Below are 576716 nucleotides of genomic sequence, written 5' to 3' on the forward strand. Positions count from 1 at the left end.
TAGGCCAAGGGGACTGCAGGTGGTGGGACCTGAGGTGGGCCACACCCAGGGAGGCCAAGTGAAGAGTTGCGTAAGGAGGCCAGTGTTGCCAAAAGACAGAGAAAGAGGGGGACAGTTGTCTGAGATGAGATCAGAGAGTAAGTGTCTTAGTCATCTAGAGCTGCTATAAGAGAAATACCACAAGTGGATGGCTTTAACAAAGAGAAATTTATTCTCTCACAGTCCGGTAGGCTAGAAGTCTGAAATAAGGCTCCAGCTCCAGGGCAAGGCTTTCTCTTTCTGTCAGCTCCAGAGGAAGGTCCTTGTCATTAGTCTTCACCTGGTCTGGGAGCTTCTCAGCACAGGAACCTCAGGTCCAAAGGATGCACTCTGCTCCCAGCACTGCTTTCTTAGTGGTATGAGGTCCCCATGTCTCTCTGCTTGCTTCTCTCTTTTATATCTCAGAAGAGATTGGTTTAAGACACCACCTAATCTTGTAGACATCATCAGTATAATTGCCGCTAATCCATCTTATTATATCATAGTGATAGGATTTACAACATAAGGGAAATCACATTAGAAGATAAAATGGTAGACAGTCATACAAGGGAATCATGACCTCGCCAAGTTGACAGGTATTTTGGGGGGGCACAATTCAATGCATGACAGTAATGACTAGACCAACTCATAACGACCCTAGAAGACAGAATAGAACTGCCCTATAGGGTTTCCAAGGAGTAGATGGTGGACTCGAACTGCCAACATTTTGGTTAGTAGCCTGAGCTCTTAATCACTGTGCCACCAGGGCTCCAAAAGTAGCCGTAGAAATAAGTAAGCAAATGGGCGAGGAAGTGTTCCAATAAAACTTTACTGTGGACACTGAAATTTAAACTTCATATAATTTACGTCTCACAGATTATATTTATTTTTGTTTTGTTTTTCCCCGCAACCTTAAAAAAATGTATAAAAACCAGAAAAAAAAACCTGTTGCTGTCGAGTTAATTCTGACTCCTAGTGACCCTATAGGACAGAGTAGAACTGCCCCATAGTTTCCAAGGAGCACCTGGTGGATTTGAACTGCCGACCCTTTAGTTAGCAGCTGTAGCACTTAACCACTATGCCACCAGGGTTTCCTTAAAAACGAGGGCCAGACAAAAACAGGTGATGGGCTGGGTTTGGCCTGTGTGCTGTGATCTGCCCACCCGTGTTCTAAAGCCATGAGGAGCCATTGGAGGATCTGGGGCAGTGGAATGAAAGGATGTGATTTAGGCTGGGAAGATGGGAGGACATGGCGTGATGCTAGGAAGTGGACAGAACCAGTGATCCTTCCGTTATTCAACAAACACTGAAGTCCTGCAATATTCATAGTGCTGCTGGAGGGGACCAATGTCTATCAGGCATGGAGAGCTTATGATATAACAGGGAAGGTTCAAGAAGGAGGTACAAATACCTATAACTTCAAGGTTAAGAGACAGTTACAAAAAAGCAAAAGTGGACTGAGGAATGGTGGCAGAGGTGGCTGGAGTGGAGTGAGCCAGGGGAAATTGGTAGGAATTGAAGGTTGAAGGGCTGGGTGGGGGCCGCATTAGTAGGGCCTGTGAGGCCACATGGAGCAGTTGGGGGGCTTTTGTCCTAAGCGGAATGAGAGGCCTGAGGAAGGCTTTCTTTTTTTGTCTTTTTAATCGTGGTAAAACACACATAACATAGAATTCAGCGTTTTAAAGTGTACGATTTCAGTGGCATTAAGTACTTTCATAGTATTGGGCAATCATCACCACTATCTAGTTCCAGAATTTTTTCACCCATTCCAAAAACTTCAGCATTCGTCATTCTTGGAGCTTATTCGTAAGAGGTAGTCGCTCCTCAGTCCTCCTCCTCCCAGCCGCTGGTAACCATCAATCTGCTGTCTCAATGGATTTGCCTATTCTGGGCATTTCGTATAAATGGAATTATACGATATGTGGCCTTTTCCGTCTACCTTCTTTCACTTGTCATGTTGTCGAAGTTCATACATGTTGTAGCACGCGTCAGTACTTATTCTTTTTTATGGTTGAATACTATTCCGTTGTATAAACTACATGTGTTTATCCATTCATGTGTTGATGGACATTTGGGTTGTTTCCACCTTTTGGCTGTTGTGAATAGAGCTGCCCCTGCGAAGTTTATATATAGCAGGGAGGTGACATTTCATTGTTAACAGGATCCTGCTGCTTGGGGATGAGGTTGCAGAGGGAAAGGGGGGAGGGGAAGGTCAGTTAGGGTTCTCAGCCTTGATGACCCAGTGGGATCCCCTGGCGGGTAAAATATACACCTCAGTGCGGTCAGAGCAGAATGAATGCCCAGGTGATTCTAGAGTAGACCGAGGGTTGAGAACCATTGGGCAGAAGGTTGTATCCACCCTCAGGGTGGGCAGTGGTGCTGGTGATGAAGGGATGGGGGGTGAAGGGAAAGAAGAGTCTCATTAAGTGTACACTTGGGGCAGAGCCCCAGTTTGCAGATCGTTTGGATGAGGGTTCTGAGCCAGAGGGAGGAGTCAAGGGTGGAGATTTGAAGCAACCGGTTAAAGGTGATTTCATTGACCTAGATGGACAGCACTGCGGGAGGAGCAGGTTTGGACAAGGCAAGAAGTTGGGGTTGCCTTGCTAAGGGTGAGGTCCCAAGAGCCATCCCTGCTGAGAAGTCACATAGGCAGGGGCTAGCTATGTGCTCAGGTGGTGTAGGGGTTCGGAAGCCAAGAAGCCTTCCAGAGAATCAGGATAGCTGGTAACTGGGTTGGGATTTGAAGGTGGGTGTTATTTCAACAGGCAGAGACCTGGAGGGAGCAGTGAGAATGAGCAGGTGGGTCATACTGGGGGAACAGGTGAGCCATATGGCTTTGCTGAAAAATAGAGGGATGAGGCTGGAAATTCAGGTATGGCATCAGCTAGAGGCGGCCTGATGAGGAAGTCAGGGGTTCATTTAATAAGTTGTGGAGAATCACTGGAGGTTTTTTGAAAAGGAGCGGTGAAAATGGTTGTAGCCAACATTTGTTTTGAATGCTTTGTTTATGGCAGGTGTTTCACATCCATTATGTAATTAATTTAATCTTCAGTACAGCCCTCTGAGTTAGGAACTCTCACTAGCCCTGGTGGCCAGGTGGAGAACAGGTGTAGAGAGTTAAGTCAGCTATCTGGGGTTCAGCTAGGATGTGACAGAACCATAGTCACTGCCAAGCAGCTTGGGCCCACACGCATGTGCTTAATTACCTCTTTATGAGGCTCTCTTTTGGGGTAGAAAGGACAAAATATGAGATGGAGTGGACTAGATATGGAGGAGGGGGGGATGGGAAGATAAAGAAGGTTCTGGAATATTTTGATTCTGAGTAATGGTGGAGGAAATAGTCACCTAGCCTCTGACCTTAGCTCCATGCTCAGGCTCTCTGCACCTCATTCACTCTAAGCACTTTTGGCCTTTTTTTCCTCCTCAGAAACATCCAGCTGCCAAGCTCAGGCCTGCTTCAGGGCCTTTGTACTTGCTGTTCCCTCCACCTGGAAGCCTCTGTCCCCTTCAGCTCAAATGTCACTGCCTCATTGGACCTTTTCCCATCCTGCCACTCTCCTGTCCCCTTATCCTGCTTTGTTTTCTTCATAGCACTGGTCTTCTTTTCAAAATTTATCCAATTCATGTATTTGTGTAATTGCTTATTGCTTCCTCTGCTTAGCTGTAAGCTCCTGGAAAGCAGGAGCAAACGACAGTTAAGTCTGGAGCTTAGAGGGAGAGAAGGTACTCTGTGCGTGTTTGTGGATTGACTGATCAACCCAAAACCCAGTGCCATCGAGTTGATTCCGACTCATAGCGACTCTGTAGGACAGAGTAGAACTGCCCCATAGAGTTTTCAAGGAGCACCTGGAGGATTCGAACTGCCAACCCTTTGTTTAGCAGCTGTGGCACTTAACCACTACACCACCAGGATTTCCATGTCTGGATCAATGGCAAGAAGAAAATGCATGCTTACTGATTAGAGATATATGTCTGAATTTCAAGTAAGAGGGTAAACCTGGGTATTTATATTTGGAATCTGCTACAGCAGTGGGTGAAATTATTGCATGACAATATTTTAAGGAGAGGAAAAATATTTAATATCTCCTGAACATTTACTGTATGTCTATGTTAAATAATCCTCAAAATCACTCAGAGGTAGACACTGTAATCTCCATTTTATAGATAGGGTGACCAAGGCACAAAAAGGTTAATAAATAACTGGGCCAAGTTCCCATGTAGTAATGGAGGGAGCTTGGAATGGATCCCCTCCTCCCCAAAGAGGTGGCTCCTGAGCCCACCTGTAAGCTCACAGCATCACTCTGTGCCCAGATGAGGTGGTAAGGAAGGACCAGTTAGAGCTGGAGTTGGTAGGCTGAGCAGTGGTGTGGAAACTCAGCAGTGTTGGAAATCAAAGGTCAGCAAGAGGTCAAGGAAGGGAGAATCAAAGACTACCCTGTTGAGGCTGATTCCTGGAGATCAGCTGGTGACATTTTCTCACTAAAAATTTAGTGTTCGAGAGCAATTTCTTTTAAAAAGGTACCTACAAATATAAAATGAACACATGTCAGAGATTTTATTTATCTGTGTTATCACTGGAGCCCTGGTGGCACAGTGGTTAAGACCTCAGCTGCTAACCAAAAGGTCTGCAGTTCAAATCTACCAGCTGCTCCTTGGAAAACCTGTGAGGCAGTTCTACTCTGTCCTAGAGGGTCGCTATGGGTCAGAATCGACTGGGCGGCAATGAGTTTGGTCTGGTTTTATCTTTCTATTAAGGAGAGGACCAGCGAGATATTACCGTGCATTCAGAGGAAAATTCAAAGTACCGTACACATAAAGAATGATAAAATGAAATTTACAAATAGTTGCAAAAACTGGTGAAACTTGTCCATATCTTCAAGGCAGTAATCATTTGCTTTCTAGAAGACTAAATTTGCATCATAGACAAGAATCATCTGCAGTACTATTACTTTTGTACAATTTACAAAGCTGTAAGGTAGCTTCAAAGACAATGAAAAGCACAGCTAAAAATATGGGCGGGCTAGTCAGGATACCCAGTAATCTTTTTCCGCTCATTTCACAGTCTTCCATGATTTTTTCCCCAATATTATATTTATTTGTTTATTTTTGAAGAGGCAATATTTATTCTGAGTGGTTGAAATTCAAAAGATATGGAAGAGTATAACAGGGAAGTCTCCTTTCCACCTGACGCCTAGCTACCCAGCACCCCTTGGATGCAACCATTGGTAGCAGTTTTTTAAGTTTGCTTCCCTGGGATTCTCTGTACACTTGTAGTAAGGAAACATTAAGAAAATAACCAACCAACAAACAGAAAAATAACAACAAATGGCACTATGTTCCACATATTGTCCTTGCTTTTTTTTTTCCAAGTCAATAATGCATTTTAGAGATTGTTCCAATCAGTGCATAAGAGTTGCTAGATTCTTTTTCATGGTTGCATAGTATTCTATTGCATGGCTGGGCCATATTTATTTAACCGGGCTCTTACTAATGGCATTGGTGACTTCTGAGTAAACAATTGATTGATTTCATTGGAAGGGATTAGGAGCGGGTGGGTGGGGAGGCAGAGGAGATCTCAGTTTTGTTATCAGTAAAATGGGTTGATGATTATAATGGTGCCCACCTCACAGAGTTGTTGTGAGATTAGATGGGTTCGTTTATGTGGATTACTTAGAACAGTACCTAGCATGGTATAAGTGCTGGTAACATGTTAGCTAAACCCATCAGTATTTATTATTTCCCTCCTTTGGAAAGTTCGATGGTAAAAGAAGAAAACTGAATTGAAAGGACCCAGAAAATACTTTTTTTTAAGACAGAAAAGCCCTAACTTAGTGGGCAGAGAGGGAAATAGTAACGGCAGCTTGACTGAGTGTTGAGTCTGTGCTTTATAGGACTAATTTGTCAAATGCTTCTAGTTGGTATTATTATTGTTTCCGTTGTACAGACAAGAAACTCAAGGCACAGAGAACTGAGTAACTTGAACCAGGTACACAGCTGGGAAGTGGAAAACCTGGTATTCAAACCCAGGCAGTCTGTAGCCAGCAGTCACACGCTTAACCACTGCAGGGTTCTTTCTGGCCCTTGATGTGGGGAAGAAAGGAAAAAGGTTAAAAGTACGAGAAACGGCGAGCTGTCGAGTTAAGGCTCAGATGAGAAGGTGTCCCATAGAAGGCGCAGGGGGAGGAGATGCGGGTGCTGGGTGTGGGAGCCCTTTCTCCCAGGCAGATGAGAAGCAGAAGGAAGATGCCAAGGCCCAGAAGAGGGAAATGGCATGTGTGTGGTGGGTTTGGGGAAGTGGGAGATTTACTGACAGAAGAGGGGGCAGAGTGGAAAGCAAGTGCCAAGGCCCTGAAGGAGGAGAGAAAGGCAGGTGGAAAGACAGACGGACAATCGCAGTGGTCTGAGCAGAGTGAGCCACAGCAGATGAAGAGATGACGTCAGAGATCCAGGAGGAGGGCACTGACTCTCTAAGGAGGCCTGTGCTTTTTTTTTTTTACTCCGCTTGCAGGGAGGATTTGAGCTTCTCCTCTGAGCGAGATGGGAGCTATTGATGGATTTTAAGCAGAGGAGGAAAAAGATCTGACTTAGGTTTTACAAGGCTCTCTGGCTGCCTGTGGAGATTGGACTGTGTGTGTCTGTGCACAAGCATTTGTGAGGGCAGAAGCAGAAGGCTCAGGTAGGAGGTTATTGCAGCCCTCCAGGTGGGAGAGGAGGTATAATTGAGCAGTAATACAAGTTTCCACCACCTGTCAGTGTGTCAGACTCTGGGGATTTGTGTGTTGCTATGATGCTGGAGGAAACCCTGGTTGTGTAGTGGTTAGGTGCGCCGGCTGCTAACCTGAAGGTCAGCAGTTTGAATCCACCAGGTGCTCCTTGGAAAGTCTATGGGGCAGTTCTACTCTGTTCTGTAGGGTCACTATAAGTTGGAATTAACTTGACAGCATTGGCTTTGGTTTGGGTTTATGATGCTGGAGGAAACCCTGGTGGCATAGTGGTTAAGAGCTACGGCTGCTAACCAAAAGGGTTGGCAGTTCAAATCCACGAGGCGCTTCTTGGAAACCCTATGGGGCAGTTCTACTATGTCCTATAGGGTCGCCATGAGTTGGAGCCAACTCGATGGCAGTGGGTTTAGTTTTTGACTTTTTGAATAATACTAGAGAGGGAGCCCTGGTGGCACAGTGGTTAAGTGCTCAGCTCCCAAATGAAAGGCTGGCAGTTTGAACCTACCAGCCACTCCTTGGGAGAAAGATTTGGCAGTCTGCTTCTGTAAAGATTACAGCTTTGGAAACCCTATGGGGCAGTTCTACTCTGTCCTATAGGGTTGCTTGCAGTTGGAAGTGACTTGATGGCAATGGGTATGATGCTGGAAGCTATATATTTCAAACACCAGCAGAGTCATCCACAGTAGATAGGTTTTAGTGGAACTTCCAGACTAAGGTGAACTAGGAAGAAAGGTCTAGCGACCTACTTTTGAAATTTAGCCAATGAAAACCTTATGAATCACAACAGAATATTGTCTGATATAGTGCTAGAAGATGAGCCCCTACGATGGAAGGCACTCAAAATACACAGCGGCCACAACAATGGCTCCAGTACACCAGTGATCATGAACACAGCAGAAGACCAGGCAACGTTTTATTCTGTTATACATGGGGTCGCCATGAGTCAGAGCTGGCTGAACAGAAACTAACAATACATGCTGGCACTGTATTAGGCTCTGAGGACTCCTTGGTGAAGAATTCAGATAAGGTCTTCAAATTCTTAGTCTACTGCAGGGTTTCTCAACTTTGCCACTACCAACATGTGGGATCAGCCAATTCTTTGTTGAGGAGCCTTGGTGGTACACTGGTTAAGCTCTCAGCTGCTAACTGACAGGTTGGCGGTTCGAACTTCCCAGCTGCTCTGCAGGAGAAAGATGTGGCAGCCTGCTCCCATAAAGATTGTAGCCTTGAAAAGTATATGGGAATAGTTCTACTCTGCCACTGTGAGTCAGGACCGACTTGACAGCAATAGGCTTGGTTTCTGGTTCTGAAGTTCTTTGTTGTAGAGGGCTGTCCATGATGTTTAGCAGCATCCTTGGTCCACTGTATGCTGATAGCACCTGTCCCCCCACTCCCTCACCGTGATGACAAAAACAGGTCTTCAGACAGGCTAGGGATTGTGCCAAACTGCCCTGGTTGAGAGCCACTGGCCTAGTGGGAGACAGAAACAGGAAATAAATATGATCAGTGATAGGAAGGAAAAAAAAAAAAGAAGAAGAAAAAGCAGGGAGAGGTCCCCAATCATTTTCATTTTGTTCCTGCATCCATCACCTCTCCTCTCCTCTCCCCACCCACGTTGTGGCCACCTGCCCGATGGGTCACACACCACCCACCCCTGCCCTCTCCACCAGCTGTTTTTGTTTTTCTTCATCCTGCCATTTGCTTAACCCTACTAAACCCAAACCAAACCCATTGCCATCGAGTGGATTCTGATTTATAATGACCTACCAGTCCCTTCTAAACCCAAAATCAAACCCATTGCCATCGAATTGACCCAATTCCTAGCGGCCCTATAGACAGAGTAGAGTTTTCCTTAGCGTTTCTAAGGCGGTAATCTTTACGGAAGCAGCCTGTCACATCTTTCTCCCAAGCAGCGGCTGGTAGGTTTGAACTGCTAATCTTTAGGTTCACAGTTGAGAACTTAACCACTGTGCCACCAAGGTTTCTCTGCAGCTCCTCCTAGAAAGAATTAAAAAAAAAAAAAAAACTCTCCCGGAGTAGACCTTTCTTCCGAGGTAGCTAATTGCCTCACTGTGGCTGTAAGGGGGCCCTGTGCTGAATTTGCCTCAGTTTCAATCGGCCAAAAAGGAACAAAACAAAACAAGATATTTAAAACACTTCCCTGTCTCAGTCCTGTCCTTACCCGCCTAACGGGCAGGGAGGCCTGCTGTGAGCTTGAGGCAGATAACTCCCAGTGTGCTTATTTTCATAGTCAGCAAACAGGCTATCTCGGGATGCAGCTTGCTGAGGCCTCTCCTGCTGCTAGCTGCCTGGCTGTAGGCCAGCGGGACTAGAGAGCCATTTCCGGGAGGCCAGGCCTCAGCTAGTAAGGTGCCGGGGAAGGGAGCTGGGGCCAGCCCTTTCCCTCCTGAGAGACCAGCTTATCGCCATGACACTCTGCTTCCTACAGCCTGATTCTATCCCCTGATTCTCTGTGTCTCTCGGGAATATTAAGAGAGACATGGTTTAATCTATTTTTATTAGCTCATTGCTTATTAATACCACCACAAAACCTGCTTGTTTAGGCCTGTGCTGGCTTTTCTACCCAGAGGCACGATGGTTGCACTTTTTTCCTTCCGTTTCATTTAAATCAAGGTTTCTCACCCTTTGCATGGTGGGTATTTGGGACTGGATTATTCTTTGTGATGGTGGGCTGTCCTGTGCATTGTAGGATGTAGCAGCATCCCTGGTCGCTACCCACTAGATGCCAGTACCCCCATAACCCCTAAGTTGTGACAGTCAAAAATGTCTCCAGACTTTGCCAAATGTCCCCTGGAGGGTGAAACTGCCCCTGGTTGAGAGCCAGTGATTTCAGGGACTATAAAAGCCTAATTTTAGAGATGGCAAAGTGTACCCCTTGACATCTCCCTGGAGGTTTGTAGGGACCAGGGACCTCTCTCTGGATCTCAGTCTGTACTGAGAGGGTTCGAATCAGTCTATTGTAAAGGTGTTTTCCAGCACTTAAAACACATTCAAAACAGCTTAGATGGTGCAGTTGCTGTTTGTGGATTTTAGCCTCGTTGTTCCTGCTGTGCTTGGGTTGGCTTATCTTGTTTCTCTCTTTAGAGGTGGGCAGAGAAAGTGCAAGGTTTAGGGCTCTAGAGTCAAAACTAAGTTGGAAATCTGGCCCTCACCTGCTGTGTGACCTTGGGCAATTTACTTCACTTCTCTGGGCCTAATCTCTAAGGATCAATAGTCCCTACCTCATCACCTGGTATGAGTCAATCTCTGTAAAGCACTGATTTAGCAAGGCGCTGGGCCCAGGGCAAGCATGCAGTACCTGCTGGGGATTACTCAGTGCAGTAGGGGTTTAAGAAGGGCCCCTGAATGGATCTCTAGGTGGAGGCCCCTAACATTTGGTTTTCTTTTTTTTTTTTTCTGTTTATCAGCCACATTCCATCAAGCCCAGGAGTGGTCTTTAGGAGGCTTGCCTCAGGCTGCCTTTTCAATCCTATCCCTCCCAGGATTCCATCTGCCACCATACCTTTGTCTCCGTCCCAATTGCCGTTTCCCAGATAACCTCAGACCTACCCGGATGCCAGCAGCATTCCTCAAACAGAGCAGGGCTGCCAGAATAAGCCAGCAGCTTCCTGCTCTTTGCCCCAGAAAACATTTCAAGTGATCAAGTGATCAGAGGGAGGGAGGGAGGGGGAGGATGCTGCAGCTGCTTAGGCAACAAGCTTAATCCCTGGGTTAAAATCTACCGCGGGCACCAGCCGCGTATTCCATTTCCTGATAGGGCCGTGGAGTTGCACACAAAATCTGCCACGATCTCACAGTCCTGTACCTTCCCCCACAAGCAGCGCCCGCAGAGACAAACAGTATCCAATATGGGATGGTGGTGGTATGCCCACACAGGAGAGAGCACAGGCTCATTAGCTCTGGCCTCCGCCTCTCAGCACTCCCCCCATTTGATTTCTTTATGCACGTGCCCATCCCCAGGAAGAGTAGGCTCCCCGCCTTGTGGTGAGGCCTGGCCTGTTGTCTGGAGTGCTAGACCTTTGTCAGGCCAGGTCTTGGTGGAGCTGTCCCTCCCTGCATCTTGGTCTTTGCAGCCTAAAATCCAACAAAACCCTGTCCCCTTTCACAAAGCCTGGTTCCTGCCCTGCGGTTGTGTGTTTCAATTCCTGGCATGTCCCTAAGTCTGCTGGATATAATTCCCAGCTAGCAAGAATTTATGTGCATGCGGTGAGCTTCTGTTGTCCATGGGGTCGGGGGTGGGGGGCAACAGGGAGAACAAGAGATGAGCTGTTCTCTTTCTTTGTGGGAACAGTGTGGGGCTAGGAAGCCCACAGGTGCTAATTTTAGGACAGAGGAGACTTTTTTGCTCTGTAGCTTTACCTCGTGGCATATGGCTGCGTCACCTCTGTTGTTCCAGCTTCCTGTTTTAAAAAATCTTGTTAGTTAAGCACCTTGTCGTTAAAAAAAAAAAAAAAAAGAGGAAAGATAGGGTGGACATTTTAAGGTCCTTTTGGATTTGCCTTTTCTTTCTCAGGCTACAGCCTAACTACAAAGGGAGCTTTAGGGAGGAAACTGCCAAAGACCTTCTAATACTATTGAAATCGGTAGAGTTATAAGCAGCTCTGAGAAAGTAGTTAATATTTTACTGGGGAGCAGTGCCAGAGATGGGGGGGCTGCCAAGTGTGGGGCCGTGTGTGAAATAGCTGTTCCATCTGCCTTAGGGGACGAAAAGAAGCCGTTCTCTGTGGAAATAAATTGAAGCAAGAATCCTTATAAAGCTCATGGGATTTGGCTGCCCACCGTGGGCTCAGTTCCCCAAGAACATACATACAGGGGTGATTGTGCCAGAAAGGGCGAACCTGAGGGTGTAGGCCTGATGTATAATGGGGTTTCTTGTTCCCTCGCTGAGTTTGACATCTCTCTTTCTCCCTGTGGATTTAAATGGCTTCTCAGACCGAGAGGCACTGCCTGTGCCCTGGATTCAGAAGGTACACGCCTCCTTGGGAAGCAAAGGCAAGAGACACCACTCTCTCTCTCTCTTTCTGCATCTGCCGGGAGAGCTGCAGCTGGTATTTTTCCACAGGCCTTCTCTGCTATCTCAGGGCCTAGTTTTTCCCAGCCAGGCCCAGAGTCTGAGAGAGGGTTAATAGGCAGGAAGCTGAAGGCATCGCAGACTAATACGGAAGTCAGATTTTTGTTTAACTGACAGGTTTAGCAGGCCTCAGCGGTGGGGGAGGGGGCCGGGAGGGGAAGGGAAGTTTGTAGACTAGGCATGTGGCCTGCTAGGAGCGCGTTTGGCTTTTCTTAGGGTAAGGACTGAGAGGCGGCCCCCTCTTGGCAGCTTGGCAGGGAGGCAGGAACCCATTTTGGTTTTCCTTTTTGTACTGGCTGAGGGGGTGAGATGTTAGATTCCCCGCCGGGAAAATGGCTCTCTGGCCTGCTTTTCCAGGAGGCGTTTTGACCATGACTGTGCAAACTTGACCACTCTCTTCCCTTCCTTCTCTCACCAGCAGAATCCTCTTTCCTCTGAGAAGCCATGGCTGCTTTTTAATGATTTCTTGGGGTTTGCCTGTCTGTTTTCCCTCAGCTCCTCAGAGGCCTGCCTCAAGCCTTGCTTTCTTGCCCCCTTGGGTTGTTTCCTGGAGCTCCCCCCTCCTCAGCTTCCCCCTTGGAGAACCATTCTGCTGCATTGTTCTAGAAAAAGACCAGCCTTCCTCCCAGAAAAGGGCCGTTTCTGTGGAGGCAGGTGAGGATGAGCCCTTCAGCTCACCCCAAAAACTCTCTTTCCAGTGGCATCCGGGCCTCAGGCTTTGCTGGAGCAGGTCAGGCTGGCTGCACTGGCTTGCCCGTGCCGGGAAATCTAGCCAGGGTGTGGGAGAAGTGCGTCTGGGGGCCCCTTTCCCAAGTTTTTCTTGCTGCAAAAGGCCTAGCTTAGCCTGTCTTTTTCTATGCACAGGATGGCTCTTGCTCACCAGAGCCTCACAAAGATAATCGCTCAGGAAGTGTTTCAGCCAATCCGGGGCGGCTTTACACTCCGATTTGCCCGGGCAGCCAATCGGGGATGAGCTTTTATTAGGCGGCCAGATCATCAAGCCGAAGTGCCAAACCCTTTTTCTGTGTGAGAACTAGGAGCCTGTCCTCCATGTTTTATAAGTATTGACATTACACAGTGTTAACAATGCATCCACAGAGGTAAGCTCGACTTTTTAACCATCTTTTTTCCCCCTCCCTCTGAGACATCCGAATTGTGGGCGAGCAGTGTGATTTCTCTGTGGCTGGCCGTGCCACACTCCCCCCTGAGCACTTAGGTTAACTTGGAACTGTTTAGAGAGATTTTTTTTTTTTTTTTTTTTAATGTTGCCTTGGGTCACATGGCTCAGTAGCCATTAGCCATAGCTTGATTTTGCAAACTGGCAAGGGCCTGGCACACCTTGCCTTTCACTAGGGCAAGGTGTTTTGGGAATAGTTTGAAGCTAGATCCTGGTATGTCAAAAAAGAAGCTTTTTTCCCCCCTCTTCTCTCTCTTTCTCTCTCTCAGCAGTTTCTCTCCCTGTATTATTGTCTCTTGTGTCACATGCCTGCTGGGGGAAGAATATGGAAGGTAAGCAAGCAGGCTTCCCTCCAAGGGGAGCTCATGGCAGACAGCAAAGCAGGCAAGTTTACCTCTCCAAAGAGGTTCTGGGAAGGCTTGACTGAAGTTCTGACAAGCCAGGATGTGTGTTTTTAAAAGAACCAAACCCTCAGCAGAGCATGCTAAGGCGAGATGGGAGCCCTCCTGGGGCCTAGGTGGGTGGTGGTGTCTGCAGTATGGTCTTTTCATTCAGGGCTTCTTCCCTTGAAACTACCTTGTTCAGCCTTTTTTCCTGACTTAGGTTAGTTCAGAGTGTTCTTCTGCAAGCCAGCCTACAGCCAGCAAATGTTTCTTAAAGTGTTTTCTAGGCGTTGGAGGAAGTTTTTGGAGTAGGGATGGGGGAGTGGTGGTGGTGGTGGGGTGTTGGACAACATCCTGCAATAAATCTGTGAGGACTCTTTTTGAATCCCTTGGCTTTCTACTCTTGCATGGTTTTCAATGAACTAATGTATCTTTTGTCCTTGTATTCATTTTTCCTTTCCCTTTTTTTTTTTTTTTACATTGTATCATCCTCTGCCCTCCCCTGTGACAGAGTGCAGAGGAAATAAAATCATGTCTGTGGCTCATGACAGCATTCCATATTCAGTTGTTGTGTTGTGTGTGTGTGTGTGTGTTTAATAATACCATGTAACTGTTTAAAAAAATTTCCTTTTTGATCAAGTCCCAAATCTGCCAGCCTGTTCTCTTCTTCCTAACTGTGGAAAAATGAGACGGTTGCTTGAACATTTGTTGGGTAAGTAAAGCAATCCATTTCCTCTGTGACCATGGATAAAGAGTTTTGGAAACATTGGGGGTCTGCTTGCAATCAGGGGGCCTTGGCTCCAGCAACTGGGGGCTTTATTCCCACGAACAAAATGAGGACTTTTTATTAATAGTGTCTTGGATTTTAGGTGACTGTTTGAATCCACTGTTTTTCCAGATAACCTACAGATAGGACTGAAGATTACACTTCCTGTTTACCCTTAGCCAGGGGAGAAATGTTCAGTTCATTGTGACTTGATTCTAGACCTTTAATTGGGGTTGTTTGGATATGAGAACTGTGGGTAGGTGATCTGCTTGTGAAATGTAAATAAATGTGTTTGTTCTTATAGTCACAGAGCCCTAAACATTGGTGGGGCAGGAGTTGGAGGTGGTGGTGTCAGTACTTAGGTTTTAGGATACTTACGTGTAGTGCAGAAATGCCCCCCAGGACCAAACTCAGTTTGATTCAGGACTCTCCTTAGACTCCGGCCCTTTGCCAAGCCTGACCCACACATCAGTATGCAAGCTTGGCTTTACTTATTATTTCTCACTTTTCACATTTCTCCTCATTGCTTAATGCTGTAGCTAGAACTTAGAGTGAAAAAAGTAGACTCTTGTTTAGCGTTATCTTCAGAATTTCCCTAGAAGCTCACTCCATAAAATTTCCAGCTTGGCCACCAATCCAGTGTGACTGTAAATGCTGGAAATATATTTAGTTGCTGTGTTACACCAACTTTATGGAGACAATACTCCTTTTCTTTTAAGTTAGTGTCCACCAGCCCACCTTTTAGCACCAGTTGGAAATAAGGAGAAATGTACCAAATTCTAAGCTGAGAAAAGACTGTGTGAGGCAGGCCAGCTTCTTGAAATAAAAATGCAGGCAGTTCATGATGTTCAATACTTGAAATTGAACAGACCCCCGTACAAGTAAGTTGAGACACTTAGCTTTTTTCCTTTGTTCTTATCTTCTGTAAATGGAAATTATGTATCGAGGTTCTTGTGGCCTCCTTAGAAGCAATATCTAATCACAAGACTTCTGGTTTGGTGCCTTCAACGTTTGCGTAATATTGTTGGGCTGGAAGGCAACTTAAGGACAAGGCATTTGTCCTCTAAAAGCTTGCATTAAAATGGCTCCCACAGGTTTGGAAAGCAAAGATTTGTTTTCAGAAGTCCAGGGTCCCAGCAAGTTCTCAGCCCTGGACCAAGCTAGCCACTTTCCTCTGGTACTGTGGCTACCACCAAGTATGAGTCTGTAAAAAAAAAAAAAAATGTTAATTGCCTTCAAAGTAGCATTGTTTTCCATTTGCACTAAAGGGGGAAAAAAAAAAAAATGTCTGCATTGCAGCAGGGCTAGGTAGGGGCAGCAAGGCCGGCTCCCAGAGAGCAGCCCAATGGGGTTCCTCTCTCTAGCTTTTGAACCAATAGACTTGGAGGAAAGGTTAAAGATTGACAATTGCAGTGGCTGAACTGAGAATGGGCCTTCTGGAAGTTTCTACCGTCTTTGTTCCTTTTAGGAAAAGCAGATCCAAACTCAAGAGAGTCTCCCTGATTCCTAGGGCACCCCTCCCCTTTCCTTTTTACATCCAGGTAGAATGGTCTCTCCGCCACGTTTGTAAGTTGCAGACGGAGGAACAATGCTGGGCTGTTTTTCTTTCTTTCCCTTCTGCCTCCTCAGTCCCCAAAGAGGATGCACAGCTGCAAGGAACAAACGCAGACACACTGGAGCTTTTGATTCCTCTCTCTCTTTTTTTTTTTCTCCTTCAAGACCCTCCTGGATGGATTCACTTTTCTGCTTTGGGAAATTAAGTGGCGTTCACGTGGGGGAGGGGAAGCAATTGCTCTTATTAGCTCCAGAAAATGGTCAGCGTTCAGTCTGTAACTAGGAATTAATTATATATAATCACTCAGTAAACTTTCTGCAGAGTTTTTCTAATTGCTGAGCATGAACATAGCCCACTGGAGCCAAGTCCAGTTACTTTTATAATTAACAGTTCAAAGATTTGAGTCAGAAAGAGAAAAACAATGGAGCCTCTTGGATTATAAATTAGGGATGAAAACAATAGCTTTTTTTTCTCTCTTCTCTCTTGTATCCCGTTTTTCTTTTAAACAAGACATTCCCCCTTTCTTTCCCTTGGAGAACAGTGGGGAAACTGCTTCAGTTCTTAAAGAGGAGAGGGGGAAAATAAATCATTTTTTAAAAAGCGGGATGACAATAACCCAGAAAACCCTGAAGGCAAAGGTAGGTTTTTAAAGTCCAGCCACTTTACTTGTGTGCTGTCTTTGTTTCTCTTGCCTTCTTTCCTCTTCTCTCCTGGGGGAGAGGCAGCAATCATTTGTCAGCATAGGAACCCTAGATCCAGTTTTGCCTCTGGTTGACCGTGGGAATTAAAAAAAAAAAAAATGCAAAGGTGCCTTCGGTCTCCCCCAGCGGAGATTTATTAAGGGAATATGTTTAGAATCCCTTTGGTTGCCCATAAAATACAACACCCAGTGAGGATTCACCCTTGGCTTCAGGTTGCTAAGGCTGCAATTGCCCTTCCCCCTCCTCCCCACTTTCCTTCCAGACAAACAAGCCTGCAGGAGCCATGTCAGCCTCTGCAGCTAGCAGCGCTGCCAGGCTGTCTGTCCCCATCAAGATTACCTACCTACCGGCCGGCGCGACGCCAGGATCCCGTCCTGGCTCTGGCACAGCGGTGGGCACCATGCCCTCCTTTCACCCCTGGAGCTAAAAAAGCAGTCACCTTGAAACTCTCCACTCATGCCGGCAGAAAAGTCCTGAGGCCAGTCCTCAGACCTGTGTTCTCCTTAACATAAATGATATTATCCACTCTTAGGCTCTTAGTTCGGGCCCGGAAAGTGAGTTTTGCAAAACCCCTTTGTTCCTTCTCAGGGCCCTGTTGGGGTGGACAGAAATCTAATTTGTGAGTATCCTGTGCATTGGTTAAATGAGTGTTTTCCTTGTGTTTCTCCTCTGCAGACTCGGATTGTCCTCCCTTGGTGTTAACTGTCTTAGGACTGGCGGCTTTGGAGGGCTGGGTGTTTGGTGGCCGTTCTCAGACATATAAACAAGCCTTTTTAGTTTGGACTGAGAGCCAGGTGCAGCCCTTAGCTTGGCTTTTCAGATGCCTGCTGTCCTTGAAGCACTTTCGGGATGGACGCAAAGCTGGTTTCTAAAATCCCAAGAAAGGGGACTGGGCTTCCTCCCCACCCCAGCCCGTTCTTCCTTAACATTTTGTGTTTGCACAGACACCTGTCCATCTGCCGTTTATGCCACAGGGCTGCCTGATTCCTAACCTTTCACTCACCTGATTCAGGGGCCTTGGGGGCCTCCTCACAGAGCCTCATGTTGAAGGCTCAGGATCTAAAAGGGAAAGGGCTTTCCTTAGGAACCTGTGACTTCACAAACTCCCCGTCATTGCAGTTTTTTTTTTTAAACCTTCTAAACGTTGGGTTGTTGGTGTCCTTTGACTGAGCTTCTTCCTAGTTCTGATATTTAGGAAGGTGGCTTTGAAACTAGCAGGGCTGCTCAAACAACAGCCAGAGCTATTGAACAAACTGCTACCATTTTAGCTTCAATACAGGAATGAGGCAGTGTTGCCAGACGCCATTTTAAGAATCCTGCATAAATAGCTTAGCTACCGATGGCTCTGCCTGTTTTAGGTGAGTGCTTATATAAAGCTGCTCTGCTAACCATTCCCTCCCCCCCCATTTTTTTTTTAAATTAATTGCAGATTTATGGAAGCATGGTTTTGAAAATTTTTAAAGAAAAATGTTGATGTTCACTGTTTTGTGATTTAGAAGAGGAAGATGTTGTGTCTTGGGGATTAAATATTTCTTATAGCCTGGACCAGTTTGGTATTTTGAATGAAAGTAAAAACCAGAAGGAAAAGTCCTCTGGAATGATGCATGATTCTTGAATTGCTGTGCGATGATCTTCACCTGTAGAACCAGAGTCTTGTGCATGCTGGCTGTGTATTCTAGATGGGTTAGATATTCTTGGTTAAAAATCAAGATTGTAGGGGCACCTGGGGAAAAGAAATATCTGGGCATTGTGTATTTAGGCATTTTTCTGTCGAAACTAGATGCTTTTACTCCCCCCCCCTTTTTTTTCCTCTCTCCCTTGGAAGTGTTGGGACGGAATTCCTGGGAATGACGGACCAGGCTTGAGTCCTCAGAATTAATAATCAGAAGGCTTAAAACATCTTGGAGGTGCAGCAGTTCATCTGCAACTTTTAATTGCTCTTTTTCAGCGCATGCAGATTGAGAAGTAAGCCTAGGTTTCCCTGCTCAGGCATGCGGGGAGAAATCTTTTATTCTTTCTGAGACTAGATGGGCTTCAGTGTGTTTGCGGAGGCTGATGCTTCTTCTTTGAATTGCTTGCAATGTATCCAGTTTGTACCATCCATAGGCAAGTTACTTAGGGTAAATGTAAGTGCAGGAGGTGATGTGGTGGTGGCGGGGGGTGGGGGGAGACATACAATGTGTACAACTAGTTGATGCTGCATTTTCCTGTGGGGTGAGAGGCTGTTGTTTGGTATTCAGCTAACTTCACCCATTTCTTCAGCGGGCCCCCAGTCTCCCCAGTAGATATAATTAAAAAAAAAAAAGTAATGTCAGTTTGAAACAAGGACTTGTTGTTCTATTGCTTTTCATTTTAAATAATCATCTGGATTGCTGGAGGCTAGCAGATAATGGAAGGAAGGATGCTGTATGTTTTCTAGGACTTGAATGTGTTAATGACAGGAGTTGCAAGCCAGATGCTGCTGCCATTGCTTTTAACAATTACTGTTATTTGACTGTTGTTACCCCCAGATGACTGAACAGTTCTTAAACTAAATTGACCAAGATCTGTGTGGCATTCAGACAGGTACAAGGCTTTTCTTCCTACCACTCTTGATGTAATATTCATAGGGTTTTTTTTTTTTCCTAATAACATACTAGTACTTAACACTAAACCAAAAAAAAAAAAAAAAACAAAAACCGAGATCAGTGGTGTAGAAAAAGGAAGTATCTTTAGATGTGGCTATTCAAAATGACTAATTTTTCGTTCTGGTCTTTGCTTTTGTAAATGAAGTTTTTCCCTCCCCTTCTAATGCATAAAACCAAAAACCAAACCCCTTGCCTTCGAGTCAGTGGACAATGCGGACTCATAGCGACACGATAGGACAGAGTAGAGCTGCCCCACAGGGTTTCCAAGGTTGCATAGATGGTGCACTTTCCTTTAGCCAAATACAAGTTATTGTGCTATTGTGTGTGTGTGTGCGTGCGCGCGCGCTCTTTCCCTTTGAAAGGATGGCTTGCTGATCTGTGATAAAGGTGGTTTTCTTAAATGGTGCTTGAAATCCTCAGCTAAAGCTGGTGGTGCTATTGCTAAAGTTAGGTGATGATGGTACTCACTTGTAATACTTGGAAAGATAAAACAGCTGAACTTTTTTTTTCCCTCTTTCTGCTGCTCCAGAATAGGTAATCTTAAACTCTGCAGCAAATAGCCACCCCATAACTAGTTTGCATTTTCTTAGCCTCTCAGCAGCTTCCTCCCTGAAGCATTCAGCCCCTCTAGGCCATTAGCCAAATAATTGTTCTCTTGAATACAGCCCCCTCCATGGTTAATACACCTTTGAATGTTTTCATCGCTGCCTAAATCCTTCAAGTGGGTCTTTGGTTCTGTTGTGCATAATTGTTTCTCTCACCAGCATTTGGGCTGGATCACAGATTAGTGTTTTCTCCATCACTCAGAATATGGGATTGGTTTCAAGAAGGTTAGTATTTCACATCATGCTAGAGGGGGAAACCATTCTAGTTGCTGGAAAGATCAAGGTAGCTGTTTGTTCTTTTGAAATTAACCATCTACCCTTCTCTGAGGGCTGCATGGGACCTTTTGTTAAAATTTATTTCCAGTCACTCCAAGCAGGAAACCATCAGCAGCATCCAGTTGGACAACCTGTGTATGTTCCAGGAAGGACGTTTTTCTTAATAGAGAATGGTTGCCTCTTAACTTGGAGGAGAAGGTATTCATGCTAAAATCACTTACCAAGTCGCCGTTGTCTTACTGCATGTGAGCGATGTGTTTAAATTTAGCAGGCTGCTTATTTCTGATGAAGACCATTTCTGACAACATTGTCAGTTGTTTCTTTGGGGATTTGTATCTCTGGCTTTCTTTACAGATGCAATGTAAATGAAATTGTTAACAGGGATCAATAACAGAGAACTAAAGGTGTTAATGTTCAGATTTAAACCAAAACTACCTTCTTTTCTCTGCTGGTACTAGTTAGGTCAGAGGGCCTCCAAGCTGCTGTAATTTAATTCTGAGCTATAGTCCTTTTCTTTCTATATAGCTGCCATCCTGAATCCTCTTCCTCCCGTGAACAGCCAACACGAACTCTCTTAAACGCCTCTCCGTTGTACCCTGGAGTTCCAGGCCTGAGGGTTGCCATTTTGGACTCCTCTTTTGCCTTGTCATAGTCCCAGACCACGGAACACAGACAGGACATTCTAATCCTTCGTCTGCTCCCCCGCCTCCTTCCTGTCCTGGCTTTGCGTCTTCCAAATGGAAAATTCCAGGCATATCGAGTGATGATGCACCCATTTCTTGTGGAACCACAGTCCGATGGAATTGCATCTAGAGTAATTGCTCAGATTCTTATCACTTCAGTGTGAGTCTGAGTGTTTGGAAAGTTCTAGCACCTCAGACAATTGGCACCTTCATTTCTTCCTTTGGTTTGGCTTGTGTGTGGGGGGAAAGAGCTGAAATGGCCTGCTCTCTGCTTAACTGGAGTTCCAGCAGAGGGAGGGAGAGAAAGAAGATTCTGGATGCATGACCTTCCCAGCGAAGGGGCCTGCTTTCTCTGCTTCTCTCCCCAGCCCCCAACTCTCCGCCAGTTTCTTTTAAATGATCCTTCCGGAATCCACTTCTGTGGTGGGGGGCAATTAGTCCCAGCTAAAAGAGTGCTCTAAGCAAGGCTGCTACAGAGAGACCTGGGCAAGGGGTGTGTCGGGGGGATGGAGACCCTGGTCCTAGGCCCCGGGTTAAATGCTGGTTGTTTGAATGTTTTTAAGACTAGGCCTTTTGCTTTCAGTCTGGGCATATTTTTCTATTTAGTCATTTAGCCTACATATATTTTTTCATATTCCTGCCTCATTGGTAGGTTGTAAGATTTAGGGGGGAGGCCTGGAAGACACTCTTTGTCTTTCGGAATTCAGCCATCAGAAATCTGGGTGCATCCTACAAAACACCTCCAAGCTGCCTGTCTTTGAACCGGTGTTAACAATTAGAAACTTGTTTACTCAAAGGCTGGGTTCTCATTGGCCCATGGCAGGAGATTGTAATTGTGTATCTAAAAAATGCTTTTTTTTTTTTTTTTGCACGACAACTGGAATAGTAATTTGACTTGAAAAAGAGAACAACCTGGTGTTTATAAAAATCTCTGTTAGGAGTCTTAACACTTGGTGGAAGTCAAGTTTGTTAACACTTGGTGGAAGTCAAGTTTGGGTTTCTTTGCCCCACCCCTGCATAAAGATGGGGGATTGTCTGCAAGGTGGGTTTGCTGTTAGAACTTCTAAATAGCTGCCCCATGGGGCAAGTCCTTCGCCCCCCTAAACATGAACATCATTTGCTCTGTTTCAGCTTGGCTGAAGAGGAAATAAAAACAGAACAGGAGGCGGGAGAGGGCATGGATATCTCTACTCGCTCCAAAGGTGAGTAAAAGCTGTGTATTGTCTATTTCAGAGCAGAGAAGGAAGTCGGAGTTTCTTTTTGTTGTAGCAGAGCTGTGAAGTGTAGGCCTAGGAGCCGGCATTGCCACGCGTGTCCGATTTTGACAGAAGGAACCTCTGATGGATGGACCTCATTTATGGAGATATCACCTCCTTTTTGAGTTTCTCTTCCTTGCCTATTTTTGTAGGTGCACCGGCCTGTCGGTCATTCTCCCAACAGTAGATTTTATGTGCCTGTCGTGACTCAGGGTGCTGGCTGCCTCTTCACGGTGTGACGTTGACGAATGAGACTTTTAATAAAACATGTTCTAGAAGCGACTGGAGTCTCCAGCTGCTGCTGGTTTCCTGATTTTAATAACAGGCCTCTTTGGAATCGCAGAAGTGTGGGGAAGGTGGCCTACTTCGTTAGAAAATGGGGATCTTGGATTAGAGGTAAAAAGGGAATGTAGGACTTTCTGGAATGCTGAGGCCAAAGCTTGCGTTTAGGAGACACTTGAGCAAATGAGGGCAAATGGAGCTTATGTTTTATTCAGAATCCTGGGTTAGACTCCCAGAATTTTCGAATTGCAGGATTGCTACTTTTCATCTGGTCTGTGTGAGAGAGATTTTTAGGTTTCCCAAAAGGAAGCAGTTGTTCCTCCTTTTCTTTCAGGTTGCTTTTAAAACTGAGTGACTGGGACCATTGTTCATATCTTTGGTGGATGAAAATGCTCATCGCCAGGCTTAGTGGTTGTACCAAGGTGTTTTTATTCCTTAAACAAGTTATTGAGTGCCTGCTCTGAGCCTACAGCCCTGTGCTGTGGGTTATGGGGGTTCGGGGGGCGGGGAAGCAGCAAGGGAGGACCAGAGAGAGAGGTTTATTACCCACTCTACCCAGGAGGAGATTCCAGCCTAGCTAGCAGGTGTCACAAACAGTGACTCCCTAGGCGTCGGAAACAGAGATGCTTTTTGAGGATTTTTATAAAACAGCATGTCATTGGGGCAGAGGTGAGGGTCAGATAATCCAGACTGTACCCACGGATGGGGAAGCTGGCAGCTGCTGTGGTTGAGCTGGCAGATGGGGGATGGTCAGGGTTCAGGGGGAGACATGCCGAAGCAGAGGTGGGGAGAGTTCTGGAGGTGAGACTGGCTGGGTGCTTGGGCTGTGCTTGGCGAGCAGGGAGAGGAGTTGGGAGGGTGGGCTGAGTCAGAGCCACTACCCTGCTGTCAGCCACCAGGTGGTCAAGGTTCGAATGCCTCAGTTGTGAAGAGAGCTGTGCCGGAAGTTTTAAGCAAGGAGATATCCTGCCTGAAGAGGTGTTTGGAGTCACTGATAACGAGAGAGACCCTGCCTGTTGTGATCAGAACTGGATGTGGTCTGGCAGGAAATGTGGCAAGGTGGAGAGTGGGGGTTTGGAGAAGCACTCCTTGTCCTTGCTCTGCTGCACACTTTCCCTTGGGCGCTTGGACAAGTGACCCTTTCTGTTGCTGTCTCTCTGTTTTTCTGTTTGTAAAATGGGCTGCTTGATTAGATCATCCCTCCACCTTGGCTTCTCTTGTAACAATAACACTCGTTGAAAGTGTTTTCGAGGCTTGTGCTTGAATGACGAGGCAGTGGTGGCCGAGCGCCTTCCATGTGGGAGACTCAGGTTTGATTCCAGGCCAGTGCATCTCGTGCACAGCCACCACCCGTCTATCGGTGGGGACTTGTGTGTTGCCATGATGTTGAACAGGTTTCAGCGGAGCTTCCAGCCTAAGATGGACTAGGAAGAGAGGCCTGGTGATCTACTTCCAAAGATCAGTCCATGAAAACCCTATGGATCACAACAGCCTGATTGGCGACCCGTCCTAGGGATGGCAGAGGACCACACAGCATTTTGTTCTTTTGTGCAGGGGGTCAGCACGAGTTGGGGGCCGACTCAGTGGAAGCCTACAACAAGAACAATCCTGTGATGAGCGGGAGGTAGCCTTCCTGCTTCACAGATGAGGAAACTACTGAGGCTCCAAGTGGTAGCATCTCAGGGTTAGTAGGAGGCTCTTCCTCCAAGGAGGTGCCTCCTTCCTGAGTGCCCCGGTGCCTGTCATGCCCCTGAGGCCGAATGGTGAGTCTTTTCCAAAAGGGTCAAGGTCACCCAAGGTAGAAGACTTGCCTTGCTTCGCCCGCATCTATGCGTAAGACCCCTTGTCTCATCTTCCTTCATACCCACTCGGTGCTCTCAGCTCTTCACAGGTGGCTTTTACCTCTACCTGTGCCGCTGGGAATGTGCATACCCTGGGGAGCCATCTGCCCGCTCTGGTCCTCTCCCCACAGCAACCAGGGCAATCTTTAAAAACATCAGTCAGATCCTGCCTGTCTTGCTAATGCCCTCTACTGACCTTCCAGTGCCCTTGGGTTCAAATCTGAACTCACCATGACCTGTTTCTGGGGCTGAGGTTCATCTGTGTCGGGAGGTTTTGTTCCACCCCTATAATTTCCGTCTGTGACTCCACCCTCTCTGTTGCCTCCTTGGAGCCCCTGCCTGTCCTGTGCCCTTTGCTGGATCCTAGCTGCTTATTTCTCCTCTCTCAGATCTCATCTCTGACATTCCTTCCTTGGAGAGGCCTTTGGTGGCCTCCCCCATCCAAAGGAGCCATTCTGTCATTTTGTTGCCTTCCCTAAAACATGTTTTCTATTTTAGAATAGCTTTTTAGATACACAGAAAAGTTGTGAAGAAAGTACAGAGAGTTCCCGTATACCCCCCAGAGTGCCCCTGTTATGAACATCTTGCGTTAGTAGGATACATTTGTCACTTAATGAACCAGTGTGAATATGTTACCATTAACCAAAATCCATACTTTGTTCAGATTTCCTTGGTTTTTACCTACTGTTCTTTTTCTGTTCCAATCTTCTGTATCCAGCCAGGACACACATTACATTTATTTATGTCTCCTTAGGCTGCTCTGGGCTGTGACAGTTTCCTCTGTCTTCCTTGTTTTTCATGACCTTGATGATTTTGAAGAGTATTGGTCAGATATTTTGTAGAATATCCCTCAGTTGGAATTTGTCTGTCTTTCTCATGATGAGACTGGGGTTGTGGGTTTTTGGGGAGGAAGGCCTCAGAGGTAAAGTGCCTTTTCATCACATCATGTCAAGGGTACATACTGTCAACGTGACTTACCACTGTTGATGTTGACCTTGGTCACTTGGCTGAGGCAGTTTGTCAGGTTTGTCCACTGCGAAATTATTCTTTTTTTTACCCCATTTCCATGCTATACTTTTTGGAAGGAAGTCACATATGCAGCCGATACTTAAGGAATTGAGAGTTAGACTCCATTTCCTTGAGGGAGGAATAACTACATAAATTACTTGGAATTTTTCTGCAAGGGAGATTTGTCTATTTTCTCCCGTTTATTTACTTATTCATTGAGTTATATCAGTATGGACTCGTGGATCGTTATTTTTATATTTTGGGTTATAATCCAATACTACTGTATTTTGCTGCTTAAATTGTTCTAGGTTTGGCCATAGGGAGCGCTTTCGGTTGGCTCCTCTGTCCCTTTAACATGCCCCCATCAAATTGTGGGGTTTTAGTGACTGATTTTTTTGAGCACTTTCTTACCATGTAACACTGCAAGATGCTGCAGGTTTATTCTGTGTTTTTCCTGGTTCACTCCTAGAATCAGCCCTTTCTGCAAGGGGTTCTGGCTCCTTTTGTTGGAGAAAGATATTAGAAACCAAGAACTGGATGCTAAGTATGCTTGTTGCTACTGGGTGTGTGTTTCCAGGCCCCACTCAGTTGATAGATCAAGGAAATACGTGTATACACATATACCAACCTTGGAAACCCTGGTGGCATAGTGGTTAAGTGCTGTGGCTGCCAACCTTCTCCTTGGAAACCGTGTGAGGCAATTCTACTCTCTCCTATGGGGTCGCTGTGAACCGGAAATTGGCTCAGTGGCAACGGGTTTTTTTTTTTTTTGGTTAATACTAACCTTTATGCACGTTCACCCATTGCTGTCAAGTTGATTCTGACTCACGGCGACCCCATATGTGCTTCTATAAACCTTGGAAACCCTGTGGGCAGCTCTGCTTTGTCCTATATGGTCTCTGTGAATTGGAATGGACTCGATGGCAACGAGTTTGGTCTGGTTTCAGGAATCTTTATAGAAGCGCATCGACAGCCTTTCTTCCTCCGAGTCCCTGGATGGGTGTGAACTGCCAACCTTTCCATTAGTAGTTGAGTGGAAACCGTTGGCTCTATCCAGGGAGCCTTTGTGTAAATACACATATCAATAACTTCTGTGTGTATCCACCTGTATCTGCATTAAGCTAAATGTGAGTTTATACACTTGTCCCAACTCTAATCTATTACCACATGGATCATTTTAATTTTCTCCCTTTGCTTATTTGTAACCTCACTCCCAGTGAGAGACCCGGCTCCCCATCGTCTGTTTACTATTTCCTGATTCATTTTTAATCTCAGATGTAACATAAGAGAGCTACGTGTATAGAGTGTACTTGTCCACAGTGTCCAGATTGATGACCTCTAACCCACGTATACACTCATGCAGCCAGCAGCCAGATCGAGATAGTTAACATGCCAGCGCTCCAGAAGCTCCCTCGATCACTCCTTCGTTTCTTCATAGTTCTTGTCCATGACCTTGTATTATTTGTTGGTTGGCTGTCTCCCCTGCTAGAATGCAAGCACCTTCTCTCCCAGCACGTAGACCACTTTGTCTGCCTCTCCTCGACAGGATGGCATATAGAGGTTTAAAAAAATCCCAGTTTCTAGAGCCAGAATCCCTGGGCTCAACTCTGGCTTTCCTCTTGCCTAGCTGGGTGACCTCAGGCAAGTTACTCAACCTCTCTGTAGCTCAGTTCACCCCTTGCAAATGGAGATAAAAGAGGGTTATGGTGAAAACTAGATGAGCTTATTCATACAGGGTGCTCAGAGGTGCCTGGGACATGGTGAGTGCTTGAAACTGTTAACTGTGATTAAAATTGGGGTGAAGAGGGACAAGGAGCCCTTGTTGATAAGCCCATAAAGTGGAGGCCCTACTACTTTACACCCTCCAGGAGGGAGCCACTGAGGTAGATATGCAAACCATTCCCAGATAGACTCCCTGCTCAGCAGAGGCACAGCGAAGAAGATAGGGTCACCCAGCAGGCAAGCTTGGGACTGGAGAGAAATTTGCTTCTCTGAGTCTAGGGTTTTGGTGCTTTGTACTTCCCTGCCAGCGTCCTGTCCTATTGGCCTCTGTGATATTTGAACAGAGCTGTTCTGCAGCTGTTGGACTAATTTTCTTAGAGACTTTGGAGCCTCTAGTTTATGTAGGAGTGGTGGAGATTGCAGGGGTCCCCCAGCTTCTGAGAAGAACTTTCCTTCTCCCCAAGGACTGCCTTGGGTGGCTTTGTGTGGGTTGAGCTCCCATCTGTCCCAGTCGGGTAGCCATGTGAGCGTGGCTGCTTCTGTCCCCAGAGCCCCTTTCTAACAGAGGGGCCCACAGCTTGTTATGACAGAGCCTTTTGGGTCAGGTGAGGAAATGGCATGTGCAAAGACCCGGAGTTAGGATCTTGGATTGCTGAGGTTCCAAGAGCTGAAAACAGCAAGGTCAAAAAATGTGACACTTAAGAAGGATGATTGGGAGAAAGGCTTTTCTCTCTTTCAGCCCGAATGATCTCAAAGTCCATACATGGTGTGATGATCAGGACTCAGTGAATACATGCTTATCCTTCCAGCCTGCTTTTCTTGTGGTTTGGGAGGATCAATGCTTCAGTACTCAGGAAACACCTCCTCACTCAGGCTTCTTGGTAATGGGCAATATAGAAGCCAGCCTGGCTGATTTTGGACAGGAAGGATATGCTGGAAGGTTGCTCCTGACATTGATGGGAAGGCTGGAGAACCAGGGTACTCTGGAGGATGGGGCTTGTCCACATCTTCTCATGACAACAGGGCAGAGTCCCTAGGATGCTTGTCACATGTCATGTGTCTGCCCTTTGGCTAGGGAAGGGCTGCTGTCTGGACACCTGGACCCACCAACACTGCCCTCACTGGGAAAGACATAGTTCCTTAAAAGGAGACCAAGTGACCACTCAGGTATCTTGGGAAATGGGCAACATTATTCCTCACTTGGAGCTATGGTGGCGTAGCGATTAAGAGCTCATCTGCTAACCAAAGGCCGGCAGTTTGACTCCACCAGCCACTCCTTGGAAACTGTCTGGAACGGTTCTACTCTGTCATAGAGGGTTGCTGTGAGCTGTATTTGACCCCATGGCAACTTTTTTTTTTTTTTATTTTGAGCTATACGCATGGGTTGCCATGAGTCAGAATCAACTGAATGGCAACTGGTTGGTTGGTTGAGCTATACTGTACTTGGGAAACTTAGAAACTGACAATAATTGGCTCAGAATTCTTTAGTCCTGTACCTACATCTAGTCCATATGACCTTTCAGGTTTTGTAGCTGACACGTACTTACTTATTAACTGAGTAATTCCCAAGTCAGTCATTGCCATTCCACCAGCTTTGGCATTTACCGGAGCGTTTTAGTTCTCAGGAGACAAAGCTTTCAAGCTTTCAAGATGTCAGGTTGACATTTGTGTCCGAGGGTAATGGCTCAAAGATGCTCAAGCATAAATTGGAAGTGCCATCGAGATGCCAGGTATATCTGTGTAGCTAATACTGGTGCGAGGTATTGTAGGCAGACTATTTCATCTGACGCTCATATAGGTATCTGGTTATTCCCATTTTATAGAGGAGGAAACTGAGGCTCAGAGAGATTCATGACGTGGTGTAAAGTGGAGAACTGGGGTCAAGGTTTATCTTTGATTTTAAACATTTGCTCCTAAGCATGAATTGTATCCCATGGCCTCCAACCCAAATGTGTGTAGGGCCTAACAGGTAAGAGGAGTGAGTATAGCTGGCATCTCGAGGTGCTGGGGGCTTTGCTGAATGGGAGAGCGCTGCAGCAAGGGTAGGCGTGCCTCCGTCTGATCCCTGTCCTGCTGGAAGGTGGCTCACCCCATGTTTGCCATGTCAAATTTTTTTTTTCTGTAAAACTGCCTAATTTGGAATTGTGGCCTGTGCAGTTCCATTCATGCACCCAACAAAGCTCACGGCCAGGTCAGTGTGGTGGAGGGCTGTCAGTTTGCATTCTTTGCAATAGATTGGTCACAGCACAGCTCCTTGCAGGGTTTTGGCTGTACCACGCCTGCATCAGAACAAGCGCCTCCAAGGCCAGGGGCTTGAAGTCTTGAAAAATGATGGGTTCCCCGAGTTCACCTTTCCATACAAAGATGCCCCTGTCTGGGCTGCTTGTCTCTTGCTCTGCCGTGGGTGCAGTTTGCAGTAACGATCCTGGTGTGCAAGTACTAGGCTGCCAAAGCCGAAACCATTTTTAAAAATGTTTATGTAATGTCACCCACGCAGGGGAACCAGCCGCTTGGAGACACTTGGAAACCCTGCACAGATGCAGCGGAAGCCCAAGATATTAAAACCTTGAACAGTATCATTCTCGCTGAGATTTGCCCAGCTATGGATATGTTTTGAGAGACAGGATGCTGGAGAGTATACAATTACAGCAATTTGCTAACTAGCCCCAGACCTTAATTAGTACAGGATCCTCATTCTCACTGTTGTATGTAAATTAGAACTGTTTCACAAAGGGATTGTTTATGAGGACGGCTGTGAGATAGAAACCTTCTGTCATTTTTCAAGGGAACTCTTTAAGAATATATAACCATACACACTCTGCAATCAGTGTGATGCAGAAGTGCTGAGAATTTTTCTTTTGGAAAAATGAGCGTCAGTATTTTTAACTCTAATTTGCCATCCACGTACTAGGCAATGGGAAGAATTTGCCAGTTAGGTAACGAAGAGCCTTGTTCCCCTCCTAACAAGATCTAAAATGTTTTGGAATGCTGAAGGTGTTCGATAATGGATTTCCAAACCACAGAGCTCCCTTCTCTTGGCCAGTGTAGTATCTTCTGGGGAGCTGTTCATGGAATCCTATAGGCGACATCTGTACAGTTTAGCTTTGTGGTTTATGTGTTGAAAACCGTATGCTTTCTCCATTTTTGAAGCTTGTCCCATGTATGTCCCTTTATGTAGCTATTCTTAGTATTCTAGAAGACTGTGACCAAAGCTTTTCAACCTTTATTTTAAAATAACTGTGCACTTTTTCTCTCCTCTAAATGCCGGTAGAAAAAAACATAACCAGGTCTGTTGTACGCTGTGGAACCGATTCTGACTCATTGCAACCCTGTAGGGCAGAGTAGAACTGCCCCATTGGGTTTCCTAGGCTGTAATCTTTATGGGGGGAGATCACCAGGTCTTTTCTCCTGTGGAGTTGCCAGTGGTTTCCAACTGCTGACCTTTGAGTTAGCAGCTGAGTGGTTAACCATTGCACCAGCAGGGTCTGAGTCCTCTTGAGGATTTCGATTCCCCCGCCCCCCGCCCCGAAGGTTTCAGTAATACTTCCATTTTGTCTTGTTGGTGGTGGATCCTTCTTGTGGTGGGAATGTGTGATGTTACAGGGTCCCGTTTCCCAGCCTCCTAGAGATCCTGCCTTTCCTAGGCTTTTTTTTTTTTTTTAAAAGCTTTTGAGATATAATTCATGTGCCATACGATTCACTCAAAGTGTTTAATTCAGTGGTTTTTAATATGTACCCAGAGTTATGAAACTCACCACAGTCAATTTTAGAACATCTTCATCACCCCAAGAAGAAGCCCTGTGCGCGTTAGCTTTCACTCCACCTCAGCCCCTGGCAACCACCAATCTGCTTTCTGTCTGTGGATTTGCCTGTTCTGGACGTTTCATGTAAATGGAATCATACGTTACATGGCCTTTTGTGTCTTGCTTCTTTGACTTAGCACAATGTTTTCAAGGTTTATTCATGTTGTAGCATGTATCAAGCTTCATTCCTTTTTGTGTCTGGACAACTTTCTGTTGTATAGGTGTACTACATTTGTTTATCCTTTCATCAGTTGATGGGCGTTTGGGTTGTTTCCACATATCGGCTATTGGAGACCATGCTGCTATGAACATTCGTGTACTGGCTTTTGTGTGGATGATGTATGTTTTCATTTTTCTCGGGTATAGACTGAGGAGTAGAACTGCAGAGTCATGGGGTATCTATGTTTAACCTTTTGAGGAATGTCTGCCACCAGCTGCTGTCTAGTGGATCCTGACTCATAACGACGCCAGGCGTGTCAGGAGTAGAACTGTGCTCCACAAGATTTTCAGTGGCTGATTTTTCAGAAGTAGATCACTAGGCCTTTCTTACGAGGTACCTCTGAGTAAACACGACTCTCCAACCTTTCAATTAGCAGCCTAGCACATTAACCCTTTGTATCACCCAGCGATTCCTTTGAGGAATGTTTAGACTTTTAAACATGCTCAGGTCTCTCCCACATCTATTGTCTTGACATCCCATTTTTCCTACTAGAGACTTCTCTGCCTGTGGTCTCTTCTTCAAAGCCAGACTTCTTAGGAGAAGTGTCTATACTCAGGTCTTGGTTTCTTCACCTTCTACTTGGTCCTCTGCCAGTTCCGTCTTTGTGTCTACCATTGTCCCTTCACATTAACCGTTCTTCTTGGGTTCCTGAAGACTTCCATGTTGGTTTCTTCCATGAGGTTTTCAGTCCTCATCTCACTTGATCGCTCAGCAGTATTGGACTTTGTTGACCATTCTTCAGCTGGACACTGTCTCTTCCTTTGGCATTTTTGTCACCACACTCTTGGTTTTCCTTCTACTTGCCTGTCACTTCCTTCTCCTTTTCTCTCCAACCATTAAGTATTGGAGTCACTGAAAGCTTGGTCAAAGGCCCTATGTTTCCTTCGTCCAGCATTTTCTTTCCCTGGGTGATCTCACCCACATCTGTACCTTTATGACTCACAATTTTATATTTCCCACCCCCATTTCTTCTGAGTCACGATGCAGATAGTCAGCTGCTGCCTGACCTCACTACCTATTGACCATGGCCATCTCAAACTCAACATGTCCAAAGCCAACTTTACATTTCAACCCCCTCTTTCACCCAAGAAATAAAACACCTGCTTCTCTGTGACAGATGAGCCCAATATTCTGCCATTGTCTAAGAATCATTCTTGATTCTTCCATCCTTTGCCTCCCCAGATCATTTTTTTTTGAAACATAGATCAGTTTTATTTTCTGTAGTTCCCTGGTGCCATAGTGGCTAAGCACTTGGCTGCTAACCAAAAGGTCGGTAGTTCGTATCCACCAGCTGCTGCTTGGAAACTCTATGGGGCAGCTCTGCTCTGTCCTGTGGGGTCACTTTGAGTCAGAATCGACTTGACAGGTAATGGTTATAGTTGTATTAACTTTTTTTTTTTTTTTTAAATCTGTAGGTGGAAGTTTACAGAGCAAATTAGTTTCTCATTTAACGGTTAATACACAAATTGTTTTGTGACATTGGTTGCCAATCCCACGATGTGTCAACACTCTCCCTTTCTTCACCCTGGGTTTCCTGTTTCCATTTGTCCAGTTTTCCTGTCCCTTCCTACCTTCTCATCTTTGCCTTTGGGCTGGTGTGCACATTTAGTCTGGTGTACATGATTGAACTACAAAGCATGTTCCTCACATGTGCTATCGTTTGCTCCATGGACCTGTCTAATGTTTGGCTGGAGAGTGAACCTCAGGAGTGACCTCAGTACTGAGTTAAAAGGGTGTCTGGGGGTCGTACTGTCAGAGTTTCTGCAGTCTCTGACAGACCAGCACCAAATCATTAAAAAAAAAAAAAAATTATATCCTCAATATCTCCAAACTATCACCATTGAACTGCAGTAGTATTTTAGTTGGTCTCACCATCTCTCCCTATACCTGCACTCCCAATCTTTCTGAAAGACACGTCAGCTGAGGCCACTGTGTTACTTTAAAGTCCTAAGTGCTTTCTCACTGGTTTTAGAATGAAGACTAAAATCCTGTAATCATCGTGGGCGGTGGCCCCTGCCTGCCTCCACAGCTTCCATTCTTGCCATGTTCCCTCTCTCTCTGTTCTAGCTACGCTGACCTTCCAGATCCTGGTAGAACTGTCTGTGGCCACAGGGCCTTTGCTCATACCTGAAATGCGCTCTCCTTCCTCTCCTCATTCCCACCTCATCAGTTTTAAGGCTCCAAATGAGTGGGAGGCCCACCTTTTGTTTTTGCTCATCCTTTCCTCTCTGTGCCGGTCAGTGAGCAATAAATAAATACCTTTGAAAGAATGAATGACTTGACTTTGTAGAGCTGATGGATAGAACTTTTATCCTGGAGATTGAAGTAAAAGCCGGCTTTCGGCTAGAGAGGATGGCTTTGTTTCCAGCATAATCCAGTGCCTGGAAATAATTATCCAAGCTCAAATTTCTGCTGTCTGTGAAGCGATTGGTGGCCTGTCTTTCTTTTTCTCCAGGGGACATGGTACTCTTTGAAACAGTTCCCTTCCCTCCGACTTCTTTCCTTCCCAACATATTAATACCGCTTCCAGTGGGATCTTTCAGAAACACAGGCCTGATTGTCCCATTCCCCTGCTTTCAGTTTCCAGCGGCTCCTCAAGACTACAGTCTTCAGTGGAGCTCCAAGGCGTTGTTCCACTTGTCCTTTCCATTCCTGGGGTCAGCCCTGCTGGGTCCCTGCAGAGCCTGACCCTCTGTGCAGCCTGCCAGGCCACGTGCTGTTCCTGCAACATGCGCCCTCCCACTTGCTCCTGGCAGAGTCACACCTTTGCTGACCGGCCTCCCTGAGGACTCTCCTCTTCTCCCCTCTGCACCTTGGAGACCCAGGAGACCCAGCCTCTCATTTTTGCCTCACCTACACTGGAGCTTTTAGGTTCCAAGGTCAAGATCACCCTTGAAAAAAACCAGTTGTCTTTAAGTTGATTCCAATTCATGATAACCTGACAAGTGTCAGAGTAGACCTGTGCCCCATAGGGTTTTCAATGGCTGATTTTTTCCAGTAGTAGATTGCCAGGCCTTTCATCTGAGGCACCTCTGAGTACATTTAAACAGCCAACTTTTCTGTTAGTAACTGAGTGGATTAACCATTTGCACCAACCAGGAGTCCAGGTTCCAAAGTCAAAATCACCCTTGAAAGTCCCTGAAATTGCCCATGAAAGTACAGTGATCAGCCTTGATCAGGAATTCTTATGCATACTAAAAGTTCGAGAATTTCCAAGCTAGACTAGAATCAAAGGCAAGTTCATGTATGCATTTCTCGGTATCGAATTATTCTGCTTTTAAGACCAACTACCAGATCCCTAGAGGCAAGTTAGGGGGCGGTGGGTGGAGGATTCTGAAGTATTCTTGCTTGCTTACCTGGCTTACTCTCTTGTCTGTTAATACTAAGGTTCTACCGCAAACTTGGTAGCCACTAGCTAGCTGTGTGTGTATGATAAGATTTTCATTAATTAAAATAATAAAACAAAAGATTCAGTTCCTGAGTCGAGCTAGCCACATTTTAAGTGCTCAGTAGCCACACGTGGTGCTGTATTGGAAAGCACAGATGTAGAACACTGCTCTTATCATAGATAGTTTTATTGTGCAGTGTTGCTCTATAGCCTTAGTAGATTCACTGGGTAATGGTGAGTGCTGTGCTTGATGTGGTAGGTAAAAATGTCTGCCAAGAACTAGTACAGTATGGGGACCTGCTCAATAAATGACTCTTGTATTGGAACCTGACTTTTGCTTGATCAGACCCTCCTGGGCCTGCTCCTCTGCATAATTCTGCAGAGAATATGGCCATCTTTCTGGCTTCTCCAGTTGGCATTTCTTATCCAGGCCCACTGAACTGCCTCTGCTCCAGGCCTCTTGACATCTTGGTACTGGCTGGGGCAAAGTTCCATAGGATACCCCAGTGAAATGGGCTGCTCCTCTCTCCTGGCATCAACGTGCTAAAAAAACCATTGTCATTGAGTTGATCTGACTCATAGCGACCCTATAGGACAGAGTAAACTGCCCCTTAGGGTTTCCAAGGAGCGGCTGGTGAATTCGAACTACTGACCTTTTGGTTAGCAGCTAAACTCTTAACCACTAAGCCACCAGGGCTCCTTTAGCATGCCGCAGTAATAATTCATTTACCTGTGTGTTGCATCTAGTAGACTGATGTGGGGACCAGTCAGTCTCTCCTCCCTCTTTGACTAACACGGCTTGGTCATGAATACTAAGTGCTCAATACATATTTTTTGTGTGAAGGATATCTTCTAAGAACTATAAAATAATTAACGTTAAGAGAAAAAAAAATGGCTTATTTCCTTTCAAGTTCTAAAATCAGTGCGTATCTTGCAATAAATCAAAGTACACAAAGAAAAAGCCAAAAGTTCTCTCAGCAGTTCGATGTGTTTTCATTTACAGCCCCCCACTCTGCTTATAAAAATATATACAAACCTATACTATACATGTAATGGAATTGAACTTTCTAGAACTTGGCCATCGTAATAAAGCATCCCCCAGCTCTGATCCCTCTATTTATCTTATTGCCCTTCTCTGCTTTCCCTGCCCTATGACAGCCTTGAAGGGACGTTCATGGTTCCATCTAATTACCTAAAAGTTAAGAGTAATGATGACCTTGGCAAATGGAACATCTTGAGTTCTATCCCAAGGAAGCAGCCCGAAGGATTGTTGCCATGTATGGCCGGATCTTCTGATTTTTTTTTTAAAGAGAAGCTAGAAATATGGATTTTTTAAAGTGCTCTTCCCCCTAATTCTTAAATATTGGCAACTTCTTCAAAATTTAAAAGTAACACTCAGCTGTGAGTGGGCTGCATGAGACTGTGATCCTTTAGTTGGCCACCCCCAGCCCAGGCCATGGCTGTTGGGTCTCCCAGACTGAGCTTCCTGCCACCGATTGCTTCCCTTCTACGTCACTGGTTCATCTCATCTACGGGCACTAGGGCTCTCTTCCTTGGGACTTTGACCTGGTTATGCCCCCCACCTCCTTGAAGGCCCTCTACTACCCATCTCCAAGCTTCAGTTTGGGGATCAGGCTGTTGATTCTCGGGTTGGTACCAGCTGCAGTAATAGTTGGTGAGAACTGAGGGGCTGTATTGTGTGACAAATATATGTCTTAAAATCTAGATTCATCTCAGACTTGGCCGGATGCTGACATTATGAGAGGCCTGAGGGAACCAAGACAGAGAGAGGAAAGAGTGGATTTAATTTCTCGAATCTCATGCCCATTGAATGGAGTGGAGGGAATATCAACTTGAAAAATAATTTTTTACATTCTCCTTTTGAGGCTCAGCCCACATTGTAGCATGCGTAGATGTAACATACCTGTGGGAGGGGACCTTGCTTTACCTGGCTCTGGCAGAATTGCAGAAACTGGTGGAGTATCAAGGAGGTGTTAGAAAAGAGAGCCTCAGACTTAAAAGGGTCTGAAAAGAAAAGCCAAGAACCATGACTAAAAAAATTTGGCAGTATAGTAACATGTGGGAAGTCTCTTAGCAGGGAGTATATTTTCTAAGGTGAAGTCACTCTTTTCACGCCTAAGATAATTCTGAAAAAATAGCTCTCCACATGGAGAATGGGGGAACCTTTGGGATGGGTGGCTCGAGAAAACCTCTTGTGTTTCCCATCTTTGGTTTTGCAGTTATTACGTTCTGGATATAAATCCTTATTTAGGGAACACTGTTAGGGAAACAAGAGGCCCTGGTGGCTTAGTGGCTAAGTGCTTAGCTACTAACTGAAAGGTTTGCCATTCGAACCCACCAGCTGCTCTAAGGGAGAAAGATATGACAGCCTGCTTCTGTAAAGATTACAGCCTTGGGAACCCTATGGGCAGTTCTGCCCTGTCCTATAGGGTTGCTATGAGGTGGAATCAACTTGATGGCAATTGGGCTTGGTGTTTTTTTTTTTTAGGGAAATCAGGAACCCTGGTGGCTCCATGGTTAAGCACTCAGCTGCTAACCGAAATATCAGTGGTTTGAACCCACCAGCGGCTCTGTGGGAGAAAAGCCCTGGCAATCTGCTCCCGTAAAGATTACAGCCTTAGAAACCCTATGGGGCAGTTCTACTCTATCTTAGAGGGTCGCCATGAGTCGGAATCAACTGATGGCAATGGTTTTTTCTTTTTGAGGGAAATGGGCTCGCTGGGCAGGAAACTAGAATGGATTAGTACCTGCTGAAAAGGGAATTTTCTTCTGTGGTTTCTCTTCTTCAGACTGAAATGACCAGGCTTCCTTTTGTGTAATCTTCTTCCCTGTTGACATCATAGCCTTCCTGCCCTCTTGGTTTGCTAGGAGGAATTCTTAGAATGGGGAAGAAAAACTGGAGTTTCCTGTGAGTCAGGCACACCTTGGAGTCTTGTTAACTCTCTCCTGTTGCTCATGCCATCGTCAGGTGTTTGCTATGGGACGCTTCTGAGCCAGGCCGTGTGCCAGACGTTGGGGCACAGCAAAGGACAGACAAGCCCAGATGGAGCCACTTTCTGAGAGAGACATAAACAAGTAAACTAGCAAAGAAAGAAAATAATTTTTTTTGATGGTATATAAATGTATTTTATTTAACAGTTCGGGGAGAATAAACTACAGTATTTTAAAAGGTTGCCCAATAAAGTGATTTTTGATAATTTTCAGCTAGAGATGACCCATGAAGAAGAAAGTTTCTGGACAGTGTAATAAGGGGATGGGAGGCTGGAGTAGTCAGGGAAGGCCTCTGGGGAGGTGACATTTGAGGCAAGAGCTGAAGTTGCTAGCTATGGGATGTTAGGAGAAAGAATATTCTAGATGGAGGGGCCAGCAAGTAAAAATGAGGCTGGCTTGTTTGAGAAGCAGAAAGAACCATTGTGGTTGAGGTTGAGTGAATGGAAGAGAAAGGTAAGCAGAACCAGATAACTTGGGGCATTTGATAAAACGTTAGGTGTTTGTTCTAAGAACTGTGGTAACCCTTTGGAGGGGTTTAAGCAATGTCTTATATAGGTTTTAAGAAGGCTGCTGTAGATGGGATGAGGCATTGGTGGGGGTTCAGTGGGAGAATTCTTACCTATGCGAGAGCTCTGGCTTCGATTCCTGGCCATGCACTGCATGTACGGCCACAGCACTCATCTGCCAGCAATGAATTGCACGTTGTCATTGTGCTGGAAACCCTGGTGGCACAGTGGTTAAGAGCTGTGGCTGCTAACTAAAAGGTTGGCAGTTCAAATCCACAAGGCGCTCCTTGGAAACCCTATGGGGCAGTTCTCCTCTATCCTGTGGGGTCTCTAGGAGTTGGAATTGACGGCGGTGAGTTTGTTTTGTGATGCTGAATGAGCCCTGATGGCGCAGTGTTTAAATGCTTGGCTGCTAACCGAAAAGTCAGTGATTCGAACTCACCACCGGCTTTGTGGGAGAAAGATGTGGCAGTCTTCTTCTGGAAAGATCACAGCCTACAAAACCCTATGGGGCAGTTCTAATCTGTTCTGTAGGGCCATTATGAGTGAGACTCCACTCAACGGCAGTGGGTTTTGATGCTGAATAGGTTCAGTGGCGCTTCTAGACTAAGATGGCCTAGGAAGAAAGCTCTGGGGATTAGCTTCCGAAAATCAGCCAGCGAAAACCCTATGGATCGCAATGGTCTGACCCATAACCGATCATGGGGATGACCCCAAACCAGGCAGCATTTTCTTGAGTTGTATGTGAGGTTGCCGTGAGTTGGGGGCTGACTTGATGGCAGCTAGCAACAACTATAGTTGGGCAAGTGAGGAAGCAGGCCAAAACCCAAAACCAAAGCCGTTGCCATCAAGTCGATTCTGAGCGATAGCGACCCTATAGGACAAAGTAGAACTGCCCTATAGGGTTTCCAAGGCTGTAATCTATGAAGCCAACTGCCATATCTTTCTCCCACGGAGTGGCTGGTGAGTTCAAACTGCCAACCATTCAGTTAGCAGCGAGCATTTAACCAGTGTGCCACAAGGGCTCCTTGGAAACAGGCCAGCCAGTGAATAATCAACAGGGCTTGGACCAGGGTGGCAACTGGGAAGGTCAGAGTCGATATTTAATACCAGTGAGCGTCTGGCTTGAGGCAGGCTTTGAGTGAGACCTTGAAGGCTGGCCTAAAGTTGAACAGGCAGAAGTGGGGTGGGTGGGGCAGGGATACACCCTGTAGAGCACCTGGGGTGTGTCAGGTCCCTCAGAGGTGCTTTCATCAGACCTTGCAAGGTTTGGCACTCTTAATGCGTTTATAGATAATTAGAACTCAGTGAGGTGAAGTGATCTGCCCAAGGCCACCGAGCTGCTTGAGCCAGGAATTCTCTCTGGCCAGCTCTCTCCCAGGCTCAATGAGTCTCATTGGAGCAGGGAGGAAAGTGCATTGGAGGAGTCTTGGGGAAGAAGTTCAGTCAGGGAGGGTGGGGCTGGGATTGTGGGCTACCTGGAGAGCCCTGCCTTGATCTTCCAGGAAATCCTGATATCACCTGGGGAGAGTTTGAGCCTGGCTTGTTGAACTAGTGCACCTGAGAGAACGTTTTGTGTTTCACCTGGGGAACCCTTTTCACAAACAGTCTGGGAAGAGCTAGTCTGGTGCAAACCATGGTGAAGGTACAAAAGATTTGGGGGAAACTTGTTTGAGATTTCTGGGTTTATGCCTCTTTGCTCTGGCACCTTCTCCCACTGGGTAATAACAACAGTAATGGGTAATTGTTCTCTCACGTGCCAGGTGCCGTTCATTTTACATGCATCATCTCCTGTAACCCTAACAGCCCTTTTAGGAAGGTACTATATTATACCCATTTTACAGCTGAATTGACTGAGGCACATAGAGGTGACTTGCACATAGATACACAGTTGGCAGGTGGCAGTGTTTGAATTCAGATCTGGTGGTTTGACACCAGAGCCTACACTGAATAAGCTGTGTTGACATGACATTGGCCAGTGCTAAGCTTGTCCTTTGTGATGGAGAATTACTGGATTGCTCTCAATCCTAGAGTAGACAGTTGATCAGTGCAGTTAAGGACTTTGGAGTTGGACCCTGCCAAGGTAGAGTTCTGAGCACAGTAATATCCCTGTGTGGCTTTGAGCACATAAATGACTGCCTTTCTGAGCCTTACCTAAAAAATGGGGACAAAAGCACCATCTGGATCTCATGGGATTGTTGGGAAATACATAAAGTAACTTCTCAATAAACAGTAGCTTTGAATCACTTGAACCCAGTTTGAGAAGGAAATACGTATGTATTTCCCTGGCTGCCCTTTATCCCCCAGTGTGTATTCATGTGTATTTCTCCTGCCAAGCTTTCTATTTGCAGTTTCTTGGTTATTCTGTATTTACTAGCCACGTCAGGGTACCTGGGTGGCGAAAGCAGTCTGCACTTGGCTGCTGACCTAAAGTTTGACAGTTCAAACACAGCCAATGGCACTGTGGAAGAAAGGCTCGGGAATCTCCTTCCAAAATGATTAAAACCAAGAAAACCCTATGGGGAAGTTCAACGGTGTAGCACAGGGGGCCCCCATGAGTCAGCATCGACTCGATTAATGGCAACAGGTTTTTTTTTTTTTTTCTCTAGCTACAACATCTTGGGCCTGTTTCACTCTGGGCCTCAGTTTCCTCCTCAATAAAGTGGGGATACTGACAGTACCTACCTCCTTGTAGAAGTGTGGTGAGGAGTAATTAAATTGGTAAATGTATTTAGAACAGTGCTTCACAGTGATAAGTGCTCAACAGCAGGTAGCCATTTTTACGATTATTTGATTCTGGCCACCTTCCCATGAGGGCAGGGCCTTATCTAGCAGATTTGCCCTGGTAGGCCAGATGTCTAGTAGTTGCTCAGGTACTGTTTGTTGACACGTTGGACTCATTGTTTTCCTGCCTTTGAAAATCTGATGTCAGGGCTGCCAAGTGAAACACTGGGCATCGTTCTCCTTCTTACTGGGTGCAGATGCCGCCGTGGGTGGTGTATTTACACAAGGTTGGACTTGCCTGGCAACTCTCTGGAAGTTTCTTTACACCAGGATTTCTCAACCTAGGCACTATTGTTATCTGGGCTAGTTAATTCTTTGTTGTGGGGGGCTGCCTCTGCCGATTAGAGGCCGGAAGCACCTTCTCTCTCGTCAAGTTGTGACAAGCACAAGTGTCTCCAGACTTTGTGAAGTGTTCCCTGGGGGACCGCCGGTGAGAACCACTCCCTTACACTGCTCTGAACACCCTAACGCTTTAAAAGTGTGGTACCTGATGCAGGAAGCATATACCGACCTTTCACAGGGATGCAGATGTGGTCCCTGGCCAGTGCAGTACCTGGTATGTAGTGAAAACTTCCTAAGTATTAGTTATCAACCTATAGCCATTTAAAAACACCTTAAATAGGTACATGTGAGCATGATTAAAAGAATTCAAAGAGGAGTCAAATGTGTGTTGCAGGTACTGGTTTTCTGTGTGTTCTTCCAGGCCTTTGCAAACCCAGGGCCCCACTCTCCCAGCCCATATTTCTTTCACACAGGTTATGTTTCTGGCCCATTTTTCTTTTGTATTTCGTTCCATGCCAGTCCATAAAGACCTAGTTCCTTCTTTACTCCATTACATGACTCAACACGATTTATTGCATCTCAGTACCCTGCTGATGGACTCTGATGTTGCGTCCAGCCCTTGGCTTCTGCAGGCCAGATTGCAGCGGTGCCCCCTGCCCACCTTTCTGTGTGCACTCATGAACCTGTAGGCTACAGGACACATTCTTAGAATCCCCCTACTGGTAGCTGAATAATCGTGAGTGTTTTTTTGACCAGTGGGATTTAAGCAGTTTTCTGGGCCTGTCAGTTTCTCATACTGTGTGGGCTTCCATGTTGTTGTGATCCTGGAAGCTATGCCACCAGTATTTCAAATACCAGCAGGGTCACCCATGGTGGACAGGTTTTAGTTGTGCTTTCAGATGAAGACAGACTAGGAAGGTCGGTCTGGTGATTTACTTCTGAAGATTAGCCAATGGAAACCCTACGGATCACAATAGAGTACTATCTGAGACAGTACTGGAAGATGAGCCCTCTAGGTTGGACGACACTGCACAGCAATTCCGACAACGGGCTTTAGCGTACTCTAGATCGTGAAGACGGTGCAGGGCTGGCAGCGTCTTGTTCTGCCGTATGTGGCGTTGCCGTGAGTCAAAGCTGACTCAACAGCAGCTAACAACTGGGCCTGAAATCTTTGACCGTCTTCCAAAGGGACGTGATGAGGTGACCCGGAGGCCTGTCCCTTCTTCCATGTTGCCTTAGTAGAGAATTTCTTGTTGTCATTAAGATGACTTTTGGAGAGGCCAGACCCCCTCGCCCAGGGTGTGTGGGGAACGTTGCTTGGTTACCAGCGGTACCTCTTCCTTCATCTGCCCACTTCTGAAGCCTCTTTATTTTCCCTTTTTCTCTCAGCCCACTTCTGTGCTTCAGCCGCTGCAGGCACAGAATCGTCTTTTTTTTTCTGAATTGACCCTCTGGTGCTGTAATTCCCTGTTGTAGTTTGAAAGCCACCAGCCCCTGAGTTTCCAGAAGAACCTGAGCCTTGCTGTGGGGTGGGGCCAGCCACAGCATTGCCCTGCAGCCTGGATAAAAAATGCAGTTGTGTCGTGGGCGCCAGAACCAGCTCCTCCAGCAAAGGCTGTCCTGAGCCAGCTACTCTCTAAGGGCCACGGCAACCAGTTACTCCACATTCTCTTTGTGGAGAGTTTTAAAGGCCTCAAATATGTACATACGTTGGTAGTTGGTCCTGGGGGTTTGGCTGCTGAGGGGGTGGGTCAGAGCCAGTGGTGTCTTATAGGGAGTTGGTGCCTGCCTCCCCAGCTGGATAAAATTTCACTTAGCTTGGCATTCTTGAACCAGGAAATTCCTGTTGAGATGTTGTCCTTTTTCCAAAAGGCCTCATCCCAGCCGAGAAGGAGAAAGGGCGGCTGTGATGGCAATTGCCTGTGTGATTGTTGAAGGCTAAACATGGAATTCATTTGTAAATCAGCCTCTTCTCCCTGGATTGAAGCAATTTCTGTCCTGCCAGGAGAGTTCGGCAGTTTACCTTTTACATATGAATGTGCCCTTTAATCACCACTTCTGCGTTATTGAGAAAGCCTGTAGAGTGGGAACGGATTATACCTCGAGTATACAAGATGGTTTTCTCATTTCTAGGAGAGCCACATCAGAATGAAAGGTAATTCGAAATAATTATTGAAAAATTAAAAAAGCCTTCAAAATATAAACCACAATCCCCCACCTCATCTTCTCTCCCGATAGTCTCGCTTCCATCAGCAGAACCACTGCGATTTGTTTATTTTCATCCCGTGAGATAAATGGCTCTTTGGTGTAATGTGCTGAAGACTTTCATCTTAGCCGAGCTGCTGTCTGTCGAGGGTGATAAATTAGAGGCAAAAGCCCAGGGACATGCAGGCACGTCAGGGAGGTGACAGTGTCCTTGCCCCGATCTAATGTGTACAAGACCAGGGCTGGCCTGGTAAGTGGTGACTCCTAGCCTATCCTCTTTGCGTCTTCCTCCTCCCTGTGGGAGAGGCCGAGGAGGATCCGGAAGCAGGAATGCCTGCCATGTGGGAGCCTCTGTTGTCTTAAAAAAGAGAGGCTAGGGCCTCTGAACAGCTGAGCTTTCTCAATGGCAGGTAAGCGTCCCTTCGCAGGGTTCAGAGCCTCAGCCCTGGTCCCCTGTCCCTTGCTTTCTTTGCCTTCCTGGTACCCGAGATTCCCGGTGAAATGGCTTTTTTTTCTCCCAAGTTGAGGATGACCCTTTCGGTATACAGTCTCATTTCCACTCCCACCCTGCCTTCCTGGTTCTGAATGAGATGTTCCCACTCACATGTATCAGGCCTTTTAGAAGCACCCCTTGGCCTAGTGCAGCCTATCTGGAGGAGATGGCACGGCCTGTAGCTGTGGCAGGCCCAGCCCTGTCCCCACGACTCTGGGTCTAGATGTTTGCCCTATGAACACGTGATTGATAATTTGCTCCCGGGTTGTCTTCACTCCCATGTTCCTGTTCAGCTTAAGCCTTCTGTGTTCTAAGGAAAAATTCTCTCCCCTCCCCTCCTTCATCCTTTTCTTGGGATTTCTCATCTCTGCTCCCGTCCAGGAGGAAATTCCAGGCTTTTGTTTCATTATTATGTAATTGCTGGCTGGGGCCGGCCCTGAGATTCCTGGGGAGGGAGGACTGTTTGGGTACCTGCTCTGTGTCTTTGCAGAACCCTTGGAAATGATTAACCATTCTCTGCTTTGCTGCTTCTGGAAGAGCAGTGTGTGGTCATGTTTGAAGTAGGCCGTGGAGAGGGTTGGTGATTACCGGGAGTGCCGCCTGCCATTGCACTCAATGCCTGCGCCTCTGCTTCTGACCCTGCCTGCCTGCGCAGTTACTGAGGAAACCTGACTGAAATGGAGAAACAGTGTTCTGGGCTGATTACAGCCTCCAGCCTAGATAGGCTGGCGTTTCTGTATCTTTGAACCTGGGGCGTTGATTTAACATGCTCCTCTGAAAAATCAAGTTCTTTTTTGGGGGGAGCAGAGTGGTGGTGCTGGGGGTGAGGAGGAGGAGGAGATCCTTGCTTTCGAAAAGCAGTTTACTTGTATAAAGTACTGCTCTGAGAGCTTTACGTGAGTTAACCTGTTTAATCCTTCAGGTCCCATTCTCTCCACCTTAAGAACTGAGGCACAGAGAGGTTAAGTACATTTCTTAAAGTCATACTGCTGGGAAGCAGCGGAACTAGATTCGGCAGCTCGACTCTGGATTCGAATACTGACCACTGTGTACTGTCTCTATCATCTCTGACCTGGTCCAGCAGAGCATTCACTCCTGACATCTGTGTAGGGTGACCAACTCGTTCTGGGTTGCCTGGACTGTCCAGGAAACTCCCTTTGTCCCCGGCAAACCGGACAGTTGGTGGCTCTACTTCTGTGGTGTAAGACTTTGCCTTGCCTATTAACCAAATTTCTTTTTTCTTGGCTGTGGGCATTATTAAGGAAATTTAACACCCACGAAAACACCACAGGGGTGGTCCTCATGGGGAAGCGCACGGCCTTTCAGCTGTGGCCCTTTCCCTCCAGGGAGGAGACAGTTCCCTGTAATGGTGTGTCATTTCCTGGACCCTGGAGAATGCAGAGTGCTGTGACTCAGGCTCCGGATGTGGGAGGAGTGGGTGCCTGGTGAGGCTTGTCAGAGAAGGCCCGGATAGAGGTGGGAAGGAGTTGAGTGTGGGGGAGAGGGGGGCTGGGGAGCCCCCAGGCCTATTTCGTGGTGTTGGGCAGGTTCTAGAGCCACAGTTTGAAGAATGGGAGGTAAACCAGCTTCCTGGGCACTGCCTTTGAGAGAATGATGTCCTTAGCGGGCGACACAAACACCATTTCCTGCCTTCCTCCAGTTCCTGAAGCTCCTGTTGGAAACCCTGTCCCCCACCCCCAATACCCCCAACTGCAGTTGAGAAAAAAAGGCAAAATGAGACTGTATCAGGGCTTTTAACCAGTTCGGTCTGGTTTGAACCCCTGCTAAGAATTTGCATTTCTAATGTGTTCCAGGGGATGCTAATTCTGCTGGTTAGGGACCAGTTTTGAGAACCACTAATAGAGCAGTGGTTCTCAAAATTTATTATACATAAGAATCACCTGGGGGATCTTGTTAAACTGTAGATTCTGATTCAGTGTATCTGGGGTGGAAATGCAAATTCTCAGCAGGGGTTTGAACCAAAACAACCAGTTTGAAGCCCTACAATGTACTGTTAACACACAGGCCCTAAATCAGAAGTCCATTAGCTACAGAGCTGAAGAAAAGGCTCTTCCCAACGTGAGGCTGTATGGTGTTATGGTTACGAGTTTAGGCCTCTGGGTCAGACTAGAAACAAAACCAAACTCATTGTTAATGAGTCGGTTCTGACTTACGGCGACCCCATGTGTTTGAGTATAGAACTGCTCCGTGGTTTTTTTTTTTTTTTTGCCTATAATCTTTTTGGAAGCAGATTGCCAGGCCTTTCTGCCATGGTGCCGCTGGGTTATGTTTGAATTGCTAACCTTTAGATGAGTTGAGCACCAGCTGTTTGTGCCACCCATGGACCTTGGGTCAAACTGCCTGGGTTCAAATCCCAGCCATGCCACTTAGTAGCTATGTGACCTTGGACAAGCGAATTAGAGAGAAGTACTTGTAAAGCATTTTGAGAAGTGCCTAGTACATTGTAAATACTGAAAGAAACTCTTCGCTGTTAATACCCATGGTCCAGGAAAGCTGAGAGGCCAGGTTATTTTGAAAGAAGGCATCCCTTAAGTCAAAGAATGTTTAGGAAGTACTGAGTGGGGTTATTTCTGGCCGTTCATACCTCCTCAGCAAGACACAGGTTTGGGAGAGATTGCCTCACCAGCTGGGTGCCTCATACCCAGTAGACCTTCCCGTGTTACTAAGAATTCATTGAAATGTGGCAAGGAGGGGGAACATTCTGCTGCTCTCTGCTCCATGCCAAGCTGCTTTCCTGAGTCATTGCTGTGTCCTCTCTCCCTGTGACAGCCCTCCTCCCGCGCCCACATTAACTCATTCAAAACCAGACTTATTTTTATTAGAGGGGTGGGCGGTGGGTTGCTGTCTTTCTACAGTAAAGAGAAGCCAGCAGAAGGGTCCTTTCAGATCAAGGGTGAACCATCTCTCTGGTGATTCAGTCTCTGATGGCTCTTTGTCACCATTCCAAGTCTGTAGATGAAATGTGTTTAGCAATAGATCCTCGTCAGAATTAAATCGTTAAAGAAGAAGAGAAAAAAAACAAAAAAAACCTTTGACTCAGCTTTCTGGAAAGGACCCTAAGATTGGCTTCATTGACACGGCCCCAGCCAAAAAAACCCACCTTTCTGTCATCAACAGAGACTGAGCCCCCATGGGAGCTGGTCAGCTTTTCAGTCCAAATGCTGACCTGCCGTCTTCTACCTCCGAAGGACGCTGAATCCAGCAGGTATTTCCCAATTTTTCTCCTTAAGAGCCTTCACTGAAAGCCTCTGTTGTTGACAGATGTGTCTGTTGTTTGGAACCTATTAAATGTCTACACGGTGAATATAGCTGCCGAACTCATGAAAATTCTAGGGGGAATCGGTGTGTTTGTCACAGGGAGCAGAATAGGGCTTTTAAAAAAATGTTTTGTTGAGCTAGAAAATTAGCAATCCTCTTAGGTTTGTGCAGCCTTGGGCCAGTACCCTTTCTTGCTGAGCAAGACCTTAGCTCACCCCTTATGTTTGCTGGTGGGTTTGGTTGAAACTCCCTGTCCAGCTCTAAATAGCTTCTGATTGATTGCATTAATTTCTAGTGATTTTTTCCCCCCCATAGAATTGAAGAATTTTAAAGTTCATCAGGGACCTTAAGGTCCTTGGGCCCTGTCGTTTTTTATCTTCAGAGTTGAGGACACCTTTGAGAAGGTGAAGTGGGCTATGTGATCCCTCTTTCTAGGGCATTGCATCCACGTACAGAATGGTGGTGTGTGGGTCACGGGTCTTTGAAGCACTTTCATGGACTCCAGGTCTGGTCCATTTCATGGACTTCTGGTCTGGTCCATTTTTCTGCCCTCCTCCCATTTTCTCTGAGAAGGAAGCAGACTTGTCTAGGTTGATTTCCTGTTTAGCTTCTGTCCTCGTTCTCCAGCCTTGGCTCCTTGTTTGGCTTACATTTCCTGAGAAACAAACCAGCCCCACACATAGTCTTGAGAGAAGTCGAGGGGATTAGCTGACCAATGTGGGACACTATTCTCTCGTCAGTCCCTGTCTCCCAAACATACACTCTAGAGCAGTAGATCTTAAACTGAATCCCCAGAAGGGCTTGGTAAAACCAATTGCTGGAGTCGAGTGGGGCCTGAGAAGAGATCTGGTGGCACAGTGGTTAAATGCTTGGCTGCTAACGGAAAGGTTGGTGGTTCAAGTCCACCCACCGGCTCTGCAGAAGATAGACCTGGTGACCTGGTCCCGTTAAGACTACAGTCCAGAAAACCCTATGGGGCAGTTCTGCTGTGTCACATGGGGTCACTGTAAGTCGGACTTGAGTCAACAGCACCCAACAACAACAAAAGCCAATTCCCAGGTGACATTGGTCTGAGGACCACACTTTGGGAACCACCACCCCAGGGGATCTCAGCCGTAAGGGGATAACTTGAGTTGGCCAAGGTGGGCTTGGTAACTAACTGCCCTTTCTACCTCTAAATGTCAACTAAGTGTTGGCTGGGCTGTGTGACCCCTTGTGCCCCATGTTCTAGCTTGGTGGTTCTGGAAGAAGGTAGCACCACTCCATTGAGCGTGTTTGGGAAATTAGGTGGGGATGCGGTTTGTTGTGATTCAGTGGTAGAATTCCTGCCTTCCGTACAGGAGACCCAGGTTCTGTTCTCAGCCAGTGCACCCCAGACACAGCCACCACTTGTCTGTTGTTGGAGGCTTACATTTTGCTCTGATGCTGAACAGGTTTAAGTGGAGCTTCCAGACTAAGATAGACTAGGAAGAAGGGCTTGATGATCTACTTGTAAAAAATCAGCCAATGAAAATTTTATGGCTCTGATCTGCAACCGATTATGGGGGCAGTGTAGGACCAGGCAGTGCTGCCTTTTGTTGCCATGAGTCCGGCAATTTGACAACGATAGCAGCTAACAATAGTGGCATCTAGTGGGAGGGGACCAAGGTTGTTTTTGCTGTGAGGAAGAGCTGTTCCTTCCAAAATCCCGTGGTGATCCCTTGAGAAACATGGAAGCATGCTACTTATTCTTTCCTGAGCCTGCCCCTAACTTTCCCACTGGTGTGTCTTTGTTCATGTACTTCTCTCAAAATCTACCCACACACAAGCCGGAACATACAAAACCGAAACCTTGTGCAGGATTGTTTTCAATTTTTTGCCTGGTGGGAATGCCATTGCTTCCAGGACATGCCTCTTCTAAGCCCCCAAAGCACCTCTCTCAAATACCTGTACTCTGACACCCAGCAGACTTTCCTATGGGTTATTCAGATCCGTGTAGAACAAAACCCAAACTCCCTACTGTGGACCACAAGCCAAGGGTGATCCACCCCAACTCTGTCCATCTGGTGTCATTTTTTTTATCCTGAACCAGGCCTCTCTCGTCCTCTCATTACTGGCTTCGGTTTGCACCTACTGTATGTTTTTTTAATGTGAAATTGAACCTTCTAAATACCTAATTTTTTTATTTTCTTTATTTTGATAAACTACTCCCCCCCAAAAAAAACAAAAACCCTAACCAAAACCAATTGCCGTTGGGTTGATTCTGACTCATAGCGACCCTATAGGACAGAGGAGAACTGCCCTGTAGGGTTTCTAAGGAGCAACTGGCGGATTTGAATTGCCAGCGTTTTTTGATTAGCAGCCAAACGCTTAGCCACTGCTCTACCAGGGCCCCAAAGCATTCCAGGCACGTGATGAATACAGTACACCAGGTATACAGTGAAAAATAATTTCCCCACCCTCACTTCATGTAGGTTCTCCTTCCCAGAGGCAACCACCATCGCCAGTTTTAGAGTTGTATCATATTGTTGTGTTCTTCGGGAATATTTTTGACTTATGCAAACATTTATGTATATATTACATCTTTTAGGGGGCTTCATCAATGGTACTAGACACAGTGCTTTTCTAGCCTGATATAGTAGATTGGAGATAGTTATATATCAGTTTGTGCAGAGGTGTCTCTTTATTCGTAATGGGTGTAGAATATTCTGTTGTTAGGTGTAAGGAAAAAATATCAAACCAGTCCTGTATTATGGACCTTTAAGTTGTTTCCACAGTCCCTGGAGCCCTGTGGCGTAGTGGTGAAAGAGCTCAGCTGCTAACCAAAAGGTTGGCAGTTTGAATCCACCGGCTGCCCTTTGGAAACCCTATGAGGCAGTTCTATTCTGACTCGTGGGGCCACTATGAGTTGGAATCGATTTGGCAGCGGTGGTGGCGCAACAGGTTAACATACTTGGCTGCTAATTGACAGGTTGGAGGCTCAGGTTAACCCAGAGGTGCCTTGGAAAGGCCTAGTGATCTAATTCTGAAAAATCAGCCATTGAAAACCCTAGGGAGCAAGCTTAGTTATTTTCTGACACACATGAGGTCTCCATGAGTTGGGATTGGCTCGACAGCAAATGGTTATGTGATTTCCAGTCCTAGGCACCACACACAGTGCTAGAGTTGAATATTCTTGCACGGCTTTGCTCACCTGTAACTGTGTCTATAGAATGTGTTTCTAGGAGGAGATTGTTGGGTCCCAGGCTATATGGAGCAAATGAGAGTTTTCATATATGATGGTGGAGTGAAATGAGGACCCTGGCAGGAATGAGAGGTGTTCTCTGAGGGAGTGCACTGATCCCAGGCTTCATCTTTCTAGTGAGTTTTTTCACTCACTAGCTGCAGTGTGCCTTTGTGCCACCCATCTCAGCTCTTTGGGCCTCCATTTTCATGTCTGCGGGATCCTCCAGAACTCTGGGGATCTGTTCACTCTCAAGATGCCTGCGGTTAGCATTTAATTTCCCCCCTGGACTGTGTCTCAGCATGTCTGTCGGCGAGTTGATTCTGACTCAGTAGCAACCCAGTGTTACAGTAGAACTGCCTCATAGGGTTTCCAAGGCTGTAATCTTTATGGGAGCAGATCGTCAGCTCTTTTTCCCTGTGGAGTGGCTAGTAGATTCGAACCGCCGACTTTTCAGTTAGCAGCTGAGTGCTTAACCATGGTGCCGCTGGGGTGCCAGTGTCTCAGCATAGAACTCTGAAAATTATTCAGGGTTTTTCTGAAGCCTGACTGGTAAGTCTGGAGTGTTCCATTGCGTGGATTGGGTGACAAAGCAGTGATTTTTCTGGAAAGTAGTTCATTGCCTTCCTTTGTGAGTCTGCTGGAAGATGTCTCCCCTCTCAACCCAAAGGAAAACACTTGGTGGCCTGTTAGTTTTCCTGGGTGGTACGAATGGTTTTCGCTGGATTGCTAACCTAAAAAGTTCAAACCCACACAGCGGTGCTGTAGGAGAACAACCTGGCAATCTGCTTCTGTAAAGATTACAGCCATGAAAACCCTGTGGAGCAATTCTATTTTGTAACACATGAGTGGACCATGCGTTGTAATCAACTTGACAATAGTGGGTTTGGCTTTCGGTCAGGAAGCCTGTTGAACCACCCTGGTGTGGCCATATGGAACCCCGTTAGTCTGCCATCAGTGACTCCTCTCCACACACTAAGGACTGTGATGCCTATCACATCCTGCCTGCGGGGACTTGCCCTGAGTGTTTAAACTGGAGGAAGAACTTTGTCAGGCTGCCTGTGAGGATGATGGTCAACGTTCCAGATTTCACATCGCATCCTGTCACCTTGCTAACTCCTGGCATAGTTCTCCCCTCTTCTTGGAACTGTAGCAGTTGTTCTTCAGGATGTAAGGTGCACCAAGCTGTGCCATTGTATCATTTCCCCCTAAGCGAGCAAAGCCGCCATCTGGCATGGAATGGATTCATGTGCTTGCAGGTGAGGGTTGGATGGTTATGGGAGTTTTTATACGTTGACATGAGATACTGGGAGAATGAAAGATGAGAGAGGGGAGAATGACATAGATGGGGTTAGCATTTTCAGGAGGGAATTAGTGGGGACGTACTTTACGTTGACTTCTTTGGAAGAGAGTCTCAAATGCAATGTCTGTTGTTGACGGGGCTGTGAGAACTTTCGGCAGGTGGGGTGTATTCTTCTCGTGCAGTTATTCTTTGTTAGCCTACAAAACACGAATAGATATGTTCTCATCCGCAAAGTACATTTGCGTTCTTTTCCTTGAAATCTGTCTTTCACGGTTTTCTTCTTTTGCCATCAGATATGTATGGGAAGAAATACTTCTGTGAGATAAGAAAAACACCGGTGCCTATGTAACAACTCATGGTAGCTCATCGGCAAGGACAATAGAGAAGGGTGGGGATTTTGGCAAAATGGAGAGCACATTCTCATCAAAAAGTAGGTGGCTGTTACTCAGCTGTATGGGTGCCAAGAGGGCATGTGGCCCTGGAATTATTTATTTATTTTTTTTAAGAGAAGTTGGAAATCCAGATTATTATGTGAAGTCTCCCAACTTTTACATTTTGGCAGCTAATTACAACTTTACAAAAAATGTTAACATGCGCCAAAGAACAACTGTTTGATATCTGAGACAGGTGACGAAGAGGGTGTATTCTAGGAGGAGGGACACTAAAATGGCATTGGGAGTTTGAGGACCAAAATGTGCAGTGTCTCACACCCCCTCCTCCCACAGAGCCCAGGGCTCCCCAACTGCTTTAAAATGTGTGGTCCTGTGTGTCTCTTCCAGATCCCGGCTCTACAGAGAGAACAGCCCAGAAAAGAAAGTTCCCCAGCCCTCCGCATTCCTCCAATGGCCACTCGCCACAGGACACCTCAACAAGCCCCATTAAAAAGAAAAAGAAACCCGGCTTACTGAACAATAACAATAAGGAGCAGGTAAAGGAACCCACTGGGAATTGTGACCGCACAGGTGGGACAGAGGCACAGGTGGGACAGAGGCGCTAGTGAGCACTGAAGCTCTCCAGGCTTTTCTGAGAGCCGGTGTTCCTGGCAGTCAGCTAGCTGCTTTGTGCCCTGTGTCATTTGCATAGGACAAAAAGGGCAGCTTAGATTGTGCCCATGTAAGAATTTCCAGCGGGTTTTCAGATCTGTTTTGAGGGCAGGTCACTGACTCAAATGAGGTGACGATGATGGGCTTTAAGGGTTTGGGGCTTTTTCCGGGAATTTATGTTTTCATGCTTTTAGATCTCTCTCCCCCGCGTGGCCTGAGGACTGGTTTTCCCTCCTGGGCCATGCCAGTTGGTAGGACTAATTCTGAGCTCTGTCGGGAGGTGATTGCTGACTGAGGTCAAGTCATGCTCTCTCCCACTCTCAGTTTTCTCATCTGTAAAATGAGGGGTTCAACTCTGGGTCAGGAGGTAGTCACCTTCCCTGTGCGTCACCTGAGGTAGACATTGATAGTTGATCATTGATCATGTTTCCTTCTCATTGCACGCAGACCCCCCTCGGCAGCCAGGACCAATCAACCAGATTAACGGAGAATCTATTCGCCATGTTGGATCTTGTCTAAGGAACTTCCTAGTTTTAAAATGTTCTGATGCAATCTAGATATTCCTCTGATTAGAGAGAGAGGTGCTTTGGTGGACGTATTGGTGGAATTTGCCCTCCCCATACTGGTCGGCTCTCCTGGCGTTTGCGAACAGTGACCCCAGTGGCTCTGCTATCTCTCGCCTCTCTAGCAGGGATTCTTAGGGATTTATCCGTTTGTCCATTTTGTGTATTATTGAGCACTGAAGCAGGCCCAGGGGATTTAAGGTTGAATAAAACAAGGTTGTTGCTTTCACAGAGAGAAACCTAGCAATGATTAAATGCCTGGAACTGTGAGAGGCGTACCTTCCTGTGTGCTACTCCATTTTCATTCTCAAAATTATATAGGAAAATAGCAATTCTGCTTTGTGGCTGTGGGTAAGTTAGCTCTTCATGCCTTGTTTTCTCATCTTACAGAAAGGACATGATAATAATTCCACTGCTGACTTTACAGGGCCGTTGTGAAGATTAAAACCTCATTGCCATCGAGTCGATTCTGACTCATTGTGACCCTGTAAGACAGAGTGGATTTGCCCCATGGGGTTTCCAAGGCTGTTGTCTTTACAGAAGCAGAGTGCCACATCTTTCTCCCTTGGAGTGGTTGGTGGGTTTGAACTATTGACCTTTCAGTGCGCAACTGAGCACTTAACCACTGTGCCACCAGGGCTCTGTTGTGAAGATAATTGAGCTAAATGATTTTAATAGCAAGAATAACTTAAAAAATAAGCCATGGTATGTGCTAAGAGAAATAGTTACATAAGTAATAAATTAAATCATAGGTCTAGAAGTACTCTGTCTGCACTGTTCAGTATGGTGGCCACAAGCCACATGTTGCCATTGAACACTTGAAAGGGGCAAGTGTGACTGAGGAACTGAGTTTTTAATTTTATTTGATTTGAATTTAAGTAGCTGCATGTAACTTGGCTACCGTGTTGGATGGTGCAGGCCCAGTGAGTTGGAAATCCCATTCTAGGAGAAGCAGCTGGTGGTGGGTTATAATAAATATATGGGGGTATTGCAGTTTGGAAAGAAAACATATAATGTCATTGATGATCACAGTACTAAGAGCAGTGCTTACTGTGTACCTGGTACTGTCATAAGTACCTTTTCTGTGTTACCTTAATGCTCATAACGACCCTGTGAAGAAGGGGTTATAGTCATCTCCATTTTGCAGATGAAAATACAAAGGTTCAGAGAGGTTACTTTTGTCTCTCGAAGGACTCAGAGTGAGTAAGCTGCATTTGAACTTAGATCCGCCTGTCTGGCTTGAAGCTACCCATAGCTGTCAAGACTGAAGACTAAGAAAGAAACGGGAAAGCCACAGATAATCCCCAAACCTTAATTTAGTCTGTAATTCTACTTCCTGGGCTACCAGTGTCTTACCAGAATTTCCAGTACAGGCAGTCCTTGGGTTATGAACTTCCAACTTGCAGACAACTCTTTAGGAAAACGGACAGCTTGTACTTAAGAACAGACTGCCATAAAGCCTATTATATTAAAAATTTGAGTTAAATACAATAGTTGGTAATAGTGAATGCACGCACTACTTTGTGATGTTCATGACAACATTGCACGATTTGGAAGTGCTTCTTAAGTGTCTTATACGCGTAGAACTTTAAAAAATAAGACAAACATATTTGACTGACGGTAAATAAGAACCGTATACACCCTTTCTGATTTAGCTACAAATTTGACTTAAAGACAGACTTAGGAACAGATGTTGTTTGTAACCTAGGGACTGCCTGTAACTCCTAAAGGATGTTGTCCCCTCTGTATGGAAGTAGTCTACTTTTAATGCCTCCTTTGTGGTGTGTATACCTGCGTACACACCTTATGAATCCCTGCCTGTCCTTTAAGAGCTTGCTTGCGTCTCTTCCTGGAGGCTGGTCTTCCCAGGCAGTTCAGGCATTTTCTTCCAGGGTTAGCCATGAACGTGTTTGTTTTATTTCTCTAACACTTGAGCCACGTGACCACAATGATGTGTTTGTAAGTCTGTATTTGCCTCTGGACTTGCAGCCTCAGAAAAGCAGGGCCGATATCCACTCAATTGCTGTAGCCCCAGAGTTTGGCACAGTTGGGAGCTCAGGTAGACCTTGCAGAATGACTACAGAAAGCACTCAGAATGTAGCAAGTAGCAGAGCCTGGCAGAACGGACACAGGCCTGAACAATCCCTTGTCTTTACTATGGATAGAACTGTTTACAGACCTGTGATGCTGGAAGGGAACGTTCCAGACCTACCTGGAGACCTGGCTCTTCTTACATCCATTGTAGCTGGAAAACTTGCTGTGTGACCTTGTCAGTTACTTTCCCATCTCTGAGCTTCAGTTAAATCTATAAAATAGGGGTTTGGACTAGAAACATTGCAGGATTGATCATAGATTTTGTTTTTCTAATGTAAAACTCCTGGGCAGAATGGTCAGGAGACATTTGTTGGCAAAAAACAGTGTTAACTGCCTTAGCTGTAAAGAGAAGTTCCTGACCCTTGACCCCATAATTCATTCTAGCACTTAACTGTCTTTATAGTAGGGGTAATCTCCCTGGTGCAGAATCTGTTTACCTTATGGGGAACTTAAATCCATTGTCTTTTGTTGTTCTGGGCCATTTTTTTTTTTTTTTTTAAGAACTATGGAATTAAGAGCAAATTGTAGGACTGGAAATGCTATGTTTGATCAACATGATTTCTTTTAGTCTCCCGACATTAAGGATCATGAGATTTCAGATAAAAATCTGCCTTTCTGGGCTCTCATTATAAACTCAGAAAATCCAGGAATAGCTGGAGTTGAGAAGAGCCCACCCCTTTAGCTACAGGGCCCCTCATTTCTAGTTTTCTACACTCCCTCCCTGCCCCCCATTGTCTCACATCCACCCCACTTCAGTCCCCTTCTGCCTTCGGGGTCCCTGTAGGCACTGGATTTTTTTGGACTTCTGATGTCTATCAAACTTCTCTGCTTCCTCTTCCTTTTTCTTTATTCTAATTTCTCTTCTAGGTTCTAGTGTTCAAAGAAAGACGGTCACTCTGCCTTTATTTAAAACAAAACAACACATTTTTACATCTCTGGTTAAGGAGATTTTTTATTACCCAATGATGATATCACTTGAGTTTTAAATTTGTACCCTGTTTCCCCGATTTTTCATAGATTGGAAATTAGTACTTTCAGTGGAGTTTTAAGAAGAGCTTTAAAACAAGCACTTTATTTTTTAAGAGGAAAAATATTCTAAGGTTTATAATTAGTTTCTTAAAGTCCCTTGGCCCAGGGGTTTCACTTTCTAGGGAGGGTTTGAAAACCTGTGGGTGTTCTCAGGCAAGGGGTGTCCCAAAGCCTGGGAGGATGCTCCCAACTTTATTATGGAGAAGGGGCAGGTTGCTGAACTACCTGCAGTTGATGGGACAGTCCCTTAAAACAAAGAGCCATTACTGAAAAGTACCACTCTAATCTTTAGTTCTCAGAATATTTGAATTTAAAGAGTCCTTTTGGAAATTTTTTTTTTTTTGGAGAGGGGCTAATAAAAGGATTGAGAAAAAATCTTTTAGCAGATTTGTGCAAAGTGACTCAAGTATACCTTTGATCAGATGTGTCCAAGTCATGAGAAATACAGGGTAGAGAGAAAGAGTGTGCTGTCACATTGAAGGGAGGGCAGCTAGGGTCATGTGACTGTGTGTGTGTGGGTTTTTGTATGAGAAACTGACTTGAGTTGTAAACTTTCACTTAAAGCACACACACAAAAGAAAAGCATCCAGGAAGTGAAGGGGCCTATCCTCACCTTCTCTGTAGATACAGATACATAAAAAAATATATATATATAGATACAGATACATAGGTCTACAGATATATAGATATACATAGGAGTATAAGGAGTCTGGGTGGCACAGCAATTAAGTGTTTGGCTGCTAACCGAAAGGTTGGTGGTTTGAACCCACCCAGTGGCTCTGAGGGAGAAAGACCTGGCAAATCTCCTGTAGAGATTAAAAAAATGAAAATAAAACCAATCCTATTGCCAGCGAGTCAATTGTGACTCATAGTGAGCCTGCAGGACAGAGTAGAACTACCCCATAAGGTTCCCTAGGCTATAATCTTTATAGAAGCAGATCTTTTGGTTAGCAACTGAATGCTTAACCATGGCACTACCAGAACTCCTTCCTGCAATCCTATACAGTAATACCTACAAAAGCCAGAACCTGTGTAAGGTGGAAATCTGTCAGAGAAGGAAAATTCACTGGGCGTTTTTGAGGTAGGATTCTTAATAGAGAGTGATAGAAAAGTGATAAGCACCTTGTCAAAGGTGGAAGACAGAAGACGCGGGAAAACAAGGTAATCCTGTCGAGTTCACAGGTTTCACTGTATACACACACTCATAAATACATATTATACATGGGTGGTCTAGGTCTTATTTTATGGGTCTGTGCATTGTGTTGGAGCCCTGGTGGCGCAGTGGTTAAGAGTCTGGCTGCTAATCATAAAGGTTGGCATTTTGAATCCACCAGCCACTCCTTGGAAACCCTGTGGGGCAGTTCTACTCTGTCCTGTAGGGTGGCTGTGAGTCAAAATCAACTTGATGGCAGCAGGTATGCACTGTCTTACAAGCTAGGGGATTTCACAAAGTCCCTTATTGGCCTGGGGTAGTGTACTAACAGTTGAGAAAGTCTGAGTGACAGTAGGGATCGTAGCTGAGTGGGGGCTGCCCTTTAGGACAGCCATGAACTCACCAGTTAGCCCCAGAGTCCCCCACTCCCTGCTGTCTCGTCCATTTCCAGGCTGAGTGCCAGTTCCCATTCCTCACACGCCAAGGCTGGACAGTTTTTCTTAAGAGTAGAGACATATTTCAGGAATCTTGTTCCTATCAAATGCAGGAGAATGAAAGCTCGAGCAAGGAGGGATATGTTTTTCCTTCACTCATTTATGTTAACTACGTGGCCCCTATAGGAACACGCGTCTGTGCTCCCTTTTTCTGCTCCTCTTCCTGCACATGCATTCTGTATTCACACCCAGCTAGAATAGCCAGTCCTTGGTTTACATAGACCAGGTGTTGGCAAACTCTGGCCTGGTGCTTGTTTTTGTAAATGAAGTTTTATTGGCATACAACCACATGCATTCATTTATGTATTATCTATGGCTGCATTGGTGCTACAACAGCAGAGTTGAGTAGCTTCGGTAGAGACATATGGCCTGCAAAACCTCAGCTGTCTACTATCTGGTCATTTATAGAAGGGTGTGGACTGAGGTATTCCAGAAGTTAACAAACAGGCGTTCCCCGTTTCCTTGTTAAGCCAACCCATGGAAGGAGCAGAGAAAGGAGAACGTTTGCTCTTATAACCTGCAAGTATCCTATAGTTACTCAGGTTGCAACCTGTTCACCGTATTATCAGGTTTGTAACACTGCTCTATACATGTGGAGAAGAAAAATCGTAACTCATTTTACCTGAAATGATTGACTTTTCCTTTTTTTAATGTTCAATATTTCTTATCAGATTATTTTTATGGAATAAGAAACATTTACAAGCAGCAGATAAGGAAGGTATTTGATTGACAAGGGATTAACCAGGCAGCTCATTCTTAGCACCAACTGCTGCTTAAGGGAAGGATGAGATAGTCTGGAAAGAGCATGGAATAGCCTGGCACTTCTGATGATCCTCCCAGGAACACCCATCCTAGGGCAGCTGGGGGACAGCAGCCAGGGCAGTCGGGGGAAACGTAATTTCTGAAATATGAGTATCCTGGCTTCTGTTAGGTAGAAGGGACTTGAGTAGCCTGTTAGGGAGATGAGCTGTCATATTTGATTCTTCCAGTTTCATTTAGATCTTGAATCTTCGTGTTCCATTATTAACTCGTTGGAATGAAGTTGGGCACTGAAAATAAGGCTTACGGCCATCTTCCAAAATCCACAAAAGCATCCAGGAAGACCTCACTCAGGTTAGAAATAGTTTCTACTTACTTGATATATGTACAGTTATTTTCCATGGAAATTTCTCTTTTTCCAAACTCCCTTTCCCAAAGAAACTCAAACTAGGCAGACTGCAGACCTTCTACCTTAGTGGTCCTCAGCCAGGGGGCAGTATTGTCTCCCAAGGGATATTTGCAATATTGGGAGACATTTTTGGTTGTCACACCTTGGAGTGGGTGCTATTGGCATCTAGTGGGCGGAGGCCAAGAATGTTGCTGAGTATCCTGCAAAGCACAGGACAGGCCCCACAACAAAGAATTAACCAGCCCCAAATGCTAAGGTTGAGAAACTCTGTTCTAGATGCTGTTATCTTTTCATGTCCCCTTCTACTTGTATTTCTGGTAGTCTTCCTACTTTTCAGATGTTTTTCCCCCCTCCAGCTTTTTGCATTAAGCAGAACTTACTTTGAACTACAGTGAATGTTCTCTGAGGAGGTCACCAAGTTACCAGAATCCCCTCTGCATCAAGCATCATTTTGTATGGAGTGTAGGGAAGAGAGTGTGTGGGAAGACTCAGGTTCAAGTCATTGCCCAGATCCTTCTCTGGACTTAGGGGTCAGATAAGTCTTTTTTTTAACATGGTTTTCCTATCTGTCAAGTAAGACTAGTGGTATTTATCCTGATGACCTCTCTGGGTCGTTGTGAGGGTAAAACGAAATGGTGTTTGTGACAGAATCTTGAAAAATCTAAGGGCTCTGTACACATGTAACAGGGAAATAATATTGTAATGTTATTTCGTAGAAACCAAATAGACTGCCACTCTGTCAGAAAAGCTGAACCTAAACAGGAAAGTAATTGGGTTAAGGAATGAACACGGTCACGCTTTGGAGTCTCAGCTGTTTACTTAGTAAAAATGAGAGTAGGAAGGCTTAGCAGATTGCTTAGCAAGGATCTGCCAAATCACCGTTAATGAGGCTCTTCATCAAGGAGTGTGGGAATAGCAGGGATTTTTAGAACATTAAAACTTAATCCTAAAAGCCAGGAACTAGACATGGGGGCGTGCAATCATAGCGACTCTTTCCTCTTATCCTGGGGCTCCTAGTCATTGAAATAAGGAAAAAAGAAAAGTATAGGAAATCAGAGACAAAATGGACGTTACTTAGAGATGATATGATTTTCAATTGATAAATCTTTAGAACTGTTTATGTATGAGGTCAATATTAAAAAAACCAACAGCTCTTCCATGTACCAACAATAACCATTTAGAAAATATCATAGAAAAAGATCCCCATTTACAGTATTGACAAAAATTGTGCCATGTCTAACCAGTATATGAGATCTTTATGGAGAAAATCAATGTTTTACTGAAGGACAGAAAAGAAGCTTGTTATACAAGGAGGTTTATTCAGAGGTAGGTACTGTGATTGTGGCTAAATATTATCCCCGCTCTTATTACCAAGGAACCAAGGTTCAGAGAGGGTTGAGTAGCTTCTCAAGGTCACACAGCTAGTTACCAGATCTTTTTCATATTTACCACTGGACTATTTCATTCTTCTTCCGTACAAGGGGTTCCTAGTAGTTTCCGATAAGACATTTTAGAAGTGAGTTTCTGTAGAATGATTTTTTATGATTTGAGTGTGGTTTTGCTGGATTTCTACAGTAAATCATTCGGGAAACATTTCTCCTTACAATTTGGGGCAGGAAGACTTCTGGCTCCCCTGAGTTGGCCATCCATCTCATTTTCCTGTTGTTGTGTTAGTTCTAAATAGAAACTGGCTCATCAGCAAAGACGAGGGAGGACCTAGCATATTCACAGTCATGCTGATGGCAAATTATGTGTCGGGAGTAGACTTACAAAACGGACGATCGTGCTTTTGAGACTCAGATCCAATTGATCTGTCCCCCAGACAACTCCAAGGGAATTTGCCATAATTGTATCGGCTTTGTGAATTTGAACTTTCATATATTGGCCTCTTAACCGTATTAGCAGTTTTAGTAAAGGCAGCACCAGGGCTTCGAACTGGTTCATTCCAGTTTGAACCCCTGTTGATAATTTGCATTTCCACCCCAGATGTTGTTGTTAGGTGCTGTTGAGTTGGTTCCGACTCATAGCAACCTGATGTACAACAGAATGAAACACTGCCCAGCCCTGTGCCATCTTTACAATCGTTGCTACGCTTGAGCCCATCATTGTAGCTATGGGGTCAGTCCATCTTGTTGAGGGTCTTCCTCTCTTTCGCTGACCCTCAGCTTTAGCAAGCATGATGTCCTTCTCCAGGGACTGGGGTCTCCTGATAACATGTCCAAAGTACGTGAAATGGAGTCTTGCCATCCTTGCTTCTAAGGAGAGCTTGTAGTATATCTTCCAAGATAGACTTTTCTTTTTCCTGGCAGTCCATGGTATATTCAGTGTTCACGGTGTATTCAATATTCAACACCATAATATATTTTAACAAGATCCCCAGGTGATTCTTAAGGAGATTCTTTGTTAAAAATGCAAATTCTCTGCTGGGAACTTGTTAGAAATGCAAATTTCTAGCAGGGATTTGAGCTTCCAAGCCCTAGGCTGCACTGTGTTAAATACATACGTTACATCATTCTGTTTAATCCCAGCCACCATACCACAAAGTCAGGTGTTATTATCCCCATTTTACAGATGAGAAAACTGAAGCTGAGAGGCTAAGAGATTTGCCCAAGGTCATGTTGCTGGTTAATCAGGTGAAGCTAAAATGTGAACCCAGCTGTGTCTTATGCCAGAGCCCTGGGTAGTAACTTGTGATAGCTAGGGCTGCCTGGTGACTCCTAGATACCAGCTGTCCATCCATAGCCTCTTAAAATAGAAGAAGAAGAGAAAAAAAATTATTATTATCCAAAGATCTGCGAATTCTGTTTTTAGTAGAGTAACCCAAGCTAGCTTGGCTTTTTAATAAACTTGTGAAATGCTGTCATTTTCTTGTGTTGTTATTGCTGTATTTGTTCAAATTCCTTTTGAGAATGCACACTTGTTTTGAAACCAAACCTGTCTTTCTTGCCTACATTTCAGTCAGAACTAAGACATGGTCCGTTTTACTATATGAAGCAGCCACTCACCACAGACCCTGTTGATGTTGTACCGCAGGATGGACGGAATGATTTCTACTGCTGGGTTTGTCACCGGGAAGGCCAAGTCCTTTGCTGTGAGCTCTGTCCCCGGGTTTATCACGCTAAGTGTCTGAGACTGACATCGGAACCAGAGGGGGACTGGTTTTGTCCTGAATGTGAGGTTAGTTCCTGATGAATGAATGCATTCCCTGCTACGCTTCCTCTCCTTTCTCTTCCTTCATTCTATTTGCGATTTCCCAAATAATCCAGATGCAGGGAAAAGAGAAGTGTCTTGCCTTCTACCCACTATATCCTGGGTACTCCCTTTTTGGACTGATAGCAGCAGTGGTCAGTCACAGCACTGCATCTCTGGGAAAGACAATCTGATTGAATGTTGTTTTCTGATCTACGTGGGCCTTTGAATCGCTTTGAGATCTGCACCTGTCTCCGACTCACCTGTATCAGATGTTTCAGAAGTCAACTTTGACAGCTTACATACTTTGACAAGATCTCTTGCTACTTCACCGCTTTGTGGCTCTGTCTCTAGCTGCACAGCAGCAGCCAAGCTGGGAAGACTGATTCTGGTGGATGTGGTTGCCATCTGGTGCTTTCTTTCATGCAACAAGTATTTATCAAGTGCCTGTTATCATAGGTGCTGGGAATGCTGCAAAGAATAAAAACAGGCACAAATTATATATATATATATTTTTTTTTTTTTTTTAGGAGAAAATGACAAAAACCAAAATAAATTTGTATATAGTATGTTAGAAGATGAGCGCTCTAGAGAAAATAAATCAAGGATGGGGAGTCAGGAATGCAAGGGGGTGCAGGGTATTTCCATTTTAAATGGGGAGGTCAAGGAAAGCCTCACTGAGATTTGTGAAAGACCAGAAGGAGCTGAGATGTGAACCGTGCAGCCATCCTGGGGCAGAGGGACCTGCAGGTGGAGAGCCCGAGTCAGCAGCACACCCGGCATAGTTAAGGGAACATATATATCTCATTTGCAGCAAAGTCTAAAAACTTACCATTCAAGCAACTACTAGGGGTTTCTACTCTTCTGAGGTGGCTTCTGTTCTTGGCAACTTCCAAGTTACGGTATTCTTTCAAAATCTGAAAAGAAGAATGTTATCTACAAAATCATTTAATATGGACTATCACTTGGATTCAAAGATAAATTGGAATTAAATCTCAAATGAAGATGCTTCCAACATGTGGGATGGAAAGATCTCCCTGATGTATTTAGTGAGATAAAGGCAAGCTGTATAAACAGTGTGTCTGATACAGCTTTTGTGTAGGAAAAGGAGAAAAATAAATGCGTGAAAAGAAACTAGTTGGTAGATCAATATGATGATGGCGTTTTAATGGTGTTCTTGGAAATTCTCTGCCTCTGAAATTGCAAAAGATGGCTGCTGGTTGTCTCGGTTACTCAGGATGGAGACCATGAAGAAGGACGTGCTTTGCTCAGTGATGTCCTCTGTGTTGGGAACCCAGCTTCATTCTGCTGTGTGTAGAACTGAAGTCTCCAGGAATTTTCTTTCATCTTGACCAAACCTTCCAAATTGGTTAATATTATGGGAAAAAACAAAAAAACAACAGTGGTTCATATAGGATACATTTGCTGCAAGTAATAGTTCCTGGTGAAAGGCAGCTTAAAAAATAGGGATTTATTATCATCACTTGTAGAAAGAACCCAGAGGCAGTGCAGGGTTTGTTCAGAGCCTGAACTCTTTCATCTCTTCCTTTGTTCTCACTGTTAAGGCAGTGTGCTCTCCCATCGTTATGAGATGGTTGCTGTGGGTGGGTTCAGGTATCTCATCTGGATAGAAAACAAGAGGCCTGGTATCTCTCCTCCTATCTCTTTTCATCAAGGGGAAGGACTTTCCCCATCAGGCCCAAGCTGCCTTGCCTTTGGGCTCATTGGTCAAGACTGGATCACAAGTCCCCATGCAAAAAAGGCTTGAAATTTTGCTTATCTGGCACTTTTAATCTTTGTAGTGGGAACCAGGCACTGCTGGCCAGGAGGAAGGGTGGGGCTGCGAATGACAGTTGAGCAGCCAACTCAAGTGTTTGCCATGGATAGTTACCTGGGAACTAACTGGAACTCAAACAAGCAGGTGTTCTCTGGCTATGAGTCAGGGCTCTGAATTTCTTCCAGGGATGAATTGCTACGGCAGTCAGCTGGGAAAATGAGCTATTTAAGGCTTTGGTAGCTAAGCAGTTAAATTCGTGCGTCCCGCTCTTTTTTTCAGCTTCTCTTTTTTTCAGCTTCTGAGCGACTCTTGTGTTGCCCTTTTCCTCAACAACCAACCAGACACATCTGAAAGTTCCTTTTGGAAGCCCCAGAGAGATTAAGAATTTGGATCCAGATTAATTGGAGAAAACTTTTCTTAGCTCTCCCTACACAGATGGCTAAAGACTGTTTCCTGATATCATCAGAACTGACTATTTTTGTTGGTGCTGCTCCATGAGGAATCGAAAGCCCTGAGATGCAATACCAGATTTATGTAACAGAATCCAATTCTAGACATTTCAGCCCTCTTTTTTGATGGAAATTTCCCGTACAAAATGACATTTTGCCTATGGAGAAAGATAGCTAAGTGCCCCTTGCACAGTTTGCCGGAATGTCCCGGATGGCTTCATGTAAATGGTGACAGAGAATGAAATCATATTTATTATTAGCCCACTACCATCCTTTGGATTCTTTCTACAGGGAGACTGGCCCTTCCGTCAGTGATGTCATTGAGCTAATGTCTTGTCAGTTTCCTGAAAGATAGCCCAGAACCTTAAGAGGATCAAGTTAAGTGGTTGCTAAGAATTCACTCTGTGAGGAGATCACCCTGAAACCATCAATGGCTTTTCCTGTCAAAATCCCTTTCTTGAAACTTGAAACCCAAGGTGGTAATGACAGTTTTTTTAGGTCCCTGCTTAACACACAACTTTCTCAGATCATGTCCTCTTCATGAGCTAAATACACTTCCTAATGTAATCAACGGGTTGACGTGCCTCTTAATTTTCACCCACTAACTGGGGCGAATTATCCAATAGGCAAGTTAAGCACAGTTTTACCTTGCCTACCAGGTCATCTGTAGTGATTAGTAAATAAGTAAGCACAGCTTAGCCCGTGCTTACCTTGTTTACTGGGTCATCTGTCCCTGTCAGGGACTATAAATTTGAAAAGAGGCTTTGATTCAATAGGAAGGTGCTGTGGGATTGGGAGAGAGACAGATGCCAGCCGTGCCGAGAAGCAGAATCTTTGATGCGGTAAAAAAAAAAAAAAAAAAAAGGGAAATTATTCACTACTGATGATCTGGTAAGTAAGGTAAGCACGGTGCTTACTTTGCCTATGGGATAATCCGCTGCGGCCCACTGATCCAGTACACTTTGGCTAAGTAGGTTGGAGTCCTTGCCAAGTGAAACAATCTCACTTAGATGGAAATTGTTTTTTTATGTGTGAGCTTACTGGAAATACAGAATGAAAGGGAAATAAGTACACGGATAGTGATTTAAATTTATTTTTTCTAACTGGACATTTGTGTAATTTTGACTCGTAGAAAATTACAGTAGCAGAATGCATCGAGACCCAGAGTAAAGCCATGACAATGCTCACCATCGAACAGTTATCATACCTGCTCAAGTTTGCCATTCAGAAAATGAAACAGCCAGGGGTAAGAAGAAAGTTCCTCTTGGTACAAGCGTAAATGGAAGTAGTGACTTTTGTTTTGTTCAGTTTACATTCCTATTCTTTGTAGGCTGAGTTTTCTAGGCCTTTGCACACATGCTTTTGGCCTTCTTGTATACCCAAATTCAAATATTTGAAAATTAAGCCTAAGGGGCTTTGGCGGTCAGTTAATTTTTCTTTCTTTCCACCTCCAGTTAATTTTTTAAAGTAAGCAGTCTGTGTCTTGAAGGGCCACAAATGGCAACCCACTCAGTCAGGAAATGATGTATAGTAGAAAGTTGGTGGGGATTTAAAATTCTGACTGGTTGTGAAGTGGAACTTCATATCCCATTGGGTAAGAGGGAGCTTTGTGTCCCTCCCCATGGGAGCTGGTAGAATTCCATTTCAAGGGAAGCTAAGCACAACCCAGTTTCTTCATAGCCATGGTCTGATGATAGAACCTATAAGTAAAAATCAAGCCGTGAACGTCCCAGAGAGGGTGGGAATTTCCTTTGTTTGTTTAGTTTTGAAATGAGACCTCATGTGCAGCCTGTGCCCCTTAAAATTCATATGTGAACGAGGGCTGCTGTGTTCTTCTGGCACGTTGTACGTTTTATAGCCGTGCCCCATTGCAGGGCTCCGGCCACATCATAGTCATTGTGGTTTGTATATTTAACGTGACAGTTTTCAGGAAGATGGTAGTGAAATACATTGTTTTAAAAGGTAAATCAGTATATTAGGACAATATAGTCAATATATTATGACATGTTTCCTATCGGTAAATCTAAAGAAACTTGAGGGTAGGGAGCCCTTTTCCTTTTTGTACAAAGACACTTTCATGTTTGTGAAACTTAATGCAGAGGTGTAGAACCTCAAAACTTGAGTTAAATAATAAGCTTTTGTTTTGAGACAATGCTCTGAAAGTTGATATTATGATAAAAAAAATTCAAAGCACGCCAGTGGGTTGTTGCTGAGTTGGGAACCTGAGGGTCTCTTTAACAAAACAGTCTCAATCGTCGAAAGCCCAAGTGTATAGCCTCTCAGTTTGGCAAGTTTTTTTTTTTTTTGCTATGAGTAGTTTTTATGCTGAGTTTCACAGACTAAACTATATCTTTTTAAGACTGTTCACAAAAAGAAGGGATCGTGTAGACCTGTCACCACTGTAGAATTAGAAGCCCGAAAAGAAAAATGGAAGAAGACATAAACTTCCTACGTTTAATTGTTTGATGTAAAATTGGGCAGAAAGTTGCTGATTTTTGTTGAAGCATCTTTTTAACTTAATAGCGACCAAACTTTAATTCTGGATACAAAAGGGCTCAGATGACTACAAGCGGGCAACCCATTCAGATGCCTTGCTTGAGTATAATTTGGTATTTAATTAAATCTTGTGGATTTTTTCATTGATAAGTTAACATCACCCATCCACAAACTGGGCCTTTCTTTTTAAGCTGATCAAGTAGGGCTTAAGAAAGCGATAAAAAAACAAGATGAAAAACTTTTACACAGCCCCTGTTTTGAAGTTAATTTTGCTTTTCAAAGGAAGAGCAAAATCTTCCTGTCTGAATTTTTTTCCCTATCTGTAAAATGTCTGTCGGCACTCAAAAAACCCAATTCTGGCTCATAGCGACCCTATAGTACAGAGTAGAACTGACCCATAGGGTTTCCAAGGCTGTAGTCTTTACAGAAGCAGACTGCCACGTTTTGCCTCTGTGGAGCGGCTGGTGGGTTTGAACCGTTAGCAGCTAAGCGCTTTACCTCTGCGTCACCAGAGCTTCTTCATTGACACTCACGGGAACTTTATTTGGTGTTTCATCTCTAACCCTAGCCACACCTCTAACCTTAGCCACACCTCACCTGTGGTCAGTTTTGATTATGGACAGTTGAAGCTCACCCCAAGCCTCGTTCAGAGTTTAGGTCTAAAGTGGCGGAGAGTGTGCTGTTCTGGGCATTCTTAATACAAAAAGCGGCAGGACCTGTTACTTGGGTATATACTGAAAACAAAACAAAAAAGATCAAACACATCTGGTCCCATGTTTATCCATGACCAGGCAGAATTAGAAGGCCGACCAGTTTGGAGTTCCCCAAGGATATCTTCTGTGGAGCCCTTCGTTGTTGTTTGGAAACCCTGGTGGTGTAGTGGTTAAGTGCTACAGCTGCTAACCAAAAGGTCGGCAGTTCGAATCCACCAGGCGCTCCTTGGAAGTCCTGTGAGGCAGTTCTACTCTGTCCTATAGGGTCGCTATGAGTCGAAATCGACTCGACGGCAGTGGGCTTTTTTGGTTTGTTGTTGTTAGGTGCCGTCAAGTTGTTTTGCGTCTCTTAGTGACCCCATGTGACTGAGTAGAACTGCCCAATAGGGTTTTCAAGGCTGTGATCTTTATGGGAGCAGATCTCCAGGTCTTTCTCCCCCAGAGCGGCTGTTAGGTTTCAACTGCTAAGCTTTCGGTTAGCAGCCAAGCGCTTAGCCCTTGAGCCACCAAGACTTCTTAGGGAACCCATTAGAAGAACGGTATCTTAAGGCCTTTTGGTGGTATTAAGAGCTTGGTCTTCCCCTGCCATGATGCGTTTGTGTTTGTGTTTGTACATCTTTTATAGACAGATGCATTCCAGAAGCCCGTTCCGTTGGAACAGCATCCTGACTACGCAGAATACATCTTCCATCCCATGGACCTTTGTACATTGGAAAAGGTTGGCCTTTATCAGAGAACCACAGCACTGTAGCCCACTGTTGTCTAGTTGACTAAGGATCCTACCTCGCTTTCTATGCCCCATCTCAAGTTAGGTTATTTCTCTGCACGTTCCCTGTTCCATTTGTATTTGGATGGAAGAACTCGTGATCTGCTTCACCTCTCCTCTATAACAAGGATTGCAGTGGAGTGTTGAAATCCACTGATTAGCTCCAAGTACTGCTTCTGCAAGTCATTCCAGCTTTTTCACCTGAAAAAGTCAGAGCTTTTAAAAATTAATGATTTGATTGATTTGAGCCTTCCCTCCGCTTCTCTTTCTCTTGGAGGTGTTAATGAGAGCAGCAGGAAGGAAGAAGAGAAAATTAAGCATCTGGGAAACCTCCAGATTGGCAATAAAGATGTGGCTTCCTAGAACTTGACTTATTTACTCTACCGATAAGGGTACTTTTTTTAATGCCTGAGGTGTTTTTAAAAGTTTATGCTAAAATTCCGTGCTTCAGATTACCCTTGTAAGACTTTAGATGATGCACGTGATCCTGCTGCTAATTTCCGAACTGTTAGCTCCAAAATATGAGTAATGAAAAAGCACCGATGAGGAAACGTTACTTCATATTGTCTGCGCTGACGTTGCTCCGCAAACAGTACTTCCCACGTGCATTGGAAAATTGCACGCGCCCTTGTGGTATGGGGGAAAGAAGAGGGTATTTGAATGAGAAAACAGGGTTGGAATCCTCGCTTTGTATAAGCTCCATAACATTTCCTTATTTCAGGTTCCCCATCTGTAGAGTGGGGATGATAAATAACTACTTCATGGAGTTATCCCAAGGCTTATGTGATAGAGTACAGATAATAAATAATACATAAATATATAAAATATCTTGATTCATTGGAAGAGCTGCTTGATAAATGATAGCTCCTGAAAGATGAGAAAATTCAGGTTACTGTGATGAATTCAGTGAACGCATCTTTATAGGGTTATAGATTTCAAAAATAATAACATCTTGGGAAACGAGGAAAAGAGCATTAATTAATTTGGCAAATGCCTGCTGAGAAAATTATGTGGGGATGCAGGTGTTATTGACTGTGGGGTATATAGACTCACTGATGATTATGCTGTGTGGTTTTTCTCCCCAGAACGCTAAAAAGAAAATGTATGGCTGCACAGAAGCCTTCCTGGCTGACGCAAAGTGGATTTTGCACAACTGCATCATTTATAATGGGGGTGAGTAGCTTTGCTGATTCCCAGGAGAGAAAGCATGTTGCCTGTTCTCCTGCTCTTCCTCAAAAACCAGGGCCAGTAACTAGGATACTTGTGTAGAGATTGCTGGTGGGTGTGAATAGGGAGTGTTTCCTGCGTGCTTCTTAAGGTGTGAGCTGATGTCCAGGGTGACTTGTACTTCTCTATGGTGCTGCCACTTCCTACTGTCATTAAAAAAAAAAAACTTAAAAAACGGACAAATAATTACATATGATAAAGTGCACAGATTTTAAGCGTATATTCGACGACTTTGACGAACATGGAACCACCTGTGTCATCACCACCCCAAATAAGATATGGAGCATTTCCATCACCCCCATTACATTTCTGCATGCCCCTTTCCAGAAAATTCTTCAAAAGCAATTACTGTTCTATTCTCTGTCCCTATAGATGAGCTTTGCCTGCTCTAGAATTTCTTGTAGAGTCATAGGGAGTGCGTTCTTTTGTGTCTGACTGCTTTTGCTTAGTGTAGGATCTTGGGGATTCATCCATGGTGTTGTGTGTATCAGTGGTTCTTTCCCTTTTATTGCTCAGTGGCTTTTAGTCTATGAATATACCGTAAAATTTATCTTCTCATCTGTTGGTGGACATTGGCCTTGTTTCCAGCATTTGGCCACTATGGAATGAAGGTGCTATGAACATTCTTGTACTAATGGTTAAATGGTTAAAAAGTCTTTGTGGAAATATGTTTTTATTTCTTTTGGACCAATACCTAGGAGTGGAATTGCTGAATAGTAGGGTCAGGTGTATGTTTAACTTTATAAGAAATTTTTCCAAAGTAGTTACACCATTTTAGTTGTTCTGCATCCTTGTCAACACTTGGTATTATAGGTCTTTTTAATTTTAACCATTCTCGAAGGTGTGAAATAGTATGTCATAGTGGTTTTAATTTGCATTTCCCTAATGACTAATGAGGAAACCCTGATGGCATAGTGGTTAAGTGCTACAGCTGCTCACCGAAAGGTCGGCAGTTCAAATCCACCAGGAGCTCCTTGGAAACTCTATGGGGCAGTTCTGCTCTGTCCTGTAGGGTCGCTATGAGTCGGAATTGACTTGATGAGCATGGATTTTTGGTAATGACTAATGATGTTGAGTGTCTTTTCATGTATTTATCGACTATATTTCTTCTTTGGTGTAGTGTCTGTTGAACCTTTTTTCCTGATTCAAAAATTGCATTGCTTATATTTTTATTATTAGAGTTGTTAGGAGAGTTATTTACATTCTGGATAAAAGTTTTGTCAGTTGTGTTTTTGTGGACTTAGAGATTGAGCCTTGTAGATAGAAGGGAGGAGATCTTCCATTCTAATCTCACCCTTGGCATATTCCTCACTGCTGCCTGCCCCCGCCTCAGCCCTCAGTGTCTACCTCTGGCCAGGTGGATCTTTAGGGGTCCTGTCCCACCCTGTTTCCCTGGCCCCAGATCCTCTCATATGCAGTTCCAACTGCTAGAAAACTCTTCATCTCTTTGCCTTGATAATTACCCTTATCATTTAGTCTCAGTCTCTTTGTTCTCTGAGAAGGCTTCCCTGACCTCCCTAGACCATGCAAAGTGTTCTCGTCAGGGTCTCTCACAGCCCTGTACCTTCTCAGGGCAGCCTTTAAGATACTTGCAGGATGGTGCTGTTTTTATTTTTATGCATTGTTCACCAGGATGTAAGCTCTTTAAGGGTAGGCTCCCTGTCTTGCTCTCTGTGTATCCAGAACCTAGCAAAGATGAAGGAGCCTGGTGGCTCAGGTTAAGCACTCGGCAACTAACTGAAAGGTCAGCAGTTTGAATCCACCAGTCGCTCCTCTGGAGAAAGATGTGGCAGCCTGCTTCTGTAAAGATTACAGCCTTGGAAGCTCTATAGGGTAGTTCTACTCTGTCCTCTAGGGTCACTATGAGTCAGAATCAACTCAACGGCAGTGGCTAATGGTTAAAAAAAAAAACCCTTGCATAGATAAATGGTGGACGGATGTCTGCTTAAAGCGTATCTTTTACGTTGTTAACTCAGTAGCAGGGCTGGGGTGGGAAGAGGGGAGAAGGAAAGGTGCTAGGCAGCAAGCCAGGTCTTTATGCCTGTGGAGTGGCTGGTGGGCTCCAACTGTTGACCTTTCTGTTAGCAGCCGAGTGCTTAACCATTGTACCACCAGGGCTCCTTATGAATTTGTGTAGAGATTGTAAACTCATATATAGAAAGGTTTACATAGATCATATAAACCAAGTGAATCAGGAAGAAAAACAGCAGCATACGCCAGCATGGCTGCAGGCTTGGGGACTGCTGGGAACTTCAGAGAACCAGGGGCTCCTGCCAGGCCCAGAGGGGCAGCTACTGCAGCTCTGGGTCTCCGGTGGATAGAGTCAGTGGATCTTCTGAGTTTTCAAAGCAAACCAGAAACATAGGTTTCTTTTGTTTTTGTTTTTTTTAAGTGTGAAATCCTTTTGTCAGTATTTCTGAAAATACCATCAAGTTCAAAGGAAACATCTTGTCTTCTTGTTGAGTGCAAAGGTGAGGGATTTAGAGTTTGACCTGGAGCCACATCCTCAGCTCATTAACCAAGTGGTGTCATGAAGCAGTGACTCCTTTCAGCCTTGGCTTATTCACCGATTAAGTGGGAACATTCATGCCTGTTACCTAATACGACTTCATGAGCCATTAACATGAAAATATTTTGAAGCACGGGGCACATGAGAGGTACTCAGTTAAATGTCTTCTTTCCCTCATACCCTTCTTGAATTGTTCTTTGGGACAACGGGTAAGAATAAGGTTGCTTTAGGATATAAAAGCATTTTTCAAGTACTAATCTGTGAACTCTTGGTTAATAATGGGAAACCCACATAAATTGTTCCATTTCAGTGAAGACAACATTGAGACGCCCAAGACTGACTTTCATGGGAGAAGAGTAATACAATTTGAACTGGTATTAAAAGCCAGCAAGTTCTGGTTTTTAGCCTTTAAAATCTTAATCCTGGGGGAAAGCAACTTCAACGGTTGTTAGTGGAAGTGCAACCCCAAGGCCAGTGTTACAGTGCTTCCATTTGAACTAATCCTATTTTCTTATTTCCTCAGGAAATCACAAATTGACGCAAATCGCGAAAGTGGTCATCAAAATCTGTGAACATGAGGTATGATCTTCCCACTGAGCTCCGTTCCTTTTAGATGACCCCGGAGTGGTGGTTTGGGGTGGCTGAACTTCCATTTGAAGAGTCATCCAGTGGGTGGCTGTGAGGATCTGGAAACCTTTGTGGTATAGACAGCACCCCTTTTCTTCTAGGAGAGTTAAAGCATCAAACAGGGGGCCCACAGTATGTTATAAAGCACACGGGCCTTAGCGGTGAGCTAAAGGAGATGCAAGCAGTGAACGATTCTTATTCTTGGTCTTCTGTCTTTGCCATTGTAAGTTCCTAATTTCTGACCTTTGCCCTATAATCTCTGGCATTGAGCCAGGCCCCTTTCAATCCACTTATCAAAGAGGTTCGGATTTTGACATTATTTTGGGGTAGAGGGCTCAGCTGCTTCTTAGAGAGCAGACCAATTTATTTCTGTCCCTGAGAGTCTGACCATCTCACAAACCCCCACAGTTTTAATGGTGTGGTTAGAAGGAACCTCCTGGATGTGGGAGCCTTGGGGCTCTAGTGGTGTGGGACAGGGCTGGAGGCAGAAATGGCACGAGGGAGGCCTTCTTTATAAGAACCACACTGTAATGGTAAGAAACCGAGGCACAATGGTCTTCACCCTGTTGACGCATTTCCTTTCATTTCTTCATTCACTCATGGATAGGTAAAGAAAACATTTGAATATTACTGGGGTATGTCCATCTGTCTATCTCATATATGTATAAAAACCCAGTGCCATTGAGTCAATTCCGACTCACAGCGACCCTTTAGGACAGAGTAAAACTGCCCCATAGAGTTTCTAAGGAGCACCTGGCGGATTCGAATTGCCAACCCTTTGGTTAGCAGCCATAGCACTTAACCACTATGCCACCAGGGTTTCCATATATATATATGACATGTATACATGGTTTTATAATATGCTTATTCACTTAATTTATTTTGCGTACTTGAATAGTTAGACAAGAATAACTATTTCAGGACTGCATAGCATTCCTTTGTACAATATATGAACATTTATTTAATTAACCTGTTGTCATTTAGACAATATTAAGTTTTGTCAACATTTTGAACCGTACCTCTGTCTCGGTGGGGACTGCTGATATCCTTAGTGTAATTTTTAGAGATGGAATTACCAGGTCAGGGGCTATAAACTTCGAAGAGGTAGATGCAGGTAGATAGCGCCTGATGATTTCTAGAAGATCTGTAGCAATTCATACACCAGCCTAGGGTGGACGCATGTGGTCGTTTCTCCGTGCCTTTTCTGATATTGGAAGCACATTTATGTATTAATTTGTTGAGGCACGGTCAGACTTATAAACAATTACTGAGCACCTACCGGATATCTGGCACATTGAATGATGAGAGGAGAAAAAAGACTGATGACAGTGGGAAGAGAATAACAACTAACTGTAGTAGTGAAGCTTGTGGGCTTTGGAGCCCAGTTGCCTGGGTTCAGATCCTGGCCCTACCATTTAGCTGCTGTGTGACCTTGGGCAGGTCACTTGACTTCTTAGGGCCTCGTTTTATTTCTCTGTAAAATGGGAATAACAACAGTCCCACCTCACAGGGTGGTTATGAACTTTAAATGAGTTAATACGCGTAATAGTTAGAATGATACCAGCACACACTAAGTCTTCAATAAATGTTAATACAATGATTATCGTGTCCCCATTTGAAGCACTTTATATTTATTATCTTATTTAATTTTTATAATAGTAGTAGGTACTGCTACCGATGCTATAGATGAGAAAATGGAGACCCAGAGAAGAGAAACAACTTTTCCTAAAGTTATAGAGCTAGTAAATGGTAGAGTCTGAATTCAGATCTAAGAAGGGAGCTTCTAAGGCCCTTGGCTGGAATGTACCATCTGCAAAAGGGAAGAGGACAACAAGCAAGTCTACATATAGAAAAGTTACGGAGTTTTCAGAGAGTCATCAGTGGAAATAATATAAGGCGACATGGTATTAATTAACTATTCTAGATGATACGATTAGAGATATATATGGAAATGGACAAGTGGAGGCCAAAATGGATTGAGGGCGGTGGCGCTTACACAAGATGAGGTCAGATAAGTGGGCAGAGGCCAGATCATATGTAGCCTTGAGAACTCTGATCAGGTGTTTAGATTTTATTGTTAGTATAATGCAGGATTTCTCAACCTCAGCACTATTGACTTTATGGGCTGGATAATTCTTTGTTGTGGGGTGGAGAGGCTATCTTGTGCATTACAAGCTGTTGAGCAGCATCCCTGGCCTCTACCCACGAGATGCCATTAGCACACCCTCCCTTCCCCAGTTGTGACAACCAAAAATGTCTCCAGATGTTGCCAAGTGTCCCCTGGGGTGCGGGGGAGGGGGGTGCAAAACTGCCCCAGTAGAGAACCACTGGTATGATGGGAAGTTACTGAAAGCTCTTAACCAAGAGAGGGACAAGCTCAGATTTATGTGTGTAAAGATGGCTCTGGTTGTTGCGTGGAGAGTGAGCCACCATGGGGGCAAGAGTAGAAGCTGGGCGCCCTGTTGAGTAGTCAGCTGGTACGTTGGTCCAGGGGAGAAATGAGTGCAGCTTGGACTAGGCTGGAAACTGGTGGGAGTAGTTGGAGTCATCTCCTAGATGTTTCACCACCAAGGAACTTTGCTTAGCTAATTTTTATCAGTCAAAATCATACGGTATTTATTGAAGGCCTCCAGCAGGTAAGGCCCCTAGGGATGACACATTCTAATGTCTTTTTGCTTTACAGATGAATGAAATTGAAGTGTGTCCAGAATGTTATCTAGCTGCTTGCCAAAAACGAGATAACTGGTTTTGTGAGCCTTGTGTAAGTTGGACTTCCTTTCTTGACCTCATTTTCTGAACTCTCTGTGCCTTTGATGACTACCCTGTGGCAACTTTTGCCAGGTGGCTGATTAGACAAAAGTTTGGGTGAGGTTTTTAAATAATTTTTTTGCCTAATACAATTATGGAGAAATGAAAGTAATCCAGATAGGCTAAAGCTCTTGGGCTGGAAGTGCACATGCCAGAGGTAGGATCATGCCTTACTGGCTGATGAGCCTGAGCGGGCTGCAGGATGCAAGAGACAGGGGCCTGGGATGAGACGAAGCAAGACGGATAATGAGATGCAGATTAAATGAGCATGCCATTTAAAAACCGTGTTAGGCCTGTTGTAAGGGGCTTGGAAATGCATCCCTGGATTAACTCTGTGGCTTCTCCAAGCCATCATTCTTGGGAGCCAGAAGGCCCCCCATGGATCTGCATTTTCCAAACGGGTGTACTGCAGAGAGAAGTACATTATTGGGGTAGGCTGGTGTATGTGTATATGGGTTTGGGGAGTGGGAAGGGAAGATAAGGCAAAGAAAGGAGAGAATTAAAACGTATTCTGCCTTTGGAGATTAACACTAGAATAGTAAAGGCTCTTGAGTAGCCTTTGATCAAGAATAAAACCACTTGCCGTCGAGTTGATGGCGCCCCCGTGCGTGTCAAAGTCAAACTGGGCTCCACAGGGTTTTCAGTGGCTGATTTTTTGGAAGTAGGTTGTCAGGCCTTTCTCCAGGGCACCTCTGGGTAGACCAGGCCCTCCAACCTTTTGGTTAGCAGCTGAGTACATTAACCGTTGTTAACAGTTGCTGATAAAGAATAAGGGTAGCTAATACTGGCCCTTGTTATTATGCCTGGCACAGCGCACATTGAATCCTCAAACTTAACAGCGTAGTTGTAATTGTGTCCATGTCGCACAGAAAGGCGATGTCTCTTGCCTGTGGTCACCCAGGTTAACAAGTGGCAGAGCGGAGGCAGGATTCAAGCCTGGTATTGTCTGGGCTCATTCCTTCTTGATCTGACTGTTTAATCCCACGGTTATTGGCCCCCATACCTTCTAGGGGACACCACTTTGGGAGACCCTGCTTGAAACTGTTGCCTTCCACTTGTGGTCTGTATCGTGTCTACACACGTTATCTTCACAGACTGGGCTTTCAGTATGTATCTTGCTGTCAAAATATATATAAACCCTGGATTTTGTTTTTCTTTTCCTAGAGCAATCCACATCCTTTGGTCTGGGCAAAACTGAAGGGCTTTCCATTCTGGCCGGCAAAAGCTCTGAGAGATAAAGATGGGCAGGTCGATGCTCGTTTCTTTGGACAACATGACAGGTGGGAGTTGGAAGCAGCCTTTGAATGGGTAGCTTTAAAGGAAACCTTTGATACTGTTGTTGGGTAGGAGAAGGGGCAGGGAGTATGGTTATTATTTTGTTCATTGTCATGGGACCCACCATTAATCTTCAGTAGCTTAAAAATACTTTCCTGTGTTAAGCCTGATAATGTGTGGGCTTTGGTTTGTTCAGGTAGATAAGAAAAGAACCTTACTTCCGTGGTTTTGTTGATGACACAGCGTCGCAGTGGGTTCACTGGCTGTATGAAGTGCTGCTGTACCTTTTTGGATTTTCTGGAGTAAATTAAACCGCCATACAAATTGCCTTCCAAAATAACGCTATCAGGGATCAGAAGTATTTCCCCAGCTTGCCAGTAAATGAATCTATTATCATCGTGCTGGGTCCTTCCCTCCTGTTCCCTCTTCCCTGAAGCTAAAATGGGAAATTATAAGGGGATGCTGTTTTGACAGGTGGGAACCCTCCCTCCCTGTCTTTCTGCCCTCCCCTTCCCCTCTGCACACGGCAAAGTGAATTATTCGAGCTCATAGTAGCTCCCCGTAGAGTGGAGCCTCCTTCGTGATTGAGAATAACAGATAGACAGAGATGAGCAGCGGATAATATCTTAGTTCTCTTCTGGCATGTTTAGATTATATGAGGCAAAAACCATTTCGAAGCCCTACCAAGCAGTGTGAGAAAGTGTGTGAGTGTGTAGGGGAGAATTTTTTGGTATGCTAAAAATTACACACACACACACACACACACACACACACACAAATTACACACACACACACACACACACACACACACACAGTCATTTATAGTTTTAAGCAGCACCAGAATCTGAAACACTGCTCTCTTTGTTAAGTTCTGTTTGCTGTCTTGCAAATTAAAGAAAAGCATGAATTCCAAAGTATCCTGCAAAATTATTTACTAGGAATCCGTTGTCAGGAGACAGAAGAGAAATTTGTTGAGATGGTCGTGGGTTTGGCAGGAAGTATCGCACTTTATTTGATTGCAACTACTCTTGTTGGAAATCTTTCTAAAATTAATTTATTCCTTCGTTGACAGAAATATGTATCCACAGTGGCTGCCGTGTGCCAGGCTGTGTGCTAGATTCTGGGGATACAGGAGGGAGCTAGGCAGACACCGTCCCTACCTGCTTGACAGCTGCATCCTAGAGGAGAAGGAGGATAATAAATAAGTCAACAAGCAGGCAAGATATTTAGAGATCAGGAGATAATGATGGGCCAGGTGTGAAGATCAGGAACCAGCAAGAGCAGAGACTTGGGCAGGGAAGGGCTGAGTGTGCTGAGGAAAAGCAAGGGGGACAGTTTGGGTCAGATGGGGTGAGAGGAGGAAAGGACGGTAGGAGATGGAGCTAGATGGGTGAGCAGGGCCGGGTCACAGGGGCTCTATAGGACAGAGTAGAACTGCCCCATAGGGTTTCCAAGGAGCGCCTAGTTGATTCGAACTGCCGACCTTTTGGTTAGCAGCTGTAGCTGTTAACCACTACGCCACCAGGTTTCCTCACGAGAGCGTAGCAAGTGTTTATCGCACTCTGTGTCATACTGGAGAGTGAGAATAATCCTAAACCTTCAAGATAATAAACACGAGAGCATAGCGAGTGTTTATTATCTTGAAGGTTTAGGATTATTCTCACTCTCTAGTATGACACAGTGTTTGTACACTTAGGAAATAGCTGGGTGGGGAACAGCAAGGCTTGGCCCCATGCACTACCTATTCCCAGGTCCTCTCACAGCCCTCACCCCTCTGGTGGGGGGTGGCTTAGGGGGCATGAAGAAGAACAGTGCCTGAGCTTTGCTGGTGCTGTCCCAGGGGCCCTGGACCCCACCTTGCAGGTCGAGGACTTGGTTCTGGATTGGAGCTTTTGTGGAAGCCAGAGCGCTTCTGTGTGTTTGTGGAAAAGAAAGCAGCATGAGTGTCATGATCTCGCTACCTCCCATGGCAAATTTGTGGCAACCCACCAAATTTTCCAGGTCCTTCTTGGAGTCTGTGGTGTCTTTGATCCCCTGCGGGAAAGCTCCAAGTTGTTGGGTTTGTTTTGGGTGAGGGAGCACACTAAGGGACTCGTGAAGGGCATTCCGCAGCGGTGGAGTAACGACACGTTGCAGTTCTAAGAATGTTTTAGTTGGCATTGGGTCGGGAGTCACTGACAGCTGTGGGCGAGGCAACGCCTAAAGGAAGTTCTTCATTCTGGGGTTGGGGGGTGGTCCCCTTCATCTGCAGAGGATCTCGGGTTTCCCATAGATGTTCTTTAAGAAAGCAGAGTGCGGCAGGGTGTGTTGACTCGTGTGCTCTGGCTAAGGCCAGGGAACCAAGTGGAGGCTGCAGGAGGTGTGATAAACTGCTCCCTGTTTCAGGGGCACTCCCACCTTTGGGTCGCAGAGCGAAACGTGTGTCAGTGACATAGGACAGGACAGCAGACCAAGAACTATCCTAGACCGCTGCATGCTTAGTTGTCCAGCAAATCAAATTGTAGTGAGAGGCTGGGGAGGCTCCTGCACGTGTCAGCATGTGTCCTGAGTGGCCTCACTGCATGCTCTCTCCTTTAAGAGATTTCTTCTTTTTTTTTTTTTTGCTATATTTCGTAGACACAGGCACGTAATATTGCATGAGAATATAGAATGTGTTTCCTTAAGTGCCTGTATATCTAAAAAAAAACAACATCAACAAGTAGCAGACATGGAATGCGTACTGTTTACCAGGCCCTGTTTTTGAAGGCCTTTTGGTGTGTTTGTTCAGTTCTAACAATAACCATGTGAAAGAGAAACTGATTTTATCTCCATTTTACTGATAAGAAAATTGAAGCACAGAGAGGCTAAGACCTTGATGAAGGCCACACAGCCAGGAAGTAGCCAGGCTGGGATTAGAACCCAGACAGTGTAAGTCCAGAGCTCAGGCTTTTAAATGAGGTGCTGCTCTTGTGACATTGCCCTCTAGAAACTTCATATTGTGACCCAGACCACAAGCAAGTATCATTTCCATTTAAGTGTTTCCTGGGCCTGCTTTCCCAACCAAAAAAAAAAACTAAACTGGTTGCCGTTGCGTTAATTCTGACTCATAGCAACCCTATAGGACAGAGTAGAACTGCCCTGTAGGGTTTTCCAAGGAGCAGCTGGTTGACTTGACCTGCTGATGTTTTGGTTAGCAGCCTAGCTCTTAACCACAGCACCACCAGGGCTCCAGGCCAACTTTAAAGGAAAAGAAACATTTTACTTTCCAGAAATTGCTTAGCAATGAACTCCACTGACTGCATCTGAGAACCAGGGAAGAAACAGGTTAAGGCCCTGGTACAGACACTGGTGGAGAGGGGTGTGGGGGGGGAACATGGTCGAATGCTAATGACCGACTGGTGGTGCTGGACACTGGCTTGAGTGCCTTTCATTTGATCCCCTCGATGCCCACCCCCTCCCCGACTCCCTCCCAGGAGGGCAGGGGCCCATCCCCTGCTTCACTGGTGACACAGCTGAGGCTGGCTCAGGGGAGTGAAGTCACATGTCCAAGGGCAGTCCTGGGGTTCCTATGCTTCTCAGACCTGTCTTGTCTAGTCTGGACTTGTGTCCACCAGCCTCACACATGAAGTCTTGTGCAGACTCAACCTGGAAGGCATCTGGCTCCCGTTCAGCCCCCATTCTGTCTGCCTGGAGCTGTGGTTCTTCAGGCCTCAGCAGAATGGTAGCAGCCAGTCGGAATGCATGAGAAGCTGGTGATTTTAAGCACACTGAGTTGAGTTAGCTATTTTGGGGGTGTTTTTTTTAGTTTTAGTTTAAGGACCCCTGGTGGTACAACCGTTAATGCTTGGCTGCTAACCAAAAGGTTGGCTGTTGGAACCCACCCAGTGGCTCCGTGGGAGAAAAGATTTGGTGATCTGCTCCCATAAAGGCTACGGCCTAGAAAACCTTGTGGGGCAGTTCTGTTCTGTCACCGGGGGTGCGATGAGTCAAAATTGACTTGATGACGTCTCACAACGACAGTTTTAGTTTGTGTCATGATCTAGTTATCGTCAAGGGTTGCAAAGAATCAGCCTGTGTTCTGAATTCTGCTCCAAGGACACGCTTTATTTCCCCCAAACCATTTTCTTTTAAAAATGTGAATCCGATGCCAGCTGTTAGAATTGGGGTAAAATTTCACAAAAGGACAAATCCTGTACCATCTCATATATATGAAATGCCTAGAACAGACAAATGTATAGAGACTGAACTTTATCAGTAGTGATTACCCGGGGTGGGTGGGAGGGAGTGGAAGAAGGGAACTCACTGCTTAGGGGACCCTGAGCCTCTGTTAAGGATGACGGAAAATCTGGACACGCTAGCAGTGATGGTTGAACAAGATGAACACGATGAGTGTCACTGAATTGTACATGTCAAAAAACATTGAAATGGCAAATGTTTTGTTACATATGTATTTACCACAATAAAAAAAAAGTGGGCTAAATTTAATATAAAAAAAAATCCTTTTTTTTTTTTTCTTTTGAAAAATTGGAGGACATGGCCATGCCGGCCTAGATCCTAAATAGCCACTTTGGTAGCAACAAGGATGTTACTGCCTTTACCCTGTGTGTGGATTTTCTCGCTCACTTTGCTGCCACCATCTTGCGTTTATGGCCTGTAAAATCCAGGCAGCCTCCTTGGAAAAACACATCTCCCTCAATTCCCAGCTGCAAACTGGGTTGAGGCAGTGGAAATGTATGTGGTGACAGAGTTACGTCCTGGGGACTCCTGTGTCGGCATTGCCGCACCCGCAGCAGTTGTACCCACATTCCTTTCTGTCTCCTACCCACAGCTGCTGGGCTGCTAGTTCCAGAGAATCAGGCAGTGCCATTTTTACATTCTTGGGCCTCTGCAGAGAGCCTGTTGGGATATGGGGGTTGAAGGTAGGAAAATTGAACCGATTGGGAGTGGGAGGTGGGAGATGGGAGGTGCATACCCAGAGGCTGAAGGGCTGTTCCCCGCCCCACACCTAGTTTGATAGGTGAGAGTGCCATCCTGTTTTATTTTGCATTGTTGTTAGCCGACCCCCTACTCGTGGCGACCCCATACATAATGGAACGAAATGATGCCTGGTCCTGTGCTGTCTGCATGACTGGTTCTGGATTGGACCATTGTGATCCATAGAGTTGTCATTGACTGATTTCTGGATGTAGATTGCCAGGCCTTTTTTCCTAGTCTGTCTTCATCTGGAAGCGCCGCTGAAACCTGTTCAGCGTCATATCAGCATGCAAGCCTCCCCTGACAGATGAGTGCTGGCTGCACGTGAGGTGTGTTGGCTGGGAATTCAGGCCGAGAACCCTACCCCTGAGCCACCACTGCTTCCTATTCTGCATTAGAAAACATGTTTGTTTATTTATTGGCCAGTTAAAATCAGAAAGGCTGGTTTTGTTTTTGGTTACTTTCCACGTGAATTATCTCACATTCAAAAACAAGCACCTCTTTTTAGGCTGACGGTTTTTCAGGGTTTGTTTCTAGTCCCCTCTAGAATCCCAATGAGAAGAGAGGCTCTTCATGTATGTTAGTCACCTAGTGCTGCTGTAAGAGAAATAGCACAAGTGGATGGCTCTAACAAAGAGAAATTTACTCTCTCACAGTCGAGTAGGCTAGGAGTCCAAATTCAGGGTGTTACCTCCAGGGGAAGGCTTTCTCTCTCTGTCGGCTCTGGAGGAAAGTCCTCGTCATCAGTCTTCCCTCGGTCTGGAAACAGCACAGAAACCTCAGGTCCAAAGGATTCGCTCTGCTCCTGGCACTGCTTTCTTGGTGGTATGAGGCTCCCATGTCTCTCTGCTTGCTTTTCTCTTTTATATCTCAAAAGAGATTGGCTTAAGATACTACCTAATCTTGTAGACCTCATCAGTATAACTGCTGTTAATCCATTTTATTACATCATAGTGGTAGGATTTAAAACCCTTAGAGAAATCACTTCAGAAGGTAAAATGGTAGACAATCATACAGTGGAATCATGACTTAGCCAAGGTGGCAGATATTTTTTGGGAACACAGTTCAATCCATGAGACTTGGCTGATGTGTGAGATGTAGTCTAGGCTACAGTGACATTGGTATTTGTTTTCCTCATCTCACCAGCCCAAAGCCAAAAAACAAAAAACCCCAAAAACCAAACCCTCTGCCATCGAGCCGATTCTGACTCATAGCGACCCTGTAGATCAGAGTAGAATTGCCCCATAGGGTTTCCCAGGAGTGGCTGGTGGATTTGATCTGCTGACCTTTTGGTCAGCAGCTGAGCTCTTAACCACTGCACCACCAAGTCTCCATTGTTACTTTTTTCTTTATGGATTAAAATGAGTAAGTCATAGAGCCTTTGAAAGTTCTAGCTAAATTCTGTTGTTCGTGTTCTGTCATCATAACAGAATATGTCTGTTATACGGATCATTTAGTAAGCATTCAAACCAAGTCATTAAAAAAAAAAAAAGTTAAGTATTTAAGAATCTTGGCAAAAATACGAAGCTAATTTGGTTTGCATGAAGAAAAAACAGTCTTGGAAATTACCAAAGTTGACTTAAACTCTTTCCCTTTTGCACTTCTAGGGCCTGGGTTCCAATAAATAATTGCTACCTCATGTCTAAAGAAATTCCTTTTTCTGTGAAAAAGACTAAAAGCATCTTCAACAGTGCAATGCAAGAGATGGAGGTTTACGTGGAGAACATCCGTAGGAAGTTTGGAGTTTTTAATTATTCTCCGTTCCGGACACCCTACACGCCCAACAGCCAGTACCAAATGCTGCTTGATCCCTCCAACCCCAGTGCTGGCACTGCCAAGATAGACAAGCAGGAAAAGGTCAAGCTCAACTTTGACATGACAGCATCTCCCAAGATCCTGATGAGCAAGCCCATGCTGAGTGGGGGCACGGGCCGCAGGATTTCCTTGTCGGATATGCCTCGCTCCCCCATGAGTACAAACTCTTCTGTGCACACGGGTTCTGACGTGGAGCAGGATGCTGAGAAGAAGGCGACTTCCAGCCATTTCAGCGCGAGCGAAGAGTCCATGGACTTCCTTGATAAGAGTACAGGTCAGCCCTGGGCAGGGGAGGGTGGAGGAAGTCATTCAGACATGGGCGGTGTCTGTTGCGTTGATCCCAAGTGGGTGATCATAACAGCAGTCAAAGGTGCTTCACAGGTGGGGTTAGGCTCCAGTGGGGCAAATTCTCAATGAATAATCAGACAGGATTCTTGTGTTTCAAACCCAAAACCATTTCTGTTGAGTCGGTTCTGTCTCAGCAAACATGTAGGATAGAGTAGAACTTTGCCTGACCTATGGAGTTTCCAAGGCTGTATATCTTTATGGAAGCAGGCTGCCAAATCTTTCTCCTACAGAGTGGCTGGTGGGTTTGAACCAGTGACCTTTTGGTTAGCAGCCGAGTGCTTAACCACTGCACCACCAGGGCTCCACTTCTTGCTGTTAGGGGAACAAAAAATGAGAAAAATGTTCCCAAACGGCAACCTGGAGGTCATTCCTGGACGTGGACAGAGATGGCCAGAAATCCTTTAGGCCTTTTGGGTTCATACCCACTTCCCATAGCGCTGGTTTTTCTCTCCCAAGAATTCGTTTTCATTGAAAGATAGCTTTTCTATCAGAGCCATCCATTCTTTTTTAACATGCAAGTACTAGAGAAACATATGAGATAAAAAAAAAAAGCTCTCTCTCCCAAAAGCAATTCCACTCCTTAAAGGTGACCCTTTAACAGTTGTGTTGCAGTTTTGAGACTTGGTTCAGCAGAGTAGTTAGGAACGAGGATGCTGGGGCCCCATTCTGGTTCTGCCATTCTCTGTGTGCCTTTGAGCAGGGTGCTTACCCACTTGGTGCCTTAGTTTTCTGATCTGTAACATGAGGACAATAATCAGACCTACCTCTTAGGTTTTTGTAAGGATTAAATCCATCAACATACAAAAAGGGCTTAGAAAAGTACCTGGCATTTGAAGTGGTTGCTATATTATTTCTCATGGGCTCATCAGTTACATGCCTGCGTAGATCACGGAGAGGGTGCAGATGAGGAATGCTGGCTGAGTGTAAGGGAAGTAATGGTGACTTATGTTGACTTTTTTTTTTCCTCACTCAAACATAATTTGCTGCATGTTAAATACGTAAGAAGCTTTTTGCTTCTCTAATAAAGTAGCCCTGGTGGTGCAATGGCTAAGCACTCGCTGCTAACCAAAAGGTCAGTGGTTGGAACTCACCAGTCTGCTTCATGGAAGAAAGGTGTGGAGTCTGCTTCCACAAAGATTACAGCTGTAGAAGCCTCGTGGGGCATTTCTATTCTGTCCTATAAGTTGCTATAAGTCAGAATCAACTCGATGGCAGTTACAAGGAAGTAGGTTACTCTCACTTTTCTTCAAACATACGGCCTTCGCAGTTAGTTCCCTGTTTTTCAGCCTTTGAGAGACATGGGCACAGAGAAGTTTCCACACTAAGAAAGGCAGGCATGAGCAAAAGGGGCAGCCAGCCTCAGGCTCTGGGCTGGGGAGACAGCTGAGAGGGGTAGGGACTGGTGAGCCAGGGCCACATGCCCCATGGCAAGGGCTCCAGACCGTGGTTGCCATTCAGGAACGTGGACTTCTGGTTTCAGATCTTAACATTCTTCCAGAGAAATGGGAAATCTGGATTTTGATGTAGAATTTCCATTATTAAACGTCATCGTAGAATGTCAGGATGTTCTGCAGGATGAATAAAGCACTTCTGCAGATCGTACCACTAGTTGTAGACTTCTCAACAGAGCATATTAACTGTGGATGACAGCCTTTTAGGTTTCGGTTCCTTCCTCCTTCCCTCCCTCTTTCCCTTCCTTCCTTCTTCCTCCCTCCATCTTTCTCTTTCTTCTATCCTTTTCTCTCTCCCTCCCTCCATTTTTCGTTCCTCCTTCTCTACTTCCCTTCCTCCTTTCTTTTCTTCCTTCTTTCAGTTCTTCAGGGACAAAACATCAGTTCTTTAAGGACCACAGATGCTGCAGGAAGATAAAAGCAATGGGGACTTAGTCCATTATTACCTTAAAGAGTTCCATCCATTTTGGTTGTGTTGTTCGTTTGGTTATCTTCAAGCACTGCTTCCAGCTGCTTCAAAGATGGCTCTGGGTGGGGCATAGAGAATTGGTGAAGTATAAATGACTTTTGATCTTTCAAAACGAGGGCTGTATGTGGTTGGTTCTGGATGTTCACATTTGAGTTTTAAAGCTTCGTTCTAGAATTGACATGATTTATGATGACATAGTTTCAGAAAAAAACGTTCCTCTTGCTCCCGTTTTCTAACCGGAGTTCTAAAAGATTTTTGTATCTCATTGTACGATCCTGTTTTAGCCAACTTGCCAAAACATGGTACATAATCACACAGGCTCCTCACGGAGTTCAGCTCGTTGCTTCCCATATAGAGCACGCTGCTGAGTGTTTTACGCACGACAGCAACCCTGTAACTCACTGCTGTCTGAACTTCCATTGCCATGGTTTTTGCCATATTCTTAGTACCAGCTATTTTATGACATACTTAAATATTAAGTCTACAGCTTAGCTCCATCCTAAGCAATAAAATTGCTTGTTGTGTTTTTTCCTAATACACATGAAAGTAATATAAATAGTAAAATAAAACATGGTTTGTGAACCCCCATTGGTTCTCCTGTGTCACATTTCAGAGTATATCGTTTTATAGGAGTATGAGAACTTGACTCATGTGTTTAATTCAGCTTCTCTCTGCCCCCCTGGAAGTACAAAGGGAGAGGGAGAAATGACATCAGAATGCCTGAGAAAATCCCTTATCACTTTTGATGGGCTTTTTATATCATAGGTTAGTGGATCCCTGACTTCAGTGAATTTGAAAAGTGCCTGTCCCAAAATATAATCATCTGTTCTAAGTGTGCATGGGGTCATTTTGTTAATCATGTGTTAGACAGCCATCGAGTAGAAAAGGAGGAGAAGCGAAATTCCAAAACAATGTAATCTTGTAAATTGCTCCTTTTTCTATAAGGGGCCAAGGAGCCCTCGTGGCGCAATGGTTAAAGCTTTCGACTGCTAACAGAAAAGGGTAGTAGTTTGAAACTACCAGTGGCTCTGTGGGAGAAAGATGTGGCAATCTGCTACTGTAAAGGTTTACAGTCTTGAAAACCCTGTGGGGTCGCTATGAGTCAGAAGCAACTCGACAGCAGTGGGTTTGGTTGGTTTTGGGCTGTAAGGGGAGCCCTGGTGGTGCAGTGGTTAAGAACTCAGCTGCTAACCAAAAGGTCAGCAGTTCAAATCCAGCAGCCGCTCTTTAGAAACACTATGGGGCATTTCTACTCTGTCCTATAGGGTCTACTCTGTCCTACCGGGCCTCTTGACAGCAACGAGTCAGTCTCTGAGGGGCCAGATAGTAAATATTTTAGGCTTTGTGGTTCTGTCTATTGAACTATTCAGTGCTGTGCTTGTAGCTCAAAAGCAGCTGTAGACGTTATGTTAGCAAATGAGCATGGCTGTGTTCTAATAAAACTTTACTGATAAGACTCCGAAATGTAAATTTTATGTAATTTGCACATTTCATGAACATTAATTCTTCCTTTGATTTTTCTCAATCATTTAAAAATGTTAAGAACATTTTTAGCTTGCAGGCCGTATAAGAATAGAAGAAATTCTCAGCCAGCCCCCCCATTTTACAGAAGGCAAGTTGAGGTCGCTGCCGGGAGTGTCAGGGAGGTGGCTAGGTCCCTGAACCAGACTCTGAATCTAGGCCTGTATTCTTTACACTGCGCCCTTCTGCCCTCTGCTGTTAGCGTTGATAATGACATCCACTGGAGGGAGTGGTGGAACACAGTGAAATAACCCATAATCAGGGATACTACGGATGAGACTAATTTTTCCACAATCATGTGGGCAAGATTGCCATTTGATGGAAAAACCATATAAGTAGTTTAATCAGTGAAAATTTTGTAACCAGCAACACAAAGCTACAAATTGAAATGAGCAAACTATTAAAATAAAACTTTTACGAGTATTTAGAAACCTTCCTCTTACTTGGGGATTGAGGAGCTCGGAGCCATGTGTTTTGTAATCCTTAGAGCTGGATTCAGCTTTCGGAGACGCACTTTGCTCAGCCAGGAGCCTTTCCCTCCTGGTATCCTGGAATCCTGCCGTCTAAATGGCCAAAGTAGTGGTTTGTATTCTTGGTGATTTTTCTGGTTCCCCTTCTGTATTGGCTTCCTGGCCAGAACTGATGCCTCCACCAGTATTCGCTTGCGGGATCCTGATTTAAGTCATTAATATGTATTAACTCAGAGGCTTTCACCACCCTCTGAGTTAACGTTTTTTTGATCTTGTACCTCCATTATGTGTTGCTGTTTAAGGAGAAAATACTCTTTAATACATGCTTTTATTATTGCGAAATCAATACCTATTTGTCATAAAACAGTTGTTAACTAGAAAAACTAGAGTCACAGGTAACCCCACCTTCCATAGGTTACCACGGTTAACCCTTAGACAATATTTCCAGCATTTTTTCTATTTTGGTTTATAAATCATACTATTAAGTTGAAACTCATACTTGCAGGCATCGGGCAGATATGGAAGTGAGTGAGGTTGGGAAGCGGGCCCGCGTAAGAAAACTCGCTTTCCAGAAATGAGGTGAGACGTTCCTGAAATACCATAGGGAGCGGTAATGACTGGGGTGAACTAAATCAGAAATAGGTTTTTCATCATGATGTACTACACACATACCTGAGCGTGTGTGCATGTGTTTGTGTGTTTGTAAAACTTCTGCAACGATATACTTATCCTTCTGATATAAAACCCAGACCCAGGTACATGCTGGTATTTACACTCTATTGCATTGCAAATGGTTGGCATGCCCAGCTGCTAGCTGAAAGGTTGGTGGTTCGAGACCACCCGGAGGCATCTAGGAAGAAAGGCCTGGTGTCATGCTTCTGGAAAAAAAAAAATCAGCTGTTGAAAACCCTTCGGAACATAGTTCTACTCTGAGCCATGTGAGGTTACCGTGAGTCTGAATCAACTTAAGGACTGTGTGTTTTGTTTTGTTTTTGTCTTTCATTACAAAAAATGTTGCTTATGATCCACTAATGGGTCATAACCCGTCAGTCTCAAGTAAACTTGCCTACTTCATCCCAGTGTTTAGATGGGAGTTTTTTCAGCCTCAGCACTATTGATACTATGGGCTGGATAATTCTTTCTTGTGAGGGACAATCCTGTGCATTGTAGGCTCTTTAGCAGCATCTCTGGGGTCTACCCACTGGATGCCAGTAGCATCCCACCCCAGTTATGACAATCAAAAAATGCCTCTAGACATTGCAAATGTGTCGGGGTTGGGGGTAAGACCCAACCACCTGTTGAGAACCATTGGTTTAGATGATGGAATCAAAGCTCTCGAGCTCTATTTAATCGAGGTAAAAGTCACTTCCCACAAAATTAACCATTTTAAAGGATACAGTTCAGTGGCATTTAGTACCTTCTAAAAGTACTTTTCCTCCTGCCGCTTCTTGGCCAAGTGGGAAGGTGGGCTCAGTGTAGCCAGATTGTTGATTTTGCAAGAGAAGTCTCAAATCTATATTCTTTTAAGTGGGAATGACTCCAACTTTTACATATTGGCTCAAATAGAATAAAAAATCTCTATGCTGCGTAAAACACAGCTGCGAACTGTGTGGTTCATGGATCACCTATTTGTAACGGCTGATGTAGGTGGTTTAGATTTTTTTTTAACTTGACCTTGAATTGTGAATACTTTCCACGTTAGTACATAGCCCTTTGGCATATCACTTAGATAGATGCCTCCCTCGCTATATGAATGCTTTGCATTCTGTCACAGCCATGCAGTGCCGCCCTGCCGCCCAGCCCCTCCGTGCATGGTGCCACTAGGAATTGTGCAAAACCGCAGCCCTTTGAACGTACAGGTTGTTTCCAAGCTTTCATAAATAGAGGAAAATTCACGTGAGTCATTAACTCCTCACCCCCACCTCACCCAGAGTGCTGGGTGCGTGGGAGCAAAGGGGTGTTTTTTCTAATTCGGTTCCAAGACTCGTGCTTCATGTGGTCAGAGGAGCACTTCGCACAGGCTGTTAGGATTTCGTAGATAATAAATGGTGTGTTTTAGCCCACACTTGTGAACTGCACATCAAAGTATAAAATCTGATTAAATTATTTGTGACTTCAGAGGCAATTAGTTCTTTCTTTGGCAGGATTTATGGCTTTGTAAAAGGATTGGCATCCATTTCAAAGTTTAATTGAATTGAGAGTTTCCAAAAGTCTTCTTGCTTTTGCACATGTCTAGAGTGATTTAAAGCAGGGTTTCCCAAGCTCAACACTATTGACATTCTGGGCCTGATAATTCTTGCTGGGGGGGCTGGTCCTGTGCTTTGTACGATGTTTAGCATCCCTGGCCTCTATCCAAGAGATACCAGTAGGGCCCCTTACCCCAGTTGTGACAGCCAAAAATGTCTCCAGACATCGCCAGATATCCCCTGGAGGAACAAATCTGTACCCCCCCCACCAGTTGAAAACCATTGATTTAAAGTATCACGATTTTGAATTTTACCAAAACTGTTTGCTTAACGCTGTTCTTTAAAGTTCAATATTTCATTTCATTTTCATCATTTTTCCCCCAGACATAAAATTGTCCTTTCAAAATTTTTTAATATCATAGAACAAATAGCATTTAATTTCACCCCAGGAGGTGACACCTATTACGAATTGGGTGTTCTTTCAGATTTTTTAATGTGTATAATTACATTAATAAAAATGTAAAAAATACAGTACTAATGACTTTGGTGGCAGAATGGGATCAAACTAGGCTTTCTGTTTCTTCTCATGCAGTGTGTGCAGAGAGTGTCCGCTGTAGCAGCATTTCTGTGTTTTTGAAATCTTTATGTCGGTATATACGCTTCTAATTGTCAGCTATATGGATAGTACATGAATACCTGTTGCCTTCAAGTTGATTCCGACTCATAGCGACCCTAAAGGACAGAGTAGAACTGCTCCATAGGGTTTCTTTCCAAGGAGCGACTGGTGGATTCGAACTGCTGAGCTTTTGGTTAGCAGCCGTAGCTCTTAACCACTGCGCAGGCAGGATTCCAGGCATGAATAGGACAGAACTCATGGTGGTACGTGAGTGACTGAATCTAAGAAAACATTTCTTGGAGAAAAACGTGGCTTCAGTGAAGTAACATTTTAAACATAAACGTTGATTTGTTTTCTTAGTGTAAATTATATATTCTCGTACGTGTGCTGTATTCACGGCATGTTTCTAACTTTCTAACCCCATATGATATAAGCAGTTTGGCTCTCCTAGTATTTTTCTTGAGGTGGAAGCCACATAAGAAAATGAACCATTTAAAGCATGTAGTTCAGTGGCATTTAGGACTTTCAGTTTGTGCAGCCACCTCTCTTCAATCCTCACGTTGTAATCACCCCAATTGGCTAGCATGTTACACGCTTCTCTAGGTGGCCACCTGCAAAGCCAGGATAAAAGTTTTTAAGAACGTATCTATCAAACTTCACTGGAGTCATGTAATGATGGAATTCCTCTCCCTTCGTTCATGTTTTTCCATGTTAGCAAATACATTTTGTACTTGTTTTAAAAGATCTTCCTCTCCAAAAAAACCACAGGAAAAATAACAGAGACTGGTAATCTACACACCTTGGTTGCCATTGTTGGTGGGTGCCATCAAATAGGTGTCAGCTCTTAGCAACCCCGTTTGACAGAATAGAGCTGCCCCATATGTTTTCTAGGCTGTGATCTTCACAGGAGCAAATAGCCAGCTTTTTCTGTCTGGGAGCCACTGGGTAGGTTCAGACTACCAACTTTTTGGTTAGCAGCTGAGCGTTTAACTGTCGTGCCACCAGGGCTCCTTAAACGCCTCTAGTTGACTCTCTTTTAAGACAGGAGTACTGCATGCACGTGGTTAAAATGAAAAGGAAAAACACAGCAGTACAGAGTATATAACATAAAAAGTGCCTTTCTTCCCACCACCTAGAGCTCCTGTTTTTCTCAAAAGTTTACCCCTGTCGACAGTTTATAAGAAACAGTATGTGTCTGTGCACTTAAATATGTACATATGCTTCTAAAAAATATTTACACACATAGGGACATTCTGTCCGGAATTCATTTTACTTTTCTCTTTTTTCACGTGTGTTTTTTGTGGAGGCCGTTCTGTGTCGGATCCTACAGTCAGCTTCATCCTGTTTAAGGGTTGCATGGTATTTATAGCAGAATTTGTTTAGCCAGTTTCCAATTAATTGGCTTTTATAAGCTGTCTCCTATTCTTTTGCTGTTATAAAATACTATTGAAGCAAGCACTCTTCTGCACATACTGTATTCTGGGGCACTTCTTACAATTTAAAGCCAGGAGTGAATTCCTAGCAGTGGAACTTGTGGACCGGGGTGTTTTATACATTTTAATTTTGGATAATATCACCCAGTGGTCTCCTAAATGGTTTTATGATTTATATTAGTGTTCTTCTTTCTTTATCTGCCATCAACCCTAGATATTAATTTTTGAAACATGTTACCATAGAGATAAAAAGGAAAAGGGGTATATGTATAATATATATATAGCATTTGTTTATGTTGAGCTCAGTGATCATGTTTATTGACCAGTTATTGACTATATTTAAATTTTTTTTTAATTTAGAGAATGTGTTTTTTAAATCTCAATACTTAAGTTCATTAACAAAAGAAATTTTATGTGTCTATGAAATTAAAGGTTTGTGTTGTACTTATTCTTTTCCCTAGTACTCTTGAGCCCTGGTGGCGCACTAGTTAAGAGTTCGGCTGCTAACCACAAGACTGGCAGTTTGAATCCACCAGCTGCTACTTGGAAATCCTATGAGGAAGTTGTGCCCTGTCCTAAAGGGTCGATATGAGTTGGAATTGACTCGATGGCAGTCGATTAGGTTTTTTAATACTCATGAACACACACACATACACACTAAACATGACTTTTATCTGTGTTTTTGCTAAAATTTCTCGAAGGACCATGAGTGGGCAGGACTGTGCTAGACTGCTTGCCAGCCTCTCCTTATTGCTTTTGTAACTTGACCTCTTAGCGAGGGAAATGCCTACTCACTTCTTGAGTTCTGGGTGCAACAGCATCTTTGCCTTTTTTTTGGTTGTTGTTGCTGTTCCTATTACCACTTAGAGTTAGGCATCCTTGTCAAAATTCCCTGCAAGTCTCAAGTAGTGCTCTAGATACTATGATAAGGCCTCTGCTGCTAAACTTGCTTGCTGGTTTCCTTAAGAAAATATAATCCAAAAAGTCTTGGTCTATGATCTTCATGAGAAATACATTACGTGGATATTTTGAGCCACTGCAAATTCCTTTTGGAAGAATTAGGAACATAAATAAGTGGGTTTTAAATAATCCTGATACTAAAGATTTCTATTTGTAGTATTGAAATCTTTTTAAATGCCTTTATCTTTATTCTTGTCTCTTAGTATAACAAACATTTCAGTTCTCCTTGTTGTTTTAATACCAGCAATACCAGTGGTAATAATTGTAATGTTGGCTGCCATCGAGTTGACTTTAACTCATGGCAACCTTATGTACAGCAGAATGAAACATTGCCTCTTTGCAGCTGTTATGCCAGTCCATCTTATTGAGGGTCTTCCTTGCCCTCTCTGGTGCTCACCAAACATGATGTCCTGTACAGTGATTGATCCCTCCTGATGACATGTCCAAAGCATGCGAATTCGACAGTGTTCTGTTTTGATCCATAAGGTTTTCATTGGCTAATTTTTGGAAGTAGATTGCCAGGCCTTTCTTCCTAGACCATCTTAGTCTGGAAGCTGCATTGAAACCTGTCCCCTGTGGGTGACACTGCTGGTATTCGAGATGCTGGTGGCATAGCTTCCATCATCATAGCAACATGCAAGCCACCATAGTACAACAAACCGACAGGTGGTGGAGTAATGGTAATAACAACCCAAACTGAGAGTACGTGGTATTCCAGGTCCTGGGCCAGGCATTCTATTAATCCTAACAGGAACTGTGTTTTAATTTAGTATTTTAGCTGAATTCTGAAAATAATTTCCAATGTTTATCGAGTGCTTGCCAAGCACCAGTCGATGTGGATTAGCTAACCTAACCCTCACCTCTCCTGATTTCCAGATGAGGAAAAGGAATCCTTGAGACATGTGTGCTTCATCCCCATGTGTAGAGTTTTTCAACCTAGGCACTGTTGGTATTATGGGCCACATAATTCTTTCTGGGGAGCACAATCCTATGCATTGTAGGCTTTCTAGCAGCATCTCTGGGACCTACCTACTGGATGCCAGTAGGATCCCTCCCCAGCTGTGACAATCAGAAATGTCTCCAGGTGTTGTCAATTGTGCCCCGGGGGCAGGATCACCTCCATTTTAGAACCATTGGTTTAGATGATGGACCCAAAGCTCTAGAGGTTAATGGGAAACACTACAGTGAGAGCAAACAATAGCGCAGTAGTTAATAGATGCCAGGGCACCGTTCAGCTGATGGGCCGGTTATCCACCCAAATGACCTCATTAAGTAGGTGCTATTATTATCTCTTTCTATGGATGTCAGGAAGAAGCCCTGATGGTACAGTGGTTAAGTGCTTGGCTGCTAACCGAAACATTGGCAGTTTGAACCCATCAGCCGCTCTGTGGGAGAAAGATGTGGCAGTCTGCTTCCATAAAAATTAAAGCCTTGGAAACCCTATGGGGCAGTGCTTTTCTGTCCTGTAGGGTTGCTATGAGTTGAAATTGACTTGTTGGCAATGGGTTTGGGTTTTTTTTTTTTTTAACGGATGTCAGGAAAGGGAGGTGCGGAACCTCTGGTAGCTCGCCCAAGGTTACACAGCAGGGCAGCAGCAGAGTGGGAACTTGAACCCAAAGTGTCTGGCTCGCAAATCCTTGCTTGAATCCGGGCCTATGTCTAGACATACATAAAAAACCTTTCAATTAGCAGCTGAGTGCTTAACTGCTGCGCCACCAGGGCGCCTTTTGTATTTGTTTCCTAGGGCTGCCACAACAAATTACCACAAACTGGGTCGCTTAAAAAAACCAGAAATTTATTCTCTTATGGTTCTGGAGTCTAGAAGTCTGAATTGAAGGTGTCAGCTAGGTTGGTTTATTCTGGGGACTCTGAGGGAAAATGCTCTACCTCCATCTTCACATAGCTGTTTTCCCTCCATGTCTCTCTCTCTCTCCAATTTTCTCTCTTTTTATAAAGGACACCAGTCATACTGCAGTTTAGAGGGCACTCTAATTCAATATGACTCATCTTAACTGTATTATGCCTGCAAAGACCCTATTTCCAAATCAGGTCACATTCACAGGTTCTGGATGGACTTCAATTCTGGGGGGACACAAACTGTTCAACCCAAAACACTCACTGTATTACATTGCAAATACTGGCAATTAAAAAAAATTTTTTTTATTGTGCTTTAAGTGAAAGATTACAAATCAACTCAGCTTCACATATAAAAATTTACATATACCCTGCTATATACTCCCCCCGTAATGAGACAGCACACTCCTTCCTTCCACTCTCTATTTCCATGTCCATTCGGCCAGCTCCTGATCCCCTCTGCCCTTTCATCTCCTCTCCAGACAGGAGCTGCCCACATAGTCTCATGTGTCTGCTTGATCCAAGAAGCTCCCTCTTGACCAGTATCATTTTCTGTCTCATAAAATCCAACCCACCGCTGTCGAGTTGATTCCAACTCATAGCGATCCTATAGGACAGAGTAGAACTGCCCCATAGCGTTTCCAAGGAGTGCCTTGTGGATTAGAACTGCTGACCTTTTGGTTGCCAGCTGTAGCTCTTAACCACTATGCCACCAGGGTTTCCTTCTGTCTCATAGTCCAGTCCAATCCCTGTCTGAAGAGTTGGCTTTGGGAATGGTTCTTGTCTTGAGCTAACAGAAGGTCTGGGGACCATGACTTCCAGGGTCCTTCTAGTCTCAGTCAGACCATTAAGTCTGGTCTTTTTATGAGAATTTGAGGTCTGCATCTCATTGCTCTCCTGTTCCTTCAGGGGTTCTCTGTTGTGATCCCTGTCAGGGTAGTCATTGGTTGTAGCTGGGCACCATCTAGTTCTTCTGGTCTCAGGCTGATGTAGTCTCTGGTTTATGTGTCCCTTTCTGTCTCTTGGGCTCATAATTACCTTGTGTCTTTCATCCTCCTTTGCTCCGGGTGGATTGAGACCAATTGATGCATCTTAGATGGCCACTTCCTAGTGTTTAAGACCCCAGACACCACTCTGCAAAGTGGAATGCAGAGTGTTTTCTTAATAGATTTTATGATGCCAGTTGACTTAGATGTCCCCTGAAACCATGGTCCCCAAACCCACTCCCCTGCTACGCTGGCCTTTGAAGGTTCAGTTTATTCAGGAAACTTCTTAGCTTTTGGTTTAGTCCAGTTGTGCTGACTTCTTCTGTATTGTGTGTTGTCTTTCCCTTCATCTGAAATAGTTCTTATTCACTAATAAGTGAAAACCTCTCCCCCGCCCCCATCCCTACTCTCGTAACCATCAAAGAATATTTTCTTCTCTGTTTAAACAATTTCTGGAGTTCTTATAATAGTGGTCTCATACGATATTTGTCCTTTTGCAGCTGACTAATTTCAGTCAGCATAATGCCTTCCGGATTTCCTCCATGTTGTGAAATGTTTCACAGATTCATCATTGTTCTTTATGGATGCAAAATATTCCATTGTGTGAATATACCATAATTTATTTATCCATTCATCCGTTGATGGGCACTGTGGTTGCTTCCACCTTTTTGGTCTTGAAAACAGTGCTGCAGTGAACATGGGTGTGCATATATCTGTTCATGTAAAGGCTCTTATTTCTCTAGGATATATTCCAAGGAGTGGGATTGCTGGATCGTGTGGTAGTTCTATTTCTAGCTTTTTAAGGAAGTACCAAATCGATTTCCAAAGTGGTTGTACCATTTAACATTCCCATCAGCAGTGTATAAGTGTTCCAGTCTCTCCACAACCTCTCCAGCATTTCAAATACTGGTATATCTTCGCATGGACCTAAAACTAGCCTGTTTATATTGATTAGGTGAGCTAGTGTACAGGTTTTAACCCATTGAATATTTACTCTTGAGTATCCTCACTTGACAGGTGAGGAAACTGAGGCAGTTACCCTCCACAGTGTTTGAGCACTTTTGAAGTCACATCTGTGGGGGTCGAGATTCCTATCTCCATGTCCCACTTCAGAGATCTTGATTCCTAACCCCTTTGCCATCAATAGCTTTCTCTTAACAACCTGATAGCCTCAGAGTAAATGTTGCTCGCCTGAGGAAAGTCAGCCATTTTGTTGCCTTTTAGGTTTCCAGGGCCAGCTGTTGTTACTTGGGCTCGGGAGGAGTTAACCAGAAAGTCCTGGTAATGCAGAGCTGTGAGGGCAAAGGTGCAGGATATCAAGGCTCTTTAGGAGGCCCTCATGGGCTCATATTAATGCTGCATCTTGTTAAAATGCATGGTTTGGTTTTCTACTCTCCCTCCCCACACCCCAGTAAAATGAGGCTGAGGAAAACCAAACAAAATCTTGTTGCTGGCAAGTCAGTTTCGACTTAAGGTGATCCTGTAGGACAGAGTAGAACTGCCCCATAGGTTTTCCAAGGCTGTCATCTTTGTGGAAGCCGACTGCCACATCTTTTGCTTGCGGTGTGGTTGGTTGTTTCGAACTGCCGACCTTTCAGTTAGCAGCTGAATGCTTTAACCACTGTGCCACCAGGGCTCCCTAAGGCTGAGAAGGAGCTGTATATAGGTGAGTTTTAAGAGACTTTTAAAAACCTCAGGCATAGGCGTAACTCCCTTTACTCACATAAAAGTTAGAAACACAGTAAGGAGGGAGATAGTTTACCGACTTCTCCCTCACTCCCATCTGCTGCTGAGTTTGGCTTCATTCAGCACTAAAGAACATGAAACGATGGGTCTTTGAAATGGGAAGTTGGGGCTTTCCCAAGGGGCCTGGCTGGTCACAAGCAGGTGCAAGTGGCTGGGTGTGACCTAGCCTCTGTCTTCCCACAAACGGATGAGATACCATTTGTAAGTCTGGCTCCCAGTCTGGCATCTGGACCGTGGTGGGGCTGGTTGAATTTGCTATTTGAGATACACACCATGAAAGGGCCAAACCAATTTCAGAGGCAGCTTAGCTGATTTGTCTTAGAGCTTTGTGTTCACTAGAATAACTGGGGAGGTCTCCTTCCTTCGTGGCTTTAATGGTTTAAGTTTGGATTAAGGCCCTTTGCTTAAAATAAATGGTTAACTCTCCCCTTCCCACCCTGTGCCATGGTGCTGTGTTGGCCTTGTGGAAATCAAATACAATTTTCCAACTTTTCCACTCTTCTCTTACCCTACACGTAAAAGTTTTGTTTATTTGTAAATCTGTCTTTTTAACAATTACATATTTTTTCAGCTTCACCAGCCTCCACCAAGACAGGCCAAGCAGGGAGTTTATCTGGCAGCCCGAAACCTTTCTCTCCCCAAGCGTCAACGCCTGTCACGACGAAAGCGGAGAAAACGTCCACCACTGGAAGCATCCTGAATCTTAACCTTGGTCAGTTGAATTTTTGGAAGTATCTTTCTGTGGTAACGTGAATATTTTGGTGAGCTGCGATGCCCTCTTTTTTGGGATGGTTCTTGAACTTTGAACTGTTTCCTCTGTGCAAAAAATTTTAAAAGTACAGTGGGTAAAGGTGAAGAGAGATCAATATTAGGGACAAGTAAGAGATTTTTGGGGGGGCTCCTTGACATGCAAAGTTGTTTTATCTTGATGTACCTTAGGCCAGTGTTTGCAGCCTTAACTGCCCTTGACCACAGTAACCTGGTTCTCGTATGTGTAAATATAACACACATAGGTAACAGAAACAAGTTTCATGAATTCAGCATTTTCCTTTCTGTGTGCAGCGTACTCTGGTGCACTGTTTTCTTAATTCTCTTTTTTTTAAACGCTGGACTTCAGCCCCTGAATTTATTTTTTTTTAACCTATTGGGTTTTACTTGGTAGTTTGAAAAACTACTGCCTTAGGCCAAAGTCTCCAGCAAGAGTTGGCAGTGGAAATGTTAAGTAACCAAGTGTGCAGTTAGTATTTGGAGATGCATTCTGTGACCCCCACTTTTTATTGAGCATCTGTTATGTGCTGTGCACTGTTTTGGCCTGCGGGGGCGGGGCGTAGAGTGACCAGCAGCTCACCTAAGAACCTTGCTCTTCTGGAGCTTGGGTTCTAGAGAGGGAGAGACAGTGATCATGTTAATTAACTAGGCAGTTCACACAGTGGTGTATGCTGTGAAGGCAAAAGGCGTTGGTGTAATACGTGGAGAGAGGAGGACGGGATGGGGGTGGACACTGATTCGTGTGGATGGAGGGGTCAGGGAAGGCCTCTTTGAAGATGCGGTATTTGAGCAGAGATTTGCATGATACCAAGAAACCAGCCATGCCAGTATCTGGAGGAAGATCATCCTAGAAGGAAGGACCAAGAGGTCGAAAGACCGTAGGGTAAGAATTAACTTGGTGTATTACAGAGGTAGAAGGAAGCTCCAGTGCTTGAGGGGTGGGGGAGAGGTCAGGAGAGCAGGGACCCTCAGACCATGCTGCGGAGGAGTTTGAATGGAGGGGATATGAACTGATTTAATAGGACGCCCATGCTGGCTGTCGTGTTGAGAATAGTCTATATCGGTGGTTATCAACCTGGGATGATTTTGCCCCCCAGGGGACATTTGTCACTGTTGGCAGACATTTGCGTTCATCATAATGGGGGTTGGGGGGACTACAAATGGCATCTAGTGGATGGAGGAAACCCTGGTGGCATAGTGATTAAGAACTACAGCTGCTGACCAGAAGGTGGGCAGTTCAAATCCACCAGGCACTCCTTGGAATCCCTATGGGGCAGTTCTGCTCTGTCCTGTAGGGTCACTATGAGTCAGAATCGAACTCGACGTTAACAGGTTTTTTTTTTTAAGTGGGTAGAGGCCAGGGATGCTGCTAACAATCCTCCAGTGCACAGCAGAACAGTCCCCCGCTAAAAAGAATTACCCAGCCCCAAACATCAGGGTTGAGAAACCCTGGTCTGTATAGAGTGAGAAAGGTAGAAGCAGGAAGAGCAGTTGGGAGACTGTTGGAATAATTCAGCTGAGAGCCGAGGGTGGCCCGGACTGTGGTGGGAGCTGGGTGGTGGTGATAAGTGGTTGGCTTCTGGATATGTTTTGAAGGTGGAGCAGACAGGCTTTGTTGAGGATTGGACATGGGCTGTGAGAGAAAGGAAGGGGCCAGGGATAACCAGGGCTTTGAACTGGTTCATTTGTTCCGGTTTGAACTGCTGCTGATAGTTTGCATTTTCACCCCTGATATACTGAATTAGAATCTACATTTTAAAATACTCCAGGTGATGCTTATTTGTAATGAATTGTGAGACCCACTGCTCTCCTAGTGGTTCTCAGAATTGGTCCCTAACCAGCAGTGTTAGCATCACTGGGAACTTATTAGAAATACAAAAATATTTACAAACAGGTTTGAAGCCCTGGGGATAATGTCAAGGTTTTGTGGCTTTAGTTACCAGGGGAGTGGTTGTACCAGTAATTGTGCTGGCACATTTGTGTGTGGTGGGAGTCAAGGAGTCAGATTCTACAAGTTTGGGAACTGTGGGAGACCGTAGGTGGAGAGGCTGAGTGGACAAAGCATTACCTGGCCCAGGTTGTCAGTAGTGCCAAGGTTGAGAGACCCTGGTCTAGGGTAGTGAAAGATTGAGGGCCCTGAAACCCTTAGAAAAAACCCATTGCCGTCGAGTCAATTCAGACTCATAGCAACCTTATAAGACAGAGTAGAACTGCCCCATAGAGTTTCCAAGGAGTGCCTGGCGGATTCAAACTGCTGACCTTTGGTTAGCAGCTGTAGCACTTAACCACTAAGCCTGGAAGCCTTAGGTGTGTTGTAGAAATCATAAAGAGGAAAAGAAGCCAGCGAAGGAGACTGAAAAGACAATGGATTCAAGGTGAAAGAAACCCCAGGGGGGACTGTGTTGCCCTGGGAGCCTGGAATATAGAGGGTTTCAGGAAAGGAGGGGCGGCCACCTGTGTGGACTGACACCCATTCCTTTGCGGGTCAGTGCCCACAGAGTTCATCTTGTGTGCAATGCCATTTCTAGATGGAGAAACTGATTTGGAGAGGAGGACCAAGGTGCCCAAGATCACAGAGCCAGAGGTGACAGGGCTCAATTTCCCACGGAGGGCGGTGGGTCAAGGGCTCACCTATTAGTGCTGCTCGATTGGGCAGTCAGTGTGATTTGGACTCCAATTCCGATGGACTGGCAGCAGTTCCCCCCTTGAATGAAAGGAGACAGGTTGGCTGGCCTGGGGAACATTCATTGTTCTCCACAGTGTGGTGTACTTTCTCACACTCTCCTACCACCTCTCTACCCCCAAAAGAACTGCCATATGGAAGCGTTCTCACGGTGACGTTTCTCTCTGTTGGTCATGCTTGGTGAGAAACGAGCTCCTTTCCCCAGCCAGGTGGTCACTAGGAATCCTCACGGCCTGTGGATCATACTTTTTTGGCTTGGCACGTTGCGGGGGTGAAGAGGTCTTCCTGCCGTGTGTTTCAGTAGGCGGGCGTGATGGAATCCAAGCTCCCCTGGTTGCTCTTCATTTCCCTGCACAGACTCCTCATTTTTAGTCGGTGGGAACAAAAGCACTAGGAGCGTGGGCATATTCTGGGCAGGGATTTCAGTTACCTAATGGGGGATCAGTTAGTGATTGATAGAAGTATCACACGTGGGTAGAAAAGCCTGAAACGTGGAGGGGAATGCTAAATCTCTAACAATTGCCCAGGAACTGAGCAAATGTATCCTAGGGCTCGGTCAGGTCTGTTGTCCACGCGGCTCCTTGCAGAAAGACACAGAGTGCCGGGATAATGATAAAATTATTATCACTGACAAAACACTATTTCACTAAACAAACAAAAAAACTGGAAAAGGCGATATCAGAGGCAGGAAACAGATCCATGACTCCCAGGGGTTGGAATGAGGGAGGTGTGATACAAAGTATGAGGGGAATTCTGTAGGGGATGTAATTGTTCTGTGTTGTTTGTGGGGGTAGTTAGATGAATCTGTGCATGTGTAGAACTCAGAACTGTACACCCAAAAAAGTGAATTTTACTGTCTATAAATCAAAACAATCTTTAAAAAAAAAAAAAAATTCAAGGTAGGTAATAGCCCCATTTTACAGATATGGGGTCTGAGGTACTGAGAAGCAAGGTTACCTTCCCAAGATGACATATGGTTTGTGGTAGTTTGGCCTTTAGACTCTGACCTGATTGTGAAGCTTGGCTCTTAACCAGGAGACATGACCTGAAATGCTTGCAGGAAGGCCTTGTTATGACTTCTGAAAGCCCTGGGCCTCCCAATGGATAAGTTGGGCCAGAGGGGTAAGATGAATGCTGATTCGGAATGGGTGATAATAGGGAGGACAGAGTGGGCTTTCTAAAGGAAGTGGCTCCCTCCAGTTAAGCCTTGTTGTCAGACCCTTTGAATTCTCAAGAAAGACAGAAATCCAGATTTTTATGCAAAATATTCTAGTTTTTAAAAGTTGGCAGTTAGATTCATTTAAAGAAACAAACAAACCAAAAAACCCCAATTTTTGGGCCAAAACAAAACAAAAAATATAAAAACAAGTCGACTGGTTGTCAATTGGTCACTTAATGACTCTTAAATAATGACATGGGGTCACATGAGTTGCGGTCACCACGAGTCAGAATCGACTCAACGGCTGTTAGCAACAACAGCAGTACCATGATACAGGAAGGTTTGTGAGGAGACCTGGTTCTTGCCCTGCCCACTGACTCACCAGGCCACCCATTCACTCTGTGGGCCTCTTCACTCCTCTAAAACAAGGAGCTGAGCCCTGGTGGTTGTTACGGGGGCTTCCTCTGTGACTCTCATTCTAAATAAGTCATAAAAAAGAAGGAGTTCATGAGACTAGGAGAGGACGGATTCCTTTTCTTCTTCAAGACTCCTGTTTGCTTTCTCTGGTAATCCTGTCTCTTATCTATCAGGGGATGTTTGCCTTGGGCTGAACAAACTGAGCAGTTCAGCGTAGTAGTCCTGTTAGTGACAAAAAGTGCCTCGATGCTCTGTCGAAGATGCCGACAGCAATGGAAAGTTGTCAAACCCGGCGCTTTTCTGCTTGTTTATTTCTTCATGAGAGGCCTCCTTTCTCTGCATAAAGGATGTCTTGGAAGTCTGCGTTCTTTGAGAGTGCAGATGTGGACCTGGGGGCCCAGATTTCCCAGATATTATCTTGATGTTCTTTAGAGAGCAGGTGAATGACATTGGAAAGAGCTCTGCTTGGTTTTGATTGATAAGATCTTTTCTACGTGATACTGTTCCCTAGAAGGAGCCACCATTTTGTGGTTCCTAGAAGTCCATCCATTACAATTTTGCCTGCAGCTTCAGAACAAAGGAGTTCTCTCTCTTTTAACAAAAAACCAAGTGCTTATACTTTTCTTTAAGATTTATTTTGTTTTTTGTGGGTAATGACCTAGATCACTGCTGGCAGAGTGGTTTAGAGCTTGACTGCTGATCTAAAAGGTCAGCAGTTCAAATCCACCAGCTGCTCCTTGGAAACCCTGTGGGACAGTTCTACTCTGTTCTGTAGGGCTGCTATGAGTTGGAATTGACTCGATGGCAACGGTTTTGGTGTAGATAATGAAAGTATATCATATATTCCAAAGCACAGAGGATATAACACAATCGCTGATCCTCTGTCCGTCTACCTCCTCCCCAGAGTTGAACACTGTTCCTTTTTACTCTTCTTGGAGAGATCTTTGAGATAAATACCAGTGGTTCTCAACCCTGGGGATTTTGCCCTCTGGGGGGACATTTGGCAATATCTAGAGACATTTTTAATGTCATGCCTGGTATGTGGGTGCCACTGGCATCTGTGGGTGGAGGCCAGGGACGCTGCTTAAATATCCTCCAATGCATTGAACAGCCCCCCACAGCAGAGAATTACCTGACCCCAAATGTACAGTAGTGCTGATGTAGAGAAACTCCTGAGATGCATATATATATGCATCTGTATTCCACTTCCTTCTTTTCTCCCTGCACTAATGCAAGTGTGTTTTATCCTTATTTTTCGGTCAACAGGCTGCCTTTCCATATCACAAAGATACCTACCCCTGTTTTCTTTTAGCAGCTGCTGTGTACTCCATTTAAAGGTGAGCTGTAACTTAGTTATCCTGGCCCCTTATTTCTTGACTCTAGATTGTTTTCCATTACTTGCCATTGAAAACATAGCTGCAGTGAAGTGGCTTTGTACACAGACCATTTTGCACGCGTGGGAGTGTAGCCGTAGGATAAATTCCTCCAAGTGGAATTGCTGGGTCAGAAGCCACGTGCGGTTGACCTTCTGAGAGAGAGTGCCAGATTGCCCTCTAAAGAGGTGGTTCTGATTTATGCTCCCTCCAGAAATGTAAGATCGTGCTTTTTTCTCTAGCGTGGGTATTTTTTATCCCCAGTTTCCATTTATAGCTTAAGCTGTCTTCCTATCAGCTGAAAAGTTCAAAATGTTGGCAGCAAATGTGGATTCTGAAGATACTCCCGTTATAGAAGGGCAAGAGTGGAAGAAGTCCTGATAAGCTCCTATGAGAATGTGAAGCCCTTTTCTCCTCACAGAGGAAAGTCAAAATGCAGCTGCAAGTTTGAGGAAGAGACTTATATTTGACGGAACTCCTGAAGGTCTGCTCCCAGGGACCTGGTCACAGCCCACCCACCGCCTTTTGTTGGTTTCTTGTTAGAATAAACCTAATGGAGTCTTAGTGACCAGAGAAATCTTATTGTGTAAAGTGAGATGCTTTACCCTCTTTTCATTCTCTTAATAATGCATGTCACAGAGTTCAGTCTTCTTAGGCTGCAGTGAAATGGCTGTACTTGCTTAGACGTACAGACAGAGACACACACATGTCTAGGTTGTTTTGGCAAGAGGTATGTCTTTGTTATGAACACCAAGGTTTAGAAGAGTAATGCCGTTTTAACACAGATACCCAGCAGTGTAGGGAAATGATGAGGCTTTTTTTTAACAGTAAGTCTTCAGGTTTCGAAGATCCTTAACAGCTTGTAGGTGCTCTGAAATGTTACGTAAATTTGCCCTAGCTTTGAAAGTGTGGAACCAACCCCGACTCAAAACAAATTCTTTGTCACAATCACTTCATTTGCTGCACATGCAGCTTTTAAATCATTGAAAAGGCTTCAAGCCTTTTCTTGCACGAAAGTCAGGGTAAATAAGAACCATCTGTACCTTTTCCGACTTACCTACAAATTCTTAAAGACACACTTAGGAAGGATCTTGTTTGTAACCCAGGGCTGCCTGAACTTACGTAGAAGATTGGTTTAATGTATAGAGGTTCTCAACCTCAGCTGCTAAATTTTAGAATCACTTGAGGAGACTTTAAAAGGCCTGATGGCCAAGCCTCTCCTGAGGCCAGTTAGAATCTCTGGGGATGGAGCCCAGGCATCGGTATTTCTTAAGGCTCTACAGGTGAGTTCCGGGTACCTGGTTGGCTTAGCGGTTAAGTGCTTGACTGCTAACAGAAAGGTTGGTGGTTCTAACTCACCAGCTACTCAGCAGGAGAAAGATATGGCAGTCTGCTTCTGTAAAGATTACAGCCTTGAAAACCCTATGGAGCAGCTCTAACTCCTATAGGGTCACTATGAGTAGGAATCGACTTGATGGCAATGGATTTGGTTTGGTACAGATGACTTCAGTGTGTAGCAAGGTTAGGAATCACCGGACCAGTTACGGGGCTGTCAGCTATATCCTGTGGGCCAAATATATGGTACCTCACCTGTTTTTGTAAATAGTTTTATCGGAACACAGCCACACCCGTTCGTTTACATATCCCTTCTGACTGCCTTTGCAGCAGAGCCCTTGTGGTCTACAGAAAAAGTTTGTGAACACGTGGTCTAGTAGGTTGAATTTTTTACTAGCTGCTGTGTAGAAAATAGTAATCATATGTTGGTGAGGGCATTGATGAACATATCCCTTGGCAGCCTCCCCTTACGGAGAGTGTTTTTGTGAGATACTTCTTTTGCAATTTCACGCTTGAAAAGTGCCTTTTTCTTCTAGAATCTGGGATGCATCCTCATTTCAGAAAGCGGAAATTACAAGACAGGCCTCATATCCTTTCCCTTTTGACGTTACGCTTGCAGCTCAGCTGTGTAAGTCTTTACATCCTACATCTTCGGCCTGCTCTTCAGCCTGGTCTTTCTCTTTTCTTTGTATGCTTCCCTGGTCCTTCTTCTTCTTTTCCCCTTGCTGTTTTATCACTGTTTTCACTCTTTGTAAGGTGCTTAGAGTTGCTTGCATTCAGAGGTGGGTATAGATTTGTAGTTCTTTCTACAGTAGTTTTTTTTTTTAAAGTCTTCTAATGGTTTATTAGAAAGAATATAGATATTAAAAAAATCCCCACTGTCACACACATTGAGGCTTTCAGCCCTGGTAAAAGCTGAATCAAATAATAATAATAATAAATCCAATAAAGTATTAACATGTTTCACTGATTTGCCATACAGACAGTGCAAATACAAATTTGGTCTAAATGTGCAGACTCTCAGGCAACGACGTACGGTCTCTCTCCTCCGTGCTAAGAGATGTAAAAGCTTGGAGTCAAACAACACCAGACGTACAGGCTTCAAAAACCATCTCAATTAGGACATTCACTGGCTTTAGCTAAGATAACATTCGGAACCCTGAGAAGTGATTACAATAAAGTAAAGTAAATTTCTTGAAAAATAAATTTTAGTAGAACAGTCAGAGGACCAGCAGGCTACCAGTTTAAGGCGTTGGCCAATTTGTTTCAGTCACTGTGAGCCCAGGTTCTAAAATCTAAAATTTAGTTATCTTTCCCGAAGCTGAGAACTTCCTATCACGTCAGTGTCTGTGTTATAAAGTAAAGGAGGCTCTGGCGAAATATTTATTACAACTGCTGTGTTAATTGCCTGAGACTTCTGCAGCTTCGTGGAAGTCTGGGCAATGTCCGTGCCTTAGCTGACTTAAAATTGCTCCAATACAGTGGTACTTTTATCAGGCCTTAGTGAAACCTTTTAAAAAACAAACAGGTTGAGAAATGGGATAAAGAAGGCAAATACAGCATATGCCTTTTTAAAGCTATCAACTCAGGAATTCTGATGATGAAATCTTGCAGAGAAGTTATTTTTCTTTAGCAAAATCCTGGCTGCTGGCCGTGCTCTGTATTCCAGATCTGGGATATTTTCATCATCACTGTCTTGTGAGTCATCATCTGCTCCATCTATTTCTGGTAAACCTGCATCCTCATCACCACCCTTGTCGTTCACCATCTCAGAGATACGGTTAGACTTAGACATGTCTTTGTGTGAATCATCTTCGCGGGTCTTTCCAGTTGCTGAAGTCCATGCCAAGCCAATGAAGCTTTGCTCTTTCTTTTGTTAACCTTGGCCATGACTGGCCAGATTCTTCTTTTCGTAGACAACGTAAGATGGATCTGTCTGCTTTTTTATGCTTGGAATCATTTGGGTCAATCCAGTGAAAAAGATCAATTTCATTTACATGTTTAAAATTGCCACTTCCTTCAAGGCAACTGAATGTAAGTTTGAATTTCTCAAAATTTATGTGAATGTCTTAACCACAAAATTCAATAAAGAGACAGTCCCTTCCGTCATACCACTTTGCAGAAGCAGGCTGCGTTACGAACGGAGCAGGGGGACAGGTGGGTGGGTGGTCATGTCCTGCAGTAGCTGGGGGAATTGCCTCTCTAGGGTTTTCTCCCTCTTATTGTGGCCTTTCTCTAGTGAATTTGAACGTACATTCTTCTCCCTCTAAGAGGTGGGCGTGCATTCACGCTGCCATCTTTGTGAAGATCAGCAGTCCTGTCCTCTGACCTCTCCAGAGTCTGATCAACACACGAATGTGTGTTTTTTTGGGGGGGTCCTTTTCCTGAATTGAAAGGATGAGTGCATCTGCTTGCTTTGAGCACTCAGTTCTGGAATCTTTCTGTGGGAAGGGTCCTTCCTAGCCTTACCTTGGCCGGGGGTGTTGTTAGATTAAGTTGGAGCAATTTCGCTGCTGGTCACGTGTGACTGGGTTGGGTGGGGCTTTAGGGGTCTGCTTCTAGTCACTTTAAAGGAACTGATCTATGGCTGCATAATGGAAGAGAATGTGCCCTTACAGGGTGAAGAGGAGGTGTGTGGGAGTATGTTTAAAAACAAAGCAAATCCAAAAGACGGGGGGACGAGTGAAGGCTTTGGATGGCTCTTCCAGTCTAGCTCTTGGACTATGTCCTGTGGCCTCTGTAACAGTATAATGAAAGGAGGTGGGTGTTTGGGGTAGGGTCGCAGGGAGATAAACAGGAAGGCTGGGGGGAACCAGTTCCCAGCTGATGGGAACAGGCTTAGGGATGGCTTCTCCTCTTTGTCCACTGGTCAGGATGCCACATGCTTTCTGACCTCTCTTCTGGGATTGGCTGGTTAGGACAGGTGCCGCACGTTCTCTGCTTTGGGTCACACCAGAGGGTGGAAGGCAAGGTGAAAGATGGTATTCCTTACCTGGAAAGTCTCATCACTTTCTGTGCCTTTGCAATCACCTTAATTTTAGGGACACCTGATGTTGATGGGAAGGCTTGAGAACCTGGGAATTCTGGGGGAGGGCACTTGTCCATGTTTCCCCAGGACAACAGGGCAGAGTCCCCAGGATGCTTGTCAAGTGTCACGTGTCTGCCCTTTGGCCGGGAAAGGGCTGGTGTCCGGACACCTAGACCCACCAACACTACCCCCACTGGGGAAAACGTCGTTTCCCAAAAGGAGACCAAGTGACCACTAGGGCATCTTGGGAAGTGGGCAACATTATTCCCTACTTCGAACCCTGGTGGCACAGTGATTAACAGCTCAGGTGCTAATCAAAAGGTCGGCAATTCTACTCTGATCTATGGGCCAGAGTTGACTTGATGACAATGGGTTTGGGTTTTTTTTTTTCAGAGGAGGCAAGAAGAGCCCTGGTGGTGCAGTGGTTAAAGCACTCAGCTGGTAACCAAGAGGTCGGTGGTTTAAATCCAGCAGCCTCTCTGCAGGAGAAAGATATGGCAGTCTGCGCCCATAAGGATTACAGCCTTGGAAATCCTGTGGGACAGTTCTGCTCTGTCCTATGTGGTCACTATGAGTCGGAATCAACTTGACTGCAGTGGGTGTTGGTTTGGTGGATTAAAGGAGGTAGGAAGAGCCCTGGTGGCGCAGTGGGTCACAGAAAGATTGGGGGTTCAACCCCATCAGCCACTCTGCGTGAGAAAGATGTGGCAGTCTGCTTCCATAAAGATTTACAGCCTCGGAAACCCTATGGGGCAGTTCTCCTCTGTCCTGTACGGTTGTTGTAAGCCAGAAACAACTCAAGGGCAATGGGTTTTAGAGGAGGCAGCAGAGGATTTGGGAGGGGAATCCAGGAAATGCAAACTCATCGCCCCTTTTGCAATCTGGTCCATTGGATGTACAAAGAGCCCTCAGCAGGATGGTAGGGGTAGGACCTTGAGGCTAAATTATCATTCAGAGGCCTTTGCTTGGATATCATGGTGAACTTGGATTCTTGGTCCAGGGTGAGATGACCTACATCAGACCCAGGTTTAATAGTAAGGACTAATTCTACTCACTTTTCCTCAAATAGATGCTATCAGCCAAAGGGAAGTATAGCAGCCTGGAAGGTTTGCCTCCCTGATGTTTTCCCATCCCCTTCTAATCTGAGCCCCAAGACTAGGTTAAGTTAAGAATGAAAAATGAAGCCTGCAAAGTGAATGGTGAGCTGCTATCCTTCTTACCAGTGAGGGGCTAAATGAATAATTTCTTTTAAAAGGATCAGCACAAAGCTGGCTCCTCTGAAGCCGAGGTTAAAGATGTCCCAAATGTCTAACTTTTCCAAGCTGCTGTACCACTCTGTTGTCTCAATATCAACTGATCCCCCTCCTCGCAGGACTTCCCCTCCCGTTTTTGGGTTCTGAAATTTGTGCAGTGACTCACAGAACTCATGAACCATACTTGGTTAAGTGGTTTATTAGGGAAGTAACAGGGTACAACTCGGGTTTGGGATAACTTGGAAGGAACAGGAACAGCAACTAAGGATGTAATTCCTCGTTCAGGACAGCTTTCTGCCCTGTCCCTTGGCCCCGCTGGGGGTCTTCTGCCACTGGGGCCTGCTGGGCCTATCCTACTGCCAGGCCCTGTTAGGTGCCTTCTCAGGGAAGTATTAATACCTCTAAGCTCCATGGGCCAGCAAGCCCCACCACAGCTGTGCCCATCTCCCGATTCCTGCTATCTTGTGCTGCCATCTCTCGCTGTCTTCCGTGTTACAGCCCCTCTCTTTCTCTCTCTCTCCCTTTAAGCCTAGTGGGATGGCAGAACTGGCCAATCCCCTCATAAATGTTCCATATACCTTTTTGCATGGTCCCACCCCCACAAGGGTGCTGTGTACCTTATTTACATTATTAGCAAGCTGTCCAATCCCCTTGGTGTTCCACAAGCACCTCATTTGCATAGCCCAACCTAGTCATTTGGTGGGAGTTACAAAACCGTGGCTGTATAAAATTAACCCATCTCACCAAAGGGCTCATCGTCTCTCGGGTACAAACAAGCCCTCTCTATCTGGGCCTGGAGTTAAAGGCACACTTTGGCCAGGCTCGATGTGACTTTATCTTCCAATACTGAGATTGAACACTATCTTAGTTAGCTACTGTATTTTCACAAATAATGCGCTCACATAGATAATGCTCATGCACACATACAATACGCATAGCACGCCTAGAAAAATGCATGAGGGGGTTGCATGGTTGGCTCCCCACTGCAAAAAAAGTATAACATGCACACTGTTACAGTAAAAACATGGTAGTGCTGGTCTAACAGAAATACCACAAGTGGACAGTTTTCACAAACAAATAAATCTATTTTCTCAGAGTTTAGAGGCTGGGAGTCCAAATTCAGGGTGATGGTTCTAGGGGAAGGCTTTCTCTCTTCTGTTGACTCTGGTGAAAGGTCCTTGTCTCTTCTGAGCTTCTGTTCCTGAAAGACCTTCGTGTGGATTGGCACGTCTCTGCCCAGTCAGTTTTTGCTCACTTGCTTAATCCTTTTGTATCTCAAAAGATATTAACTCAAGATAGACCCTATACTAATCCTGCCTCATTAATGTAACAAAGACAACCCTTTCCCAGATGGGATTATAAGCACAGGCATAGAGATGAGGATTTACAACACATATTCTTGGGGGCACAATTCAATCCATAACAGACATGTCACAGTAACCTTCGGGTTTCCGGGATCACTGATGATGCTGAGGTTGACACGTGGAGCCTTCTGGCTGAGATTGTACACTTTAAGTATCGAAAGCAACCCAGATGATTGTTGGGTAGACTGAGTCAATCTGCCAAATAAGTTTATTTATTCAAGTCACCCCATGTTGAACAGATGATATTGCTGGGACAGACAGATGACAAGAAACTTTTAATCACTGTGTCCTAAAGTATATGTTTGGCTCTGGCTTGACGAGGAGGAAGCTGAATGATGACAGTTATTTGTGAATCCCCTGAGTGCCTTGTCTTACAAGGGTGGCATGATGTCTTCCAGACCGCAGCAAAGCCGAGATGGATTTGAAGGAGCTGAGCGAGTCAGTCCAGCAGCAGTCCACCCCCGTCCCGCTCATCTCCCCCAAACGACAGATTCGCAGCAGGTTCCAGCTCAATCTCGACAAGACGATAGAGAGTTGCAAAGCACAATTAGGTATGTCTTTTGGTTTGCTTGCTTTTAATGTTGTTGTTCTTTGTAGGAATACTACTGGGATGAAATAAGGATTGGATCCTGGCTGCTCATAGCATCTTCCTTAACCTTGTCATGTTTGTTCAATTAAAACATATTTCCACTTGTGGCAAACTGTTTCAGGTTTTCTAGCTAGTTATTCAGAAAGGCCCTTTGAATTCATCAGAGTTTGTTAGTAGAAGCAGTCTGAGAACTAGAGGTGCAGGTGGTAAGAAGGCTTCAAAGCGTAAAGAGCCTCCCTAGTTTGCCTCTCTTCTCCCTCTCTGCACACATCAGTGTCTGAACATCAGTATGTGTATGTGTGTCCCACGAGGACCCAACACGAAACCCTGCCCCTCCAGACTGGGCCAGTCCCACCTGGCAGGCCTTCCTGCATCTGTACCTGTTGCTCCCTTCTCTTCCCTGTGCTGCCTGCGTTCATACTGCCTACCTGAATCCTGCCCCTCCTTCAGGCTGAGCTCAGGCCTTGCCCCTCCAGGAAGTCTGCCCTGACTGCTTTTCCCACCTGCCTGCCTCCTGTGGTACCTATTGTTCAGAAGCATCAGTGGTCCCTTTGGCTGGGGGTGTCCATCCCAATCTAGACTGGAAGCTCTTTGAGGACAAGGACTTTGTTGTATAAGGATTTGCCTTCTTCAGGGTACTAGGTGTTGTGCACATAGCAGATGCTCTGGAATATTTGTTGAATAATTAAAGAGATTAAAAAAAAAGAGATAGGGAGTATTTATTAAGATGTGGGGAACAGCTGGGCCTCAGGAGATAGAGCCATTCTGAGGTGGTGTTTACTGTAGGTCTGCAGGTGTTCTGGACCTTCCAGTGAGAAAGGAGCTGTAGTTAGGGGTCACTTGGGGTTGTACAGAGGAGCTCCTTCCTTGTTGGATGTCCTGTTTAGTGAGAACATTGAGTGGCCTGGATGAAATTTGTCAGGTTGTTGAAATACCCCTCTTGGGTCATTTCATGCAGCTGGCTAACTCCTTGATTTATTGTTGTTAATAAGAATTTTAATATTACCAGTTACTGAGTGGTTCCAGTGCACCCTGCTCTATGCTAAGCACTGTGTGTATATTGTTCCATCCATCCCATTTTGCAGATGGAGACACTGAGACTCAGAGAGGTAGGTCACTCATTTAGGGCCATATAGCTTATTAAAAAAGAGGAGCTGGGGTTTTGAACTTCACGCTTTCCTAGCACATGTGTGGTCATACTTGTCTTTATTGTGTCTGACCCTTAGGTACCGGTAGCATAAGCCTTAGGACCCAGATATTATACCAGATTTTTATATTTTGATTTTTCGTACCTTTGGGCCCTGGCAGAGGCAGATATAATTGACTGATAATTTGGCTGGTCTCCAGTGCAGCTGGGCTACTCATGGCTCTTGCCCTTTTGCGAGTTGTCTCTTCAGTGAATCCGGGTCTGGGCAGTGACCCCCGCTCCTAGGCCATGTGGTGATGACTTCTCTGGAACAAAGACTGTACGAAGAGTGGATTGGATCTTCCTGCTCTCAAAATTTTAGGATACAGTATTATTTACCTATAGCCTGGTGACTCTTGACACATTACTGGGAATAGGAAACATAAATGGGTTAAATGGACCTATTGTTAGAAATAATGCTTTGACCCATTTGTATGTATGTGGGGGGTGTGAAACACCTGCCTCTTGTAGTTTCCCGTTTTGGTAGAGACAGAGCCTTGCCTCTTGACTCCACTCTAAGTGGAAGAGCAGTGCAGATGCAATGGCAGTTGCCTGCAGGGAGTAGGAGGGAGGGCTGGGCATCCGACTCACCTGCAGAGTACGTGCCTTCCTACAGGGGGCAGCAGCTTCTCGGCTTCCGCCAGCTCTTGGCTTGCAGGAATGTGACCCATGTGGCCAGATCTGCTCTTTGAAGAGAAGCACACCGTCTTGATTCCTGTGTGAATTGTCCTGATTTGTGAATGCGGGCAAAATTTAAAATGGATTTTTGAATTAAATTCAAAATTAAAAAGCAAAACAAAAAAATACTCTGTGGACCAAACCACTGCTTCCCAAATAAAACATGTCTGCTGGCCAGATGCGGCTTGTGGGTTGACTTTGCAAACTCTGCTTTAAGGCTTTGCCTTAGTTCTTTAAGCCCTAGACACGTGACTAAAGTAACTTCACCACATTGGGAGCAAGTGGGGAGAGCACTGGGTAGGGGGCAGGAGCCCAGGGTTCTGGTCTTGCCTCTGTCTGGGTTTTCTTTGTGTCTTAGGACAACTAATTTCTCAGGGTCTCCATTTTCTAATCTGTAAGATGGATCGGTTTTAACGGCTCATCTCTGGTGCTCCCTTCTAGCCCTTCCATTTTCTGTATCAGAATTATTACCAACATTGCAAAGGTTTAGTGCTGTGTAAATTTAATGTTGCCAGTTTCCACGTCTTATCTGAATGTTAATAACTGAAATCTTCTCCAAATACAAGTTCATTCATCAGCTGTAGTCAGTTGCAGCTTCAGTTCATGCTAACCTCACCAGGCCAGTGTGATGTGATATGAAATGTTTTTTATTCCGGCATTTGGCGTGGAAAATGTTTGCGTTTTGGGTCCTGCTTTTTATTTTGTGAGTACGCCACATGCTGGGTTTTCTCTTTGAATTTAGGCATAAATGAAATCTCAGAAGATGTTTATACGGCCGTAGAGCACAGCGATTCAGAGGATTCCGAGAAGTCAGATAGTAGCGATAGTGAATATGTCAGTGATGAGGATCAGAAGTCCAAGAATGAGCCAGAAGATGCAGAAGACAAAGAGGGGAGTCAGATGGACAAAGAGCCATCTGCTGTCAAAAAAAAGCCCAAAGTGACAAACCCAGTGGAGTTGAAGGAGGAGCTGAAAAGCACATCACCAACCAGCGAAAAGGCGGACCCAGCAGCAGCCAAGGAAAAGACAAGTCCTGAGCCTGAGAAGGATTTTCCAGAAAAAGCAAAACCTTCACCTCACCCCACGAAGGATAAACTCAAGGGAAAAGATGAGACGGATTCCCCAACAGTGCATTTGGGCCTGGACTCCGATTCAGAGAGCGAACTTGTCATAGATTTAGGAGAAGACCATTCTGGGCGGGAGGGTCGAAAAAATAAGAAGGAACCCAAAGAGCCATCTCCCAAGCAGGATGGTAAGTTACTATATCAGTTTGCAGTTTCTTAATTTGGCTTAGAATTCCACCTTGCGTCTGTGTCATCAGTGGTTATGGGACCCTCTAACCCCATTGAGGGCTAGTGCAATGCTGTAATGGGTTTAAGGTCAATTTGCTAGTTCCTGAAGAGGACCAGGATTTAAACCTGGCCCTACCCACCTTTTACCTGTTCAGTAGTCACCCAGCAAGATTGCTTTTAAACTCATAAAAAGAAGTCTTAGAAAACGCTAGTTGCTTTTAATGGTTATTTTTTTCGCCTAAGCAACTTCGTTTCCAATATGTTCACACAATTCTCTAAGTGACTGTCAACGTGTAGACAGTTGACAAGGCTCAAATTGTTACAAGTGCTCAGATCAAAGTGTTCATGAGTTCAGCATCCCTTTTCTCTGTGCGACCCAGACATGTCTATGTGCATTTTCTTAGTGGAACGTGAAACCATTTGAGTAGGTGGTACCAGAATCGGGTGCTGAATGGCAGGTTCCTGAGCACTGTAGACTGGAGGGCTATTGTATGGTAGGTACCGGGATTGGTCTCCCACCATGCAGGCTGACCTGAGTCCAGGCTTTCTTAACTCCAGCACTATAGACATTTGGCACCAGATAATTCTTTGTTGTGGGATGCCGTCGTGTGCGTTAGATGATGTTTAGTGGCATCTCTGGCCTCTACCCCCTAAATGCCAGTAACACCTGCCAAATCGTGACTTAGTAACGTCTCTACATTACCAAACGTCCTCTCCAGGACAAAATCTTCCCCAATTGAGACCTGCTGCCTGAGTCTCAGAATTCCCCCCATTGCTTGTTATATTGAGCCAGCAGTGGCTGCCCTCAAGCCTAACATAGCCCAGGCATGTTGGCAAACTCTTCAGAATGTGCGAGTAAATTGAAAGGGTATCCTTCCAATTGACAAAGTAGTAAACAAATTTTTCAGTTGGCAGGTGGGTGGTGAGGATATTCCAACATGCCCAGGAAAGGTATTGAAGAATTGAGGGCCCAAGAAAAAATGTTGCATAATGACAAATTAGATGTTATAGCCATAAAATGTTATGTTCTTATAATAATGAAAGGGATAACCACGTTTAATTTTTGACTCTGCCTAACTTCTGACAGGTGCCAACTTTTCAACCAAACACTTGAGTAAGGCGCGGTCTGTGTGCTTTGGGGACTCCCTAGCCTAGTGGCTAAAGCGAGTCAGGGATGGGCCTTGAGAATTGTTTCAGCTGTGGCTGTTTCCTACCTGGGCAGCTCTGGAACCTGAATTGTACTGGAGAGAGGATTCCTTCAGTTTTGCAAAAGAGAATGGAGTGTCTTCTGGATGATGGGTTGGAGAGAGAGAGAGGCTAATGAAGTGGGGCAAGGAGGAGTAGAGCACCCATTTCATTGTCCCTGAGCCCACCTCTCAGATTTATGGGCGGCCTCTGGAGACGCAGATTATGTTGTGGATTGGGGTTTGGAGGGGGACGCCTCTGATGTTACAGAGAACGACAGAACTAGTATTTATGCCATGATCGTGAGAATTTTGGGGTATAGATGACAGGGCTCCTGTGAATGACATATTCATACTGTTCTTTCTTTCTGGAACAGATCTTTAGATTAATTGATTTTTTTTTTTATGCTTCGTCCTCTTCCAGGAGATTTGCAACAGATGAATAAGAGTACGTAACCATGAAATAAGATGTAAATGAGTAAGTCAGCATAAAAGGAAAGTGAAGGTAGAATAGTGAGCGGTCTTAGGAAAGCTTCTATGCATAAGTGTATACCGTTACGGTCTCAGACTTGTCAAACTTCTAATATGGCTCTGAGCTTCCTAGCAAAGTAAAAAGGGAAACATAGTCCTTTAAAAGAGCTCATATTTTCCAAAAAAAAGGAATTCCAGTTGATTAAAAGAAGTAGAGCTCTTTCTCTTGTTGATGTCTAAAGGAAATTTCTCCAGGAGGCCCTCGTGAAAGAGAGACCTTGAGTGAATGAGCGGAAGATCTGATTCTGAAACAATTTGGTTAGGGCAGCTTCCCCAGGGGTTGGGGCAAGATGGAATAATCTTAAATCCAGAGCTCCCTGATGGTGGTTTGGGTCTTGAAGAAGTGGCTTTGTGTCTGACTCTGCAGTTGAACATGTCTTCAATGATGGGAAGGACATTTTGGAGTTGTGTGAGGTGACCTCAGACTTCCCTTCAACTAGGGATGCAGCTTCTGCATACCATGTGAAGTCTCAGTTGTTGTTAAATGCCGTTGAGTCGCTTTTGACTCATAGTGACCCCATATGACAGAGTAGAACCGCCCCATAGGATTTTCTTGGCTGTAATCTTTATGGGAGCAGATAGCCAGCTCTTTCTCCTGCAGAGCTGCTGGGTGGGTTTGAATTGCCAACCTTTCAGTTAGTAGCTGAGCACTTAAGCATTGTATCACCAGGGTCCCTTCCTCGGTACAACACTTTTTATAGGTGATGATCTCAGAACAGAGGTGAAGGGACTGTTTTCAGAGGCTTTTTTGCTATGCTTACTTCGTAATGTCAGTAATTTCCATTCTTTTCCAAAGAGTAGCTGAATTCTTTTCTTGAAAAGTGTTTTATTTGTATACAAGACAGTGACAAACTCCAGAACAATTATTAAGTTCATTTGATGGGGTGGCTTCTGGGGTGCTGACCCTTTAAGAAATTCACCTTTTATTTCTGTTAGAGGTGACTAATTATATACTTGAAATTTCTAGGACAGTTAGAATTTCCCATAGCCTGTTTTTGCTCCAAAAATGATCAGAATACCCTAGAAATTAAAATCTTGTAGTGTCTAAATGATATCCCCAAAGACTGTACTTCAAGTCTGGAATCTTTTCCGATTGCACAGCCCAGTTTTTCATTGGGAAAATGGAGCCACCCAGACTGCCGCCAAGCAGTAGCCCATTTGCATAGCTGGCTGTTTGTTTTTGTAAATCAGCAAACAGATAACGATCTTCTTGGCATTGCCCTTTGCCCAAACCTGTTACCTTCAGGTCGATTCTGACTCACAGTGACCCTACAGGACAGAGTAGAACTGCCCCATAGGGTTTCCAAGGCTGTAATCTTTACGGAAGCAGACTGCCTTATCTCCTTCCCATGGAGCTGTTGGTGGGTTAGAACCACTGAGCCAAGCGCTTAACCTAGGCTAAAAAAAAAAAAAAACCCCAAAACCCGTTGCCATTGAGTAGGTTCTGACTCATAGGGACCCTGTAGGACAGAGTAGAACTGTCCCATAGGGTTTCCAAGGAGCGCCTGGTGGATTTGAACTGCTGACCTTTTGGTTAGCAACCGTAGCTCTTAACCACTGCACCACCAGAGTTACCTAACCTAGGCTAGCTAATGTTAGTTAACGACAACCACACAATAACAATATATATATGTTTTGCAGAGAAGGGAGGCATTGAAGGGAGCATCTGTAGGTTAGAAACCCTACTGGGGGACTTCCGTTTGCCCAGCCATTAGAAGAACCAAATTTAAGGCCTCCTTCTGCACCTGGAAGGGGCAGGGACTACACCCAGTACTAGGCAGGGCCCCCTAGGAAGGACGGGGGCTTCTCACCGCAGGACGAACTCCCGTTCAGTCCTCAGCGCTCTTGCCTACAAGCTTGGCTGAACTCTCCTCGGGAAGACCATCAGGGTCAGCCAGAACCACCGAGAAAGCTTTTTAACACCCTGAGACAGTACAGTCAGCTTATCTGCTCCTCTCCCCTGGCTTCCCAGAACTGTTAAAACTTACTGAAAATGTTCCCTGGAGTAATCAAGTTTATCTTTTCTGGGTGATAGAAGTCTAAAAAGACAGGCAATAGTCTTTTCATAAAGCAAATGATGTCAGGGGGTAACCTCTAAAACCAGGGGTGCTGACTTGCACAGGTATTTTGTGTGTGTTCCTGGGCATCCTCTCTGGGGGAAGTGATAACAGGACCCCCCTTTTACAAACCATCACTCACGTGGTCATCCGTCCAAGCTGCTCAGTGCTTCCGGCTCTAACCTGCCTTCCGGCCACTCCTCACTGCCTGCCCTAACTTGCCTGAACATGTCTTGGCTCATGCTGTTTGTTCCCTTCCAGATTCTCTGCCTATTGAAATCCCCTTCCCTCCCTTCATAGCCTAGCTCCTCCAAGAAGACATAGTCCATATGGAAGTGGTTTTCAAACTTGAGTCCTTCACATTTGTTAGTTTTGTCATTTCCAAGTCCTGTTTTGTGTAACTACTGACTTTTATTTTATTTTTTAAATCAGCTCACTCTTTAAAAAAAAATTTACACTGATTTTAGATATTAACTTGATTACCATAAAATAGAAAAACCAGTGTTGTGTGCTATCCATAGAAGATGGTGGCAGGAATAAATTAAAAAACAAAACAGAACAGAACACCAGTGTGACTAAATTCTGGATAAGTGCCATGTGTTGCAGAAAATTCTGGCTTGGGGCCCACTCCCTTTGTTGAAAAGGAGGAAACTCTAGTGTTAGTCTATGAGGCTACATCAACACCACCCTGAGACTTCGTCCCCAAGGGAATCGGGAGGCAGAAAAAGGATACTTCTTTTTAGGGGTGATTCAGTGTTATTCCGTCCTTTGGCCATTTTCTCCTTGAACTATCTTGGGAATTCTAGTTCTTTGGGATATGCGGTTTACAGGGTTCCTAGCCAAATGGTTTCTCTTAATCTCTGGTTGATTCGCCCAGGCCTTTCTCAAGGTACTTTTACCAAATTCTAACTTGTTGCGCTTGAAGCGATTCTGCTTATCTATCTGCCTTGTCCACTAGTTAGTGGGATCCTTGAGGGTAGGGTCTAGGCCTTGTCCACCTCACCCCCGACAGCCTTGAGCTGTGCCTCAGAGGTGAGGACATCTCAATAAAGGGAGGGGCAGAGGTGCTGCCAAAGGGAGAAGGCGCTTCCCCATCAGGGGGGCTCTGAGTTTGTTCCATCTTCCTGGCCTTGGTTGGCTTCACCCAGAATTTGCTGGTGTAGACTCTGCAGTTGAACCTGAGTCAAATCCATCTTTTGTTTGTTTCTCTTACGCGTTGGCTTTAGTTGTAGGTAAAGCTCCACCATCCACTACGGCAGCAGGCAGCCAGTCTCCCCCTGAGACGCCGGTCCTCACCCGCTCTTCCTCCCAAACCCCCACGGCTGGTGTCACAGCCACCACCAGCACGACGTCCACAGTCACAGCCCCAGCCGCCACCGCCGCCGCCACGGGAAGCCCAGTGAAAAAGCAGAGGCCGCTCTTACCGAAGGAGACTGCCCCGGCTGTGCAGCGGGTCGTGTGGAACTCATCAAGTAAGTTTCAAACGTCCTCCCAAAAGTGGCACATGCAGAAGATGCAGCGTCAGCAGCAGCAACAGCAGCAGCAAAACCAGCAGCAGCAGCCTCAGTCTTCCCAGGGGACGAGATATCAGACCAGACAGGCTGTGAAAGGTACCGAGCCTCCCCTTCTCTTCTCCGTGGGCCTGCTTCCTTTTTGCCACATCCACAGGAGAAAAATCGTTGTTGCATTTTTTTTCTTTCTTTTTTTTTTTTTTTTTAAAAGTTCCCGTTTGTTTCTTGGCCATTGAATTCTGAAAGCCCTAAACATTCCATGTGGCATGGCTTTTAAAAATTATTTTTGTAACTTTTTTTTTTATTCTTTTTTTCATTTTATAAATAATACATGCGTATATTCTCCTTTAAATGGGATGAACTAGTGACATAAAAGTCTGTTGTCCCTATTGAACAACCATCTCATTCTTCTCCCTATGTCAGAGGCCCCTATTATCAGTTTGTTGTACACTCTTAAAAACTCTACTATGCATGTATGCATATATATTTATATATATGTGACCCCATAAAATACTATTTTTCTTCCTTTTTCTTTTTAAAAAACATTAAAATGGTACCATACCTGTTTTTTCATTCATCAGCATGTTTTGGAGGTCTGTCCATGTCAGTGCATACAGCTGTACCTTGTTCTTTTGAACTGCTGCCTAGTATTTCAGAGTTATTTAATAAAGCATTTCCCTACTGATGGGCATTGAGTTTTCTTGCAGATTTTTCCTGTTGTAGACAGAGCTGCAGTGAACATCTTTGTATAACCTTCCTTGTGCACATGAGTGAACCTCTTGAGATTCTTTTGGAAAGGGTACAGGGTGAAAAGATGGTAGTGAAGGGTCACCTTAGTAACCAAGGATTAGCCACATACAGAAGATGAACCAGCACCAAGAACCAGTTGGTGAAGTTGTGGAACCAAAATTCCTCCCAGCCATGCTGTAGGCTCCATCTGGAGCTGATGTAAGGCCAAACAAAGTACTGATCTGGACCAGTTTGTCCAGTTTTTGTGAGCATTGATCTTGGTCATTCTATGACGAAGCCTGCATCAAGATCCTTGGAGGTTGGGCTTCATGATGGCAGCTCTTGAGTGTGATGCAGAAGGACTCTTAAGAGTAGAAGGAGGATATGAGATTGAAAGGTAGCAAGATCTTGGAACGGCCCCCACTGAAACTCTTTAGAGATTTGGGAGAGGGAAGACTCTTTGAAAGATTGTAGAGGCAATGTTGAAGTACAGGCGGTCCCCAGGTTATGAATGTCCTCCTTATAGTCAATTTGGCCTTGCCCTTTTAAATGTTACGTAAATTTGCCCTCACTTTGAAACGATTGAACAAACTCCTACTATCGAACCAACCCCCAGCCCAATGGCCATCGAGTCAATTCCGACTCATAGCAACCCTATAGGACAGAGTAGAACTGTCCCATACGGTTTCCAAGGAGTGGCTGGTGGATTTGGACTGCCGACCTTTTGGTTAGCAGCTGTAGCTCTTAAACCACTGTGCCACCGGGGCTCCCAGCCAACCCGTACTCAAAACAAATTCTTGATCACAGTCACCCTTACTTGCTGCACGTGCAGCTCAGATCATTGAAAAGGCTCTGAGCCTTTTCTTGTGCTAAAGTAAAGCTAAAGAAGAACCAAATGCATGTGTTAACTAAGTTACAAATTTGATTTAAAGGCACAGTTGGGAATAGATCTCGTTTGTGACCCAGGGAATGCCTGTACAGTTGAATTGACCTTTCCATTTAAAGGTTGTTGGGGCCAGAGATGAATCCAGGATACTTGAAATTGGGATGCCCAATTCCAATTTCAGGTCTCCATGCCCTATATGCATTCTGAGGCTTCCCCAGTGGAATTCAGGTATTAGCAAGAAAGAGGTCATTGATGGTACATTTCTCAATTGCCAGGATGTCTTGAAAGTAGAGAAGCTCACAGGATCTGTATTAGTGGCTTTGCTTCCTCACTACAGCTTTGTGCTGGGACAAGCGTGTCCCACAATGGCGGGGTAACCAGAATCCTTTGCTTTTTAGCTGTCCAGCAGAAGGAGATCACACAGAGCCCATCCACGTCTACCATCACCCTGGTGACCAGCACACAGTCATCGCCACTGGTCACCAGCTCGGGGTCCACAAGTACCCTTGCATCTTCAATCAATGCCGACCTACCCATTGCCACTGCCTCAGCCGATGTTGCCGCAGATATCGCCAAGTACACTAGCAAAGTGAGTGGAAAGGAGCAAGTGCTACCATGGAGACAGGCAGGTGCCCAGCAGGAAGTCGAAGGATCAGCTTCCTGATGGGAACCATTAATGCTGTAACTTTGCAGGTTTTTAGGGTACTTCATGGGGAGGGGCAGCCCTGTTCTTACAGAGGATCTTTAAGACAGGATTCTTCGATTTGGGTCCAAGTTGGATAAACAGAGAAGTGTAGAATGGACTGAATCTTAGTCTGAGTGGGTTTAGATTCTAAAGTCAGTACATAAATTGAAATAATGTGTAATCAGAAGTACCTTCCAGAATTGAAGTCAAATTCATTAAGGACAGGTTTTCCTTAAGTAAAAGAGTCCTGGTGGCACAGTGGTTAAGTGTGCTTGGCTGCTAACCGAAAGGTTATCGTTTTGAACCCACCGGCCACTCTGTGGGAGAAGGAGTGTGGCAGTCTGCTTCTGTAAAGATTTACAGCCCTGGAAACCCTGTAGGGGGCAGTTTTGCTCTGTCCTGTAGGATAGCTGTGAGTTGGAATTGATTCAGTAACAACGGGTTTTTGTTTTCCCTAACCACTGAAATTAAATTGCCACTTCCTCGGTTGACAGCCTACCAGGAGGGTTGGTTTGTATTTAGGGGCCATATGGAACAAAAGCTATAAATCTTTGTGTATGAGACTTGCAGGGTAAGGTACGCATATTGATTGCCCAGGAGCCAAGATGGTCTGTGGGCCACTAGTGGACCCATCCTTTCACCCAACTTGTCTGCTTTCTGGGCATGCTCCTCATTGACCTACTGAATTAGCATTGACTTAATATTTTATTTAAATGGACTCAGCTAAAGAACTTAAATAAATGAAGCTAACCTAATTGGATGCTGTTTCTTGTCGAGGCTTGTGGCCTAAGTCCCATTTCCTTTTGTTAAAAAGGTAGATTGGCATGAAGGTGTTGAAGACAGTAGCACCAAACTGAGACTTTCTTCCTAACATGATCTGCAGGATGAAAAGAGAGTTGAAAGGGGGTAGTTTTTTCATGACTGATCTAAGGAGGTTTCTAGTATTGCCTTAAATTATCTCTTTTTCTACTTGAAATCACCTCTTGTATCACCCTCCAGTGACTTAGGCCAAGCTCTTTATTTATAGATGGAAGTACTGAGGCCTGCTGAGTGGACTTGGCCCGTGGTATGCACTGAGCCATTTCCCTCAGCTCATGCAGCCATTTTTATTCCATTACCTTCTGCCGACCCCTTTATTCTTCCAGCAAAATCGAGGAGAGAGACCTTTTTGAAAGACTTTTCTTTGCAGTTAAGAAAATGCACATGGCGACATTTTGGGGGGCTGATGGAACCTTCCTAACTCTGAGGTGACCTGGAATTGAAGACCCAGATTTGTGTGTTTTGACAGAAGGCTGCTCCTTAATAATGTTGAGTTCTTTGCTATATTTGGATGTAAAAGGAAAAGCCAGTCCAGAGATTCATGATTTCTTTAAAATGGAATGTAACCATTGCATTAGTAACATATTGAATTTCATCTCCTTTCTAAAGTTTTCTTATAAAACACTTGAGCTTTAGGTTTTTCAATTGACATGGTGGTATGGTTGGATAAGGAGGCCCAAAAAGAAGGACCGATGATGGTGAAGCCTTATAAAGCACAGTGGATTTTTGCTGGAAGTGTCTCATGTTGCCCTCACAGCGAGCTGGGAGCGGAAATTTCAACAGATTCTTTATTCCCTTTGCTCCCATTTTGGGCTAGTTTTTTTTTTTTTTTAGGAGGAATTTGACAGCAGGCAATTACAAGCGCGTGTGGATTTTTTTTTCCTTGAAAAATAAGAACAGGTATTTCTTGTATGAACACCCACTCAGTGGCAGATACTGAACCAAAGTCTTAACATGATTTTCTCATTTAATCGGGGGCCTATAGTTATAATCTCCATTTCCTAAGTGGGGAAACTGAGGCTTGGAACATTTGAATCAGAGGAGGTAACAGTGGGAACAGGATTTATCCCACCTTCTTACTGTTAGGAGCAGACCAGAAAACATAGTCCATGCCAAGATCTGGATTGGTCTCTTGTCACCTCTTTCTCTTGTGATAGAGCAAAGGGGAGGGGAAGAAAATTCATCTGACAAATACATTCAGTAACTGAATATATGGGTGTGTGTTGTGTGGACTTCAGCTGATTTCACAAACTCAGTCATGCATTCAGGGGCCAGATAGTTAGAGAAGGAAGATGGGGAACCAACTAGGAAGGGCAGTGCCCTGACTAAAGGCATTAAAATAACAAACCAACTATATCCATACAAGGAAATAGTATTTACCAATAAAAAGGAATGAAGTACTGATACATATAACATGAATGGGCCTTGAGAAGGAAGCCAGCCACAAAGAACTGCATATTGTATGATCCCATTTATGTAAATGTTTAAAACAGGCAAACGTATAGAGACAGAAAGTAGGTTAGTTGTTGGCTAGGGGATGCGAAGATTGCGGAGTGAGGACTAAGGGGGAGCGAAACTTGTTATAGATGCACAACTCTGAATATAGTAACAACCACTGAGTTGAACTCTTCAAATGGGTGAATTATATAATACATGAATTATATCTCAAAACATTTTTTGTTTTTAAGGGAAAGGAAAAATAACAAATCAAGAAAATAATCCCTCCCTCGAATCACAACACATGGGGTCAAATTCTGACTCTCTAGTTTGAGCTTGTGACTGGAGAAATCAGCTTCAAGGGTGTCAAATGTTCCCCCAACGTAAGACAGGGCATTTGTGACTGATTCCTACACTGTTTTGTACCAGAGTTTCTCAGCCCTTGGCACTGTTGACATTTTGGACCATGTAATTCTTTGTCGTGGGGCTGTCCTGTGTATTGCAAGATGTTAAGCAACACCGCTATCCTCTACTGACTAGATGTGTCTGCAGGATACCCCCCTGTGACCCAGTTGTGACAACCAAAAGTGTCTTGGACACTTGCCAAATGTCCCATGGAAGCACAGTCACCCCCAATTGAGATTTTAGTGTCTGCCACCCAGAAAAGCCTTGGGAAAGTGATCACCTGAATTCTCTGTTTTTATCTTTCAGATGATGGATGCGATAAAAGGAACAATGACAGAAATATATAACGACCTTTCAAAAAACACTACTGGAAGCACAATAGCTGAGGTCAGAGTTTACACAGTGTTTCCTTATTTGCTAAGGGTATTTCAGGGGCTGCTGTAAAGATGGCACCATGTAGAGCTGTTCTGGAAGTCCTCCTAGCTCCTGGCTCGAGTCACTGGAGTGGCTCTGTGGATCTCAGTGGTTGGGGAAGGTATTTTTTCATTTAGCCAGATAGCTGGGGCTGTGGAGATAGATGCACCTTGCTTTATGTGATAATTTCAATTCTAATAGGACAAACCAAGAGCCACGTCAGACCCAGAGTTAACTCACTGGTGACCCTGGAAACCAATTCTTTTTGCTTCATATAAAACTGGCTCCTTAATCTTTTCTACGAATTTGGACTTTTTATACAAGTGATCCTTGTTGCCAGAGCATTTGTGTACTGGTTCTCCACAAGAAGGTGACTGCCCAGGAAAGAAAATGGTTCAGACGTTAAACCCTGTTGACACTCAGTAGACGTGAAGTATGAGCAAGAAGGAAATCTTTGTTGTTTAAACAAAACACATTAAAATAATCTACTCACGAATGAACCACTTATAAAAGTATACGTCACGAATGTCCCTCTTAGGCTAATTCACTACAGAGACGTAGTAGGTAGCTTGTCTGCTGGTTGCCTGTGTAGACTGTACAATATAAGCCAGGTGGGAATGGTTTGCCAGGTGCAAATACCAAGTGGCAGAATTTCTTGGCATCATTGAAAGTGATGTTGTAGAACTGGGAAAACTATGGAAAGCCATCGACCAGTTCAGACCTGGCAGGGTTAGAGCTGCACTCAGAAGAAGCAGAGAAAATTTTCAGGAAGGTTTTCTTCTATCAGGAAGAGAACCTGAAAGAAGGCTGTCTCTATTCAAAGAGGATACTTTGAATATAAAGAATTCAGAGAGCCTCTGAGAGAAACTGATGAATCCACTCTGTTGTGGAGTGAATTGTGTTCCCCCAAAATGTGTGTTGTAAATCCTAACCCCTCTACCTGTGGTTGTTGTCCCATTTGGGAGTGTTTTTTTTCATTGTTATAAGGAGGCAGTATTCGTTTAGGCTTGAGTCAGTCTCTTTTGAGATATAAAAAGAGCAGATTAAGTAAGCAGAGATGAGGGAAGATAGATGCCATGCCACGTGGAGATCACCAAGGAGCCAGAGGGGAGCGAGAGCCTTCCCCTGCAGCTGGTGCCCTGAATGTGGACTTCTAGTCCTCTAAACTGTCAGAAAATAACTTTGTATTGTTGAAGTCCACTCACTGTATTTCTGTTACAGCAGCACTTAGATAAACTAAGACACTCTAGAATCTATTTGCAAATATGACCCTTTTAATGATTATACTGGGGACGTCAAACAAGGAGGGAAACACGTTGCTTCAGGAAAATCTCTACCACCTTCCACCGTACTTCATTCCTTTTTGTTCATTTTAAGAGTTGGCGTGTGGTTGAAAGTACAAGGTCCATAGTGCAGCACCCGAAACCCTTGAGCCCACAGGGATGCCAGAACTGATTTTTAGAGAATATGCAGTCAGCCCCCCACAGTTTAAGATAGCATGTCCACAGAGTAACACAGGTTCTCTGTTTTGGCACTGTAGGCGTTCTGGATCGGAGAAATGTTTGTTGTGGAGGGCTGTCCTGTGCATTGTAGGATGTTTAGCAGTACCCTAGGCCTCTACCTGCTAGATGTCTATAGCACTTGCCAGTTATGACAACCTAAAATGTCTCCAGACATTGCCAGCGTTCCCTGTGAGGAGGGTGCAAAACTGCCCCAGTTGAGAACCACTGTGATAAACACTGTAGAGAGCTTCACATCAGCTCAGGTTGAGTTCATGTTCTTTCCCATTCATATGAGTTTAGCCCCACATTTATCCCTGCCGCCCCCACAATACCCTTTGGCTTTCAGAAGTGCTGGGCTTTCCGAACTTCAGGTGAATGGTAGGGAGCCCACCTATGTGTTAAAGGAAGAGGTAAAATAAAGCCAATCTTTGGTTTACTTTTTTCTTTTTAAACCAAAATTTCTAATCACATGTTATATTTATTATGAAAATTTGGTCTTTGTTTTCACCTTAAGTGGCTTTTCCTGTTGACAGTACTTCTTGGAAAAGATGGACTCTTTGTACTTTGTGTTCTGAGACAATGTCTTCTAGGAATTTGGGATAAACCACGGGCACCGACCTCTCAACTGTGGGAAGATGAGCCCAGACCTGTGCCGAGTGCATCTTTGCTTAGTGATATGACATTAACAACCCTTACAGCCGCAGGCTCTGAGTCTTGCTGGGAAACTGCTCCCAGACTAGCTTTGTGAGAGTCTTGCTGTCCCTTGTTTTAGATCCGAAGGCTGAGGATCGAGATAGAGAAGCTCCAGTGGCTGCACCAGCAAGAGCTCTCGGAGATGAAACACAACCTAGGTAAGGCCCACCTGGGTGGACCATCCAGCTGAAGGTTTTCGTGTGGACTTGGCGCCTCTGGAGTCAGGCCCAGATATGGATGGAGTCGCAGTGAGGCTAACGGGGTGTTCTTGTGAGGATGACACAGACTCCTGCAGAGGCTTATCTGGAGAAGCCAGTTGTCAGAGCAGGCACTGGTGGGAGCCCTCATTTCCTCTCTCCAAAATACCAGCGTCAGAACAACCAGAACACAGTCATGGAGAATGCTGACACATTGTAAACAAACAAACAAAAAGGGTAAACTAACGTCACTGAACGATTTGTGTGGAAATTGTCAAATGGGAACCTAAGTTACTGTGTAAATGTTCACCAAAACACAATAAAACATTAAAAAAAAAAAACACCAACGTGAAACCAAAATAATAACAGTAGCCGCTGCTCCTGCTTACTGAGCTGTTACTGTGTACCAGGAACTATTCTAAGTATTTTTTTGATAAATTAACTAATTTCATTCTTACAGAAACTTTATGTTAAAGGAGTCCATTATTCCAAGTTTCCAAGTGATGAAACTGAGGCACAGACAGGTTGAGGAAGTTGTTCAGGGTCATAGAGCTGTGGTTCAAGTACAGGCACCGTGCCTCCCTCACTTTGCCTCTTAAGCACGGCATGTTGAATATTTTAACAAATACTTGAGCAGTTCCTGTGTCCCCTGCACTGTGGAGAAAGCACCTCAGTGTCTACTTTGTCCGTCTTTGGGTTAGATTGACTGATTGAAGCTTTGGCCCACCATTCTGTGTAGATGTCTTTAAAGGCTTTTCCCCACAGGAAACCCTGGTGGCTTAGTGGTTAAGTGCTACGGCTGCGAACCAAAGGGTCTGCAGTTCAGATCCACTAGGCGCTCCTTGGAAACTCTATGGGGCAGTTCTACTCTGTCCTATAGGGTCGCTATGAGTCAGAATTGACTCGACAGCACTGGGTTTGGTTTGTTCCCCCCCCGCCCCGCAGAATCAGTTTTTTTCAGACCCTCATTTAGGCTCAGCTGTGGAGTTAGGATGCTGGAAACCATCAGACAGCTTTTGTTAGGGACAGTACTCAGGTGTACTTGCTCACCTGTGACATGTGTTTAAATCACACCTGCAGATTCAAACCCTTAAGGAGCCTATGGGTGGAGGGACTGAGTGGTCTGCTGCACCTTCGGTTGTGCTCTGCAGGAAGTGTGGGTGTTGATGCTGCTTCTTGGTTTTCTTAAAAAAGTCAGGGAATCTAGTTTTTACAGAATCTCCCCATTTTTAAATATTGGCTGCACATTTTAAAAAACAAAGCACATTCTCCCAGGTAAATTGCCAAGTCTTACTGTTCAGAGTAAAATTAGAGAAATCTCAACGGACCAAGCAGTTTGATGTCTCATTAACATACTGATCAACCACAAGGCCCTCTCTGGTCCTCTCATGGCAGGTCTGATGCATCGCCATGAGCTCTAGCCCCAGCTGTGCCCTTACTAGCTGTGTGCCTCATTTTCTTCACCTGGGAAAGGGGTATAGTAGCAGCACTTAACCTCATAGGATTATAGGATTAAATGAGTTAATATTTATAAATTACTTAAAACCCTCAAACCCGTTGCCGTCAAGTCAATCCTGACACCTGGTGACCCTGTGGGACAAAGTAGAACTGCCCTACAGGGTTTCCGAGGCTGTAACCTCCATAGAAGCAGACTGCTACATCTTTCTCCCACAGAGTGGCTGGTGGGTTCAAACTGCCAGCCCGTCAGTTTGCAGCTGAGCGCTGAACCACTGTGCCACCAGGGCTCCACTAAGGATCCACAGTTACTTCAAAATGACTTGGAGTTCTCCTTGGCAAAATGGCTTCCCAGTTGCCCACGCACGTAGTAGCCATAAGAATTCAATTGATAGGGAAAAGTGGCTTATGTTAGTGATAAAAATCAAGGTGAGATTTAGTGAAAATCGTTCTGAGGGTTTGAGGAATTACCACAATGTATCTTTGGATTCGGAATCACCAGTTGTATTCATACCAGACACCTCATGTATTATCATAAGCCGCTCAGCCAGGTAAGTGTGAATGCCCATTTTACAGATGAATACAGTGGGGCTCGGGAAGATAATCACCAGGCTATTCACCCAGGCTCCACAGCCAAGGCATCTCCAAGCCGAGATTCACACCTGCGTCAATGTGAGCTGCATCTGTGCTTTCTGTCTTGTCTGGTGTGAATAACCCCACGCCCTGGGCTGGGGGGCAGGTGAGAAAGTCAGTGTCCCCTCCTCCCCCGGCAGAGCTGACCATGGCGGAGATGCGGCAGAGCCTGGAGCAGGAGCGCGACCGGCTCATTGCCGAGGTGAAGAAGCAGCTGGAGCTGGAGAAGCAGCAGGCAGTGGATGAGACCAAGAAGAAGCAGTGGTGCGCCAACTGCAAGAAGGAAGCCATCTTCTACTGCTGTTGGAACACCAGCTACTGTGACTACCCCTGCCAGCAGGCCCACTGGCCCGAGCACATGAAGTCCTGTACCCAGTCAGGTAACGCCTCCAGGGCTGCTTCCTGCCCCAGGCTGCAGCCGGGCCAGCCTGCGCCCCACCCTCCCACGGACCACAGGGGCTGCAGAGGGGGCCGACACGACAGGGGTGCTGTGCCCAGTCCCTGGTCACTCGCTGGTGAATAGTGGTGTCCCATGCAAGAGAGCAGTGTGAAAGACACAGGACACAGGCGCTTTGAACCTCTTCTCTTTGCATTGTTGGCCAAAGCGTGGGGCGTGCAGTGGCAGCTGGGATGGTGTCAGATCTCATGCGAGTTGCTGTTAGGCAGCAGTCATCAATTGGGGCGGTTTTGCTCTTCAGGGGATATTTGCAATGTTTTTTTGGTAGACATCTGTGGTCGTCACACCTGGGGTGTGAGGGGAGTGTGCTACTGGCCTCTAGTGGATAGAGATCAGGGATGCTGCTGTGTAGCCTCCAGTGCACAGGACTACCCCCTACAACCAAGGATGACCCAGCCCCAAATGCCAGAAGTGCCACGGTTGAGAAATCCTGCTTTTTAGATAGTAATGGACACGTGGCTTTAAATACTACAGATTTCCAACTCTTATGTCAAGGAGAAAGTCTTGGTTTGGAACTAGTGTGTTTTGGACACCACTTTAATATTTGTAATCTATCTTTTCACCAGAGAGCAAATAGGCCTTAGGCCCTGTGCCTCCAGCAGGCAGCACTGTCCAGTTAGAATTTATTATTAATAATTTCTCTTTTTATTAAACTTTCCATTAGCTTCTATTCGCAGCAAATGATGATGTTGGTAGATGTGGTCAAGTTGATGTCAATTCATAGTGACCCTATATGACAGAGGGTTTTCTAGGCTGTCATCTTTATGGAGGCAGATTACCAGGTTTTTCTCCCATGGTGCTGTTCGGTGGGTTCGAACTGCCAACCTTTCAGTTCGCAGCCTAGTGCTCAACCATTGTGCCACCAGGGCTTCTACAGCAAATGATAAACTGGCTTTATATACTGAGAATTAGAGGTTCCATTTAAATAATCTATTTAAATAAGAGCATTACGTAAATAACACGACAGGTAGAGTGTGTGTGGACTAGTGGTATTTGAAGAGGTGATGTGTGAATGGCAAGTTGGAGAAACACTGCTTTAGACCAGGGGCTGGCAAGCCTTTTCTGTGAAGGGCTGGGGAGCAAGTACTCCTGGTTTTGTGAACCATGTGGTCTCTGTCATGATAGCCCAGCTCTGCTGCTGTATTCAAAAGCAGCCACAGGTGATACGTGAATGTGTTCCAATAAAACTTTATTTCCAGAACAGATGGCAGGTAGCTTTCCATCCCTGCTCTAGACAGACCTTTTGTTATTTTTAAGGCAGTATTGGAACGTGCATTGGACATTCTTTAATCTTCTTTGGGGAGACACCTTCTTTGTAGTGAGTTTAAATAATCTTTCCTTCTGGAATATAAGATAGAAAATGATACTGGTGAGGGGTGAGCTTCTTGGCTCAAGTGGACACATGAGACTATGTGGGCAGGGGAGATGAGAAGGCTGAGGGAGACAGAAGCTGTCTGAGTGGACACAGAAACACAGGGTGGAGAGAAGGAGTGTGGTGTCTCATTAGGCGGAGAGCAGCTAGGAGTATATAGCAAGGTGTATATAAATTTTATATGAGAGACTGACTTGATTTGTAAACTTTCACTTAAAGCACAATAAAAAAAAAAAAAATCTCCTTTCAGGACAGTTACATTCCTCTTGTGTCTCCCTAAGTTCTGGAATACATCTAATAACCCTTTAGCTGACATTCCAAGATGGTCAGAGCGTCTCTCAGCCTTCCTTTCTTTGAGGCACAATGACATTTGTCCTTAAATTCCTTCCAGCACTGTTTTCCAATTTGTTCAGTGTCCAGCGTCTCCAGGCGCTCCATGACTTTTCCAGCCCCACCTCAGGAGGAAGGAAGTCCACGGCGTGCTCCCATAACATCTGAGATTAGAAACCCTGAAATGGCGTAATTCTCATCCTGAAGTTACAGGCTAGCTTTTGCTGATGGGTTTCATTTGTTTGAAAACATGCTTTGCTCTCCAGAGGGATTTAATAAAACTTGAATTCAAAAAAAAAAAAAAAAAAAAAAAACTCAGTGCCGTGGAGTCGATTCCGACTCATAGCGAATTGCCAGCTATTAAAAGTTAGCGTATTTTCACATACAGTCTGGAATTCCAGTTTCTAGAAAACTCCTGTGATCTCTCCACGTTGGGCCTGCACAGTGCCCTGGGTGGGGCGGAGTGGCAGCCCCTCTTTACCGCTCCTGGTTGGGTCAGGGCTGGTTCAGAGCGGGGCTGCGTGCAGGACCAGAAACCATGGGACTCGGCTTACCTGGGGCTTCTCTCCTCTGTTTGCCCCCAGCTACCGCCCCTCAGCAGGAAGCAGATGCTGAGGTGAACCCAGAAACACTAAACAAGTCGTCCCAGGGCAGCTCCTCCAGCACGCAGTCAGCCCCTTCAGAAACAGCCAGCGCCTCGAAAGAGAAGGAGACGGCAGCTGAGAAGAGCAAGGACAGTAGCTCCGTGAGTATCGTGATGCTTTGGGTCAGTAACGTTATCCCTTCATGCCAAGCAGAGTCTCAGAGCCCTTCCCCGTACCTGCCACCTTCAAAAATCCCATGTTGTAGAGGTTTGTGTATCTTCAAGACGGGACAGTCGGGCTGCAGGTGGGACCACAGAGTCTTCCTCGGGCTCCTTCTTACCAGCGTGCCGGGATTTCAGTGGGGGTGTGGGCCAGGCAGAGGAACATGAAACCGGAGTTGGCATTGGTGCAACTGATCCCCAGGACCTTCTCTGGGGACACGCAAAGGTTAGGACATTGTTGTCCAGGGGAACTTTCCGTGATGGTGGAAATGATCTATGTCTGCTCTGTCCACTTTTGTAGCCAACGGCTAGTGTGACCAAAGAAAAGAATTAAAAAATTTTTAATTAAGTAGCCGCAGGTAGCTAGCAGCTGCCACATTGAAGAGCAAAGGTAGAAGGAGGGAAAGCTGCACCTCTTAGTTTCCCAGTATGTGGTACATGTAACATTGTGTGGAGGCAAAAGTGACTTTTTTTTAGGTGGCATGTTGATAATCTTTTACAGTTTTACCATTATGTATGTGTATGTGTGTATTTCTGCGTATTAGGAGAACTATAAATCACTAGCTCGTCAAGCCCTTGAGTTGACTGATATTATTACCTAGGAAGAGGCTAACGTGAAATAAAGTGAATTGGTATAATTTTAAATATACTTCATTCTGACAGGAGCTCTGGTGGTGCAGTGGTTAAGTGCTCGGCTGCTAACCGAAAGGTTGGTGGTTCGAACCTACCAGCTGTTCCTCGGGAGAAAGATACGGCAGTCTGCTTCCGAACAGGTCTATAGCCTTGGAAACCCTGTAGGGCAGTTCTACTCCGTCCTCTAGGGTTGATACGAGTTGGCATCGACTTGACGGCAGTCGGTTTAGTTTTTTGTTTGTTCATACTGCATTCTAAGGAGCCCTGGTGGTGGAGTAGTTAATTGTTCAGCTGCTAACTGGAAGGATGGGGGTTCGAACCCACCAGCTGCTCTGCAGGAGAAGGATGTGTCCATCTGCTCCATAAAGTCTACAGCCTTGGGGACCCTATGGGGCAGTTCTGTTCTGTCCTATAGGGTCCTATTGACTTGACAGCAACGGCTTTGGTTTAGTTTACTTTCATTTTTGGATATGGTGAACATCTGGAGAGTTGGTAGATCAGTGAATGAAGTTTAGTAAACAGTGAATGTTCTAGAAGCTAAGACTGTAGCATTGAGTTGGGGCCACCCCAGTGGTTTGTTCCACCTGTTCAGTCTGGGAGACTGAGCACAAGGTGTAGGGCCACCCTAGCTGACTGGACCACCCTTGCCTGACCCTGCCATGTGGAGGACACTAAGATGCTTTGGGGGCAGTGATGAGCACTCCATGGATCCTGAGGCTCCTCCAGGGGGCTACATTGGCCCCAGTGCCTTGAGTCTATCTCTTCCTCTCTTTTGTGTTTCTAGACCCTCGACCTTTCTGGCTCCAGGGAGACGCCCTCCTCCATTCTCTTAGGCTCCAACCAAGGATCCGGTATGTTGCCCCCTTGTGGATGAAGGACACTTTAACGTTGCATATGGGCAGGTGGGAAGCCATTTTGCCAGGGAGAACGCCAGGTCGCTTTCAAGCTGCTGTGGATCCTGGATCCTTAGTTGAGCCCTGGTGGCATGGTGGTTAAGTACTCGGCTGCTAACCATAAGGTAGATGATTTGAACTCACCAACCGCTTCCTGGGAGAAAGACCTGGGGATCTACTCCCGTAAAGATGTACAGCCTTGAAAACCCTGTGGGGCAGTTCTACTCTGCCCTATAGAATTGCGAGGAGTTGGAATCGACTGGACAGCAGTGGGTTTGGTATGAATCCTTAGGGATTCTTGGAGGTGCCTTCGTGGGTCAGTGAGAGGGCTGAGGGAGTGGCCGGGCAAGTCGGCTTTTAGGACTTCTCCAAATGAATTAGCGTTTACTTTTATTTCATATATTGGGGTTCCACATAAAATTTCATGTGGACAAACAATTCTTTTGCTGACCTGGGTTGAGTAGAGGACGCCCCTTTGGGCCAGGTTGTCCTGCCTTCAGGAAATGACCACAGTCGATAAAACCGTATAGAACTTGAGATCCTAACCCTCCTGTTTGGTGGATGCGGACCCTTGAGCTTTTTGATAAATAAAATTTTGAGGTGGGTGCTTTATCTGTAAAACCCTTGTTCTCTTAGGGAATAACCTTGTATGCTGTTCTGGGGGATTTTCTGAGGCTAAGTTCTGGGTTTTTCTCTACTGTGGGATTTGAGCTGTTCTTTTCTAGCCCACAGGGTCTTTTTCTGCACCTTCTGAAGGCAATTTTGGGCTGTTCCAAAAGGGTTCAGAGAAGCTGCCTTCCCTATTGAGGAAAAGTGCATTCATTCAAGGTTTATGTCTGGCACCTCAGGTCCGGCATCTGTCTACCAGATAATTCGCTTTGGTAGATAACCAAAACTTTAATTTTTTTTCTGCATATTGAGTGGTTTCCATTGTTAGGGTGGCTGGGGAAGGTTTCTTGAATAGGGTAGGCCTGAAAGAGTGGCCAGGATTCAGATGGGGAGGGGTACAATGGAGTGGCATGCCTTGCTTTTAGGGAGGGTGTAAACTTGGCACTAAATTCCACTGAACCACCTATTGACAGCGTTAAGTCCCTTCTGGCTTCACCGTCCGCTGGTTCAGTCTCTGAGAAAAAGCTCAGTATGGTGCTAATGTCTTCAAAGCATCTCATATTTGTCCAACTTCTTTTTTAATCAACAACCGAGCAGGCTGCAGCCCTTTAGCGGGCATGGTACCGAGGTAGAATTTGATGCTACAGCTTGGTTTTTATTATGTTTACTGTGTGGAGTTACCTTTTATTTGTGGCGGGTCTTTTTTATGAGTCCGTTTTTTGGTTGTGATGTAATTTTCTTTTTTTAAGTCTAAAAATGAGTTTACAATAAAAAAAAACATGATTTAAGTACAGTAAAACTTGTGAAAGCCAGGACCTATATAAGGCAGAAACCTGTCAGAAAAGGAAAACTCAAGTATTTTCCACTGAAACGAGTGGTAGAAAAGCGTAAGACTGCATCCTGTCAAAGGCGGAAGACTTTCAAGATCTGAAAAAAACAAGGCAGTCCCATTGAGTCCCACACCTCACAGGTTTCACTGTCATATGTAGGGTGGTGGTGGATATGTCATAAATTCCTAAGGTGGTGTTAGAGAGAGGTCCAAGTTTGGGGAAGCTCTGCTTCAGACTAGGAGGTGCTGGTGAGGTTTCGCAGCAGCAGGGTAACAACCTGGCATGTGGGAAGATGCATAATTCCATGGCGTGTGGACTGTGCCAGAATCAGGAGGGTGGCTGCTAACCAGATGTCAGAAAGGTTGGAGGTTCAAACCCCCCAGCGGCTCCATGGGGATCTGCTCCGGTAAAGATTATAGCCTCAGAAACCTCATGGGGCAATTCTACTCGGTCTTTATAGCGTTGCTATGAGTGGGAATCAACTAGATGGCATACAGCACTACCACCACTCAGGAAGGTGGTTGGGAAATGCTCCGTAATTCAGCTCTGAGGCCAATGAGGTATTACCTGGACCGGGGGTCAGCAGATTGTTTCTGCAGCCTGCCAGATAGTGAATGTTTTACAGTTTGTAGGCCACGCCACCTGACAAAACTAAACTCTGTCCTCTTGGAGAGGTACAAAAAAAAGAGGTAGCCATCTATAATATGTCAATGTGGGTGTGGCTGTGTCCCTGTAAATCTTGATTTATAAGAGAGGCATTGGGCTTTTTTGTCCCATGGGCTGTAGTCAGGAAGGATCTCCCTGCTTGCTTCTCCTTCTGCTCCCACTCTGGGATATCACTGCAGCACCGACCGAGAAATGGTCTTTTTCCTCCATTTTCCAACAGTGAGGTCCACAGGGTTCCCACTTTCCTGACATGCTTTTTCTCTGGCCTCTTTCCCAGCCCTACGTGTCAGTAGTGGACACCCTTAATGTAGTTCTGGGTCGGCTTCTTTGTTTACCCAATACTTGTACAGAAGATCCTTTCTGAGATGGAAATTCTATGATTCTGGCCAACATGGACTTGTCGGCAGTGATCTAGGTCTCAAAACAACATTTAGAATTAAAAACGTCCATGCTTGGTAATTTTTTCCCCTATCTTCTCACCTAAGCGGTTGGCGCTGATGGTTGTGTCAAAGTAGAAAGACGTACTCTTTTTCAGACCCTTTCTAATTGATTGTATGTCTAACTTAACTTCTGCTAGCTCTTGCTTTTTGTGACAAGGCAGATGAAATACACTAGAGGAAGGCGGGCTTTAAAAACACTCAGGTTTGTGAGTTGTATATAAGCATCTGGTATCAGGATGGTAAAGTCAGGAGTCTAGTTGAGAGGGAGACACTTTTCATAGGGAAATGAGCTTCCTTGTTGTGTGGGTGTGATAAGTCCCCCCCCCTTTTTTTTTTAGTGTCAAGACTTTAATCAAACAATACATGCATATAGTTAGGGGAGATAAAATTGTACAGAAAACCAAACAATTCCTAATCCCAGGCTGTTTTTTGGTTCTGGTGTTTCCCCCTTTGTTTCTAAAGTTTGTACTTTCCTGTACCTCTGTTTTTGGCTTATTACCTTTAAATGTTATTTGCCGACTCCAGCTTCAAAGGGTGAACATTGACTTCACTGAGATGACCTCTCTTCTCAAACTGCTTATGTCACTATTTTAAGTGCTCTGTGGAGTCCCTGAAAACCTTGGTGGCATAGTGGTTAAGACCTACTAGCTGCTGACCAAAGGTCGGGAGTTCTAATCCACCAGGTGCTCCTTGGAAACCCTATGGGGCAGTTCTACTCTGTCTTTTAGGGTCGCTGTGAGTTGGAATTGACTCAACGGCAACGGGGTTTTTTTTTTTTTTTGGTATGGAGTCCCTTGGGTGGTGCACACGGCTAACACACTTGACTGCTAACCAAAAGGTTGGAGGTTCGAGTCTACCCAGAGGTACCTCAGAAGAAAGGCCTGGAGATCTGCCTCTGGAAAATCAGCCACTGAAAACCTCATGGAGTGCAGTTCTAGTCTGACACACTTGGGGTCGCCATGAGTTGGGGTTGACTTGATGGCAGCTGGTTTTTAGATTACTTTGGTTTAATAAACAGCTTTTTTTTTTTTTTTGGTCAAATAAACAGCTACCTCTTTAGTTCTTGTTGCATCAACTAGAGTTATCTCTTGACCCCTCTTTGGCAGCCATCTCTTCCCTCACTCGCCTCCCATTGTAATTTTCCATCATCTCCTCCGTTCCTTTCCCACCCTCAAGACTGAGATATGTGCACGCTGCTTGGTAATTGCAATGACGTCTTCTCACTGAGTCTAAAAAGTTGAAATGCAGTAATCCCTGTTTGCGCTGTGATCATGTGGTTTGTTGCAGAGTCGAACAGTATACTGTGATTACACATTTCCATGCCTGTACAGCCAGACTTTTTCCTGGAGTTTCTCTTTCTTCCTCCTTTATCATATCTTCAGTTATTTCCGTATCAAGCTCTTAACCATATCAAGTACTTTTTTTTTTTTAACTTTTATTGTGTTTTAAGTGAAAGTTTACAAATCCAGTCAGCCTCTCATACAAATATTTGTATATACCTTGCTGTGTACTCCTGGAAACCCTGCTGGTGTAGTGGTTAAGTGCTACAACTGCTAACCAAAAGGTCAGCAGTTTGAATCCTGCCAGGTGCTCCTTGGAAACTCTATGGAGCAGCTCTACCCTGTCCTATAGGGTCGCTACGAGGCGGAATTGACTCGACTGCAGTGGGTTTGGTTTTTGGTATATACTGCTAGTTGCTGTCACCCTAATGAGACAGCACACTTCTTCCCTCCACTCTCTATTTTCACATCTATTCGGCCAGCTTCTGACCCCCTCTGCTCTCTAATCTCCGCTCCAGACAGGAGATGCCAACATAGTCTCATGTGTCTACCAGTACCATTTTCTGTCCCTTAAGTACTCTCTTGAGACTCCTTTGGTAGTGTGGTTGCTTTGACTCTTTAGATTCAGGTTGACCTACTAGTGTCCTGCTGTCACAGATGAGGGTTTAGCTCTCTTGACACCTTGCCTGTAGCCCCTTCCTCAATCCACAGGCACCGTTTCCACCCTCCCCTCCCCACACTGGCATCACCTTGGCGGGGGATTAGTTATGTACTTAGTAGATGTTCTCTGGATCACTTGGGTAGCACCCTGAACCTTAGCGTGATTCTGGCTGCTCTGTTTTTCCTGACTCAATTAAGCTATTGGCAGAGCTTTTGAAATCCTGGGAATTTGTGGCTTACAGAGTGCTGAGTTGCTTTTATGTCATCAAAGTTCGTATTCCCTACCTGTAACTCCATGCTGTGTTCAGTGATCCTGTTTCATGGTTTGATGTGTATTTTTTGAAAAGTCATTTGTCTCCTGTGAATGCATTAAGTTGAAGAATGTCTAACAACAGTAGCCTGTTAAGGAGCCCTGGTAGTGCCATGGTTAAGTGCTTGGCCGCTAACCGAGAGGTCAGTGGTTTGAACCCGCCAGCTGCTCCACTGGAGAAAGATGTGGTAGTCTGCTCCCCTGAAGATTTCAGTCTTGGAAATTCTATGGGGCAGTTCCACTCTGTCCTGTAGGGTTGCTCTGAGTTGGAATGATTTGGTGGTAATGGGTTTGGTTGTTTTGGCTGATGAACAGAAGTAGTGAGCACGTGGGATTTGTGGAATTTGAGCTCACCACAGACTCTGAGGCTCCCTGTGCTATCTCTGCAGTTAGCAACAGGTGTGACAAGCAACCCGTCTATGCCCCAACTACCACAGACCACCAGCCGCACCCCAGCTACCCAGCCCAGAAGTGTAAGTATGACCCTGTTTCACAGACGCTGCCGGGGACTTTTTCCAGGCATGCAAAAGGCGCGTGTGTGTGTGTATGTTGTTTCTTCGTGTGTCCTCTGTTCTTTGGAGTGGTGGGTCTTGCTTTGTCTTGCTGCCTCTCTTCTCTGCTATGCCTCTGGTGGCCGCCAGGAACTGCAGCAGGAAAGAAAAAGAGCATATGGTTTGGCTTTTGGGGAGGATCATGCTTGCCCTTTTCCTAAAGGGACCTAGGTCAACCCCAGTTATCCCCTTCAGGGGTTTGACCTGCCCTGTCCCCTGTCCATCTGAGCTGCAAGGCCTGCAGGTCACTGCTGGCCAGCCTGACTGTGATGCAGGTAGACTAGGCTCTGCCCTGCTCCCATTCCTCCTAGTGCCCCCAGCACAGGCCTTCTTTCCTAACTTGTCTGAACTTGGCAAGTGATCTGTGATGGGGTCTTTGTGGTTTGCTGGTAGGTCTCTGAGTCAGCTTCCCTGCTGAGCCCTTGGGCCCAGGCCTTCAGTAGTTGATGTGCTCTTTACAGACACCTCAATGGCTCTTCTTCAACTTCCTATTTCTTACTCAGCTGTTGTTTTGCTCCTTGAGGTACATACGTCCTTGAAGCTATCTTGGGTCTTTCTCTGCTTCTGCATCTTTCAGTGACCTTAAGCTTTTCTTTACTAGGAATCAGTCTGTGTCCCCAGGTGGGCTTCCCTACCCAGGTCCACATGCCTTTTATGACCGTCTCCCTTGATTGGACAAGTGGGATTTGGACAAAAGTCCATTGTATGAGTCGCCAATAAATTACCAGAGATACTCCATTAATGTAAACAAGTAGATTGAATGCCAAATTTTGGTGCCTTTGTCCAGCAGTCAAGGTTGGACACAAGTCCCTGGGAGGACACTGCTTGGTGTTGTTCAGTCATGTAACACGGATACACGGTTCAAAGTAGTGCACAAGAAAGGCCTTGTATCTGGTACCTATCTCTTCCGTTCTTTGTGAGCATGACATTCTGCTGGTTTTCCAACCAGCTCTTATTAAATCCTGAGGAAATTAATTTGTTACTACCCAGTACTCTGCAGAACCACACATCTAGGCAAGTAAATGGTGGCATTTAGTAGTTTGGCCATCAGTGTTGTTTGGAGCTGGGCGGGGAAGGTGGCCTCCCAGAGAGGGGGTTTAGATGGAGCTGAGGGCAGGTTACGCTTCAGTGGAGGTGGGCAGGAACACTAAATGTCCTCTCTGTTGGCTCTCATCTACAGACCATTCCCGGAGTAGCAAGTCCAGTTGCTGGAGCAGCAGCGAGGAGAAGCGGGGGTCAGCACGTTCCGAGCACAACACCAGCACCAGCACGAAGAGCCTCATCCCGAAAGAGTCTCGGCTGGACACCTTCTGGGACTAGGGACAAATTGACAAGCCATTCAAAATAAAACCTAACAGACTCCAGAGTGAAACAGGAAACAAAAGCTATGTGAGACATGAGAACAACCCCCTTCAGACTTGAGAATTCCCAACGTTCTGACTTTGCCCATGCTGCCGGCGCGGATGGCAGCCCACACTACAGTGTCCAGCATTAGCTTTGAGCGAGGACTGTTCGATCCACATGAAACCTATGCTTTAGATGTAAATAATGTACAATTTGTGGATGTCATTGAACCTAGAGGACCTTCCCCTTTTTATATTTGTATTGACTTTAACTTATAAAAAAAGAAAAACAATTAAAAAAAAAAATCCAACAACAAATAGAATGTTTTGATGTTGGAGAAGGGATGGTCAGTCTGTCCATCTGTCGCGACGTATATGGAACACTGGGCTGGGGAATTGCTGTGGCCCACAGCTCATCTTCCTTGGGGGCTCAGAGGAAGTGACGTTTTCATTCATATTTCTGTACGCAGCACACTGGGATCAGGAGTTCAGCACAGACTGTGCTCTTGCGGGTACATTACATCCAACCATCGGCCCCTTTCAAATCCTGCGTTACTATGTTCCAGAATGGGAGTTCTCCGGACCAGAAGGACATGTGAAGAAGTTAGTTCCTTTGGTGTGATTTAAACAATGGCTCCTAAAAGGGAAAAAAAAAAAAAAAAATCCTTGTTTACAGCAGAGATGCAGATAGACAAGCTCTGCTCAGCTCAGTTGCAGAGGAGAAGATAATAGCAAGTGTTAGTTAGGGTCATAAGCTCCAAAATAAAGAGAAACCTTTGCTTTGCTTTGTGGTTCCTTTCAGCTCACTCACACACACTTCACAAGAGATGCTGTGCTTCTTAGAAGCAAGAACTCGCAGGCAAGGCACGCGCAGAGGGCATATGAGCCTGGGATGAAGCATGTCTGTATTATTTATGTGATGGAATTTTACGTTTTTATGTAAGCATGAAATCAAGGCAGTATGAGAGAAAGCAAGATGCCCGCCATGCTGTCCGTGACACTACGTATATGCTGTAGTATCATTTTGTATGTTGTGTAAAACAAAGCATTGAACAAAGCAAGAGGTGATGTGTGTATATGAGAAAATTAATTGTACGATATCATTCCAGTACATTTTGTTGTACATTTTAGTCTCGTTTACTTTTCATTGTTGCTAAGAGGATGAGAACTGTACAGTTTCCAGCTAGTTACCCATATTAGAGAAGAAATAAAAAGAGTATTAGAAGAAAATGAGAAAAAGAACATCTGTGAATTACAGTTGTCAAAAAAAAAAAAAAAATAGCCTAGCTGGCCTTATTTGTGAAGCATAATTGCTTTTAGCATATCGAAGTATTTTTTCACATTTTCTTTGTATAAAATTTGTATTAAACTTAAATATCTTTTTTGATGACGGTGTTTCTTTGTGACTGAGGGAGTGGCCCCCCCGCCCCGGGTCTGCCCTTTTGGGTTCCACCTGGTTTTTTCAGATCCTTCACTTTTTTTTAATTAAACTGTTTTTGGAAAAATGGCTTGGTCTTCCTCGAATTTGCAGTTTTCCATTGGGCCGGGATGGCCATGTAAGGTTAGCACCATCAAACATAGGGAAGGGGCCGAGAAAGGCCAGGGCCCCCTTCCCTACAGCTGGGTGCATTTTGCAGATCAGGCCCCCAGGGGTGCTGTCCTGGGCAGTCCAGTTCCTGAAGTTATTTTTTTTTTATTCAAAAATGATTTAAGTACCTGCCACATGCCAGGTACTGTTCTAGTCCCTTCTGTTGCCCTGTATGAAAACACTTTTTTTTTTTCAATTGTGGTAAAATATGTATCACAAGAAATTTGCTGTTTCACCCAGTCTTAAGTTACAGTTCAGTGACGTTAATCACACTCGTGCTCTGCAACTGTCACTACTGTCCGTTTCCAGAAAAAGTCATCACCCCAAACAGAAACCTAGTACTTCTTAATCAGCGAGTCCTCCCTCCAGCCCCTGGTCATCACTAGTAAACTTTTTGTCTCTGCATTTCCTGTTCAAGAAAGTTGATATAAGTGGACTCAAAGTGTCTGTCCTTTTGAGTCTGACTCAGTGTCATTCAGCACATTTTCAAGGTCCCTCCACATCATCATATGTAACAAATTCATTTCTTTATGGCTAAATCCTTGGAATTCATTGACGGGTGAAATGGAAGGGAAATTCTGTGTCAGTCTCTGGGAGGGAAGGGAATTGTCCATCCAGGACCAAGAGGGAGGCATGAGTTGGCGGGAATTGAGCGGGCAGCCTGAGGCTGTGGCTCTGCCCAAGCATGCCCGGGTCCCACGGCTTGGCCTGGCTGAAGGGGACAGGGCAAGAGGAGAAGGAAGCTGTCTCAAGTGGGTGAGGATGCTGGATTTGGTTTATTGGGTAGCAGGGTCCTCTCTCTCTGGAATCTGCTGGATCCCCAGAAAAGATCTGCCCCATGAGCACCTTCCTGCCAAGTACTGAAACTGGATGCGGTCTGCAAGGGAACTCGGAAGAATGGGGATGAATTCACTGACATGACTGGCAAATTCTCATTAAGCACCTGCTACTTAGCACTGCATGAAAGGAGCCCAGGAGGCACAATGGTTAACTCGGGGCTGCTAGCCGAAAGGTTGGCAGTTCCAACTCACCAGCTGCTCTCTGGGAGAAAGACCTGGTAATCTGTTCCCTGTAAAGATTACAGCCTAGAGGACCCTAGGGGCAGTTCTATACTGTCACATGGGGTTGCTATGAGTTGAAAATCAACTCTACACAATCTAACAACTGCTATGTATGTGTTGGGCACTGTCTTGGCACGGAGAATACCATGGTGCACTGGAGGTCCCATATTTGCTCTGGTGGAGCTGGGATTCTACTGGAGGTAGCAATCAGTCACTCAAGTATTTCTAGAGGGCCTACTATGTGCCAGAGGGCAGTGGGGGTCTAGTAATAGAATTTTCACCTCCCGCGCAGTAGACCCGGCCCCAGTTCCCGGCCAATGCACCTCAAGCACGGCCACCACCTGTCTGTCAGTGGAGGCGTATGTGTTGCTGTGATGCTGAACAGGTTTCAGCAGAGCTTCCAAACTAAGACTGGGAAGAAAGGCCTGGTGATCTTCTGAAAATCAACTGGTGAAAATCCTATGGATCACAATGATCTGATATTTAACCGATCACGAGGATGACGCAGGTCTGGGCAATGTTTTCCTCCTTTGTGCATGGAGTCGCCATGAATTGTGGGCCGACTCAATGGCAGCTCCTAGTGGGATTTTAACTCCTGGGGATACAGTGGTGAGCAAGGGGGCTATGATCCCTGCCATACTGGACAAGTTCTTTTTTTTTTTTTTATCGTGCATTAGATGAAAGTTTACAGAGCAGATAAGTTTCCCATTGGATAGTTTGTACATAGTGTTCCATGACGTTGGCATCGTTCCCCACGATGTGCCTGCACTCCCCCCATTTCCATCCTAGATTCCCTGTTTCCTTTCGTCCTGAATTGCTACCCTTTCCTGACTTCATATGTTTGCCCTTGTACAGATGTTGCCCTTTTGATCTCGTATAATTGCTCGTCCTAAGGAGCACGTTCCTCTCGGGTGTTTTTGTTTATTTTATATGCCTGTCAGTGGTTTGGTTGAAGGGTGGGTCTCCTGGAATGGCGTCAGTTCCAGCTCAGAAGGGTGTGGTAGGGCCATAGTCTTGGGGGCTCCGCCGGTCTCCCTCAGACCAGTAAGTCTGGTCTTAGTTGTGAACTGGACTTATCGTTTTACAACTTTTCTCCCACTGTATCTGGGACCCTCTGTTGTGATCCAAGTCAGAGAAGCTGGTAGTGATAGCTAGGCACCATCTAGTTCTTCTGGTCTCGGGGTTGGGTAGGCTGTGCTTCATGTGGTCCATGGTTCCCTGGGCCAATTGCTCCCTTGGGTCTTGATTCTGTTTTGCTCTGGGTACTAAGGGACCAATAGTTATACCTTAAATGCTGCTCTCAAGCTTTTAATGAACATGACATTCTTTATGGAAAGACAGGCCATGTGTAAGATTTAAAAATTATGTAAACGAGATTATTTAACACAGTACTAAGCTCTGTGAAGGCAGAGGTTGGCAAACTTTTTCTGTAAAGGGCCAGACAGTAAATATTTGAGGCTTTATGAGCCACGTGGGCTCAGCGATTTGCCTCTGACACGCAGCTCAAAAGCAGCCATAAATACACGAACAAATGTGAATTTGAATTTCATTTAATTTTCATATGTCACAAAATAGTCTTGATTTTTTTTTTCAACCATTAGAAAATGTATATACCATTTTTAGTTCACGGGCCGTATAAAAAGAAGCAGTGGGCTAGGCCTGTGGGCTGTAGTTTGCTAATCTGTGTGCTACGATGGAAATAAAATGGGGATGGTTTGGTATGTGACCAAGGGGTAGAGGTGGCTGCTCTAACTGGGACCATGTAGAAGGTCTCTCTTGAGAGGGGACGTTTGAGAAGAGACCTAAATGAGAAAGAGCCAGCTGTGGGCAGATACAGTGGGTGGGCATGCCAGACAGAGGGGCTGGCAAGTGCAAAGGCCCTGGGATACTGTGAGCTGGACACGCTTGATGAGGTCGAAGGCTGGTGTGGCCTGAAGGAGTGAGCGGCAGAGAGGGCACCGATTGTTCCGGGGTCAGCACTGTGACGTTTGCATGTGGATTTTGAACTTCCCCTCGGTCCTTGGAGGTGAGCCAAGCTAAAAAGACCCATTCACCATGCTGAGAGGAGGCCGGTTGATATGGTCTCTACCTGGCTGCCACAGAAACAGGCCCGGAGGAGGGTCTCAAGGCTACGGAGCTGGTGAAAGATTTTAAGCAGACTCCCATTTAAGTGCCCTTTCCAGTCGATAGGGCGTTATTTGTAACTTAATTTTTTTTTTGGAACCTTCCTTTTATCAGGCCTGCATGTGTGTCTTCTGTCAGTTACCTCCTTCATCGTGAAGCCCAGGAGAGGGTGAGGCGGACGCAGCCCCATCTTACAGGGAAGACGCCGAGGCAGTGTGAGGGGAAGCCCAGTCTCCCTCTGTCTTCTCTTAGCTCCAGCAGCCAGGCCCCTCCTCATCTCTGGGTCATTGCACTTGCTGGTCCCTCGCAGCCAGGCATACCCTTTCCCGCCAGGCCCTTCACCCTTCAGGTCTCAGCTGTCCTCCCATGTTACCTGTGAAGTGGGGCCCTCCCACCCCGTGTTATTTGTTGTCTTGACTTCTCATTAGGTTTTTCCTATCTGAGCAAATTTTAATAGCATTTATGACTGTTTATGTTGTGTGTGAGGAGCCCTGGTGACGCAGTGGTTAAAGCGCTTGGCTACTAATTGAAAGGTCAGCTGTTCGACCCCACCAGCCGCTCCACTGGAGAAGGATGTGGGAGTCTGCTTCCGTAAAGATTTACAGCCTTGGAAACCCTATAGGGCATTTCTACCCTGTTCTATAGGGTTGCTGGTCGCTATGAATCAGAATCGACTTGGTGGCAATGGTTTTTTTTTTTTTTGGTATCTTGTGTGTAGTGATGTGAATTTGATTTTCTAACAAGTTTCCTGCTTAGTAGTTACATTTTCACCTCAGATAAACTGACTCAGAATCTACATTTTAACAAGATCTTCCGGTGGTTCTTATGTATAACTTTGGGTCCTTGTTAGAAACCAATTTGAAGCCCGGAACCATTTTCACCCTCCTTTTCCAAGTTGTTCCTCCCCCACTAACAAACTCACTACCCCCTAAGGTTCCTGTCTAATCTTTTGAGTTGCTGTTGTCAATTTGATCCCATATAGATAGATCTTAAGAGAGCACAGTGCTCAGGGCAGACATTCTTTACCAGTTAAATTAAGCTAAAAAACTGTTTGGTTTTAAGATCTGTCCCTTTTTTAAACTTAATCTGAAGTCTTGGTTGGATATTATTCCTTATTGGTACAATTTGTGTGCTGCTTCCTTCCCTTTTATGGGGATGTAATACCCCATTAAGGAGCCTTGGTGACAAAATGGTTAAGTGCTCTGCTGCTAACCAAAATGTTGGCAGTTCAAACGCACTCAGTGGCTCTGGGGTGGAGATCTGTTCCCATAAAGATTACAGCCTAGAAAACTCTATGGGACAGTTCTACTCTGGCCTGTAGGGTTGCTATGAGTCAGAATTGACTTGATGGCACACAACAACAATATACTGTTATGTGGACAGATGATAATGTATTTAACCAGTCTCCAATTGATGAATCTTCAGACTGTCGCCAAGCAGACCTGCAGCGTGCCTCATTGTACCCGTGTGTGGGCCGTGAGTGGATCTGTGTGTGGACCCGTGAGTTGACCCAGGAGTGTACCTATGTGTGTACCCATGAGTAGACCTGTGAGTGCACCCGGGAGTGTACTGGAGTATACCCATGAGTGCTCCAATGTGTGTACCCAGGAGTGGACCTGTGTGTGGATTCTTGAGTGGATCCATGGGCGTATCTGTGAGTGGACCCGTGTGTAGACCCGTGAGTGGACCCATGTGTGTACCCATGAGTGGACCTGTAAGTGGACCCTGAGTGGACCTGTAGGAGTCATGCCCTTAGTGGCTGCACTGGAGAGTCCTTGAGTGCTCAGATTGGACTGGCTGTTTTTTTTGTGTCAGTTCTCAGAAAGGGAGAGGAGGTGGAGGTTCCTGACAGGGCCTCACAAAATTTTCCCTCTGACATTCCTCTGGATCAAGTGTTTTCAGGTGTCCAGTGACTCTGACTCTGTGAATGGGGAGAATGAGGGGGAGGCCTGAGGAGGTCTGGTGGACCCACAGAAGCAGCCATGCTCCTTGCCCCTTTCTCTTGGCAACAGCTCGGTATGGGGCAGGACCAGGCTGGGACTGCAGGTCAGACTCCTAGGAGTGGCCTCTGCTAAAATCTGGCACTCTCTCCCCCTGGTGGCCCTGGGGCAGAACTGCAGCCCACAGAGCCGGCGCTGTTAAATGGTTCCTTGGTGTGACTGCTGTTTGCTGAGCGCTCTGTGTGAGCCAAGCACTGAGGATGCAGCAGTGAGCAAAACAGGCGTGCCCTCATCAATCTACATTCTCACTGGGAAGTCACCAAATATATACCAAAAAGACAAACTCATTGCCATTGAGTTGATTCCAACTCATAGGGACCCTAAGGGACAAAGTAGAACTACCCCACAGGGTTTCCAAGGAGTGGCTGATGGATCCAAACTGCAGACCTTTTGGTTAGCAGCCAAGCACTTAACTGCTGCGCCACCAGGGATCCTAGATAAATATTTAATATAGTTTTATTAATATCATCTGGACAGGATAGATGCATTGAGGTAAACACAGCAGGGTCAGGTGGGTAGGTCAAGGGTGTGATGGGGCAGCCCCTCTGTGAGCAGACTTTGGAGTAGAAACCTGGAGGAGGTGGAGGACTGAGCCATGAGACCCAGAGTGGTGGTTCTTAACTGAAGGAATAATACTTACCTCTGAATTAGCTGAGTACTAGAAGCACCTAGGGAGTTGTAAAAAACAAACCAATAAATGCCCAGACACCACCTGCCCTCCCCCCAATAGTGACATCAGCCTTTCTAGTATTTTTTCTTTCTTTTTTTTTATTGTCCTTTAAGTGAAAGCTTAGAATTCAAGTCAGTTTCTCATACAAAAACTTAGACGTACATTGTTATGGGACCCTAGTTGCTATCCCTCAGCACACCTTCTATTCTCCGTGTCCATTCAGCCAGCTCCTGTCCCCCTCTGCCTTCTCATCTTGCCTCCAGACAGGAGCTGCCCACGTAGCCTCATGTGTCTACTTGAGCTAAGAAGCACGCTCCTCACCAGTATCATTTTATGTCTTACAGTCCAGTCCTCTAGTACTTTCTAAAGATCCTCGGGTGGCCCTAAGGGACAGCCAGGGTGGAGAGCCACTGACTTGGTTAGAAGAACATTCCAGGTAGAAGGAAGAGCAAAGATACGAGCCCTGAGGTGGGAACTTTGGCACCTCTCAGGAGGACAAGGCGGGTCAGTGAGGCCAGACTGGAGGTCAGGCAGATGGCTGAGGTGGGGTGTGACGATGAAGACAGGGAGAGGTGGAGGCCGGAGGTGACAGGATGTGGATCATGCGCCTTGTGGGCGGTGGCGAGAACGCTGGATTGAGCTCTGAAGATGGGAAGCAGAGGAGCGTTCTGAACATACCACCTTCGTGGTTTTGACTGTATGCACCACCTATATTATTACATATTTTCCTTAATCCAGTGACACAAGGGTCACCCATATCCCTCCAAGTGTCACTGGTCTGGGCACATCCCCATGCTCAGCCCAGTACTGAAGGCTTTCCATGCCTTAATCTTTTGGTCTTCATGATAACTCCATGAGGCAGACACTATCTGCAGTCCCATTTTCCAGATGAGGAAACTGAGGTTCAGAAGAAAAGCAGCAGCTTGCCCAAGGTCACGTACAGATCAGTGTCAGAACCAGAATTTGAAGCCAGACCGCCTGACTCCCAAGCTAGGGCAGTTAGCCACCAGACTGACGGCTCTGGTCACAGCTAACCCTGCATCTGTGGCATCGTCCTATGTCTTCCTGACTTCTTCTCAACTGCTCACCAGGCTGGGTGTGGATCTGGTCTTCATACAGCTTGGGAAACTGAGACGCAGGAGTTAAATGAATTTGGAGGGGTCCAGTTTTTAACTGCAGATAACAGAAAATGCTCTAGCTAATTTCATCAGGAAAGCAATTTATTAAAGGGTTTTGGGTGGCTCACAGACCTCTAGGAGGGCGGAGGAGGTGGGCTAGGAGACTGTACAGCCAAGAACAGTGTCCAAATTATATTGCAGGACCTTCCTGTGAAGATGTCCCCCATCACTGGCACTGGGCCCAGGCACTGCAACTCTCCCCAGTGACACTGGGCATGGCCCTCTGCCTCCTTGCTAGATTGGATTCCAGGCATCAGAATCCACTTCCATTGCTTTCACATGTGGGTGTATCGGGACTGGCTGAGCATTGGTCGTTGGGTGTATGTGACTGGCTGAGCCTAGGTCGTATTAAGTGTATTTGATTTGCTGAGCCTAGATTCCATTGGGTGTATCTGATTGGCTGAGCCTAGGTCCCATGTGGATGTATCAATTGGTTGGGAAGGTGACATTCAGGCTTCTTCTGGTGCAGACTCCGAGGTGGGAAATTGTCCAAACACGCAGCCTTGGGTTGACAAAAATGATGATAGCACCCCCTGTCCGAGTTCTCTGTCAGGTCAGTTGTAGAGAGCAAGTTCACCTGACTAGTTTAAGTCAATGAGGTTGGTAATTGTGCAAGTCTGGAACCCCCTTCCTTGTATGGTTCTGAGTTTGAGGTGACCAAGGCAGAAGGCAAGTAGCAGCCTCTACTCTGGGCAGGTCGCTGTGGCTTGATGTGGTGACTTACAGCTGCAGAGGTGCCCCCAGTTTCCAGCAGGTTCCAGCTTGCCCTTGCTATGCTCTGTTCTGCATCCAGCTCTTCTTTCTGAATCCTGGACATCAGCCCCAGACCCATCACCAGAGGCCTGGCTGCAGAAATGACAGCTGGACACCTGGCTTCTCAGATTGCCCAGATGGTGACTCCAGCTCCCCCTTCCAGACCTTCTCGGCCCCAGCTTCCTCCCCCAATTGTGTTAAGGTCTAATTCCCATAATCAAGTTCTATCCAAACTTAGGGGCCCCATGCAGCTTGCTTCCCTGACTGGGCTTTCACTGTTCTGTTAATCGGATTTACAGAATCACCACCAGGCGGCCTGCCTGATCCAAGGGCTGAGAGGGAGGTGGGCTGGGTCTTGTGGGCCCCAATAATCGTGGCTGGGGTGAGGGTTGGAAGGGCAAAGAGACACCCACTTCATCTATAACAAGAGTTCACGAAATAGTCATTTTTGGCCAAATACCTAACAGTTGAATTTTAAAGTCAGTATTTGGCCAGACCTGGAATGACCTTCTGGATATAAGAATAAACCCCATCATCTTTTCAAACAATTTAGCTGCTATTACAATTATATTATTAAAGGTTAGAACAGTCAGCGTTTAACAGCTGGGGCAAAGGCGGGAAGAAGCAGTTCCCTGCTGTGCAGTTGGCTGGCCCTCCTAATAGCTATAGTGTCTATTTGCCTTGCTGCATGGACGCCTTCTCTGCTGAGGTTTGGGGGAGGAACAGCAGCTTTTCTGGCTGCATGGCCAGGGTAGCGAGGGCCCAGCTGATGGTGACGCAGCCCCTAAGTGGTAGGCTTCTTTCCCTTCTGATAACTGCCAGTGGTGCACTCTCGGGCCTGGACACATTGTTGATGGGGCTGCAATTTCCTCGAAGCAATCCCTGAAGCTTGGGCATAGCTTGAAGAAGATGTTTCCGGAATCTTTTCAAGGGCATTGTTGCTCGTTTCCACACCCGACTTCAGGCGACACCTGTGGGGAGCGTGGCTTGTGCGAGCTGTGGGGTCGCACTGCCCTCTGGTGGTTACTGGTAGGCACTGCTTCACCAGCCCTAGACTTGCATCAAAGGGAGCTCCAAGTGCCATGTGGAAGCTTGAGGGTTTTCTGCCAGGGCTTCAAACCATTAGTTTGTTAGAAATGGATGTTCTCAGCAGGGGTTCAAACCAGAACGAACCGGTTCGAAGCCCCGTTTTCTGCAACTCAGTTTCCCCTTTACACTGAATGAATGACAGATCCACACAACAACATGGGTGGCTTCCCCAAATGTTATCAGTAAAGGGAGCCAGGCACAAGAATATGTCTGTTTATGTGACGCTCTAGAACCGGCCAAACTATCTCTGGGGTTAGAAATCAGAACAGTGGTGGAACGTAGAGATAGACTGGGGAGAGACAGGAGGAGGACTTTTCAGTGGCCTGGAAACGTTTTCCATCTTGATCTGGGAGGTGGTTATTGGATTATGACATGAAAAAATACATCAAGGTGTACGCTTGAGATTTGTGCAATAAACTGGATGTAGATTATAAAATAATAATAAAAAACTCTCTTTAAGTTCATAAAGGAATCCCATGAACACTTATTTTGATTGGATGCCCTGTTTCCACCATCTCCCCATCCCAACCGCCCCCAAACCATTCTCCCTGTAACAGCCAGGGTGATTTTTAAAAACGTAAATCAGCTGTAATGTAAACTATGGACTTATTAAAAAAAAAAAACCAACCCAGTGCCGTTGAGTCAATTTTGACTAATAGCGACCCTATAGGACAGAGTAGAACTGCCCCATAGAGTTTCCAAGGAGCGCCTGGCAGATTCAAACTGCTGACCCTTTGGTTAAGTGGTGGTAGCACTTCACCACTACGCCACCAGGGTTTCCACTATGGCCTTTAGTTAATAATATTTGGTTCAATTATAACAAATATAACACACAGAAAATCAAAGAATTGATGCATTTGAATTATGGTGCTGGTGATGAACATTGAATATACATACCATGGACTGCCAGAACGAACACATCTGTCTTGGAAGAAGTACAGCCAGAATGCTGCTTAGAAGCAAGGATGGTGAGACTTCGTCTCACATACTTTGGACACGTTATCAGGAGGGACCAGTCCCTGGAGAAGGACATCATGCTTGGTAAAGTAGTCAGTGAAAAAGAGCAAGACCCTCAACGAGATGGGCTGACACATAGGTTACAACAATGGGCTCAAACGTAGCAACGATTGTGAGGACGGCGCATGACTGGGCAGTGTTTGGTTCTGTTGTATATAGGGTCGCTATGAGTGGAAACTGACTTGACCGCACCTGACAACAATGACAACACACAGATGCGAGGCTTAATGAGAGAAATGACGGGCCAAGGGAAGGGGCATGTCTGTACTTTCTGCACAATTTTTCTGTAAACCTAAAAACTCTAAAAATTAGTCTTAAAAATTGTAAAGCAATCCAGACTTACTGGACCCACTGAGACTGGAGGAAATCCCGAGACTGTTGCCCTGAGATCCTCTTTAAGCCCGGAAGTGGCACTATCCCAGGAGGTCACTTTTTAACTAAACAGGAAGTTAGCTCAGAAAGTAAAGAATATCACCCTTGAGTACCGCACTCTTTTAAAAATTATCTATATGAGACCGAAGGACAACAGTTACCCTAAACATAGATAAGAAATTTGGGGGGCAGTCAGATGAAGTAAATGGGCGTGGAACAACTGGAAGGGACATAATGAGAGTGTTGACACAGTGTGAAGAGTGTAACCAATGTCACTGAATGTTTTGTGGAGAAACTGCTGAATGGGAACGTGTTTCGCTATATATACTTTCATAAAAAGTATAATAAAATATTAAAAAAGAAAAAAAAAAAAAGTAAAGCAGATCATGTCTTACTCCTTAAAGCCCTCTGATGTTTTCTTCTTCGATTTAGGATAAAATCCAAACTTGAATAAAATCCAATATCCAAGACCAGCAAGGTCCACTCAGATTGGCCCCGGCTTTGCCCTGTGACCCATTGCCTCCGGCCCCATCATCGACTTTATCTCTGGGCTCCAGCCACACTGGTCCCCTTTCTTTCCCCCCAGTTCACAAGCCCTATCCCAGGAGGTCTCTGTACGTCCTTTCCCTGGGACACTTCCCAGCTTTTCTCATTACTCACGTCTGCGCTCAAATGTCGCCCCCTTCCAAGTGCAAGCCAGTGTGTGGTGCCCCCATGCCGCTACAGCTAGTCCACCTAGAGGCACCCAGTACTCCCCTCAGGCTTCCAGCCTGCAGCCCAGCGCCCAGGCTCTGCAGGTTCAGGCCTCTACAGCGAGCGGTGTGTGAGTCAGATCTCCATAAACCAGGGCTGGCAAGGCTGTGAGCCTGCAGGAATGAGCCATGCTGTTCTACTCAGACACACTCTCCCCTTTCCCACTTTTCTCCTTCTTCTCTTTCTAACCCCTTATTTTATTTTTTTACCATTTTTCTTTTTTTTATTGTAAAAATATATGTAACAACACATTTGCAAAAAAAAAAAAAAAAAAAAACTCAACCAGCAAAAAGAGCCTGACTGCCTAATGCCCTGGAAATGTACCGTGATCCCTTTATGGACCCTCAATGTTCCACTGGGCGGTACTGTGGTGGCTCTGGAAATCCCCTTCTCAGGACCCCTTCAAGGTCGTTGTGAAGGTGGTGACTCCCAGATCTACCTTCTCCTGTGACCACCAGGCAGTTCTTGAAAGGGGACCTAGGTTGTAGCTCAGGTAGGAAAGAAAGCTGGAAAGTGGGGTGTGTAAAGAAACTGGGGGTGGAGCTTTCCTGCTTCTGGCTGGTCAGCACCGCCCACCTTCTTTCAGGACAGCCCTGCTGATCTAGATGCTGCGAAGTCTAATAAGATTAATTTGCTTACCTTCTTGCCACACTCCCTCCACAGGAAGGTCAGGGCCTCCTCTGTCTTTCGTACGTTTGCACCTAGAAGGGCCCCTGGTAAATGGTGGACCCTCACATAACCTCAGTTCCTGGGTGGCGCAAATTTTTAATGTGCTCGGCCGCTAGCCATAAGGAAGTTCAAGTCCACCCAGATGCACCTTCGAAGAAGGCCCGGCGATCTAATTCTGAAAAATCAGCCATGAAAACCCTACAGACCACAGTTCTACTCTGACACACATGGGCTTGCCATGAGTCGAGGTCGATTGGACGGCAACTTGTTTTGGTTCTCTGAGGTCAGCACACTCCCGAAACTTTCAGTTAAGTAACAATGAATCCTGTTTTTTTGTTTAAGTCACTTTGCAACTAAAAAAAGCCTAACTGTAGCTCTGGGTCTCTGGCTTCTGTATCCCTTGGATAGGCAATTTCCTTCAGCCCCAGAGGTAATACCCGGGACTTCCTGCAGGTCCCCATCCTTCTGCAGGGCTGGTCAGGAAGTTCTGGAGTCACGCTCAGACTTCTGGGAGGCTAAGGGCTTTTGTTTTGAGCGTTGAATAGTCTGGTTACTCTAAGAGTGTTTGGAGAGCTGCAAGACACTGCCAGGGACACAGTGAAGACAGGCAGCCTGGGACCACTGAATCCTATCCACCCACCCATCTGTCCATCCATGACTTAGCCAACCATCCATCTAATAATACCAACATTGTTGTCCATTCTTCTATCTGTTCGTCCTCCAACACCTAGCCATTTATCCATCTGCCAATCACTCATTCATCGTATCATCTAACCAACCATTCATCCATCCATCCACCCAACTAACTGTCTAACCATTTATTCATTTAGCTACCCAAATGTTCATTTACTCATTCAGTTATCCATTTGACTTTATGATTCCAATTATACATCCATCCTTCCTTCCATCCCATTTATAATGGGATTCCACTTTGGGTCAGACTCTGTGCTTGATTCTGGGGATAAAGAGATGAAACCAACAGTACCTGCCCCTGGGGGGCTCAGAGTCTATTGGTGGGAGTCTATCTCATCCTTGGTGATGGCTTTCTATTCATCAGAGATGATAACTCTAAGACTCCCATGTCCACTGACATGGCCACCAACCAGATGGTAACTTTGGGTTTCACCAACATGGATAGAGGGAGGAGCCTTTATTTCTGTTTAGCATTCAAATCAGATAGATTCACTCCCTGTTTAGTCCTCTATGGGCAGCAACAGTGCAAGATCTCCTCAGAACTTCTCCGGATGTCCCTCCCTGCCCCCTACACTGGATCCTGGACCCACCTACCAGAAAACAAAATCTCGTCATTGGAAAGGAAGTCTACTATATGTTCCAACCCAAGTCCCATTTTTCCTTCTTTCAGTGACAGCTTGCTAGTTTTTCCTTTGGGGGACCCAATTTTCTGTTTATGAGGGATCCAACCCTAAACCCAGCTCCATGGGAAGCCCATGACCCAAGAAGGCCAATGAGACACAATCCTGGGGCTTTTGCCAGAACTATTATGAAAGTGGTACTCTCTTTCTGCTAGTTTGGTTTTGCTGAAAGATTCTGGGTGCCACCTTTGCTACAACATGGAAGAACCTGCCTGAGAATCAAGGCACACAGGACAAAAGTCATTTGATCACCTGGACCCAGCTATGCCTGAAGCACATATCATCTAAAGGTCCTGGAGACAGTTTTCTTTCTTTTTTGGCCTAAGCCACTTTGAGTTGGAATTTTTATTCTTTTGCAAATGAAAGAGTCCTGAAAAAGACTAACACATTTGGAAGCATCAAGAGTAGTAATGAAGTAGCCATGCTCTACTGGCTTTCAAAATGTAAACGCAGTTTTATTTAATGCCTTTTATCCATCACAGAGTACTGCATCCTTCCCGGTGTTTCCCTCTCCCTAGAAAACAAGATGGCAGCATAAGGCACGTGCACTGTCCACATGACGTCAGGTAAGGTCTCTGGAAACAAAAATAAGCAATAGTCTCCCCGACAGCCCCAAATCTCCTCCCTCTCTAATGGTCAAAGAATGATTGTCCCCCCAAAGCACAACTTGGAGAAGAGAGTGCTTAAATTAGAACCGTGAACCACCCCACATGCCAGTTGAAAAAACCAAACCAAACCAACGACTAAGAAAACCAACACAGGTACAAGAGCATAATACCGGAGTAATGCGATTAGTCCATAAATTAAAAAGAAAAAGAAAAAAAAAAATCCTGCACCCCCCCTTACCACCAGTCCTCCCCCAAATCAGCAATTCCTGGCTTTTGTTCTGTAAGTCTTGTAGAAAAGTCTGGACTTTGAGCCAGCCCTTTTCCCCGGAGTCAAATATTTCCAAAGCCAATGTTGGGTGCCTTGCCTCTCAGGACCCTTGTCTGGCGGAAAGCGCGGCTTCTGAGATGGTCAGCGGATGCGTCTGCTTGCCTGGTGTCAAGGGTCTGTGTGCTCGGTGGAGGGCGGGGAAGGCGCGGGGCCTGGGGGGGCGCGATGCATCTGTGATGCCGGTGGAGATGCCGCTGGCTCTGCTATAAATACTCCAGCTCCAGGGCGTGCCTCAGTGCCTCCAGGTCCGCGTGGCAGGATATCCGCCAGAAAGGCATGTTGTGCTGGAACACAAGACACCCCCCACCAGGTTATGTCCTGCTCTGTGCCTCCCGCAGCCCCTGCACCCTCGCCCAAGGCTTAGGGCGCCTTCTGAGAAGTCACCCACATCAGGCTAGTGTGTAGGTGTCTACCGATCCGTGAGACATCTAATGTTTCTGGCAGGCCTGTATCTAGCCAGGACCACTAGTAGGGCCACGCCACTTCTTTTCACCCAGGGCTAGCTCAACAGCCATCTTCTTCCTTGCTTATGTTGTTATTGTTAGTTGTTTTTGAGTCAATTCCAGCTCATGATGACCACATGTATGCAGAATAGAACTGCTCCATAGGGTTTTCAAGGCTGTGACCTTTTGGAAGCAGATCACCAGGCCTGTCTTCTGAAGTGCCTCTGGGTGGGTTTGAACCATCAACCTTTTGACTAACAGTCCAGTGCTTAACCATTGGTGGCACCCAGGGACTTCCTTGTTATAAAAATCAAACCCAAACTCGTGCTGTTGAGTTGATTCCAACTCATAGCAACCCTACAGGACGGAGTAGAACTGCCCCATAGGTTTTCCGAGGAGCAGCTGGTGGATTTGAACTGGTGACCTTTTAGTTAGCAATAGTAGCTCTTAAACACTGTGTCACCAGGGCTCCCACCTCCTTGCTATAGAACCCTGAATTTCACAGCATCATGACTAGATACAGGTGATGAGCCATGATTGTTCTAAACATGACAATTCCAGCCCTGTTTGCCAGGGGTTGGTCTGGAGGTGGTCATGTGACCTGTTTAAGCCAACGAGGAAGCTGGCTGGGGCTTCTGGGAAGGTTTTCCTCCATGAATAGAGAAAGAGGAGCCTGAGGAGAATCCCTTCCCTCCCCTCCTTCCCTGCCATATATTACTTCCGGTCCTCACTGGCTAACGGATGATCCTTCCAGGCAACAGTGCATATAAACTCGGTTCCTGTGGAGGACCCTGTTCCCTTCGCAGCCTTCCTCGTGTCTGCGGAGGCACATGGGGTCTGATTCCTCCCCAAGAACATGTGCACCAGAGGACAGTGACTCAGCCTGACTGGTGACAGCTGTGTCCCCAGGGGCCTTCCAATGGGTGGCACACACTCATAGGGCTTCCATTAAAGGCACAGATAATGAACCCATCGATAAGATGATTTCATCTTGTGGTAAGTGCTGAGAATTTGCATTCCCACCCCACTTATACTGAATCGGAAACCCTGGTGGTGCAGTGGTTAAGAGCTATGGCTGCTAACCAAAAGGTCAGCAGTTCGAATCCACCAGGCGCTCCTTGGAAACCCTATGGGGCAGTTCTACTCTGTCCTATAGGGTTGCAATGAGCTGGAATCGACTCAACGGCAATGTTTTTTTTTTTTTAATACTGAATCAGAATCTACATTTTAACAAGATATCCAAGTGATTCTTATGTATAATTTCTGGGACCTCGTTAGAAATGCAAATTCACAGCAGGGGTTTGAACGTGAACAAACTGGTTTGAAGCCCTGAATGGAACAGAGGAAGAGAGCAGAAAGCAGCTGGGTGTGTATTTAGTTTTCATAAGTGGGTCCAGAAGCCCTCTCTGTTGTTGTGTGCTGTTGAGTGGATTCTGAGTCATAGCGACCTCAAGTGACAGAGTAGGACTGTCCCATAGGGCTAAGTGACAGAGTAGGACTGCCCCGTAGGGCTTTCTTGGCTGTAATCGTTACAGGAGCAGATTACCACGTCTCTCCTGTGGAGCCGCTGAGTAGGTTTGAACTGCTGACCTTTTGGTTAGCAGCTGAGTGCTTAACCATTGCTCCACCAGGGCTCCTAGGGGGGTGATATTTAAGCAGGACCTGAAGGACAAGAAAGAGGGAGCCATGTAGAGATCTGGGGGAAGAGCAGTCCTGGCCCAGAAGACACAGCAAGTGCAAGGGCCCTGAGGAGGGTTCGTTCTTGGAGTGTAATGTTCATGGCTGCATCACATGGCATCCAGCACAGAGTAAATGCTCAAGAAAGATTTGCAGAAGGAATGAAAGAGGGAGAAAAAATGGGAAGGTGAGTTTCTCAAGCAAAGCCCCCCATGGACAGTTCTTCTATTTTGTTCTGTTGCTTCTAAACAACCCCCAGCTGAAAAAACCCCCCAAAACCCACTGCCATCGAGTCGATTCCAACTTATAGCGACCCTACAGGACAGAGGAGAACTGCCCCATAGAGTTTCCAAGGAGCGCCTGGCGGATTTGAACTGCGGACCTCTTGGTTAGCAGCTGAAGGGAAGCTGAAAACCACCAATTATGGACAACTCATACAGTCTCTCCAATGCCTTCTAGCTGTCCCAAGCTCCACCCACCCTCTTCTCTCCCACCCAAGCCTGCCTTCCCCTGCACCAACTTCAAGTGCAGGGCGGGTTCTGGTGGCCGCCCAGCCAATCCCGGCCCTTTTAAAGTTCATTTTTCTGTGAGAAACTGAGCAAAGGAGGAAAGAAATGCCTAGGCCTCCTCGTCCTGGCCTGGTGGCTCCGGAGCGCCAGTGGATTTATCGCTTGTGGCAAGGCGGAGACAAATGGCCCACTAAAGTGGAGATATTAACAACACTGTCAGCAGGAACCACCCAAGCCCTTTGTCCAGTCACCATATTTCACGCTGCTCAGGTGTCGGCGGCCTGGGCTAATGATTCCCATCCATCAGGCTGGAGAGCTGCTGGGACAGCCCGATTAACAGCGGGTGGGCCTCTGCTTCAGACGCCCTGGCAGAGTGACTTTTAGGGGAACTTGGTGGGGGTGCCCTCGTCTTCTTTGGTGGGTTCAGAGGTATGGGTGGACTATGTTTGAGACCCCTGGCTCCCTCTTCCTCTCCCTGCCTGGCATTTGGAGCAAGCCACAGGAAAGTTTGCATGTATCAGCTGTGTGACTTTAGGCAAGCCATTTAACCTCTCTGAGCCTCAAATCCACCCTCTGTAAGATGGGATGTGACGAGACCCACCTTGCAGAGGACATTTGAGGATTAAATACAATGATGATGATGTCAGTGATGAAGAGTAATGATTAAGGGCCTGGGGTTAGGTTGGACACCCCCGGATGCCAGTCCCAGCCCTGCCATTTGCCAGCTTCGACTCAGACTGCCAGCCGCTCCCACCAACCGCTCTCTCCTCTCCCAGAGGGAACCCCCAATTTTTAGCTGGATGCATGGCTGCTAACAATAAAGGCTGCATCTCCCAGCCTCACTTAGAGTGAGGCAGGATCCTGGGATTATCATCTGGTCAGTGGACCTTAAGGTGCAGTGCCATCTACTAGATCTGGCCGTGCCTTAAAAGGAGGGGTGAGTTCTCCCCTCACCCGCCCTCCTTCCCTCTGGCTGGAATGAGGATGTGGGGAGCTGGGGGCCATCTTGGGCCTCGTGGTAAGAGCAGTGTCCAGGGCTGATGGAGCCACGGGAGAGAATGAGCCTGGACGCCTCCATGCCCCACGCTGCCTTAGCGGCCCTGGGCGGCTTACATTCCTGCTGTCCCAGGGGAGAGAGAAACTTCTTTTGTGTTTAAGATGCCGCCTGGCATCTCTGGCCCCCGCCCAGAATCAATGTGACAGCCCCCACCACGCTCCACAGCACCTGTGGATAATGAACCCAGAGATGAGAAATAAACTGAAGGCGCCCACCTGCCACTCCCCACTCACCTGACCCTCCCCCGGCAGCCAACCCGGCCCTCTGCAGACATTCACATGTCCTGGTTCCTGTCTCAGACCAACGCCCTTCCCCTGACGCCCGTTCCCTCTCCTTCTGGTCTTTGTTCAGATGTCACTTTGCGGAGAGGCCAGCCTTGGCCACCACTTACACTTGCAACCTGCCCCTACCCCTGGGCCCCTCTTTGCTCCTTATACTTATTTTCCTCCAAAGCACTTATCACCTGTGACACACGTGTTATAAAAATTCATGTTTATTGCCTGTCCCCAGCCTGTCCCCTGTGAGGGCAGGGCTTGCCCTGTCCACTGCAGGATCCCTAGTGCCCAGAACAGTGCCAGGCACACGGTAGGTGCTCTGCTAAAGGAGATGACACATTAGCTGAAGAATCGGTGAGAAAGCACCGACCACACAGATAACTGTTTCATGACAAGAGGGGACAGTGGCCTGACGGAAGAATAGGGCAGGCTGGGGAGGGAGTCCTAGGCAGGCCGGCCTGGCTGGGCAGGGAATTTCCCCCTCGGGAAGTGGTGCTGAAAGTGAGGTGAAGGAGGAAGCACTACGAGCTGGGAGGGGTGGGGGGCCTCCCAGGCTGAGGGAACAGAACCTGCAAAGGCCTCTCACCTCCCCTCTCTGAGCCCCTCTCTTAGGACCTTCAGGCCTCCCCTCTCCTTGTGAGTTTTCATTGCTGAGACCCTTAACATTTTTGCATTTCCTTGGGATTTGCTGCTGAGTAGGGAAAGGGGAAACCAGGTCCCCCAAATTAAGCTCTGTGACATTAACAATCCACTTCCCAGGCCCCTCGGTGGGGGTGGCAGGGTCTCTGGGATGCCGTTGACAGCCCCAGACCCAGGACCTTAGCAGCTGTTTCTTTTCCAAGAATAGAGCTGCAGCCACCAGAGCCCTGGCCCTCTCCTCACAAGCCCGCCATCACAAATACGGGATTTTCTTTTTCATTAGCTTAATGCTGTCTTTATTAACTGGGAAGGGTTCCTGGAACATATGAGCAGCAAGAATGAAATAAAACACACACACGTGCACCCACCCCTGGCCCGCCCGCCCTGACGAGCGTCCCTGGGCTCTGAGGAGCCGTCCCAGAAACAATCCAGGGCTACCAGGGGCGGCGGCCAGAGGCCCAGAGTGGGATTTGTGGGAGGAAATTACTCAGGATGCTTCTGCGATTTGCAAATGGGAATGGACTGGCCAGCAAAGAGCCTGGGAAAGAGAGGACCAGGGGCAGAGAGCTGGGCAAATCCGCATGGAAAGCTTTAAAGAATCATGAGGCTGGCTCAAAAAGCTGGAGAGACAGACGGAAGTACCTTCTTTGCCCCTTGCTCCTCTTCCGCACCATCACCAATTACGATGTACACGGCTTTGCGGCCAAATCTCTGCATTATGCGCTCAAAGCAGCTTTCTTTCCCTGCGTACACGGAAGATGAAAAGAGAAAAAGAAGCTCCGTGAGGGCCAAAGAGGGCAGTGAACAGCCGGTGCCGTTGAGTTGACCCTGCCTCATGACGGCCCCATGTGTGTCAGAGTACAACTGTGCTCCATAGGGTTTTCAGTAGCGGATTTTTCAGAATTAGATCACCAGGCCTTTCTTCCAAGGTGCCTCTGGGTAGACTCGAACCTCCAACCTTTAGGTAGCAACTGAGCATGTTACTGTTTGTACCACCCAGGGACTCCCCTACTAGAGTAGACAGAGTTTATTTCCTCATCCCGTTGATGTTGGGTTTGGCCATGTGAATAGCCTTGACCAATGGAATGTTAGGGACCTGGTATGAGAAATGTGTGGGTGTTTGGCTTGACCTCCTTCACTTTTGCCCTCTGCCATGAGAAGAATGTGCCCTGGATGGCCACTGGCCCATGATGAGTTGATATGTGGAGCAGAGCAGAACCTGCAGTCAAGCCCAGCAGACCCACAGCTGGTCCACAGACCCATGAGTGAGAAATAAAAAGCTTGCTGTTGTAAGCCACGGAGTGTTGGGGATGTTTGTTATGTAGCATTATCAGAGCAGAAACTGACTTTTGAAAAAATATACAATCTTTTAGTTAAACTAGGGAGCTGGAGACCAAATTCTTGTTCTGTCTCAACTTTGACTACTTTTAGCTCTCTGATCCTCAGGCTTGTTGTTAGGTGCTGTCAAGTTGACAGTGACCCTTCACGGACAGGGTAGAACTGCCCCATAGGGTTTTCTTGGCTTAAATTTTTATGGGAGCAGATCACCAAGGCTTTCTCCTGCAGGGCCACTGGTAGGTCCTAACCATCAAGCTTTCAGTTAGCAGCTGAGCTTTTAACCATTGCACCGCCAGGGCTCTCTTCATCCTCAGGCTACCCAAGTGGAGATGAAGGGGTACTTTACTACTTCCCTGACGGGATCTGACTCCTCTGACATTGAAACTGAGTCAGTGGGTTAAAGGAAAATTTTAGATGTCCCTGGGTGAAAGATTCCTTTCTTGAAAAATCTAAGGAAAGAAGGTTCTGTGGTCAAATGAAACTTTGGGTTACAACCTTTCTTTATTACAGGACTTAATTGAGCCTCTGATATGCTCAAAGTCCCTGGGTACTGCAAACAATAAATATACTCACTGTTAACTGGAAGGTTGGAGGTTTGAATCTACCCAGAGACACCTTGGAAGAAAGGACTGGCAGTCTATTTCTGAAAAATCAGCCATTGAAAACCTTAAGGAGCAGATCTACTCTGACACACATGGGGTCACTATGAGTCAGAGTTGACTCAATGGCATTTTTTTCCCCAATATGTTCATGTTCATTATGATTAACAATGCTGTTAATTTCTAGTTATTAAATTTTTCTGCCTGACTAAGGCTCCGGGCTTGAAGCTTGTTCTCTGATTAACAAGTATTAGAGAGGTATCAACAGCAGCCTAGCACTAAACCGAGACTCTGTCCTTGAAAGAGCCTTAAAAAGAGAATAATTTTCTATGTGGTTCAAGAACACGTTCAAGGTTATTTGATGATCTGTACCACCTAAATTAAAATCACCTAATGTACCAGGATGTGGGGGGAGCTGCTCTCCTCTTTTTCTTTAGTAACAGAATTCCATGAATTTTTGCTGGGCACACAGCCACTCAGCTATGGACCACATTTTCCAGCTTTTTTTTTTCTTGCAGCTAGCTGAGGTCATGTGACTTAGCCAGGGCCAATAGGAGGTGAGTAGAATTGATGTGCTCCCCTTCTTGAGTCTTGGCCTTAAGATAACCAGGCCAAGACTGGTATCTATTCTTTCTTCTTTTACTGCTTCCCACAAGCTGGGATGACAATGTTGTAGAGACTCAGGTTTGACCATGTGGATGAGAATAAAACCATTAGGGATGATGGACAAATAAAACAGGAAGAGTTGGGTTCCTGGGTCACTCCACCAACCTGGATCACTCACCTCAGTTCTGTTACATGGGAGAGGAATAACCTTTGGATATTATTTAAGCCCTTGTATTCTGGGGTATGTTTGTTATAGCAGCTTCACATGTAGCCTAACACACTTTTGAAAACAATTAAAAAAAAAACAAACCCACTGCTGTTGAGTTGATTCTGACTCATAGCAACCCTATAGGACAGAGTAGAACTGCCCCATAGGGTCTTCAAGGGGCTGCTGGTGGATCTGAACTGCCAACATTTTGGTTAGCAGCAGAGCTCTTAACCGCTGTGCCACTAGGGTAAAAGCTCAGTTGCTAACCAAAATGTCACAGTTCAAATCCACCAGCTACTCCCTGGAAATCCTATAGGGTCCATATAAGTTGGAATCGACTCGAAGGCAATGGGTTCGAAGCTATGATCCTAATATACTTTTCTAGAAGCAGAAGGAAGGCAAATGGGTTGAGAGGGCTGTTTTGGGGATCTGAGTCATGCCTGTGGACAAGTTTGTTAAACTTCCCATATCCAGAATGGAAAGCTAATCCCACCCTCTCTTCCTGCATCATCCCAAGGTCTGGCTTCTCCCTACCTGTCTTGGTTGCACTGTAGATGTTCTCAATAGGAAACACGGAGCCCAGTCCATATAGCAGGACTTTGGCCAGGGCAGGAATTAGTTGAGTAGTGGTGACCAGCACATTGACACAGTTGGGCCTGAGGACAAAGGAGACTGTGGATCAGAACTCTAAAGTACAAAGTCAGGCCTCCTGACCCTGCACCATGAGCCTGGAGTGGGTGGGAATTCTGGTGCTGGCTACGTCATCTCCATATGTTCAGCACAGTGTCAAGCACATAGTAGGCACTCCTGAATTCTTTGTTGGATGGGTAGATGTCTGGATGAATTGATGGATAGATAAAGGCAGGAAGGGAAAGGACGGTGGGGGATGGGTGGCTAAATGAATGGATGGAGGGATGGGTGGATGGATAGCAGGGTGGTCAGTACACTCTGGAGGTCAGCTCCAGGCCAGGGCAGGGCCCAAGGATCCTTGAACTGTTTCTCTCTTTTAAGCCAGTAGCTGCCTGACACATTGAAATGTAATATGGGTGCAAGTCTTTTCTTATTTAAAAAACAAATGTTTACTGCAAGGGCGGTACACACACACAGCTGCAGGGTCCACACAGATAATGTAAAGGAGTGCTATAGGACAAGCATAGGACATCAGGGAGGGGTGGGGACTGGAGTAAACTGGAACGCATATGCCAGTTTGGATCTTTTGAGAATCCAGAAACCTGGAGTTACGTGTGAACTTCCTCAGTGTTTGGGACATGGTGTGGGTCAAATAAAACATATAAATTGTATGGATTCAGCCTGTGGGCTGCCATTTTGTAATCATTCATTTACTGAATCACAAGATTTTTTCATGCTAGCACAGGGGAGTAATTTGTTCTCTGTCCCAGAAGATCTTATTTAAGAATGGGAGGCAATTTACTGGAATGAAAAGAATGAAAGTTGACCCTCTTCTACTCATGACAGCCCATCGGATTACTTGAGATGTCCTATAAAACCGTTAATAGAGGATGGTGCTGTGATTGGTGGGTATATCAGGCAAGAGTGGATGGGACAAGGTGGACTTACGTACAAATATGCCTGGCCTTGATAAATTTCTGCAGCTATCTGCTTGGCTGTGTTCTGAGGTGGCTACTATGCCTTGCCCACCTCTGCTTTATCAAATGTCTGCAAAGTGTTGAAAGTGAGAATTGGGGAGTTCCAGCCCTCTGGCTGTGGAAATGGAGGGGCCACCACCCTAGCCTGGGAGAAAGCTCAGTGGCATGAAGGAAAATGGGGCCTCCGGCTTACCGGGAATTGATGAGGTTTAGTGCCTTCAGGGAGTGGGTCAGCCAGAGGTCGGTCAGTGCTTCCAGTTCGGCTCTGAGCTGTAGCCAGGTCTCTCTTTTGGGAGCACCTATCAAGCCTGTGGAAAAAGGAAATAAAGATGTGGTAGCCTATTTTAGGGGTAGGGAAGGGGAGTCTGGCCACTGCACCCTGAGGGTTAAAATCATATAACACAGAAGGTCAACTTCAATCCAGTGGCTTCTCTTAACCTTAACCTGGGATCAATTCACATAGATCCATCCATCAATCTACCCATCATCCATCCATCCACTGACTCACCCACCTACCCACCCACTCATTCTTCCACTGACCCACCCACCTACCAGTCCACTCATCCATCCACTGACCCACCCACCTACCAGTCCACTCATCCATCCACTGACTCACCCACCTACTCATTCATCCACTGACCCACTCACCTATCCACCCACCCATCCCTCCGTCCATCTACCCATCCACCCACCATCCATTTTTCCCTCCCTCCCTCCATCCATCTACTCATCTATCCATTCATTCACCCACCCACCTACCACCCAGTCCCCACCCCCCCCACCACCTCCATCCATCCAACAAAGAATTTGGGAGTGCCTACTCTGCTTCACAAAGGCAGGGATGCATTTATGTTTATTGTTGTATCTCAGTTTCATCATTCTTTCTTTCTCACCTGTTGTTATTGTTAGGTGCCGTGGAAATTGACTCGACTCATATCGACCCCTTGTGACAAAGTAGAACTGCCTCGTAGGGTTTTTTAGGCCGTAATCTTTTCGGGGGCAGATTGCTAGGTTTATCTCCCGACGAGCTGCTGGGTGGGTTGGAACCACCTATCTTTTGGTTAGCAGATGAAATGCTTAACCGGTGCGCTAGTGGCGCAGTGGTTAAGAGACTGGCCACTAACCAAAAGGTCGGCAGTTCAAATCCACTGGCCACTCTTTGGAAACCCTATGGGACAGTTCTACTCTGTCCTATAGGGTTGCTATAAGTCATAATTGACTCGATGGCAATGGGTTTGGTTTGGATTGGACTATGTGCCTGACGCTGTGCTGAACATAAGGAGATGAAGCAACCCTGCAGACTGTAGAGCTTACACTGTCATGGTGGAGACAGAATTAATAATACAATTAAAAATGCTGATGACTAACATTTATTGGGCACTTATTATGTGTAGGTTCCTGCGCTTTTAATATGATTTATTTCATTTCACTTTTTAAAAATTCTATTTATTTTGTTGTCGTCATTGCTGTTGAGAATATACACAGAAAGACATGGAATAGTTCACAAATTTGCACATCGCCTTTGCACATGGCTCATGCTAATCTCTGCATCATTCCAACTTTAGTATACGTGCTGTCTAAGCATGCACTATTTTATTTTATTCTTACAGCGACCCTAGAGGTAGATATTATTTTTATTTCCATTTTACAGGTGAAGAAACTGAGGCTTTTGAGGTCAACTGACTGGCTCACAATAGGTTAGGGAGGAAATAGCGGATACACGTTTGGCACCCAGGCAGCTATCCTCCAGAGCTTACTCTGTGTCTGTTTCCAGACCTGGCAGTCATTCCCTCAGCCTTCAGGGCCCTTACGATCAAGTGTAGGCTTCATAGCATGACCCCGCCAACTCTTAGCTTATCAATCTCATCTCCTGCATTCCAACCCTGGGGGCCTCCTCTTTGTTCCTTGAAACACCAAGTGTGTTCCTGACTCAGGACCTTTGCACACCCCATTTCAGATCCTCAACCAGTCTCATCTCACCTCTCCTTTTTGCCTCGCTAAATCTTCCACGATCCCCACACAGGCCTCATCTTAAATGCCATTTGTCCTGGAAGGCCTATTCTAGTTCCCCCCAGCCTGAGTCAGGTCCCCCATCTTACCTTCTCCCAATACACTGCACCCCTTCTTCAGAGCACTTCTCACAACTATAATTGAAAACTTCTGTGTGTGATTATGTGGTTGCTGTCTGCCTCTACCATTAGACCGTAAGCTCTATGAGGGCAGAGGCCCAGTCGTCTTGTTCACCACCACGGTCCCAGCCTCTGGAGCAAAGGCCAGGAACATGCTTGGTGCTGAACTGATATTGGCTGAAGGAAAATGAATTCGTTGGGACAAAATGCTGTTCTATGCCTCTGCTACTTAGGGATCTTCTTGACATTAAAGATGCCAGCTGTTCAAAGTCCTCGCCATGTCCTGCTGGCCCTGTATGATTTGAGCCCTGTTGCCACTCTCAACATGCCACTCCCAGCAAGGTCCACCACGGGTCAGCCACTCCCACTTCCTCCCATGCCAGGGCCACTGTCTGCTGGCACAACCCCTCAGCCTTCCCATCCAGGCTTGGCCTCCTTCCCACCTTCCCCAGGTGACAACAGCAGCATTCAGGAGCACTTATCCTGTACCAGGCTCTGTTCCAAGTGTCTTCCATGTGTTAATTCATTTACATAATCCTGACATTAATCTTATGAGCTGGGCAGGATCATTATCCCCATTTTACACATGAGGAAACTGAGGTACAGAGGGGTCAAATAACCTGCTCAGGGTTACACTGGAAGGAGGGCTAGGAAATCAGGCAAAGACAGCCTCTGAACCCATCACTGCCTACCAGATGTTGGCTTAAGCATTTTCTTCTTTTAGCCTATATTTTGCCAATGCCTCTCTACCCAGCACACCCACTAGGGCCCCTCGGTTTGGAATCCTGGCTCTGAGTACACGCCAGACTGGAGGCCTCAGCCCTGCACCTAGCCGGCCTTACGGTGCAGAAGCAGCTCCTGCACAGCCTGAGCCTGCTGGTACCCCACACCTGTGAGCTTTACCACCTGCAGACACCTCAGGTCATTTCCCCCCAGCTTAGGGGAGAATACAGCAGCCCAAAAGCAGCCCTGAGCATTTCCTGGGGCTTCACCTGGATGGGGGCCCGCGTGGCACAGTGGCCAAGAGCTTGGCTGTTAATCAGAAAGTCAGCAGTTCCTTGGAAACCCTCTGGGGGCAGTTCTACTCTGTCCTACGGGGGCACTGTGAGTCGAATTGACTCTATGGCAATGGGTTTGGTTTTGGTTTATGGAACTTGGATGGGGCGCAGATGGCTGCTGGTGGCAGACTCCACCCTGCCTCCCCCGCCCCAAACACACCCTGCTCCTGAGAAATTCCGAGGTGAGCAGGCTGGGCCACCCTGACCAGAGCTCAGCATGTCACTCCTGCAGTCCACAGACTTGGATGTGAGCAGTTGAAGAGACTGGCGTGATGGGCAGAACTGTGGCCTGGCTCTGTGATGCTGGGCAGGTTACTTAACCTCTCTGATCTTGGTTTCTGCCTTCATACACCATGGATTTTAAAAGCACTCACCTATTAGGGATGTTGTGAAAAGCAAGTGAACTATTACATTGAAAAAATCTTAGCATGAAAAATCTTGGCACAGAGTAAGTGCTTAATTAATGTTTGCTGATGTCAGAATGGTACTCAGCACCTGGGCTGAGCATTAGCGCTGCAGGGATGATTAAGACAGAAAATCTGTCCCGAAGGAGCCAATGCAGAAGCAGAAGACACAGGGAACCGAAAGGACTCCCAAGTACAACTGATAGGAACCAGTGATCACAACTGCTACCATGTATTGAGCAGCGCTCACTAGATACCAGGCACGGTGACATGCCTTTTGTATGCATTAACAATAAACCTCCCAGTAACCCAGAGAAGCAGAATTATTTTTATCCCCATTTCACACACTTAGAAATCGAGGCCCAGAGAGATTACGTATCTTGCTTAAGGTCTCATAGCTAGAAAGCAGCAGAGCCGGCAACGACAGTGATTCTGTCCTGTTCGAGACTCTGGATTCTGCCTGTGGCTCTGCTCTTTCTGGGGATGGGGGAGGGAGCCCCAGGAGCTTTTGGGGCCAAGGTGCATATGGCAGACACTATTAGCTGCCTGTTGTTGTTGGGTGCTGTCGATTTTGACTCACAGTGACCCCGTGTGACAGAGAGGAATGGCCACACAGGGTTTTCCAGGCTGTAATCTTTACGAGAGCGGATTGCCAGGTCTTTTCTCTGGCAGAGCCGCCTACCTTTTGGTTAGCAGCTGAGCATTAACTGTTGCGCCACCAAGGCTCCTTGTATAATCTTGAGTAAGATGCTTCATCCAATCCTCAGCTTCCTTACTCTCAGATGGGGACACGAATACTAGAGCCCTCTCTAGTGCGTAGCATGAGGATTAAATGCAGTGAACTGGTATTTACAAAGCTTGTAGAACAGTGCCTGGCAGGGACACCACTCACGCCAGGTGTCACAGTCACAGCACCTGTCCTGGCTGATTTTCCCTTCATCCGAGAGTGTGGCCCAAGCATCGGAGACCCCTGAAAGTGCTGTGTGGAGGCCAAGGACCACGGGAGACAGCCCTTCCTGGCCCACTCACCACCCACGTTGTTCTTATAGGTGTTGTACATCTCCTTCACCCGCCGGTAGCGAAAGGCCAGCTTCCTCATCCAGTCCACGCCGCCATGGACACCGGAGCCCAGGCAGAGATTGGCTCCTGGGGCCGAACTGTGGAAGCCGTCTGCGGAGAAGTTATACGTGCTGGAGAGAAGGAAAAGGGCAGAGGGTGGGAGAAGAGACAGTGTTAAAAAACAAATAAACAACAAAAAAGAGACCACAGACCTGTGGGATCCATGGATGGGGCATAAGGCGTCCACGAACCCTTGGAACATGGCTCAGGATGCTGGAGGTATGAGCTTCCAGGGAGGAGGAGGATCACAGCTTTCATTATTATATAAAAAAAAGACCCATAGAAAATACAATACGATTGTTCTAATAACTTGTTTGCACAGAAACTTACTCTTTCCCACCAAAGATGTCAATGGGTTTATTACACAGTCTCATTGTGATTCTTCCTTCTCAGCCCCCACTCGCCGCCATGGGTGGTGGTGAGCAGGGACTAAAGATACGTGAAATATACTCACCTAGTTAACAGGGAGCAGAACCGTGTCTAACCACAGGGGCAGATAACCATTTCCCAAAGAAGGCAGCATCTATATTTTTTGATGGTTCAAAAGACTTTGATGAAAGGATTATTTAGGAAGTGTAGGCAGGGTTCAGGGCAAGAGGGGATTTTGAATCACCCAGAAACTAAATAAGAAAGAGTCCTTATTAGTGCTAGGTCAGAGGGAACGAAGAGAAGAGATAGTGTTACTAGAGTCCAGAGGGTGAGCTGGAGCCATGGAGGGAGCAGGTAAGCAGTACTCGTGCCCACCCCCATCTTTCTTTCCCCCCTTTTTGTTCTCCTTCCAGAGCCTCCCATTGGCCAAACCCACTGGAAGCCCATTAAGGCATCTTTTGCTCTTGCCCTATAAACATGTATTTTCCTTTCTTTCATATCAAATAGCATATCTGTTTTCTTTTGGGGACCATTTCCGTCACCTGCACAGAGGCCAGGCCAGGCAAAGCCTCTCTCCCTCTCCCTTTAATTTGAAGCTCAAAGGAATTTAAAAAATGGTCAGAGTTGGTTTATCCTGATAGAAGAGTCCAGAAGAAACGTCAATGACTTCCTGCTACTCTGATCCCCAGATGTGCTCTGGTTCACGTCCCTTCTAAGGCCTGACTGCCCACTCTTCCCTCCATTCCATGAGCAACTCCATATCCTTCCATGAAGAGTCCTTATTTCATTTTTTTATTTGTTAAAAGAGGTAGAGTGAATTTCTGTTGCTTTGCAGATCTGTGATCCTTGACCCAGGAAGAAGAGTGTTAGTATAAGAAATTCTGCACGTGGATGGGGACACTTCAGAGCACCACACAAAGCTAATGGCAAATATGGCAGCAGGGAACCAGATGGGGAAAGTGTAGGTGGCTGGTCACTTACAGTAAATTGTGTGTCTGCCGCAGGCCCTCTCACCAGCAGCAATGCTCCAAGCAGGGAGAATGAAAAGAAGAAAACCCAAGTCTCTGGAGAACACCTTTTGTTTCCCTTTACCAGGAAGCTTTGCTATAGGTTTGCAAAATTATGGGAGTATGCTTATAATATTAGTAGTCCCCAGTTACGACGTATTTAAGATGAACCGCACTTACATCTTATCATCAGTAATATGTACTAAATACGGTGTTGTAGCAAGTAATTTGCTAATGTTATCATTCTCAGATGTTTACATGCAGATGTTCAATTTTATTGTTCAAAACGCTGCCGTATAGATTTAGTTTTCTAAACTAAATCAAGGGCTTCAGCTGTTTGAAAACACGTACCCGTGCTTTGCTAAAGTTGATAGGCAGGTTCAGGAAGCAGAGACATGTTACTGCGAAATATATGAAGAAAGAAAGAAAAGGACCATACAAATAACTGTCACTAATTTTCCAACTAGAAACACCATCCTCATTCCCAGGGAGAATACAGATGATCCAGAACCTTCCACAAGTGGAGTTACTCCCACAAATGACAAAATGCCAATGTTGTACAACTCTTCTTCATTGTCAGAGTAACTTTTTATCATTTGTGTATTTTTTTTTGTATGTATTAAAATATATCTGTAAGTTTATATGTAATGTTTCCAACCCCCAAAGATAAAGACCAGATTTATAAAGATACTGATAATAGATTCTGGGAAGATGGTGACATAAACAAATCATCGTCCTGACTCTCCCCCCAAAATACAAGAAATACAACAAGCAAATAGTGCTTTGAGGGACTCTGAATCAGGGAGCAGAGGCAAGCAGCGGGAAACTGCAGACAGGTAAGAATCAACAAATCAATGAGTCCCATATTGCAGGAAAATCATTTCTTCCACTGTCCCTGCCCCTCCCCCAGCCACACAGGCCGCTGGCGGCTGTGAACTGGGGTAATGGCTTAAGAAAAAGAGTCTGCTTCCTTAACCACCATAGCTCCTGCCTGTACGAAGAGAGCACCCGAAGCTTCTGCCCTAAAATCAACAAGGCAGATCTTCCTGGGGCTCCATTTGGAGTATGCCAGTACCTCCCCTACCCAGACACTTTCAGTTGCAAACCTACTGAGAATTGCTACAGAGTGCCCGTGCAGTGGAGTCTGCTTTCATGGTCTCACAGTCTCTACCTGCCTCCCTGCACACCCCATATCGCACGCCTCTGAAACCAACAGGGCAGACCTCCGGGAGAGTCAGTTCTGGTATGTCTGCTCTCCCTTTCACTCAGTGCTGAGGACTGCTGACTGAGGCTGCCGTGTGTTAGGAAGCAGAAGTCTTCTGTGGAGGCTGCACTCACAGCCAATAATCTACTGGGGGGACTCTGATACCAACAAGCAGACCTCTGTGGGGATCTGACCAGAGTGTGACACCACCTCCCCTACCTGGTAATTGTTGGTTGCCAGGCTGTTGCAAACTGCTACAGAAGTCCATTTCAGTGGAGTCTGCTCCCATAGTGAGCACTCTAGCCTCCCTGTGCACCCCATAGCTTAGACCTCTGAAACCAACAGGACAGACCACCCTTGAGATCAGTTTGGGTCTGTCTGCTTCCCAGTACAGTTGGCTCTGAGGACTGCTGACTGAGGCTGCTGTGTGCTAGGAAGCAGGCATTTTGAGTGGAGGCTATACCCACAGTCAATGTACTACAGAATGGGCTCTCGTACCAACAAAGCAGACCTCCCTGGGGGTCCATTCAGAGTGTGACTACCCCTTCTCCCCAACCGGTAACTGCTGGCTGCTGGACTGATACTAACTCCTACAGACGGTTTCCTACAGTGGAGTCAGGAGGTGGGTCACCTAAGTGGAGACTGCTTCCCCAACTACTGCAGGGCCACTGAGGCTCTGAAACCAACAACACAGATCTCTCAGAGGTCCTTCTGGAGAGTGCCAGCCCCTCCTCCTCCTGAAATGGAGGAAAGTCTGCCTGTGCTTCCCCTGAGTGCCAGCTCAGACATAAGCAGCCTCCACAGAGTAGGGAAGGAAAACTTGGGGAAAACTGGAGGGCAGCACCCAGCCCCAAAGGAGGCTTGCTGGGTGTAGGATTTCTGACTAAAAATTTGACTGCAGAAACAGAGAAGGGAAGGAATAACCAGAGAAAGGGGACTGTACCCCCTAGCAGACAGATTGATAAGTACATGATACATCACCTTAGTGGAGTGTCCACTGGTGGTAAAGTTGTTGTTGTTAGGTGGTGTCGAGTTGGTTCCAACTCATAGTGACCCTATGCACAACAGAACGAAGCACTGCCCGATCCTGTGCCTTCCTTACAATCATTGTTATGCTTGAGCCCGTTGTGGTAGCCACTGTATCAATCTACCTCGTTAACAGTCTTCCTCTTTTTCGCTGACCCTGTGCTTTACCAAGCATGATGTCCTTCTCTAAGGACTGATCCCTCCTGACAAAACGTCTGAAGTATGTAAGATGCAGTCTCGCCATCCTTGCTTCTAAGGAGCATTCTGGTTGTACTTATTCCAAGACAGATTTGTTTGTTCTTTTGGCAGTCCATGGTATATTCAATATTCTTTGCCAACACCACAATTCAAAGGCATCAGTTCTTCTTCAGTCTTTCTTATTCATTGTTCAGCTTTCGCATGCATATGATGTGATTGAAAATACCATGGCTTGGGTCAGGCTCACCTTAGTCTTCAGGGTGACATCTTTGCTTGTCGACACTTTAAAGAGGTCCTTTGCAGCAGATTTGCCCAATGCAATGCATCATTTGATTTCTTGACTGCTGCTGCTGTGGGTGTTGATTGTGGATCCAAGTAAAATGAAATCCTTGACAACTTCAGTTTTTTCTCCGTTTATCATGATATTGCTTATTGGTCCAGTTGTGAGGATTTTTGTTTTCTTTATGTTGAGGTGTAATCCATACTGAAGGATGTGGTCTTTGATTTTCATTAGTAAGTGCTTCAAGTCCTCTTCACTTTCAGCAAGCAAGGTTGTGTTATCTGCATAACGCAGGTTGTTAATGAGTCTTCCTCCAATGCTGATGCTCTGTTCTTCTTCATATAGTCCAGCTTCTCATACTATTTGCTCAGCATTCAGATTGAATAGATATGGTGAAAGGACACCACCCTGATGCACACCTTTCCTGACTTTAAGCCACTTAGTATGCCCTTGTTCTGTCTGAACAACTGCCTCTTGATCTATATACAGGTTCCTCATGAGCACAATTAAGTGTTCTGGAATTCCCATTCTTCCTAATGTTGTCCATAATTTGTTATGATCTACACAGTCGAATCCCTTTGTATAGTCAATAAAACACAGGTAAACATTCTTCTGGTATTCTCTGCTTTCAGCCAGGATCCATCTGACATCCGCAATGATATCCCTGGTTCCACATCCTCTTCTGAATCCAGCCTGAATTTCTGGTAGTTCCCTGTTGGTATACTGCAGCAGCCACTTTTGAATGATTTTCAGCAAAATTTTGCTTGTGTGTGATGTTAATGATATTGTTCTATAATTTCCGCATTTGGTTGGATCACCTTTCTTGGGAACAGGCATAAATATGGATCTCTTCCAGTCACTTGGCCAGGAAGCTGTCTTCTGTATTCCTTGGCATAGATGAGTGAGCACCTCCAGCGCTGCATCTCTTTGTTGAAACATCTCAATTGATATTCTGTCAATTCCTGGAGCCTTGTTTTCGCCAATGCCTTCGGAGCAGCTTGGACTTCTTCCTTCAGTACCATTGGTTCCTGATCATATGCCACCTCTTGAAATGGTTGAACATCGACTATTCTTTTTGGTATAATGACTCTGTGTATTCCTTCCATCTTCTTTTGATGTTTCCTGTGTAGTTTAGTATTTTCCCCATAGAACCTTTCACTATTGCAACTCGGGGCTCGAATTTTTTCTTCAGTTCTTTCAGCTTGAGAAATGCCAAGTATGTTCTTCCCTTTTGGTTTTCTATCTCCAGTTCTTTGCACATGTCATTATAATACTTTACTTTGTCTTCTCGAGCTGCCCTTTGAAATCTTCTGCTCAGTCCTTTTACTTCATTTCTTTTGCTTTAGCTGCTCAACATTCAAGAGCAAGTTTCAGAGTCTCCTCTGGCATCCATTTTGGCCTTTTCTTTCCTTCCTGTCTTTTCAATGACCTCTTGCTTTCTTCAGGTATGATGTCCTTCCACAACTCGCCTGGTCTTCGGTCAAAAGTGTTCAACGCATTAAATCTATTCTTGAGATGGTCTCTAAATTCAGGTGGGATATACTTAAGGTCATATTTTGGCTCTCGTGGACTTGCTCTGATTCTCTTCAGTTTCACCCTGAACTTGCATAGGAGCAATTGATGGTCTGTTCCACAGTCAGCCCCTGGCCTTGTTCTGACTGATGATATTGAACTTTTCCATCATCTCTTTCCACAGATGTAGTCGATTTGATTCCTGTGTATTCCATCTGGCAAGGTCCACGTGTAGAGTCGCTGTTTATGTAGGTTAAAAAAGGCATTTGCAATGATGAAGTTGTGGGTCTTGAAAATTCTATCATTCCATCTCCAGCATTGTTTCTATCACCAACGCCATATTTTCCAACTACTGATGCTTCTTCTTTGTTTCCAACTTTCACATTCCAATCACCAGTAATTATCAATGCCATCCTGATTGCATGTTCGATCAATTTCAGACTTCAGAAGCTGATAAAAATCTTCAATTTCTTCATCTTGGCCCACTCTCAGCCCCCCACCATGGGTGATAGTGAGCGGGGAATAAAGATATGTAAAATATACTCAACTAGTAAAAAGGGAGCAGAACCTCATCTAACCACAGGAGCAGGTATCATTGATCAAGAACTCATTCTGGGCACTTTTCCAGAACGTAAGCCACTCAACTGATGACAAAGGGGCTATAATTTTATCCCCTTCATGGCTGCTTGGGAGTCCTGGTGGTGTAGTGGTTAAGCATGAGGACTATTCACCAAAAGGTTGGCAGTTCAAATCCACCAGCTGCTCCTTGGAAACCCTATGGGGCAGTTCTACTCTGTCCTATAGGGTCACTAGGAGTGAGAATTGATTTGACACCAGTGCGTTTTTGGTTTGGTTTATAGTTTTTCGGCTCTAGAATCCCATTTAAACCACCACGCAGTTCTCCCTCTCCATGGTAAAGGTTCCCATCTTGCTAGATAATTTATTCCTGGAAAAGTGAACACTGACTATAAACTTGGCAGATAGCCTGGAGGAGATGCCGAGAAATTCTATCAAGAGAGAGGCCTGTTATGGAGGGCAAGGCAAGGCACCTGGGATGGACAGTGGAGCGGTTAAGAGCTTGGAATTAGGCTGTGGATTCAAATGCTGCCTCCCCACTTACCAGGTGTGGGCAGCGTACCTCACCTCTCTGTGTCTCACATTCCCCAACTGGACAATGGGATGATGATAAAAGCATCTACCTCCTAAGGTTACTGCAAAGGTGCAGGCAGTTAACCCATGCAAAGGATTCACAAGAGGATGTGGCCCCAAATAAGGGACCAGGAAAGGCTGGTTCTTAACTGCTCAGTGAAAAATCAAAGCAAGGAGCATTTGACATGTGGTTTCTGTTGTTGGGAAACCCTGGTGGTGTAGCGGTTAAGTGCTACAGCTGCTAACCAAAAGGTCGGCAGTTCGAATCCGCCAGGCGCTCCTTGGAAACTCTATGGGGCAGTTCTACTCTGTCCTATAGGGTCGCTATGAGTCGGAATCGACTCGATGGCATTGGGTTTTAGGGTTTCTTTTCCTGTTGTTGTGTGCTGTTCAGTTGATTCCAACTCATAGCGACCCTACCAGACAGAGAAGAACTGCCCCATAGGGTTTCCTAGGCTTTAATTTTTATGGGAGCAAACTGCCAGGTCTTTTCTTCTGGGAAGCTGTTGGATTTGAACCTCTGACCTTTTGCTTAGCATCCAAGTGCTTAACCATGGTGCCACTTGGGCTCATTTACTTGGTTCCTAGCACGTAGTAAAAGATCAATAGCTGTCAAGTCGATTCCAATTCACAGTGACCCCATGTGTGTCAGAGTAGAACTGTGATCCACGGGGTTTTCAATGACTGATGTTTTGGACATAGATTGCCAGGCCTTTCTTCCGAGGTGCCTCTGGGTGGACTGGACTCTCTAGCCTTTTGGTTAGCAGTTGAGTGTGTGAACCATTTGCACACCCAGGGGAAAGAACACATTTGGATTATGGATTCTCTCAGCACGAGACAAGAATATTGCTCTAAAGTTCCAAGCCAGCTACTGGGGAAACAATAAAAACGAAGCCCTGGTCACTCACAGCAGTTCCCAATGATGGCTTCCTGGAAAGGACATAATTAACTGTGACCTGAGGTTTATTTACCCCATAAATTGAGGAGTCCTGGCTGGTGGCGAGCCTTGCTCCTTGCCAGTTCTGATTGCAGAAAGGGATTTTCGGAACGGCTAATTAAAATGAAGCAGGCACCTGTCCGCCTATCACTTCTAATTGTGCTGGGTGTTGGAAAGACTCGTAGGGTTCGGCATCAGGAAGTTTTGATTTTTTTTTTTGGAGTAAACTGGGAGACACACCTTGGCAGCAAAGGCTAAGTGAAGTTACAGCGACTGGTCCCATGAATGAAACACTGTTTGGCCTGACAATATTTCTGTGGGCCTAGCGGCGCTGAAAGGAGCCCTGGTGGAGCAGTGGTTAAGCGCTTAGCTGCTAACCAAAAGGTCGGCGGTTTGAACCTGCCGCTCCGCGGGAGAAAGATGTGGCGGTCTGCATCCATGGAAACCCTGTGGGGCAATTCTACTCTGTCCTATAAGGTCGCTATGAGTTGGAATCCACCCGACAGCAATGGGTTTGGTTTGGTTTTAGAGGCGCAGAATTGTGGTAAGTTTGGATCAGCACAGATTAACTGTGGTTCTGTGTTTCTAAAGTTTCTCCAGGGGCAGGCTTGAACCATTTCAGCTGCATTCTTCGGAACGTAATGTTTTGAGCGTTTGAGTACCGTATTTCTGAAATCCATGTCCCAGGAGTATTTTCCCCTAGAACTCAGATGCACCACTTATTAAAGAAAACGTTTTTGAGTATGGGCTGTATCAGTTTCTGTGCTAAATTTTTTTAATAAATGTATCAAAACCTTTGGAGAATGTATACCAAACTCTCAGGAGTCCCTGGGTTGTGCAAACTGTTAAGCGTTCAACTACTAACCAAAAGAAAGGTTGGTGGTTCGAACCCACCCAGAGATGCCTCAGAAGACAGGCCTGGCAATTTGCTTCTGAAAGGTCACACCTTGAAAACCTTATGGAGTAGTTCCACTCTGCACACATAGGGTCGCCACGAGTCAGAATCGACTTGATGGAACTAACAATAACCTCTTAACCAACGATTACCAGATTCATCTGAGAATGTATACCAACTTCTTAATGGTGGTGATCTTGGGATACATGTCAGGAGTGGTGGTTGAAGTTTTTACAAGATGCATGTATTACTTTTGTAAGCAGGGGGAAATATTCTGTGTACAAAGAGTCACACAGAATGTGCAAGACCTCAGCTTCAATGATTTGAGGCGATGCTGAAGAAGGGGGCGGGGTTGTGATTTTTCAGTTCAGTGAAACACAAGTCCCAGTTCCGGCTGGTGCAAGAACATGGCAGCGGAATCACGTCTCTGGATATAACCATTCCTCTCATCCTGACCACCCCCCTACCCCCTCCACCACTTCCTAGTGAAAGACAAGCTTGATAACCAATCAAAAGGGGCATTTTTTGACTCCCCAAATTCCCACCTTAAATCTTGGCCATTGTCATCTGATGAGACGTCGTCGACGTGGATCTGGTCACAGTCCTGTGGGGAATTTAGCAAGAAGAGAAGAGAGAGAGAGACACACAATTTGTTAATCTGATGTAGTTTATAAGAATTGGTTTCATAAGCTGAGGGTGGAATGAGCACTGGACCAGGAGTCAGAAGTCCTGAGTTCTAGTCTGGGCTTTGCTTCTGTAGGTTAGGTACCCTGGGTTAAGTCTCATTCCTTCTTTTGCCTTTGGTTTCCTTACAAACGAGCAGGCTGGCTATAAGGAGAGTGACCATATAATTTATTATCCAAACCGAGACACCTGTGCAAGTGAAAGGAGCTGCTATTAATATTATATTGGGAGGTCAGGTGTAAACAGGGCTGTAGAACCTTTGCTTGCTCATGGTGTTTTCTTGGAATGCTCTTCCACCTTCCTCTTCTTACTGAACCTTGTATTCTCAGACACTGGCTTCTGGAGGTACATCTTTCCCAAGTCCCCCTCTGTGTCCCACAATCTAAGATACTAGCCATCTCTCACTGAGCACTTCCTCTGTGCCAGGCACCACCTCAAAAGCCTGCCACTTAATGAACTCTGATGACATGTTGTTTTCCATCCCATCTCAGTTTTCTTTAGGGAAACACCCCTTCATGTAGTTTAGGGCCATAGGGTGGTGATGACAAAGTTGTGCATATGACTCAGGCTTGACCAATTAGAGGGACCCAGGAGCCCTCTGGCCACAGTGATTCCTTCAGGGGTGAGCATGTGGTCTAAGCCCTACCAATGAGAACCGGCTCTGGGACTTTGGCTAGAACTTTTGGGCAAGAGACTCTCCTTTCACTGGGTTGCTAAATGGTAGAACTAAGCCTGGAGCTGCTGAAGGAAAGCAGATGTGAGAGCTGACGAGAGAGAGGAATGAGGGCCTGATCATGTTATTTGATCCTCTGGATCCAGCAACAACTGTGGCTAGACCACCCCTGACTGTGGTAGGCTGGATAATGGCCCCCAAAGATATCCAGGTCCTAATCCCCAGAATCTACGAATGTTACCTTAGATGGCAAAAAGGACTTTGTAGTTAAGGATCTTGAGATGGGGAGATTATTCTGGATTATCTGAGTGGGCCTTAAACATAATCACACATGTCCTTATAAGACGGAAGCAGAGACAAATTTGAGAAGGCAATGTGATGATGCAAGGACAGATTGGAGTGATGTGCCATAAAGACGGAGGAAGGGGCCACAAGCCAAGAAAAACAGATGGCCATTATAAGCTGAAAAAAAAAAAAGAAATGGATTCTTTCCTGAAGCTTCCAGAAGAAACTGGCCCTGCTGACACCTTGACTTTGTTGTTGTTTGCTGTCAAGTTGATTTTGACTCATAGCAATCTTATATGACAGAGCAGAACTGCCCCATAGGGTTTTCTAGGCTGTAATCTTTAGAGGAGCAGATCACCAGGTCTTTTCTCCCATGGAGCCACTGGTAGGTTCAAACTACCGACCTCCTGGTTAGCAGCCGAGTGCTTAGCCGTTGAGCCACCAAGGCTCCTTAGGCCAGTGAAATTGATTTCAAACTTCTGACCTCCAGAACTGTAAGAGAATAAATTTGTGTTGTTTTAAGCCATTGAGTTTGTAGCAATTTGTTATAGCACCAATAGGAAACTAATACATTGACTCTTGAGTGTCAGCTAGCTTGATCTGGATTTCTGTCACTTGAAACCAAGTGTCAAGAGTGATGCAGTGCCCACTATGGGAACGCCACATGACATACACCAATCCAAGCAGTTCTACCTCCATCATAAAGTACATTCGGTTGATATGGTGATAAGGCAAAAAATAGGACCGAGGCAGGCCAGCCTCTGCGGTACTGGTTAAGAGCTGAGGCTCCAGAATCTGACCTCCTGGGTTTGGGTCCTGAATCCAACCATTTCCCAGGTGTGTGAGGTACACGTGTGTAAGCAAGGTACAGAACCACCCTGAACCTCAGTGGTCTGATTGATAAATGGAGATAATAAGTGAACTTAGTTTATAAGTTGAAGGCTGAGGTGCAGAGAAGGAGATGCTGCTTTTAAAGTGTCTGGTACAGTGCTTAGCACACGTGTTAGTTTTTAATTATTGTGTTAAGACTCATAAATGTCAACATTTTGGATGCAAGGTAATTTCAGTGGGGCAGAGAAAGGGCAGATACCTCCCTGCAAAGATTACTACGGTGAGGAGAAGCACTTGGAGCTTGAGCTTGACTTTTGAGAACAAAATTGGTTGTGACATCTCTGGATCCTTGATGGGAAGATAGAAACTAGAAAAAATTGTATTTCCAATGTTTTGAGCAGATTTCTTTTTACACAAGGAATAGTCTTGCATGTTTCTTTGAGAATAGGTTTTTTGCTGGGGGTTAGGGGAAACCCGTGCCCTTATTAATTTTTTAAAGACATGTAAATAAAGGTAACCTGGTTGATATCGGAGATGTTTGGAGACTGGCTGGAAGGAGTTGAAAGAGACTGCTTTGGGGATGGAGGGAGTGGTATCAGAGCAGGCTGGGTGCTCTTCGGGGAGCTGGGCTAGGACCCAGGAGAAGGGGTTGGCGGCAGGAATAGTGTGGCCACTGTTCCCTCTCTGGTCCCCTGAATGGGCTTTGGATTGGAAAGGAGTTTACTGGAAGATGATAGGTTTGTCCCCAGAGTCCTTGGCATACTCTGGCCCAGGCACAGCTGCTTTGCACCAGGTGACAAAGTGTGACTCAGGGGTCCAGGAGCTGCTGTTCTGGTCTCTGGGTGGGACCTTGGATCTCTGCGGTGCCCAGAGCCTGAGAACTCTGGAGGACCCAGTGACAGTACCCTGGGCAGAGCCATGGTGCTCTGATGGGCCTGGACAATAGCGGCAGCAGGAAAGTCCATTGAGTGGCTATGGGCAATGGGAGTTGGAGCAGATGATGAAGAACATGGCGGATGCTAAATGGTGACCCCAGTGGAGAAACTCTTCAGGTGGTCCTAGAAAAATAACCGGCCAGAGTCTTCAGACATTTCTGTATCAACCAGGTTACATTTACATATCTTTAAAAAAATTAATGAGGGCGGGGATTTCCCATAACTCCCCAGCAAAGAACCTATTCTCAAAGACATTGAGTGACCTACCACTCTAGAACGAGCAGATTTCTTACACGTAAACCTTTCCCATTCATTATTTCATGTTTCCTTTCTCTTTATGTACCTAATTGATGTTTGGTGGCCTCAGATATAATTTATCCCTTCACTCCCCAAGAGGGAGTGTCCCTTCCTAAAGCTGTTGAGCATTATGGGACTCCCCAAATTTAGAGAATCTAGAGCTGTGCTCCCCAAGACAGTAGCAATCAGCTACATGTGGTTGTTTATATTTAAATTAATTAAAATTAAATAAAATTGGACACTCAGTTCCTTAGTCTTATTTTAAATGCTTAATAGCCACATGTGGCAAGTGACTAAGGAGCCCTGGTGGGACAAATGGTTATGTGCTCAGCTGCTAACCAAAAGGTTGGCAGTTCAAACCTACCCAGTGGCTCTGAGAGAGAAAGACCTGGCAATCTGCTTCCATAAACGTTGTTGTTGTTAAGTGCCGTCAAGTCTGTTCCAACCCATAGCGATCCTATGTACAATAGAACGAAACATTGCCTGGTCCTGTGCCATCCTCACAATCATTGTTATGCTTGAGCCCATTGTTGCAGCACTGTATCAGTCCATCTCGTTGAGTGTCTTCCTCTTTTTCACTGATCCTCTACTTTGCCAAGCATGATGTCCTTCTCCAGGGACTGATCCTTCTTGATAAGATGTCCAAAGCAGCTGAGACTAAGTGTCGCCATCTTTGCTTCTAAGGAGCATTCTGGATGTACTTCTTCCAAGACAGATTTGTTCATTCTTTTGGCAGTACATGGTATATTCAATATTCTTCACCAACACCATAATTCAAGGGTGTCAATTCTTCAATCTTCCTTATTCATTGTCCAACTTTCGCATGCTACGAGGTGATTGAAAACACCATGGCTTGGGACAGGTGCATCTTAATCTTCAAGGTGACGTGTTTGCTTTTTAATACTTTAAAGAGGTCTTTTGCAGCAGATTTGCCTAATGCAATGTGTCTTTTGGTTTCTTGACTGCTGCTTCTATAGGTGTTGATTGTGGATCCAAGTAAAATGAAATCCTCGACAACTTCCACTTTTTCTCCATTTATCATGATGTTGCTTATTGGTCTAGTTGTGAGGATTTTTGTTTATTTTGTTTAGGTGCATCCTGAAGTATTTGATCTTCATCAGTAAGTGCTTCAAGTCCTCTTCATTTTCAGCAAGCAAGGTTATGTCATCTGCGTAACTCAGGTTGTTAATGAGTCTTCCTTCAATCCTGAGGCCACATTCTTCTTCATATAGTCCATTTTCTCGGATTATTTGCTCAGCATACAGACTGAATAAGTATGGTGAAAGGATACAACTCTGATGAACACCTTTCCTGACTTTAACCATGAAGTATCCCTTGTTCTGTTCTAACGGTTACCTCTTGATCTAATAGGATCCCTATAAGCACAATTAAGTGTTCTGGAATTCCCATTCTTTGCAATGTTATCCATAATTTGTTAGGATCTACACAGTCGAATGACTGCATAGTCAATAAAACACAGGCAAACATCTTTCTGGTATTCTCTGCTTTCAGCCAGAATCCATCTCACTTCAGCAGTGATATCCTTCGTTCCACATCTCCGTAAAGATTACAGCCTAGGAAACCCTATGGGGCAGTTCTACTCTGTCACGTGGGGTCACTATGAGTCATAATCGATTCAGCAGCACACAACAACAGCAACCACAGCAATTGACTACCATCTTGGACAGCACAGATGTAGAACATTTCGATCATTCCAGAAAGTTCTATTGGACAGCGCTGCTCTAGAGGGATAAAGAGACTAGGCTGATAGCTTCTCTTCTGTGTTGCTAAATTCAATTAGGGAAACATTTGCAAACTGGCCTGAAGATATATTTAGTCCGCTCAGTGGTTAACAATTTTTTTTTGAAACAATATGGCCAAGATGTAAAACTTAGAGGCTGTCCCCTCTCCCTTCTCTCTCTTGGATTTTCAGGTACTCTTGAGAATCCATTCGCTCTGGCTGGAAGTCCTATACCCCAACCATCTTCAGGACTGAGCTGCAGCTGCCTCCTTTAGCCTGGGCATCCCTTTCCAGCTCCCCACAGTCTCCACTGGGTCTGTGTCACTTTACATTATCTAGTTACTTGGCCCCTGCAGGCATCTGAGTTTGAGACCTCTGATCCATAGCTATCTTATGTATACAGAAGCATCCCAGGACGAGCCAATCCTGATATGCTAATAAAAACTGTATTTAAAAACCAATGCTGGCTTTATAGACCTAGACACAGAGAAAAAATTAGTAGCATCTCACCATCAACCCCGTGTGTTGGCCTGTCTGAAAACGGAAACACAGCCCCTTGCCCTCAGTCCTTCCCCCAAGCTTGACAGGCGCTGGGGGTCATGGGCCCAGGCCCCTGGGCAGGGCTCCATGTGCTTTCCCTGACGTTAGCGGACAGGCATTTGAGAGGCTCTGCTTTTCTCATTTGCAAGGGGATTGTTGGGGGTGCTAAAGTGTGACAACGGTAGCGATCACATTTCGGACTTAATAAAATACCATGACGCTCAGCTAGACGCTACCTCATACTCCACCAGCTGACCTGGATCGAGTTACAGCTGAGCTGGCAACGACAACGAGGCATCCGGACAGGGCACAGGACACAGGGATGGGGCTGGAGATTTTGAGGCAGAGAATCCTATGCCACTCAAGTCCGCAACCTTCCTCCCCTGCCCAGGTATGGAGGCAGGCTTCTGGGACACAGGGAAGACCTGTCCTCTTGCACCCAGTTTTTCGCAGTCAAGGTGCGTTTGCCTTTCTCCTGGGCCCAAGCTTGAGCGTCCTGGGGCATCTGGGCTGGGCCAGCTGGCAAAGAAAGACAAAGGGGCAGGGACCTCAATGGCTTTGATGCAGTGTAAGGCGCAGCGGGGCCCAGGCCCAGGCACCGTGCAGCCCCTTCCTCAAGGAGTTGACACTTTCTGACCTGGAAGAATACCTGACACAGGTGTAGGGATGTCCTTCAGCCCACTGAACAACTGGAACACCTAAAGTTCCTTGACCGGGGCAGAGCGAAATAAAAACTCATGTATCGATTCAGTGGAACTCCACCCAGCAGGTCAAAAGAATGAGGTTGATTTGTATGTGAGCACATGGAAATTTACCTAAGACATACTGTAGCATGGAAAAAGCAGACTAAAGAACAATACGCCTGGTATGATATCATGTATGTATTTATAGAAACCCATTCAAGTGTGAGATATTTCATATGGATAACCAATTGCTGTTGGGTCAACTCTGACTCATGGTAAAAAAAAAAAACAAAAACATGTATTTCAGAGTAGAACTGTGCTCCACAGGGTTTTCAATGGCCGGTTTTTGGGAAGTAGATTGCTAGGCCTTTCTTTCCAGGCACCTCTGGGTGGACCAGATCTTCCAACCTTTCAGTTAGTAGCTAAGTGGATTAACTGTTTGCCCCGCTCGAGGACTCCTTCATATGGGTATAAACGAACAATGTTGTAAGGTGCCATTGAGTTGATTTTTGACTCAGAGCAACATGTGACAAAGTAGAACTGCCCCATAGGATTTTCTAGCCTGCAACTGGTTTGGGAGCAGATTGCTAGGTCTTTCTCCCGTGGAGCCATTGGGTGGGATCGAACTGCCAACCTTTAATATACATATGTAAAAAAAAAAAAACAAAAAAAGATCTGGGGGCACACACTCCTGAGCCAGAAGTTACATCTGGGAGGTCACTGAGGTGGGTTGGTGGTCAAAAGCGGCTTTTGCCTTATTGAAATTCTTTCATATTTTTTCATCAAGGATAATGCATATCTGCATTGCTTTTGCAAAAAAATTAGGTAATTAATTAAAAATTTCTCTCTGGGGAGGAGACAAGATCTAGAGTTGGACAGAAGATAATATTTATAAAAGGCTCCAACATGCCAGGAGCTGTGCTCACATGTGCCATGCATTAAGGGGGAAACCACTGAAGGAGCCCTGGGGGTGTAACAGTTAAGCGTGGCTGCTAACCAAAAGGTTGGTGGTTCGAACCCACACAGCAGCTCCACAGGAGAAAGACCTGGTGATCTGCTCCTGTAATGATTAAAGCCAAAAAGAAAACCCATTGCCACTGAGTTGATTTAGACTCATAGCAACCCTATACGACAGAGGAGAACTGCCCCATAGGGCTTCTAAGGCTGTAACCTTCACAGAAGCAGACCGCCACGTCTTTCTCCCACGGAACGGCTGGTGGGTTTGAACTGCTGACCTTTTGGTTAGCAGCTGAGTTTTAACCACTTCGCCACCAGAGCTCCCCTGTAAAGATTAAAAAAAAAATTTTTTTGGATTACAGACTAGGAAATTCTTTGGGGAAATTCTGCTCTGTTACATGGGGTCACTATGAGTCGGAATCAACTCAGCAGCACCCATTAACGACTGTCATCTCATCTTACGGAGGAGAAAGCGGGGCAGAAAGAAGTACAGGGACATGCCTGCCCGCGGCCACTCACCGAGGGTAAAGGAGCAGTCCCCGCACCCAGGAGGCAATCTGCCTCCAGAGGCTGTGCTTGCAGACTATCAAAAACACATACCTACTATGCACCCCGCACTGTTAGATGATAAATGGGGTCAAGAGAAGGGAGGTTTTAGAACTAAATCTGGCCTTTGCCCTCAAGATACTTATCACATCACTGGAAAAGACAAGGCAGACATACATGAGACACCTAACTACTGATTCAATGCATGCTAGTACTGAGTACCTACTATGTGCCCAACACTGGGTTGGGTGCTGTATATGTCTTGGAGTCATCTTTGACTCCTTGCTTTCTCTTACACCCCAAAACTAAGCCATCAGCAAATCCTCCTGGGTCCACCTTCAATATATACCCCGAATCTGACCACTTCGCCCCTCCACGATCATCTCCTGCCTAGGACGGGGGTTGGGAAATTACGACCCATGGGCCAGATCTGGCCTACCGCTTGATTGTTTAAATAAAGTTTTATTGGAACACGACCACGATAATTCATTTAGGTATTGCCTATGGCCGCTTTTGTGCTAGAGAGTTGAATAGTTGAGACAGAGATGGTAAAAATGTTCACAAGACCTAGAATATTTACTATCGGCCCTTTGCAGGAGAAGTTTGCTGACCCCTGGCCTATACTATTGCAGTCACCTCTTCACTCTCTTTGCTTCCACCCTTGCTTATCCCCCACCCTCCCAGTCTAGTCTCCACCCAGCAGCCAGAGAGATCCTGTTAAACCTTAAATCAGATCATACTCCTCTCCTGCTCAAAGCCCTGCTATGGCTCCCACCTGCCTCCAATTAAAAGCGCAGTCTGGGCCCTGCATGATCTCCACACATTCCAGCTCAGCACCTCCCTTATCTCATTTTTTACCCCTCTATCCCAGAGTCTCCAGACACAGTATCCTCCTTTCTTTTCCTTCAGCAACCAGGCACACTTCTGCCACAGGACCTTTGCGCTTCCTTGTCTTTCTGCATTGAATGCCTTTCCCCTGTCTCTCCATCTCTCTAAAGACTGCAAAAGGCTCTGTTGATGTCATCCCCTCTGTGAAATCCACCCCAAGTCAGAATGAATGACTTCTGTCTCTGTTTCCCCAGAACACAGGGCCTCTAGGACTAACCTAGGCCTGACTTCATAGACAATTTCTTCCTTCATCCGCTAAATTGGGAAGCTCCGAAAGCAGTGACCATTTTCCACCGATTTTTGCAAGGCTGTGGAGTACGGCAGCTAATAGCACAGACTCTGGGCCTGGATTCAAATTCTGGCTTTGCTACTTACTAGATGAATGACCTTGGACAACATATTGACTCTCTCTGAGCCTCAGCTTCCTCATCTACAACTGAGCTAATTTTTTTTTTTTTACTAGGAAGAAAGGCCTGGTAATCTACTTCTGAAAATCAGCCAGTGAAAACCTCATTAGTCACCACAGTCTGATCTGCAACCGATCATGGGGGTGGCACAGGACCGGGCAGTATTTCGTTCCATTGTGTGCGGGGTTGCTACGAATCGGGGGCTGACTTGATGGCAGGTAACAACAACACACACACCAAGTGAATTAATGCAGGTAAAGCACTTTGAAGAGTGCCTGACCTGTAGAAAATGCCACGTAGGGTACACGTTTGCCATTACTATTGCTATTATTACTCTTTGGCGTTCTGTAGGCCCAAACTCTCTGCCTGTAACACTAATGGCCAAGCTGAATGGAGTTTATCACTGAGAGCCTCGTGGAGGTCAACTCTGCTGACAAGGCCATAAAGAAGCAAAGCAGAAAAGTACATTCTTCAGTCCAAATTTGGAGACATTTCAGGAAGCCGTGTGTTAATGCAGCTCAGGGAATGAGGGAAGAGGAGAAGCCTTGGGGTACAGACACTCAGATTCACACATTCTAGACATCAGAGTTGGCATCTGAATGTCCATTCCTGGGCTCCAATCCCAGCCCTGCCATTTTCTAGGTTTGTGACCTTGGGGCAAGTCACTTAACATCTTTGAGTCTTCATCTTTTTGAAAATACACTTTTTATCTTGGAATAGTTTTTGATTTATAGAAAAGTTGTGAAGATACAGAGTTCCCATGTACCTCACACGTGGTTTATCCTATTGTTAACATCTTACATTAGTACAGGAAATTTATACAACTAATAAAACCAATAGCGATATATTATTATTAGCTAAAAACCAAAAAAACAAACCCACTGCTGTTCAGTTGATTCCAACTCATGGTGATGCCATGTGTTACAGGGTAGAGCTGAGCTCCATAGGGTTTTCTTGTCTGTAATCTTTACGGAAGCTGATCGCTAGGCCTTTCTTCTGCGGTGCCGCTGGGTAGATTCAAATTGTCAATCTTTCTATTAGCAGCTAGATTCATCAGCCTCTGCAAGCCGTGTGCCAGCAGCCTGCCATCTGACCTGCCAATCTTGGTTTTATCAGCCTCTGCAGCTATGTGAGTCAGGAGATGCCTCTAGTCCGAGGCCTTACCCACGGACTTGGAACTTGCCAGCCTCTACAGCCATGTGAGCTATTTCCTTGAGATAAATCTCTCTCTCTCTCTCTATATATATGCTTCAGTAGCTTTCCTTCTCTAGACAACCTAGCCTAAGACATTTGGTTCTAAGAGTGGATCCAGAGAAACAAAATCATAAGGAGGAGTTTTCTAAATTGGTTCTCAAGTCTGACAAATCTTCATGGTACTGATGACGCTGCCTCCCATGGTAAAAAGCGTGCTGCTTATTCATGGTGTTAGCTGGCAATATTAATACGAAAAATATCACTGCAAATAGATAAAATATTAGTGAAAAGCAGGGCTCTGGGTGACTGCATGTTGGATATGCTTTAACAATTTTGTCAGAATGAGAAGTATAGGAAAGCTGGTTGGTGGGCCCTACATTTGCTAGACAAAGTAGTGAAAGAGAGATAAGCTCAGGGTTTCAGAGTCACAGCTCAAGTGCTGCATAAAAGACCTCAAAGTTGCCACTTGTGCCCTGAAAGAAAGCCTTATTCCTTACAGTAACAGAGCTGATATTGCTGAAAACCAAACCCAGAGCCTTACTGTAAGAGTGGCTGAATTACAATGCCAATTGAATTCCCATCATCGAATGGTGTCTGAGTTAAAGTGAAGGCACTGATTGGAAGGAAATGGGATCCTGCAACTTCGGATGGGGACATATAGGCAAATAATCAGGAAGCTAGGGACAATGAGCCCCTAAATTCCATTGAATTACTCCTGCCAACAGAGCCAGCCGTCTTACTCCTAGCTGAAGAGATCACTTCATTTTGTCAGCTAAGTCACCCTCCCCAGTAAAACCATTATCCCTTTCACCTCCATCTGATGAGATTAATCCAGCAGTGCCTGAAGAGTCTTTGTCTGAGATATTGCCTGAGGTGGTACCTGGGGCATTGCCCGGGGATGCTTTATAAGACATTGCTGAATGTCCCCAGGATCCACCCCCACCTCCCATTTTTACTTTTAGACTTATAACTAGCCTTAAGTCCCAGTGAGCCCCAAAAGGTGAAGTACAAAGTGTGACCCAGGAGGAGGTATGTTACACTCCAAATGAACTGCTTGAGTTTTCTAATATGTACAAACAGAAACCTGGGGAATATGTGTCGGCATGGTTATCAGGGTGTGGGATAATGCTGCAAGGAATATAAAGTTGGATCAGCCTGAGTTGATTGATATGGGCTCACTAAGCTCAGATGCTTATTCAATGTTTCAGCTTTAAAGATTAGGAAAGGATCTAATAGTTTATTTGGTTGGTTCGCCGAAGCAGGGATTATGTGGTGATCTACACTAAAACAAGTTGAAGTACCAGACCTGCTTGTTATATTGTAGAAGAAGGTATCCAAAGGCTTCGGAAAACTGGCATGCTAGAGTGGATTTATCAGGTTAGACTCACAGACTCACATATGGAGTGCACAGAGGACACACCTTTTACACCATGGTGAGGAACAAGTTTGTGAAGGGAGCCTCAGCATCCTCGAAGACTGCTGTGATTGCTATTTTATGTCAGTCAGATTTGACAGTGTAAACTGCCCTAATTGAATTAAGACATGTAACTACAATGGGGCTGACTGGACCCTGTGGTGGTAGGAGCGAAGTGGTGGCACTCAGTTGACAAAGACAAGGTGGGCATGGCTATCGTAACGGACAGCAGAGTCAAAGCAGTAATAATAATAGTCTGACTCATATGGACTTATGGCATTGGCTACTTAGTCATGGTATCCCTAGGAATGAAAGAGATGGAAAATCTACTAAATATTTACTTGATCTGTACAAGCAGAAGAACTCTAGGTCAAGCGAATGACAGTCTAACTCGAATTGCCAGAACAGAGAATCACGGCCCCTTCAATCAATTCCCAGACTTGAGTGTGTTTATAGACCCATAACCCCTTGAATAAAGGAGAGGCTGGGTCCTCTTGAGGAAGGACCCCACCGCACTGCCAAAAATTTATACTGTTAATCTTTCTCCCAGCCTTCCCCAAAGGGATATACAGCCTCTTACAAGAGTAACTATTTACTGGGGAAAAGGAAATAATCAGAATTTTGGGGGATTACTGAATAGTGGGTCTGAAGTGACACTAATTCCAGGAGAACCAAAACATCACTGTAGCCCACCAGTTACAGTGGGGGTGTATGGAGGTCAGGTTATTAATAGAGTCTTAGCTTAGGTTCGCCTCACAGTGGGTCCAGTGTGTCCCCCAAACCCATCCTATAGTGATTTTCCCAGTTTCAGAATGCAAAATTGGAAGAAGTATACCCAGCAACTGACAGAACCTCCACACTGGATCACTGACAAGTAGAGTAAGGGCTATTATCGTAGGAAAAGCCAGGCGGAAGCTATGAGAGCTGCCCCTACCAAGGAAAATAGTAAACCAAAAGCAATACCGCATTCTTGGAGGGATTGTAGAGATTACTGCCACCATCAAGGGCTTGAAGGATGCAAGGGTAGTGATTCCCACCACATCCCCATTCAACTTGCCAATTTGGCCTGTGGAAAAAACAGATGGATCTTGCAGAGTGACAATGAATTATCCTAAACTTAACCAGGTGGTGACTCCAATTGCAGCTGCTGCTCCAGATGTGGTTTCATTGCTTGAGCAAATTAATACACCTCCTGGTATCTGGTGTGCAGCTACTGAGCTAGCCAATGCTTTTTTCTTGATTCCAGTTTGAAAGGAATACCAAAAGCAGTTTGCCTTCAGCTGGAAAGGCTAGCATTACACCTTCATTGTCCTACCTCAGGGGTATATCAACTCTCCAGCCCTATGTCATAATTTAGTCTGCAGGTACCTTGATTGCCTTTCCCTTCTACAAGACATCACACTGGTCCATTTACATTGATGACATTATGCTGATTGGACCTAGTAAGGAAGAAGTGTCAATGACTCTGGACTTATAGGTAAAATATTTGCATGCTAGAGGGTAGGATATTAAACTGGGGAAAATTCAGGCACCTTCCACCTCAGTGAAATCTGTAGGAGTCTAGTGGTATTTTTTTTTTTTTTTTAGTGGTATGGGGCATGTTGAGGTATTCCTTCTAACGTGAACGACAAGTTGTTACATCTGGCTGCTTCTACAACTAAAAAGGAGGCATAACACCTCGTGGGCCTCTTTGGATTTTGGAAGCAACATATTCCTCATTTGGGTGTGATACTCCAGCCTATTTATCAAGTGACTTGAAAAGTTGCTAGTTTTGAGAGGGGCCCAGAGTAACAGAAGGCTCTGCAACAAGTTCCGGCTGCCGTGCAAGTCGCTCTGCCACTTGGGCCATATGATCAGGCTGATCTAATAGTGCTTGAAGTGTCAGAGGCAGATACAGATGCTGTCTGCAGTCCTTGGCAGGCCCCTATTGGTGAATCACATTGCAGACCCTTAGGATTTTGGAGCAAAGCCCTGTCATCCTCTGCAGGTAACTACTCTCCTTCTGAGAAACAAATCTGGCTTGTTACTGGGCCTTAGTCAAGAACGAATGCTTAACCATGGGCCAGCAAGTCACCACACAGCCTGAGCTGTCCACCACGAACCAGTTGTTGTCTAACAGAGTCATGAAGTCGGACGTGCACAGAAGCACTCATCATTAAATGGAAGTGGTATATATGAGATTGGTCTCAAGCAGGACCTGAAGACACAACTAAGTTGCATGAGGAACTGGCCCAAATATCCATGATCTCCACTCCTGTTACATTACCTGCCGTCTCCCAGTCTGCACCTACGGCCTCAGGGGAGTTCCTTATGATCAATTGACTGAGGAAGGGAAAACTTCTGCCTGGTTTACAGATGGTTCTGTGAGAAATGCAGGCACCGCTCAAAAGTGGACAGCAGCAGCTCTGCAGCCCCTTTTTGGGACCTCCCTGAAGGACAGTGGTGAAGGGAAATCCGCCCAACGGGCAGAACTTTGAGCAGTGCACCTGGTTGTTCACTTTGCTTGGAAGGAGAAATGGCCAGATGTGTGACTGTATACTGATTCATGGGCTGTGGCCAACGGTTTGGCTGGATGGTCAGGGACTTGGAAGGAACTTGATTGGAAAATTGGTGACAAGGAAGTATGGGGAAGAGATATGTGAACTGACCTCTCTGAATGTGCCAAAGAAGTGAAGATATTTGTGCCTCGTGTGAACACCCACGAAACGGTGACCTCAGCAGGGGAAAATTTTAACAATCAAGCGGATAGGATGACACGTTCTGTGGAAACCAGTCATCTTCTTTCCCCAGCCACTGCCATCATCACCCAACGGGCTCGTGAACAAAGTGGCCATTGGCAAGGATGGAGGTTATGCATGGGCTCAGCAACATGGACTTCTTCTCACCAAGGCTGACTTGGCTACAGCCACTGCTGAATGCCCAAGCTGCTAGCTGCAGAGACCAACACTGAGTCCCCGATACCGCATAATTCCTCAAGATGATCAGCCAGCAACCTAGTAGCAGGTTGATTACACTGGACTGCTTCCATCATGGAAAGGGCAGTGTTTCATTCTTACTGGGATAGACACCCAAGATACGAATTTGCCTTCCTACACCCAATGCCTCTGCCAAAACTACAATCCATGGACTCACGGAATGCCTTATTCACCATCATGGTATCCCCCACAGCATTGCCTCGAATCAAGGGACTTACTTCACAGCAAATGAAGTACAGCAATGAGCCCATGCTCGTGGAATTCACTGGTCTGACCATGTTCCCCATTATCCTTAAGCAGCTGGCTTGATAGAATGATTGTGTCTAAAGATACAGTTTGGCTCCAGCTAGGTGTCAACACTTTGTAGGATTGTGGGAATGTTCTCCAAGAGGCTGTATAGTCTCTAAACCAGTGTCCAATATATGGTTCTGTTTCTCACATAGCCAAGATTCACAGTTCCAGGAATCGGGGGATGGAGATTGGAGTGGCACCATTCACTATTATCCTAATGACCCACTTGGAAATTTTTTGCTCCCTGTCTGTGTAACCCTACGCTCTAGGAGTCTAGAGGTCTTAGTCCCAAAGGGAGGAATGCTCCCACCTAGAGGCACAACACTGATTTCACTGAACTGGATGTTAAGAATGCCACCCGGCCACTTTGGGCTCCTCATGCCTCTGGATCAACAGGCAAAGAAGGGAGCTACCATATTGGCTGGTGTGATTGACCCTGACTACCAAGGAGAAATCAGATTGATGTTGTCTTTGGTGGTGTGGTTGAGTTGGTTCCGACTCATGTAAAACAGAATGAAACACACCTGGTCCAGCATCATTCTCACAATTGTTGCTATGTTTGAGCCCATTGTTGCAGCCATGGTGTCAATCCATCTCGTTGAAGGTCTTCCTCTTTTTTGCTGACCTTCTGCTTTACCAAGCATGATGTCCTTTTCCAGGGACTAGGCCCTCCTGATAACATGCCCAAAGTATATGAGAGGAAGTCTTGCCATCCTCACTGCTAAAAAGCATTCTGGCTGTACTTCCACCAAAACAGATCTGTTCATTTTTCTGGCAGTCCGTGGAATATTCAATACTCTTTGCCAACACCATAATTCAAAGTCATACAATTCTTCTTCGGTCTTCCTTATTTCATTGTCCAGCTTTTGCATGGATATGAGACCACTGAAAATGCCATGGCTTGGGTCAGACCCACCTTAGTCCTCGAAGTGACATCTTTACTCTTTAACACTTTAAAGAAGTCTTTTGCAGCAGATTTGCCCAATGCAATACATCATTTGATTTCTTGACTGCTGCTTCCATAGGCGTTGACTGGGGATCCAAGCAAAATGAAATCCTTGACAGCCCCAATCTTTTATCTGTTTATCGTGATGTTACTTATTGGTCAAATTGTGAGGATTTTTGTTTTGTTTATGCTGAGGCATAATCCATACTGAAGGTTGTAGTCTTTGATCTTCATCAGTATGTGCTTCAAGTCCTCTTTGCTTTGTCATCTGCATGAGGCAGGTTGTTAGTGAGTCTTCCTCTAATCCTGAAGCCGTCTTCTTCATATAGTCCGGTTTCTCAGATTATTTGCTCAGCACACAGATTGAAAAAGCATGGTGAAAGGATACAACTCTGATGCACTCCTTTCCTGATTTTAAACCATGCAGTATCCCCTTGTTCTGTTTGAATGACTGCCTCTTGGTCTATGTACAGGTTCCGCATAAGCACAATTAAGTGTTCTGGAATTCCCATTCTTTGCAATGTTATCCGTAATATGCTATGATCCACATAGTCAAATGCCTTTGCATAGTCAGTAAAACACAGGTAAACATCTTTCTGGTATTCTCTGTTTTCAGACAAGATCCATTTGACATCAGCAACGATATCTCTCATTCCACATCCTCTTCTGAATCTGGCTTGAATTTCTGGCAGTTCTGTCACCTAGTTAGTGAATTCCCCTCTCCCTACCTCCCCACCCTAGTAACCATTGAAGAATGCTCTCTTCTGTGTTCTTCAGTTCTTTAATAGTGGTCTCATACAATATTTGTCCTTTTGTGACTGACTAATTTCACTCAGTATAATGCCCTTCAGATTCATCCATGTTGTAAGATGTTTCACAGATTCATTACTGTTCTTTATCATTGCACAGTATTCCATTGTGTGTGTACCATAATTTGTTTATCCGTTTGTTGATGGGCATCTAGGTTGTTTCCATCTTTTGGCTATTGTGAACGATGCTGCAATGAACATGGGTGTGCATATACCTATTCATGTGACAGCTTTTATTTCTCTATGGTATATTCCAAGAAGTGGGATTGCTGGATCGTATGGTCATTCTATTTCTAGCTTTTTAGGGAAGTACCAAATCGATTTCAAAAGTGGTGGTACCATTTTACATTCACACCAGCAGTGCGTAAGTGTTCCAGTCTCTCCACAGCCTCTCCAACATTTATTTATTTGTATTATTTTATATTTCATGTACATTTATATTTTACCCCATTGGTGATATATATTTTTGTGAAAAAGTGTCAACCTCAACTAGGTTTTCAAATTCACTGGTATAATATTGTACATGGCATTCTCATAATTAAAAAAATACACCTTCTCTGAATCTGTAATAACGTCAACCTTTCATTCTGGGTGTTTTCTATTCTTTTTTTTGGTCTCTTTTTTTTTATTGTGCTTTAAATGAAAGTTTACAATTCAAGTCTGTTTCTCATACAAAAACTTGTACACACTTTGTTATGTGACCCTAGCTGCTCTCCCTATAATGTGACAGCACACTCCTTCTCTTCACCCTGTATTTCCCACGTCCACTCAACCAGTTCCTGTCCCCCTCTGCCTTCTCATCTCACCTCCAGACGGGAGCTGCCCACGTAGTCTCATGTGTCTACTTGAGCTAAGAAGCACACTCCTCACCAGGATCATTTTATGTCTCATAGTCCCATCTAACCTTTGTTTGAAGAGTTGGCTTTGGGAACGGTTTTAGTTTTGGGCTAACAGAGAGTTCAGGGGCCATGTCCTCTGGAGTCCCTTCAGTCTCAGTTAGGCCATTAAGTCTGGTCTTTTTACTAGAATTTGAGTTCTGCTTCCCACTTTTTTTCTGCTCCATCAGGGATTCTTTCTATTCTTTCTTTCCCTCCTTGATTGTGTTTGCCAAAGGCTTATCTACTTTACTGGTCTTTTCAATGACCTGAACCGGTTGCCGTAGAGTTGATTCCAATTCATGGTGACCCTATAGGACAGAGTAGGCCTGCCCCATTGGTTTCCAAGGCTGTAATCTTTAAGGAAGTAGATTTCCGTATCTTTCTCCTGTGGAGCAGCTGGTGGGTTTGAACCGCTGACCTTTTGGTTGGCAGCTGAGTACTTAACCACTGTGCCACCAGGCCTCCTTTTCAATAACCAGTTCTTATTAATTTTCCTGTTCTTCTAACAAATGTATTTTAAGGCTATAAATGTCCATCTGAATCATGTTTCCGCTGCATGAAACCAGAGGTTTTGGTGCTTTGTATTCTCACCATTGCTCATCTCCAAACAGTAAGCTCCGGGTACTGATGAGTCTGGTGACAGCTGGGGTTTCCCTAACTGCCCGGCTGTGGTCTGTCCTCATTACTTTTTGTCTTTGTCTGCCTGGAGACACAGATTCAGTAAGGAAATTGTTGACAAATTTGCTTTAGAAAAACGAGTCTCTTCAGAGCCCAGCTGAACTCCCCAGCTCTCATTCTCCTGTGAGGCAGGAATGTTATTTAAGTGAGGTCGTTTAATCCTGCCTCTAGACCAGCCAGAGAGGGGTCTGCTCCCTGGGAGGGAAGCTCAGCCATCTTTCTTGTGCCGTCTAAATGTTTAACTTATCTAAAGAGCACTAAAGAGGCCGTGGCCCGCATTGTATTAATAGCTGGCTGGGCAGGACGCCTTGGAGAGCAGCTCGGCGCTGACACAGTGAAATATTATTCTCCCTGATAGCTCCTGCAGAGCCATAAATCAGATGTTAGCAATCAGGCCCCAGTGTCAGGCCAGCAGCCACGGTCTACCCTGACTGCTGATTCAGCCAGCGACTTCTGGGTCCCTCCAGTGAGGTCCTTCCCAGGATTCTGGCAACACTGTCTTGAATTGCTACCCCCGAAACCCTGGTGGCACAGTGGTTAAGTGCTACGGCTGCTAACCAAAAGGTCAGCCATTTGAATCTACCAGGTGCTCCTCGGAAACTCTATGGGGAGTTCTGCTCTGTCCTATAGGGTTACTATGAGTTGGAATCGACTCGACGGCTAAGGGTTTGTTTTTTTTTCTCTCTCTCCAGGAGCCCTGGTGGCACAATGGTTAAGAGCTTAGCCATTAACCAAAAAGTCAGCAGTTCAAATCCACCAGCTGCTCCTTGGAAACCCTATGGGGCAGTTCTACTCTGTCCTACAGGGTCACCATGAGCCAGAATTGCTCGACGGCAGCAGGTTTGGTTTTTTGTGGGTTCTGAACCATGCCAGGGATGCCTTCTGCCCACACCTTTGAGTCTAGAAGACAGCTTGCCCTGGATTCAGATCCCCACATGACTCTTACTAGCTGTGTGACCTTGGGAATGTAACTTCTCTGGGCCTCAGTTTCCTCATCTGTAAAATGGGGATAAAAAATATCTCCCTGCAGTGTTGTTGTAAGGATTCAATGAGATAATGCATGTGAGATGCCTGGCACAGGGTAAGAACTTAATTGGTGTGAGCTGTGGGCAAGTTAACCTCTTGGTGCTGTGGTTTTGTGAGGTCAAATGAATTAATGTACACAGGCCTTAACTCAATGCCTGGCACACAGTAAGCATGCACTACTTGACTGGTATTAAAAAAAATTATTTTATATGCAGATAATAATAAAGAAAATTATTAATAAGAAAATAATACTAATAACAACCAATTATATAATACTTATGATCTAAGTGCTTTATATACATTAACACATTTAAATCTCACAGTAATCTTATGAGGCAGGTAGTATTACTACTTCCATTTTGCAGATGAGGACAATTAGGCACAGAGAAGTTAAGTAACTTACCTGAGGTCACATAGCCTCTAAGTGCAGAACTGGGATCTGAACCCAGGCCATCTGGCCCCAGAGTCTGTGCTCTTAACTATCACCCCCTATTGGCTCTGAGGAAGGCCCACTGTGGGGGAGAGTTTACAGCTCATCCTTTGTTTTCTTGCACACATCAAGTCATTCCAGAGAGCATCTCATGCCCGCTCTGGGCCAGACATTCAGGTAGGACTGTGCCACACTCCCTGTAAAGCTGGCTACACTAGGCTGCAAGGTTTCCCCAGGGAAGGTTTTACTCACCCACAGGTAAGGACTGAGACCAAATGGGCGCATGCAGAGGCCCAGGGGCCCAGGCAGAGATGCCCAGTGAAGTCTATCTCAGATCTGGATTCTAGACTTGGTTTCCAGTGACTCCCACTCCTCAGGGTGTTTCTGAGGCTTGATGGAGAAGACCTTTCACTGCTCTGGGGTGTAGGACCAACTACTGTCAACCTTGCAGGTCTAGTTACAAATGGCAGACATGGTCTTAGCTGCTGTTATTGAGTGCTGACTGTGTACCAGGTGCTCTGCATGCATCAGCATAAAAAAAACCGTTGCCAGGTAGTCCTTTTGTAGCACAGGGGCCAAGCACCAGGTAAGGGCTTTACATACTTAGTATATAGAAGGTGCTTAACCTCTCTGTGCCTCAGTTTCTTTTATTTCTGCCAAACCCTAACCCTAAACCATACCTTAAGTTTAACACTAACCCTAACCCTAAACACAACCCTAACTCTAACCTTGACACTATAAGAGTAACCCCTCACATGTAATCGTAACCTTAAATGCAGTCGAAACGCTATCTCTAATGCTTAAAACCATAAAACCAAACCCTTTGCGTTCGTTGAGTAGATTCTGACTCATAGAGACGCTACAGGATAGAGTAGAACTGCCCTGTAGGGTTTCCAAGGAGCGGCTGGTGAATTCAAACTGCTGACCTTTTGGTAAGCATCTGAACTCTTAACCATTGTGCCACCAGGACTTGTATTCAATGTTTAATACTAATCATATCGCTACCCCAGTCCTACCACTACCATACCACTGACCCTAAAAATGACACTAACTTAAACTATAATACTAACCCTAGACCTAACACTAACCACTGACCCCTAACTCTTACCATAATTCTAATCCTAACCATAACCCAGCTCTAACCCTATTCTAAGCCTAAACCTAGCCCTAACACTAACTCTAAACCAAGCCCTAACCTTATCTTTAAACCTAATCCTAGGCCAAACCCTAGACCTGTGACCCATGAACTAATGCTAACCATAACACTAACCCTAAACCTTACCCTAACCCTAACCTGAGTTCAAACCCTAACCCTAACACTAATCCTAAATCTAACCCTAACCCAAACACCTAAAATAACCTGACCCCTCTTAAACACTAGCAAGCGGCCCTCTAAGACGCATCATTTGGTCTCAATCCACCTGGAGCAAAGGAGAATGAAGAACACCAAAGACATATGGTAAAGATGAGCCCAAGACAGAAACGGCCACATAAACCAGAGACTACATCAACCTGAGACCTGGAGAACTAGATGGTGTCCGGATATCACCGATGACTGCCCTGACAGGGAACACAACGGAGAATCCCTGATGGTGCAGGAGAACAGTGGGATGCAGATTTCAAATTCTTGTAAAAAGACCAGACTTAATGGTCTGACTGAGACTAGAGGGGTCTTGGAGGTCATGGTCCCCAGACCCTTTGTTAGCTCAAGACTGGTACCATTCCCAAAGCCAACTCTTCAGACAGGGATTGGACAGGACTATTTATAAGATAGAAAATGATACTGGTGAGAAGTGAGCTTCTTGGCTCAAGTAGACACGTGAGACTATGTGGGCAACTCTTGTCTGGAGGCAAGATGGGAAGCCAGAGGTGGACAGGAGCTGGCTGAATGGACATGGGGAATATAGGGTGGAGAGGAGGAGTGTGCTGTCTCATTAGGGGAAGAGAAGCTAGGAGTACGTAGCAAGGTGTGTATAACTTTCTGTGAAAGAGACTGACTTGATTTGTAAACTTGCACTTAAATCACGATTAAAAAAAAAAAAACAACTAACCCAACCCCTAAGGATAACTATAACACTAACCCTAACCACATTATGCCTCAGTTTCTTTATCTATAAAACGAGTTTTGAGATGATTGATATATGTGAAGAGCTTAAAATGATGATACCTGCTCATTGAGCTCTATGTAACAGAGCTAGTATAACTGCTAAATTATTATCTCATTCTTTAATATACTCCTTGAGGTTGATACTGTTATTGCTCCCACATTACAGATGAGAAAACTGAGGCACAGCAATGCCATTTAAAAGGGTATCTTTAAGGATGAGATGATATCCTTCTAGTGTATGTGAGTGTTTTTTAAAAAAATCATGAGAATAATTTTTCTTTTATGAATTGATGGTGCCTATTTATAAAAAAAAAAATTTTTTTTTTTAATTTATAGATGGGAGCCTTGGTGGCGCAGTGGTTAAGCTCTTGGCTGGTAACCAAAACATCAGTAGTTCGAACCTGCCAGCCACCCTGCAGAAGAAAGATGTGGCACTCTGCTTCCATAAAGATTAAACAAACAAACAAAAAAACAGCCTTGGAAATCATGTGGGGCAGTTATACCCCGTCCTATAGGGTTGCTATGAGTTGGAATTGACTTGACGGCAACAGGTTTGGTTTTTGGTTTGGTAAATGATAAAAGGAGCCCTGGTGATGCGGTGGTTAAGCACTTGGCTGCTAACTGAAAGGTTGGTGCTTTGACCTACCAGTTGTTCTGCGGGAAAAAGATGTGGCAGCCTGTTTCCGTAAAGATTACAGCCTTAGAAGCCCTATGGGGCAGTTCTACTCTGTGCTGAAGAGTTGCTATGAGTCGGAATCAACTTGATGGCAACGGGTTTGGTTTGATTTTTGGTACATGGTAGGTTTAATTTTTCTTATAATTTCCACTGACCTTACTAATGAAAATAAAAGTAATGGCAACTCTAAATTCATCTCCAGAATTTTTTAACGGGAAATGTTACTGGTTTTCAAAACTGAACAGTCTGGGAAACACCGATCTAATGCAGATTCCTGCTTCCACCCTTGCCCTTTTGGTCTGTTCTCCAATCAGCAGCCAGAGGGCGCCTCTGAGACCCTTAGTCAGATCATGTCACTCCGCTGCTCAAAACCCTCCAATAGCTTCTTGTCACTTTTAGAACATTATCTAAAGCCCTTACAATGGCCCAATGTCCCCCTGCCCCCGCAAGCTGCCCTCACGCCCTCACTGACCACCACATTCTTCCTGCTTCCTCTGCTCTAGCCACACTGGCCTCTTGTTCCTGGAACAGGACCTGCCACCCACCAACCGTGGCCATGCCTCAGGGCCTTTGCTGTTACTCCCTCTTCTGGACCATACTTCAGATGCCCACCTGGTCCTCTCCCTCACCTCACCTCTGTCAGGTGTCTGGTTCAGATGTCAGAGGGGCTTCACCTGGTAATACCAAGTAAAATAAGAGCCCCTGTGACAGTTTCCCACTGACTGTGTCTCTCAGCATTTTATCTGACATTGTATTATCTATTCAGTTGTTTATGGCCTGCCTCTCCCACTGGAGGGTCTTGGGTGTCTTGTTCACTACTGAATCCCTAGCATGCATACTGTTGTAGCTCTTGGGTGTCACTGAGTTGATTCCGGCTCATAGTGATCCCATGTAACAGAGTAGAACTGCTCCATAGGGTTTTCTAGGCTGCCATCTTTTTGGGGCCAGATTACCAGGTTTTCCTCCCACAGAGTTACTGGTGGGTTTGAACCATCAACCTTTTGGTTAGCAGCTGAGCACTTACCTGTTTGTGCCACCAAGGCCTGGCAAAGGGTAGTACCTTATTTTATGCAAATAACGTGCACCTTCTATGTTCGTTTGCCAACCTTGCTCTCCTCCTGCAAGGTATTTTCATACGGGTTGCTATGCCAATTTTTTTTTTTACATGTCGCTATAAAAAAAATTAGCATAGCGCTTATGAAATACCTGAGGGGAACGGGGAGGGTGTCCCTGGCAACCAAACGTTCGAAGGTGCAAGTTATTTGCGTAAAATACAGTAGTACACAAAGCTGTTGAATGTGAGAATGAGCCCCTTTATATAAAGACAAGCACTGCTGGCTCAGAGAAGGAAGGGGCCTGACCGTGTGCTGGAGCTGAGTCTCGGACTCCCGACCCTACGTTGCGCTGACCTTTCCCTAGTTCCAAACCACTTGAATATAACTATGATTTATGCCCCCACCCCATCCTGAACGGCCTCTCTGGGGGTGGTAACAGAAGGCTGCTCCTGAAATTTTCACAGGGGCTGCCTTGCACCCACAAACAATGTGTTTTCAGTTGTGTGAGTTTTAACTTCGCCGTCTTGAAGCATGGTTTCCATTCTGCCGACGTGCCCTGGGGGCTTCTGGCACTGGGGATATTTTTGAAAAAAATTTAGAGAACAAAAACAAAAAACAAACTGGCTTCCCTGAGTAGCTCCAGCTGGTAATTAAGACCCTGCTCCGGGAGGTGCGACTTCAGGGCAGCGAAAAACAGCAGAGGGGGTGAGATTCTGAAGACATCTGCTTGAAATATACACATCCTACAAATGCCTGGCTCTGAGCCTGGGTTCAACCCAGATCGACAGAGTGCCTCCTATGCGTCTGGTATGTTTACTGCGTATTAGCTTCCACCTCATATCTGCTGCCCATGTGGCATTTCCCAGGGGCGGGGGGCCTCAAACACCTCCAAACCAGTACACCCCAGAGAGAAAGATCGTGTCCCTCATTGCATGCCTGCTTGTCTTAGCTTCTTAGTGCTGCTGAAACAGAAATACCACAAGTGGGTGGCTCTAAAGGACAGAAAGTTACTTCCTGACAGTGCAGGAGGCTAGAAGTCCGAATTCAGGGCATCAGCTCTAGGGGAAGGTTCTCTCTCTGTTGGCTGGGGCGGGCAGGGGTGGAAGAAGTCCTTGTCTCCGCTTCTCTGGCCCTAGCATCCTCCATTCCTTGGTGTTCTCTGTGGCATCTTTCTCCCACTTGTGCTTTCTTGCTCCTGTACCTAATCCGCTCTTTTCATATCTCAAAAGTGATTAGGTTTAGGATACACCTTACACCGATATAGCCTCATTAACCTAACAAAGAAAACTCTATTTCCAAATGGGATTGCATTCACAGGCATAGGGGTTAGGACTCCAAGACAGGTTTTCGGGGGACACAGTTTAATCCACAATACTGCTCCTCCCCTAGATGGTACCACATTCTGGTCAGGCCAAACCTCGTGGTCATCCTGGACTCCCCTCTTTCCCTCACCCCGAACATCCAGTCCACCAGCAAGTCCTTTACCTCCATCCCAATTCCCACACCTTCTTGCCACCTGCATCCAACCCACTTTTCTTCTCTTGCTTGGACAGTTGCAGTAATCTCTTCTCCACTCTCCCTGCTTCCACCTGTCCCCTCCGACTGCCCAGTCTCCACGCAGTAGCCAGGTCTTTATAAAACATAACCAGATCATGTAGCTTTTCCTGTTAAACGCGCCCTCATCGCACGCCTGTCTATGCATGTAGAATCAACTCTGGTTTCTAGACCAGCGTCTGGCCCCTGTCTGCCTCTCCAGGCTCACGTCTTCTGCCTGCCCTGGTCTTTACTCATTCCCTCCAGCCACCCTGGCCTCCTCTCTGATCCTTGGTCACATTACACTTGTTCTCACTGCAGGGCCTTTGCACTTGCTGATCCCTCCTCCCTAGATCTCCACCTGGCAGGACCCTTGTCATTCAGGCCTCAGTTCAAATGTCACCTCCTCAAGAGGCCTTCCCTGGCCATCCTCGAGAATGCTGTTCCCTCCCTCCTCAACTGCCCCAATACCTGCTCTAGCTTCTGATTCCTTCTCACTAACACAAACTCTCATTTATGGATTTGTCTGGTTGTTTGCTGCCTGGACCCTGGGATTCAGGGTGAATTAAGCAGACCCGGTCCCTGCTCTCATGGAACTGACATGCTATGGGGAGACAGGAAAATCTAAATCTACCTTGGACTTTTCAACTTCAACACTTTCATTTTTTGCTAAAGCATCTTTGAGTTGAGATTTGATATTTGCAATCAACAGAGTCTTGACTACTATATTAAACGACAACAACAAAAAACCCAGCTGCCATTGACTCAAGTCAGACTCATAATGCCCCCACGTGTATCAGAGTAGAACTGTGGTCCACAGGGTTTTCAATGGCTGGTTTCCAGAAACAGATCACCAAGTCTTTTTTCTAAGGTGCCTCAGGTTGGACTCAAACAACCAGCCTTTCAGTTAGCAGCCGAGTGTGCTAGCCATTTGTACCACCGAGGGACCCCGGGCTACTACATTAGACTCCGTAAACACTTGCTGAGTTCAACAGCCATGACTTTAACCAAAACAAACTCATGAGTTCTCTCTTTCTCTTTTCCCCAGGCCTTTAGAGGTCACTGAGATGAGTGCCTGCAGATGGCTTTTGGTTAAAGAGACAGACCTTGGCTTTGATGCTAGGGGTATTTTCCACCACTCCAAAGCTTTCTTCCTTCCTCAACAAGTTTCTACCTAGATCCTCTCTTTGAAACAGATGTTAGTCAGAGAACAACAATTACATTTCATAAATGAGAGGACTAAGGCCCAACTGCTTGCCTGGACTGGACAGAACACAAGATTGATTCTTTCAGCGAGGATTTCCCTTTCTGGAAATCAAAACCAGCAGATTAGAAAGAAAAACCTGTCATCCTTTCCTGATGGTACATATTACCAATGCCTTGGACTAGGCAGGACAGAATTAGGATTCATAGTATTTATATTTCTCCTTCACAGTTTAGTCCCTGGAATTTTTCTAGATTTTAGAAAAAAAAATTCCCTGTTAGTAGAAACAGTTTTGCTTTCACATAGAGTTCTATTTTAGGATGCCTTTGTTTTTCAATCTGTTATCAACTCGGTAAGGGAAATATCATTTACAACTCCAGAAGATCCCCACTCGAATGCTCTTATCAGCCTGAAAGTCTTCACCTTGGAGAAAGCTGCTCGCTCTTTCATAAGAAGCATCTCATCATCTTTCCCTCCTGGCTTTGGCTACCAGGAGTCCCTGGGTGGTGCAAATGATTAATCTGCTCGGCTGCTAACCCAAACGTTGTAGGTCCCAGTCCACTCAAAGCAGCTTAGGAAGAAAGGCCTGGCGACCTACGTCCAGAAAACAAATCAGCCTTTTCAAACCCTACGGAGCACAGTCCTCTCTGACGTACGTAGGGCTGCCATGAGTTGGAATTGCCTGGATGTCAACTGGTTTTTACTGACTTCTGGCTACCAGGAAGCATAAACATTGACTCTGGACTTGACTGCAGTAGTTGTTAGCCTGAGCGCAGGTTTTTTGGTGTAACTCTTTATTCATTACACAGTTTTTTTTATTTGTTTACCTTTGCTGTGAGAGTCCTATTTTATCTACGCTTTCCATTCGAAATCTTTCCCAAACCTTTCCAACAGAGGCTGGCGATAAACAATTGAATTAAATTTATTTCCAAAGCTGCTCTTCCCCTATTCCTACCTCCCTTGTAGCTTGCTTAGGGGCAGAGGCACAGATACTTTCAATAAGCACAGCCCCTCTGCTTGGCTCTTGCTCTCTCTCTTTGTAAGATGTGCTTTCAGGGAAATGTAAATTGTTTTTAAAAGCTTCCATCCCTGCCCACTGCTAATTATTCCTGACCCAGGAGGATCTGCACTAATTTACCTTAATAAACTTATTAAATAGCAAATTTCGGGAGGAAGAAACTACAGAGCCCTTATTGGATTAGCAGTCAAATCGCCAGTGGACATCCCCACTACAGCAGAGAGAAAAGCCCATTAGTTGCGAGGAAGCCGGGGAGACAAGCCGACCAAGTGTGTTTCCAATAAGTCGTCTCTGGCCACAGTTTCAGGCCTTCTTGGGGGTTGCCAGCAAAAGTTTCAAGCCACCAAAAGGAAAAAAAAAAAGGGGGGGGTAGAAGAAAAGGCAGGATCTTTTTCCCCCAAACCAGCTGCAGGTGATTAAGCACTGAAAACACAAAATGAAGCGAGCGATTCCAAACCTCCAGGTCATTAAAGAACAGATGGGTATCCGCCAGGTTGAAGATCATTTCTTCCATCATCAGGCCGATGCGCACGGATGTCGTAGTGTCCTGTCAGAAAGAAAGGGAACAATAGACTCAAGTGGGAGCTTCCGCCAGCTCAGCCTCGGTGGCCTCCCGCCCCACCTCTCAAGGACAGGTGTGGTCTGTCTTTCCGCGTGGCTCAGGCTGGCCTACGCTCTGTCTTGGTGTGGGATCTGGGTGATAAAGCTGTCCAGCTTCCGCAACGCCACGTCTAGTTTTTCACCTTTTATATTTACCCTTGTCGGTCTTTAAATCTGCCCTTAACTGCCCCTGGAATTCCAGCTGTGTTCGGTGTTGCAATCAATGACCAGAAATGGCCGCAATAAAGGAAGGCCCCTTGGAAAATCTGTTTCCAGGGGCTCCCTCCAACCCTTTTTGACTTCAGAGAGGACTGAAGGATTTTGGGCAAAACAGTACAAACTGTGTATAAATTACTGGGAGATCTGGTGTATTGGTTCTCTACAGTGATCTCTCTCTGTCTGTCAGTGCTGCCTTATGGCTGTTGTTAGCTGCCAAGGAGTCAGCCTCCAACTCACGGCAGCCCCATGCACATCAGGATCAGACCGTTGTGATCCACAGGGTTTTCACTGGCTGATTTTTTGGGAAGTAGATCGCCAGGCCTTTCTTCCTAGTCTTAGTCTGTAGACTCTGCAGAAACCTGTTCAGCATCATATCGATATGTAAGTCACTGCTGGCAGAGGGGCAGTGTCTGCATGAGCTGCATTGGCCAGAAACTGAACCTAGGTCTCACACACAGAAGGCGAGAGAGAATTCTACCACTGACCCACTGATGCTCCTTACATGCTATCTGACTCCACCTGATATTAAAAAATCACTTATCTAACAATAGAGGATTAGTTACCCACACAAACACACAAACAAAAATCCTCTCTGGTACATTTATCCCATGGAAAACTGGGCTGCCATTGCAAAAATTAAGTCACGCTAGATCTATTGACATGAAACTATCATCAAGAAAGAGTATTAACAAAAGCAAGTTACATCGCACGTTAAACACAACTGTCCAATAAAAGGGTCCATGGACACACACACATACACACACCTACCTATGGTATTTTTACTCAAATAACGCACATGTTGTAAGTTTTTTGCCAACCGTGCCTTACCCCTCCCCACCACCCGGTATTTTTGTAAGGGTGCTATGCTAATTTTTTTACATGTTGCTATAAAAAAGAATTGTATAGCGTGCTTATGAGAAACATGGGTGGGGGGTAAGGTGCAGTTGGAAAAAAAAAGTATAACAAGAGCGTTATTTGTGTAAGAGAGTGTACACATGTAGTGTGGTAGCCTACATTGCCGTTCACCCATACTTTGGGTCATTCTTTAGGTGCCTCTCCCTGTAGGAGGATGACATATACCAGGAGTTGGCACACTACGGACCCCGGGCCAATCTGGCCCATTGCCGCGCTTTATGTAACTTGCTAGCTAAGAATGGTTTTTACATTTTCAAATGGTGTACGAAGTCAGAGGTGAGTAGTTGCAACAGAAGCCATATGCCCTGCAAAGCTTAAATATTTACTACCTGGTCATTTAATGAAAAAGCTTGCTGGTCCCTGATACATATACCCTTGCTCCTGAACTCAGGTATGACCACGTGATTTGCTTTGGCCAATGGAATATGAGCAGAAGTTATGTGTCTCTTATGGTCAGAAGCTTTAAGAGACAGAGTACAGTTTACCATGTTGTTTTTTCCAACTTCCCGAGACTGTAAATGTTCTGATAATAGCTATTTAGTCAGCCTGCATTCTGGGATAAAGATGACGTGGACTGGAATTGCAGCTGACTGTAATGAACCAAAAAAAAACCCCAAATCTGTTGCTGTGGAGTTGATTCTGATTCATAGCGACCTGTAGGACAGAGTAACACTGACCCACAGGGTTTCCAAGGCTGTAATTTTTACAGAAGCAGGTCTCCAGGTCTTTTCTCCCACGAGCTGCTGGTGGGTTTGAACTGTCAATCTTTCTGTTAGCAGTTGAGGTCTTAACCACTGTGGTACGGGGGTTCCTTATTGGACATGCGCCACAAATGAGAAATAAGTCTTTCTTGTTATATGTCCCCAAGATTTTTTCCCTATATTTTATTGTTTTTGGTGAGGGTTTACAAAGCCAATTAGGTTCTTATTCAACAATTCTGACACAAGTTGTTCAGTGACATTGGTTATGTTCTTCACAATTCCCGAATATTCTTTTTATTTCCATTCTGGTTGTTCTGTTGACCCTTAAGATTTGGGGGATGTCTGTTATTATAGCACAACCCCGCCTATGCCAACTGATATGCATGGAAAATATGTAATACAATGATTCTCAACCTTTGCTGCCCACTGTCATGCTCTGGGGAGCTTTTTAAATATCCTGATGCCCAGGCTGCACCCCAGACAACAAAGTCAGAATTGCTGAGGTGGAGTCCAGGCATCAGTATGTTTAAGCTCCTCAGGTGTTTCCAACATGCAGATGTTAAGAACCACTGGTCTAAAATATATATATAACACATTGTTAATAATACAAGGCTCCCTGGATGGTGTAAATGGTTTGTTCTCTGTTATTAACCGAAAGGTTGCCAGTTCGAATCCACCCAGTGCCACGGAAGAAAGGCCTGGTGATCTACTTCTGTAAGATTAACCCATTGTTGTCCGGTCAATTCCAATTTAATGGCAACAAGTTTGTTTTTTTTGGGTTTGGTTAATAATATTCTTGGCTAACACCTGTTAAGTGCTTTCTCAGTACCACATTACAAGTATTAATTTGTTTAATCCCCTCAGAGCTCTATGAGGTAAGTACTAGTATCTTCCCATTTTACAGATGAGGAAACTGAGACCCACAAAGATTAGGTAATGTGCCCAAGGTCACACAGTTGCAACTTGTTGGTATTTGAAGCCAGGTAATCTGGTTCTGAAGGAGTCTTCGTGCTTCAATGGTTAAGCACTCAGCTGCTGACCGAAAGGTGGGCTGTTGGAACGCACTCAGTGGCTCTGTGGGAGAAAGACCTGGCCATCTGCTTCTGTAGAGATTACAGCCTAGGAAACACTATGGGGGCAGTTCCACTCTGTCACATGAGGTCGCTCTGAGTCAGAATAGACTCGACAGTGCCTAACAAAGCAACATCAGCTGTAACAATCTTGTTTTAGTCGTCAGGATTCTGGACAGGTTTTGGCAGAGCTTCCAGACTACAATGGACTAGGAAGAAAGGCCTGGCAATCCACTTGCAAAAATTAGCCAGTGAAAACTTTACGGATCACAGTGATTCAAGCCACAACTGATCATGGGGATGGCACAGGACTAGGCAGCGTTTTGTTCTGTTCAGTTGTGCCCGGGGCCGCCGTGAATCGGGGGCCGGCTCAGTGGCAGCTAACCACTATGACGATCTGGTTCCAGGGCAGCACTGCTTCTAGGGTGAGTTTGGGTGGGCTGGGGTTGGGAGAGGAGAGGGGGGCCTTGTACGGTTCATGCCATGTACTTCTTTTCCTGTTAAACAATTTTCCACCAGGAGGCTGTATTACTTCTATTATAAAAATAAATAATTAACGACGTAAACCCTTCTTGACCCTCAAAAAAAGAAATAAAGAAAAAAAATGTAGCCGGTGATCTCAGCTTCACACACACAACTGTGAAGAATCAGGAACTAAGCCATAGGCGGAACACTTCATTAGAGCCCGAGAGCCAGAGCTTAGCACTCTGGTCCTGGCCAGAATTGTCAGGGCAAGAAGTACTCTGTGAAAAATGAAAAGAAATGAGGAAAACAAATTTCTCGGGGCCTAGGAAGGAAATCAGCGTGCGACCTGGGAAAAGGCTTTAGGGGGTGTTTGCACGCATTACTCACACCCAAACCATGTCACCTTTGTGTGACTGCACATTCCTTTCTGGTGTGACTATTTGTGCACCTAACCAAGGACCAGCCCTGGACTGTGCATGGAGCAAGACAGAGCTGCCATCCAAACACACTGGCAGAGAGGACTTATTCAGAAAAATGTCAGCTCCAGGGCCAGCACACAGAAAAGGAAAAGTAATTATTGTATGGTAAATGGTTTATCTGTGAAAACTATTTACATAGATATAAGAAGGCAAATATCTCTGGGCGGTATGAACAGTTAAGCGCTTGGCTGCTAACTGAAAGGTTAGTGACTCCAGCCCACTCAGAGGCACTTTGGAAGAAAGGCCTGGCGTTCTACTTCTGAAAAACGAGCCATTGAAAACCCTGTGGAGCAAAGTTCTACCGTGACACACACGGGGAGGGGGGGTCCCCGTAATTCAGAATCGACTTGACGGCAACTGGTTTAAGATGGCAAATGCTGTATAAAGCTGAAAGTATGATCTGTCCTGAATGGGAGGAGGTGAAGAGGAAGTTTAGATGTGAGATGGGGGGCAAAGGAGAAAAAAGAGAGCTAGCTAAATTCTTATCTTCTATTTTGGGAAGCCAGGGATCATGCCTAAAGCTAAAAAAAATCAAGATGTAGCAACTTAAAAGCATGTTACTTAGAAATTTGGAGGTCAACTACCAAAAGAATCAGCAGGAGTTGAAAGTCATTGCCTCTGGTCAGAAAGAAAGGGCGGGGAGGTCATTTGGGGACTGCTGTTTTTCATAGTACTTTCCTTTGTTGAATTATAAGAATTTTCAACTATGTGCATATAGCTCTTGGATTAAAAAAAAAAGAAATTAAAGATAAAAGGCAATATACTCAGTAATTCCACTTCTCACTGTCTGCCCTAGAGGGAAAAAAAAAAAAAAAAACTCATGCACGTGAATAAGGAGGTATGCCAAAGATGTTCACTGCAGAATTGTTTGTGAATAACAGAGAAAGATGAGAAACGGTGTAACTGTCCAGCCCACGAGACTAGAGAAATAAAATGTAGTATATTTATTCAATGTAAAACTAAATTGCAGTGGAAAGCTAAACCAGATCTCTAGGCATTAACATGGAGACATCAAAAAAAAATGTTGAGTGAAAAAAAATTGCTGAAAGTTATATAATGAGTATTATTGTCGCCGGGTACCATCAAGTTGATTTTCAACTCATATTGACCCCATGTGACACAGCAGAACCGCCCCATAGGGTTTTCTAGGCTATAATCTTTACAGGAGCATATCACCAGGTCTTCCTTCTGCAGGGTGGCTGGTGGGTTTGAACCGCCAAACTTTAGGTTAGCCGCTGAGTGCTTAACTGTTGTGCCTCCAAGGCTTGTTTAAGTATTATTATTACCATTAATTAAAAACTACATAGGATGTTTTACGGGCACTTATGCATTTGTAAATATCTGAAAGGTTATGCTCAGAGCCAGACCAGTCGTCACCTCTGAAGACAGACGGGAGGAAATAGGAATTAGAGGCAAGGGTCAAAGTGCACTTCAGCTTTATCAAGAATATTCTAAAAAATTTAAAGGAGAAGAGACTCAAGTATTCATCATATACTTAAAAAAAAAATTTTTTTTTTTTAAAGATACCCAAATGTTTCTGTGGAGAGCCTTTAGGATAGCCACATCCTCCTTAAGCATTCTGTTATTTCAGGGTTTCCTGAAATCGGCTTGCTTGTTGCCCATGAGATTGTTTTAAGCTGCATACATGGGGACCTCTTTCAATGAACTTGATAAAAACTAGCTGTGCAGAGGTGAGCAAACCTGGACTAGCCCCAGAAAAGTCCCTCCGTCCTAAGAGTTAAGTAATACAAACTGTGATCCGGGGCCAGACCACTTTACCCAAGCAGAAAATGTTTTTCCAGGGTTGCAAAGACTGAGAAACAAATAAAAAATACAATAAATTGGTGGAGACTCAGCGTGAATTAACATGAAATACATCCGGAGTGAGAACAACATGACAGTCTTTAGCTTCATTTCAGGCTGAGCGCTAGGCGCGTCCCCGATATACTCCATAAACACCCAGACCTGTTGCTGTTGAAGCGCCCGGACTCACGGAGACCACATGTGTGTCAGAGTAGAACTGTGCTCCACAGGGTCTCAATAGCTGAGGTATCTCTGGGTGGACTCCAACCTTCAACCTTTCAGTGAGCAGCCAAGTGTGTTAACGGTTTGCAGCTCCCAGGGATTCCCACCACTCTATTATGTTGGCTTCAATCACCCTGTGCTGCTTGGAAGGGGTGTACCTTCTGTCTAACCCAGCCTGTCTCTCAAACAAACCTGAAATATGGCAGCCTCCACATCCCGCTCTTCAGCCAATAAAAGGCCACTGACCCCTTTAAGTCCACTCTGATCCCTCTACCACCTAAGGTTGCAGAGGGGCTTAAAGGAGATAGCACGTGTGTAAACACCTGGCCCAGGGCCTGGTATGCAGCAGGCACTCCACAAGCCTTGGTTATTGTCAAAATCTCCAATCCACTTCCTTATACCCTCAAAGCAAGGAACCTGTTTCTGTAAACCCAGCAGGATCATCCGAAATCAGATGCTACAAAAAGCCCTTGAGATGCCACTCACATGAAAATCATTTTCTTAATCATTGCATACTCTTTGGATTAAAAAAGAAAAAAAAAAAAATCAGTGGTTAATCTCCTCAACAAGTAACTGCAAAAATGGATTGATTTAAAAAAAAAAAAAAAAATTATCAATTAAAACCAGAACACAAAACCAAGGAAATTTTTCCCCAAACAGGGTTCAATTTGTAACTCATCCTTCGAAGGACTCTCTGTGTGTGTGTGTGTGTGTGTGTGTGTGTGTTGGGGGGTGACGTGGGTTGGGGTGGATGGAATGCCATCTTTGTTTGTGGGTGGTTCCCTTCCAGGGAAGGTATAAATCAGACTAAGGCACCACACATTTTTTCAACATGCCCTAAATTAGTGCTGTGCAGATTTCTCGGGGTTCGGTTTTGACGATGGTGTGGTGGCCCGCGCACGTGTCCATTTAGGAAGCTGTGAGGTGGCTACATTCAAGGGAACCGCCCCTCTAGGCAGATGCTGTGGGCCTGGACGGCAGCTCTGTAACCTAATTATTACATTCTTGGTGAAGTTCTCTTAATTGGAGGAGGATGGCTGGAGCGTTCACTGTAGGCACGATCACTAAAACATGCCCCTCAAAGATTAGTGATCAATGATTTTGTGACATATGGTTGTATCTCTGGAATGGAAGAGAGGGAGAAAAGCATAGGAAAAAAAAAATCTTGCCTAAAACGAAATCAACCTGATATAAAACAAAGATGAGAAGAAACAGCTGCAAACATCCATTAATAATCGGAACCTGGAATGTATGAAGTATGAATCTAGGAAAACTGGAAATTGTCAAAAATGAAATGGAATGCATAAACATCGATATCCTAGGCATTAGTGAGCTGAAACGGACTGGTATTGGCCATTTTGAATCGGACAATCATACAGTCTACTATGCTGGGAATGACAACTTGAAGGGGAATGGTGGTGCATTCATCGTCAAAAAGAACGTTTCAAGATGTATCCTGAAGTATAACGCTGTCAGTGATAGGATAATATCCATACGCCTACAAGGAAGACCAGTTAATACGACTATTACTCCAATTTACGCACCAACCACTACAGCTAAAGATGAAGAAATAGAAGATTTTTTATCAGCTGCTGCAGTCTGAAATTGATCGAACATCCAATCAAGACACATTGATAATTACTGGCAATTGGAACGCGAAAGTTGGAAACAAAGAACAAGGATCAGTAGTTGGAAAATACAGCCTTGGTGATAGAAACAATGCCAGAGATGGAATGATAGAATTTTGCAAGACCAACGACTTATTCATTGCAAATACCTTCTTTCACCAACATAAACGGCGACTATATACATTTTTTTTTTTTTATATACATGGACCTTGCCAGATGGGACACACAGAAATCAAATCGACTATATCTGTGGAAAGAGACAATGGAAAAGCTCAATATCATCAGTCAAAAAAAGGCCAGGGGCCGACTGTGGAACAGACCATCAATTGCTCATATGAAAGTTCAAGCTGAAACTGAAGAAAATCAGAGCAAGTCCATGAGAGCCAAAATATGACCTTGAGTATATCCCACCTGAATTTAGAGACCATCTGAAGAGCAGATTTGACACATTGAACACTAGTGACCAAAGACCGGACGAGTTGTGGAATGACATCAAGGACATCATCCATGAAGAAAGCAAGAGGCCATTGAAAAGACAGGAAAGAAAGACCAAGGTGAATGTCAGAGGAGGCTCTGAAACTTACTCTTGAATGTCGAACAGCTAAAGCAAAAGGAAGAATTGATGAAGTAAAAGAACTGAACAGAAAATTTCAAAGGGCATCTCGAGAAGACAAAGTATTATAATGACATGTGCAAAGAGCTGGAGATGGAAAACCAAGAGGGAAGAACACACTCGGCGTTTCTCAAGCTGAAAGAATTGAAGAAAAAATTCAAGCCTCGAGTTGCGATAGTGAAGGATTCTATGGGGAAAATATTAAACGATGCAGGAAGCATCAAGAGAAGATGGACGGAATACACAGAGTCATTATGCCAAAAAGAATTACTTGATGTTCAACCATTTCAAGAGGTGGCATATGATCAGGAACTGATGGTACTGAAGGAAGAAGTCCAAGCTGCTTTGAAGGGATTGGTGAAAAATAAGGCTCCAGGAATTGATGGAATATCAATTGAGATGTTTCAACAAACAGATGTAGCGCTGGACGTGCTCAATTGTCTATGCCAAGAAATATGGAAGACAGCTTCCTGGCCAACTGACTGGAAGATATCCATATTTATCCCTATTCCAAAGAAAGGTAATCCAACCGAATGTGGGAATTGTAGAACAATATCATTAATACCACATGCAAGCAAGATTTTGCTGAAGATCATTCAAAAATGGCTGCAGCAGGTTATCGACAGGGAACTGCCAGAAATTTAGGCCGGTTTCAAAAGAGGACGTGGAACCAGGGATATCATTGCTGATGTCAGATGGATCCTGGCTGAAAGCAGAGAATACCAGAAGGATGTTTACCTGTGTTTTATTGACTATGCAAAGGCATTTGACTGTGTAGATCATAACAAACTATGGATAACGTTGTGAAGAATGTAAATTCCAGAACACTTAATTGTGCTCATGAGGAACCCTTACATAGATCAAGAGGTGGTTGTTTGGACAGAACAAGGGGATACTGATTGGTTTAAAGTCAGGAAAGGTGTGCGTCACGGTTGTATCCTTTCACCATACCTATTTAATCTGTATGCTGAGCAAATAATCCGAGAAGCTGGACTATATGAAGAAGAACAGGGCATCAGGATTGGAGGAAGACTCATTAACAACCTGCGTTATGCAGATGACACAACCTTGCCTGCTGAAAGTGAAGAGGACTTGAAGCACTTACTAATGAAGATCAAAGCCTTCAGTTTGGATTGCGCCTCAACATAAAGAAAACAAAAATCCTCACAACTGGACCAATAAGCAACATCAGGATAAACGGAGAAAAGACTGAAGTTGTGAAGGATTTCATTTTACTTGGATCCACAATCAACAGCCGTGGAAGCAGCAGTCAAGAAATCAAAAGACGCATTGCATTGGGTAAATCTGCTGCAAAGGGCCTCTTTAAAGTTTTGAAAAGCAAAGATGTCACCTTGAAGACTAAGGTGCACCAGACCCAAGCCATGGTATTTTCAGTTGCATCATATGCATGTGAAAGCTGGACAATGAATAAGGAAGACCGAAGAAGACTTGACGCCTTTGAATTGTGTTGGCGAAGGATATTGAATATAGCAGGGACTGCCAAAAGAACGAACAAATCTGTCTTAGAAGAAGTACAACCAGAATGCTCCTTAGAAGCAAGGATGGTGAGACTGCATCTTACATGCTTTGGACATGTTGTCAGGAGGGATCAGTCCCTGGAGAAGGACATCATGCTTGGCAGAGTACAGGGCCAGCGGAAAAGAGCAAGACCCTCGACGAGGTGGATTGACACAGTGGCTGCAACAATGAGCTCAAGCATAGCAACAATTGTAAGGATGGCTCAGGACCGGGCAGTGTTTCGTTCTGTTGTGCATAGGGTCGCTATGAGTCAGAACCGACTCGATGGCACCTAACAACATAAAGCGGCATGTGGATTCTTGGAGCCTTCGCATTTTGCCTGACAAAGTTATTCGGAACCAACTTAGCCAACAGCAGTTGTTTTCTATGTCAGCGTCTCCGCCATGCCAATTTTACTAGCTCGCCAACTTATGCTATATTAGATGTCTACTTCCCTAACTCATACAGATTACGAGGCAAACATTTTCATTTCACAAGGACTCCCAGTTTTTACAAAGGAGGTGGTTTTAATGAATTGGAACTCTATTTGTCCACTAGGAAAAAGCTCCCCGTCTGTGTTTTCCAAGTTTTTCTGTTTTGAGCATGAAGCGCTTTTGCAAAAGATGGTTCTAAAAGTTGTTCAGTTTAAAGGAAGTGAGATTCACACCCTGCTTATACAGCATCACAGTCCTTTGGGCAAAGCAAGGCACACCCCAATTTCATCCTGAAAACCACAGAAAATGGTTTAGCTTATGTTCCTGACCGGTTTACGCGACTGTGGTCTTGTGTTATTTCAACGTCTTAATAATGGCAGTAGTAGCAGTAATAATAATAATAGGCAATCTTTATTGAGTGCTTTGGAAATAGGGGTTAAGAGGGTGGGCTTTTAGCCAGACTGCCCGTGATCAATGCCAGCTCCACCTCTTACTAGCTGGATGACCTTGTGTGAGTTACTTAACCTCTGTGTGCCTCAGTTTCTCTTCTGTAAAATGGGGTTAATAATACTTCATAGGGTTGTTAGGAGGATAATGATTTTTTCAAAGTGCGAGGTTACAATCCTTTTAGTGAGAGTTTAGTTTAATGATCAGCATTAAAAAAAAAAAAAAAGAAAGAAATCAAGTAGAATCCAGGAGTCAGCAAACTATGGCCTACTGCTTGTTTTTGTAAAGCTTTATTGAAATACAGTATTTGTTTACTTTTTGTTTATGGCCATGTCATGGTTTGAATTGTGTCCCCCCAAAATATGTGTATCAATTAGGCTGGGCCACATTGCTCAGTATCGTGTGATTGTTCACCATTTTGTCATCTGATGTGATTTTCTTATGTATTGTAAATCCTATCACTATGATGTTAATGAGATGGATTATAAGACAAAGTAGAACTGCCCCATAGATTTTCCAAGGAGCGCCTGGTGGATTCCAACTGCTGACTTTTGGTTAGCAGCTGTAGTACTTAACCACTACACCACCAGGTTTTCCAATGAGATGGATTAGCAGCAGTTCTATTCATGAGATCTACAAGATTAGATAGTGTGTTAAGCCAATCTCTTTTGGTATATAAAAGAGAGAAGTGAGCAGAGAAACATGGGGACCTCATACCACCAAGAAAGCAGCACCGGGGAGCAGAGTGCGTTCTTTGGAGCAAAGGTTCCTGTGCTAAGATGCTTCAATTTTTTCTTCAGTTCTTTCAGCTTGAGAAATGCTGAACACGTCCTTCCCTTTTGGTTTTCTAACTTCATGTCTTTGCACATTTCATTATAATGTTTTACATTTAGTCTTCTTGAGGCACCCTTGGAAATCTGTTCACCTCTTTTACTTCATCATTTCTTCCATTGGCTTTAGCTACTCTGTGTTCAAGAACAAGTTTCAGAGTCTCTTCTGACATCCATTTTGGTCTTTTCTTTCTCTCTTGTCTTTCAAATGACCTTTTGCTTTCCTCATGTATGTCCTTGGTGTCATCCCACAACTCGTCTAGTCCTTAGTCATTAGTGTTCAATGCGTCAAATCTATTTACTTATGTTTTTTGATATGTCTGCCCCAAACAAACGGCAAGCTCTATGAGAGTTGTAACCTCGCCTGGTTTGTCCACTGCTAGGTCCCTGGTACCTGTAACATAGCCTGCTACACAACAGCTGTTCAGTATTTGTTAAGTGAATATACAAGTGTGTGTGAGCTTCATGAACACTACTACGTTTCATCCTCAAAATAGCTTTTCCCTCTTCTGCAGATAAATCAAGGCTCAGGGTGATTAAGTGACCTGCCAAGGTTACACTGCTAGTAAGTGGCAGAGCTAGGATTCAAAACGAGGACTGTCTGACTCAAGAACTCAAAATCTTAACGATTTTACTCATTGAGTATGTTTCTGCAGGAACTAATAACATAAAATAAAATACTTTCTTACAGAAAAGAAGCTTAAAGCATATTACAATCAGACTTTTTTTTTTTTGCAAATGCCCAATTTAAAACTGTTGATGTTGTTGTGTGCTGTTGAGTCAATTCTGACTCATAGTGACCCCTATATAGCAGAGTAGAACTACCCCATAGGGCTTCCTAGGCTGTACTTTGCGTGGGAGCAGATTGCCAGGTCTTTTCTTCTCCGGAGCTGCTGAACCAACCTTTTAGTTAGCAGCTGTGGGCTTAACCGTTGTGCCACCAGGGCTCCTTAAAACTGTTGCTGCCAACTCTTTTTCTATTGTGCTAAAAAGATATATGACACCTGAAAAATGTTCAATTGGTGAATGTTGTGTTACACAGCTTTTTACAACAATAAAAAAAATAGACAACACAATGTTTGCCAAGTCAACATTTTTAACATGTACAATTCAGTGACACTGAGGACATAAATTATGTTGTGCAACTGTCGATGTCAACTCGTAATGAAATAATGGTTTATCTCATTAAATTCCATTTCCAAAGGTGGGCGAACTGACAGGCAAGCTTCATTTAAACATCAGCTTTGATTCTTTTCTCGGGTCTCAGGCTGGCTTTCTTCCTAATAACTGCTATGCGTCAGAAGGCACAAAAGGGGGCCTCGGGGTGGGCAAGGTTCTCTTATTGCTTCTAAGCGTTTGTGCCTTTAATTTCCTGGACTTGATATGGAAAAGCAAAGTTAAGCGGTGAACCCCTCCCCTCCCAGCTGCCCCAGAGACCACTCTGTGAAACCCTGGACGGCTCTGCAGCAACCAGACACCTCGGCCGGGTTGCAAATCAGCTCATTTTAGTCGGCGCCGGAGGACTCAGAACCCTTTCTTTGTTCCCTGGCCTTTCCTCCACTTATTCGTGGTCCATAACTTTCTAGAATGGTGTCACGGCAGTCAGAAAGAGGCGTGTTGTCAACCTGAAGAATGTAATCAGTGACACTGAATTCTACACGTAGGAATTGTTGAATTGGTGTACGTTCTGTGTATCCTCCACAACAGAAACAAAAATAAATTATTAAAAAAAGAAGAGACGTGGTGTTTGTGGGAAGGCTCCCTTTGGTAAGCAACCTTAGGGCATCTTTAGGGCCATTACTGTTATCAAAATGCAATGTTACCAGAAGTAATTTTCAGGAAAAAAAAAATCTGAACAACATCTTGGTTTCACAGCAATCAGAGGTCAGGCTGCTACCAGGTGCTATTTCCCTCTTATCACAGGTTTCGTGGGTGAAATGCTGCCAACTGTCCTCAGAGACGAGGAATGGAAAGTCCACAGCCTTTACTTCAAGATGCTTGAGTTCTGATGGCCTAAGACAGAGCAGGAAGAAAGGCCTGGTGACCTACTTCTGAATATCAGCAATGAAAACCCAGAGGTTCACAAGGCTCCACTCATAACTGAGTCACGGAGATGGCACAGGACCAGGCAGCATTTCGTGTCACTGTGCTTGGGGTCACCAGGAGTTAGGGGCTGACTCGACAGCAGCTAACAGGAACAATAAGCTTTAGACTCAGTCCAATCCCAGGATGAGCCTTCCTGGGCTGCTTGCTCAGGAGTCCCTGGGTGATACAAATGGTTAAGTGTTCAACTACTAATCGCAGAGGTTGTTGGTTTGAACTCACCCAGAGGCTCCTTGGAAGAAAGGCCTGGAGATCTGCTTCCAAAAGGTCACAACCTTGAAAACCCTATGGAGCGCAGTTCTACTCTGCAACACGCAGGGTCGTCACGAGTCCAATTTGAGGGCATCAGGTTCTTTTTTTACTGTTTGCTTAACTTTGTATCTCAGAGCGCTCCCAGGGGAGGAAAGTGTTGTTGGATCCAAAGAGGTGTCTGGAGATCTCTTTTGGACACCTCTCTCAGCATGAAGTGCTTGGATGATGAGATTAATTAATCCAGCTTTGTGTTCCTCATGATATATTTTCTTAAGGAAACCTGTATAATATGGAGAGGTGGCTGTTTGGGAATTTGGGAAGACCTCTTCAAATAGTCTTGCTTTAGCAATTTCACAAGGAGCCCTGACGGTGCACAGGGTTAAGCACTTGGCTGCTAACCGAAAGGTTTGAACCTACCTAGCAGCTCCGCAAGAGAAAGACCTGGCGATCTGATTCTGTAAAGATTACAGCCTAGAAAACCCTATGGGGCAGTTCTGCTGTGTCACATGGACTCACTGTGAGTCGAAAATTGACTGGACGGCTCCCAACAAAAGCAGCAATTTCATCAGTAACTCATATTTAGATGAGGAACGCTAGCCCTTTTGATGTGTTTCTGGGAAACACCTGGTGACATGGTTAACACCCAAATTCACTATATATATTTCTTCTTTTTTTTTTTTTTAAAGAAATAAAAATTGGCCCAAGTGTGTGTGTGTGGGGGTGGATGGCTGCACTAACATTACTTTTGCATGTTTACAAAAGGGCTCGAAAAAACTATACTTTTGAACATTCTAAATCAGGGGTTCTCCACGTAGGCACTATTAATATTTGGGGCTGGATACATCAGGGTTGTATCCTTTCACCATGCCTATTCAATCTATATGCTGAGCAAATAATCTGAGAAGCTGGACTCTAAAAAGAACGGGCATCAGGATTGGAGGGAGACTCATTAACAACCTGCGTTATGCAGATGACACAACCTTGCTTGCTGAAAGTGAAGAGGACTTGAAGCACTTAATGAAGATCGAAGACCACGGCCTTCAGTATGGATTATACACCTCAACATAAAGAAAACAAAAATCCTCACAACTGGACCAATAAGCAACATCATGATAAATGGAGAAAAGATTGAAGTTGTCAAGGATTTCGTTTTACTTCAATCCACAATCAACACCCATGGAAGCAGCAGTCAAGAAATGAAAAGATGCCTTGCATTGGGCAGATTTGCTGCAAAGGACCTCTTTAAAGTGTTGAAAAGCAAAGATGTCACCTTGAAGACAAAGGTGCACCTGACCCAAGCCATGGTGTTTTCAATCGCCTCATACGCATGTGAAAGCTGGACGATGAATAAGGAAGACTGAAGAAAAATTGGTGCCTTTGAATTGTGGACTCGCAAAAGAACAAAGAAATCTGTCTTGGAAGAAGTATAACCAGAATGTTCCTTAGATGCAAGGGTGGCAAGACTATGTCTCACATACTTTGGACATGTTATCAGGAAGGATCAGTCCCTGGAGAAGGACATCATGCTTGGTAAAGTAGAGGGTCAGCGAAAAAGAGGAAGACTCTCAGTGAGATGGATTGACACAGTGGCTGCAACAATGGGCTCAAGCATAACAATGTTGTACACAAGGTAGCTATGAGTCGGAACTGACTTGATGGGACCTAACAACAATTCTTTGTTGTAGGGACTGTCCTACACATTATAGGATGTTTAGCAGCATCCCTGACTTCTACCCACTAGATGCCAGTAGCACCCACCTCCCCTCAGTATGAAAACTCCAAATGTCTCCAGGTATTGCTAATGTCCCCTGGGAAGCAAAACCACCCCCAGTTGAGGATCATTGTTGGAAATAATTTAAAAATAATCAAAAGTGTTGGTCCTCAGTGTTGTAACTATAGAGTGGGCAACCTTATTAATGAAACGAGCTTTCTAACTAGGTGATGAATTAAATATTCCTAAACCTCCCAACCAGTTGAGTGGGAGTGTGACCCTTTCCTGTTTCAAAGGGCATATGACCCAGTGGTTAAGAACCCACACTGGAGCCAGCTTAAACAAAACAGTCGCCATCGACTCCATGTGTGTCAGAGTAGAATTGTGCTCCACAGGGTTTTCAATGGCATATTTTTCAGAAGTATATCATTAGGTGTCTCTGGGTGTACTAGAACCTCCAACCATTTGGTTAGCAGCCAAGCAAGTTACCCGTTTGTACCACCTAGGAACTCTGGAGCTAGACTACCTGGCTGCAAACCCAGGCTCTGCTACTTACTTCTAGAAGACGTGTGACATGGGGCAAGTTTTGTAACGTCTCTGTGCCTGTTTCCTCATCTGTACCATGTGGATAACCACTGTCCCTGCCTCCTAGAAGAGGGTGAGTGTGAAAAAACCAAAGCAAACCCCTTGCCATCGAGTCAATTCCGACTCACAGTGACCCTATAGGACAGAGTAGAACTGCCCCATAGGGTTTCCAAGGCTGTAAATCTTTACTGCCACATCCTTCTCCTGTGGGGCGGCTCTTGGGTTCAAACTACCGACTTTGCGGTTAGCAGCTGAGCACTTACGAGAGCACTTTAGATCAGTGACTGACTCCTAACAAGCACTCAACTGTTGCTGTTGTTGGTGCGATAGAGTTGATTTCAGCTCAAGCAACTCCACGTGACAGAGCGGAATTGCTCCATAGGGTTTTCTTGGCTGCAATCTTTACGAAAGAAGAGGGCCAGGTCTTTCTTCCGTGGAGCCACTGAGTGGGTTTGAACCACTAGCTTTTTGGTTAGCAGTCGAGCACTTAATTGCTGTACCACCAGGGCTCCTACTCAAGGTTAGCCATTCTTATTCACAGACTGACTTCTCTGGGCCTCATCCGCCACACTGTGCACTTGCACTTGGCCAGCCCTCTCTCGGTTGGTAGCTGCCACCTGGAAGGTCAGAGGGAGACACGGAGTTGGAGCTTGGCTCTGCACTTTGCAACTCCAGATCCTTTTCTCCTCAAGTCAGCACCCAGACTGCCCACCAGCCAGGCTGTGTCTCGGTGGGGACCCTGTCTGGGCTTGCAGCTTGGCCACTCTGGAGACACTGAACAAATACAGGCAGCTTGCCGTCTGCATTCGCTTTGCTTTTCTTCTGTGTCAACTCCCCTGACGCTGCAAACTTCAGGACAACGCACTTCTCCACCTATTCTGGAACGGAAACCCCCTTCTCTCTCTTTTAAAGAAAAAACACACAAAACCCATCAAAGCCATCACACCACCAAGCCAGCTAGGCCTTTAAAAAATCACTGCCAAGTAGCTGTTTACAAGCTGAACAAATAATTACTCTGCCACAAGGAAGAAAAGTATTAATTAAAGCTATTTATGAAGCCAGCCTCCCTATTCTGTGGGACTTATCTCTTGGAAGTGTCAGCCAGAGTTTAGGGACGGATTAACAGACAATGGAGGCTTTGCCAGTTCAGTCTCCTCCTTGTGGTTAGGTTTTAATAATGAAGTTGTCATTAAAAGAAAGAATTTAATGGTTTTAATTGGGTTTAATTACTTGGAAACTCCTGGAAAACAGATCAGCTTTTTTTTTTTATGTTAGGGGAAGACAAGAAAATGAGGGTTGCAAAAGAAAAAAATAGGTTGATTCGCATGTTTAAACAGTGAAGTTACACACACACGCACACACACACACACAAACAACCCAACTTGGATTCTTTGGCAGTTTCTTAGAGGAAAACAGAAATAGAACAGATCTTCTTAGCTCAGCAACTGGGTCTGCTTGTGCTAACAAGAGCTTTACCAAAAGACCATAGGATGCACCCTGTCATCACCCAATCACAAAACAGTCCAGCGGACGACAAATGATAAAATCATGGTCAAATTTAAGGGAACGAGCAAAGATGTCTAAACCGGTTCCTTCTCTGAGGTTTTGTACAACTATCTAGGCTCTCAGATTTCCCATCCTTTGAAAAAATGTTCTTTCAGCTGGGAGCTTATGATTTTTTACAGTTATTTATTTTTATTGTGGTAAAAATACACACCACAAAACATCTGCCAATTCAACAATTTTTATGTGTGTTGCTCAGTGACATTGATGACACTCTTCACACATCACGCTGTCCTTTTCTAAGTTACTCTGCCACCATTATAAGAAACCCAGTGCCCCTGAGCCGGGAGACTTTGAAAGCACTTTACTTGGACATAAACTTAAAGGCAAAAAGTAACGAATAAATAAACAGAGCTGTGAGCTTGGAGCACGTCAATGGGCCGTCCTGATTTGAGGGACTGAAGGGTTTCTGGGGTGTGGACTTTGAGCGCTAATACTGAGAAAGTTCTGGGCAAACCAGGAGGAGATGCCACCCTAACGTGAGCCACTGTCCAGGACTGGGGGGCATTTGATGACACAGGAGACCAGTGCAGTTATGGGGACTCACACCAAGGGCTTAGAACAGTGCCCAGCACAGCAAGTGCCTACTGAGTGCTTCCGCCCAGCACGGAAACCGTCCTCGTCACCGCTGTTCTGCTTCCACTTATTACTGTCTTTAGTAACACCTCAGCACGCCTTCCACAGATTGCACATTCTCACATTGCCAGCAACACGCTTCTAAGGACGTGGTTCCTTCAGAGACGCTGTCATTCATTTACCCTGTAAAAACCATTTCCTGCACACACCTGAGCACTTCACACCTATTGACTCATTTAATCCCATTCCAGTAATCCCGTGGGATAAGTGCTGTTGCTATTACCACCATAGTACAGGTGTGGAAACTGAGGCACAGGGAGGCAAAGCAACGTGTCTGAGGTCACATGACTGGGGAATGGCACTGGCTTTGAACCTGAGCAGTCTCTAGACCAGAAGTCTAGCCCATGCTCTAGACCAGAAGTCTAGAACTTTTTCTACAAAGGGCCAGCTGGTAAATACCTAAGGAGCCCTGGTGGCACAGTGATTGAGCCCTTGGCTGTGAGCAGAAAGGCTGGTGGTTCGAACCCACCAACCATCTTTCTCATGGGAGAAAGATCTGACAGTCTACTCTGTCAGATAGGGTTGCTATGGGTCGGAATCGACTTGACGGCACCCAACAACCACAGTAAATATTTTAGGCTTTTTGGTCCCTGTGGTCTGTGTTGCAACAACTCAACTTTGCTGCTGTAGCTTGAAGGTACCAAAGACACTACCTAGTATAATGAACGTGGATGAGTTCCAATAAAACTTTATTTACAAAAAACAGTGGACCGGATTTTGGCCAATGGAACATAGTTTCCCAACCCCTGCTCTAGACCACTACACTGTACTGTTTCCTTGCTCTCAGACACGGAAAGTCCTTTGTTGCATGGAGTTTACATTCTAGATGAGGAAAAGGGAAGAGACAAACTATGGGACATTGAATTGCACATGACCAATGCTATAAAGAAAATGAAACAAGATGATGTGACAAAACAAATGTGTCTGCATGTATGGGTTTTGGGGAGGGCTACCAGAGATGGCTCCTGTGCTTCCATAAAGATTACAGCCTTGGAAACCTTATGGGGGCATCTCTACTCTGTCCTACAGGGTCGCTGTGATTCAGAATTGACTCACCAGCAACTGGTTTGGTTGGACCAGAGATGGGGTGGTCAGGGAAGGCCTCTCTGAAGAGGTGATATTTGAGTGAAGACCTAAATGATACAAAAGAGCCAGCCAGCTGTAGGATGATTTGAGGGAAGAGCCTTCCAGGCAGAAGGTACAACCAGTGCAAAGGCCCTGAGGCAGAACAAGCTTGGTGCGTTTGAGAAGCAGAAAGAAGGCCAGTATGGGGTGAGTATAATAAGTAAGTAGGACAGGGAGGAGAGCACCAGACAAGAGAAGCCAATAATTCAGGGGCTTCTAGGCCATAGTGGGAAACCCTGGTGGCACAGTGGTTAAGAGCTACGTCTGCTAGCCAAAAGGTCGGCAGTTCCAGTCCACCAGGCTCTCTTTGGAAACTCTATGGGGGCAGTTCTACTCTGTCCTAGAGGGTTGCTGTGAGTTGGAATCAACTCAATGGCAATACTTTTTTTTTTTTTTTTTGGTTTAGGCCATGGTGAGAAGTTAGAACTTTATTCAATGTGCAACTGGAAACCAGGGAATGGCTGCAAGCAGGGAGAATATAAAGATCCCTTGGACTGCCTTCATAGCACTGCCTCATCTTGCCCAACCCAAAACCCAGTGAAGTAGGTATTATTATATTATACCCATTTTACAGATGAGGGTCTGAAGCTCGGTGAATCCCCAGCCTATTAAGTAACAGCACTGGGACTGAGCTCAGGGCAGTCTGGCTGCAATCTCATTCTTTCCTCTCTGTGCCACTCAGCCCGAGAGGATGAGACTTTGGCTGCCTGGGTTGCTATCAAAGGTTTCTTTTTCTCGATGATCAGAAAAGCAAGGGCTTCTGGCAGGAGCCAGTACGGGCATGACTTCAGCCTGCAGAGAAGTTAAACGATTTTCAACGCCTTGACTATGTCATGGTGTGATGGAACAGTGACAAGTGTCCCATCATCTCACAGCTGGGAACCTAGAGAATGGGAGGAGGGTAGGGTGAGGGAGGGGAGGAGTGCTAGGAGGTGAGGGCAGAGAGGTAACAGGGGCCAGATCTTAGAGGGCCACGTCTAAGTGCACAGACCTTGGTAATTGGTCCACAAGATTACACTTCAACTTCAAATGTTTTCTGAGGCCCTGCCATGTGCTGAGTGAGAACATGTAGGTTGTTGGCCCCCATATGGCTTATATTATACGCGATGCAGTGGGCGTGGCTGTTCTTGCCCACCCGGCATCCATCTCACCTTCTTCTGATAACAACATCCTGACTGTTTTTTGAGGAACCAGAATTTATCACTCCCCACCCGTGTGGTTCACAGGAGGCTGATCCTGCCGCCTCCGAACTCCAGGACAGCATGTGACCCATGGCTGGCCAGAGTGACTGGTTCAAGCCAGGCCAAGGAAAGCATCACTTTCGAAAGTGCAAAAGAGGTATTGGGAAAGAGGGACCTTCTTTTCACTGGGGTCACCAAGCTGGCAGGATGTTGGTTTGGGGTTCCTTGAGGTATCTTTGCCATTTATAAATGAAAAGAAAGAAGCCAACACAGAAGAAAGCAGAACAAAGAGATGGAGAAAGGCTGCATTCTGTTGACTTCATTTGAGCTCCTGGATCTAGCCATGCCTCATGCCAAAAACTCCTGGATTTTGGGATTGTATGAGCCAATAAATTTGCTTGTCTGTTTAAGCCAACTTGAGTTGAGTTTTTGTTACCTATAACTGAAAGAAAATTAATTTGACAACTAATCATGGGACACAAAGAATGTGCTGTGTTGGAAAGTAGGGATATAGAGAGAATGAAGACATGGTTGGAGTCCCTGGGTGATGTGAATGATTAATGTGCTGTGCTATTAACCAAATGGTTGGAGGTTCGAGTCCACCCACAGGCACCTAAAAAGAAAGGCCTGGTGATCTACTTCTGAAAAATAAGCTACTGAAAACCCAAAAGAGCACAGTTCTACTCTGAAACATACAGAGTCACCACAGGTCAGAATAGCAACTTTTTTTTTCTTTTAAAGGTATGGTCATGATCTCTATACTTAAGGATCTCAAAAGTGGAGTGGGGGAGACAGACAAGTAAGCAGGTGATAAAATACTTGGTGATAAATGCTGCAACCAGTCAAGTACAGACTGCTTAAACAGATACACAAGAGGGGTACCTAACTCACCCTTGGAATAGTCAAGGAGAGCTTCCTGGAGGCAGAGACAACTAAGAGAGGCTTAGAATGACCTTTAGAGTCACCAGCCCTGGGTTCTGATCCCTTCTCTTCCACTTACTATCATGGTGGTCCTCAGCAGGGTCTCAGTGTCCTTCCTGGCAGAATGGGGATCACCACGTCTACCTTGTTGGGGTATCTTGAGGATGAAGGAGACAACCCATGTAACAAATCTGTCCAAGTGGCATACATGTGGAGAGAGCTTAATATATTTTTTTATCCCTGTAATTGAAGGCTTCTGGGTATGGCGTATACTTTAGTGCAAACTAAAAGTTACCATAGAAGTATATACCTTGTTTGTCAGCTCTACACACATACATCCAACAATGAATGAAATAGACCTATTCCTTGAAAACCACAAACCAGCCAAATTCACCCAAGATGAAACAGCTGCAACTGTCACAGAAACGAAACCGAATTCATAGTTTAAAAAGCTCCTGAAAAAGCAACGTCCAGGACCACATGGTTTCACGGGAGAATTCTACCCAACGTTTTAAGAAGGACTAATACCACCTCTCCACCATCTCTTCCAGAAAATAAAAGAGGAAGGAACACCTCTCGACTCATTTTATGAGACCAGTATTATCCTAACACCAAAAATCAGATGAAGACAGTCCAAAAAAAAAAAGAAGAAAAACCACAAACAAAACAAAAAAAACTCAGAAAACAAACAACTAGATTTTTCAAGTGGAAAATGTTCGTCTTCATACTCTCTCTAGTCAAGCTGTGTCCCATCAAGCTGTGTGTACGCACCCACAAACACAGTGCCCTTTGGGAAACATACTGCGATTCTTAGGCTGGTCCTATCAGGTCAGTGGGCTAGGCACTGTTATTCTGATTTTACAGATGAGCAAACTGAGACCCCAAAAGACAAATGACAGCAGGATTCCAATCAGAAGTAGCAAAATGGACACACACGTTGGGTATGCCAACACCCACTGAGACGAGCCTGAGCTAAGTGTTCTAACAAAATGCTGATACCCAAAGTGATTTTAGCTGTTCTTGGGAGACTTGCCTCTGACTTTCCCTCTGCTATCAGGGGGCCCTGCAAGTTCATGAATTCGCAGAAGAAGTGTGGGAAGTGGGTGGGGGTGAGGAGGGAACCTCCTATTTCCTTGTCAAAGTCAACCCCAACTACAACAGCGTTGACACCTTCCTGCCATTCAGCTCTGACGCCCTCATCACCAAAGGCTCATGGGAATCCCAACAATCTTTAGAGGAACTTAGGAACTCTATTGTTCAGAGATAAGTACCGTAAAAAGTGCAGGTGGGGAGTTGGGGGGAGAAGCTTCTCAACCTGCCAGTTAAGTGTAAAGGAAAATTGGTCCCATTATTTAGGTTTGTAGGGTGCCTGAGATTTTTTTCATCACTTATCGTTGTGAGCAGCAACCCCATATTTACAGAAGACAAAAGAGCTTCTCACTCTAACACAACCGACAATTTGTTGCAGGTTTTGCATGGGAGATTTAAATCCTTCCTTTTTTTTTTTTTGGATGTCCTTTATAGTTCATTGAAAGGTGGGGTAGAAAAAGGAAAGAAGAGTTGGCAAAAAAAAAAAAAAAAAAGTCTAGGGAAGCAGTCAGCATTTATTAAATTTGTGGGCGGAAAATCAGGAGTAATCGGGAGTCTTAACTAGCTCTAAAAAACTCAACCCCAAGTTGAGTGAGTCTACCAGGAAATGGTCTCTTGCGGCGGCAAAGTGCAAAAGGCGTCAAAAGAAAGTCTCGGCTAATGAGCACCTTTCTGACAACCCAGAACCACCTCGAAAATATATTTTATGTTGGAAATAATCCTTTAATGCTCTAAAATACTTAAGCATATACACTTGGCATGGAGAGCCACTGGCTCAGGGAAGCTCTATTATAAGAGATTAAATCTAGAAAGGGCACCTCCCCCCTGCCCACCACCCCTGAAACTATGTCATTCACCTCCACAAAATCTTTCCAAGTTCTTCCAAATTCTTCCCCATCCACCTCCGCAAAAATGACAACTGCAGATGTTAGCCTCTCCTGCTTACTGGATGGAATGAAATGCCCAGTTAAACCACCATCCCCCTAGTCCTGCAAAGAAAATAATTCTTTGGTCAAGAAGCCCAATCAAAGTCATCACTGCTTTATTAGCCACAAGGACCAAATACCTTTTACTTCACTGAAAAGAGGGCTGTGGGGGGGGGGGGGGCGGGGGGGTGGGTGGAGATTTAAATACAAAGTTTAACCCCCAGTGGGGGAAAGAAATCTCCAACTTCCTCAGAAAATCCTTTCCAAATTGTATTCATCTTGACTGAATCCACATCTACCGAGTGAATTAGGCAGTATTTATTTTGAAAATCTATTTTATAGAGTCCCAAGGACTCTGTTTTCCTTGGGCAGGGCTGATTCTCCATTTCAGAGCTGGGGGCCGGCCGGGGACCAAGTCTTTCAAGTCCCAAGGTGCTTAGCGCACATGACTAACAAAATGTAAATAAACACAGCTGAGTCCGGGAGAAACTGGACGGTTTTCTCATTAAAGAAATAAAATAAACAGATGTCCTTAAGCACTTTGGCCTGTGTTTGTCCAAGGGTGGGAAGCCTGAGATGTCTGAACTGCCGACGTGAATTAGACCTACATCTCAAGGTAGAAGGGGAAAAAGAAGGGCAAGGAAAGAATCCTGGTCCCCTGAATTAACTAATGGGCCCCCAGGGAGGGCACTTTCGATTTGAACCTTAGCAACTTCTACAAATAGTTTTTAACTGCTGGGTCATAAAATTTTTTTTTTTTTTTTTTTTAATTTCTTCTCAGTTTATAAAGCAGTAAAGGACAGGCCAAGCCATATATCCCTAATGGGGTCTGATTGAATCCTGATGGCACTGTGCGGGGTACTGGATTCCGGAATCCAAGCCAGGATCACAGAATACCACTCACTGAAGAATGGCTGGTCAGAGGGGGCGAAGTAGCTATGTGAGGGTGGGTAGGTGAGGTATTGGTGGTACGGAGCCAAGATATGGCCAGACTTGCTCTACCCGGGCCCCTTCTAGACACACAAAGAGGCAGGCAGGCAGGCAGGCAGGCTTCCTGTGAAAGGCAATCACCAGGTGAACTCACGGCTGACACCTCACTCCACAGACTATAATGTGTGAAGGAATCACCTGGAAATCTAGGTAAAGTGCAGATTCTGATGCAGAAATTTGGGACTCGCCCAGATTCTGGTGATGCCAATGCTGCTGGTCCCTGGACCACCACACTTAGGGTATAGAGGGGTGACGCTACAGCAGGGCTCTGATCATCAGGAGTTTCAATACCCTATAAAAATCTAAGGAATCATGAAGAATTCCAAACACTTGGTTTGGGTTTCCCCAGAAGAGACCTAGAAACCAAGTACAGGCACTTTACTTGGGAGGTGATTCCAGGAGCTACGGGTAGTACAGTGGGGAGGTGATGGGGGAGGCTAGGAAGTCAACCAACGTGGGTGTGAGCAGGCCACTGTGGTGGGCAACTGGGACTCAGGCGCTCTGGGGTCATCTGGGAGGCTGCGAAGAACATGCCCTCAGAGTGTCAGGCCGGCATCACAGGTCCTTGCATAAGGAAGCCATCTGTGCCTACAGGAATGGGGAGAGCTGCAGGATAAGAGTCCCCAGGTGGTGCAAACGGTGAACACACTTGGGTACTAACCAAAAGGTCGGTGGTTCAAGTCCACCAGAAATGCCTTGGAAGAAGGGCCTGGTGATCTACTTCTGAAAAATCAGCCATTGAAAACACTATGGAGCACAAGGAGTTAGAGCCGACTTGATGGCGACTGTGTCCCCTCACCCACTGGGGATAACAATGGGGCATCAACAGTGCCTGCTATAATGAAAATGCAATTCTAGCCATTTAATGACGATGATGATTATAGGCTACTCTATAAAAAAAAATTTTTTTTTTTTTATAATACAAATAATCACAGTGAAAAATGAATAACTGCAACTGTCTTATGGCGAGCCCTATGGTTCTTACTGTTGTTGGGTACCACTGAGTCAATTTTGACTCATAGTGGCCCCATGTGACAGAGTAGAGCTGCCCCATAAGGTTTTCTAGGCCGTAATCTTTATGGAAGCAGATTGCCAGGTCTTTTCTCCCAAGGAGTCACTGGGTGGGTTCGAACTGCCCACCTTTGGGTTAGCAGCCAAGTGCTTAACCGTTACGCCATCAGGGCTCCTTCTTATGGTGCTAGGAGCCAGTAACAGGGGTTTGACCTGATCAGGAAGGTTAGGAGGCTTCCCTAAGCATATGACACTGGATAAGTAGCATTAGCTAGGTGAAGAGAGGTTAGAAAGATTCTTCTAAGCAGAGGCTTCCAGTTCTGGTACTTAAACCTGGTGAGCCACAAGGTTCTCATCTGTAAAATGGGCATAATAGAGCACCTCCTCGTGTTCCCATCATCCAGGGGCTGAAAGGATTGGATTGTGTGTGATGACGCACGGGTCTGCTCAGCAGTGTGGTCCAGAGCATCAAACTGGCCCGGATCTTCCCCGCCAGCCTGACTGGCTCCCTGTGAGTTCCGCTCAGTTCTCCACCCAGCAGAAGAGCTGACTGGTGCTCATGTCTCCAAAGAAAACAACAACAAAAACCCCCCAAAAAGAAAAAAACTTCGGAGGAATGAACGTCTCTGTGGATATTCGTTAAAGTCAATAGGCCGGGAACATTGACCTGCCGCAGGACCGTTACCCTGGACAACGTGCAGCTCCTTAAAGTAGGAAACCCCGTGAGGACCTCCCCATCCTGAAACAACAGCGCACCCACAAAAACACTGTCCAGGGGTCAGTGCGGGGCCAAGCTGTTACCGAGGGGGCGGATTACATCCTGCAAAGCTGCAGCATTATCGTCTGTGTTTCTCAAGGTGATGGGTCTCTCCCAGGGAGACAGGCTGGTGGATGCCAGATTTCTCTCCCTTAAGGAATCTCAGCCTGGCAACTGCCCCTGAAATCAGGAATGTCAAGTGTGTGACTTGGACTCATCTCCAAGCCCCAGGCCACAGTACCCCCCACACATGGTGCCCAGAGTGGACGCAGAGGCTGGCTCACTCCTGGAGGGGCATATGTGGTTTCTGCCTCCCATTCTTTCCTGTTCTTTCTTCCAACAGCACTGTGGTTTTCTTTTGGGGAACTACTTTCCCCACTGCAGGTGGTCTTGGGGAACTGTCCTTCAGTGGGGCCCAGTCTGGACCAATCAGCCTCTTTTGCCTGGAGAGGTCCAGGGAGGAGACACTCGGCCAGCCCCCTCCCCTTGGGAGCCCTGGTCTCTCTCCTTTCCAAGCCCAACTCTCCCTCCAACCCTCCCCTTGATCCTAAAAACTCCCTGGGACCCTCCCAACAAACTGGGGCTAAGTTAGTCACAGCTGGTTTCAGTTGCATTCAACCATGAAATCTTCCCTTTTATACCCACTGCCTGGTTCTGTGGCTTAGGGAAAGTCTCTGAACTTTCCTGAGACTCAGTTTCCTCATTTGCAAAATGAGAAGGGTAACAGTAATTCCTGACTTATCTACTTCAAGGAGGTGGTTATGGGGATTAAATCCAACATTTTATCGTTGTTGGGTGTGACTGTTGGTGAATGCGACTCACAGTGACCCCATGTGACAGGGAAGAACTGCTGCACGGGGTTTTCTTGGCTGTGATCTTTACAGGAGCAGATCACCAGGTCTTTCTCCCGTGGAGCTGCTGGGTGGGTTTGAACTGCCAACCTTTCAGTTATGAGCAGAGCACTTAATCTTTGCACTCCCAGGGCTCAACATTGTATTAGTGAGCTGTAAAGCCCCAAAGAAGTCTAAGTGCTTTTTTCTTTGCCTATCCTGGAAGGTTCAGCTGATACCTCTTCTTACAGGAAGTCTTCCTTAACCATTTCATGGATACCTTTCTTCTCCAATCTGTAAAAAAAAAATACCTAACCTATATTCTCAGCACTGATCTGATCCTATGTATTCTTGTATAACTCATTCTTCAATGTGCATATATATGAGATTTTTTCTAGTTTAAAAAAATTTTTTTAATCAAAGATAAACATGCATACCATTTACAGAGCCAAATAGTTCAACAAAGCTTGTTATAAAATTGCAACTTCTCTGCATGCCCTTTCACTTCTCCTTCATCAGAGGCTTCCACCTTCAACTGTTTCAGCTCATTATTTTGGTATTCACTATCATGTCTTTAAATTAAAAAAAAAAAAAAGTTGCCATTGAGTCGATTCCAACTCATGGTGACCCCACGTGTGCTAGAGTACAGCTGTGCTCCACAGGGTTTTCAACTGCTGATTTTTCAGAAATAGATCACTAGGACTTTCTTCCAAGGCAACTCTGGGTGGATTCAAACCACGAATCTTTCGGTTAACAGCCGATCGCATTAACTGTTTACACCACCCAGGTACTCCTATCTGTAAATTACACGGCTTCTTGATTTTTCAGTTTTAGGCATTATTTATTGATCCCACTACAAATGATGCAGATTAAGCTCTAATTAATGTCCTTTATATATCCTCACCATTTGGAGTGTGACTTTATAGTTTCTCTTATCAAGAGATGGGAATTATCGCCCCATTCTTTAAATCTGGCTGGCTTGTGTTTGCTTTGGTGGACAGAATACAGTGGAAAACATTGGTGTGCCAGTTCTCAAGAGGTCTTGTGTGCTTACATTCTCTTTCCTTGAAAGGACCCTTGCTTCTGCCACTGGAACAAACCTGGATTTACCTACTGGAGGATGACAGACCCCATGGAGCAGAGACAAGTCATTCCAGCTGAGACCATCTGGGACCACCTGATCTGCCTTCCGACTACAGACACAGAAGTGAGCCCAACCCAGATCAGTAGAACCTCCCTGCTGAACCACAGTCTAAGAAGCTCAGTAAATGCTTATTGCTCTGTGCCACTACGTTTTGGGGTGGTTTGTTATGCAGCTAATGGATAAAACAGCTCTACCACTACAATTTTTTTTTTTGTTTCACAGCTTTTTGTTTTCCCTGGAGTTAATAGTGGCCTTTTTTTTTTTTTGCTTAGTTTTCTATGTACTTAATTCTATTTCAACCCAAAATACTCTTCTAATTGTTGAAACATCCTCTCCATACATTCAGGCACACCAGATATTTTATCAATTTCTTCTTCCTGAAGAAGTCTCTCTCAGAACCTTCTGACTTGCCTACAATCAGGACCGATTTCAGCTGCCACCTGGTCTCACACTGAGACATATTTTCCCTATGCAATGATTCCCTTGGTCTTGTGCCTGTGTTGGATTCCTTGTTTCCTGAATCTCACGTCTTTCTCTTAATTTTTCTCCCATGTTGAGGTGGAGCATATTCTTTTCCTGAGAAAGGGTATGTGGCAGTAATTTTTTTTGAGACACTGCATCATCCACTTCCTGAAAATGTCTTTATTCTACTCTCTTTCTTGACTGGTGGTTTGGTTGGGTATGGAATTCTAACTTGGAAACAACTTTCCTTCATAATCTTAAGGCATTTCTTCATTGATTCTAGCTTCTGGCTTACCTACTGAGAACTCCAAAGCCCGTCTATTCTTTCTACATCTTTCTACATTCTTTCTCTTCTCTTTGTTGGAGGATGGGTAGGTAATGGTGGTAGTGGTGGATTTAAGCCATAACTGAGTGGCCATGATAATGAGTTCCCAAAAGAGATGATCTTGGGGAAGTAAGTAGTCTGCCTCTTCAGTTTGGAACCACCTGACAAAGCTTGGAATTGAGTTGGGGAAGCCAGGGAGTCTGTGTCTCAGAGTTGACACAGTGGGCAGTGGACCCTGCCTTTACATATCTCACATATCCTGGGCATAACTTAGCACTGGGTCACAAGCTTAAATGACTTTGGGGACCAAAGAGGCACCGCACATGAGCAAAACTGCTCCAAAAAACACAGCTTAGTTGGGACACAACTCCTCTCCACCCAGAGAGTGGGGGGACTTGGGTACCCTGGTGGCACATGCCTTGTCTGAGGGTTCCTCACCCATCACTCTCAATAGTTGCTTTTTGAAAATCCAGGCCTGGTGTTTCCAGACGTCCCAATTTTTCAAGAGAAGTCAGGCATCCAGATTTTTATTGTAAAACTTCCAGATTTTAAAATATCAGCAATGAATTTAGAATGTACAGAAATGCCAGGAGATCAAATCAAGTCTGTTTTCAGGCCAGACTCAGCCCAGAGATTGCCAGTTTGAGGCCTCTAATCCAAAGACCTGAGCAGGGACTGGCCCTTTAAGGAGAGGACATGGAAAGACACTCTGGATGGGATTCTGCTCAGACAGACCTCAAGGGCCACCTGACCCTGCAACCTAGCTTCAGAGCTGCACCACCTGGCCCCATCCCAGGTCCTTCACCTGCCCTAACCCTGCCTGGAGTGGCTACTTGCTCAACATTCCACAGCATCTGCTGAGCCCCTACTGTAAGCCAAGTTCTGGGTGGGGCCTGGGCCAGGCTGGCATCTGCTTCTCAGCCCTGGAGAGTTGCTGACAGGCCCTGACTCATCACACATGTGGACATTTTTTCCCTCAAGGGTTGGAGTCCTGGCATCTGATTTCTGCTGCATTTGCAATTGCTTGCACCGGGAACTCCCTGCCCTCGAGCTATTTATTTATTTGTTTGTTCAACAAATATTTGTCAAGTATATGCGCCAGGCACTGCCAGGTGCCAGGGGTAAAGCTGTGAGCAAATCAGACCCAATCTTCATGCTCCCGGAGCTTACGGGGCAGTGGATGGCGTTGGATTTTCGGCCTGGTTTACTGAGAGCTGAAGTCCACGGAGGGGAAGGAGATTTTCAGAGATCATGCACCTCACACCTGTGTAAGGAAGCAAAACCTAAAAGACTGCCTGGCTTGGGGAGGTGGGCAAGGCAGACAGGACCACAGGCAGCCTCCCCGAGATTCTAGACGCCACCAGACGGGAACCAGCACACCTCAGCAGTGTCCTAAGTGGACAGAAGACATGAGGGCCAAGGGCTCCCACTCAATTCCTTGGTGCTGCATAAGCCCCCGGGAATTTTAATACAATCCAGGGAAGAAGGAAGAGAAACCCAGAAGAGAGAAGGATTGACTAGAAATGAAACTGCATTGCAGAAAAAGAAAATTCTATTTCATGGACTCTGATTGTGTGGGCTACTGCACCTGCTACAAACATTTAACTCATTCATCTGGTAACACTTATGAAATAAACAAACATTCACTGAGCTCCTGCTATATGTCAGGCACTGTTCTAGGCTCTGGGGACACAGTGTAAACTCGACGGCCTTGGGGTTTGCCATAGAGATTGAGGCAGGAGGGAAAATGTGGCCCTCCACTTATCAAAATATCCTCCCGCATTTTGAACCAAGGAGAAAAAGTTAACAGAAGGTCTATAAAAACAAAACAAAACAGAACAAAACAAAACAATACAATGGTGTAGCTGCTATGGAAAACAGTTTGGTATCTCCTCAAAAAATCAAGCACAGAATTACCATGTTGTTCCTGTGGGCCAGCGAGTCGGTTCCGACTCATAGGGGCCCTACAGGACAAAGCAGAACTATCCCATAGGGTTTTGTAGGCTGTAATCTTTATGGGCTTGAACTGCCAACCTTTTGGTTAGCAGTAGAGTGTTTAATCATTGTGCTACCAGGGCGCCTTAGAATTACCATACCTGTTGCCGTTGAGTCGATTCCAACTACTGGCAACCCTATAGGACAGAGTAGAACTGCTCCATAGGGTTTCCAAGGAGTGGCTGGTGGATTCAAACTGCTGACCTTTTGGTTAGGCGCCAAGCTCTTAATCACTGCACCACCAGGGCTTCAGCGATTCCCGTCTCAGACGTATACCCAAAAGATGTGAAAGCAGGAGTGTAGATACTTGTATACCAGCTCTCCTGGCAGCACTATTCACAACAGCCAAAGGGTAGAAACAACCCAAGTGTCCATCAACAGATGAATGGATAAACAAAACGTGGACCATATATACAAAGCAGTATTATTCAGCCATAAACAGAAACGAAGTTCTGATCTGTGCAGTGACATGGACGAACCTTGAAAACATTATGCTATGTAAAATAAGTCACACAAAAGCACAAATATTGTATGATTCCACTGCTATGACGTAGTATAATATTTTCCTTAAATGCTGTCTTGACACAGTTTTGAGGCTCTAGCTAGAGACTGGTCAGTGTCCTTCCTTGAACAGCTGATTAAGTCTATACTCCACCTCCCTCATCTGGTTCTCATACTCCTGGGCCACCGTGGACCTACTCCAAGTGCCCTGGGGCCAGGTACCAAACAACTAGGGAGAGCATCTGTATCCCAGCCCCACTGCCACTGTGACCCTATAGGACAGGGTAAAACTGCCCTGTAGGGTTTCCAAGGACCTTTTGGTTAGCAGCTGAGCTCTTAACCACTGTTTACCACCTGAGCACCCTATGTCCCAGAGTCGGTGGATTTATTCAGAATACCCAGTCTCCAGGAGCTAACTCCACCTTGCTTGCCATACATAAGCCGTCTTCCACAATTCCAGCTTGTTGCCACCCTGTACCCAGGTGGAACCTTGTGAGCAGCCTGGTGTGGTGGTGTCCAGTGTTCTTCCCCAGGTATCTGTGAGCATAGTAAAACCAAAAACCAAACCCGTTGCCATCGAGTCGATTCTGGCTCATGGCAACCCTATAGGACAGGGAAGAACTGCTCCATAGGGTTTCCAAGGAGAGGCTAGTGGATTCGAACTGCTGACCTTTTGGTTAACAGCCTGAGCTCTTAAGCACTGCTCCACCAGGGCCCCTGTACTAAGAAAAAAAAAAAAAAAACCAAACCCATTGCCATTGTGTCGATTTTGAGTATAGTACAACGTTTAAGACGTTCATGGTCTCTCTCTCTTGATCTGCGTCTGGCCTTACCATACTTCATCCAAGGTGCGATAATTAAAACCTTTGAGGTATCTTACCGGTACCTGTCAGAATCTACTTGATGGCAACTTTTTTTTTTTTAATAACGCAACTCTATGAATATACTAAAAGCCACTGAAATATACAGTTTAAAGGGGCAATTTATGGTACATGAATATCTTAATAAAGCTGTTATTAAAAAGACAAAAAACAAAAACTAGTTCTAGAGTTGAGCTTCAGATTGATACTGAGCTGTCTGAAAGGCCTGGTACAAAAGGAGGAATCAGGGCCTACTCACAGGGAACCCCCGGAGGACAGCTGACTAATCCCTCTTAGGATTCCTTCCTGGCCACAGACAAAGGCTACTGACCACCTTGCATTTGCCTAACCCCAGCTGGAAAAAAAATGTAGTTCAGGGAATGGAGGAGTGGAGGAAGATAGGCGAGGTAGGAGGCAGCAACCGCTGGCAACAAGCCACTCCCACTCTCTGGGGGGATTTCTAATGGATCCACAAGACGCAGAGGCTTCCACAGGGATGCTCTGGCTCTGAGCACTGGGGGAAGAGATGGAAAGGAAGTGGAGAGATGACAGCCTCAAGCAGCACTCCCCTGATTGGGAGCAGGAAGACAGCCCAGCTTCTGTTTTAACATTCCAACACCCTGTTTTGAATCACGTCTTAATCATTTTAGCTCTGTTGGTCTCATTTCCCTAAGTAAACAGCAAGTTTCTCCCTTGGCCAGGACCACAAATGATATGACGTCTCCTTCCTGAACAGTGCTCAACTTAATGGCCACAAGTAAAGAGCTGCTGGTCATTGGCATGGACGTGCAGGGGGCCTCAGCCTTCAGAGCCCATTCACTGGAGCCCATTCATGACCATGGTTCTCATCCTCTCTGTAAATAGCACTTTGGTTTCCTTTAAGGGGAAACATCCTTCCCTCACACAGTCTATTTGCTTGGGCTGGAGCTAACCTGCTTCTCCACTCCTGCCATGCCAGGAGTGGGTCCTTGATCTACGTTAGCCAATCAGAGCTACAGAGGTGGGTGTATGGATGGGCATGTGACCCAGTTTGAGCCCATGAGATTCAAACCTGCAAGTTGTGCTGGAATTTGGGGAAAAGAAGGCCCCTTTTTTTTCAGCTGGGATTGCTAAGCAGGAGTAGTTACGGGGAGAAAGTCTGCTGAGGGATGCAGAAAGACAAAACCCTGAGAACCCTGCTTGAGCTCCTGGATCCAGCCAGACCTGAATCCCACCTATTCCTGGGTTTTTCAATTATTGTGATCCGATAAATTTCCTTTGTAGCTTAAGCACTCTGTGCTTCAAACTGAGAGTCCTGCTAATATAAGCTATTAATAATCTTCGGCTGTTGGAGAAGCACAGAGATTCAAAAAGAGCCATGGGCCTGCAGCCAGAGGCCACGCATTTTTGTTCTGATGAATACCTAGACTACACAACCTCCCCATGCCTCAGTTACTCTGTCTGTAAAATAAGCACACAGTCCTGCTCCGCTAGACCCCCTCTATTTCTCTGACTTCTAAATTTATAGCTGTAACCCAGACCTCTCTCTGGAGCTTCAGATCCACAAATCCAGCTGTCCTCTAGGCCTCTCCAATGGAGCTCATTTTCTTCTTCCTAAGCCTTTATGTCTTTCATTGTTCTTCCTCTTACTACATGGTACTTTGTGCTAGAAATTGTTAGTTGTCCTTCAATATCCACTCTTCCGTTCTTCCTCTCAGAGTAATCAAACAAAAAAAAAGCAAACCTGTTGCTGTCGAGTGTATTCCAACTCATGGCAACCCTATAGGACAGAGTAGAACTGCTCCATAGGGTTTCCAAGGGTGTAATCTTTACAGAAGGAGCCCTGGTAGCACAGTGCTTAAGTGCTCAGGTGCTAATTAAAAGGTCAGTGGTTTGAACCCACCAGCTGCTGTGCAGGAGAAAAGGCCTGGTGATCTGCTCCTGTAAAGATTACGACCTTGGAAACCCTATGGGGCAGTTCTACTCTGTCCTACAGGGTCACTACAAGTCGGAATCTACTTGACAGCAACGGGTTTAATCTTTACGAAAGCAAACTGTCACATCTTTCTTCCCTCGAGTGGCTGGTGGGTTTGAACCACCAACCTTTCAGTTAGCAGCCGAGCACTTAAACACTATGCAACATCAGTGCTCCTTCCACATGTACAATGGAGGCTAATTGGGCATCATGATCTCCTAGGTCCTTTAAATTCTGACCTTCTTGGTTCTGTAATTCTAGGAGAAGTGTTGAAACTCAGATGCCAACTGGGCCAGAAAGGTCGTGTAAATGGGTAAAACAGGCCAGGTAGGGGCTGTGATGGGTGAGAGAGGGTGAACCTCTTCTAATGACAGCTGTTGCTACTCAGCTCTGGTTGATTGTTGCCACCTGTGAATGCAGGGTTGCCAAATTTCCTAATTTTTCAAGAAGAGCTGGAAATCTTGATTGTTTTGGTCTGTGCAATCTCCTGATTTTTAAATGTTGGCGACAAATTCACATTTTTTCAAATACTCTGGGGCCAAACAAAAAATGTCTGTAGGCTAAATTTGGCCTGTGGCTGCCAGTAAGGAATTTCTGTTTTGATATTATTTTCCTTCCTTCCTTCATTTAACAAATATTTACTTGACACTCACTAAGCTGGAGGCACTGTTCTGTGCACTGGGGATAAAGCAATGAACAAAACAAGAAAAAGAAAATCCTTGTCTTCATGCTACTTACATTCTGGAGAACTGTCCCAATTCATTCATGCAACAAATATTTACTGAGCAATTCTGTCCCATGCACTGTGCTGGGTTGGGTAGATAAAAAATGCTCATGACCTCTGCCCTCATGGCACTTAAAGTCTAGAAGGGCCACACAATCAGTGCAAATTATAATATAAATGAAAAATAGAGTTATGGGAAGAGATGTAATGTAGATAGGGGTGGTGGTTAGGGAAGTCCTCATGGAGGAAGTTACATGACAACTGAAAAATAAGTAGGACTTGGTCTAGTAAAAGAACATTCTAGGTAACGACAGAAGCTTCCATTGCCTCCCACTCCATGTTTTACTAGGTGTCACCATTTTGTACGTGCTGAGGCTTTCTACTGTTAGCACTTGCGATTCTCTACCCTAGGGGTTTCTTGGAGCAGGTCAGAAATGCAGGGAAATAACACTCCTATAAGAAGCCCTCAATCTATGATGGAAAAAAACCTGTCGATAAATATTCCAGCTCCCTCACCCCTTGGGTGGGTCAACGTTGACTGTGTCCTACACAGTCTTCCAGAGGTTCCCACTGGGACTGAGCCCCACATGCTCATAGTAGTAATTGTTTATGCAACTTGTACTGGCTTCCTTCCCTTCCCTGTCTCACCTTCCACCTCTGCACCTGGTGCTTCCTGGGATCACCTCCCACATAAACTACCTGCACTTACTCCTTGTCCCAGGGTCTGCTTCTGGGAGAAACCCAGCAAAGAGAATAGTATGAACAAATACCCTGAGCTGGGAGAGAATATGGCAAGGTTCATGGACAGAAAGACTCAGGATGAACAGCAGGAGATGAGGCAGGGAGTGGGGCAGGAGCCAGCCCATGTAGGGCTTTGGGGGCTGAGGTTAGGGTTTGTCCATGTGGAAGCCACTGCTGATGTTTCAGCTGGAATGTAATAGGATTGGGCTTGTATTTTTGGATGACCCCTCTGGCTGCCGTTGGGGAGAATGGACTGTAGGAACAAGAGTGAAAGATGGGAGACCAGGTGGGAGGTTACAGAAGAGTTAAAGTGAAGATGGCTGGGATTAGGTGGCTGGGTTGGAGAGAGGTGAGTAGCAATTTGGAATGTCATGGGCCAGGTGACATAGGGCCCAGAGAGGTCCTCTGGGCTTTGTCCCTGTCTTGAGCTGTTGGGTACTGTTGAGTTGATTCCGACTCATAGTGACCCTATGTGGCTGAGTAGAACTGTCCTACAGGGTTTTCTAGGTACGGAAGCAGATCACCAGGTCTTTCTCTCATGGAGCCACTGGGTAGGTTTGAACCGCCAACCGTTTGGTTAGCAGTTGAGCACCTACCTGTTGCAGCACTAGGTGTCCTTCCTCATCTTGAAGGAGTTCACAATTTGGTTTAGGGGGTGGTGGTGAGACACTGATGCAAAAGTCATAACCAAGATTACTGGGCCCTACATGATCCATAAGAAGTCAGCTGTTGAACGGAGCTATAGAACATCAGAGTGGGATATCTCTAAGAAGAAGGAGAGTGAAGCGAAGCTTCTCAGGGGAGGTGACTTTACCAGGGTATTTAGGAGACCCACAAAACACAGTGGGCACCTTACTACCACAGTCCCTTTGGGACAGCCCAACTTTTTGCGGTGGCTGCCAAGCCCACTCTTGGGTGTTTTCAGCAGCCTGGCTTAAGCTGCGCACAGTCCAAAATCGCATGCTGGATTTCCCGCAGGCCCTGCTAGACATATTAACGGCATTCCTACATGGCGAGAGATTTCTACACTACCAACACCATTTTTATATTCTTTACAACATAATGGCAGACAATAAATCTATCTTGCTAATTACACACGCAGCTTGTTACAACCCCCATAAAAACACGAACAGCTGGAAAAGCCATGAGGTGATGTCAAATCATATTCCTGGTCTCCAAACAGAAACAGAAATATTTTCCAGTCACTGACGAGTCTCAAGGCTCCTACCCATGGGTAGAAGCGGCTGCCAGAAAGTCACCCTCCTTAATTCTTGAGATGACAATAGATTATCCTCTAAAGCACTGTCCCTCCATTCCCAGGTGTCTCCCCTAAAGAGATGGCCGATGTCTAGAGCATCCTTATGTGGTTGGTTGAGAAGCCCACAGGATGAATTCAAAGAATTGGTGAGGTTAGGGTTCTTAACTGTTGGACTCATTTTGGCATTATTAAGGCAGTTAAACATTTCTTCCATTTACCACTAATCAGCCGATAGCATACGCCCAGCATCCTAACTAGATGGCTCCTCGACTTAATCTGCTGATGCGTCTGCAAAGCTGTTGTTAAGATCAACCCTGGAGCTGACAAAGCCTCCCCCCGTCTTGGAAAAACGGAAGGAAAATTACATTCAGATGCCGGACACACTAAGATAAACAACAGGGAAGAAGAAAAGCACTTTACCTTGTTTTAAAGCTAGGATTACTGTTTTTGGCTGCAGTGTATTCTAGCCCTCTTAGCAGCGAAACAGCCGACTACGAGCTATGTCCTATCAGGTAGACATTGAACGCTTCATGTGTTGGAAGAAAAGGCATGGGAGACAATAGAAGGGGAGCTAATTAAATTTTCACATGTCAAAGGAACATTCCACCGGCGTCTTCAAACCCAGGCTGACCCAAAGGGGCAGTTTTTGTTGTATGAGCTACCTCATCCACTGCCCCCACAATCCTCAGAACAAGCTGGCTGGACTGACAAGCATGTTGGAAAAAAAAAAAAAAAAAGACAAAATAAATCCTTACCTTCCCATATCTGGATGCGAATGTCCCCGTGAGTAAGGAGTGAAAAATAATTATCGTTTCATCCAAGTCCCACACGAACACACGCTGTGACGAAAGAGAGGAAGAGGATGGAGACAAATGGGCTCACTCGCGTCTGACTTAACGTCTGCAGAAATTAATTCCCTTGGAGAAGAAAGAGGCCTTGAAAAACGCTATCTTTAAGCTGTTAAACACACAGCTCACTGACGTGTTGTTGAGTCCCCATCCAACCTCATCTGTGTAAAGCCTATCCTGATGGCCAATTTTGGGGCTCCTACCAACCACGTGGATGCCAAAACCAAGAAGCTGGCTCTTGCCTTATGCATAAAAGCTTCGAAATGGAGCTCAGTCCAAAAACAACCGTAAAAATCATAAAATTCATTTGACAAAATGAAATACTATCATTTCACACTTAGCCCACCCCTAGCCCAACTCTTTTTAACCATTTCTGTTTGAGGTGATTCAAGTGGTTACTTCCATAGCTCGTACTTTTACATGTCTACCTTTACTTCTTGATTTGCCAACTTTAGACGGTATTTTTTGACTGGGTGCTCTGAACGATGGGGATTTAGCTCATGGGAACCTCCTTCCAGTTTTCACATCTGTGAACTCCTCTGTTTCCAATTCCCTCACCTTAGGGCATTAGCTCTTGGCTAAAACAGTAAACCCGCTATGGGTTTTACTTTCCCCACTTGCTCCAGTATCTACCAGCTTTAGCTTTACTTTTCCATCACTAACATGGATAAACTTTGGTTTGTACGTTTGGTTTTGTAGCTCTAATTAAGTCTTCCATGCCCTCCATGTGTTCATTTAAAAGTTGATAAACAGTGAGGGGTATTTACATCTTGTGATTATTGTTCACTGCAGAGCCAAGAAACGTGCTAGGATTTCACTTCCTTCTCTGTGTGTCCAATGTCACACAGGGCTACTTTAAAGAGAATGTTCCTACCATCAAAGCCGCACGTATTTCCTTTCTTAACACTGATTATGATCATGCCATATTGGAGTTCATTCATATTTAAACCATGCCTTTCTGGCATAACTTTTTGTTTTTTGATGGAGTTCATTTGTTGCTTTTACCTTTTCTTGTTTGCAGTAACATATTTTTGCTAGAATCTCAAATTCAGCCACACCTTCTGTAGCATGGACTCTCTATTAGAGATGACCATCCTTGGTTACAAAACGCTCCAAAGTGGACTGATCTTTAGGCTTGCTGAATAGCTAGCATCCCAAGACTTCCTTTCACTACATTTCTGGGTTAGATCCACTGTTTCCTGGGACTCAACTCTGTCTCTTGGTTTTCTTCCTTGTTTTGCTTGAGTACATTCTTAAATTACTTCTTCTGAAAGGGTGCATGGAAAGTAATCTTTCTGAAAACTTGCACAGCTGATATCTTTATTTTGCTCTATAGTTTCTTCAGGTACAGAATTACAACTTCAAAATTATGTCTTCTAGATCTTTAGAAGAATTCATCCCCTATCTTCCAGTGTTCAGTGTCGCTGATGTGAAGTGTGATGCTTTGCTAGTCCTCAGTCCTCTGCAGGGTTTTTTTCCTTTCTCTAGGATCTTTTCTTTATACTTGGTATCCACAGTACCATGAGTATATATTTAGGTATGGTCTTTTTTTTTTTTTTTTTCATTTATACTGTTCAGTACTTGAGCATTTTCAATCCAATAACTTGTACCTTTCTATAGCTCTGAACACTTTTATTTTCTTATTTCTTTAAATAATTTCCTCTCATATTTTCCACTGTTCTTTCTTTCTAGAATTCCCAATTGCCAAATATTAGACCTTTTGGATTGATACACTGTCTCTCATCCTTAAAAAAAAAAAAAATTACCTATATTTTTGTCTTCCTGATCTATGTTCTGGGAGTTTTCTTAAACTTTCTCTTCCAACCCTTCTATTAAAGTTGTGACTCTTGCAGTCATTTAAAAATTTCCAGTAACTCCTTCTTTTTCTCTGAGTGTTCCTTTCTCAATAGTCTCTACTTCCTATTTTCCGGAATCAATATCTCCTTGAGTCTCTATGAGAAAACCAATAAGAATTTTTCTAAGTTCTGTTTCTTAAATTACCTCTCTCATCTATTCTATTTACTTACTTTGACTTTTATCCTTCATACGACTGGTTTTCCTGGTGATTATTTTTTTTTATTTCATTTTGTTGTTGAGAATATACTCGTAAGAGCATAGCCAACTCAACAATTTCTACATGTACAAGTCAGTGACATTGATTACGTTCTTCAAGTTGTATAGCCATTCTCACTCTGCTGAGCTGTTCCTCCTCCATTAACATAAACTCACTGCCCCCTCAGGTTCCTATCTAATCTTTACAGTTGCTGTTGTCACTTTGATCCCATAGAGATAGTTCTTAAAAGAGCATAATGCTCAAGGTGGATATTCTTTACTAAAACACCAAGCTAAATTATTGTTTGGTTTTAGGAAGACCTCAGGGGATATTTTTGGTTTAAGCTTTAAAGTGGTGATGATTGTTTTTAAGAACAAAGAACCTGATTTATTATATGTGTAGCTGGTGTGAGGAGGGGAGGCAAAGGCATCTGCTCAGTCTGCCATTTTGAATGGGCCACCTTTTTACACTTTCTGGAAGTCAATGACTATATTTACACTGGCATTTGCCATGCCTTTAAAAGTAAATTGCTGGGTGCTATCTAGAAGGAAAAAGTCAATTAGTATCCTAGGTCCTTTGTTGTTGTTGTTGGTTGCTGTCCAGTTGGCTCCGACTCATGGTGATCTTGTATATATCAGAAAGAAATGTTGCCTCGTTCCGTGCCATCTCAGTGATTGTTGTTATGTTTGAGTCCATTATTGTAGCTATTGTGTTAATCCATCTCATTGTGGGTTTTCCTCATTTTACCAAACATGATGTCCTTTTCTAGTGGCCGGTTTTTCCTGATGATGTGTCCAAAGTAAGTGAGTTGAAATTTTGCCATCCTTGCTTCTAAGGAACATTCTGGATGCATTTCTTCTCAGGCTGATTTGTTCATTCTTTTGGCAGTCCATGGTATATGCAATGAAGTCCTTGTGGTGCAATGGTTAAGAGCTTGGCTGCTAACCAAAAGGTCGGCAATTCGAATCCACCAGCTGCTCCTTGGAAACCCTATGGGGCAGTTGTACTCTGTCCTACACGGTTACTTTGAGTCAGAATCAACTCAATGGCAATGAGTTTGGTTTTTTGGTTTGGTATGTGCAATATTCTTTGTCAATACCACAGTTTGAACACATCAGTTCTTCTGGCTTCCTTTTTCATTATCAACTTTCACATGCATATGAGATAACTGAAAAAACTATGGCTTGGGTAAGATGCACCTTAGTCATCAAAGTGATATTTTTGCTTTTTAAAACTTTAAAGAAGTCTTTTGCAGCAGATTTGCCCAATGCAATACATCATTGGATTTCTTGATTGCTGCTTCCACGGACATTGATTGTTGATCTACAATCCTGTTGATTCAAAATTCTACTTGAATCAATGATCATGATTTTTTTTTGTTTAGTTATATTTATGTGTATGTACGTGCTGCATCATAACATTAGACATATTTCTTATTATGGGTTGTGGCCAAAAAAGTTTGGAAACTACTGCTTTCACATGACTGGCTTTCAGGCTTCAAATATTCTGAGTCCTAACTTATCTGAACTGACTGGGTTGGATCAGTTAAACTTAGAAATTTCAGTAATATACATACATATATTTTAAAATCAGCAAATAGTTTCAAATTTAGTGCAGGTTCCATTTATCTATTATATCCCCATCTGAAGAAGAGTATCTGCTCCCCTTTCCCACTTCCCACCACTTTGTCCCCTACCCTAGTCCTTAGTCTACAGGTGACCCTTCTTCCTAGCCCATGATGGTTTGGGCTAGGGTGAGCTTCCAAACCCAGTTGGGTCAGATGTATTTCCCAGGGAACTTAAAACTGGAAGCCTAGAAAGAAGTTCATTGTCTTTGGGTGGTTGTTGGTGGCCAAGTTTGGCCAGCTGATGTAAAGAACTGAGAAAGCCAGTCCACAGACAGAACGGGGGTGGGGATGGGGGGGGGGCGGGATGGAGATGGATAGAAAGAGAAGCCAACACTTTTCCAGGTCTTGGTTTCAAGTGGGGGCAAAGTTTAAGGCGGGGCTCAGGGGACAAGAGCTATGCCCAGTCACCAGGGAATGGGGGCACTGCAGACACTGCGATTTGGACATTCTAGCACCTTCACTGTGGCGTGGAGGGAGAGAAGGCATAAACACATTCCCTTGCCCCTGTCTACTTGCTGGTCCCGGGACCTTTCCAGCATACTGGGGTACCCCTGCCCTTGAGTTCTAAGGGAGTCCCTGTATCCTTAAAATAACTTCTGCTATTTCACTTAAGCTAGCTCATGTGGCTTCTGGCACCTGCAGTCAAAGGATTTTAACTAATACATGCTCAGAATTTTCCTCCTTTCCATTTTCCTACATAATTTCTCTCTCATGAGCTTCAGTCATTAGCAAAACTGCCAAAGACTTAAGAGGTGCGACCCTTGCAAGCCCTTTATGCTGACATTAAGCACAGAAGTGAAACACGGCTCACACCTTTTCAACGGTTCTTGCCCAGTGGTACTTACTCTGGAATTGAGAAGCAGATGTTTCCAGAATAATACCACCCCATAATCCCCAACTTCCATGCCACAAGCCCCCCTCTCATTCACAGCTTTATGGAAAAATGTCTTTCTGCCCCTACTGTCCTCTAGTATGGGTAGAAACTGTATTAGTTGACTTTAATTGTTCCTGAAATATTAATGTATGTGTTGCCTTCTCTGTTTTCCATAGCTCTGCAACCTCAAGCTGCTAGAAAAGCCTCAGGAATATGGCAGAGCAGAAAGCAAACCCAACCTGAGGCCAATCAATTTTCGTCCAGACTTTTGCAAAGGCCTAGACCAAGGCTTCGAACTGGTTCATTCCAAGATATTTCATACCTGCTAGGAAAACGGGAGCAGATAACAACCATAAACAATTGGTCTCACTGTACTGGTAATACTGGCTAAATATCAAATGCCCTGGTAGTGGGCCTTTGTTGTTTGGGCCCCTCTAGTATCCATCCCCAGGTCTTCTGCTAGAGCACCCAGGTTTTCTTTTCCCATTGCTTGCTGTCTTGGTGGGAATGTCAGTCAAAGGCAAGCAGAAGACTCAAGTCATGCCAACAGGATGTTCTCTCCTTGGTGCTAGAATCAAAAATGGTTCATTTGGCACCCTGAATTCCTCAGCACTGCCTTTGTTCCTATTCTTGCTAACCTGGTTTTATGACCTCCTCTCTATGTCCTTTCTTTCCAGTAAATTCCTTTTTGCTTGCTGTTGTTAGGTGCCGTGGAGTTGACTCCAACCCCTAGTGACCCTATGTATAGCAGAACAAAACACTCCCCGGCCCTGCGCCATCCTCACAATCGTTGCTATATTTGAGCAGCCATTGTGTCAATCCATCTTGTTGAGGGTTTTCCTATTTTTTGCTGACTCTTTCTTTTATCAAGCATGATGTCCTTCTCCAAGGACTGGTCCCTACTGATAACATGTCCAAAGAGCCTGAGACAAAGTCTTGCCATCCTTGCTTCTAAGGAGCATTCTGGCTGTACTTCTAAGACAGATTTGTTCATTTTTCTTGCAGTCCATGGTATACTCAATATTCTTTGCCAACAACATAATTCAAAGCCATCAATTCTTCTTCAGTGTTCTTTACTCATTGTCCGGCTTTCACATGCATATGTGGTGATTGAAAATACCATGGCACGGGTCACCTTAGTCCTCAAAGTGGCATCTTTGCCCAATGTAATATGTCGTTTGATTTCTGGCCTGCTGCTTCCATGGGTGTTGACTGCGGATCTAAGTAAAATGAAATCCCTGACAACTTCAATATTTTCTTCATTTATCATGAAGTTGCTTATTGGTCCAGTTGTGAGGATTTTTGTTTTTTTTGTGCTTGAGTAACCAGAATTGGTTTCTGTTGCTTGCAACCAAAGGACTGCAGCTAATATTCCAAGGTTCTCAGCTTCAACAAGGATTTTTACACCCAATGCATGGCATAGAAACCCCAGAACCTGGCCAGATTTTAACTGACCATCATAGGCTGTGACAATGAGGCAGGCAGCTGTGACTCGGAGAGACTGCAAATTAGAAGCTGTTTGTCTGTGACACCTGGATTCTCATGCAATTGTAGGAGGTGAGGGGCCCCTATAATGAGATGGGATTTCTTGATGGGACGGGGACTCACAGTAAAAATTATGCTAATTTTACAGAAATGATAAAAATTATATTTCTTAGCATATCTGAGCTTGTGGGCTGAGCTTTGTAGCTGCTACTTGAACTATAGAGGATTATGAATTAGGACGTGAAGAGGGTGCATTTGAATTTCCTGGCCCTGACCCAGGCTTTGTCAACACTAATCCATATACCCATGACCCACTTAAGCCAACAAATGACTGCCTTTTACAAAGAAGCACAAACTGATGGATTTGCCCATTCTTCTCCCCCCTCCCCCACCTGCCCCAATAGATAACAGTAGCATATATTGGTTTTTTGGCCATCCATCTTGCCTGTGGCCCCTCTGGCAGCTTCTCTCTTCCTCCGCCCATGTTGGCTTTTTTCTTTGTGTGTTTGTTTGGGAAAATGTTAGTGCCTGAAAAATAATCCTATGCTTGCTTTATTATGGAGCCCTGGTGGCACAATGGTTAAAAGCTCAGCTGCTAACCAAAAGGTCAGCAGTTTGAATCTACCAGCTGCTCCTTGGAAATCCTATGGGGCAGTTCTACTCTCCTATAAGGTCACTATGAGTTGGAACCAACTTGAAGGCAACAGGTTTGGTCTGGTTTTTGGTTACTTTGTTATAAACAGTAGAGCATCCCTTGAGAACAGTTCTCAGCCTAGGCTGCCCACGGGCTCAGCTGGGAGCTTTCACAGGACTGATGCCTGAGTCTCACCCTCTGATTTCATTTGCCTGGAGTGCAGCTTGAGAGCGAAGGCTTTTTAAAGCTCCCAGGAGATTCTAAGGTTTGGCCAGGTCTGAGAAACTCAGAATCATAGGAAAGCATGAAAACTCATTTGAGCTAGCCTCTTGCCTCCAGGTGGATAAATATCTAAGCCATATTAGAATTTCCAGGGAAACTTTTAAGACTATCTCTCCTTTCCTCCAAATGTATGTTCAATGGGTGGAGATGGGGCCTGAGCATCTGTGTTTTTAAAAAGCAGCCCGGGTGGTTGTAATATGTAGCCAGGGTTAAGCATCACTCTTGACCAATAGAAAAGTCACTGGCCTGTTATCTTCTTTACCAGGGGCTCTCAGTGTGAGGTCCCCAACCCAACAGCATCACCTGGGAACTTGCTAGAAATGCAAATTCTCAGGCCCCACCCCAGACCTACTGAATCAGAAACCCTGGGGGTGAGTCCCAGCCATCTGTGGTTTTCACAAGCCCTCCAGGTGATTCTGAGGCTGTTCACATTTGAGAACTACTGTTTTTCACTACCTCTGGGGGTCATCTTTTCCTGGCCTGGTCAGTCCACACTGCTTCCTGAAGTCCGACCTAATTCTCCCCTACTTCACCTTCAGGCACTCTTGTCTCTGGTACTGCGCTTTGTGAACCCAAAGGACAACTCTCCCCGTGTGTTTGGAGATCACTCTGTCCCTCCACCTCCTGTTCAGACCACAGATGGACACTACACTGACCAAGTAAAAAAGAGGCTGCTGGGAGTTACCTCGATCTCGTTGTCCCCAGCAGGGGAGGGGTCGCTGTTCCGCTTGGAGCGGCCTCGGAGCTTCCCGTCAGAGGCCCGGTGGGGCCTGTCTGCGTCTCCCTCTTTTGCCGGCGTGGACGGTCCATTATGTGTGCTATATTCACCTGGTGTAAGAAAGGGGATGGTGGACATATCAGAAGCTTGCTGGTGTCTCCTCCCAGGAAACACCACAGCAACACCATCTAATTCCAACGTGGTACTGTTGTTAGCTGCCGTTGAGTTGATTCCAACTCACGGCAACCCCATGTGTGCAGAGCGGAACTACTCCATAGGGTTTTCATTTCAAGGCTGTGACCTTTGGAAGCAGACTGCCAAGACTTTCTTCCAAGGCACCTCTGGGTAGGTTTGAACCACCAACCTTTCAGTTAGTAGTCGAGTGCATAACCATTTGCACCACCCAGGGACTCCAAAGTAGGTCCCAAAGGCAGTACTTACAGATCCAGCACCTTGGACATCCCTTAAATTTCACATTCATAATCATTCATTCATTCAACAGGTATTTATTGAGTAGGTGCCGTTCCAGGTGCTGAGAATATGTCCTGGTCTATGAAGCACTTAAATTCTAGCAAGAAGAGTGACACGAAACAAATAAACAAGCAAATACATAGTATTGTCAGGTGGGGACATGGGTTACAGGGAAATAAGAAATCAGAGTGAGGGGAAGCAGGGAGCGCTGGGACTGCTAATATATATGGGGGTGGTCAGGGAAGGCCTTGTGAGTCAGAGGACATTGGAGCAGAGATCCGAAGGAAGTGAGAGAGGAGCTGTGTGGGGATCTAGATTACAGTGAATATAGCTTTGTGTTTACAATTCTATACACATCTTAAAACCTGAGAACCCCTAGACTAACAGAAGGAAGAAAATAGATATCTATAGGTAACTCAAACTCTCCTATCTTTTAAGAGACCCTGTGGTATGGATTGAACTGTGTCTGCTAAAAAGATATACTGAAATTCTAATCCCAGGTACCATTTTTTTTTTTCAGTTATGGTAAATGTGTATGTAACAAAACATGTGCCATTTCACCATTCTTTAATTGTACAATTTAGGGCCATATGTTCATCATGTTGTGCCCAGGTACTTGGTTTGGAAATAGGGTCTGTCTTAGGCTGGGTTCTCTAGAGAAGCAAAACCAGTAAGCATATATATATGTATATGTGTATATATATATGCATTTACATATATATATACACATATGTATATATTTATCTCAAGATAATATATTTTATATATTTATCTCAAGGAAGTAGCTCTTGCAGTTGTAGAGGCTGGAAAGTCCCAAGTCTGTGGGTCAGACCTCAGGCTGGAGGCTTCTCTTGACTCATGTAGCTGCGGAGGCTGACGAACCCAAGATTGGCAGGTCAGACAGCGGGCTGATGGCTCACAGGCTGCAAAGCTGGTGAGTCCCAAGACTGGCAGGCAATGCAGCAGGCAGCTGGCTCAAGTCTCAAGAACCGTAAGTCAGATGATGATGACCCGGATGCAGGATCCAGAGCAAGCAAGCTTTGCCAGGACACCCATATATATATATATATTGGATGCAGGCCACACCCCTAAGGAAATGCTCCTTACAACTGACTAGCTGATCACATCAGATCAAATCATGGAGGATGACTACATCATTACACAACTGGCAAATTACATCATTACATAACTGCCAAACCACATCACTACATGACTGCCAATCCACTGAGACTATGTCTCAGCCAAGTTGACACACAACTTTTAACCATCACAGAGTCTTTGAAGATGTTATTAGTTAAGTCAATATGAGGACGTACAGAGTGGGGACTAGTGTCTTTACAAAAGAGGAGAAGAGGCACAGACAGGGACTCAGAGGGAAAAAGACTATGCGACGACAGGGGCGGAGATTGAAGTGATCCATCTACAAGCAAGGAACACCAAAGAATGCCAGAAACCACCAGAAGCTGGAAGAAGCAAGGGAAGATCTTCCCCTACAGCCTTCAGATAGAACACAGACCTGCTGACATCTTGATTTCAGGCTTCTAAGCCTTCCGAACTGTGAGACAATAAAAAAAAAAAAAAATTTTTTTTTTTTTTAAGCCACTCAAGAGTTCCTTCTGACATCATTTTGGTCTTTTCTTTCTTTCCTGTCTTTATAAATGGCCTCTTGCTTTCTTTATGTATGATATCCTTGATGTCATTTCACAACTCATCCAGTTTTCAGTCAGTTGTATTCAATGGGTCAAATCTATTCTTGAGATGGTCTCTAAATTCAGGTGGGATATACTCAAGGGCATACTTTGGCTCTTGTGGGCTTGTTCTCATTTTCTTCAGTTTCATCCTGAACTTGCATATGAGCAACTGATGGTCTGTCTATTCTGTAGTTAGCCCCTGGCCTTGTTCTGAGTGATGATGTTGAGCTTCTCCATTGTCTCTTTCCACAGATCTAGTCGATTTGATTTCTGTGTATTCCATCTGGTGAGGTCCACGTATACAGTCACCATTTGTTTTGGTGAAAAAGGTATTTGCAATGAAGAAGTTGTCGGTCTTGCAAAATTCTCTCATGGGATCGTGGTGTCGTTTCTATCACCAAGGCCATATTTTCCAACTACCAATCCTTCTCCTTTGTTTCCAACTTTTGCATTCTAGTCACCAGTAATTATCAGTGCATCTTGACTGCATGTTTGATCAATTTCAGACTGCAGAAATTGGTAAAAATCTTCAATTTCTTCATCTTTGGCCTTATTGGTTGGAACATAAATTTGAATAATAATCATACTAACTGGTCTTCCTTGTAGTTGTATGGATATTATCCTATCATTGACAGTGTTTAACTTCAGGATAGATCTTGAAATGTTCATTTCGACGATGAATTCGACCCCATTCCCCTTCAATTTGTCATTCCTGGGATAGCAGACTGTATGATTCTCTGATTCAAAATGGCCAATACCAGTCCATTTCAGCTCACTAATGTCTAGGATATAGATCTTTATGTGTTCCATTTAATTTTTGATGTCTTCCAATTTTCCTAGATTCATACTTTGTACATCCCACATTCTGATTATTAATGGATGTTTGCAGCTGTTTCTTCTCATTTTGAGTCATGCCACATCAGCAAATGAAGGTTCCAAAAGTTTGACTCCATCCACATCATTACGGTTGACTCTTCTTTGAAGAGGTGGCTCTTCCCTAGTCATATTTTGAGTGCCTTCCAGCTAAGGGGCTCTTCTTCTGGCACTATACCATACAGTGTTCCACTGCTATTCATAAGGTTTTCACTGGCCAATTTTTTTCAGAAGTACACCACTAGGTCCTTCTTCCTAGTCTGTCTCGGTCTGGAAGCTCCACTGAAACCTGTCCACCATAGGTCACCCTGTGGGTATTTGAAATACCGGTAGCATAGCTTCCAGCATCACAGCCACATGCAAGCCACCACAGTGCAACAAACTGACAGACAAGTGGGGACGCTGAAACTTGCTCTTGAACGTAGAGTAGTTAAAGTGAACAGAAGAAGTAGTGAAGTAAAAGAGCTGAATAGAAAGTTTCAAAGGGCAGCTTGAGAAGACAAAGTAAGGCATTATAATGAAATGTGCAAAGACCTGAAGTTAGAAATCCAAAAGGGAAGAACACACTCAGCATTCCTCAAGTTGAAAGAACTGAAGAAAAAATTCAAGCCTCAAGTTGTAATTTTGAGGGATTTTATGGGGAAACTATTAAATGACTCAGGAAGCATCAAAAGAAGATGGAAGGAATACATAGAGTCACTATACCAAAAACAATTGATCAACATTCAACCATTTCATGAGGTAGCATATGATCAAGAACCAACAGTACTGAAGGAAGAAGTCCAAACTTCAATGAAGGCATTGGCAAAAAACAAGGTTCCAGGAATTGACGGAATACCAATTGAGATGTTTCAACAAACAGATGCAGTGCTGGAGGTGCTCACTCATCTATGAAAAGGAATTTGGAAGATAACTACCTGGCCAACGGAGTAGAGAGATCCATATTTGTGTCCATTCCAAAGAAAGGTGATTCAACAGAATACAGCAATTATCGAACAATATCATTAATATCATACAGAAATAAAATTTTATTGAAGATCATTCAAAAATGGTTACAGCAATACATTAACAGGGTACTGCCAGAAATTCAAGCTGGATTCAGAAGATGAGGTGGAATGAGGGATATCATTGCTGATGTTAGATGGATCCTGGCTAAAAACAGAGAATACCAGAAAGATGTCTACCTGTGTTTTATTGGCTATGCAAAGGCATTCGACTGTGTGGGTCATAACAAATTATGGATAACATTGCAGAGAATGGGAATTCCAGAACACTTAATTGTTCTCATGAGGATCCTGTACTAGACCATGAGACAGTTGCTCAAACAGAAAAAGGGGATACTTCGTGCCCTAAAGTCAGGAAGGGTATGAATCAGAGTTGCATCCTTTCACCATACTTCTTCAATCTGTATGCTGAGCAAATAATCCAAAAAGCTGGACTCTATGAAGAAAGATGGGACATCAGGATTGGAGGAAGACTCATTAACAACCTTGTGTTATGCAGATGACACAATCTTGCTTGCTGAAAGTGAAGAGGACTTGAACCATTCACTGATGAAGATCAAAGACCACAGCCTTCAGTATGGATTGCGCCTCAACATAAAGAAAACAAAAATTCTCACAATTGGACCAATAAGCAATATAATGATAAACGGAGAAAAGATCGAAGTTGTCAAGGATTTCATTTTACTTGGATCCACAGTCAACACCCATGGAACCAGCAGTCAAGAAATCCAACGACGTATTGCATTGGGCAAATCTGCTGCAAAAGACCTCTCTAAAGTGTTAAAAAGCAAAGATGCCACTCTGAGGACTAAGGTGAGTCTGACCCAAGCCATGGTATTTTCAATTGCCTCATATGCATGGGAAAGCTGGACAATGAAGAAGGAAGACTGGAGAAGAGTTGATGCCTTTGAATTATGGTGTTGGCAAAGAGTACTGAATATACCATGGACTGCCAGAAGAATGAACAAATCTGTCTTGGAAGAAGGACAGCCAAAATGCCCCTTTAGAGGCAAGAGTGGTAAGACTTCATCTCCCATATTTTGGACATGTTATCAGGAGGGATCAGTCCCTGGAGAAGGGCATCATGCTTGGTAAAGTAGAGGGTCACCAAAAAAGAGGAAGACCCTCAGTGTCAATGAGATGGACTGACAGTGGCTTCAACAGTGGGCTCACACATAACAACAATTGTGAGGATGGCACAGGACCGGAGGAGTTCCGTTCTGTTGCGCTATGAGTCGGAACCTACTGGATGGCACCTAAGAACAACAAAGCCACTCGATTTGTGGCATGTTTTTACAGCTGACCTAATACACCCCCATAGGGGTAAATTAAGGAGACCTGGCGGTGTGGTGGTTAAGCGTTCAGCTGCTAACTGAAAGGTCAGTGGTTTGAACCCACCAGCTGCTTTGCTGAAATATTTCGTGAAATATGTCTGCTTCTTCAAAGATTTAAAGACTTGGAAGCCCTAGGGAGCAGTTCTGCCCTGTCCTATACGGCTGCTATGAATTGGAATGGACTTGATGGCAACAGTGGCATCACTAGGGTTGGTGTCACCCAGTGCAGTAAATAATGGTGTCACCCCTCCGCCCATGGACTTCCTTCTGTACCAGAACACACAAAATCCTTACTAATGGTTTTTGTACTAATGTTACTTGCAAATCATAAATGCCAGCAACAACAAAAACAACAGCACGTGCTTGTAGTGCCGTGCACATGAAACCATAGGATTCGAAGCGTCACTGTAACTGAGTAATAATACGCTGACTGGAGCACATTAGAAGGTCCAAAAAGTGAATGAGCATCAAGTTGTAGCCTTGAAGGTACACTGATATGAGGAAGCTGAGCTTACAAAAAATGTTTTTGTTGTTGTAACTAACTACAGAGATACTTTTATACAAAACAATAAATTTCCGCTGAAACACTGCACAAAAACTTTATAGACAGTCATTTTGGTGTCACGCCTCTGACAGTGTCAACCAGTGCGGTCCGCATTCCGTACGCCCCCTAGTGACAACACTGGATGGCCGTGAGTTTGGTTTTAGCTTTTGGAGGCACCCTGGTTAAGCACTATGCTAACTTCAAGGTTGGCACCTGGTCTCTGTGGGAGAAAGACCTGGCAATCTGCCCATGTAAAGATTAAACCAATCAATCTAATGAATGAGAAAACTGAGGCTCAGTGAGCGGATGTAATTTGCCCACTACCAGTTACCACTGAGTCGATTCCTACTCATGAGGACCCCATGAGTATTAGATTAGGACTATGTTCCACTGAGTTTTCAATGGCTGCGTTTTTTGCAAGTAGATCACCAGGCCTTTCTTCTGAGGTACTTCTAGGTAGACTCAAACCTCCAACCTTTCGATTAGCACCTAGGCAAGTTAACCATTTGCACTACCCAGGCACACTTGCCCATTAAGAAAAAAAAAAATCAAACCTGTTGCCGTCAAGTCAATTCCAACTGATAGCGACCCTACAGGACAGAGTAGAACTGCCCCATAGAGTTTCCAAGGAGTGCCTGGTGGATTCAAACTGCTGGCCTTTTGGTTAGCAGCTGTAGCTCTTAGCCACTACACCACCTGGGTTTTCCCATTATTACCCTGTATATTAGTGGCAGAGCCTGGACGAAAATTTGGGCCTGTCCTCCTCACCAGAGAAACCCTGGTGGTGTGGTAGTTAAGAGCTATGGCTATTAACTAAAAGGTCAGCAGTTTGAATCCCCCAGGCACTCCTTGGAAACTCTATGGCGCAGTTCTGCTCTGTCCTATAGGGTTGCTATCAGTTGGAATTGACTTGATGGCAATGGGTTTGGCTTGGTTTTTTGGTTTCCTCACCAGAGAGTGACAGGATTGTAAACCAGCATGGAGCCTTAGAGAACATGCCATCCCATGTTCTCGTCTTACAGCTTGTTTTAGCTCCCAAATGTATCCTGCTGCCTCCCCTCTCCTCTTCCTCCCAAATTTCCAGTTCTTGGATCACCAGGGAAAATGCCTTTGTCTCAAAGTACTTGGCAAAGGACTGATTTTTTTTTTTCTACGCTGAAAGGACTATTTCCCTCCCAAACCCAAGGGACTGGACAATGTTTATTTGATGTTTATAAAACCTCTTAGCAGATGAAGGACGTAACAGGAAAAGACCAGATTTTGAGTTGTCAGGACTGCTGGGATTTCTCCAACTCCACAGCATTTTCAGGACACAGCACTTTCAGGATACAGAATTTTCAGGATACAGCATTAGAGATTCCCAAACATCAGGGGAGCAAAGACTTTTTTCTGGAGGCTGAGGAGTAGGCAGTGAATAAACTCACAGGTGCTTCGGTGCAATGTAAACAGGGTATATCCTGACTCACTTGGTAGTTCTAAGGTTATTGTTGTGTGCTATTGAGTGGATTCCGACTCATGGTGACCCTATATGACAAAGTAGAACTGCCCCGTAGGGTTTCCTAAACTGTAATCTTTATGGGAGGAGCCCTGGCAGCAAAGTGGTTAAACATTTGGCTGCTAACCAGAAGGTCAGCAGTTTAAATCCACCAGCTGACCTGCAGGAGAAAGATGTGATGGTCTGCTTTCGTAAAGATTACCAAAAACCAAAACCCACTGCTGTTGAGTTGATTCTGACTCATAGTGACCCTACAGGACAGGACAGAACTGCCCCATAGGGTTTCCAAAGAGTGGCTGGTGGATTCGAACTGCTGACTTTTTGGTTAGCGGCTAAGCTCTAACCAACAGGGCTCTGCACCACCAGGGCTTCTCTGTAAAGATTACAGCCTTGGAAACCCTGTGGGGCAGTTCTACCCCGTCCTATAGGGTCTCTGTGAGTCCCAGTCGACTTGGTGGCAATGGGTTTGGTTTTCGTTTTAATCTTTACAGTAGCAGATCAGCAGGTATTTGCTCCTACAGAACCGCTTGGTGGGTTTGAACCGCCGACACTTCAGTTAGCAGCCTAGTTCTTAACCACTGCGCCGTCAGGGCTCCCATTCTAAGTGTATTAGGGCTGAGAAAACTTTTGATGCCCCCATTAAAATCCAAGCAAATCTTATCAAAAAGAGGAAATGCCAGCCACCTACGAAATATCTAATATGAGGTATATGTGAAGCCAATGTGTAAAAGAAAAGAAAAAACCCCAGCCCTTTCCCCACACTTACACAGTCCTGAGAATGAAGGGTCAAAGTTCTAGGCCACAGTCAGGTTCACAGGCTAGAGCAATTTATGTAAAGGTTTTTTGAAGTCACTTAACGCTTTTTCTTTCTCCCTTTTTATGTATTTATTTTAACAGCTTTACTGAGGCACAATTGACATACAACAAACTGCCCATATTTAAATTATACAACGTGATAAGTTTCTATGTTGATTTATATATACACCTGTGAAACCATCGCCCCTACCAAGATAATAAACACATGCCTTACCCCGCAAAAGTTCCCTTGTTCCCCTTGGCAATCCCTCCCTTCCCAGGCAACCACTAATGCATTGGGCAGATGTACCATAATTTCTTTCTTTTTTTTTTAAATAATTTTATGTTCCACGGAAATATACATAGCAAAACCTGCTAGCATTCCACAGTTTCTAGACACAACGACATTGGTTACATTCTTCACATTGTGTCAACATGCTGCTTATTTCTGTTCTAGATGTTTCACTCCCATTGATTTAATCTCCCTGTCCCCAGCCTTATCATCTACATTTTAAAATAACTGTTTTCTCTATGGTCTTACGTAGATTTTTTTTTTTTTTAAGTAATGCTATATTCAAGGGTGACAATCTTCACTCTTTGGGCTAAAGTGTCACTTAACTTAAAGGTGATTTCAGGGGATAGTTTCAATTCAAGGACTGAAAAGCAACGCAGAGCCATAGTTTCGGTGACTCCTCCAGCCTCAATAGGTCCAGTAAGTGTGGATTCTTTAAGAATTTGAAGTTCTGTTCCACATTTTTCTTCCTTTTAAAAGTTTTTTTATTATCATTTTTTTAATTTTAATTTTATTGTGTTTCAGGTGAAAGTTGACAGGGCACATTAGTTTTTCATTAAAAAATTTTATACACAAATGCTTTTGTGATATGAGGTCCCCACAGTGTGTCAGCACTCTCCCCCTTTCTCTTTCCACCTCGGGTTCCCCGTGTCCATTCATCCAGTTTTCCTGTCCCTTCCTGCCTCTGGTCTTTGCTTTTGGGCAGGGGTCGCCCATTTGGTCCCGTGTACTTGATTGACCTAAGAAGCATGTTCCTCACGTGTGTTATTGTTTTATAGGCCCGTCTAATCTTTGGCCGAAACGTGGATTTCAGGAGTGGCTTCAGTTCTGAGTTACCAGGGTGTCCTCGGGCAAGTAAGACCAGTAATTCCGGTCTTTTTTGTGTGTTTTTCTCTCTTTTTATCAGGATTTCTTTATTATGTTCCTGATGAGAACATTCAGTGGTGGTAGCCGGGCACTATCTAGTTCTTCTGGTGCACCCTAATTTCTTTACCTTGTCCCCTGTTGATGGACATGTTTCTAGTCTTTTGCAATGACAATAAGTATTCTTTTTGCTAAAGTCTTTGTATCCATGTAGGAGTATATCTTTTGGATGAATTCCTAGAAGTAGAGTAGTTGGGCTAAAGGGTACATGCACTTTTAATTTTGTTAGATGTTGCCAAGTTGCATGGAAGACCTTGGAGTTTCTCCTTCAGAGATTTTTTTTTCTTAAAATTTCTCCTTCTAGTGGCTGCGGGAAATGCTCTAAGAAGGTTAAAAAAAAAAAAAAAATTCCTCCGACTTCTTTTTAGATAATTTGGGTCCTTACTTAAAAATTTAAAAAGAAGGAAAAATCCTTAAGCAATCACTACTGATTTGTTTTTCCTCTTCAGTAGCATCAGATGTTCTGATTTTGCCCTCGACATCAGCCAATTGCCTGTAATCATCTGCAAATGGGTGGTGCTTGGGCTGCCATGGGGACGGGGGTGCAGGGGTGGGGAAGAACGTCAGACTACTAAATCCAGGCGATGCAAAGACTGATCTGTCTGTAACGTACAAACCTTTTGAGCCTCTGGAGTTTGAAACCAACCACTCAAAGAGATCCTGGATAATTTCAAAAGTGGAGTTTTTATGGGAAATTTTAAGAGAGCGCGTGTGTGTGTATGTGTGTGTGCGTGCGTGTGTGTGTGTGCGTGCGTGTGTGTGTGCGTGCGTGTGTGTGTGTGCGCAAAAGCACGCCTCCCCGCTCTTCCTTTATAACAGACACTGGGGAAAAGAGGCAAGAGACCTTGGTTATAGCTGACAATTATTTATGCCATTAGATTTTATGTGCACTTGTTAGACACACAGTAAAAACCATCTCAACCACTTATTGTTGAACCTTAGACCAAGGGATAAATGAAGAACAGGGGGCAACAATAAAGAAAAATTTCAAAGAGACACAACGAGCCTTTATGTTTGCTCCTGATTGGAAACAAAGATGATCTTCCCACATAACCTAAATTCTTGGGAAGTAAGTCTTTGGGACCTAGCTCACCATGGCAATGTAGATACGTAGGGGCATCTAGTGAAGATTTCCTGTTTATATTTCCTCTCTGCCCTAATTTCTCATCAGCTTTTTGTGTTTCTCTTTTGCCAAAACCAGTCTGGAGAGGCCACATTCTGAAAAGCAGGATGGCCAGAAATAACTCAAGGCATGACAAAGAAAAAAAAAAAAAGAAAAGTTGGTTAAATTTCCTACTCTTCAAAGAAAACAATTTGGAAGTTGTTAACTAGGTACTGTGTATTCACTGGAGCCCTGGGGGCAGAGTAGTTAAGAGCTCAGCTGCTAACCAAAAGGTGAGCAGTTCAAATCCACTAGCTGCTCCTTAGAAACCCTATTGGGCAGTTCTACTCTGTCCCATAGGGTCATTATAGGGTCGCTATGAGTCGGAATTGACTTGACAGCAACAGGTTTGGTTTTTTGGTAAGTATTCACTAAATACTGTAGGATGAGGTCAAGTCCAAGTCCAAGTTCATTGCTGTTGAGTCATTCTGACTCATAGTGACCCTATAGGGCAGGATAGAACTGCCCCATAGTGTTTCCAAGGAGTGTCTGGTGGATTCGAACTACGGACCTTTTGGTAAGCAGCCCTAGCTCTTAACCATTGCGCCACTGTTTCCGTGATGAGATCAGTAGGAGCGAAATCAGTGCTCAGGCCCTAAACTTCCCCAAAAGTTGACTTAAAAATGCTTGGCCATGTTGTCTCCATTTGTCCAATAAGGGTAACTAACTCTCCTCCCAGGGGCAGAAAATACAAGGGCTAAAATAAATAGCTCAGGATCACCAAGAACTGCGGGGTTGGAGGCGAAAGAGGTAAGTCTTCCTTATTGTTCCTTTTCTAGCTCATCCACCCGCTCACCCACCCACCAACCCACCAACCAACCAATTAATATTTACTGAATAAATGTTCATTCGCCACCATGCCAGCTTGGCTTATGCAAAACCCCAGAACATCAGTAAGTTTCAAAAGAAAAAAAAAGAATAAAATTCAATTTGGGCATTCTAATCTACTGTCGGGGAAACCCTGGTGGCGTAGTGGTTAAGTGCTATGGCTGCTAACCAAAGGGTCGGCAGTTCGAATTTGCCAGGTGCTCCTTGGAAACTCTATGGGGCAGTTTCACTCTGTCCTATAGGGTTGCTATGAGTCGGAATCGACTCGACGGCACTAGGTTTGGTTTGGTTTCGTTTGGTTGAATCTACTGTCGGCCATGTTATTTAGGTTGGATAAGCCCAAATGATCTCATAAAAGAGAAGATATGTGAATAGCAGGTTTATGGAATGAATGAATCCATAGGCTGGCAAGTTAGTTACAAAGAGATGTACATGCCAAGTTCCATGAACACAAAGGGGCCCACATGTGGACCCTGTCACATTTTGCTCATAATCTAGGTGGGATCTATATTGAGGCTGTAGACATCTGTCGTTTTTGTCCATCCAGTATCTCTGCTATCTTCTTCTAGTTACTGTGGTCTGGATTTCTTTGGGAAACTACCTCTCTTCACCTCTAGTCCATATGGTTTGGGTGAGGATGACCCCAACTCCAGCTTCCATTGTGGGCACGAGACGGAGGTCTTTGGCTCTATCACAGCGTTCTACCCCACTGGCCACAGAGATTGGTTCAGAGATGGGCATGTGACCTAAGCTGGGCCAATGAGAGCTTTTACTGGGACTTTTGCAGAAGCTGTTAGGAAGGAGGAGCTCTCTCTGCTGGGGCAGATAAGCAGGCAGCACGCAATCCTGGAGTGGCTGGTGGCCTTCTTTGCCACCACAGGGGGAGAGCTTGCTGGAGAGCTAAATGAATCCAAGAAAATGCAGTCAGGTGGAAAAGGGAGACAGAGTGCCCACATTATCATCTCAACCCCTGGGCCCAATCATGGACTCCTGGACTTCTTCGTTGCATATATCCAAAAATTCCTTTTTTTTTTTTTTTTTTACTGAAACCAGTTTAAATTAGATTTTCTGTTTTGAAGTAAAAAAGTCCTGACTAAAAACAAAATGAAACAGTTGCCATTGAGTGGTTCTGACTCAAGGTGACCCACGAGTGTCAGAGTAGAACTGTGCTCCACAGGATTGTCAGCGGCTGATTGTTCTGGAAGTAGACGACCAGGTCCTTCTTCCGAGGCACCTCTGGGTGGTCTTGAACCTCCAACCTTTCAGTTAGCAGCCAAGTGCATTATCCGTTCATAGCACCCAGGGACGTTTCCTAAAACTGTCATGCCATTTGAAAGGAACACTCTTAAGGATTTTTGAAGGGTTCTAGAATTCGCTGTATTTGAATACCTGTTAGAGAGTGATCCAAGGCTTGAAGGCCCTTCTGCTCTCAAGTGGATTTTCGATAACATATTCTCAGCTACGTATGGTTTAGGGAGTAGCAGGGGCACTTGCTGTGCAGTCCAAGAGGCCTGGGTTTGGAATCCCAGCTCCACCGATTACTAGCAAGCTACTTATCACTTTGTTCTTCATTTTTCTCATCTGGATGAAGGAGGGGGACAATACAAAAGCCGCCTTTGTGAGGATGATGGCAGTTCCTTATCACAGTTTGTAATTACATATTTTTGTGATTGTTTGCTGACTGCAGAGACCAAGTCTACACTGCACTTTTATTTCTAAACACTAAGGAGAGTGCCTGGGATGCAGTAGGTGCTTAATCAATATTTGTTGACTAAATATATAAATAAGTGATTAGAGAAGGCTACACAGTTATGTGCTTGGCACACAGTGGGTCAGCCATCAATAGTAGTCCTTTTGGACTCTCATTACCCATTGCCGTCAAGTGGATTGAGACTCACAGCGACCCTGTAGGACAGAGTAGAACTGTCCCACAGGGTTTCTAAGGCTATAATCTTTACGGAAGCAGACTGCCACATCTTTCTCCCTAGGAGCAGCTGGTGGGTTCAAACCACTGACCTTTTGGTTAGCAGCTGAGTGCTTAACCACTGCACCACCAGGGCTCCTTCCTTTTAGACTAGGAGGTCCCAAGCTCTAGTGCCCACATGGGCCAGGCAGGTAATGAACTTGAGTTAAGCTGGCTAGATGTGGAATTGTGTCTTTTGTCTAAAAAGGGCAGACATTACTCAGCCCTGGCGGAGCGTTGCCACTTGGGAATGTGGACTTAATTTGGCTAGACTGTCTCTCAGGAGAAGCTGTTGTTGTTAGTTGCTGTCAAGTCAATTCCGACTCACAGCAATCCCATGGGTGTAGAATTGCTTCATAGGATTTTCAAGATTGTGACCTTTTGCAGACAGACCACCAGACCTCATATCTAGGGAACCCCGGGGTGGGTTTGAATTGCCAAACTTTTGGTTAGTAGTCCAGCTCTTAAACTAGAAATTAGAATTTTTAGGTAAAAATTTCTGACTTTTAAACATGGGTACAATTAAACACACACACACACACACACACAGGCAAACAAAACAAGTCTGAGGCCGGATTTAGCCCTTGGCAACCTGTTCACCACAATGGGGACCCAGGCCTTGGTGTGCCCTCAGACCAGAGCCATGAATGACCACGCAACAGTGACAGTACGTACCAGCAAGTGACTCGGGACTCTGGTTGGGGACATTGTGAGATGCCTCCTGGAGGACGTAGGTAGACGTGGAGAGGGGGGAAGGGCAGATGCTGCTGGCCGGGACATAAGGAGGGTTGTAGGATGAGCTGTAATACTGGGAGTACTGGCTCTGAGGGAAGCCGGCGTAGGAAGTATAGTCCTGGGAAGGGAAAAAACAAGGATGTGAGCGAGGAAGCCTACACGGGTAGGTTTGGGTTTGGGCCCCCAGTCAGCCCATCACAACTGATGTGGGGAAGAGGCCTTGTGGCTCCAGTCTACTGTCTCTCTCTCTCTCTCTCCCCTCCTGATGTTGTTACCAAAAAACAAAACCAAACCTGTTGCCATCGAGTCGATTCCGACTGATAGCGACCCTGTAGGACAGAGTAGAACTGCCCCATAGAGTCTCCAACGAGCAGCTGGTGGATTCAAACTGCCAATCTATTGGTTAACAGGTGTAGCACTTAACCACTATGCCACCAGGCTTTCCGTTGTTGTTGCTAGATGTAGATAATTTATAAAAACCTCACCAAAAAAAAAAACCAAACCTGTTCCTGTAGAGTTGATTCTGACTCACAGTGACCCTATAGGACAGAGTAGAGCTGCCCCACAGGGTTTCCAAAGCTGTAATCTTTATGGAAGCAGACTGCCACATCTTTCTCCCACAGAGAGGAGTGGCTGGTCAGTTCGAACCGCTGACCTTTTGGTTAGCAGCTGAGTGTTTAACCACTGCACCACCAGGGGTCCTTCCAAAAACCTCATAAAACCAAAAAACCAAACTTGTTGCCTTCGAGTCAATTCCAACTCATAGCGACCCTATAGGACAGAGAAGAACTGTTCCATAGGGTTTCCAAGGAGCAGCTGGTGGATTTGAAATGCTGGCCTTTCGATTAGCAGCCGAGCTCTTAACCACTGTGACACCAGGGCTCCTCAAAAACCTCACACAGGGTTTTAATTCCCTGGCACTTCCTGCCTGTCTTATTCACTGGCTCTAGAAAAGCCCCCTGGCCCAGGGATGCAGACACTGGCTGCTGGAGGTCAGGAGGTGCACCTTGAGGGATATGGGTGTGGCATCGACAGGGTCTGTCTCGGTCTCTGTTGTATCCCCAGAACCGGGAAGCACTCCTGGCACGTAGGGTGCTCAACGCATATTGTTTAAATTGATAAAAAATGAACGAACAATAAAGAGCACATACCTATACAAACATACCCAGGAGGTAAGGTGATATTTTGGGTTCACGGGGACACAAGTACAGTGGCATCTGTACAGCTTTAGGGAATGTATAATATCCTATTAGGGCATCTAGGAGATTAAGACAGTGGAAGCCATTTCTCTTTTATCAAGCTTTGTTTACATGGACTAGATATTCCAGCTCTCATCCCACAACAGTCATCATTTCAAATATTCTCCCCCACCATGACCGTGGTTCATGACCATGAACCAGTGTTTCGCAACCCTGCAAGGGAACTCTTGCAAAGTTCAGCTTCCCAGGCCCAGCCCTAGACCTACTGCATCAGAATTTCTGGGGGTGGCGTCTAGGGAGTCTGCGTTTTCGATAAGCTCCTAGGGTGAAATGGACAAACACCCAGAGTTAACAACCAAACCTGTCTTATTTACAAGTATTTTATCTATGTTTATAAAACCCGTTGCTGTCGAGTCTATTCCGACTCATAGTGATCCTACAGGACCAAGTAGAACTGCCTCATAGGGTTTCGAAGGAACGACTGGTGGATTTGAACAGCTGACCTCTTGGTTAGCAGCCAAGCTCTTAACTAACCGCTGCACGATCAGGACTCCATGTCTATAATGTTTTGTATTTTTCCACTCTATGTTTACAATAGAATGGAAAAAAAAAGATAAGTTTTTCCCTGTATCTCAAGGTTGAAATCATTCACATTCTTTAGCTCCCTAAACAACAGCTTGGGCATTCTGAGTATTTATACGTGTTAAATACTCCTAAAGTCTACCTAGGTGGAGCAGTTTTGTTTTAACGCTAGCCTGAAAGCTTGTTAACTTTTTCTTCTGAGATAATTTAAGACTTACAGAGAAGGTGCAGAGTTCTCATACACTTTTATTAAATTAATTCTATTTTTTTCGATCTGATATAGACATTTTTATTAAGCGGAAGTAAGGTTATATTGTATTACATGGTTATCTTTACTTTGAATATATTTTATATACCATTACCTAATTCCTATTATACTCGTAATCAAAGCTATTAGAGTTTGATGTTTATAAGAGCTTTATAAAGACTCTGTCAAAAAAAAAAAAAAAAGGTCCATACAATTAGGAAACAAAAACAGATTCAAACAGAGTCAACTGCATTCTAAAACAAATATCACCAAATCATATATTTCCTCAAAGAGAACTCTCTCCGAAGGAAACGTGAAGATAGAATCTTTTGTTTACCAGAGATCTGTTCCTAATTCTAGGCTGTGGAGCGTTGCCCAGTCAACGTTTGTTACATGCACGGTTCAGTGACAGGGATGACGTTCATCACATTGCTCAACCACCGCCCCTCAAGGCTAAGGAGTTGTAGCACTTCTGTGAGACTGCTGCCTCCCAGGCATTTGAGAGAGTCCCCAGGAGACCCTCCATCAGGAGGTGGGGCAACAAGAACAAAATATAACTAATAATGTGATGCCAACTCTTCTCAAAGATCAGTGAAGTGTGGGGAGAAGAAAATTATAGGACAAGTAAAGTAAGTTGTTGTTAGGTGCCATTGAGTCGATTCCAATTCAGAGCGGCCCCATGTGACAGAGTAGAACTGCCATATAGGGTTTTCTTGGCTGTAAGCTTTACAGAAGCAGATTGCCAGGTCTTTCTCCCGCAGAGCTGCTGGGTGGGTTCAAACTGCCAACCTTTCCGTCAGCGGTTGGGTGCTTAACCATCGCACCACCAGGGCTCCTTAAGTATACTCTCAAATACAACGAAGATCTAAGTTCCCAATATAAAGAAAATACTGACTCAAAATAAAGTACTAAAACCAAGAGTCATTCTTTCCCACCACATATCACATCTAAGTCTTGTGGGCTGTACCTTCAAATGTCTCTCGAACCTGTCCATTTCTATCTCTAGTGCCTGAAAGTAGGCAAATTCTTCATTTGCTCTTTAAGTGAAACCAAGAGAATCAAAATATTAGTCCTTCTTCATCCTTCTAGTATTGACTTAGTTTGATTTACCAAGCATCTACAGAGCACCCAGTGTGCACAAGGCACTATGGCACTAGATGCTGGGAAGCCGGGAGTGAACAAACCACAGTCTCACAAAAGAGCACACACATTTGCATTTTTATGGGTGTCTTGGGATCATGTCGAGACTGAACATTTAAGATTGCCATGACCTTACATCTTTAGAAAATCTAGTAATTCCAGTGTTTCCGCCTCTATACCACACCTTCCCAATGGCCTTTTGCGCATCTGTTCCCTGCAGTCTCCAAACCCAGGGGATAAGAGGCCAGGTTTCTGGTGGTGGGGGAGGAGGCAGATCCTGATATAAGGAAAGAACCAAAAAAAAAGCCTGGTGGGGAGATAAGGCTACCTGGTGCACACTCCCGAATCCAGCCGCGTTGGTCAGTCCATTTGCTCCTTGATAGATTCCGGCTGTGCCTGTGGGAAGGAAGAACAGGGATACAGATTAAGTCTCTCGCAGTTGGGGAGGGGTGTGAAGGAGAAGGACGCATCAGACAAGCGAGGTCTTTGAGGTCTGAAGGCTTGGATAGAACCTGTGACCTTGGCAAGTTACCAACTATCTCTGAACCTCAGTTTCCTTGACAAACAAAGACTATAAATAACAGCACCTTCTTCACAGGGTTGTGGTGAGAAAAAAAACACTGATTCTAGTCCTCCTAATTATGTTTTGAATAAATGAACAAAATATCTTCACCTCGCTGAGATTTTGCTTCCCCATCTATAAAACAGGAATGGAAATGAGAATACTCCTCTGGTGATCTGCTCCCTGTAAAGATTACAGCCAAGAAAGCCCTTTGGGACATCTAGGTCAATTGGCATAACAAAGAGTATTAAGAAAATGATCTGCATGCCACTTTGGTAAGTGGCACCTGGGGTCTTAGAAGCTAGCAGGTGGCCATTTAAGATGCATCAATTGGTCTCAACCCACCTGGAGCAGAGGAGAATGAAGAACACCAAAGACACAAGGAAAACATGAGCCACAGAGACAGAAAGGGCCACATAAACCAGAGACTCCATCAGCCGAGACCAGAAGAACTAGATGGTGCCCAGCTACCACCAACGACTGCCCTGACAGGGAACACAACAGAGACTCCCTGATGGAGCAGGAGAAAAGTCAGATGCAGACCTCAAATTCTAGTAAAAGGACCAGACTTAATGGTCTGACTGAGACTCTGTTAGCCCAAAACTAAAACCATTCCCAAAGCCAACCCTTTAGACAAAGATTAGACTGGACTATAAAACATAAAATGATATTGGTGAGGAGTGTGCTTCTTAGCTCAAGTAGACACATGAGACTATGTGGGCAGCTCCCATCTGGAGGCGAGATGAGAAGGCAGAGGGGGACAGAAGCTGGTTGAACAGACAATGGAAATACAGGGTGGAGAGAAAGACTGCTGTCACATTGTAGGGAGAGCAACTAGGATCATATAACAATGTGTGTATATGTTTTTGTACGAGAAACTGACTTGAATTATAAACTTTCACTTAAAGCACAATTAAAAAAAAAAAAAAGAGATAAAAGCCAAAAACAGAGAGCAAGACTGGGAATCCAAAAATAAAGGGAAAAATAAAACAGAGTACAATGTAAGCAATGATAGAGTGCCTCAGCGAAATTTATAAGAATGGGAACTGGTAGACCTTGGTGTACTCTACATTCTGAGCGTATAAAATGATCCCATTGTTGCAAAAGAACAAGCTTATACACAGACACATATACATATAAACATTTGTGTCTGACCCCACTACAAGGAAAACTGAGGTATATGATGTTGTTCCAAATTTCAGAGGCAGTTCATTTATTTCAAACAAGATTCATTTGATTCACAGCATTTACTACTGTATCACTCGCTAATGGACTAAAAAAGGGGGGAAAATGCTACCAAATGTCACACTACAGCAATGTGCAGCACCAATAATTAACCTTGAGCAGAAGTTTTATTAACATATGTCCTTCATGAAAAACAGAAACATTAAATTGCCTTAGTGATTTAAAAATTAAAAAAAAAAAAAAGCCCTATGGGACAGTTCTACTCTGTCACATGGGGTCGCTGTGTGTTGAAATCGACTTGAGGACACTTAACAACGACTACTAGAAAATGCTATTTAGTGAGTGAATTAATAAATGAATGAATGGGTGTCATTTTAGATAGGGTGGTCAGGGGTGGCATTTGAGCTGAGGCTTGAATGACAAGAAGAGGCCAGTGATGGGAACATCCTGAGGGGAAGAATATTTCCCTTGGACAAAAGTGAGAGCAAAGATTCTAAGACAAAGATTAGCTTGGCAGATTCAAGAAACAGAAAAAGGACCAATGGGGTAGCAGCCCAGAGAAAGAAGAGGCTGGCTACGGCAACAGTAGCAACTGGTATGTCAGGTGCTGTTCTGAGCTCTCCGTGTGCATTCGCCCATTTAATCTTTGTAATAACCCTATGGTAGCCGCAATGATTATCCCTACTCTACATGAGGAAAGTGAGGCATGGGGGAAGACAGCAGGGACCAGGAACTTGGGTGCACCCAGCCCTTTGTTCCTAATCTCTATCACATGAGGGCTCATTGAAGACCCACCCACAAACCACAGAATTTGTCTACCAGTGTGGCATGCTGGGGCCCCCCTCTGCCATCCATGGCCTGCCCAGACACATCTGGCAGAAGGTCTAGGCCAATCTATTCAAGATCAGATGGTTTGGCCCTAGTTACCATGGCAACCCTACCTGCTGAAGCTTAGGAACCCATCTTGCCGCTGTGCAGCGTTTTCTCTTTTCTTTACTGTCAACCTTCTGAATGACGACTTAGGGCAGGTTTGTAAACACACAGCCCACAGTCTTGTCCCTTGGCATTCTTTCCCCCAAATAGCCTCTGGTTTGCTTTCATTTTGTAACCCAGGGTCGCCTGAGGAATGAACATCTGAACAAACTGCTATGTACCGAGAGCAGTGACAAAGCCCCTGTGGTGAGAAATCCACCCTGTGCCAAAGAAGACCCAGAAGGAAGGGGCAGGTGGACCCAGAAGTCTTGTGTCACAGTACACTGCAGGAATGCCAAACACCCACTTTTGCCTCCCTTCTGGCTGTTGGTATGTCCAGTGAGGTCCAGGGAAGGCAACATAAGGCAAGGAAAAATTCTCTCTTAAAGTGATGGTAGCAGGTCTTGCTAAGGGTCCCCCAATATCCATTCACCCCTCCTCTCTCATTGTAATAGAATTCCTGCTTTTAAGCTGGCCACATGACTGCTTAGAACAAATACTACATTTCCCGTCCTCCCTTGTGACTAAGTGTGGCCATCTGGTGAGTTCTAGATGAAGGAATGGGAGTAGAATTAATGTGGGCAACTTCCTGGTTGTGCCCTCCAAGGTCAAGAACGGGTCCTCCCTTGCCCCTTTTTTGCTGGCTGGACTGGAATGGAACCATCTTGGATCACACGGCCCAGCAACAGGAAGAAAGGAGCCTGGACTTTTAGGTGAGATAGAAATATGCTTCTTTCGTGTTGAAGACATTGCTATTTTGAGTCTCTGTCAATTGACTGGTTTTCAGAAAAGCAAATTTTAAGCGGACATTCATTCATTCAACAATTCATTTGCTAGTGAGGTACCAAATACCACCGTGTGACAGGTGCTGCTCTAGATATGGCGGTAAGCAAGGGGTTGTCATTTACAGTCAGAGGGGAAAGACAAACAACTGAGTGAACAGATTCATAAGGAGTTACACTGATTTCAGACAGTGGTGCATAAACACAGCACTGCTGCCATGTGGGCTGTGGATCGGAGTCTGCCCACAGGCTGTTTATTACCCGTCTGCGATGAGATACACATGGAAGTGAAGAGTCGGTGTCTGGGAACATCTAGAGCTATTTAACAGAATAATTTTATGTCTGCTAAATCTAACAATAAAAAATCAAGGCTTATAATGTGTATGATTTTGTAAAAATTTCATTTTTTCATTATTGTCTCTAAAAGTTTTTCCCCCTAATCGCTTCACCCTCCATGAAATTTTAATATCACAGATATATTGTTTATCTGTTTAGGTTCATATAATTGTTTCATACATAAAAAGAGGTAAGATTTTTTTTTTGCACCACCCCTCCCAACCATTTTTGTCCCTTTGGGGGCTATGCTGACCCAACTGAGAATGTATGTCCTAGTCATTCATCTTTATTGTATTTTACACCAAGAAAACAAAACCCCTGGCCCTTCATCACAGTGAGTTTGAGAAGCACTGGGTGCTACAGCACCTGGAGGCGGGACTTCCATCCCAAGGAAAGAGCGTTCCCTACCCACGCATCTGACACGGAGACCGCTGAGACCGTTACACACAGTGAATTGTTTGATGCCGCCGCCCACCCTCCAAGGTAAACACTGGTATTCCATCCACAGAAATTCAGTTTCGGCAAGGCTCTGTGACTCGTCCAGGAGTGTCTGAGCTGGAATTCAAAACTGCTGCTTCTCACTACCTCCCAGTATTGCTTCCTGCTTCCTGTCTCCCAGGCCTCAGCAGCAGCAAAGGAAGGATGTAGAAAAGCCCAGAAAGATCCAGACTCTGCCACGCTCCTGGATGTTCTATGCTTTGAGCCCTGATTTTTTTTTTTTGAGCCCTGATAGAAGAGATTATATCTGAGTCTCAAGGACCCTTTCAGTCTAGCCTGGAGTTTAATCCCGTCCTTACCCCTTCAGCGGAATTCCTGAGTAATGCAAATAGTTAGTGTGTTCGGCTGCTAACCGAAAGGTTGGAGGTTTAAGTCTACCCAGAGGTGCCTTGGAAGAAAGGCCTGGTGAACTAATTCCAAAAGATCAGCTCGCTCCTTGAAAACCTTACGGAGCACAGTTGGTCACCATGAGTCAGAGGCCACTGGTTTTTTGGAAGCCCCTTCAGCACCAACCTCGTGTTCTTTTTCCATCTTCTTCTTTCCCTTTGGCAACCTATTGGCTTAATACTAACCAGGCTGCTGAGATTCCCTGGAGAAGGCTTTTGCAAACAGAGGGAAGACAACTGGGGCCCAGCCTTCCAGGCACCATGAACCACTTTCTGAGATCACAAAACAGTCCTTGTACATGGGACTGATTTACAATAAGGGGAGGTTCTGGATCCTTCCAAGGTTGTCAGTGTGGAAAGATCCATTATCTTTTATTACAGCCGTCTGGAGCAGGGCGGGGGTCCCCCGTGGGGTCACACTGCATGTAATTTGGGAAGTGAACATGCTTACTGCATTGATCTGAGCAGACGATACCGTACCTTCCTGTCTTCCCAAAGATGGGAGATAATTCCATAAAGAGCCGTGGCACCCGCCTGTGACATGGGGGTGAACTCCCTGCGAACTCTGCCCCAGCTGTGCAAAGAGGGCACTTCAGGACGGCCTGTTAAATTCCAGGTCAGATTTTACACGGTGGAATTGACACCTAAAAAATCATATATGGATATGATAATGGAGAAATAATGAAGACAGTGCAGAGGAATTGCGAGCTTTTGGGATACTTCTCTTCAGCTTCGCTGCTGAGAAAATGCTCCTATGATGGTCCTCGGTCCGAGGCAGATGATTGGATTTCATTCTTCCTTCACCAGGACTCCTCACTTAGTCATCACAAGCGAGAGGCTGCAGGTGAGCTAGGGATTAGGACAGGAAGGCAAGCATGTCAGGGTCATGTCCTGAGATACTGCCTTAGGACACGTCCTCCCAGACTGTCACCTCCTGGGTCACGGACCCTGAGATGGAATGTGCCAGAAGAAATAGCAGAAATAACTTATCCTGGCTCTTCTGTTCCAAAGTTTAGGTCATAGAGTCTGGTAGGATGCAAGGTATAGGACAATGCTTCTCAAACTATCTGTGGTAAAGGAGCTCAGTTTCAAATGTCTAATCCTTAGAGGACCAAGATGTGGTTCCACCGCACGTGACTGGCAGGCAGCTCATGCCACAGGCAACTCACCATGTGATTTCAACAACTCCCGGACTGGTCCACGCCCTGTGCAATGAGATGAGTCTATGTTCATGTGCTGGGATGCAGAGACTGTATCTAATTGTTCTAAGAGTTTCTCACTCTTGCTCTTAGTTTCCATATTTAAGCTGTTGCAGACCAGTAAGTCTGCGGACTGACCCTGATCGGTGGATCATACAATGAATTAGACTGATGTAGGCAAAAAGGCTTAGTAAGAATATGAATGAAGAGGATTTTCCCAAAGGGGGGAGAGTGATCTTCTGGATTAGAGAAAGGGGAAAGAGAAGGCAGGGGAGTGGGGAGAGGAGAATGAGAACAAGTAGGGAGTTCTGGGGCTGAAGATTCTAGTCTCTGGACCCACATACAGTTGCTGGGAAAGCAGCAAGACCTCCAAATCAGAAATGGCTATGCATGATAATCCCAAGCTTGTTGATGTTAGGTGTGGCCGAGTCAACTCAGGCTGATAGGGACCCTACGTGTAACAGAAATGAACACTGCCCAGTCCTGCGCCATCCTCACAATTGTTGCTATGTTTGAGCCCATTGCTGCAGCCACTGTGTCAATCCAGCTCATTGGCGGTCTCCCTCTTTTTTCTGACCCTCTACCAAGTATGATGTCTTTCTCCACCAATTGGTCTCTCCTGATGACATGTCCAATGTAAATCTTGCCATCCTTGCTTCTAAGAAGCATTCTAGCTATACTTCCTCCAAGACAGATTTGTTCATTCTTGGAATATTCAATATGGTGTATTCAATATTCTTTGCCAACACCATAACTTGAATGCATTAACTCTTCCTCAGTCTTCCTTTTTCATTGTCCAGCTAGGCAGCACACACTCAAGCACTTACAGGCCCATCGGGTAATATAAGTGATGGAAGTAGCTGGGTGCAGGCACAATGATAAATGGTAACTGACATAGAGCTTCAGTAGTGGCGAACACTATGGGGTGGCAGGGACTGTGGCAAACTGGAATCCATAAGCTCTATCTAAGAGGCAGCAGTTTGTGGCAGACACTGTCTGGCTCCCCAGCAGGAAGTCCCAATTCTTTTCTCCCTTGCTAGCTTCTCTCTGTAAAGGCTGACAAAGAAAGATTCTTGCTTTCCCAGACTTTCTTGAAGCCTGGGGATGGCCATGCAATCCAGTTCTGGCCAAGAGGCTTCTGGAAAACAAAGTTTTTTTTGTTCCCCTGGCTACCTCTCAACTTCCTGCCCTGGGTCATGTGAAGGTGGAACACCTGGAGTGATAGTAACTGTCTTGGGACGTGAGGCAATAAGCATAAAAGCCAAAAGTCCATATGCTGAGGTTGGGGGAGGAGAGGATTAAAAGAACCTGGGTCCTTTATGGTATGTCTGAACTGCCAAACCAACCTTGAAGGTCTACCTCCAGACTTTTTATTAAATATACATTTCATTATGGTTTAAGCCAATGAGAGTTGGGATTTTTCATTATTTGCAGCCCAAAGCATTCCTAATTGATACAGTGGTACTGTGTCCCAGCCAACTGCTGCTACGTAGGAATGTGAGTCTAATGTAGCTACTACAGCTACTGGTTTTTCAAGAGAAATCAGAAATCTGTAATTGTATATGAACTTTCTGAACTTTTTGAAATGTAGGCAACAAAAGCAAATTCATTGGGCAAAAAACGAAAAGCATGTTTGTTTTAAGTGGATGTGGCCTATGGGCTTACAGTTTGTGATCTCTGTCTAGAAAGACAGAACAAGGAAAACTTCTTGTCCCCCAGATGAGGCAAAGACACACACAATGAAGAGTCACAGGCCTGAAGGGACCTTGAGGACGAAGACAGTGGACATTTCAGGAGCAGTGTGTGTTTCCCAAGAATGGAGGACTGAATGATTCCCCCAACTCACCAACAAGTCGGCATTAGATAAGATCTTGATGTGGCCAAAATTCTGGAGAGTTTGAGGAAAGTTCCCAAAAGACTAAGATGAAACTTTCCCACTAGCAAAGAGGAATGGTGGCTTAAAATAGAAATTACATTGAAATGCCGAAAATAAAGTCAGTTATATTTTTTATGCGCTAGAGCGTACAAATTGAGATTTATACCTTCTACACAAGGGAGGGAGGAATTGTTTATGACCCTGGCGCTCTGCTTTCCCCAAGGTCAGGAAACGTGTGTGGACAGCTGCTGAAGCTAGCCATTTCCCTTTTTGTTACCTGGGACCTCAGGTGCTAACACTGAGTTAATTTAGTTCATGGCGCGTTTTCCTCATTAATCCACTTAAGATTCTCTCTTTTATTTATTCGTTTCTTCTGTTCCCCACTCTCATTCCCCATCACTCCACAGGCCATAATTCTAGTGTGTATGTGTTTTTACACAATGGGCATTACTGCTTTGTGGGCAGGTAGTAATTTCTGTAAATTCTGTGTTACATTTCACATGGCATCTTAGGTTTTTTTTTTTTTTTCTTTTAACCGAGCATTAGGTTCTTAAGATTCATCGTGTTCCTATGGGTACATCTCGTCTGTGACACTTCGTTCCTTTTCAGGGGTGGATTATCCAATAGGCAAGGTAAGCATGGTGCTTACCTTGCTTACCAGATCATCTGAAGTGAACAATTTCACATTTTTTCACCACATCAAAGATTCTGCTTCTAGGTATGGCTGGCATCTGTTTCTCTCCCAACCCCATGGCACCTTCCTAAAGAATCGAACCCTTTTTTCAAAATTACAACCCCTCATGGGGACAAATTACCCAGTGAGCAAGGTAAGCAGGGGCTTATTTGTGCTTACTTCCTAATTACAGTTAAGCCTGTACTTACCTTGCTTATTGGGTAATCCACTCCTGTTCTTTTTACGTTTCATACTGTTTCTCATTTCTTCACCCAGCAATATGTTCTTAAGATCCATCCATGTTGCTGTCTCTCACAGAACTCTAGCAGCTGCCGCTGAGGAGCTCTAGTGGCGCGAAAGGTTAAGCGCTCATCTGCTAACCGAAAGGATGGCAGTTTGAATCCACCTAGAGGCTCTGCAGGAGAAAGACCTGGCAATCTGCTTCCATAAAGATTACAGCCTAGAAAACCCTACGGGGCAGTTCAACTCTGTCACATGGGGTTGCTATGGGTCAAAATTGACTCAACAGCACCTAACAACAACAACAGCAGCAGCTGCCCAGTCTTCCACCATGTGCAGTCTCCATGTCTCTTTTGCTTGCTCCTCCAGGGAGGGCATCTGGGTTGCCTCTATCTCTGCCCACCACAAACAAGGCTGCCATGAACATCCTTGAGCACACCTCCTGTGAACCTGTGTGCGAGTTGCCTTGGAATATATCCCCAGGAGTGGGACTGCTGGTCACAGGGGTTGTGGAGGCCCAATTTCCTTAAGGACTAGGTGAGGGCTGTCAGAGTGGCCGCCCAGTGTACATTCCCACCCCAGTACCAACAGTTCCTGTATCCTTGCATCCCTACTCACCAAACCAAACCAAACCAAACAAGCCAGTTGCCCATCAAGTCAATTCTAACTCATGGTGACTCCATGTGTGCAGAGTAAGACTGCACTCCATAGGATTTTCAAGGCTGTGACCTTTTGGAAGCAGATCGCCAGGCCTTTCTTCTGAGGTGCCTCTGGGTGTGTGTGAACCTCCAACCTTTTTGTTAGTAGTTGAGCACTTAAATGTTTGCGCTGCCCGGGGACTCCTCCCCACTAACAGTTAACATAATTCCACTTGCTGATTTTTGCCATCTTAATAGGACGAATATGATATCTCATTTGTTGTGCTGAATTCACATTCCTCTGATTACTGGTGACTATAACATCCCTTCTTGGACTTGCTGGCCTCTGGATTTCCTCCTCTTGAAAAGGAGAAGGGGACAGTCACCAAGGAAAGCTCTCCTCCCACTCCTGGGCCAAGCCCAGCTTTCACAAAATCCAAGCCCTTGGAAGCCTTTCAGTTACTGGCATTAGCAGTTAGACAAATAATAAAATAATAATAGCCTTCACATATGGAGCACTTATTATCTGCCCCCAGGCTAATCATTTTCCAGGCATTATGTTGTTTAATCCTCACCACAACCCTAGAAAGTAGGTGCCACTAGGAAGTAGTCAAGGCAGGGTTCAAGCCCAGGTCAACCTGGCTCTGAAGCCCAGGCTCTTAGCCAGCGTGTGGTCCTTTCTTCCAAACAGCTCATGGGGTCACCAGGGAACAGCAAAGGTCACTGCTGCCTTGGTTCTTTCAGGCCAACCTGATTTTGCTGTCACCCACAGAGTAGACATGCCCTCCCAGGCAGTACAAAGAAAGCCTCGTAGATAATCCCAACAAACAAGCACCCAGTAATCAATCTGACCTGGTGTTGGAATCCATCTGACAATTTCTTCCTCACAGCAGAGGGAACTACTATACTGGGTCCCTTGTGCCTCTCAAAAACATGTATTCATTAAACTTAATTCTTTTTTTTTTAACTTACTTTGTTGTTGTTGAGAACATATACAGCAAAACATACACCAATTCAACAGTTTCTACGTGTACAATTCAGTGACTTTGATTACATTCTTTGAGTTGTACAGCCATTCTCACCCTTCTTTTCTGCGTTGTTCCTCCCCTATTAACTTAAGCTCTCACTACCCCCTAAGTTTTCTATCTAATCTTTTGAGTTGCTGTGGTCAATTTGATCCCATATAGATAGATCTTAAAAGAGCACAGCGCTCAACGCAGACATTCTTTACTAATTAAGCTAAACTATTTGAATTTAAGAAGACTTTGGGGGATATTAAACTTAATTAGTCTTACTGAGGCCAGTGGTAAAATAAAATTCCTGAAAGCATTCCAGGGACTGCAGGTGAGAAAGATCTAGAAGTGTAACGGAGAGGTGAGACAAGAGCTGATATAAAGCAATCAGCAGGTCATGTATACAATGGAAAAACCACATGGAGGTAAGGGGTGGGGAGGGGTGAGCCTATCAGGAAACTGCCCACTCAAATACCTTAACCAAGACCAATGTTCCAGAAAGGGACAAATCAAAGACCTTCATAAGTCTATTTCTCTGCTTCACTTCTTTGTCCAGAATACAATGTCATGAGAGCAAAGACTCAGCTAGGCCTGGTGTGCCCTGGCCCTGCCTCTTTCATTCATTCAGGCATTCACTCATTTATGCCCCCATTCATTCAATAAATATTTGCTGGCCAAAATTTCTATTTTAACAAAAGAGATGGGTCCTGGAAGGGGGTGGAAGACAATAGAGAATCCACACATAATTGATAATTTGCCATGGTGATGATGGACAAGTGGTTGGACTTTCTAAGCCTTGGCTTCCCTGTAAAATCTGTTTAATCCGTAATCTGTAAAATGGAGCTAAGAGTAGTTTATTTACTGGTTCGTTATGAGGATTTTGTGACATAAGGCGCATAAAGGGCTTAGCTCAGAGTCCAGGACAGAGTAAGTGCTCAATAAATGGTAGCTGGGTCCTATTCTTGGTGTGTTAATTAGCACCACTGGGGATGTCAACAATGGTAGTATTTCACTGATCTGCCATTTCTTTTTAATTCACAGGAATAAAAATATCTAAAGAAAAAAAAGATTTTTTTTTTTTTCAAAAATAAAAAACAAAACAAAACTTGAATAGGGCCAAACAGCAGAGCCAGAATGAAAACAAAGGATTTTGGGGTACCCAGACTGAGTTCTCAGCACGGAGACCAATAGGGACACATGGTCCTTGCACCAGGAGGAGGCATCCGTATCTGTTTCACTGACGCTGAGTTATCTAGCTCATTTTGCCTTAAAAGCTCTAAACACATACCCAGAGCTCCTTCTCTTGCATCTTTGGTTCACATGGAGTCCAGCCCACATCTGTGTTTAATCAAATCAGTTGCTAAATGTCACAATGGCCTCATTCACAGGTAGCATAAAGCATATTTAACTGGTAATAAAACAATCTGCATTCCTGAGAATGCCATTTCGGATGGCTGCCCTGTCGCTGTGTCCCTGCCACACGGGTCGGCATCGCTGCCGTGGCAGAGATGAGGGGAAAGGGGGCCAAGAAGGGCAATAATGCTGCAAAGGAGAAAGCCGCTACATGTTGATCCGTATGCACTGATGTACAAAGATGCCCAGCATGTAGTCCTAGATGAAAAAAAGGCAACCTGAAGAATAGTGAGGTTACTCCAAGCATGCCCTAGACTGAACATTTAAATGCATTAATTTCAGTTTGTCAGAGAATTAATAAAGTTGGAAGGCCTCTTGGAGGAGGTGGCATTGGAGTAGAAGCTTCATGGATAGGAAGGAGCCAGCCACATGAAGATCGGGGAGGAAGAGCATTCCACGTGAGGGGAACAGCAAGGTGCAAAGGCCCTGATGTGGGAGGAACTGAAAGGAGCCCAGCGTGAGTGAAACAGAGGATAAGGGGACCAGCATGCGAGATGAAGATGGAGAAGTTTTCAGGGGCTGAATCATGCAGACCCTGAGGAGTCACAGTCAGGCATTTGAATTTATTTCTAATTGCGTGGGAAGTTCTGGGTGAAGCTTTTAAGCAGGGGAGTGACATGATCTGATACAACGTAGGGAAGGACTAACTAACTGTCTGACTTCACCCAGTGTGGTGGAAACAGATCAGGGGATCATAGTGGACCCCAAGACCAAATGCACTGTTCTTACTGCCAAGGATCTCCTCTGGTGGGACTCTTAGGAATGGTAACCCACAAAGACGAGTTTCTAAGACAAGTTACACATGTTGTACAGAAACTTTCACTGCTGATATAATGCTCAGAAAAAGGCACTGGAGTTAAAGATGCCTTACACTGCTGTGGTGGACATCTGACAGGAATGGAGCATGTGACTGGGTCAATTAGTGCATCACATTCCCCTGACCACACTGATCGTTTTGGGGGTGTGCACTTGACCCATGCAGATCCAGTGAGGGGGGATCTGAAGATATTGTACCAGATAAGAGGCTGGAGCCATTTGGCCACCATGAGGATGGAATCTATCTAAGGCAATTAGATAGATAGTGTTATGGATTGAATTGTGTCCCCCAAAACATGTATTGTAAATTCTAAACCCCTACACCTGTGGATGTAACCCTATTTGGAAATAGGACTTTCTTTGTTATGTTAATGAGACCATTATCAGTGTAAAGTGTGTCTTAAGTCAATTACCCTTGAGAAGGAAGCACAGGCAGAGGGGAAGACAGATGCCACGTGAAGATCACCAAGGAACCAAGGAACAGAAGTTAAAAAGAGACAAAGACCTTCCCCTCGAGCCAACAAAGAGACAGACCCTTCCCCTAGAGCCAGCACCATAAATTTGGACTTCTAGGAGCCCTGGTGGCACAATGGTTAAGTGCTCAGGAGGCTAACCAAAAGGTGAGCAGTTCGAATCTACCAGCCACTCCTTGGAAACGCTATGGGGCTGTTCTGCTCTGTCCTGTAGGGTCACTATGAGTTGGAATCAACAGCAACAGGTTTGATTTTTTGGTTAGCCTCCTAAACTGTGAGAAAATAAATTTCTGTTCATTAAAGCCACCCACTTGTGGTATTTCTGTTATAGCAGCACTAAGAAACTAAGATAGATGATAGATAGATAATCTGTTGCCATCGAGTTGATTCCAATTCATAGTGACTGTACAGGACAGAATATATAGATACCAGATATTTTGACATTTTTAATTTCAGGATCCAGCTATGCCAGGAGCCCACCATACTGAATTTTCAAGCTATTTAAGTCAGTAAATCTCTCATTTTTAAAAAACATTGAGACAGTTTGGGTTGGGTTTTATTTTATGTGTGCCTAAAATAGTCCAAACTGAATCAAAAGTTCATAGGTAACAACTAGATGGAGATGGGGAACAGGGCCTGGCATATCTATAAACTAGCGGGATACTCCCGTGACTGAGTCCCGGCACCCCACCTCTGAGACACTGTACCTGAAGACATAGGATAGTAGCAGAAAGAACCCGAAATAGTAAGCTAAGAGTCCTGGGTTCAAGACCAGCTCTGCCCATAACTCACTGTATGACCATGAGCGTGAAACATCTTGGGAACCTCAGCCTTCTTCTTATAAAATGAGGATGTCCGATGAGGTGATGTTTCCAACTTTCTGCAATGCTATGGCAGAGATGTGAGCTATTTTCAGAGATTCTAGATTTATTCCTTTATCCAAAGGAGATTTATGGGGCACTTTTTTATTTTTTTTTTTTTACTGTATACAGGTGTTGGCTGCTAGGCAAGGAACGATGAACGCACTTATTTTCTGTCTACCCTATTTAGAAGATGCAGTAGGGCAGGCATTTTTCTTTGGATCACTGATTTATCTCAGGCACCTACACAGGCATGCACAGAGACACCTGTGCGCAGTGGACACTCAGTTATTAGATGGTGTCTTTCCTCAAGAAGAACTGATGGATTCACTAATTCAACAAATGTTTATTCATCCCCAATACTATATTGACACTATATGAATTTGGGGGAAAATAGATGAGTAAGACATGATCTATATCTTCAGGGCCATTCATTCATTCATCCAAACTGACATGGCTGGTGGGGAGGGACTGAGAATGATTATGCAAAATAGTATGTCAGCTGGTAATAAGTGATGTGGGTAAACCTAAAGCAAGAAGGAGAGATAAGGAATGTGGGGTGCTGTTTTAAAAAAAGGGAGTCAGGGAAGATTCCATATTTGCATAAAGACTTGTAGGAGAGGAGAAAACAGAAGTGCAGAGAGGTTAAATAACTTGCCTGTGATCACAGATAGTAAGTGGCAGAGCTGGGATTTGAACCCAGGGCTGTCTGACTCTGGGGTCTATATTTTAAATTTTATTTAATTGACTTTTTTTTTAAAGAGTGATTTTAAGTTTACAAAAACATTGTGCAGAAACTACAGAGAATTCCCGTGTATCCCCTCTGTTTCTCCTATTATTAACATTTTTCACTGGTGCAAAACATTTGTTACAACTGATAAGCCAATATGGATACATCATTACTTACTGAAGTCCTTACTTGAAGGTTTACTCTTTGTGTTGTTCAGTTGTATGAGTTTTGACAAATGCTTAATGATGTCATGTGTCCGCCATTACAGTATCATACAGAATAGTTTCACTGCCCTTAAAATGCCCTGTGCTCTACCTATTCATGCCCCCTACCCTCTCCCTGAACCTCTGGCAACTACTGGTGTTTTCACTGTCTTCACTGTTTTGCCTATTCCAGAATGTCATACAGTTGGAATCAAACACTATGTAGCTTTTTCAGACAGGACCCTTGGACTGAGCAACATATGATTAAGGTTCCTCCATGTCTTTTTATAACTTGACAGCCCAATTCTTTTTATCACTGAATAATAAGGCTCTATAAAAAAAAAAAAAAATTTTTTTTTTATTGTTTGGAGCCCTGGTGGCACAATGGTTAAGTGCTGGGCTGCAAACCGAAAGGTTGGTGGTTTGAAGTCACCCAGGGCTCCATGGGAGAAAGATTTGGTGGTCCACTCCCTTAAAGTTTACAACCTGGAAAATCTTGTTCCGACTCACAGCAACCCTCTGTACAACAGAATGTACCACTGCCTGGTCCTGCGCCATCCTCACAATTGTTGCTAAGTTTGAGCCCATTGTTGCAGCTACTGGGTCGGTCCATCTCCTTGTGGCCGTAGTCAAGCTCACCTTAGTCCTCAAGGTGACCTCTTTGCTTTTTAACACTTTAAAAAGGTCTTTTGCAGCAGATTTGCCTAATCTAATACATTGTTTGATTTTTTTGTTGTTATTGTACTTTAGATGAAGGTTTACAGAGCAAACTAGTTTCTCATTAAATAGTACACATATTGTTATATGACATTGGTTAACAACCCCAGCACATGTCAACACTCTCCCTTCTCGACCTTGGGTTCCCTATTACCAGATTTCCTGTCCCCTCCTGCCTTCCAGGCCTTGCCCTTAGGCTGGTGTGCCCCTTTAGTCTCGTTTTGTTTCATGGGCCTGTCTAATCTTTGCTGAAGGGTGAACCTCAGGGGTGACGTCATTACTGAGCTAAAAGGGTGTCCGGGGACCATACTCTCAGTTTCTCTAGTCTCTGTCAGGGCAGTAAGTCTGGCCTTTTTTCGTGAGTTAGAATTTTGTTCTACGTTTTTCTCCAGCTCCGTCCAGGACTCTCTATTACTATCCCCGTCAGAGCAGTCAGTGGCGGTATCCAGGCACCATCTAGTTGTACTGGACTCAGGCGGGTGGACGCCATGGTAGATGTGGTCCATTAGTCCTTAGGACTAATCTTTCCCTTGTATCTTTAGTTTCCTTCATTCTCTCTTGCTCCCAAAGGGGTGAGACCAGTGGAGATGGCTGCCCACAAGCTTTTTAAAACCCTAGACGCTACTCACCAAAGTAGAATATAGAACATTTTCTTTATAACTGTTGCCAGTTGAGCTAGATGTTCCCTGAGACCGTGGTCCCCACAGCCCTCAGCCCAGCAGTTTGGTCCCTCAGGGAGTTTGCATTTGTCTATGGAGCTTCCATGACTTTGCCTTGTACAAGTTGTGCTGGCTTCCCCTGTATTGTGTACTGTCTTACCCTTCACCAAAGTTACCACTTATCTATTGTCTATTTAGTGTTTTTCCATACTCACCCTTCCCCTTCCTTGTAACCATCAAAGATTGTTTCTTTTTGTGTGTAAACCTTTTCATGAGTTTTTACAGTAGTGTTCTCAAATAGTATTTGTCCCTTTGTGATTGACTTATTTCGCTCAGCATAATGCCCTCCAGATTCATCCATGTTATGAGATGCTTCTCAGATTCATCATTGTTCTTTATTGTTGTGTAATATTCCATTGTGTGTATGTACCATAGTTTGTCTATCCATTCATCTGTTGATGGGCATCTAGGTTGTTTCCATCTTTTTGCTATTGTGAACCATGCTGCAATAAACATGGGTATGCATACGTCTATTCGTGTGATGAATCTTTTTTCTCTAGGACATATACCTAGGAGTGGGATTGCTGGATCATATGGTATTTCTATTTATAGCTTTCTAAGGAAGTGTCATATCATTTCCCAAAATGGTTGTATCATTTTGCATTCCCACCAGCAATGCTAAGAGTTCAGATCTCCCCAAAGCCTCTCCAACATTTGTTATTTCCTGGTTTTTTTTTTTTTTATTATTCGTGCGGGTAATGCCAGGGCAAGATAGTATCTCATTGTGGTTTTAATTTGCATTTCTCTAATGGCTAGTGGTTTGGAGCATTTCCTCATGTGTCTGTTGGCCACTTGAATGTCCTCTTTGGAGACGTACCTGTTCATTTCTTTTGCCCATTTTTAACTGGAGTATTTGCCTTTTTGTTGTAGAGGTGTTGGATTTTCTTGTAGATTTTCGAGATTAGACCTTTGCCTGATTTGTAAGAGCCAAAATTTTTTCCCCAGTCTGTAGGCTCTCTTCGTACTCTTTTGAAGACTTTTGATGAGCATAAGTGTTTAATTTTCAGGAGATCTCGGTTACCTAGCTTATATTCTGGAGTTTGTGTGTTGCTGGTTATGGTTCGAATCCTATTAATGCTGTGTATTTTCTCCTATGAACTTTATAGTTTTGGGCTTTATATTTAGGTCTTTGATGGATTTTGAATTAGTTTTTGTGTATGGTGTGAGGTATGGGTCCTGTTTCATTTTTTTTGCAGATGGACATCCAGTTTTGCCAGCACAATTTGTTAAAAAGACTGTCTTTTCTCTACTTGATGGACTTTGGGCCCCTGTCGAAGATCAGGTGACCACAGGTGGATGGATTTACATCTGGGTTCTCAGTTCTGTTCCATTGGTCTATGTATCTGTCGTTGTACCAGTATCAGGCTGTTTTGACCATCGTAGCTGTAGAGGAGGCTCTGAGGTCAGGTAGTGCAAATCCTCCTACTTTATTTTTTTTTTACTTATGCAAGGCCTCTTCCCTTTTCATATAAAGTTAAGGATTAGTTTTTCCATCTCTTTAAAAAATGTTGTTGGTATCTGGATTGGGATTGCATTGTAGTTGTAAATCGCTTTGGATAGAATTGTCATTTTCACAATGTTGAGTCTACCAATCTATAAGCATGGTATGTTTTTCCATTTATGTAGCTCTCTTTTGGTTTCTTGCAGTAGTGTTTTTTAGTTTTCTTTGTATAGGTCCTTTACATCCCTCGTTAGATTTATTCCTAAGTATTTTATTTTTTTAGGGGCTATTATAAATGGTATTGTTTTCCTGATTTCCTTTTCACTGTTCTCTTTATTGGTGTATAGGAATCCAACTGAATTTTGTATGTTTATCTCATATCCTGCTACTCTGCTGAATCTATTAGTTTCAGTAGTTGTCTTGTGGAGTCTTTCGTGTTTTCTATGCATAGTATCATATCACCTGCAAATAGCGACAGTTTAACTTCTTCATTACCAATTTGGACGCCCTTTATTTCTTTTTCTTGCCTTACTGCTCTAGCTGGGACTTCCAGCACAATGTTAAATAGGAGTGGTGACAAAGGGCATCCTGGTCTTGTTCCTCTTCTCAAGGGGAATGTTTCCAGTTTCTCTCTATTAAGAATAAAGTTGGCTGTTGGTTTTGCATAAACAAACACCCAGTGCTGTCGAGTCGATACTTGCATAGATGCCCTTTATTATGTTGAGAAATTTCCCTTCTATACCTATTTTATTGAGAGTTTGTATCAGGAATGGGTGTTGGTTGGACTTTGTTGAATACCTTCTCTGTGTCGATTGAGAAGTGATTTTTTTTTTCTTTCCTTTTATTTATGTGGTGCATTATATTGATTGATTTTCTAATGTTGAACCATCCTTGCATACTTGGTATGAATCCTACTTGGTTGTGGTATATTATTTTTTTGATTTGATGCTGAATTCTATTGGCTAGAATTTTGTTGAGAATTTCTGCAGCTATTTTCATGAGACATATTGGTCTGTAATTTTCTTTTTTTGTGGTGTCTTTGCCTGTTTTTGGTATCAGGGTTATGTTGGCTTCATAGAATGAATTCAGAAGTATCACTTCCTTTTCTATGTTCTGAAATAATTTGAGGAGTACTGGTGTTAGCTCTTCTCTGAATGTTTAGTAGAATTCTCCCGTGAAGCCATCTGGGCCAGGGCTTTTTTTTGGGGGGAGTTTTTTTAAATTACCTTTTCAATCTCTTCTCTTGTTATGGGTCTGTTCAGATTTTTAACATCATTTTGTGTTAGTTTGCGTAGGTAGTGTGTTTCTAGAAATTTCCCCATGGTTTTCAAATTTGTTGGAGTATAGTTTTTCATAATGCTTTGTTATGATCCTTTTTATTTCAGTTGGGTCTATTGTAATGTCTCCCATTTCATTTCTTATTTGGGCTATCTGTGTCCTATCCTGTTTTTCTTTCGTCAGTTTTGCCAGTGGTTTGTCGATTTTGTTGATCCCTTCAAAGAACCAGCTTTTGATTTTGTTGATTCTTTCTATTGTTTTTCTATTCTCTATTTCATTTATTTCTACTCTGATTTTTATTATTTCCTTTCTTCTGGTGGTTGTGGGCTTTTTTTGCTGTTCTCTTTCTATTTGTTTGAGTTGTGTAGCTAATGTTCTGATTTTGTCCCTTTCTTCTTTTTTGATGTGTGCATCTTTTGCTATAAATTGACCTCTGAAGACTGCCCTTGCTGTGTCCCAAAGGTTTTGGTATGATGTGTTTTCATTCTTGTTTGGTTCTAGGAATTTTTTGATTCCATCTCTGATTTCTTCTATTACCTAGTGATTTTTAAGCAGGATGTTATTCAATTTCCATGTAATTGATTTTTTTCCTTGCTCTTCCTGTTGTTAATTTCTACCTTGATGGTGTTGTGGTCAGAGAAGATACTTTGTATTATCTCAGTGTTTTGGATTTTGTTGAGGGTTGCTCTGAAGCCTAAGATATGGTCTATTCTGGAGAACGTTCCATGTGCGTTGGAAAAGAATGTGTACTTTGCAGCTATCGGGTGGAGTGTTCTATATATGCCAATGAGGTCAAGTTGACTGATTGTGGCCTTTAGCTCTTCTGTTTCCTTCTAGATGTTCTGTCCTTTACTGAGAGTGGTGTGTTGAAGTCTCCTACTATTATTGTGGAACTGTCAATTTCTCTTTTCAGTGCTGTTAGAATTTGTTTTATGTATTTTGGAGCCCTCTCATTGGGTGCAAAGATGTTTATTATGGCTATGTCTTCATGATGGATTGTCCCTTTAATCGTTATATAGTGTCCTTCTTTGTCTTTTATGGTGGACTTGGTTTTAAAGTCTATTTTATCTGAGATTAGTATTGCCACTTCTGCTCTTTTTGGGCAGCTGTTTGCTTCATATATTTTTTTCAATCCTTTGACTTTTAATAAATTTACGTCTTTGTTTTTAAGGTGTGTCTCTTGTAGACAGCATATTGATGGATCCTGTTTTTTTTAATCCATTCTGTCACTATCTCTTAATGGGTTCATTTAGGCTATTTACATTAAATGTAATTATTGATAGGTGTGAGTTTATTGCTGTCATTTTCTAGTGACTTTTTTTTTTTTTTTTTTTTTGTGGTGCTGACATTATCTTTGTTCCTCTTACTCTCCTGTGCTGAATTCCTTTTGTTTGTGGATTTTTTTTTTCATTTCTTTTCTTTTTGTAGGTTTTGTTTTTACTGAGACTTTATGTTTTTCTTTTTTATTTAGATGAGTAAGTTTGTTAGCTCTCTTTGTGGTTACCTTGAAATTTACCCTATCTTCCTAGGTATGAACTAGTCTATTATTACTTGGTATTGCTTTGCCTTCTTCTTCATTAGGAAGTTCTGTACCTACACCGTTTACTCCCTCTTTTATCATTCTGATGTTACCGTCATTTACAGATTAACCTCTCTGGTTCCCTGTTGTAATTCTTTTGGTTTTGGATAGTCCTTGAGAGTTAATTTTCTAGGTTGGTATCTGGCTGGTACAATATTGCATCCTAGATTCAGGCTGTGGTCTGATGTTGTTTGTTCTCGGACAGAAGGACTCCCTTTAATAATTCTTGTAAGTTTGGTTTGGTTTTTACGTATTCCCTTAAATTTCTGTTTATCTGGAAATGTCCTAATTTCACCATCATATTTGAATGAGAGTTTTGCAGGATATATTATTCTTGGTTGGCAATGTTTTTCTTTCAAGGTTTTATATATGTCATCCTATTGCCTTCTTGCCTGCATGGTTTCTGCTGAATAATCAGGGGTTAATTTTTGTTTCTCCTTTGTATATGACTTTTCGTTTTTCTTGAGCTGCTCTCAGGATTCTTTCTTCGTCTTTGGTTTTAGCCAGTGTGATTATGATACACCTTGGTGATTTTCTTTTGGGGTCTATCCTACTTGGGGTTCATTGAGCTTCTTGGATGGTCAGCTTTTCATCATGATATTTGGGAAGTTTTCTGTCATCAATTCTTCAATGATCTTTTCTGTGTTTTTCATTTTCTCCCTGTCTGGAACTCTAATCACTTGCAAATTTTTGCTTTGGATTTTATCCCACATAATTCTCAGGGTTTCTTCATTTTTCTTTGTTCTTTTTTCTGATTTTTCTTAGAGTTCTATCCAAGTGTTTGTCTTCAACTTCGCTGATCCTGTCTTCTGTCATTTCAAACCTGCTCCTAAGCCCATCTATGACACTGTCGATTTCTGAAATCTTGTTGTTTATCTTTTGGATTTCTAGTTGTTGTTTTCATACGACTTCTAGTTGTGAATTTATTTGGGCATTTTGTTCCTGTATTATTTTCCTGAATTATTCCATTTTTTTGTCTGCCTTTTCCATGAATTTGCCTATTTTTTTCCTCATTTTTGTCTGCCTTTTGCTTCGACTCTTGAATAGCTCTGAATATTAGAGATTTGAATTCCCTATCGGGTAGTTCTAGTGCTTTTTCTTCTACTGGAAAGTCATCTGATGTTTTCTTTTGGATGCCTACTGGAACCATCCTGTCCTTTTTTTTTTTTTTTTAATGTTTTGATATTGTCTGCTATCTTCAGGACATTCAGTAGTTATTTTCTTTGTTTACTGACTGTAGTTCTGTTTGTTTCATCCTACTTTTTTTTTAATTTGGCTATGTCTGAGCAGGCAGGCTGTTCTTTGTTTGCTCATCTGTGGGCATAATACTTTTCACCTCCTCATCCAATGGGCAGGGCCAGCCACCCAGCTATGGTGCAGCAGGGCAGGTCCAGAAGAATGAGAGGGGCTGGGATGGGTTGTTTATGGCACATACTAGGGCTGACAGGGTGGCCGGGAATCAGCGCAGGGCAGGCTCTGGTAGGCTGTGCCTGTAGTGCTTGGGGGTGTGATATTTACTGCATGGTGCAGGTAGGCAGGGAGGAGGGCAGAGGTTGTGATGTGTGGAGCTAAGATGGGTATGAGAAATAGGAGAGAGAAACAGGAGCCAAAAACAAACAAACGAACAAAAAAAGTGCTAAGGGACCTTGCAGTTGGAGTGGAGAGATGAGAAACTGAAAAATGAAGAAAAACAAAAAGGGGAAAAAAAGAAAGAAGGAAAAAGATAAAAACATAAAAATTAGGAAAAAAAGAGAGAAAGAAACAAAGAAAAGCAAAGCCTCCAGGGGTCCCACTGGTGCAGCTGCGAAGACCTGGGGAGTGGCTCCCAGCCTAGCTCAAAGGGATAGAGATGTCACACATCACCAGGTATTCAAGAGACAGGAAAAGAAGGTAAGTATAGAGAGACAAGAAACTGAGAAATGAAGAAAGACAAAAAGGAAAAGAGAAAAAGAAAAAAAAAGAAATGCCCCTAGGGATTCCACTGGCACAGCTGTGCAGACCGGGGAAGTGGCTCCCAAGCTGCACAGTACAGCCTGGATAGAAGGGGCTCCCAAGCCATGCAAAGAAAAAGAAAACAAACAAACAGAACAAAATAAAGCAAAGCAACAACAACAACAAAAGCCCTGGGGATCCCACAAGCGTGGTGGCACGGGCCATGGAAGCATTTCTCCAGTTGAGCGGCACTTCACAGCCTTTCAAGAAGAAGCAAAGATGGCACACAGAGCCAGGTGTTCAAGAGAAAGGAGGGGGAGGTGGTGAGAGGCACGGAAGAAACCAAAAGAAGCAGAAAAAAGCAACATCAGCTACAAATAGCACTCTGGGAGCCAGCCAGTGTGGGCAGGGTGAATCCAAGTGGCAAGGGGCTGAAGCCCCGGTCTCCCAGCCAAGAGACTGTGGCTGGTGGGAAGCAGAGGAGCCTGAGAAGCAGAGGGGAGAAGGATGGGAGGGTGGGAATGCATATAGCACTGGCTACCAGGTGCTCTGTCTCCTGCTGGGACCTCCTTGAAGCTGCTTTCCCATACTCCCTGTCCACTGATCTCCAATGTGGGTGGGGTGAATCCAAGCAACATGGACACTGCACTTCCTGGCCAGCTGAGCGACTGCAGCCAGGTATGAAGCAGGGGAGGTTGAGCAGGGGGCAGGAGGCTGGGGGTGGGAAAGCGTATATTGCTGATTACTGGATATTTCGTCTTCTGCTGGGAGCTCTGTGAAGCTGCTTTCCCAAGCCCCCTGTCCACCAATATCCGACAGAAGTCCAAGATGGTGAATCCATGCTGCGTTGGCTGATAGGGGACCTCCGCAAGTATCTCTCCTTGCTCTCTGTTCTCTGTCAGTTTCTTATTTCATTCAGTGCTTGGCTGAATTCTTTATCTCTTCATTTGACATTTAGGGTTCTAGGATTGACGTTTGTCTCTGTTTTACTTAGTTTTTTGGGTCTTTGCTGTGGAGGAATGGCGTGGTGCTTCCGTATATAGCGCCATGTTGGGTGGAAGTCTGTTTGATTTCTTGACTACTGCTTCCATTGGGTGTTGATTGTGGATCCAAGTAAAATGAAATCTTTGACGACTTTAATCTTTTATCTGCTTATCATGATGTTGCTTATTGGTCCAGTTGTGAGGATTTTTATTTTCTTTATGCTGAGGTGTAATTCATACTGAAGGCTATAGTCTTTGATCTTCATCAGTAAGTGCCTCAAATCCTCTTCACTTTTGGCAAGCAAAGTTGTGTCATCTGTATATTGCAGGTTGTTAATGAGTCTTCCTCCAATCTTAATGCCACATTCTTCTTCATATAGCCAAGCCTCTCAGATTATTTGCTCAACATACATATTGAATAACTACGGTGAAAGGAAACAGCCCTGATACACACCTTTCCTGGTTTCAAACCAGGCAGTATCCCCTTGTTCTGTTTAAACGACCACCTTTTGGTGTATGTACAGGTTCCACATGAGCACAATTAAGTCTTCTGGAATTCTCATTCTTTGCAATATTATACATAATTTGTTATCCTATAGGGCAGTTCTACTCTGTCCCATGGGGTCGTTATGAGTCAAAAGTCGACTTGATGGCACTCAACACAACAGCCTTGTTTGTTTTACATTTTTTAAAATTGTGGTAAGTATATAAATATATACAAACACTTGCCATTTTAACCTTTTTTACATGTACAATTTAATGACATTATGTTCATTATGTTGTGCAATCATTAAGGCCTGTTGTTTTTAATCTCAATTTTCTTCCACTTCCAACCTGCTGTAATTCCTATCCTATTAGAAGTTTCATTAGTAGTTTCAGTAGGTATTTGATTTCATCTAGCTAAAAATTCCTTTTCTCCCCTTTCTCCTAATGCACCCCTAGACGTTGTACACGCCCCACACAGTTCTGATTCCTCGACAGCAGATGGCTGCCTGCCGGGCTGTTTGGATGGTGTTTCACGATACTAGCCACATGCACCGTGGACGCACTGCACTGTGAAGCCCTGCAGAATGTACTTTTATAACTCTCTGCAGCCAATGCTCAACAATGAGGGGAAAGTCTGCTGAAGGCCAGCGTCACCCTGTGGAAACCGAGGCCAACATCTGGTTTGTGACAGGATGGCCGTCCAAAAAGCCATATTACAGTCTCTGGTCTAAAGTTTCCTGGCAGTAAATACAACCTTCTCCAAGTTGAGACTTTTTCAAATAGAGAGGTCAAGTGCTCACCAAAATGACTTCCCACAGCAATCCTCGAATGCCTCATAGGATCACAAATCCTATATCTGTCCTTCATATTGGGCAAGGCGCCTCGTAAAAGCTGCAGCATTCTCAGGTACCCTTGCTGGAGCGCAAGGCTTGCCCTCTCCGAATGTCAACTCCACTCCTCTGCTTACAAAGCCGCCTGTCTCAAGTGTTTACCATTAGGAATAAGGTTCCTTCCGCAGACTTATAAATTCCAAGTGGGCACATCTAATGCACACGGGGAGGATGCAAAAGCCATAGCTTCCCTTAAGATACCTCCTACTTTTAGATCAAAGCCTTCTTGTCCTTGGTTCCCCCAGCCGTAATTCACTCCTTACCCCAAACTTCACATTGCATTTAAAGGTTTGATGGTCAGAACAGCTGTGAACCTTGGCTTTCATCTCTGCTGGATCTATTTCCCCTTCCCTGGTCATCTCTTCCATCTTCATAGCTTAAGTTATTTCCAAAGTCCCAGAATTTAGGTGATGCTTCTCGTCATTACTAGTTTGTGTTTTTAAGCCTGTCTTCAAACTCTGAAGGGTATCCACACGTACGGAGCATGTCCTATGTACCAGATCAGCCCAAACAACAGATGAGTGCTGTGGAATGTTTTGAACTTATTTTATATTTCCCTCTCTCTCTACACAAAGCAAACATTTCAATCAAGGGGCATGGACTCAGATGATCAAGGTTAGCCTCACCGGTAATAAGACATATCGATACCAGATAGTCCCTGGTAAGGTCTCTTGGAGTCCCTGGGTGGTACAAACAGTTAAGTGCGGGCTACTAACTGAAAGGCTGGTGGTTTCTTACCCGCCCAGAGGTGCCTTGGAAGAAAGGCCTGGCAATCTACTTCAGAAAGGTCATAGCCATGAAAACCCCATGGAGCACAGTTCTACTCTGACACATATATGGTCGCCATGAGTTGGAATGGACTCAATGGCCACTAAGAAAAAAAAAAAAAAAGAGATGCATTTGTGTGGCCTTCTTGGCAGAAATGCACAGCCTAAATTTAATCATAAGAAAACATCACACACCCAAATTGAGGGACAGCTACAAAATACCTGACCAGTATTCATGAAAGACAAAGAAAGATGGGGATCTATCATGGGTTAGGGAAGGCTAGGGGGCACAACAACCAAATGCAATGTGGGGTCCTGGGTCAGATCCTGGAACAGAAGGACATTAGTGGGCAAACTGATGAAACCCAAACAAGGTCTATAAAAAAACAAAAACAAAACCCATTGCTGGTAAATTGATCCTGACTCATAGTGACCCTACAGGAAGAGTAGAACTGCCCCACAGAGTTTCCAAGGAGCACCTGGTGAACTTGAACTGCCAGCCTTTTGGTTAGCAGCCGTAGCGCTTAACCACTACAGTACCAGGGTTTCCTATAAGGTCTGTAGTTCAGTTAAAAGCTCTATTGTTGTTGTTAGTCACTGTTGAGCTGGCCCCTGATTCATGGCAACCCCATGCACAACGGAAAGAAATGCTGCCCCATCTTGCACCATCCCCATCAGTTGTGAATCAGACCATTGTGATTCATAGGGTTTTCACTGACTGATTTTCAGAAGTAGATTGCCAGGCCTTTCCTTCTAGTCTGGAAGCTTCACTGAAATCTGTTCAGCATCATAGGAACACGCAAGCTGCCACCGATAGATGAGTGGTGGCTAAGTATAAGGTGCACTGGCCAGGAATCAAACCCGGGCCTCCTCCACAGAAGGCAAGAATCCTGCCACTGAATCACCACCGCGCCCAAAAACGTTGTACCACTGTTAGTTTCTGGTTTGATCAGTGCGCTGTGGTTATGTGAGATGCTACATTAGCGGAAGCTGGGTGAAGGGTATATGGAAACTATACTATCTTTGCAACTTTTCTGTAAGTCTAAAATTCATTTGAAATAAAAAGCTAAAGAAAAAAAAAATGAGCATAGACCCTGGAGCCAGACAGAGTTTCAGTGCTACTTACTGGCTACAAGACCCTGGGCAAGTTACTTAACCCCTCTGGACCTCAACCTCTCCATTTGTAAAATGGGGGTTAAATTAAAAAAAAATTTTTTTTTACAAAGTTATGGTGAGAATAAAATGGATTAATACATGTAATATGTTGGAAACTGTACCTGACACTTAGAAGCACTAAAAAAAGTCACCTACTTTTTTTTTTTTTTACTATTAGTATCATAATTTTTATTGCTCTCTCTTCTGCTATTTCTCTTTCACGGATGTATCTCAAGTGCCTGGAACAATGCCTGGCACACAGTAGGTGTTTGCTCAAACATTTGTTGGGCAAATGAATAAATGTAAGAAGTGTCCATGGAGTATCCATGGCCTCTTGGAAGTGTGGACAAAGCATATGGAAAGCAGCCCTGTTAAAAGAAGGCCTCTCGCTTTCTCAAGACACTTAGGGCCATATGCCGGGAAAGGATCCTGGGGACTATACAAATCTATGATGACTCTGATGTGAAGGGTGCCCCCTGGGGTTGTGTAAAACCAAAAACAGAGCCCCAATGGGAAGATATATGCTGGTAAATGGTGTCCATTGTTGGTGTTCTACACAACAGATCCCATGAAGACCTTCCCAATGCCCTCTTTCCAGAAATACAGATTTGGGTCTGTGCTTAAAAGGATTTCTGTCTGTAGACAACTTCACTGGGATTCAAAAACCTCAGAAGAGTGGACCTTTTCCTCCTGTTCACTGCAAAAATGAGATAATTAATCATCAACTTCCCAAAACTGGCTGGGAAGATGTCAACTTCTGGTAAGCTGTCAAGTTCCGGTAAGCCACTCATGGGAGTCAATGATGATGATGTTGTTGTTGTGAGGTGCCATCGGGTTGATTCCAACTCATAACGACCCCATGTGACAGAGTAGAACTGCTCCATAGGGTTTTCTAGGCTGTAATCTTTATGGGGGACAATGAATAAGGAAGACCAACGAAGAACTTGAATTATGGTGTTGGTGAAGAATACTGATTATACCACGGACTGCCAGAAGAATGAACAAATCTAATTTGGAAAAGTACAGCCAGAATGCTCCTTAGAAGCAAGGATGGCAAGACTTCGTCTCACATACTTTGGACATGTTATCAGGAGGGACCAGTCCCTGGAGAAAGACATCATGCTTGGTAAAGTGGAGGGTCAGTGAAAAAGAGGAAGACCCTCAACGAGATGGATTGACACAATGGCTGCAACAATGGGCTCAAGCATAACAAAGATTGTGAGGATAGTGCAGGACCGGGCAGTGTTTCATTTTGTTGTACATAGGGTCGCTATGAGTAGAAACTGACCCAATGGCACCTAACAACAACAACAATCTTTATGGGAGCAGATCACCAAGTCTTTCTCCCTTGGAGTGGCTGGGTGGGTTTGAAATGCCAACCTTTTGGTTAGCAGCTGAGCACTAACCATTGTGCCATTAGGGCTCTGAGAGCTTATTATGTGCCAGGCAACTTTTTGTGAGCTTTGTATGCATTAACTCATTTAATCCTTACAATGCTATGAGTGTGTATTAATATCAACTCATTATATAGATAAGGATACTGTGGAAAAGAGAGGTTAAGAAACTTGTCCAAGGCCACCCAGCTAGAAAGTGACAAGAAAAACCACTAAGTCAGGCCAGGTCATAAATGAAAGAATTAAACCGTGCCTTTTAGGAGAACTGTTGTAGTCTAGGAAGGGAGCTGGCAGCTCAGTTTTTAAAAATGGGAAGAAGTAAGACTGGCTCCAAGGCCACAACCATTCTTGGGCTGTGGCTGGAAGGTACCTGACACATTCTTTCTGAGATTTCTCTGTGACCTCCCCAGCCAGAACGTTTGCCTCCCCCTTTTAAAATATTCCCTTTCCATGGCTTCCCTGCCTATGCCTCCCGCTGTACTTAAATATACATCTGCACCGTGGTGAACTTTCATTCCCCTGGAACAAGTTTGCCAGTAAAAACAAAAGTGGCCTCAACATGTAGAAGTTCACAGAGAAGCCCTTTTATGGAAAAGTATAACATTCATGCACTTGGGCATTGAGCTTGGTAAGACAGAGGAGGATGAACTTTTTTTTTTTTTTTTTTATCACAGCTCTATAGAGCTAGAAGGGGTCTGAGGAGTGGTCCCTTCCCTCCTCCCTCACTCCTTTCCTTCCTTAAGCATTTAGAGTTGCCGTTTTTTTTTTTTTTTTAAAGGACCCTGGGGAAACCCTGGTGGCATAGTGCTTAAGTGCTACAGCTGCTAACCAAAGGGTTGGCAGCTCAAATTCACCAGGCGCTCCTTGGAAACTCAATGGAGCAGCTCTACTCTGTCCTATAGAGTCGCTATGAGTCGGAATCAACTTGACAGCACTGGGTTTGGTTTTGGTTTTGGTAAGGACCCTGGGCGGTGCAAACGGTTTACACTCAACTACTAACAAAGAGATTGGTGGTTTGAACCCACCCAGTGCCAGTGGTGCTGCGAAAGAAAGGCCTGGCAATCTGCTTTCATAAAGATCACAGCCAAGAAAACCCTATGGAGCAGTTCTACTCTGTAATATATGTGGTTGCCATAAGTCGAAACCAAGTTTGGTTTGGTTTTTTAATGGTTGCCTACTGAATATTCACTTCTCTTCATCCTTGCTAAGAGAAATTCACTTTTCCTTTGAAGTGGCAGTGCACCCAGGTAAAAATAATCACTTCTCCATTCCACTTTACAGCCAGGGGTGGCCATATGACACAATATAGCAAAACCTGGAAACTTCAGCTCTTCCTGAGTGCAGATTAATGGCATTGCTCCTTCCTGCTCCCCCATTTTTTTTTTGCATGCCTGGAATGTGGAGGTGAGGACTGGAGGTGAAGCAGCCATCTTGTGACCAAGAGGTGACAAGAATGAGGATGAGAGCCGCAGTATAAGGATGGCGGGACAGAAAGATAGGTGGAAGCTGGGACACTGGGTTTTCTGTCGCTTGCAGCTGAATGAACTCTAGCTGATACTGCCCAGTGGGTGCCTGTTGTAGGTCCAGTAAGGTAAGGGATGGCTCTTGTCATCCAGACACTCAAATCTAGCCCGACTCCTGTTGGGGATGAGAAGATCGAATGAATGAGGATCAGAGACTGAATGACCAGGGTCATATATTAATTTGTAACAGAGACAGGATTAGAACCCAGCTGTATGTCCTAAGGATAGTTAGTCTTTCTACCAGTCCAGGGCTCCCAGAGTGTGACAGACCAGAGCCAGACTGCCTGGGTCCAAATCCTGGCTTTACTCACTACTCATTAGCTGAGTGACCCTGTACCTTACCAACCCTCTCTGGGCCTCGGTCTCCTCCTATATAAAATGGAGATGATAATAATTTCTACCTTATACAGTAGTCGTGAGCATTTAATGAGGTAATACCTGGGACACAGTAAGTATTAAATATTAACGATTGCTAGGTTAAAGAGAAAATCTTTAACACTCACTAACCGCGCTTTTTAACTAAGAGAGAGCAGACTTCAGGCTCTGAGTCCTGGCAGACAACAGTATCTGGCTAGAGTTTAATAATACTATCTTGTTTTCATTGAGTTTATTTTTACCAATTACCTTCCATTTATGGCAAACGACACTGGCTTTCCATGCAAGGTACTGCTATAAATTTGCCTCTTAAAATGAGTTTATTTTAAGCCAAAAAAGTCTGTAAATTGAAAGAAAAACAAATCCAATCATAGTATAAGTGGTACTTGGATGTCACAAAATTGTGAATAAGATATTTGAGTGCCCGAAGTTTGGGAAACACTAGACCAAGGAAGAAAAAATCTGTAGCATCCACCTTCAAGATCCCCTCCCACGGCTGGGACAGACATCACTAATTCATCCCTGAACACCTTCTCACTGAGTCTACATGAAGCCTCTGATGTTTATCCAGTGAAATTCACCAATGGCTTCCTCAAATGGTCCAGTTCTTTCTGAACGAATCCAGAACCTGATACTGCAACCTGGTGTTGGGAAGAGCAGGCCAGAAGCGGGTGACGGCAAAAGCTGAAAGGCCAAGCCTGCCCTGATGAGTCCTGGTAGGTGTAAGGGTTGGGTTTTTACCATTTGTATAAAAAGTGCCAAATAGGTATATATGCTTAGATATGCACAGCTTACCTCTGGAAGGACATCCAAGAAGCTGGCGACAGGGGCTGCTTAGGGGGAAGAGATATGAATGGCTGTAGGGTAGGGGCAGGAGGAAGACTTAATTGCTACCTTTACAATTCTCTGCTATGTGTATGTCCTACTGTGGAGTCGATTCTGACTCATACGTGCACATAACGAAACATGTGCGTGGATTAATTATTAGTATTCTTGCAACTTTTCTTTAAAGCAGGAATTATGTCCAAATAAATTAACAAACAAAAAAAAAGGAAAAAAAAAAAAACTTAAAGATTATTAAAGGAAAGTGAAGGCGGGGGGCTTCTCTGGAAGGTTAGAGTTGCTAAAAAGTTTCTGAACGTCTTGAGGACCAGAACCAAAAACAAAAAAAAACCAAGCCAGTTGCTGTCGCGTCAACTGACTCATGGCGATGCCACGTGTTTCTGAGTAGAACTACAGTCCATAGGGTTTTCATGGTTCTGACCTTTCAAAGCAGATCGCCAGGCCTCTGGCTGGATTTGAACCACTAACCTTTCAGTTAACAGCTGAGCACTTTAACGTTTTTACCACCCAAGAACTCTCTTGAGGATCACAGAGCTCTTTAAACATTGGGGAACTGAGGGTGGATTTGTCTGTAGAATTTTGGCTCCCAGAGTTGGGGTGGCAGCTGAGCTCTTGACCTACTTCAGCAGGCCACAGGTTCCGGTCCGCTTGCCCATTATCTAACCTCTCTTCAAGGGTAGTTAATGCCTCTAGCCAGGCCTAAGCTCCTTACTTGCAGGAGCCCCCAGGGGCGCTTCTGGCCCCCCTGCAGCTCTGATCACACAGCTGGGGACATGCCAATGGTTAGACAGAGCACATGAGGCTCAGTGACAAGCCCAGATTTCAGTGGTTCACACCTCCCCTTCAGACACTCCCATTTATAGCGACAGCTCAAACTAGTGGTTACAGCATTGACTCTTGACCAGAAAACCTGGGCTCAGAGCCAAGCTCCACCACTTCCTAGCTGTGTGACCTCGAGCAAGTTATTTAACTTCTCTGTCTTCCCCTGTGTGTGACTTCCTTCCTTGAGGCCTCAGTGTCCTCATCTGTAAAATGGCCAAGAATGTGCCTCAAGCCCGGAAGTGAGGTCCACTTGAGCAGCTGCATGCAAAGTGCTCAGCTGGGGGCCAGGCCCTGGGAGCTCACCTTGAATGTGAGCTGCTTTCATGGTTATTCAAGCGTCTGGCACTCAACTGGCCATCGGGTTCACGGTAGCCTTGAATGGACTGGTGCACACTAAATACTTGTCAAACAAATGCTGACTATTAAGGATACCCTATTAGTGTTTTTTTTACTGCCTCAGGGCTGCGAGCTGCCAGCAGAGAGACCAGAACTGAGCGCACACAGAAGAAACAACTATTATGAGTTTTTTTCCCCTTGGGGAGTGGTGGCGGGTGGTGGCGGACAGAAGGGGCTGGTTTTAAAACAATAAAGCCAATTCGGTACGGTCTGCTTTGGTGTTTGGAGATCTTTGAAGGAGATATTGCGTGGCTTGGGGAAGGGGTAGCCGGGGAGGGGGTTATATTTACACTGTAAAGGGTGCGCCCTGACCTTTGCTGCTGGCAGCCTCTCCTTGCCGAGCTTGCTGGGGTCTGGACCACTGCTGCCGCCACGGTCTTAGACTGAGACTAATGCAAGCCAGCTGAGCGGCAGGGGCCCGGGCCGACCTCTTTTGCTTGGGTGGTTTCAATTTTTGCGAAGCTCAGCCATCTCAGGGACAGACACCACACGGCTCTCTGCACCACCCCTCCTGATGCTCAGCCAGGAACCCTGGGGTGGGTGAGCTTGCTGACTTGCTGGTATCATAGATACCAACCGTAGATTCCAACTTCGGGTAGACAGGGCCATGGGCACAAGAAGGACAACCTGGCCTCTGAATTGCAAAGTTCATGGATGGCTCCTGGCAACCACTGGGTCACCATGTCCCCTCTCCGAGCTTCCCCTTCCATAACCACGCAATGATAATGCTGACTTAGATTCGTGTTATCAGGACTGTGTTCATTTCCTTACCCCTTGGTGATTTTTGCCATATCAGACAGCCACCTGTATTGTTATTTTACTTAATATTTTCCTTAAATTTAAGTTGATTCACGTTTTTATAAAATGTATCTTTGTCCTAAACCATAATATCCGTAAAACTGGTCATTGTTTTTACTTAAATAAACTTATCTGAGAAGGAAACTTTATATCACTACTATATACAGAACATGTCACTTACCATCAATAATCAATACATAAAAATAAAAACACATACAGAAAGCCAATGTTTTTGTTCTAGCTAATACTGTTGCCTGCCAAAGGCCCTACTCCTGGAGTTTGCTCTCATTTTGTTAAAAAGTAACATTTGTAGGCATTACCAAAACAAAACTCATTGCCGTCGAGTCAATAGCGACTCATAGTGACCCTACAGGTCGGAGCAGAACTGCCCCATAGGGTTTCCAAGGGGCGGCTGGTGGATTCAAACTGCCAACTTTTTGGTTAGCAGCTGAACTCTTAACCACAGTGCCACCAGGGCTCCTTGCAGGCATCAGAGAGGCATTAAAGACATACTAGCACCAAATAGAGACTTCCTTACTCATTTTATCATTTAATCAGGCTAAAAAAGAAGAGAAAGGGCTTCTTCACTATGCAAAGCAATGACTTCAGCATCTCTTTCAAAGTAATCTCCGTACCAATAAATCAATCAAAAGAGATTACGGTATGCTGCGGTAACAAACATCCCCACAATATGTTCTTAAACACCACCAGTAACTAGTTGCTGTCGAGTTGGTTTTGACTCATGGTGACTTCACCTATGTCAAAGCAGAACTATACTCAGTGCAGACCTATACTCTGTAGGGTTTTCGGAGTAGATCGCCATGCCTCTCCTCCAAGCTGCCTCTGGGTGGACTTGAGCCTCCAACCTTTTGGTTAGCAGCTGAATGTGTTAACAGTTTGTGCCCTCCGTGGGATCAGTCTTAAATACAACCAGAGTTTATTTCTTACTCATGCGATACAGCCACTGAGGGCCAGCAAACGGGCTGTATTCACTGGAGTCACACAGGGGCACCTCAATTTGAAGGAAAAAAGAGTTTTGAATGGTCTCGGACTGGCCACTGAGTTCTCTGGACTGGAAGCGACACGGTCATTTCCACTCTCAGCTTGGTAGCGAGATCCAGTTAGCTGCTTCTCCTCTCCCATCCCCTCATTCAGCCACAAGAAGGGCAAGAGGTACAATCCTGCCACTTTGGGTCATTTTGGGTGACTCAGTGTTGGGAACAGCACTAACGGTAGCCACAGCAACTCACCCAGATGTAGGGATGGGTCGACCTGGATCAACCCAGATCAGGAGTTGGCAAACTATGGCCTCTGGGCAGGTCACCTGTTTTGGTAAATAAAATTGTACTGGACCACAGCCACACTTGTTTGCCTCTGTATTCTCTATGGCTGCTCTCACGCTATAATGGCAGAGGAGGGTAGTTGCCACAGAGACCCCTGGCCTGCAAAGCCTAACATATTTCCTATTTGGCCCTTTACATGAAATGTTTACCACCCCCTGACCTAGATGATCCCTAACATCCCTTCTAAAAGTCCAATTCTGGGTTATCTCTAGTAGGTTTTGGCATTTGCTTCTTATTGGACTCTACTCCCTTGCCCCTGAGTGATCACAAATATTCCATGAAGGTGAGTCCTTACCTAACATCATAGATGCCTCCTCAAACACAATGGCTTGTTTCCCAAGCACTTACTCTGTGCCCAGCAAAAAAGCTGGTAAGTCCTTAAATGTACATCATTAGGTTATCTGTTAAATAAATTATAGCACACTGAATCAAGGAAACGTTATAAAGTCATTCAAAGCAAGTTTTCAAAGAAAGTTAAATGAATTAGAAAAGACACACAATATTAAACCCTCTTCAAAATCCAAATTTATAGTTAATATAATTTTAATTTGTTCAAAACTACCAAAACCAAAACCCATTGCTGTCGAGTCTATTTCAACTTATAGCTACCCTGTAAAGCAGAGTAAAACTGCCCCAATAGGGAGGGCTTCCAAGGAGCGACTAGTGGATTTGAACTGCTGACCTTCTGATTATCAGCCAAGCTCTTAACCACTGTGCCACCAGGGCTCCATTCAAGACTCCACATATACTAAATTAAAAATTTTAAAAGGAAATGGTAGAACCAAAGACAAAACAAAGTAGCTTAATCAAGACGGTGGGAATATAGATTATTAATCAAAAATTTTTCATTATGCTTTTATGGTATTTCCCAATTTTTCCACAATGAACATATAAGACTTTTAAAGTCAAAGAGAAAGAAATATATTATTGAAACGGTAAAATTCAGCCCTCTTGTCACAAAATCATTGTCAGAAAGGACCTCTGAGATCATCTGGTCCACTGCGCCCCAAACCGTGGGTCATGATCCACTACTAGGACGTGACATGAATTTATAAGTTCTGACCAGAAACTTTTTAAAATGAAATAGAAGAGGATTTTTTTTTTGTTTTTCTTCAATGAAATAGAAGAGACAATATCAGAGTGCCAATCATATAGCAGGTGCTAGTATTGTTTTGTAGAACTTTTGTAAAAAGATGTGCAAACACATAGCCTTAGGTTTAGCTGTGTACTGGGCTGTGATGTAGAATGCATTTCTTAGGGTGAAATATGATTTTAAAAAAAATGGTTAAAGCTACTGATTCTAGTTCAATTCTCTCATTTCATAGATGGGAAAGCTGAGTCCCAGACAGAGGGCACGTTATACCAGTATCATCTCATGCTGGGCCAACACCAGAAGATGGGCCAACCCACCCCCTTTAATAGCCTGCCCCAGCCACCCAGGCTGGTGCAATCCACCAGCTGTTCCAATGTGCGATATCAAATGTCTTCATGATTAATGACCTCGTGCAGATTACAAAGCACAGAGAAGTTAAAGTCTCGGCAACAGCAAGGTCCAATGGGCCTTGGAGGCCACAAATCCTCCCTGCCCCCCCAAACCCTTCCAGGCGGAGTCCTCTTGTGAGCCTTTGTGGCCACATCCCTATTTTGGTCCCAGGGGCCTGTCATCAGAGCAGTCAAGAAGCCTGGAGAATTTAAAAGTCAGGCAGCTGATTGAGGTTCAAATCCAGAAGCAGCTGGGATGCCCTGGGCCATGGTTTTGGGGGTTGCACAATCCTTCAGAGTAGCCAGTTTTTGGAGGCTGCAATTTAGGGCTGGAGAAGCAGAGAGGAAAAGTCTGGCGAGGTCTGCCGCAGAAATTGGAAGGGGGCCCTGGTTTCCACAAAGAGAGGCAAACACACACACATACACACACAAAAACACACAGATCCTGGGATAGCAAATGGTCTGCAGCAGCCAATACCCAAGGGCAGGAAAGGTGCAGAGAGGCTGCCAGCTCCAGAGGAGGTAAAAACAGTGAAATGTTGGACACAACCTAAAAAAAGGGGAATGGATAAATGAACCACAGTATGTCCATAGCAATAATAACAGTAATAGCCAAACTAATGAAAGGTGTTGACTTTGTCCCAGGACTGTCCTAAGCCCCCTGCATATATTACTTGTATCCAGCTCCTCGGCAGCCCGTGAGGTTAGCTGTAACTATGGACCCCATTTCACAGATGAGGAAATCAAGTCTCAGAGATGTAATTTGCCTAAAGTCAAATAGCCAGTAGGTGGTGTGGCCGGGATTCAAACCTAGGCAGTCTGGCTTTCTCTCTGGAGTACCACAAAGTCAAAAAATAGAATAAGGTGGCCTTATTTGAACTGACTTACAAAGATCTCCAAGACATAAAGTATAAAAGGCTATTTATAAAACAAGATGTACAGCAAGATATTCTTTATGTTAAAAACAAACAAGAATTTTCCACTGATGGGAGGAAAGTAATTAAACACATATACACTCATAAATGCATGAAGCTTTGGAAAGATACACACTAATATTACTTATGTAAGTTAAAATAAATATATGAAAACTTAAAAAGCCATGTAAAAAGGCAGGTGGACTAGGGTTGGAAGGATTAGGCTGCCAATCTGGGGCATGGGGAAGCCATTCAGTGTGAACCAACAATGATATGGAGTCCTGGGTGATGCAAAGGGTTGGAGGTTCAAGTCCACCCAAAGGCACCTCGGAAGAAAGGCCTGGCCATCTACACCTGAAAAGTCAGCCCATGAAAATCCCTTGGAGCATACGTAGCTCTACTGTGACACACGGGGTGTTGTCATGAGTCAGAGATGACCGTGTGGCCGCTGGTAACACTGCTACAGAGCGCCCTGAGCTGGGAGGGTCAGAGAAACTCCCTGCAGGCTTCCTGTGTTTCGGTCTCAAAGGCAGGCGGGATCTGGACTCTCGACCCCCCTTTTACCAACAGAACTTTCAGAAGCAGAACACATCTGACTGGCTCTAAGGGTGCAAATTCTGTATCCCATAACCTGGCTTCAGTTCTGACTGCGGCTTCTCTGAGTGGGCCTGAAGATGGATCTGCAGGGTCTGACGGTGTCTCTCTCCTAATAGCCAGCTCTCCAACTGAGGCAGTGTCCCCCTCCCCCCCTAATTATCCCTTTCAATTCCTGGACAGAAGGTGGACTGCCCCAGGGCACACGTAAAGCTGCCCTCTCCTTTCATCTCTGAGGAATTGCCGTGGCAGGGCCTTGTACTGTGAATAGGACTCTCCATGTTTTGGTGTCTATAGCTTTTGTTGTTGTTTTCTTCCCCTCCTCCCCCGCCCCCCAACCCGTCCTGCCCCAAATTGTCAGATGGGGGAGAGATTTATTCTGCTGCATTTTCAACAGCTTTTGCAGACACTGCCCCTGGCGTTGGCTTAGTTCTTATTTCATAGAAACGTTAGAAATAAAAATGAAAAACAAATGCCACAAGCGCAGCACCCACCCCAGCCCTTCTCTGGGTCTCTGTTTCTTCAAGAGTCAAAGGAGAAATTGAGGTATGCGCTAGCTTCAACAGCTTTTGCAGACAGACACTGACCCTGGTGTTGGCTTAGTTCCTATTTCATAGAAACGTCAGAAATAAAAATGAAAAACAAATGCCACAAGGGCAGCACCCACCCCAGCCCTTCTCTGGGTCTCTGTTTCTTCAAGAGTCAAAGGAGAAATTGAGGTGTGTGCTAGGGGATGCCAAAACAAAACCCCACACACTGGGGGGGCTTCAAACAAAACTGAAAGCTATTCTTTCACAGCTCTGGAGGCCAAAAGTCTGAACTCAAGGTTATCAGCAGGGCCAGGTTCTCTCTGAAGGCTCTAGGGAAGAATCCTTCCTCACCACTTCCAGCTTATGTGGTTGCCAGCCAGTCCACGGTGTTCCTTAGCTTGTGGCTGCATCATTCCAAGCTCTGCTTCCGTGTTCACATGGCTGCTGCTTGTGTTTCTGACCCTAGTCCAGGGTGACTGCATCTTAACTTGATTACATCTGCAAAGACCTTATTTCCAAATAAGGCCATATTCACAGGTTCTGGGTAGACATGAATTTTTAAGGGACACCATTCAACCCAGTACAGTATGATTCTACAATTCACTGTATGAGGTATCCAGGACCTGGTGGGTATTGTTACAGGCAAGTTCCATGAATATTGGCTCTACTGTGTCCGATCTGAAGGTGAAGAGGGGGAAGGGAGCAGTGGAGCCAGGGAGGGGCAGTTGCTGTCTCCAGGACAGCGCTTCCTCCCTGGCTCCTAGCATCCTTCACTCCCCCACCCCTAATAATTCACTTACCCTCAGCAGCTGAGTAGGCTTTCTGAGATGTAAACCAGATCACCATCCTCCCACTTCAAAACCCCGTTGGCTTCCTGGTGTTCTCAAGTAAAAACCAAAGGCCTCCACATACCCACAGGCCCTGAGCCGTATCTGGCCCACCCCACCTCTTAACCTTATCCTCCACCCCTCTCCCCTTTGCTCCCCAAGCACTCGGCCTCCTGTCTGCTGGAAACACTCATGACCCATGGTTGGTTCTTCCTAATGGACATGTCCCAGTTCTACTGTCACCTTCTCGGAGACCCCTGCCCTGTCCCCCCAATCTAAAGTAGACCTCTTTCCTTGGTTTCCCTCCATCATATTCCATTACTGCCCATCCTTCCACCCTGACCTGAGAACTCCACCAGGGCAGGGACTATGTCTGTCTTGCTCACCTGGTCCTCAGCACCTGGCAGAGTGCCTGGCACAGAGAAGAAGCACAATTAATATCTGCTAGAATAACGGCTGTGTGAAGGCCCAGCCTCTGTCCCACAAGCTCTCCACTCCACACGTAGACCCCCAGGTGGCTTCCCGTGCCCTTGGCCCTGCAGTTCTACCCTGAAAATCCCTCTTATCTAGGGCCAGGAAAAGAAGGAGGTGAAGCGTCTCCAAAAGAGAAAGAATGTTCCACGTGCTCAGTTTTTCTACCTCTGCAGCTGTACATCTCAGGAACACCTACCCGTCACTGCCCCTTCCCAGCCCCAGCGTTGACCAGGTCACAGGTTTGACTTTCCAGTATCCCTCAGAGCCGCACTATACAATTTGGTAGCCACCAGCCACGTGAACATTTATATTTAAATTAGTTAAAATTTGTTGTTTTGTTAACCGCCGTGGAGTCAGATTCCAACTCATGGCGACTCCATGCACAACAAAACAAAACTCTGCGGATCCTGTGTCATCCCCATGATTGGTTTTGCATTGGGCCATGGTGATCCGTAGGGTTTTCATTGGCTGATTTTCAGAAGTAGATCACCAGGCCTTCTTCCTAGTCCATCTTAGTCTGGAAGTTCCGCTGTTCGGCATCAGAGCAAACACACAAGCCTCCGCTGACGCACAGGTGGTAGCTACATGAGGTACGATGGCTGGGAATGAACCCTGAGTCTCCCACATGGAAGGGGAGAATTCTACCACTGAAACACCACTTCCCTCTTAATCAAAATTAAAGCAATTCAAAAATTCAATCTCACGTCCTGTGTTTCAAGCACTCTGAATAGCTACACGTGGCTTGTGGCTACCATACTGGACAGCATAGAGAGAGAACACTTCCATGACGGCAGAAAGGTCGACCTGACACCCAGTGCTGCCTTAGGGAATTGCTGTTAACCAAACACCTTCCCAATCCCCAAACTAACTTTGTGTCTCCCCAGTTCTTTTCATCTGTCATCTGGTGACCGAATTGGACTCGTTATATAACTGGAGGAAAAGCCCATCCATGTAACCTCTCTACCCCTAAATCCAGAAGATTTCGGTTCAAGCAGGAAGCAGTAGCTCACTGCCAAGGCGGATGAAGGTGACGAGAAGGTGACCACCCGGGTGGAGGTGTTGTATGGTGCAAGAATGCTGACCCAGACAAGAAAACCTCACCTACTTCACCGTGCAGAAGAGATGCTGATTCACACCAGAAACCTGACTTGAGTCCAGGAAACCGGGCGATGCTGAGCTGGGTTCCTGTCTTGACTGACACAGTGAGACCAGGCAGACTTAGCCTGCTCAGAACTGGCGGGGCCAGGGCAGCCTGAAAGTTGCTGCTGCCAAGAAGAAACACGGAAATAACTCACTTCACCAGGAATAGACTACACTGGGCTACAACTCAGCTATAACCACACCCACCATACAAGCCCTCCGGGACCCTATTGATGAGAGAGGCACAGGTGGGGACCAAAGGGATGGCCTCTCAGGATCAGCGAGTCACACGACTTGCTAGTAATTAGCGCCTTCCATTTCTAGCCTCAGAGCCTGTAGTTTGGTTAAAAAGAGTCTGGAATGACATTATAAGAAGGAAGCCTAATACTGTGTTTTTATGTAAATACCCCCCGGAGACATTTTCATAAGGGTGCTATGCTAAAAAAAAGTTAGCATAGTACACTTATGAAAAATACCTGGATGGGGAGGGCACAGTTGGCAAAAAAACAAAAACAAAAAGTATAACATGTTTTTGTTATTAGGTGTCATCGAATCAGTTCTGACTTATAGCGATCCTACATACAACAGAATGAAACACTACCTGGTCCTGTGCCATCCTCACAATCGTTATTACGCTTCAGCCCATGTTGCAGCCACTGTGTCAGTCCATCTCATTGAGGGTCCTCCTCTTTTTTGCTGACCCTCTACTTTACCAAGCATGATGTCATTCTCCAGGGACTGGTCCCTCCTGATAACTTGTCCAAAGTATGTGAGACAAAGTTGTACCACCTTTGCCTATTTGCTTAAAAATACGGTACATGTTTGATTGCTCCACAAGATATTTTAAAGACAGTGTTTAAATCAGTTGCCAATATTGAAAGAGAATCAGGAGATTTCACTTTAAAATATAGTTTTAGGGACTACCTGGGAAAAGAGAAAGATCTGACCTTTCTGGGACCCCATTCCAGTGCAGGAGCAATGCGCTGGAGCAAGTAATCTTCCTTTGATGGGGCGGGTAGTCTCCAGTTTGCCACAGCCCTCACCACTCCCTATACCAAGACCTCATTCACTTCTCTATTTGCATTACCCACAGGACCCACGCCCCATTTGAGTTGGAAACCCTGGTTGAGAAGATCCACATTCCAGAGCAGGTTCAATCCACCAAACTCTACAAACAGGTTTAAAAAAAAAAAAAGGGTAACATTCATTTGTGATTTGAGATGTAAATATAGCCTTCTAGTTTGTCATTTTTCTTCATTTGTTTATGATCTTTTTTGTTGTTTTGACTTTGCTTCTGGTATTCTTTGCCATGCAGAATTAAAAAAAAAAAATTTATTTTTCTCCTGCAGTTGAATTTGTCAATCTTCTCATTTATGGCTTTTGGATTTCTGAGTCATGGTTAGAAAAGTCTTTTCCACTCCAAGGCTATAAAATTTTTGCTCATTTCTTTTTATTACTTTCATGATTTTACTTTTGACATTTAAGCTTTTGATCCATTTGGATTTTTTCCTGATGTACAGGATAGGGATGGATCTTTTTTTCCCCAAGATGGCTAACCAATTGTTCCCACACCATTCATTGAATATTCCAATCATTTCCCAATGACTTAAAGATACCATTTTCCCCACGTACTAAATTTCCTTACACGTTGGGTCTCTTTCTGGACTGTGTGTTGTCTTCTATTGGTCATTCTGTCTATTCATACTTCAGAGCTACACTGTTTTGATTACTGAAGCTTTATAATATATTTAAATACCTGGTATGGCTACTACTGCCTTGTCACTCTTCTTTTGCAAAGTGTTTCAAGTCTAATCTTCTAGTTCATAGAAAAGTAAACATAAATCCGTCAAAGATCTGAAAAGATGCTCACCTTCACTCTTAAGACAAGACTTGCAAATTAATATTACTCTGAGACACCATTTTTCATGGATCAGATTGGCAAAAACTCTAACAACTAGATGACTGGGTTGGTGTGGCTGTGAGGGCACAGGTACTCTCCAGTACTGCCAGAGGGGGCTTAAACTGTTGGAATCTCTGTGGAGGGTAACTTGGAGAGGTCTACCAAATTTAAATATGGGACTTGCCCTTTAGCCTAGAATCCCACCTCCAGAAATGCATCCTTCAGATACCTTTGCAGACATGTAAAATTATTTACATACAGGGTTATTCACAGCAGTGCTACTGATAATCGCAAAAGACCAGAAACAAGCCCCCAAACCCAAAAGGCCAAACCCGTTGCTGTCAAGTCAATTCTGACTCATAGCAACCCTATAGGACAGAGTAGAACTGCCCCATAGAGTTTCCAAGGAGCACCTGGTGGATTCGAACTGCCGACCTTTTGGTTAGCAGCCGTAGCACTTAACCACTATGCCACCAGGGTTTCTAAAACAGCCCAATGGCCCTCAATAAGGGACTGGTTAAATCATTTACAGCAGATCATTCAAGGAGTAATGGGCATCTATGAAAAAGAACAAGCAAACTCCTTCTGTCTACTGATATAAGAATTCTCCACAGTTAATGACAAAGCACTGTGCAAAGGGTGTGCATAGTACGAGATCTATGAAAATAATACAAGTGTTTCTGCCATCCTGTGATAAACGCCTTCCCGAAAAGCTGCGTGTTGTGCAACATGGTGCACTAAAACAATGGGGCTTGTGGGAAAAATAGGGTTGCGGCAGACTGCTCAACACCAGTGCAACTTTGTACACATAGCATTAAGAAAAGCAATAACAACCCTAGTAAAAATAGTGGCACAGTTTAAAAAAAAAGTACACCAATAAATAATAAACGAAGAAGAGTTATATTAAACAGAGGATGTTGACTTAAAAAGGAGATAAAGGCGTCTTGATGGAAGGGGGTGTAAGGATAACTGAGGTGTTGGATTATGGCAAGAAAACACACAAAGACGGTGGGATGCAAAATAAGCCCTTCAAAAACAGGCTACATGGCACAGAGCACAGAGGTAAGTGGGAGCACCTGGGGCATCACAAACTCGGCTGCACCCTCCACGGCTTGCTGCATTTCCTGTGTTGCGTACTTTGCAGTGAGCTGCTGTTACTATACATCCTGGAGAAAATGCACATGAACCAATGCAGCGGGTACTTCCACGTCTGGCTGAGACTGAGTAACAGGGACTAGATTGACCCTCCTACTTGAGAAAATTTAAAAGCTAGGTGTCTAAGGCATTGGGTATCAGGCAAGGAAGGACGGTGATCCTTGAGAGACAGTAAACAAATGGTGAGCCAGATGACTGCCCCAGTGTGCTGCCTGGAGGGGGTTTCCAGACCAGGGCGCAGAGTGGAACGCAGGAGAAGCCTGGTGGTCTCTCCGAGGCTAGGAGATGCACTGCAAGTCTGGGGAGGCCAAAGTGTCCAGGATTTGCAGAGTAGAGGACCAGAAAAAGGAGAGCTGCACTGAGAGAAAGCCCTGGAAATTTGTTGCAAGTCCCCCTTGACTGTCCCCCTGAGTACCGATCAGGCAATGGACATGAGGAAATTACCCAGAGCTGATAATCACTTGAAAAGACTAGAAGGAGCACGCCTCCGAACTGGTAACAGAGTTGGAAATAGTTTCTGGTCCCTCCACTCATGGGGTGTTGGGTAGAATACTCAGAAGGGTTTTGTCTTAGTAGTGGGAAAAATGAGCCCTAGATTAAATGCTGCTCTGATCCCACCTAATGAAGCTTAAAAGCAAGATTCCTAAGGATCAAACTGTTTCCAAGTAACTGCATCCCAGAACAGAATGTAAAATATTTATAAGAATATAAAAACATCCAGCACCCAACAAGATAAAATTTACAATGTCTGGCATCTAATCAAAACTTACCAGGCATTCAAAGAAGCAGGGAAATAGGACCTACAGTGAGGAGAAAAATCTATGAACACTAACCCAGGAGTGACACAGATGACAGAATTTGTAGACAAGGACATTAAAATAGTTATGATACTCTATTTTGTCGGTTCAAGAAGCTAGAGGAAAAGATTGAGCATACTAAGTAGAGACGTAGAATATACAAAAAAAGATCCAAATCAAACTACGATGTCTGAGATGAAAAATCCTGTGGGTGTAATTAACAGCAGGTTAGACACTGCAGAAGAAAAAATTAGTGAATTTGAAGACAAAGGGAAGAGAGAGGAGGGCAGAAGATATTTGGCGAAACAATGGTTGAAAATTTTCCATAGTTGATGAAAACTATAAATCCACAGATGTAAGAAGCTCAATGAACCCAAAACACAAGAATCAAGAAGAAAATTATGCCAAGACACATCATAATCAAATCTCTTAAAGCTAGTGATAAAGAGAAAATTTACAAAGCAAATGAACCAATGTGGCTTCAGAGTTTACTTACATCACTTCCCTATTTAGAATCATGTATGACCTAATTCTTGCCATAGAAATATGCAATGTAACAGAACGCATTCGTATTTGCTTACATTTGCAAAAAGAAATTCTGGTTGGGTTCACAAGACACTATTACAAGTACCTAACTATTGGGGGTTTGGAAACTGGGTGGATGTGGGACAAAGATTTCTGGAGATGTTTAAACTAATTAAAGGCATAAACTACTAAAAAAAAATCAATATAAAAGGAGAATGGCTTTACGTGTGTTTTTTCTTTATACAAAAGGAATCTATTGAGGGAGGCGAAATGGGGGAGTAACCGCTAATGGGCACGGGATTTCTTTTTGGGATGATGAAAATGTTCTGGAATTAGATAACGGTGATGTTAGCACAACTTTGTGAATATTCTAAAAACCACTGAATTGTATGCTTTAAGGGGGGTGAATTTTATGGTGTATGAATTATATTTTGATGAAAAGTAATTAAAACAGAACAAAAATACATACATGTCCATCATAAAAAATTAGAGAATCAAAGAATTTCAACACAGAAAGGGACCTGATGGATCATCACATCTAGTACTTCCCAGTGCACACAGCACAGGAGTTTCGAGAGAGGGTCCTTTGTTGACTCTATCCGGGAAGACTGCCGACTGAACTCCATCCACATCAGTCTGTAACAGCTCTGCGAAGTTCTGCAGTGAATACGTCCATTTAACTTTGTGGAATGCAGGGCTTAACAAGTGTATTTGATGTATTTGACCATGAAACCCCCCGCTTTATTATTATTTATTGTGGTTGAGTGGCTGCTAACAGAAAGGTTAGCAGTCCAAACCCACCTAGTAGCTCCATGGAAGAAAGACCTGGCAATCTGCTTCCATAAAGATTAAAAACAAAAGCAAACAAACAAAAACCATATCTGTTGCCACTGAGTCGATTCTGACTCAAAGCGACCTGTAAAGATTACAGCCTAGAAAACCCCGTGGGGCGGTTCTACTCTGTCACAGGGGGTCACTATGAGCTGAAATCAACTTGACGGCACGCAAAAACAACAACAAAATGTACACAACATAACATTTGCCATTTTAACGATTTTGAGTGTACACTCCACTGACACTATCACATTCACAATGTTGTGCAACCATTAGAACTATTTGTTTCCAAACCTTTTCCATCACCCCAAACAGAAGCTCTCTATCCATTAAGCAATAACTTCCCGTTCCCCTTCCCCTCCAGCCCATGGTAACCACTAATCTACTTCCTGTCTCTGTGCGTTTACCTGTTCTAGACATTTCATATAAATGGGATCGTACAATATTTGTACTTTTGTGTCTGACTTACTTCACTCAGCATGTTTTTAAGAGTCATTCATGTTGTGGCATATATCAGAACTTCCTGTCTCTTCATGGCTGCATACTATTCCGTTGGAGCCACATACCACATTTATCTATTCATGCATTGATGGACATTTGAGTTGTTTCTACCTTTTGACTATTGTGCATAGTGCTGCAACCAACACTGGCGTACAAGTCTGACTCTTTATTTCTCCATGAAGCATTTGTTAACATTAAAGTTGTGGAGCACAGACCACAAGGGTCAGTGACACACCCAAAGTCACACAGCTTACTGGTGCCAGAGACGGTGCTAGGTTTCATAAATCTAACACAAACGGGTCTCAGAGGTCTCGAAGAGTGATCGTTGGCCTATGAACCTTTTCGCTGCTCTTTTAATTTTTCTACCCACCCTCGAATCACATGTTTTAGGTCACTCCGGAATAGCTGTGTTGGGGTTCTCAGCTTCGGTGATAACGTTCCCTGGCCTTTGGTAAATACAAAATGAATTTCCATTGGAAAGGGCTCCCACTTTTTAAAAACCAGTCGCTGTTGAGTCGATCCCAACTCATGGCGACCCCAGGTGTGTCACAGTAGAGCTGCGCTCCATAGTGTTTTCAGTGGCTGATTTCTCAGAAGCAGATCACCAGGGTTTTCTTCTAAGGTACTTCTGGGTGGACTTCAACTTCCAACCTTTTGGTTAGCAGTCGAGTGCACTAACCATTTGCACCATCCAGGGACTCTCCTATTTTTATAAGCCCCCCTACAATACAGAGTTGCCCAGAAGTGCACTTTATGCTGAAGCAGATGGCTCAAGAGTCTCAAATTGGTATCCTTCTCTTGTCTTACCTTGGCTACTTACTAAATAGAAGTGAACTTGGAAAAAAACACAGAACACAGAGCCTGAAATTCTGATGATAATAATAATAGTTAATGCTTGCAGAGCACTTAGTTTGTGTTAGGCACTGCTCTAAAAACTCATATACATTAACTCATTTCATTCTCAAAGCTCCCAATGAGGTAGGTGCCATTAATATCTCCATTTTATGGAAGAAGCGACTGAGAAGCATTGGGCTCAAGGCCGTAAAGCTGGTGTGTGGCAGAATTGGGATGCTAACTCACCCTGGCTTCAGAGGCCCAGGTTTTAACTACCATGCTGAACCAACAGGTAGTTATTAACGGAATAATAAAACATAACAGGTAGTTGTTAACAGCAATAATAATTTTTTTAAAAATCCAGCCTTTAGGGACTGTATCTAACATGCCCATGGATCATTCCATGTGTTGTGCTCCCAGCAGCCCAATGATGTTTTCTCTCTTGCTCTAACACCAGTTTCACAGGTGGGGAAACCAACGCACAGAGAAGTCAAGCATCTCGTCCAAGGTCACACCGTTGTGCATGGGGCACAGCCAGGACTGACCATAGCCCAGGCCCACAGCTCATAACCCACTCTCAAGATTATTATTTTCTTCCCTTTTGAATCTTTGAGGTCATTTCTGTGAATAGCATTGTTTTAGCAGGAGAAGCCAAAAGAGAAACAAAAAAATCAAACCCATAAGAAATACATTTCAGCTATAAAAACCCCTGAGTGAACTTAAAAAAAGAAAATAAACAACCATGCAAAGGCTGAACAAGTGCTGTGAACTTTTCTCTTTTCGGTTTATTGTACATTCAGTGGTGGGGCAGTGTTATCGAAATTAGATACAGATCTCAGAGCAGGACCTGGTGGGGCGATGGCGCTGCAGAGGTTTCTGGACGTTTATGCCATTAGCAAGAAGACCCAAGAGAAGGGTGGGCATTCTGGCTTATCAAATACTTGCTCTGTGGCCACTTGCAAGCCTTTCTGTTGCAGAGCATCAGTTTACTTATCTGTAAAACGATGGGCTGGACCATTCTTAGGTCCTTTTTGCTCCTACATATACATGATTTTTAATTTTTAGAGAGAGAGAGAAAAGACTCATCCTAGCTCCTAAACATGGGCAGATTTTGCTCTAAGTCAGCACTTTCAAGTTTAAAACTCAGTCACCACTTTCCTTTTCATTCCCTTCTGCAGAAAACTAAGCTCAACCAACATCTTGCATCCTGAAATGCTCAGAGTTGTTTGAGAGTTTATTTCTCCTTTGGAACAACTTAGGGGAAAAAAAAAAAAGTTAATAGGAAGCACATGGGCACCGTGTGTGAGCATTCTATGTGTCTGCGTTTAAAAAAAAATACTTAAGGAGGAACACGTCAGGCTTGCAAAATGCCTGGTCTGTCTCAAGGGCAGTTTACGGCCATTAGCATTAATCTCAAGGCAGTTCTTTGGGACAAGGCCCAGCTGCTGCCATAGCCCTTCTGGCATCTGGGCCATGAGTACGATAAAAAAAATACCCTGGATTATTCCCCTGGTCTGGTGGGAACAGAGCAGGAGACTTTTTTAGATTCACAAGGGGTTGTGTAAGGGCTGAGGTTGGGGGCCATAGCCTAGGCCAGGGCTCACGCCTTGGAGAATCGTTTTCTAGATGGTTCTATTAAAGTGTGAAGGGATGGTGTGCTAGGCCTTTGAGTGCAACTGCCTGGCTTCAAATTCCACCACCACGACCATGGGACTGTAGGCACTTACCCACTTTATGTCTCAGTTCCCCGACTTGTAAAATGGAGAGTAATAACAGAACCTATGCCACAGGGCTATTGTGTTTGCAGAGCTTAGAACAGTGCCAGGGATCCTGAAGGAGTCCAAGAAACGTTAGCATTTAGAGTAAACAGCACAGGCTCTAGAATTCCAGAAACCTGAGTCTGAACTCCAGTTCTTCACATTATCTGGGTCCGTGATCTTGGGCAAGTCTCTTCCCTCTCTGAGGCTCGCTTTTATCAACTATGGAACAGGGCTAAGGATACCTACCTCACGTGACTACTGTGAGGACCAGGGAAGAAACGTTGTTCTCCATATTCTACAAATCCGGGTCCAGGAAAGGCTCCTGCTTGGCCTTCCCATTTCATCTCCCCTTTGGACTTGTTGAACACTGTGAGCTTTTTCCTGCCTCAGGGACTTTGCTCCTGCTCTTCCCTTCACCTAGACTGCCCTCTCCCAGCTGTTTGCACGGCTGACTTCTTTCCACGACTCAGGTCTCCTTAGCCAGCTGGTTAAGGTAGGTCTCCTCTCTTCTAGCCATTGTCCATCACATCATCCTGTTTTTGTCCTTCACAGGCTTTACCAAAATTTGCAATTATCTATTTATTTACTGATTGACTGATCGCTGCCTGTCTCCAAGAGGGAGTCATTGTGGTTGACTGTTGTGCCCCCTGGTGCCTAAAAGAGTGTCCAGCACAAAGCTGGAGCTCAATAACGCAGAATGAATGAATGGTAAGCCGCTCCTACATAACTTAAATTACTTAAGATGCACCCAGGGGATACGTCAGAATGTGGAAGGGTGGACCGTGTTTGCTGGTGAGCCTCTGTAGTCTTAGAAGCCCTGAGGCAGGAAGCTCAGCTTCTGTTTGCAAAGCTAAAAAAGAAACTGGCTTGAGATTGACCCAAATGCAAGTTCAAATTCAGTCTTCACAAGCCTTTACTATGGGGCTTGTTGCCATAATTCATTCCCCACTTAGAGACAGGTCCCAGCAGCTTATACCCACTGGTGGGACTCAGAAAGGCCACTGACAGGGAGAGAGGGGACAGCAGCAGCAGAGGAGGCAGGAGAGGACAGCGGTCAAATGCATGGGCTTTGCAGTGAGGCTGGAGGTTGGGATTCCAGCAGACACCCAACAGACTCAGTCTGTTTCTCTGTGCTTGCAGAAAATATAAACTCCTTCTCCTGACACTGGGCAAGTCAGTCATTCTCTCTATGCCTCAGTTTCTTCTTCTGTAAAATGGGTATAACATCAGCACCAACACCGGGGTGTTGCAAAGAGGATATGAGGTGATCTACACATCGCCTGGCACACAGTAAGCGTTTGGTCAACATCAGCTGGTAATATCACCAAACTGTGATGCAGACCTTGACCTGGGGACAATGCCAGGGCTGGACATTAATGCTCATCACCCCCTTTCTCTACATGTACCCGTAAGATCACTGGCTGTCTCGTCACGGTTTTTTTTTTCTTGAAAGGCTGGCCCTGACACCAATTTTTAGTGTTTAACAAAAATTTAAACATAGAAATGCAATGACTTGAAAACAGTTCTATTTAAAGTACAGTAAAACCACTCATATCACATTCATTTTTTTGCACATTACTTTTCACACCCTTGATGGTTGTTTGTAATCAGCTTTCATGAAGGAAAAAAATACCAGCATGGGGATCCCCAAAGTCACTGCCACCAGCCCTCTGCTCCATGCATAGGTCCCCAACATGTTCTTAAAGAGGCAAAGGAACAAGGCTCCTGGATGGTGAGGGGGGGAGGTGGGCACAGGGGACTCTTATGAGCTGGTTCTGTGGGGTGAGAGGATCCACACTGGAGTTCTTTCTCCCCTTTCTTAAAGCCACCCTAGGAGGACACAGAGCCCTGAACCTCCCGCCTGGAACGACAGTGCTGTTTTGGTTAATGTTATGTGTCAACTTGGATAGGCCGTGATTCTCAGTGGTTTGGCAGACACTATATATCATCTTCCCTTTTGTGATCTGATGTGAGTAGCCAATCAGTTGGAAGGGGAGTTTCCTTGGGGGGTGTGGTCTGCAGCCAATATATAAATGGGTGTCTGGGCAAAGCTCTCTCTCACGACCCTGCACTCATCCTGTCTGACCTCTGGTTCCTGGGACCTGAGAAGCCTATATAGCCTGTTGCCAGACCTGCAGATTTTGGCTTCACCAGCTCCTGCAACCTGTGAGCCAGCAGCCTGCCTGCTGCCACGGGGATTTGGAGCTTGCCAGCCCCCATAACTCTGTGAGCCATTTCCCTGAGAAATCTTTCTATATATTCATATATATGCTTCACTGGTTTTGCTTCTCTAGAGAACCCAGCCTAAAATGAGCTCCTTCACCTGCCCATCTGTTATTCCCACTACCTGGTATTTCTCCAAGTCTCCACAATGGACTTGCCTGTCCCATCACACTTAAAATAAAAGCCAGCTCATCCCCGATGCCCCCAAGGCCCTGTGTGATTTGGCTCTGTTACCTCTGCAAGACCCTCTTGCCATGTCCCTTCTGACTCAGGTCCAGCCTTGCTTCCGTCCTGTACCTTGAACACAAGACATTTTCCTCTGTACGGCGTTTGTGCTGGCTCTTCCCTCTGCCTGAGGGGCTCTTCCTCCAGGTCTGCAGGGCCGGCTCCACCTCACCCTTTGGGTCTCTGTTCCAACGTTATTTCTTCAAAGAGGCTTCCCTGACAACTCCATCTAAAGTTACACATCCCACCTCTTCTGACCCACCCCCCAGCTGCTCATCACTCTCTATCCAAACACCATGCTTATGTGCTTCATTGCACGCAGTGCCATGCAAAAGGAGCCCGTTTATTTATTGCCTTGTTAATTGTCAGTCTCTCCCCACTGCCAGGTAATTGGCAGGAGGGCAGATTCACTGTCCGTTTTGTCCACCACTGCAACCCGACTACATTCAGATAGAGCCTGGCACATAGTAGGTGCCCCACAAATCTGTTGAATAAAGGAATGAAGGAGTGAATGAATGAACAGACACCTAACTTAGGAGGTGCCTTAGAGACGGCAGGGAGGGGCTGCAACTCCAGACTGACCGTGCATCTGGTAGGTGTATGGGCTCTGTCCAGCGGATGGAGTGCTGAAGCTGGAGCCGTAGCTGAGGAATCCACTCTGGCCTGGGGAATGGTTCAAGCTGTCTTCTGTCTTGATGCCTTGAAGGAGGAAAAAGAAGCGCCAAGGACACATGATTAGAATGTTTCCCTTTCACCTGCAGAACAGCTACTTAGTTAAGACAGCACTCCATTTTATCACCTTCCAAAACTAGGGATGCAAGCTGGTGGCTTGTGAGCCAAGATCACCCCTTGGACATGTTTTGTTTCGTCCATTTTTAAAGCAAATTTGAATTAGTTGCTTTCACTTAAAAATCAGGAGATATGACCCCAAAAACCTGGATTTGTGGCTTCTCTTGAGCAATAGGATGGTCTCCCAACACCATATGATGTCAGACTGCCAGGGTGTGTGTTTCCTGGGTCACCACAGATCCTGCATTGCCTCTGTGACACCAAGGCTGACTTTAAGGTGCTATTCTTTTCTGATTGTATTGAGGGAGGAAGGCTGATCCAGCACTGGTTGCCCATAAATTTTATTTTTATTGAAAATGTAGTAAGCACACTGTAGAAAATTCAAATAGTACAAAAGTCATAAAGCAAAAAGTGTCTCTCCCCAACCTTGACCCCAACTCCCCAGCTCCTGTTCCCACAGGTCACCACCTTACCAGTTTTCTGAGTTCACTTCCAGACATGTTCTGTACATACGCAAGCTTAGGTAATAATATACACTCTACATATATACATATATATAAAATATGTGATCTATATCTATTCCCTGTTTTAAGGAGCCCTACGGCTGCTAACCAAAAGGTCGGCAGTTCAAATCCACCAGGCGCTCCTTGGAAACTCTATGGGGCAGTTCTACTCTGTCCTATAGGGTTGCTATGAGTCAGAATTGACTCGACAGCAACGGGCTTTTATTTTTTGGTTTTTGGTGGCTCAATGGTTAGAGCTTGGCTGTTAACTGGAAGGTTGGTGGTTTGAACCCACCCAGCAGCTCCTTGAGAGAAAGACCTGGTGATCTGCTCCCATAAAGATTACAGCCTAGAAGACCCTATGGGGCAGTTCTACTCTGTCACATGGAGTCACCATGAGTCAGAACTGACTTGATGGCACACAACAACAACAATATTCCCTCTTTAAAAAAAAATAAATGGGAATGTTCTACAAATACTGTTCTGCATTTTTCTCTTCTTCTTTTATTACTTCACAATATATTGAGGCAACCATTCTCCATCAGCTCATACAGTTTTTCCTCATTCCACTGTATGGCTGCCCTATCATTTAAGCAGTCTTCTATTCACGGACTGTGGGCAGTTGTTAGATTTTATGGCCATAAATTAAGCTGTAATTATACATATATTTATAGGTATATATTAATAATATATATGTATTTATAGGTATATATTATTAAAATGTATATATGTAGTATATACATTTTAAATAAAATGTATATATGTAAATAAAATAATATATATTTATATGTGCATATAAATATATATACATATACACAGAGAAAATATATATACATATATGCATATACACATATTTGCTTCAGTTTAGTTTATAGTCTCTCTCTGTAAATACATACATATACATGTATCACCCATGCACGTATGTATGTATGTATGCATGTATGTATCTACCTTTGTGTACATGTATAAGTGTATCCGTGGTGTAAATTCCCCGTATTTGGAATTTCTGGGTTCAAGGGTAGGAGCACTGTAAACCCTCAGAGATGTTCCTAACTGGTCCTTCCTAGCGGATAGACAGACACCCTCTCCAAACCATCAGTGAATGTCTGCTTCCCCACGCCCTTATACCTGATGCATTATCAAACATGGCTTATCTTTGTCTATCTCATAGGTGCAAAATAGTATTTCGTTGTTGTTTAAGACTGCATTCCTTTAAGAACCTTTTGAGTCCTGGGGATGCTTTTGTAATTGTGGTTTCCCTCCTGCTCACCCAGTCACCTTAGGAACCATTTCTCCTCCAACTTGAGCTCGGAAGTTCTCCCCTCCTCCCTTATGAAATGAGATGCTAATACCCACCAGCAGGGTTGCTGAGAGGATAAAGGAAGGGGAAGGAACAAACATACAAGGCTCTGCAGAGCCAGCTACTTCAAAATGGACATCTCATTCATCCTCACAACCATTCCACAAAACAGGTAATATTATTATTCCCATTTTAAAGACATAGAAACAGAGGTTCAGAAAGTCAGGCCACTTAATCAGGGCCTCACAATTAGCAGATAACTCTGAAGTCAAAGTTTTCTGTTCCTTATCTTGATGCCTCTCAATAATAAATGTGAGTTTTATGCAGTAGACGGTGCAAGACTTCAGTTGTAATGATGATGACAGCAATAAACAATATTTCTGTGGCACCTTATCTTGTTCAGTTTTCTAGGAATAGTTTATGGGTGCACTAGGTACAGGCTCTCTCCGTGCACCTAGAACAAAATCTCAACTCTTCGCCGTGACCCCCAAGGCACTACGTGAGCTCTGCCCACCTCTCCCACCCCCCCACCTCCCTGTGCTCTGCTCAAGCCATGTGCTTTCACTTTAATGGCTGGGTGGAAATCCAAAGTACGGAATATCACAACTTATTCAGTCAGTCCCCTCATAACAGGCCTCTAGGCTGATTCCAATTTTTTTGCCATCACAACCAACGAGGAAGTGGACATGCTTCCTTGTGCAACACTGAAGTGTTTATCTAGGTTAGAGAGGAGACGTGGAATTGCTGCTACCACCGGCATGCTCATCTTTTCGTTTTTAAATAGATACAGACAGGCTGCAGGAACCTGTCTTCAGACTCAGGGCTTTGTACATGCTGTTCCCTCTGCCTGGAATGTACTCCTCTTTCCTCTTTGCCAGGCTAATACCTTCTTAGCCTCGATTTCTCAGCTTCAGTGTTAATTCCCCGAAAAGCCGGTCCCTCAATTACCCCCTCCAGAGCACCTAGTTCTCTTCCTTCCCGGCACTCATCACAGTTCCTTGTTTAACAATGAGAACTCAAGGGAGTGGAGTCGGGGGTAGGTCTGCCTGTTCACTGCCATAGTAGGTGCTCAGTAAGTACCTCCCAAATGAACAAATAGGAAAGAAAACAAAGTCAAGTTATTCCCTCGCCTTTTGTTTCAAGAAATGGTTGACTCATAAAATCCTAAGTCATGAGAAAGAGAAAAGAATATGGCAAAGGTCCGTTAGAGATTCAGTCCTGTAAGTCAGTGATGTCCATAGTGTGGTCCATGGACAAGTCATAGCTCATGATGTGACAGGTACAGAACCTGAGAGGTAAGCACTCAGAAACTGTCAAGCCAATTTCATATTGCTGTTAAAGCTAAGGTCTTGTCACTAGGCTTGAATTTCATATGCCTTTGGTTTTTTTTAATTTTAATTTCATTTTCCTAGTAATTAATTCATTTCAATGGTATTTCACTCAAGTATCAATCCGTGATGGATTCAAAATTAACAAGGCAGAAACGAGCACTGGTATTTAGCTCCAGATGAGAAGCACTGCTGTAAGGGATTTCGTTAAAAGGAAATATTCCCACAGTTTGGTCGGGGGATGGTCTGATGTCATCAGATACCTACTCCCCAAGCATCTTGGGCAAATATCTTCATGGCAACGAGAGTGAGGCCTCTGTAAGATACTCAGGAACTACCTTCAGGTTGCACTGGCTTCAGCTCTTGGAAGCAATGATGTAAGTACGCACATTTCCAAGAGAGCGCCAACAATAAAAACACATTGGACATCTGTCCATTCATTCCACAAAAGTTGACTCAGCACCTACTAAGTGCCAGGCCCTATTCTTGATGCTGGGATACAGCAGTGAATGCAACAGGCAAAAGACTGCTCTACAAGGGAGAATGAAGAAGGCCAAAGACACAAGGGAAAGATTAGTCCAAAGGACTAATGGAACACAAGTACCACAGCCTCCACCAGACTGAGTCCAGCACAACTAAATGGGGCCTGGCTACCAGCACTGATTGCTCTGACGGGGATCACAACAGAAGATCCCGGACAGAACTGGAGAAAAACGTAGAACAAAATTCTAACTCACATACACAAAAAGGGCCAGACTTACTGGTCTAACAGAGACAGGAGAAACCCCAAGAGTATCGCCCCTGGACACCCTTATAACTCAGTAATGAAGTTGCTCCTGAGGTTCACCCTTCAGCCAAAGATTAGACAGGCCCATAAAATAAAATGATACTAAATGGGCACCCCAGCCCAGGGGCAAGGACAAGAAGGCAGGAGGGGACAGGAAGGGTGGTAATGGGGAACCCAAGGTCGAGGAGAGGAGATGTTGACATGTTGTGGGGTTAGCAACCAATGTCACAAAACAATATGTGTATTAATTGTTTAATGAGAAACTAGTTTGCTCTGTAAACGTTCATCTAAAGACAATTAAAAAAAAAGTCTCGGCCCTAATGGAGCTTAACTCTAGTGGGAGGAAACTGACAGCAGAGAAGTAAGCAAAACACATTATAGTAGAACCACATAGTAACACACTCTGGGTGACACGATTTTGGATATAACATGATTGGCTCCCAGACCCTTGGCAGGCTCAGATGGCCAGCTGCACTCAGTCTTCCCTGTCATCTCATTGACCTCATACTAGCACAATCTTGCACACACATTTGATTTTTTTGGACCTTTACAGTCTTGGAGCCCTGGTGTGTAGTGATTAAGAGCTTGGCTGTTAATCAAAAGGTTGGCAGTTTGAATCGACAAGCTGCTCCTTGGAGACCCTACGGGGCAGTTCTACCCTGTCCCATTGGGTCTCTATGAGTTGGAATCGACTCGACGGCAAAGGGTTTGGGTTTGGTTTTACAGTTTTGTGGTGCTACGGTAAAGAATAAAGCAGGAAATAATGAAGGAGGAAAGTTGGCTGAAGGGGAGCAGAGAGTTGGAATTTTAAAGTGCGTGATCAGGAAAGGTCCCATGGGAGGAAGTGAGGGAGCATGGTGTGGATAATGGTGTGGATAATGGAGGAAGAGCAATCCAGGCAGAGGAAAGAGTATGTGCAAAGGGCCTGAGGCAGGGTCATGTGCAGCAGGTTGGAGGAGCCAACGGCCAGGAGCCCAGTGTGGCTGGAGTGGAACAACAGCAGGGGAGCGAGCAAGCTATGAGGTCAGAGAGCCCATGGAAGTGGGGCAGGGCAGATTTACAGGATTAGAAAGCCTTTGGCTTTGACCCTGAGTGAGAGGCGCCCCTGGAGGTCCCAGGTTGAGGACCAATATGTGCTGCCTTGTGTTGAAAAGATCAACGGTCCACTCTTCCTATACAGAGCTCAGTGGTGCATCTTCTTGGTCATTCCACTGCATGGTAGGGCAGGAGAGTCCTCGTTCCTGTCCCGGCCCTGTGGTATCACTTAGGCAAGTCCCCTCCCTCCCCAAGTCTCAGTTTTCTCATGAGTAAAATGAGGGCTTTGGACCAAATAAGAGTTTGGCTGCTAACCAAAAGGTTAGTAGTTCCAATCCACCAGCCGCTTCCTGGAAACCCTATGGGGCAGTTCTACTCTGTCCTGTAGGGTCGCTATGAGTCAGAATCGAGTTGATGGCAACAGGTTAACTCCAATCACTGGTGTACCACCTGCTTGGTTTCCCATATTCGAGGATCACTGACACAATGATTCATTGCACATTTTTCCTTAAATTAACTTAATTTTAAAACAATTTTGCTTGCCCTAAGTAATGACGAAGAAATTGTAAGTTCTCTATGCTATATATATATTTTTTCCTAATGCATATTAAAATAATTAAAATGTAACTATAAAATTATTCTCAAGTGCATTTGTGCACCACCTAAGATTATCTCATGTGCCTCCAGTCATACACACACCACAGCTCACGTAACGGCCACAAACCGGCCCCAAGATCTCCCTCCAGCCTTGTCATCTCATGTTCTAAGGGGGCTTTCTGCTTCTGACAATCTTACTTGCTTCAACTGCGTACTTGCAGGCTCAGGTTACTTGGGCCTGCAAGCCAATGCAATCGAGCCATGGGGAGCTGTGGAAAGAAGACTGAGGGCTCCCCCGTTCCCCATCCCCAGAAGTTTACCTTAAAGAAAAGCCCCCACTTGCATTTCAGAGGCAGCATGGGGGGCTCAGCCTTCTCTGTCTCTCTCTTTTTATACTCCCCATTCCCCTCTTCCTTCAGCCTCTGGAAATTACTAATCTGCTTTGGTCTCTATGCCTGTTCTAGATATTTCACATAAGTGGGATCATACAATATTTTGTGCCTGGCTTGCTTCACTCAGCCAAAGATATTGATTGTAGCATTCTATGTAATGGGAAACAAGCAAACAAAAACCCCAAACCCTAAATGACCACCAGTAAGTGAATAAGTAAATTGTGAGAATGAAAGCACTATAGCAATATGCATGAACAGGGATATATTTCACAATGATAATGCTGAATGGAAAAAGCAAGTTGCATAAGAATGCATACTAAAAGACAATACATATAAAGTTTTAAAACATGGTAAGTAATGGGGTCCACAAACAACAGCCCACAGGCCAAATGTAGCCCTCTGCCTGTTTTTATATATAAAGTTTAATTGGGACACCGCCATGTCTACTTATTTATTATTGTCTATGGCTTTTTGCACTACCATGGCAGAGCTCTGAGTAATTCAAACAGAGTGTTTTCATTTGGCAGTCCATGGTATTTTCGATCGTTTCATATGCATGCGAAAGCTGGACAATGAATAAGGAAGCCCAAAGAAGAATGGAGGCATTTGAATTATGGTGTTGGCAAAGAATATTGAATATACCATGGACTGCCAGAAGAATAAACAAATCTATCTTGGAAGAAGTACAACCAGAACGTTCCTTAGAAGCAAGGATGGTGAGACTACATCTCACATATTTTGGACATGTTATCAGGAGGGCCCACTCCCTGGAGAAGGAGATCATGCTTGGTAAAGTAGAGGGTCAGCAAAAAAGAGGAAGACCCTCAGTGAGATGGATTGACACTGTGGCTGCAATAACGGGCTCAAAGAGCAATGATTGTACTGATGGCGCTGGACCAGGCAATGTTTCGTTTTGTTTTACAGAGGATCGCTATGAGTTGGAACTGACTCAATGGCACCTAACAACAGTAGAGGCCTGTATGGCCTGCAAAGCCAAAAATGTTTACTCTCTGGCCCTTTACGGAAAATGCTTGTTCTACATAAACAAAGTCATGGGAATGACTAACATCAAATTTGGGGGTGTGAGAATCTCTGAGAAAAAGGGAGTACCCTCCCTTTGTTTTTTTATTTTTTAAGTTAGATGGTTGGTTCATGGATCTTTGTAGTATATTATTCTTCATGCTTTTATACATGTCTTAAATATTGCATAATAAATTGAGAAAAAATACTCAATACTAACCTCTTGTCTAGTTCGCTCAATCGTGCCATTTCCCTGCAGCTATTTAAACAAAGGTAAATAATGCTATTTGTCAAGGAGTAATAAAAAAATTCTTCCTAACAAGACTCAACAACGTTTGTCCAGACGATGAGCAAACACATATGCTTGCTCAGGCACAGGCATACGAGAAGGGAAACAACTTTTCATCCCACCTGTTATTATCCAGTGACACGGACGTTCTGGGTGTGTTCGTCTACTTGGCTTCTACTGATATAGCTGCCATTGACTGAGCGTGTCCCCTCAGCTGGGCCTTGTGAGCTATACAGATCAGGGATCAACAAATTACGGCCCAGGGGCCAAATATGGGCCACTGCCTATTTGTACAAATAAAGTTTTATTGGAACACAGACAAACCCAGTAGTTTACGTATTGTCTGGCTGCTTTTGCACTACAATGGCAGAGTTGAGTAACTGCAACAGAGCTGAAAATATTTCCTATCTGGTCCTCAACAGAAATACTTAGCCAATCCCTAGTATGTTGCTGCTGTTGTGTGCTGTTGAGGCGATTCTGACTCAATAGCAAACCTAGAGAACAGAGTAGAACTGCCCCATAGGGTTGTTTCGAGGCTGTAATCTTTATAGAATCAGATTGCCAGATCTTTCTCCCACGGAGTGGCTGGTGGCTTTGGGCCACCAATCTTTTGGTTAGCAGCCAACTGCTTAACCATTGCACCACCAGGGCTCCTTCACCCTTAATACAGGAGATTTCATTTAATCCTCACAACGACCCTGTGCAGGCCAGACTTAGTATTACTCCCAGCATATGAATGAAGAAACCGAAGCTCAGAGAGGTGAGGTAGCTTCTGCAAGGTGTCACAGCCAGCAAGGGTCAGAGGTGGGATGTGAACCAGGTGGTGGAACTCCAGAACTGTGCTCTTGTTGCCTATGCTGTATTATCAGGAGATAGACTCTTTGGAAAGTAACCGAGACGGTACCAAGACGATAAAATAACTTCGAACCAAATGAGTTTCCATCCGATGCTATGTTTTGTCTGGGAACAGGGTAAGTTTTCTCTTTTGTGCTGAAAAGTAACATGGCTTCATTTTTCTTGGCTGTCAGCCAGGCAAGGTAACTTATGTGTGATTGTATCATAAGTCTTCTAGCCCAGGAAAGAAAGGAAGCGAGAGAAGATGCCCACACCTGTTGGCCAAGGTCTGTAACAGGTAATCCCCCAGAATTTATGGAATGCTTGTCTATAGGCAGCAAACCTCAGTGTTGAAGAGCTTGGATTCCGGAGTCAAGCTGCCTGCGTTTAATTCCACATCTGCCACCAACCAGCTGGGTGGCCTTGGGCAAGTTATCTACCCTCTCTGAGCCTTCACTTCTTTATCCTTCAAATGAGGTTAATGATGTGACTGACCTTCCTCATTAGGTTGCCGTGAGGGCTAAAGGAATTCGAGGACACAAAGCACCGTCAGAGGCAGTAAATCGATCATAGGTACCATTACCAACACTATTACCAGTTATGGGCTGAATTGTGGCCCCCAAAATATGTGTTGTAAATCCTAACCCTTACTTAATCCCGTTGGGAACAGGGTTTTCTTTCTAATGCTAATGAGGCTATACCAGTATAGAGTGTGTCCTAAATCTGGTCACTTTTAAGATATAACATATGCAAATAAGGCACAAAGCAAGAAAGCAAACAGAGGGGAAGACACATGCCAAGGGCAGATTGCCAAGGAATAAGGAAATGCCGGGACAACAGAAACGGAAAGAGATCTTCCCCCAGAGCCAACAGAGAGAGGAAGAGAGCCTTCCCCCAGAGCCAGCGCCATGAATTTGGGTTTCCCTGGTGGCGCAGTGGTTGAGAAAGTACTCAGCTGCTAACCAAAAGATCGACAGTTTGAATCCACCAGCCACTCCTTGGAAACACTATGGGGCAGTTCTACTCTGTCCTAGAGGGTCACTATGAGTCACAATTGGCTTGATGGCAATGGGACTTTTAGACTGTGAGAAAATAAATTTGTTTGTTAAAGCCAACCACTTGTCGTATTTCTGTTATAGCAGTAGGAAGAAACTAAGACACCCCGCTTGACCTGCCAATTCCACCTCTAGAGTCACTCTGGAATCTGTCCACTTCTGTCTGTCCATTGCCGCTGCCCTGGCCCAGGCGTCCACCACATCTCTCCTCCATGAACACATGAAGTCTTCCAACTGGCCTTCCTGCTTCTCCTCTTGCTTCCCTCCAATCCAACCTCCTCGCAGCAGCCAAAGTTATCTCTAAAAACCTAAATTGTATCATATCACCCTCCGTTTATAAACCCTCCAATGGTTCCCTGTCTCACTTGAAATAAAACCCAAAATCCTTCGTGGGGTCTTCAAGACCTTGCCCATCTCCCAGCCTCATCTTCCACCACGCTGGAGCCACTGGTCTTCTTGGTCATGCCAAATTTCTTCCTATCTCTGGTGCTTCCCACGGGTTGTTCCCTCTGCCTGGTCATTTCTCGGTTCTCAGCTGAATTAGCTCCTTATTTAAAAGGTCTTCCCTGGTTGTGGAATCCAAATTGAGTCTTCCTTGTTATCTTTTCTCTTATAACCCTCTTTTTTTTCATTATACCAGGCATCATAATTTGAAATATAGTAGATTCTCATTATTTGAAGTAGTTCTGTTCTAAAAAGTCTCCAGAAACATTGAATTAGTGAATACCGAAACAGTCTTGTTCAGCCTCAGCTGGGAATGCGTGCACTGGACAACTCAAATTTTTCGCTGCTCTCCACGGCATCTGTTCATGAATGAGAACAGTGTCCTGAGTACTGATTTTGAGAATCTATGAATAATGAGGATAGGCTGTAATACATAATTTTTTTAATTTAATATTTTTTCTGCTTTAGGGGTCAGAGGGTCTCTGTCACAACTATTCAACTCTGCCATTGTAGTATGAAAAGCTATAGACAATAAGAAAATGAATGAGTATGGCTTTGTTTCAATAAGACTTTATTTATAAAGCAGGCAGAGGGCCACATTTGGCCCATGGGCTGTAGTTTGCTGACTCCAATGTAGAGTATCATTCTGCATGTTTTAAAACTTTACATGCGTTGTATCTCTTAGTATGCATTCATTAGCAACTTGCTTTTCCCACCCAACATTACGTTTGTGCAATTTATCCCTGGGATTCTGTTGAAACTACTGAAAAAGATGGGCTCTCCTTCCCCCAAAAATGCTGAGCTGAAGGATGCAAGCCAAGAGTCCATAGGCACCATCTTTGCCTCCAGATGGGGAGAGCCTGTGTGAGGGTAAAACCAACTTAGAGGAAGGCAGAGTTGAAGACAGAGTGAGACAAATTCCTCATGACATCATTTGAGCACCTGGATCCAGCCATACGTGATGTCAGTTTACCCTTGGATCTCCTAGTGATGTGAATCATGAAATTTCCACTTTCTCCAAGCCAACTTGGATTGGATTTCTGAGTCCTGGCAATCAAAAGAGGCTTTGATATAGTCTATAAAACTTGAACAATATTTAAAGTGTCTCTCCTCCTCTATCTCCAATCCAAAATTAGACTCATTTCATTTATCATTCTGCACTTAACTGAGGCAAGAGGTGGCCCCAGGGAGACTGTAAGGTCTTGGTCTGGTACTCACTGTAAGAAGGGATTCCATAGGTTTGTGCCGGGGGTGGGTAGGCTGTGTAGGGAGCAGCCTGCTGGATCCCCGTGCTGTACTGCGTCTGGCCATAGGCTGCCATGGCTGTGGAAGGTTGGCTGGGCAGGACACGTGGGCAAGGTCTGCACAGAAAGAGAGAAGGTTAAATCTCCTAGCACAGCCCAGCATCCCTCCCCCCTTATTTTGGTGTCAATACTACCATTTTCCTTTGGGTATTTACTCTTCCTGAGACAACTTATGTGTTCATCAAATCCCACCTCATTTTCCTCTTCACAGTCACCAGAAAGACTATACACTTCCTGTCTCCCTTGCAGTTAGATATGACCATGTGGCTGGGTTTTGCCCAATAAAGTGAGGTCAGGAATGTAAGCCACTCACAGGCTTGGCCAATTAAAACACACCCCTGTGGCCCTCCTGCCCTCTCTCCTCTTTTGGCAGTAGTTGTGGAGGGCACGGGTTGAGATGACAAGGCCATGATATGGACACATCCTGGATCCTTGAGTCAGTGTGTAGAGGAGAGCTGCCCTGGAGAGTTTCACCTAATCCGTATTGGACTTTACCTGTGTAATAAATAAACCTGGTTGTGTTAAGCCACTGAGATTCCAGGGTTTATTTATTACTGCAGTATAGCCTATCCCTAAGGAGCCCTGTTGGCGCAACGGTTACACGCTTGGCTGCTAATCAAAAAGTCAGAGGTTCAAACCCACCAGCAGCCCCACAGGAGGAAAGACTTGGCAATCCGTCCCCATAAAGATTTCAGCCTAGGAAACCCTGTGGGTGCAGTTCTACTCTGTCCTATAGGGTCGCTATGCATTGGAATCGACTTCATGGCATACAACAACATAGACTATCCCACCCTGATTGTCTATTCCTAATTTATACACCTTCCCAATTAACTGCAGTTTGGATAAGCCTGTTCCCAATTAACTGCAGTTTGGATAAGGCTATCAGTCAAAAATGTCCTGCTCTTAGTCAAGGGGTGGGCACATCATAGAAGGTCATCCAATTAGACTCTTTTCTGGAAATTCAAATCTTGGGATGAATAATTCATTCCAACAGCTCTACCCTGAAGAGACGGTCTTTTAGTTTCTCCCAACTACTTCGGTTTCAGGAGCTATCCTATTCTTGGTTTTTCTCAAAGTCTGCTTATTCCATTTTCACTCACACTGTGAGCTACTCCAGATCTTTCCCCCTCCAAAAATCCTTTGGGGCTTACATCAGCTGAAGTCGGTTTCTGTTGCTTGCAGCCAAAGAACCCAAATGGGTTATATTATAAGAGGTTCCATAAATGGCCAGATTTCAAAAGGCCACCTACTAAAACATTTGTACTATAATGCCTGCTACCAACCTTTGTATGATTACTACAGGCTAGGAATTGCCTCACCTATGCACAGGGTATGCATTATAGCTCATCGGATGCTCATATTAACTCTGCGTTAGAGGTGAGGAAGCCCTGTCAGAGACCCAAAGTCACAGCTGGAGAGTAGATCCAGAACTTTAACTCAGGAGCCTGACTCCAGACCCCATGACTGACAGTAGCCAAAAGGTTTGTGGTTTCTCAATTACAGGACTGAGGCTGATCCAGCCCTACAGGCAGCTCTTTTTCTGTAGTAGTAAGGACAGGGTGAGCTGTTTTAACATGAAGGTGGCCTGGCGGCCATATCCAGCCCATGGATTCATGGAGATACATACACACACACACACACACGTGTGTGTGTGTGTGTGTATATATATATATGTTGTGTGCTGTAGAGTTGATTCTAACTCATAGTGACCCTATAGGGCAAAACAGAACTGCCCCCATAGGGTTTCCTAGGCTATAATCTTTACTGGAGCAGATCGCTGGGTCTTTTCTCCCATGGAGCCGCTGATGGGTTTGAACTGCTGACGTTTCAGTTAGCAGCTGGGTGCTTAACCATTGTGCCACCAGGGCTCCTTAAATACATATCTGTGTGTACATAGCTACACATCTATACACACATATATGTGCATCTGTATAAATAAATATAAATATATACATATATACTTTGGCCGATGAAGTTTTTAAAAATTTATTGACAATATTTTAAAACCAGAAGATTTAACACACACACACACACACTCTCTCTCTCTCTCTCTCTATCCCACACTCCCTTTTTCCACTTTTTCCTGGAAATCAGATGGGTTGACAGCCTGGGTGGGCACTCGTGCGTGGCACCATCAGCTGGATTTGTGGAGTGGCCGTCCCTTGGATTAAGAATCACTCCGTCTGCAGCAGCCCCTACCAAGCCCACTGCAGTTAGTGATAAAAACACTTAACAATTCTTGAGTCTATTATGTGCCAGGCACTCTTCTAATTTCTTCATGTAATTAGATGAATTGGCTCACTTGATCCTCACAGCAACTTTGACAACTCTTGCAGGTAGTTCCTATTCTTATGCCCATTTTACAGATAGGAAAACGGAGGCACAGAGAGTCTAAGTAACATGCCGAAAGCACACAGCTGATATAGGGCTTAAACCCTGGCTCCAGTGGCTATGTTCTTACCCTTTAGGTTACCAATACCCTAGCCACCTGCAACTTGGCATCATGTACCTAACAATTCTAACTGGCATGTTTAGCAGTACATGCGGATGAGCTTCCTAACCCGTGTCTGATGATTCCACGTTGGTTACATCACTTTCATTGAAGCCTCCTGGGCTCCAGAGCTCCTCCTACATATGCAGCCCCGGATCACAGGGTGTGAGACAGATGCAGAATTTTAAGGAATTATAAAAAAATGTCCTCGTGCCCTTTTTTCTTTTTGACTACTACTGTGATGAAGGGTTATTTTGGGAACTTGTTCTAAAATGTATAAGAAACCATTTGAGCTGGAGATGCCAGACTCACGCCTGGGAGGTGTTCCATCAGCCAATATCCAGGCTCCGTGGGGGGCCAGGAGGACACACATCTGGCCAGACGGACTTGGTGCTGAGCAGGGAATCTCATTTGAAAATGCTCACAATTTGCACCCTTCCTTAGAACAGAAGTTGCTGTTGTGAGGGGCCATTGAGTTAACTCCGACTCATATCAACCCCATGTGACACAGCAGAACTGCCCCCACTGGTTTTCTAGGCTGTAATCTTTATGGGAGCAGATTGCCAGGTCTTTCTCCTGCAGAGCTGCTGGGTGGGTTTGAACTGTCAACCTTCCAGTCAGCAGCAGAGCATTTAACCGTTGTGCCACCACCAGGGCTCCTTCAAAAGAGGAGAAGGAGGAACTCTGAGATGATCAACTCCTATTTCCCTTCAAAATCAATTAACCCAACTTGGATTAAACTGGGGCTAAAGTCACCCAGAGCAAGGATAGTGAAGTTCTCTAACATGAGGCCGTAAAATGAAGCTGGGTAGATTCTAACAGTCCTCAGCTGCTTCTAACCACGCCCCAAAACACCTTCTGGAGGGAAAGGATGGCTAAGCAAATACGTTTGTTCTTTAACAGCTTCTCCCTTGTTGGCAAGGAAGGAACATTTCCAGGTGCTGAGGAGTCTACCCTCTAGCAGAGGGGCTTCTCCCATTGCGGGGCGCAGACCGGCAGCACCTCGAGGGCAGGCACAGAGGGCCCTGGTGAGCTTTGCCCATCTCTGAGCTCCCCTGCCCCTGCGCTTTCCTGCAGGGAACATTGATGCTCCCATGCTGATAGCTTCCAGTCACTAGACTGTCTCCCCACTAGACTGGAAGCTCTCTGAGGACAGGGTCTGTGCCTCGTTCATCTCTAAGTCACCAGGGCTCAGTGTGGGGTTTGGCACTGAGGAGAGTTGGGTGAAGATTTGGAGTAAGAAGAAAGCATGCAAGGCGGGGCCGGAAGAAGGAAAGAGAGATGATGAAGGAGAGGGAGGAGAGGGGGAGGGGAGGAGGGGAGGGAGGGAGAGGGAGAAGGAAGGGACAGAAAATGAGAAGGGAGGGAGGAAGAGAGCAAGAGGAAGGAGAAGAGGGAAAGGGGGAAGGAGCAAGAAAGAGGGCAACCGATAGAAAGGGCAGGAGGGCAGGAAAAAGAGGGAGAGACGGGGAGAAGAAAGGGAGGGAAGAATGGAGAAAGAAGTCTATTGCACAGGATGTGAGAGGAGAGCAAGGGAAAAAAGAAAAATGAAAGGAAATGGAAAAAGAACAGAGAAGAAAGAAATAGCTCACTCTCTCAGCCCAATCCATTGCAGGCACCATTCCAAGGACTTTTGACTTGTTTTAGCTCATTCCCTGGGGGGCAAGCATTATGGTTCCTGCCTTTTGTAGATGCGGAGACTGAGACCTCAGGAAGCAGAGTCACTTGCTCAAGGTCGCTCAGCTAGTAAGTCCTGGTGTTGGGGCTTCCACCCAGGAAGTCTGGCTCCAGAGCCCTCTCTCCTGACCTCCACCCTCCAAGAAGGAAAACAGGAGTGTGGTCAGGAGACAAGACAAGGGTGCTCACCTGGCAAGAGGCTGGGACACACACGGAAGGCCCGATGTGGAGATGCCTGGAGGGAACAAGAAACATTTGAAGGGCTTTAGCTGTCAGGAAGATGTTCTGCAAAAGTTGTGACTTCGGATGCTGGCTCAAGCAGGAAGAAACTAAGAAAGGAATTGCCAGGGACTTTCTCAACCACAAAAGCAGATCTGAGGTGAAGCATTTTATCCCCGTCCTTCTTGAGAATCTTTTCTGGATGCGCTTTGTCTTTGGGTGCTCAGTGAAGGACTACATATAGTATCTTGAATCATCAAGGTAGAATCCACTCCCCACCCATTACACAGGTGGAGAAACTGAGGCCAGCAAGAGACAGCCAGAATGTGCTTGAACCAGGTCACCTGACTCGGCAGCAGCACAACTGGGACTTGAACTGGGTTCTGACTCCCAAGCTAGTGCCATTTCCACTCATGGGTGGAGTCTAGCTCTTTTCCCTGCCTCAAAGGCAACCCCAGCAACCCCAGAATGGTAGATACCTCTTGGCTTTGACGGTCTAACATCTGTTTCTCTTTTGATGACATTACCTTGATGTTCCTTGGGGGACTCTCCCTCCCTACCCTCAGTCCATGGGGTTCAGGTGGGACTGGCCCCAGCACTTAGGGGAAGGCACATCTCGGATCATCTCCGGGGCTCCACTCAGCATGGAGCAGAGAGAGGGAAGAGGCCTGAACTCTGAGGCACTTGCTTTGCACTGTATCACTGGACACACAGCATCCGAGCATCACAGAGGGCAGACGACGAAGGCGGTGATGAAAAGGTGACAGAATCAAGCTGGCAGAGATGTGTGCCAAAGAACTAATAAATAAACACTTCATTGGGGACTTTTTTTTTTCTTATTGTGCTTTGAGTGAAAGTTTACAGCTGAAGTTAGCTTCTCATACAAAAATGTATACACACATTGTTATGTGACCCTACTTGCTCTCCTTATAATGTGACGGCACACTCCTCCTTTTCACCCCGGATTTCCCGTATCTATTAAACCAGCTCCTGTCCCTTTCTGCCTTCTCATCTCACTTCCAGACAGGAGCTGCCCATTTAGTCCCATGTATCTGCTTGAACTAAGAAGCACCCTCTTCAAAGTATCATTTTTTGTCTTATAGTCCAGTCTAATCTTTGTCTGAAGAGTTGGCTTCAGAATGGTTTTAGTTTTGGGTTAACAGAGAGTCCGGGGGCCATGTTCTCTGGGGTCCCTCCAGTCCCAGTCAGACCATCATCACTGGGGACTATTTTTGATCTACATCATCTTTAACAATGGAACTCAACCTCCCTCCCCACTATGGAGGCCTGGCCAAATACCAGATAACGAGTCTACTGATGGGGACAGTGTGCACAATCTGCTGATTGACATTCCCTGTTATGTAGGACAGTGGCTGGCAGTGGGTGGCATGTCCTTGAGTCACCTGAGAAATGTCCCCAAGGCCCCCACAGCCCTGAGCTACTCTTAGTCCCTGAGCTGGGGGCTCTGATAGACCAACTTGCAATTCCATCTATACCACTTACTGCTACGGGACTATTGGGAGGTTGCGAGGGTCTATGAGCCTCAGAGTCCATTCCTGTGCAATGGGGACACAAACTTTTATCTCAGAAGTATGCCGTGAGGATTAAATAAGGTGATGATAATGAGAAAGATGATGATATCCATCATTTACCTTGTGCTTGTTAAGAGCCAAACTCTCTTCTAGATACTTGACCTGGATTAATTATCTTAATTCTCATATATCATCCCATAAGGAGCCCTGGTGGCGCAATGGTTAAGAGCTTGCTAACCTAAAGTGGCTCCGTGGTAGAAAGACCTCGCAATCCACTTCCATAAAGATTACTTCCAAGAAAACTCTACAAAGCAGTTCTACTTTGTCACATGGGGTCACTATGAGTAGAAAATCAACTTGACAGCACCCAGCAACAACCACCACCACCCCATGACGAGGGTTCTATTAATGCTCCCATTTTACAGATGAAGAGCCAGAGGCACAGAGAGTTTAAGTAACTCACCCACAGGCACGCAGGCTGTAGCGGGTAGATCTGTGACCTAAGCCTGGGGATCTGGCTCAGGAGTTTTGTCTTCTCCACCTCAACACTGCAGCCGGCAGTGATAGCCAACATGATACAGCACGGGCTGTGGGTGACTTGGGGTTGACTCTGCGATGCCTGTTTATATGTATGATCTCATTTAGTCCTCACAACAATGCCGTGAGGTAGGCACTGTCATTATCCCCATAGTACAGATGAAGAAGCTGGGGCTTCAAAGATTAAGGGCTTTCCTCAAGCCACACAGCCTGTGGGTAAGGGCAACAGGACTTGAACCCAGGGCTATTTGAATCCAAAGCCCATACGTTAACCACCTCCCTGGCTGAGTCAAATGCTGTGCAAGTCCCACCCACTGGGTAGGGAGGGGCAGAGGTGTCCTGAAGTTCAGAGAGTGACAACTAGAGTTAAAAAACAAAATAAACAATATCGCCATGTATTGCCCATCAAAAATCAGTTACCACTGAGTCGATTCAGACTCATGGTGACTCTGTATGTTTCAGAATACAACTGTGCTCCACAGGATTTTCAATGACTTTGCTCTTTCAGAAGTAGATTACCAGGCACTTCTTCGGAGTTCCCTCTGGATAGACTTAAACCTCCAACCTTTTGGTTACCAGCCAAGTGCCCTAACTGTTTGCACTACCCGGGGACTATGTATTGCCCATAACCCGCTGCCCGCTGCTGTCGATAGTAAGAAGGAATTGAGTGAAATTTATATTTTAGTTATAGGCCTGTGTGTGTGTGTACTGAATGGCACCGTAAAAATACATATCTTATTATGTGTTACATTACATAAAATGTTTGACTGGCAGTGGTCTAAAGTAGAGGAAAGCCCCAGGCATATAGTAGGTGCTCATCAATGCTAATCTCCCCACTCCGGGTTTGCTCAGCAGGCAGGCCTCCTGCCTCACCCCTTCTCCATCCTCCCCCAGGTCTAGAGAATAAAGGATCTCATTCTGAACCAGCCACCATCTCATTACTGATAAAAGCTCATGACTTGAGCGCGTTCAGTAATATATAACTTACTGAATTAAACATTTTGAATGTTTTCTTTCATAAATATGCAAATATTCATAAAAGTCTAAATGTACGGAAACCACATTCCACTGGGCTCGGATTGACTTGGCAGTCCATAAATTTGAAGCGAATGTCTTTCTTTCCAACGTCTGTGGCACAATTTGCATGTTTGCCTCACCCTGGCTTTCTTTTCTCGCCTCCACCCTGTTCCTCGGAATTGTTGAGCAACCTGCCTTCCCCACACGAGCAGGTGTTCCTTGCCTGCTGTCCACACCTTTGAAGGGTTTGAGAAATAACACCCTCCCTTTACACCACTCCAGGAGCCCCTAAGAAGACCGTGTAAGCCAGGAATAGACATCTGCAAGGGCAAAGAGGTTTTCCTTCTGCAGACTGTGTGATTTTTGGAAAACACAGGGTTTTACCTTTTTTTATTTTCTTAAATTGGTATTACTTTTAACCTTTTCATTCCAGGACACTCAGGGGAACTGAGAACCTGGAAAATTTGTGTGTTATATGGAAAGATCTCCTTCCTCCCTTCTTTTTTCTTTCCTCCCCCCTTCTTCCCTCACCTTCCTTCTCGCCTTTCCTTTTTCCTTCCTCCTCTCTCATTCTCTTCCTTTTTCCTTTCCTTCCCTTCTTTTTTTTCCCCCTGTTAAGGATGATGTAGACGTCACTGATGAACTTGGCATTGATGAACTTGGTGGTACATGGTAAGATAGGACTCTCTAAGCTCCTTCCTTTCTTGAGGCGACCTGGCTTAACTATGGCAAGAATGGAGATTCTCAGTGCATTGAGCACAGAGATGGAGCAGGGACTCCCCAAGAGCTGAGAGCCTCTCTCATCATCTTCTTCGTGGTGGTGGTCCAAGGCTATTAGTTCTCAGGGGCCAAATGGATCAAAAAGTTCACCTTGCAGTTGTTGTAGCCAAACATCATCGTCATACCAGAAAGTGAGCTTGACAAAGGTATCATTGTGGGCAGTGGCAGTCCTAGTGAGAAAGGCGGAGTGGGCGCCACTGTTAGAATCTCAGGAGACAGCCTGACCCCTCGTGTAGCCCAGGATGTCTTTCAGAGATCCCCCCCCCCCCCCCGCCAGATATATGCTTCACCAGTTTCTTGATGCCATTGTATTTGACAGCTTTTTCCAGATCCAGGTCAGATTCCCAACAGATACGCTGCGGGTGGAGACAACGAAGACTACGCCATGAGCTTCCCATTCAGCCCAGGAATGACCTTGATCATGGCCTTTATAGTGCCATTGGATGCAGGATGATGCTCTGGGCAGCACCATGGCCATTGGACCACAATTTGCCAGAGGGGTAGAGAGGATATGGATTGCGGTAATGAGTCCCCCTAAGATGCCAAAGTTGTCAGAGACCCTAGCCAAGGGGGGCCAAGCAGATGGCATGCCGGCAACCTAGTGGGAGTGGTCATACTTCTCAAGGCTCACCCACCATCACAAACGTGGGTCATCTGCACAGGGAACAGAGGTGATACCCTTTGACTCCACTCTTCAAGGGAGCTCCAGTCTTCTTTAGACACCATATATAGCTGCAACACCTTCCCTTTGACATTGGTGATCTGGTGCCTGGGGATGGAGGTGGGCTTCCCATTGACCACCAACTTTTTGTTCTCAGCCATTTCTGTGCCCCCAAACTGGCTATGATGGCCTCATACTGCCATGTGGAGACCATGAGGCTGAGGTCAATGGAGAAGAAATTGATGGCGACTCATACCCACTTTGCCAGTGATGAAAGTAGCCCTAGTGACCTGATGACCAATACAGCCAGACCTATTTCTCTGAGCTTCACCACCGTGTATCAGGGATGTGGCTGCACAAAATGAAGCAGCTAGCACTCAAGTGGGGATGAGCAGAGAGAGCCTCCTCCATTTATTTCTGAACTTAATTAACACTCTAAGTCTCATCTCCTCCCCAGCCTCCTATGGGTGATGGGATAAGGATGAGTGTAGCTAAACAAAGGGCCAGAACCTCTAGGATCAGTTCATTCATACATTCATTTACTCATTCATGTACTAAGTACCAACTCTGTGCCAGGCACATGCTAGGATCAGAGTTACAATAGCAAGAGTGGACAGGGTCCCTGCCCTTATGGACCACTGCCTAGTGGGTAAGATGGATAGTAAACAAGTACCTACATAAATAAGTACTTAATTACATTATAACAAGGTGCAAAGAAAAAAAAAAGGATATGGATTAGTGTACCTGGCACCCTATAACATGCTCAGGATTCACCTGGGGGTCTTGGTAAAATGTAGACCCTGACTCCATAGGTCAAGGAAGCTCCCAGGTGTTGCTGACACAGGTGGTCCACGAATCACACTTGAGTAGCTACACTGGCCCACTGGCTAATATAGAACTGCAAATCACTAAAAATGATCACAAGTCTGGATTCACAAAAATAAATCTCCACATCAAAACCTGCTGCAGTCAAGTCGATTCTAACTCATAGTGACATTACAAGACACAGTAGAACTGCCCTATAGGGTTTCCAAGGAGTGGCTGGTGGATTCAAACTGTCGACCTTTTGGTTAGCAGCCAAGCGCATAACCACTGCGCCACCATGGCTCCAATCTCCATATCAGAATTTACAAACTCAAATGCATATTGGGGCCAATACGGTAATATAAGAGCCCTGCTAACCAAAAGGTCGGCAGTTCGAATCTACCAGCTGCTCCTTGGAAACCCTAAGGGGCAGTTCTACTCTGTCCTATAGGGTCACTATGAGTCAGAACTGACTCGACAGGAATAGGGTTTTTTTTATGGTCATATAAATGAGCAAATCATAAGCTCCAACCCTCTTAATTTTACTATGAAGGAATTGAAGCTGGAGTGTGTGTATGTGTGCCAGTGCACACTTACGTGTAAGTATGTGTGCTTGTGTAGTAACTTGCCCAGGGACATGCACAGTTCATACATTCAACAGACATTTATCACACACCCACTGTGGGCTAGAGCTACAACCCAAATCTCATAATTTGTTAATTTAATGTTCTTTCCCAAGAAACCATGGGGGTCTTAAAGGGTTCCAGACCCAACTTCAAATCCCAGCTCTGCTACAATATAGCTGTGTGACCTTGTTGTGCCCATAACCTCCTCTCTCTGAGCCTTGGTTTTCCTCATCTGAGAAATGGGGCACTCTCTGGAACCTGAAGGGCTGCTGGGAGGATTATGTGAGGCAGGTACCTGTCAAACGGTAACTGCTGAACACACAGAAGCTATTACTTTTCACTCTCCCGGGGGCTCTGGTTTAAACCACTTTAATCTGTGAGCCCAATCTGAATGTACACACTTTTCGTACCTCTCACTGGGAGGATTAAGAAGCTAATGATTCTGAAAGCAGCTACCGCTGTTACATTGCCTAACTGGACCCCAGGGGCTGTCTTTTAACTGGTCCCCAGTGAGATGAGACAATTTCTATTGAGAGATGTTCTGAGTCAAGTCTTTGCCTTGCTACAAAAGGTACGTGTGGATAAATTATATCAGCTCATCTCCCTTGTGCAGGGGACTTGAATTGCTCCATACCACAGACAGGGAAACCTACCCAAAGAGGGTGGGTCACTGTACTAGAAGCCCAGAAGTATGCACCCAATTTTGACTGCCACTGAGTGGCTGTGTGACTGCTGACAAATCACTGGTCCCTCGTGGGGAGCTGAGCTGCTGAGGACTGAAAGCAATGATAGAAGCCAGTGTTGCCCAGAGTGTGACAATCTTAAACCTACTGCTGTCGAGCCGATTCCTACTCATAGCGACCCTATAGGTCAGAGCAGTACTGCCCCATAGGGTTTCCAAGGAGTAGCTGGTGGATTTGAACTGCTGACCTGTTGGTTAGCATTTGAGCTCTTAACCACTACACCACTCGGGCTCCGAGGCACCTCTAGATAGACTCAAACCTCCAACTCTTTGGTTAGCAACCGAGCGCTTAACCATTTTCGCCACCCAAGGACTCCAAGCAAATGACAGTGTGGGGGGCAGGGGGAAAACAACAGGGCTGAAGTCGATCACACTGCCACAGGTGGAAGTTCCTCACCCACGGACAGCATTTTTTACGTAATAACAGTCAGCGTCCTCTTCCGTAAAGTGAGGATTAGCAGTTTCCTCTACACTATGCAAATACTCCAAAACCAAACCAAACCCACTGCCGTCGAGTTGATTCTGACCCATAGTGATCCTATAGGACAGAGTGGAACTGCCCCGTAGAGTTTCCAAGGACCGCCTGGCAGTTTCTAACTGCTGACCTTTTTGTTAGCAGCTGTAGCACTCAACCACCACGCCACCAGGGTTTCCAACACTCCACAAAGCGTCATTTCTGTTCTGTTCGTGTAGAGGTTGTTCTGAGTGCTCAGTTCCCCAGGAAGCCACCTGAGAAAGGTTTCAAGTGGGAAAGGGAAGCTGACCTGTGGCTCCTGGGGTCAGCACCTGGGCAAAGCTCTGGGCAGAGCAACCTGGCTTGGATGCCATGAATCCAAACCAGCCAGCCTCGGGCTGGAACCGGTGAGACTGAAACTGAAAATCAGATCTCGTCATCCCAAGGCAGAGGAGGTGCAGGAAGTCTGAGAAAAGATGGCAGCCCAGCTTTTTCCATGGGGCAGTGATTCCACCTCTGCCTAAACACTTAATGAGATTAGAGCATCGGCTTTGAAAAACATATCTGCACTTTAAAAGAAAAAAATTTCCCCTATTCAGCTTTGCTGTCTTAGTATTGCTAACTATTTTCCTTCCTTCCAGAAGGCAGGATACAGTTCAAACCCAATTTTTCCCTTGAATAGTACTGAACGATAGCTAGTATTTCTCAAGTGGTTCTCACAAGCCAAGCAATGTGCAAAGGGCTGCATGAGTATTATCTCTTTTATTCCCCATAAAATCCAATGAGAAAGCTATTATTATCATCTGGACTTCACAGATGTGGAAAATAAGGCAGGCGGAAGTTAAGGAAACTTTGCTAAGGATTCAAAGCCTTTATCCACTTGAAGTGTCTGTGATTCCTCAAGACCACTCTGTATTTATTCACCTACACTTCCACCCTCCCTTCCTTCCATCCATCCGTCCATCGACCCATCCACCCACCCATCCACCCATCCATCCTTTTTAAGGACCTACCAAGATCCAGGCACTAAGCTGTGTGCTAAATAAACCAAAAACCAAACCCCTTGCCGTCGAGTCGATTCTGACTCATAGTCATGCTACAGGACAGAGTAGAACTGCCCCCATAGAGTTTCCAAGGAGCGCCTGGTGAATATGAACTGCTGACTTTTTGCTTAGCAGTGGTAGCACTTAACCACTACACCACCACGGTTTCCGTGTGCTAAACAGGAACAGGAGTGTGTATATTTAAATATATCTATATCTACAGATCCATGAATTATAGATGAAAAACTGTCTTTGCCCTGGAAGAATTCAGAGTCTAGAACAATGGTTCTCAACCATGGGTGCGCAACAGAATCATGTGAGGAGATAAAAAAAAAAAAACCTGATGCCGGGCCACACCCTTGACCAATTAAATCAGACTCTCTGCGAATGGGATCGGGGTATTAGCATTAAAAAAAAACCAAACCCCAAACCTTCCCAGGTGATTCCATTGTGCAGCCAAGTCTGAAAACTAGTGCTAGAGCACTGCTTTTCACAGTGTGGCCCTGGGCCAGCTGCAGCAGCAGCATCTCCTGGAAGGCGGAGGAACGCCAACGCTGGGGTCCCAGCCTAAGCTTCTTGGGGAGGGGCAATCAGAAACATGGAGGCGGGGCCCTGCAATCTGCCTGTTATCAGGCTTCGGGAGATTGCAAAGTGAACTAGAGTCTAAAAGCCACTGTGCCAGAGCTGTGCTCCTCAGAGTGAGGCAGGTGGACCAGCAATATAAGCATCACTTGGACGCTCGTTAGAAATGCAGACTCTTGAGGCTGACTCTGAAGCTGCAATTTAAGGGGGTCCCCGGGTGATTCCTATGCTCATTAAAGAGGGAGAGACACACAGCTAACACCTACTGAGTGTTTCCTAAGTGTCAGAATCCCTGGGTGGAGCAGATGGTCGACCTGCTTCGCTGTTAACGGAAAGGCTGGAAGTTTGAGTCCACCTGGAGGTGCCTCTGAAGAAAGGTCTGGCCCAGACCGTCTGGCGATCTACTCCCAAAAATCCAGCCACCTGAAAACCCTATGGAGCACAGTTCTATTCTGACACATGCAGCGTTGCCATGAGTCAGGGTCCACTGGCCAGAACTGGTTTGGTTTTCTGAATATTTAGTATGCAAAACATTTAACATGCACTCCAGTGGCACAGTGGTTAAGAGCCCAGCTGCTAACCCAAAGGTCAACAGTTCAAATCCACCAGCCACTCCTTAGAAACCCTGTGGTGCAGCTCTATTCTGTCCTATAGGGTCACTATGAGTCAGAATCTACTTGACAGCAACGCGTTGATCCCATTAAATCCTTTCTAACTGCCTTATGGAGGATGGGGTGAAACCCATGTGAGATTGTGTACTACCGATTAGTAAGTAAGCACGAGTAAGCCTGTGCTTACCTTGCCTACTGGGTCATCCACCCATCAGGGATTGTAAATTTGAAAAGAAGCTTTGATTCTGTAGGAAGGTGCTATGGGGCTGGGGAAGAGACAGATGCCAGCCAAACCTAGAAGCAGAATATTTGATGTGGTGAAAAAATGTGAAATGGTTCACTACAGATGAGATGGTAAGCAAGGTAAACACCGTGCTTTCCTTGCCTATTGAATCATCCGCCCCAGCTGGGATACACACCTCGCCTGGCTGACTCCTAACCCAAAGAATGTGACCACCCACCAGGCAGTGTAAGAAGTGTCCCCAGGGGCACAGTGCCCGTCTGACTGCCAAGTCCACGAAGGCAGGGAGCAGTGGGCTTTTTATCATCAGATTCTCAATACCTTGTACACAGTAAGTGCCTCACTTTGTTGAATATGTGATTGGATAGAGAGAAATGAATGAGAAACTACCTACCGAATCTCTCTAGGAAGGGAGGGCCTCAGGAGGTTTCACAAGGAAGTGAAGCTGAACAAGTGGAAGTTTGTAAGTCAGAAAGGAAGCCGCCACAGTTAACCATGTTATCCTAATAGGCACATTTGTTGGATATCAGTTGGTTGCAGTTTACTATTGTATCCATGTAACCTTCCTAGGATTCAGTGCGTGGCCATTTCTTTTTTTAATACAGTGATTCTTTTCTATCCACTTGTACCTCACATTCTGCCCCCTGGACTGTCACTAGCACTAGAACGGAACTGAACATACACACTGTATTCCTTCTAGAACTACGGAGTGAAATGCAAAGAAAAAGCATCAAAAGTATTGGTGAAGTGGTGGAGAGTTCTTGTAAAACTTGCAAATAAATGATCATTGTAGGTAAGTTTGCAAATTTGGGGAAAGTATATACATCAAGTGCATTCTTTAAAACGACTGAGGTGTGCATGTCTATAATAGAGTAGAACCTGTGAAAGCCCGAACCTGTGTAAGACAGAAACCTATTAGAGAAGGAAAACACAAATATTTTCCACTAAAATGAGAACTAGAAGAGTGATAAGACTGCACCCTGTCAAAGGCGGAAAACTTGCGTGACCTGGAAAAAACAAGGCAGTCCAGTCCAGTTCAAGCTCTCACAGGTTTCACTGTAATTATTTTTAGACTAAAAAAAAAAAATTTAGCACTTCCCTAGAAAAACGTACAGGTGTTCAAACAGCAGCAAGCGGGAGGATACTCCTTGCAACATTGTTTGTTCAGAAAAAAACAACTGAGAATCACAAAAGTAACCTAAGTGTTCCTTGGTAGGGGAATGTTTACATGAACTGGGACACAGTCATTTTCTGGCACACTATGTAGTTAAAAAAAAAAAAAAAAAAAAGAGGTAGATCATCACAAACTTGTATCTTGAATGAAAAAAAAGCAAGTTATAGAAAATACGTCTTAGTGTTTTAATCCTCACCCCCAAGGAATACTGTATAATTTTTAAAAGGACTCAGTTGTCATTGAGTCGACTCTGGCTCATGGAAACCCCATGTGTGTCAGAGTAGAACTGTGCTCCATAGGGTTTTCAAGGGCTGATTTTTCAGAAGTAGCTTGCCAGGCCTTTCTTCCAAGGTACCTCTCAGTGAACTCAAACCTCCAACCTTTCAGTTAGCAGTGGAGCGCGTTAACCATTTGCACCACCATAATATGACAACAGTGGTTACTTCTGGGGAAGGGAGGAAGAGACTAAGATTGGGCAGATGTGGCAAAGGGGATTTGGGCCTATTTATATATTACCTGATGACTAGAAGGAAACCCTGGTGGCGTAGTGGTTAAGTGCAACGGGTGCTAACCAAAGGGTCAGCAGTTCGAATCCGCCCGGCGCTCCTTGGAAACTCTGTGGGGCAGTTCAACTCTGTCCTATAGGGTCGCTATGAGTCGGAATCGACTCGACCGCACTAGGTTTGCGTGACTAGAAATGAATTTGTCTTTTAAAAAGGAGAAAAAGAAGGGCACTCCAGGCAGAGGGCACAGCAGGTGCAAAAGCCCTGAGGGCAAATCAGGGTTTCTAGTTAGAACAACAAAAGGAGGGTCGGGGCTGGGCCCCAGGAACAAAGGGGGGAGGTGGAGGAGCCGAGCTTGGGAGGCAGGCAGAGGCAGTCGGGTAGAGCATGGTGGCCACGGGTATGGAATTCAGATTTTATTCTACACTTATTAAAAACAGACTCCTCTCCACATTTTAACTCATTTCATCCTCACTTGAATGTGATGTAAAAAAAATATATATATATATATATTTATTTATTTATTTTTATTTAGAGGTCAGTGCAATATCATCCCTATTTGACAGATAAGGCAACTGAGTCCCAAAGAGGTTAGGCCGTTTGCCCAGGGACCAGCAGCTGGTACGGGGCAGAGCCAGAACCACAACGCGGGGCTGCTCAAGGGCTTCGTGGGTCCACGTTCCCTCTGGAATCTCCCTGAGTGCAGGTCCGTGACTGCTGCCTCTCTGGGGTCCTCCCAGTGCTGGACAGTTGACATCTCTCATAAAGACTCTGTTATAGAATGAATGGCCCAGAAGGTAGAGGACAGGAGGCCAGGCAGGAAGACTGGCTCAGTCTGGCAAGTGGGCCACACTCTGGAGTGGAATGTCCCCTAGAGTCACAGGAGCTCACTGCCCATCTCACAGGACAGAGAAAGAAAACTTTGCGTAACCTGATCCCAACGGCCCTGCCTTCTGTGAATTCGAGAGCAATTTTTGTGAGAACTCCATCACAAAAAGGAGTCGGGGGTTGTGGGGTCTGGAATGGGGAAATTTAAGAGTCTGGGGTCTGCAGACTCTTAAGAGCTTGGCCGAAAGTGGATTACTGGGTTTAGAAGTGGGGATGCTGGAGCCAGCCAGAGTGCCTGGGTTTGATTCCTGGCTGCTGCTAGTTGTGTGACTTTAAGCTGATTACTTAACTCCACCAAGCCTCACCTTCCACATCTGATAAAAATAGCCTGATAGAAATGTAATACAGTATACTGATTCAGAGAATAGACTTTGAAGCCAGACTGCCTAGGGTCAAATTTTGGCCCTGTCCTTAAAGTGTGTCACCTTGATCAAGCTACTTAACCTCTCTGTGCGTTACAGTCCAGATGTCATCTGTGAAATGGGCTTAATAATAGTACCCATTTCTTAGAGTTGTGGAGATCAGATGAGTTAATACGTGTAATGCCTAGCAGGTAGCAGGTGCTAAGGGCTTGCTTCGATGGTGATGAAGAGGAGAATTGGTATAGATTTATATTGCTTTGAGCAGTGCCCAGCACAAAGTATGTGCTCATGAAAATTAATCACCAAGTCACTGCTGTGCACTCTAGAAGTTGGCTTTGAAATCTGCAATGAGATAGAATAAAACCAACCAAGAGACAGAAAAGCAACCCCTCACATGACCACCCCAAACCTAGGAAGGTTTGTGGTAAGGCTCTTTGGGGCAAACTGCTTGCCTTTTCCCTAGTGTTTAGGAGAAGGTAGATAGATAGGTGCCATCTGAGGGGTCTTCAAAGGGCACCAGTTTAATCATGACGTTGGTCACCTTTCACAGCTACCCTACAAGGGCTGCAAACTCAAATGCTTACAAAGGCCAGGCAGACCCCATAAATGAGCGAAATAGCCTAGTCTAGAACAAAAGGGAGTGGCAAGGGCTGTGACGACTAGAGCATTACGTCCCATTAAAGGGACAGTTGTCCATCAGTGGCAGCCGGGCAGAAATGGGGGTCCCGTGTTGCTAACCGAAAAAAAAAAATCCATTGCCGTCGAGTTGATTCCGATTCATAGGGACCCTATGCTGTTACAATGTGCCATCAACTCAGTTCCGACTCATAGTGACCCTACAGGACAGAGTAGAACTGAATCACAGGGTTTCTAAGGAGTGGCTGGTAGATTTGAACTGCCGACCTTTTGGTTAGCAGCCATAACTCTTAACTACTGAGCCCCCAGGGCTCCCTGTTTTGCTAAAAAAAAAAAAAAAAAGCGCCTGATATTTCAAGAGAAACCAGAAATCCAGATTTGTACATGAACTCTTCCAGTTTTTACAAGTTCATTTTTACTTAAAACCCAATGTAAACGAAAAGCATACCCAAGAGCTAGACTTGGCTGTGGGCTGCCAGTTTGTAATCAGGGTTTTGAATTCACGATGATTATTTGACTCAGAGGAGAATGACAATGGAATAAAGGTTAACCATTTACCATGCTCCTGAGGTTTGCCAGGAAATTTACAAAACGTTAGCTCATTCAGTTCTTGCCATAAGCACCCCGTGAACCAACTAGTTGCCCTCGAGTGAACTCTGACTCATGGTGACCCCTACGTGTCAGAGTAGAACTGTGCGTCATAGAGTTTTCAGTGTCTGATTTTTGGGAAGCAGACCACCAGGACCTTCTTCCGAGGTGCCTCTAGGGGGAATCTAATCCCCAGCCTTTCTGTTAGCAGTCGAGCATATTAACATTTGCACCAACCAGGGAAGTGGGTCATTATTATACCCCCATATGACAGGTGAGAAAACTGAGGCTCATAGAAATTAAACCATTTGCCCAAGGTCATTCAGCTGGGAAGCAGCGGAACTGGGATTCAGGATGCCTGTCTTTGAACAGGGCTCAATAAACCTTCTCAAACTCTCAAGGATCCCAGGGCGGTTTACTGTGATGCTCCAAACTGCCAGAAGAATGAGGGTGTGTTCTCCACCACCCAGTTTTCGCCTGGGAGCCAAGACCCTCCTTGGTGGTACTTGTAGCAGGACTGTTCCAGCTTCATAACCAGCACGCAAGTGAAATGTCATTGTTTTGGTGACAGCAATAATTACTCACAGAAGCTTTGATTTGCTTAAAAGCAAGCAAATTCCTCGGGATTTTACATTCAATTTGACAAACATCTCTTTCATTTTCCATGATGGTTGCAGTGCGTGTGTGCCCTACGAGCTGGCATCAAACACAGACAGAGAAGGAGGGACCGGCAGAGGTCTCAGAGCGCCAGTAGCAAATCCCAGAGCCGACCAAGGAAAGGGTTAAGCCCAATGGTTAAACATAATAGCTTAATGCCTTTTGCTAACTCCCAGCTCTACCAGGAAGGCTGACAGATCCCAAACAGAGCAAACAATAGCTGGAACTGTTCTAGTGAAAACTAGTCCGGCTGCATCCTTTGCCAATAATTTTTTTAAACAGATTTAACTCTCCTCTGCTTCCTTGACTCCAACCCAACCTGAAACCAAAAGGCAGACAAGTTCGTGTGCTAATAGCAAACCCCGTACACAAGGCGCAGGCTTGGATGGAGACACAGAAGCAGCGGACAGCTGTCAGGGCTTCAGAGACCCTGCAGGCCCCACCCAGGGCTGGGCCGGGGACCATACCTGACTATTGTCTGGACTCATCCATGAGGAGGTGCCAGCATTTCCTGGAACTGGAGACCAAGAAAGGAAGTTCAGACCCGAACGAGCATACTTTTGTCGCTAATGACTAGTCAACACTTTTAACGATGTACAACGGAGTTTTGGCCCAGAGGCAATCATTGAAATGGCGGAAGGAGAAATTGTTATCATGACGATACTTTTGAAAGGATACTTGTCTAAGGTCATCAGTCCCTTCTTCTATCCTGCAGGGTGAGCAAGAACCACCACTGGTCCACAAAACTCACCCCAGGAGGCCTACCTTCTATGCCACTCAGAGTCCAGACATCAACGTCAGCACGGTTAGGCTTCACTTTATCCAGACAATCGCTGTTTACAGTAAGGCTGGGTGAGATCACTAGTTCTAGCATTTCCTTGTACCTGGAAGAAAACAAAGGGGAAATATAATTTATTCATTAATTATGCATGCTTACTAATGATTCCCATTTTTTTCCCTAAGAGTATAAATATTAAAGCTGATTACCTAAACCCAGCCTTCTTATAAATTCGACATAATAAAAATTCACTAAAGTTTTCATCAAAGGGAAATGAGGAATTAAAATGAAGGACTGGCTCTCCCTGGGAGAATACACCCACTTGATTAAAACTTACCCCACCTTTCTACTGTATTTTGCCATTAGAAAAATTACATTTGGGTCTCTTTTAAATGTTGCCTGAATGAGCTGGAGCCAGCCAGGAAGCCAGAGGAAAGGAGAGACAGGTAGAGAGAGAGAGAGAGAGCGTTTAGATTTGGATTTGCAAAAGCCAGAGGCTTGGGGAGAAGCTGGACATGGCGTGACTTCTAGAGCTGGAGAAAGGCTCGGAAGAATGTCAGTGCATCTGACAAGTTCCCCTAGGCGGCAAAACTTCACAGCCATCACGTGGCTCCTAAACCAAAAACCAAACCCACTGCCTACAAGTTGATTCTGAGGGAGGAAGAAAACACTGGCTCAGAAGGACTCGATAACTTTGTATCAACAACATTACAATATATTGTAATACAATAACAGTAATAATACAATGTTGTGTGGAAGGATAGGGCGGAGTCGCCTTGAGTCTTTCTCATTTTTATCCCAAACTTTTCCAACTCTTGGCAACATGTCAGCACTTACTCCCCGAAAATTTCTACAAATTTCTACCCACCATGGTTAGGAAAAGGAGCCCTGGTGGTGCAGTAATTAAGCACTCAGCTGCTAACTGAAAGGTCAGTGGCTCCAACCCACCAGCCTTTCCACAGGAGAAAGATGTGGTAGTCTGCTTTTGTGAAAATTACAACCTTGGAAACCCTATGGGGCAGTTCTACTCTGTTACAGGGTCGTGATGAGTCGGAATTGACCTGATGGCGACAGGTTTGCTTCGGGTGGTTAGGAAATAAGGTTCCTAGCTAATCCACACAACACAGTATGTGGTGTGGGAATTTTCAAAGGACTAAACTACCAACTGATAATGTTTAATGCCAATTCAAATTGTCCTCAGAGAAAGGCTCAATTTATTGAACGTTTGTCAGCCTCAAGAGGTCATCATGAGCAGGATCAGCTATCTGCATTAATAAAACACAATTATCAGTTGATGGCATAGCATGGATATCAGAGGCAGCAAACTCTTAGCTAAAAGAACAAATCTGGTTAAAAACAAAATGATTTGATCCTCTCAGTGTTTAAAAATATTTGAAGTAGACACTAATTAAAATGAGACAATTTCACATAAAAATCTATATTTTCAGTTTCTCTTGCAGATGGAAGACTATTGCCACATTCCTGCACCACAACAATGAGCTGGAGCTGAGTAGTGGCTGCCTACTTTAGTCAAAGAACATGAGCTCTGGTTTGCCACAGTCTCCACTACTCCCTATTGTCTTATACTTGGTTCTCTTTACCCGTCTATATTTCCTTCTGGTCCCTGTAGGCATTTGCATTTGAGACCCATGGAATATGTATTATCAGAAAAGTCTGCCAATGAAAGAAACAGCAGGGTGACACTCTAAGTCACATAGCTTGTTTATTTTACTAAGTACTCTATCATCCTTGAGAGTTCTTAGCACATTTCTTTATGGCAGAATGAGAATGTGTTTGAGTTTTAACTCTGGGACAAAGCATTGCTGCTAAAGGTTTTAGTGAATTCGCCTTACACTCTAACCTAAAACCCTTGAGGGCCAAGCCATTGTGGAAATCATCCTTATTTCCCCCACAGCACCTGACACAGAGTCTTCTACATTGTGGCATCCAATTAACATCTCTTAGAGGATGGGATCGACTCGATGGCAATGGGTTTTTGGTTTGGGTAGAGGATGGGAAGAAACCCTGGTGGCATAGTGGTTAAGACTTTGGCGGCTAACCAAAAGGTGGGCAGTTCAAATCCACCTGGCGCTCCTTGGAAACTCCATGGGGCAGTTCTGCTCTGTCCTATAGGGTCGCTATGAGTTGGAGTCGACTCGACGGCAAAGGGTTTTTTTTTTTTTTTCCGTCTTGGAGGATGGGAAGGAAGAGAGGGAGGGAAAGAGTTAGAGAGGAAGTCTATAAATGAGTGATTAACATCTTCCAACAAGAGTTTTAAAAATTCCTGTTTATCTTCATTTTCTACCCCACCTTAGACAGCTATACTACTGTATTAAATATGTTTCCTTACAAATGATGTCGTATTATTTTTTATGTGATATGTGTTTTAATTTACATGGATAGCTTTGTGCATAAGAACTCATTCTGTGTTTTAAAATGTATACATGTTACTGGATAGACATCTAGCTTGAGGCTGGAATTCCATATTGTGCCCTCACTCTATTGTATACATGCATTGTTCTACTGATGAATGTCTAGGTAGCCTTCATTTCTCAGCCACTATAAACAATGCTGCAATGAACATCTTCGTTCAGGCCCCTTATAATACATTTTAAGAAAAAAAAATTATGTGTACATATTACTAATAATTTCTCTGCTACCCCAGGTTCCCACCTGAAGTACACAGGGATTCTATTATCATAAATTCCTGCTAACACTGGCATTGCCCAGCTTTCTAATTTTTTGCCAAACTGATGGGTGGAAAGTGGTATCTCATGATTATTTTAATTTGCATTTCTCTGATTACCAGTGAGTTTGAGTTTTTTTTTTTTGAGTAGCGATTCTCATAACTGTGGGCCATATGAGTCTATGGGAATTTTCTATTCATATTGCTGCCCATTTTTCTACTGAATTTTCTTTTCCTTTTGTAGATTTGCTGCAGTGCCTTGTAGGGTTTGGGTATTAGTTCATCTTTTATTTTAGATTCTGTTAATTTTTTCTCTTAATCTTTCATTTGTCTGTTTCCTTTATTTATGGTGTCCTTTGTAGAACAACAACGACAAAAAAAAAAAACCCTTACTTTTTTGCCTCAAAACTCTTATTTTTAGTTGCAAAAATTATTTCCCTAACCTTGGGCTATTAAAAAGTCTTCCACATCCTAAGTTATTCACTTAGCATTTTATCTTTCACTCTTAAGTCTTTAATTCATCTTGAGTCAGCCTTTTTATAGGGTTTATAGTTTTATTTTTCTCCAATATTTGAGAAAATGAAAATAAGCCACTTTCTCCAACATCTATTAAATCTATTAAACCACAGGAATAACTTGTATTAGTTTAATTTTATCACTGTGATAAAAAAAAAAAAAGCTATAAAAAATTGTTTTAAGACATTGGAAGGCAACCAAAGCAGCCAGGACTTGTGTAGCCAACATCCCATAGAGATGAGAAATGGACTGGTTAATTCTGACCTTCTCTACCAATTTTCTCTCCAAGACATCTGCCAATTTATAACTGAAGAAGGAAAACATGCCAAGTTATAGTTTTCCAGTCTCACTGGACTGAGGAGACAAAAACTGAAGTTCAGGCCTACCAAGGCAGCTAGGACACAAGGACCAAAAATCCTAGAAATATAAGAATTGCAGAGAAGTGTGCCTGATATTTTTGACAGTTATTACCTTGGAGGCATTCGCTGATACCTATGCTGGGTGGGGTAAGAGGCAGAGAAGTCAAGCACAAGGGGGTAGTTAAGAACCCAGAAAGTAAGCAGAGTGTATAATAGTGTCTAATAATAAAGCAGAGCATATAATAAATGAATTCCCAATACCAAAACCAAAAAAAAAAAAAACCATTGCTATCGAGTCAATTCCAAGTCATAGTGATCCTAAAGGACAGAGTAGAACTGCCCCATAGAGTTTCCAAGGAGTGGCTGGTGGATTCAAACTGCAGACATTCCAGTTAGCAGCCAAGCTCTTAACCACTGCGCCACTTCCTAACACTGGTGTTCACAGCCCATCATGGATGAGAAGCCTTGGTAAACACCCCAGGCTTTTAACTGAGACCCCTGAAAGGTTACTCCCTTGGAGTAAGGGCAAACCAAATAGATTCCTTATTAGATCAAAGTGATTTGCCTCTATTATATCACCTGCCATAAGAAAAGTAGCTTGTCTTTTTGGGAAGACATCATCTACCAGAATCTTTACAATTTCTCACACGCAATGTCTAGCATTTAATCAAAAATTAGCAGACATATAAGGAGACAAGACCAAATGATCAAAAACCAACAAAAAATAAACACCACCCACATGAAATTTAGATATTGGAGTTATAAACATGAACTCCCCAATAACTGTGATAACATATTTGAGAAAAATATATTTATAATGGGGGATGATATTACAGAACCAGAATACTGGGAGAAAAAAATCAAATGGAAATTCTAGAACAATTGGAATTGAGAACTTAAAGATGTGCTGTACAACAGTTAGGACATAACAGAAGAAAGGAGTAGTAAACAGGAAAATAAGTTAGTAGACACATTTCAGAAATAAAGTTAGAAAATATTTAAAATAGCATAAAAAACACATGAGACAGACTGAAAGATCTAAATATACATGTAATAGGAGCCCCAGGAAGAGAAAAGAGAGAGAACATATTGGAAGAAAATATTCAAAGAGAAACTGGTTGAAGACTTTCCAGGACTGATGAAAAACATCAAGCCACGGAATCAAGAAGTTCTATGAAACCCACACCGGATACATACAGAGAAAACCACTACTAGTCACATCATAGTCAGATTGTACATATGAGAATACACTCATCTTAAAGGCAGCCAGAATGAGAATAAATGACACATACCTTCAAAGAAGGACTAGTAAGCAGAAATGATGGAAGCCAAAAAATAATGGAATTTTGTATGCCAATGTAGAATTCCACACCAGCACAAAAAAAAAAAAACCCTTTAAAAATGAAGATAAAATAGAAACAAACAACACCCCACCCCCCCCCAAAAAAAACCTGAGATTATTTGCCATGAGTAGACCTACCCCGAAATAAAGGATCTGAAAGCATAAAAATTCAGGAAGGAATATAGAACAACATGAAAGGATGTGTGTGGGGCGGGGGGGAATACAGTTAACATTTTCTAAGGACCCTGCCTTTCCTGGAAGTGGTGAAAGTACTAGCTTATTATACACTTAAGAGTAATCAAGACTGCATGTTATAATCTTTAGGATAATCCCTTAATACCAAACCAATTCCATTGCCATCAAGTCAATTCCAACTCATAGCGACCCTCTAGGACAGAGTAGAACTGTGCCCTAGGGTTTCCAAGGCTGTAAATCATTACAGAAGCAGACTGCCACATCTTACTCCCTTGCAGTGGCTGGTGGGTTCAAACTGCAGACCTCTTCGGTTAGCAGCCAAGAGCCTTAACCACTTTAAGATATATCAGAGATCACGTTGTAATCTTTAGGGTAACCATTTAAACAATAACAATAAAAAGTGGATACTGACAAGCTAATAGAGGGAAAGTAACGGAATAATAAAAATACTTAGTCCAAAAGAAGGCGGTAGAGACAAAGAAACAAATAGGCATAGGACAAATGGGGTGGGGGGAGTTAAATGGTACATTTAAACTCAAATTTATGAATAAAACCCACTGCCATCAAGTCGATTCCGACTCATAGTGATCCTACAGGACAGAGTAGAACCGCCCCATAGAGTTTTCAAGAAGCGCCTGGTGGATTTGAACTGCTAACCTCTTGGTTAGCAGCCGTAGCACTTAACCACTACGCCACCAGGGTTTCCAATTTATGAATAGTTACTTTAAATGTAAACAGACTAAATAATTAAAAGACAAAGATTATCAGATTGGATTAAAAAACTAAGATACACTTATGACAAGAGACCTATCTTAAATATAAAGGCACACAAAGGTTGAAAGTAAAAGATTGGAAAAAGGTATAATGCAAACACTAAGCAAAAGAAAGCTGGTATGACTTCACATAGACTTCACAATAAAAACCTTTACTAAAGATATAGAGGAGCATCTAGTGATGATAGTCCCTGGCCGGCACCAATGGTTAAAACCAAAAAACCAAACCCACTGCCATCAGGTCTATTCTGACTCATAGGACCCTATAGGACAGAATAGAACTGCTCTATGGGGTTTCCAGAGGCTGTAAATCTTAATGGAAGCAAACTGCCATATCTTTCTCCCACGGAGCAGCTAGTGGGTTCGAACCACCAACCTTCTGGTTAGCAGCCGAGCACTTAATCACTGTGCCACCAGGGCTCCTACAAACGGCTAAGGACTCGGCTACTAACCAAAAGCTTGGTATTCAAATCCACTCACAGGCTCCTTGGAAGAAAAGCCTGGAGATCTGATTCTAAAAGGTCACAGCCATGAAAGCCCTACGGGGCACAGTATTACTCTGCAACACACGGGGTCGCCATGAGTCAGAACCGATTCCACAGCAACAGATTTTTTTGTTTGGTTGGTTTTTAACAGTAATGATAAAAGGATCAATCCACCAACACTCAACAATTAAATGGTCTGTTCTTTCCAAAATTAATTTGCATGATAAAAAACCAAAAAAACATCAAGTCATCTATTCTGATTCATAGTGACTCTATAGGACAAAGTAGAACTACCTCATAGTGTTTCCAAGGAGTGGCTGGTGGATTCGAACTGCCGACCTTTTGGTTAGCAGCCTGAGCTCTTAACCACTGCGCCACCAGGGCTTCAATTTGCATGATACTGACCCCAAGAAAGACAGTTGACTAAGTGTGGGTCTTTGTTAGGCAATGCAAGATCTAAAATTCAAAGGGAACTACGATAACTGAAACACATCGTCTTTTGGGGCAAAATAAACAAATTGCTCTAACAAAGCCATACAGTATAAATGTTAAGTCCTCACAAAGCAAAAAGGATTCTGACTTAAGTACCTAACAATTGTTCTCCCTGCTGCCAGCTATAGCTATGGGCGCTGCTGTTGCAGAAGCAAACTATTAACCACACAGTCTAGGAATAAGAGCAGCTCAAGGCATCTCAGTTTCCAGAGTTAGAAAAGCTCTTCCAAAAATTCTAATCATCCCTCTCATCTCCTGAGCACCTATTACATGCCAGGCGATTTTCCTGATCGCTTTTACATTGTCCCCTTTAATTCTCTCAGCCACTCTGGGAGATTACTCATCCTGTGTTTCTCAACAGGCCAAGTAAATACAAATTTAGGTCTCATCAAAGCATGTTGTTGTTAGGTGCCCTTGAGATGATTTTAACTCATAGCAACCCCATGTGACAGAGTAGAACTCCGCATAGGGTTTTCTAGGCTGCAATCCTTAAAAGATACAGCTGCTAACCCAAAGGTTGGCAGTTCAAACCCACCAGCTGCTTCTTGGAAGCCCTATGGGGCAGTTCTACTCTGTTCTATAAGGTCACTATGAGTTGCTATCGACTTGATGGCAATGGGTTTGGTTTTTGGTTAATGCTTACAGTGGTTAAGTGCTCAGCTGCTAACCGAAAAGTCAGCGGTTTGAATCCATCGGCTGCTCCTGGGGAGAAAGATGTGACAGTCTGTGATTACAGACTTGGAAACCCTACGAGGGCAGTTCTACTCTGTCCTACCAGATTGCTATGACTCAGAATCAACTTGACAGCAGTGGGTTTGGTTTTGGGTTACTCTGGGGTCAAGCTCTTTTTCCAAGCTCTTTGCACCTACTGGCTCATTTAATCCTATGAGGTAGTAGGTAAAGAGGAGGAGACAAAGGCTCTGAAAGTGGCCCAGCTAGTTAGTGATAGAGCCAGCATTCACAACCAGGCAGTCTGGTTCTAGGGTCTGTGCCCTTAACTAAACTTGCAAGCAGAAATGGGTCAGAATTTGACCTCAGGCCCCCTCCAGCTCCAAAGTCTTCTAAGCTACCCAGCCAGGGTATGGGTTCTGTCATCTGGCTGCAGAGCTTCAAATCCCAGCTATGTCATGTACAAGTTACATGGCCTTGGGCAAGTTATTTAACTTCTCTGGGCCTCATCTGTAAGGACAGAGAAAATAATATTTCTCTCCCACCTCCTCAGGTTAATCTGAAGATGAAGTCAGAGAAGGCAGGAGCGCGTCCTCCACCAAGGGCAGGTATTGCCATTATTTCATTCACGCAGACAAAAGAGTGAAACACGCCATCAGTTTCATTCCAGGAACACAATGGGAACTGTCACAAGGATCACCAGGAAACCACTGGTTCCTATTGTGGTTTGAGGAGCAGAGCTGGGCTCTCCTGCAACTTGTCGGGGGGAAGCTTCTCCCTCTGTTCTCCTCACAATTACCTGAAATAGGAGATCAGCTTATTCTCTTTGCAGGGGAGAGAGAGAGAGGAATCAGGCAGCCTTAACAGAAGCTGGGGGAGGAGAAAGACTTAGCTTCCCTTTCAGGAAGGCAGGGAAAGGAAGCAAAGGCATGGGATTCATTTACAAAAAATTTTTTTTCTGTGTTGCATTATTGCAAATCCCCAAGACCCCCACTGCTTTAGAACAGGGCCCAAGAGGAGGGAAGAAAGAGGCATTCAGACACCCCTGCCCTCTGGCCTCCTCCTTGGCCTGCTGCTGCCTGCGGCTTGCACCATTTGTTACCCTTGTCACCACTCCTGTCTCCAGGGACCCAGAAGCACTCAGGGAGCATGGGGCTGTTGGGGGAGCCGAGAGATGACAGCTGGAGGGTGGGGGGCAGGGGTGACTTCAAAGGCTGGGACGGGATCAAAAGCAGATGGAGGGTCCCAGGCGGGTGGTGGCTCACCTTTCTACCTCCCCCCTGCCCCCCCCAGCTCACTGGCTACCTTGGATGAGGGCAGTGGCTCTGCCTGCTCCACAGGCTGGATGGAGAGGACAGATGGCCAGTCAGCCAAGGGGACTTTGGAGGGGGCTTAGTCCCAGCATCCTTCGGATGCTTAGAAACCCAAACCTGCCATCAGCCATCACAGGCTTCTGGATAGACAGCAGCTGGGGTCCCAACCTGGACAGTTCTGGCAGCTCCTACCCTCATCCCCCATTTGTTTCAAGTCAACATACATCTGCAGGGTGCAAGCCAGCTCGGCCCCAGACTCCCCCACTTCTGGGGGTGCAGTTGCTCACACCAAGATCTTCTGTTCTCCTCTCTTCCTTCAGCCCTCACACTCAATCCATCACCAGGTTTTGTCAAATCCACCTCCTAAACATCCCTTAGACCCTGTGATTGCTCATCACCTCCACGGCCACCACCAGGTACAAGGAACTGTCCTCTCTCACCTGGATGGAGGCCACAGCCTCCATGCTGTCTCCCTGGGACCACTCTGCCCACCTCCCCCCCCAGCATGTTCTCTGCACAACAGCCTGAGGAACTTTTGAAAACATAAATCTGAACATATCTTCCTCCCTCCTCCCATCCTTGCTTATAATCTTCCCATTTCTTTCTATTGTTCTTAGGCTGAAGCATAGACTTCTGCACACAGCCACCAAGGCCTCCCATGATCTGGCTTCTTGCTCGGTTCACAATGCCTTTCTCCTCCATTCCTCATCCCAGCACACTGGCCTTTCAGTCCACGCTCCCTTCTGCCATGGGGCCTTTGCATAGGCTGTTCCCTCTGCCTGGAACACCATTTCCTTCTTCATGCCTTTCAGAAGTCTCAGTTCTAGCACACATTTCTCAGCCTTTCCTGGGCCCCAGCCCCTCCCTGACCCTCAGCCTCTACCCCTCTCGTGGGGCCAACTGCCCCGTGGCAGCTTCCACAGGCCCATGTATGGCTCTTTCACACACTCATCATTATAATAAGTTTTACATGCGTTTGTGAGTTATTTCATTTCTGTTTCCCCCACCAGGCTGTGAGCTCACCAGTGGCAGGCACTGTGTCTCTTTTGCCCATCATTATATTCCTAAAAAGGAGTCCTGGGGGCACAATGGTTAAGTGCTTGGCTGCTAACTGAAATGTTGATGGTTCAAATCCACCCAGTGGTTCTGCAGGAGACAGACCTGGCGATCTGCTCCTGTAAAGAATAAAAAAATTTTTTTTTTTTTTACCTAGAAAACCCTATGGGGCAGTTCTACTCTGTCACGTGGGGTCACTATGAGTTGAAATCAACTCGATGGCACCCAACAACAACCACAATATAGTCCCAAAAGTTCCCACTGGTCCTTGACAGTGGTTTAATAAGCATTTGTTGTATGACGAATGAATGGGCTTCACAAACAAACGCATTCATTCAGTCCACATTTATTGAGCGTTTGCTATGTGGCAAACACTGTGCCAGTGGCCAGACACACAGGGCTCATGTTCTCCAGTCTCAGCAGTCACCATTCCACATGCTGGAAAGCCTATTAAATCAAAAAAATACATAAGGCTTACAGATGAGGAAATGAGTTCAGAGTGGAGAATTATGCTAAAGATAATGACAGATGACAGTGAACTTCCCATGAGCCAGGCACTGCCTTAACCTAAGCCTAACCTATCTCACTGAATTTTCCTGACTACTGTATGACATGGTAAATTGTTATTGTTCCCATTTTATAGTTAAGTAAACTGAGGCCCAGCGAAAGTTAAAGACTTGGCGAAGGGTGCACGGCTATCAAGTGGTGGGGAGTGGATCTGAACCCAAGGAGCCCACCTCCAGAACCCGTGCTTCTGGCCACACCTTCATCCTGAAACAAAAGCCAGCCTTCCACATAGACACCTAAGGTTATCAACCCGTGACCAACTCTATTTCACTTCATCTATTCTCATATAATATTTCACTTTATCTATTCTCATATAATATTCTCATATAATAATATTTTATTGTGTTTTTGGTGAAGGTTTACACAGCGGTTTAGGTTCCCATTCAACAATTTCTACACAGGTTGTTCAGTGACATTGGTTACATTCTTCACAACGCATGAACATTCTCATTATTTCCCTTCTTGTTGTTCGCTGTCTGTTTTTTAAGCTATTAAAGCAGTGCTTCTCAAACCACGGTGAAGGAACAGCTCCCCCCTTAATTTCCAATCCATCGCATGCCAATAATCTTGTACAACAAAATAAAAATTAATTACTAGAAAAACAAAACTAAAAAAAAAAAAACCAAAGACATGCAAAATACAAGCCCCCAAATTTTAAACATTGAATTCAACAGACATAAAATTACTGAGTTAAACTGCTCTAAAATTGTTTTAAACATTTTTTTTCATATCCATCTTGGTGCAGATGGGGAGCCCTGGTGGCGTAGTGGTTAAAGTACTTAGATGCTAACCAAAAGGTTCAAACCTATCAGCCGCTCCATGGGAGAAAGATGTGGCAGTCTGCTTCTGTAAAGATTTACAGCCTTAGAAACCCTGTAGGATAGCTCTACTCTGTCCTATAGGGTCACTATAAGTTGGAATTGACTTGACGAAGTAGGTTTGGGTTTGGTGCAGATGGTAACACATGGTTGGGAAGCCAGGGCAGGCCTACAGACCAACACTTAGCAGACCGTGGTCCCCCATTCTGATACATGGGTTTTGCATCTGTTATGGATTGAACTGTGTCCCCCAAAAATGTGTGTCAATTTTGCTAGGCCAGGATTCCCAGTATTGTGTAGTTGTCCTCCATTTTGTGATCTGATATAATTTTTCTATGTGTTGTAAATCCTAACCTCTATGATGTTAACGAGGCAGGACTCAATCCACAGGATTAGGTTGTATTTTGAGTCTATCTCTTTTGAGATATAAAAGAGAGAATCGAGCAGAGAGGAGGGGGATCTCATTTCACTAAGAAAGAAGAGCCAGGAGTACAGAACGTGTCCTTTGGGCCCAGGGTCCCTGTGCTGAGAAGCTCCTAGACCAGGGGAAGATTGATGACAAGGACCTTCCCTCCAGAGCTGACAGAGAGATAAAGCCATGCCCTGGAGCTGGCACCCCAAACTCAGGCTTCTAGCCTCCTAGACTTTGAGAGAATAAATTTCTGTTTGTTGAATCCATCCACTTGTTGAATTTCTGTGATGGCAGCACTAGATGACTAGGACACCATCCTAAGTGTTCACTGTGCAAGTGAGAGTAGGAATTAACTGTGGGTGCAGTCAGTGAGTTCCGAGGCTGCAGTCACCATGGGTGACTTCAACAGCCATGGAGAACTCCATGGGCTACACCGACTCAGTCACAAAACCCTCCTTATGTCCACATCTCCATCCCCCTCACATCTGTCCTCTTTAAAATAAGGAAAACCAAAAACCAAACCCGTTGCCGTTGAGTCATAGCGGCCCTATAGGACAGAGCAGAACTGCCCCACAGGGTTTCCCAGGAGTGGCTGGTGGATTCGAACTGCGTACCTTTTGGTTAGCAGCCATAGCTCTTAACCACTGCACCACCAGGGCTCCAACAATTCAAATTAAACATGGATTCTGTTCATATTGCATGCTAAAAAGTTACTGTTTATCCATTAATTTATTTTACTTTTGTTTCTCCCCCTGAGAGCTTTCTAAGAACCAGCGACCGTTCCAGGCACTGGAAAGTCAAAGAGAGAGAGAAAAACTTGCTTTTGTGTACAGTTAGTCCTCAACTCATGATGTATTTGAGTTACGAGGAACCGCACTTATGACTGTCTTTTTTTTTTTTTTTTTACAGTATATTGACGAGGAGTTGTTTTATTGCTGAAACCCTGTAGCCTTGGGTTGGACCTTACATTGGCTCTGTAGCTGACCAACTGTGTGGCCTTGGACGAGCTATTTAACTTCTCTGGGCTTATTTGCTCATCTGTGTCTAATCAGATAAGTTCCTTGCACTTACGAAGCTAACATTCTACAGTGGGATTTGTTATCCAGACTTGGGTGGAATTCACCAGTGGGTAACCAAAAATCACTAGGATGTATAGATAGCACAGTCAACCTGTGCCTCCTCCTGCTGAGAAGAGAACTGATGTACATCCTTTTTTCAGAATAAAATTTACTTACCCAAGTAATATCTCAAAATATTTGTAAACAAATTTTAAAATCCCATGTAAGATGAAAGTTGCCTTTGGTGACTACCTCCTACCACATGGATCCACAATTACTAACATGATGAATATGTCTGCAGACCTTTTTCTATTCATAAACACACATAAATATGTACATATGTCTGTAAAAATATACAATATTGCTTTATAAATGTGTTTTATGAATATGTTTTTATCAATGTTACTGATCTCTATATATATTGCTCTAGGACATTTTTCATTCTAATATTACAAAATCTTTTGGTGTTCCTACCATGTCATGGCACAGATCTAGCTTATTCTTTTTAATTGCTGTATAGTATTCTAAGACATGTCTGTACCACAGTCCATTTGGCCAGTCCCCAGGTTTCCCAGTTTTTCGTTATCATAACACCACAATGAACTAGACAGGTCTTCTCGGGTAGACATGCATGTATTTCCCTAGAAGCGTTACCCCCAAAGTAAAACTGCTGAGCCCACCCACATAAACTTAGCAAATCATTTGCAAATTTTCCCCCAGAGTGGCTAATCCAATTTATATTCCCAATGGCAACATCCTGTTTCCTTACCCCTTGCACTATGTCTATTCCCTAATCTGAAAGCTTTTACCCAAAACTCTCTTTGGAAGACTTGAGCAATTACTTCAATCTTTCAGCCAAGTAGACTGAGTTCTAGGGAGTCTTACAACAGAAAAGAAAACCAGCATGGGTCTAGAATCACAGTTCCAGGCTAAGCTCTCCCCCCACTCCTGCTCAATAAGTTCTCATCCATGTGAACTTTGTGCAGAATACAAATGGTCAATGGGAGAGTTTCCCTATGCTTCCCTTACTCTTGATGAGATTTAAAACAAGGGTTCATTACTTGGCTAATTGAGTTTTGTTGTCTCTGGGATTTTTAAAGTCTTTGTATTTTGCGATAATTATAGATTCACAGAAGGAGCCCTGGTGGTGCAACAGTTAAGCGCTCAGCTGCTAACCAAAAGGTGGGCGGTTCAAATCCACCATCGGCTCCTCAGGAGAAAAGACCTGGTGATCTCCTCCCTTAAAGATTCCAGCCTAGGAAACCCTACAGGGCAGCCCTACTCTATCCTACAGGGTTGCTATGAGTCCAGATCAACTCGATGGCACACAACAAGAACAACTACATAAATTCATACGAAGTTGCAAGGATTGAACAGAGAGTTCCTTGGGTACCTTTTACCCAGCTTCCCCTAGCGGTTACAACCTACATAACTGTAGTATGATATCAACACCAGGAAACCTACATAGTTACACCATGTGTGTATAGTTCAGGGTCATTTTATTACACCTGTAGATTCCCGTAACCACCACCAGAAACAAGACACAGAGCTATTCCATCACCTCAAGATCCCCCCCAGAGCTACCCTTTATAGTCACACTGACTCCCCTACCTCACATCATCCCTAACCCCTAACCCATGAAACCCATTGCCTTTGAGCTGATTCTGACTCATGGCAACCCTATAGGACAGAGTAGAACTGCCCCCATAGAGTTTCCAAAGATGGTGGCAAAGTGGTTAAGAGCCCACCTGCTAATCAAAAGGTCAGCAGTTCAAATCCACCAGCTGCTCCTTGGAAACCCTATGGGGCAGTTCTACTCTGTCCTAAAGGGTTGCTATGAGTTGGAATCAACTGGATGGCAATGAGTTTGTTTTTTTTTTGAATCCTTACAGGAGCAGATTGCCACATCTTTCTCATGAGGAGCAGCTGGTGGGTTTGAACTGCCGACCTTTCAGTTAGCAGCTGTACACTTAACCACTGTGCCATCAGAGCTCCTTCCTTAACCCCTGGCAACCACTGATCAGTTCTCCATCTCTGTATCATTGTCATTTTGAGAATGTTACATAAATGGAATCAGGCAGTATGTGACCATTCGAGACTGGCATTTTTTTTGTTTGTTTTTTTTACATTACTCACATTCAGATGCCTACACTTTACAATGCATTCTCCAATATTTGCTAGACCCACAAGAGGCAACCTTCCAAATGCACCCAATGTGTGGAGACAGACTGAGACAGGACCACACACGCTCTGCTGATTTCTACTTGGATTCAGCTGGGCCCTGGAGCAAAATGCAGAACTTTATAGAGTATTTCACATCTACAGCCAAAAAAAAAACACCTATAACTCACAACCAACAAAACAAGGCTCAAAGCAAAACCCAAAGGACTCTTATGGTAATAAAGGGCCCGCCCTAGCCAATGGCAGCTACAGGACATTACCTGCCGGGAGGCTGCGGGAGTCTGAGTAACACCCCAAGCGAGGTGGGCAAGTAAGTAGCAGGTGGGAGACAGAATCCTCTTGGGTTGCAAAGCCAGTTATGCTTTGAGTTGATGCTCACATCCATACTCTCAGTAGATACTACACCAGCACCCTCGCCCTTCAGCGTCCCTCTTCTCTTGCTCACCTCAATTCCAATCCACCTCAGATGACCTATTAAAAAAAAACCGTTTGCTGCAGAGTCAATTCCTACTCATAGCAACCCTATAGGACAGAGTAAAACTGCCCCATAGGGTTTCCAAAGCTATAAATCTTTAAGTGAAGCAGATTGTCACATCTTTCTCCTGTGGAGCAGCTAGTAGGTTCAAACCCCTGACCTTAGCAGCTGAGTGCTTTAGCCACTGCATCACCAGGGCTCCTTTCTATGACTTGGAGCATGTTATTTTAATTCTTTGCCATGAGTCTTAGTCGACTTGATGGCAACCAACAACAACAAATGCAAGAATAAGAGTCCCTGGGAGGTGCAAATGGCTAAGTGCTGGACTGCGACTCAAAGGCTGATGGTTCCAACCCACTCAGAGGCACCTTGGACATAAGGCCTGGCGATCTTCTGAAAGGTCATGGGCTTCAAACCCTACGGAGCAGTTCTGCTCTGCACACATGGCATCGCCACAAGTCAGGGTCGCCTTGAGTTTCCATGGACTCAATGGCAACTACCAACAACCACAAAGCAGGAATACATTCTTGTTATACATGAGTCAAACACTGCAGGAGTTTCCAGAACAAAATGTGAAGTCTCTCTTCAACACCCTCCTCCCCGGCCACACACATACCTTACCTGGAACCATTTTACACCATCTTAAAGCATGAAGAGACTTGTTCTGTGGTCTACAGAACAAGAGCATTTTAATTTGGGGGGAGGGAGAGTAGGTGGGGAAGAAATATTAGAGAGTTTCTTGCTATCATTAGGTGCCATGGAGTCAATACTTCCACTCATAGCGACCCCATATGCCAAAGCAAAACTGCCCCATTGGGTTGTAACCTTTACAGGAGTAGATCGCCAGGTCTTTTCTCCCAAGGAGCTGCTGGGTGGGTTTGAACTGCCAACCTGTGGGTTAACAGCCGAGTGCTTAACCATTGCATCACTATGGCTCCTATAGAGAAAGAGTAAGAGAAACTAAATATTTCAAAGACCTCTTCTGCCAAAATCTTATTTCTGTCCTGGGTAGCATCAACCATTATGAAACTGAAAATAATGCCAGCTCACATATATTAAAGCTTTTCCTGACCAGCGGGACATAGAGTGCCCACCTACATTTTCTGCCTCTCAGGTTTATCTGGAAGCTACTATACCACTGACAGTACATGCTGCCAGCAGACGGGGACCTGTATAACTGTTTGAAAAGGAAGAAACGGGTGTGCATTGCAAATTACTGTTTTTACAGGATATTGTATAGGGTTGCTATGAGTCGGAATCTACTCAATGGCAATGGGTTTGGTTTTTGATGGTTTTGTCTAAGATGGGGAGCCCTGGTGGCACAGTGGTTACACGTTTGACTGCTAACCAAAACGTCGCCACTTCAAATCCACCAGCCGCTCCTTGGAAACCCTATGGGGCAGTTCTACCCCATTATGAGTTGATGTCGACTCAACAGCAATGGGTTACGGTTACGGGTATGAGGCGGTGCTGAGTAAATATTTTTGGTAGGTAAAATATGGAATTTGGTAAATATTATCTGGGACACATGTCTCTCTGGAATCTCAGGGTAGAATTGGTGAGACGAGGCAAGAAAAAAATCCATACTACATACCCAAAATTCAGACACACTCAATGATTCAGCATGCATTCCATTAATGAAAAAAACCTATAAACAAAAAATTAAAAAAAGAAAACTCGTTTATGAGAGGGTTAAGTGCTGTCTAGGAGGCAGGTAAGGATCTCTAGTGGCACAGTGGTTAAGCGCTAGGCTGCTAACCGACAGGTCATGGTTTGAACCTACCAGCTGCTCTTGGGAGAAAGATGTAGCAGTCTGTTTCCATAAAGATTACAGCCTTGGAAACCCTACGGGGCAGTTCTACTCTGTCCTAAAGGGCACTATGAGTTGGAATCGACTTGACGGCAGTGGGTTTGGTTTTGGTTAGAAGCCTGGTACTGTTTTAAGTGCTTTCCATGTTTTAGTTCATTTAATCTTTGTAGTGACCCACCATAAGGTCAGTTGAATTTTGATCCCATTTTACGGGTAAGGAAATCGAGGACAGGAATTTTAAGCCACCAGTCTAAAACCAACTGTAAATAGCAGAGATGGATCTAAAGCCAGGCCATCTGACTCTAACGTCCTGCCTTGAATGCCCCGCTTTGCTACCATCTGCCCCTGACAGCAGCAGATGTCTTAAAATTAATCTTTGTAATGACCAATCTCCTCTAATTACATCATTACCCTGCAACTGCATGACCCATGTGATTTATGAGTTTTTAAATGTTTTTCTTCTTGCTTTGAGGTTGGCTCAATTTTATGCAATTTTATACAGTGAGGGTTCCTCTCCTTTTTTTGTAAAGTGGTTTCATGGTGAGGGCTAGAATTTCTTTAATGAAAAATTCCAAACATACATAAAAGCAGAGAGAAGAACGAAAAGAATCGCTGTACACCCATCACTCAGGGGCGACAACGTCCTAGGTTTTTCCACAGGCTTCATCTAAGCTTTTAGGTTTGTTTGTTTGTTTTACCGAAGTGTTTAAAAGCAAATCCAGACAGTAAGTCCCTTCTCTCTGCCATACTTCCTTCAGAAATATGCACATTTTCTATGATGACACTTTATAAAATTTACAGTAATTCCTTGTATCATTTTGAACCCAGTCCTTATTCAGTCTTCCCAGCTGTCCCAAAATGCCCTTTTGGTTGGTTTATGAGAATCAGGATAGAAATGAAGTCCACACATTACATTTGCTTCTTGTGTCTCTTGCATTTATTTAATCCAGATAAAATAAATGTAAGTGACATAATAAGCAAATCTCCTCCTCCTCTTTTTTATTCAGGCAAAAAGCCAGGTTAGTTGTAGGATATCTTATGTTCTGGATTTATCTGTTTGCTTCCTTGTAGTGGTGTTCAGCGTATTCCTCTTTCCACCGTATTTCCCACAGACCGGAAGTTAGCTTTCAAATGTGATTAAGCTGAGGTTCATTTGGGGGAGGGGGTGAGAGTGCTTCTGAGTGAAGCTGAGTACTTCCAAAGGCATCTTATCAGGAGGTGCACAATGTCTGGGTGTCCTGCGTGTCGTGATGCTAATAGGGGTCAGCTGGTTTGGGCGGCAAACACTGTGCTTCTTCCATCGTAAAACCTGTTGCCATCAAGTTGACTCTGACTCGGGGCTACCCTATGTGTGTCAGAGTAGAACTTCGCTCTATAGGGTTTTCAGTGGCTGGTTTTTCAGAAGTAGATAACCAGGCCTTTTTTCTGAGGTGCCTCTGGGTAGACTTGAACCTCCAACCTTTCGGTTAGCAGATGAGCATGTTAATAGTTTGCGCCACACCTTCCTCCATTGTAAAGTTCCCCATAAACCTTTGATCTAATGGCTTTGCCCATTAATGACAGAAGCTTCAGGTAACTATTTCATTAGGGATTTAGAAATTTAAAAAAAATATATATTTTTTAAAGAAGAGAGAGATTCAAGAGTGTTACAGTAATATTAACATATTTGTTTAGCATTTACATCCTTGCAGATTGCTGTCACAAATCTTCCCTCTCTGGACTCTCCGGAGCAGCCTGTGAGGAGCTAGCAGGAATGGAGAACAGATTGGTGATTAAACAGGCCCCTTCTGGTTCCCAAGTGCTTAGGTTCAAATCCTGGCTCTACCACTAACCAAACACAAACCCATTGCCGTAGAGTCAATTCCCACTCATAGGACTACAGGACAGAGCAGAACTGCTCCACAGAGTTTCTAAGGAGCAGCTGGTGAATGTGAACTGCTGACTTTTTGGTTAGCAGTAGTGTAGAATCTTGCTTAACTTCTCTGCCTCAATTTTCTCCTCTGTCAAATGGGGATAAAAACAGTATCCACCTCCTAGGGCTGTTGTGAGGATGAAGTAACTTACTATACATAAAACTCTTACAATAGGACACGCAACAAGCTCTCACCTCCAACCTAAAAACACAGAACCTGAGAGACCACCAAGTTAAATAAATTTCTCAGGTCCCGCAGCTAAGGAGAGGCAGAGCCAGAACAAGGTACGAATCTCATTCCACAACATTACACTGTGCCAAAGAAATGTTTTACCACATTTTGAAAATAATTGCAAATAATTAGGAAAAATACTTTTTGGCTGTAATGACTTATAATAACACCCAAATTGCCTAACAGAAGACCTAATCCAAGGCCCCACACGACATGGGCCTTGCCCACACCTCCAGTCCCATCTGCTAGGAATTCCACCCTCACTCTCCTGTGGGACACTGGCCACTTTGCTATCACTCAGACCTCCTGCGTTGGCTCCCACCTCATGGCTTTTGCACTCGCTGTTCCCTCCACCAGAAACCCTCTTCCCCCAGATCTTTACCTGGATGGTTCTGACACCATTCAGGTGTTTTCTCAAACGTCATCTCCTCAGAGATGCCTTCTCTGATCACGTTATCAAACTCATTCCCCCGACTACCCACCATTTTCTGTCCCCTTACTCATTGCCATCGAATCGATTCTGACTCATGGCAACCCTGTATGTTACAGAGTAGAGCTTCACAGGGTCGTCTTGGTTGTAATCTTTCTAGAAGCAGATTGCCAGGCCTTTCTTCTTCCTCAGTGCCACTGAATGGGTTCAAACCCCCAACCTTCTGGCTAGGAGTCAAGTGCAAACTGTTTGTGCCACCCAGGGATCCTTCTATCCCCCTACCCTGTTTTGTCTTTACAATTCTTATTACTATCTTAAAATATATTGCATATTTATGTGTTCATTTTCTGGGGGCAAGGCCTCATCTGTCTTGTTCACTGCTGTATCCTCAGCATCTAGTACAGTAATTGTAATTGGCACATAGTCTGAACATCAACTCAAAGGCAACCAACAACAATAACTGTCAGCCAAAAAGCATCAGTTACGAATAAGGACCCTACAGCCTCATGGTGTTATATACAAGAATCACGCATGCACCATCTATCAATAACATTTTCTTACATTTCATTCTTTTTTTAACAACAGAAAAATAAATGCATGCTCATGGTAAGAAAGTGGAATAGAGCAATATATAATGTAAAAATATGAAGTCCCCCATAATCCCAGTGGTCAGTACTAATCATCACCCACAGTTTGAGTTACACTGTGATATTGTTAGGTGATCCCCAGTTTACTTTCTCTTATTTTCTTCTATAATAAAAGAACTCCTAGTTTTTGGCTCAGTCTCCCAATCACCCAGAATGAAGACGACATTTCCCAGTTTCTCTTGCAGCTAGGCTGTGATCATGTGACTAAGCTGTGGTCACACAGATGGAATCAAAAGTGATGCGTATAACTTCTAAGTCATATCCTTAAAAGAATGGGGTAAACCTTCCCCTTATCCCCATTCCTCTGCTAGAATGTGTATTGACATTGAAAGTTGTCCACAGGTCATGTTACATTGGAATGAAGCAGAGTTTTCAATATGGACACAAGACACCACAAGCCACAGGTCCAAGCATCACAACATGACATGACCCACTCAAAGCAGAAAGGAAGGAAATGGAGAAAGGGGCTCCCTCCCATGCCCCCTTCACTTTATCTCCAAGAAACATCACCACCAGCAGGTTTCTTCTTATATTTACTAAACATAGTATTAAAATTAGTTTCATTTGTTCTATTGGTCACAACTAGACCAATCCCGGGCATAAGGGCTTAGTCCAATCATCCTTCATCCCTTGTGACTGAGCATGTTGCCAGCCAGACAAGATTGGGCTTCTGTTGGCCCTGCAGAAGGAGCAACGGCTGCTTCCAATACACTAAGCCCGGAGGCAACCACTACACCGGGTCATATGTGTGAGATGACTGTGCCAGCAGCACCGTTTTCAGTTGGGTCTTACCCTGCACCAGGCCTTTGCTGGGTGCTTTGCATGACTGGCTCCTGCCCATCACATCCCTCACTACTCTACCTCTAGCCCCCGCATTAGCATTCTACCTTCTCACTGTCCCTCAAAAGTAGCATGCTCCGTGCCACCTTGGGGCCTACACACGGTTGTTCCCTCTGCCCTGGATGCTCATCCCCCCCTCACCTTTAAGTTTCTGCATAGATTTAACAATACCACTGCCTCCAGGAAGCATTCTCTGATACCACCACCGCCATCACCACCCCTCCCCACATCACCACCCCTCCCCACTAAGTTAGCTTGTGCTGCACTCTGCATTCTTCCTTCATGGCAGTTATTACCACTGTAATGAACAATGAGGGCAGGATTTAGTTCTGCGATGTTTACTTCTCCCTTCAGACTCTACGCAGTAGCCACGGGCCACATGTGGCTGTTGAGCACGTGAAATGTGGCTAGTCCAAATTGAGATGTACTGAAAGTATAAAATGCACACCATATCTCAAAGACTTAATACGAAAAAAGTAAAAGGGTACATTAATTTTAACATGTTGATTATATGTCAATACAATTTTTTAATATTATTGGGTTAAATAACATATAATTAAAATTAATTTCATTTGTTCTTTTTATATTTTTTAATGTGGCTACTAGACCATTTAAAATGACTATGTGAAACCAACTCGATGGCACCTAACAACAACAATGTGTGGCTTTTACTTACAATTTGCATTATATTTTTATTGGATAGTGCAGCTTGAGACCTTAGTAGTTTCCATGAAGATGGAGATTATAATTAGATTGTTCCCTCTGTATAGCTAGTGCTTAGACCAGTGTCTGGTACAGAACACGTGCTGGATAAATATTTGCTAAACAAATGAATGAATGAAATGTAAAAGATGAACAAATGAATGAATAACATTTAAAAGACTATGCCTTCTCCAACTGCTTCTCAGCCTTTTGGCTAAGGTCAAGTATAAAAGACCATGCCGTCTTCATTTCCTGTTTCTTATACATTGCATTTTAAAGCTCTCCAAAGAATCCAGTGCTATATTCATGGAATCACGTTTCTTCCACCTGCCTCATCCCAGCCAACATGGCAGCCAGCTTTCTCTGCAGGACACTGGAGTCTGTAAACACAGCCAGCTCCTTTGCCCTCTTTGCAAGAGGGAAGATGAGACTGCAGAGACACAGCAGAAACAGCCAGTCAGCCAGAATCTCCTCACAAAGTCAACAGATGGTGGCTTGGAAAGTTTGTCAACCTTGACTTGACAAACACGTTCTCTGAAGGGCCACTCATACTTGAAGTAAATGGCATGGCGGGTAAGGCAGTATACTTGAGTGCCAACCTCAGTGGAGTCAAGAGGCCAAAACTAAGTGTCTGGGACACTGAACAAGCCTGGGCCCGTACCAACCAGGTGTGGCCACCTGTCTCCATCCCATGCCAAGGAAAACAGTTCTCTGCTACATGAAGAGGAAGGCACACTTAGGTCAGACTCAGGAGCCACGAGGAACGGGCCCAAGCCCAGGCACTGGAGGGGCCAATCGGGGGCTGAAGACTTTACAGTACTCCAAGCTGCTCCCTCTCCCAAGATCTCCTGCCCTCTGAGGTGCCCAGAAACTCTGACGGCCCCACTGTGGGTCCACTCTTGGGGGTTAGGGGTGAGAAGAAGGGATTAAAGATCTAAGAGGTCAGGAGAGAAACCAAATTTGGTGTTTGTTGTTGTTGTTAGGTGCCATCGAGTCGGTTTTGGCTCACAGCAACCCCATACCAAAAACCAAAACCAAACCCAGTGCCGTCGAGTCAATTCCAACTCATAGCGACCCTATAGGACAGAGTAGAACTGCCCCATAGAGTTTCCAAGGAGCACCTAGCGGATCTGAACTGCCGACCCTTTGGTTAGCAGCCATAGCATTTAACCACTATGCCACCAGGGTTTCCAGCAACCCCATGCCCCTCTTAAATCAGGTTTTAGTTGCTCAGGAGCAGAGTATCTGGCCAAAAGAAGGTGTTCAAATAAGAATCCATTGTCCATCATCCCTGTAAAACCTGTGCCACAGAATACGGAGCAGAGTCAGAGTTCAGGGCTCCCAAGCGCAGGGCTAGAGGCAGAATCTGAAACTCAGTCTTCTAGCCTCCCAGCCCTCCACGCCCTGACGCTTTTTTCTAGGATGCAGGTCCCTTCCATAGTTATCTGCAGGCAGGCCCTCCATATACGTGGTATAATCTGGGTCTCGTCTTGTCTCCCCCCGACCAAGACCAACAGCCTCCTAGGCGCCTCTCAAAACCCATTCTTGCCTCCCCCAAAATCCGTTCCCCACACTCCTGCAGTGAGGTTTTCAACACGAATCTGACCTTGTCATGCCCCCACTAAAAAGTCTTTAATGGCTCCCCATTGCCCTTGGGCTAAATTCCAAACTTTCACAGGGACTGAAAACGGTGGCTTTCAAATTCTTCCACGGAGACCCACGGTAAGCAACGCATTTTACAACGCAGCGCAGCATACACCTTAATAAAACTTGAAACAAAAAGTTTCAAGAAAGCACACTGACCGCATGTGCGACACACTCTGGTATTTTCTATTCTACTCTTTTTTTAAATGCTGGCTGTGACTCACCAAGTTGATTTCCTGACCTGCTGGTACGGGAAGATCTCCAGTCTGAACAACGCTGCTTTAATAAAGCTCAGACCCCGACTCTGCCAATCCTTCAAGCCTCATCTCTCCACCCACTCCCAGCAGCCCAAGTTCTGATGGTGCTGAACCCTCTGGGTCACATTCCCTATTGCCCCTGGGCCTTTGCACAGCAGTTCCCTAGAACTGCCTGGAGCACTCTTCCTGCTTGTCCATCTGGCTCTGCCAAAGCTCACCTCTTCGTGGAATTAAAATAAAAACAATGCCTGGACCCTACTTCAGACCAGTTGAATCAGACATCTCTGAAGGCAGGGCCTGAATGTCAGCATCTTTAAAAAATTCCCCTGTGAGGACAGAAAGGAGCCCTGGTGGCACAGTGGTTAAAGCATTCGGCTGCTAGTTCAAACTCCACCAGCTGCTCTACGAGAGAAAGATGTGGCGGTCTGTTTCCATAAAGATTTACAGCCTTGGAAACCCTATGGGGCAGTTCTACTCTGTCCTATCAGGTCGCTATGAGTGGAATTGACTCAACAGCAGTGGGTTTGGGTTTGGGTTTTGAGCGAGGATGGAGAACGCCTGCATCTAGCAAATCGCCCTGTTATATTTCCTCTAGAGCACTTAAGACGATCTGAAGTTATCTATGTATTCATTTGTTTGTTTGACTGTCTCTCTGCCACTAGAATCTCAGCTCATGAGGGCAAGGACCTTGCTGGTCTTGTTTGCTGCTGTGTCCCCAGGGCGTAGCACGGTGCCCAGCACACAGCAGCTTCTCAATGAATTTCTTTTTCAGTGGCTGACTGACGGACTTGAGCACCTTCTCTGCACCAGGCCCTATACTGGGTCCTGGAGAAATAGCTCTTGCCCTCAGGAAGTCATGGCCTGGAGGAGAAGAAATGATATTGACTTGGCTTGGGCTCCTCAGAAGCAGGCACCGGGACAAGGATTCCAGGGCAAGTAGCTTAGTTGAAAGGTGATCCTGGGAAGCTCTGCCTGAGGAATCAGGGGAAGCTGCATGGAAGAGATGATATATGATCCGGGCTATGGAGGATGTACCAGTAAAAGTCAATATGTTACCACTATGGGCAACTGGAGTTCAGTTCCGCTGGGGAACTCTGGGAGCCAGTATGGAACACATATCTTAGAGTCATCCCAACCAGGGTATTCACACACTGACTGACTCTTGTCAGGCACTGGCTGAGGGCTGATCCCAGGGGATGATGGCATTCACTCCCTGACTTGCCATGCAAGCAGGTTCTGGTGGCCAGAGAAAACCTCAGGCCAAAGGACACAGGGGCCAGCAGTTGGATGCCATCAGCCCAAAGCCATTAGCCCAGCTGTGCACTGAAGTGATGAAAGTTGGGGGGATGTGGGCAGGGCCCTCACAGCATCTGCCGTAGGGAAAACAGACTTTGAGGACACAGTGGGATGGGGGTGAGGTAAGGTCAGAGTCCTGTGGGGCCCAGGGGAGGCCCTGGTGGACTCTGCCTGAGGAATCAGGGGAGGCTGCGTGGATGAGGTGATACATGATCAGAGTTATGGAAGATGTATCGGATTTTGTCAGGGATTAAGTAAACTTAGGAGGAAGAGTCTTAGGTTTCTTTATGCCCCTCTCCATTTCCCCCAGGGTCGAGGAAGGTGACTGCACATTCGTTGACCGGACCAGTCTTAAGCCAAACCAACAAGAAGTGTGCTGGAAGTGAGAAGTCAGCCTCTGAGGAAACCATCGCAGCACCTGGCTTTCTTTCCTTCTGGTAGCTGCCAAAACGCTCACTTGTTTAAACTCTTTAAAACAGCTTCCCAGTCTAGCAAGCTGTGGGGATTCCACAGCTTGGGTGGCAGGGTAGTATAGTAGTTAGTGATTAGGGAAGACCTAAGAACAGGGACCGGCAAACGTTTTATGTAAAGGGCCAAGCAGTAAATAATTTTGGCTTTGTGGGCCATACACTCTCTGTCACAACTGCTCAACTTGGCTGTTGTCTGGCTATAGACACTACATAAATGAGTGGGCATGGCTGTGTTCCAATAAAACTTTATTTACAAAAACAGGGCTGGATTTGGCCCATGGGACATGCTTTGACCACCCTGCACTAGGGTGTAGGGCTTAAGTGCTTGACTACTGGAGCCCAGCCATGTGACGCTGGGCAAGTCACTTCCCTCTCTGTGCCTTAATTCTCTCATCCATCAATGGGAATCATAATGGTATCTATTTTTTAGAGTTGTTGGGAAGATTAAATAAATTAGTGCATATAAAGCACTCCAGACGGTACCAGGCACAAACTAAATACATCAATAAACTTTAGCTACTTTTGTTCTTACAATCTGGAATCAAGACAGTGAGAAAATCACGAACATATGAATGCATTATATACCTTTTCACCGATGATTGGTGTAATGGATTGAATTATGTCCCCCCGCCAAAATGCGTGTATCAACTTGCTTAGGCCATGATTCCTAGTATCCTGTGGTTATCCTCCATTTTGTGATTGTAGTTTTATGTTAAAGAGGGTTAGGATGGGATTGTAACTCCCTTACCAGGTCACATCCCTGATCCAATGTAAAGTGAGTTTCCCTGGGGTGTGGCCTGCACCACTTTTTATCTCTCAAGAGATAAAAAGAAAGGGAAGCAAGCAGAGAGTTGGGAACCTCATGCTACCAAGAAGGCAGCCGGGAGCACAGCGTGTCCTTTGGACCTGAGGTTCCTGTGCTGAGATGCTCCCAGGCCAAGGGAAGACGGATAACAAGGACCCTCCTCTGGAGCTGACGCCCTGAATTTGCATTGTAGCCTACTAGACATTGAGAGAATAAATTTCTCTTTCTTAAAGCCATCCACTTGTATTTGTTATAGCTGCACTAGATGACCAAGACAATTGGTGTGAAGATAATTGCATTACGGAAATAAAATATCACAGTCCCATGAGGGGTCCCCTTTTGTTCCTCATCATCCAACACACAGTAGGCACTAATGAAACAAACATTGATTGAATGCATGGATAAACACATGAAAAATGGATCTGAGTCACAAAGACCTTTCTAACGCATTCACTTCTGTCACCGTATAGAAAAAAATCCTTCCCTTTAGCTCCGGGTTTCTCAGCTTTGGTATTCCTGACATGTTAGGCCACATAATTCTTTTTATTATTATTATTATTACTATTGTGCTTTAAGTGAAAGTTTACATCTCAAGTTAGTTTCTCATACAAAAATTTATACACGCATTGTTATGCTCTCTCTATAATGTGACAGTGCACTCCTCCTTTCCACCCCTGTCCCCTTCTGCCTTCTCATCTTGCCTCCGGACAGGAGCTGCCAATTAGTCTCATGTTTTGTCGTTGTTGTTGTTAGGTGCCGTCAAGTCGGTTCCGACTCATAGCGACCCTATGCACAACAGAACTAAACACTGCCCGGTCCTGAGCCATCCTTACAACTGTTGTTATGCTTGAGCTCATTGTTGCAGCCACTGTGTCACTCCACCTCGTTGAGGGTCTTGCTCTTTTCCGCTGACCCTGTACTCTGCCAAGCATGATGTCCTTCTCCAGGGACTGATCCCTCCTGACAACATGTCCAAAGTATGTAAGACGCAGTCTCGCTATCCTTGCTTCTAAGGAGCATTCTGGTTGTACTTCTTCTAAGACAGATTTGTTCGTTCTTTTGGCAGTCCATGGTATATTCAATATTCTTCGCCAACACCACAATTCAAAGGTGTCAACTCTTCTTCGGTCTTCCTTATTCATTGTCCAGCTTTCACATGCCTATGATGTAATTGAAAATACCATGGCTTGGGTCAGGCACACCTTAGTCTTCAGGGTGACATCGTTGCTCTTCAACACTTTGAAGAGGTCCTTTGCAGCAGATTTGCCCAATGCAATGCGTCTTTTGATTTTTTGACTGCTGCTTCCATGGCTGTTGATTGTGGATCCGAGTAAAATGAAATCCTTGACAACTTCAATCTTAGTCTCATGTATCTACTTGAATTAAGAAGCACACTCTTCACAAGTATCATTTTACGTCTTATAGTCCAGTCTAATCTTTGTTTGAAGAGTTGGCTTCAGGAATGGTTTTAGTTCTGGCTTAACAGAGAGTCTGGGGCCAAGTCTTCCAGGGTTCCTCCAGTCTCAGTCAGACCATTAAGTCTGGTCTTTTTACTAGAATTTGAGTTCTGCACCCCACTTTTCTCCTGCTCCATCAGGGACTCTGTTGTGTTTCCTGTCAGGGTGGTCATTGGTGGTAGCCAGGAACCATCTAGTTCTTCTGGTCTCAGGCTGATGGAGCCCCTGGTGTACGAAGGCCATGCAATTCTTTGATAAATACGGTAAATAAGTAGTGTCTGAGATCAAATCTCAGCTGCTCTTCTTACTAGCTGTGTCCCTTGGGGAAAGCGTCTCTCCGAGCCTCCATTTCCTCAGCTGTAAAACGGGAATAATAATGGCACCCACCTCCAGGGTGGTTGTGAGGACAGGATGAGCAAATACATGCCAGTGCTTTGCCAGGTGCCTTGTTGTTATTGTTGCTGGGTGCTATAGAGTGGATTCTGACTCACAGTGGCCCTTTATGGCGGAGTAGAACTGCTCCATAGGGTTTTTCTAGGCTGTAATCTGTCTTGGAAGAAGTACAGCTAGAATGCTCCTTAGAGGTAAGGGTAGTGAGACTTTGTCTCACATATTTTCAACATGTTATCAGGAGGGACCAGTCCTTGGAGAAGGACATCATGTGTGGTAAAACGGAGGGTCAGCAAAAAATAGGAAGACCTTCAATGAGATGGTTGACACAGTGGCTGCAACAATGGGCTCAAACAGATCTACTATTGTGAAGATGGCACAGAATTGAGCAACATTTTGTTCTGTTATACATGGGGTCACTAAGAGTCAGAAACAACTCCTCCACACCAAACAATAATCTTCACTGGAGCAGATCTCCAGGTCTTTTTCCTGCAGAACCGCTGGCTGTGTTCGAACCACCAATGTTTTGGTTATCAACCAAGCACTTAACCATTGTTCCACCAGGGCTCCCTCCAGGTGCTTATTAGTACTCAATAACCAAAAAGTCAATGTTATTATTTCTCAGAATGATACAAATAGGAACACCAAACAGAATAAAACAAAACTCAATTTGGGTACATGGCACCCGCCCCTGAGCTCGGGCTGCCAGACCTAGCCTGAATCTGGCCAGTGTGGAGGGAGGGCCTTCTTTTTCATGTTGTTTTCTTGCAACCCTTTAATGCAACCCCTTCTTGAGATTTCACGAGGCAAAGAAAAACACCACTCGCCCAGCAGTTTCCGACATTCCCCACACCCTCCCTCCACATCCAGAGCTCCTGCAGATTTCAAATGGGACCTCAGGTGGGTGTGTGTAGACTTTCAGAGAGAAGGGATACACCCTTGACAGCTGGGTGAAATAAGTGAACAGCTTGGGGGGCGGGCGGGGACGGGGCGAGGGTAAGAGAGGACCTTCATGCTCTGACACTTTACTTGCCAGAGTGGGAGCCACTGTAGGGAGAGGGGCCTGTGTATTGGCGTGGGGGTAGGAGAGGCAGAGCGAAGCAGGAGACAGGATAGGAGGCTATGGGAGGCGGGGATAATGTGAGATTCCACAGATGGAGAGGACAGTGCCTCACTCAGGATCAGCTAAAGTGATGTCAGAAGCCCTGCTGGCTCAATGGTTAAGCTCTTGGCTGCTAACTGAAAGGTGGGTGGTTCGAACCCACCCAGCAGCTCTGCAGGAGAAAAGACCTGACGATCTACTCCTGTAAAGGGCAGTTCTACTCTGTCACTTGGGGTTGCTATGAGTTGAAAATCAACGTGATGGCACCCCAGCAACAAAGCAATGTTGGGGGCAATTTTGCTCCCAGGAGACGGGTGCCAATGTCTGCAGACATTTATGGTTGTTACAGGTGGGGAAGGGATTACTACTAGCATTTAGTGGACAGAGGCCAGGGATGCTGCTGAACATCCTAAACACACAGGGCCTGCTACCACAACAGAGAATTCTCTGGTCCCAAATGTCAATGTGCTGAAGCTGAGAAACCCTGGGCTAAAGGGAAGGATTTTATTATACACAGTGTCTTAGGCATCTAGTACTGCTATAACAGAAATTCTACAAGCAGATGACTTCAATGAAGAGAAATTTATTTCTTCACAGTAAAGTACGCTAAAAGTCCAAATTCAGGGCACCGGCTCCAGGGGAAGGCTTTCTCTCTCTCTGTTGGCCTTCTCATCAATCTTCCCCTGGACTAGGAGCTTCTCCTCACAGGGACCCTGGGTCCAAAGGACACGCTCTGCTCCACGTGCTGCTTTCTTCAGGGTAAGAGGTCCCCTGTCTCTCCACTCTCTGCTCGCTTCTCTCTTCTACATCTCAAGAGATTTCCTCAAGACACAATCCAATCTTATAGACTGAGTCCTGCCACACTAACACAATTTCCGCCCATCCTCCCCATTAATATCATAAAGGCAGGATTTACAGCATACAGGAAAATCACACAATGCCAGCAATCATGGCCCAGTCAAATCTGGGGGACATAATTCAATCCATGACACACAGTGACAGAAGCAAATGCAATTAGAAAGGTCTTTGTGACTCAGATCCATTTTTCACGTATTTATTAATGCATTCAACATTTATTTCTTAAGTACTTACTATGTGTTGGATGGCGTCATGGATTGAATTGTGTCCCCCCAAAACATGTGTTGTAAATCCCAATCTCTATGCCTGTGGTTATAAACCCATTTGGGAGTGAGTTTTCTGTTAGATTAATGAGGCCAGATTAAAAAAAAAAAAACAAACCCACAGCCGTCGAGTCGATTCCGACTCATAGCGACCCTATAGGACAGAGTAGAACTGCCCCATAGAGTTTCCAAGAAGCGCCTGGTGGATCTGAACTGCCAACCTCTTAGTTAGCACCCATAGCACTTACCCACTATGCCACTAGGGTTTCCGAGGCCAGATTAGTGTAGGGTATATCTTGAGTCAATCTCTTTTAAGATAATAAAAAGATTAAACAAGTGAGTAGAGTAGAGATGTGGGAGGAGAGATGCCAAGCCACTTGAAGATGGCCCAGGAGCAGAAGCTGAAGAGACGAAGACCTTCCTCCAGAGCCGGCAGAAAGGGAAAGGCTTCCCTGACAGCCAACACCCTAAGTTCAGACTTCTAGCCTCCTAAACTGTGAGAAAATAAATTTCTGATCATTAAAGCCACCCATTTGTGGCATTTCTGTTATTGCAGCACTTGATAACTAAGGCAGATGGTGAGGGATAAAAGAGGGTCCCTTGTGGGACGGTTATACTTTATTAAAAATGCAACCATTTTCACGTCAGTCATCAGTGAAAAAGTATGCAATAATATAACATGTCCATATTGTTCATGATTTTCTCACACATGAGTAGGGGGAGATTTGTGGAAGACACTCTAGATCAGCGGTTGGCAAACTATAGCCTGAAGGACAAATCTGGCCCACAGCCTGTTTTCATAAATAAAGTTTTATTGTAACACAGTCACGCCCTTTGTTTTCGTATTGTCTGTCTGCTTTCATGCTATGATGGCAGAGTTGAGTAGATCCGATAGAGACTGTGTGGCCTGCAACACCTGAAATATTTACTGTCCGTTTAGAGAAAATGTTTGCCAATCCCTGTAATAGCTGATTAACAGAGGAAAATTAAGATTATGATATATTCACAACATGAATGACTGATAGTAATAAAGCAGATTAGATCTAGGTGTGCTGACAGGGAAAGACACCCACAATATAAAAGTGGAAAATAGAACGTTATAATGTGTAGAGGATGATCCCGCTTTGGTAAAAAGAAAATTAAAAGAATCTGTAGGATGGTTTGTGTGTATATTCAAGTAGGCCTGCAAGTATTCGCACCCAATAGTTGATAGTGGTCACGTTGGAAAAGAGAAATTGCAGGCTGTCCATTTTTTGCTTTCTCTACTTCAGTGTTATTTTAACATTTTATGGTGAGCATGTTAATTACTTCTGTAATGAAAAATAAAACCAGTAAAGAAAAAAAATCCTAAGAAACTCAAATTCAGAAGAACATGAGGAAGGTGGTGTTTATACCAGGGTCCCTGGATGGCGCCAATAATTAACCACTTGACTTCTATTCGAACCCACACAGAGGTGCCTGGGAAGACAGGCCTGATGATCTGCTTCTGAAAGGTCACGGCCTTGAAGACTCTATGGAGCAGTTCTACTCTGCACATATGGGGTCGCCATGAGTAGGAATTGAATGGACAACAACTAACAACAAAAATAGTTCCTATATCTATTTGTTGTTGTTAGGTGCCATCAAGTTACTTCTGAGTCTTAGTGACCCCGTGTGACAGAGTAGAACTGCCTCATAGGGTTTTCTAGGCTGTAATCTTTGTGGGAGCAGATTGCCAGGTCTTGCTCCTGCAGAGCTGCTGGGTGAGTTCAAATCGGCAATCTTCTGGTTAGCAGTCGAGCGCTTAACCATTCTTAGACTTTCTAAAATGTCAGGTGCACAGCCTGGCAGACACACAGTAAATGCTCATTAAATGTTTGAAGATTGCATGAACAAGTGTTGAAGACAATGAACAACACAGCAAAAAGGATGAAGAGGGGAAAGAAAGGGGAAAAACTCACCTACCTCTGCTCTCCCAGCAAGCCCTGGAAATCAACTAGGCTTAGCAAGCACGCCTGCAGGGGTGCTGATCTTCCGCTCTGGCCTTTAGGATAACCACAGGTACTGTTATTTCTTCTTCCCCACTCCCAGGTCAAGGCAAACAAATAAATCCGGAACAAGTCCTCTGCCAGAAATGTTAGGCTCACAGACCCCTGGCCCAGCCTCCCCTATGTCATCTGAGCCCATTTCCCTTTGGATCCAGTTCAGAGCTGATGTGAACTCACAGCTCCACTCAAGGCCAACAGTGAGACCATGAGGAGGAGGTGGCTCAGGGTGTTTGCCGGCACTTGAGGAACAGACAAGGGCTTCTTCAGCGGCTTACCAGCTTGGCAGAGGGAGGATGTGTTTATGTTGTTGCTGTTGTTTTAACATAGGTCACTCATCAGCATGGTATTTCTGGACAGGCAGCATAAAAATCATATTAATGTGTTCCCTCAAAGCCAGCTAGTTGCCAGGAGCCCTTTTGCTACGCAAATCGTTTGTCCATAAACCGCAAGTCGAAATGAGTTGGAATTTAGAGAGAAACACAGCTGTGTGGGTTGAGGGATTGCTCCTTTACTGCAAGTGCCTGTATTTACTGATTTTATTTTTCTTAAATGCTCTCTTCCCGCTTTCTTCCTTCTCTACTTCTTTCCCTCCTCCTTCCCAAATATTTATTAAACTTTCACATTGTGCCAAGCGTTGTTCTAGGTTCAGATGACAGAGTAGTAAATAAAACAGAGTCCTAGGCCTTGTGTAGCTGACATTCTAGCTAGGGAGACGGAGAATAATCAGGGGACCACGTAAATATTCTTGACGGGGAGACTAAGGAAGGCCTCTCGGAGGAGGTGACATTTAAGCAGACACTGGAAGTGGGTGAGTAAGTGATGTGAAGAGGTTTCATTGAAGAGCAACCAGGCAGAGCTGCATGTGCGAAGGCCCTGAGGTGGGAACAAGACAGGCGTGTCTGAGGAACAGAGAGAAAAACAGTTCAGTTGGAACGTGGTGAGTGAGGGCGAGGAGAGTAACAGTAGGAGGATACATCTGAAAATATCCAGGGGCCAGGTCATGAACGGCCTTGTAGGCATTGGTGAGGCTAAGTATTCCGGGAATCCAGCAGAAGGCTTTTGAACAGGAGAGTGGCACATTTCCTAAATGAGAGCTTCTTAGTCTCAACTTATATACATAATCCATGCCCATTAAGGGAAATTTGGAAATCACAGAAAGGGAAAATGCCACCTATGACCTTAGCATCTAAACCAGAGGTTCTCAAATGGGGACAATCTCGCCGCTCAGGAGACACCTGGCAATGTATGGGGACATTTTTGGTTGTTGCAGCATGGTGGTGGGGATGCTACAAACACCTTGTAGGTAGAGCCCAGGCATGCTGTAAAGCATGCTAGAACACACAGGATAGCCCCACAGGGAAAAATTATCCAGCCCAAATTGCTGATGGTGCCAAAGTTGAGAAGCCCTGCTCTAGGCTAATGTTTTGGGGCATTTTCCCACACCCTCAGCCCAGTTGTTCTTATATGCATTTTTCTTTAATGTATCTATCTTCTGTGTTCTACTCGAGCTTCTATGTTGATACTGCCTTTTTCCCCTTAGCATGAACCATTCCCCCAGACTTTTTGCAAACATCTGTCTATGACTTCATCACACTCAGTAGGGCTGAGGTCCCATACCTGAGTTGGCATAGCATGGCTGACCAGGACAGAGCTTCTGGCCCCCTTCTACCAGCTGGGTTAAACTGGGGAGTCACTTAGCCCTGGGGCCTCAGGTCTTCATACATAAAATGGGGTTAAACAGTAAGCCCGCCTCAAAGGGTCGTCATCCAGATTAAACGAGCCGGTAGATATGTAAAGCATATACGACATGGGGCATGTCCCGAGATTATAAAACAATAGCATTAGCTGTTATGATCGCTCAACTATCGTCCTTTTGTTTTTTTCCAATTTTTAATGTTAGAAATAATGCCGTAAAAAGGATTTATAAAAGTCAACTTCCAAGGCTTCAAACATCGGGTCTCTTATAGTGGGATTATACATGAAAATGGAATGGTAGGAATCGTGCAAATCTGGAATAGGGTGAAATAGAAATATTCACGAGTCCCATTTTCCGTGCAGTTAGAATTAAAGTGACCCTTGCTTTACCTTCATACCCCTGGGGAAGAGTTCTCAGTTTTGCATCAAAATAACTGTGAATGTACCCTCTTACATCAAAGTCTCCTTAGGATGCCCTTCTTCAACACTAGAGGAACTGACCTGGCCCAGAAGGGCTGACCTGCCTAGAGGAGCTGACCTGCCTAGAGGGGCTGACCTGGCCTAGAGGAGCTGACTGGCCTAGGTGAGCTGACCTGGTCTAGAGGGGCTACCTGACCTAGAAGGCCTGACCTGCCTAGAGGGACTAGCCTGGCCTAGGGGAGCTGACTTGGCCTAGAGGGGCTGACCTGGCCTAGCGAAGCTGACCTGGCCTAGGGGGGCTGGACTGGCCTAGAGGGGCTGACCTGGCCTAGAGGAGCTAAGCTGGTGTGAAGTTCTTGCTGAAGGAGTGGGGTCACCACCTGCCCCAGGGGAACTGTGGGTCTACACTGGCAGGCTCAGCCCTACTTGTTGGGTTTACTGCCCTTCAGATCCAGATGGCAGAGGGAGGGAAGGGGAACCTGTGTGCAGAGTCTCTAGGCTCGTCAGTCGTGGAGCAAAGGGCTCAACAGGAGCTTGAGAAAAATGCCAGTCTCCCTTCATTCTGGTAGGTTATCTCCTTCCTCTATACTGTTCATCAGAAGAAAAATAAAACCACCTGCTCTGGGCACAGAACTGCACACAGTAGATGATCAACAAATAGTGGTTGAATGAATCCATGAATGAGTGGAAAAAGGAATGGACATGCCTATAATCCAACACACTGAATTCCAAATAGGGGATAAATGAGGCCAGCTTCTACCTCACTTAGATTAAAATCCCAACACCTGAGCAATGTCTGTAAGGCCTCGTGTGGCCCAGTGTCTGACCTGTGGACCTCATGTCTTCTCCCTTTCTCTCCCACACGCCCTTCCAGCCACACTGGAGTCCTCATGGTTCCTTCATACCCACCCGCCACCAAACGTGCTACTGCCCCTCGTTCTCTTGCTGTTCTCCTGCCCACAGTGGTCCTCCTTCAGAAATGCCTCCATGGGACAGTCCCTCTCACCTCCTCAGGTCTCTGTCAGGGAGATGTTCCTGACTACCTCATCCGAGAGAGAACCCCCCACCATTCCCTACTCTCCTGCCCTGCCTTGTTTTTCTTCCTAATACTTATCACTCCTGAAAAATTATACATGTCTTTGGTCAATTGTTCACTGTCTTTGTCTCTCACTTCCAGAAACTAAGATTCATAAAGATAGATACTAGTTGACTTTCAGCATCAATAATGGTGCCTGACATACAGTAGGTGCTCGATAAACAGAAAGAAGGCGAAGGAAGGAAGGAGAAGAGGGAATGTGGGCGGGAAGAAAACCAGGAAGGTAGCAGAATAGAACATTCTTCAGAGAGGCATCTGAGCTGATCTCAGGGCACCCCTATTACCTGTTTTACAAATGAAGAGGAGTCCCTGGGCGGTGCAGCTAACGAGCTCAGCTGCTAACTGAAAGGTTGGAGGTTCACTCAGAGGCACCTTAGAAGAAAGCCCAGGTGATCTACTTCTGAAAAGTCAGCCATTGAAAACCCCATGGAGCACAGTTTTACTCCAACATACAAGAGGTCGCCAGGAGTCAGTCAATTTGAGGACAACTGGTTTGTTTTGTTTTTGGTATGTATATGTCACAATTTGTTTATCCCTTCATCTGTTGGTTGGCATTTGGGTTGTTTCCACCTTTTGGCTATTACGACTAACGCAGCCATAAACATTCATGTACAAGTTTCTATGCGGACATGTGTTTTCATTTCTCTTGGGTATTGCTGGGTCATATGACTTTTTTTTTTTTTTGAGGAACTGCCAAACTGTTCCCCCTCCCTGCAATTTTTGAGAGAATTAAATGAGATAACGTATGTAAATAACCAGGCACAATACCCCATTGCCATTGAGTTGATTCTGACTCACAGAGACTCTATAAGACAGAGTAAAACTGCCCCACAGGGTTTTCAAGGCTGTAATCTTTACAGGGAGCCCTGGTGGTGCAGTGGTTATGAGCCCAGCTGCTAAAAAAAAAAGTCAACAGTTTGAATCCACCAGCCACTCTTTGGAAATCCTATGGGGCAGTCCTACTCTGTCCTATAGGGTCGCTATGAGTTGGAATCAACTTGATGACAACAGGTTAATCTTTACAGAAGCCAACTTTCACATCTTTCTCCCACAGAGCAGCTGGTGGATTCTAATTGCTGACCTTTCAGTTAGCAGCCAAGTGCTTAACCACTGCACTACCAGGGCTCCTTCCTGGCACAATAAATAGTAAATATATATGAATAAAACACACATATAATCAGCTAAGCTTCCAGAAGTGTAGATTTCCATACCACATTTATGGAGTAGTCATCTCAGACTTGAATGAAAACATCAGCATTCTTACAGAAGTGAGGACATACTTGTGTTTTGGAACCAAAAATCATTGCTGACTCATAGTGCCCCTACAGGACAGAGTAGAACTGCCCCATAGGGTTTCCAAGGAGTGGCTGGTGGATTCGAACTGCCAACCTTTTGGTTAGCAGCCATAGCTCTTAACCACTATGCCACCAGGGTTTCCATTGCCTTGACAGTAGGGTCAAATTTGCAAGAATTAAGCAATAATGTGTGTGTCTTGGGCAAGTTAGCTATTAGCAGAAAAAAAGTAGAGAGAATGTTTAATTGCTTCTTTTGACAATATTTATTCAGCAACAAATCTGTGTCAGGCACTGAGGATAAAGCTAATAATAAGAAATATTAGGCCCTTGCCTCATGCCACTTATATATTCAGTGTTTTTCAAACAGTGGGGTCATAATCCATTAGTGGGTTAATGAAATCAATTTAGTGGGTTGTGACCAACTTTTTTTGTGTGTGTGTGCTTTAAGTGAAAGTTTACAAATCAAGTCAGTCTCTTATACAAAAACTTATACACACCTTGGTATGTTCTCCTAGCTGCTCTCTCCCTAATAAGACAGCACACTCCTCCCCTCCACCCTGCATTCCCCAGGTCCATTCAACCAGCTCCTGTCTCCCTCTGCCTTCTCATCTCACTTCCAGACAGGAGCTGCCCACATAATCTCATGTGTCTACTTGAGCCAAGAAGCTCAGTCCTCATCAGTATCATTTTCTGTCTTACAGTCAGTCCAATCCCTGTGTGAAGAGTTGGCTTTGGCAATGGCTCCAGTCTTGGGCTAATAGAGAGTCTAGGGACCATGACCTCCATGGTCCCTTCAGGCTCATTCAGACCATTACGTCTGGTCTTTTTATGAGAATTTGAGATCTGCATCCCACTGTTCTCCTCTTTCTTCAGGGATTCACTGTTGTGTTTCCTTTCAGGGCAGTCATTGGTGGTAGCCAGGCACCATCTAGTTCTTCTGGTCTTAGTCTGATGTAGATGTGACCAATGTTTTTAAAAAACAAATAGAATAGACCAGGGGTTGGCAACCCACAGCTCATGGGCCAAACCCAGCCTGTCGCCTATTTTAACAAAGTTTTATTGGGACATAGTCACACCCATTTGTTCATGTGTGGTCTATGGCTGTTTTCGTGTTACAACAGCAGAGTTGGGTAGTTGTAATAGAGTGTACAGCCTGCGAAAATATTTACCATTTGGTTCTTTACAGGGGAATTTCACCAGCCCCTGGGATAGATTAATGTAACAGTTATTAATGCCGCTCACCAAATATTTCAGGGTCACCTTCTGGGTTCACAGTAGGACTGAACCCCCTCATTCCATTTAAAATTACAGCCACATGTGTTGCTTTGGCCAAAGAAATGTCAAAGGAAATGACAAGTGTCCCTTCTGGTCAGATGCTTAGAGAGTCAATGGGTGATTTTCTGTAGCTCTCTTTCCTCTTGTCCCAGCAACAGGTGACATTCCAGGTGGTGGCTGCTGTTACCCTGGGGCTTAAGTGAAGGTGACGCGGTGCAGAGCCCCCAGACAACCCAGAATGAAGATGGAGCATGAGCAGGAAATAAATGCCCTTTGATTTAAGCCACTCGGATTTGGGGCCATTTGTTACAACAGCATAGTCAAGCATATCCTAACAGATGGTAAGAGAAAACATAAGAGTATCACAAGTATCACAAGGTAAGCATGGTTTCTTGCAACTTTCACTTACATATGGGTTGTGTGTGTGTGTGTGCGTGTGGTATGTCTACGTATCTTTATTTATGTCTGTACAGAGTTGCGATATAAAGTATGTTTCTTACTAAGGGTCATGGTCTAAAAAGAAGGGTCTAGAACTTTGGAAAAAACTTAGGGTCCAGAGAAGAATAGCTAAAATATTTGGGGGATTGGACAAGAGAACATGGGAGAAAAAGCCAAAGGAGATGAACCTGGAGGGGCTAGTTTTAATGCTGTTCACAAACTTGAAAAGAGGGTGTTGTTTAGCCATTCTCTAACTCTTGAGGACAGGAATCAGCAAACATTTTCTGCAAAGGGCCAGACAGTAAATATTTTAGGCTTTGGTGGCGGGGGGGGGGGGAGGGGAGGGGTGGGGGTCAAAGAGTCTCCACTGCAACTACTCTCCCGTTGTAGGGGGAAAGCAGTCACAGAAAATACAGAAATGAATGCGTGTAGCTATGTTCCAATAAAACTTTATTTATAAAAAGAGGCATCTGGCTAAATTTGGTCATGGGGATCAAACAAAGAAGTAGAAACAGCTGAGACTGCACTAAGAAGGATTTATGTTAGATCTGTGGAAGAATAAAAGATGATTTCCTATTAGAAGATCAAAGCTCCCATCATTTACGTCAGTGGTTGGTAAACGGTGGCCCATGGGCCAATTATGAGCTGCCATCTATTTTGGTAAATAAAGTTTTATTCCCCTATGTTTTGTTTGTGGCTGCTTTTATGTTATGATGGAAGGCTTGAGCTGTTGCAACAGAGACCATCTGGCCCGCAAAACCTGAAATACTTACTATCTGGCCCTCTACAGAGAATGTTTGCTAGCCCCTGCCCTACATGGCCTTACTTTATGCTAAGGCTCAAGTTCAAACAGTGGTGTTTATAGGTTTAGGGAAGACACAGGGCCATATCCAGAAAAGCCAGCAGAACAAAGGGAGCCCCAAGCAGAACGGTATTTTTAATAAAGTAAACAGTGCAAAAGCCAAAAAACAAATCAAAATAACCCTTGGTCCTGCACCCTGGAGAGATTTTGACCACAGTGACGCTCAAGAAATGAGTTCACAGCTAAGACATGCCCCATAAATATTAAAATAACAAGAACAATAAATAGTAAGAAAACACAAAGCCATGCACCCCGTCTCCACGAGTAAGACCTCCCAGGGTTTCGAGCTCAGAAGCAGGGAGGGAATGGCCCTCATTGCTCATGGCCAGCCTTGGCGGAGGGTTTGACGGTCCTATAGGGACTCAGTGGACAAGGTCCAAAGGAGGAAGAATTCCAAATACAACCAGGCACCAGAAGAGGACAACCTTGGCCATGAAGACTAACTCCCAATGGGAAATGGGACGCAGATTCTGAGGTCCACATTTATCCTCAAGACCCTTAAAGACCACTCAGGGTCTTCTGTGCCAGTTCTGTATGAGTTCTGAGTCCACTCTCATCCCTGGCACACAAGATCACTAATGCCAAACCCCAAGCCAGGCCGAGATAGCTCAAGCCATTGCAAGGTCATTGCAAGCAGCTAATGGCTTGGTTGGATTTTCTTGCTGCCTCCACCCTCTGCAGCAAAGCACTGCAGGTCTGAAAAGTCAAATCCAAACACACAGTCATCATGTCCAGAGCTTGCTACAAAAGCTGAGTAGGCAGATAGCGGCAACGAGACATTCTCTTCCTGTAACACGCCCAGAAGGGCCCCACTGGTCAGAGAGGTGAAAGGCAAATTCTGTCCAAAATCATCAAATGCCATAATGATGACCGGAGCCGAGTCATGGAAAGCCTAAACAAGCCCAAGCTTCCCAAGTCTCGGAAGAGCGCCAGAGAATGTGGATTACGGTAACAGCATTCGGAGCAGCTGGCACTTCTGCAGGCTCCCGGGGCTCTGCAAACACCCTGCGGTGCATCTATGGGAACTCAGCCGGCTGACGAGAAAGAATTCCCCTTTTACAGAACAGAAATATTGAGGCTTGGGAGAGGTTGCTGAGCTCTCCAGGGTATCTTGGAGTTAGCTAAAAACAAAAAAAGCAGGAGTTTTCTAGAAATCCCTCAGTTACTGAGAGTCCAGCCACTCAGCTCAATACGGCAAACTCTTAAACCAAAACGAAACCAGTTACCTTCGAGTCAATTCTGATTCATGACAACACCATGTGTTGCTGATTAGTACTGTACTCCATAGGGTTTTCAAGATTGTGATCTTTTGGGAGCAGGTCAACAGGCCCTTCTTCCGAGGTGCTTCTGGGTGAGTTCAAACCACCAACCTTTTGGTTAGTAGTTAATGGAGTACTTAGCTGTTGGTGCCCTTCACTAAATGTCAGGCACTATCCTAAACACTTTATATAGAAGATATTGCTTAAGCCATGCTTACCCCAAAGGAGTTCTGGTGGTCTAATGGTTAAGTGCTCAGCTGCTAACTGAAAGTTTGGAGGTTCAAACCCACCCAGCAGCTCCATGGGAGAAAGGCCTGACAATCTGCTTCTGTAAAGATTACAGCCAAGAAAACCCTATGGGGCATTTCTGCTCTGTCACATGGAATTGCCATGAGTCAGAATCAACTTGATGGCACCCAACAACAAAAACCACCCCTATGATGCAGGTATTATGCTTGTGCCCATTTTACAGATGAGGAAACTGAAGCCCAGAGAAGCTAAGGCTAATGGCAGGGGGCATGTTCCTTTTCAGAACCAAATGAACTGCCAGGAAAATGTGGCATCTTCATCTTTTATTTTCCACCTGACACAGACATCTCTCAGTACACAACAGGGAAGCATTAGGTAAGACTTGAGATATAAAAATAATAACCAACGTTTTCTGATCCCTTAACTACATGCCAGCCACTGTGCTGGGCGCTTTAGAGCAAAGAGCTCCTTGAATCTTCCCAACAAGTAATGCACCAGGTGCTGTTTCTCACCCCATCTCAGAGATGAAGGTGCTGAGGTTCAGACAGTGCCCTGAGGATGCTGCGACACCAGCTGCTAGCGTTTTGAGCACTCACGGGGCAGGGCCGGAGATTGGCACACACTCCTTACCGCAGTGCTGAGCCAGGCACCCGATGAGGAGACTGAGGCCACAACTGCTCCGCAGCTAGTGCAGCCTACTGACCTGCTACAGAACCACAGACGTCCACCGCTGAGAGGGGCCTTTGGACATCTCGCCCCTTCCTAGCCCCTGTCCTCCAGCTGGGGAAGTCTACACAAGAGGACTGAGATGGGAACAGTCCCTTCTCCCTCCCGCACACTTGCCGCCTCCCTCTGTCTCAGCCATTCCTGCGCTCCCCATGGCGAGGACAGAACAGGGAGGAGGCCTTTAATCAAGCAGAGAGCCCACGCAGATCCAGCACTTGGAGGCTCCAAGCAAAGCCTGGGTGCATTCAGCATCCACCCTGCTTGTTTTTGGCACAAGCCAACTTCCTGTACTTGAGAGAAAAGGCTTCTTCTAATGACAAAGAGAAGGGGAGGGAGAAGTAGGGAGAAGACAGAGCAGAGAGAGCAGGAAAAAAAAAAAAAAAAACAAATAAAAGTGTGCCAAGGGCATCAAGCCACAGAGAAGCTCTTTTACAGAACAGCATCTTGATGGGCACACAAATGAAGTAGCAGTTGTGGATCAAAGCCCCTTAAAATTCTTGTTGTTTTGTTGTTAGCTGCCATTGAGTTGGTTCTGATGGTGATCCTACGCATAACAGAACGAAACACTGCCTGGTCCTGAGCCATTCTCACAATTGCTACGTTTGAGCCCATTGTGGCAGCCGCCGTGTCAATCCATCTCACTGAGGGTCTTCCTCTTTTTCACTGACCTTCTGATTTTACCAAGCATGATGTCCTTCTCCAGGGACTGGGCCCTTCTGATAGCATGTCCAAAGTGTGTCCGATCAAGTCTCGCCATCCTTGCTTCTAAGCAGCGATCTGGCTGTACTTCTTTCAATACAGATATGTTCATTCTTCTGGCAGTCTGTGGCGTGTTCAATATTCTTGGCCAACACCATAATTCAAAGGCATTAATTCTTCTTTGGTCTTCCTTATTCATTGTTCAGCTTTCACATGCATATGAGGGGTTGAAATACGATAGTTTGGGTCAGGCACACCTTAGTCCTCAAAGTGACACGTTCGCTTTTTAACACTTTAAAGAGGTCCTTTGCAGCAGATTTGCCCAATGCAATATGTCGTTTGATTTCTTGACTGCTGCTTCCATGGGCGGTTGATTGTGGATCCAAGTAAAATGAAATCCTTGACAACTTCAATATTTCCTCCGTTCATTATGTTACTTATTGATCCAGTTGTGAGGATTTTTGTTTTCTTTATGTTGAGGTGTAATCCATACAGAAGGCTGAAGTCTTTGATCTTCATCAGTAAATTCTTCAAGTCCTCTTCACTTTCAGCAAGTAAGGTTGTGTCATCTGCCTATCAGAGGTTGTTAATGAGTCTTCCTCCAATCCTGATGCCACATTCTTCTTCATATAGTCCAGCTTCTCAGGTTATTTGCTAGCATACAGATTGAATAAGTACGGTGAAAGGATACAACCCTGATGCACACCTTTCTTGATTTTAAACCACACAGTATGTCCTTGTTCTGTTTGGATGACTGCCTCTTGGTCTATGTATAGGCTCCTCATGAGCACGATTAAGTGTTTTGGAATTCCCATTCTTTGAAATGTTATCCATAATTTGTTATGATCCACACAGTTTAAGGCCTTTGCATAGTCAATAAAACACAGGTAAACATCTTTCTGGTATTCTCTGCTTTCAGCCAAGATTCATCTGACATGAGCAGTGATATCCCTTATTCTCCATCCTCTTCTGAATCTGGCTTGGATTTCTGGCATTTCCCTGTCTATGTACTGTTGCATCCATTTTTAATTATCTCCAGCAAAATTTTACTTGGGTGTGATATTAACGATATTGTTCCATAATTTTTGCATTCGGTTGGATCATCTTTCTTTAGAATGGGCATAAATATGGATCTCTTTCTTGCAGTCAGTTGGCCAGGTAGCTGTCTTCCAAATTTCTTGGCATAGGCGAGTGAGCACTTCCAGCATCATATCTGTTTGATGAAACATCTCAACTGGTATTCTGTCAATTCCCGGAGCCCTGTTTTTCACCAGTGACTTCAGCGCAGCTTGGATTTCTTTCTTCAGTACCATCGGTTCTTGATCATATGCTACCTCCTGAGATGGCTGAACGTTGACCAGTTCCTTTCGGCACGATGACTCCGTATTCCTTCCATCTTCTTTTGATGTTTCCTGCGTCGTTCAACATTTTGCCCATAGGATCCTTTACTATTGCAACTGAAGCCTTGAGTTTTTAATTTAGTTCTTTCAGCTTGAGTGTGTTCTTCCTTTTTGGTTTTCGAACGCCAGGTCTTTGCACATTTCATTATAATACTTAATACTTTGTGTTCTTGAGCTGCCCTTTGAAATCTTCTGCTCAGCTCTTTTACTTCATAATTTCTTCCATTCACTTTGCTACTCTACATTCGAGGGCAAGTTTTTTTTTTTTTTATTAACTTTTATTGAACTTCAAGTGAACATTTACAAATCAAGTCAGACTGTCACATATAAGTTTATATACACCTTACTCCGTTCTCCCACTTGCTCTCCCCCTAATGAGTCAGCCCTTCCAGTCTCTCCTTTCGTGACAATTTTGCCAGCTTCCAACTCTCTCTATCCTCCCATCCCCCCTCCAGACAGGAGATGCCAACACAGTCTCAAGTGTGCACCTGATATCATTAGCTCACTCTTCATCAGCATCTCTCTCCTACCCACTGTCCAGTCCCTTTCATGTCTGCTGAGTTGTCTTCGGGAATGGTTCCTGTCCTGGGCCAACAGAAGGTTTGGGGACCATGACCGCCGGGATTCTCGAGGGCAAGTTTTAGAGTCTCTTCTTACATACATGTTGGTATTTTCTTTCTTTGTCTTTTTAACAATCTTTTGCTTCCTTCATGTATGATGTTCTTGATGTAATTCCTCAACTCATCTGGTCAACTGCAAAAATTAATGAGGAGAGGGAATCCCGTGGCCTAGTTGAATCTAGTTCCCTTCTGAGCACTTTGCTGCTATCTTTCTTGTTTGAGTGGCTGTAACACTTGACAGGCCTCAAGAAGAAAACAGTTTCAGCTCTTAGAAACATATGCTGGGCACAGGCAAGCCCAGTATAGGTGAGTGGACCTCTGCTTGAGTCTCCCGGCCCAAATTCCAGAGCTGGGACTCCCTGTGCCCCTCATTTCAGCATTCGTTCAACAGCCAACAACAGTTACAAGGCCCCAGGAAGGGTGCTGCTTCAGACCAGACACTCTGGGGTCTTCCTCTCATTGAATCTCATGACAAGCCTGTGAACTAGATACATTCTCTCCATCCCACAGATGTAGAAGCTGAGACTTAGAGAGAGCAAGGTTGTTTAGTCATTCAACAAACACAAGCACTTACTGTTTATTGGGCACTGTGCTAAGGCCAGTGTACCTGGGTGGTGCAAAGGGTTAATGCACTTAGCTGCTAACTGAAAGGCTGGAGGTTCGAGTCCACCCAGAGGTGTCCTGGAAGAAAGTCCTGACAATCAACTTCTGAAAAATCAGCCCTTGAAAACCCTATGGAGCACAGTTCTACTATGACACACATGGGGTCATCATGAGTTGGAATCAACTTAAGGCCAGTACATTATATCAAAGTTTCTCAATCGCCACAGCACTACTGACATGTTCAGCCCAATCATCTTTGTTGTGGGGCTGTCTGTGCATTGTAGGATGCTTAGCAGCGTCCCTGTACCAGCAAGCAGCACAACCCTCCTCCAATGTGACTGCTAAAAATGTCTCCAGACATTGTCAAGTGCTCTGGTTGGGAACCCCTGCTCTATATGAATGAACCCAAGGAATCCTTCTGAAGATTTCAGGCATTGGTGGGGCCCTCAGATGAGAAAACTTCACTTGGAGAGGTTAAGTGGCTTAACTAAGGTCACATAGCTGGTGTCAGAGTGGGAACATGAACCCAGTGAGTCTTCCTCCAGGGCCTGGGCATGTAATTCCTCTCAGTTCTGACCACATGGGTGATATCTTCAAGACAGCGTGCTAGTTGTCGGAGGCCTTTGAGGTGTTCCATTTTGGAGTCTGACAAACTCAACTTTCAGGTTCTCTTGACTACACCAAAAATTTCCCTAAATATCATCAGGCCCCTTGCCCCATTCCCCATCTTTTCTCTAAGAGGGTCTTTCTGTTATAAGATGGTATCTTCCCTCAGATTGTCCACCAACCCCTCCTTGGAGAAGAGCATTAGTAAAAGAAAGAACATTAACATAACGCTCCTAGTAATAGCTTCCAATCGCCCACAATGTGCCAAGCACTTTGGTGACATTATGAGCCAACATCTATTATGTTACTCATCATGTCTAAGCTCCAAGAGTCTTTATAATGTTTCATCTAATCCTATGACAAGCCTTTGAAGCAGGGGCTCTGAGTATCTCCATGTGAGAAATGAGAAAACAGAGGCACAGAGAGGGAAAGTAACTTGCCTAATGTCACACAGCTGGTAGGTGGCAGAGCTTGCACTCTTAACCACAATGCTAGACTACCTCTCTTAATAGTGTTTACTCAAGTGTTCTCGTTCCACGACTAAGGCGCACCTGACCCAAAAGTCATGGTCTTTTCCATTGCCTCGTATGCATGCAAAAGCTGAACAATGAATAAAGAAGACTGAAGAAGAACTGACACATTTGAATTGTGGTGTTGGTGAAGAATATTGAATATACCATGGACTGCCAGAAGAGTGAACAAATCTGTCCTGGATGAAGTACATCCAGAATGCTCCTTAGAAGCAAGGATGGTGAGACTTTGTTTCGCTTACTTTGGACATGTCATCAGGAGAGACCAATTGCTAGAGATGGACATCATGCTTGGTAAAGTAGAGGGTCAGCAGAAAAGCAGAAGACTCTCAACGAGATGGATTGACACAGGGGCTGCAAAAATGAAATCAAACAGCAATGATTGTGAGGATGGCACAGGACCAAGAATGTTTCGTTCTGTTGTACAAGAGGTCACTATGAATCAGAGCCAACTTGATGGCGCCTAACAACAACAAAGTGTTCTAGGCACTGTACACACAGTTATGCATTTAAATCCTCACAATAGCCCTGGCAGGCTAACATTATCATGCCTTTTTTACAGATTCGGAGACTGAGGCCTAGAAAGGTCAAAGGAATGGCCCAAGTTCACACAGCTAGGGAGAGACGGGGCCAGGCTTTGTACTTGGGAATCTGGTTCTACCATCAGTAGGCTTAAACACCCCGTTATATGTTGTGCATCAGCGACATCATCTCACTAAATTCTTGCAACACCTCTGTGGACTGCTCTGTGGCAAGTCACATGACTTGCCTGAGGTCAGGTGACGCTAAGTGGTAGGGTCAGGATTTAAACCTGAGTCTGCTGGATTCCAAGGCACACTTCTTCCCACTGCACCTTCCACCTGCTGGTCTCTTGGGCCAGGCCCTGACCAGCGTTTTCAGCCAAATACAGCTGGACAGGCAGCAGGCTTTTGAGAGATGGGACGCTGCAACCCTTATACCCCCCACTGTTTAGGGATGACAGTTGTTTTCCCGTTTATACCAAAGGGAAAACTCAGAAACAGCACTTCCAGGTGGTGAGACAGATGGGTCATCAGGAGGTTGAGGGTCGTCAGGCAGGACCTTTCACCTCAGGGTCACTGCTCTGCCCCGCAGGTCGGCCATGGCCAGCAGGCATCATCCCCTCCAACAGCTGTTGGGGTCTTGCCCGCAAGAGGCCTGGAAATGCTCAGGCCTAGTCAGTGGGAGACAGCTGGCCACAGCCCCGAATGCTGCCAGCAGCCTGGAACTCTCTCCCACCACTCCTTCGGCCAGTGTGTCACCCTTTCTTCCCAGAGTCCTTTGCTTGGGCCCAGCCACCCTCCCAGAACAAAGCTTTTAACCACTGGCGAGAGAGGACAGCAGACCTGGGTCTGAGTTCTGGCCAACCTGGGTGATCTTTGTGCGTCTTCTTTTTATATCCTTATCATCATTTGAATTTCCTACCTGTGCTCATAAATTGTGTGACCTCAGTAATTTGGTGGTGTTGTTATTAGTGATAGTTGTATTAGCAGAGAAGTTAAGAACGTGGGCTCTGGATCCAGACACCTGGGGTCTGACTCCTGGCTTCCCACTTAGGATCAAAGTCATCTTGGGCAATTATTTAACTTCTCTGCGCTTCCGTGTCTTATCTGCAAAACACTTAATCATGGTAGCACCCTCAAGGGCTGTGAACAGCACTTACAGTGGCCCCTGGCACAAAATGAGTTCTCAGTAAATGTTCACTACTATTGACATGTGTTTCCGCCCATTCTGTCTAGGAGGCCCTCCTCTATTTGTTTATTTATGTTTTTTGATTTGGGTGAATCTTTGACAGGCCAGATCAAGCCTTTCCACCTCTGTGAAGATTTCTGAGATGCCCGGGTGGGCACGTTGTTGTTGGGTGCTGTTGAGCCACTTCTGACTCATAGTGATCCCATGTGACAGAGCAGAACTGCCCCATACGGTTTTCTTGCTTGTAAACTTTGTGGCAACAGATTGCCAGGTCTTTCTCCCGTGGAGCTACTGGGTGAGTTCGAACCACCAACCTTTCATTTAGATGCTGAGTATGTAACCACTGTGCCACCAGGGCTCATTAGGTGGGCAAACCATTCTTCTTATGTATCTCCTTACAAATACTTGCACAATATTGGGCACGTAGTAGGTACTTCGTCCTAATAATAATTATTAATGGCTAAATTATACTGATGTGTGCTCTTGAGTCAATCCTGACTCATAGCAACCCTATAAGACATAGTAGATTACCCTCATCGAGTTTCCTAGGCTGTAATGTTTCTGGAAGCAGATCGCCAAGTCTTTTCCCCTATGGAGTTTGAATTACCAACATTTTACTTAGTAACTAAATGCTTAACCATTGTGCCCCCAACCTATATGCTCAATATCGTGTCAACAATTAACTATATTACCTCATTTTTTTCTCCCTCAACTTTATGTCTCAATAATATATCCATTTTACAGACGAGGAAACTGGGGCTTAAAGAGGTTAAATGACTTGCCCAAGGTATTGCAAATAATAAGTGGAACACCTGGGACTTGATGAACTTTCTGAGCCTGGGCAATCCCATTATGGAGGTAAAAGGGCCACACCATTTCTTAGACTTTTACAAACAGAGGGCAGAAAGTAAAGAATTCCGATTTCTAAGAAAACCAGTCTCGCTGTGCTAGCAAAGCTTCTACTGCCAACACAATTTCTGTGGTAAGGGTTACAGCAAATCGTTCTCTTTTCCTGGAGGATGAATGTATTAATCGAACCCGTTCAGTTGCAAATGATAGGAAATTAGCTCAATTGGCTTTTTAGGTAAAAAGGAGCATTTATTGACTCACATAAGTGAAAATCTTAGGAGTATTTAGATTCAGGCATGGCTTGATCAAGGGATTTAAAAAGAAAAGTCATTACCTCTCTCTCTCCATCTCTCATTTTGCTTTCCTCCATGTTGGCTACATTCTCAGGCAACCTCTCCCCCAAGCTATTGCCAAAGATGGCCCCCCCTGCCTTTAGCCTGATGCCCCTACCAGCTCTTTAACCTTGGTGGTACAGTGGTAAAAGCACTTGGCTGTTAACGAAAAGGTTGTCAATACTAGGCCACCAGTGCTCTATGGGAGAAAGATGTGGCAGTCTGCTTCTGTAAAGATTTACGGACTTGGAAATGCCATAGGGCAGTTCTACTCTTTCCTATAGGATCACTATGAATTGAAATTGACTCGATGGCAACAGGTTTTTTTTTTTTTTTTTTTGGTAAGATGGTACCATTTTCTGAATGTTACGTTGTTGTTGTTAACCGCCCTCAAGTTGATTCTGACTCATAACCACCCTATAGTACTAGGAGAAATCCTAGAATTATTCTGATTGGCCCAGCTTGGATTATGTGCCATGCCTGAACCAATCACTATCACTAGGGTGATGCTATACCCTCACTGGCCACATCTGAGTCATATGCCCATCCATGGTTGTTGGGGGGAAGGGGGTTCGCCCCTCCTGAACCACATGGAGTGGGAAAGAATGTTTCTCAAAAGGACAATTAAGGTACTTTCATACAAAGAAGGTGGAATGGATCAGTCCAGTAGTGGAGAGAGATGTCTAAGCACATCACGAAACTATGGGGTAATACATTCAAGAATGAAATAGGACAACATACACACAATTGGAACAGGGGCAACAGCATGCCTGAGTGTGTGTGCGTAAGGGACTCCTCAAAGGAAGTCAAAGCAAGTTACTGGAAAAAGAGGGGAAGGATACCAGAGGTCCCACTGGGTCTATCCTGGAATGGTAGGTCTGGAAGAGACTGAGGACTATTACTTAAGTATGGTATTAACTTATTTATCTTCATAACAGCCCTATGATGTAGGCACTGTTTGCATTGCCATTTTAAAGATGGAAAAACAGACCATTTAAGTAACTTGCCCAGGTTAGTCGGAACTGTAGCTGGAATGTAAATCCAGGCAGTGAGCTCCAGAGTCTATGCTCTTAACCACTATGCCAATTACCCCTCGTAAAAGGGCAAATCTGAACCAAGCGATTGAACTTGCCCCTGAAGGAGCAGTTCCCATCCTACGTTGCTTTAAACATCACAAGCTGGTACACAGAATTCCAGACAAAATCTTCCACCTCTATTCCCCCACTCTCTTGTTCCTGACTCCAACCAATATTCTTTCTCTAACTCCCTCTCACTTCCACAAGCAGGAAGGAGTCTCCAGAACTGAGGCCTCCAGCCAACAGCCATGTGAGTAAGCCCAGTCATGCCTCCGATGAAAGCAGCCCCAGCTGACATCTTGGTTCCAGTCTTGTGAGAGGTTCTGAAGCAAAGGACCCAGCTAAAATGTCCCAAATGCCTGACCCACAGGAACTGTGAGATAAGACGTTTGTTGCTTTAAGCCTCTAAATTTTGGGGTAATTTGTTACCCAGTGTCACGGATTGAATTGTGTTCCCCAAACATATCTGTCAACTTGGCTAGGTCACGGTTCCCTTGTATGACTGTCTACCATTTTATCTTCAGATGTGATTTCCCTATATGTTGTAAATCCTATCACTATGATGTAATAAGATGGATTAGCAGCAGTTATATTGATGAGGTCTACAAGATTAGTACTGTCTTAAGCCAATCTCTTCGGAGATATAAAAGAGAGAAGTGAGCAGAGAGATGTGGGGACCTCATACCACCAAGAAAGCAGTGCTGGGAGCGGAGCGCATCCTTTGGACCTGAGGTTCCTGCGCTGAGATGCTCCCAGACCAAGGGAAGACTGATGCATCACAGGGACCTTCCTCCAGAGCCGACAGAGAGAGAAAGCCTTCCCCTGGAGCCAGCGTCCTGAATTCGGACTTCTAGCCTACTCAACTATGAGAGAATAAACTTCTCTTTGTTAAAGGCATCTACTTGTGGTATTTCTGTTATAGCAGCACTAGACGACTAAGACACCCAGCAATAGTTAACTAAGTATTTTGGGGTAGAGTCATGATGTCTGCCAGTTACCCTAAAATGGCTCATCAAAAATTGATAGGGAAAGAGCATGATAAGGTAAATGGCACCAAACTTTTTACAGTTTGTGAAAGCACATGACACATACAGGGTGTTCATTGTGCCACAGCGGTAAATTTTCTGTAGGTTTGATATTTTCCACATAGAAAAGGCTGGAGGAGAACAGAGTACTGCCTCTGAAGCAAGGCTGTCTGAGTTTGAAGCTGTACCTTATTTACCAGCTGTGTGCCCTTAGGCAAGTTACTTAATCTCTCTGTGCTTCAGTTTTCTCATCTGTATAATGGGGATGAAAATAGCATCTATCTCTAAGGATTGTGGTGAGGGTTACACGGATTAATGTAGGTACAGCTCTTGAATCAGCGCCTGGCTCCCGAGAAGAGTCAGCATTACTAAGTCACTGTCACTTGGTGTACCCTGAGCCTGGCTCAGGAACCTGGCAAAGAGGAAGCCTACAAGAAATATTTGTAGAATGAATGAATGAAAGAGTCGCTTTTCTAACTTGTGGTTTCCAGGCCTCTCTCAGTTTTGAAGAGTTCCTCTGTTAGCTGGTGTGGCCAGAAAAATCTCTCTGGAATTCAAGAATTCCAAAATGCCTTGCTGGAAGCATGTCCTAAAAGGTTGGATTAAAATAATCAAAGCATAATGAAATGTGGGCCTTTTACTTCCAAGCCAGAAAATCAAGGAGACATAATTACAGGTGTCTGTTGCAAACAACAGGAACACTCTCCAGACTGGCTTTCCCATGTGCCAGGCGGAAAATCACCACCAAACCCCAAATAGAAGTCTGTATGAAGTAATAGTAATCAATCCTTATCACTGCGTGCACCGTGCCAGCACTGTTCTAACTACCCCACACCTAGTACTCATTGAATCCTCACAACAATCCTAGAAACGAGTACTATTATTCTTCCCATTGTAACAATGAAAAAACTGAGGCACAGAGAAGTGAAGTACCTCACTCAAGGTCACACAGCTAGGGAGTTGTGATCCTAGACAGTCTGGGATCAAATCCTTATAAATTAAACATACATTACAATTAGAGAGGCCATCTAAGATACAACTATTGGTCTCCATTAGTCCAGAGCAAAACAGAAAGAAGGAAACTCAAGAATCTGAGAAGGAACTAGACTGCAGGACTAATTGTCTACATGAACAACAGCCTCCTCTATCTTGAGACCAGAAGAGCTAGATGGTGCCCAGCTACCACTAGCAAACATTCAGATCAGGGTCACAATGGACAGATCCTGATAGAAAGGGAGAAAATGTGGACCAGAACTTTAAATTCTCAAAGAATCCAGACTTACTGGACCCATTGAGTCTAGAGGAAACTCCGAGACTATGCCCTAAGACGCTCTTTAAACCTTGAATCGAAACTATTCCCCAAAGTCACTTTTTTACTAAATAGCAGGTTAGCTCAAAAAGTAAAGAATGTCACATACAATGGAATACTACTCAGCCAGTAGGAAAAATGAAGTCTTGATTAAAGAAAAAAAAAACCCCGTTGCTGTCCAGTCATTTCTGACTCATAGTGACCCCGTAGGACAGAGTAGAACTGCCCCATAGGAGCAGCTAGTGGATTTGAACTGCCAACCTTTTGGTTAGCAGCCAAGCTCTTAACCACTACACCACCAGGGTTCTGATACAGATAGAGCTTGAAGACATTATGCTGAGTGAACTGTCAATCACAAAGGGAAAAATATTGTATTAACTCACTTATATAAAAAGGTAAGAAAAGACAAATGTATAGAGAACAAAGTTTATTAGTGGTTACCACGGAGGAGAGGGAGGAAGAAAGAGGTGGTTAACAGTGATGGAAATACCATGTTGATTAAAGGGAGGGTTGCACAGCCGATTATTGTAATTGCTGTCAATAAGGTGTAAACCTGTAAAAAGCTGAACTGGCACAAGTTGTGTGATAGATATTACAACAACAAAAACGTGTAGCTGCTGAGGCTGCTTATGTACAACCAAAACCTCATGGGATTTGATTCCTTGTTCTGGAGGTTCAAGATCATGCTTTCATGGGAGATCCCAGTTAAGTGGCCGAATAATGTGTTTAGTGCTTCTGTTCTACCTCCTCATTTGATGTGTAGTGCCTGCGGTCTTAAAAGCTTGCAAGCGGCCCTCCAAGGCAAGTCAGGAACAGGAAGAAGATACGGAAGGCGTAGCTAACTGCCTGCGTGAACGACCGCCTCCTTTGCCATGAGTCTAGAAAAACTGGTGATGCTCAGCTACCATTCCTGAACATTTTGATCCAAGACTCCATAGAAGGATCCTGATCAAAAGGGGGAAAATGCAGAACAAGCAATTTAAAATTCTCATGGGCTTCAGACTTCCTGGAGCCATGGAGGTTGAACGAGCCCCTGAAACTACTGCCCTGAGATAATCTTTAAACCTGAAACCAAAAATATTCCCTAAAGTCTTCTTAAAATCAAATAACCATTTAGGTTAACTAATAAAAAATGTCTGCCTTGAGCATTACACTCTTTTAAGAGCTATCTATAGAGGATCAAATGGACAACAGCAACTTGAAATATTAGGTAAGAACCTTAGGGTGCCGAGAATTTACGTTAATGGGGGAGGAACATCTCAGAAAAGGAGGGCGAGAATGGTTGGTTACACAATTCGAAGAATGTAATCAATGTCACTAAATGGTACCTGTAGAAACTAATGAATTGGTGGAAGTTCTGCTGTGTATATGCTCAACAACAACAACAATGTAAATAACATTATTTAAAAAAAGGAGTAAAGAATGTCACCCTCCAGGATTGCGCTCTGTTAAAAAGTTATGTATATGAGACCAAAGGGGCAATAGTTACTCTAAAGCATAGAGGAGACGGTTGAGGGGCAGCATGACTAGGTTAATGGGAACAGAAATAATGAGAATGCTGACACTAACTGAAGAAAGTAACCAACGTCACTGAACATCAAGCATAGAAATTGTTGAACGGGAAACTGTTCTACCGTGTATGCTTTCACCAAAAATACAATAAAAGATTAAACAAAAATTAAACACGCACTACAATGATAAATTCCTATCTCTCCACGAAGTTCCTCTTGTAGATTCACGTACGTAATTTCAAACTCAGTGCCTCAACCCACAGATTTTTTTTTTTCCTCTTGAAACTTGAGCTAGATACGTTTGTACTTTTTATATACACAAAGGGATTTACTACTTTGCCATCAAGCTTCTCTGGAGCAGTGTGTTGTCTTTTTATTCGCAGGGCGAGACCGTCATAAATTTTAAAGGCTCCCATTCGGCTCCAGGTACTTAGCTGGGCCACTGACAATCACTTTGGACTTTGCCCTTACCTGACCTTTCCAAACCGCTTCCCAGGCATTACTGCTCCCAGGACTGAGCAGGGCTGCTCACAAGAGCTCTGCTTTCAGGAATGGAGCCACAAATCACTCCAGGCCCAAGGGAAAAAAAAAAAAAAAGGAAATCCCCCCAAGTCACAAAACCCAAACGCTGGCTACAGTCACATTCTGGGAGTGACAGAACTACCCCAGGGATCTGGGGGTGCCCTCTGGTTCCTCTGGGAGAAGTGGTCTGGTGCTCCCCTCTCCAGCTTGGGAAGTGATGCGGGCAGGTTCCCCACTTGATGTCTTTTCACCCCACCCAACGAGCACTATTCAATATCTACATGTCTGGGGAGAAAGGCAAATGCCTTCGTGAGAGGAAATGGTGTCCCTTCTGTCCCCAAGGAGCCCTGGTGGCGCAGTGGTTAAGAGCTTGGCTGCTAGCCAAGAGGTAGGCACCAGCTGCTCCTTGGAAACCCCATAGGGCAGTTCTACTTTGTCCTATAGGGTCACTATGAGTTGGAATCCACCTCATGGCAACAGCTTTTTTTTTTTTTTTTTTTTGGTTTGGGGGCGAGGGAGGCGAGATACTACTTTGACATTGTTTGAGGACGTGGACACGGTCATGCCTAAAGCTAGATCTACAGGTAGACTTTCAGTTATGTGAGCCAATCAAGGTTCTCTTTTTCTGTTCTGGCTACTTTGAGATTTCTGTCACTTGCCACCAAAAATGCTCTGATTCATACAGGCATCCCTGGTTTTCCCACAAGGTGTTCCCTGCTCACTGCTCTGAGCACTGAGCAGCCCCATCAGAACCCTCAACAGCCTTTACTAATTATCAGCTAGCACGTCTGTCTCCTGCACGCCCAGGTGAGGTTTGGAGAGCACAGGCCGGGCCTCATTTATCTCCAAATTCCCAGCAACTAGCACAGAGCTTGCTACAGGGGCAACTACCAGTTGCCATCAAGTCAGCTCTGACTCATGGCAACCCCACAGAATCGTGTTCCATGGGGTTTTCAGTGGTTGATGTTTAAGGAGATTTCCAGGCCTTTCTTCTGAGGTGCCTCTGGGTAGACCTGAGCCTCCAACCTCGGTTGGTGGCAGAGTACATGAACTATTTGCACCGCCGAGGGACTCCATTGCTGTAAGGCAGGGTTCACTAAACATTGTCTGAGTAAATTCATTCATCCATTCAACGACTATTCATTGAGCAGCTACTATGTGCCAGGCACTGCTGAGGTTGCAAGGATGAATGCCTTCCTGCCCTTCCCACTGACTCTCTGTAGGGAACAGCCCTGCCTGGCACCCCAGTGCCCCTGCACTTCTGCACTTAGGCTACACGCCAGGGCTCAACCACAGTCTGACCCAAGTCTTGACAGCTGCCCTGTGCTCCTCCCTGGGATAGCCAAGATAATCCTGTAGGACCTATCCCTAGGCCATTTCCCAGCCACCTCCTTGGTTCTAGAGAGAGATGGGACTTCCCACCCTCCTCACCCCCACCCTGGGTACAGCTGCAGTCTAGAGAATCACTGAGCTGCAGTCTAGAGTTGGTTCCTCAATGACAGAGTGACCCACCACTCAACCTCGTCTTTCGTCTGGCCCTTCATGTTCAGTGATGCCCTGAGGGCCTAGGGTTGCAGGGAGCTGATGCCATGCTGATTTCTTGTTTATGCCATTTGTGAAGTAACGTTGTTGCTGGATGCCATCAGATCAATTCCGACTCATAGCACCCACATGTATTAGAGAGTAGAATTGCCCGATACAGTTTCCTAGGCTGTAATCTTTATGGGGGCAAATCGCCCACCAAGTCTTTTCTCCCACAGAGCTGCTGGGAGGATTCGAACCGCCAACCTTTTAGTTAGCAGCCGAGTGCTTAACCGTTGCACCACCAGGGCTCTAATTCCATTTGGACGTGTTGTTTCCTTACTGGACAAACTGCTAAAAGTGTGGACAGCTCATGTGGCAGCTGCCACCATACTGTGTGGCCACTGGGCAGTCCCGCTAGTCTCTTTAGACTCAACGCTCTCCTGCTGCCCCAGCTATCTGCCTCACCCACCTGAGCTAACATTTACTGAGTCCTTAGCACACGCCTAGCACAGTTCCAAGCCTTCTCTCATTTAAACCTCCATGAATATGTGGAAGGTACTGATCAGTCTTTCCATTTTACAGGGACAGAAACTGAGGTTCATAGAGGGCAGGCCTCTTGCCTGAGCCAATGCAGCTTGCCCCTTAGCAGAGCCCACACCCCCTCCTCCTAGGGGAGACAGAGACGGTAGCACCAGGCTTGCAGGATGGTGGTAGGATTTAAACACATGGAGATTTGTGGTGCAAATGGTTAACACGCTCAGCTGCTGACCAAAAGGTTGGAGGGTCAAGTCCACCCAGAGGTGCCTCGGAAGAAAAATCAGCTGTTGAAAACCGTATTGAGTACAGTTCAACCATGGCACACGCGTGGTTGCCATGAGTGGGAATGGACCCTACGGCAACTGGTTGGGTTTAACGGGGAAAGAAAGAGAGAAGAGCAGGTGAAGGAATTAGGTGGATAAAAGCCCGGAGGTGGGAAACCAGGAGCCCTCGCGGTGCAATGAATGGCCAAGTGCTCGGTGCTAATGGACAGGATGGTGGTTCAAACCCATCCAGCGGCTCCAGAGCAGACAAAATCTAGTGCTCTGCTCCCATAAAGATGACAGCCTAGGAAACCCTGGGGGGCAGTTCTACTCTGTCTTACACGGTTGCTCTGAGTCGGAATCAACTCAATGGCACACAGCAACAACTTGCAGTGGTTCCATTTGGGCTGACACGTGGGGGGAGCAGAAAGCACGTTTTGGTGGTGTTGGGAGGGGAGAGGTGGAATTAAAAACAACCAAACTACTGAATCCCACCCCTGCCCCCACAAGTCCTGAGGGGTACCCCAGTGAGGAACTCCAGGCAGCTGAGAGCAGCCTGTGGCTTTTCTGGCTGCCGAGCTGGCACCCTGAGTAAATTTCAGAGGATACTAGATCACAGCGCTGAGGACACAGTGTTCAAGCTATTTGTGGCCACATGAATTAATCTCTTCCATGTGCAGAGACGGTTCCATCACTCTCTGGAGACTCCTGTCGGTGGGGAAGGCGAATGCTTGGTCAGCTTGGACGCTGTTTCCTCAGGACGCTCAAGCCAAATCTGGCTACTCCTCCAGCCCAGGAGGCAATTGCTCAGTGGTCAGCGAAAAAATCGACCTACATTGCAATCCCAGGGACTAACGGCAAAGAGGCAGAGTCAGCCACACAGAGATGGTGCCCTGAGATACATCACCAAGGTCTGCAACCCAGGCCTGAGAAAGTGAAATGGGTTTAAGAGCTGCAAAGAAGACCAGTGGAACAGAATTGAGAATCCAGACATAAATACATCCACATATGAACAGTTGATATTTGACAAAGGCCCCAAAACAGTTAAATGGGGAAAAGACAGTCTTTTTAACAAATGGTGTGGCATAACTGGATATCCATCTGCAAAAAAATGAAACAAGACCCATGCCTCGCTCCATGCACAAAAACGAGCTCAAAATGGATCAAAGACCTAAATATAAAATCTGAAATGATAAAGATAATGGAAGAAAAAATAGGGACAATGTTAGGAGCCCTAGTACATGGCATAAACAGTATAAAAAACATTATAAAGAATGCAGAAGAAAAACTAGATAACTGGGAGCTCCTAAAAATCAAACACCTATGTTCATGCAAAGACTTCACCAAAAGAGTAAAAAGACTACCTACAGACTGGGAAAAAGTTTTTAGCTATGACATTTCCGATCAGCGTCTGATCTCCAAAATCTACATGATACTGCAAAAACTCAACTACAAAAAGACAAATAACCCTATTAAAAAACGGGCAAAAGATATGAATGGACACTTCGCTAAAGAAGACATTCGGGTAGCTAACAGATACATGAGGAAATGTTCATGATCATTAGCCATTAGAGAAATGCAGATCAAAACTGCAATGAGATTTCATCTCACTCCAACAAGGCTGGCATTAATCCAGAAAACACAAAACAATAAATGTTGGAGAGGCTGTGGAGAGATTGGAACACTTATACACTGCTGATGGGAATGTCAAATGGTACAACCACTTTGGAAATAAATTTGGCGCTTCCTTAAAAAGCTAGAAATAGAACTACCATATGATCTAGCAATCCCACTCCTCGGAATACATCCTAGAGAAATAAGAGCCTTTACACGAACAGATATATGCACACCCATGTTTATTGCAGCACTGTTTACAATAGCAAAAAGATGGAAGCAACCAAGGTGCACATCAATGGATGAATGGATAAATAAATTATGGTATATTCACACAATGGAATACTTCCCATCAATAAAGAACAGTGAAGAATCTGTGAAACATTTCATAACATGGAGGAACCTGGAAGGTATTATGCTGAGTGAAATTAGTCAGTTGCAAAAGGACAAATATTGTATAAGACCACTATTATAAGAACTTAAGAAATTGTTTAAACTGAGAAGAAAACATTCTTTTGCGGTTACGAGAGGAGGGTGGGAGAGGGGTATTCACTAATTAGATGGTAGATTAGAACTACTTTAGGTGAAGGGAAAGACAACACACAAAACAGGGGAGGTCAGCACAACTGGACTAAACCAAAAGCAGTTTCCTGAATAAACTGAATGCTTCGAAGGCCAGTGTAGCAGGGGCAGAGGTTTGGGGACCATGGTTTCAGGGGACATCTAAGTCAATTGGCATAATCAAATCTATTAAGAAAACATTCTGCATCCCACTTTGAGAGTGGCGTCTGGGGTCTTAAATGGTAGCAAGCAGCCATCTAAGATGCCTCAATTGGTCTCAACCCACCTGGATCAAAGGAGAATGAAGAACACCGAGGATACAAGGTAATTATGAGCCCAGGAGACAGAAAGGGCCACATGAACCAGGGACTACATCATCCTGAGACCAGAAGAACTAGATGGTACCCGGCTACAACCAATGACTGCCCTGACAGGGAACACAACGGAGAACCCCTGAGGGAGCAGGAGAGCAGTGGGATGCAGACCCCAAATTCTCATAAGACCAGACTTAATGGTCTGGCTGAGACTGGAAGGACCCCAGTGGTCATGGCCCCCAGACCTTCTGTGGGCCCAGGACAGGAGCCATTCCCAAAGCCAACTCTTCCGACATGGATTGGACTGGACAATGGGTTGGAGAGGGATGCTGGTGAGGAGTGAGCTTCTTGGATCAGGTGGACACTTGAGACTATGTTGGCATCTCCTGCCTGGAGGGTAGATGAGAGGGTGGAGGGGGTTAGAAGCTGACAAAATGGACACGAAAAGAGAGAGTGGAGGGAGAGAGCGGGCTGTCTCATTAGGGGGGGAATAATTGGGAGTATGTAGCAAGGTGTATATAATGTTTTTATGTGAGAGACTGACTTGATTTGTAAACTTTCACATAAAGCACAATAAAAACTATTAGAAAAAAAAGCTACAAAGAAGAATAACGGCTCATATTTTTCTATTTATCAGGGCTGAATATCTGGCAGGTGCTGCTTTATCCAGGTTGTCTCATTCAATCCTCACAACAACCCTATGAGGAGGTATTATCATCGATTCCATTTTACAGAGAAGAAAACTGAGGCCCAGAGAGCTTAAGTAATGTGCCTACAGTTTCAGGGTTGAAAGTGGGTTGAAAGAGGCATTTGGCTCCACAGCTCATGCTCTCAACCACCACGCTACCAGTCTGCTCTTCAAAACCCAGTGAACCCCATGGCCCTCCTCTAAGATGTCCTCAATCTTCACCTTAGTGCCAGCCTCGGGGAACCACCAAGTACAGGCCCAGGTCTTTGTCAGCTGGTTTTCTAAGTTCACTATTGAGAACAGATGTGGCTCAATTCCCAGCTCTACTACTAACAACTATGTGACCCCAGGTGAACTCCCCCCTTCCCTCAGTCTCAGTTTTCTCATCTATAAAATGGGCATCATGACAGCTAGTGGGCAGAGTGATGAGACGTAATAAATATAACACACCCAGGCACGTGAGGGGGCCCTGGTGTGCAGTGGTTAAGCATTTGGCTGCTGACCAAAAGGTCGGCAGCCGCTCCTCGGAAACCCTATGGGGCAGTTCTACTCTGTCCTATAGGGTCACTATGAGACACATGAGAAGGAACCCCGGTGGTGTAATCCGTTAAGCACTTGGCTACTACCTGAAAGGCTGGCATTTGGACCCACCAGGCAACTCCATTGGAGAAAGACCTGGCAATCTGCTTTCATAAAGATCATGGCCAAGAAAATGCTATGGGGAGTTCTACTCTGTCCCATGGGGTCGCTATGAGTCATAATCAACTCAACGTCACCTAACAACAACAAGAAGACATACTAGGCTAGTGGTTCTCTACTGGGTACACCTGGCAATGTCTGGAGAGGTTTTTTTTTTTAATTGTACTTTTTTTTAATAATTTTTTTATTGTACTTTAGATGAAGGTTTACAGAACAAACTAGTTTATCATTAAGCAGTTAGTATACACATTATTTTATGACATTGGTTAACCACCCCACGACATGTCAACACTCTCCCTTCTCAACCTTAGGTTCCCTATTGCCAGCTTTCCTGTCCCCTCCTGCCTTCTAGTCCTTGACCCTGGGCTGGTGTGCCCCTTCAGTCTCGTTTTGTTTTATGAACCTGTCCAATCTTTGGCTGAAGGGTAAATCTCAGGAGTGACTTCATTACTGAGCTGATAGGGTGTCCAGATGCCATACTCTCGGGGTTTCTCCAGTCTCTGTCAGGCCAGCAAGTCTGGCCTTTCTTTTTGAGTTAGAATTTGTTCTGCATTTTTCTCCAGCTCTGTCCGGGACCCTCTATTGTACTCCCTGTCAGAGAGAGCAGTCAGTGGTGGTAGCCGGGCACCATCTAGCTGTACTGGACTCAGTCTGGTGGAGGCCGTGATAATGTGGTCCGTTAGCCCTTTGGACTAATGTTTCCCTTATATCTTTAGTTTTCTTCATTCCTCCTTGCTCCGAAAGGGGTGAGACCAGTGGCATATCCTAAATGGCTGTTCACAGGCTTTTAAAACCCCAGACGCTACTTACCACAGTAGAATGCAGAACATTTTCTTTATAAACAATGTTATGCCAATTGTGCTAGATGTTCCCCAAGACCACGGTCCCCACAGCCCTCACCTCAGCTCTGGAGACATTTTTGATTGTCACAAATGAAAGAGAATTGCTACTGGCATCTCGTGGATGGAGGCCAGGGATACTGCTAAACATCCCACAATGCACAGGACAGCCCTCACAACAGAGAATTTTTTTTTTTTTCAGTTTTTTTTTTTTTAACTTTTATTGAGCTTCAAGTGAACGTTTACAAATCAAGTCAGACTGTCACATATAAGTTTATACACATCTTACTCCGTACTCACACTTGCTCTCCCCCTAATGAGTCAGCCCTTCCAGTCTCTCCTTTCGTGACAATTTTGCCAGCTTCCAACTCTCTCTATCCTCCCATCTCCCCTCCAGACAGGAGATGCCAACACAGTCTCAAGTGTCCACCTGATATAATTAGCTCACTCTTCATCAGCATCTCTCTCCTACCCACTGTCCAGTCCCTTTCATGTCTGCTGAGTTGTCTTCGGGGATGGTTCCTGTCCTGGGCCAACAGAAGGTTTGGGGACCATGACCGCCGGGATTCCTCTAGTCTCAGTCAGACCATTAAGTATGGTCTTTTTATACAACAGAGAATTTTATCTGGCTCCAAACATCAGCAGTGCCAAGGTTGAGAAAGCCAGCAGTAGGAATTCAGAAGTGACCACTGTGGCTGATTACTTCTCAGGGTTACAGTAAGAGCGAGGTGTGGTGGTATTCACATAAGGCTCATAGCTTAGAGCCTGGCACAGAGCAAACTTCAAAACATTTTTGTATGAGAGTCTGACTTGATTTGTAAACTTTCACTTAAAACACAATAAAAATTAAAAAAGAAAACTTCAAAACAGCCCACCTTCCCTAATCCGCCCCCCTCCCATCACATCCAAAGTGTCCCAAGCAATTCTGTCTATTAGTTTCTCTTTTCATCCACCTGTGCCTTCTCTTAGCTTGTGCCAAACTACAGAATTGCTCAAAATGTACAATCCAGAAGCTCCGACTTCCTTGTTTCTCACCATGTCTCTTGTAGTTACCTTCTGTTCTTTCTGCGGTGTCTCCCTGGCTCATCCTCTCCCTCTCCTCACCCTGCAGGGAAGAGCAGCCAGAAGACTTGCCCTGGGCAAGCACAACAGAGCATCGTGAAGGAGTCTCACTTGGGTGCTCAAGTTAAAATTCTACCCTGACACCCTCTCCGTAAAGCAGTGAGTCACTTCACCATTCTGAGGCTGTTTCCTCATCTCTAAAATGGGACTGCGGGGCAATGGTGGTTCAGTAGCAGAATTTTCACCTTCCAGGGGTTCAATTCCCAGCCAACGCACCTCACACACAGCCATCACCTGTTTGTTGGGGGAGGCTAGTGTATTGCCATGATGCTGAACAGGTTTCAGCAGAGCTTCCAGACCAGATGGACTAGGAAGAAAGGCCTGGAGATTGACTTCTGACAAGCAGCCAATGGAAACCTTACGGATCACAATGGTTTGATCCCCCCCACCTGATCGTGGGGACGGTGCAGGACTGGGCAGCGTTTTGTTCCATTGTACACAGGGTTGCCGTGCGTGAGTCAGGGGCTAACTCAACAGCAGCCAACAACAACAACAAGATTAATTAAATATGATAGTATAAAAAAAAGCACTTAGCGCAGAATTCAATAAACAGTAGCTGTTATCATTATCTATTTTCTTAATTTTTATTTTTAACAAAGGTCATATAATTCGTGCGTGTAGTTCCAAAATTCATATAATACAGAATTGACACTTAAAAGAAATCTCACCTCCAGCCCCGTTCCCCAAGGCAACCACTGTCAACTTTTTTAGCTGGTCCTTCTGGTAATTAACTCCATGTCTTCATATAACATGCTGACATAGCCATTTCTGGATACATCAGTTTTAGGCTGATTTTACACTCACTCCTCTTATCCTATTTCATCCAAATCAGAAGCATATTTTCCTAGAATCACAGGCTCTTGGCCATGGAAAAGGCCTGGCCATCCTCAAATTTGGTATTTTCCAACTTTTACATTTCACACACTGGTACTTTTATAAAGGATGGTTGAACATCCAAACCCAGCAAGTGTATGGTCTCAGTGGACAGTCCTTTAAATAAAATCAATTTCGTTTTTCAGATTAACATCTCACCACCTAATCCTTTCGGCTCTCGCTTCACTGCTGATGGGTAAAAGCAGTCACGAGCGACACCAACATGCGGATCAGTGACGGTGAACCTCTGCTGGAGTCCTACATCCTATCTCAAAGCTGGACTCCCTGTATCATCACCCGGGCTCTGCTTGAATGCTCCTGGGGGTGGTCTACTCACTACTGCACGAAGCAGCTCCCTTACAGCATCAAATGCTCGAAGAAGCGTGGGATTAGAACCATCCTCACAACCTTTATCATATGGTTCTAGTCCAGCCCTGAGAATTCTCATTTCCTCAAAAAAGAGTCCTTTCTCCATCATAATCTCCACCTACAACCTGCCTTCCATCCTTCAGTGTCACCATAGCTGACTCCACCAGTCTCACTGGTGTGACTTTCTTTCTCCAAACATGCCCCAGTGCCTTCGATACGGTTCTGTAGAACCACGGGCATTCTAAGGAGCCCTGGTGCAATGGTTAAGTGTCTGACTGCTAACCAAAAGGTTGGTGGTTCAACCCTAACTAGCAGCTCCGTAGAGGAAAGGCCTGGTGATCTGCTCCCATAAAGACCACAGCCAAGAAAACCCTATGAGGCAGTTCTACTCTGTCACATGGGGTCGCTATGAGTCAATATTGACTTGACAGCACCTAACAACAACAACAACAACATGGGTTTCCTGGCCCTTCGAGTGTTAGATCTGCCCACTCCCTCCCCCCTTAGAGCTTTAAGGAAAAACTTAAAGTAACTTTTTTTTTCCCAAAACTTATTTGTGATGGCAAAGCACGTCTTCAGGCCTCTCCCACCCCACAGTTCCCTGAGCCCGCTCCAAACCCTCAAGAACAATGCTTCCATTTTGCTATTTTCTCACAAGTTTCCCTCCTTCTGATAGTCGGCGCTTGCTAAAAGTAGCTGTTGGCAGAAGGATCTGCATTTAAAGTAGCCTGAGTGGGAGACGGGGGCCAGAACACAATGTGCTCTTGTTGGAGGAAAGAATTTGCTTGTAGTTCAGAGGTAGAGGCCCCCAGCATCCGCACAGCACGGCTTCCGGGCCACACAGCCTTCTAGAACCCGTTCCATAAAGCATTCCTTGAAAGCACCCCCACATCTGTATCCTGATGCAGCAACGGTGGAAACAGGCACCCCAAGCCCCTTGAGGTGAGATGTAATATCAAATGTAACACACCACCCCAAGCAGCAGTGACTTCACAGGTCAGGCACTGAGTGCCGGTACCATGCAAAAAACAGCTCTCGTCCCGAAGCAGCTCCTCATGAGCACAGAGTCCAGGAGGGAACCTTGGAGTCCGGCCTTGGTAGCCCAGAGCCAGATTCCAAGGGCCCAGGCTCTGGGATCCAAGAGACACGACTTCAAATTCTGGCTTTGCCACTTACTGGATGTCTTTTAAGTTTTTGAGCCTCTCTGAACCTCAGTCTCTTCATCTATAAAATGGGAATAACAGTACTTTACCTCATAGGGCTCAAGTGAGGACAAAATGAGACATCTAAGGCACATAAGGAGTCCCTGGGTGATGCCAACAGTTAAGTGCTCGACTACTGGCTAAAACATTGATAGTTCAAACCCACCCAACTGTGTCTTGGGAGACAGGCCTTGCAATCTGTTTCTAAAAGGTCGCAGCCTTGAAAACCCTATGGAGCAGTTCTACTCTGCACACGTGTGGTCATTGTGTGTTGGGATCAAGTCGGCAGCAACTAGCAACAACGACAAAGGCATCTAAGTGACTCATCACAGAGCCTGGCACCTAGCAGGTGCTCAATAAAGACTAGATGTTACTGTTATTCTCATCCCCACTTTATGTAAGCACTTTCGTTAGTTTCTTGTGTATCCTTCCAAAATTTCTTTATGCAAATAGAAACACACATGAATATTCTTATTCATCCATTTTTTAAAAAGGTAGTATACTATACTACTTCCTTTTTGGAACATTTTTCATGAGGTTTTTACCAAATCATCCCCAAGGAGTATCTTCATTTTTTTTTCCACAGCCACATAGTATTCTATTGCATAGATACACTTCTCATAGGTAATTACAATTAATCATTTCCTCTCTCATTTTCCAGAATTTTCTATGCATCTACAATTACTATTCCTATTACTCTTATTATTACTCTGGGTAATGCAGTTAGGGTCCATCTTAGTTACCTAGTGCTGCTATAAACAGAAATACCACAAGTGAATGGCTTTAACAAATTTATTTTCTCACAGTTTAGGAAGCTCAATGTCTGAATTCAGGGCACTGGCTCTAGAGGAAGGCTTTCTCCCTCTGTCAACTCTGGGGGAAGGTCCTTGTTCTTCAGCTTCTGTTTCCTGGTTCCTTGGAGATCTCTGTGGGGCTTGGCATCCGTCTTCCCCCATCTGTGTTTGCTAGCTTGCTTGTTTAATCTCTTTTCTATCTCTAAAGAGATTGACTCAAGATACACCCTACACTAATCTTGTCTTATTAACATAACAAACACAACCCATTCCTAAATGAGATTATAACCACAGGCATAGAGGCTGGATTTACATTTCTGGGGGGGACACGATTCAATCCATAACAGGGTCTTTTTGCCCTTGCTTTGGTTGTTTACCAAATCACTTAGTACTTCCCTGGAATGGAAATGCCCTGGGTTTTAAAAACTGATACTCTTCCCCAAACAGAAAGTGGGTGAGGAATCTCCAAGGGGAAACACTACTAGATCAGATATTAGGAAACTCAGGTTCCAGCCCTATCCTGCTTCTCTTCTCTTCTTTGCCTCAGGTCCCTTATCAATAAAATTAGGCCAATACTGTGTCATAGAAATGAGTCCAATCATTATGAAAGGGCATCCAAGAGGACTTTATAAATGAAAGAGAGTTTTATTAAGATTAGAGGAAGTAGTGAAGCCCAGAAAGTGGAAAATCAACTGTATTAGTCTGTAGCAAGTGAGAGAAGACTCTAAGTAAATAAAAAATAATGGATTGGCTGATATAACTGAATAACCCATGGTATCCACCTTCAGGAACAGCTGGATCCAGGTGCTCAAGTGATGTCTTCAGGAATCTTCTGCTTCCATCTCCTGCCTCTGTTTTGCTCTAAGCTACCTTCATTCTCAGGCAGGTTTCCTCTAGCAAGATGACCACATTCTACTAGTTTAGCAACAAAGAGCAAAGAGGGCACCTTCTCCAACAATTCCAGAAAAATTCCCAGGATTGATGGCAGAGGGCCAGAATGCTGGCATTGCCCAGGCCAAGGTCACATGTCAACACCTGGAACTGGGGAGTAGGGATAAAGGTCTGAAAGTGCAGTGGTTCTCATGGTAAGACCAGAAGATGGATGCCAGGCAGGCGAGAAAAACATAATCCCCTACAGAGGATTGAACATGGAAATAGGAGAAAATAAACTGTAAAGTGCCGCACAAGCATAAGAGGTTATTTTCCAGTCCTCAGTACGGGGCCTAGAAGCCAGTTCCAAGTAGACAGCTGTGCCTGTCTTGTCTCACCTACCAGGCTCTAAGCTCTGTGAGTGGAGTGCTGGGGCAAGTCTCACCCCAAGAGTCCACAGTTCCTGTTACAAGCCTCCCCACCCAGGAGGCTCTGCTATTAAGAGCCAGCAGAGATTTGGCCACCACTCGATGTGCTGTCAGAGTTCCTGGGTAGTGCAAATGGTTAATAAGCTCGTCTGCTAACTGAAAGGCTGGAGGTTCAAGTCCACCCAGAAAAGTATCAGAAGCGAGTCTGGCGATTTATTTCCAAAAAACCAGTCACCGAAAATCCTATCGAGCACAGTTCTACTCTAACGCGCATGGGGTCACCATGAGTCGGAATTAACTAAATAGCAACTGGTTTTTTAGGTGTGCTGGCAGGTGTGGAGGGGTGGCACCTCGCTGGCCTCCAAGCTTGGAAGAAGTGCCCTATAGAGTCAACAGTGTGCAGAGTTTTAAAGATGAAACATAGCTCAGCAGGTAGCAATACTAAACATGGAGATAACAGGGGTCTGGATTGTTCCAGAAAAGGAAAAGAAAATCTGAAGTGTGCTGAATTAAAAAAACCTCCTGATTACCATTACTGAACATTTTGATCAAGGACTCTAAAGCAGAACCCTGATCAAAAGGCGGGGGAGAAATGTAGAACAGAATTTCAATTCTCAAAGAATCCAGACTTTATGAAGACATTAAGGTTGGATGAACCACCAAAAACTAGTGCCCTGAGATAACCTTTCACCCTGAAACCATAAATCAAAAGTATCCCCTGAAGCCTTCTTTAAACCAAGCAACAATCTAGCTTAACTAATAAAGAATGTCTACCGTGAGCACTGTGTTCTTTTAAAGAACTTACTATATGGGATAAAATTGATAACAGCAACTCAAAAGGTTAGATAGGACACTTAGGGGGAAATGAGTTTATGTCATTAGGGGAGGAACAAATCGAAAGGAAGATGAGAATGGCTGTACAACTTAGAGAATGTAATCAATGTCACTGGATTTTACACACAGAAATTGCTGAATTGGTGTATGGTTTGCTGTGGACATTTTTAACAACAATAAAAAAAACCCAATAGCCACTGAAAAGATGTCATCTCAGTCCCATGAGCCCCCCCGGCTCCTGTTTCTCCCAGAAAGCAGGTGAGTTGCACCCCCGTGGATGGCCTGCACAGCAGCTCTGGCTGTCTGGAGGGGTCTGAGGACAAGCCCTGGAAAGGTTGCTCTGGCTTCCACTTTTTGTGTCACTGGAGGCCTGGTGTGAAGGAGACACGCCTGCCCTCATGCCTTGGAAGGGGAAAATTTTGAAATGAATCTTTGGGAAGTCAGAGGAGAGTTGAGAGATTTCTGCAGCTGTCCTAGTAAAATCTCAAGGGAGCATGAAGTTGCCTGATAATTCTCTAGAATTCTACCACCTAGGAAATCTCATATACAAACACCAGAAAAAACGGAGTGAACCAAAATAGGGGGCTGCCATTTTGATTTGTCAAGTGAAGCACTTAAAAACAACGCATGAGAAATTTTACTGTCATAAAAAGAAAACATATTTTAACACCCTGAAATGGAAAGGAAATAGTTTTATAATAACAGACCATCACTTTATGAAACACTTCTGTGTCCACCTTATTTTCCTCATTTCGCTATGGGACAGCTGTCATGGTCTGACCTGAGTCCCACAGACTGGTGTTTGGCAAAAAGTTTATTGCACTTCATTCAGTCTGCCAGCTATGGGTTTGAATCCTGGCTCTGCCAAAAAACTAAAAACCAAACCCATTGCTATAGAGTTGTTTCTGACTTATGGTGATTTCATGTGTGTCAGAGTAAAACTGTACTCCGCAGGGTTTTTCAATGGCTGATTTTTTCAGATGTCCAGGCCTTTCTTCCAAGGCACCTCTGGATAGACCTGAACCCCCAACCTTTCAGTTAGCAGCCGAGAGTGCTAACCATTTGCACCAGCCAGGGACTCCATATCCTAGTCGAAGTACCTGAAGTGAGTCGCTGAACCCCTCTGAACCTCAGTTTCCTCATCTGTAAAATGGAGACAGTAGTTGCTGCCTTGCAGAGTGTTCATGTGTTCATTCACCGACATTTCTTGGGTACCTACTATGTGTCTGGCACTCTGCTAGAAGTTGAGAATGCAACAATAAAAACACAGGCACAGCAGTGGTTTAAAGGACACAGAATTATGCAAAAATTTACACAATTAAGTAATTACAGCTTTAAGTGCTTTGAGGAGGTACAAGATGTTCGGAGGGTTTACAAATTTAGGGGTGGAGGTGGACGGGCCACTTGACCACTCCAGAGTATTGTGAAGATCCAATCAAACTAGTCATTCATGATTTTGTCACATCTGCAAACCACTTGTATTATTTTCATATTTTTCTTTAAATGGACTCTTTGTCTCCCTTAAATAAATTAAGCCTCATTCTAAGAAATGCTATTCGTTCAATGTTTGCATTTGATAGGTCATTTACATATTTCTCCCTAACACACACTAAATTAACAGGCTCACTTTGGAAAACACAGAACTGATCTTCACACAAATGTCTCCCACACAGTAGGCCTTCTGTAATTCTTTGCCCCCCTTTCCAGGTCAGTTCTCATGGGAAAAAAGTAATGATCATTTTTAAAAACTTGGTATCCCCAACTCTTCTCTCCATAATCTTCCAACATACCCTAGAAGGAGACAAACAAACAAACAAAAAAAAAACAGTGCCATCGACTCATTCAGATTCATAGTAACCCTACAGAAGGAAAGTCAAGCTTAAACCAAGCTCACTGATATACCACGAAAGGAGAGTTAAAATCACCTTGGCTTGGTACTTTGCCTTCAATTTACAGCAAATGCCCAGAAGTGCCAGTTCCAGTGCCAAGGGGAAAAAAAAACAAAAACACTTTCGTCCAACTCTATTGAGGGGAAATCCCATAAATCAAGAAAACATCACATATGCACATGGCGCACACATACACACACACTCACGTACTTATTTTTTCTTGAGCAGTTAAAGATTATTTAACCTTTTTTAACTTCTTAATTTTAATTTGGTGTAATAGCATTTCAGGTTTCAGAGAACTGGGGCAGGGTTAGGTCAGTAAGTTTCAAACTGCCTTATGAAAATAAGTGGGAACTAAGACCCTGGCAGGGGTCACAAGCGTATCACTTGGGGGGAAGAGGAGGACAACATCAAGGAGTGAAGTGGGCCAACTATTTCTGACACTGACGTATTCTGTTTGCTTATTAACTTCACAGAAATTTTTGTCACTGCCACAAAGAAATAACGCTCTGGCCGTTTCAGCTGATCTCCTGTTTCTTTGTTTTTAATAGAGGAATGTTTTACTTTCCCCTTTATCGAAAGAGAACTAGCAACCGGCATTCAGTCTCAGTGGTGGGGACACTACAGGGAAGGGTGGAGACTGTGGCAAACTGGAAAGGACATGCTCTGGGTGAAGGGAGTGACCATTACTCAGATCCATCGATTGTCACCAGTCAGGAATGCAGACCTCATTTGGCAGATCTCCCAGTGGTGCAAGAGAAGCCAGAAATCTGGGTTTTTACACGGAATATCCTGGTTTTCAAATGCTGGCAACTTATTCAAATTCAAACATTCTCGGGCCAAAGAAGACACATCTGTGGGGTCGAGGTGGCCACAGGCTGCCCATCTGTGACCTCTGATGAAGGATGATCCAGAGATGGGGTACGACTAAGGCTCTGAGGCTGGCTTATGAACTGGGGATCATTCTTCGGCTTCTCTGAGCCTCAGGGTTGGTTTAGGTACCATCCACGCTCTGCCCTCTGGGCCTCTCTGAAAAGCTGTAAGTGGAAAGAACGGCATATCTAGACCATGAAAGTGGGGCATAACCCGACACCATTTCCCAAACCGGTAATTCAATGAGAAATGTTTCTCTTCCCCGGCTGAGGTTTTTGGAGGCAGTGGGTGTGTTTTTAAAAAAACACAACACACCAAGTCAGGAATTTCATCAGGAAAAACGTGGCAGCCCCAAATGGGCTCACATCTGGGGATTTGCTTCTTGCAAGAACATGCTGTTCTGCCTTCGACAAATGACAGCTCAAGGCAGGAGGCTGTGCGGGGCTGATGTCGGCTCCTTTGGGAGCCAGGGAACAGTAACTGGCAGAGGCCAGCCTCCTGGTGAGCACAGCAGAAACACAGATAGAGGCCTCTCATCTCCAGTATGAGAAAGAAAAGAAAAAACCAAACCACCAAGCTCTCAAGCATAATGTGCTCCACGGCTCCTTGTCCTGCCCCAGCTTCGAAGGTGAATCAGCCTTTGTCTAAAATTATACCCAACTTTCCAGTTCTCTCTCTCCAACAGGAATGGTCATGACACCCCCCGTTTCCCTAGTGTAGACTACGGGCCAGGCACAGTGCTAAGCACATCATTTCATTTAACCCACGGAACTCTTACTACCCCCATTCCATAGATGAGAAAACTGAGGCTCAGACAGATAAAGTTATCAAGTAGTGAAGTCTGAATTTACACCCACATCAGCACAAAACCAAAGACTTCTAAATTACTGGCTATTCTTTTAAGTGGGAGTGCTACTATAGAATATTAATATTCTGGGATGAATCCAACAAATCTGTCATGGAAAGAAGCCAGAACCAACACGTTCTTGGGCAGTTCTTTATGAAGAAGGGAGATGGTCCCGGTTCCTCTGTTGGTTACTTTGCAGAGTTTTCTGTCCCCATTTCCTTAAAACTGGCTGCGAGGGCCAAGGGAATGTGGCAGGACATCATAACAGCAAATGGGTGGGAGTCCTGGCCTGGCCACATACCAATGGAGCCATCCTGGACACGCTGTTTAAGCTCCTCATGTCTCCAACACATCTTTTCTAAAATGGGGATCATAGGAGACCCCACCTGTGAGGACCGAAGGAGACTATAGTGCATTTAAACAGCTGCACGTCAGGCTCGCAGGGGGTGCTCCTGGCCTTCCCCCCCAGTTTGCTCCTCCCACTGCTGCCCCCATCTCTGAAAACAGCAACTCCTTCCTCCCAGATGCTCAGACTCAAAACCGGGGAGTCACTTTGGTCTGCTTTTTTTTCACCTCTGAGGTCCAATTCCTCAGCAACTCCCATCGGCTCTACCCTCAAAATATACCCAGAATCCCACTACTTCTTCCCAGTCCTGCTGCCACCAGCTGGGTCCAAGTCACCACCATCTTTTGTCTGACCCATCTCCTAACAGGTCTCCCTGCTCCACCCTTTGCTCCCCTTCGGCCTGTTCTCCATACATAGCCAGAGGGATTCTGCTAACGTAAGTCAGATCCTGACCCTCCTCTGCTCACATCCTCCAGTGGCTCCCACCTCACTCGGAGTAGAAGCCAACAACCCTATGGGGCCTAAACTGCCCTATTCATCTGCTCCCAGCTACCTCTCTGACCACATCTCCTCCAGTGCTCTTCTGCCACAGAGTCTGTGGCTAGACCTTCCCTGCCAGTGATATGATAAATTTGGGAGCCGACAGTCAAACCACTCGTGCTTGGAGTCCGCCATGATGGAAGTATTTACACCAAGGGAATCGGCAAGTGCTACAAATCAGAGCTCTCCCTCTCCCTGCAGAGAGCTGGTTTACCAACAGTTCAGAAGGCTTTGGTTTGTGCAGTGGCCACATCACTGCACTGACCAACCTATTTAAAAGAGCGACCCCCTCTTCCTTGCTCCACTCGATACTCCCTAGTCCCACTTGCCACTTTCTTTTTCTCTGTGCCCTTAGCACTCTCTGTCTTACTATATTCATTTGCTTGTGTTCTTATTTATTGTCCACTTCCCTTCCACTAGAAAAAGAAGCACCATGACAGCAGCGACTTTGTCAGTTTTGCTCACAGCTACTTGCCAAGTACCTGGAACAGTGGCTGCCTCATAGTAGGTGCTCAGTAAATACATGTTGCATAGATGAATAGCAGCTATTTTTGTTATTATAGGAAACTTAAACATGGATGGCATTTCAGACATTTGGCAGGATTTGGAGCACCACTAAAAGCCAAAAAGAAAGTAGCACATCACACACAATACTAACCTAGGAAAAGATTATTTTCCTCCCTGGACATTCACACCCCTTAGATTTCAGAGTAGACTACTGTTAGCAGCTGCGAAGATGCAGTAGGCAAAAATTGTTAACCAGCCTTGGGAAAATTCACTCTTTGAGCTACAGCTCAGAAAACCAGGGCTGGAGGAGACACCCCTCTGCCTTCAACAAGCCTCCATCACTGCCCATGCTCCACAGCAGACCCTCCATTTATGAAGATCCATCAACGAGGACAAGGGAGGCCCTCGGTAAGATGGACTGGCACAGTAGCCACAACAATGAACCCTAACACACTGGCAATTATGGATGATGCAGGACCGGGCAATGTTCCCTAATAAGGTCACCGTGAGTGGGATCAACTCAACGGCAGCTAACAACAACAACATCCATCGTGTCCTCTCTCAATTCAAAGTTAGAAAATTCTCCAAAGACTCTTAGAGATGGCTCAATCTCTCATCCAATGCTGAATTCCTTCTACAACATCTTAGGCAGGCAGTCGTAAACGGACTCCACGGTTGGCAAGTCTACCTATGATTAAACCAAAACCAGCCAACTCATAACCTCTACTGCCAATGCTGAGCCTGCCAGGGCACAATGCAGAACAAGGACAGCTTTCCTCACTTATCGTAACTCTTTTTACCAAACTGGTGGTCGGTGCCTGGAGCCCAGGGAGCTACTTACTTCTGGAAGGGGTGTGGTCCACATGTGGATGTATTAAATCCATCCAAGGCAGGGGGCACAAACTCAAATCCTTCCAGGGCCAAAGGACAATGGGCCATTTGTCAGTCTAATACTAAGGAGCAGCCTTCACCTCCTCCAGTGGTTCTCGGCCAGGGGTGATCTGAACCCCAAGGGACATCTGGCCATGTCTGCAGACATTCTTGGTTGTCACAACTTGGAGAGGGAGAATACTGGCATCTAGTGGGTAGAGGCCAGGGATGCTACTAAATATCCTACCATGCACAGGACAGCCCCCGCGACAACGAATTATCCACTCCAAGTTTTTGTTTTTTTTTTTTTAAATAGCAATAGTGCTGAGTGTGAGAAGCTCAGCTTAAGACACATACTTACTCTCATTTTTCTTAATACTAGTGGCCAACTTGGTTTATACTTCATTTTCACACTTTTGATGGAGATCTGAATGTAAGAAAGATTTCCTTTCTCTCTTAAATCTACTCTAAGAAAGCCCTTTTTCTCTTGCATGCCTGTAGCCATTGGAAATTATCACCTCAGTCCTTCAGTGCGAGCAATGCAAGAAATTCCTTGCCATTCTCAACAGTGGCTGACAAGCATTTATGAAACTTGCAAACATTTCAGCACTCTTAAATCAACCCCAGATGACATAATACTAATCATCATGAAAATAATGAAAACCCGAAGGAGGATGGATTTGGACCCTTTTGCAATTACCCATGATGAGAAGTGATCAGGAAAAAGTCCTGAGAAAGACATAAAAATGAAGCAAACTGATTGCTACTTGGAAGAATTCTCGGCTCCCATCCCCAGGAGATTCAAGTCTTACTTTTTCCTGGAAACAATTTTTAGCATCTCTTGGCATCCTTTCTTGTCAGTAATTGGTAAAAAAGAAGAGAGAAAGACTTAGTGCCTTTTTACTGAAATTAGAGTCTCATGGTTCTATGTCAGTATTTCGGAGAGGGGTCTCAAACTGTTGGCTAGCCATAGGTGTATTTTGGTGGCTCTGCAAGGTGATTTAAAAATCAGGACATTTCTCCTAAAAATCCAGAGTTCAGTGTCTTTTAAAAAAATCAGAACAGCTAGCAACGTGGGGCCTGTGTTCTGTGCGGCACCAGTCAGCTGAAACCAATGAACAGCTGCCCTGTGACGAGGCATGCTCCTTGCAAAAACCAGCTGCCTTTGAGTCAACTCTGACTCATGGTGACCCCATGTGTATCAGAGTAGAAGTGTGCCCCATAGGGTTTTCAATGGCTGATTTTTCTGAAGAAGATTGCCAGGACTTTCTTCCAAGGCACTTTCGAGTGGACTCAAACCTCCGACCTTTCTATTAACAGCCAGGCGTGTTAACCATCTGCACCAATCAGGGACTCCTTGCTCTCCACAGTCCTGGTTAATAACTTTGCCACCTTCGTTATCTGTCTGACCACTGTGGGAATCTGAGTTTGCAATCACTGATTTCAGATTTAGGTCCTGTTAATTTTTTTTAATATTATTTTAATATAAATTGAATCAATAAATTAATTTATAAATTAATCAATAAAACAATATACATAAAATTTAAATACCATTTTTAGATAATAATAATTCTGACTTCAGACACGTCTGGTTGACAGAATGGCCGTGGGGTTCTGAGAAGGCCCTACCCAATCTGGCCCTTTCTGTGACCTCATCTCCCCACCTTGCTCACTCAGCTCCAGCCACACTGGCCTCCTGGCAGATCCTGAACAGGCTGCTCTCACCTCAGGGCTTTTGCACTTGCTGTTTCTTCTTCCCCAGATATGGGCAAGGTTCACTCCCTTACTCCTTCAGCACTGTGCTCAGGAACTGCCTTCTCAGTGAGGCCTCCCCTCCCTAGACACCTCCTCTCTGCCTTCTCTCGACACTCCCCCAAACACACACACACACAGACCTAGCAACATAGGACATTCTGGGTCCTTTCTATATTTATGTGTTTATTTTAGTCTTCCCCCACTTAATTATGTTTCCATGAGGAAGCAGACTTTGGCCATTTTTGTCCTCTACTTTTTCCCAAGGAGCGCTGGTGGCACAACGGTTAAGCACTTGGCTGCTAACCGAAAGGTTGGTTGTTCGAACCCGCCCTTCAGTTCTGTGGGAAAAAAGACCTGGCGATCTACTCCCGTGAAGATTACAGCCTAGAAAACCCCAGAGGGCAGTTCTGTTGTGGGGTCAACACACGACACAACAGCACTGTGCTCCCGTGTCTAGAACAGCACCCGACCCACAGCTGGTGCTCACGACTTATGTTTCGAACAAATGGATAAAGGAGTTCGGATTTTCATATTCAAGAGGAAATGAAAGTGGGGGCTGCAGGGGAGGCAGAGAGGAGTAGTGAAAGGGGACAAACCCAGAAAGTCTGCCCTCCTAGTCTCTAAAACCCAGGCCGGCGCTTCTGGAGAAAAATGATTTGCCACAACAGATGAAAGGGAACAAGAAGAAGAAAGACAACTCTGAGATGAGCAGGCACAGCAGACGCTGGGGTCTGCATAGACAGTTGCTCCGAGGTCACGCCTGCTTTCGTAGGTGTTCCTCTCTGCCTCTGCCCCATGCCACCCAAGTCCCCACTCTTCTTGGGACAAGGCTGGGGTCATGTGTCTGTGAGCCAGTCCCTCCCTGGAGGCCTCAGTTTCCTCATCTGTCCACATTCTCATGTTCTGATAGCTCTGGCTTCTGGGCTGCCTGCTGAGAACTTGGCCTAGGAACCTCTCACGAGGGGACAAGGAAAGCCAGTCTGTCCGGCTCAATCTTAAGGCATCTGGAAAAACCTGAGCTGTTTTCCAGCTTGAGCCCCACATCTCAGGCACCTTCCCCCTCGCTTCCACTCTAAACTGTACCAAACTGCATTTGTACCCTACAGGAAATTATGATTTATATCATTCATTTCCCCCTGGCAGGTTTATCTGTTAACTCCTCCGAGGTAGACTCCAGCATCCCCTCTTCTAAATGAGGAAACTGAGGCTTGGAGAGGTAACATAAAACATTCGAGGTCATGAGGCTAGTAAATGGTAGAGCCTGGATTTGAACCCAGACCACCTGGCTCCTGAGCCCAGCTCTGAACCCCTGCACTGCGCTGCCCCTGAAGCTAACAGGATGCACAAATAATCTGTCTTAGTCATCTAGTGCTGCTGTAACAGAAATACCACAAGGGATGGCTTTAACAAAGAGAAGTTTATTCTCTCACAGTCTAGTAGGCTACAAGTCTAAATTCAGAGTGTCAGCTCCAGGAAAAGGCTTTCTTTCTCTGTCGGCTCTGAAGGAAAGTCCTTGTCATTAGTCTTCCCTGGTCGAGCAGTTTCTCAGCGCAGGGACCCCGAGTCCAAAGGACGCACGCTCCTGCTCTTCATTCTTGGTGGCATGAGGTCTCCCACTCTCTGCTCGCTTCCCTTTCATCTCTTGTAAAATAAAAGGTGGTGCAGGCCACACCCCAGGGAAATTCCCTTTACTTTGGATCAGGGATGTGACCTGAGCAGGGGTGTTACATGCATCCTAATCCTCTTCTACATAATCCAATCTTGCCTTATTAACCACAGGCAGAGATTATGATTTACAACATATAGGAAAATTACAATTACAAAATGGAGGACAACCACACAATATTGGGAATTATGGCCTAACCAAGTTGACACACATTTTTTGGGGGGGGCACTATTCAATCCATGAAAACATCCTTATAAAAAACAGAACATTACAGCTGAGACTTAAGTTCCCTTTGGTTTTCTCTCACGCTTACCCCTAATTAGTTAGTTGTCCAGGTAAATGAGGGTCAAAGAGAAGGTGAAGTTAATCCTTTCTATACTCTGTTTTATAGGGTCACTATGAGTTGGAATCAACTCAACGGCAACGGATTTGGGCTTTTGGATGGTGGGTAAGAGCTTGGCTGCTAACCAAAAGGTCGGCAGTTGGAATCCACTAGCTGCTCCTTGGAAACCCTACGGGGCAGTTCTACTCTGTCCTATAATGCCACTATAAGTTGGAATCAACTCGATAGCACTGGGTATGGTTATTTGGTTTGGTACTGAGGTTAAACAGCCAGGGTAGTGCAGGAGGAAAAAGATGGGCTACCAAACCATACTCCTGCATCAAAACCTGCTCTACTACCCCTTATTTACTGTGTGACCTTCAACAAGTCACTTAACCTCTCAGTGCCTTACATTCTTCATCTAAAATGGGAATACTCATAGAACGTCCTTCACAGAATCCCAGAACACACAAAACTGAGTAGTGAGGAATAAATGAGTTGATGCCTAAAACCATTCAGAACAGATCTTGGCTTAGAGTAAGCATTCAGAGATCATTTTTATTGACATCATGTTCACCCACAGGTTAGTCACGTTTCTTTCGAAGATAAGGAACACAGACACCAACATCTCCTGTGGCGGCTTTACAGACATCTTTGGAAGACCTCATTTGTTCCATTTTATCCCCTTGGAAACAGCAGGCTGAATTCCAATTCCGGTTAGTTTAAGGTTCTGGTTACTTGGGGGATTTGTTGTCAGCAGCTTGCAAGAACAAGCTTTAGAAGCAAAATATTTCATTGGAATGAGCTGATCGTGGTGAAAACATCACATCTTGAGATTCGTGATTCCCAAACTTCGCTCATGAATTCTGCCATACCTACGTGCCACTTTTGCTATTACTTGAATGAATTTGATTTTTAAGGCTTTTGTCTTAAGCAGTGAAAGCCTTCCTTGAAATGCTTGTTATGCTTTTCCAAACACATAATAAAACAAAGGCAGGATCTTAAAGATTAAAAAAAAAAAATGTCCATGTATGTCTTAATGTGGAAAGGGCACGTTGTTGTTAGGTGCGATGTATCAGTTCCGACTCAGAGGGACCCCATGTACAACAGAACCAAAGACTGCCTGATCCTGAGCCATCCTCACAATCGTTGCTATGTTTGAGCCCATTGTTGCAGCCACCGTGTCAATCCATCTCATTGTGGGTCTTCCTGTTTTTTGTTGACTCTACTTTAATTTTTTTTTTTTACTACTTTACCAAGCATGATGTCCTTCTTGAGGGACTGGTCCCTCCTGATAACATGTCCTAACTACCTGAGACGAAGTCTCGCCGTCCTCGCTTCTAAGGAACATTCTGGTTGTACTTCTTCTAAGACAGATCTGTTTTTTCTTCTGGCAGTCCACAGTATAATCAATATTCTTCAACAACATCACACATCAAATACGTCAAATCTTCTTTGGTTTTCTTCCTTACCACCACTTGACTGTCAGGTTTTTGTACTGTGGTGGCTTGCATGTTGCTGTGATGCTGGAAGCTATGCCACCGGTATTTCAAATACCAGCAGGGTCACCCATGGTAGACAGAGTTCAGTGGAGCCTCCGGCCTAACACAGACTAGGAAGAAGGATCTGGCGATCTACTACTAAAAAAACTAGCCAAAAAATAGCAGCGGAAAGGGCATACACTCCATTAAAAACAAAACCGCCCTTTGGGGACTAACAGACGCTTCCAGAAAGTCTAAAATCACAAGGCTGTAGCTATTAGAATAGTAAGGAACATACCCAGAGTCGAGTAACCTTCATCCCTTTCTCTGAGTACTTCTGAGGGCAGATTCAATCCCATAAATGCCTAAGAACGCTGCTTCAGGTATTACAGAAGGTGACCTCTCATCGTTTTATTTAAGGTGTAGAAGAAATCCAAAATAGAAGGCATCTGCCACATGAACTGGTGACGAGACTGGGGCTCAGAGAGCTTGAGTGACCTCCCCAAGGTCACACAGCAGGTGGGTGATGGAATGAGGAGTCCATCCTCCTCCCCTCCCCAGTAGCTGCCCAACCTGGACGACTCCCCCCAGGGGCTGCACATCATAGACAAGGGCCTGGCCTGGTCCGAGGAGGAGGTCACGCCACCATGGCTGACAAGAGACTGGGGTTCTTAAACAATTTCACCTACAGAAGGAATTCACAACCCACTTGTATTACTATTTCCATTTGTTGCTTAAGAAAAAGTCCACCCCTTCTCAATGGAGAGGAGGTATCTAAACCCAAGAACACCCGTTGCCATGGAATCGACTCTGACTCATTAGTAGCCCTTTAGGACAGAGTACAACTGCCCCATAGGGTTTCCAAGGCTGTAAATTTTGTGGAAGCAGACTGCCACATCGTTCTCCCAAGGAGCAGCTGGTAGGTTCGAACCGCTGACCTTCTGGTTCGCGGCTGAGCACTTTAACCACTGTGCAACCAGGGCTCCTTGAGGAGTACCTAGCTTATTTAAAAAGAAAAAAAAAAAAGCCACAAAAATTCAGGCTCACTGAGGAAGAAAGATGTTATTGAAATGTAAGAACAAACCGTAATTGTTGTGTAAACTTTCACCTGAAACACAATAAAATATTATTTAAAAAAAAGAAGAATAGACCATAAATAACCTGTCAGTCATGCCAAAGTCACAGGTTCTTACTTCGATTGTCCTCAGCTTGCTTTAGGTGGGTCCTGCGGTGGAGCGAGCCTGTGCTGTGGGGTCAGACAGACCTAGAACGGAATGTTGATCCTTCCTCTTAGCTTTGGGCAGCGACTTGACCTACCCAAGCCTCAGTTTCCCCGTTCATTAAATGGACACGCCTACATTGTGAGATTTTTGTTTTTGGAAAGGATTAAATATATTCTGTGAAAGCGCCTGGCACATGATAACTCCTGTGAGAGATTTTTAAATCCACTTCTTCCCTCCATGATTCCTCTCCCTGAATATGGAGTTTATTTTGATTCCCAACTCTCTGATAGAGGCATACCTGTATACTTTATGCTGTAATTCTTCAAAATCCCAGAAGTCCGGGGAAGTTTCAAACTATCAGATGATAGCACAAGGTTAAAACATCAATGTTGTTGGCAGGTGCTGTCCAGTCGGTTGTGACTCATAGTGACCCCGTGTGACAGACTAGAACTGCCCCAAAGGTTTTCTAGGCTGTAATCTTTAGGGAAGCAGATCGCCAGGTCTTCCTCCTGTGGAGCCACCAGCTTTTCAGTTAGCAGCCAAATGCTGAGCCATTGGGCCAACATTAAAAAAAAAAAAAATGTTGCCCTCAAGTCAATGCCAACTCGTAATGGTCCTATAGGACAGAGCAGGACTGCCCTATAGGGTTTCCAGGGCTGTAATCTTTACAGAAGCCAACTGCCACATCTTTCTCCACAGTGCACGAACGTTTTGTGTAGCAGCTAAGCACTTAACTACTGCGCCACCAGGGCTCCTTAAGACGTCAGGCGTGATACCTAAATCCCCACCACAACCTATTTACTAGGTATATTATTATTGCTGTTTTGTAAACAAGGAAACTGAGGCAGAGGTAGAAAGTGGTAGAGCTGGGATTTGAACCCAGCTAGTTGGGCTCCAGAGTCCGGGCTCTCAAGGATATATCTATCACCTGTTAAATTTGGTGAAGACCAGAATTTAGATTAGGTTAGCTCATAGGGCATATCAGGTCTGGAACATTCTGAGTGGGCACCATTCAAAGCCGGGCTTGGGAGGGGGCCCTGTGTCTTTGGCAGGATAAGGCAGCAGGAGAAAAAATGAGAAATCTTTTCTTTTTCTTTTTCAATTCATTAAGGCTTGCTGGGGTGAGCAAAAACCTCATTTTCCCCCCATGGCTTCTCTTTCATTTTAATGGAGAAATGTGCATTTCAAAGGCCACTCAATAGCAGCCTTGAACTCTCAAGTTCAATCACAATGTCCTCATTGTGGCTGAGCGACTCCTTGGCCTTTAAGCTTGGGTTATAAAAATTTGGTCTGAGCCCAAAGTCTGGGTTTAATAGCATATTTTAATTTTATTTAATGAATATTATTTTAAATCTGTTTGGCAGTTTAAAAATGTGTTCTTTTATTCTCACATTAAAATTTACTAATGTTCAGTGCTTTCTTGGGATGGGGGTGCAGCAAGGAATAGGAGTGATAATAATATAATATAAAAATTAATAATATAATATAAGCTACCATTTATTGAGTACTTCCTATGTGCCAAACACCCTGTTGCTCGCTTTATGTGTACCACTTCTTTTAATCCTCACAACCACCCAATGAGCAGCGACCACTGCCTCCACTGTCTGAGAAGCTCAGAGGGACAGCCTCTTGCCCCAGATCTGTCCAGGGCCCACATGATTAACCACTGCCCTACACCATCTTAATACTGAAAAAGGACTACTGGTTCAGTATGCAACTCCCCATAGCTCCAAGGGTAATAATAGCTAGTGGTGGCAGTGGTAGAATTCTCCCCTTCCACGCAGGAGACCTGAGTTGGATCCCCAGCCAGTGCACCTCAGGCACAGCTGCCACCCATCTGCTGGTGGAGGCTTGTGTGATGCTAAACAGATTTCAGCAGAGCTTCCAGAGTAAGACAGACTAGGAAGAAAAGCCTGGCGATCTGCTTCCAACAATCAGCCAACGAAAACCCCATGGATCAGGAGTTCCTGGGTGGCGCAAACGGTTCAGCAGTTCACCACTAGCCGAAAGGCTGATGGTTCAAGCCCACCCAGAGATGCCTCGGAAGATGGGCCTGGCGATCTACTTCTGAAAGGTCACAGCTTTGAAAACCCTATGGAACACAGTTTTACTCTGAGGGGGGCATCATGAGTCAGGATCGACTAGACCGCAACTGACAACAACTCATCCTAGATGTCTGAAAGAAAAAAAAAGCAAACCTATGGGTCACAGCAGTCCGATCCACGACCAATCGTGGGGTTGGCACGGGACTGGGAATCATTTCACCCTGTTGTGCATGTGTGCATGGGATCAGGCCAACTCAACAGCAGCTAACAACGACGACAATAGCTAGCACTAACTAAGCGTTCAAAGCAGGCAGGCGCTGCAATTAAGATAAGCATTTTACATGTATTACCTCATGTAATTTCCCACAATGGCCTTCTGAAACACTTATTGTTTTCACTATTACTAATATTATTACCCCCATTTTATAGAGGGGGAAACTACACCCCGGAGAGTCTAAGTAATTTACCTAGGGTCATGCAGCTTGTGAATAATAATAATAACAGTAGCTGACACTGATACAGTTCATACTATTTGCCAGGCACTGTTCCAAACACTATATTAATTAGCTCAATTGATCTCCACAATAACTCTTTAAGGAAGGTGCACTGTTATCTACCCTGTTTTACAGATGAGGAAACAAAGACACAGAAAAGTCTGGTAACCTGCCCAAGGTTAAACAGCTGGTTAGAGCTGAGCAGGGATTTGAACCCAAGCAGCCTGGCTCCTGCATTCATGCTTTAATCTCTAGGCTGTATGTCAGAGCCAAGGCTTAAGTTTAGGAAGCCTGATTCCCCACACTTTTACCCATTACACACCACCTCTTAAGGGTAGCAGAAAGTTTTTGTTTCTCTGAGGCAAGGAGGGGGTCACAGGCATTTGTCTGTCTCATAATGCGTAGTGCAGTTCTCGATACAGAAGACAGCGCACTGCTCATATTGAATTAGGCTTGACATCTTTGAGTGAGGAGTTTCTGGGTGGCCCAAATGGTTACGCGCTCAACTACTAACTGAAAGGTCGGCAGCTGGAACTCACTCAGAGGTGCCTCAGGAGAAAGGCCTGCTAATCTCCTTCCAAAAAATCAGCCACTGAAAACGCCATGGAGCACAGTTTTACTCTGACTACACATAGAGCCACCGCGAGTCAGAGTCAACTCCGTGGCAACTGGTTTCTTTTGGTAAGGATCCGCAGAGTTGGGTCTTTTTCTCCATCCTGCCTCTTGAACACTGGAGAGCTCAAGAAGTCACATTACCACCCTCCAAACCCTCACTGATCAACAGGAGGGAAGAGGCAGTTCAGTACTGGTGAAAACACATTGCGATCCTTTCATCGGGGCTATTGGACTGGGTCCTCCTTTCCTCTGGATCTCCAGTAACTAGGCCAGTGCCTAGAATACAGTTCAATAAATATTGTTAAGTAAATGAAGAAAGAAGGAATGCATCTGCAGTTCCCCCACCACGATGCAAATGTATCAGGCACACAGGAGGCATTCAGTAAATACTTAATCAATCCATGAAATGGTATAGGAAATGTCCCCAGTGCATGTTCTTTCTAGTCAACGAAGTTTGTCATGTCATATTGCAACAGCTTAGGGGTCAGCAAATTTTTTCTACAAAGGGCCAGACAATAAGTATTTTAGGCTTTGCAGGCCATTTTGTCTCCATCCCAGCTACTCAACTCTGCCACTCTAGCATGCAAGCAACCATAGGCAGTACCTAAAGAAATGGGCATGCTGTGTTCCAATAAAACTTTATGTACAAAACAACTGGCAGGCTGGATGTGGCCCATGGACCGTATTTCACTGAATAGCTCACTGCCTCCAGTTGGGAACTAGGTGGCAACCAGGCATGAAGAGACAGGACTCTGGTACAGACACCAAATAGGTTACACGGAGTCTCTGATTCCATACCAGAAGGCATAGGGACATAAAATGATAAATACATGTGCTTAAGCTAGCTAGCCGCTGGCAAGTGATGCAGCCACCATTTGTATAGAGTCTCACTCTAAACTTCCATTAATTTCTGCAAAGACAGACTCAAGATTCCGTGAAAACCAGCTGACTTCTCTTGCTTTCTGAGCCCAACTTTTATACTTAAACACTGGTGAATATCCACAAGGCAAAACAAATGGGGAATGACTTTAAAATCCAGCTCTCCAGGGCAGACATGGACAGGAAGCTTAGTTCTTATTACACTGGGAGGAAGTCTGCATATCCTAGTGGTTAGGAACCAAAGGTGGGTTTTGATCCTGGTTCGGACACAAGCCAGGTGACCTTGGACAAGTTACTTCACCTGCCTGAGACTCGACTTCCACACCTGTAAAATAGGGATGATGATAATAGCACATTCCACCTAAGGCTTCTAGGAGATAAAACATATGAGGTGTTTCCTTAGTACAGTGCCTGGTACATAAGCGCTCAGTAAAGATGGGCAACGTGTTAATCCCAAACGAGTCTTAAAATCCTTGTGTTTTCTTAAAAGCAAAACCCAAAAATAATTCACTGAAAATAAGAACAAAGAAACAACAAGAAAGCTGTGGCAAAAAGCATTTTCAAAATAGGTTCCTCAGTTCCTAAGGAGGAGCCCTGGTGGCACAGTGGTTAAGGGCTTGGCTGCTAACCGAAAAGCTGATGGTTCAAATACACCAGCAGCTGTGAGGGAGAAAGATGTGGCAGTCTGCTTCCGTAAAGATTACAGCCTTGGAAACCCTACAGGGCAGTTCTACTCTGTCCTATAGGGGCACTATGAGTAGGAATTGACTTGAAAGCAATGCGTTCTGGGTTAGGTTCATAAGACACGCCAGCAAGACACCATGGGGGTCCCAGGGTGTCAGAAAGCTCTCTACTCTAGCTCTAACCGCTAACAATCTTCCTGGCTCCCCCTACAAAGGCCTGCTTCTATGTCCTTCTACCACTTAGTCTTTCTTGTGGGTGCCTGAGCAATGCTGAAGACATTCCCAGCGCTTCAGACATTTGCTGAGTTTAAGACATTCTTTCTCCCCTTCTGCCCCCCTTCCTTCCACACTCCAACCATTAACTTCTCCAGTGAGGATGATCTATTTAGCAAGAGAACACCAAAGCGCTTAGAGCCTGTCCTAGACCAAAGGTAAATAATCTTCTCGGCTCCATTCTCTGTCACGGCTAGATGGGGCGGCTAGACAGGGCCAAAACTCTGTTTACAACACAAGGCAGCAAGTCACAACTTGTCACGTCACGTGACACCATCCGGCAGCGGGTCACAGCTTCCGTCCACTGTACCCGTCACACAAAAGGCTAGAGGTACATGAATCCCTCCCTCCTTTATTGCTTCCTCTCCACCCTCTTCCCAGTCTAGAAGGACATTCAGACCTTTGCTGGAGAGATGAATGTTTCTAGAACACCTTGAAACAAAAGTCCTGATGTGTGGAAATAATACACACCCGCAAAAGAAAACAACCTCTTGGGGTTGACACTCTTTCTTTTTCTTAGAGGAGGTTTTCTCCCTACATGGAGTTTCCATCAGCACCTGGGTTGGTACAAAACTCAGGAACACAGTGGACAATCTCCCCACTTCTCTGTATTTCAGGAAGCTGCCAATCAACAAAGATCTACAGGTTTAGACTGATACCTTTCACCCCAATGCTAGAAGCACATACATACATACATACATGTGCATGGGAACAAAAACTTCTTTTGGCAGCTATTAATACCTTAACCACAAAATGACTATTGGGTGGGAATGTAAAGAGAAGAAATTGACCAGAAGGAACAAAAACATTTTGAATCTCTGGCTTCCGCATAGCCAAACGCCAGGAATGAAACATCTGCTTTGGGGCGAGGGATGTCCCGGAACCTGCGTTTCTCAGGAACAGTGTGAAGGAGTGACCAGAAAGAGGCCAGGATTCCAGCCCTCCGGTCGCCCTTTACCACAAGGGCATCCTCAATAGTCCTCAGAACCCAAATCAAATAGAGATCTTTCAACCATGGGCCCAGAAACCCCTTTTCTGTGTCTACTTCAACCCAACATGTCTAACAGGCAGGAATTTAGACTTGGCTAAGGTAACCAGAGCTGGTGGTTTTCACCCTGTTTTGGTGACCTTCATAAGGCTTATTTATGCACTTCAAGCTCACGACCTAATACATGTTGGTTTGGCTTCTCTTCTCATAATCGCCGTCTGTAAAAAGCTATTGAGAATTCCCTGCATTTTCTCATTTTGGGTCAAGAAAATAAAATCGATATCTAAGTAACCTTTAAAAAAAGAATGAAAGAAGAAAAGCCTGCACCACCTAAAATTTAGACTGTTTCCACGAGGACTAAGGGTGTCTCTTAAAGACTCAAGGCTCATCGAAGTTGAGAGTCGCGTTTGCCATCGGTAAGGTAAGATAGCTGGTGACGGCAGATGTGCGAATTAGCTAAGAGGGACTTTTTGACATAAGTCAAACAATTAACGTTGAAAGCTCACGCTAAAGCAATTACTGCGTGGAATTTTTCTGTGTTTTTCCCATTTCTTAAACAGAAGTGTATATGTTTTCAACCTCGTTTCTTGCTGTAATTTTCTTTTCTTGGCAAACCCACGTCTGACCATGAAACCCAAAGTATGCACACAACAGAAACAATAATGGTTGAAACAGACCCGGCTGTCTCTGGCATGATTTTTCTTTACAAAATTAAAATGTCTTTTGGCTAATCCACTGTACATTTCAGTTACGAAAGGCCATTTTTAGGAGCTGACGAGAAAAGAAAGGAGAATTGACAGATTCAGCAGATGCAAGACAAAAGTAAGTTGCTATGTTCATACGGCGGTCAGGTCCTCCAGTTCCTCATTCTTTGAGCAAGAAATATGCCGATTTTATCATTTTTGCTTTAGTTAAATTCACGGCAAGTTGACAATTCTCCTCTGAGTGACTGTGAATTGATAGGGACATATATGCTCCATCTCGGAATATGCACAGACTTTTAAAAACCTAACCTTACTAGATGTGCAAAAGGAAAAGAAAAGGGAAAAAAAAATCCCATGCCCTTGAAATCACACACATTTTTCATGCTACTGAAACGACACTATCCATAGTAGGTAACGAAATAATTTCTAATAAGATCTAAATGCTTTGTTCATTTCAAATATGTCTAAATTGGCCTTATCACACAGCTATAGTCGGCCATCGCAACATTCTCACACTGGTAAGAAGCAAGCCTGTCTTCCTGGCTGTCTGCTGATCCAAGTTCCAGTTTTAAGTTTCTCTCTGCATCTATCTGAAAGCAGAGGCAGGCTTTTCACAAAAGCAGGAGCAGGCATATTGGCGCCCTAACTAGTTGCATTGGAAGGGCAATAACAGTGCTGACCGAGACGCTGCTTTCTGTGACCATGAGGAGCCATCTTACCCATCCTGCCGGCTACATCCCAGAGACGCGCTCTCGGGCCCCACTGACCCTCAGCACACCCGGCTCCAATTCAGGGAAACCGAAGGCCTCCCTTAACGTTCAAAGTGGCAAAGATAAATCGTTCCAGTTACCTGACTCTAGGCACCACCTGTTCCAAATTATTCTTTGCTCTCCAAACGTTGATAATATAACCCCCCCAAACAACAATCCACCCCTAGTGATCTGGCACCTTCCTGTAAACTCGACTTGGATTCTGTCTACCATAACGTTTTAGGGCCTTCCAGCTGCCGGTTAATTTATTGACTCTATTTAGGAACTGAAATGCATAGGGTTAGTATCGAAGGAACACTTCAAATCAAAACCAAAAAACCAGACCCACTGCCCTCAAGTACATTCCAACTCATAGCGACTCCATAGGACACAGCAGAAACTGCCCCATAGGGTTTCCGAGGCTGTAATCTTAACAGAAGCAGACTGCCACATATATCTCCTGCAGAGCAGGTGGTGGGTTCGAACCCACAACCTTTCAGTTAGCAGCTGAGTGATTTAACTACTGTGCCACTAGGGCTCCAATATAAAATTAGTCCTTGTAAATAAACAGTCATTTTTCCTGGACAAAACCATACCCAACCTGCTAAAATATCATGACTCAAAAAAGGTTCCTACTTTGAGTTTTTGAAATACGTAATATGATTTTTCTTCCACTTAAAATGAGGACAAAAACCATCAGGATAGGTTCAGAAAATAGTTGTGTTCTGCTCATTTAAAAAACTATCAAATTCAGCGTTTCTCTCCAAGAGAAATGATAGTGGAAAAGTGCCCGGGGCCAGGGTTTCATAGCCTGTGGGGTAGTGCTTAGTCTGAGAAGGGCTGAAGGCCTAGATTTCGGTCTCACTCACTCTATGGCTTTGTGTGAGTCATTTGGCCTGAGACTCAGTTTCCTCATTAACAACACTGGGATAATAATAATAACAACAAAAATAATACCTAACTGAAAGAGCTATCACAAGAATACACAGTAGATGTGTCAAGTTGATGTCCTGCCTGGCATACACTAAGTGCTCAATAAACAGCAGCTACTTTTGTTATTATTATTGAACATGAAGATACAATTCCCAAGTACAGAGAAATGGCAGGGGCACCAATATGATGAAAGGGAGCAAAAAAAAAAAAAAAGTGCACACAACTAAATTTAAAAGTCTGACCCCTTCATCCCTCCTCCCCTCAATACACCTGGTAGGTACTTTAAAAAACGACTTTAAATCACGCACAATAAAGAACAAGCTCCTGCCACTCTGATTCATTTACAGCGAGACAAGTAGGTCTATAGTCACTGTCACAGTTACCCTAATGTCACCGCAAGTATTTGTCACCTGATTGAGGAGGTTTATCCTCCTCTGATTAGAAGAGGGTGTTGGTCAAACACCATCAGGCCAGTTAAGACCTTCGAATTGTGAAAATGAAGCATTGTCTCAAGCAAATTCAAGCAGTGGCTGCTAACTGTTTTTCTACGGCAATCTTCCTTTTGTTTTGTACGTTTGAGACTGTTTGACAGCTGCAAATGACAAGGGTAACAAAAAAGTGCCCATTCTGAAATCTATTAGGATATTGGGGGATGGGGATCAGGGAGAAAGGTGGGGAGGGAGCAAGGGATTGTGTGGGAGTGTATTTTCTGTCAACAGGCCATGTTTTCTCAACTCCAGGGTTAATTCTCTCCAAAGGAATTCCTTCGAGGAGAATCCACCAACTCCATTCTCAGAGCAGTCAGCTAGAAAAAAAGTTTCCTTTCACCATCAAAATTCCCGTCCTGGTAACGCAGCCAGAATGCTTAGCCTTCACAGGTAGCCAGACACTTCACCTCCACAAACCCCACAGATAAGGAGAAACACATAATTAGGCAAATTCCCCCTTCATAAAAAGGCTTTGGAGGGACTCCGCTCTCCCCCAAGGAATTCATGTCAGGCCCTACAGTCCTGCTTTTTACCTTCAGCCTAGGTGAGAAGCAGGTAAGTTTTACCCTGCAACGTGAACTGAATCCCTCTTCCCCAGCTTGCACCTACCGTGCACGCCCACACATCCACACGCGCGCACACACACACACACACACAGACAGACACCAGACCTGTGTACGGTCTAATAGCTATCACACGCACACACATATCCCCTAGACCTGTGTACACTAATACTTATCACACACATATCCCAGACCTATATACACTAATACCTACCACAGACGCACACAACACATACACACCAGACCTGTGTACACTCATACTTGTATCTCTCTCTCACACACACCTCCCAGACCTGTGGACACTAATACTTATCACACACACACACACACCCCAGAGCTGTGTACACTAAGACTTATCACACACACATCAGACCTGTTTACACTAATGCTTATCTCTTTCTCACGCACACACATCCCAACCTGTGGACACTAATACCACACACACACACTCATACCTGCGGACACAAATACTTATCACACAAACACACACCCCAGACCTGTGGACACTAATACTTGACACACACACAGACACCCCAGTCCTGTGGGCACTGCCTTATACTTATGCATTTACTTCCCCCAAGCAGCATTTACACTGAGGTGGCCTGCCCAGGAAAGACAAAACCCTACCCCAGCGGCAACGTCCACCCATTTCCACATAGCAGATGTGTGCGTGGATATACAAGGACGGGCATGTGTGTAAACAAGACTCTCCACTCTCTTCATTTGCTCCTGACGGCCAAGGGCTCTCCCTCTCTCTCTGCCCAGAGAGGGATCTGTCATAAGCTGCTGGGAACCCCACTTATTAACCATAACGGCCTGCGATTTTATTATACAAGGAGTTTATTGCTGGCCTAATTAGTTTCAAACCGGGCATTCCAGCTGAGGACACCTAAAAAACATCTGGTGGAAGGAGAGAGAGAATGAGTGCTCGTTCTGAGCTGGTTACGGTTGGATTTCTGCATAACTCTGGTCTCTTGCGCCCAACAAAAGTTATCTTTGGAAAGGTAACTGAAAAAATAAGGAAACGGTTTCTTCTCTGTGGGAAAGGAGTCGTCTTGTCATAGGGGTACCAGAAACGTCTTAAAGTGGACGTGCTCTGACTGTCTATACTTTTCCCCAAACTGCTGGGCTCTCTCTAGCTTACTCAACCTAACGCAAAATGTACTTAGCTACTCCACACAGCGTTTTGCTGAGGACTTTGCCGTCCTCCCAACAGCAGCTAGCATTTTATCAATTTATCCGTCTGGAACAAGGCTGGCAATCTCTTACATGCAATTTAAAGCAGAAGTAATACCACATATGTGCAACAGTGTGTCTTGGGTGTTTTCGCCAAATGGTAATCCTATAACAAGTTAACAAATCATATCTCCGTATGATGCATTTAATACAACACAAAGGGTGTGAAAAGAAGGTTCTAAAATTTAAGTGATTAAAACTTCCCTTTTTTAACTCCCACAGCATTGCGGTACACATCTTTACCGAGCAATTTTATTTTCTTTAGTTATCTAGTATTAGGAAAGTGATTTATTTATTTCTAGAGTATTCTTATGCACGTAGCCACTATACTAGGTAAGCTACTTCAAGACAGAGGAAGAATGCCGATTTCTTTAAGGCAAAATGTGAGGCTAAAGTTACAAGGGAAGACATGAGTAGCTACTAATTAGGTATGAGGACTGCTAGCTGCTTAAAAAAAAAAAGTTCACGTCCTTTCAGATCTAGCCACATTGGTCTTTTTACAACTGAAAAACGTTAAGAGTTTTCTCCAAAGGCAGTGGAGCTCTCGAATGGAAGAATCCCAATTTTGCATTGGGTTAAAAGTAAGATTCAAACCACTTTCATTTGGTATCTAAATTATCTATTAACCTTCCCTAATTGAGGGCTAAGTATAAAAATAATAATAATTATAAAAAGTTGGAGGGGTTTGAGGTGATGGGAGAGAGGAAAGTGGGAAAAAAAAAAAAAAGAATATTTCTTGGGTAAAAAAAATGCCTGAAAGATTCTTTCTCAAAGATCCTTTTTTAAAAAAGAGGTGCCCCCCCTTCTCTCTCTCTCTTCTTCCCCACTTATCTATATGAATCTGCATTAACCAGAACACAGAGGTGTATATTACCAAAACCAAAACCCGGTGCTGTGGAGTCAATTCTCACTCATAACAAACGGGCCACAGGCTGGTAAGAAAAAAAAAAGTTTCCTTCTATCAACAAAAGCCCAGTCCTGGTAACGCCGTCAGGTTACTGAGTCGTTTACTGACACTGCTAGCTTAGTACTCTGGTAATAGGAATTTCACTGAAACAAGAAAGGGCTGGTAAAATTAATAGATTCGGTTTGAAATACAACAATCGTCCGCTGGTTATCATTTCCTTTGGAAGGGCGCTCCCTAACTCAAACATAATTTAGCACTCAAATTCTTACTTGATGTTTGTAAATCATTTTACCTCCCTTCTGCCCTGGTGAACAACTCCCAACTCCAGTGTTCACTCATTTCGCTGCACCTCGTAATTAAAAGCTACCTCCACCAGCGGTGATTTACACCTCAACGTTATAAAATAAAAAAAAGTACTGAAAAATTACGGAGCATTTCGGGGAAAGCGGGAAGAAAGGAAAATGGTATCCATAAAAATGTAACATCAGTCTCTGTTTTTTTAAAAGAATTCAGAACGCAGAGTGCTCGGTGTCAACTCTTAGCACCGGGAACGTAAGGACCTCGCTTTGCAGGAGTGCTTCCAATTCAGCAGCGGAGAAAAGCGCTTGGAGTATTCTGCGAAGCGAGCATTTTTATCAGTCAGGCTTTCTTAATATTACTTGAGCTTACAAAACCATTGATTTGGGGGCAGGAAATATACTTAAAGAGCTAGGAGCGGCATGGCCGTTTAACCTCTAGACCGCATAGCTACAAGAGAATTCCACTCCCCACTTTCCCTCACGCCAACAAACCCTCGCCTTTTCCCAACGCCGTTCAGATACAAGTTTTTTTAAGTTTCAACTCCAACTTCAACCGGCCTCGGACGGCCCGCTCCGGTGCAGGGTGCGAGGGTCCAAGACCTAGACCCAAGAGGGCCGAGCGCAAACTGACTTTTGAAAGGAAATCAAGCTAGCAAGGCGCAGCGGGCCCTTCCAAGCTCATCCCGGGGATCCCGGAGGTTTGCTCATCGATTACCCCAGAAACACCGCCCGCGGGCGCGCGTTTGTCTCCCGGCTCCGGGAGCCTCCTCTGTCCGATTGTGTGGAGCGCCCCTCATCGCGAACCTTTCGGACCACATATCGAACCAAACGCCGAGGACCTAGCCGCGTCTACACCGTCTGCGCGCCCTGCACTTGTCCCGCGCGCGGGAATGCAAACTTGAGGGTCGTGACAACCCAAGCGCACGAAGAAACTGAGGCCCCGAGCCGGGGAAGGACTTTTCTGAGAGCATCTGCTCGTCGCCCCTGCTGCCCATGTGCCTGAGGGACCTGGGAGCCTCGGGCACCCCAGTCAGGCCCGTGCGCCCCGGAGCACCCGGACAGCTGCGGAGGCCCCAGCGCGGCGAGTCCCGAGAAGGTGCCACTCTGGCGGTCCCAGTCAGTCCCGGCCAGGCGAACCCAGGCGGGCGGCCCGAGGTGGCGCCGCGGGCAGTACTCACCGCGCGCAGTGGAGAGGGCGCCCCGGCGTGGCGCGGGCCGACGCGGCCGGGCTGACTGCGCCGGCACGTTGCTGCCGCCGCCGCTGCCGCTGCCTCCGCCTCCGCCTCCTGGGCTGCAGCGGCCGCTGCCTGCTCGGAGAGGACCGGCCCCTTCCCCTCCCTCGGCCGGGCCCTCCCTCTGCCCCCGCCTAGGTTCCCGCGCCGCTGCGTGGGGGCGCCGAGCGCGGTGTTGGGCTCCGCGGGTGCGCACACCCGGTGCTGGGACGCGGGCACGAAGCTCCGGCCTGGAGCTGCCGCCGCGCTGCTGTCTGCGCCTGCAGCCCCGGCGAGCGCTAGCTCTCGCCGGTCCCCGAGGAGGCGAGGGCCCAGCCTCCTCTCCACCCACCGACACCCCACACCTCCTCCCTCCCTGGGCCAGCACATCCTCCCTGCAACCTAGGCATGGCCCCTGAGAAAGGCAAGTCTTCATTCATTCATTCACAACCCCTGAGAAAGGAAACCATTCATTCGTTCGTTCGTTTGTTCATTCATTCATCCATGGCCCCTGAGAAAGGAAAGTCTTCATCCATCCATCCACCCATTTACTCATTCAATATAGATTGAGCACCTACTGTGTGTGCCAGGTACAGCTTCTAGGAGATTCAACTAGAACAAGACTGACTAGTTGTCTGCCCTCTGGAACTTACATTCATTCACTAGGGGAAATAGACCATAAATGAGCAATTAAGGAAAGAAGCAAGACAATTTCAGAAAGTGATCATTAGCATGAAGTGGAAAAAATTATGTGTGTGCGGTGGGGCGGGGGGAGAAGCAATCTTAGCTAGAGTAGTCAGGGAAGACTTCTCTGAGGAGATGACATCTGACTTATGAGAAAGTGCCATTTGTGGGGTAATCTGGGAGGAGTGTTCTGAAATCTCCACATACTTTTCCCTCATTCTACAGATAGGGAAACTGAGGTCCCAAGAGCTTAACTGGCATGCTCAAAGTCAATGGTGTAACCACCAACCTTTCAGTTAGCAGTCAAGCACTCAACTGTTTGTGCCACCTGAGATATAATACACCCCTATGGGTTGTCTGGGAACCCTGGTGGCATAGTGGTTAAGAGCTATGGCCGCTAACCTAAAGGCTGGCAGTTCAAATCCACCAGGTGCTCCTTGCAACCCATATGGGGCCATTCTACTCTGTCTTATAGGGTTGCTATGAGTCTGAATTGACTTGCTGGTAATGGGTTTGGTTTTGGTTTTTATGGGTTGTCTTGGATTCTGACTCATAGCAACCCTATAGGACAGAGCAGAACTGCCCCATAGGGTTTCTAAGGCTGTAAATCTTTACGGAAGCTGACTGCCACGTCTTTCTGCCGAGGAAGGGCTGGTGGGTTCAAACTGCCAAACTTTAGGTTAGCAGCCAAGCTTTTAACCACTGTGCCATCAGGGATCCTCGAGATAAAACATAAACCGAAAAACCAAACCCAGTGCCATCGAGTCGATTCCGACTCATAATGACCCTGTAGGACAGAGTAGAACTGCCCCAGAGAGTTTCCAAGGAGCGCCTGGCGGATTCAAACTGCCGACCCTTTGGTTAGCAGCCATAGCACCTAACCACTTAGCCACCAGGGTTTCGGAGATATAACATAGAGCCTTCCACTCGAGTTGCATTGGTACTGGGAAGCTGATGAAGCTTCAGCGCCTGGGCCCTTACTTGCTGGAGCCCCTTTCCAAGACCCTAGCAGGGGCCTAGCAGTGTGTTCACATGGTCATTTGTTCGTGTAAAATTTGCAAAGTCATTTGCGTTTGACAGTTAGCTGCAATTAATAGAGACCTCTGTCTCTCTGCTCTCCCGTTCTGCACTCTAGCACTTGCCCTTGAGTCGGTGGTGTGGGAGTGGCCACCAGCAGTTTTGAGGATCCAGCTGGGTGAAAGTTGAGTTGGAAATTTGGTGATATTTGTGGTATTTGTCAGCTTCTTAAAATCTGAATGTGTTGTGCTTTCTTTTCATACTCTAAAGAAATATTCGGTTTTTCCCTTAGGAAATTTTGGTTCATGATTTAGTATTCCTTTTTTTAAAGAAAGCCCCAAATTATACATACATTAGATATATTAGCCCCACCATGCCTGAATCTACCTCCCATCAAACTTACTCCATCCTCTTTCTACTCCCAAGATTTGAGACAGAAGCAAATCTATTCGTGAAACATGGTTGGTCTCCTCCCATGAGCCAGGTAAGCATCAGACCTGCTAGTCCAGGCATGAAGGTGTCTCCTTTCTGCCTTCTAGAAGCAGAACATACATAGGTTCATGCCTTGATTTTCTCATCTCTGAAATGGAGACAACAGTACTACATTCCTCATATTTTCATCGTGAGAATTCACAGAGATCATGTTTGTAAAGCGCTTTCTACCAGGACTGTAGCTGGCACTAGCAACAGCTCAACAAATATTATTACTGTACACACAGCCTCACTTTGCAAAAAGCTCTGAGCCATCATAAACTGAGCGTCTCAATGCTCTCCAAAGGTGTTCGATTTACCTTGGCCCACAAACTTTAAGTCATGTTTGTTAAACAGTGGTAGTAGGCAGAATTTTTTTTCTTTCTAAAGGAATAGACTGTAATAGAAAATATGTGTGTGTGTGTATATATGAGATATATATGTATATAATCAGTGCGTGTATGTACATGTGTGTATATATATATATCAGATCACCAGGGCTTTTTTCCTGCAGAGCCACTGGTGGGTCGAGCCACCAAACTTTTGGTTAACAGCCCAGCACTCAACCATTGTGCCATCAAAACTAAAACCAAACCCACTGCTGTCCAGACAGTCCGAGTCATGGCAACCCTGTAGGACAGAGTAGAACTGCCCCACAGGCTTTCCCAGGCTGTAATCTTTATGGAAGCAGACTGCCACATCTTTCTACCCCTAGGAGCGGCTGGTGGTTTGAACCACCAACCTTTCGATTAGCTTAACCACTGTGCAACCAGGGCTCCATATATATATATATAGAAAAAAACCTAGTGCTGTCGAGTCAATTCTGACTCATAGCGACCCTACAGGACAGAGTAGAACTGTCCCACAGAGTTTCCAAGGAGCACCTGGCGGATTCGAACTGCCGACCCTTTGGTTAGCAGCCATAGCACTTAACCACTATGCCACCAGGGTTTCCAAATATATATATGTATATACAGGATGTGAAATGTGCTTCTGCCTCTAAGTCATGGGGGAAGGAAGTATTGAAGAACACATTAACTATGGATACCCTATGGAATGCAAAGGGTCAACCTATTTCCTTCAAACGATTTGACTCATTCACTAGAATCTGGCCCATTATCTCATAAATCCTGGCCACACCCCAATACTCCCCTGAGAGAGATTCAGGAGGCAGGTGCTTATTAATTTTATTTTTCCTTCTTTTAGGGCAGTGGTTCTCAACCCTGGTTGCATAGTAGAATCACCAGGGGCTCTTTTAAAAATCCCCACGCCCAGGCCACACCCCAGACCAATTAAATCAAACCCCCTGGGGGATGGGACTGAGGCATCAGTAGTTTTTAAAGCTTCTCAGGTGATTGCAATGTACAGCAGAGGTTGTAAATCGCCAAATTGGGAAGAGTAAGAACTTGACCAGAGATTCACAGCAGAATAGGTAGAAAGTGAGATAGCTTAAAATTCAGCCAGCGTCCCAGGTAGGAGTGCCCCCTTGGTTGCTCTTGTTAAGTATTTGCCCTCATTTTATAATGACTTGCAAAATAATCCCAGACAAAATCTGAAAAGGCTAAACCATAAAGCAGATTCTTTCGGAGGTAGACCACAGGCACGCCTACCCTGGAAAAAATACATTTTTTCCCCCAGAGTCTTCCAAGTAAATGTCCTCTGAAGCCAGAAGATCAGCTTAACTTTGAAAACTATGAACGTCACAACGTAGCCAACATGTATACACATATCCTACAAACACATATGTGTATTTTCCATGCCAAATCGTGCCTTATTTCTATACACATTCCTTTCCCACCTGCAAAGATCTCCTCAACAGAAAAAGTGTTCCATTTTCTTTTCTCATTCACATAAGCCTTGGCTCTTTCCAAGAAGGATACCAGGCAGCATGTAAAAGCACATATATGGCAACAGAACAAAGAAAACAAGAAAAGCAGGTGAAGGGGAAACACAGAAGAAGAAAGAAAAGAAGTTCAAGGGTGAGGCTTATACTCAAAAGTGGGCTCGGAGGTCCTGGACACTTGGTGGTAGGCTGAGAATTAGATGCTGAGCTTCCTGGCAGCCAACGCAAAGAGGAAAAAGGTGATCAATGACATTAGTGGCTTTCAAACTTTTTTTTTGTCAAAGGCAAGCATGCATAGAAGCTCAGCATGAAAAAAGGTGAGGGATCCCAGCCCTGGCCTCATGCGTCATGCCTTTCTCCTGTGGGCACTTATAAAGGGTCTTGAAGGAACCGCCAAAGCTCTGCAAAGTCAAGTTTGAAAACCACGGATTTCAAAGTGTTTCACCGTGTTCATGATTTTCAGTGCCCGTAATAAGTAGCAAACCAAACTACTTGGTGAATCAGCGCTTTTCCTGATAATGATACAGCAGAGAAGTTTTCCCTGGGTCTTTATAAAAGAGGCAATATGCGATGAAGTAGGTATGTGTATGCGTGGACTCTTTGCAAACACAGGATATACAGAATCCCCCTCACCAAAACAACAAACAAACAAAACTGACGTCCTCCCTAGCCCATGAACAGACACACTTACACAATCTCTCTCTCGTTTATAGTTCCCAGTAGAACGCCTCTTTGTTTTTATTTTAAACTTCACAGAAGGCCTATCTCTCACAATCATTGAACCAACATTCACAAAGAAAAAAAGTTCACATGTATATCCCCAAAACTCTATAAAATATTTTTATCGAAATGAGGTGTAGGCCCTGAAACAACTGCCCTGAGATAATCTTTAAACCTTAAACGAAAAATATCCCCTGAAGTCTTCTTAAAACCCAACAGAGGTTTAGCTTAACTAGTAAAACTGTCTGCCTTGAGCATTATGCTCTTTTAAGAACTATCTGTAAGAGATCAAATTGACAACAGCAGCTCAAAAGATTAAATAGCAACCTTTGGGGGCAGTGAGTTTATGTTAATGGGGGCGGAACAACTCAGAAAAGGAGGGCGAGGATGGTTGCACAACTCCAGGGACGTAATCCATGTCACTGAGTTGTACACGTAGAAATTGTTGAAATAGTGTATGTTTTACTGTGTATGTTCTCAACAACACCAAAATAAATAAAATTTAAAAAATGATGTGTTGAGAGAACATCAGGATCACATTCTGAAAAGCACACCAAGAAGCAATGGAGGTGGTGTGCCATCGGCTGCTGCTGGTAGGAAGAGGGCCAGCAGTGCTACTACCTATAAATCAGCCATTCGTTAAAAACATCAGTAATTATTATTCGGTGTTAGGAAGCAATGTTGTAAGCATTTTATACGGCAACATGCTGATTTGTTATTTATTGATAAGCATTTTACAGTGTTTTAGTTCCTTCTTAGGAAATTATGTGGGGGCTTGGGTTGACATGTCATGCATTATAATTTTTCCCATTTAAAATAATGGGAAATCGATGCTTAAGTAGTGTTTTCAGGCACAGTGTTAGATTTTTAGGATCACGGAGGTTCATTTGAAGATGCTTATTCATCCGTGCAGAAAGGGAGCTTGGGGACACCCATTCATGCTCTTCCCGCTGCCTGCACCACTCTCCCCTCCATTCAGGGCTCTGCTCAAGTATTTCCGCCCCAGGTGTTTGCATTAAATAGCAAGATCTAGTGGCTTAGTGGCAGGCCTGGTAGCACAATGGATAAGTACTGGGCTGCTAACTGAAAGGTTGGTGGTTTGAACCCACCCTGAGGCTCCGAGGGAAAAAGACCTGGCAATCTTTTCCTGTAAAGATTACAGCCTTGAAAACCCTGTGGGGTAGTTCTACTCTGTCACATGGGATCACTACGAGTCAAAATTGGCTTGAAGGCTCCTAACCACAACGACCAACAGTGGCAGGCCTAGGAGTCCCTGTGTGGCACAAACTGTTAAGCACTCGACTACTAGCCTAAAGGTTGATGGTTCAAACCCACCCAGAAGCTCCTCAGAAGACAGGTCTGGTGACCTGCTTCCAAATGGTCACAGCCTTGAAAACTCTATGGGTTCTACTACGCATACATGGGGCTACCATGAGTCAGAATGGACTTGATAGCAGCTAAGAACAATAAAAAAAAATTTTTTTTAATTATTATTATTTTTTTAAGAACAATAACGACAACAGGGGCCAGTCTAATAACGCCCATAATTTCAAAGTAGTGCCTTGAAAGGTATTTCGGAGTGTCTGCAACAGCCATAATAAAATATGAAAATACCTGTGATTTCTATTGGTGGCCGAGTCGCAGGTCCTACTAATGTGACTGTGCTTTGTTGCCTATGTTCATATTTGAAGGAAATGCTGAAATGCAGTTAGAAGTTGGTGAAAATAGAGATGCTTTTTTTTTTTTTTCTATCAAAATGCACAGATCCTCTGAATTCTATTCATGGACCCCAGGTCAAAACGTCTTGTTAGAAGCAAACTCGGCTACCTGAGGAGCCAATAATCTCCCTAACGGGTGTCTTTTAATCCAAGGAATACATAGGATGAATTATAGCTATGTCCTAAGTAGGAAAGAGATTTTCTCAATAAGCATGTTTCAACAGAGATACGATTCAGAAACAAATATAGAAATATTTGAGTGTCAAAATCACCACATTATTATTTGTGTGTTAAAAAAGAATCTGTTTACATTTTGTAATTTACATACTTAGAATATTTAAGAGACTTAGAGTAAGATGCTGGTCAGACTTGGGATATTCATGTAAAATGTGTGATTGAAAATTAAACTTGTAATTTTCAAACCAAGGTCTTACTAAGTTCATGTACGATCACTGGAACATTTTAAAAGAATTTAGGGTTTACTCTGTAAGTGTGATTTATTAGATTTAAAGAATTGACTGAGTAAATGGAAAGGCTGGTTAGTCGGACAGTTGAAGTACTTATAAAGAAAATCCAGCATATCGAATTCAGAAATACAGTTTAAAAGGTGTGAGGGCATTTAAATTAACTAAGTTTATAAATGAGGTGAAATATCAATGGGTTCCTTAAAAACAATGGCTGATTTTTGTTATTCTATTCTTAGAATAATCAATTTGAAAGGAAAACAGCCACTCAAGGGAAAAACTAGGTTTGGTAATTTATAACTTTAGCAATTCAAAATTATTTACTAGAGTTTATGTACTTCTTATTCTGCCTACAAAAATCGCCTTGAAGGATCCCCCAAGCTCATATGTAACAGTATGGATGACTGAAAATGGAATGAGCCACAGGAAATCCAAGATCCTGCTCTTATCCCTGTGTTTATTTTTCACCTAAGTAGCCTAATGTCCCTCCTGTCCCCCTCTTTGGGCCTCTGCCATTGAGGAATTAGCCACAAAGACAAGAAAATTCTTTTCAGTGACCTAAGGAGTGGAAAGGTCATTTGTTACACTGGGCTTAGGAACAAATTTAAAATACTGAACCACTTAATTTTTCAAAACAGTGGAATCTAAAACAAATGCTAAACCGGTGAACAAATGTGTACTCATTGCCAAACCCCTGTCAGTTTGGGCAGCATTTTTTCCTGGTTCATTCAGCAGAGCCGAATCCCTTGGCCTGCCCTTGCCAACACCAAAACCCCTTGCCAACAGTTTAGGAAAATCCCAGGAGGGCGGGGGGGCGGGGAGGGGGGATAGTTGTACAACAAGCATTGTTAACAGTCTACAACATTAATGGCAGTTAGATACCAATATACAAACCTTTCTCCTTTTTGGGGGAGGATCAAATGAGATATACTTTTTATTAACTCCCCAATTTGAAATGTTTGCTTCCTTTACCCATAATTCTCTTTCAGTATTTGGTGACCATATTATTTAGGATATCAGTTTGGTTGCTTTGACAGAAAGACATTACCAACAAGTAGCTTTCATATGATACATTTTTCCCCCTTAAAAGTCTTGGTAGATAGTTGATGGCTGGTATGGTGGCTCCAGAATGATCTAGGACCCCGAGTTCTTCTGTTTTGTTGCTCTGCAATCAACAAGTGGCTTCCATTTTGCAGTCCAATATGGCTGGTTCGCCTCCAGCCATCACATCTGCATTCCAGCCAGCAGGGAGGAGAAAAAGAGCTGTCGGGCAAACCTCTTCCTATTAAGGGAACTGCCCAGAAGTTGAATATCACATCCTATTGTCCAGATTTAATGACATGGCCGTGCCTAGTTGCATAGGAGTTCGGACAATGTAGGCTTTACTTATGCAGTGCTTGTCCTGCCCCAGTCCTAGAATTAGCTATTTCTCCAAAAATCTATGATTCCTTTTAGTAGAAGGTAATATTAGAAACCAAGATCTGGGCACTAAGTGTGTCCATGGCTATTGGGCTGTTGCTGCTCTCAGGCCCTCTCAGTGGGCAGAACTATATGTACATATACATATAGACACATGCATACACATGTACACATACATGCATTTACATCTGTATTTATTTCTATGTCTATCTATATATAGTGAAAACCCTGAGTTCATACCAGAACCAGCTAAATAATTTGCAGGACCCAGTTCAAAACGAAAATGTAAGGTACCTTGTTCAAAAAGCAAAAACAAAGGACTGTTGAAGGTACTAAAGGGTAAGGATTTTTCCTTTCTGCCAGCGTCACAGTGTCTTAGGTCCCACCTGGCCTCCCTGTCCCTGTCCCCACCCAGTGACCGCGGGCAACCTCTGCCTAGAGTACATTTAGCAACAGACTTGGTGTGGCAGGTTAAAGAGAAAGAAGGAGAAGTGTTATGTTCATAAAAGTCTCACTAAATGGCAAAGGAATTACAAAACAATGTGTAAAATACAGTCCCATTTATGAAAAAAAAAATCCCACAAAACGCTACCGTATTTGTCTGTCTATGTGTGTGTGTGTGTGTATGTATATATGTATGTATGAATATATGTGTGTGATCATGAGGATGATGCAGGCCCAGGCAACACTTTGTTCTGTTGTATTCAAGGTCACCATGAGTTGGAGAAAACTCGACAGCAGCGATCTATCTATCTGTCTATCTCTATATCTATAGGGTCTGGATATGTATACATACAGCTGATACCAACAGTTACATAAGGGCAGGGGACTGGTATTAGAGGAAAGGCCAAGGAAAACTTCACTTTATTTGTCTTAAGTTTTTCATGATGATAATATTTTAATATATTGCTTGGATAATTAAAATAAATTTTAAAACTTCGATCTTTGCTTAAAAGAAAAATTATTTTAGCTTAAAAGAAATAAGATTTAAAGATCTCTTAGTGTAGACCTGGCACATAATAAGTCCTCAGCCCGTGCTGGCTATCATTATTCTATTTTTAGGTATGTGATTTTTGACAAAATCCACTGCCAGGGAGGTATGATCCAGGTTCCTGGTTTTGTCACTAATTTGCAGTGTGTTCGCATCTCTGATTCCCAGTTACTTAACTGTAAAACAAAATGGTTGGACTAAAGTCTCTTTCGGCATCAAAATTAAGACAAATTTTTCAGAAGCGTTCAAAACTGAACATTCATTTAGTTTTCTATTGCTGTGTAACAAATTATCACAAGCTTCGGAACTTAAAACAACACACTTTTGTTATCTCATAGTTTCTGTGGGTCAGAAGTCTGGACATGGCTTAGTTGGGCCCTCTGCTCAGGGTCTCACCTGGTTGCAGTCAAGATGTTGGCCAGGCTGCTTTCTCACCTAGAAACTTAGTTAGGGAAGAACCCACTTCTAAGCTCATCAGGTTGTTGGCACAGTTCATTTCCTTGTGGCTGTGTGATGGAGGGTCCCAGCTTCTTAATGGCTGTTGGCTGGAGGCCACCATTAGACCCTAGAGGCCACCCACAGTACCCTGCCAGGTGGTTCTCACCCTATGCAGTTCACGACTGGGCTCTTTTCTTCTTCAAGGTCAGCAGGAGGATCTCTCTTACTATAGTGCATGCTGGCAAGATGGGGATGTTATATATGTATGCTGTTGTTGTTGTTAGCTGTTCTTGAGTCAACCCCTGACTCATGGTGATCCCACGTCCAATGGGATTGGATCGTTGTAATCCATAGGATTTTCACTGGCTGATTTTAAGGAAGTGGATACCAGGCCTTTCTTCCTAGTCCCTCTTAGTCTAGACACACCCCTGAAACCTGTTCAGCATCATAGCAACACGAAAGCCTGCACTGACAGACTAGTTTGTTGTGCTTGAATTGCATTGACCGGGAATTGAACTTGGGTCTCCCACATGAAAAGGGACAATTCTACCACTGAACCATCACTGCCCCCAAATGTGGGTGTGTGTGCACGCACACGCGTGTTCATGAGAGTGACATCCCATCACCTTTGCCAAATTGAGTAAAGTCACAGGTCCTGCCCATGCTAAAGGGTAGGGAATTACACAGGGCAGGACACCTAGGGATGGAGATCATGAAGACGGTCTTAGGCTTCTACCTACCGCAACATCTCTAAGTTGCAATTATTTAAAAAAAAAAAAATCCTCTGTCTTTCCTTTGGTGGAATTCTTTTGACAGGGCAGAGAAGGGAGGAAGGGGGATTTATCAGGAAAGTAGAACTTCATTTTCAAAATGGAGTTTTGCAGCAAAGAGGTTACAAAACTTAACTGTCGGAGTTTTTGTGATTCAGGGCCTACTCTATACACTAATTTTAAATCGTCCCTTCAAGCCATAGAGCACAGAAAAATACATATTTAAAGAGCATGTGAAATTGAACCATCTCTAGACAATTATTTTGAAAAATTAATTCCTGACTGATTATTTTTAAAAAATCAAGTCCATTGTTTGGATTCCACTTTTTACCATAATTTTTTGTAGAGTTATATTAAAAATTGAGGCTGTGGGTGACTTTGGCATGTTTGGAGGGCAAAGTTAAGATTGAAGGATCGGATAAAAAAAAAGAGAGTCCCTTTTGAAATGTGCATTTACAGAGTAATCATTTGCATGAAATCACGTGAAGCAAAGAAGATAGGAATGAACCTGATATCCTTTAAAAAATACGACAACCTCAGCCAAGAAGCTGGGCGAGAGAATAACGACGGCTGAGTCAAAGACGAGAGGAGAACTTGGTCCAGCCTGGGCAGTAACGCCTTAGTGTCAGCTTTGAGCAGAACTTCCCCTGCAATTAACAAGGACTTTGGGTCAGGTACCGGGTCTGCAATGTGAAGCGTAAGCTTGCGCCCAGTCTGTACAGGAGGGCATCTTCCCATCCCAAGACAACTTTGTCACTGTTTACAGAGAGAAACAAAGAAACCTGCAAATGTTTCTGTAAGCTGGCTGAAGGAAATGTTCGAGGGGGAGGGTGTTGGCTGTTCTTTTTTGCCCCCTCCACCGAAATGGGTGATTTGCCACAGCAGTTAGAATAAATGTTTGTTTGAGAGCCTCTTCTGAGGTGAGTAAACATCTTCAGCAGAAGTAAACATGGACGGTGTTAACCTGTTGCCCTCAAATGAATTCCCGCTCGTGGCAACCCCATATGTGTGAGAGAGAGCTGTGCTCCATAGGTTTCCAATGGCCGAGTTTTCAGAAGGTGGCAGAGATGTCGCTCCTTCCGGTGCGACTGTCTGTCCAGCCACACACTCATTCAGTGCCTTCCAGGTAAGGACTGTTGTTGTTAGTTGCCTGTTGAGTTGATTCTGACTCATGGCAACCCTACCTGTGCGGAGTAGACCTGCTCTGTAGGGTTTTCAAGGCTGTGACCTTTCAGAAGCAGGTCTTACTTCCTAGGTGCCTCTGGATGGGTTTGAACCGCCAACCTTTCTGTTATTAGTCCAGCACTTAATGATTTGTACCACCCTGGGACTCCTCGATGTAAAGGGGGCACTTAAAAATGAGAAGTAAGATTGTTGTTCAGAATAAACTTGGGCTATGGGGAGAGCATTTTGAAAACAGGTGTTTGGAAATGTTCCTGATGTTGAGGGAATATTGTTGATATTATTCACATTATTCAAAAACAGTATGAATGCTCAAACCTGCACACCCTTTAAATACCTGAAACTGGAATCTTCTAATGTAATTTAAAATCATCCCAAGCCAGCTCTTCAGTGGATTTTAAACTCATATGTTAAAAGTATAAACATTCAGCACTTTCCAAATAGCTGTCAAGAACAACAGCTTGACCTCAGAAGAGACAGAGATAACTAGCCACATTTCAACAAAAATCTTTGCACAACTGGTGGATGGAATTGAAAACTGGAAAGTTTTTTTTTTTTTTTTTAAGATGGGTACAGCCAGTGATATTCTTCTTCCAGTTGAATCTACATGTATTTATGAGGTTATTTTTTCATTTATGACAGCCATTAAAATCAAATATTGAAATAAATGGCATCAACCCAGACTGTCAAAGTAATGAAAGAGATTGAGTCATATTCAAGTATTAATAATAATTTCGTGGGAGTGAAAAGATTTTTTATATCAACTTATAAATTTTTTTCAAAATATTTTCTATTTCTTCTTTAGCACTTTCTTTAAAAAATTGTTTTCCTTGCATATGCGTTACTATTCACATAATATGTTAATACAGTATCATTTCTGTATTAAAATAGTATATTATGAGCATATAATAGATGAATGAATGAATACATAAATGTTAGAACAATTTTCAAAATTTTTTTCCCAATACATGTTCCTTATCAGAAGTTTAGAGACCGGCTGAAGGAAGAATGTGATCTAGGATAAAACCAGTATGGCTCATTGGCCTTCGACACTTGGGCAAATCAATCCAAGAATGGGTGCTTTCTTCTTTTCTCCTCTCAGACCTTTCAAATAAATTCTGCCATCTGCTTCAGGAAGCAGTCAGGGGGTGAGAGGTAGTCTGTTGCATTCAATATTCAGGAGCCTCTGGTTTCTATTACGTAAACGGAGTGATGCAGGGAGCCATAAGGCAAGTTTGTTTTTGTTTAAACGCTTGGTTTTTAGAACTGATTTGCGGAATCCTGTTTACTCAATCCCAGAGAGTCACTGCTAAGGGCAAGAGACAGAGAAAGAAAGGCACCAAGTAGTGGAGAGCATGTTGGTGCTCAGTGGGCAAGTGATAGCAGGTGGAAAGGACGCAGCAGTAATAATTGCTATCATTTACAGAATGCCTATCCAGCACTGCACTAAGGACTTTATGTGGGTTTAAGCTGCATGCCAACCCTATACTATGATTCATGCCAATTTTTAGTTTTCTATTTTGAAATCATTTTAGACTTTTAGAAAAGTTGCAGAAATAGTACAGAGTTCCCGTATACCCTTCACCCAGCTTCCTCTAATGTTAACAACTTACATAACCACAATACAAATATCAATTCCAGGAAATTAACATAAATTGGTACAATACTATCAGCTAAACTACAGATCTTATTCAAATTTCATGTTTTCCCTCTAATGTCCTTTTCCTGTTGCAGAATCAATCCAGGATCCCACTCTGCATTTAGATGTTTTGTCTCTTATTCTTCTCCATTCTGTGACAGTTTCTCAGGTCAGTTGTTCACTATCTTGACACTTGCTATGTGTAGTGGTCAGTTATTTTGTAAAATTTAGGTTAGTTTTTTTTTTCTCATAATTAGATTGAGATTATGCATTTTTGGCAAGAATACTACAGAAATGACATTATAGCCTCATGATATCCTATCAGGGGCTACATGATGCTAATATGTCTTATTACTTGTGATATTAACCTTGATCACTTAGTTACAGTGGAATCTGCTGGGTTTCTCCAATGTAAAATTACTAGATTTCCCCTTGTAATTAATAAATATCATAGGGGTGATTCTTTGAGATCATGCAAATACCCTATTTCTCCACAGACTTTCACCCACTGATTTTAGCATCCATCGATGGATAATGCCTGCCACAATTACTTCTGTGGTGTTTGCCTAATGAGATTCACCCCCATTTCATAGATGGGGCAAAGGAAACTCACAAAAGCCTGCCCTTCCTCTATTCAGAATCTTGCAGGGCTCCCATCTCACTCAGAACAAAAGCCAAAGTCCTGCCAAGGGTCCACAAGGCCTCACACAATTCGGCCCCTGATTTCATATCGCACTTTTCACCTCACCCACTTCTCCTGGACCACACTGGCTATCTTGCCCTTCCTTGAAAATACCCAGTTGTCTAAACTTTTTCTCTGCTCAAACATCACCTTCTCAGTGAGGCCTTCCCTGACGACCATACTTAAAACTTCAAAACTGCATTTCAAGGAAGAAACTACAAAATCAAGTAGAAAATGTTTAAAATTTAATAATAATGAACATAAAACACATCAAAATTTTTGGGATGCAGTTAAAGAAGTGCTTATAGGGAAATTTGTATTTCTCAATGCTTATGTTAGAACATATAATGAATTATCTAAGTTTCCACCTTAAGGAAATAGAAAAAGAAAAATAAACCAGAAAGAAATAATAAAGAACAAAAGTTAATGAAATAAAACATGGAAAAACAATAGAGAAATCAATGAAACCAAAAGCTGGTTCTATGAAAATATCAATAAAAGTGATAAACATTTAGCTAGACTGAGTAAAAAAACAGAGAGAGAGAGAGAGAGAAACACTGATTTCCAGTATCCAGAATGAAAGAGGGAACATCACTACAGATCCTAAAAATATTAAGAGGGTAAGAAGGGATTATTCTGAATACCTCTATGCCAATAGAATTTGACAACTTTAGGTGAAATGAGCAAACTCCTTTAAGAACACAACTTTAAAAAACTGATACACTAGGAAATAAATAATTTTATTATCCTCGTAGCTATTAAAGAAATTGAATTCCAAATTAAAAACCTCCCCATAAAAAAATTCTAGGGCCACTCACTTCACTGGTGCATTCTAGCAAACACTTAAAATAGCACAAATCCTGCACAAACTCTTCCAGAAAGTAGAAGAGAACACTCCCCAACTCTTTTTATGAGGCCAGTTTTATTTTGATTCAAAACCAGACAAAACCATCACAAGAAAGGAAAAATGCAGATGAATAACTCCTATGAACTTAGGTACAAAAACCCTGAACAAGATGTTAGCAAATCAAATACAACAATATATAAAAAGAAAATACATGATGTTTAAGTGGAGTTTTTTCCAGGAAGGAAATATTAAAGAGCAAAGACGACTTTCCAGTAACCAAAGACCCAGAAGTAGGGCTCTAAAGCAGACACAGATCTCCCACAATTTGGTATCTCCCACAATTTGGAAAACTAGTGGCTCAGCTGAAATCTCAAAGATATCTCCACTATCTCAACAGTGCTCAGAGTTGAAAATTCTGATCTAGCTTCAAAATATTTGAAATTAATTGTGAACTCAATCATTGTTGCATAAAGCTGCAACAAAGCCCAGATCCAGGTCAACTAAGATTAGATTGATTAACATCAGTCCCCTTCCTACTCAAGCAGCCCAATAGAAGAAGGGACGTGCCCTTTTCTACTGTTCTTTTATACAAAATGACTCAGATACAGTAGAAAATCACAAGACATATGAACAAGCAATGAAAGCACACATAACATTAAATAGAAGAAGACCCAGAAAGAGTCCAGAAGCTAGAATTATCAGACAAGGATTTTAAAGAACTATGACAAAAATTGTTATCAGGACTGTTACCAGTCCCTGGAGAAGGACATCATGCTTAGTAGAGTAAAGGGTCACTGAAAAAGAGGAAGACCCTAGACAAGATGGATTGACACGATGGCTACAACAAAGGGCTCAAGCATAACGGTGATTATGAGGATGGCACAGAACCTGGCAATGTTTCGTTCTGTTGTACATAGGGTTGCTATGAGTTGGAATAAACTTGACAGCACCTAACAACAAGAACATGACAAAAATGCTAACTGATCTAGTGCATAAGTTGGCCAATATGTTTAAAAAGATGGTTAATTTCAGCAGAAACACACAAACTCTAAAAAAGAACCAAATGGAAAATGCTAGAAACAAAAATTACTATATCAGCAATGAAGAATTCATTAGGTGTACTTAACAGAAGGCTGGACAGAGCCAAGGTAAGATAAGTGAACTTGAAAACAGGTCAATAGAAAATATCTAAATGCAACACAAAGATAAAAGAATATAGCTCCCAGAAAGGAAGAAGATAGTAAACAAGGCCGAAGAAATACTTGAAGAGACAATGGCAAATTTTTTTCTATAATTGATGAAAGACATTAACCCACAGATTCAAGAAGTTCAGTGAACCCCAAGCGAAATAGATACAAAGAAAACCACAACTAAGCACATCAAAGTCAAACTTCTGAAACCAAAGATAAAGAGTAAATCTTCAAAGCAGCTAGAGAAAAAAAGATACGTTCAATATAGGAGAACAATGAGGTTAATGACAGCTAACTTTATACCAATGGAGGTCAAAAGTCCATGGAATAATATCTTAAAAGTGCTCACAGAAAAAAAAAAGGGGGAGGGCAAGGAGGGGGAAACCTATCAACTTAGAATTGTATACCCAGTAAAAATAGGCTTCAAAAACTAAGGTAAAATAAAGACATTTTTCAGGTAGACGAAGCTGAGTTAAGTCATCTCCAAAGACCTGCGCTAAAGGAAATATTAAAAGGCCTTTAGACTGAAGGGAAGTTATACTTGATGGAATGCCAGAGAGCTTAAATATCCAGATAAATGAAAAACACCTTTTTAAATGACCTTATTTTATACAATTAAAAAAAAAATCATTGACAGTTCAAAGCAAAAATAATAAGTGTATAAGGAATATATAAGGTTTTTATATAACATACACATAATGTGTACATACTTACATATTACGTGTAATGCATACACATATTGTATATATAATACCCCGATTTTAGAAGCCCTGTAAAACAGGTAACATTATATTCTCACTTTCAAGGTGAAGAAATGAGGCATAGAGAGGTTAGGTAACTCGCCCAAGGTTATGCAGTTAGGAAGTGTTGAAGGTGGAACACAAATCCTAATTTGCCTGAAGCCACTTCCTGTAGTTTGCTTGTCCCAGACCAAACCAAAACCAAACCCACTGCCATCGAGTCGATTCCGACCCACAGCGACCCTATAGGGCTGAGTAGAACTGACCCATAGAGTTTCCAAGGAGCGCCTGGTGGATTTGAACTGCCAAGCTCTTGGTTAACAGCTGTAGCACTTAACCACTACGCCACCAGGGTTGCTTGTCCTGGTATAAATAAAAGCATAAATAAATGATCAAATTCCTCCAGTCTAAGGATCTTCAATACATTAGCATTTGGATGCAAAATGCACTGGGACAGATCTGGGGAAATGAAATGGATTTCATAGTTTTTTATATTTTGATGTGTTTTCTTCTACTAAGTTTAATTCGAAACATTTATAACTGAGAGCAAAGTGCCATCAGTTAGCCATCAGAACCCCAAACTGGGAAGTCAGTAGAAGAAGAAATTCTAGAAAACCAGATAGTGATACTTTTGAAGTGTGAAAACAAGATGGCCCCCAACTTGACCGGGACACACCCATACATAACCCTTCTTGGTTCACTGTGGAGTCTGCAGCCAATCTGCCACACCTTCTCCCTTCATCTTTCCACAGCTTGCTCCTCTGTTCTAGGAAGAACTTCTCAGAAATAACTGAGTAAGCCATTGCACATGATTTATGCTCTCAGACACATGGATTCAACACACAAAAAATTTCCATAGCTCACTCACTTAATGGACTGATTTTATCCTTTAGCCTCTGTCTGAACTACCAGAGAAAGAAAACCTTCTTCTTCTTGTCCACCCCACCCCCAACCAAAGATTCTGAAATGGAGATATTTCCCCCATTAAGACATGCTTGGAAATCACTCCAATTTGGAGGAGAAACTTCCAGTATTCGATTCCTCCCTCATAAGCCACCAACAGCTGGTGTCATATTTACTCATCAGACGGTAAGCGGGAAGCCAAACACGTCTCTAGAGTTGAAATTCAGAACTCAGCAATGCAAGATTCTCAAAAGGATCAAGAAAACAGGCATCGGACTATAAATCTGAAATCAAGGGTCCTGTGAAGAATGAATTGCCTTCCACAATGCTGGAGAAAGGGGAATTTTTTCAAGCAGAGTGAAAAATCCATACTGCAAAAGCTGGACCCAAAGGAAGCAGGAAAAGAAAAGCACAAACACAGCATCTTGTTTATTTGTTGTTGCTATCATCAGGTGCTGTCGCGTTGGTTCTGACTCATAGTGACCCTATGTACAACAAAATGAAACATCGCCTGGTCCGTGCCATCCTAACAATCGTTAGGCTTGAGCCCATTGTTGCAGTCACTGTGTCAATTTGTCTCATTGAGGGTCTTCCTCTTTTTTCAATAACCCTCTACTTTACCAAGCATGATATCCCTCTCCAGGGACCGATCCCTCCTAATAACATGTCCAAAGTATATGAGAAGAAGTCTTGCCATCCTTGCTTCTAAGGAGCATTCTGGCTGTATTCTTCCAAGACAGATTTGTTCATTTTTTGGCAGTCCATGGTATATTCAATATTCTTTGCCAACACCATAATTCAAAGGCGTCAATTCTCTTCGGCCTTCTTTATTCATTGTTTCATTTAGATGACAGAAATAAAACCAAACATATCAGTTATGACAACACATTCAAGTAATGGATATTAAGAGTAAACTTTTCCTGAACGATTTAATAATATGAAAAAATACTCTTAATAATAGTGAGCTGAAAAGCAGAATAATCAACTGTAGAAAAATATTTCTCTCTCTGGTTGAAAAAAATATTAATAGTGATCATCTCAAGGTAGTGAGATTTGGAGTGATATTGATTTTCTTCTCTACAACGTTCTGTAATTTCCAAGAATTCCACAATAAGCCTGTATTTTCAGTGAGTTTGGCAGAAAGTAATGGAGAGTCAGACTATTGATGCCTTAAATCATAAAGAGGTTTTTGTTTGTTTGCAAGAAGTCTCAGTGTTAGTGGCCTCAGAATTGGTGTGGCTCCCTAAAAGCATCATCAGGAACCCAGGCTCTTTCTGTGTTTCTGCTCCATCATTCTTATCACGTTATCATGTTGTTGTCAAGCTTATGTTTTCATGGACCTAGAATGACTATCACAGCTCCAGGCATCATGGTCTCATTCAAATCAGGAAGCTGAAGTGTGGCCAGAGCAGAAGCAGAACTTTTTCTCACTTCAGTCTTGCCTTTTCTCCATGTGCAAAACTCCTTTCTAAAAGCTCCCCCATCAGATTTATTTTTACTTTTAATTATCTGTAACAAGAACATATGGCCATCCCTATACACCTGCCCTGGGAAACACTGGCCAATGCATGAACAAAAATGGTTATGCTGGTAGGGAAGAAGGAGGAATTGCTTCTGGGCAGACACTCATTGCCAACTCCAAATGATAAACGAAAAAGGCAGAACACAAATAGTGTTCGTAGAGGGAGATGTTTCTCTTTGATACATAGATGATAGGTTAGATAGATAGATGATCGATGGGTGGATAGATAGATAGACAGACACTCACGCAAATCCCCAGTGTGTGTTGCCAAAAGAAAGACTGGAATGAAAGTCATTAAAATATTAATAGTGTTTTTCTTGAATAGGGAGATTTGGAGTCACGTTAATTTGCTTTTTTTATATACTTCTCTAATTCTCAAAGTCTCTATAATGAGCACAATTACACATTTACTTTTTAAATTAGAAAAATAGTAATTAAAATGAGTCCTGTGAGTGGTGGCTTTACTATCACCTCTTTATACATCCTTTACACAAAAATCTTACTATAAATACTCCATTGATTTAGCCTTATAGATCACCCGAGTGCAGTGTTTTACATAACTATCTAATTTCAGCTTCACAACAATCCTATGAGGTTGATACTGTTATTGGCTCCATTTTTCACTTAGAGAAACTAAAGCTCAGAGAAGCTGAGTGACTTGACCAATGTCATACAATAGGAAATGGCTGAGCCAGGGTTCAAACTGAGGTCCATGGCCCTAACCACACCATCCCATAATATAATATTCACTTACTAGTAACTTCCTTATTTTCATTCCTGTTTTCATAATTTTGCTACTGTATTCAGAATTACAGCACTGTATTGCATGTTTTGGAAACCCTGGTGGAGTAGTGGTTAACCACTTGGCTGCTACCGAAAAGGTTGGCAGTTTGAATCCACAAGATGCTCCTTGGAAACCCTATGGGACAATGCTCCTCTGTCCTAAAGGGTTACTATGAGTTGGAACTAACCTGATGGCAATGGGGTTTTTTGTTATTTGCATGTTTTAAAGACCTTTTATTAATGCTATGTGTATATTTCTGAAACTTGCTTTTTCTACTTAACACTGATTTTTAGATTTGTCTTTTGTGATATGTGGCCCTTCACCTCTGCCATATAATATTCATTTATATACTGCAATATATTTTTTCTGTTCTCCTGTGGATAGACATTTAGGATTTTCCACCCTAATTTTTCACCATTTCAACACTGCAATGAACATCTTCATGTGAGTGTCCTGGGGCACCTGTAGGGCGTGTAATTAGGAGGGGAACTGCTGGGTCGTGGGTACACGATATTGATAGACTGGTCTCCAACAAGCTGCTTTCAATAATTCCTGTTCCTCCACATGCTTGTCAATACTTGGTATTGTCCAATAAATTATTGTAGTTTATTGGATAAATTTAGAGTTAATCTTGATGTTTAAAATAGCTTACACCTTTAAAACTATCCAGGGCTTATGCTATCACTGAAGGATAGTCAGATTAAGTGCCCAATTAGGCTGAGAGCTTGTCAAGGCAGGTGGATTTCTTTTTTTAGGTTTTTGAAAGTTGACAAAAAAGTCAACTTTAATCAGGTATAACTCACATACGATAAAATGCGCACATTATACGTTACAATATGATACGTCTGACAAATGCCTACATCTATGTAATCACCACCACAACCGAGATATAGAACATTTGCATCACCCCTGAAAGTTCCTTTGTGTCTCTTCCCAGTTCTTGTCCTCATTTCTGGCCCCAGGAAACTATTATCTATTTTCTGTTACTACAGATTAGATTTGTCTTTTTTAGTGTTTCATATGAATGGAATCATACAGTATCTACTCTTTTGTGTCTGGCTTCTTTGGTTCGGCATGATGTTGAGATTTATCCATGCTGTTTAGGGGATCAGAAGTCCCTTCCTTTTTATTGCTGAATAGTATTGTAATTTCTGAAGGTAGCACATTTTGTTTATCCCATTCACCAGTCAATGGATAGTTGGGTAGGTTCCACTTTAGGCTGTGATGAGTCGTGTTGCTATGAACATTTCATGTGCAAGTCTTTGTGTGGAATACGTTTTTATTTCTTTTGGCAAATCATCCAGGATTGGAATTGCTGGGTCACTGGGGAGGTGTATGTATGTTTAAAAGCAGGGACTTTGTAAAATCCATCTTACACTGTGAGTTTAGGTCTTTCCAGGTTGCTTGGCTTCATGTTTAGTCATGTCCACTTTCCAGATACCAGCTTCTCCTAGCTGTCCTGCATCTCTCTGCAGCAGGAAGTTTTACAACGACCAGAAGAAGGAACTTTATAAATTTTATAACAAATAGTGCCTTGTACAGGGCCTACCTAGCTACTCGTGAGAAGACAAGTGAAATCACCCCAAAAGAGAGAAGAATGGGCAGAAAACTTGAAGGAAAGGTACTAGGAAGATGAAGGAAGGAAAAGGAGGCTGTAATGGGTTGAATTGTATCCCCCCAAAATATGTTATAAATCCTAACTCCTATACCTGTAGTTATAATCCCATTCTGGAATAGGTTTTCTTTGTTATGTTAATGAGGCAGTATTAGTGTGGGGTTTGTCTTGAGTCAGTCTCCTCTGAGGTATAAAAAGAGCACATTAGGCATAAAGAAGCAAGCAGAGATGGGGGAAGAGAGTTGCCAAGCCACATGAAGATCACCCAGGAGCAGAACCTGGAAAGAGACAAGGACCTTTGTCCAGAGCTTTTTTTTTTTTTTTTCATAGAGAGAGAAAGCCTCCCCTCTAGAGCCGGCACCCTGAGTTCGGACTTCTAGCCTCCTAAACTGTGAGAAAATAAATTTCTGTTTGTTAAAGCCGCCTATTTGTGGTATTTCTGTTATAGCAGCACTAGATAACTAAGATGGGGGCAAGAGGGAGGAATATAGATTTTAGCCTAATACGATGAAGCATTCTAAGAGAATTATTCAGAGGTGAAGTGAACGTCAAAGGTTTAAACAGAAGCTGGATAACCACTTGGTGGGAGGATGCTGTGGAAGATATTCAAGCATTGAATGCTGGCTGGGCTGCAAAATGTTCAAGTTCACAGTCCTCCCCTCCCCTCCAAATAAAAATCATCACTTTTATAGTTCTTTTGCCTAGCACAGAAGTGTTCATTACAAACAGCTAACACTGCTAAGCAGCTGATAAGTATTAACTTACTTAATCCTCATAATGAGTTTATGAGGTAGCTACCGTTGAATACTCCATTTTGCAGATTAGGAAATTGAGGCCCAGAGGGTGAAATAACCCATGCTGTGTTTAAAAAAAAAAAAGAAAAAAAATTTTTTTTTTTTTCTAGTGTTTCCCAGCTCATGAATAATGGAGCTGAGACCTCGTAGTCTGGTTCCAGGGTCTCTGCTCTTATCCACCGGGCTTTATGGCCTCTTGTTGAGAAGCAGGAACTTTTATTACCTTTTCTTGAATGTCGTGAGCGTGCCTCATTGCAAGAAAATCTCTATAAGCAAAATGAGACCTTTACCCTATGGTGTAGGTGAAAGCCACTTTGGAACTCCAGAAGCCTGTTTTGTGAAGATTGCACTCCTGGTGAAAGAAAACTTTTCTCCCCCAGGGAAGTCATGTTAAAACACTACCCCCAGAACACATGTTACACACGACCTGCTTGCCAGAATCCCAATTCCCCGACATTACACAGTGAACTCTGAACTCATTCAACTTCCGCCTCTATTTTATATTAGTCCTAATGGGAAAACCGGGGACAAACCCAGTTGTACTTTCCATGTAATTTAACTGCAAGTAGAAACAGGCTTGCAGACATTGATTTATGAGCGGAACTAAGGCTCGCGCCATGTGGTTCTTTCCAAGGCAGGATTTGAGGACGGCTTTCGTGTGCCTCCTGGCTGAGGGGTGAGGCTGCTAGAGGGTTAACTCTGCCCATTTCTAGAAGTGCTTAGGCTTAAAGCTGGGCAGGAAGGATATTTGTCAAAACTGCAGGGCTCAGCAGGCAGCTGCCCTTGGTACAAGCAACTTCTTCCTTCAGTTGAGGAGTGAAATCACTGGTATGAATTGCAGCGAAGAATGTGATGACCGGAAGGCCATTTTGTCCTGGTAAAGTGTCTGTTGGTTGTTGTACCAATTTGAGGAGCACGTGTCACCTGAACGGGATGCAATGGAAAACAACCGCCAAATTACATGGTTTGCTTTTAACAGGGCTGTTTTCAAGATCTGACCTTGAAAACAATTCTCTTTCTCTCCACTGTCCGCAAAGCTGTTAACCCATCATGGGAGGGCTTTGAACTGGTTCCTTCCGGTTTGAGCCCCTGCTGAGAATTTGCGTTTCTAACAAGTTCCCAAGCGACGCTAATGCTGCAGGTTAGGGACCAATTGTGAGAATCACCAGTAAAGCAGTGGTTCTCAAAATTTATTATACATAAGAATCATCTGGGGATCTTGTTAAAAGGTAAATTCTGAGTCAGAATATCTGGGAGTGGAAATGCATATTCTTAGCAGGTGTTCCAACCAGAATGAACCGGTTTGAAACCTTGTATCAAATGTGAAGAGAATTCAGAATCTTCAGTGGCTTTTATAAACGCCCCCCCCCCCGCCCCCATGGCTTCTCATTGCCCTTTTGGCTAAAGCCATAAGAATGTGGTTGAGAGGGCCCACACCACTTGGCTTCTGCGGGTCCCCCAGACTTCATCTTTTATGCTCCCTCCACACACCCAGTGCTTCACGTCCTGAATTTTTCCCAGTTCCTCCACTACATCACAGGTTCTCTTTTGTTCGGGGCCTTTGCTTGGAACTTCTCTCCCTTTCCTCCTTCACAGCACATACAGTTTGTTTTTTTTACCTGCCCTGCATAAGTTCCTCTTCTCCTAGTAATGGCACCTCAGTTTCCCTGGGGGGGTCCATCCTCCCCCAGATTCCATCTGTATAATTCGGGTAGGCATGACCAAACTACAGGGGTGGAAGAGGAGCCAAGCCTGGCCAAACTGGAGTCATATTCAGGACTTTGTTAGCACCATTGGGAAGGAGCAGGTGCCTTTCTACTGGGGTTGATGAGCAGACAGGCTGTCAGCCTGGAGCTGTCAGGGACGTCTTTGCTATCACAAAAGGGTAGCCTGCTTAAGAATGAAGCTGCAGAGAGGAATACACATCTGGGAGCTAAAGACAGCTTTCTGTTGACATGAGCACCTGGATCCAGCCATACCTGAAGCTAACTACTTTGGGACTTCCAGTTACATGAATCAATGTATTTCACTTACATGACCCAATATATTTTCCTTTTTGCTTAAGGCAATCCGATCTAAGTTTTTGTCACTTGCAACTAAAAAGGTCCCCAAAAAATACATTTTCCCTTTTATTTGGTTAACTCTTATTCATTCATTAGGTATTAGCTTAGAGTCCTTTCTCATTCCCAAGTCTGCACTGGGTACCTCCTATGTATAGCCACAGACCCTAAGTTTTCTACATAATAGCACTTAGCCCACTACATTGTAGTTTTCTATTTACTTCTTTGATTTCCTCCCTAGACTTCAAGGCACAAGGCATGGGTCTTCCTGTGGTATTTACTGCTGTACCCAGCTCTGTGCCTGGTGTATAGTGGGCTGCTACTAATCTCTGTTGATCAGATGAATTAATTTTTAATTAACTGAACTTGTATCAAGGATGCTACATCTGTTAATTCTGAGAAATTAGGAGTAGATTTCTGAATCACTGAGTTGAGAACTCTGAGACCAAATCCAGACTCATCAAGAATAAATGCTCTGTCTAAGATGCATCATTTGGTCTCAACCCACCTGGATCAAAGGAGAATGAAGAACACCAAGGACATAAGGCGATTATGAGCCCAAGAGACAGAAAGGGCCACGTGAACCAGAGACTACATCATCCTGAGACCAGAAGAACTAGATGGTGCCCGGCTACAACCAATGACTGCCCTGACAGGGAACACAACAGAGAACCCCTGAGGGAGCAGGACAGCAGTGGGATGCAGACCCCAAATTCTCATAAAAAGACCGGACTTAAGGGTCTGACTGAGACTGGAAGGACCCCAGTGGTCATGGCCCCCAGACCTTCTGTTGGCCCAGGACAGGAACCATTCCCAAAGCCAACTCTTCCGACATGGATTGGGCTGGACAATGGGTTGGAGAGGGATGCTGGTGAGGAGTGAGCTTTTTGGATCAGGTGGACACTTGAGACTATGTTGGCATCTTCTGCCTGGAGGGGAGATGAGAGGGTGGAGGGGCTTAGAAGCTGGCGAAATGGGCACGAAAAGAGAGAGTAGAGGGAGAGAGCGGGCTGTCTCATTAGGGGTAGAGTAATTGGGAGTGTGTAGCAAGGTGTATATGGGTTTTTGTGTGAGACTGACTTGATTTGTAAACTTTTACTTAAAGCACAATACAAATTACTAAAAAAAACATACAAAACAAAAATAGAAACAGACGATCACAAGTGCGGTTTGTCGTAACTCGAAAAAAAAAAGAATAAATGCTCTGATCCATTAATGATGCCTGTAATGTGTATGGGAATAAGGAGCTGTGGTATGTGTGCCACATGCTTACCATCTTTGGTCTGCTATCTCCGAATCATTATACTTTGATTGTTTTCCGTTTGTTCCATGAATGAATAACTTGTCTTTTCAAATAGATTGTAACCCCCTTGAAAGGAGGAGCCAGATTCAGGCATTGCTCCCTTCTCTGGATCACACATACAACTTCTCAGTAAACAATTTTTGGCAGGCAGACCTATATACTTCACAGCTGTGATCTTCACATCTTCCAGTCAACTTCACCACTTCTCCATGGCCTAATGAGGGAAAGTCCAGGAATTGCTTCTCTCCATTTTATACATTAGGGAAGGCAGAAAGAGAGGCATGTAGCAACATATTCCTACTCTTTCTACTTGTTGATGGTGCTATTTCATAGCATTCAAGAGCACAGGCTATTCCACCAACCAAAGGGTTACAATAAATCCCAAGAATGAAAGAACAACAGGCTTCAAGAATAGGAAAGAATAAAATCAGTCAATGAGCTGGAGGTAGTTGACTTTCTCAGCTCCACTTGCTCATGCTCTACCCTCTTCTCTACTGCTGGTTCTGGAAGCCTACAAATCACGTGCCCCAGACCCCCTTCCTAGCTGGTTTCCTACTAGGTTCTACAATGGGAGGCATTGGTGGATGAGTGGAAGGTGGGGGGAAGTCATTTTCCCAGCTCTTGGCACTGCTTCTGGCAGTGTGATGGTGGCAACACCAGCAGTGGTAGCAGGAGTGGCAGGGGTGATGGCAGCCCTGTTGGCTGGGAATGTGGCTTCTGATCCTGCTCAGGTAGCTTGTTCCCTACAGTGGCACACTCAAAAGTGCTGCAACTATGGACCCTGGGCAACTCATGTTGCTCCTTCAGCCCTTTCAGGCCATTAATCATCAATCTGCTGCATTAAATGTCCTCCATGAAGTACAAGCTTGGACACTTACTGATAAATAAGGTGGTGGAATATGCATCTTTGGGATTAGTTACTGTCTTAGTTATCTAGCGCTGCTATAACAGAAATACAACAAGTGGGCAACTTCAACAAACAAATTTATTTTCTAACATTTTAGGAGGCTGGAAGTCCAAATTCAGGGTGCTAGGTCTCGGGGAAAGTTCTCTCTCTCTCTGTTGGCACTAGGGAAAGATCCATGTCTCTTTTTAGCTTCTGTTCCTCAGTTCCTTGGTGATCTTCATGTGGTATCTATCTTCCCCTTCATTTGTGCTTCCTTCTCTGTGCCGAAACTGCTCCTTGTTCCTTTTATATCTCAGAAGTGATTGAGATAATGCAATCGTTATTTACCTGTGTAAGATGACCATACACAGGTATGGTCTCATTAACGTGACAAAGAAAATCTTATTCCCAGATAGGATTATATCCGCATGTATAGGGAGCAGGATTTATAACCCATATTTTGAGCACACACAATTCAATCCATAACACTTAGCTAGTCCATGATCCCTTGCTAAGAACTGTCTTCCACCATCTATAGGGATAAGCCTGGAAGTCAGGTTTTTACCATACCCCCTCCCTCTTTTGCTGTCGCTCACTTATCTGATTCAAGCTGGGCCAATCAGATTTTCTTTGCATGGAATTAGTGGAATCGGAACATGTGACACCAGTCTCTGGGTGGCCTCTGCTATTGCTCCAGTTTAAAACCAGTTAAGATGTGTACAGCAGCAGGTGACTTTGTCCCGCTTGGTGATGTCTTGAGACATTTTTGGTTTTCATAACCAGGTTGTTATTAGGTGCTGTCCAGTCAGTTCAGACTCATAGTGACCCTATGTACAACAGAACAAAACACTGCCGGACCCTGCACCATCCTCAAAATTGTTGTTATGCTTGAGCCCACTGTTGTAGCCACAGTGTCAGTCCATCTCGTTGAGGGTCTTCATCCTCTTTGCTGATCTACTTTACCAAGCATGATGTCTATCTTAGTCATCTAGTGCTGCTATAACAGAAATACCACAAATAGATAGTTTTAACAAAGAGCAATTTATTTTCTCACAGTAAAATAGGCTCAAAGTTCAAATCCAGGGTGTCAGCTCCAGGGGAAGCCTTTCTCTCTCTGTTGGCTCTGGAGGAAGGCCCTTCTTGTCAATCTTCCCTTGGACTAGGAGCTTCTCTGCACAGGAACCTCGGGTCTAAAAGATATACTCGGCTCCCGGTGCTTCTTTCTTGGTGGTATGAGGTCCACAATTCTCTGCTTGCTTCCCTTTCCGTTTATCTCTTGAGAGATAAAAGGTGGTGCGGGCCCCACCCCAGGGAAACTCCCTTTACATTGGATCAAGGAGGTAACCTGAGCAAGAGTGGTGTTACAATCCCACCCTAACCCTCTTTAGCGTGAAATTACACTCACAAAATGGAGGACAATCACACGATACTGGGAATCATAGCCTAACTAAGTTGACACATATTTTTGGGGGGGGACATAATTCAATCCATGACAATGTTCTTCTCTAGGGACTGGTCCCTCCTGATAACATATTCGAAGTATGTGAAACAAAGTCTTGCCATCCGTGTTTCTAAGGGGCACCCTGACTGTACTTCTTCCAAGAAAGATTTGTTCGTTCTTCTGGCAGTCCGTGGTATATCCAATATTCTTCACCAACACAATAATTCAAAGGCATCAATTTTTCTTCGGTCTTCCTTATTCAATGCATGTGAGGAGATTGTAATTACCATGGCTTGGGACAGATGCAACTTGGTCCTCAAAGTGACACCTTTGCTTTTCAACACTTTAAAGAGGTTTTGGAACAGACTTGCCCAGTGAAATAAGTCCTTTGACTTCTTGACTGCTGCTTTCATGGCTGTTGATTGTGGATTCAAGTAAAAAGAAATCCTTGACAACTTCCATCTTTTCTCCATTTATCATGATGTTGCTTATTGGTCCAGTTATAAGGATTTTTGTTTTCTTTATGTTGAGGCGTAATACATACTGAAGAATGTAGTCTTTGATTTTCATCAGTAAATACTTCAAATCCTCTTCGCTTTCAGAAAACAAGGTTGTTATCTGCATACTGCTGCAGGTTTTTAATGAGTTTTCCTGCAATCCTGATGCCTCGTTCTTCTTCATATAGTCCAGGTTCTTATCTGATTTGCTCAGCATACAGACTGAATACATACGGTGAAAGGATACAATCCTGACACACACCTTTCTTGACTTTAAACGACATCATATCCCCTTGTTCTGTTTGAACGACTGCCTCTTGGTCTATGTACAGGTTCCTCATGAGCACAATTAAGTGTTCTGGAATTTCTGTTCTTCAAAATGTTATCCATAATTTGTTATGATCTACACAGTTGAATGCCTTTGCATAGTCAATAAAACTGAGGTCAACATCTTTCTGGTATTCTCTGCTTACAGCCAAGATCTATCTGACATCAGCAATGATATCCCTCGTTGCACATCTTTTTCTGAATCTGGCTTGAACTTCTGACAGTTCCCTGTTGATGTACTGCTGCAACTGCTTTTGAACGATCTTCAGCAAAAGTTTAATTGTATGTGATATTAATGATATTGTTCAGTAACTTCTGCATACTGTTGGGTCACCTTTCTTTGGAATGGGCACAAATATGGACCTCTTCTAGTCAGTTGGCCGGGTAGCTGTCTTCCAAATTTCTTGACATAGACAAGTGGGCAACTCCAGAGCTGTACCCATTTGTGGAAACATCTCAGCTGGTATTCTGTCGATTCCTGGAGCCTTATTTTTCACCAGTGCCCTCAGTGCACCTTAGACTTCTTCCTTCAGTGCCAGTGGTCCTTGATCATGTGCTACCTCCTGAAATGGTTGAACTTTGACCAGTCCTTATTTGTAGAGCGTGCAATAGGCATTTAGTGGGTGGAGACCAAGGGTGCTGCCAAGCATCTGTCTTAGTTATCTAGTGTTGCTGTTACAGAAATATTATAAGTGGGTGCTTTAAGAACAGAAATTTATTTTCTCACAGTTTAGAAGGCTAAAAGTCTGAATTTAGGGAGCTGACTCTAGACGAAGGCTCTTTCTGTCCGTTCTGGAGGAAAATCCTTGTCTCTTTCAGTTTCTGTTCCTCAGTTCCTTGATAATCTCCACATGACATCAGTCCTTCCCCATTTGTGCTTCCTTGCTTCTGTGCCTAATCTGCTCCTTTTATTTCTCAAAAGTGATTTGTTTAAGACCCAGCCTACACTGATATGGCCTAATCAACATAACGAAGAAAACCCTATTCCCAAGTGGGATTACATCCACAGCTATGTTGTTGCTGTTTGCCATCAAGTTGATTCCCATTCACAAAACCAAAACCCAACCCATTGCCGTAGAATTGATTCTAATTCACAGCAATCCTATAGGACAGAGTAGAACTGCCTCCATAGGATTTCTAAGGCTGTAAATCTTTACGGAAGCAGGCTGCCACATCTTTCTTCCACAGAGCGGCTGGTGGGTTTGACTGCCAAACTTTTGGTTAGCAGGCAAGCACTTAACAGCTACACCACCAGGACTCCTTTTCCCACTTGTAGGCACCCTATATACTTCTTCATAGGGCAGTATATAATTCTGACTCTTAACTGCCCCATAGAATTTCCTAGGCTGTAATCTTTACAGAAGCAGAGCTAGGTCCTTTCTCCAGTGAAGCAGCTGGTGGGTTCGAACCTGCTAACTTTCTGGTTCATTAGCGGCCAAATGCTTAACTACTGAGCCACCAAGCATCCTTTTCCACAGGTATAGGGATTAGGATTTACAACCCAATTCAGTCCATAAAGACATCCTGCAATGCACAGGATAGCCCCACACAACAAAGAATTATCCCGCCTAAATACTGATAATGCCAAGGTTGAGAAACGCTGATGTAGAGTTTGGGGGTTGGAGGTGGCCATGCTCTTCCAGGCGCCTGCTGAGAAAGGACAAGTGAGGCAGAAAACAATGCAGATGAATGGAGTGGGAGGGGTTGGTGGCGGGTCACAAAATTACCCAGTCATCAACGTGGATGTACAGAGAAATTGTACTTCTTTTCTAGTTAACTGGTTCTTCAGGAGCCTCCATCCACTGAGCAGGTGGAAGGAGATGAACTCTTATCACTGTTTAGTTTAAACTTTGTCTAGTGCAAATGAATGGGCCACAGATGCGTGAAACGACACAGATAAATCTTAGAAATAGAATGGTGAGTTTAAAAAGCAAGCCCCTTTCAGTTACATACAATATGGTACCCTTTTTATAGAGCCCTCACACAAGCAGACTTTTACAAATATTGTTTAGAGATACAAACAGACATGATAAAACTATGAAAGAAAAAGCTGAAGGATAAACATAAAATTGAGGATTGTGGTCCCCTCAGGGTGGGGGTACAGGAGAGGTGGGATGATAGAAAAGAGATAAAGAATCAGTAATATTAATCTTGTTTGGGGGTTTAAGTTTCATGCTGAAGTCACAGGTTTTGAGTTTATTATTATGCTTTATATCATACATTTTACACATAATTTTTTCTGAGAATAGAATATTAATGGGGTCAGCAAACTATGGCCCACTGGTCAATTCCAGATCATGGCCCATTTTTGTGTGGCCTGTGAGCTAAGAATGGTTTTTACCTTTTGAAATGGTTAGAAAAAAGTAAAAGAAGAATACTATTTTGTGACACAAAAATTACATGATGTTCCAATTTCATGTCCATTAATAAAGTTTTATTGGAACACTACCATGCTCATTCATTTATGTATTATGTATTATAGATACAATGGCAGAATGGAGTATTTGTGACAGAGACTGTATGGATCACAAAATCAAAAATATTTACTATCCAGCTTTTTACCAAAAAATGTGCCAACTTCTTAAATATTACATTAAAGAAGAAAATAAAAGAATGGTATTTTTTTAAAAAGTCTAATCTTAAAATTCATTTCGTTCTTTTAGGTGGCACTCAACCTTTGGGTTAATTGTATCTCCTACATCTGTGTTTGCTCTGCCAAGGTGAGGGCTCTGTGTTTGAGGCTGAATAAGCTCAAGTGGCTCAAGTGATGAGAAGGAAAGTGTCTTTGAACCTGCAGCTCGTACTTATAGTGTAGCTCCTGGGGTTGCCGGAAGCCCTGCTGGCCTCTGAGGTGGAAGGTGCTGGCTTTTCATTCATTGTCCGGTATCCGCTGAGGCCGGGCTGCATTTTGGGACTTTGGGTTTCATGAAACACCCCTCACCTCCTATAAAAAATTCCTTTGTTTTGTTTAGAAAGACTCTATTGCAATTTATTTCAATTTCCCTTACTTTCAGTCAAGAACCTTAACTAACCCAACCCATATTTCAAAGAATTTGTAATGTATTCAGATCTGTTAGTCGTTTCCTCGATTGGGGGTTGGGAGAAAAATTCTTCCCAAGCACAAATATTTCACTGTTGATTGTCTTTAAACACCGCCCCCAACGTTCCCCTACACACAGACACGCACATAAATACAACACATACATACACAAACATCGGCACACACATACACACACAAACTCAGACGTTTAGTCCAAAAATAAAAGTCAACTTCTGGGGTATCAGAGAAATCTAAAAAATGTCTTCACTTCTTCATCCTTAACTCTTCAAGGGTGTTGACTGATTTTTAAAGCAGACTCAACCAAACCAAACCTGTTGCCATTGAGTCTGGGTGAAATAATGGGGCAGATTAAAGTGTGTTTACTCACCAGACTGACGTGAGGATGATGAAAGACAAACAAGAAGCCCGGCTCACTGTAGGGAAGGCACCAGAGCAGCTTCTGTTTGGGCAGATTTTTCCGAGCACCGGGGACCGGGCTAAGTTTTGCATACACCTCCACTTGTGGCATTCCATCAACAATGTTGAGATCCAGCTATGATTATCCCCATTTTATAGACAAGGACAACGGAGTAGGCAGGTGTTATGTGCTTTGCGCAACCAGATCTCACAACTAGGACTGGAACCCCAGATTGGAACCCAGGCTCCTTTGGCACCAAACCATCACCTTCTAACCACTTGGCTATACTGCATACTAAGAATCTTGATCAACGGGGTTAAAAATGCAGAACAGAATTTCAGATTCTTGTGGGATCCTGACTTCTGGGGCCATTGAGGTTGGGTGACCCCCAACGCTATTGCCCTGACATCATCTTTAAACCTTAAACCAAACATATCCCCTGAAGTCTTCTTTAAACCAAAAAACAGTTTAGCTGCATGAGTAAAGAATGTCTGCCTTGAGCACCGTGTGCTCTTTTGAGGAACTATCTGTGTGGGATCAAACTGACAGCAGCAACTCAAAAGGTTAGATAAGAAGCTTAGGGGGCAATGAGTTTATGTCAATGGGGGAGGAACGATTCGGAAAGGAGGGTGAAAATGGTTGTACAATTTGAAAAATGTTATCAGTCTTACTGAATTGTACATGTAGAAATGGTTAAATTGATGTATATGTTTTGCTGTTATATTTTCAACAACAATAAAAAAAAGAAAAGAAAAAAGTATTACCAGGGGTCAGCAAACTATGGCTATGGGCCAAGTCCCTCCCTCCACTTGTTTTCCTAAAAAGGTTTTATTGAAACACAGCCACACCCATTCATTTACATATTGGCTATGGCTGCTTTCGAACTAGGCAGTAGAGCTGAGTAGTTGCAACAGAGGCTGTTATCGCCCACAAAGTCTAAAATATTTACTATCAAGCCTTCACAGAAAAAAATTTGCCAATCCCTGATATACAAAACCCAAAACCAAACCCAGTGCCGTTCAGTCGATTCCTACTCATAGCGACCCTACAGGACAGAGGAGAGCTGCCCCATAGAGTTTCCAAGGAGCGCCGGGCGGATTCAAACTGCCGAACCTTTGGTTAGCAGCCGTAGCATTTAACCACTATGCCACCAGGGTTTCCAATCCCTGACATATACAACATTTTATCAAGCCTAAAAAAGCAAACTGCAAAACTGGAACTATATTGCCAAGAAAATGGCATACATGGATAATGGTCAAACGAGACCAGAAAGCGACGTGTATGTATGTTTCAGCTAATGGATTAAAGATGAGACTTTCTTTCTGAAGGATGAGGAGGTTTAAAATTGTTCTAGTAATTAAAAAAAAAAATTTTTTTTTAATTGAAAAGTTAATTGCTTGAATTTTTGAAAAACTGAAATGAAAACTGCTTGCTCGGACGATGCTCATGAGATGCTCCTGTGTTTTCTCTTCAGGCTGAAGCCCAGCCTCCTGAGAGAGGAGTTGGCTCTTGCTAATTTGTCAGGAGAAGAATCCGGAGTGTCTCAAAAGTCAAATCATGGCAAACTATGGGAAACACGCAGATCAAAATCTCTTGGCTGCTGGCGAAATCTGGAAACTTTCATCGCCTTGGAATTGGGCTCTCTGAGCTTCCCGAGTACCACGGGGGAGCAGGGCTGAGCGGCTGGGTGGGCAGGAGGAAAGCTGGGCTAAACAGTTGAAAAAGCTAGTTTGGATAAACTGGTTGCCCTGGAGTCAACTCAGTCTCATGCCTACCCCGTGCATGTCAGAGTAGAACTGTGCTCCACAGGGTACTCGCCAGCTGATTTTTCAAAAGTCTGTTGCCAAGCCTTTCTTTGGAAGCACTTCTGGGTGGTCTTGAATCAACAACCTTTCGGTTAACAGCCAAGTGCGTTAACTATTTGCACAACCCAGGGACTCCACTTATTTGGATATTTACTTCTTAACCTGTTTATCTGTAGCTTGGAAGGAGTGTATGTGTGTGTGTGTGTGTGTGTGTGTCTGAGTGCACACTCAACACAAAATCATTGAGAACACAGGTTACACAGGTTCTGCTTCTTATCAGTTGGGTGACCCTGATGTCTCCATTGCTGCATTAGAAAAATAGGGCCTTCCTTGTGGGGGAGATGGGGAGAAGTAAATAGGACAAATATATGTTAAATGCCCAGCATGGATGCTGGAACAGATATTTCTTTTTATTACTGTTGAACTCTGCAAATCGTGTGTCATGGATACTGCAGTGTTCTGGCCTCCAAGAAGATACATCCATGTCCTAATTCCTGGAACCTGTGAATGTGACCTTACTTGGAAAAAAGGTCTTTGCACTTGTAATTATGTTAAGAATCTTGACATGAGGTCATCCTGGACTCTCAGGGTGAGATCCAATGACAAATGTCTTTGTAAGCCATAGACAAAAAAGAGGTGGAGGGACCATGGAGGCAGAGATTGATGTAATGCAGTCACAAATCCAGAAATGTTGACAGCCATCAGGGGCTGAAAGAGACAAGGAAGAAAATCTCCCCTTGAGCCTCTGGCAGAAGCATGGCCCTGCTGACACCTTGATTTCAGGTTTCTGGTCTCCAGAACTTTGAGAGAAGAAATTTGTGTTGTTTTCAGCCACCGTGGAAACCCTGGTGGCGTAGTGGTTAAGTGCTACGGCTGCTAACCAAAGGGTCGGCAGTTCGAATCCGCCAGGTGCTCCTTGGAAACGCTATAGGGAAGTTCTACTCTGTCCTATAGGGGTGCTATAGGTCGGAATCGACTCGATGGCACTGGGTTTGGTTTTGGGTTTTTTTTGTAAGCCACCTAGTTTGTGGTAATTTGTTATAGCAGCGGCAAGAAACTAATACAGATGCTAATCACAGGCCCCGAACTCAGGTGAGCAACTAACACCATGTTCTTTTATGTTCTGTAAATCAGTATTTTCCAAAGTACATGATGCCAAAATGATTTTAGATTAGGGTAGGCTTTGATATATGGATTTGGATTTATATAACACTGACTTACATAAAGAAAAATGTATTCCCTCTTCAATTCTCCTTCAGTCCTTCAGGACAAATTCTGACTCGTAGCGACCCTATAGGACAGAGTAGAACTGCCCCATAGGGTTTCCAAGGCTGTAATATTTATGGAAGCAGACTGCCACATCTTTCTCCCACCAAGCAACTGGTGGGTTTGAACTGCCAATCTTTAGGTTAACAGCTGACCACTGAACAACTGCACCACTAGGGCTCCTTTCTTTAACACTCACCCATCTCTTTTTGTAACTGAGGCAAAAATAACAGGGAGGCAAAAGTACCTAGCTAGAATCTGTCAGGAGCCCTAGTGGCACAGTGGTTAAGAGCTCGGCTACTAACGAAAAAAGTCATCAGTTCAAATCCACCAGTGGAGCCTTGGAAACCCTATGGGGATAGTTTCTACTCTGTCCTGTAGGGTCGCTATAAGTCAGAACTGACTTGACAGCAATTAGTTTCAGGTTTAGAATCTGTCAGTTTGTTGTTCTGTGGTGGCTTGTGCATTGCTATGATACTGGAAGCAATGCCACCATTATTTCAAATACCAGCACGGTCACCCGTGGTGGACAGGTTTCAGTGGAGCTTCTAAACTAAAACAGACTAGATAGAAAGACCTGGTGATCTACTTCCAAAAATTAGCCAGTGAAAACCTTGTGGATCACAACAAAATATTGTCCAATATAGTGCTGGAAGATGAGCCCCCTAGGTTGGAAGGCACTCCAATTACACAATGGAACAGTAGAATTGGCCATACCAATGATCTTGAAGATGGCACAGGACCGGGCAACATTTTGTTCTTTTGTAGATGGGGCCAACATGTTGTACATGCGGTTGCAACCAACAACAACAACGTTATATATGTTATAAGATAGAATCCTCAAATTTTCTTTGAGCAGCAAAACTGGTATGGTAGGAGACTTTGGCTGAGACTTGAAGCTAAATTAACTGGGGATGAGGGTGGGGGTGAGGAGGCCCTCCAACTTCATTTGAATCGAGCCACATCTTTGGGGTACTTCTGGGGAGCAGGGAGCAGTGATTGGGGCTCAAAACCCACAGAATTACCCAGCTTGGGGAAGTCTCTTCTTTGTTCAGAAAAGCCCCAATTCTCAGTAAATGGGCAATGGTTTTTAGAAATACACACCAGGAAGTCCCGCGACAAACCTCTCCTGAAACAAAGTCACCCAGAACCTGATCCTCATTAGAATGGGGTAAAAGGAAGGTGGAGAGACACACATGGAGACAAAAATCAATACCTGAAACAGCCTACCTTCCCGAGGCAATAGGCCCCCTTTCCCATCTCTGGCCACCGTGAAGTAACAACCAACAGGGAGACTTCAAATCAAAGCAGGACATGGATTTTCCTGCCCATGTTCACGTGCATGAGGTGGCTCTCTGGATGTGCCTGTCTTTGAGATGTTGCCTCCCTTTATCTCATGGGGACAAAGGCTTGGAAGACAGTACACCTGGGTTTGAATCCCAGCTCCATCATTTGTTAGCAGAGTGACACTGAAACCTTTCTGGGACTCTTGGTCTTAAACAAACACATGCTCACACAAACACACACACTTCCCACCATCTTCTCCTTAGCAAATATCAACTCCATTCTTTTAGTTACTCACACTAAAAACCTTGTCATCATTCTTGACTCCTCCCTCTTTTGGGTATTCTGGATCAAATCCATCATCAGATCCTGTTCTTGTTACCACTTCCGGTGCCACCATCCTTACCCAAGCCAAAATAATCTCTCACATGACTTATTGTATAGAATCCCCACTCATCTCCCAGCTGTGACCTGTTTTCAACACACCTTCCTGAGCATTCCTACTAGAACACAGAACATGCACTTTCTCAGCTCAGTACCCTGCAGCTGCTTCCCATCTCATTCAGAGTAAAAGTCAGAGTCTTCATAATGGAGAACAAGCCTTGAATGGTCTTTCCTTCCCAACTTCCATCACCTCTCAGATCTCACACTCTCGTGGTCTCAGCTGTCCTCACCTCTATGCTGCTCCTCAAACACTCTAGGATCATTCCCATCTCAAGATCTTTGCACTTGCTGTTTAACAACTGGGCCATAGGGCTCTTTTTGGTATCTAAATAAGGGTGAAAACTGTTGAATGTTTACAAGTCAAGACCTTGAAGGCTTCAAAAATGTAAATACAAGCAGGGTAGATGGAAAGCTCTTGTCAGATTTATACATATTCTATAGCTTGACCTAGTGAAATCAATTCAGCCGTATGTTTTTTAATGTAACCTTGGGTTTGAACTTACAAATCAGCCTCTTAATATTTAATTCAGTGACTTCACTAATCTTTGTCTCTTGGACTTAGGAAAAAAACACCTGGTTCTTCCATGTGTGAATTTCAAAGCAAGTAAAAATAAATTTCAGTTAGAGCTGAAGCAATTAAGATGCAACACATGGTCTTGACTTTTCCACCATGTACAACAGCATCAGTAGCAGAGGCAGAAAGAGGTAGGGTGATGGAGAGTGTCTTGGCTGGGTCGCTGTCCCCGCTTCTGTTATGGTCCCAATGAAGATGGGCAAGTGTGTTATTGCTGGTAGCTGCCATTGAGTTGGCTCCAATTTATGGCGACCCCACGTAGAACAGAATGAAACGTTGCCCAGACCTGCACCATCTTCACATCACTGGTATGCCCAAGTCCACTGTTGCAGCCACTGTATATTCTGAGTGCCTCCCAACCTGGGGGCTCATCTGCCAGCACTGATCCATAGGGTTTTATTGTTGTTTTACAATTTATTTTATTTTTGTTGCCGTTGTTGAGAATATCCACAGCAGAACATACACCAATTCAACAGTTTCTACTTATATTCAGTGACACTGATTACATTCTTCTAGTTGTGCAACCATTCTTATCCTCCTTTTCTGAGTTGTTCCTCCCCCATTAACATAAACTCACTGCCCCTTAAATTTCCTATCTAATCTTTGGAGTTACTCTTGTCAATTTGATTCCATATAAATAGATCTTAAAATAGCACAAGGCTTAAGGCAGACATTCTTTACTACTTAAGCTAAACTATTGTTTGGTTTTAAGAAGGCTTCAAGGATATTTTTGGTTTAAGGTTGAAAGATCATCTCAGAGCAATAGTTTCAGGGGTTCATCCAGCCTCCATGGCTCCAGAAAGTCTGGATTCCAGGAGAATTTGATATTCTGTTCTGCATTTTTGCCCTTTTGATCAGGATTCTTCTATAAAATTTTTGATGGAAATGTTTAGTAATGGTACCCTGGCACCCTCCAGTTCTTCTGGTCTCATGGCAAAGGAGGCAGCTGTCCATGGAGGCATACAGTTTTCATTGTCTAATTTTTGGAAGTATATCACCAGCTCTTTCTTCCATGGACAAGTGTAGTGGGGAATAAAATGGATTTCACACCCAGATGGACCTGCGTTTAAATCACTGCTCCTGTACTTTCCAGCTGATGACCTTGGGCAAATCATTTCACTTCTCCCAGGCTTCTCCCCTTAACTTTAGAGAAAATAGTCCCTATTTCAAGCTTGTTGTGAGCCTAAAATGACATAGTGACTGTAAAGTGTTTATTTAGCACAGAACATGGTACATAGTAAATTATTGGGCTCTCTCTCTCACCTGAGGCCACTTGATGTCATCTCAGGATGTCTTTGACCCTTGAAAACCTTCAGAAACCAAAAGAGCAATGAATTACAGATTGGTTGAACCACTTGCCCAAGATCACAAAGCCAGTGAGTAACAGAACTGGAATTTCAACCTACATATGTGTGACTCCGTCTAGTGCTCTTTCCACAATACCAAGTATTTCTGGAACTTCAACTACTCGGTGACCACCTTCTTCTCATGCTTTTTGCCAGATATGCATACCACCTGTAATATTATTTTTTTAATGTATTTCTTTAAATCAACTCATTTTATTACTTCAATAAATTTACTTAAATAAGAAATATTGTGTCTCTACTGAAAATGGAATTCCCATTTTTCACAATGTTATCCATAATTTGCTATGATCCACACAGTCAAATAACTTTGCATAGTCAATGAACACAAGTAAACATCTTTCTGGTATTTTCTGCTTTCAGCCAAGATCCATCTGAATTCAGCAATGATAGCTATGAGTCGGAATCAACTTGATGGCACTGGGTTTGGTTTGTATTTTTGGTATCCCTTGTTTCACATCCTCTTCTGAATCTGGCTTGAATTTCTAGCAGCTCCCTGTCGATGTACTGTTGCACTGTTTTTTGATTATCTTCATCAAAATTTTACTTGCATGTAATATTAATGATATTGTTTGATAATTTCCCTGTTCTGTTGGATCACCTTTCTTTGGAATGGGCACAAATATAGATCTCTTCCAGTTGGTTGGCCAAATTTCTTGGCATGGATGAGTGAGCATTTCCAGCACTGCATCTGTCGGTTGGAACATCTCAGTTGGTATTCTGTCAATTCCTGGAGCCTTGTTTTTCGCCAGTGTCTTCAGTGCAGCTTGGACTTCTTGCTTCAATGCCATTGGTCCTTGATCATACGCTACCTCCTGAAATGGGTGAATGTGGATCAATTATTTTCGGTACAGTGACTCTGTGTATTCCTTCCAACTTCCTTTGATACTTCTTGCGTAGTTCAATATTTTGCCCATAGAACCCTTCAATATTGCAACTCCAGGCTTGAATTTTTTCTTCAGTTTGTTCAGCTTGAGAAATGTCAAAGTTGCTCTTCCCTTTTGGTTCCCTAACTCCAGGTCTTTGCACATTTCGTTATAATACTTTACTTTGTCTTCTTTAGCTGCCCTTTGAAATCTTCTGTTCAGCTGTTTTACTTTATCATTTCTTCCCTTCTCTTTAGCTACTCTGTGTTCAAGAGCAAGTTGTGAAGAACAGAAATTCCAGAACTCTAAATTGTGCTCATATGGTATGTGTACATAGACCAAAAGGCAGTCATTCGAACAAAACAACTAGAAAAGGTGTGCGTCAGCATTGTATCCTTTCACCATACTTATTCAATCTAATGCTGAGCAAGTAATCCAAGAAACTGGACCATATGAAGAAGAACATGACATCAGAATTGGAGGAAGGCTCATCGACAGCATGCAACATGCAGATGACACAACCTTGCTTGCTGAAAGTGAAGAGGACTTGAAGCACTTACTGATGAAGATCAAAGACTTCAGAGTTCAGTATGGATTACACCTCAACATAACGAAAACAAAAATCCTCACAATTGGGCCAATAAGCAATGTAATGATAAGTGGAGAAAAGATCGAAGTTGTCCAGGATTTCATTTTGCGTGAATCCACAAACAAAGCCATGGAAGCAGCAGTCAAGAAATCAAATGATGTATTATTGCATTGGGCAAAGATGTCACTTTGAGGACTAAGGTGTGCCTGATCCAAGCCATGGTATTTTCAATTGCCTCATATGTATGCAAAGCTGGACAATGAATAAGAAAAACTAAAGAAGAATTGATGCTTTTGAATTTTGGCATTGGCAAAGAATATTTTATATAACACGGACTGCCAGAAAAATGAACAAGTCTGTCTTGGAAGAAGTACAGCCAGAATGCTCCTTAGAAATGAGGATGGTGAGACTTCATCTCATGTACTTTGGACGTGTTATTAAGCTGGACCAATTCCTGGAAAAGGACATCATGATTGGTAAGGTAGAGGGTCAGCAAAAAAGAGGAAGACCCTCAACGAGATGGATTGACACGGTGACTGCAACAATGGGCTCAAGCATAGCAATGATTGTGAGGATGGCACAGGACCAGGCAGTGTTTTGTTCTGTTGTACATAGGGTCACTATGAGTCAGAGCCAACTCGACAAGCCCTAACAACAACAACTCAAAATAGAAAACGAGTATCACTGTCACACATAAAGAGTAACTGAAAATTACCTATTTTTTTTAATGAAATCAAAACAACGTTGTTCAATCCCAGCTAGATGTTGTGGCCTGCTGAGAGCTCTGAGCTTGAAGCCATCTCTGTCTCTATTAAAAAGAGAGATAAGCAAATGCTAGGAAGATAACCTAGTCCCCCAGTGAGGCTTTCTCCTGGATGGAATAGGAATAATTGAAAGATAATTAAACAGGAAGGATTAATGCTATCATTATGTAATAAAGTGGTATTTAATACCACATACACATTCAGTATACAACCAAACCATCATTTCCCCATACCACCAGGGGAAAATGCCCCTCTTTGCTAAACACTGCCTTCTACTGAGCAATCTCCATAAGAGGTCTTGTAATATACAGTAAAACATGTGAAAGCCAGAAGCTGTGTAAGGCGGAAACCTGGCAGAGAAGGAAAACTTAAATATTTTCCACTAATAGAAAGTGAAAAAAAAGAGGTAAGACCACACCCTGTGAAAGGCAGAAAACTTACGAGACCCAGAAAAACATGACAGTCCCATCAAGTTCCAGCTCTGTACTATTTTTTAAAACTTTATGATCACAGCCTATAGTAACAATTAGATACCCACATTCATATCCATATCTATATCCGTATTCATATCTATGCTGTTGTTGTTAGTGTCACCCAGTCCGTCCCCAGCTCATGGTGACCCCAAGTGCAACAGGATGACACTGCGCCCTGTCCTGCGCCATTCCCACCATCATTTGTGCGTTGGACCATTGTGATCCATAGGGTTGTCATTGGGCTGATTTTCAGTCATTTCTATACCTTTGTTCACGTCTGGAACAGTGTATAGCAAAACTATTTATAGCAATTGCTAGGAATCTGTGCTTGGCACACTGATCTTTCTTTCCTTTCCTGCCCACTTTCCCCTATATTACCCTACCCTACCTACCGTATCCTAGTCTATTTCAGTTTTCAAAATGCTAATAGGACAAGGAAAATGAATACTAAAGTTATATCAAAGAATCAGTGTTAGATAAAAGATCAGAAGGCTTGTGTGGAGAGGAAGAGAGAGAGAAACTTACAACGGAACCAACCCATTGCTGTGAAATCGACTCCAACTCCTAGCAACGCTACACGACAGAGTAGAACTGTTCCGTAGGGTTTTCAAGGAGCAAATGGTGGATTCAAACTTCCAACCTTTTGGTCAGCAGCCATAGCTGTTAACCACTGTACCACCAAGGCTCTGAGAGAAACTTAAAAAAAAAATCCAAACTCATTGCCATTGAGTCGATTCCAACTCATAGTGACCCTAAAGGACAAAGTAGACCTGCCCCATAGAGTTTCCCAGGAGTGCCTAGTGGATTTGAACTGCGTAACTTTTAGGTAGCAGCCGTAGCTTTTAAACGCTAGGCCACCAAGGTTTCCAAGAGAAAGTGCCTTTAAATACCCTAAGACCATGGATCTCAGGAAGCCCATGGAAACAAAACACTTTTTGTAATAATGCTAAGATGCTCTTTGCTTTGTTTTTCACTCTCATCCTTTCACAAGGGTACAGCGGCATTTTTCAGAAGCCACATGACTGACGATGATGTCATCCCTCTGATACTAACATGTTGTGGGTTTTTTTTTCCTTTTTACACAAATTAATAAATGTTTTAAAAATTTCTCAATTTTCTAATATGGTAAATATCAATAGATAGACTCCACATAAACAAAAGCTCTTTGGGCTCCTTGATAATTTTTAAGAGTGTAAAGAGGTAATTAATAAAGGAGCCCCGGTGACACAGTGGATAAGCGCTCAGTCAGCAGTTCCAAACTATAAGCCGCTCCTTGGAAGAAAGATGTGGCAATCTGCTTCCGTAAAGATTACTGCCTTGGAAACCCTATAGGGCAGTTCTACTCGGTCCTAGAGGGTTGATATGAGTTGGGTCAACTCAACGTCAATGGGTTCGATTTTTTTTTTTTTTTTTGGGTTTAAAGAGGTCAGATTCTTTGAGAACTGCTGCCCTAAGAGTTATCTGTTGAATAACGAATGAAGAATTAAATCAAGTAGCTGGTTCAGGGAAAGAAAAACAAAACTTTTGTTGAACTGTGGTTTTCAGATAAAAGTTTCGCGTGATGGGTGTAGAGCTCTACCTGGGTCTTGAAAATCAGAAGTGTTTGTTTAGTCACAGGAGGGAGGGTGTTCCAGGAAAGAGACTCAGTACGTGCAAAGGCCAGGTGGTGGGAAAGGACACGGGATGAGGTGGAGTAGGGGTGGCGAGGAGACCAGCCTTGCTTGGCTGGAGTGTGCAGTTCAGAGTAGAGATTCTGGGATCGGTGTTGACGACTCTTCCACCCTCGCTGGTCCCTGCAGGACTGAGAGGCCCCCTTGGCCAGAGAAAAGCAAATAGTCTGGTTTGCACTCCCTGAATGTCCCCTCCTCTGCTCCTGGGAGCTGAGACCTCACCCAAGGGTCCCCCACGCTGCGTGGGGTGGGAGTCTACAATCAGCCACAGAGCCGAGCAAAACCCAAACTGTTTCTTTTCTTTGGAAGGCCTTGAGAAACAGGAAGAGAGGCTGTTTTCCAGAATTTGCCAAGAGTTAAGTCATCCCTCGCTGATACAAACAATTTCTCGGGTTACTCTTTGGGGCCCAGGAACATTCAGGAACTGTGCTGGATTTAAACTCTTCAACTCCGACCTCCGGCCCCCTGGGTTGTCTGCCTGGGACTGGGGCATGGCTCCCTGGCCCTGCCTGGGTTTTCAGAGACATGGCCAAGCCACAAGGTGAATGGGATGAGGCCCAGCCACCTCTGGGGTAAAACCGCAGAGCAATTCTCATCCAGAGCTGCTTGTAAGTCTTCCTTTCTCCAGGATCCTCTCCCATCGCTGACATTTTGGAGCATGGCCACAGTTCCTGGGAGGGGTCCCTCTCCACCCTGTCTGCCCCCCATCCCAGGGCCCATGTCCTGCCAGTTTGCATATCTATTTAACACATTTTCACAATCCTCAATGTGCAATTGTGCACCAAGATCCAGGCCTGGGATTTCACATCTATGCTGAGTATGAACTGGGTGAGCTTTGGGGAATCGCCTCCATGTCCCCACCCAGACCATGGAGATTTGAGTCACCCCATAAAACCTTTTCTGCTTTACATTGGGGAGCATTGCTTACTTCTTCCCCTCACCGAGATAAAGGAGATCTGGTCCAAAAAATAAGGGAAGGGAAGGAAGGATTCTAGAACTGTGTGTCTGTGGTAGTGGTAAACCCTTTGCCATCTAGTCCATTCCAACTCACCACGACCCTGTAGGACAGAGCAGGACTGCCCCATAGGGTTTCTCCAAGGCTGTAATCTTTATGGAAGCAGACTGCCACACCTTTCTCCCACCGAGCATCAGACAGGTTCTAACCACTGACTTTATGGTTAGCAGCCGAGCAGTTAACAGCTGCGCCACCAGGGCTCTTCGTGGTAGTGGTGGTAGTGGGTAGTGAATGGCCAGTTGTGGTCTGGCAGCAAAAGCAACGGAAGAGAATCAGATGCAGACTCTGTCCCAGCCACGCTACAGACTCCCTGGGGAGCTTGGACTTCACGTACCTTCTCTCCATCTCCGTCTTCCCATCGACAAAATGAAGAGCTTATTGGTCACTTTTTGGTTGTGACAAAAACCCAGACCAAACTGACTTGAGCCACAAAAGGGATTTTATTGGCCTATGGAATGCCATGTGGCTTCAGGCACAGCTCGATCCAGGTGCTCTATTGCTGCCTCAGGAATCTGTCTCTTTGTTTCTTGGGTTTGATTTCCTCTGTCTTGATTTTCACTCTCAGCTGGGCTTGCCTCAAGCCGGTGGCAAAGATGGACTCAGTAACTCCACGTTTACCTCCTACCCATTCAGCCTCCCTCTTTGCTGATAGTTATAGCAAAATTCCTGAGTTTGACGTTGATTCTTTCTACTTGGATCACATGCCCATCCTTCAGCTAGCTGTTCACTGTGTCCAGGGAGAGGCAGTCTTTTCATTGGCTAGGCTTAGGTCACATGCCCACCCTTGAACCACTCACTGTGGCTGGGTGACTAATGCTCTAATTAGCTATGCCTGACTCACATGCCCACCCTGGAGGTAAGGGGGTGGAGTCAGACCTACCTAAACCACAGGACAGAGAGTGAGGATGGGAAAAGTTTTTCCAGCAAGTGTGGGAAAAGTGTTTCGAGACGAATAGTCAAACTCGGTTAGCTGAAGAAGAGAGGATTCATGCCGGGAAGGCAAAATTACCCAATGAGGCAGTAGGCAGACAGAGGTTTGGAATAAATCAATGGTTTCCAGACTGTGCTCAGGGGAGACCTACAGGGTCCCCAAACATTTAAAACATTTTTTTTTGTTGTTGTTAAAAAAACAACAACGAAAACTAATATGTTCACATGGTTCAAAATTGAAAGAATTTTTTTTTTTTTTTTTATGCTTTGTACTTTCCCACTCCTGTCCCTCAACTCATTTGCCAGCTCTGTCACCAGCTTACTGGCTATCTGTATTCGTGCCCTGTGGCTGCTGCAGGGGCCCTGGTGGTGCTGTAGCGAAGAGCTTGGCTGCTAACCAAAAGGTCAGCAGTTTGAATCCACCAGCTGCTCCTACCCCTAACAACTTCTTTTGGTTCAAAGAAGGTTTCAGGGGATAGTTTTGGTTGAAGGTTTAAAGTGTAACATAACTTTTTATATAGTATAACGTGAAAGGTTCCAGGGATGAAGACATGGAGGGGAGAGTGCGGGTTAGGGGAGATTATTCTGCATATCACAGTATCCTTCAAGAGATAATGTATGCACACATAAGCCAAAAAACCAAACCCAATGCCATCAAGCCGTTTCCGACTCATAGCGACCCTATAGGACAGAGTAGAACTGTCCGAGGAGCGCCTGGAGGATTCGAACTGCCGGCCCTTTGGTTAGCAGCCGTAGCACTTAACCACTACCCCACCAGGGTTTCTGCACACATAAGCAAATATGTATTATAATTTAAAACCTAATAAAAAGCAGCAGTGCGTACTCAAATATGATATATACCTAATTTTAATCTTCTGGAAATGTGCAACATATACATTCCTCTGGGTCATGACCATCATTTAAAAAAATAAAAAGAGAGAAAGAATGCATAGCACATAATAGAAATAAGTGTTGTTTTGTGAGACTTTTGTTTCAGTCTTGTATGAGGAGGCATATGTGTATGTGTGAACTGGGTCGTGATACTGTGAGTCACAGTCAGAGAAATGTTTGAAAGTCATTATTATATAGTTTCATGGTTACTTGAGATTTTTCTGGGGTCAGACTGTCTGGCTCCATCACTTAGCTGCTGTGTGACCTTGAACAATTAATTTAATCTTTCTGGACCTCAGTTTCCTTGCCTTTAAAATGGGAATAATAAGTGTACCCTACCATATTACCCTACCATATTAGGCTTAATGGAAGATTAAGTGAGCTGAAATGTGCTCACTGTGTAGCTCAATGCTTGGTGTATGATAAGCACATATTATTGTCATCAGCTGCTAACCAAAGGGTTGGCAGTTAGAATCCACCAGGCGCTCCTTGGAAACTCTATGGGGCAGTTCTACTCGGTCCTATAGGGTCGTTATGAGTCAGAATCGACTCGACGGCACTGGGTTTGGGTATTTTTATTAGATTTTCAGGGGGAAAAGAGCAGAGGTTAGACAGGGACTTTTGTAAATATGAAGTGTGGTCTCGGCTCAGAGGAATGCCTAGAAGGAAGTGTGGGTGGGGCGGGACTGGGAGGTGTTTTTATGCTAGCCCAGGCCAGGTGAGAAGTCACAGCACAAATTCCACAGCTGTGGTGCCCGCCATTCCAGCTCCCGGTGAAAGTTTTAGACGTGCCTAATGACATGCCAGAAACTCTGGTGGTGTAGTGGTTAAGACCTATGGCTGCTAACCAAAAGGTCGGCAGTTCCAATCCACCAGGTGCTCCTTGGAAATGGGGGCAATTCTATGAGCCAGAGCTGACTTGATGACAATGGGTTTGAGTTTCTTGGTTTTGATAACATGCAAAGTCCCTAAGTGGGTTTGTGTTTAACTGCTAATGTAAAGGTTGATGGTTCAAACCCACACAGTGGCACTGCAGAAGAAAGGCCTGGCAGCCTGCTTCCATAAAGATTATAGCCAAGAAAACCCAATGGAGCAGTTCTACTCTGAAACACATGGGTCATCATGAGTTGGAATCTACTCGACCGCAGTCAGTTTGGCTTGGTTTGGATGGCAAACAAATGAGTTTTTAACCTGAGCGAGGTTGATTATTATCCCTTTGGAAACCTCCAAATCTGAGCACAAATTTTAGTTCATCTCATTCATTCATTCAGTCAATAAGTATTTATGGAGTGCCCACTGTGTGCCAGGCCCTGTCCTAGGGGTGAGATTACAGGCCAGGGACAGTGTCCTTGCCTGCTGGTGTGCACAGCTTAGAGGTGTGCAAGCACTAACCAGGTGGGTAATGACAAGTGTGCCAGCTGTCCTTAAGGAGAAGCACAGAATGGGAAGGGCATGTACGATGGGTGGGAGCCATGTGGGAAATTCTCTGCAGAAGTGATGCTTGGCCGGAGATCTGCACAATGAGCAGCAGTTGTCGTGGGAAGGAAGGGCTTTGGAGCTGGGAGGAGAACTTGAGGTGGATGGCAGGGCATATGCAAAGCCCCTGAGGTGGAGGTGCCATGGCCTGCTGATGGAAATAAAGCAGGTTCAGTGTGTCATGGGCAACTTGGAGGAGGTGATACAAGACAGGGGCCTGAAGGCACGGGACTCAAGGCAGAGTTTGGGCTGGACGCTGAGTGTGATGAGTGATAGCCACTGAGGTTTTACTGTGTGCCAGGAATTGTGTTGTAGGCTTCTTACGCTGTTTGTTGTTTTCTTTACATAACCAACCTGGGAGTTAGGCCCAATTCTAACCCCATTTTACAGATGGGGAACCTACCACTCAGCAAGGCGAAATAATTGCTGAGGTCCTTCGGCTGGTAAGCAGCAGAGCTGGGATGTATACCCAGAGGCCCCTCCCAGTTCACTATAGCCCACTACTCTGAGACCAGAAGCCAAATCCTGGCTCTTCAGGGAGGAAAAATATGCTAGATAAGTCCTTTGTGAAGAAAAATAAAATAACATGTATTAGGTATGACAAAGGAGGCAATTACAAATATAGAAGTAAAATAATGATAAGAAAACTATTTTGGCGCATCCGGAGGAAATAAGTGATTTCTAAGCAAAAGGCAAATTACCAAAAGTGACTCAAGAAGGAGTAAAAATGTGAAAAAGATATTTACCATAGGAAAAAGGAGCCCAGGTGGCACGACGGTTAAGTACTTAGTTGCTAACCAAATGTGGGCAATTCGAACCCACCAGCCGCTCTGCAGGAGAAAGATGCGGCAGTCTCCTCCCGTGAAGATTACAGCCTTGGAAACTCTGTGGGGCAGTTCTACTCTGTCCTTTCGGGTCACTATGAGTTGGAATCGACTCCACAAAGCAGTGAGTTTGGCTTTTTGGTACCAGGGGAAAAAGGAGCCCACGTGGCGCAGTGGTTAAGTGCTTAACTGCTAACCGAAAAGTTGATGGTTTAAATCCATCCAGGGGCTCTAAGGGAGAAAGAGCTGGTGATCTGCTTCCATAGAGATTACAGCCTAGGAAACCCTATGGGGCAGTCCTACTCAGTCACATGGGGTTGCTGGGAGTAGAAAATCCACTCTAGGGCGCCCAGCAGCAATAGCACCACCGCAGGAAAAAGTGCTAAAGTTGACCAAAATGTTACTCAAAGTGCCCCAGGCCACAAAAATCATTCATGAAAGCGAAGCACAAGCTTAATGCCAAGGTCTGTCGTTCCTAATACAATTAGGAAAACTCTAGATCATATTCACTTATAAATAAAGATGCTAAAACTTTTCAATAAAATGTCAGCAAATGTAATTTAGTGGAATATTAAGAGGGTGATAGATCACGAGCAAATGGCGTTTGTATCAGGCAGACAGGGATGGCTCATCATTCGGAGATCTGACAATATAGTTTATAACAACATCACGTCAGCAAATTAAGCGAGCAAAACCAGAGATTATAAACCAAAAAAAAAGGATACGTTGAAACGGCATTTGGTAAAATTTCACAGCTGTTCCCTGAGAAAACTCTATAAGTAAAACCAAGACTAGGAAGAAACTACATGATAAGAATAAAAACATTTACTCCAAATGAATAGTAGACATACTATACATATACTGTGAAACACTAGTTAGGCCCCCAAATAAGAAATAGGACAGCTACTGTCTACACTGTTGTTGCAGAGTTTCTAGCTAATGCAATTACAGAAGGAAATGAAATAATAAGTGTAAATATTGGAAATCAAGGGACAAAATTATCTTTCTTTTTGGCAGATGATATCATTGTAAGCTTAGAAAATCTAAAAGGTTCTACTTAAAAAGAACATTCACATTCATATTTGGTAGTTATAGATGGTGATTTAGAAGTTGCTCGAATATGTACTGAATGTGAAGAGATCAATAAATTTTCTTTTTATCAACAATAACCAGTTTTAAATGAACGTAGACAAACATTTCATTCATATCAGTGATCTAAACTATAAAATACGAAGGAATTTAAGAAGAAAGGTACAAGGCCCATATGGAAACGATTACAAGATTTAATCAAAGAACAAGAAGCAAAAGTCTAAATAAATGGGAGTCCATGGAAAGACATCCATGTTACTGAATGGGAAGATTTCATTTCACAAAATTTCAGCCCTTCTCAAGTTAATCCTTAAATTGTATAAAATCCAACGCTATCTTAACAAGGTATTTCTGGATGTGGATAAAATTGCCTGCTGGACCACTGTGGCTTGGCTGTGTCCTTCCACTGAAGACCTTAGCTCCTGCCAGACAGCCCTCTCCCTACAACTCTGCTGTCTAGGTTCCTGTACATACTCCCTCCCAGTGGTGTGCTGGTGTCATGGATTGAGTTGTGTCCCCCCAAAAATATGTGTCAACTTGGTTAGGCCATGATTCCCAGTATTGTGTGGCTGTCCTCCATTTTGTGATTGTAATTTTATGTTGAGAGGATTAGGTGGGATTGTAACACCACCCTCACTCAGGTCACCTCCCTGATCCAAGGTAAAGGGAGTTTCCCTGGGGTATGGCCTGTCCCACCTTTTATCTCTCAAGAGATAAAAGGAAAGGGAAGCAAGCAGAGAGTTGTGGACTTCATACCACCAAGAAAGAAGCACCGGGAACAGACTGTGTCTTTTAAACCTGGGGTTCCTGCACAGAGAAGCTCCTAGTCCAGGGGAAAATTGAGGACAAGGACCTTCTTCCAGAGCTGACAGAGAAAGAGACCCTTCCCCTGGAGCTGAGACCCTGAATTTGGACTTTGAGCCTACTTTACTGTGAGAAAATAAGTTTCTCTTTGTTAAAGCCTTTCACTTGTGGTATTTCTGTTATAGCAGCACTAGATGACTAAGACAGCTGGTAAGTGTTGAATAACTGGCTCTGGGGGAGCAGTGCACTGATTTGTGGCATTTGCCACGAATAAATACTGTTTTACACTTGGAGTCCTTGGGAGGTACAAATGGTTAATGTGCTCAGCTGCTAACCGAAAGGTTGGCAGTTCAAGTGTACCCAGAGGCACCTCAGAAGAAAGACCCGGCCACCTATTTCTGAAAAAAATCAGCCATTGAAAACGTTTTGGAGTGCAGTTCTAGTCTGACACACATTAACACACATGGGGTCATCATAAGACAGATTCAATGGCAACTCATTTTTATTTTACACTACTTTTTTGCCAAAAAATGGAAAAGACTGGTAACACCCAGAGCTGGTGAAGAGGTGAGGAAACAGTCACACATTCCTGGTGGAATGTGAATTGCTACAATGTTTTTTTGAGGTATTACTAAAAACTTTTGTTAAACCAAAATATTATTTTATTAAGTTAAATGTATTATGACAATATTATTAAATTAAAAATGCTTGAATCCTTTGACCCTGAAAACCCATAGTATTTGGAACTCCATCCTACATAAACAAGACCAATGTATCAGACATGTCACAAGGTTGCTTACTGCAGCATTAATTATACAGGCAAACAATTGGGAACCATCTGAACGTCCTAATAGACACAGTGTAGTTATTTAATAAATTGTATTACATTCATTCTGTGACTTCTACGTTGCAGTTTGAATTAGATCTACTGATATCTACCTATCTACCTGCCTACAGAGGTATCCATAATGCATATTCATTAATCAAACTTGAGAAAGGGTGGGGATCTTATTTATGTGACTATATGTTGGTCTGTGTTTGTATGAGCACTGAAAAAATATACAGATATTAAAATTCTTACCCAACTATTAAAGCTTAAGGTGTGATTTGAGTGTCAGAGTAAGGATGAGAGATCGTGAGGTTTAAAAAAAAAAAAAATTAAACTCATTTGTGTTGATTAATTAGTTCCAAGTAGCACATATTGTGTTTGTTCTTACATAGTTAGGAAGAAAAATACAATTATTCACAAACACACATACATGTTTAAAAACTTAAAAAAAGGGCTACATGCATAAATATACTGTAGTACATTTAACTGATTTCCTACTGTTAGACCTTTAGTTTGGTTTCAAATTTTCACTATTATAAACAGAACTGTAATGAATTATCCTTGCAAGTATATTATCTTTGCATATATTATCCATCCATTCAAATTACCATGCATATTTTTGTGCCTTCCATGAGCCCGGCGCTGTTCTAGGTGCTGAGGATACAGCACTCATGGAATTAATATTCAAGTCAGGGGATACAGACAATGAATACATAAATCCATATAAAATACAATGTCCAATAGTGAAGAAAAATAAAGTAGGGTAAGGGAAAGAGAGAGATGGGAGGTGTGGGGCCAGGTCTGCTGTTTTAGATCCGCTGGTCAGGTAAGGTTTTGATGAAGCAACATCTGAGCAGAGACCTGAAAAAAGAGAGTGAGATAAGCGTTCAAACAGATGAAGAAATAGAAATCATTTGTAGTCTTAGCAAACAGAGACACTTAACATATTGGTGTTTTCCTTTCAGTTACTTTCTATGCAGCTATTTTTTAAAACATAAAATTGGAATGATACAATGTATAAAATTTTATATCCTTTCTTCTCTTTTCCCTGGATTTTATACTGTCAGCATGTTTTCATATTCTAAATATGTTTTTCTGATTATTTCCTTAGGATAGATTCCTGAGAGTGAAATTGCTAACTCAAAATATATGCCAATTTAAAGTTCTGATGTATACTCTCCAGAAATGTTATGCCATTTACATTCCTATTAGCATAGAAGCAGCAATTGAGAAATCACACAATGTATTGCATTGGGCAAACCTGCTGCAAAAGACCTCTTTAAAGTGTTAAAAAGCAAAGATGTCACTTTGAGAACTAAGATGCATCTGATGCAAGCCACGGTGTTTTCAATCCTTATATGCATGTGAAAGCTGGACTATGCATAAGGAAGACTGAGGAAGAACTGATGCCTTTGAATTATGGTGTTGGTGAAGAATATTGACTATACCATGGACTGCCAGAAGGATAAACAAATCTGTCTTGGAAGTACAGCCACGGTGCTCCTTAGAAACAAGGATGGCAAGATTTTGTCTCACTTACTTTGAAGATGTTATCAGGAGGGATCAAACCCTGGAGAAGAACATCATGTTTGATAAAGTAGACGGTCATCAAAAAAGAGGAAGACCCTCAAGAAGATGGAATGACACAGTGGCTACAACAATGGGCTCAAGCATAGCAATGATTGTGAGGATGGTGCAGGATCAGGCAGTGTTTCGTTCTGTTGTACATAGGGTCACTATGAGTTGGAACCAACTTGATGGCACCTAACAACAACAGCCTTATAGAAGAATCCGTGTTTCTCCACATTTTTGTCAGCACTGAGTATGGCTCTTTTAAATCTCTGCCAGTCTGAGGAAAATGAAGAACATCAAGGACACAAGGTGATTATGAGCCCAAGAGACAGAAAGGGCCACGTGAACCAGAGACTACATCATCCTGAGACCAGAAGAACTACACGGTGCCTGGCTACAACCGATGACTGCCCTGACAGGGAACACAACAGAGAACCCCTGAGGGAGCAGGAGAGCAGTGGGATGCAGACCCCAAATTCTCATAAGACCAGACTTAATGGTCTGACTAAGACTAGAAGGACCCCAGTGGTCATGGCCCCCAGACCTTCTGTTGGCCCAGGACAGGAACCATTCCTGAAGCCAACTCTTCAGACAGGGACTGGAGTGGACAATGGGATGGAGAGGGATGCTGGTGAGGAGTGAGTTTCTTGGATCAGGTGGACACTTGAGACTATGTTGGCATCTCCTGCCTGGAGGGGAGATGAGAGGGTGGAGGGGGCTAGAAGCTGACAAAATGGACATGAAAAGAGAGAGTGGAGGGAGAGAGCGGGCTGTCTCATTAGGGGGAGAGTAATTGGGAGTGTGTAGCAAGGTGTATATGGGTTTTTGTGTGAGAGACTGACTTGATTTGTAAACTTTCATTTAAAGCACAATAAAAATTATAAAAATTAAAAAAAAAAAAATCTTTGTCAGTCCGATCGTTCATTTTTTGAAAAGGAAACAAGACCTCATGGCTGTTTTAGCTCTTTTTGGTCATTGTTGTTTTGTTGCTGTTGAGTTGGCTCTGACCAGTGGTGACCTTATGTGTAACAGTATGAAATGTTGTCATCTTCACGTGCCATCTTCATGATCGTTAGTAAGTTTGAGTTCACTGTTGCAGCTATTACGTCAATCCGTCTCTTTGAGGGTTTCCCTTGTTTTTACTGAAGCTCCACTTTACCAAACATGATGTCCTTTTCTAGCGATTAGTCTTTGTTAATAATGTGTCCAAAGAAAGCGAGCTGAAGACTCGCCATCCTTGCTTCTAAGGAGCATTCTGGTTGTATTTCTTCTCAGACTGATTTGTTCGTTCTTTTGGCAGTCCACAGTGTATTCAATATTTTTCATCAACACCACAATTCTAACATATCAATTCTTCAGTCTTCCTTTTTCACTATCCGACTTTTGCATGATTATTAGTGGAGATTAATAACTCCCTCATTTTTCCAAAAGGAAAAATAGAGACAAATCTAGGAGATCATTAATTCCTTCATACAGTAGGTATTAAGAACTTCCTTTGTGCCAGGCACTGTGGCCCTGCAGATGTGATCATGCATTTGCAGGGCTAGGAGAGAATTTAGGGATCTGGTACAACTCCTTGGTTTTATGGACAAAGAAATTGAAGCACAGAGAAGTTGTGATTTGCCCAAGTCACAGGGTCAATTAGCTGAAGATCTAGGATTAGACACCAAAAAAACCCACAAAAAACAGTTGTAATCAGGTTGACTCTGACTGATGGCAACCCCACATGTGCAGACTAGAACTGCTCCACAGGGCTTTCAAGGTGTGACCTTTCAGAAGCAGCTGCTAGGTCCGTCTTCTGAGACACCTCTATCCAAATAACCTCTGAGTGGGTTTAAATCGCCAAACTTTCAGTGGTTCTTGATTTTTTTTTAACTACAAGGTGCTACCTCAAACAACAAAACAAAATCACGGTTGTCTATTTAACTGGACGGTTATGATTTGTGTTTGGGGGTGGTGAGAGCGAGGCTGGAGTGAGAGAAAGTGGTCTAGTCAAATCACAGGAGCTGTGGGGTGAACTCAGCTTTAGGGTGCAGAGAGAGGGCTGCGTCTGTGACATTCTGCAGTTGGTCCCCCTGCGGTCCAGAGAGTGTGGAGAGGAAAGTAAATGTCAGGAAATTAACTCTGTTGGCTCTCTTTGTCATTCCGAGCCCCTCGCCCCTACTTCTTCCCCCTCCCCAAACCCATTTCAGAAATCCGGTCCCACTTTTCTTGCCTCTGACCCTGGTGGCTGAAGTTTCCCTCAGTATCATAAAACCTGGGGTTGTAAAATTCATATTGTAACTTTAAGAGCCACATCTGTTTTAATCATTTTTTTTTTCTGCTTTGAGAACACAACAGGATTTTAATGGCAGTAATAAAATGGAAAAGTTGAAGGAAATTATCACAGATTTGTAAAGCTATAAGGCAGCTTCCTGGGCTCATGTGAGCAGTCAAATTACAAAGCAATAACCCAATTGCTTTTATTGCAGGCAGATCTCTGGTTTAAGCATTTCTCAGTTTAATCTATTGATGAGGATTAGCATTTTATTCACTTCGGCACTCACGATAGCCTGGGTATGTATTACCCCAACGGTCCAGATTGGTGGGAATCACGCACCTCAGAGATGCAGAGAAATCGCATGACGGGAAAAATATTGGATCTGGCAAATGACACAGACCTGGTTTTAATCCTGAATCCACCAGGCTTAACTGGGTCTGTGGCTTTAGGCAAAGTCCTTAACTTCCTTAAGCTTTCTCTACCTCATCTAAATATGGGGACCATATTAGCAAGTCTGCAGTAAAATTATACAAGGAAACCACTCAATGTGATGCTAGGCAAACAGTTGGTGTGTAATCGATGATGGCCTTTGTCTGGCTTTCCTTCTGAAGAGTAAGCTACCAGGAGCAGCCACTGTTGATGCCCCTTCCATATCCTCTTGCGCTGGCCTCCTCACACCAAAGACCACTCTTTGGGAATACCTGTACTTCTCTGCCTGAGCTCCTGTTCTGGCCCCAGGGGCATACTGTTCAGAGCAAGCCAGAAGTGCCCAAGAGTTAATGTCCCCAAAAGCAGCCCCCAACCAATGACAGATGGGGATTGGAGGGTAACTACCTCCACTCCCTCTCCTTGGAGGTGGGATCACTCTGAGATGCATATTCTGTACTGCCCCCCAGAGGACCTAAGCGGGATTAAGCTCCAGTTGCCCACAGTGTTGACCTGTTTAGTAATGAACTCTTTAAGGGCTTCCTTTTCTTCTCTGCTTTCTCTTATGGTACAAGGAAGGGAAGGGGACTCTAGGAGAGAAGGGATGAGCAAGCCCTGGGGGTTTGTCTTAGTTACCTAGTGCTGCTGTAACACAAATGCCATGGGTGGGTGGCTTCAAAGAACAGAAATTTATTTCCTCACAGTTCCGGAGGCTAAAACTCCATATCAGGGTCTTAGCCATTGTCATGGTTTGAATTGTGTCCCCCCCAAAAATCTGTCATCTTGGTTGGGCCATGATTCCAAGTGCTGTGTGATTGTCCACCATTTTGTCACCTGATGTGATTTGCCTATGTGTTGTAAATCCTATCTCTATGATATTGATGAAACGGGATTAGCGGCAATTATGTTAATGAGGCAGGACTCAATGTACAAGATTGGATTGTGTCTTGAGCCGATCTCTTTTGAGATATAAAAGAGAGAATCAAACAGAGAAACATGGGACCTCATACCACCAAGAACCAAGAGCCAAGAGAACAGCACGTCCTTTGGACCCGGGTACCTGTGCTGAGAAGCTCCTCCACCAGGGGAGGATTGATGACAAGGCCCTTTCTTCAGAGCCAACAGAGAGAGAAAGCCTTCCCCTGGAGCTGGCACCCTGAATCGGACTTCTGGCCTTCTAGACTGTGTAAGAATAAATTTCTCTTTGTTAAAGCCATCCACTTGTGGTGTTTCTGTTACAGCAGCACTAGATAACTAAGACAGCCTTGCCTATACCTTCTGTGTTGGTATCCCTGGGCATTCCTCAGTTCCTTGGGGTTTCTTGGCATTCTGTGGCTTGTAGATGATCCTCACATTGTGCCTGTCTTCCCCTGTGTGTTGGGGGAGTGGTTAGAAGTGAGCTTATGTCTATTTGGGCGTTTGTATAGTTCAGGAGTGATTGGGTTTAGGATCCAGTACTGGTATGACCTCATTAACCTAACAAAAGACAAATCCTACTTCCAAACAGTATCACATCCATAAGTACTGTCATAGATTGAGTTGTGTGCCCCCAAAATATGTGTCAAATTGGCTATTCCATGATTCCCAGTATTGTGTGATCATCCACCATTTTGTCATCTGATGTGATTTGCCTATGTGTTATAAATCCTATTTCTATGCTGTTGATGTGGTGGCCTTAGCGGCAGTTATGTTAATGAGGCCGGACTCCATCTGCAAGAACAGATTGTGTCTTAAGCCAATCTCTTTTGAGATATAAAAGAGAGAAGTGAGCAGAGAGACATGGGGACCTCATACCACCAAGAAATAAGAGCCAGGAGAATAGTGTGTCCTTTAGACCAGGGCTACCTGCACTGAGAAGCTCCTCCACCAGGGGAAGATTGATGACAAGGACTTTCCTCCAGAGCCAACAGAGAGAGAAAGCCTTCCCCTGGAGCTGACACCCTGAATTTGAACTTGTAGCCTACTAGACTGTGAAAGAATAAATTTCTCTTTGTTATAGCCATCCACTTGTGGTATTTCTGTCATAGCAGCACTAGATGACTAAGACAGGGACAAAGGCCGGGAATTCAACATATATTTCTGGAGGACACAAGTGAATTCATAATAGAGTTCCTTTTCATAAAACTGGAAATCTTTGCTGTTATCAGAGCAGCAGCACGCGTAATTTAATACTGTGGCTCTCAGCAGATCGCAACCACTGACTCTCAGGAGTTAGTGCATCATTATCCCAGCTCCCTCACCCCCGGGGCAGAAGAATTCTGAAGTGTGTTTCCCAGAGTTTCTCCAAAGGGTGAAGCTGCCGTCACCACTGTGGTAGCTGGCCTGATGAGGCGCCCTGTGTTGGCTCCCTTCTCTCCTCGTCTCAGCGTCCCCTCCCCGTGGATCGTTGTCTCCCATCTCCCAAATGAACTATTTGCTTTGGAATCCTTGTCTCGGTGTCTGCTTCTGGGCAAACCCAAACATCAGGTGTCTCTGATATTTGAGTGGTGAGAAAGAGTTGGTAGTGAAATAAAAATGGCTCCTGAATTTTTTTTTTCAGTGCCATTTTCTGAGATGTGGAAGATCGTGGGAGAATGGGCAGGAATTTAAGATCACAGTGTATCTGACTCTAGAGCAAGGTCCTTGGGTTCAGAGCTTTGCGCTTGTCATCAGCAGAGACTTAGACAAGCAGCTGAGCCCTTCTGTGCCTGTTTCCTCGTCTGTAAAATGGAGCTAAAAACTCGAGGGGTCCCTGTGAGAACTGAGTGAGTTAATATAGGTAAAGTGCCTAGAACAGTGCCTGGTGCAGCAAACAGTCTCTTCTATAGTAGTCGAGAAATCAAGCAATGTATTGCTTTGGACGAATCTGCTGCAAAAAAAAAAAAAAAAAAATTTTTTTTTTTTTTTTTTTTTTTGCTGCAAAAGACCCCCTTAAAGTGTTAAAAAGCAGAGATGTCGCTTTGAGGACTAAGGTGTATCTGACCCAAGCCATGGTTTTTTCAACGGTTTTAGATGCATGCAAAAGCTGGACAATATATAAGGAAGACAAAGAAGAATTGATGGCTTCGAATTATGGTGTTGGCAAGAATATTGAATATACCTTGGACTGCCAGAAGAATAAATAAATCTGTCTTGGACGAAGTACAGCCTGGATGCTCCTTAGAAGCAAAGATGGTGAGACTTCTTTCAGGTACTTTGGACATGTTATCAGGAGGGACCTTGAGAAGGACATCATGCTTGGTAAAGCAGAAGGTCAGCGAAAAAGAGGGAGACCCTCTATGAGATGGATTGACACAGTGGCTGCAACAATGTGCTCGAACAGCAATGATTGTGAGGATGGTGCAGGACTGGGCAGTGTTTTTTTCTGTTGTACACAGGGTTCATACGAGTCAGAACAGACTAGAAGGCGCCTAACAACAGAAACAACGGTATTATTACTATTAATGCCCTGGTCACACTAAAATTGAGATACCTGTTGACATCCAATTATATCTGGCCCAAGTGCTTCCCAGACTCCTGGGATGATGTGGAGAGATAATAATGGACATGAAAGGGTTTTGGAAACTCTTTGTTTACCGGTCTGTCCGCCCTTTAGAGCTCCAGAGACCGTGACTAAATCACCTTGGTCCCAGGGCTTGACTCAGGCTGCTCAGAGCAGTGGCTCTGGGTGTAGAACAAGGGAATAAATAAATGAACAAATGGAACAGCTCTTGGTGGCCACAGGTAAGGGAACAATAATGAGATTATTCCAGCAGGACTCCCAGATCTAGTCAATTCAGGAGCTGCTTCCATTGCCCCCAAGGCAGCTCTGGGGTTTTTAGAGTTTGTCTGCCCTGAGAGTTAAAAGGTTTTCCGGAGACTGAAGCGCCTGGGCTTTGCAGATCTGAGATAAGGCAGCTCGCAGAGCCTGCAGTAACCTGAGCCCGCCAGGCTTCCGCAGAGCCCGCTGGGTATGTCTCACAAGTGAGGGAGGACAGAAAGCCGGCTCAGGTAGGCATGCCAGCTCCTGGCTCTTCTCAGACAAGGGCCTGAAAGCAGAGATAATGACCTTCTGCTGAAAGCAGCTTAATCCAAAACGATGCTTGAAAAATCAAGCCCACTCTTGGTGGGGATGTCAATTCTTACAACATTTTGGAAAGACATATTGACAATATCCAGCGTCCTGCAGGGTGCCGTATTACATCCCAAGGCCAAAGAAAAATGTGCGCTCCTAATGTATACGTTTTTATGTATTATTTCACAGTTCATTGCTTTCCAGAAGTAGATTTTGAAAATATTATTCATGACTTTGCTTCCATTAAAGCTGGAAAAGTAAAATTGGTGCAAATTCTGTTTAAAAAAAATAAGTTTGGGGTAGAAATAATAAAATACTTAAATGTAAAACAAGGATGTGAGTTTTTTTTTTTTTAATATGCCTATTTTTCAGTTTTTTAAATTTTTTTTCACCTACTTGAATGTTCTGGAAAAGAATTACATAAAAAAAAAAAAAGAAAAGACACAGATCGAGGCACACTTTTATTTCCTGTGACACGGGACTCCAACAGGGCTGAGCCCGGACATTCAGAACCTGTCTTCATTTAAAATCTTGATATTTTGCTCACTGTGGATTTTTTTAGCATTCATTTTTATTTAAAAAAATATTGCATTAAGGCATAATTTATCTTGATTATCAAGTTTTTTTTTTTTGGCACCCCCTTAAATGTTGTGCCCCGGTGAGTGCCTTGCTGGTAAAGCAAAACCACACCTGCCAACACCAGCCCAAGGACCGTCATTTCAGGAGCTCTCACATTAGGACATGAAGATGTACATTCAAGAGTGTTCACTGCAACATTGGAGAACCAGCCCAAGGCCCCTCGGAAGAAGACTGCTTAAGTATGTGAGTGTCTATCATACATCTGTTGCCATCGAGTTGATTCTGACTCTTGGCAACCCCCTGTGTGTTACAGAGTAGAGCTGCTCATAGGACTTTCTATAATCTTTACACATGCAGATCTCCAGGTCTTTCCTCCACAGCACTGCTGGATGGATTCGAACTGCCATCCGTTAGATTAGTAATCGAGTGCAAAGAGTTTGCACCACCCAGGGACTTTAGCATCCATCAAAGGACGGCCTAATCTGCAGCTGTGACAAAGAATAGGGTTTCTTTGACTTTCCTGGCACAGAAAAACGCCTAGGGAACATTAAAAAAAAAAAAAAAAAGTTGCAAAATAGTATCTACAGTAAAGCTAATATTTCTATTTGAGTTAGTTCAAATAGTTTTAAATGTTTGCTTGCATTAGCTCAGCTAACCTTCCTTTGAGGTTATGTATAAATGAGGAAACTGGGACCCAGAGAAGTTAAGTAATTTTCCCAGGGTAACAGAGAGGAATCAGGTTTTAAATGCAGGCATTCTGGCCCCAGAATCCAGATCTTCTAAATTAAACTCATTTGATTTTGGAATATAAGCTCCAAATATATATTCATATATATGTTCCAAATATATATTCATATATATGTTCCAAATATATATTCATATATATGTTCCAAATATATATTCATATATATGTTCCAAATATATACTCATATAAAACCAAACCCATTGCCATCCAGTTGATTCCGACTCATAGGAGCCCTATAGGACAGAGTAGAACAACCCCATAGGGTTTCCAAGGAGCGATGGGTAGATTGGGACTGCTGACCTTTTTGGTTAGCAGCCAAGCTCTTAACCACTGGCCCTGCCATGGCTTCAAGGGAGAAAGATGTGGCAGTCTGCTTCTGTAGAGATTTACAGCCTTGGAAAACCTATGGAGTTGCTATGAGTCGGAATCGACTCGATGGTCAAACCCATTGCAATCGAGTCGATTCCAACTCACAGTGACCCTATACGACAGAGAAGAATTGCCCCATAGGGTTTCCAAGGAGCAGCTGGTAGATTTGAACTGCTGACCTTTTGGTTAGCAGCCAAACTCATAACCACTACTCCACCAGGGCTTTGGACTTGACAGCAATGGGTATATATTCATATAAATATGAAAAAATCATGGGGCAGCCTTTTTGGTCAGTAGCTGTGTTCTTTACTACTTGTGCCACTCAGGGACTCCAGTTCTTGCCACAGGCTTATTACTGGCTTTTACAGAGTGCATTGTGTCCCCCAGAATATATGCTGTAATTCCTAACCCCTATACTTGTGGTGGAAACCCTGGTGGTATAGCAGTTAAGAGTTAACCAAACGGTAAACAGTCCCAATCCACCAGGCACTCCTTGGAAACTCAATGGGGTAGTTCTACTCTGTCCTATAGGGTCACTGTGAGCTGTGAGTCGGTATCCACTCGATGGCAGTGGGTTTGGTTTGGGTATACTTGTGGGTGTAATCCCATTTGGTAATAGGGTTTTCTTTATTATGTTAAGGAGGCCATATCAAAGTAGGGTGGGTCTTCAGCCAATCACCTTTGGGATATAAACCAAGCTGATTAGGCGGAGAGAAGCTAGCAGACATGGGGAAGATAGGTGCCATGCCACATGGAGATCTCCAAGGAAGCAGGAAGCAGAAGAGACGAGGACATTTCCCCAGAGCTGACAGAGAAAGAAAGCCTTCCCCTACAGCCAGCTTCCTGATTTCAGACTTTTAGCCTTCTAAATTGTGAGAAAATAAATTTCTGTTTGTTAATTCTACCCACTTGTGGTGTTTCTGTTACAGCAGCTCTAGAAAACTAAGACATTATCCCATTTCACAGGTGAGAAAACTGACCTTGGGCCCAGGAGTGTGCCTTGCTGGCCTCACCCTAGATCAGTGACCTAACCAAGCTCATAGAGTCCCAAGCAAAGCAGTCAGGATTCAAACTCTGATCCCCATGGTAGCACACTGAGCATACTGTTTTGTGACTTGCTTTTCTCCTCTAATGTAATTTTGACGGCTGTGTGTCAGTGCCCTTCACACCTGTAGCACACACTGTTCTGCTCAGCCCCTTTCTGTCGGGTATTTAGGTTAAGGAGCAACTTTCCAAAAGGGACTCCCCTTTTTGCAGCCAGGGACATAGGACCCAGAGAGGGAGGCCACTCGCCCTAAGGCCCACAGCGCGGTGAGGTTTAAGGGCGTGGCTTGATCCCACCACCCGAAGCCATTGTCTCCACAGCCCCTTCCCATCAGATTCCAAGCTCCGAGAAGAACCGCCTTGCGGCAAGGGGCACCTCTGCTCTGGTCCTGTCTCCTGGTCCCTGGAGGAGCCTCCGGTGCCTGCTGCCGCCGGCGGCACCATCTGCGGCCCGCAGGTGTGCCCGACCCCCTGCCCAACCTGGGGGCTGTGAACACTGGGCCGATTGTGGCCCCCGCGAGCCCGGCGGGCAGCTGTGCCCGGGGTTGCCATCTGTGAGCGGGGGGCCGCCTGGGGAGGCAGGAGGTGGCGCGGGGAGGGGCGGTCGGGACGCGCCCTCGCTGGGCCCCATTCAAGCGCTGCCAAGGCCTAATTGATGAGAAATGGCTCCAAGCAGGTGCGAACCTGTCTCCCGAGGCGAAGGGGCGGGAAGGCTGGGGGCCGGGGGAGGCGGCGGCAGCTTAGCAGGGAGCAGCTGTCGTGGGGTCATTACCGAGGCAGCCTCCCCCGGGTGTTCCAGCCTGGGGGTGGTGTGGGGTGGAAAGAGAGAGCCAGGAGGGAAAAGGGGCGGGGAAGGGAGCCCCTAACCTCTCAGTCACACCGCAGTTTCCTCCCTCTAGGATCTTACAGGAGCCCTGGTGGCATAGTTGTTAAGAGCTTGGCTGCTAACCAAAAGGTCAGCAGTTCGAAAACACCAGCCTCCTTGGAAACCCCTATGGGGCTGTTCTACCCTGTCCTATAGTGTCGCTATAGAACACTATAGGACAGGATCAACTCGATGAATGGCAACGGATTTCTTTCTTTCTTTCTTTCAATACCTTACAGCTTCCAGGAGCCCTTCAGCCCCTGTGATCTCTCTCAATGATGCCTGGTAGGACCAGTCTCTCATCCAAGGTCACCCAGCAAGCGGCAGCTCCGCCAGGGACTCCCAGTCCAGTGCTTTCAGCTGTGGTGTGTGACCAAGAGACTTTCAGCTGTGGTGAGTGGCCCAGGTCACATCCATTTTTTGCAACTCCAGGTACCATGGGAGGTGCAAACATTTAACACACTCAGCTGTAACCAAAAGTTTGGAGGTTTGAGTATACCCAGAGGCACCTCTGAAGAAAGGCCTGGCGATCTACTTTCAAAAACTCAGCCATTGAAAACCCTGAGGAGCACAGTTCCACTCTGACACACACAGGTCAACACGAGTCAGAATGGACTCCAGCAAAACTGGTTATATATGAACCCTGGCGGTGTAGTGGTTAAGAGCCCGGCTGCTAACAAAAAGGTGGGCAGTTCCAGTCTACCAGCCGGTCCTTGGACACACTATGGGGCAGTTCTAGTCTGTCCTATAGGGTCGCTATGAGTCAGAATTGACTCTATGGCAATGAGTTTGGTTTTTTATTTCTTTTTGTTTAAATATATATATATATACATAAAACCCTGTGACCTGGAAAAAACAAGGCAGTTCTGTCAAGTTCTGGCTCTCACAGGCTTCATTATATATATGCATATATGTATATACATACACGTATATATGTGTATATATATGTATATATGTGTGTGGTGTGTGTGTGTATATATACACATATACCCTGGTGGCACAGTGGTTAAGTGCTATGGCTGCTCCAAAAAGGTCAGCAGTTTGAATCCACCAGGTGCTCCTTGGAAACCCAGCGGGGCAGTTCTACTCTGTCCTGTAGGGTCACTATCAGTCAGAATTGACTCGAAGGCAATGGATATAGTAAAAAAAAAAAAACTATATATATGTGTATATATCATGCACATACACGTAGAACAGGTTTTGACAATTCTGTCCTATTTTTAAATGTTCGAATTTATTGCATCAGCCTTTTTGTCCCCCGAAAACCCCAAAACAAACCCATTGCCATCAAATCAATTCTGACTCCTAGCGACCCTATAGGACAGAGTAGAACTGCCTCATAGGGTTTCCAAGACGGTAAATCTTTATGGAAGCAGACTATCACATCTTTCTCCCTCAGGGCAGCTGTTAGGTTTGAACCACTGACATTTTGGTTAGCAGCCTACTGCTTAACCACTGTACCACCACCTCTCCTCCAAAAAAATTGAGGAGCAATCAAATCGTGCTTTTCCTAAGATGTGTACAGAGCTGATTTATGTAATTATCACTCCCAAGGGCCCTGCAGACAGGGTGGCCCAGCAATGGGGTCCAGGGTCCAATTGGCTGGTGAGCCTCTTCTCTGTAGGGCAGGCCTCCTCTTTGTATCAGCTACTTCCTGGTCTTTCAGACTTCGAGGAGATCTCTGGCCAAGGTCGTTTCCAAAGGCCCGCTATACTGTGTGAGAGAAACACCTCTCTCTGGAGCGTTTGTTCTCAGAGCCATCACATAGGGGTAATGGATGGTAGTGCTGAAATAGAGTGGAGACTTAGTGAGAAGCTGGAATGGTTGACTTCGAACATGGGCGGGCCCATCTTTCCTTTTTCAATTAAACCCCCTCTGCATCTTTTTTTTTTTTTTTTGCCTAGGTCTGGGAAACCCTGGTGGTATAGTGGATAAGAGCTATGGCTACTAACCAAAAGGTTGCCAGTTCGAATCCACCAGGCACTCCTTGGATACCCTGTGAGACAGTTCTACTCTGTCCCATAGGGTCACCATGAGCTGGAGTCAACTCGATGCCAAGGGGTTTGGTTTTTTGGTTTGCCTAGGTCTGCTCTGCATAAGGCCATGACTGGTGGGGACATTGCCGGTCCCCCATTACCAAAAAAAGGCCCTGTGTGGAACTGGGGACTGCTCAGGACCTCATGGTGTTTGGGAAGAGGACGTTCATAGCCCAGACTCACTTGGAGGGAGATTCCCGTGAAGTGGATGAAGCGTAAGCTTCGGGACCCTTCCCTTGCCTGGGTGCCTTCCAAAGCCTTGGGAAGAGCCCTAGCATCATGTTCAGGGGCCCACATGCTTGTGAAATTTGCAAAAGTAGGATAGTTTAACTACAATCGGTGAAGACGCTCTCTCTTTCTGCTTCCACTTTCCTGGCACACTTCCCCTGCACTGTGTGGTATTGGGTGGGCGGGGGCAATTTAGGGATCTGGCCAAAGAGAAATTTGGTTGGGATTGCCGTCAGTGTAGCTTCAACGCGATGTGTTCTGTGGCTCACAGTCATTTCTGCTGTCCAGGTGTGAGAACAGCATCCCAGAAAACTCCTCCTGCCCACTGTGGTGATGACCCAGCATCACAGCACGGGGACCTCGCTGACAAACTGGTTCACAGAAGGCATCAATTCAGTGAGTATGGAAGACTAGTCACTGTACTAGCACACTGGAAACGCCCTGAGATGTTTGTAAACAGTGGTAGAATCCTTGTCCTCCATGCTGGAGACTCGGGTTCAATTCCCTGCAAATGCTCTTCATGTGTAGCCATCGCCCGCCTGTCAGTGGACACTTGTATGTTGCTATGATGCTGAACAGGCTTTAGCAGAGCTTCCAGACTAAGATGGACTAGGAAGAAAGGCCTGGCCATCTACTTCTGAAAAATCAGCCAGTGAAAACCCTTCAGATCACAATGGTCCAATTCGGTTGTGCATGGGGTTCCCATGAGCCAGGGCCAGACTCAAGGGCGGCTAACAACAACAACAGGAAAGAAACTTGATTGTTGTTTCCTGAGTTTTACAACAATACTGCAAATTTACATGACATTACCAATAACAGGTTACAAACTGCAAGAAACTTTTCTAAACTATCTATTAATTCCCTGCCTTCATCAACCTTACTAGAGGAAAGAATGAGTTACTTTTCTTTTCTCTCTGTAGGAAATGATGTTTATAAGAGGAGGGATCAAAGAGGCTGAGGCCAAAAGCAGGAAACAGCTACCAAGCTTCTTTCCTAAATGAGCTATAACATTTCAGGGCATTTCAAGTCTTCTGATGCAGCGACCAGTTATAAATACTGAATCGTTAGTTCCACAGCGTTCCAGGCAGCTAATTCATTAAAACCTTGTGTTGATCTTTTCTGGATTTTGTGATGCCTGTTTTAGCTTTGGAGCCATGGTGGTGCAGTGGTTAAGAGCTCAGCTGCTAATCAAAAGGTCAGCAGTTGAGTCCACAAGCTGGTCCTTGGAAAACACATGGGGCAGTTCTACTCTATCCTGTAGGGTCGCTATGAGTTGGAATCAACTTATCGGTAACGGGTTTGATTTTTGGTTCTGGTGTTAGATTTTAAAAACGGTAAGTGATTACGATTTCTTTTCTCACTCTAAATTACTCTAAATTTTATATTAGTAATTTCATCTTAGGAATATCTAATTTTCTAATTAGATATATCTAAGTTTGTATAGGAATATAGGAATAGGGAAACCCTGGTTGCATAGTGGTTAAGAGCTACAGCTGCTAACCAAAAGGTTAGCAATTCGAATCCACCAGGCACTCCTTGGACACTCTCTGGGGGCAGTTCTACTCTGTTCTATAGGGTCTTATGAGTCGGAATTGACTCGACGGCAACAGGTTCAAGTTTGTATAGTAACTTGGAATTAGTCCTTTTGGCTTTTTCTTCTTAAAGTGAGCCCCCCAGATTGTACAGGTGTCAGGCCCAAGATTTCCCCCTTCTTATCTGTCCCAGCAGACCACCATTTTGTGGGACCTCCCCCCCACCCCCTGCTAAGGGGCCCCTTCTAACCTCCACCTCCACCCACTCTGGGCCTCTCCTGTTTGGGCCCTGTTTTCCTGGGAGGCAACTGGTAAGTGCAGAAGGGAACTATGTATAATTGATGAGACTCCAAGCCTGGCTGGGCTAAAGAGGCCAATGAATTATTAAATACAGACTCAATGGGGGAAATTTCATTATGGGGTCATTTAATTAAGTGGCAGGCCAGAGGGACATCCCAAGATGAGATTTCAAAGGGTCTTGTTTCTGAGCTTGTTTCTGGACCAAGTCTGAGTGTGTGAACAGAAAGGAAACAGCCCCTAAACTCGGAGCATTTGTGAGAATCTATCCTCCACCCTTCTTCCCACAGCCCTGGTGGCACAGTGGTTAAGAGCTCAGGCTGGTGACCAAGAGGTTCAAATCCACCAGCCCCTCCTTGGAAACCCTGTGGGGCAGATCTACTCTGTTCTGTAGGGTCGCTATGAGTCGGAATGCACTCCATGGCAATGGGTTTGGCCTTTTCCTTTCTCACTCCCTCTCTGTTTTCATTCATTCATTCAAATATATTTATTGAGCATTTTTAGGAACCAGGCATTGTTCTAAATAGGGGGCAGTGGTGGTGAAAACAGCAGCTTAATTCTCATGGGGGAGAAACAATAACCAAATAAAGGAATAAAAAACAAGACAGTGTTGCATAGGTGCGATACTGTAATGCAGGGTGGTGAGAGATAATTCTAGATAAGACAGTCTGAGGAAGAGGCAATGTTTGAGCTCAGTCCCGAAGGGTGAGAAGCAGTTGTATAACAGTCAGGCAGAGGGAACAGTGAGTGCAAAGGCCCTGAGGTGAGGACAAACTGGTGTGCTCCAAAACATCAAGGGGGCTGGTGTGGCCGGAACAGAGTGGGTGAGGGGAAGCGTGGTAGGGGATGAAGTTGAAGAGAGGGCAAGGCCTAAGAGATGCTTGGTGGACAGGAAATTTTTTTCATAGGCACCGGGGTAAGCTGACTACCACCCACTGAATTACTCAGGGGGCTTTTCAGCTGTATGTGATAGAAATCCAACGCAAACTGTGTTATTTGTAATGGGGGACTTTTCAGGGGCAGAGTAACCAGGAAGCACCATATGCAACAGCTTGCATTGAGCAAGGTACAAATCAGGTTTAACTGTAATTACTTGCTAATATGTGGTGAGCAATTTGACATGGATCTCACTACATCTTTGGTATGGTAGGGGACAGGTGAAGTTGTGCACTGAAGATGGGTAAGAAGGCACATTTGGACCCATGCGTACCTTGCTTATTGGGTAATCCAGATCTGAGGGCTTTTTTGGCTCACATATCTGAAAAAAGCAAAAAACAGACGAAATTGGCATGGCTGAATTCAATAGTTCAAAAGATGATGATGTAATAATGAATTTGCCTTTCTCTCTCTCTCTCCTCTCATACCCATTGCTGTTGAGTCAATTCCCACTCATAGAGACCCTATAGAACAGAGAGGGGAACTCCCCATAAGGTTTCCAAGGCTGTAATCTTTATGAAAGCAGAACTGCCCCATCTTCTTCCCTCAGAGCTGCTGGCGAGTTTGAACCACGTACCTTTCAGTTAGCAGCTGTATTAGTCATCTAGTGCTGCTATAACAGAAATACCACAAGTGAATGGCTTTAGCCGACAGAAGTTTATTCTTTCACAGTCTAGGAAGCTAGAAGTCCGAATTCAGGGTGTCAGCTCCAGGGGAAGGCTTTCTCTCTCTGTCGGCTCTAGAGGAAGGTCCTTGTCATCAGTCTTTCCCTGGTCTAGGAGCTTCTCAGCGCCGGAGCCCCAGGTCCAAAGGACACGTTCTGCTGCTGGCGCTGCTTTCTTAGTGGTATGATGTCCCCCAAGGACAGATTCCTCTTGGCCCTGCTGTCTGTCACTGCTAATTCTGCTGTTGGGCTTCTTCTGGGCCTGTCACCATTTTCAATGTTATAGCTCTTTTAGGAGGTTCCTTGCCTCCTCTCCCTCTCTGCTTCTTCTCTTTTCTCTCTTCATTTGTTGTTGTGATCACTTCCATGATGAGATCTGATTTAATGTGATCGCTTCCTTTTCAACTGATTGGGTACTCACAGCAGATTCCACCACGGGAGTGATCACATGTAACACTGAGAATCCTAGTCCAGCCAAGTTGACACACAGTATTAACCATCACACACGGCGAAGGGACCAATTTGCTGTTCAGCTGGTTTTGACTCAGGCCAGCCTCATGTGTGTCAGAGTAGAACTGCGTTCCGTAGGGTTTTCAGTGACTTGTTTTTTAGAAGTACATTGCCAGGTCTTCCTTCTGAGGCATCACTGCGTGGACTTGAACTACCAAATTTTTCAGTTAGCAGCTAAGTACGTTAACTGTTTACACCACCCAGGGGCTCCCATGGCAAAAGTGGCCTCCAGCATTTCCAAGCTTTATTCTGCAAGCTTAGAAATTTCAGCAGAAAGAGAGCACCTCTCCCTGAAGAGTTCCAGCTTATGTCCTGGGTAAGAATTTCATCAAATGGCATGGGTCAGTTGCCCATGGCTGAAGGAATCACTGTGGCTGGAAGTGTGGAATACTCTGATTGGCCAGGACTGGGAGTCGGGGAAAGGTGGATTCTCCCATGAATATTGGAATGCTGTTGTAGTGGTTAAGAGCTTGGTTGCTAACCAAAAGTTCGGCAGTTCGAATCTACCAGCAACTTCTTGGAAACCCTACGGGGCAGTTCTACTCTGTCCTATAAAGTCTCCATGAGTCGGAATTGACTTGACAGCAATGGATTTTCAGATATGGCCAGAAGAAGTAGCCCTGGTGGCACAGTGGTTAAGTGCTCTGCAGCGAACCAAAAGGTTGGCAGTTCTAACCCACCACCCAGTCTGCAGGAGAAAGCTGTCGCAGTCTACTTCCTTAAAGATGACAGCCTTGGAAATCCTGTGGGGCAGTTCTACCCTGTCCTATAAGATCGCTATGAGTCGGAATTGACTTGACTGCAGTAGGTTTTGGTTTTAATATCTGTTAAAAAAGAGCCCTGGTGGCACAACAGTTAAGTGCTTGGCCTCTAACAGAAAGGTTGGCTGTTTGAACCCATCCCGTGGCTCTGAAGGAGAGAGACCTGGTGATCTGCTTCCTTAGAGATTACAGCCAAAAAAGCCTATGAGACAGCTCTACTCTGTCCCATGGGATCACTAGGAGTTGAAATGGTCTTGAGAACACCTAACAATGACCAGAATAAAGAAAAGGATTTGGGCAGGCATAAGCAACAGATGTCCACTTCATCTCTTGGACAGCCAATCTCTTCCTTGCTGGCAAAAGACTGTTATTTTGAAGAATCCGGCAAGAGGAATTATCCCATCTGACCAATGGGCATGTATACACTGCAGGCATTGACATAAATCCTGATCACACGGGATTACCAGGCACGAGCTGTAAGTCAAAAAGCAGCATGAAAAATTGGTAAGTACTCAGGCTCTGGGGCCTGACAAAATAGAGTTCAAGGTGAAAATCTCTGGAAAGGACAAAGAGGGAAATTGCATGCAAACAGGAGGAAAAACCCACCAAAAAGAAGCCTCACTTTGTTGTACCTAATAACCTGGTGGCTCGGTGGTTAAGAGCTTGGCTGCTAACAAAAAGGTCGGCAGTTGAAATCCACCAGGCTCTCTCCTTGGAAACCCTGTCCCAAAGGGTTGCTATGAGTTGGAATTGACTCGACAGAAACAGGTTTGGTTTTTGGTTTAATAACGTGTCATATGTGATTTGTATTATTTTGTGTGCATATATAGAATGCAGAAAGTAATTTAAAAAACAAAAAAAATACCCATTGCTGTTGAGTTGATTCCAACTCATAGCAACCCCATGTGTTACAGAACAGAACTGCCCCACAGGGTTTTCTTGATTGTAATCTTTACAGAAGCAGATGGCTAGGCCTTTCTTTCATGGTGCCAATGGGTAGGTTCCAACTGCCAACCTTCAGGCTAGCAGACAAGCACAGAAAATAATTTAAAAAATGGATAAAATAGAAATTTCTGAGGATATAGTTATTCAGATGAGCAAACAGACACCTTTTAATTTTAATTAAGTATATGCACACCCTACAACCCAGCCATTTTTCTGCTGGGTGTCAATCCCAAAGAAATTCTCACTATGGTCCATTAGAGGAACAGCCTAAGGATGGTCATTTCAGCATTGGTGGTGGGGAGGAGGAGAGGAAGATAGCCTGGGCGTCAACCCACTGCCATGGAGTTGATTCCGGCTCACAGGGACCCTACAGGACAGAGTAGAACTGCCCCACAGGATTTCTATGGCCGTCATCTTTCTGGAAGTAGACTGCCGCATCTTCCTCCTGCAGAGCAGCTGGTGGGTTCAAACCCCCAACCTTTTGGTTAGCAGCTGAGCACTCAACCAGTGTGCCAAAGGGAATCAATCAATTAATCAATCTATTGATTTTTTTTATTGAGAAGGGTCTCCAGTGGACCGATGATGATGTGCCAGGAACTGAGGAGTAGCATTCACTTAAATTTCTGCACCTAGGATTTAAAAAAAAAAAATGGAGCTACTAATAAATAATCATAATTTGAATACTAATGCAGTGTATCAGTTAGGAATGAGTTTGGCTTAACAGATTGTGGGGAAGGCGCAGGGCTGGGCAGTGTTTCATCCTGTTGTACACAGGGTCACTATGGGTTGGAACCGACTCAACAGCACCTAACAACAACAACAGAATATCTGACTACTGGTGGCTTAAATAAGAAAGGTTATATCCCTTATAATGAGAAATCTGGAGGCAGTCTTAGTTCAGTAGCTTGATGATGTTGCATTTTTGTGATTCTCTTGGTCTATCACTCAAACTTCTTGGCTCATGGTTGCAAGGTGGCTGGCTGCTGCAACTCCAGACATCACATTTGCTTTCAAGCAAAAAGAATGGGAAGCAGTGAAGGTTAATGTCAGTTGCAACATAGCCTTTTTTTTAAGGAAAGCAAAAGCTTCTCCAACACTCCCTCAGCAGACCTTCCATTAGGGTTAGTGCCTCACCTGGGGACCCCTACATACAAAGGAGGCAGGAATATCGGGAAGCAGGCTCAGATCAGTAATGAGCTATCACATGAAAATGGGCACATTGCTGCCTTAACAAAACTCATCAGCAAGGAAGAACAGGGGACATATAACATGTACCACAGGCCGGACACTGTTCTAAGTGCTTTGCACATGCTAGCCCACTTAATTCTTCTAACAACTTTAAAGTTAAGCCCCATTATTGTCGCCATTGAAAGATGGAGATATTGAGGCATAAACCAAAAAACAAAACCCATTGCCGTCAAGTCGATTCCAACTCATAGCGACCCTATAGGGCAGAGTAGAACTGCCCCATAGAGTTTCCAAGCAGCACCTGGCGGATATGAACTGCCAACCTTTTTGGTTAGCAGCTGTAGCTCTTAACCACTGTGCCACCAGGGTTTCCTATTCAAGCATCCCCAAAAAACTCACTGCCGTCGAGGTGATTCCGACTCACAGCGACCCTATGAGACAGAATAAGACTGCCCAAAGGGTTTCCAAGGAGTGCCTGGTGGATTCAAACTACTGAGCTTTTGGTTAGCACCTGTAGCTCTTAACCACCATGTCACCAGGGTTTCCATAGAGGTAGTTAAATACCTTGCACGAGGGCAATCAGCCAGCAAATGTAAAGCCAGAACTTGAACCTAGGCAGGATGCCCCCAGAGTTCCTGCTCAAATCCTCTGTGCTACAGGCAAACAGGGTATACTGCCCTCCACACCTCTCAGAAATTAAAAGATCAAAAGCAGCCAGAAGTAACTAAGGATATGGAAGGATTTGAGTAACACAATTAACAACCTTGATCATATCTATCTATGTCTATGTTTGTCTATCTATGTATCTATCTATTCATCCATCCAGCCAGCCACCCATCCATCCATCGTTCCATCTATGTGTTGCATGAAGGCAATATTTGTTTGCTGCAGAAAACTTTTTTTTTTTTTCCTAGGGAAGCCAAAATTCAGGAGGCTATTTGTGTAATTCAAGACTAGGAGCCCTGGTAGCACAGGGGTTAAGCGCTCAGCTGCTAAACAAAAAGTCGATGGTTCAAACCCACCAACCACTCTGTGGGAGAAAGATGTGGCAGTCTGCTTCCATAAAGATTTACAGCTTTGGAAACCCAGCAGTGCACTGACGGGCAACTGCCAAAAATTCCTCCAGCCCGATTCAGAAGACAACGTGGAATGAGGGATATCATTGCTGATATCAGATGGATCTCAGCTGAAAGCAGAAAATACCAGAAAGATGTTTACCTGTGTTTTATAGACTATGCAAAGGCGTTCAACTGTGTGGATCATAACAAATCATGGATAAAGTTTTGAAGAATGAGAGTTCCAGAACTTTTAATTGTGCTCATGAGGAACCTGTACACAGGCCAAGAGGCAGTCATTCGAACAGAACAAGGGGATACTGCGTGGTTTAAAATCAGGAAAGGTGTGCGTCAGGGTGTATCCTTTCACCATACTTATTCGGTCTGTATGCTGAACAAATTATCCAGAAGCTGAACTATATGAAGAAGAACAAGGCATCAAGATTGGAGGAAGACTCATTAACAACCTGCAACAGGCAGATGACACAACCTTGTTTGCTGCAAGTGAAGAGGACTTGATGAAGATCAAAGACTTCAGCCTTCAGTATGGATTATACCTCAGCATAAAGAAAACAAAAATTCTCACAACTGGACCAACAATATCGTGATAAACAGAAAATATTGAAGTTGTCAAGAATTTCATTTTACTTGGATCTACAATCAACGCCCATGGAAGCAGCAGTCAAGAAATCAAACAATGTATTGCACTGGGCAAATCTGCTGCAAACGACCTCTTTACAGTGTTAAAAAGCAAAGATGTCACTTTGAGGGCTAAGGTGTGCTTGACCCAAGCCAGGGTATTTTAAATCACCTCATATGCATATGAATGCCGGACAATGAATAAGGAAGACTAAAGAATAACTGATGCTTTTGAATTACGGTGCTGGCAAAGAATATTAAATATTCCTTGGACTGCCAGAAGAACAAACAAATCTGTCTTGGAAGGACAGCCAGAATGCTCTTTAAAAGCAAGGATGGCTAGACTTCATCTCACTTACTTTAGACATGTTATCAGGAGGGACCAGTCCCTGGAGAAGGACATCATCATTAAAAAAAGAGGAAGACCCTCAACGAGATGGATTGACACGGTGGTTGCAACGATGGGCTCAAGCAGAGTAATGATTGTGAGGATGGTGCAGGACCAGGCAGTGTTTCATTCTGTTGTACGTAGGATGACTATGAGTCCGAACTGATTCAGCAGTAACAACAGCATTTGGGTAATGGAGTCGCCATGAGTGGGAAACCACTCAACAGCAACTGTTTTATTTGTTTCTATTTGGGTAAAGCTTTGGTCTCTACCAGTGATGATAAGGGGGAAAGGTGAGGGACCCAGGTGCTGTCCTGAGTCAGATCAGCCCTGAACTCCACATGGATCTTCCCCAAGAAGGACATTTGTCAACTCTGCCAGTCCAGAGAGGGTAGCCCTGTCCAGGCTACTGAACCAGCTGGTGGTATTTTGTTCCCAGTCCTGTAGTTTCTAGCCTTTTTCCCTAAATTACAAAAATAATATGTATTTATTGCAAAAAAGCAAACAAAGAAACACAGAAAGGTATAAAGTAAATACAACATTCCCTCCATCCCTCATATTACCTCCTGTGGGTAATGACTATTGACGGTTTGATGTTTGCTTCCAAACAATTTTCTGTGCCTGCACATACGTGGATAATTGTACTTTTCACAAACTAATGAGATCACACCCCGTGTGTCTGTCAGGCTCCCGAAGGAGCAGATGGCACATCCAGTCCAGGTAATAGAGGGGAGCTTAGTGAAGAGAATATTACAAAGATGCTGCTGGGGCAGGGAAAGCAATAAAGACTGGTGCAGTGTCCCTGAGGGTGGTAACAGTGGGGAGCCATGACTACCCCAGGCCTGAAGGGAGGGAGCAGTGACCAGACCCAAAGGGGGCTACATGGAGAGAGTCATTTGCCAGGAACTGTGGCTTTCAGTAGAAGGACACGGTGAATCCTTAGTGACTTGGCAGGGAGGGTGGGGGGATAAAGACCTTGCCTTCCCTCTGCTTCTGCATGCCATCTCCTGCTGGGGCCTCCCTCCTGTTAGTTGAAACCACAGGAAGCCCAGGAGAAGGGGGCCCTTGGAATCACCCCCCTGGGTCAGCCTCAGGGTAGACTTGGAGAGACAGCAGAAGGGAATGGACATGACATGCCCCTAGGCCTCCTCCTTCCATCAGCAGGTGGGAGGAGGGGTGTCAGGGCTCTGCACACTCTCAGCAAGATCCCTTTCTTACCTCCCCTCTACCCCCTCCTCAATACTCACACTATCCCTTGGCTACCTGCCCTGGGACCACCAGGGTAATCTCACCAAGCTCCTGACTCCCATTTTCATCAGTCACCCCAAGAAACCTAGAACCCAGGTCACCTCCTTTTTCCTGGATCTTCAACCCCATGTGACTCTGTGGACAGGAGGCAACCCCTGCCTCCTCACCACTCCCCATCTCCCTTTCCTGCCTCATGTTCTCCGTGGCACTATCACCACCTGGGATACAATTTATTTATTTATTCATTTGTCTTCCTCAACTTGGGCAGATACTTTTGTCAGCTTTGTTCCCTGCTGTACCCCAAGTATTTGGAGCAGTGCCTCGCAGACAGTGGGTGCTCAATACGTAGTTGTTTAATAAATGAATGAATAAGAAGGCGCCCACACACTTCCATGCCAGCACATACAGACCTCTGGATTCTTTTAAATTGCCGACTAGTATTCCACAATATGGGGGTAAGATGGTACACGTGGAGTCCCTGGGTGGTGCAAACAGTAAAGCACTTGACTACTAATGAAAAGGCTGGAGGTTTAAGTTCATCCAGAGGTGCCTTGGAAGAAAGGCCTGGCACTCTACTTCTGCAAAAATCAGCTGTTGGGAACCTCTGGAGCACAGCTGTACTGTGACACACGTGGGGGTGCCATAAGTCGGAGTCAACTTGATGGACGGCAACGGGTTTTTTATTTTCAGAGAGGGAACATTCCAATTAGGGGAAGGAAGGGGAGACCAAGTAAAGAAATAAACAACAGAGGAAAAGCTATGAAGGAAATGAAACAGAGTGATGTGGTAGTGACTGGTCGGGTGAGCTGGCTACCTAGACTGGGCTGGTCAGTGTCTTAGTGTGGGTTCTCTGGAGGAGCAAAACCAGTGAAGTGTATATTTATGAATATATAGAGACATTTACTTCAAGGAAATGGCTCATGCAATTGTGGGGATCAATAAGTCCCAAATCCTGGGTCAGGTGATGGACTGAAGTCTTCTGCTGGCTCACGTGGCTGCAGGGGATGACAAACCCAAAATCTGCAGGTCAGGTGGCAAGCTGGGGGCCTCTGCTGGCTCACAGGATTATGGGTGTTGGCAAACCCAAAATCTGCAGGTCAGGCAGCAGGCCAGAGACTTCTGCGGGACTTCGTCCCAAGAACTGGAGGTCAGCGGACACGAAGAGTTCAGAGTTAAAAAGGAGCTTTGCCAGAACATCCATTTATATACTGGTGGCAGGCCACACCCCCAAGGAAATTGCCCTTTCAGCTGATTGGCTGCTCATATCAGATCACAAAATGGAAGGTGATTACCCAGTATCTGCCAAAACCACTGAGAAGCATAGCCTAGCCAAGTGGACACATCGCAGTAACCGTCACAGTCAGGAAGACTCTTAGGCGGTATGAGATGAGGTTCACAAGGTCTGTGGGGACCGGGCTGTAGGACCACGAGGCCACTACAGGCATTCGAATTTTATTCTAAATGCAGCGAGTAATCATTGGTGGATTTTAAGCAGGGCAAGAACCTGATCTGATTTTTTAAAAGACGATCCCTCTGGCTGCTGTGTGGAGACTGGCTTGACGGGGGCAGAAATAGAAACAAGAAGAGCAGGTAGGAGACAACTGTGGTGATTTAGGGATGACGGTGGCGTGGCCCAGATGCATGGCTGTGGAGGTGCTGAGAAGCAGGTGGGTTTAGGATGTATTTTTTATGAAGTGCCATGAAAGAAAGAAAGGAAATAAGGATGACTTCAAGATTAGGGGCGCTGGTTGGATGTTGGAGCCACCAATTGAGACAGGGAGGCCCTGGTTTGGTGTTGCAGTTGAAGGAGGGGAGAACTAAGAAAGCAGTTTGGTTTGGCTCTGCCCTGTGTTGGGAAGGGTTGTACATAGCTTTGCAAGCCTTCTCCTGCACAGACATCTTCACCCAGGCTTGTCCCCTGACAATGGTTGGGGAGAAATTGGGGCTTGACAGAGAGCTCCCCCAAATCTCTGGACCATACCCTGAGGACTGTTCACTAAGATGCTTCTCTGGATGAAACTGACAAGGTCAGGTGCACAAATGTTGTAAATATTCGAAGAGACACATTCGAAATGACAGCCATAACCAAACCAGAAAATCCTCATTTCTAACCAGATACATTAAGTATCTGCTTCTCGTCTCCAGCCCAAAGATGTGCACAGCTGTCTGGATTTGCTGACTGGCTCAGGCTGCTTAACTACCACCTGCCCTCCTGGGGTCAGGCCTCTTTGGTGAACTCAGATGTTTGTGCTGCTGCTACCAGCAGCTCGTGTCTGCTGGTCCAGCAAGAGGCTGCTGGCAGGAAAGGAGAAGGGGTCTGGGGTTGTTGGAGGGGCATTGAATGGGGACTCTGATTGAGCTGGGTTCGAAGGCAAGCCTGGGCTTCAATGCCGTCAAATGGGGAACAGTGACAAGAGTTCCCCTTCTTTCTACAGGAAGCTGAGGAAGTGGAATTGGCTCAGCAAAGGTGGAGTTCTGGGGGGAAGTAATGGGAAGAAAGCACAAGGCATTTGCTTGTCTGGCTGGTTGGTTTGGGTTTTGGTGATACCAAAACCAAAAACCCAGTGCCGTCGAGTCGATTCCGACTCATAGCGACCCTGTAGGACAGAGTAGAACCGCCCTGCAGAGTTTCCAAGGAGAGCCTGGCGGATTCGAACTGCCTACCCTCTGGTTAGCAGCTGTAGCCCTTAACCACTACGCCACCAGGGTTTCCAGGTTTTGGTGGTAGAAGCAATAAAACCAAAAAAAAACAAACCCGTTGCTGTCAAGTCAATTCCGATTCATGGTGTCACCACGTGTTACAGAGTAGAGCTGCTCCCTAGAGTCTTCTTGGCTATCATCTTTACAGAAGGAGCCCTGGTGGCTGTATTGTTAAGAGCTTGACTGCTTTACTGAAAGTTTGGCTGTTCGAACCCACCAGCGGCTCTGCAGGAGAAAAGACTTGGCAATCTGCTTCTGTAAAGATTAAAGCCTAGGAAAACCTATGGGGCAGTTCTACTGTCCTATAGAGTCGCTGTAAGTCAGAATTGACTCGACAGCCTATAACAACAACAACGGTCTTCATGGCAGCAGATTATCAGGCCTTGTGGCACCACTCGGTGGGTTTGTACTGCCAACCTTTACATTAGTTTTCGAGCCAAACCATTTGCACCACCCAGGCAGAAGCAATAAGAAGTAAAAATGAAATAATTTTCAATGGCAGACACTGTTGGTTGAGTTGACTACCCAACAGCCATTCCCTCTTCTTCCTTGTACAAATAACTCTTATTTTATTCCAAAGCACCGGGCCCACTTCCAGGGAACCAGTCAGAGTTGATCCAAGCCATTCACAACAACCCATCTCCGGTTGGCAGTGATTGGACTAGGGGTGGACACGTGATGCAGCGTGGGTCACTAGCTGTATAACAGAATTCTGGGAAAGCGTTTCCTTTGAGAGAGTGAAAGAAAGGGACATGCTCTTCCTTGGAATGATGGGTTGAGTGGAACAGACAATAGATAAACAAACCGGTAAACCAACGAGAAAATAATCAGATGATTCTGACACTGCGAAGGAAATAAACAGAGTGATGGTTGAGAAAACGTCTGAGGGCTTAGAGCTGTCTTAGGCAAGGTTTCTTGGACCTGAGAGTTGAGGACAAGAAGAAGCCACTCACGGGTAGATCTGAAGAAAGAAAGTTCCGGACAGAGAAGGGCCTTGCAAAGGCTGGGGGCCAGCATGGGGCAGGGGAGGGAGGGAAAGCCGGACATGTTGGAATAGCAAAAAGGAGTGTGACAAGTACAGGAATCAAAGCGAAAAAGGTAGGAAATGAGGTCAGAAAGGTGATCGGGGGCCAGAATGAATGAATGAATGCGTGAACAAATGAGTAGATGACGTAGAGCTATAGAAACTGGAGAGGGAGTGACCTGAGGCAGAGCCATCCCAGCCCTGCAGTGAAAGGGAGAGTCTGCATCTAGAATGTCGTCTGTAACCCGTCGGAAACGTGGCAGTCAGACAGAAACACTGCTCATTACTTTGATAACCATTTGGAGGTTGGGAGGGGGACGAAGGGAGCCAGACAAGGAGAGGAGGGAGAGGACCCCCAACCGCCCGTCCCACCTGGGCCTCGGAATCTGACAGCATCTGTCACCAGGAAACCACATCTAATTGCCCCAGGGATTAAAAAAAAAAAAAAAATCCAGTTGGGGAAGAGCTTAGGCCAAGGCCTGTGGGTGGGTGGGACTCCCCGTCTGGCCCTGTCACGCTTGCTTGGGTTCCACATAGGGGAGAAGGGTCCTCTTGGAGGGGATGGGGACTCCCTAGAGATTTCTGCCACTGAGTCACAGCAGGCGCAGGCAAGGCAGCCGGAAGTGCTTGTTTGTTGAATGAATCTATTTGTGGATTTGGGGAAAGGCTCCTGACTCCTGTGTCGCTGAGCCTGAACAATGGATACTGGGGTCACACCTTTAGATGTGAGCACTCTTACCAGAAGCCTCCATAAACACACAAACGTGTTACTTGGAAGACATAAGCACATTGGCAAACACCAAAGCTCATTAGCGGCTGTCAAGTTGGCCCCGACTAGCGGTGACTGCGCGTACAATGGGAGGAAAGGCTGTCCAGACCGGCACCATCCTCACGATCGGTTGTCATCAGACCGTTGTGACCTGGAGGCTGAGTTTTTGGAAGCAGATCACCAGGCCTTTCTCCCGAGTCCATCTTAGCCTGGAAGCTCCACTGAAGCCTGTTCATCATCATAGCAACACACAGGCCTCCACCGGTAGGTGGATAATGGCTGCCTGCGAAGTGCATTGGCTGGAAACTGAACCGGGGCCTCCCATACGAAAGGTGAGAATTCCATCACTGAGCCACCACTGCCTCATCACCAAAACCTTCGTCTGGCCGGTTTTGTCAGTTGCCAGTGGACTGTATGAGGATGGGACACAGGACAGAGAAATGCATTCTGATATGCTGAAGACGTGTAAGTAGTGTTACCCTGTGTATTAGTCAGGACTTGGGGTTGTAAAAGGCGAAATGCAATTCAAGCTGATTTAAACAACAAAAAAAGAATTATTGGTTTTTTTTAACTAAGAAGCCCCGAGGGTGGGTTGGCTTCAGGCAGGGTTTGTTGGAAATGCTCCAGCGACTTTGCCTCTCCTGCCTCCTCGGGGCTGACCCCTGGGCTGATTCTCAGATTGGATTTCCTTTTGGGATGTCAAGATGGTGACAGCACTCCAATCCGACACCTCACCACACCAAGTCCAGGAGCTTGCCAGAACCGTCACTCAAGCAAAAGCCATGGGATCCACTCCGATTGGCCTGTCTGGCTTGGCTGAAGACACGTGTTCCTCCCTGAGCCAGATGCTGTGGCCAGGGGCACCGACCGCCTGCCCTATTGGCTTGTGGATTATGATTTAGGAGAACGTGGATTCCCAGAGGAAAATTGGGGTTGTGTACTCACTGCACCCATATTTCTGGCTTGAGTGGGTGACTCAAGCCAGGCCAATGAGTGTCACCTGAGAATTCTAGCTGGAATGACATGAACTAAGATTGCTAAGCCATTGGAGGAAAGCCCAAAGCTACTCTAGGCTACCATGCAAAGTGGGCCAACACAAAGGAAAACAGAGCTGAGAGATGGAGAAAAACCAAGTTGGCTTAAGCCCCTGGATCCAGCCATGCTTGAAGCTAGTTTTACCTCCGAATGTTAGTTATATGAGCCAACAAATTTGCTCTTTTGCTTACGCCAGTTTGAGTTTGTGTATTTTTTTCACTTGTTACCCAAAGAGGATTAATATTAGTCCATGAATGCAAATCAGCTAAGAAGCATGAAACTAGATGATCTCTAAGCTCCCTTCCAGCCAAACATTCTAAAAAATGCCCTTCCAAACTTAACAATAGAGAAATCTATGAGATCTGGGGTATCTTGTCACACCAGTGAGTTTTTCTACAGCCTCCAACTCACTGTCCTCTTTTGGTCACTTCCCTGCCCGTCCTCCCCAGTCTGTCCTGCTTCACTTCTGTTCCACCCTTAGGAGAGGAGGATTGGGAGTGCTGGGGGTTGGCAGTGGGGATTGCAACAGGACACTCAGAGAAGGCGACACTCGAGCAGAGCTGGGGAAAGAAGAGCAAGGGAGCCATGTGGATTTCTGCAGGGAGAGCCATCCAGGCAGAGAGAACATCGTGTGCAAAGGTCCTGAGGCAGGAGTAAGCCTGCTGTGTTCGAGGAACATCAGGAGCCTGGTGTGGCTGGAGGAGAGAGAGGAAAAAAGAGGGCTGTAGGAGATGAAGTCAGAGAGGAAATGCGGAGCGGGGAGACGGTGTAGGGACTTGTGGGCTCTTGGAAAGGCTTTGGGTATTATTATTAATGTTAATAAGACATTCAGAGTTCCCACGCATACATGATCACACACTCATACTCCCAAACTCCCATAGACCCACATACCCACATTTATGCCTTCATACACATTTGTCTGTTTACACACATGCATGCACACATTCACGCCCACATGTTTCCTCATCCATACACGCTTACATTCACACCTTAGCTTGGGCACACGTACTCTAACACCCTCACCCACATTCTGTCTGACATGTACTTGAGCACATACACACACAATCGCAACACACACATTCACACCCACCAGTGCTCATTTGTTTTTGTTTTTTTTTTAAGGAAAAGAGTCCATATTTTCTTAATGTTTCTACTTCTCACAGAAATACATGTGTATTGTCAAGAGTTCCTCAAAATAATAGTAGGCTCCTGCCCTCCCTTCCTACCCACATTCCAACTTCTCTGAGGCTGAAACTTAAGACAGGACTGTAGTATTTTTTTTCTAGCTACGTACTTTCATTTCTTTTTTTTTTTTTTTATTGTGCTTTAATTGAAAGTTTACAAATCAAGTTGGACTCTCATACAAAAATTTATAAACACCTTGCTATATACTCCTAATTACTCTCCCCCCCCCCTTTTTTTTTTAATGAGTCAGCACACCCCTTCCCTCCTTTATTTCTTTTCGAGTCCATTCGGCCAGACAAGTGCTCGTTTCTATTCACTCACACGCCCGTGGTCAGCCTGTGAACATACAGTCTCACTCACAGGCAGTCCCAGACCCGCCTCACATGTACACGTTAGCTTCTAGACACACATATTCAAACACACAGCCAGCCACCTTCTCATTCCACCACGATCTCCCCTCCCACCAATTTTTTCTCACTTGGAGTCACCTATCATCCCGCTGTTACATTATTTCAGGAGAAGCTGGGAGACAGGGAGCAGTTTATTACCTTTGGGAGAGTTGCTTCTCTGGGGAATCTCTCTGAAGAAGAACTAAAAAAAGAACCCTCGGCTGTCAATGGGAAGCCAGCTCAGAGCAGGGGATTATGGGGGATCAGCCATGATCATCTGACTGCTTTCATTAACCCTGGAGTTTATTTTTTCCTTCTCCTCTTGACAAGTTCACGGGAGACTGACAGCCACAGCTGTTGACAGACTCCACCTCTCAAATCAGAGTTTCTTTTGAAGCCCCGATAGGGACCACAGTTGTGGGGCACTCTGGGCTCTTGTCCAGCTCTCCCAGTCCCTCCACTCTGCTGGTCCTCAATTTGCTCACCTGAAAAATGGGATGACCTTGGACATTGATTTATCAAGCAAGTGTTTGTGGGCGTCTCCTAGGAGCCCAGCATTGGGCATACTCCAGGAAACCAAACACACAGAAACTCCTTCCCCCATGACGCTGACATCCCGGAAGGAGTTATTGTTGTCGTTGGTTGCCACGGAGTTGATTTCCACTCACGGTGACCCCATGTGTGCAGAGTAGAAATGTTCCGAAAGGAAGCAAATTCACCAGGTTTTTCTTCTGGCACCTCTGGGTGGGTTTAAGCAGCCAACCTTTTGTCTAGCAGTAAAGTGTTTAATCGTTTGCACCACCCAAGGACACCTCTCATAGGGTGGGGGCAGATAATTAACACAAAACTAAGTAAAATGCTTGGCGTGTCAGGACGTGATAAATTCTACAGGAAGACGTAAGTGAGGAAGGGGAAAAGTGCTGGTGGGAGGTGGGGTTTGCAGTCATAAAGAAAGGCCTCCCTGAGAAGGTAGCATCTGAGCAAAGTCAGGAAGGAGGTGAACTGTGCTCCAGACAGAGGGCACAGCAGATGCAAAGGCCCTGGGGAAGGAGGGTGCCTGGAGCCTAAAGCAGCAGCCAAGGGGAGGTGAATGTGGAGCAGAAGGAGAGAAGGTGGTTCTCAAGTCCTTTCCGGGGCTAGATTTCTAGAACTCCTTGCTTCCATTTGGCTGGTAGAGTCAAACCTGGACTGTGTACAACAGGGGAAATTCGCACAAATCACAAGGTGTTTATAAGTTTAGCTTCTCTCAGGGAGGAAGGCCTGGAGAGAGCCATAGGGCTCCTTCTTGCAGCGCCTACAAATATTGAAGCATTGCAGGCGGGTAGGAGTGGACTCCGCCCAGTGGGCCTGAAACAAAACCTGACACATGCACAACTAACCTGTGATCCCCAAAGGCAATTCTCCTCCTCTCACTTCATTCCCCTTCAGAGCCATGCTGGAGAACTGCAAGCACTTAATTTCTCTTGGACTCAAACACGCTGAGGGTGCCTTGTATAAAGGCAAGGACATTGGCTTTGGCCTCAAGCAAGCTTGGGGCTAAATTCCCGCCAGATCAGATGAACTGTGTGCTCTCAAGCAAGTTATTAGACCTTTCTGTGCCTCCGTTTTCTAGTAGGCAAAGTGGGGATGCAATTCCCACCAAATATTTACTGAGTACCTCCTATGTGCCAGGCACTGTTCTAGGCATCGGGGACAGGATTCCTGCCTGCCCAGGGCTCACATGCTAGTGGCTTGACCGAAAAAAAGCAAGAAGACAAATTAAGAAAGACGAGAACTTCAGAGATTAATGAGGGCTCTGAAGGAACTAAAATACACTGAGGAATGTCTGGACAGAGAGAACTGACACAGGGAGGTGACCAAGAGAAAACATCAGGCAAAGTGTTGATTAATTCAATTACATCAATGTCAAGGATGTAATTCTTCCATTCCATGAAGGATGCCACAAAGTTAACAGGCAGCTGGTAGAATGGGAGAATTTGCAATGTCAAAACAGGGGTGGGGATTAAAACAGGGGATTAAGGCCTTCAATATGTAAAGAGCTCTTGCAAATCAACAAGAAGGGTGGTGTCCTTGTTAGAAAATGCAGAAAGAATGCAAATAAGCAGTTTCCATAAGTGGGAACCCCAAAAGCTAACAGGCAAAGAAATGATGCTCAAACTCCTTAGGAATAAAAAAAAAAAATTAAAACAGCATTAACATGTCACTTTACACCTTGAGACTGGCAAAAATTAGGAAGTGAGATAAAGCCAAGCGTTGGCAGAAGTGCGGACTGGAGCAGCGGGGGGTTGAGGAGAAGCTTCATCTCCCCCAAAGGCACAATCCTGATCTGAGGACCGAGTTTTCAAAAGCTCATCTGGATTGCTTAAATATTTTTACACTGAGAATGTATTGCTACGGCAGTCATTCAATAGATGTTTATTGAGCACCCACAAAGTGCCAGGCCCTGTTGTATGTGCTGGAAACATAGCAGCAAACAAGACCAAGTCCCTGCCACCTGAAGCGTAGAGTCTAGGGAGAGACACAGAAAAACAAATTAACACAGGATAATACACATGATCGAATATCAGGTAACGAGGAGTGCTAGGAAGAAAAAGGAAGCAAGGACAAAGAGAGAGGAGAATGAGGAGGTGGGGTGGAGGCAGAGGTTCTAGATGGGGTAGTCAGGAAAAAGCTCCTGAGGAATCAGCTGAAGAAAGTGAGTGAGCTAGGGAAATGTTTAAGGAGAGAGCTTTCCAGGCGGGGGAGCCCTCAACTGCAAAGGCCTGGAGGAGAACCCTTTTTCCCCCTTGGAGCAACAGCAAGCAGGCCAGTGTGCCTGGAGCCGAGGGGGGTGATGGGAAGTATGACGAGAAGTGAGGTCTGAGAGAGAGCCAGGGCCCAGCTCACGTATTTAAGTGTAAGGGTGTTATTTGGATAGTTATCTTCAAGAAATGTATCCATCAAGCCATTTCTGGGACTGCCTTTCCAACCCCCAGCTTGTGTCTTCATTTTCTCCTATACCCATTTCCCCTCCTTCCCCGTCCTTCCATGAAGGGCAGCTTGCTTTGCTATGGACTCAGCCTCCCGCTCTGCCTGGCCGGCAGGAAGTCACCCCTAAGTCTGGCACAGAGTAGAATTATAACCAGCCAGGTGGGGCTTCGCTTTGATTGGGTGAATAAATTAAAGAGAAGAGAGAGCAGAGACCACCGAAGTAGAGAGGGATGGGGTCTTACGAAGCTAAGCAGGGCAGGCTGAGGGGGCCCCCGAACCTCCCCATGCAGAGAGAAATCAGGGAGGTGAGGAGGCCTCTTGGGATTCCAAACCACCACCTATCTCCTCACCAGGACCTGCTCCTGCCTCCAGCTCACCAGGACACCAAGACCAGGGGACATCTGGAGCCTATTAGGAGGATTCAGTCCCACACAGGATGTTTTGACTGGACCCTCAGATGGGATTTCTTGTCCATTTATGGTGTTTATTTTCCAATAAAGTTTTTTAAAATCAAGATTGCCGCCCTGGTTTCTTCTGAGGACAGAGACAAGCCAGGAAGGCTGCCCCTGTGACCCAGGGTCCTTGGCTCTCCTAACGGAGACAGTGGAAGCTTTGAGACATGGTACCCGCCCTGTTGATAGTCAGATCCCAGAAGTCCAGCCCACCTCTCTCAGGATGTCTGTGCCAGTCGCCATTGAGTTGTGTCGTGTGTCAGAGTAGAACTGTGCTCCACAGGGTTTTCAATGACTGTTTTTTCTGAGGTAGATTGCCAGGCCTTTCTTCTAAGGCACCTCTGGGACAGACTCAAATCCCCAACATTTTGGTTAGCAGTTCAGCATGTTAACTGCACACCCGGTGATTCCATGATATACATAAAAAAACAAAATTTTTATTTATTTTTATAGCCAGGTCAAAAAACAGAGTCCACACCTCCATGGAAGAAACAATGTAACTTCCCTTATTTTTCTGTACTAATAATATTCATAATGGTAGTCAATACTTGTTGTGTGTCTAATATGTCCCAGGCATTTTTTAAAATGCTTTACATATATTTACTCACTGAATCCTCATCACCACCCAATGGTAGAATTTAAACCCATTTTACAGTTGAGGACGTTGAGGCACAGCGAGGTTAAATAAGTTGCCCAAACCAGTAAGGGCCAGAAGTGGGTTCCAAAGCCTGGGGTCAGACTTACTCGTTAGCAAGAGTTAAAATATCAGATATATATGGAGTGTCTAATCTTCTCCAGACCCTATGTTCGGGTAACCAACCATCCTCATTTGCATGGGACAAGGGGGTTTCCAGGGACAGGAGCCTTTCAGGACTAAAACTGGAAAAATCTCAGCACTACAGCCATGGTGAACAGAAACGTACTGGTCTCCATGCAGCATGTTCAGTATGGGGTAGGTTGGAGGGCAGACCACAAACCAAGTAAGTAAATGTGTGTTATGCAAGGATGTGATACGTGTATACAGAAAAACGAAACAGGATAAGAGGATAGGGCGTGGAGGCAGGGAGCAGGGAAGACAGCTCTGATAAGGTGAGATTTGAGCAGAGACCAGCACTGAAGGAGAGAGAACATTCCAGGGGGTGGTACAGCAAGTGCAAAGACCCTGAGGTGGGTGTGTGTCTGCTGTGTTGAAGGCATAGCAAAGAGGCCGGTGTGTGTGTGGAGCTGAGAGAAGAGAAGTGTGGTAGGGAATGTTTGAGTGGTAACCTGGGGTGAGGGTAGGTGGAGTGGAGGTGGCTCTGCAGAGTCAGTGGGCAAGAAGGCTCCAGGTTACGAGGAGCCCTGTGGGTCATGGCAAAGACTTTGGACTTGATTCTGATTGTGATGGGACATCAGGGGATAAGCAGAGGGGTGACATGACTGACTTGTATTTTAAAAGAGTCATTCTGCAGCCATCTAAGAGGCATCAATTTGTCCTAACCCACCTGGAGCAAAAAAAAAAAAGAGAAGGAAAAACACCAAAGACACAAGGAAGATACTAGCCCAAGAAACAAAAAGGGCCACATAAACCAGAAACTCCATCAGCCTGAGATCAGAAGAACTAGACGGTGCCCGGCTACCACCAATGACCACCCTGACCGGGAACACAACAGGGAGTTCCTAACGGAGCAGAAAAAAGTTGGGTGCAGAGCTCAAATTCTAGTAAAAAGGCCAGACTCAATGATCTGACTGAGACCCCAGAAGACATGGCCCCTGGACTCTCTGTTAACCCTAAACTAAAACCATTCCCAAAGCCAACTCTTCAGACAAAGATAAGACTGGACTATAAGACACAAAATGATACTTGTGAAGAGTGTGCTTCTTAGTTCAAGTAGACATACAAGACTAAAAGGGCAGCTCCTGTCAGAGGCAAGATGAGAAGCTGGTTGAATGGACATGGGAAATCTGGGGTGGGGAGGAGGAGTATGCTGACATATTATAGGGATAGCAAATAGGGCCACATAACAATGTGTGTATAAATTTTTGTATGAGAAACTTGAGCTGTAAACTTTCACTTAAAACACAATTAAAAATAAAAGGGTCATTCTGACTGCTCAGTGCTAATAGACTTTGGGGACAGTGGAGGGAGGGTTGGAATTAGGGAGACCAGTTATGGGGCCATTGTCATGGTCTAGACAGGGGGTGACCATGGAGGGCACAGAGTAGGGTGATGAGAAGTGAACAGGGCCTGAGCTGTGCCTGGAGGCACCTAAGCAGAGGGAGCTGTGCTCAGTTCTTGGAGAGAACCACGAAGTAGCAAAACACCACAGGGGAAATGGCTTTAAGCAGAGGTGTGGTCCAGACAGTTGAGGCCTCACAGAAGTTCCTACCCCCCAGCTTGGTAAGGAGCAGTTGATGGTTGTCTATTTGCCAAGAGTTTTGAGGATCCAGCAGAGAGAATCCCTGTGTCTGAAGGTCCCCTGAGGGTGCAAACATGGGGTGACCCTACAGCTACCACAGGGACAATGACTAAGGACCAAAGCAGGGCAGATGTCTCAGGTAGCCAGGTGACCCTGGAGACTATCTCCACTGACTCCCTTCAAAACTTGGCACTACTAAACCCCTACGCTTAGAATTAGCCCGTGGAAACTAGAGGACCGTCAACTTGGTGAAATTAGGATTCCATCACCCTACAAAAACGAAGACTCATAAATTCACTTGCTCTGGATAGATGAAGAGTTACATTCCCTGCACACCTACAACTATGGACCGAAATTTTGGCAGGGCTTTAAATCGGTTCAGTCATGTCTGATGGAAACAAAGGCAGCGTACACATTGCATAGCAACCAAATCTTTTGTGCTTCGGCTTTTAACCCGAGTAGGATACAGGCAGCAGTGCCCTACTCAAAGATGGCAGCTGACCACCCTGCTTTGAATGTGTGTTGCTCTCCACACTCCTGCCAATAATGCAATCTCTTTCATCAGGAAACTTTTAGGAGCCTGATGGGGGAGATTGGATTATTGACTCCGAAAGTTCTCCTGATGCAGGAGATCGTGTTATTGACAGGACTGTGGAGAGTGACACACATTCAAAGAGGTGTGGTTGGCCACCATCTTTGAGTGTGGCACCACTGCCTGTTTACTACTCTGGTCAAAACTGACGCATGAGAGACTTGGTTGCCATGCAACATGTACGCGACCCTTGTTTGCATCGGCCATGACTGAACCATTTAGAATCAGTTCCAAGCCCTGGATTTTGGGTTTTTTTTTTTCTCAATATCTCTAGATTAGAATTACCATGGCTATTTTATTTCCTGTTGTAGGTATCAGCAAACTTTTTCTGTAAAGGGCCAGACAGCAAATACTTTAGTTTTTGCAGGCCAAGTGGTCTCTGTTGCAACTACTCAACTCTGTCATTGTAGCACAAAAGCAGGCATTACACAATACATAAACAAATGGACAGGGTTGTGTTCAATAAAACTTTACTTACAAAAACAGATGGTGGGCTGGATTTGGCCTGCAGGCCACGGTTTGCCCATTTGTCTTAAGCTATCTCCTGTGTTTACCACAAGATTTGGATATAGTATATTATCAATAAATATTTGTCAATTTGATGAATGATCTTTATGGCTCACTACCTGTGTGACCTTGATCAAGTCGTTTCTTTCAGAGCCTCCATTTCCTCACCTGTAAAACCTCTTTCCACGTTGTGTTTGTCAGCTTGTCATAGTGTGGTGGCTTGCATGTTGCTGTGATGCTGAAAGCTATGCCATCTGTATTTCAAATACCAGGAGGGTCACCCATGGCGGACAGGTTTCAGCAGAGCTTCCAGACTAAGACATACGAGGAAGAAGGACCTGGTGGTTTACTTCTTAAAAACTTGGCCAGTGAAAATCTTATGAATGTTGTTGTTGTTGTTAGGTGCCATTGAGTGAGTTCCAACTCATAGCGACCCTATGCAAAATGGAACGAAACACTGCCCGGTCCTGAGCCATCCTTACAATCGTTGTTATGCTTGAGCTCATTGCTGCGGCCACTGTGTCAATCCACCTCACTGAGGGCCTTCCTTTTTTCCACTGACCCTGTGCTCTGCTAAGCATGATGTCCTTCTCCAGGGACTGATCCCTCCTGACAACATGTCCAAAGTATGTAAGATGCAGTCTCACCATCCTTGCTTCTGAGGAGCATTCTGGTTGTACTTCTTCTAAGACAGATTTGTTCATTCTTTTGGCAGTCCATGGTATATTCAATATTCTTCACCAACACCAAAATTCAAAGGTGTCAATTCTTCTTCGGCCTTCCTTATTCATTGTCCAACTTTCACATGCATATGATGTGACTGAAAATACCGTGGCTTGGGTCAGGTGCACCTTAGTCTTCAAGGTGGCATCTTTGCTCTTCAACACTTTAAAGAGGTCCCTTGCAGCAGATTTACCCGATGCAATGTGTCTTTTGATTTCTTGACTGCTGCTTCCATGGTTGTTGATTGTGGATCCAAGTAAAATGAAATCCTTGACAACTTCAATCTTTTCTCCGTTTATCATGAATAGCAGTGGAATATTGCCTGATATAGTGCTGGTCTTGGCTATTTTGAAGCAGAAAATCATATGGTCTACTATGCTGGGAATGACAAGTTGAAGAGGAATACCATCACATTCATGTTCAAAAAGAACATTTCAAGACCTATCCTGAAGTACAAGGTGGTCAGTGATAGGACAATATCCATACACCTACAAGGAAGACCAGTTAATTCTACTATTATTCAAATTTACACACCAACCACTAATGCCAAAGATGATGAAATTGAAGATTCTTGCCAACTTCTGCAGTCTGAAATTGATCAAACATGCAATCAAGATGGATTGATAATTACTGGTGATTGGATGTAAAAGTTGGAAACTAAGAAGAAGGGTCACAAGTTGGAAAATGTAGCCTTGGTAATAGAAATGATGCCAGAGATTGCGTGATAGAATTTTGCAAGACCAACAACTTATTCATTGCAAATACCTTTTCTCAACAACATAAATGCCAACTATACACATGGACCTCACCGAATGGAAAACATGGGAATCAAATCAACTACATCTGTGGAAAGAGACGATGGAGATGCTAAATATCATCAGATCAAGGCTGGGGTGGACTGTGGAACAAACCATCAATTGCTCATATGCAAGTTCAAGTTGAAGCTGAAGAAAATTTAAAGAAGTCCATAAAATCAAAATGTGGCCTTGAGTATATCCCACCTGAATTTGGAGACCATCTCAAAAATACATTTGATGCATTGAATGCTAATAACCAAAGACCAGAAGAGTTGTGGGATGACATCAAGACATCATACATGAAGAAAGCAAAAGGTCATTGAAAATACAAGAAAAAAAGAAAAGACCAAAATGGATGTCAGAAGAGACTCTGAAACTTGCTCTTGAATGCAGAATACTTAAAGCAAATGGAAGAAATTATGAAGTAGAAGAGCTGAACAGAAGATTTCAAAGGGCAGCTCGAGAAGTCAAAGTGAAATATTGTAATGAAATGTGCAAAGACCTGGAGTTAGAAAACCAAAAAGGAATAGCACACTTGGCATTTCTCAAGCTAAATGAACTGAAGAAAGGATTCAAGGCTGGAGTTGCAATATTGAAGGATTCTATGGGCAAAATATTGAACAACACAGGAAGCATCAAAAGAAGATGGAAGGAATACACAGAGTCACTGTACCAAAAAGAGCTGGTCAACATTCTACCGTTTCAGAAGGTGGCATATGATCAAGAACTGATGGTATTGAAGGAGGAAGTCCAAGCTGCACTGAAGGCATTGGTGAAAAACAAGGCTCCTGGAATTGACAGCTTACCAACTGAGATGTTGCAACAAATAGGTGCCGTGCTGGAAGCGCTCACTCATCTATTACCAGAAATTTGGAAGATAGTTACCTGGCCAACTGACTGGAAGAGACCTATATTTGTGCCCATTCCAAAGAAAGGTGATCCAACAGAATGCAGAAATTATCAAACAACATCGTTAATATCAAAAAGAAAAATTTTGCTGAAGGTAATTCAAAAATGGTTGCTGCAGGAATTCAAGCCAGATTCAGAAGAGGATGTGGAATGAGGGATATCGTTGCTGAGGTCAGATGGACCCTGGCTGAAAGCGAGAATACCAGAAAGATGTTTACCTGTGTTTCATTGACTACGTAAAGGCATTCAACTATGTGGATCATAACAAATTATGGATAACATTGCAAAGAATGGAAATTCCAGAACACTTAATTTTGCTCATGGGGAACTTGTACACAGACCAAGAGGCAGTCATTCAAGCAGAACAAGGGGATACTGCATGGTTTAAAATTAGGAAAGGCATGTGTCAGACTTGATTCCTTTCACCATACTTATTCAGTCTGTATGCTGAGCAAAAAATCTGAGAAGCTGGACTATCTGAAGAACGTGGCATCAGGATTGGTGGAAGACTCATCAACAACCTATGTTATGCAGATGACACAACTTTGCTTGCTGAAATTGAAGAGGACTTGAAGCACTTACTGATGAAGATCAAAGACTACAGCCTTCAGTATGGGTTGCACCTCAACATAAAAAAAAACAAAAATCCTCTCAAATGGGCCAATAAGCAACATCATGATAAACGGAGAAAAGATTGAAGTTATCAAGGATTTCTTTTTACTTGGATCCGCGATCAACTTCCATGGAAGCAACAGCCAAGAAATCAAATGACATATTGCATTGGGCAAGTCTGCTCCAAAAGATCTCTTTAAAGTGTTAAAAAGTAAAGATGTCACTTTGAGTACTAAGCCACAACCCAAACCTGACCCAAGCTGTGATATTTTCATTTGCCTCATATGCACGCAAAAGCTGGACCATGAGTAAGGAAGACAAAAGAAGAACTGATGCCTTTGAATTGTGGTGTTGGTGAAGCATATTGAATATGCCATGGACTAGCAGAAGAACGAAGAAGTCAGTCTTGGAAGAATTACAGCCAGAGTGCTCTTTGGAAGCGAGGATGGCGAGACTTTGTCTCACATACTTTGGATGTGTTATCAGGAGGTACCAGACCCTGGACAAGGACATCATGTTTGTAAGGTAGATGGTCAGCAAAAAAGAGGAAGACCTTCGACAAAATGGATTGACACAGTGGCTGCAACAATGGGCTCAAACATAACAACGATTGTGAGGATGGCACAGGGCCAGGCAGTGTTCGGTTCTGTTGTGCCCAGGATTGCTATGAGTCAGAACCAACTCCACGACAACTAACAACAGCAACCACGAAACCTCTTTAGGTGTTCCTGGGTGGTATAAATGGTTAAGACACTTGTCTGCTGATGAAAATGTTGGCCTTTCAAGTCCACCCACAGGTGCGTCAGAAGAAAGCCCTGGCAATCTACTTCCGAATAATCAGTCATTGAAAACCCTGCGGGGCACAGATTTACTCTGACCCTCAGAGGGTCGCCACAAGTCAGGATCGACTGGATGTCAGTTGATTTTCTACAATCTCTTTAGATTGGACCAGACGAGCTTTGGTAGTCTCAGAGAGCAAGCTATGGTTTGAGAATTCCAAGGTGCCTGCATTATTTTTGTAATATTTCCTTATCTTAAAAAAGTGTGGGTGTGTGCATGTGGTATAAGAACTTGTAGGTTTTCTTGGTCCTTTTCGTTGATCCAGCTTTATGTATTTCTAATCCTTTATCTGAACTGTCTGTTCATACATTATTGTGGGTCTCTGGCTTCACAGTTCATAAGGAGGAAGTGCTGACCCTTCATCCCTCCTGCCCCCCTCTGTCTTCCACATCAAATGTATCATCAGGACTCATCCTGTTGTAAGTGACAGAAACCCCAACTTTAACTGGCTTAAGCAAAAGTGGAATTTATGGTGCTATGCCAAGCCCATGAAACTAAAAAGGCCACCTATTATACACATCTTCAAGTGCATTTGCATGCCCAACTCCAAGGAGTCCGAGATTCCTAAATTTGAACTTGGCCTTCCAGGCATGTCTGTCAAGGTAGGAGAAGCAAACATATGCTATTTAACAATGTATTAGCTTTGCCTACAACTTTCAAATATTAGACTTTTAGTGCGTGGTCTTCCATTTGAACCCTCGTCTTGGGCCCCACAAGTGTATGGGCCTTTGGCACACGTGAGAGGATGAGGCTGCTGAGAATCCCCCCTACACATGGGCGTGAGATCTAGAGCAGGTGGCTTAGTAATGCTCTTTAAAATGGGGGTCAAAATAAAATCTAAGTCACAGGGTCATTGTGAGACGTAAGTGAGATAACGTGTGTAAACGTGCTTTGAGAAATCCTAGACAACGGCGAGGCACTATTATTATTACTGGAAGTGATTAGAGGCAGACATGGTTTCATCACCCTCCTGAGAGATGGTGCCTGCTGCCCAGAGGATGCCGGGAAATGTCTGACCGAAGTGAACAGAGAAGGGCTGTGTGCAGACGAGAGATAAAGCAATGGGCTTAATGGGGCTGGAAATCTTAGGAGCTCGGTAAATATTTAGCTTGTCGACCAGACGTCAGCTGAGATCTACCTGTGCTGGAAGGCTCCTGAAAAGGCAAGCTGAGGGGACTGAAGCCCTCTTGTGTATTACTGCTTGGCTACCCAAAGGAGAGAGAGGGGTCCTCACTATTCTATCGTCCCCTATCCCTGCGAAATCATGATCTAGTCAGAGACTTGGAGCTGCGTGCAGAAGTGTGCACAGATAGGAGAGAGGACAGATAGAAATGGAGGAGGGGAGAGGAATAGAGAAGGAAGGGAGGTATGGATATGGAAAAGGACCCGAGTGGAGACTCCTAGCATTTTAGAGCTGAAAGGGAGTCTAGAGATTCTGCCTAATCCTCTAGGACGTGGAGTTCCAGAGAGGTTAAGCAACCAGCCGAAGGTCACACAGCTAAGCATTGGCTTCAGGAAAGAAAGATGAGTTACCAAGGGAGAGTTGTCTGCAGCAAGTGAGGGTTGGGGGCAATTAAAAGACTGCAAAAGCTACTCCAAACAGACCCCCAAGCCCCAGGGTCAGCCCTAAGCTGCGTGGGAACCTGAGGAACAGAGGAAGAAACTAACATTACTGAGTACCTACTATGTGCCAAGCTCCATACTGGGTACTTTTCTTACTGAGTGTTGCTCTTGGATTATCTTGGCTCATAAACTCAGGTATTCTTTGTTTGTTTTAAAAAAGCATTTTCCTTTGGTCTCCAAGCTTCATGCCAATTCAGGGAACTCAGTCCTCTTGGTGTTCCCCATCCAAGGCCTGTGCAAATATCCTGCAGTCTGGGGTATCCCAAGTCATGGGAGGCCACTGTTACCAATGCACAATCCCACCTAATGAGATGTTCATTTCCCACAATGGCTCTTCAGGGTAAGAAAACGTGATTATCCATGCCGTGTTTAGGGGCCAAAAGTGTTTGGTGTGTGTCTTAGTTATGTCACGCTGTTATAATAGAAACACCACAAGTGGATGGCCTTAACAAACAGAAACGTATTCTCTCATAGTTTAGGAGGCTAGAAGTCAAAATTCAAGTTGCCAGATCCCAGGGAAGGCTTGCTTTCTCTCTCTGTCAGTTATGGGGGGAAGGTCATTGGCATCAATCTTTGCCTGGTCTAGGAGCTTCTCAGCACAGGGACCCCAGGTCTGAAGGACACGTTCTGCTCCCAGTGCTTCTTTCTTGGTGGCATGAGGTCCCTCTCCTCTCTGCTTGCTTCTTTCTTTCAATTCTCAAAAGAGATTGACTCAAGGCACAGCCTAATCCTGTAGATTGAGTCCTGTCTGATTAACATAACTGCCTCTAATCCTGCCTCATTAACATTATAGAAGATTTACAACACATCGTATACATACATCATTTCACAAAATGGAGGACAACCACACAATACCAGGAATCATGGCCCAGCCAAGTTGATGCACATTTTGGGGAGACACAATTCAATCCATAACAGTGAGATTAGGGACCCACCTGGCCAGGGTCTAAATGCACAGACTCTGGAGTCAGACTGTTGTTAGTTACCAAGTTGATTCAGACTATGGCAACCCACATGTGCAGAGTAGAACTGCTCCCTAGGTTTTTCAAGGCTATGACATTTTGGAAGCAGATTGCTAGTCCTGCCTTCCAAAGCGCCTCTGGGTGAATTTGAACCACCCATCTTTTGGCTAGTAGTTAAGTGCTTAACTGTTTACGTTACCCAAGGACTTCCTGGAATCAGACAACTTGGATTCAAAATACAGCTTTATCTCTTATTAGTTGTGCAAACTTGGCAGTTGGATTAACCTCTCTGTGTCCGCCCATCTATGAAATGGAGATAAAATTTGTGGTGTGGATTAAATGAATGGAACCATGTCTTAGAATAGGGCCTGGCATATAGCAGGCACTCAATAAATGGGTGACTGTTACTAGCAAACTACCCCCTCCCTTGGCTGCAACGGCCCTCTCTTCTCTCTCCCCAGGAGCCACCTAGCAACGGGCTATCCAGTGGGGCTAGTAAGAATAAGAATACAGGGCTGTTGGGAGGATCACATGGCATGATGCATGTGAAGGGCTTAGCTTGGTGGTCTGTTTGTACCTGCTTCTGTCTTTTTGATGTTTATTATGATCACCGTTATGATTCTAATCAGCCTCAAGACTAAGCATCTGCTCTAGCAGATGGGAAAGTGTGCTGCAAAAGAAAGGGTAAGAGGCTGAGTACCTGGCACAGAGGAGGTAGAGGAGGAAGCAGGGAGACGGGGTAGATGGACTACAACTTGACCCTTCTGGCCTCCCAGAGTCTGGACCCTCTGTAGCCTCTCCCCTGGCCTCAGCTGGCCTTCCCTCTCACCAGTCTGAACCCTCAGTTTCTGCTGGCTTGCCTGCCTTCTGGGGTCGCTCTGGCCCTCCTCTTTCCAACCTCCCCAGGCCTTCTGCTTCCCAAGTGAGCAAACCTTCCATGAGAATGGGCCAAGCTTCTTCAGCCAAACCAGATTCCAGGTCCCAATGTTATCACATCTGTTTGACAGGTCAGGAAACCCAGGCCCAGGAAGAAGCAGTGACTTGGGTCACACAATGAGGCAGGGGCTAGACGGGGACTCAGAACCCTGACTCCCAGCCCCGTGCTGCTTGCCTCTTCTTTGCAAGAGAGGATGTCTGGGGGTGATGGCTGAGAGCACAGTCTCGAACTGTGGTTCTCAGCTGGGAAGTGGGGCAGGGGGGATTTTGCCCCCCAGGGAACACTTGGCAATGTCTGGAGATACCTTTGGTTGTCACAACAGGGGAGGCGCTACCGGCATCTAGGGGGTAGAGGCCAGGGCTGTTGCATGGGACAGTGTCCCACTTCAAAGAATTATCTCACCCAAAATGTCAGTGCCACGGTTGGGAAACCCTTGTCTAGATTCACATACAGCTTTAAACCTCAGACAAGTTATTTAACCTCAGGCTTCACTTCATAACATGATGATAACACTACCACTGAGCTCATAGAATTAGAGAAGGGACAAACGCGTGTAATGAGCTGAGCCTAGTGACTTAGGGAAAGAGGTTTATTCTAATGGGGGTGGGGTGGATATGTTGGTTGGTACACAGTGAGGCTGACTTCTGAAGGGTTCCATAAATACACTCAGGAGGTACGATGAACCACCACATCCTCCCGAACTAAGCTAAAGTGGCACACTTGTGTCTAATGAGATTTGCAGTTTCTCCCCCATCCCCACTATCAACAGTCGAGAATTCGAGCGTTAATTTAAAAGGAGAAACTGCATTACCTGTTCTCCACGCAGACCTGAGCCTCCATTTTAATTTGCCTTCATTATCGCTTTCTCTTATTAAGAACGGTAAATCTGTTTTGTGTTTTCATTATTCCATTAACTCTAGGAAGCTCATCAGCAATATGGGGCACTGCCAACATAAATAGCAAAATTTCCATACAGGTGATGCAATAATTGACTTAAATCGCTATTCTGCGGAGACCGCAGCTCACAATTAGAGAAAGCAGCATGATTTGAGAAAACGAGTTACAATTGATTGGATTTCAGGGGAAACCAGGTTTGGAATGTGTTAATTGCATTCCGCCTAAACACCGGTCTAAATGAAGCAGCCAGAGATTTAGGGAAATAACAAAAGTTTCTCTAGAAACAGGCCCAAATTGCTTAATAAGGTAGGAGAGACCTGATTAAGATGAGGGGCTAATGGCCTCGCTGCATTTCCGGGGTGATGGGCTGACATTCTCATCTTGGAAACTCTTCAAGCCAGGAAGGTGACAAGGCTTAATCTTTCTGACAGTCTGTCTGAGCTTGGGGGTGGGGTAAGCTGTCAACAGCACCTCCATCCTTGCGGTGGCTCATGCCGAAGTCTTCGATTTATCCTTGACCTTCTTTTCTTCTCACACCCAAATGCAAATGGTCTATAGGCAAATTATTTAGGCTCCAATTAAAAAAAAAAAAAAAAAAACTCATCCAGAATCTGGTCTCCTCTTCTGCCACCACATGGTACCAGGCGGCCATCTTCTTTGGCCTCGATTGTGGTAGTTGCCTCCTTGCTGGCCTCTCTTCTTCCCTCCTCACTCCGACGATCTCTCCTTTGTACAGAGAATCCTGTTTAAAACTAAGTCAGACTATATCCCACCTCTGCTCAAAATCCTCCAGTGGCTTCCATCCCATTCCAGTAAAAGCCAAGTCCTAATGATGGGTGCAAGTCCCTATCCGATCCGTCCCCCTCTCTGACTTCCTCACTCACCAGGGACAACCTTCAAAATCTGACTCCCGCTCACATCTCTACTCTCAACATCTCATTGGCAGCTAACAACAACAAAGAGCCTTCTTAGACTTTTTGTTTTTCCTAATTGTCCCCCACACCATGACGTTTTAATACCCATAGGTACTATATATACTGTATATCTGTTTATGTGTTATAGGTATATCTGTGCTTTATACATAAAAAAAGTAAGATTTTTCCAGCCCCCCACAAACCAATTCTACCCCTATGGAGGTGACATCAGCTCTGTTGAGAATGCATGGCTGAGAGAGACTCTTGTATGGGACCCTGTACATAGACTTTCACGGCAGTCGTCTGAGGCTCTGGGTGCTGGAGACAGCTGTGTTCCTCCCTGGTGACCACAGGACAAGAAGTTCTCATGAGGAATAGTGCCTGCCTGGCCTGGCAAGGCGGAGGTGCTACTAGAAAGACACATGTGGTCACCATGCTGGGACAGCCTGTGGCAGGTTTACCACAGCCAGACATCCAGGTCTCCAGAAAATCCACAAACAGTGGAAACGGTTGTCTTTGCCACCTCTAGTTGGGGGTTCAAGGACAATTCCCCACTGACCACTTCATTTCTTGTAGTTGTTATTAGTTGCCATCGAGTGTCAGAATAGAACTGTGCTCTACAGAGTTCTCAAGGCTTTGAACTTTTGGAAGCAGATTGTCAGACTTATTTTCTGGGGCACCTCTGAGGGGTGGAGAACCGCTAATCTTTTGGCTAATAGTCGAGCACATAACCATCTGGCCTCTCAAGGCTCTTTGCTAGATGCCAGATAATCCATTTGCCTGGTCCTGCGCCAGCCCCATGATCAATCATGGCTTGAACTGTTGTGATCCATAAGGTTTTCAGCGGCTGACAAGTGAGTGGTGGCTGTGGGTGAGGAGCATTGGCCATGAATTGAACCGAGGTCTCCCACATGAAAGGTGAGGATTCTACCACAGAGCCATCAATAAATACCCTCACAAAAGGCCTCCTTAGGGGGGCAATACTGACTTTTGACATTTTGCGCCTCCAAGTAATTCGTTGCTGTGGGTCGCGTTGTAGGAAGCTCTCCTGTGCACTGCTGGATGTTCGGCAGCATCCCTGGCCTCTACCCACTGGATGCCAGTAGTACGCCCCACCTTCACCCCCAAACCCCCCACCCCAGATTGGACTGCACTGCCAGAGAGTGTGCACACAGCTAAGTGCTGCCAGTGACTCTCCAGAGTGGCCACCTCCTGCCAGCAATGCCCGAGCTCTCCTGTTGGGGGTAAGCTATGTAGAGCAGCCTGGGCCTGAGACTGGCTGGAAGTGACCGGAAACCTCGCCAAGTTCTGAACAAAGGACCAAGGTTTCCTGGCACAGAGTCCCCGTGCTGTGGGTCACCTTACCCAGCTGAGTGACAGCCTGGGTCCTCGCTCCATCCTGGGCATCAGGCTCCAAAGGGCACCTTGAAAAGACAAAGCTGGAATGTTTGCTTCTAACAATACCTCTGCCACTCCTTCCCAGCCAGGGTCTGCCCTTCCCCAGTGCTCCTGCCCTTCCATACCCCAAGTCTTTGTATGTATGCATTTGCTTAATTGACAAGTATTTATTGAGCAGCTACTAAGTGCCAAGTACTGAGCTAGGCTCTGAGATATGATCGCGAATGGATCAGGCCAGCTCCCCACCCCAGCCCCACCTGAGAGTTTTCAGGGGGCTGTGGGTGCTCACACGACCGCACCTGATCCAGCCCGTGCAGTTAGGAAAGGAATTCTAAAGAAGGGATAGGTAAGCGAAAACCTTAAGGGTGAGTCCAACCTGTTTCTACAACCTCTGAGTAAGAGCCACAATTACAACAATGGTGGCCACCCTTGGTTGGCTATTCGCCATATGCCAGCCATGTCTTTCACCACCTCTGGCTTGCTGAAAGAGAAGTCAGAGTCCTCGGAGACTTCTGAGGTTAGACATGCTCTTCCCTTGCCCTTACTTCTCTGTGACCTCAGCCTCTAGCATTTTCCCTTCTCTCAGCCTCTTCCTCACTGATCTTTCAGACACACCCGGCGCGCTTCTGCCGCAGAGTCTTTGCCTGTGCCGTTCAGGCCGCCTGGTACACGCCTTGTCGATAGCCACACAGCTCCTTTCCTCACCTCTATCACGTCAATGCTCAAATGTCACCGTCTTGCTATTCTATGCACTACACTCCTTCTCCCTGCCAATTCCCACCCAAGGGCGCTGCTTTGTTTTTCTTTTCCGCTCTCCTCATTAGCTAACATAATCCATGTTTCATGTATTTAATTTTGTCTGTCTTTCCCCATTAGGAACTAAATTCCACAGTGGTTGGCATTTATCTATCACGCTCACTTACGCTTCCCACCATTTACAACAGAACCAGCCCAGAGTAAATGCTCAATAAATACGTGTTGAATCAGTCAGTGGTTGTGCGTCCTCCTCACAAAAGCTCTAGGAGCTCCAGCAATGCTTCTCACAATTTCACGTACACACGATGTACCTGGAGATCTTGTAAAACCAGAGATTCTAACTTGGGGGGCCTGAGGTGGGCCCTGAAATTCTACATTCCTATAAGCTCCCAGGGGTTGCTGATGCGGTAGGTCCTCAAGCCCTGCTTTGAGTGGCAAGGACTTAGCTATTGTGATTATCTACCATTTTACAGAGGAGTCAAATTAGCTCAGGAAGGCTATTAGGAGTCCCTGTGTGCTACAAATGGTTAAACACTCAGCTACTAATCTAGTTGGCTGTTTGTATCTATCCAGAGGTGCCTCAAAGGAAGTCCTGGCAATCTACTTCTGAAAAGTCACAGCCACAAAAACCCTACAGAGCGCAGCTCTACTCTGTGACACATCGGGTCGCCACGAGTCAAAGACAGCTAGTTTGGTTTTGGTTTAAGGTCCCTTAACTTGCTAAAAGCACCCAGTTTTTAAGGGATGGGGATGGGTTTGAAATTGAGGCCTGTCAGTCATTCCTATGTTCATGGTGAAGTTCATCCAACCATATTGCAGACTTGAAGGCTGAAGAATGTCCCCTCCCCCCGCAATGAAACGTACATTTTCCTTAACGTCCTGGTGAGAATGTCATGGGTGCCAACTCAGGGCCTTTGTGAGCAGCACCATGAGGCCTGTTTTGCAGCAATTCCTAGCCTGAGCTGAGATACTTTGCCCTAACACCCCTCCTCCTCCCTGTTCTCTCCAAGTTTCCTCTTGTGCTGGGATTTGGCGGGCGTGTGTGTGTGTATGTGTGTGTGTGTGTCCCAGATAGCTTTCTTGCTCCTTGACAGTAAAGGAAGCTCTCTAGGGCCAAACTTTGCACTTGGCAAGTGGGAGCTGGTGAACTCGATATGCAAATTGGGGGGGAAATTTGCAGACTCATCTTCTTAGAAGGTCAAGGGCCTTGATCTCCCTCTTACCGGCTCCAAGGGCTCCATCAGAAACCGCAGAGAGGAGAGCAAAGGTGGCCATTTTATCCAGAGCCTTCTAATTCTTGGGTTCCATCTGAACTCAATATCACGAGAGAGAGGCTCTTCCTTGGGTCTCACGTTCCCGTTCAGCTCTTACCGCCAGCTAATTACCCAGGCCGCTATTCCCAAATCTAACTAACTCCACCCACACTGAAAGCATACTCTCTCCCACTCAGTCAAATCCATAAACTAGCCGGCCTTGCTGCCTCCACGCCCACACCGGCCTCAGGTTCGTGGGCATCATTGCTTTCTGCTTCCTCCCACATTGACTGCCGTCTGAGCTATTCTCCCAGAACACAGCGTGAGTTCTGGTTCCTCTTATAAGCAGCGCCCCTGGTTAAAGCAAAGGAAAGCCAGGTCTGGAAGACTTACCCACATGTTGCCATCAAGCCCATTCCAACTCATGGGGACCCCATGTGTGTCAGAGTAGAACTGCACTCCATAGGGTTTTCAATGGGTGATTTTTCAGCACCAGATTGCCAGGCCTTTCTTTTGAGGCACCTCTGGGTGAACTTGAGCCGACAACCTTTCAGTTAGCAGCCAAGCTCGTTGTCCATTTGTACCACCCAGGGACTCCCCGGAAGACTTAAAATGCCCCCTCCAAAAAAAAAAAAACCAGTTGTCATTGAGTTGATTCCAACTCATGGTGATTCCATGTGTAGCAAAGTAGAACTTCCCTCCTTAGGGTTTTCATGGCTCTGAGCTTTCAGAAGCAGGTCTCCAGGCCTTTCTTTCAAGGCATTTCTGGATGTATTCGAACCACCAGCTTTTTGGTTGGTAGCAGAGTGCGACTCCCTGGAAGACTTAGGTCATAACTCAATGCCTAAATGGGTTGGGCAGTTAAGGCAAATAAATAAGGTGGGCTAGGGCACTACCGGAATGCTCAAACCCGTTTTTGAAACAGCAACGGGGGCCTTACAAAGTTAAACATAGGTTTACCATTTGACACAGCAGTTGTGCTCCTAGGTATTACACAAATGAGTTAAAAAATTAGATCCACATACAGACCTGCGTATGAATGTTTATAGCAGCTTTGTTCATAGTTGCCAAAAGTTGGAAGCAACCAAGACATCCTGGCTTGAATGGTGAATGGGTCAAAGAATGGTGGTTCATCCATACGATGGAGGATGATTTGGTGACAAACAGAAAGGAGCTATAGGCCATGGAAAGACCTGGCTGAACCTTAGATGCATATTGCTAAGTGAAAGAAGACAGTCTGAAAAAGCTGTGTACTGTATCATTCTGACCACAGGACATTCTGGAAAAGGCAAAACTGTAGCCACAGTAAGAAAATCAGTCATTGTAAGAGGCTCAGGGGAAAGGAGGGGAGAAATGAGTGGGTGGAGCACAGGGCGTTTTTAGGGCAGTGAAACAATTCTGCGTGACACTGTGGTGGTAGACACATGACATTAAGCGTTTTTCAAAACCCATAGGACTGTACGACCCAGAGTGAACCCCAATGTGATGTAACATTAAGTGAAGTAAGCAGGATTCAGAATGACTTTCTCTGGTACAATTGGAGCCATACACAGGGGAGTGGCATATGAGTCTACTACATTCATATAATTTTAACTATCCACTTGATCAAAAAAACTTTAAAAGGAAAGAGAAAAAAAAATCATTTAAACAACGCAGACAGTTCCTCTAGTTTAATGAATAGTTGCCACTGGTTGTGTGTGAAATGGGAGGAGTGTACCTGGGTGCTTCATGGGGTCTAGTTCCTTTGTGGATGTTTCACCCTACAGGTGCATATTCCCAGGCAGGATGCCTCCTGAAGGAAAGCCGGCTACTCTGTGCAGAGACAAGACAGTTCAGGAGCAACTTAAGGGGTTTCATGGGTAATTTTGGAGTTTTCGCCATAGGTATGTATCTTTATAGCCTAGTCCCTGTGTATGGGGCAACTCCACTGTAGAAATCAACACAATAAAACATTACCGAGAACAGGAGATCAGTGGGATGCAGACCCCAAATTCTCATAAAAAGACCATACTTAATGGTCTGACTGAGACTAGAGGAATCCCAGCGGCAATGCTCCCCAGACCTTCTGTTGGCCCAGGAGTGGAACCATTCCCGAAGACAACTCATCAGACATGAAAGGGACTGGTCAGCGGGTGGGAGAGAGATGCTGATGAAGAGTGAGCTAATTATATCAGGTGGACACTTGACAGTGTGTTGGCAACTCTTGTCTGGAGGGGGGATGGGAGGATAGAGAGGGAAGCTGGCAAAATTGTCAAGAAAGGAGAGACTGAAAGGGCTGACTCAAGATGGGGAGAGGAAGTGGGAGTAGGGAGTGAGATGTATGTAAACTTATATGTGACAGACTGATTGGATTTGTAAACGTTCACTTGAAGCTTAATAAAAGTTAATGAAAAAAAAAAAAAACATTGCCCAGTCCTATGCCATCTTCAAGATCATTAGTATGCTTGTGTCCCCTGTTGCAGCCATTGTATATTTTGAGTGCCATCCAACCCAAGGGGCTCATCTTCCGGCACTATACCAGACAAGATTCTGTTGTGATCTGTAGGGTTTTCATGGAAAGCAGATTGCCAGGCCTTTCTTCCTAGTCTGTCTTAGTCTGGAAGCGCCTTTAAACCTGTCTACCATGGGTGACCTTGTTGGTATTCGAAATACCAGTGGCATAGCTTCCAGCATCACAGCAACACCCAAGTCACCACAGTATGACAAACTTGTATTATATCTTGTAAATAACTTACGTAATGGAAATAATTATTATCTTCAGCGAAAAAGAAGGGAGGAGATCTCCACCTAGACGTCTCTTTTCTGGCCCACCTAGAGCTGAGAGTTTCCCTCTCTTCGCTCAGTTCTGCATCTGCAAAATGGCTGGCTGCCTGGAAGACTGAGACGCCCTTTTAGTCTACCCTTCCCCGGGTTCTCCTATGGTCACCGTGAGAGACACCATGCTGCAAGCATTCTGTGTGGTCTGGGCTGTGGCCTCAGGACTGTGGGCTGCACCCCCTCCTCCCAGAAACGCCCCCTTCCTGCTCCCTGGTGCCCAGGGTTGCAGATAGAGATGTGAGCAGATCACACTGACCATCCAGGCATCCCAGGGCACCTGCGGCCCTGCCAACCTGGGCAGGAGTCACCAATAAAGATCCAAGGTGCTAACAAGGGAATGTCAATCCATTAACTTCACCCGAAGGGAAGGAAAACTTTTCAATTACTGGTAATGTGAAACAAAAGAGTGGGAAATGGCAAATGACAATCTTTTTAAGACAGCCCTGGGGCCACTTCCAGCTGACCCCATGCATTAACGGTTGGGGAAATTTTTTACTTGGCCGCTCCCTCCAGTGTCCTTAATAGCATAAAATAAAAAGATTTTAGATAAGATTTCGTTCTCTGAATCAATTGGCAAACCACACTATGCTTCTGGGGCATTCTGGCCTCAAACTAATGGAAATTTTTTTTTTTTAATGAGAATATCAATACTAAATTGGAATCCTATAGCAGAAAGCATATACAAAAGGTTTTATTTCAACAGGAAATCTCTGGCTTCTGAGCACTGCTTAACCCAGTACCTGCCAGGGTCTCAAGCAAGGGCTGGGAAAATATGGTGACTGAACAAAATCCAAAATCCTTGCCATGACAACACAGCCAGAAATCCCGGCCCCTCCCTAATTTTCCTCCAGCCACATTGGTCTTTATTCTGTTCCTTAAACCAGGCCTTTGAACCTGTTTGTTCCGGTTCAAATCCCTGCTGAGAATTTGCATTTCCACCCCCAGATATACTGAATCAGAATCTACAGTTTAACAAGATCCCCAGATGATCCTTATGTATAATAAATTTTGAGGCCCACTGCTCTACTAGTGGTTCTCAGAATTGGTCCCTAACCAGCAGCGTTGGCATTGTCTGGGAACTTGTTAGAAATGAGAATTCTCATCAGGGATCTGACCTGGAATGAACTGGTTCAAAGCCCTGCTTTAAACAAGCCAAGTGTTAGCTCACCGCAGGGCCTTTGAGCCTGCTGTTACCTCTGACTGGTGTGCGTCTTCTCTCCATCGCCCTCCCTGGCTCTCTCTCTTTCTCCGTCTTCAACTCTTGTGTTACTTGCTCAGGGAAGCCGAGCTTGACCACGTGACTCTCATTATCTAGTCTCTCAGCATTCCTTGTCCCATTGTTGTCGTTGTATGCTGTGGAGTCTACTGTAACTCGTAGCGACCCTATAGAACAGAGTAGAACTGCCCTATAGGATTTCCTAGGCTGTAATCTTTATAGGAGCAGATCGCCAGGTCTTTTCTCCCGGGGGGCAGCTGGTGGGTTCAAATCACTGACCTTTTGGTTAGGTGCCAAGTGCCTAAGCATTGAACGAGCAGGGCTCCTTCATTGTTCCGTTACCACGTCATTTACATAATAATTTATTTAATGTTTCTGCTACCTCTGCACAGACTAGTTGGTTAACCAGTTGCTATCCAGTCGATCCCAACTCACGGTGACCCATGTGTGTCAGAGCAGAACTATGCTCCACAGGGTTTTTGATGGCTGGTTTTTTGGAAGGAGCTGGCCAGGCCTTTCTTCCTAGGCACCTCTGGGTGACTTGAACCACCGATCCTCTGGCAAGGAGCTGAGCTCATTAACCGTTTGTACCACCCATTGCCATAGAGTTGATCCCAACTCCTAGCGACCCTGTAGGACAGAGTAGAACTGCCCCATAGGGTTTCCAAGGAGCAGCTGGTACATTCGAAGTGCCAAACTTTTGGTTAGCAGCTGAGCTCTTAACCACCGAGCCACCAGGGCTCCGTTTGCTCCACAGTGAGACCAGACTTAAGTATATGTATGCATTAATTTCAGCCTCTACCTTAACAGCGGCCAATGAGGAATTTATACTTGGAAAGTGATTCCTCTATCAGACAATGAGAGGGACCACACGCCAGAGGTGGCTACTTCAATGGCTTCACTAGCTTTATGTTCCATCAGCACCGGAGGCTTTGCTAATTGGCATGATGACCACTAGACGTAAGTGGTCATTGCTGAAACTAGTGGCTTACGGATGTTAGAAATTAGAGTTCTCTTTAGAGATATTAGTGCTACTCAGGCTATGTGAATTGGAGAAGATATTTCAGAGCTGCCCTCTGCCCTTGTGGGAGCCTTGGTGGCACAGCGCCATTCTCTCGGTGATGGCCCTGGTCCCGACCTGTGGACATTACATGGATCCTGCTGCTGGAGTACTGCTGCCTCGGCCCCAATGGCCATTTGTGCCAAGCATGCTCTCAGCCTCAAGAAGAGCAGAGAACAGGGAGTCCACCGGGCTTCCAGAACTGCTTATGTGACTGTTTTCCATCATCTGTTAACAAATGTCTATTTGTGTGGCTAGATGTGGTCTGAGATGTGTGCTTTCATTACAACCTGGATGGCAGCTGCCAGTGGCTCCATTGAAACAGATGTTTACAGAACACCTGTCAAGAGATGTTTGCAGAACCTGAGACCAGAAGAACTAGATGGTGCCTGGCTACCACCGATCACTGCCCCGACAGGGAATACAACAGAAAATTCCCGATAGAGCAGGAGAGCATTGGGTTTCAGATCTCAAATTCTCATAAAAATACCAGGCTTAATGGTCTGACTGAGGCTAGAGGGACCCTGGAGGTCATGGTCCCCAGACTCTTTGTTAGCCCAAGATTGGAACCATTCCCAAAGCCAACTTTCCAGACAGGGATTGGACTGCACTATAAAATAGATAATGATACCGGTGAGAAGTGAGCTTCTTGGCTCAACTAGACACATGAGACTATGTGGGCAGCTCCTGTCTGGAGGGGAGATGAGAAGGCAGAGGGGGACAGGAGCTGGTTCAATGGACACAGGGAATACAGGATGGAGAGAAGGAGTGTGCTGTCTCATTAGGGGGAGAGCAATGAGAAGTACCCAGCAAGGTATGTGTAAGTTTTTCTGTGAGAGACTGACTTGACTTGTAAACTTTCACTTAAAGCACAATAAATAAATAAATTTTTTTTTTAAAAAGAGATGTTTACAGAACACCTACTATGTGTCAGAGTGTTGGGGACACAGGGGAGCTCAATCAGACAAGTCCTTGCTCTTATGCAGGTTCTGTTTTTGACAGTACTGGGATGAGACAAACAGAAAGGAGGCCAACAGGTGAATAACGCTGTCAGGTGGCAGTAACCACTATGCAGACAAGAAGACGGGGTGATGAAACAGGGTGGATTGGTGGGCATTAGGGGTGGAGTAAGGAGTCCTGGGTGACACAGCGAGTAAGTGCTTGGCTCCTCAGCAAAAGTTGGTGGTTTGAACTCACCAGCTGCTGTGCGAGAGAAAGATGTGGCAGTTCGCTTCCACGAAGGTTACAGCCTTGGGAACCCTATGCAGCAGTTCTACTCTGTCCTGTAGGTCACTCTGAGTAAGAATTGACTTGATGGCAACGGGTAAGAGTGGAGTGAGCACCTAGTGGGAGCAGAAAGAAATAGAAGCCTTGCCGACACAGTGGTGAAGTGCTCTGCTCCCGTAAAGATTACAGCCTTGGAAATCCTATGGGGCAGTTCTACTCTGGCCTGTGGGGTTGCTATGAGTTGGAATCCACTCAATGGCAACGGGTTTTTGTGTTAGTTTGCTTTTGGCTTAGAGAGAACATTGACAACAGCTGTCCTGAACGCTGGGATTCACCGCTCAAAGGCTCTCTGGCTGTCCTCTGGATACCCAGACCCGCAGATGTTTGCTCCGGGAGGAGAGTGGAAGCGCCTTTGCTAACCTGCTGTGTGACCTTAGCAAGCTCCGTTGCCCTCATTAGGCCTCCCTCAGTTTCCTCATTTGCAAATTGAGGGCTTTAGAACCACTGATTTTCAAGCTGTGAGCTGCGACCCACTAACGGCTCATGAAATCAAGTTGGTGAGTGGTGACCACCGTTAAAAGAAAAATGAGATAAAACAAATGGAAAATACCAGCGTGCATTGCACGAGAAAAGGCATCATTTCCTGTAACTTTCACGTGTGTGTGTGTGTGTATGTGTGTGTGTGTGTACATGTCCTGGGTCACCACGTAAGATGTCTTTCTTAGGACAGGCTGCTGTTTAAAGGGCTGGAAAGCTGAACTGGATCATCTCTCTGGGCTTTCCAATTGGAACATGCTATGAATCTATCGTTCTCAACCCACGGGGCCAGACAATTTAACAACATGCTCACAAGCAGAGTGGAAATTGAATCGGGGAGCGTGCACTGAGCAGACATCACCTACATTTTTATTATTCCCAGTATGCAAAAATCACATTAAGGCTACAGCTAAGAAGCTGTAATATTGCATGGAGCCTTGGTATTTCCTGGGGATCTGTTCCTACACCGCCATCAGCCGAGGTCTGAAACGCTGAAACTCTTCTCGGGAATACAACCTCTCCGCCTCCCTTCGTTACCCTTCTCTCACTCCAAGGGGTCTTCTCATCATTCTACTTCATTCATTCACTCATTCATTCATCCATTCATCAAACACCTACTTCTTTAGTGACTCCTATGGGCCAAACACTTTGCTGGGGATTCAGGTGGTGGACAAAATGGCGAGCCCCCACTTTCATAGAGCTTCTGGTTGGGTGGGTGGAGGTGTGTGTGGCTGGTGGGGGTGCAACAGACAAAAAACAGAGCAAATCAATGACAACTTTCAGATGGTGATGAGAGCTTTGAAAGAAACAAAGAAAGTGATGGAAGACAGGATGACAGGAGATAGGGGAGGCTACAATAGACGAGGTGAACAGGGAAGACCTCTTTGAGGAAGTGACTTCTGAATTGAGACCTGAGTGGCCAGAAGGAGCCAGTCATTCAAGGAGCTAGAGGAGAAGTATAACAGGGAGAGGGTACAGCAAGTGCACAGGCCCTTGGGTGACCCCTAATCCTTCCATCTGGCTCTCTAGTTTCCCAGGAGATTTATCCTGACCTCATTTACTTTCCTCCCTAGACTGGGCCCATAGTGGGTCATTTTCATGATGGAACCCATTGCCCCTGATTTCTCTCTCTCCTGTGATCTTCTGGATTCTGTACATGCAGTATCTCATTAATAGTCTCAACAATTTATCCTCATTTTCCTGATGGTGAAACTGAGTTCAGAGAGGCTAGCTGACTTGCTCAAGATCATACAACTTATATAGTAGTGGGACTGGGATTTAAGCTATCCTCAGTAAAAAAAAAAAAGAACTTTTTCTTCTTTCTCCACAGTCTGATTTAAAAGACCATGGACTGGGCCCTAGTTTCACACGGGCACTCACTGCTGTTTGGCAATTTTTCAGCCTCTTCTTACTTATTCCTGCAGCAGTTGGATTTATCTCCCTAGCTTGTTCTCATTGGAAGGAGCCCCGGCGGTGGTAGTGTAGTGGTTAAGTGCTTGGCTGCTAACCGAAAGGTTGGTGGTTCCAACTCACCAGCCACTCCGTTGGAAAAAAGACCTGACCATCTGCTTTCGTAAAGATTAACCTTGGAAGCCCTATGGGACAGTCCTCTGTCCCATAGGGTCACTGTGAGTCAGAATTGACTAGACCGCAACAGGCCTGTTCTGATTGATTGGTAGTGACGGCCAGGAATTCTGTTGACAAGAAACCTGAAGCTATGCCTGGAGGCAGCATTAATTCACTCAACAAATATTTATTAGGCACCTACTGTGTGCCAGGCCCTGTTGTAAGCACTGAGAATTCACCAGCGAACAAAACAGCTGGAGATTCCTGCCCTTATGGAGCTGGCATTCCAGTGACAATAAATAAAACAAGTAAGTACACTGGATACTATGTTAGAAGGTGAGAAGAGCAATAGCCTGGTAGGTGCGTAGCCACAGTTTTAAAGAAAGTGATTTAAATAAAGTGGTCAAACCCAGCTCTTCCCGTGGCCGGCTCCTCCTCATGTCTGTCCTTTAAATCTGAGCTCAAATGTCGCCTCTCTGGGAAGCCTGGCTTGACTGCCTAACATTGCAGCCTCACTTCCTGCACTGACCCACTCTGTACGCCCTTCCCAAAAAACAAACCCAGCTGTCAAGTTCATTTGGACTCGTGGCAGCCCCATGTGTCTTACAGAGTAGAGCTGAGCTCCATAGGGTTTTCTTGGCTGTGGTTTTTATGGAAGCAGATCACCAGGCCTTACTTCCATGGCACTACTGGCTGGGCTTGAACTTGCCAACCTTTTGGTTACCAACCAAGTGCACACAATTTGTGCCATCCAAGGACCTGCTGTATGCCCTTAAAAAAAAACCAAACCTGTCACTATCAAGTCTATTCTGACTCATAGTGACCCTATAAGACAGAGTAGAACTGCCCCATAGGGCATCCAAGGAGTGGCTGGTGGATCTGAACTGCAGCTCTTTTGGTTAGCTCTTAATCACTACGTCACCAGGGCTCTTCGGTATGCCCTAACCCAGATTTATTTTCTTGCCCTTCTCTGGGGTCCATCATACGTATTCTTTATCCTTTGTGTTCCCCTGCCTTAGCACAGGGACCTTGACCACTGCCATATCCCCTTTGCCTACCATGTGGCTGGAATGTAGCTTGTGTGCAATAAAAGCATGCTGGGCAGAAGGAAGAGCTCACGGAGGATAAGGAAACGGAGGCTCAGAGGGCCCTTGTGATTTGCTCAGCCACACGGCCGCTGCTGGTGGAGCCAGCTCAGATGTGAACTCTGGGCTTGCAGGGAGTGACTTGAGGACAGGCACTCTAAGCTGCTCACCCTGGTCTTGTACTCACAGACCCACTCTAAGTGCAGGCTGGACTGTGTCTAGATCTCAGGACCCCTGAAGACCCCAATGTGAGGCTCGTGCCGATGGCTCATCACCCAGGCTATCTTTGAGCATTCTTATCTGCAATTCCACTTCCTTGCACCTGGAGACACATTAGCCCCATTTGAGAAGAGTCCATTGAAAGAATCAGTCCTCCTGGCCCTGATGTTCAGAAAAGGCTGTGCCAAGGGTACGAGAACCAAGAGATCTCCACAGATGGAGTCCAAGAGGGCTTGTTAAGGTGCAGATGGCTGGGCTGCACCCTTGAAGTTTACAGTTCCCTGGGTCTGGGGAGGGCTGAGAATGTGCCATTCCAACAAGATCCTGGTTGATGCCGAAGCTGCCAGTGTGGGGCCCTCAGTTTGAGCAACTGTGCACTAGAGGAGAGGGCGTGGAGGTGGGGGCCTGGCCCGGAGGGGAGCGAGGGAGCCCAGGGAGAGTAGATCTGTCACCTTTGCTGGGTCCCTCTTCTCCCAGCAGTTCCTTGGTTCCTTACCACGAACGCCACCAAATGTTCAGGCTGGGGCCACTCCCTCAGGGGCTGCTGGAGCTCCTACCCATCCTGGAGGTGTTTGAAACACACGGGGCTGCTGAGAATATCCCCTGGAGAGAAGCACCCTTGGTGGCCCAGTGCAGCCTCATTTCTTCGGTTGGGTTCAGCCTCCATCAGCCGCTCCAGAAAGCAAGAGACTGAGGGCACTGGGGTTGGAAGCTCAGTCCTCTCCCAGATGGCTGCCATGTTTGTGGAAAGAAGGGGAGGTGGGTCCAGGAGATAGTATCTTGTCTGACTGGTAAAACTGATTGTTAGGCCTGAAAGATTGAGTTCAAATCCCAATGCCACCACTCCTGGTTGTGCGACTTTGGGAGGATTACTTAACCTCTAGGGCCTTGGTTTCCTCATCTGTAAGTTTAGGGTAATAATAGCTATTATTAGTATAAGTCAACCTTTTCTTGTGTACGTGCTTTGGGCCAGGCTGTGGTTGCAGGTGCACAGCCATGAGCAAGACAAAGATCACTGCCCTCAGGAGATGACTTTCTAGTGAGAAAGAGGTGAAATTTGAAAAGTTAAAAAAGTAAATTCTATGGCATATTCAATCTGTATGCTGAGCAAACAACCTGAGAAGCTGGACTATATGTAGAAGAACGGGGCATCAGGTTTGGAGGAAAACACATTAACAATCTGCGATATGCAGATGACACAACCTTGCTTGTGGAAAGCGAAGAGGATTTGAAGCGCCTGCTGATGAAGATCAGAGCCTTCAGTATGGATTACACCTCAACATAAAGAAAACAAAAATCCTCACAACTGGACCAGTAACCAACATCACGATAAACAGAAAATATTAAAGTTGTCAAGGACTTCATTTTACTTGGACCCACAATCAACGCCCATGGCAGCTGCAGTCAAGAGGTCAAATGATGTATTACACTAGAAAAATCTGCTGCAAAAGACCTCTTTAAAGTGTTGAAAAGCAAAGAAGTCATTTTGAGGACTAAGGTGCACCTGACCATGATATTTTCAATCACCTCATACACATGGGAAAGCTGGGCAACAAATAAGGAAGACCTAAGAATTGAGGCCTTTGAATTATGGTGTTGGCAAAGAATATTGAATACACCATGGACTCCCAGAAGGACAAACAAGTCTGTCTTGGAAGAAGTACAGCCAAAATGCTTCTTGGAAGCGAGGATGGCGAGTCTTAGTCTCACTTTGGACATGTTATCAGGAGGGACCAGTTCATGCTTCGTAGAGGGTCAGAGAAAAAGAGGAAGACCCTTCAACAAGATGGATTGACACAGTGGCTGCGATAGTGGGCTTAAACGTAGCAACCATTGTGAGGATGGTGCAGGACCAGGCAGTGTTTTGTTCTGTCATACATCAGGTTGCTATGAGGCAGAACTGACTAGATGGCGCGTAACAACAACAATAGCATGGAATATTAGGCAATAAGATGCTACAAATACGGAAACCACTACACTAGAGGGCAAACAGCCTGTTTTCTTCCACAAATACATTGCAAGAAAGAAGGAGAAAAAGAGGAAGAGGAAGGAGAAGGAACCTAAAGTTTAAAAGACACTTACAGGACAAATTGAGGGTATTGGTGGTTCAGTGGTAGAATTCTCGCCTCCCATGCAGGAGACCCAGGTTTAATTCTCAGCCAAGGTACCTCAAGCACAGCTACCACTCATCTGTCAGTAGAGGCTTCATGTTGGCGTGACGCTGAACAGCTTTCAGCATAGCACCCAGACTGAGTTGGACTAGGAAGAAAGGCCTGATCATCTACTTCCAAATCAGCCAATAAAAACCCTATGGATCACAAGGACCCTGTCCCCAACTGATCATGGGGATGGCACAGGACCGGGCAGTGTTTCATGTCATTGTGCATGGGGTCCCCATGAATCGGGGGCTGACCTGAGGGCAGCTAACAACAACATGAGACAGATCAATCACTCACAATACCTGGACCTTGCTTGAGCCTTGGTTTGGACAAACAAACTGGAAACTAGTTGAGACAATTAGAGATATTTGAATTCTCACTGGTGTTTTGATGATATTAAGGAATTATTGGTAATTTTTGAGGTCATGATAACAGTATTGAGGTTACGTTTAAAAAGAAAAAGTATCCTGATTTTTGGGGTCCTGATGGCGCTACAGTTAAGTACTCAGCTGCTAACCAAAAGGTTGGCAGTTTGAACCCACACAGCAGCTCTGCAGGAGAAAAGACCTGGCGATCTGCTCCTGTAAAGATTACTGCCTAGAAAACCCTATGGGGCAGCACTGCTCTGTCACGTGGGGTGGCTATGAGTCAAAAGTCAACTCGCCAGCACCCAACAACAACAGCAAAATATTTACAGGTTAGATGATCTGATGTCTGGGGTTTGCTTCCCAATCATCCAGTAGGGTGGGGTAAGATGGGTGGGTGGGTGGCCGGATGGGGAATAGATGATACTAGATTGACCATGAGTTGGAGCTGATAGATAGGTGTGTGCAGTTGATCTTACTGTCCGCTCTGCTTTGGTTTGGGTTTATAATAAAACATGTACAGAGAAATATAAGCTCTGATCTGGCTTCAAATGTTGCTCTGACTAAAGCCACTGCCCTTCCATGGCTGACGTGTCCTGTGACATCTGCCCCCACCCACCCACTCTCCTTCCCCTCTCTATCCTGAACCCCCTCTACTCTCTCCAGCCGTATTGGCTTCTTGCTCATCCTGAAACGCTCCAGGCTCTCCTTCCTCAGGGCCTTTGCACATGCTGTCCTCTGCCCCAGATGTCTTCCTGGCCGGCTCCCTTGGCAAATTCGGGTCTCTGCTCAAAAGTCTCCTGCTCAGAGACATCGTCTTGACCCTATATTTAAAATTCCAAACCCCCACTTAGCATCCCCATCCTCATAGCATGCTTTAGTTTCTCCAGAGCTCTTACCACCTTGTGATGTACTATAAATTTACTTCCTAGTTTGTCTATTGCCTGCCGCTAGAACGTCAGCTTCATGACGGCAAGGATTTTATTTGCTGCTACATCCCCAGCTTCCAGAAAAGTGACAGGCACAAGTAGATGCTCAAAAAAATCTGTTGAATGAATGAATACAGACACAAATACGGATATTTATAAAGGTATTACTACCTGAAGGAAGACTCCCAAGGGTTTACTGTGCTGCTCTGGATAGTGGGGTTATGGGAATGCACTCTCTTTCTTTGAGTTTATCTGCATTTTACACATGTTTCTACAATGACTACACACACACCACACCTACTGATAATTTTTTGCAGTCTGAAAAAGCAAACAAAAAATGATACAGTGAAACCTGTGAGAGCCGGAACTCGACAGGACTGCCTTGTTTTTCTAGGTCTTATAACATTTCCACCTTTGACAGGGTACAGCCTTACCACTTTTCCATCGCTATACTCTGTTAGTGGAAAATATTTGAGTTTTCCTGCTCTGCCAGGTTTCCTCCTTACACAGGTTCCGGCTCTTGCAGGTTTTACTGTAGTTTTTTTTTTTTTTTTTTAAATGAAATGCAGAGTATTCCTATTTTTATTCAAATGGAATTGAATCTCCTCTTTAGGCACCATCATCTTCCCCATTCCTCTTTATCCTCAAAGTGAACCCAGCAAGTGGCCGTCCCCTTTGCAGAAATGGGTGAATTCTGGGCACCAGGGAGGGGAGGGGCGAGCAAGGACACAGGGAGTAAGTCATGCCTTGTTCTCTCCAGCCTCCGTACGTGGCATCTGAGATCCCTCGCTATGAGTTGGAATCGACTCCACGGCAATGGGTGTGGGGTTAACTGTCCCACCTAATGGTGGGACTGTGTGCAATTTATAGTTCTTCGTTCTGCTTTTCTTTGCGGTTTCCACCTTTTCTTTAAGGCGCACCTATTTCCCTCACAGTGAAAAAGCTATAAATGGAAAGGAAACAAAGGAACCCTTCCGCCCTCTGCTGTTCATCCCCTGGTACTGCACTGCAGCTCCTGGGATCTGCGTGGAACTGGGGCGTTTGGGGTAACAGAAGGGATTCTACCAGAGTTTGGAAGCAGATGGTAAGAAGGATGATGAAAGTCTCCCCTATCACCCTAGGAATCCTTCCAAAATCCACTCATACCCCTCATCTTCTGGAGAGGGCTCCAGACACCTCCACCCCCACGGTGAATGGCCTCCATCCCAGCTCTCCCACTCCCCCAAACTCCCTCCTCCCTGCTGAGCTCTATCTGGCTAATCGTGGCACAGGAGGACTGCAGAGTGAGGATGTCCGGGTTGAACTCGCAGCACGTGCCCTTGAGCCCGTGACTTAACTGCTCCGGAGTGGTTTCCTCATCCATACAATGGATTAGTGATAAATTCATGTTTCTCGCCTTGATACTATTGACATTCTGGATCTGTTAAGTCTGCTGTGGGGACTGTCTAGTGCCTTGTAGGATGTTTAGCATCATCCCCAGCCTCTACCCACTAGATGCCAGCAGCACCCTTTCTCCCATCACAACTGAAAATATCTCCAGACACCGTCAGTGTCCCCAGAGTGGCAAAATCACCCCCAGCTGAACTGGACCAAAAGCAAAGAAGTTTCCTGAATAAACTGAATGCTTTAAAGGCCAGCGTAGCAGGGGTGGGGGTTTGGGGACCATGGCTTCAAGGGACATCTAAGTCAATTGGCATAATAAAATCTATTAAGAAAACATTCTGCATCTGACTTTGGAGAGTGGCATCTGGGCTCTTAAACACTAGCAAGTGGCCACCTAAGATGCACCAATTGGTCTCAACCTACCTGGACCAAAGAAGAATGAAGAACACCAAGGACACAAGGTAATTATGAGCCCATGGGACAGAAAGGGCCACATAAACCAGAGACTACATCATCCTGAGACCAGAAGAACTAGATGGTGCCCGGCTATAACCTATGACTACCCTGACAGGGAACACAACAGAGAACCCCTGAGAGAGCAGGACAGCAGTGGGATGTAGACCCCAAATTTTCATTAAAAGACCAGCCTTAATGGCCTGACTGAGACTAGAAGGACCCCAGTGGTCATGGCCCCCAGACCTTCTGTTGGCCCAGGACAGGTACCATTCCCAAAGCCAACTCTTCAGACATGGATTGGACTGAACAATGGGATGGAGACAGATGCTGGTGAGGAATGAGCTTCTTGGATCAGGTGGACACTTGAGACTATGCTGGCATCTCCTGTCTGGAGGGGAGATGAGAGGGTAGAGGAGGTTAGAAGCTGGCGGAATGGGCATGAAAAGAGTGGAGGGAGGAAGTGGGCTGTCTCATGGCGGGGGGAGCAATTAGGAGTATATAGCAAGGTGTATATGGGTTTTTGTGTGAGAGACTGACTTGATTTGTAAGCTTTCATTTAAAGCACAAAAAAAATTAAAAAAAAATAAAAATCATTCTCAGCTGAGAGCCAAGGCACTTTTACACCTCCTGCCTCACTGAGTTTTCTGCACTACAAGGTGATCAGAAAATAGCAATATGAACTCGAGTCCTGGTGGTGCAATGGTTAGATCCTTCACTGCTAACCAAAAGGTTGGTGATTCGAACACACTCAGCAGCTCCACTCCACTGAAGAAAGACCTGGCCTTCTGCTCCTATAAAGATTATAGCCTAGAAAACCCCAGGGGACAGTTCTACTCAATCACATGGGGTCACTATGAGTCAGAATCAACTATACCACACCCAACAACAACAAAAGGTGCTCAGAAAATAACAATATGAATTACTGAAGAAGAATTTAGGGATAATCTGCTCTGATAAGAACAGAAGGGGGTAGAAAAACTCCCCCTTCCTGGACTGCACCCCCCAGCTGACTGCTGTCCATCTGCAAGGTGGGCCCACATTCCTTTCCCCCATCAGTGTTTCCCTGTCCGGCCTGAGCGGGCCCCAGGCTGCAGAAATGGGACAGGCTTCCCAGGCCCCCTACACGCTGGGCTTGTTGTGCTTGGCACAGTCTGCAGGCCTGGGCAGTGAAAACGTATTCAATTAACCTAGAAAAACAATAGCAAAAAGGGTCAGAGTTATTGTGAAAAAGAAAAGGTGGTGAAAAAATTCTGGCAAACAGACCCCTGGGGGGCACAGGAGGCCAAGCAACTTGGCTGGGCTGGGAGTAACCTCAGCTGTATGGGGGCAATGGTGTACCCTCAAGGGCACAGAGCCAGCTAGGAAAACAGAGCCGGGCCCCAACCCCCTCGGCCCGTGGGCCTCCCATCCTGAATGGAGAGGCAAGGAAAACACCATGGGAGCCAATCTCCCTGGGCTCTCCTCAGCCAGGGGCAGAGAGGTTCCGGGGGCACTTGCAGGTTGGGGTTCCGCAGTGCGTGGAGGGGGGGATTCTACCCCCCTGGATCCTGGGAGGGAAGATCTTTCTAGCCTCAAAGCCTCAAGGAGCCAGGGATTAGGATAGAGGAGGGGTCTTGCTACAGCAGCTTCCCTGTGAAAACTTCCCTGGGGAGGGCAGAGCTGATGGCCCAACCCCTCCCTCCAGGAATCTTCCCTGGGGAGGGTGGGGCTGAGGACCCTACCCCTGTGGAAACTCCCCTGGGGAGAGTGGCTTCTAATGTAAACAGTGACCCTCAGTTGTTGAGTGGGTATTAAGGGCCAAGTACCCTACCCAACTATTTACAACTTTATCTCATTAAATCCTCATAGCCACCTGCGACTATCCTATCTGTTCATTCGGCAGATATTCTTTGAGCATCAACTATGTGCCAGGTTCTGTGCTTGGTGGTGGAGACACGATGGTGAGAGAGAAACAGATGCAGATGCAGAGCAGCTGTTGGTCCCACACATTGCTGGGGGGGGAGCAAAATGACGCAACCACTCTGGAAACCACTGTGGCAGTTTCTTACAAAGTGAAACATCCACTTACCCTATAACCAGCAATCCCACTCCTGGGTATTTTCCCTAGAGAAATGCAAATTTACGTTCCACAAAAATCTGTACACGAATGTTTATAGCAACTTTTTTCCTAATTGCCAAAAACTAGATACAACCTAATGTCCCCCAACTGGGAATGGATAAACCAACTGCGGTACATCCATACAATGGACAATGAAAACAACAAACTATTGCTAGGTGCAAAAACATGGATGGGTCTCAAAAGCATTAGCTGAGAGAAAGAAGCAAGACTCGAAATGCTGTATAGTATATGATTCCATTGACAAGACTTTGTGGAATAGGCAAGACCATGGGGGCAGAGAACGAATCAGTGGTTGCCAGTGGGTGGGGGTAGGAGGACAGGCTGACTACAAAGGGGCAGAGCAGCTGGAAAAAAATGCTGGGGAGGGTGGAACTGTTCTGTATCTTGATTGGGGTAGTGGTTACATGATTCTGCATTTATCAAAACTCATAGAACTGGACCTCAAAAAGGGTGAATTTTACTGTATGTAGTCTGGGATATTTACTCTGTCACATGGGGTCACTATGAGTTGGAATCGACTCAACAGCACCTAACAACAACAACAAAATAAAAAATAAACAGGCGAGAACCTTGCTGTTCCGGAGATTATGTTGTTGTTGTTGGTATGCTCAAGTCCATTGTTGCAGCCTCTATGTATTTTGAGTGCCTTCCAACCTGGGGGTTCATCTTCCAGCATGATATTGGACAGTATTCTGTTGTGATCTATAGGATTTTCATTGGCTAAAATTTAGAAATAGACCTCCAGGCCTTTCTTCCTAGTCCCTCTTAGTCTGGAAACTCTGCTGAAACTTATCCACCATGGGTGATCCTGCCGGTATTTAAAATACCAGCAGCATAGCTTCCAGCATCATAGCAACATACAAGCCAGCACAGTACAACGGACTGATAGACAGGTGGTACCTGGAGATTCTGTAGATAATACATATATATGTTGTTGTGTGCCAGTGGGTCAACTCCCACCCATAGCGACCTTGTAGGACAGAGCAGAGCTGCCCCACAGGGTTTTCCTAGGCTGGGATCTTTATGGAAGCAGACTGCCACATCCTTCTCCTTCGAAGCGGCTGGTTGGTTCACCAACATTTTGGTTAGCAACCAAAGGCTTAACCACTGTGCCTCCAGGGCTCCATATCTATGTATGTATGTATGCATATGTGTCCCATAAAGTTATAGTAATCAAAAATTACCAAACCCTTGCCATTGAGTTGATTGAGTTCAAAAATCCTGATGGGAGAAGGGACCATTGCAGATGTAACCAGAAGTAGTGAAATGCAACAGCTTCTGGAAGGAAACACACATGTCTCATGTCGCTTGTACACAAAGCGGTTGTGCTGCCAGGCATTCAGTGGTACAGTACGCTACAGTATCCCACGTACCTGTTGCCCCAGAGTCGATTCCAACTCATAGCAACCCTACGGAACAGAGTAGAACTGCCCTACAGGATTTCCAAGGAGTGGCTGGTGGATTCAAACTGCTGACCTTTTAGTTAGCAGCAGAGCTCTTAACCACTGTGTCACCAGGGTTCCAGTACCCCATACAAACCAAAAAACCAAACCCACTGCCGTAAAGTCGATTCCGACTCATAGTGACCCTATAGGACAGAGTAGAACTGCCCCATAGAGTTTCCAAGGAGTGCCTGGCGGATTTGAACTGCCGACCTCTTGGTTAGTAGCTTAACCACTACGCCACCAGGGTTTCGGTACCCCATACAGCTTTGCTAAATACAGGCAGTCCCCGGATTACGAACGAGTCCCATTCCCAAATCTGTCTTTAAGTTGAATTTGTACATAAGTCGGAACAGTTAGGTACGGTTCATATCTAACGTAAGTCAAATGTTTGTTTTAGTATACAGTGTACCTTTCTGTGCATAAAAAATTAAAGAAGCACTTCCAGATACACTAAAACATCTTTAACATAATCATATAGTAATAATAATAATAACACCTGTTTGTTATTACGAATCATTATACACACCTCAAATTTTTGTTATTATAGGCTTTAATGGGTTGGTTTATAACTATGGGTTATAAGTCGAATGTTCATAACCTGGGCACTGCCTGTATAAAATATGGTGTTTGTACAATGTCCAAATCACATAACGTCCTATTTCACAGAACATATCGTGGACATTAAGCGACACACAAGTGTATAGAGACAGAGGGTAAATAAACAAATAGGCAAATGTGTACCTACTCGGTGAGGTGGAATATGGAGAAGCATGAGGCAGGGTCAGGTGTGGATCACTAGGTAAGTGGTCAGGTTGGGCCTCCCTGAGGAGATGACATCCGAGCAGAGGCCAGAAGGAGGGGAGGGAGGCAGCCATGTGGCCATCAGGGTAGAAGCGTCCCAGGCCGGAGGCAGAGGCTTGCTTGGTGTGCTTGAGGGACAGCAAAGGAGCCAGTGTGGCCAGAGCAGAGCGTATGAGGGCACATGAGGTGAGATGAGACTGAGGGTACCAGGAACCCAGCTCTCCAAGGGCCTTGAAGGCCATCGTAGGACCTCGGGTCTGAGTGAGGTGGAAGCAAGGAGACCAGTGAAGAGACGACTGTCACGGTCCAGGAGGGAAAAGGAACCCTGGGTGGTGCAAACAGTTTGCACTTGACTACTAACCTAAAGGTTAGAGGTTCAAACCCACCCAGCAGTCCCACGGAAAAAAAGGCCTGGTGATCTGCTTCTGTAAAAATTACAGCCAAGAAAACCCCATGGAGAAGTTCTACTCTGACACACATGGGGTCACCATGAATCAGAGTCGACTCCATGACAACAGTTTTGGTTTTAGTTATTGAGCTAGGATGGTAGTGGTGAGAAGAGGTCTGATTTTGATGCATTTTGAAAGTAGAGCCCACAGGTTTTTCAGGCAGATTGAATACAGGGTGTGAATAAAAGAGAGAAGTCAGAGATGACAAGTATTTGTGGCTCAACTGCTGGGAGAATGGAGCTATAACATACCAAGATGGGGAAGACTGGTGGAGAAAGAAGTCTGAGGAGAAAACCAAGGGTTCTTTTATCATGCTCACATTATAGATGAGGAAGCTGAGGCCCAAAGAGATTGACTCGGTTGCCCAAAGTCACACAGCCCACGTGGAATGGAGGTGAGATTTGAAACAGATCTGCCTGACTCATGAGCTTGGCCGTCTGTAGGCTCCTTCTGAAGACTAAGAAACAGTGAGTCCAATAGTACACAAAACGAGGCCCCCGGAGCTAGAAATGCAAATTTTTGGGCACTGGGCTTGTGGCTCACGTTGTTCATAATGAGCTTTGTACAACAAATGTGCTTTTGGCTTCAAGGAACTGATCATCTAACAGAGGCTTAAGCTATAAGGTTTCTAGAGCACATATCATATACGAACCAAAAAAAAACCAAACCCGTTGCCGTCGAGTCGATTCCGACTCATAGCAACCCTATAGTGGAACTGCCCTATAGAGTTTCTAAGGAGCGTCTGGTGTATGCGAACTGCCAACCTTTTGGTTAGCAGTGGTACCACTTAACCACTATGCCACGATGGTTTCCTATCGTATACAGAAAGGCCTGAATTAGGTGGTTCCAAACCAAAAACCAAACCCACTGCTGTCTAGTCTATTCTGACTCATAGCAACCCTATAGGACACAGTAGAACTACCCCATTGGGTTTCCAAGGCTGTAATCTTTATGGAAGCAGACTGCCACATCTTTTTCCTGCAGTAGATGGTTCCAGGTTTGGTTAATTCAGCAGCTCCATTATGTCAGACTTTAGGATGTGGGTCTCTGCAATTCTTTTGGTCTTTCTCTTATGGCCACAAAATGGCTGCTGCAGCTCCAGACCTCTCATCCTCACCTGACAATGCCCACAGATAGGAAGAAAGAGAATTTCTTCAAGTGTCTCTATTTTATCAAACAGGAAAATGTCTCCCAGAAGCCTCCAAGAGACATCCACTTACATCCTGCTGGCCAGAGTGGAGGCATATAGTTACCTATAAACCAATCAATGGCAAAGGGGAATGACATAGATGAATCACAACTGATCGCCTGGGGCTGGAGCTAGGGCTGGGGCTGGGGCTGGGGCTTCTCACAGGTGTGCCGTACCATGAACAAAAGCTGGGTTCTGTTACCCAGGAAGAAGGGAGGGCAGCTGTCAGGTTGACAAGCAATCTGTGTAGGCCTCAGTGTAGGCGTTCACGGGTCACCTCCAGATAGTGTCATCCCCAAGTCACAGAGAAGCAGCACCAGAACTGATAGCGGAAGAGGTCATAAAAAAAATCACCGAACTTGGACCCCAGTCGTTATCAGACCTCACCTAACATCCCGTCCTCTGTGTTTAGCACAATTAGGCTGTGCTCTGTGCATGTGTGTGAGTTAGAGACATGAGTTTTAAAATCTAACCTTGTAAAAGTCACTTCAGGTTTGGTAACTCTCATTTTGGCTTTTTTTTTTTTCTTTCTTTCTTTTCTTTTTTCACTATACCCGTTGTCGTTTAGTCAGTTCTGACTCATGGTGACCCCACGTGTTACAGGGTAGAACTGTGCTCCCTACGGCTTTTTTGGCTGTAATCTTAAAGGAAACTGATTACCAGGTCTTCCTTCCACTGTACCCCTGGGTGGATTCAAACTGCCAACCTTTAGGTTAGTAGTCAAGGGCAAGTCATTTATGCCACCAATAATTCAGGCTTCTCTTGATCTCTAAGACCCTGCTTAATCCTCGCCATAAACCTGCAGGGTGGGTTTTATGATCCCTGCTGCAAAAATGACAAGACTAAGGTCCTGGTGTAGGGCAGCTCCACCCATGCCTGTCTTCTCCCTCCATGGCCTCGGAAGAACCGACTCACCAGAATTTCCAGTTGCGGAACCACCTAAGAATGGAAGCTGGTGTTATTCTATTTACAAGACTGGCAGACTGCTTCAGGATGAAGCCAGGGCCCACACTTGTTACCCACATGGGACCTCCACCCCGCAAAGTCTTCCCCCCACTCCCTCCCTTCAAAAATACTGCTTCCAAAGGCTACTGCTGTGAAAACACTTAGCAGATGGATGGAGCGCCCTCGTGTGTCTCCATGGTGTAATAACATGTCAGGGTTTTCAAAACACCAAAAAACCAAACCAGTTGCCAGGGAGTTGATTTCAACTCATGGCAACCCCATGTGTGCCAGAGTAGAACTGAGCTTCGCAGGGTTTTCGATGGCTATGGTCTTTCAGAAGTAGATTGCCAGGACTTTCTTCCAAGGCGCCTGTGGGTGTGTATGAACTGCTAACCTTTGGGTTAGTAGCCGAGCATTTCACTTTTTTACCACCCAGGGACTTCCTTAATAATAATAACGGCTGCTAGTATTTATTGAATGCTGATGTGTCAGGCAAGGTATTAAGAAATTTAAACACACTGTCTCAATTTTGATATAAAATGGTCTCTCTGAAGATGTCGTATATGTCCAGCCAGTACCCAGTGCCGTCGAGTCGATTCCGACTCATAGCGACCCTATAGGACAGAGCAGAACTGCCCCATAGAGTTTCCAAGGAGTGTCTGGCAGATTTGAACTGCCGACCTTTTGGCTACAGCTGTAGCACCTAACCACTACGCCACCCGGGTTTCTGTCATATATGTACATGGTAAAAAAAAAAATCATATAGTACACAAAGATAGTGAAAAGTTAGCTTCCACCCCCATGATGTGAATGGTGCCTCCCATGTTGAGCAGTGCACAACCTGCCCAACCTTGTGCTGCGGCCGTGATACACATCTATGTGTAAGTGTATCTGTGGAATAATTTCTTAGACCTAAGATTGCGTGTAAGTACAGCCTAACATTTTAATTGAACTGAATTTAGGCTGTTGTTACACTTGGAAGTGACTGTAAAAGTAATAATAATTTTATTATTATTATTATTTATCATTATCTGAGTAACCCAAAAAGCTACAGGATCTGCCTAATATACCAACCAGGGGCAGGTGCAGAACTACACCACCAAGTGCATTTGAGGGGGAAGAAAACTAGAGTTGATAACTGTAGCCTCCTGTCGTCCACTCTTCCAACGTACCGGTGCATGCAAGCTCCACAGCCATCCTCAAAGATACAGTGGTTGGGATGGGGTGGTTCCTGGGTCCCCACATTGCATGGGACGAGGTTTCAAATCAGGTTGTAAAAAAGGAGACCCTGGAAGGCTGGAAATCTCAGATGCTCTCTTAGTTATCTAGTGCTGCTGTATAGTGTGGAAATACCACAAGTGGGTAGCTTTAACAAACAGAAATTTATTTTCTCACAGTTGTTGTTAGGTGCCATTGAGTCAGGTCCAACTCATAGCGACCCCATGCATCTCAGAACTAAACACTGCTTGTTTCTGTGCCATCCTTACAACTGTTTCTATGTTTGAGCCCATTGTTGCAGCCACTGTGTCAATCTATCTTGTTGAGGGTCTTCCTCTTTTGCTGACCCTCTGCTTTACTAAGCACGATGTCCTTCTCCAGGACTGGTCCCTCCTGATAACATGTCCAAAGTATATGAGACAAAGTCTCTCCATCCTTGCTTCTAAGGAGCATTCTGGCTGTGCTTCTTCCAAGACAGATTTATTTGTTCTTCTGGCAGTCCATGGTACATTCAATATTCTTGGCCAACACCATTCAAAGGCATTAATTCTTCTTAAATTCTTCTTAGGTCTTCCTTATTCATTGTCGAGCTTTCACATGCATATGAGGTGATTGAAAACGCCATGGCTTGGGTCAGGCACACCATAGTCCTCAAGGTGACATCTTCACTTTTTAACACTTTAAAGAGATCTTTTGCAGCAGATTTGCCCAGTGCAGTGCATCATTTGATCTCTTGACTACTGCTTCCATGGGCGTTGATTCTGGATCCAAGTAAAATGAAATCCTTGACAAGTTCAATCTTTTCTCCATTGGCCATGATGTTGCCTATTGGTCCAGTTGTGAGGATTTTTGTTTTCATCACACGTAGTAGGCAAGAAGTCCGAATTCAGGGCGCCGGCTCTAGGGAAAGGCTTTTTCCTCTCTGTCAGCTGTAAGGGAAGGTCCTTGTCTCTTTTCAGCATCTATTCCTGGGTTCCTTGGTGATCTTCATGTGGCCTGGCATCTTTCTTCCCCATGTCTGCTTTCTTCTCTGTGCCTAATCTGCTTGTTTTATATCTCAAAGATGATTGGTTTAAAACATACCCTACACTGATAGGGCCTGATTAACATAACAAAGAAAATCCTATTCCCAAATGGGATTACATCCACAAATATAGAGGTTAGAATTTACAACATATTATTTTGGGGGGACGCAGTTCAATCCATAATAGATGCTAACATGTGGGTCATATTGTGATTATCTTAAAAAATTAACACACAGTGGAATCAGAGAAGTTAGTATGCTACAACGTGAGAAAGTTAGAATGCTGTACGGATCTGAATACATGCTAAAGAGAGCAATGAAGAGTTGATTTGGGGCAATACCTACTACCGAGAGCTGCCTGACCAAGTTTCAACCATCGAGGATGCAGTGAGAATGTATTTTGTGCCCAGTGTTGTGCAGATACCACTCAGGGAGAAGGCAAAGAGCCCTGGCATTCAAGTGCTGCAGAGCTGCTACATTTTCCCACCTCGTGAGTTCACATCTGATTGAGCGGCCCCAGAGAAAGCTTTTGGGATCGTATCTCAGTCACCACCCACCCGGCCTGTCAAATTTGGAGATTTGGGATAGCATCTGACCCCAAATCTGGAAGAATTTAGCAACTTCACGGTGCCAAATCTGGGGGAAAAATGTGAACACGGAGAAACCAGAAAAGCAGAGAATGATGGAGAGAAAGAAAGAAAGTTAAAGAAAACACCCTGTTTCCACTGACAGAATCTGTCTCTGCCAGGAGAAGTGGAGTGTTGGCTTAATGCACACATAATTGAATTCTCTACATTCTCAGAAGGGAAGAAAAAGCCAGATCCTGGGAGAAATTGCTGATACGTTTCTTGACATTGGCAAAAGCATACGTATATATGATCTCTGCCTCACGTAAAATGCTTGATAATCTAAAAAGGCAAGTGCTACACCATTTCATATACACTGTGCCCTCAGGGATGTGAAAAATCTACCTATCCAGGTAGCTGTCTTCAGTTCTGACTATCCTGATTTATCATCATAGACAAAAGATTAGAAGGATGTATACAAAAATGTTGCTAATAACTGGTAAGGAGTGGGCAGTTTTTATTTTTCATCTTCTTTTTTTTTTCCGTTTTTTTTTTTTTTTTTTTCATTTAGTTTAACCAGTCCTTTTATTATAAAAAGGAGCCCTGGTGGTGCCATGGTTAAGCACTTGGCTGCTAACAGAAATGTTGCTGGTTCAAACCCACCAGCTGCCCTGTGGGAGAAAGATGTGGCCATAAGCTTCCAAAAGATTTACAGCCTTGGAAACCCTATAGGGCTGTTCTTCTCTGTCCTACAGGGTCACTAAGAGCCGGAATTGACTCAAAGGCAACATATATTGGGGAGGAGATTCATTACAGAAGCAAGACACACATACCTGAACTCCCATGAGTGTCCATACATACGGTGTGTTGCTGTTGTTATTGTGTGCCATCCAGTCAGTTCTGAGTTATAGTGACCCTATAGGACAGAATAGAACTGCCCCCACAGGATTTCCTAGGCTGCAATATTTACAGGAGCAGATCGCCAGATCTTTTCTCCCGGTGAATGGCTGGTGGGTTCGAACCACCAACCTTTCGGTTAGTAGTCCAGCACTAGAACCATCGCACAACCAGGGCTTCTTCCATACAGTCTAGAAGGCTCTAAGTGGGGAGCAACTCTCCCTTCCCAGCCTTCCAACACTCCCAGGCCCTGCTGCCTTGAGATCACCACTGTTAGAATTTTTTGTTTCTATTTTTTTAGGTTGGTACCACAGGTTCACTTTAATCTTATTGTTGGAAGACTTTTTATTGAGCTTCTTTTTCAATCTTATCCCAAATTTTTACATGTTTTTCATGGAAATTTTTGACAATGTTGAAAAGCATCATCAATTAAATTAAAATTCTCTCTCAACTACCCAAAGATAAACACTGTTAATTTTATATATATATATATAATTTTAATTGTGCTGTAGGTGAAAGTTTACAAATTAAGTCAGTCTCTCACACAAAAACCCATACACACCTTGCTACACACTCCCAATTACTCTCCCCCTAATGAGACAGCCCGCTCCCTCCCTCCACTCTCTTTTTTCGTGTCCATTTTGCCAGCTTCTAACCCCCTCCACCCTCTCATCTCCTCTCGAGGCAGGAGATGCCAACAGAACACTGTTAATATTTTGATGAATATTCATTCCAAGAAGAAAATTCACGTGTATCCAAGCTTGGCGCTGGCTTTTGTGTTGATGGCTGTTTGGCTCTAGGTTTTGCCTTGGCTTTTGGAAGGTCAAGGAGACAGATGAACACTTTAGAGTTGTTCTTTCCGGCCTCCCTGAGCCTGTGTGTCATCAGTCATTCTGAAATCAAGTGGTTCTTCATCAGTCTAATCAACAAAACAAGCAAGAAATGTTATTCACGTCCTAGATGTAACTCAGAGGTTTAAATTTTTTTTTCCTTATTGCTTTATGTGTTCAAATTCTGCTGATTACCTTAAATATAATATTTATCATTGCAACAAGATCATATCTCAGTAACTGCTGACCTAGCCTGTCATACCAGGAGATTTGGGATGGCATCGGATCCCATGCCATCCCAAATCTGGAAGAACTTAGCAACTTCATAGTGCCAAATCCAGGGGAAAAACAACACAGAGAGAGATTGTGAAATTTTATGTGCAAAAAACAAATGTTAAACACTCTCAGATATTTTAAGAAAAAGTTCATATGAATATTAAGAGAGAGTCTTGTTAACTAGATAACTTAGGAAGGCCTAAATTTTTTTATACAATTTTATACATGTTTTTATACAATTGTATAAATGTTTTATGTAATTTTAATACAAAGCAGAATTAAATAAATTAGAGTATATAATAATTTTTTAATTTGCATAATATTTTGATGTGCCACCGTACATAATGTTGAATCAAATAATTTCAAAGAACTGAATTTGATTTTAGATACTTATTATCATTTAGAATATGGGGCTTTCATCATAAGCTACTTGGGAATTTTTTGTATCTTGTGAGGATCAATTAAAAATGGAATGTCAGCTTTTCCACTTCAAAATTTCAAGAGGAGGAAAAACTCCAAAACCATGTAAAAACCATCCACAACAAATTATTTTTAATCCTAGAGGGGACCCAGCATGTGGGGGTCTGGAAACATTTTCAGAGGGCGGCTCTGTGAAATCTTTATGTCTCACATCAAAACTCCATCCATCTCCTCTGAGCAGATGAAAAAGTATTTGAGCTGGAAAGCAAAATGAACAAATATAGAAACTAAGTCTGGCCGTGGGTCAGAGCAGAACTGGAGACAGCCCTTAGGTAGGGCAGGACCCCACTCAACATAGGTATACTACACTGTCCTTTACAGCTTGGTAGATGACTTCCCTTCCAGTATCTCAATGAGTCATCACAACAACCCTTTTTATAGCTGCACCCATTTTACAGATGAGGAAACTGAGGCTCATAGAGGTAAAGTCACTTACCCAAAATCACAAAACTTGAAAAGCAGCTGAGGCAGAACTCAAATCTAGGTCTCCTGATTACACATGTGATGCACTTTCTGGGCCCTTCCTCTTGCCAGGTCACCTGCTGTTATATGAATGAGCAAAAAATAGTGTCTTAGTTACCTAGTGCTGCTACAACAAAAATTCCACAGGTGGGTGGCTTTAGCAAATAGAAATCTACTTTCTTACAGTTTAGGAGGCTAGAAGTCCAAATTCAGGGCATGGCCCTTGGGGAGGGCTTTCTCTTTCTCTGTCAGCTCTGGGGGAAGTTTCTAGTCTCTTTTCAGCATCTGTAGGCCTGGCGTTCCTTGGCTCCTTGGTGATCTTCACGTGGTGTGGCCTCTATCTGCCCCATCTCTATCTCTGCTTACTTAATCTGCTCTTTCATATCTCAAGAGATTGATTTAAGACACACCCTACACTAATACTGCTTCATTAACATAACAAAGAAAAATCCATTCTCAAATGGGATTTTAACCATAGGTATAAACAAACCCATTGCCACTGAGCTGATTGTAGCTCACAGCGACCCCACAGGGCAGAGTAGACTAGAACTGCCCCATAGGGTTTCCAAGGAGCAGCTGGTGGATTCAAACTTCCCACCTTTTGCCTAGCAGCCAAGCTCTTGACCACTGTACCACCAGGGCTCCTAACCACAGGTATAAAACCAAACAAAACCTGTTGCCGTCAAGCTCATTCCCACTCATAGCGACCCTATAGGACAGAGTAGAACTGCCCCGTAGGGTTTCCAAGGAGCAGCTGGTGGAATCGAACTGCCAACCTTTTGGTTAGTAGTCAAACTCTTAACTACAGCGACACCAGGGGTTAGGATTTACAATACACGTTTTGGAGGGATACAATTCAATCCATAACAGATGACCTCTGGGTACTGGCCCCTGAGTTGTTTATGTCTTCACAACAGGCTAGGACTATAAACTCAAGGTCCACTGGCACCGAATGCAAATTTCCACACACCCAGTTGCTTTGAATATAGCCCAAATAAAGCTTATTTGTCCGGTCTGACTCTACAGAACCTGCAAAACGGAACCCAACATCTGCTAGCCACAGATGAGAGAAACCCTGG

At 44.7% G+C, this 576716-nt stretch overlaps 2 protein-coding genes, 2 long non-coding RNA genes, 1 other non-coding gene and 1 pseudogene across 35 annotated transcripts; 1 reads left to right on the forward strand and 5 right to left on the reverse strand.

Moving 5' to 3' along the window:
- Positions 1-8052: 8052 nt before the first annotated feature.
- Positions 8053-10341, reverse strand: LOC126067561 (uncharacterized). Its single transcript, XR_007515434.1, has 2 exons — positions 10264-10341; positions 8053-8210 (listed from the first exon to the last, which is right to left on the reverse strand). It is a non-coding gene; the product is annotated as an uncharacterized LOC126067561 (long non-coding RNA).
- Positions 10342-11962: 1621 nt separating this feature from the next.
- Positions 11963-142275, forward strand: ZMYND8 (zinc finger MYND-type containing 8). 26 transcript variants are annotated; one of them, XM_049868762.1, is made up of 24 exons: positions 11963-12486; positions 12697-12932; positions 21737-21807; positions 51971-52119; positions 61694-61912; positions 65283-65396; positions 67985-68077; positions 69211-69298; positions 72385-72440; positions 75172-75249; positions 76461-76576; positions 83132-83613; positions 97951-98091; positions 111158-111310; positions 113955-114464; positions 119503-119886; positions 121801-121991; positions 125055-125135; positions 127437-127515; positions 129783-130022; positions 132386-132546; positions 134024-134090; positions 139317-139400; positions 140659-142269. In XM_049868762.1, the coding sequence occupies exons 2-24, from the start codon at positions 12919-12921 to the stop codon at positions 140796-140798; spliced, it is 3711 nt and encodes a 1236-aa protein (XP_049724719.1). In that variant the 5' UTR covers positions 11963-12486; positions 12697-12918; the 3' UTR covers positions 140799-142269. The 26 variants fall into 26 exon arrangements, with proteins under 26 accessions (XP_049724719.1, XP_049724718.1, XP_049724725.1 ...); XM_049868763.1 differs by having other exon boundaries at positions 12005-12049; XM_049868761.1 differs by having other exon boundaries at positions 11963-12932.
- On the reverse strand, positions 106700-108219 carry LOC126067792 (prostaglandin E synthase 3-like; annotated as a pseudogene).
- Positions 142276-155882: 13607 nt separating the features above from the next.
- EYA2 (EYA transcriptional coactivator and phosphatase 2) lies at positions 155883-445896 on the reverse strand. 6 transcript variants are annotated; one of them, XM_049869950.1, is made up of 17 exons: positions 445560-445896; positions 360092-360345; positions 352017-352135; positions 336784-336829; positions 332341-332483; positions 321332-321448; positions 270067-270134; positions 266511-266688; positions 252427-252569; positions 244694-244777; positions 206808-206897; positions 179195-179253; positions 169983-170143; positions 165556-165670; positions 164290-164411; positions 161647-161747; positions 155883-156688 (listed from the first exon to the last, which is right to left on the reverse strand). In XM_049869950.1, exons 3-17 carry the CDS (start codon positions 352123-352125, stop codon positions 156608-156610), a joined length of 1617 nt encoding a protein of 538 aa, XP_049725907.1. In that variant the 5' UTR covers positions 352126-352135; positions 360092-360345; positions 445560-445896; the 3' UTR covers positions 155883-156607. The 6 variants fall into 6 exon arrangements, with proteins under 6 accessions (XP_049725907.1, XP_049725904.1, XP_049725905.1 ...); XM_049869947.1 differs by lacking the exon at positions 360092-360345 and adding an exon at positions 398584-398695; XM_049869948.1 differs by lacking the exon at positions 360092-360345 and adding an exon at positions 422823-423132.
- On the reverse strand, positions 166848-166951 carry LOC126067868 (U6 spliceosomal RNA). The gene has a single exon (XR_007515481.1). It is a non-coding gene; the product is annotated as a U6 spliceosomal RNA (small nuclear RNA).
- Positions 445897-510034: 64138 nt separating the features above from the next.
- Positions 510035-528610, reverse strand: LOC126067468 (uncharacterized). Its single transcript, XR_007515411.1, has 3 exons — positions 528536-528610; positions 514151-514198; positions 510035-510633 (listed from the first exon to the last, which is right to left on the reverse strand). It is a non-coding gene; the product is annotated as an uncharacterized LOC126067468 (long non-coding RNA).
- Between the last annotated feature and the right edge of the window lie 48106 nt (positions 528611-576716).

The sequence above is a fragment of the Elephas maximus genome, chromosome 25 (assembly GCF_024166365.1).
Source record: "Elephas maximus indicus isolate mEleMax1 chromosome 25, mEleMax1 primary haplotype, whole genome shotgun sequence".
Taxonomy (NCBI): Eukaryota; Metazoa; Chordata; class Mammalia; order Proboscidea; family Elephantidae; genus Elephas; species Elephas maximus.

Coding starts and splice junctions, on each gene's coding strand:
- EYA2 (XM_049869946.1), bottom strand. CDS start 367,336: ATGGATGTGAGCATCAACTCAAAGCATAACTGGCTTTGCAACCCAAGA. Junction 336,830..352,016: donor GACTCTGAGTGGCATAGAAG/GTAGGCCTCCTG, acceptor TGTTCCCTCCAG/GCATCTCCACATCGGGCCTT. Junction 266,689..270,066: donor GATTCGGGAGTGTGCACCAG/GTAGCCTTATCT, acceptor TTCCCTTCCCAG/GACTATACTTCCTACGCCGG.
- ZMYND8 (XM_049868757.1), top strand. CDS start 16,927: ATGATATTATCCACTCTTAGGCTCTTAGTTCGGGCCCGGAAAGTGAGT. Junction 61,913..65,282: donor GGTTTTGTCCTGAATGTGAG/GTTAGTTCCTGA, acceptor TTTGACTCGTAG/AAAATTACAGTAGCAGAATG. Junction 127,516..129,782: donor GGAGATGAAACACAACCTAG/GTAAGGCCCACC, acceptor CTCCCCCGGCAG/AGCTGACCATGGCGGAGATG.